This window comes from Dama dama, chromosome 20 (assembly GCF_033118175.1).
Source record: "Dama dama isolate Ldn47 chromosome 20, ASM3311817v1, whole genome shotgun sequence".
NCBI lineage: Eukaryota > Metazoa > Chordata > Mammalia > Artiodactyla > Cervidae > Dama > Dama dama.
The window spans coordinates 17,456,915-18,015,897 of NC_083700.1; the positions used below are offsets into that span (position 1 = coordinate 17,456,915).

A 558,983-nucleotide genomic window follows, 5' to 3' on the forward strand; every position below is an offset into this window, starting at 1 on the left:
GCGGAGGTGTAAGTAATGAGAATAAACTCCTGCTGTACACCATGTGTGCTCCTGAGCAAATGCTTACCATGCTGTCTTATTCTGCTCCAGTCCTCCACAAGGCAGTGGACCAGGTCGTAGCCTCGTTTTTCAGATAAACACTGGATCAGTCACGTAGTAAGTGATAGCCTGTACTATCACTTAATATCACGAAGAATTGATGCTTTTGAACAGCAGTGTTGGAGAAGACTCTTGAGAGTCCCTTGGACTGCAAGGAGATCCAACCAGTCCATCCTAAAGGAGATCAGTCCTGGGTGTTCATTGGAAGGACTGATGTTGAAGCTAAAACTCCAATACTTTGGCCACCTGATGCGAAGAGCTGACTCATTTGAAAAGACCCTGATGCTGGGAAAGATTGAAGGCAGGAAGAGAAGGGGACGAAGGAAGGAAGAAGATGAGATGGTTGGATGGTATGACTGACTCAATGAAAATGAGTTTGGGTAAACTCCGGGAGTTGGTGATGGACAGGGAGGCTTGGCGTGCTGCGGTTCACAGGGTCACAAAGAGTTGGACATGACTGAGCAACTGAACTGAACTGACACTGCAGTCCAGGTCTAATTCCGGAGTGGCTCTTAATTGCTCGACCTAGACAGACATGTTACTGTGCTTCACAAATACTGCAGTCTTTACAAGCCAAAGGTTTATGGCAGTCTTGGTGCTATTTTTCCGACAGCATCCTCTCAATTCCTGTCTCTGTGTCACATTTTGGTGGTTTTCAGTACTTCAAAGCTGTTCGTTCTATTTGTTGTGATGATAAGTAATGTTGGACATTACAATTGTGATTGTTTGCCGGTGCCATGAACCATGCCTATATAAGACAGTGAACTTAATAAATGTTGGACTTTCCTGGTGAGAAGTGGTTAAGAATCTGCCTGCCAAAGCAGGGGACACGGGTTTGACCAGGAAAATCCCACATGCCATAGGTCAACTAAGCCCATGAACCACAATTACTGAAGCCTGAGCGCCTGGAGCCCGTGCTCCGCAACAAGAGAAACCACCGCAGTGAGAAGCCTGCGCACCACAACTGGAGAGAAGCCCCCACTCACCGAAACAAGCTAGAGCCTTCATGCAGCAACCAAGACCCAGTGCAGCCAATGATTATTTTTTTATATTTTTAAAAATAAATATGGTGTATTCTGGGCCTTCCCTGGTGGCTGAGATGGCAAAGAATCTGCCTGCAGTGTGGGAGACCTGCGTTCAATCCCTGGGTTGGGAAGATCCCCTGGAGAAGGGAATGGCTACCCACTCCAGTATTCTTGTCTGGAGGATTCCATGGACAGAGGAGCTTAGCATGCTATAGTCCATAGGGTCCCAAAGAGTCAGACATGACTGAACAACTAACACTTTGACTTCACTGTGTGTTCTGACTGCTCCACTGGCTAGCCATTCCCCCCATCACCTGCTCAGACCTCACATTTCCCCTAAATACAGCGATGTTGAAATCAGGCCTAATAGTAACCTTACCATGAACTCTTAAGAGTTGAAGTGAAAGGAAGAGTCTCTCACTTTAAGTCAAGAGCTAGAAATGATTAAGCTTAGTGAGGAAGGCACATCTAAAGCTGAGATAGGCCAAAAGCTAGGCCTCTTGCACCAGTTAGCCAAGCTGTGAACGCAAAGGAAAAGTTCTTGAAAGAAAGTGTTACTCCAGTGAACAAACAAATGATAAAATTAAACAGGCCTATTGTTGATACAGAGAAAGCTTGAGTGGTCTGGATAAAAGACCACACCAGCCACCACATCCTCTTAAGTGAAAGCCTCATCCAGAGCTGTCTTCAGTTCTGTGAAGGCTGAGAGAAGTGATGAAGCTGCAGAAAGCAGAAGAAAAATTTGAAACTAGCAGATTGGCTTATGGGGTTTAAGAAGAGAAGCTATCTCTAGCACATCAAAGTACAAGATGAAGCAGCGCGTGCTGATGTAGAAGCTACAGAAAGTTATCCAGAAGATCTAGCTAAGATCTAATGAAGGTGGCTACACTATAAACAACAAATTTTCAGTGTAGATAAAACAGCCTTCCTTTGGAAGAAAATGCCATCTAGAGCTTTCATAGCTAGAGAGGAGAAGTCAATGCCTGGATTAAGATCTTTGAAGGACAGGCTGACTCTTGTTGGGGGTTAATGCAGCTGGTAACTTGAAGCTGATGCTCATTTACCATTCCAAAAACCCCAAGGGCCTTAAGAATTACGCTAAATCCACTCTGCCCCTCCTCTATAAATGGAACAACAAAGCCTGGATGACAGTCATCTGTTTACAACATTGTTTAATGAATATTTTAAACCCAAGGTTGAGATCTGCCCAGGAAAAAAGATACCTTTCAAAATATTACTGCTCATTGACAATGCACCTGGTCACCCAAGAGCTCTGGTCAAGATGTGCAGTGAGATTAGTGTTGTTTTTCCACTGGAGAGCACAACACCCATTCTGCAGCCCATGGTTCAAGGAGTGATTTCAACTTTCAAGTCTTTGTCTTTAAGAAATACATTTCATAAGACTCTAGCTGTCATAGATAGTGATTCCTCTGATGGATCTGGGCAAAGGAAATTGGAAACCTTTTAAAAAGGATTCACCAGTCTTGTTGCCAGTAAGAACATTAGTGGTTTGAGGGAAGAGGTCAAAATATCAACATTAACAAGAGTTTGGAAGAAGTGAATTCAGACCCTCATGGATGACTTTGAAGGGCTCAAGACTTAGGGGACGAAGTAACTGCAGATGTGGTAGAAATAGCAAGAGAACTAGAATTAGAATTGGGGTCTGAATGTATGACTGAATTGCTACAATCTTATGATAAAACTTTGATAAAACTTTTTTTTTTTAAACTTTGATGGATGAGGAGATGCATCTTATGAATGAGCAGAGAAGTTAGTTTCTTCAGGTGTAGATGTTTTTTCTACTCCTGGCAAGGAAGCTGCGATGATTGTTGAAATGACAGCAAAGGATTTATAATATTACATAAACTTAGTTGATAAGCCAATAGCAGGATTTGAAAGGACTGACTCCAATTTTGAAAGAAAGGTCTACTGTGGGTAAAAAGCTATCAAACAACATTGCATGCTACAGAGAAATCTTTCATGAAAGGATGAGTCAATCAATGTGGCAAACTTCATTGTTGTCTCATTTTAGGAAATTGCCACGACCACTCCAACCTTGAGCAACCACCACCCTAATCAGGTAGCACCATCAACATCAAGCCGAGACCCTCCACTAGCAAAGACTGTACAACTCACTGAAGGCTCAGATAATGGTTAGCATTTTTCAGCAATAAAGTGTTTTTTAATTAATGTATGTACATTTTAGACATAATGCTATTGCACACTTAAAAGACTACAGTATAGTATAAACATAAGTTTTATAAGCGCTGGTCAACCAAAAATACACATGACTTGCTTTTCTGTGATATTTGCTTTATTGCAATGGTCTAGATCCAAACCTGCAATATCCCCAAGGTATGTATGTACTTCCCTTCCCTTTCAGAGAGTATACCTGGAATTCCTCACCTTTGACTAATGAGGCAAAGAGTAACAAAGTAGCCAACTGGTGTTACTTAGCAAGTGAAAAATAAAGTTTAAAAAAAAAAAGGTCACAAAAGCCAAGAAGAGGAAGCAACACAAACGTCCACGGGTGGATGAGTGGATAAACAAAATGCAGTGTATATATGTACAATGAAATATTACTGAGCCTGAAAAAGGAAGGAAATTTCAACACATGCTACAATATGAATGAACGTAGAGGACATTATGCTAAGCTAGACACAAGAAGACAAATACAGTGTGACTCCAATTATATGAGGTACCTAGCACTGAAGAATTGATGCTTTTGAACCGTGGTGTTGGAGAAGACTCTTGAGAGTACCTTGGACTGCAAGGAGATTCAACCAGTCCATTCTAAAGGAGATCAGTCCTGGGTGTTCATTGGAAGGACTGGTATTGAAGCTGAAACTCTAATACTTTGCCACCTGATGCGAAGAGCTAACTCATTTGAAAAGACCCTGATGCTGGGAAAGATTGAAGGCAGGAAGAGAAGGGGACGACAGAGGATGAGATGGTTGGATGGCATCACTGACTCAATGGACATGAGTTTGAGTAAACTCCGGGAGCTGGCAATGGACAGGGAGGCCTGACGTGCCGCAGTCCATGGGGTCACAAAGAGTCAGACACGACTAAGCGACTGAACTAAACTGAACTGAAAGTAGTCAAATTCATGGAGACAAAAAATAGAATGGTGATTGCCAAGGCCTGGGGGGGAGGGGAGATGTGGAAGCTGTTGTTTAATGGTATAAATTCTCAGTTTTGCAAGATTCTAGAGGTTGTTTACACAACAATATGAATGTACTTAACACAAATTTTATGTCTTTTGCGCGCATGCTAAGTTGCCTCGGTCGTGTCTGACTCTTTTCATCCTCATGGACTCTAGCCCACCCACTTCTCTGTCCATGGGATTCTCTAAGCAAGAATACTGGAGTGGGTTGCCATGCCCTCCTCTTTATGTCTTTTACCTCAGTTTAAAAAAAATTCCAGTCTCTATTATCGTACAGTGAAAATGCTCCTAGCAGCCTGGACATCCAGGTTGTCACAGGTGATCAGTGAGTTCTCTCCCCACAGATGAGCCACATGGACCCAGGTGGGAGAAGTGGGGATTGGGTCCACCTCCGGGACCACCCTGTGCTGGGTCCGACGGGTCACGTCCTGGGCCTGGGCATTCTCTGCCTGCTTGAGAGAGGCTCCACCCATGGATCTGGTAGCCTGAAGTCCTCCAGGACAATTTAAGCCCCGATAGTGAACACGTCATTATAAATTAAGGAGACTCACTCTGAGCCATGGGGATCATCATTCCCAGAATCCACAAGTAGCACCAGGATGACTTCCCCCGTGTCGTGAATCATTTGTTGTGAGTCACTGTTTCCATCTCAATTCAAACTTAAAACACTTCCTACATGACATCTTTTTCAGTGATTCCTATTGGCTTCTTTAAGCCATTCTGAGTTTATTTTTGTGTATGGTGTGAAGGTGTGTTCTGACTTCATTGATTTACATTGTTCCTACTGCTTTCTGATTTATGTGTATAAATAAACAAGATTACCAGTTTGGATGAACTAAGGGAAAGACATATTACCTGTGCACATAAAAGCCAATGGGGGGGAAAAAAAGCCAATGGGGGGAGTAGAGGGAGTTTAGGATGTTAATATCTATCTTATATATAATAGTCATACACATAGCTATATATAAAAGACATAAACAATAAGGACCTACTATATAGCACAGGGCATTTATATTCAATATCTTATAATAAACCTAAAATGGAGAAGAAAAAAAATATATATATATATATAACTGAGTCACTTTGCTGAATACCTGAAACTAACACAACATTGTAAATCAACTATACTTCAATTAAAAAAAAAAAAAAACCCGAAGCCAAGTAGTCAGTCAAAGTATCGACCAGTATACTGTGAACAAGTGAGAATTGTGGTTTACATTAAAAGATAGTTAAGGAAGATGTGTTTGTATTCATTTTTTATTTTTTCTTTTTTTTTTTTTTTTTTGGTCGCTCTGGGTCTTTGTTGTTGCATGCACTAGGGTTTTCTCTAACTGCAGTGAGGTGGGGCTTCTCTTACTGCTGAGCACAGGCTCTAGGCATACCAGCTTCAGTAGTTGTGGAGCATGGGGGCCTCATTAGTTTCGGCTTGCTAGCTCTAGAGTAGGGGCTCAGTAGTTGTGGCACACAGGCTTAGTTGCTCTGAGGCATGTGGAATCTTCCCAGACCAGGGATCGAACCCATGTCCCCTCCATTGGCAGGTGGACTCTTATCCACTGCATCAGCAGGGAAGTCCCTATTTGCATTATTTTAAATGGTATGTCTGCAAGTGAAGCATTACCCCTAAAGTCCTTGCACATTTAAAATGGAGAATGTCAACGCTTTTAAAAGATTCATATAATGAACCATTCTGTACCTTTACTCAACTTTAACAGTTACTGTCTCATAGTCAGTTTTACTTTATCTATGATCCCCACCTACTTCTTGCACTTTTTAATTAACAATTTTTTATAGGCAGTCCAACCTGGTTTCACTATTCCAAAATACAGGGATCATAATGGTTTAGTGAAAAGATTTCTAACTGTAAAAACATACAGGTTCAAGACAAAAAATTTTAATATGCGTAAAAGAAAAAAAAGGAGCAAATCTGGTCTTCAGCAGCTTCCTAACGCTCTTAGAATGTCGAAAAATTTCTCTCCATATTGCATGTCCAAGGCAGGTCTCACCCCAGGCCCTGCACTGTCAGCCTCCCTAGGCCACCCCTTCCACCTGGAACCCTCCTCTGTTTTCACTTTCCCTGTCCCTTCCTTCCCTGACTCCCTAGACCAGGTTAGTCACTTGGCTCCTGGAGACAGCAAGAGCATTTGTTCCCTGATTTCCTGGCTCAGTGAGTGAACTGACAGCATCTTTGGGGAGGGATTGGTTCCTCTTACATCCTGGCATGGTGATGGAGTAAACATCCCCTGAAGGACTCAGCCCAGAAAGAACCACCTCTTCCAGTGTGGTGATCATTCACCCTTTCTCAGTGGACATAGTAAAGTTCCCATGCCATAAATAAAGTACAGTTTGGGGATTTCAAGGAAGTTCATTCAAGTATTGGTGGCACAGCAGTAAAGAATCTGCCAGCCAATGCAGGAGATGCAAGAGAAGGGGGTTTGATCCCTGGATCCGGAAGATCCCTGGAGAAGCAAATGGCAACCCATTCTAGTATTCTTGCCTGGGAAATCCCATGGACAGAGGAGCCTGGTGGGCTAGAGTCCAGGGGATCTTAAAGAGTTAGTCATGACTTAGCGACTAAACAACAAACAACATTAAAATATACACCAAGGAAGCAACAGAACACCAGATCAATCACTCAGAGTTCAGAGGAATAGATACAGGACTGATACAGTAGGAGGGGAAGTGGTTTGGTTTCTGATGAAGGATCACTAACCGTAAGGAGCTATTTGCTGCCCCCGCCTCTGCGGCCCACCTTCTCTGTGGATCCTATTTTTCGAGCATCGCTGAGGTCTGGTGGCCTCAGGGACACACCTTCATAGCTCAGACTCCCAGGGTCTCGGCTTCCGCACTGATACGTGTGATAAACCGAATGAAGACTCCAGGTCCATCTCCCTGTGAGGGTGAGTGGGCCAGGCCCCCACCCAGCACGGGGGCAGAGCACCTAGCCTGGGAAAGAGGGTGGAAAGGTAAGCCCATCCTGGTTGTCACCAGGGGCTGAGGGGCCACACAGCAAGGGAAAAAGCACTGGCTTGGGGTCGAGCAGACCCAGGTTTAGGATCTAGTTCAGCCTCTTACCCAGCTCAGGAGTCTTAGACCACTATGTTCACCAATATGAGCCTCTGTGGTTGCATCTGTAAACAGGTGAAAACATTAACCTCTCATTAGGATAAGAAAGAATATCCTATTTGTGAAGCACACGGGGAGGGTCCATAAATGGCTGTTGTTATTATTAGCTAATCTTAATATGCCATCTCAACCAAAAAGGGACGGTGACCTTCTGGATAACCAGCAGGACCAGTGGTGTAGTTCTTTGCTGTCCACAGAGTTTGTTGCCTGCTTAGGCCCCCAGTAACGTGAGGCCATAGAACCTCACCTCCCACGCTGCAGTCTCCCTCACAGAGACCCTCCGAGCCGGCATGGCAGGAGAAACTGAACACCTTACACTCATGTAAACAGATACCCACTTTTGTGATCTGGAGGGTCCGGGGTTGAAGCCTGGGCTTCTTGTAATTCCTGGACCCATCCACAGACAGGATCGACTGCAATCTGAGGCCCCCAGGGCACCTGCCTCCTCATAGAAACAATCAGGGTCCACAGCCACCCTCGGGGTCCATCACCACCTTCTTCAGGCTGATCTGGAATCCCTGCTGGTTGTGGAAACTCCAGGGTACACCTTGTGGACCTGTGCCCTGCAGGGCAATGAACACGCTGTCCACACGGGCAGGTGCTGCTGACGCAGTCCTCCTCTACCTGTCCCCCCTCCCTTCCTCAGTCACTGGGGACAGACCCCAGAATGTCCCAGTTACACTGAGTGGGGCATTTCATCATTTCAGAACCCCCACTATTCAGCACATGCATTTAAAAACCAAAATAGGGGACTCCCCTCTTACCCCTGTGGTTAAGGCTGTGTGCGGCTGCCAGAGTAGGGTTCAATCCCTGTCGGGGCCCTAAGATCTTACATGTCGCACAGCATGGCCCCCAAAATTAATTAAATAAAAAACAAAATAGAATTCAACTGTCCTCCCGATAAATTTCATTCTTTAAAAAAATCATAATAAAATATTAAAATGGACTTGTGGTTGCCAAAGGGGAAGGTTGTGGGGGAAGGAAGGATTGGGAGTTTGGAATAAGCATCTTAGTTCCCCAACCTGGGTCCTCCACAGTGGAATCAGAGTCCTAACCACGGGACCATCAGGGAATTCTCAGAAGCAAACTATTATTAATATATATACAGAATGGATAAACAACAAGGTCCGACTGTACAGCACAGGGAACTATATTCAATATTCTGTAATAAACCATAATGGAAAAGAAAATGAAAAAGAACGTGTATATATATAACTGAACCGCTTTGCTGTACAGTAAAAATTAATACATCATTGCAAATCAACTATACTTCAAAAAACCAAATTTTTCAAAAAAACATAAAATGCAGCTTCTCATCACACGATAAGCTATTTTCTTTGTGGACATTCGGTAGCCTTACTAAGCATTTTGAAGTTACCTGAGAAAAAGAAACAGCCTAATTGAATATTGCATATTCCCATAGGGCAAGTGTTTCGGGATCTTACTGAAAAATCTCATTGTATTCATGTTTTGGATAGTCACTGAAAATTGCTGGTGTGAAATAAGATGTGGCTAAGGTTGTTCTAAGGTTGTTTTAAGTAACACATGTCAGCAAGAAGACCAGAAGTTTTGCAGAGACCAGGGGGTGGTCAGTATCTGAGGGATTGTGTAGCGCTGGCTCCCCTGCTCAGGACTGCTTACATGATGGCCACTCAGTCAGCCCACCCAGCCAGTGCACCTGGCCACCACTCTGCCCGAGAGGCTGCCAGGCCCAGCCCAGCCCTTGGACACTGCTCGCACCAGTTTAAGGCCTTTCAACAGCACACTTCTGCTATGCAGGAAGGAACCATGTTTCCTGCCTCTGGCCTGCGCGTCGCACAGACACGGGGGAAGGTTTGGTGTCCTTCTGCATCAAAAAATAAAGAACACGCTTTCCGTAGTGGTCGTTCCAGTAACTGAATGTTCCTTGCCATCCTCTACAGGATCCCCCATCTGCTCTCATTTCTCTCTTCCAGAAAGAGCATCGTAGCCTTACCATCCTAACAGTGATGCGGTGAAGGGTGGGGGGCCACCCTCTTCCATCTCCTGCTCCTTACACTCACTCCCACACCCTCTAGGGGCCCAAACAGCCAAGCCACCATGGGACATCTGTTTCCTGTGTCACTTTCTGCAAGACAGGGACCAACCTCGCAAGAAACTGTGGCATCCTCGAGGAGCCGACGGGCCCCATAGGTGTGGCTTTCTTCTGATTCCGTGGGGGCGGGGCGCGCAGCGGGGCCTGGCACTTCAGCTTTCGGTCTGAGTTACGCAGTTTCCAGGTTTCCATGCAGTTTCCTCCTCCCCAGCCCTGAACTGTTTACACAGCAACTCTTATCCACAGAGCATCCACATGAAGGCTTTCCTCTGTTTGGAAGATGTGGGATGGCAGTGTCCCAAGGTTTCCTATGGAGGATCCTTTTCAATAGGGGACAGATGCAGCCTGATGATGGAGAGGTTCAGGGTTGACTTGTGATTCCGTTAACAACCCCTGTTCAATAAACAGTCTTCTGATGAATAACGGCCCTCCCTTTTCCTTCCCCCAGGTCCATCACCTGATAATGATGTAAAAAAGGCCGAAGCACCTACGCCCTTTCCAGAAACCCCAGGGCTCATTTGGGGAAATAACTTTCAAAATGAAAGTCTTTGAGAAATTGCAACTTATTTCTTAAACTCACCTGATTTTTTTCCAGAGGTAATTTAATCCTGCATTAAGGAAAAGCTCACCCCCAAATGGTTCTCCTTGACTTTAAATCCAAGTCTTCTCACCCTTTTCCCCGAGTAACCATGCAAGTCTTTCCTTGAAAGGACCCAGGCGTCAAAGCATCATTATCTCCCAGGCATATTTTTTAGAACTTATTTATTTCAAACATTTACAATTTTCATTTTAAATGCAAAATAGCTGGTAAAAAGAAAAAACACTGAAAAAAATTATACTGACCCTTTGCCCCATATACAGACATCACCAGCCTTTGGTATTTGATTTCAGATAATTAGGTAAAAAAAAAAAAACAAACTTCAAACTATTATTTCTCTCCAGAAAAAAATAAAGTTGAGGTATTCTATTTAACAGATGTGTGCTCTCCATCCAAATACAGTTTCTCTATTAATTAACAGCCTTGCTACATGCTGTTCCAATCCTTTGCTTCTGAAGTAGATCTGCATTTGAGCATATGTTCATACATCTGACAATGTTCCTTAATCATCATTAAGGTTGCCATAGAAACTTGCTAGCGCTGGAGCCAGGCTACACGGAGGACGTGATGCTAGAAGGACCTTTAGGGGATGCTCGGGAGTGTCTGGCACAGAAGTGGAGCCAGCTTGGCAAAAGCCCCGCTGCCAACTGCTGCATGGGAGGCTGGGATCCAGGCTCATGCTCCCAGGGACCACCAGTTGCCACTGCTTCTCCAAATTAAGAAATTTGTTACCAACTCAATCTGGAGCTGGGTGTCAGACTCCTCCCCAACTGGGGCAATCTTAAGTGTCTTTGATGAAGTGATATAGCCCAGGACCAAAGCAGCCAGGCAAGACATTCCTGAACATTCTACAGAAAACCCACAAACCATGACCACCCCAGTCTGCCCCACTGAGCTCTGCTGAGCCGAGCTCTGCTCCCCACCAGGTGGGCTCCCAATCCGTTCCAGGAGCAGATTCCACCCCTTGTGATAGTGTTTCCTTCCCTTGGGGACAGCAGACAAATGACAGAGACTGGGGTGAGCCCAGAGCCTGGCAAACAAACTGCCAAGGGCAAGGCTCCATCAGGGCAAAGAGCTTTCAGAGTTACCGAAGGCTTTGAAGAAACAGTCAATGCTACTTCCTGGACACTTAACAAACATAATTTTTTTTTTCATTAATGCTACAAGAATTAATGACCACTTTAACTGAAACCCTGAACTAGCATATTTTCAATGTTTCCCACCCAGCAGGATAAGCTGTCCATCTGTAATAAAAAATTGTCGCTGGGCTAACATTTCCTTCTGGCTGTGTAGCAGATTGCTACAGGTATTAGGTGAATAGCATCACACGTGTGCTGCAGAAACACAGGTAAGAATGACCTGTGAATTGAGACACACATTCACTGACCATAGATTCAAAGACAGAGAGAGCTTAGGGTGTATACCTATGTACACCAAGCAAGAGAAGACAAACATTTTTCCTTCATCTATACTAGCTTATAAAAAAATAAAGGGAAAAAAAAAAAAAAAAACTCTTACATTAAAAAAAAAAAGGCAGTTCCGTTCAAATAATAATGAAAGCAATAACAATTTGGAGATCAAAGCTGCCTAGCTCTCAGCAGTCATGAGCTATCTGGATTTCACATCTTCCACCAGCACCGCTGCCTGGCTCTGCTAATATTACACGTGGGTAAAACTTTGTCAAGAGTTAACTGTGGGCAGAGAATCATCCTATCTCATGCAGATTCTCATTTTCTATATTTCCCTTTAACAGCATTTTTGCTGGTCTCGGTCAAGAAAACTTGAGAGAAAAACAAAACAAAACCACCTGCCTCACTTCTGTCAACTTCAGATTAGTTGCCAAAGGCAGCAACAGAGTCTGAAATTTACAGCCAAAGCCAGCAATGAAAGTCACCATGTAGCCCAACGTCATCACAGTTTGAGCCTGGCAAACAGTAAACAAAACATGATCATTTCTGTCCTTTTTCCACCTGTCTGGTGCTGGTGGCTGTTCTTCTAAAACGGGAGACTGCTAGAAAAGTGTTGTGGTCTGGTAAATTTTTAGTGGTGGGTTACACAACTGATTTTAATCACAGCTTCTTTCTGGGACTTCCCAGGATACTTGAGGGTGCTTGTCTGGGTAACCACTAACTTCACTGAATTTTCAAAGCCTAGACAGAAAAGTGCACTGCAGGGGTTGGTGCAGTGTTATGGCTAGACGTTCAGTCAGTGCTTCAATACTAGCTGAACTGAATCACATTCAGGGAACTAACTAAAGAGGAAGGCATCAAGGTTAGGTTTTTTTTCTTTTTTTTTAATGAACCTTGTCTGATACCGGAGGACTCGTGGCTTTCAGTGGTGGGAATTTTCAGCTGACCTGCTGAGTAATCGTGGGAGGCTGGCTTCCCAGCACTGTGACCTGGGAGCTGGACACCATTTCCTTCTCGACCGCCTGGGGGAGTAGTAACAAGCTGCCTTTTCCGCTAAATTAGAAAAGGGGCAGAGTTGTTTTTTCTCCTTTTTTTTTTTTTTTTTTTTCACTTTTTAAGGCAAAAACAAAATTTAGAATGAAAACAGAATCTCTTCTCTTATAGGGGAAAAGCTTTTCTCCTCCTTTGTCACTTGATTGAGTTTTGCGCTAAACAAAGTCATTGTGCCTTTCCCCCATCATTTATCTACCGACTCTCGACCAATACTGAATGCTCTACCTTCTGAAGATAAAAGAGTCAGCAGTTTTTAAAAAACCAAATTAAAACCCATTCTTGCCAGGTTCTTTTGTCTTTTTGCATAAATATTATCTTCCCTGGTTACTCAGGCTCAGATGAAAACAAAATAAACAAAGCTAGAGCAAGGCAATGTTGATTTCATTGCCTCCCTGATGCCAGTTCTCCTTCTGGGGAGCCGGGGAAGTGGGGGGACGGTGTGCAGAGGCCTCTGTCCCCCTCAGCAATGCTACTACAGATAAGCTTGGAGACCCTGCCCCACTCCCCTCCTTCCTCTCGGCTTCTCTCCTGAAGTCCTGGGATCCAAAAAGGGAGATCGAGCCAGTGCACTTGCTTCTGGATTCAGCAAGTGCCTAGGACGAACATTCACATTCAGAAAATGCTGATGAGGAACTAATTATAATTCCATTTCAAACCATCAGGCCCTGAGATACTATCTGCCCCCACCTCAGCTGCGGGGAAAGAAAAGCAGAAGAGAGCTTCCCCCATACTCAGGCCTAGAAAAAATGGAATTTTGAAGGCACTTGGGTTTCAGGAGTTTGAGCTAGAAGAGAAAACCACGCAGTGGGTCAAGACATAAGCGACTCGGGGGGTCTTTGGCTGGAAATCCATCCCACCCGTCTGAGGCTGCAGCTCCTGGTGGCGGGCGGGGGTGCGCGGGTGGCCAGCGGCTCGTCCACACCAAGCGCGGGGGGCAGTCCCAAGCCTCCCCAATCACCCAGCTCTGCCCACCTGAGTGGCCAGTAGAGTCTTGACACCCGTCTCTTCATGGGGGCCTGAGTTCACTCTCACCGTGTAATCAGCGCATTGGGGTCAGGGTGATTCAAAACTCAACCAACACAGCAAATCTTTTTTTTCACCCAGCGTAGAATTTTCTGTGAGGCACTTCTGAAAAGGTGAAGCCAGAGGCCCCAAGTACCTGAGATAAGCTGGCATGGCAGTGAGGAGCGATTGGTGCTAAGCCAGTCTGTTTCAGCATCCACACAGTCTAGGGGCCTGACACCCCAGGCTGCTAGGCCTACCCATTATCTGGGGAAGAAGTAGTCTCTGTTGCTGACGTCATAAGGGCTCCCAGGGCCCTTAGCATCCGGCCGGCTGTTCCTCGATGTGTTGTCAGATTCAAGGCTGCTGGGGGACACCGGTGGGGAGATGAGAGGGACAAGCGCTGGGGTGGGCTTGGGCCTCTCAGGGACCAGCTGGCCCAAAGAATACGGCGGGTGTGCACTCGTCTTGCCTTCTTTCAGAGCCTGCAGTTTCCCCGTCTTCTTGAACCTTCACACAGACACACAAAGACAAACCACGCAAATGCTGAGTTCCTACTGTGATAAACCCAAGAGAAAAACACCAGCAGCTGGCTGCCCTGGTGGGCTGGTACTCTTGGGTCTCAGCTCCAAGGACTGATAACTATTTATTCATTGGCTGCTTTCTGTCACCAGGAACTACATAATCCTCTGAAGAGCTATCAAAAATACCCCAAGGGAATAGGTTTGCATGGTGGATCCAATTTACCAATGGGGAAACTGAGGTTGTGAGTGCCTCTTTATAGCACCTGAGAACCTAATTTGTTCTTTGTTCTGCCCCACTCAGATGGTAAAGAATCCATCTACAATGCAGGAGACCTGGATTTGATTCCTGGGTAGGTAAGACTCCCCTGAAGAAGGGCATGGCAACCCACTCCAGTATTCTTGCCTGGAGAATCCCATGGACAGAGGAGCCTGGCAGACTACAGCCCATGGGGTTGCAAAGAGTTAGACATGGACATGACTGAAAGACTAACACAACCATAGAGGCAGCCCAGCGGGACACCTTCTCAGTCCCAAATCCACTTACTTAAAAAAAAGAGAGACAGTATTCTTTCAGTAGGGAAGGAAAAGGACTGTCCTGCTCCCTCAACAGCCCTCCTTTGCTTCTGGCTTCCAATATGCTTGTAGTCCCCAGTTTTCCCTACACCTCTGGGTCCCCTCCCACCACACTGGCACATTCACACAGACTCGGCCATGGGCACCACTTGGGCACGAGTGACTCATTTGACAGGAAAGTCGGTGTTAAACAGGAAGGAGATAGACATCTCTCTGATCACAGCTCCGCTCACCCTGCTCCACTCTGGGCCCAAAGCCAGAGCTCAGTGACTGAGAAGAGTCACTTGACAGCCCAAAGGAAGATGAGATGGAGATAGCAGTCCTCAAAGGTACAGTCAGGTCTCCTCCCTGAGAGGCCCTCAGGCAAGCGGGGCAGCCCACCTTCCCCCCGCTTCCCACTTTGTCACGGGCTAACTTGCTGTCCACTGACCCCAAAGTGGGAGCAAGGTGGTCTCTCTCAATTCTACCAGATGTCAGCTACTTCAGGAAGGGCTGGGAGGGGAGAGGGGAAACCAACATCAAAAACAAGGTTTGGGGATTTTCCTTAGGTTTCTTTTTATATCGACAGGCTATTCCTGTCCTTGTTATGATAAATAATTGATAGTTGGCTCCAAATATGCCATTGGCTCTTAGCCTGTTATCCAAATGGAATAAACAATCTGCAGAATGTGACTTAGGCTTCGCCATTCAGGCACTGCACAGGAGGAGAACACAGCAGGGGCGCTTACTGGAGCTATGCTGGGTTCTTGGGTGGAATCCTCCTCTGGCATGACAGAACTGAAGACAGAGTCATTACACTCTGGGTTTCAAAATATTCAGACCCTCTGATCCAAGAATTCCACTTCTGGGAATATACCCTCAGGAAAGCACATAGCTATGGAAAAAGCTTTATGCAACAAAGATGTTCAACACAGTCTTGTTTATAAAAGCAAAACAACAGTCCAAACGCCCAATAACAGGAGGCTGGTTAAGTGATCTTGGGTATATACATCTAATGGAGAAGTGATGAAAGTGAGGTTTACCGAAACTTTTAATAATAAGAAGTGCTTATGTTATATAACTAACGCTACATTTAAAAGGCAGGATTCAGAGTTATGGATACAGAATAATCATGGCTCTGAAAAACAAACCCTGGTGGTCCAGTGGTTAAGACTCCCTGCGTCTTATGCAGGGGGTACAGGTTCAACCCCTGACTGGGGAACCATCCTGCCACACAGCCAAAACAAACAAACAAACAAGAAACTATGCAGAGGAAAAAGACTTGGAGAAAATTCATCTAAACATAAAGTGCTTTTGATCTGGGTGTCAGCTGCATGGGTGTCTTTGTGGAAAGGCATGGCACTGTACACTTATGACATCTGTACTTTCCTGTATGTTTGTCAGACTTTTACATTTTAAAAATTAACAGTAGCTGTCTTTGCTTAAGGCGTGATTTTGCTCCCTTCTTGCTTTGTTGTTGTTCAGTCCCCAGGTCGTGTCCGACTCTTCGCAACCCCATGGACTGCAGCACACCAGGCTTCCCTGTCCCTCACCATCTCCTGGAATTTTCTCTAGTTCATGTCCATTGAATCAGGGATGCCATCCAACCATCTCATCCTCTGTCACCCTCTTCTCCTGCCCTCAATCTTTCCCAGCATCAGGGTCTTTTTGAATGAGTCAGCTCTTTGCATCAGGTGACCAAAGTATTGGATCTTCAGCTTCAGCATCAGTCCTTCTTTGCTATTTGTCAGTATTCAGCAAACTCCGGATATTTAGGAAATAATTGTGTTCACAATTTTTTTAAAGTTTCTATTGATGTTACTTAACCCGTATGGAAAGCAGCCTCTGTCCTCAGATTTTTTTCAAAACAACTGGATGGGTAAATGAGAAAGGTGAGCTTTTCTTCTTTTGAAATATTTTGGGGAGTGAATGAGACTTTTTCAGCAAATCACTAAGGGGACTTTGAAACCACTAGGCCTGTGGTCTGTCCAAACCTGGCACTGTCCTGCCCTCGGCAGGGCTCTGAGCACAGCCTGGAGGCTGGAGAGGGTGCGGGGCAGGTAGAAGGAACCAAAAGATGAGCTGCCAGACTTCACCTGCACCTCACCTCCACCTTTTACCTATTTTACATATTTGGACTTCATAACATTTAGTTTGGGGCTTCCCAGGTGACTCAGTGGGTAAAGAACCCGCCTGCCAATGCAGGACACATAAGAGATATGGGTTCAATCCCTGGATTGGGAAGATCCCCTGGAGGAGGGCATGGCAACCCACTCCAGTATTCTTGCCTGGAGAATTTCATGGACAGAGGAGCCTGGCGGGCTACAGACCACGGCGTCACAAAGAGTCAGACACGACTGAAGAAACTGAACACGTACACGTGCAATATTTTGTTTTAAGAAAAGGTTCTGCAACTAAGAGAAATTTTTTTAAAAAACTTAAAAAAACACTTATAATTAACCACGGAGATGAGAGAGTGTAATTTTAAAATACTGAAATGAGACAATACATTCAATACAAAATGATTTAAATCATAAGCATATGCATAGGAAGTCCTCAACTAATAGGGTTAGCCATTCTAAATAAATGTGCAGAAAAGTAACTCTCTGCTCTGAAAAGCCTATTTTCCCAGTGCCTGATGGCATAAAATAGATATAAATGGGGGCACCCTGGGGCACAGGGAGTACAGTGGGGAGAATGGCCCTCTGAAGTTACAACATCCATTTAAAAAGGTAGTATACCTTTTTCAACAGCACACTTAAATTTTAAAAAATTGTCACTGATATTGATGGAAAAATACTTAGGAAAATACTGCGCTTTGCTTGAGACACAAAAGAAATGTACTAAAAATAAAAAGATGGGGACTGGTTGGTGGGCTTTACTGCCTCCATCTGCCTCTCATTCTATCCACTGTAATAATCTGGTCACCCCAACGGTCATGGTGGCCCAACCATTTTGGCACCCCAGCCTCCCATAGCATCTCTTGATACTCATTTTTTTTTTAGCCACACTGGGTCTTCGTTGCTGCGCATGGGCTTTTCTCTAGTTGCAGGGAGCAGGGGCTACTCTTCATTGCAGTACACAGGCTTCTTACTGCATGCTTCTCTTGTTGCAGAGAACTAGGGTTCGTAGGCTTCAGGAGTTGTGGTACCTGGGCTCAATAGTTGCGGTTCCCGGGCTGTAGAGCACGGGCTCAACAGTCGTGGTACACAGGCTTAGCTGCTCTGTGGCATGTAGGATGTTCCTGGACCAGGGATCGAACCCATATCTCCTGCATTGGCAGGGGGATTCTTTACCACTGAGCCACCAAGGAAACCCCTACTGATACTCTTCTCTTGACATGGGGGACTTTTGGAAATAGTGTGATTTTTCATTGTTTGAAATTAACTGGCCTCTTTCCAAATAAATTAGCCTTATACGGGAGGATGGAAACTCATCAGGCTAGGAAATAAATAACTGCTATGTTCTCTGCACAGAGCACTGTGCCTTCAGGGACTCTGGTTGTGTAGCAACCAGCCAGCGTACAAGCACCATGAGCACATTAGCAAATTAGGCCTGTGATGAGCACTGTGGCCGACTCCCAGCCGAACACTCCTCTCCTCGTGGTTAACAGCACAGCAAGATAGCACCGCTTGTTGGGGGGCCACCGGCCAACAGTGGACTTATAGGACTGGGCCCACCTCTTAGCTGACCTCAGGCTGGCACAGTGGGCAGGCACTCTCGGAACACCAGTCCTTGTCCTGTCTCTGCTATTAACGAAGTATGTGTTCCTGGGCAAGTCAGCTTACCTCTCATTGCTGTTGTTCAGGAGTTTGACTAAATGACCCCTAAGGCCCTATCCAAGAAGTGTAAGCTGTGGGTTTGAACCTTAGCCTCACCCTTACTAGCTGCAATCACTCTACTTTCTTTCAGCTTTAATTTCCTCATCTGTCAAGTGGAAATCATAATCATGATATTTACAGGACCTGCAGTGAGTTATGAGAAAGACCTTTTGAAGCCCTAATGATATAGAAATAAAAAGAGAACACAGAAGTACGTGTCTGAGGTAAGGCAAGGAATCCCTTAGAACAGGGGTCTCCAACCTCTGTGATCTAATGCCTGATGATCTGAGGTCAAGCTGATGTAATAGTAATAGCAATAGAGTGCACATAAATGTAATGCACTTGAGTCATCCTGAAACCACCCCCACCCTCTGGTCCATGACTGTCCTCCACAAACTGGTCCCTGGTGCCAAAAAGGTGGGGGACCACTGCTCTATAGGGTCTCTGGTGGATGATGAGAAAGTCCATCTGAAACCCAGATGATATAGATATGGAAAGAAGAGGTGTCTGAGGTGAGGCAAAGAATCCCTTAGAAGGGAGTAGGAAGACCTCTGAAAGCTGGCAGGGCCCCTCTCTGGCCCAAAGGTATAAAAGACAGTGAGTTCTCGGCTCCTCTAGGGAGTTACTCTTTAAGAACCTTATCTTCTGCACACCCTTGAAACAGCTTACTTGCTATTTCATTGAAAAATCAAAGCAAAAACAACCCCGAACACAGTTTGAGTTGTTATCTTCCTCATCTTCCAACCCAGACCACCTTGGTGGCTGAGCCATTCCGGGGTCACTGTGAGACTCCATTGAGCTAGCACGTGGAAAGCTGTCTGCCAAAGTCTTACCCCTCCTTCCCAAACACCTCAAAGACCACCTCTCACAATCACCAGGTAGAATCCTTGCAAGTTACAAACAAGGAAAAAGACAGGAAAAATAGAAAAAAGTAGGATGGAATTTCTCCTCTCCTTATATTATCATTGGAATTAACCACCATCCAAAGCCAGATCCCAGCCTCATCTCCTTTAGGGCGTCAGCATATGCAAAATTGCTAGTTCCTGCAGTAAAATCGTGAACACTGGAAGTTTTCTTTGTTGCCCATTCATTGGGAGCACTGTCAGGTGACTTCTCTGCAAGCTTGGGAATGAATGGCAACACCAATGACTGCTTGGAAAGAGACTGGGATGATTTGGCATGGCACTACAGTGATCAGAGCACCAACCAAGCCCTCACCATGACTGGAGAAGGGCACTAGGATAGGACATTTAAAGGTGACCCGCTAGGTCTGCTTATTTTCAAATATAGAATATCCCCAAGGAGGTAGTCTAGCCAGGCACTTCGGAGGTACCTGTGCACTTCTGTTGTGGTGCTTCTCAAGTGGTACTTTACTCATTTTAGTCTGTGGCTCTTAGGAGAGGAAGGGTATGTTCATATTGCAATCCCAGAGCCTAAGGTGTTTCTTCAGTGTCTAACACACACTTTCACAACCAAGCTTTCCTGCCTCTTCTTCTCCCTCTCAGGCCACTCCTTCTCAGTCCCTTTCTCAGCTCCTCCTCTTCACAATATTCCGGTTGTACTCCACAGATGACATTCTTGGCCCCATCTTCTCCCATGGCCCCAACTACCATCTGCCTGGTGGCAGTGATCTGAATGGCCTCCCAAACTTGCCCACTTGGGGTTTCCCCAGTGGTACCAACATATAAGCATTGTTTTTCTACTTGGTTGTCCTGCTGAAGCCAGAAACTTGAGGGTCAGACTTGATTCCTTCCTCTCCTTCATCCTTCCCATCTAAGCTGTCATCAGATCTTGTCCATTCTACCTCTAAAATATATCTGGAATCAACCCATGGCCACCATCCTAGGGCTGGTAAAGCTAGATGTGAAACCTGATGAATGCTGCAGGGCCACCCCGGGGCCCTTCTTACCTCAGGATGATGCCAATGCAGAGGAGGGTCCCGAAGGCCAGGCTTCCTCCAGCCACCAGGAATGTGGGCAGCGGTACCAAAGTAGAATCTTGCACTAGGGGGGAAAAAAAAAAAGTAAGAGGGAGAGAAAGAAGAGGAGGAAGAGGAGCAGAGGAAAGAAGGGGGGAAAAAAAAACAAACCACTCAGCAGGTGCTGTCAAAACCTCAAAAGAACCTCACCCGTGGAGGAGGAAACAGCTCTGCCTGACAAATTTGCCAGTGTTCTGGCCAAAGCCAACTCTAGAAGGTCTCCCCCAGCACAGTCTGACAGACCCCAGGATGCCACCACGTAGCAAGAGACACACCTCCAGCTCAGAGCTTCTGAGCCTGCGGCCAGCCACAGACTCCCACTCACTTTCAGAGCGGCTTTTCTAGTGGCACTCAGCCGGCCCCACAAGGCACAGGGGCATGCAAGAAGCAGAGCCTCAGGGGACCTCACTGACAGCAGCTCCTGGAGGCTCAGATGCTTTAAATCAAGTGTTTGGGTGCAGCTGTCCCCACTGGATCATCACTTCTCACCTGTCTCCCCAGTTGGTACGCAAGCCCCAGCCACCTGAATTTCAGTCCATCTTTCTCACGCATGTTCCCTCTCCTGTACATGCGTTCTCTTCTCCCCCAGAATGCATGTCCACCCTTGCTGCACCCCTTTCCCTTTGCTGGCCAGTCCCCCTACTTGGCCTTTGAATCTCACATGAGATGATGGCACTCGCTTTGAGAAGTGATCCTGCTCCACGCTGGCCCGCCTTGCTTACTCCCCCAGCTCCACCTCCAGCCTAAACTCCCTGAAAGCAGGGACCATGTGTGTCTTTTTCACTTTTAACATTCCAACTCCTCAAGTGGTGCCTTGCACAAAGCAGGCCCACCAAAATATTTCATTGAATGAATGCAAAACAAACTAGCTTCACAAACAACCATGTCCTTCCAGAGAAAGCTCCTTCCCATGGCTGCCAGAGACAGTGCCCGGACTAGACAGAGAGTAATCTGAACAAAATCAGCATTCCCTTCCACTGAAAATGCAGATACTTGCAGTCTCATGGACCTGGGAGTCAGGCTCCTCCACCCTAAATGGTACCCACTGCTGATAAAGATGTGATGCCAGTCATCACTCCGGGTGTCTAGTAGATGCAGGCTTTGCCTTGAGCCCAAACTAATGGGCACTGACCAGGACAGGCATCTCCCAGTGCGTCCTAGGTCTCTTGGCAGAGACAGCCATTTCGTGTATGCTTGGCTTACTCTTTCACTAATATTTCATCATCTTTTGTATTTGTTCCTTCCTTCATTCAACAAATATTTATTGAGTGTCTGTCATGTGCCAGGCTTTGTGCTAAGCCTCAGGGATACAGACAATTGGATGACAGAAAGACTCCTGGCTTCCTGGATCTTCTTACATTCTAATCAAGGGAGACAGATGAACAAATACATACCTAATAAGATGTCAGCACTGACAAAGGCAATGATGGAAAGCAAAGCATAGGAAGCAGAGCGTGCCAGTAGCGGGTTCTGTCAAATTGGGTGATCGGGAAAGGCCTCCCCGGGCGCGGGGCATTTGAGCAGAGGCCTGGATGTATGAAAGGGCTGTCCCAGGGGAGGCCAGGAGATGAGCATCCAGGCAGAGCAAGCAGTGGGTGCCAAGGCCATGAGGTGAGCATGTGTGGACATGAGGAAGGCAGGGCGGATGAGAGAGGGAAAGGAGGAGGTCAGACCAAAAGATCAGGGCCTGACTTCATGGAGACTAGGGCATTTGTTAGGTCCTCAGCTTTTACTCTGGGAGACAAGATGGTGTTGAGCCAAGAAGAGCTTAAGTTTGTGTTTTAAGAGTCATTCTGGCTTTTGGCTGGAAAAGAGTCAGTTGGGGCTTAAGACAAAAGCCAGGAGGGACATCCAGTGGGTTAGTGGCTGACTCCACGCTCCCAGTACAGGGAGTCCGAGTTCAAGCCCTGGTCAGGGAACTAAATTCCACGTGCCACAACTAAAAAGAACCCAGGTGCCACAGCTAAGACCTCACATAGCCAGATAAATAAATAAATAAATAAATAAAAATATTAAAACAGAAGGCTAAAAGCCAAGAGACCAGCAGGCAGACCCTAAAGTCCTACTGGAGAAAAGATAGCAATGGCTGGGCCAGGTGTTGGCAGTGGAGGGGGTGAGAAGTGGTCAGCTCCTGGACAAACTTCAGGATACAACTGACAGGACCCGCTGAAGGACTGGACATGGGATGAGGCTTAGAAGAGGAAGCCTGTCTTACCTCCCAGCCCCAGCAACCCAGAGGATGTGTTGTCTTTACTGAAATGAGGAAGAAGGATAAGAACAGATTTGGGTTGAAGAGGCGGGGAGGCATCAAGCATTCTCTTTTAGACACATTAAGTCTGAGAGTTTTAGTAGGTATCAGGTGGCCACGTCACCTAGGTAGTTGGATACACCAGTCTGGCTGAATCTTCGTGGGAAGGTCAGAGACAGGGCTATACATTTGGGAGTCATCAGCCCACAGACGGTCTTTAAAGACACAGGGCTGGATTAGACAGATCATCGGTGAGCGTGGGTAGAGAAGACTCAAGGGTTCTTCCTCCACAGTATCCCCTGAACTGCTTGCTGCCCCAACCTCCTGCTGTCCCACCCACATCATTCAAGGGTCATTCAAATGGCACCTCCTCTATGAACTTTCTGTGATTCCCTCAGGACTCTACATCCCACTTTGCTTTACCTCTGGCTCCCTTTGGGCCACATTCCACTCTCCGCTAGTTACTGCTTCACTCTTTGCCAGAGCCTGCCCGCTGGATGGTAGACTCTGGGAGAGCAGGGATGAGTTCGACTCCAAGCTCCCAGCTGTGCAAGCAGAGCTTAGCCCCAGGTGTCTGGCAGGTCCCCCTAAGTGCACTACACTAGGTAGGGCTTTGCAATAGAATGACAGGACATGGGCAGCCAGGTGCGGCAGGAATCTGCCCAGTTAAAGGTATGGAGGCCAAGGACTCCCTCAGAAAGCCCAAGAGCCATCAGGTGAATGTGTTCAGCTACTGAGCCTCCAGAGCCTGGACTCCATGAGTCCCATCCATATATTAATAGTAAAGCAAACACAGGACCTGGGATCTTTTCCTTTTCTTTTTTTTTTTTTTTGGCTGTGCTAGGTCTTGGTTGCTGTGTGAGCTTTTCTCCAGTTGTGGCAAGTGGGGGCTACTCTCTAGTGCGGTGCGCAGGCTTCTCGTGGCAGTAGCTTCTCTGGCTGTGGAGCACGGGCTCTAGGGCACTTGGGCTTCAGTAGTTGCAGCTCCCAGACACTCGAGCACAGACTCAACAGTTGTGGTGTACAGATTTAGTTGCTCTGCAGCACGTGATCCTCTAGGATCAGGGATCAAACTCGTGTCTCCCCAGTGGATCATGCATTGGCAGGGGGGCTCTTTACCACTGAGCCACCAGGGAAGCCCTGGTTGGGATCTTTCTTGATGCAAATGTTACTAAGTTTCCCTAGTCTTACAGGTGTAGGGAATCAGAAGCATTGGAATGAAGGGCTTCCCAAAGATTTATTTCATTCCTCAAAGTGTACTTCATTACAGATTCTAGTAATTTTGTTTGTAGCACATTCGTTTGTATTCTGGGCCAAAAGTGACATAGTTTACTGATCTATCTTACTCTTCTTACGGTCCCTTTACTATATCTTAGCTAATGATATCAAACTTGGAAGTATAAAGTAATAAAAGACTATTTCTGCCATCGATCCTTTTCATTAAGCAGACCAGCCCTCTGCCAACACTTCCAAAAAGAAAGGACTTTCTGCAGAGACAAGTTCTTTTGTGCCCCATAAGCAACAGAAACACAAAAATATCCAGTCCTTACCTGGGATGCTGGTTGTTTTTGCAGAATCTTTGGAGAAAATACTTGCATTATCTTCAGTAGTAGTAGGTGCCTAAAAGAAACATTCCTCACTGTGAGCCTCTTTCTGCAGATTCCACCATCATTCAGGACCCAGCTCGGGCACTATCTCCTCCTTCCCCTCCTGCCTGATCCACCCATGGCATTCCTTTCTCTCGCTCATGGATCTCTCCTCGTCTGACCTGTCACTCTCAACTTACTTGTATCTATAGCTTGCCTACCCGGGGTGGGGATTTCTTCCCACATGGCTCTCCACCAGGAGCTTAAGGGCACACCCCTTCCACAGAGGAGATACTCAATAAATAACCTGAAACAGCAGATGTATTATGGGTCTGGTGCCAGGGCATGGGTACTACCACTTACTGGGAAAAGCTCAAGCTAGAATCTTGGATCCACCTCTTACTAGTTACAGAATGCAGGGAAAATTTCTTAATCCACGTGGGCATCAGTTTTCCTCCCTTGTAGGCATGACCATGGGCTTCCCAGGTGGTGCCAGTGATAAAGAACCCGCCTGCCAATGCAGGATACATAAGAGATGTGGGTTCAATCCCTGGATTGGGAAGATCCCATGGAGGAGGGCATGGCAACCCACTCCAGTATTCTTGCCTGGAAAATCCCATGGACAGAGGAGCCCGGTGGGCTATAGTCCTTGGGGTCGCAAAGAGTCAGACATGACTGATCAGCACAGGCATGATCACTCGGGCACCCAAATCTTGGTGATGATAAGGATCAAATGAGGAAGGAGATGCCAGGCTTAGAGCCTAGTGAGGCATGGCAAGTTCTCAGCATCAGTTCCCTCCACCCTCCAGCCCCATGAGTGTGGGCTTCACCCTGGAACTGTTTCCGCTGGTGCCTGGACAGTCCTACATCCAATATGGCCAAAATGCAAGACCCTGGCTCCTTCCCCATGCTGCCCAGCTCCAGGGGTGGCTGAGCCTCCCCGCGAAGCATTGAGGGAATTAAGGACCAGGAGAGGAGATGTAGTTGAATGGGAAATTGGATTACACAAGGATTTGTTAAGCAGCTTCAGAGGTAATCCTCTTTTCAGAAAATTATGACACCAGGAGTCCATAGGGGAAGAGCACAGATACACAAGCTAAGCTACTGGTGATGCCCAGAGGTACAGAGATGAAACAGCAGTCACCAGACACACAGAATTCAGAGAGCCGGGCCAGAACCGATCCACACTTTACGCGGCCCACGTCACTGGGACGAGAGAACCGCGCTTCCCCTGCTTTACATAGGTGTGCGTTACAGAGCCCCTGCGTTCAGGCTAGTTGCTCACAGCCACGTTTCTGGTAAGTGGTAGAGGTGCAACTGGGGTCAACTTCTGCCTGACACCAGCCCACAGCCCTTAACTCTAGGTGCTGTTGGCATGACCCTTTTCTAAGAACGTGAGCTCACCTGCGTGGAGGTGGGCAGCTCGGTCGTAGCAGAACTCCTGGACTCTGTGGATAGAAAAGTCATTATTAATGATTCATGAACCCTGAAGTCCTGACTGATGGAATAAAATTAATCACAATGAATCTCATGCTGAAAACAAGCAACTATCCACCCCTAAAGGACTAGCCATATCAATTCTGATATAATCATACATTGCAATAGTCTTTAAAAATATTTCAGAAAATATAATGTTAAATGAAAAATGTAAGACAAGACAAAGCCCATATAGTGTGATCCAAAGTTTTGCATGCGGTGTCCTAAGTTGCTTCAGTCATGTCCAACTCTTTGCGACCTCATGGACTGTAGCCTGCCAGGTTCCTCTGACCATGGGATTATCCAGGCAAGAATACTGGAGTGAGTTGCCATTTCCTTCTCCACAGGGATCTTCCTGACCCAGGGATCGAACCCAAGTCTCCTGCGACTCCTGCATTGCAGGCAGACTCTTCACCACAGAGGCACCTGGGAAGCCCATGTTATATGATATACTGTAATATATATTCTGAATACTCATTGGAAAGACTAAGGATGAAGCTGAAGCTCCAAAAATTTGGACACCTGATGCAAACAGCCAACTCATTGGAAAAGACTGTGATGCTGGGAAAGACTGAGGGCAGAAGGAGAAGAGGGTGACAGAGAATGAGATGGTTGAATGGCATCACCAATTCAATGGACATGATCTTGGGGCAAACTCCGAGAGATAGTGAGGGACAGCAAAATCTGTCATGCTGCAGTCCATGGGGTCGCAAAGAGTCAGACTTGACTTGGCAACAAAACAACAACAACAAATATATATTCATACACAGAAAGAAAAAAAAAGGAAGAATATACAGTGCCAGATATAAGCACCATTAACATTTTAATCTCCTTTATGCTCCTTTTTGCAATAAAAATATGTATCTAAACAACAGATTCTCTAGGACTTTGCTGGTGGTCCAGTAGCTAAAACTCCACACTCCCAATGCAGGGGGCTCAGGTTCGATCCCTGGTCAGGGAACTGGATCTCCTACGCTGCAACTTAAGATCCCACATGCTGCAACTAAGACACGGCTCAGCCAAATAAATAAATACATTTTTTTTAAATTATGTAACAACAGACTCTCACTGCCTGGCTGGATTTAATATACTGTGCCGGAGAAGGGAGGTGGACTGGGCACCCTCCCGGGCCCCTCCCCTTCCATGGGAACCACGTTACTGCAGAAACCCCCAAGGCTGCAGAAGGGCAAGTATCAAAGTGAGAACGCTGACACGAGGCCTGACTCAGCCGCAGACGTGGGCCCGAGGGACCAGGCACTGAATGCTCTGGAGTTTAAAATATTTTCTTTTCAGTTCATCATTTTTCCATCAAGAAATTAAAAATACCACAGAACCAGTTTACACAAAGATGTCGAGCCTCCCTGAGTCAGGAGTAGAAAGACTAGCAAGAGGGTGACCCTTCTTCTGCTCAGGACAGAAATTTCCAGAAGGGGCGTGCCTTCCCCAGGAGGGGAAAGACACCACACACCAGCAGCACTGGAAGGGACACAGGAACATGTTCACCCTCCGCCTTGTACACAGAGCCCAGAGAGGGAAAGCAGCTTCTCCAAGGTCACAAAGCAACTTAGCCCCAGATCAACCTTGGATAAATGGGAGGGACACAGTCTCTTATTCTTCTGTGTTCTTCCCAGCCCAACCAAACAGGGAACAATTAAACAGGGGATGACTGAAGGATTAAAGGAGGGTATGGGGATGCTAGAATGAAAGCTAAAACCAGGAGACAGGGACAACTCTACATAGGAAATATGGTTGACCGTGGATGGTCATTCAGTCCAGTGGTTCTTAAACCCAGACATGTTCAGATTCCTCAGTGGTCTTTTAGGTCCAAACCTTGACCTATAGCCTTAGAATCACCATGGTGAGTTTCAGCCATCAGGGCCTTTAAAAGATCCCTCAAACCCAGAAAGATATTTCAGGAAGAAAAGGAGACCAGTATACTTTTGACCCTCAGCTCTGATCCCCAACATGATATGAGGTCCAGAAAAGGATGTGTAACCTTTGGTGGCTCAGGTTTCCAGAGATAAAGTAGGAATTTTCTCTCAAATAGCCCAGGAATGTTACCAGACTGAACAAAATTTTTCCAACACATAGTTAAGATTGTCTTATATAACAAGACTTTTTAAAAACCTCCCTAGATGACAATAGTGTTAGTCTCCCAGTTGTGTCCGACTCTATGCGGCCCTATGGACTGTAACCTGCCAGCCTCCTCTCTTCATGGGACTCTCAGGTAAGAATGCTGGAATGGGTTGCCATTTCCTACTTCAAGATAGATGACAACGGGAACCCCTGCCTCAGACCATTTGTCCCCCGAGATGAAAGGTGTATTGCTATTACTAATAAACATTTCCATTTTACAGAAGAAACTAGGGCTCAGGGGAAAATAAGTTTAATAATAATATTACTAACTGCATACTAATAAAATATCACTAGTACTTCTACCATTGACCTTGGTGGACGCCCACTCTACTCCAGTTCCAAGTGGTTCTTTGCCTACGTGATGTTCATAGCATCTTACAAGGCAGGTACTATTATCACAGGTTTACAGACACAGGCTCAGGAAGGCTATAAAACGTTAGCAACATCAGAGAACACATTTTTTCTGTTTAGACAAGAGTATTTTATATTTCCTAGTGTTTCACTGCAGCGAGCATGTGGAATGAAAGAGGGGAAGGAACTGGCATTCCCTGGCTTCCATATGCCCCTGTGTGCCAGGAAGTAACTGGCATAAGGACAGCGGTGGTGGTAATGAGACCATAATGTCAAAATGCTTGACATTTACTGAGGGTTTACTATGTGCCAGGCACCATCTTACCTATAATACTTTACACAAACTAATTTAATTCTCACAACAGTACTCTGAGTATTCTGAGATCGGTATTAGTACCACTCTCACTTTACAGATGGGGAAAATGAGGCACAGAGAGGTTAGAAAGCTTGCCTGAAGTTTTGTAAGAAATAAGTGTTAAAGCTTTCTGACTCCAAGAATAAACTTTTTTCCACTTTATTTAAAAAAAATCATCTCTAGATTGCACATTTCTCAAATTCAAGGACTGTATCTTACTCATCTTTGTAAACTCACTACTTAACACGAGCCTGCATCTTGCTGAAAAACTGTGTAATTAGTAAAATTTCAATTATGGAAAATCACCTGGGGAAAAAAAAGACTGATACATTAACATCCAACACTGAGTGTGTCCCCATATTAATATTTCCAGACTGGACGATGTACTTTTATATTCATAACAAAGTGAGTGAATGAATGACCATATCCAGTAAGTGAGACTGGGAGAAACTACCTGTGAGTTTTTTCCACATGAGTTTTTAAAACAAAAGACTTATTTCTGTTAATTTGAAAAATGGGTTTGGGTTTGCTTACTTGGGTTTTGGAATAGAGAAATGCGATATGAAAGATGGCAGAGGCCCTCATACCAGATTTGCAGCTTTGGTCAAGGCACTCAACTACTTTTAGACCTTGTTTCTTTGTTTCTAAGGAAGGGGGTGGCTTCCTTCTACACAGGTCACCTCAGATCACAGGCTAAAGGACCTAGCACGCGCCCAGCACACAAAAACATCTGTTTAAAAACTGACTCTAAATTCAGAACACAGAACATAAAACATTTTCTAACACAATACTTTTAAATTGTATATCATGACCAGTTAAAATACGGGCTACTAGGCTCCAGGCTTGGACTACAGAGAGGGAACACAGAAGGGGGCTGGGATAAGAAGAGGCCAAAGAAGATGAAGGAATGAGGGGAGAGGGACGAACCACAAAGCCATTCATTCACAGAGGGGGGTAGGGTGGAGACACAGGGACCCACAAGCTGAGCGGCGCGCCAGGCAGCGCCTCCACTCTGAACTACACACCTTCCCTCACAACATATAAACCACCAACCAGAAAGCTCATCACGGTTCCTCCACTCATGCGGGACTTCCCTGGTGGCTCAGACGGTAAAGTGTCTGCCTACAACGTGGGATATCTGGGTTCAATCCCTGGGTCGGGAAGATCTCCTGGAGAAGGAAATGGCAATCCACTCCAGTATTCTTGCCTGGAAAATCCCATGCACGGAGGAGCCTGGTAGGCTACAGTCCATGAGGTCGAAAAGAGTCGGACATGACTGAGCAACTTCACTTTCACTTTTTTTCCATTTGTGCAAAAAAACAAATAAGCCAAAAACCTCACACTGAGGAGCTGACAATCTCCTGAGGAGAAATAAATCACCTCTACCCGGGCCCCAGCACCACCCAGGACAGTCTGTGGAGAAGTCTACTAGTCTGAGGCCAAATGAGAAAAAGCAAAGTGGATAGCTACATAGCTTAAGTGTCTTCCTTCTGAGATTAAGCCCTTGTTTCTTTTTTTTTTTTTTTTTTTGGCTAAGCCCTTGTTTGATCCTCTTATGAAATGAATGACGGTCAATGGCAATAGCTACTTTTTACTTGGGCTTCCCTGATGCTTAGATGGTAAAGAATCTGCCTGCAATGCAGGAGACCTGGGTTGGATCTCTGGGTCGGGAAGAGTCCCCTGGAGAAGGGAACGGCAACCCACTCCAGTATTCTTGCCTGGAGAATTCCATGGACAGAGGAGACTGGCAGTCAACCATGACTGAGTGAATAAGCACAGCAGAGCACTTTTCACTTAACCATTTAATTTTAGGTCCTTACTTAGCAAACTGAAAAGCTGGTGACCTTCTTGGGTACCCAAAATTCTCTTTGAAATTTTATAGAAATCCCAGGTAACTTTCAGCTATGCACAGAAATGGAGCAGGTAGGGAGGGTGTGGAAGGAAGTGATGCAGTGGTTGGCCCGGAAAGAAGGTGGAGGAAGAGGCAGACATGAGTGCCACAGTGCTGGTCCCACCGGAGGGGAAGAGGCGAGTGAGGGCCAGGCACGAGGGGTGGTGGGCAGGCAGCCGGAGAAGGCCCTCTGCTCCAAGCTCAGGAGTTTGAGCTTCACCTGGAAGTTAAGGGGAGTCATGGCTGTAGACCAGGGAGTAACATTCAGGCTTGTGATCTAGAAAGATGCCCATAGCAGTGGCGTGGAGGACACCTGGTGCTCTCTCACCAGAGACAGAATTCAGTTTCAGGGATCCTTGTAGGAATTCTGTTGAGGGACATCCCTGGGTCCAGTGGCTAAGACTCTGCACTCCCAACGCAAGGGGCCCACATGCTGCAACTAAGACCCAGGCACCGCTAAATAAATAACAAAAAGAATCCTGCCAACATGGGATAAGAACCTGAGCCAAGGGAGAGGGTGGTCTGGCCTGCTATCCTGGGCATGTCCTGGCTCAGAGAGCGGGCTAGATGGTAGCATCCATCACCAGACAAAGAACACAGGGAGGCTTGTGGTCCAAGCTCTGGGCAGAGTAGAGACAAGAATCCAGAGCTCAAGGGACAGATGTAGCCTGAAACACAGGTGAATTGCTAGCATCTGGTATATACTTACAGGTGCCAGGCTGGGTGTGAACTGCTGTCCAGTGGGTTAGTCTCTCAACCCAGTGAGGCAGGGGTTTGGTTTGGAAGTTTTGAAGCAGGCATATCATTCCCATCTGAAAACTAAGCAAACCTGGGCACTTCCCTAAGGCCCTACCGGGAAGGGGGCAGTGCCAGCAACCAGAGCCCAGTCCGCCCAGCGACGACCACTGCACCCAGTGGACACGACAAGGCCGCACTGTGGAAGGGGCACGTGGAGTCGCCATGGAAAACGGCACAACAGCAGAGTCAGGGGATGCCCAGGGAGGGGTGAAGGGGCACGATCTCTTCAGAAACGTGTCCCCAAGTACTCTTTAACCTGCACAACTTCCCCTCGGGGCGTGCCGAGAGGAGGAATACAGTGAAGTCCCCCAGAATGGGACGACTGGAGGGTTTGAGGTGATCGCATGTGGCTGAAGGGATCAGGCCAGGGAGGCCCATGTGCAGCCCAGCCTCTGGGTCCCCCAAAGGCCATGTGGACGCAAACCTCTAGCACCTCCTCAGCAGTGTGACTCCCAAGAATGGGTCCACGCTGCTCACTACCTGTCGCAGGTGGTTCTTAATATTTTCCAGGTGTCGGTGAGCAGGGTGTGAGAGAGAGTTAAAGGGATTCATGAAAGCAAGAAACAACCCTCTTATGCCTAACGGGCTCTTCCCTAGCATTTTGCCCCAGCTTGCTGTGCAAAGGGTCCACGGGCTTGCTGGATGCCAGCCCTGCCAGTGCTGTCGGAGAGGACAAATGTGAGGAACTCCCAGCCTGCAAAGAGCGGCTGACCATGTCAATGTGTAACCTCTCCTTCCTGGCCGGACATCAGAGTGACATCAGCCCTGACAGGCAGGGACTCCATGATCACTGTGGCAGGTGCTGTTGGCCGTCACCTGGCCTTCCTGGCCAGAGCAGGGACCCCAGAACTGTGTGACTCACTGCCCGGCCCTCAGGCTGGGACCCTCGCTGCCTCTGCAAGACTGTGTGCAGCCAGGTCTCGGCCTCAAGGGGGCAGCACTCGCTGAAGCCCCCGGCTCTTTGGTCCCCTCCCCACACCTCTCCCCCTCACCCCCTCTCTCTTCAGGCCTTCCCCCACCCCCACCCCCCCCACTCCCCGGCCCCGCTTGGACCTCCCACCCACACACCTGTGCTCCAGCCGGGCCAAACAGCCCTGCGTTTGCGCACAGTCCATGTCCTTGCACGTGCTGTTCCCGCTGCTTATAATCCCCATTCTCTACTTGGGAAACCCCTACAACACCCTCCAAGACATAACGCAAATGTCACCTTGAAGCTCTTCTTGCTCTTTCTAAACCTCCCGGAGTGTGGTCTGCGCCACAGCCTTATCAATTACAGTGGGATGCCACGCCAGCCCCTCCCCCAGCCCACCCCCGCACATTCTATCACTGGGAAAGCCTTCTCAAATACCCATTTCACATTCCCCTCTACATTCCGATTCAATGAGTCCAGGACTGTATCCAGGGCGGCAGTTCTAGGATGTCCACAGCCCCGCTCTCTTTATCCCAAGGGCCCTGGGCTCAAGAGTTGTGGCCCACAGGCTTAATCGCTCCACAGCACATGGGCTCCTCTGGGGCCAAGAACCAATCAACACTGCACTCAAATTACTAATCCTCCTACACTTGCAGTGCTAGTTATTATCTCTAAGAAATGTTTTATTCTCTAAATTCATAAAAACTCTCCACAGGGGACAAGATAGGTCACGTCATCTCCATTTTACAGAAGACTGAGGCTCTGAGAGGTAAACTAACGTTACCAAGGTCATACAACCCGATTTCCTGGTCCAATGTACTTCTCTTGGCCTCTGTGTCAGGACCTCCACACCTAGTCAGGGGCATCCTACCTGTCTGGGCTTTAGGGATGGAGGCAGGTCTTTGGGGCTAGAAAGCCCATCAATGTAGTATCTAGTGTACTAATACGTCCCAAACAGTCAAATAACTCTAAAACATATGTAACCTCAGTAAAACATACATAACCTCCCTCTCATTTTCCAGAAGCGCTCCCTAATTTCCAACCTAAATCCCTCTTGCCTAGGAATAATCCAGGTTCCTCTTGCTCTGCCCTCAGTGGAAAGGGGAGCAGCTGGTTTCTCCCTTGGCTATATTCACCACTGGGGTTTTGAAGACCCTCCCCTCAAAACCCACACAGATACAGAATAGGAGCTCAAACCCTTCAGCTGCTTATGTGAGAAGTGGTCAAAAGAGTTCTGTCTGAGCTTACGCGATCACTGTAGCAAGTCACAGAAACACAGGAACTGAGGTTGAACAGTCAAAGACATGTGCCTACCACACCGTCCTCCACTGGCCGGAGAATACAACAATTTAAAGAGGAACAACCACAGATGAGACCAGCTTTGAGGGAAGGTCACCAGACAGGTAAGGAATCCACAAGCCATCCCATTTTAACAGCCTGGGAACAGAAGCACAAGCAGATGCAAGTCCCCTGGAAATTCCAGAAGCATTCAGAGACAGCAGACTAGCAGACTTATCAGGGATTACCCTGGAGACCAAGGCCCAGTGAGACCAGAGTTGGGTTCACATGAGAAAGAATTTTCTACTTGAATAGATAGTTCTCCCAAAAAAGATATACAAATAGCCAGTAAACACATGAAAAGATCCTCAACACCACTACTTATTATGGAAATGCAAATCTAAACCACAATACCATTGTGGACACAGTGGGGGAAGGAGAGTGTGGGACAGACAGACAGCAGCATTGTATATAGACTACCATTGTAAAATAGATAGCCAGCGGGAAGCGGCTGTGGAGGAAAGGAACTCAGCTCAGTGCTCTGTGATGATCTAAAGGGATGAGATGGGGTGGGGGTGGGAAGGAGCCTCAAGAGGGAGGGAACATATGCACACTTAGAGCTGATTCACGTCGCTGTTGTACAGCAAAAGCTAGCACAACTTTGTAAAGCAATTATCCTCCAATTAAAAAATAACTCCACAATACCACACCCATACAGAGAGGTATTAAGAAAGAAAGAAGTAAAGAAACAGAAGGGAAGAAGAAAGGAAGGAAATACTAAGCGTTGACAAGGATATGAAAAAAATAAAACCCTGCACATTGCTGATAGGAATGTAGGAATGTACAAAGGTGCAGTCCTTCAAAAAATTACAAGTAGAATTACCATATGGTGTAGCAACTATGCATCTGGGTATATATTCCAAAGAACCGAAAGCAGAGATCAAAACATATTTGTACAGCCATGTTCATAGCAGCATTATTCATGACAGTCAAAAAGTGGAAGCAAGCCATGTCCATCTACGGATGAATGGATAAACAAATTATGGTATATACATACAATGGAATATTATTCAGCCTTAAAAGGGAAGGAAATTCTGACACAGGTTACAACAAGGATGAATCTTGAGAAAGTTATTCTAAGTAATACAAACCAGTCACAAAAAGACAAATACAGTATGATTCCACTTACATGAAGTACTTAGTGCACTCACACTCATAGAGACAGAAAGGAAAGCAGTGGTTGCCAGGCATTGGCGGTAGGGAGAAATGGGAAGTTACTATTTAACAAGTATAGGGTTTCAGTTCTGCAAGATGGAAAGCTTCTGGAGCTGGATGGTGGTCAGGGTGGCACAACAATGTGAGGTTGTTTAATGCCACTGAACCACATGTTTTAAAATGGTAAGTTGTAAGTTATTTGTGTTTTACCACAACTTTTAAAAAAAAGAAAGAACTTTCTAACAAAACAAGATTTTCTAAAGCTATCTGTGACCATCCAAATTAAGTGCTTGGGATAAAAGGTAAATAGGTGCAGCCTGTATCCAGAACATTTCCACCACACAATGTTACAAATGATTCACTCCCCTCGCAAAGGCTCCTAAGGCCATATTAATGTTTGGTATTCAGCATATTTTGGCTCAAAGTATATACAAACCAAAGACAACTATGGACAGGTCAACACAATCTAGCCTGAAGGATGTTCTGATTTATTTAAATGACCTTTCTAAGTAGGATAGAGTAGTTAGGCTTCCCTTCTTGTCCAGGTCTCATCAGGAAATAAACTTTTGAGGATAGGGTCCAATAGAAAGCTGCTTCCTGCTCTTGATGGACAGAAGAGGGGACAGCAGTACCTGACTCTGCTTGAGCCTGCACTTGACATTGCCTGCATCCAACTAAGAAGACACCCTAAGCCCCAAGCCCACTCCTCTGGCTCTCCCAGGACAGGAAGAACAAGGACTACATACTGCAAAGCCAGGGCAGAGGAAAGGCCATCTCATCACATCATCCATTCTGGGGAAAGAAGGCCAGCCTATGTATAGGTCTCCTGGAAGCCAGCGACAGAAGAAAGTGGCAGAAGACAGAAGAAAGGGCTGGGTCTGGACAACTTATATCATTTCTGTCCTCTCTTTTTTATCCATACATACTCAATAAAAGTTTTCTTTTCTTCTTTGCTGTGTCATGTGACAAGTGGGATCTTAGTTCCCTGACCAGGATCAAATCCGAGTCTCCTGTACTCAAAAGTGTGGTGTCTTAACCACTGGACCGCCAGGGAAGTCCCTATTATTTTTTAACTGCCTAGTATTTAAGAACAACTAATTTGGTCCAGTTATACTGCAGGGCTGAAGAGATCTGACACAGAAGCAAACCTGGAAACTATTCTACAATAAGAACAGTGGGAACAGTGGAATGGGCTGCTAATGAGCTCTCCATCTCTGGAAGCATTTAAGCGGAGGCTGGGCTCCCACTCTTTGGTTTGTAATCAGGGAGATTCCTGCACTGGATGTAGGTCTATTAAATCCTAATATTTCATAGGAAGGAGTGAAAAGATAATGTCTCATATTATTTTCTTGGGGAAAAAAAACACAGCCATGTTAGTTTGTTGTTCGGAGAGGAGGGGACAGAAGAACTAAAAACAGCTTCCTCTAGCGAGCAGGGCTGAAAATGGGAAGGGGTGGGACAAGAGACACTGGTTATTATTATAAGCCCTTTTCTGCTTCTTTGCCGTGAGCATGTATTAATTTGATAAAAGTTTTAAAAGTTAAAAAAATAATTCCCATGGGTTAAAAAAAAACATTAGTCATGCAGTTGCTAAACAATACATTTTCCAAAAATATTTAATTACATGGGAATACTCATGAAATTTGATATATAAATACATAAACACATATAAATATACCTAGAAAAGGAAAGAAGTATAGTAAAATGTTCTCATTGGTTTTCTCTAGGTGATCAGAATACCGGGAGTAATTATTCTTTGTATTTTCCTGGAATTTTTCACTAATCACAGTAATTACTCACAAATGATCATTATTACCTTTAACAATTTTTTTCAAGTAAAAAGCATTAGTAACTGTGGTAAATTGAATATAGCTACAAGTTCTTCGCCGTTCTTCCCATCAAGTTGTGGAGTGGATCTCCCCTCTTGAGTCTAGGCCGGTCTGCTGGAAGATGACAGACCTCAGGGAGACCCGAGGGCCCCCTCCACCAGCCAGCGTCGACCATCAGACGTAGTGAACTGAGGCCATCTTGGACAGTGCAGGCCTGATGCAGCTACTTTCTCATTCAGGCCAGACCGGCACAAGAGCTGCCCAGCTGACCATTTTTCAAAATCTTGAGCAGATAAATGGTTGTTGTTTAGCTGCTAAGTCATGTCCAAATCTTTTGCAACCCCATGGCTTGTCCTCTCTCCATGGGATTATCCAGGCAAGAACACTGGAGTGGGTTGCCATTTCCTTCTCCAGGGGATCTTCTCAACCTAGGGATCAAACCTGCATCTCCTGCATCATAGGCAGATTCTTTACCACTGTGCCACGAGGGAAGTTGGACTTGTTACATCCATCCTAAGTTGCTTCAGTCATGTCTAACTTATTTGCAACCCTATGGACTGTAGCCCACCAGGCTCCTCTGTCCATGGGATTTTCCAGGCAAGAATACGGGAGTGGGTGCCATGCCCTCTTCCAGGGAATCTTTCTAACCCAGGGATTGAACTTATGTCTCTTACATCTCCTGCACTGGCAGGCAGGTTCTTTACCACTAGCACCACTTGGGAAGACTTTTTACACAGCAACAGACAATTGATATAATAACAAAGCTGACACGCTCAGTTATCACATACCTGTCCAAGGGATGCCGGTGACCTCGGGGCTCCACTCGCTCCACAAGCCATTACTAAATTCCTCCTGGGCTCGAAGCTGCACCACATGCCTCATGCCACTCCAGGCATCACGGATGATGCAGTGATACTGGAGATCCTTGATCTGTGGGTGAGAAGCACAATGGCCTCTGGGGTGGAACCTAAGCGGCACCTGTTAGCTCCACAGGGGCCTTGGAGTTCTCAGACACCCCCAGTCCTTCAGGTGCTCCCTCTTTCAGGCCCAGTGGGCAACTCAGCTGGGCAGGAGGCTCACAACAGGTGAAGTTGCCCTCGGGGCCAGCAGGAGCAGAAGCTAGGTCACTGCCCCTGCCCCCAGGCACCACGAACCTGCCAGCACACCCTTGACTTGCAGGCAGCCCATTTCTCCCCCCAGGTCACACTCTCGCCCTCAGAAATTGGCCCATAAAGAGGAAATTGGCCTGGCATTATTATTCCCACTTTATAAGTGAGGCAGCCAAGGCTCAGAAAGGTTCCGGGACTTTGGAAAGGCCATGCAGGTAGTGAGCAGCTGACCAGGACCCAAAACTCACTTTTTTCTTTCTAGTACCCATTCTACCACCCCCTGAGTATCTAAGGATTCTTTACTGTCCAAGAGGAAAAGAAAAATTTACCATCAGTGTTGTGAATGTCTTCGACTGTTCGGTCCGGTATCGGAGCTCGAAGTGTAGCCTATAGAAATGTGAGTTCCAGGAGGGGGGGTCTTGCCAGGTGACACTGAGCCAGCGGGGGCTTCTGTCCACGGGGCGGACCGTGATGTTGACGGGTGGGTCAGGCTGCACTGTGGGAAAAGGGAGCGCGGCTCCTGTGCGGCGGCAAGCACGGTGCAAAGGAGGGACCCGGGAAGACGGCAGGCCCCCAGCAGGCAGGACCCCACCTCCAACCCCCGACCACGTCCCCCCCGACATCCCTGCCACAGTCAGACCCCGGGCAAGTACAGCACGAAAGGCTTTACCAGCTCTCCAAACCCTTCACCAGGCCACTCCAAAAAGTGCATGAGGAACATTAAATTTTAAAAAAAAGAAACAGCTGAAGGGCAGAGGGAGGCCTAAAGGGCTCACTTACGGAGTTCGTAACCCTCAAATGTTAGGGGACTGCTGGACTTGTTCCCGGCGCTGTTGGCGACACACAGGGACACTACGTATAAAGAGTTGTCTCCCTCAGGGACAGCCAGCTGGCAGGAGAAGCGCTGGGCCTCGGGGGAATACTGGCACGGCTCCTGGAAGTCTCGAACCGGACTGTGGAGACAAAGCAAGGGCGGCTCGCTGTCAGCTGCGGCACTTACCCGGGACCGGGCCGAGGAGGGGGCCGTGGTGAGACGCCGAGGCTCTGGGGTCTCAGCCCCGGGGGTGGCAATCTCCGCTCCACACATCGAGTAGCCCTTGGGGTCTTGAGTAAATTCTCCAACCTCTCCAAGCCTCTGTTTTCTCCCTCGAAAACGGTAATGTTAACAGTATCCGCCTCACAGGGCCTTCTTAGGATTAGCTGAAAAATGAGTGTAAGGCATCTAGCTTAGCCCCTGGCACCGCCGCCAAAGGGGCTGAACTACAGGGTGAACTCAATCGCCGTGGCATCACGGAGGCCGTGCATTCAGGCTCTCTGCCAGGCCCTGTGCTCAGGCCACTGCGGGGGATGCACAAAGGAACCAAGAGGCCACACCCCGGCCCCAAGACACTAACAAAAAAGACCTGCCCTCAGAGGACTAGGACAGACAGTGGAATGCCATTCCAGAAGCTCGAAGTGCTGGAGGGGTTTGCAAGATGATGGGAGTGTTTCTGGCAGGTGAGCCCAGAAAGGATTTCTGGGTGATAGAGATATCGGAGTTGAGTCAGACACTGTCCCACCTAGCCTGGAAGCCTGAGACGTCACCCCCGTATGACATGTATGGGCCTGTGAGGCCAGGGCAGCCAACCACCTCACTGCCATAGGACAAATCAACTGTCAACCTCTGATTTGAGTCTGAAGCCTAGGCCCAGGACAAACTCTTCTCTTCTTGGAAGCCTGCCCCCACCTTCCCAGTCTGAGTTAGGGCTCCCTCCCCTCCCTCCACCCTCACCCAGGCATCCATCCCACGGGACTGAGCTGTGTCTCCTACAATCTGTGGGGCCTAAGAGCAACGTGTGTTCATCGCTCAGTCATGTCTGACTCTGCGACCCCATGGACTGTAGCCCTCCAGACTCCTCTGTTCATGGAATTCGCCAAGCAAGAATACTGCAGAGGGTTGCCACTCCCTTCTCCAGGGCATCTTCCCAACCCAGGGATCGAACCTGGATCTCCTGCACTGCAGGCAGATTCTTTATTGTCTGAGCCACCAGGCAAGCCCTAAGAGCAAAGGCCAGTCTTTTTTTTTTTTTTTTGGCTCACACAGCACAGCATGTGGGATCTCAGTTCCCCAACCAGGGATCTAACCTGCACCGCCTGCATTGGAACCGTGGATTCTTAACCACTGCCAGGGAAGTCCAGGGGCCCAGTCTTTTTGCCTCCTGTCTCTCCTTCAGCCTAGTAGAGCACCCAACCCACGGCAGATGCTGAACTTGACACACACTTACAGAGAGAGTGAGCAAGCACGTGCAGTGGGGCGGGGGTGTGACCGCAGGCACACACACGAGGAAAAAGAGCAGAACACACAAAACCTCTTTGTGTTTCACCCTCACAGTCCCGGGATGGGCCTGAGTGGGTTCTGGGGGGACCTGAGGCTCTCGCAAGGGCTCCCCATTCCCCTTTCCTCACTCCAATGTAGACAGCCCAGGAGAGGCGGGTAGATGTGCCTGAGGCTGCTGTCAGGAGGAGGCTGTGAACCAAAGTGCCCTGTCCTCTTGCACTCTGTCAACACACCACAAGTCTTCTAGTCCAAGTGTCAATTGAATAAGCTTTCCCTGGGCTGGTCTGGGCAGCTGCCGGCCACTGTACGGAACGTCTCATCTAAGCAGAAATGCCTTCCAGGTCCCAGACAACTTAAATCCTAACTCAGCTTCAGGTTGTGGAGATTCCTGACCCTTCCCGACTTGGAGCGTGAGCCATCAGTCCTAATGGCAGCTGCATCGTGTGCAGACGGGCAATCTATACACATCTGTGCAGAGACCAAAACACAAATGTCACCACCAGGTGACTCTCTGGAGACGGGCACAAGTGCAGACCAAAACACCCTGATGACATCACTGCTCGAATTTTTCGGTACTCTGATGATTGCCAGCTCAAACTCAGTGATAAACATCTAGACAAAGAGGACCTTTGGACTTCCCAGGTGTCACAGTGGCAAAGAATCTGCCTGCCAATGCTGGAGATTCAGGAGATGTGGGTTCGATCCCTGGGTGAGGAATATCTCTTGGAGGAGGGCATGGCAACCCACTCCAGTATTCTTGCCTGGAGAATCCCATGGACAGAGGAGCCTGGTGGGCTACCATCCAAAGGGTCGCACAGAGTCAGACCCGATGGAGTGAGCACTCAATGGGACCTTGGCTCTGGGATAGAAACAGAGAAAACTGCAGAGGTGTGATCGTCCACTTGCTCCACACCCATGCCTGAACTCATTCCACTTCATGCTGTTAGAGCTGAGTAATATTCCACTGTAAATGTGTACCACGATTTCTGTATCCATTCATCTGTCAATGTGCTGTTAGGTAAAGTGTCCAAAGTGGCAGTTAAAAAGCAGCAGTTAAAAGGTAGACAAAGAAATTTAAAAGCCCATGAAAAACAGAACGAAGGGAAAACCTACAGCCAGGAGCTTCGGCAGGAAAAATCATGCCCAACATGCCCCCTTCTCTAGTTGATCTCGGATACAAGCCCTGTTTGACACAGGCAAAACAAATCAGACACGGAGGACGGCTTTGGGGAGGGAACAAAGACATAAAAGAAAAACTTAAAATAGGGCGGCACCACTCCTATGGGGTCCGTCCACTCTCACATCTTGGGAGTGCATTTTGTCATGCCCCTTGTTTAATAAGTCCAGCCTGAGTGAGCTTTCTAGTCTGTCATTTTAACTCTTTTACTACGACAAGACAAAGGACCGAGCAAGGAACTGCATCTGACAGAGCCATCTTCTGGTGCCACAGGGACCACGAACCAAGCGTGACTTCCTGCCCCACTGCCCCCAGCTCCCTCTCCCCATCTATCACCACTTCCTCTCACCCACCATTATGATGGAAAAACCTGATAAGCTCACCATCAGGACTGATGAGGAGTTGTCCTTCCCCACCCAAGGACATCTGTGTCTTCTTAAGAGCAACACCCAAAACCTTTGTATTTTGAATGAAATGAGATAGACTGGGGTTTGATTCCTGGCAGCGCTACTTACTAGCTGGATGACCTTAAGCAAACTAATCAGCCTCTGTGGTCCACAGTTCCTCCATCTGTTAAGGAGAAAAATATCTCCCACCCCTCCACCCTGGCTATTGTGCGGACAGGACAAATAGTGCAGCACCATGACCAACACAGGATGTGCGCTCCTGGTGACGTCTCCCTCATTCCCTTCTCCTCAGTTTAAAGTCCTTGTTGTTCAATCACTCAGTCGTGTCCGACTCTTTGGGACCCCGTGGACTGCAGCCCACCAGGGTTCCCTGTCCTTTACATCTCCTGGAGTTTGCTGAAACTCATGGCCATTGAGTCGGTGATGCCGTCCAACCATCTCATCCTCTGTCGTCCCCTTCTCCTCCTGCCTTCAATCTTTCCCAGCATCAGGGTCTTTTCCATTGAGTCAGCTCTTCCCATCAGGCGGCCAAAGTAGTACTTTCCAGTAACACTTGGGAATCACTGGTCAGCCAGTCCCACCGGGCTCCTCTGAGAGCTCCCCACCTCGCCATCACTCCTGGAGCTTCAGGAAGGATGGAGGAGACAGACACACTGTCCAGCCAAGATACTTACATCTTTCTCACCAGTAACACAGCCTTGGTGGTCAGGGATGGAGGGCTCCGAGGACTCCACTCACACTTCACCTTACTGAGGGGGCTCTTCTGGATGCAGGAGAGCTGGGGCTTCTCTGGGGGAACTGGAAGGAAAGAACAGAGGCTGAGAAGGTAGCACATTTCACCTCCTTTCTGGGCTCACCTCCCTTCTGAGGGGGCTCTCAGCTCAGCCCTGCCACCCCACCCTGCCCTGGTGCCAGCCTTCACTACAGCCAACAGCCACGCACAGATCTTACTGGGCTGGGAAATGAAAGGACACCAAAGTCCTCATGTCGGGCTAGGAGGTGGGCAAGTGAGGGGAGGCACCTGGGAGGCTAACTTGCCTAAAGGGGAGCACGACTGACAGAAAAAAAACATTGGGGCTTTGGAGTTACACTGGTTGTGTGGGCAAGTCCCAATCTCCCTTCAGTTTTCTACTACAAAGTTAAATGATTGAAAAATGATCATAATAATACTGTTTTCTCTCACTGGGACATTGGGAGGATGATGCAAGACACCAAGAAAGAAAATCCCTCAGCACAGGGCCTGGCACATTGGGCATCTGACTCTAGGGTGTCTTATGAGATATGAGGGAGCTAGGAACCTGCTAATTCTCACAATAAGAATAGTTCGTTTGAGAGCTTACTATGTGCCAGAGTTTTTAACACCATATGTGTGCACGCACACACACTCATTTAATCTTTACAATAAACCTGAACTAGGTTAATAAAATGAACCTTATTTTACCAACAAGGGAACTGAGGAGCAGAGAAGTTAAGCCGTGAAGGAGGAGGATTCAAACCCAGGCCCCTTGTCCCTGGACCCTCAACCCCTAAGCACCCAGCAAGACCGGAGAGACAGCATATCCTTCAGCCAGCCACCCCCACCCAGCTGGAAGCTCGGCCAGCCTCACTGGCAGGCGTCACTGGGCCTTTCCCCGAAATGCTTGGGCCAAGGAAATGACAGGAATTTAAAGGGTCAAGTGGGGCATTTCTCCCTGGAACACGCGAAGCCATGCTGGGAGCTGTGAGGACGCCACTCACCATCCACCACCAAGCGCACGCTCCCGGCTGGGTGGCCTTCCCGGTAGCATGAATAGTTTCCGGAGTCGCTGAGCTGCACGGACTGCAGAAGCAGCCGCCTTCCCACGCCAGCCTGTCTGCCGTGGTGCGAGCCTGTCATCTGATTCCTGAGCACCCAGTGAACTGTGCCATTGTCCTCTGGTCCCCCACCTGGGCAGGTCAGGGTGACACTGGCCCCTGGCACGCTGGTCAGCACGTCGCTCGCCACCTCTGCCAGGGGAGAAGACACCGGGTAAGAACGCAGCAACCCGAGCAAGGGACCTCATTTCCAATTTGGGAAGCCACAGAAGGTTCTGGTGCTAAACATCTGGCCCAGGCCACCATCACCCCTTCCTGGGTTATAGGAACGGCCTCCCAGCCCCCACCTGGGCCATCTCCACCCAGCTGCTCCACTGAGCCTCCCAAAGAGGCTATCTGGTCACCCCGCTCCTTTGATTGGCAGCCCCTGCAAGGGCCTGCCATCATCCACAGCAGGAAGTCCAAGTTTAGAGGCCAGCCCACAGGGCTTTCCACCACCTGCCCCCTGCTGACCTCTGAACCCTCACCTAGCCCACTCAGCCTTAGCAGGGATGGAGCCCCTCACCCACAGGCGCCCGTGCTCTGCTCACATTCACCGCCCTCCCACCCCGACCCCCATGCTACCTCCTCCTGTTGCCCATCTCAGCCTATATGTCGCTTCCCCACAGGCCTCCCCTCAGCTGCTTTAGGCCCCCATTCTACCTCCCTCACCACATGACCTCTCACATGCTGCCTTTTAATTACCAATCTCATATCCATCTTCACTTCAGGACTCCAAGTGCCACAAGAGTAGGTACTCTGTTTCGTTCTCTGCTATAGTTTGGTGCCTAGATTGTTGCCTGGAACCCAGCAGTGGCCCACTGAGCACTTGATGCATGTGTAAATGAACGTAAGGATGAAGGCCAGGAGCCCAGTGGGATGCATGAGTACAAATGAAGTCTCAGAATCCCGGGGTCTCCATGGTAAGTGGCCCATTTTACAGACAGTAACCAAGGCACCAAGGAATCAGGAGACTAGTCCAAGATCACCAGTAACTTATCGACACAGCCGAGATGCAAACCAGGTCTTCCAGCTCTGTTCAGTGCTCCCTCCACCTCCACCTATCTATCAGACCATTTAAGGCCATGCTATTTTTATTCTAGGGACAACATTGGAAAGTAAAAGAAAAGAAATGCACTCCCTTGAAAAATATCATTAATGCTATTCAAGGCAAGGATATTAAAGATTAAAGGAACAAACAAACTTTTTTTTTTAAGTATAGGTTAAGGGGTTTCTCTGTGACTCAGACAGTAAAGAATCCACTTGCAATGCAGGAGACCCTGGTTCAATCCCTGGGTTGGGAAGATCCCCTGGCAACCCAAGGACATGGCAACTCACTCCAGTATTCTTGCCTGAGGAATCCCATGGACAGAGGAGCCTGGAGGGTTACAGTCCGTGGGATCACAAAGAGTCAGACACAACTGAGCAACTAACACTTTCATAGGTTAAACAGATTCACAGCATCTAAGATTTAAATTAGTCTAACCAGCTAAGGAAACTGAAGCCAGGGAAAACAGCAAGTTTTCATGTTAAGCACACTTGGTCCTCCTAACCAAATGTGTGGTCATTTATTAGCAAACAGAAGCAAATTCTGGTCAAAGATTTCAAAAAGACCCAGCAACAGTGTTCCCCGCAACCTGCAAAGCTTTCTTGCTTAGGAGGCACTCTTAATCTCACTCTGGGCCGATGTCCTTCCTCCCGCCAAGGCAGCTGTCAGAGAGGAGGGACTAAGGATAATTGCCTTCCAAGAAGACGACACTCCCAAAGCCAGCTGGGCTGGCTGTCTAGACAGACCCCGGCCAGAGTCCAGGAGCCAGGGACATGGCCACAAAAGGGACAGTGACTGGGGATTTCCCTGGTGGTCTAGTGGCTAAGACTGTACATCCAATGGAGGGAAGCCGAGTTTAATCCCTGGTCAAGGAACTAGATCCTGCAAGAATTTGCAAGCCACAAGTGAAGATCCTGTGTGCCACAACTAATACCTGGCACAGTCAAATAAATAAATAAATGTGGGGGGGGAAAGGTGGAGGGGACAGCAATAGCTTCTCTCTGCCTATACAGACTCCCTTCAAGCTTCCTTCTCACCTGATCACTTGGAGCCTGAGATCCCAACCGTGGCACCCTCTGCCCCAAGACCGGCAGATAAGGGACACATACAAGGACAGGATAGCAGCCTATCACCTAAGGTTTCTTTCTCTTCACTACCAGAGCCTTGGACTTTGGGTGAGAAAAATGGTTGCATCTCAGCATGCAGCCGAGCAAGTGAGGGCAGGTTCCTTACACCCTCTGCCTCACCTTCCCCCACTATGGGCCAAATGACCTACATCCAACGAACGTTTGAAGAGGCCCGCAGAGCCAGGCACCAGTGAAGAGGATGTAGTTAGGCAGTAGAGAGACCCTGCCCTCAAGGATAAGACATGTAAGATGAATTCACTCCTGGAGAACTGGAACAGAGAATCCAGGGCTCCCCTGAACATCACAGTCCCTAGAAGACCAAGTCCAGTGACTGAGGTTACCTCCATGCCCGCAGGGCTTAAAAAAGGTATAAGAAGCCGTAAGTACACCTTTCACACATAATCTTTATTTTTTTTTCACACATAATCTTTAGTAGTATATTTTTAGCATTTCAAATATCATTTTTAAATGTGGTCTATGATACTGAACACATGCAAATTTACATGTGTAATGTACAAGAAAGTTACGAAGCATGAAACACCCCTGAGCTCCTGCCAACCAAACCACTAGCATTATTGGCTCTGAAGTTCCTTCCGTGCTTCTGAATTCCCCAGTCTCCCTGCTCATCCAGTGTTACATTTGAGGCATATCATTCTCTCACTTTTACTTTTTAAAATTTATTTTTATATATTTTTGGCTACACCGGGTCTTTGTTGCTTTGTGCGGGCTTTCTCTAGTTACAGTGAGCGGGGACTACTCTTCATTTCGGTGCACTGGCTTCTCATCGCAGTGGCTTCTCTTGTTGCAAAGCACAGGCTCTAGAGGGGTGGCACGCGGGCTTAGCTGCTCCTCAGCAGGTGGAATCTTCCCAGACCAACGATCAAACCTCCATCCCTTGCATTGGCAGGTGGATTCTTATCCACTTCCCACCACCAGGGAAATCCACTCCCTCTCTTTAAAAAATAGGTTCAGATTTGCTATTCGTGGATCCCTAAATTGTTCTCAACTTTGTGTGATATTTGAAATTTATATAGATTGTAGATAGTCTTCTGTGACATGCTACTGTCCTTCATTATGTTTCTATGATTCGTGCAGCTACAGTTATTTGTTTTCACTGCTGTGTAATATTCCAGTGGCCAACGATATCATTCTCCTGCTGAGGGAGGTTTTAGGTCATTTCCAGTGTTCTGCTATACTAAAGAGTGTGCTATCAAATTTCTCCAATGTGGCTATTGGCGCATTTGCCCAAGAATTTCCCTGAGTAAAACTGCTGGTCCCAGTGTGTGTGTGTGTGTGTCACACATGTCCTTTTCCTTCACAACTGACACACAGTCCAAACCATTTGAATCTGGTGTGCACCTGATGGAGGTTATGGCCAGCCACATCCAGTCCACATACTGAATTCCATCTGTGCCTGAATGAGGTTTAAAAGACCCATCAACACTTTGAACCACTATATCAATACTTTCACTTCTCCATTTTCTACTTGATAAAGCAGCTAAAGAACATAACTGAACATGGATGTCAAGTTCATGAAAAAATTACCAACGCTGTAGGAACAATGATGGAAACACTGTCAGGAATTCCCCGGTGGTTCAGTGGTTAGGACTTCGCACTTCCACTGCACGGGGTACCAGGGATTGAGCCAAGCTTCTCGGTGCAGCCAAAAACAAACAAACAAACAAAGATGGAGACACTGTCAAAGTAGAACAGTCTTCTGGTGGGTGGCCCCGCTGAGCAGTGCTTACAGCATCCCTCCATCAGTTGATGAGCGGAAATTGAAATTCACATGGAACCAACACACAATAGACTTTCAAAAGTGCTCGGAAGTCCAAGCAAGGGTCAAGGACCATGGCAGGATGAGCTTGCCTGGGTGCTTTCCACACGGCACTGTCTTTAACTATATATAGGTCTCCATCCCCAATCATGAATACGAGACTGTGAACTCTAGGTAACACTCATCAGAGAACTCAGTACATGCTTAATAAATGTTCAATATAGGGCACCAAAGAGGTCCCCACAGGGTCAGATTCTGCACAGTGAAAACTTCTAAGAGGCCCTGTCACAGAGGACATAGTGGTCTATGTGGTATTCCTCACGTTGTGCAGTGGGCAGGCCCTATACTACAGACCTGAAGAGCCAGCTTGTCACAACCAGGAGATGCTGAGGAAGAAAACTAGGGGCCTAGAACCAGAAGGGACTCTCTTTTCTGCTTCTGCCTTTGTCAGTTCCAAGAAATACGTTTCTCTGGTCACTTCCCTTACCCCCAGTTCAGATGGGAGCTCTTAACACCAGCTTGAACAATAGCAGGGGCTGTTCTGTTCCTGAATTCACGAACAATGGCCAGAGTATCTGGGCAGCTCGGAGAAATCGCAAATAAAAAGACTTTTTTTTCTCTTCTGCTAAAGCAGAGCTTGAGGAGCGACATAATGGTCACTTCCTCTGCCAAGGAACTTGAGTAATGGTTTTCTGAATCTTTAAAACTGAGTCACTATTCTTTTTTAATGGGGAATGATTAATTATAAACACCCATTGGCAAGCATTGCCTGTCCCTGCCCTTCTTCAAAAAAATATATTTCTTCTCGAACCTGTGAACAACACTGTGTTAACTATGCATTTGAAAGCATTCTGTGCTCGATCGTCACAATCAAATACTCAGAGAGCAAAAACCACAAGAAAATATACTTGCTACTGTCAGAGTGGGCAGGGCCGCCCCTCTCCACCCTCCAACCCTCTGTCTCCTGACCCAAATCTGAGTCAGTGCCTCTGACACTTGCAGGGCTGCGTGGGAGCCCCTGGGCATCTCTCTCTCTCTCTCTTTTTGGCCACACTTCAAGGCTTGTAGGATCTCAGTTCCTCAACCAGGGATTGAACCTGGGCCAAGGCAGTCCCCGGAATCCTAACCACTAGGCCACCAGGAAACCCCCTCCTGAGCATCTCTTTGAAAAGGAAGAGGTGATATTCACAGAATGCCCTCCTGGTAATTTCACTCACCTCCCCAAAGGATGGGACGAGAGGCAATTTCTTCCTCTTTCTTTCATCTTTCTGCATTTTTTTCAATTTTCTGTAAGTTGTTTGTATTACTCTTATATGAACATATATATATATATATATATATATATATATTTAAAACAAAGAAGCTACATAGCCTGGATCTGTCCAACATATTATACCTAAGGAGGGTGGAGGTGGAGCAGCGTGCAGGGAACAGGGGTGGGGTGAGAATGGATTTTTCAGGACAAGCAGCTTCTGAGAGCATGATCCAGGCCAGAGAGCGTACACACCCCACCCTTGCGGCTCTGTGCTTTGTCACTTCTGCCGCACGCTACATGCTTAGCCCTCAGCTGTGCTGGCCTCATCCCCTAGTGGATACAAGGTCACCATCCCTCCCCACGTGCCCTGTTTGTCTGCTCCCTGGAGTCTGAGGGGAAAGAGCCAGAGGAAGAGACACAGCGGGAACAGTGAGGAGGGAGGCCCAGGTGAGGTGGAGCTCCCAAGAGCATCCCTTCCTGCTCCCCAGAGACGTGTCCCAGACATCCTCACGCTCTCACTCTGGGCAGTGAGGACAGGGTTGGGAGAGTAGGGAGGGAGGGGTTGGCCCTGCACACTCTGACATTCAGCATAGCACGCAATTTAACATCTGCCCTTGAGCAACTGCTCAGACATCTGAGCCAGGGTTGCAAGCCGATGCCTGTCCCCTCCTTAAGAATTCAAGAATTTTTTTTTTCTGTGCCCCATCAAGTGAAAGGCCAGAAATTCTAAACCCAGAGAGAGAAATGACAGTTAGTGAACACTTACTATGCACTGACATTCTTCTCCACAAAACCCCATGGAGAACTCAAAACTGCCTATAACGCAGGCCACCCTAAGATAAATGTCCCCAACATATTGAGGAAGCCAAGGTGGGGGGGCGGGTAAAACATTCTTAAAGGGAGGGACCAAAGGAAGAGAGATTTGAGACACAAGTGGAAGTTTGATAAATGGAGCTAAGGGGAATGTATTGTTGTTATTCAGTCACTAAGTCACATCTGACTCTTTGCCACACCATGGACTGCAGCATGCCAGGCTCCTCTGTCCTCCACTAGCTCCTAGAGTTTACTCAAATTCATGTCCATTGGTCAGTGATGCTGTCTAACCATCTCATCCTCTGTCACCCCCTTCTCCTGTCCTCAATCTTTCCCAGCATCAGGGTCTTTGTCTAATGAGTTGACTCCAAAGTACTGGAGCTTCAGCATCAGTCCTTCCAAGGAATATTCAGCATTGATTTCCTTTAGGATTGACTGGCTACAGGGAATGGCATTCTATACAGAGGGAACAGCATAAAAAGGTGTTGAGAAGTAAGACCTTAGGGAGAGCAGGTATCTGATGTCCTCCAAGGGGATCTGTCCTCTGCAGACAGAGCTATGTGCAGGCTCAGTGCCCACCAGCTCCAACCCCAGCCTCCAGGACTGAAGCCAACAGTGCCGCCTGGCACAGGGGAAGCAGCCCTATGTTATCAGATGACCAAGTGCTATTCCTGGTCTTGCCACCTGGACTTTGAATGAGCCTGGGGCCTGTCACAGCCCCTGGTGGGGCCCTACTCACCTTCTCTGTGAGATAAGGATTCAGACCACAATCCGGAGCTCCTTGCTGTCCTGCCCTCCCTGTTCTGGCCATCTAGCATCTTATCACTCTGAATCACTCGCTCACAAAGGGCAGGAAGCATGTCTGTGTCTGTTTATCTCAGACAATAGCCCAGCTTGAAAATACAATTAATCTGTGGATTTATGACTCTAATTGTCGATGACATTTGGAGAAGGATGATGGCCAGAGCATCCCAATGCTGTCAGACAAATGTAACTCCCTTATCCCTCAGGAGCCCTGGGGAGGAAAATTCCCTCAACCTCCTTCACCTCTCATTCCCTAAGGGGAAGAGAGTTTAGGTCCTAGTAACCTCTGACAACCTAACCCACACCTCCCCTGGCCCAGTGCTCATGCAATCCCACTCCCTGGGGTCCCCCACCATGGCCGACACCTCTCAAGCCTGGGAACTTCGCAGTACAGCCCTGGGAAGTGGGGCTCTTCCCTATCCAGGACCTGAGGTTGGATGCCAGAAACCCAGACAGCTTTGTTGTTTTTCTACTTCTACCCTTCTTCAAGTAAACTTGCAAATGTCAATAACCAGAGAAAAACACGCACACGGAGACACATATTTCTCAACTCCTTTGCAGCTTGTTGTTGCTCCTGCCAGCAAAAACAAGTTCAGCTTCCTGGCCCCGTTTATGTAAGCTGTGGAGCTGCTGCCAGTGCCACCGCCACTGACACGACTTAGCTCACGCCTGCTAATCCCACCGCCCCGGTTTCTGAGCAGGGACAGTCCTCCCAGCTGTCGGCCGGCCGGCTGGCAGCATAGGACGACCTCCAGCCTCTGGGGCTGCAGGGACATGGGATCTCAGAAGGGGTCACAGGAACCATGGGGACCGCATTAGCAGGAAAGACCCTGATCTGGAAGGAGCTGCCTGCTGAGAAGTCTCCAGGAGGGAAAAAACATGAGCCCCTTATGTCCAAAGAGAAACAGAAGCAGGATCTGGTCCCATGGGGCCTAGGACAAGTCCCCGATGTGCTCTATCCCCATCCCTGCATCCCCCCCCCCCCCCCCAGCTAAGGACTGAAACCCATGTCCTGACTTCCCGAGTAATAATAACTGTAACACTCAGCACCACCTACAGCGCTTAGCATGTGCCAAGCTGCCAGGCGCTTTACCTAAGAGCCCTACCCTCCTAACATACCTTGCTGAGCAGGAGGCTGGTCCCCACTTCCGTGGAAGTTCAGAGACATAGAGGAACTGACCCGAAATCACACAACTAGTGAGGGAGGGAGTCTGCAATTGGTTCCAAGTGGGTCTGACCACAGCCTCCCCCACCCCCGACTCCCTGGGGGTCCAGGTGCCTCCCTGTGCTCCAGCCCCGCCCCCCTTCTCTGGGCTGCCCACCACCCTGCATCTCCCCCTCTCCCAATTTCCTCTCCTCCTCTCTGCCTTTCTCAGGTGTTTCTGCCCATCACAGAGGTTCCAGGAAGACAGCCCTGGGGTTGAGCGGTCTTGGGGAGGCGGATGGGAGGGGAGTGAGCCTGCCCCCAAACAGCCCTGCCACATTAGTAGCCCCTCGGGGTCTCTCACCGGAAGCCAGGGCCCAAGCAGCAGCACGCCTGTGACAACGGATAGTTTAAAAGTGTCCCCCCAGAGCCCTAATCTCATGCTCTTACCAGATCCACCACTCACTTTCTAAAACTCCCCAGAATGCCCTCCCCTGCCATGTAGGGCCATGTGGTCCCAGCCCCCTTTCCCACAGACCCCTCCTCAGATTGCTGACTCCTGCCTTCCTCCCCCTCTAATGTGTATGTACTTCTGTACCTGCTTGTATTTGTCTTGTATTTGGCAGAGTCAGTATTTACCTTGGCGCGGTCTTGCCTTCTCTCCGCACCAGGGACCCTACACCTACTGATTGGAGAGAGGGCCTGGGAGGCTCCTCTGGACCATAAGAAGGTAACCATGGCTGCTGACTCAGAGACCAGCGCACGTGACCAGCTCCTCAGGAGAAAAACATTTAATTCTCCCCTGGCAGCATCACAAATAACCAGCTGGCCCCAGGCCCAGGAGGCCTGACCTGGGTCACTTCTCAGAGATTATAAGCTAATTAGAGGAAAAGATATCAAAGGAGGGCAAACAATCTAACTTCCCTCCCCCACCAAACCCCAAGAAGCAGATTGAAAAAAGAGTAAAGGCAAGACCCAGTAAGCCATGAAGAAGGGCAAGTGGCTGCAGGTGGACTTGGGTCCCGAAAGGGGCTGGGCTGGGGCTACGGCCACAGAGGGGCTGCTGAGGAGAGGGTCACTCTTCTAGGGCTGTAAAGACCATTAAAGATGATTTAGTCAACCTGACCATTTTTATAGATGAGGCCAACCAGGGCCCAGAAGTCACACAGCCAGTGTGTGGTGTAGCCAGAGCTGGAAGCCTGGGTCATTATTGCCCCGCATCCTTCCCGGGAGTACAGCACCAAGGGTCCTGTCATCTTGCCTCTGAACTTGGCCTGGGAGTCTAACCAGGAGCCTGGCCTCCTTCAGGGTCTTTTATTATGTGTTTGTTGAAGCAGAGGGTGGGTGGGGTGCAGCACACACCTGATACCTATTCCCCCACCTCCATCCCAAGCCACACCCACCACCAACACCCCCCACTTGCCCCAGCTTCCACTCCTCTGCCCCTTTAGATATGAGGAAGCAAAGCTAAAGATTTGAGAAGCCACCAAGTGGAGGTGTGGTAGAGAGTGACTAGAAGGGAAGGGACACAGGAGGGCCTGCTGGGGCGGGTCATACCACTGGCTGGTGATTATGTGGTTATGCTCAATTTGTGACAATTCACTGGGCTGTTAAACTTATGCTGAGTACACTTTTCTGCATGCATGCTCTGCACGCATGCTATACTGCGGTCCTCATTTTATAAAGCCGCAAAGACCTCCTGCCATTCTTCTCCTCACCCCCACTGCCATGAGCAGACACACACACAAGCATACTCTGGTCTAGCTTCATGTCACCATGAAGGAAGCAGCTCAGAATAGAAGAACAGGCATGTCTACCCTTAGTGAAACTGTGAAACCCATATTTCCAGCTTTTCTGCCCCCAACCTATTCCTCTCATAAATAAACCTCACCAGGCCTACCATGTTTTGAGCTAGGGAGACTCAGCATTGTAAATATGTCAATGCTCCCTAAGTTATCTCTAAATTTTACTTGACCCTAATAAAAACACCAACAGGACTTTTTTTTTCTTGGAACTAGGGAAGCTGATTCTAAAGTTCAAACTGAAAAGTAAACAAGCAAAGATAGCCTGGACAATTTTGAAAAACCAGAGAACTAAGAGCAGGATTAGCCCTACAAAACTCTAAAGCATATTATAAAACTATAGTGACGAAAACAGTGTGGTACTGGCACATGAGCAGATGGACGAAACTACAGAGGAGACTAAAAGTTCAGAAATAATAGTAACCACAAAGAGCTTAGTCTGCACTATTGAACTGTACCCTCAAAATGGCTAAGATGATAAATGTTATGCAATGTGTATCTTACCACAATTATTTTAAAATAGCTTAATTTGAGTGTTGGCTATATACAGGTGCTATTCTAAGTATGCACATGGATGACCTAACTTGATCTTCTCAACAGCCTATCTTACAGGAGGCTGGTTACATAACTAACTAGGAGTCAGCCTAGACACAAACCCAGGCGATTAGGCCTCAGAATTTTTTAACTACTCAGTCTCCATCAGGTGGTATAAACCCAAGAATATACAGTAATTTGGTAGATTTTAAAGGTGATTTTTTAAAATCAATGAGGGAAGTATGGATTATTCAACAAACTACAAAAAAGTACATCAGGTAACAACCAAGAGTCAAAAAGTTAGAGCCATACCTCCCTACATGATAAATTTAAATGGATCGAACATTTAAATATTAAAAATTATTAAAAGTACCAGAAAAAAATAATCTTTTTTTTACACACCCCCCAAAAGAATCTTTTAAAACAGTTTTGGCATAGGGAAGATCTTATTAAGCATGATACAACATTTAAAAGTCATAAAATAAATTGATAAACTCAACTACAATTTTTTAAAAATACGCATGGCAAAAACTAACCCCCACCAAAAAGTCAAAAGACAAATGACAAACCAGAGAAAAGTCTTCAAAACTCATATCATAGAGGTCTAAATTCTTTACTATATTAAGAGCTCCTGGAAATAAGAAAAAGACCAACAACCCAATTCTTTTTTTTAATGAGCAATGAATATGAACAGGAAGCTCATAGAAACAGGCTCTGCAAATATCTCTTAAATAAGCAAAAACCTGTATAATAGCACTCAGATAAGGTAAATGAAAATTAATTCCACATAGACACCATCTCAGGTTGATTACACGTTTTCATCAGAGGTGTGGAGACAGGCATTCTCTCATTGCTACTGGGAGTATGAATTGGTGAAGTTTTCACTCTCACTCAAAAGCACAAACACACATGGCCTTTGACCCACAGATTCACTCTGAGGAATTTATGCTGCCCATGCTTTTGCACTTAGGCAACAGGATGGATATGCAAACTTACTCCCCGAAGCACTATCTGTAATGGCTAAGCCAGGAACCAAGCCCAAAGACGAAGTCCATCAAAAGGAAAATGGGTAAAGAAATTCGGTGTGTCCATATAATGAAATACAAAAAAAAAAAAATTAAAGAGGAAGTTCTTTAGGGACTTCCCTGGTAGTCCAATGGCTAAGACTCCGTGCTCCCAACACAGGGGGCCTGGGTTTGATCCCTGGTGAGGTAACTACATCCCATACGCGGCAGATCCTCCATTCTGCAACTAGAGATTCCTCATGCCACAAGGAAGATTGAAGATCCTGTGTGCCATAACTAAAGATCTGGTGCAGCCAAATAAATAAATAAAAATAAATTTTAAAAAACATTAAAAAAATAAAAATAAAAAAAAACATTAAAAAAAAGAGGAAGTTCTTTATTTATACAAATAAATGAACTTTTTCCTAGTCCATTGGGTAAAGCAGTTAAGAGGATTTAGACACACCCAAGTTCCAACCCTTGGACAGTCACTTACTACTTGTGTGACCTTGGGCTAGTTTCTCAATCTCCTTAGGCCTCACTTTTCCCATCCCTAAAATGGAAATAATAATAATGTGTGTGTATGTGTGTGTATCTGTTGGTCAATTAGTGGCACCTGATTCTTTGCGACCCCACGGACTGTAGCCTGCCAGGCTCCTCTGTCCATCAAATTCTCCAGGCAAGAATACTGGAGAGGGTAGCCATTCCCTTCTCCAGGGGATCTTCCCTACCCAGAGACCCAACCCGGGTCTCCTACATTGCAGGCAGATTCCTTATTGTCTGAGCCACTAGGGAAGCCCAATAATAACTATTTCTAAAGGTTGTTGTGAGAGTTGTATTAGATAACTAATGTTAAAAACTTAGCACTATTCTCAGAACATACCTAATCTCTCAAAAAACATGAGCAATTATAATTATTATTCTCACTGCAATAGTGGGTCTTTCCCCTTTTCTATGAGAAAGTCTTCATACTATAGCCTCTCCCTTCTTGCATCAAAATAGGCTCTTCAGATCAGAAACAGCAATTAAGCACCTGATTTTGTTTGTTTCAGCCTCAAGAAGTGTTCCTCTGTCTGTCTGAGCTTGGAGTGACTTGGCTCAAGGTTGGCTGATTAGGTGAGGGGGCACTCTAGAGACAGGCCAGAACTGTCTGCCCCCTGAGATGTTTTCTCTCTCTGCTCTCCCAGCTGCCTTGCTTAGAGATACAGAAAGCTCATTTACAGGGACATGTGGTTATAAAACATTTCCCTGACCCAAAGTGATATGAATGTATACCAGGGAGGAGGGGGTTACAGTGCAACGGCTTAAATGTACACAGGGCCTTAAGCGTTCTTCTTAAAAGTATTGAAGAAGGACACTTCCTGGGGCAAAATCAGAGCTGTCTCTGCCACATCAGTATGTATGGAGTTGGTAAGTCTCTGAGACTACTGAGAAGAAAAGTGGTGACCTTGATGTCTCCGAGCTTTGGGAAGGGTGGGAGTTGTGGGCGACACATGTGATACAGTGGAAAGAGCAAGGTTCAGAGCAAGGTCTGTCATTTCCTCGCTGTGCCATCTTGAGTGAGCTTCTTAACCTCTCTGAGCCTTGGTTTCCTTTCGCCTACTCAAGGACACTACTTCAGCAATTCTCTGTCAATTTTTGGTCTCTACTAGATTATTTTCATCAGCATACAAACAGGCTAAGATTTCAGTCTTTTTTTTTTTCAGTCATCTTTTTAAAAATTGTTTCATGACCCCACGTCTCCAGCCAACGAACACTCCATTTCTTTACTCCTCTTTACAGCTAAAATCCTCAGAAGAGTGGCCTCCACTTGCTGGCTCCTGTTTCTCTCCTCCTGTTCTCTTTCTAGTCCGCTCCTGTCAGCCTTAGGCCTCCACCATTTTGCCAAAACTCCTCACATCAAATCAAGGTCACCAATGGCCTGAGTTTAGCTAAGTCCACTGGTCAGGCTGTCTTCTTGCTCTCTTAGTGTTTGACACCACTAAACCATTCCCATCTCTTGAGGCACTGTCCTCACTGTTTTCAGGACAACTCTCCTGGTTTACCAGGTCGGACTGCCCCAGGGCTCAACCCAGGACCTCTTCACTTCTCCATCTACATTCTCACCCTCTGTGATCTCAGCCATGCTCAAGACTTGACATAACCTCTGTCATCAGCCAACTCCCAAATTCATACCTCAAACTCAGTCTGCATCCCCATACTCTGGACTCCTATACCCAGCTCCTCAGCATTTTCTCTCCATTGTCTAAAAGACAGTTCAGTTTCAACATGTCTAAAACCAACTCCTGATCTCCTCCCCCCACCCCCGCCACAAAACCTGCGGTCTGACAGCCCACCCTCTCTATGCCAGGCACCAAGACCTCTCTCACACACAGCTGCTGTGAAGAGTGAGTGAGATCATAGATGCAAAGAGCTTAGCACAGTTCTGTGTACAATCGGCATTCGGGATGGTGACAGTTGTTGTAACCATAGGGTAGAAAGGGACGACTGGAGGATGCCGGGAAGCTGGGAGGTGGAGGGAAACGGAACAAAGGCATTAGGAGATAGCCTGGCTGGAAGTCAGGCCAAACTCAGGACCGTGCCAGAAAAGTCCCCAACTCTACCAGAGATTTTGGACCTTTTTGGCTCTCAAGTGCAGAAGAGCATAAAGCACACAGATGACCCCAAAGACACTCCCCAGGGCTTCACCAAACAGCCTGAGAGTTAAAAGTTTCTTTTTTGCTATCTCACAACTCTGGTCCTCAAAGGCTCTCTTCCAAAGACTTAACACCTCAGTGACAACTAAGGACAGGACATCTAGAACCTCCCCGTCCACCTGGAGTCTAAAGAGCTGATGACCGAGGCTTGGTCTCCCCGGAGACAAACCCAAACTTCACCAGGGCAGGAGGGATCCAAGTGTCCCGACAGAGCCCTCTGCTCCAGAACTCGACAGGCCCTCAGGTAGGACCAGATTGTTAAAGAGGACGCAGTAATTTGCTTGCACAAGATGGAAGTATAAGGAATCCCTCAATATTTTTAGATTTCCTCAGACTTTCATTCCAACATCATCTTCTTGGTGAGAACTTCCCCAGCTTCCCCTCAAAAAGATCAGTTCCACATCCTTCTTGATTTGTACACATTGTTCCTATCTCCCTCCCCTGTTTTGTTTTTCCTCGGGGTGTGTGTGTGTGTGTGTGTGTGTGTGTGTGTGTGTGTGCACGCACGCGCTTAGTTGCTCAGTCGTGTCTGACTCTTTGCAACCCGTGGACTGTGTGTAGCCCACCAGGCTCCTCTGTCCATGGGATTCTCCAGGCAAGAATACTGGAGTGGGTTGCCATGCCTTCCTCCAGGGGATCTTTCTGACCAAGGAATCAAACCCGTGTCTCTTGCATTGCAGGCACATTCTTTACCATCTGAGCCACCAGGGAAGCCCTTTCCTCCTTAGCACTAGTCATTATCATACTATATATTTAATTTACATCCCTAATAGAAAGAAGCCCCAATGAGCCTGGGAATTTTGTCTGTTTGGCTCACTGCTGTATCCACAGCTCTTAGAATAGTGCCTGGAACATCAGAGGAGCTCAAAATATTTTTTTCAGAAGAATACATTATTGGCTATAAGTATTTAAGCATTCGCTCTGTGTCAGAGATCTCGCTATGTGCTCTGAGTAGTACCTTACTTAGCACATTTCATCTTCATAACCACCCTGTGAGGTAGTATATTATTTCTATTTTCCAGACGAGGATGGCAAGTCTCTGAGACGGTAAAATTCCCTGCTGAAGCTCACATTATTCTCCATGGCAGGGCTGGGCAGAGATCAGTCTGGCCCCAAAACCTTAACCATTAACTATGCAAGATGAGCTGTGTTCAGGTGGAAAGAAGGTCCAGAGAGCGATAAAAAGCAACAGAAAATCTCTGGAAGAAACTGTTTAGCACTCAAGACCAAGCGCTGTCCATAGAACTTCCTGCGATGATCAAAATGCTCTATACTTTTGCTGTCCAATATGGTAGCCAAGTGTGACTAGTGCAACAAAAGAACTACATTTTAAATTTGATTTCATTTTAATTAATTCAAATTCAAGCAGCCCCACTTAGTAAGTGGCTACCATATTACAGAGAACAGAGCTAGATCTTTCAGCCTCGCCTGGAAAAGCCCAGATTCAGCGATAGGAATGCTCTGGCTCACTGGGTGGGCTGGTGGCAGGCAAGGCTGGTGGGACAGGAGAACCAAAGGGGAAGTGAAGGAAAGTGACCGACTGGACCAGCTTTGTGTAATCCTTCCAAACACCCTGGAAGGGGAGGATCTGTTAGCCCAGTCCACAGGCCAAGACGCAGAGGGTCAGAGATGTGATGTGCAGTGAGGCTCCACAGGCCTGCTGCCTCAGGATCTTGGTCCACCCCTCTCCCCCAACAACTTGGTCCTTGAGTAGCAGGTACCAAGCAGGACAGGACAGAGGGTTTCCTCAGTCCCTCCTAGGGATTCACCCTTGACCATTTTTAAGCTCCTTTTAGGGCAGACTTTCGGTGGTGACTATATAGTCCATAGGGTCGCAAAGAGCCGGACATGACTGAGCGACTTTCACTTCACTTCACTTCACTTCACTTCACTTCACTTCACTTCACTTCACTGAGTGGCTGATTCCAGGGCTTCACAGGATCCATACTGTTTGCAGCAGTGAGTAAACAAGTGAAAACAAGTGAAAGTGTTCGTTGCTCAGGTGTGTCCGACTTTTTGAGATCCCATGGGCTGTAGTCTGCCAGACTCCTCTGTCCATGGGACTCTCCAGGCAAGAATACAGGACTGGAGAGCCATTCCCTTCTCCAGGGGATCTTCCTGACCCAGGAATCAAACTTGGATCTCCTGCATTGCAGGCAGATTCTTTACCATCTGAGCCAGAATCAACAAGAGGCAGGCTTCCCTGGTGGCTCTGTCGGTAATGAATCTGCCTGCAATGTGGGAGACACAGGTTTGATTCCTGGGTTGGAAAGATCCCCTGGAGGAGGGCATGGCAACCCACTCCAGTATTCTTGTCTGGGAGAATCCCCGTGGACCAGAGGAACCTGGCAGGCTGCAGTCCACGGTGTCGCAAAGAGCCAGGCACAACTGAGCGACTAAGTACACACAGCACAAGAGGCAGAGCTAAAGCAGGAGGGATTTCTGGCAACTAGAAGCTAGAAGTGGGGAAGGCCTTCCTTCAGTTCTTCATCACATCATTTAGCCAGTCATCCTCAAATTTGTGAATCACAAGTGGTATTTGTTGAAAAGGACATTTCCTGAGCCTTACTTCCAAATATTTATCTTCAGTAAATCTGGGGCAGGGGCCAAGGATCAGCATTCTTGTCAGGTACCCACCCCCCACTCCCGGGGCACCCAGGCAGGTACACACGTACACACGTACACACACACACACACACACACACACCAATTTTTATTCAAATAGACCCAGAATGATCCTTTAGAGAAATATTGATTTAGGGTGAGACTAAGAACTAAAAAGCCTCTTGATGAAAGTGAAAAAAGAGAGTGAAAAAGTTGGCTTAAAACTCAACATTAAGAAAACTAAGATCATGGCATCCGGTTCCATCACTTCATGGCAAATAGATGGGGAAACAATGGAAACAGTGACAGACTTTATTTTAGGGGGCTCCAAAATCACTGCAGATGGTGACTGCAGCCATGAAATTAAAAGACACTTGCTGCTTGGAAGAAAAGCTATGACTAACCTTGATAGCATATTAAAAAGCAGAGACATTACTTTGCCAACAAAGGTCTGTCTCGTCAAAGCTATGGTTTTTCCAGTCGTTGTGTATGGATATGAAAGTTGGACTAGAAAGAAAGCTGAGCACTGAAGAACTGATGCTTTTGAACTGTGATGTTGGAGGAGACTCTTGAGAGTCCCTTGAACTGCAAGGAGGTCCAACCAGTCCATCCTAAAGGAGATGAGTCCTGACTATTCATTGGAAGGATTGATGCTGAAGCTGAAACTCCAATACTTTGGCCACCTGATGCGAAGAGCTGACTCACTGGAAAAGACCCTGATGCTGGGAAAGATTGAAGGCAGGAGGAGAAGGGTTGCATGGCATCACCAACTCGATGGACATGAGTGTGAGTAAGCTCCTGGAGTTGGTGATGGACAGGGAAGCCTGGCGTGCTGCAGTCCAAGGAGTCACAAAGAGTCGGACACGACTGAGTGACTGAAGAATGCAGGTAGGCACTGGAACTGAAAGAGGTGGCCCTGAAGGGAAGTTTAGAGGTTGAGATAGGACTGTGAGATTTAAAGGTGTAGGTGTTTGTTTTGGGCACCGTCTTGTAACAGAGAAGGCGAGAGGAACCTCAGTCACAGATGTCCAGGCCTTCCACACCTGACACCTATGTCCCAGCTAGTCCAGGCCCCGAGACAGCAGTTCACTTGCGCAGCCCTGCCAGCTCTCAGATGTGTGGGCAGCGGCTGATCCCAAGGAAAACACGCCTCCTGGCTATAAGGGCCCACAGCCAGGAGAGCCAGCGGATTTCCCCTCTAAACCAACTCCAGCCCCTGCTACTCAGCTCGGCCCCTCACTTCTCCAAAGCGAGATATCTCACAGTCATTTGCTCCATGTTTCCTGTACAATGTCTTTATTTTTGCTCTCAAGTTTGTGGGTTGAGTTCTGTGTGGGTGTGGGAGGGGAGCTGGGTATTTTCTGCTTCTCTGCATGTTCCTCCTGAACTGGGAGGGCTTTCACTTCCTCCCCACACTCTCAGTTCTGCCTTTCACGAGGCTGTCCAGGACTTGAGACCACTTCGCCCGACCCACCTGAGCACAAGGAAAACGGAGAACTGACTGCAATCGCCGGCCCTTGCAGTGCTTCATAGCCACTTAGGAGAAAAAGGAAGCAGCAGCTACAGCAGTAACCTCCCTGGGGCAGGTGCCCTGGGGTGTGGTGTGAGTAGCAACCGAGGCAGGCAGGGAAGGCTTGCTCCCTCCTGGGTGCCCCAGGCCTCAACCCTGCCTTGGCTCTCTCTGAGAGAACAGTGGGCAAACCCAGGCCTCCCCTTCCCTTGGCCTCTTCTGGCCAGCACTTGGTCAGCCAGGGGTGATGCCCAGGTTGTCCTCCAGACACCCCCAGCTCTGCTTGCCGGACTAGTTCTCCATTTGGAAGTCTTGGGGATCTACCACATCGGAGCACAGCGCAGTGGAGGGGTGGGCCTCCACCAAGCCGGCCTGACAACTTCCCATCCCAACCTCTCTAAATGCTGGCCTCCTCTCTGGAACAAAGTATTATTCAGATCCATCAGAGAACATGTGTAAAGCACAGGAGTCCTCCTTCCACAGCCGCTGTTACCAGCTGGGGTCATAAACATGTGCTGAGAAAAGGAATCCCTTTTCTTTCCTCCTTGAAGCACAAAGATCACAGCCATTCAGAAGGCGAAGGCAGCTGCAGGCACACCAGCCCCTGGTTCTCTCCAGCAGGGAGGGATGATTGAAGGTGTTCACCCAGGGCAGGGGCGCAGTGCAATCTAGCAGTGAAAGCCAGAGTCACCGGCCCCCAGTCATCTGTTCCCAGAAGCCTGCCAGCTGCCCCCTTGGTTTTCCACTGTGGCCTCAAAGAAGCCTTCAGACCCTAAAATAAACCTCTGGAGAAACAGTTGCCCGGGTCCTCCAGAAGAGAGCCTTAGACAGGCTGCAGGGCATGCCGCCAGAGCCCAGAGCGAGGGCTCAGCCAGCGGCACATTACAGTCCACAGGAGCAACAAGTGCCCGGTGCCCTCTGCCTCACCCCTCCTTCTCTCGTCTGAAAGTGGAGTCCAGCGTGTGCCAATCTCAAGACGTCTCAATCCCCTGGCCAAACCCCCTTACTTGGCTTAAATTCCCAGATCTGAGGCACACGGCTTGCCAGAGCCGGTGTCTGCCTAAGCGAGTGCGGGCAGCGAACAGCCGGAAGGTCCGTGATTCAGCGCCCGTGATGTCACTCCCTTCACAGTCAGGGCACTGTCATCCACACATCAACCCGGGGTCCGAGGGGACAGCCAGGCGGGATGCCTTCCCCAAAAGCTGAGGGGCAAAGGCGGCGCTGGTATAAAGGACGCCCGGGGCAGGAATTCCACTCCGCTAGGGGATCTCCTTGAAAAGTAACCCAGGACGCAGTTGTGTAAGGACTCCTGGGGGGCACTGGGAAGGAGACCCGAGGATCAGGTTTCTGAGAATACACCACGTCCTGTACGCGGATCGCAGAGAGCTTCCCGGAGGCAGAGAAGTCACGGGGAGAGCGCGCCGGGCCGAAGCGGCAGGACGCAGCAAGGGGGCGCGCGAGCAAGCGCCCCCGGGGGGACAGCTGGGGGAGCCCGGGGCCGCACCTTGTGCCGCGGGGACCCCAGCGAGCCCGGGACGGGTGAAGCCGTCACCGCCCCCTGCCTCCCTCCGCCGCGCAGCGTCTACCGCAGCCACCTCGGTTCCCCCAGCCGCCAGCTGCCCCAGCCCTCCGGCAGCGCCCGAGGCCCTTACCCAGCGCGGGGCAGCCCTCCAAGGCCAGCGCCGTCCCGGACGCGGCGAGTAGGGCGGTCAGCAGCGCGCAGCGGACGGCCAGCATGCTTCCTCCTCGGCTAATGCCCCATGTTCCCAGAGAGACAGGCGGGCGGGCCGGGAGCCGACGGCTGGGGCGGGGCGGCGGGCGGGCTCACGCCCGGAGGGCAGCCCCCATCCCCGGGGGGCCCGCGCTCCGCCTGCACTGCGAGTCCCCGAGCCCCGCGCCGCTCTCGGCTCGGCTCCCTCTGGCCGAGCTCAGGGTCAGTGCGACTTCCCACTTGCACATGACTCAGAGCCGCGGATGGCTCCGGCAACGCAGGAAAACATTTGAGGAACTCGCCCTGGAGCTGTCTCTCGGCTGTCCCAGGGTGCTGTTACGAAAGTCGAGGAGGATGGCGCAACAGCCCCGCGCACCGGCCGAGCGGAGGGGGTGGCTTCCTGCCGCCGCGCCGCACCTGACCCTCCAGGGCAGGAGCTCCGAACCCCGCGGGGGCGAGCTCGGCCGGGGACCCTCCCTCTACTTCTGTTGATCAGAGCAGGGGAATTAGACACCACTGGCTCGGTTTTGATTTTTGGTTTCGTGACCAGGATTACTCTGTGAAAGGAGCACCTGGAGAGCCCTGGAGGAGGCGATGGGCCTCTTCCAGTAAAGCAGGGCTTGGCAGCCCCTTCTGCCCCTCAGAACCACCTGGGAGCCCTTAAAACCATCCATGTCTGGTTCCCACCCCCAGAGATTCTGATTTAATGGATCTGAGCTGAGGCATCGGGAGACTCACTACAGTAAAGGTACATTCTTTCCCCGTGCCTGTCTGGCCCCCGCAGTACCGGCAAGGAAAAGGGTTGGGCTTTGGAAGGGGATTGAGACCTGGGTTGCCATCCAGACCTCCACCTACTGTGACTACAGTTCCCTTGAATTGTCTTCATCTGTCAGATACAAGAAAGTCTGTATTGTCAGGATCGTTATGAAGACACTGTGGTTGTGAAGATCTATACACCTGACACGGGGTCCAGGCCGTGTCAAAACGCGGGTGTCCGCCCTCCCGATTTTACTGACAGAAACTGGTACTCGGCTTTTCAGAAGCAACCACAAACACCTCTTGAAAGAGCCCACCAAGGTTCCCCAAGGAGCCTGAAGCTGACAGGGTGTCTTCACATCCGAGTTTGGAGGGAACGAAAAGTGCTGAAATAAGGTCTAGGCTGAGGAGTTTCTGGCTGGGCAACTGCTAATTAGAATGTGCTTTTCCATTTGGGCTTTTCGTTCAGTCGCTCAGTCGTATCCGACTCTCTGCCACCCCATGAATCGCAGCATGCCAGGCCTCCCAACCAGGATCCAGGTTATGGGTGGATAACCATTATGGGATAACATAATGGGTGTGGCCCGATGGAAGCCCCCTGGAAGGGACCTGGACTGAAGAAACACAGCTTCTGAAATGCAGCCCTCAGACCCAGGGGCCTCTGTTTCTCTTTGGAAACAGCCCATCAGCAGTGCCTGGAAGGACCAGGCACTTGCCCTGACCCACCCCCTGACCTGATAAAGGCTAGTTGGGAGGGCTTGCTTTGGCCACACCCACAAACAGAGGAGGGGAAAAGGCATGTTGGAAGCTATTTTTTTTTTTTTTACCACAAACTCTCTCTCCTGATATTTACTTATTTAAAAAAAAAAAAAAAAAAAAACTTATCTTTTAAAATTTATTTGATTGTGTCAAGTCTTGGTTACAGCATGGGGATCCAGTTCCCTGACCAGGGATGAACCCAGGCCCCCTGCATTGAGAACGCAGAGTCTTAGCCACTGGACCACCAGGGAAGTCCCTCTCCTGATATTTAAAATAAGGTTGCAGGGAGCAGTTCCCAGTATGGTTGCTCCCTTCCCCCCTCTTTGTGGCAGACCTGAAAAAAATATCAAAGGGGACTGAAACCAGAAGGCTTCAGAAAGCCCTCTGTGTTAAAGCCCAAGAATGGGTGTGTCAGACCCCACCTAGATTCTGCATCAAAGTGGGCCACCCTGTCTAATTCACCAGCTGGAGCCTGTGTTCTGAAGTCAGATGAAGTTCCCATCTCAGTTCTGCCATTTGCTGACTCTGTGACTAAGGGCAAGCTACTTAACCTCTCAGAGCCTCCGTTTCCTGATTTGTATGATGAGAGCAACAATATGCAAAATATTGGTATTGTGGTTCATATTAAAAGACTGGGCCTATCTTTATCTTCTCAGCCTCATTTTCTGCATCTCCAAGCTTGAGTATAAATCTGTCTCTACAGTGTTATATATGCCTTCTCACCTCCACACCCTTGTTCAAGCTATTTCTGCCAGAAATTCCCCTGGAGAACTGAAATATCGCCTGCCATATCAGTAAACACAGGATGGGGAACTCAGGATGGAAACAAATGCGTTACCCACTGCCAAGTCCATACAACAGTCAGCTAGATGCAGCCACCCCCCAACTGGTACACCCTGAGCAGACCCAGGATGAGAAAGCACAGGACACCGGCCCCCAGGTAGTTGAGGCGTATATCAAAGGAATGATTGCAGTGAGACCAGACTCTTACATTTTCCCTTAACTTGAGGTATCTGGTTTTCTTTTAACAGTAATCTTTTGATGTTCTGACTACCCAGTCTTTTGTTGCAAAAACGCCTGTATATCCTGGTTTCCTTCTTGCTTCTTTGGAGCAGTCTCTCAGATTTATGTGAGATGCTGTCTTGAAGTCCTAAGAATGTCCACCGAATAAAAGACAACTCTCAACTTTTAAGTTGTGCTTTTTTTTTTTTTCGGTCAACACCCTCCTTTGTCCTACACCCTACTCACCCTTCAGATGTAACTACTGAGCCCTCCTTCAGCTACTGCACCCTGCGTGCCTAGAGTCTTTGTTCTCCAACACGAGAAGCCATCCACGGCAGTAAAGTGTAGCCCCTACTCGCCCCAAGTACAACAACGAAGACCCAGCACAGCCCCCCAAAAAATTAAATTTAAAAAATAAAAAAAATAAAAAGACTTAGCTGGGATGTCTTCTCCAGGAATGTGACTTCTTCCCTGGAATCCTATCATCCACGAGGTCGGATTAGGTGGTTTGTCTCTGTGCTGTCTCAGAACTCCGTGCTGGGCTTCCCTGGTGGCTCAGTGGTAAAGAATCCACCTGCAGGAGACTATCCCTGATCCAGGAAGATCCCACATGCTGCCAAGCAACAAAGCCGATGCACCACAATAATTGAGCCTGTGCTCTAGAGCCTGAGAACTGCAACTACCGAGCATCTGTACCACAACTACTGAAGCCCGTGTGCCCTAGAGCTCGTGCTCCTCAACAAGAGAAGCCACCCCAGTGAGAAGCCCACACACCAAAACTAGAGAAAAGCTCACACAGCAATGAAGGCCCAGCACAGCCATAAATAAATGAAATTAATTTAAAAAAAAACGACAACAACAACAAAATAACTCCATGCTGACTTTGTCCACCACCCCATCTTTCCTGCCACACCTAAAACTCATCTCTATCCACACTGCTGAGCAGGGCATGGCATATGGAGGCCCTTTGTTGGGGAGATAGGGCCTCCCCTGAAACACAGCTGAGCAAGCTCTCTGACCTCCATCAAGCCCCACCTGAACTCACTGTGGTGTTGGAGAAGACTCTTAAGAGTCCCTTGGACTGCAAGGAGATCCAACCAGTCCATCCAAAAGGAAATCAGTCCTGAGTATTCATTGGAAGGACTGATGCAGAAGCTGAAACTCTAATACTTTGGCCACCTCATGCGAAGAGCTGACTCATTTGAAAAGACCTTGATGCTGGGAAAGATTGAGGGCAGGAAGAGAAGGGGACAACAGAGGATGAGATGGTTGGATGGCGTCACCGACTCAATGGACATGGGTTTGGGTGGACTCTGGGAGTTGGTGATGGACAGGGAGGCCTGGTGTGCTGTGGTTCATGGGGTAGGAAAGAGTCGGACATGACCGAGTGACTGAACTGAACTGAACTCTCTGCACTAAATATAGGTTCAAAAATCATGGGCCAACATTCCAGGCTTTATGATGAAAATTACTGATAAGAAAGAGAAGGGAACATACGTGCTCCGTTCAGCCTGACTTGCCTTCTCCCAGGCCTGATTCCTGATAACCAGCACCCATGGGAGTCACCTGGTCTCAGGCCCAACTTCTTACCCCCAGGAAGAGGCAAAGACTCAGGCCTGCAAGGGACACAGACTTGGCAAGAGCTCCAAGGTGAATTGCGGAGTGGGGATGGGGATAGCAAGGCACTGGAAATCAGAAGTGAGGACCAGATAGGGCTGAAGGCCTGTGGGGCCCGGGGTTGTTAGACACACTGCAGGTATCGTGCAGTAGAAGCACCGTGAGGACTTGAACCTGGGCTCCTCTCTTGGGGAACCTCGCTGCTTACAAAGTTCTTTCACAACGTGATCTCTTTTGAATTTCTTAACCCTGAGAACTAGGTGATATACATCATCCCCCAAATTCAGAAGAGTACCCTGAGGCTCAGAGAAGTGAGGTGACTTGTTCAGGACTGCGCGTCTGGTACCAGGCAGCTCTGAAGTCTGGCTCTTGACCCAGAACTCTCCCTGAAGGGAGGGCGCGGGAGGCACAGGACCAAGGGCACTGCAGGACATCTGTGGACCCCATCACATAGGCACTCGATGGTGGGTAGATTAGGAGGGAAGAGTAGGCGGACGGTCCCTGGCGTATGCCCTCTGCCTTGGGCCTCCCAGACCCCCTTCCCCCTACCAAATGAGTCCCTGCAGTTGCCCTGGTTCCCCTAGAGAGGGAAGCTCTGAACTCGCACCATTTTTTGTATACCCTGCTGGTTCAGACAGTAAAGAATCTGCCTCCAGGGCAGGAGACCCAGTTTTCATCCCTGGGTGGGGAAGATCCTCTGGAGGAGGAAATGGCAACCCACTCCAGTATTCTTGCCTGGAGAATTCCATAGACAGAGGAGCCTGGCGGGCTACAGTCCGTGGAGTTTCAAAGAGTTGGACGTAGCTGAGCGACTAACACTAGGGTTCCACAGTTGATTTCCAATGTTGTGTTAGTTTCAGATGTACAGCAAAGTGATTCAGTTACACATATATATATATATATTTTTCAGATTCTATCTCCTTATACAAAATATTGAGTATAGTTCCCTGTGCTGTACAGTAGATCCTTGTGGATTTTATCAGACTGTTTCTCAAGAAGCAAGTCCTCTCTCACCTTTGACCAAAGAGATTAGGCCTCTTATACTTTGCCACAGGCAGAGGTCTGTTGGAGGCCCCATAGTATCAATACACAGATTATTTTGAATCCAAAAGGTACTTATTCATCATCTGTTCCTCCTCCCTCAAATGTTCTGAGGTAAAATGGTTAGCCAAACCTGACACAGGCAGTGATCCCTGGTCAGGACCCCAGATATCTCAAGTCTTGAAACACTGTTTTTTAATTAATTTATTTTTTCAGTTCAGTTCAGTTCAGTCGCTCAGTCATGTCCAACTCTTTGCGACCCCATGGATCACAGCACGCCAGGCCTCCCTGTCCATCACCAACTCCTGGAGTCTACTCAAACTCATGTCCATCGAGTTGGTGATGCCATCCAGCCATCTCATCCTCTGTCGTACCCTTCTCCTCCTGCCCCCAATCCCTCCCAACATCAGGGTCTTCTCCAAAGAGTCAACTCTTCGCATGAGGTGGCCAAAGTATTGGAGTTTCAGATTCAGCATCAGTCCTTCCAATGAATACCCAGGACTGGTCTCCTTTCGGATGGACTGGTTGGATCTCCTTGCAGTCCAAGGGACTCTCAAGAGTCTTCTCCAACACCACAGTTCAAAAGCATCAATTTTTATTGAAGGATAATTGCTTTACAGAATTTTGTTTTTTTCTGTCAAACCTGATTCATACCTATGAATCAGCCATAGGTATACATATATCAAGAAATGTTTTTTCTTTTTTTTCTTTTTCTTTTTAAAATTCTCATCCTGCCCCCATCCCATCAGGCTTGGGCTGATGTGCTAGGGTATTCTCAACCGAGAGAGTTAAAAACAATATCCTCTGTTCTCTATTCACCTTTAGGGGCAGTGATGATCCTAAGAAGGGCAATGGTGGAGAGTGGGGTTCGGCTGACCTGCAGACCCCTCCCCTGGCCTCCGGCCCTGACTTAACCAAAAATTACCAGGAAGTGCTCATTACTCCCTGAAACTTTCCACTCCCTTTCTTCTCAGCTGGGAGGTGGACGGCAGGTGGCCAGCTGAGGTTTAACATGGGGACCTCTCCCCATGTTAGCAGAACACTGAGCAGAACTCAGTGTCTTAGACCAGCAGCAACCCCCACCCCAGGATCAAGCCCCAGCCAGGGCCCAGCACCCTCTTCCTGCCTGGGTAGTCATCTCTGCTTTCAGAGCAGAGGAATGCGAATCTCCAGCTCCAACAAAACAGTCCAGCTCTCTCTAGTCACTACCACCATTTTTCATCACATCACCAGCTGAGTTTATCTTTTTTTTTTTTTTTTTTTGAGTTTATCTTTAGAAAAGGAATTTTGTTTATTACTTTTGGCCATGCCACACAGCTTGTGGGGTCTTAGTTCTCCAACAAGGGATTGAACCCAGGACCTCAGCAGTGAATGTGCAGAGTCCTAACCATCGGACCTCCAGGGAATTCCCAGGAATTTTTTTTTTTTTTTGACAGTGCTGGGTCTTCATTGCTGCTAGGGCTTTTCTCTAGTTGTGGTGAGCTGGGACTACTCTCCAGTTACAGTGTGCAGGCTTCTCACTGTAGTGGCCTCTCTTATTGCAGAACACAGGCTCTAGGGCATGTGGGCCTCAGTAGTTGTGGCTCCCAGGCCCCAGAGCAGGCTCAATAGCTGTGGACGGCATGTGTGATCTTCCCAGATCAGGGACAAACCTATGTCTTCTGCATTGGCAGATGAATTCTTTTCTACTGAGCCACCAGGGAAGCCCCCGGGGATTATTTTAAATTAAAGAATAGTAGATTTATAGTATTATGTTACAATAAGTCCCCTATATACGAACCTTCAAGTTTTGAACTTTCAAAGATTCGAACGTGCGTTCCCATGTCCAGTCACGTAAGTTAGTTCTTGTGTCTTGCGGACATTATCACGAAACTGCTTTTGTGTACTTTACTGTGCAATACTGTATAGAGTGCTACAGTATTTTTATTTCAAGCCCAGGGGCTCCAGAAGCAAAAGGGGTAGACAGAAATGAATCCAGCGTGGAACCAGCACCTGTGCCATCACTATCACACGTGAGCGACATTGCAGCTTGCCCTCCGTCTCCTATTGTTGACGACCCTTCAGCTCTACCATCTCCCACCTCCTCTCTCTCCTCCAGTCAGTAACTCCTTTTGCCTGTTCCCTCGATGCCACCCCCTGTATGCTAGCCATTGTACTGTATGTACTTTTCAAGGTACTGTACTGTAGGATTAAAAATATTTCTTTTTTCGTGTTTGTTTTTTAATGTATTACTTGTGTAAAAGGCTTCCCTGGTGGCTCAGATGGTAAAGAATCTGCTGCAATGCAGGGGACCCGAGTTCAACCCCTGGGTTGGAAGATCCCCTGGAGAAGGGAATGGCAACCCACTCCAGTATTCTTACCTGGAGAATCCCATGGTCAGAGAAGCCTGGCAGGCTACAGTCCATGGGTTGCAAAGAGTTGGACACGACTGAGTAACTAACACACATGTGTGTGAAAAGTATTAGAAATATTTTACAGTATGTACTATACAGTTAATTGTGTCAGTTGGGGACCTAGACTAACTTTCTTGGACCTATGAAAGTGCCCTCAGAACAGAATTCATTAGTATGTAGGAGATTTACTATAGTTTCGGATGTACAGCACCATGATTGAGTATTTTTATATATTATATTCCATTTAAACTTATTATAAAATATTGGCTGTATTCCCTGTGTTGTGCAATATATCCTTGTAGCTTATTCATTTTATACATAGTAGTTTGTACCTCTTTGCCTCCTACCTCTGTCTCTCCCCTTCCCCCACCCCTCTGTCCACGGGTAACCACTAGTGTGTTCTCTATATCTGTGAGTCTGTTTCTGCTTCATTACATTCATTTGTTTACTTTTTAGATTCCACCATAAGTGATAATATACAGTGTCTGTCTTTCTCTGTCTGACTTATTTCACTTAGCATAGTTCCCTCTAGGTCCATCCATGCTGTTGCAAATGGCAAAATTTCATTCATTTTTATGGCTGAGTATATTCTACCGTATCCATTTTGTGTGTGTCTATGTGAGTGTATATCTCACATCTTTGAGGAGGGATTCTTTTAGCATCGTTCTCAGAAAGGGGTTATAAAATCTCCCTTTTTTTGCAGTGTTTATGGAATGCTATTATTTTGTAACTGCTAAAAAGCGGGTGCTCATGCTCAGTCGCTAAGTCATATCTGACTCTTTGCGACCCCATGGACGGTAGCACGCCAGGCTCTTCTGTTCACAGAATTTCCCAAACAAGAGTACTGGTGTGGGTTGCCATCTCCTTCTCCAGGGGATCTTTCCAACCCAGGGATCAAACCTACATCTTCTGCATTGGCAGGCAGATTCTTTACCACTGAGCCATCAGGGAAGCCACTAAGAAGCAGCACAATTAAAATTAAATATGATCTAGTAATGCCATTTCTGGGCATATATACAAAAGAATTGAAAGCAGGGACTCAGATGTTTGTATACCCATGTTCACGGCAGCATCATTCATATTAGCCAAAAGGTGGAAACAACTCAAGTGTACAAGTGTCCATCTATGTGTGGATGGATAAGCAAAATGTGGTATCTCTATAAATGAAATATTCAGTCTTAAGAAGAGTGATTCTGACACATGCTACTATATGAACGAACCTTGAAGACATTGTGTCAAGTGAAATAAACCAGATACAAAAGGACAAAAACTGTATGACTCCACCTACATGAGGAACCCAGAGTACTCAAACTCATAGAGACAGAAAGTGGAATGGCAGTTGCCAGGGGCTTAAGAGAAACTGAAATGGACATTATTGTTTAATATGTATGGAGTTTCAGTTTTTCAAGTTGTGGAGAGGGATGGTAGTGATGGTTGCATATAATGTGAATGTACTTAATGCCACTGAACTGCAGATTTAATGATGGTTAAAATGGTAAATTTTATATCATGTAAATTTTACTGTATTTTTTAAAAAGCATCACAATGATAAAATTAAACAAACTAGGGGCTTGAAAATTCAGGTATATTAAATAGATTCATTACTGAGTACATGAGAAAGGGGGATGACCCCTGTTATTAAAGGATTTAGCTTGAAACTCTTTTAGAGTGTGGATTTTTTAAAATGCAATATAACACTCAGGAAACTCAAACTGAGGCTCTGTGACAACCTAGAAGGGTAGGACAAGGTGGAAGAGAGGCTTGGGAGAGAGGGGACATATGTCTACCTATGACTGATCCATGTTGATGTCCGGCAGAAACCAACACAATATTGTGATCGTCCTTAAACTAAAGATAAATAAATTTAAAAAATTCTCTGGTAAAGAAAAAATGCAATATACAATATAGTTCTATGTACATAGACTCTGGAACAGACTGCCTGGGTTCAACTTCCAGTTCTGTCACTTATTAGCTATGAGTCCTTAGGTATATTACTTAACATCGCTGTGTTTCAAAATCTCTGTCTATAAAATAGAAATAAAAACCCTCATAGGACTTTTTCTTTATCTTTTTTAATATTTATATTTTTTATTTTTGACTGCGCTGGGTCTTCGTTGCTGCATGTGGGCTGTCTCTGGTTTGCCGAGAGCAGAGGCTACTCTTGCTTTCAATGCGTGGGCTTCTCATTGTGGTGGCTTCTCTTGTGGAGCACAGGCTCAGGCGCTCTGGCTTCAGTAGTTGCGGCCATGGGCTTAGTTGCTCCCTGGCATGTGGGATCTTCCCCTACTTGGGATTGAACACACGTGCCCTGCATTGGCAGGCAGCTTCTTGACCACTGGACCACCAGGAAAGTCCACCCTCATAGGATTTTTATGAGAGTTGTTAATAACACATGTGAAATGTTTATAACAATGCCCCACACACGGTAGGTCCTATATGAGTGTTTGTTGAAAAAACGTAAATTTTCTTCAAACACATTTTTTTCTAGACAAAAAGTAAATTTTCCCCACATTTTTTTCTAGACTGAAAAGTCTATCTGAATGTGTTTTTAAAACTATATCTAATTGCATAACCCATAAAATGAACAGGTTGCAATAAAATTTGGTTATTCGACATTCTCTGAGGCCCCTTCTAGCTTCATGGGTTAAACAGTGTTCTGGATTAGAGAACAATTAACCAGCAGACTTCACAGTTGCAGCTTGGTTTGCTTCTGCCATCAGGAGTCTCTCAGGCCTGGGGCCTCTGTTTGCCGGGTCATCTTTCCTGGAAGATAGTTAAACTTGGATTTCACAGGTACGTGTGAGCTGTTTGTTCTTGTACTTCCCAGCAGAGGCTGTGTTACGCTCTGGATTTGCACAGAATAAGGGTTGAGTAATAATTACCCTTCACACCGCTGATCGTTTTCTCCATTTGCGTCCATTAGCTAGCTCTTTAGCAATCATTTGTCTATGCGTAGCTATACACATACGTGCAGACACACATGTGTAACCAGAATCTTGAGCCAAATTGCCCAAATTCAACTCTAGTTCTGCCACGGACTAGCTGAGGACCTTGGACAATTTCTAAACCCCATTTCTCCAACCTCATTTTTCCTTATCTGTAAAAAGGAAGACTTTCTACTGCGCAGGGTTATTGTGAGGATTAACTGAGAAAACTTTCCGAGGTTACTTACCTCAGTCCTGATACCCAGTAAGCAAGTGCTCAGGGGCTATTAGTCTGATAATGATAACAAGCAGCCTGTGTGACACCTTGCCCATCCCATGGAGATGAGTGTCACTTAGGAAAGAAGGACGTCATATCTTTTCTTCTTTACTAACTGAAACTTTCCTCCAAGGAAAAAAACTTTATTTATACTGGCCATTTTCATGAGTCTCTTTGCTACATATATTATACACTTTTCTGGATCATGCTGAATATAATTTTATTAAATTTCAAGCAACACAACCACTCTCTTAGGTGGCACAGTGGTAAAGAATCCGCCTGCCAATGCAGGAGACACAAGAGAATTGGGTTTGATCCCTGGGTTGGGAAGATCCCCTGGAGGAGGAAATGGCAACCTATTCCAGTATTCTTGCCTGGAAAATTCCATAGACAGAGGAGCCTGGCGGGCTACAGTTCATGGGGTTGCAGAATCAAACGTGACTGAGCACACACATATTAATTATATATAACGCTGAAAAGAATCATACAATTGACATCCGTGTACTGCCATACGGATTAAGAAATGCAAAACAATATTGTAGGGTTACTATGTTCCACCTTTGAGCTGCCTTAGACAAAATTACCATTCCTTCCTTCTTAACTCACTCTTTTTGGCCTCCACACTGTCACGCTTTCCTCCTACCTTCCTGTCCACTCCTTCTCAGTCTCTTTTGTAAGTTCTTCCTTCTCAATATGATATTTCAATGTTGAAATTGCTCCCTAGGCTACATTTTTCTCCCAAACATTCTCTCCCTATCAGCGCATACAACTGCTTACCTGACATCTCAACTTTGAGGTCTCATGTACAGCTCAAATTCAATGTGTTCAAAACTGAACCATCCTCTTCCTCTCACTACTTCATCTCCCTCCTATGTTCTCTACTTCAGGGACTTTCCCCACCCATCTTAACTCCTCCTTCTCTCCTCTGTCATCCAGTTCGTTACACCACTGCAGTCCAGATGTCAAATCCATCTGCCTCTCTCTACATTCATCACACTAGTCCACATCTATCATATCTCTCTTTTTTGCTTGGAACACTTATTGCCTTCTCATAGGCACCATGTCTATTTAGTCATCACTGAATCCTCAGTGCATAAAATAAGTTCCTGGTACAGAGTAGACACTCAATAAATATTTATTACATGAATAAACAAATGAATGTTCATGACCTTATTTGAGGAGTCTTTATTTTAATCAAAGTGGAAGAGGGAATGAAGGCCATATATGAAGAACCCACAGCTAATATCATATTCAATATTGAAAGAATGAAAGGTATTCCCTAAAATCAAGAACAAAATGAGGGTGCTCACTTTTGCCACTTCTGCTCAGCTTAGTACTATAATAAGTGCTAGTCAGAGCAATTAGGTAAAGAAACAAAACTAAAGACATCCAAATTGGAAAGGAGTAAGTAAACTTACCTCTGCTCATCTCTGATCACAGACTGTATGTCCTTATTTGTTAAGAAAATTCTAAAGATTTCCCTCTGTCTCACACACACACACACACACACACACTTATTAGAGCTAATAAATATATTCAGCAAAGTTGCAAGATTCAAACTTTATACACACAAATCAGTTGCATTTCTATATACCAGCAATGAACAATCAGAAAAGGAAATTTTTAAAAAAACAAGTTTATTTACAATAGTAAGAACAAAAGTAAAGTATTTTACCAAGAAGGCAAAAGGCTTGTGTACTGAAAACTACAAAGCATTGCTGAAAGAAATTGAGACCTAAATAAGTGGAAACACAGCCTGTGTTCATGGATTTGAAGATTTAATACTGTTAAGATGACAATACTACCCAAAGTGATCTACAGTTTTGATGCAATTCTTATCAAAATTCCAGTGTCACTTTTTGAAGCCATAGAAAAAAACCCATCCTAAAATATATATGAAATCTCAAATGATTTGAATACTCAAAACAGTCTTGAGAAAAATAAAATAACATTGAAAAACTTACACTTTTTATTTCAAAACTTACTACAAAGCTACAGCAATCAAAACAGTGTGGTACTGGCAGAAGGTCAAACATACAGATCAATGAGATAGAGTAGAGAGCCCCCAGATAAATCTTTATATCCATGGTCAACTTATTTTCTTCAGGGTTATTGAAGAATATATAATTGATATGGCCAGCTGATTTTCTGACAAGGGTGCCAAGACCATTCAACAGGGAAAGGACTGTCTTTTCAACACGTGGTACTGGGAATACTGGATATCCACATGTAAAAGAAAGAAGTCAGGAGAATTCCACAGTGGTCCAGTGGTTAGGACTCACACATTCACTGCCATGGCCCAGATTCAACCCCTAGTGGGGAAGATCCCTCAAGCTTCACAGTGAGGGGGGAAAAAAAGGCTCTTACCTAACACCATATACAAAATTAATTCAAAATGAAGAAAATGTACAAAAAGGACTTCTCTGGTGGTTCAATAGTTAAGACTCCACACTCCCAGTGCAGGGATCACAGATCCAGTCCCTCGTCAGGGGAGGTTCCACGTGCTGTGGGGAAACTAAGCCCCTGGGCCACAACTCTGAGCCCACGTGCTGCAATTGCCGAAGCCCGTGCACCCTAGAGCCCATGCTCTGAGACAGAAGAACCCAAGCCCCACAGCTAGACAAAGCAACAAAGACCCAAGGCAGCCAAAATAAATAAGACGAAGTCAAGAGAAGTTCCCTGGTGGCCCAGTGGCTGGGACTCGGCACTTTCACTGCATGGCCTGGGTTCAGTCCCTGGTGCGGGAACTAAGATCCTGCAAGCCTCGAGGTATGGACAAAAAGAAAAGAAGAAGAAGAAAGAAGGACTCTTACCTAACACTACATACAAAAAATTAACTGAAAATTAAGAAAACGTACGGAAAGGACTTCCCTGGAGGTCCAGTGGTTAAGAGTCTGAACTCTCAGTGCAGAAGTCATGGGTTCAACCCCTGGTCAGGGTACTAAGACCCCACATGCCTCACAGTGTTGCCAAAAAAAATACAGAAAAATCTTCATGAGATTGGTTTTGGATATGACATTAAAAAAATTAGCAAACAAAAGGAAAAAATAGGTAAATTGGACTTCATCAAAATTAAAAACCTTTGTGTATCAAAGGGCGCTATCAAAAGAATGAAAAGAGAGCCCACAAAATAGGAGAAAATATTTGCATGTCATATATTTTATAAGGGGTTAATATTCAGAATAGATACAGAAACTCTTACAACTCAACAACAAAAAGAACTTTTGTTGTTGAAGAAACAATCCAATTCAAAAATGGGCAAAGGGCTTATATATACATTTCTCCAACAAGCACAAGGAAAGATATTCAACACCATTGATCGTAAGGGAAATGGAAATCAAAAGCACAGTGAGATACAACATCACACCCATTAAAACGGCTACTGTCAAAAAATAGGAAATAACAAGTACTGGTGAGGATGTGGAGAAACTAACGTTGAGCATTACTAGTGGAAACAGAAAATTATTCAGCCTTTGTGGAAAAGTTTGACCGGTCCTCAAAAACTAAACAAAGAATTACCATATGATTTAGCAGTTTCACTCTTATTATATATCAAGAAGGACGGAAATCAGGAGCTAGAACAGATATATATACACTCATGTTCATAGATGAGTGTTTTACAACAGTCAAAAGGTGGAAACAACCCAAATGTTCATAATTGATAAATGGATAAACAAAATGTTACAACATAAATGAACTGGACCACATTATGTTAAGTGAAAAAAGCCAGACACAAAAGGATAAACATTACAATTCCACTTACGTGAAGTACCTAAAATAGGCAAATTCATAGAGACAGAAAATAGAATAGAGATTACCAGGGTCTAGGGGGAGGGCGGAGTGAAGAATTGCTGTTTAATGGATGAAGAGTTTCCGTTTGGGAGGATGAAAAAGTTCTAGAAATAGATAGTGGTAACGTTTACACAATACTGTCAATATACTTAATGCCACTGAATTGTGAACTTAAAAGATAGTTAAAATGGTCAATTTTATGTTAGATATCTTTTTGCCTTTCCCTGCTGTTCATGGGGTTCTCAAGGCAAGGATACTGAAGTGGTTTGCCATTCCCTTCTCCCGGGGGAGCATGTTTTATCAGAACTCTCCACCATGACCCATCCGTCTTGGGTGGCCCTAAACAGCATGAGTTAGGCAAGGCTATGGTCCATGTGATCCGTTTGACTAGTTTTCTGTGATTGTAGTTTTCATTCTATCTGCTCTCTGATGGATAAGGATAAGAGGCTTATGGAAGCTTACTGTTGGGAGAGACTGACTGTGGGGGAAACCGGGTCTTGTGCTGATAGGTAGGGCCATGCTCAGTAAATCTTTAATCCAATTTTCTGTTGATGGGCAGGGCTGTGTTCCCTCCCTCCCAAAGAGTTGATGCTTTCGAACTGTGGTGTTGGAGAAGACTCTTGAGAGTCCCTTGGACCGCAAGGAGATCAAACCAGTCCATCCTAAAGGAGATCAGTCCTGAATATTCATTGGAAAGACTGATGCTGAAGCTCCAATACTTCAGCCACCTGATGTAAAGAACTGACTCTAAAGAAAAGACCCTGATGCTGGGAAAGATTGAAGGCAGGAGGAGAAGGGGAGGACAGAGGTTCAGAAGATTGGTTGGCATCACCGACTCAATGGACATGAGTTTGAGCAAGCTCCGGGATTGGTGATGGACAGGGAAGCCTGGCATGCTGCAGTCCGTGGGGCTGCAAAGAGTCAGACACGACTGAGCGACTGAATCGATGTTATGTATATTGTACCACAACAATAAAATATGTGGAAGGGAAAAAGACCAACTTAAAATGACTATATTTCCAGGAGGAATATCGTATTATCCATAAAATAGATGTCTACTTTTCATAAGTCAAGGTATGGTCAACAAAACAAAAACCACTCCACGTGTTTTTAAATTGAGGGAATGAAATATAAGGAATTACTTACAAAGGTGTTGCAAGTGCTGGACAAGAAAAGGGGGAAGTGAGACTTGGACAAAACTACCACACCATTGGTCTTCCCTGGTGGCTCAGATGGTAAAGAACCTACCTGCAGTGCGGGAAACCTGGATTCGATCCCTGGGTCAGGAAGATCCCTGGCAACCCACTCCAGTATTCTTCCTTGGAGAATTCCATGGACAGAGAAGCCTGGTGGGCTGCAATCCATGGGGTTGCAGAGAGTCAGACACAACTGAGTCACACACACACACACACATCAGCTCTCTTGGAGCTCCAGCTTGTTTCAGCTCACTGTGCAGATCTTAGGACTTGTCAGCCTTCACATCACATGAGCCAACTGCATATAATAAATCACTTTATTACAAGAGATTCTTATGGGATATAAAGAGAGATGATACACACACACACCAGATATATGCATCTGTCCATATGTAGATACCAATATAAGTCACAGACCCTAACGGCTCCATTTCTCTGGCTAATATAGGCAGAAATGGAGTTGAGAAAAAAGTGCACATCATTAAGGGTTTGGAAGTTCCTATTCAGTATGAGGGTTATCAGTTTCATAGTGGAGTTGACATTGAGATGGACCTTAAAGACAGAGATGAGAAATGGGAAAGTGAGGGAGAAGATAGAGAATATCTCAAGCAGAAGCAACAGTACAAGCATAAAGCATAAAGACATAAAGACAGGAAAATTCTGGCTGTGTTTGAAAAATAATACATACAACATGGCACTTTATAGTTCATTGCTTGCTGCCACACACTCTACTGAGTCTATTCCACACAGGAGCCAATTCAAAATTGGTACCCTGATAAACTTGCCAAAGTGCCCACACAGCTAGATCCAAGTTGTTAGCTCCCTTCCCCAAACTCACAGCCTCTGGAGCAGAATACAATCTCCTCAGAACACTTCACATTCTGGCACAGATACCTTTTCTCCCTCTTTCCCATAAGCTCTCTCTGGATATACTGTGTTTCAGCCAAAGAAGGCTTGAGGAGTCAGGAACCAGAAAGTCACCTGCGTGTAGAAGACTTGGCCAACTTGAGAATGCCAGATCCTAAACTGCCAGCAGGGAAAGTCAGTTTATCCCACAAAATCCTCAAAAAGCTCATCAGTTGTCAGTTCCAAAGACCTCTGAAACAAGTGTGTGTGTGTCTGTGTGTGTGTGTGTGAGAGAGAGAGAGAGAAAATAGGGAAGGGGTGTATGCTCGGTCATGTCCAACTCTTTGAGACCCCCATAGACTTTAGCCTGCCAAACTCCTCTGCCCATAGGATTTTCCCAGCAAGAATACTGGAGGGGGTTGCCTTTTCCTCCTCCAGGGCATCTTCCCAACTCAGGGATCGAACCCACGTCTCTAACATCTCCCGCATTGGCAGGCAGATTCTTTACCACTGAGCCACCTGGGAAGACCAAGGGCAGGGGGGGTGCGTTGAAAGCTGTTCAAGAGGCAACTCTCGCAATCTCCCCCTTCTACCTTCTATTATGGGGTAACTGCTTTCCTTTCACTCCACAAAATTCTGCAGGTTTATTCTCTTAGTTAAAGCAGGGCCTCTGAACTGGAGGACAGGAGGCACGTTTGAGAGCACAGGCCTGGTTTCTAGGACTGACTGTGTGTATGCTGAATGCTACACAAAGGTCTGCTGCCCTCCGCTCCTTCCACCAGCCAGATCACTAAGGGCCAGACCAGCACGCCCCCTGGAAATGGACTGCTAGATTCTTCTCCGGGAAATCTGATGAGCCTGAGAAGAAAAGCCAGAGATTCAAATATTTGGGAATTTTCCCAGTAAACAGCCCACTCAGCTACCCGCCACACAGCTTCCTTCCAGTCAGCATTTTGGTTCCTGTGTCAAATATTTCCCATCAGTTCCTCCACACCCCTCCTCTGCCCTGCCCTCTGCTTGGGGAAGCTCCCAGGTATGGATGACGAGCAGCCTCCCATACCCTCCAGCTTCTGGTTGGCTGGGTCAATGTGGAAGCCTAGAAGGAAACAGGAGGGGCAGATGGGGGTGAGGTTGCCTCAGGCTCCCTGTGTCTCTCCACCAGACCCAGCTACTCCACTCTGCCTTCGTAAACAGCCATTTTGGACATAAACTCTCCTGTAATTATCCTAATTTGTGTGTACCTGTGTTTATTACTGGGATCTGACCAGTCAAGGGTTACCAGACAACTGGGTAAAAAGCCTTCAACACACAAGATAACAAGCAAGCAAACAACAGAAGAGAGAAAAAAGAAAAGAAAAGCAATTCTAGAAACAATCTATGCAGGAAAGAGACTTTTAAAAAGAAAAGTTTCACTAATATTCTCAGAGAGATGGTTAAAGATATTGTGTTCATGAAACAAAAATGAAACCTTATTCAAAAAGAGGAGGGACATTCAAGGATGAAAAAAGAGGTCTTTGAAAATTAAAAACATGACAGAAGAAATTAAAAACTCAGTAGTAATAGTTGAAAGACAAATAAATGTTTCAGAAATTAGAGCCAACAAACCCCAAAGGAACAGCGTATAAAAGGACAAGATAAGAAAACGAAACCGTCCAAGAAGTTCACTGTTTGAATAGTAAGAGAGAAAAAGAGAAAATAGAGGAAAAAAAAAAACCAGTTTAAATTATTCAAGATTTCTCAGAACTAAAAGACATGAGTTTCTGGACTGAAAGAGCCAGGTGAGTGCCTGAAACAAGGAACGAAACTAGACCCACACAGAGGAAGCACTGAAGACAAAGAAAGACTTACAGACTTTTAGCAAGAGAGGAAAAAATAATCACCACAAAGAATCCATGTGCCAGTTACCAATGTATTGCTTCTTGGCTCCAAATCCACTTTTTAAGACCTACAGAGGGCTTCCCTGGTGGCTCAGAGGATCAAGTGTCTGCCTGCAATGCAGGAGACCCGGGTTCGATCCCTGGGTTGGGAAGATCCCCTGGAGAAGGAAATGGCAAGCCACTCCAGTGTTCTTGCCTGGAGAATCCCATGGACAGAGGTGGTCTACAGTCCATGGGGTTGCAAAGAGTTGGACACGACTGAGTGACTTCACTTTCAGTAAGGATGGCTGGGATTCATTTAAGCATCTCTTCTTGACAGCAAGCACGTTGGAGGGACATTGGAAGAGGAAAGGACTTTTCCTGCTGGTTTCAGCAGCTGCACCATTGTTCAGAGGTAGGGGGAAGGACATCCTGAGGTGCTCTGCCCCAGCCATGCTACAAGCCTCCACACCTGGCCTCTGCGCCCTGCAGGCTACTACACCAGAGGGCAGGCTACCCCGCCCTCTGCCAGCTGTGGCTCGCCTGTGCCCCGAAGGGTTGCTTTCTGCCTGCCCAGCACAGCCAAATAAATATATTAAAAATAAACACATATATAAAAATAAACTTATGAGCATTTGGAGTGCCTCACAGAAATGTGGCCAATAACAGAACAGGCCTGTGAGATTTGCAGGAGGGAGACGGCAGCAGCAGAGACTCTGAGGAAGCCCAGGTCGACCCCGATCCCCGCGCAGAAAGGCCTGCGGTTCTGCTGCTGCAGACAAGCCGCTGAAGAACTGCCCGTTGTTTCCTCCTTGCCTTCAGAATCAGGCTGTCGCCTCTAGATGGGCTCAGCTGTGGTTTGTGACCTGCCAGGCTCAGGGGACTTTCCGAGGCCTTTCTTTCCTCTCCCCACCCTCCAGCCCTCTGCCCTCTGGGTCCCCAAGTGAAACAATCAAGATGCACACTTTTCCCTCCAGACACCACACCCCATCCCTTTCCTGGAGCTCCACCCTGCCCAAGGTGAAAGAGAGGAGGGGATTAGAGAGGAAGAACACAAGAAATGAATACAGTGGAAGTTAGTCCTATTGCTGTCCTTGAACCATAGGAAAGGGCAGGGTGAGAAGGACCCAAAAGCAACTAGGTTGGGGTGTGGCAGGCTCTCCTCCACTTTATGCCCCTCAGAGGCTCTGGCTTATTCCCAGGAGCAGGCTGAAATGCCTTGGCAAAGCAAATGGTGCTCCAGAAACCACCCCTGCTTTTACCTCTTTCCTCATCTCTGGCTACTTTCTCCTTGCAGTCTGGGTTACAGCCACAATAAACAGTGTTGTTGCGTTCAAGAACATTGGTTTGGCATGAGTAAGTGAGGCTCCTGCCCTGGGCCCCACACATAGAACACCCCACCTTACACACACACACTCACTCCCGGGGCACAGCAATTCCCCGGTTCAGCATGAGGATAGACATGAGGGATGGCACAGGAGACATCTCCTCCCTCTTGCTCTGGATGGTGCTGAGAGAGATGTGAGGCCTAGGAAAAGCCAGAGTCAGAGCCATTCTTGGAGCACTGCCCCCTGGAACCACCATCACCCAGAGAACAGGAGGACAAGAGGAGCTGAAGTCCATTCACCACCACTTGGACTTTTCTGATACTCCAACTCAGGGTGGGCAAACCCTAGCCTTTGGGCCACATCAGGCCCCTGACCTATTTTTATACAGCATGTGATAGATGAATCTCGTGAGTATAAAAGGTCCGGATACAAAATATCATAGACTACCTGATTCAATTTATATAACATGTAAAACTGACAAAATTGATCAATGGTGTTGGAGGTCAGGATAGAGGTTACCTTTGGGGAAGTGGGGGCAAGCGTCTGGACCAGGGCATAAAGGAGGTTTCAGATGTGATTACATGGATAGCTCACTCATTATATTTGTTTCAGAAGCTTATTAAAATGGTATTTTTCTTTTTTAAAATACTTTTTAGGACTTCCCTGGTGGCATAATGGATAAGAATCCACTTGCCAACGCAGAGAACATGGGTTCAACCCCTGGTCTGAGAAGATTCTAAACCTGTGCTCCACAACTACTGAGGCTGTGTGCCCAATATTAAACCCCATGCACCCAGAGCCTGTGCTCTGCAACAAGACAAAACTGCGGGCAAGAGTAGCCTGGTCACTGCCACTAGAGAAAGCCCATGCATAGCAACCAAAAATAATACTGTAACTATAAAAAAATTTAAAAAATACTTTCAAAATGGAAACATATTATACATGGCCATGAGGTATACACTAAGCACATACCTTAAGTGTATAGTTCAATGAGTTTTTCCATATGTATACATTCATGGCAGCTTTCCAGGTCACACCAGTTGTAAAGAACCCAACTGCCAATGCAGAAGACTTAAGAGATGCGGGTTCCATCCCTGGGTCAGGAAGATCCCCTGGAGAAGAAAATGACAACCCACCCCAGTATTCTTGCCTGGGAAATCCAATGGACGGAGGAGTCTGACGGGCTACAGGCCATGGGGTTGCAAAGAGTCTGACTGAGCAAATGACACTCTCACTTTCTTTCATATATTCGTAATAGCTCCACCCAGAGCAAGATATAGAATACTCCTAGCATCCCAGAATGTTTTTCTCCATCCCCAGCACCACAAAATAACCACCATTGTGAGACTGACTATTTTTGGTTCTGCTTCTTTTTTTCCCCCGCAGTGGAAGTATGGATTCTTAACCACTGGACCACCAGGGAAGTCCCAGTTCTGCTTCTTCTTGATTTGGGCATAAATGAAGTCACACATATTGTTATCCTTTGTGTCTGGCTTAGTTTGTTCAACAAAATGTCTCTGAGATTAGTTCATGTTGTTGTGTGCACCCAATAGTTCATTCTTTCTGTTGCATGAGGTATCTCGTTGTCTGGATGTGAAATTTGTTTACCCATTCTGTTAATAGACACTTAGACTGTTTTGACTTTTCAGCTATTATAAATACAGTTGCTTTGGACATTCTTGTACATATCTTTTGATAAATATATGCACATTTTCCTCTCTCCTAGAAGTGAATTTTCTAGTCACAGAGCAGGCATACTTTAGTGGGGCTTCCCTGCTGGCTCAGCAGAAAAGATTCCACCTGCAATGCAGGAGCCTCAGATTCCCTGGGTGGGGAAGATTCAGTCCCTGAGTGGGTAAGATGCCCTGGAGAAAGAAATGGCAACCCACTCCAGTATTCTTACTTGGGAACTCCTATGGACAGAGGAGACTGGCAGGCTACATACAGTCCATGGGATTGCAAAGCGTCAGACACAACTTAGCGACTAAACAACAACAAATACTTAAGCAGTTAAGTATTAAGTTAGTAAGTTTTATGTACTAAATCTCTCTCTACTTCAAAGTCATAAAAATAGCCACTTTGTTCTCTTCTAGATGCTTTATTGCCTTACCTTTTATACTTTGGCCTATGATTCATTTTGGCAAGACATCCTGGAATGCAAAGTTAAGTGGGCCTTAGGAAGCAATACTATGAACAAAGCTAGTGGAGGTGGTGGAATTCCAGTTGAGCTACTTCAAAACCTAAATGATGATGCTGTAAAAGTGCTGTACTCAATATGCCAGCAAATTTGGAAAATTCAGCAGTGGCCACAGGACTGAAAAGGTCAGTTTTCATTCCAACCCCAAAGAAAGGCAATGCCAAAGAATACTCAAACTACTGCACAATTACACTCACATCCCACGCTGGTAAAGTAATGCTCAAAATTCTCCAAGCCAGGCTTCAATAGTACGTGAACCATGAACTTCCAGATATTCAAGCTGGATTTAGAAAAGGCAGAGGAACCAGAGACCAAATTGCCAACATCCATTGGATGATCGAAAAAGCAAGAGTTCCAGAAAAACATCTATTTCTGCTTTATTGACTATGCCAAAGCCTTTGACTGTGTGGATTACAACAAACTCTGGAAAATTCTTCAAGAGATGGGAATACCAGACCACCTGACCTGCCTCCTGAGAAATCTGTATGCAGGTCAGGAAGCAACAGTTAGAACTGGACATGGTACAACAGACTGGTTCCAAATAGGAAAAGGAGTACATCAAAGCTGTATATTGTCACCCTGCTTATTTAACTTATATGCAGAGTACATCATGAGAAATGCTGGGCTGGAGGAAGCACAAGCTGGAGTCAAGATTGCCGGGAGAAATATCAATAACCTCAGATATGCAGATGACACCACCCTTATGGCAGAAATCGAAGAAGAACTAAAGAGCCTCTTGATGAAAGTGAAAGAGGAGAGTGAAAAAGTTGGCTTAAAACTCAACATTCAAAAAACTAAGATCATGGCATCTGGTCCCATCACTTCATGGCAAATAGATGGGGAAACAGTGGATACAGAGACAGACTTTATTTTTTGGGGCTCCAAAATCACTGCAGATGGTGACTGCCGCCATGAAATTAAAAGACACTTGCTCCTTGGAAGAAAAGTTATGACCAACCTAGACAGCTTATTTAAAAGCAGAGACATTACTTTGCCAGCAAAGGTCCGTCTAGTCAAAGCTATGGTTTTTCCAGTAGTCATGTATGGATGTGAGAGTTGGACTATAAAGAAAGCTGAGCGCTGACAAATTGATGCTTTTGAACTGTGGTGTTGGAGAAGACTCTTGAGAATCCCTTGGACTGCAAGGAGGTCCAACCAGTCCATCCTAAAGGAGATCAGTCCTGGGTGTTCATTGGAAAGACTGATGCTGAAGCTGAAACTCCAATACTTTGGCCACCTGATGTGAAGAACTGACTCATTTGAGAAGACCCTGATGCTGGGAAAGATTGAAGGCAGGAGAAGGGGATGACAGAAGATGAGATGGCTGGATGGCATACTGACTCAATGGACATGAATTTCAGTAAACTCTGGGAGTTGGCGATGGACAGGGAGGCCTGGCGTGCTGCAGTCAATAGGGTCATGAAGAGTTGGACACGACTGAGTGACTGAACTGACTGACTGATGATTCATTTTTAATTAATTTTTAACACCACTGAATTGTTCTTAATTTGAAATTTTTTTGCTTCTTAATTTGAATTGTACATTTTTAAGTGGCTACAATGCTCAGTTTTATATTAATCTATTTTACCATAATTTTAAAAGTTACTGAGGACATGATAAGGGCTTTTCTTTATGCAAATTATATCTAACAATATATATCTTATTAGAAAATAAAATTAAGGACTTCCCTAGTGGTCCAGTGGTTAAGAATCTGCCTGCCAGTGGAGGGGGGCACAGGTTCGATTCCTGGTCGGAAAAGATTCCACATGCCACAGGGCTACGGAGCCCGTGAGCCACAACTACTTAAGCCCACGTACTCTAGAGTCCACGCTCTGAAACAAGAGAAACCACCACACTGAGAAGCCCATGCACTGCCCCTAGAGAAAGCACATGCAGCAACAAAGACCCAGTGAAACAAAAATAAACAAGTATTTTTTAGTTAGAAAAGGAAATCGTTAAAAAGAAATTAAAAAAAAAAGAAAATCAGAATTTAAAACTAAGAACCCGCATGTCAATGCAGAAGACTTAAGAGATGCGGGTTCAATCACTGGGTCAAGAAGATCCCCTGAAGGAAGGCATGGCAACCCACTCCAGTGTTCTTGCCAGGAGAATCCCATGGACAGAGGAGCCTGGCAAACTACAGTCCATAGGGTCACAGAGTCAGACATGACTGAAGCAACTCAGCATGGTACATACTTTAATTCATTCTAAAATAATAATAAATTAGATCATTCCAAATGATATATTTTATTTAGGGGTTATGTTTGTTCATTTGTTTACAAAAAAAACAACACAGAAATATGAGTGGCCTTGTTTGGAAATTCCCTGCCAGTCCAGTGGTTAAGACAGGGCCCTTTCACTGCCATGGCCTGGCTTCAGTCTCTGCAAGGGAAGTAAGATCCTGCAAGCCAGAGAGATGTGGCCAAAAAAAAAAAAAAGTTTGCACACCCACTGGATGGCTGCTACCCACCCCCTAAAAAAAAACGGAACCTCAGAAAATAAGTTTTCTTGCAAATACAGAGAATTGGAGCCCTTGTGTGCTGTGGGCAGGAATGTAAAATGGTGCAGCCACTATGGGAAACAGTATAAATGTCTCTGAAAAATTAAAAATATAACTACCATATGATCCAGCAATCCCGCCTCTAAGCGTATATCCAAAAAAACTGGAAACAGGATATTGGAGAAGTATTTGCACACCCATGTTCATTGTAGCACTGTTGATAATAGACAAGAAGTGGAAACAACCCAAATGTTCATGGATGGATGACTGGATAAACCAAGTATGTATACATACAGTAGAATATTATTTGGCTTTCAAATAGAAGGAAATCCTGACACAAGCCACAGCATGAATAAACCTTGAGGATGTTATACTAAGTGAAGTGTCAGTCATGAAAAAAACAAATATCGTATAATTCTGTTTACCTGAGGTATCTAAGGCAGTGAATTCATAGAATCAGAAAGTAGAATGGTGGTTTGCCAGGGGCCAGAAGCAGAGGGAAATGCGACATTGTGATTTAAGAGGTTGGAGATACTGTGGATTCAGTTCCAGACGGCAATACAGTGAACATCGCAATAAAGCCAGTCACACACATATTTTTGGTTTCCCAGAGCACAGAAAAAGTTATGTGTTTACATTATACTGTAGTCTATTAAGTGTGAAGTTAACATGATATCTAAAAAAATGTACATATCTTAGTCTGAAAATATTTTATTGCTAAAAAAAATGTTAATCACTATCTGAAAGCTGAGAGTTCCCACAAGCCTTCAATTAACAAAACAGTGTAATATCTGTAAATTAAATAAAGTAAAGCACAATAAAACAAAGTATGCCTGTGAAAAAGAAAGTTTGGCATTTGCGGATATGCAATTGGAAAATGGAGGATTGTTTCATAGCCTTTTCAGATAATTATGGATATTCTGTTTTATATAAAATTCAACAAATGATAGCTTCTTAAAGGCTAGTTGCAATGTGGAATATGAAATCATATTATTCATAAAAGTTTCATATTCTTTTTGTATATTAAAATACATTGGTCTATCTTGCACTTTAAAATGAACTTTTAAAAATTTGCTTAATGTTCACTTTTTTTTTTAATCTTACACTTTTTTTTTCTGGCTGCATCCAGCACAGCATATGGGATATTACTTCCCCAACCAGGGATTGAACCCTTGCCCCCTGCAGTGGAAGCACGGATTCTTAAACATTGGACATCCAGGGAAGTCCCCGCTGCACTTTATTTTTTTAATAATTTTTATTTATGTATTTATTTTTGGCTCTGCTGGGTCTTCACTGCTATGTGGGCTTTTTTCCCTAGCTGTGGGCAGCGGGGTCTACTCTCTAGTTGTAGCACATGGGTTTCTGGTTGCCGTGCTTCTCTTGTTGCAGAGCACAGACCCTAGGTGCACAGGCTTCTGTGGTCGTGACTCTTGGGCTTAGTTGCTCTGCAGCATGTGGGATCTTCCTGGACCAGGGATCGAACCCATGTCTCCTGCACCAGCAGACAGATTATTTACCACTGAGCCACCAGGGTAGCTCCCCTCTTGCACGTTAAAAGGGCTTTTAATCATGTAAGTTTTTACAACACTGTGCCTTCGTCATGGTGTATGCTACTCTTAGTATGCTATTAAATTCAGTCTACCAGTATTTTGTTGTGAATTTTTGCATCTATATTCATCAGGAATTTTGGCCCATAGTTTTCTTTTCTTGTCTTTTCCTTATCTGGCTTTGACATGAGAATAATGCTGGCCTCAACTAATGAATTTGGAAGTGTTTCCTCATCTTCAATTTTTTTGAAGTTTGAGAAGGACTGGCATTATTACTTCTTCAAATGTTTGATAGAATTCACCAGTGAAACCATCTGACCATTTATTTTTGGGAGGTTTTTCATTACTGATTCAATCTCCTTATTTGTGATTAGTCTGTTCAAACTTCCAATTTTTTTATGATTCAGTTTTGATTGTTTGTGTATTTCTAGGAATTTATCCATTGCCTCTAGGTTGTCCGATTTGCTGATGTATATTTGTTCAGGGTAGTCTCTTATGATCTTTCGTATTTCTGCAGTACCAGTTGTAATGCTTCTTCTTTCACTTATAATTTGATCTATTTCAGCCCTCTCTCTCTCTTTTTTATGTGCTAACCTGACATCAGTTTGAATTCTCTACTTCTTACCTTATAATTCTAACAACCAGCCCATTTATTTAATTCAAAGCTGAGCAGTTTCCCCTTCAGTTTTTACCTTCAGCAAATGTCTAAAATTTTCTTAAAGGGACAGCACATTTAAAGCATAATTTCTTCCTTCTCTAGGGATTCTTGAGCTCCATTACTTTTGTGTGTTTTTGTTTGCTTGTTTGCTTGCTCTGGTCACACCACGTGGTTTGGTCTTGTGGGGTTAGTTCCCTGACCAAGAATGGAACTGGGGCCCCTGCAGCAATGTTCAGAAGGATTAACCACTGGTTTGCCATCACATTTAGATTTATAGAAGTACAATACTTACTAATTTCTATACAGTAGTCAACACAGAAGCTTCTTTTAATTTGAGAAACATACTTTGCTCATGTGCCAGAACTCCAGGCAGGAGTGGCTGTTTGTTCCGAAGGAAAATAGCCCTTGGATCTGCAATCCCATCTCCATCCCCTTTTTCTTCCCAGTGGGCATGCCTACCAATGAAGAATCTTGATCTGCCCTGGATGAGGTTATTTTTATCTCTTACTCTGCAATGCGTGCAGCAGTTCCTCTCCCTAGGTGACCTAGGTGGTGACAATGCAGACTCTGTGGGCGGGGGCCAGGCTGAATCTGCAGAAACCTTCTTTTCAGCATTCCCCTTAATGCTTCCAGAGGCCCTGCCAAGCCTCGGTCATTGCTCTGGTCCATCAATGGGAAAATCCCAGTCATTCATGATTGTGGCCATTCCACCTCACATCTCATCCCACCAGCCTTTGTTGCCCTCCTCTCTTCTCTCTAAGTTCTTCTTATGTCACTGTGTGATGATTTCAAGTAAAAATCTTCTTATAGAAGACAGTAATGCTAGGAAGAAAGAATAAAGAAAACCTGTCGACAGTGATTAGAGCCCATATTCACACAACCAAAGAGTCAGAAAAGATGGATACAAAAAGAAAGAGAAAGAAATGACAGACTGATGGATACAGAATGAGTAATCAGCTGTGGCTGGCAGGTGACACCATAGCAAATCCAGCTAAGACAAGGTAAAAAAAGAAAAAGGTAAGCAATCCCTTCAGACCTTCATAGTCTTTGTTATATGGCTAGCTGTTTAATAGTCAGGCTCTTCTCTTATAGAACCGATTTTCTTATTTACGAATATATAATCAGTCTTTGAGTCTCTTGTCTATCGTTGGCCACTGGCCAAGTAGAAGTCTATTGTCATGATACAGCATAAGCAGTTTTGGATTTCTGGATAAATTATGCTAAAATTCCACACAGTTCAAGAGTCTATGTCTCCAAAGCAGGTATTATCCTTATATCACTCTTAGACTCAGGATAGAAGGGTTACTGTTCTGGACTCATCTAGAACATCCATCTCACCACCAGCAGCTGGGCCCTCCTCCAGCCTCCCCACCCAAGGTAGCGGCTTATCTGGAGCCCACGCTGACTCCTAGGCTGGAGGAGGGCTCAGGGTGGTGGTGGTGAGGTGGGTGTTCTAAATGAGCTCAGAACAGTAGCCTTTCTTGCCTGTCTCTAAGAGTAGTATAAAGGTAAAACCTGCTTTGGGGATATAGATCGTTGAACTGTGTGGGTTTCTAGCATAATTTATCCAGAAGTCCAAATTATGCTGTATCATGGCACTAGGCTTCTACTTCTACAACTATAGAAATTGAAAGCAAGCATTTCAAAACTTTTACCACAGTTTGACTTTGCTACAACTTCCTAGCTCCTGATGGTCCTCCATTTTCCCCTAGTGCTAGTATAATACATTGTATTGCTAGCATCAATGCTAGTAAAAATACATTGTATTTTTTACAAAAGCATCAGTTCACCCCAGATAGGAAACTTAAAAAAAACTAGCCATTCACCAGAAACACTGTTTTAGACTCTGGCATTTTCTGCCCAGATAGCCCTGAGGTCATTTCCTCCAAGGCCTCTGCAGTCCTCTGTCTGGGGTATCTTCAGGGTGGGCAGACCCTTCTACAAGTGTGCACACCTGGCCTCAACAGGTGGCCAGGAACCACTGTTCATAGGGATACAGATGGAGCTTGGGCTGGTGAGCTGGGGTATCCCCTGTGTGCGTGCAAGGCCCCTCACAGTGCAGAACAGAGGGAGGCGAGAGGAATGGGAAGGAAAGGGGGCAGGCTGAGGGCTGGGGAGCCATGCGTGACAAGCTGTAAATCCAAACTTGGCCTTCCGAGTTGTTATGAAGCTATATCTGTCAAGGTAGAAGGATAGAACACACTTTAACAGTCTGCTAGCCTGAGCTCTTGAGGCCTCAGCGGACAAGTGGGTATGTGAGCCTCCATTCGTTACTTGTCCTGACGCCCATAAACAGACCCTGCAGGCCCGCCTTAGGCATCCCTAGATGGACAGCTAAGGAATTCATTAAGCTGTGTGCACTCTGTCAAGACGGGGTTTCCCAGATGGCTCAGCAGTGAAGAATCCGCCTGCCAATGCAGGAGACACAAGAGAGGCTGGTTCCATCCTTGGTTCGGGAAGACCCCCTGGAGAAGGAAATGGCAAACCAGTCCAGTATTCTTGCCCGGGAAATCCCATGAACAGAGGAGTCTGGCGGGCTATAGTCCATGGGGTTGCAAAGAGTCAGACACAAGCAACTTAAGAGTCAGACTGAAGCAACTTAAGACTCAAGCACTGAAGACGATAGACAAGGAGCCAGGCTCTTGCATAGCTCTGAGACAGGGAGGAGCTAGGATATACAGGAGTTTTTGCTAGAAAAAAAAACAAACAGTAGTCATACATCAAAAGATTATTGCTAATCACAAAAGACAGACATCTCGAGTTAATGATATTAGTGCTTCTCTATGTATGGGAAGATGCAAGAGTCTGGGGTCACTGAAATTATTTCTTTGATATTTCTTAACTATCTAGGGCTAGTTTCCTGTTGTTGTTTTTCCATCCTGAATTCCCCTTAGGGTATAGCACTGGGCCTTTACTGCAGGAGCTGATGGCTTGATCGTGGGCAGCATTCCTTGTTCACTGAAACAGCAGGCAAAAAAAAAAAAAAATTTTTTTTCTTTTGTCAACAAGAGTAATCACAGTTCAAGCATTAAAAAATGGAGTCCGAAGGCTGTAGAGGATCTGGTCTCAGATATATCTCTGCACCGCTGAGAATCTGAACTTTCTTGAAACTGTACCAGACCCAAGGACACCACCAGGACACGCAGACCACTTGCCAGCTACAAACTTATGGTCTCAAGGTCTCCCCTTGTAATTACACAACCATTCAGATCCCAGTCGTCCTTACTTAACCAGCACCCTTGTGTCTTGCCAGCTTCTATTAATTCTTCAGAACTCATGTAGCTAACTGTAACCTTGTAGTTACTGCCTTTACAAACCTCTCCCACTTTGTAGTCCAGCAGGACACAATTCAAGTGCTTCTTGAATCTGTGTCTCCCGGGCTGCAGTCCTAACAAGCTCCAAACAAACACTTTTTGATTTTTGTTTTTTTTGGCTGCATTGGGTCTTCATTGCTGTGTATGGGCTTTCTCTAGTTGCAGATGAGGGCTAATCTCTAATTTCGGTATGCGGGCTTCTCCTTGTGGTGGCTTCTTTTGTTGAGGCCCAGGGACTTGGTTGCCCTGAAGCATGTGGGATCTTCCCAGACTAGGGGTCGAACCCATGTCTGCTGCATTGGCAAGTGGACCACCAGGGAAGTCCCAAGTTTTTATTTCAGTCAGGCGTCTGTTTCTAACATTTGCGTTAACACTCCCACAGATCAGACTTGCTGCATTTCTGGGAGTGTCCCTTCCTCTCCAGTAGAGACCCAACCCCTGGACCTGAACTCTTATGTTTTTGTCTTCAGGCCTGAGGCTTGCCAGGCATTATAGAAACCACTTTCTCTGCACAGTCCACCGCTGGTTTTCCTCCTACAGGTGGGGAGCCCCGGGCCACCATGAGAAACAGAAGAATGAACAGCCCCCGGCGGCTCTCCCCAGCTGGGAGCAAGTGCCTAACCTGGAGCAGTGGCACAGCCGTCCTGCACCCAGGCATTCAGTGCAGAAGCTTGCCCCAAGCTGGAGGGTGACCGGGAAGAGAGGCACCTGGGCTTGCTCCATGGGATGAGCAGTGCCGAGACAGTGACTTGTGGAGGGAGTGGGGCGCGACACAGTCTTTTCCTTCCATCTGTACCTCTTCCTCACCTCCTGCAGGCCCTGAGTAAACCTGGGCACCCTCTCCACCTCTTCCTGGTACTTGAACCCACACAAGTCCCTGCTGGGCACTGGGGGACAGAGAGCTGACCTTTCCCAGCATGGCTGAGACCTCCAGTTTCTGCAGTCATGGGCAGATGGAAAATTTCTGCAGAATCTTCCACCCAGACAGACCTCAAGCTCTCGTGCTCTTGTCCAGAAAGTCTCATTTCTTAAGGGGAAACACCTCATAACTTTTTTTTTTTTTTTTTAAATAGATTCTAGGCCTGAGGAAATGTTTGGGAAAGACCTCCCTGTTTCAGCTCAGCCAGATGAAGGCTACACCCTCCCTGGCTGGCTCGGCAGCTGCCTCTGCAACGCAGCTCCCAGCAACTCGCTGAGAACTGGATAGCTTCCAGAAGGATCGGGGGAGTCAGACAGGAGGTCAGTGTCTCTTACCAGGGTCAGGACACAGTCTTTCAAGATAGGAGGATGGAGCCCCTGAGGAGAGTCTGCACTAAGAACAGACCACATTTTCTTTCATAGGACACAGAGCCACCCTCACCTCCCCCACCCCTAAGCTTAGGAGGTAGTGCTCCAAACCCAAACTCTCCCCTACACAATGTAAAAGCTTGGGTGGGTTCAGGCTTCCCGACTTTGTTCTGAGAAATGAGATAAGAGGGAGAATTCAGCTCCTCCCTTCAGCTCCAGAGCTCCAGCTGCTGGTGCAGGGAATCTCCTAATAGCTGATCCTTCCTCAGTGGAGACCACAGTCCAAAGTCCTGGGTCTTCATCATTGACTCCCTCCTCTGTGCTCAAAGAGGTGGTGATCATGGGACACTGCAGCCACTTGCCTGTCTGACCTGAGCGCTCTGGTCTCTTCCCATTATCTCCTGAAGCACCAAGGAATGTAGCAATAGCCAGCCTTTCTAGCAGAGACTTGTCTGTATTTTGAATCTCAATCTATATGGCTCCTCGAGGGCAGAAATCTGGCTGGTTACAATCAGAGGGAAATAGTGGTTCAGGACATTGCAGTTGTTGTTTTTTTTTTTTTAAATAATGAGTGTTTTTATAGGACATTGCAGTTTAATTCATTTCATGCTGAACATCAACGAAGATGAGATATACCACATGGAACGCGGTGGCACCAGAGCAGACACGTAGGGTTTTCTCCAGGACTTGTGAGTCTGACTTTGGTAACTGGGGAAATAGTGTGTCATTCACTGAAATGGAGGATGCAGAAGGAGGAGCAGGTACTGTGGGGAAGAATGTTCATTTGGAGGCTGGTGGAATGTGAGGTGCGGTAGATCATCCAAGTAGAAAGGTCCAATGTATAGTTAAATACAGGGTCACTCTCAGGGCTGAGGAGGGAGAAGTCAGATCTGGAGGTGACTGATGGTGATGCTCCCAAATCTGTAAACCATGAACTTTGGCTGTGGCTATTCAAGGACCTTGCACAGACCAGAAGAGCTCAGAGACAGGATGGCGCCCTGGGAAAGAAGAACAGGGGAAGGAGCTCCAGGAAAAGAGACTGAGAAGGAGAAGCCAGGGAAGCAGAAGTGAAACCAAGAATTGTTTTTTTTTTTTAGCCAATGGAGTGCAGAGTTTCAAAGAAAGAAGTCAGCAAAGTCAAATACTAAGGATTGCCAGTAAGATCAAACCTAGGACTGTCCTTTGGACTTGGCCACATGAAGGTCAAAGGCGATTTTGGGGATAGCATTTCAGGGGTGGGTCAAGGAGGAGCTAGGTGGCGGGGAGTACAGAAAGGGGACGAGGACAAGGACACACATCACTACATGGTTCACAGGACTGTTGATGGGGGAGGGGTGGGAAAAGCTGAGCATCCTTATCTGGGAAAGGGAAGAACCATGGTGAGGGAGGGGAAGGTAAAATAAAGAGGACAATGGATGGGGGATGGTGGAAGATGAGAGGAGGCGGGCTGAGTGCCCCGCCTCTGTGGAGACTTGTAGGTGATGGAGAAAGCTGAAGAAGTTATTTTCTTCTGTGAAGTAGGAGGTAGAGACATCTGCATAGGGTAGAGTGGGAGGTGGTGGGAAGGAGTTGAGGAAAAAGGTGAAAGTTAGGAATGTCATTGAAAGGAAGTGGAATGAAAGTGAGCAGAGATTCACAGCATTGCCTCAAAGTGTGACAGTCCTGCCGAGGTGGGAGACCATGAATTCCCAGCTCCTGTATGCAACATGGGGGCTTCCCTGGTGGCCCAGACAGTAAAGAATATGCCTCAAATGTGGGAGACCCGGGTTCAATCCCTGGGTCTGGAAGATCCCCTGGAGAAGGGCATGGCAACCCACTCCAGTATTCTTGCCTGGAGAATCCCATGGACAGAGAAGCCTGGTGGGCTATGGTCTATGGGATCACAAAGAGTCAGACATGACTAAGCAACACACACGCATACACACACACTATGTAACACGGTCTTGAGGCTTTCTCTTCATGGACAGTTTACCACATGGCAGGGCAGGCTTCCCCAGCATCAGAGTATTGCTGGGCAGAGTGATTTAATAGCAGACCACAGGCTCTGGGCTGGGATGAGAAGTGAGGGCCCACACAAAGGAGCTGCGTGAGCAGGAGAGATGGAAGAGTTTGTGATGTGCACTGGGAGTGGAGGGTGAAAGTGGAGGAGCTGAAGGATACAGGCAGTCAGATGCCGGATTATGGCCTTGCAGAGGTGACCCTCCCAATGACAGTGGGGCTGTTATAGCCACGCTTTCCGGGAAACAAACTCACTCAGAAGGACAATGCAGATAGTGGAGTGCAGTTTATTACACCGGTGGGCCCAAGGCAGAGTCTCCTCTTAGCCAAGGGCCCCGACCAGCATTTGTGAAAATCTTTTATACCCCATGTGTACAGTGTCCAAACCCACCACCCCAATCCCTTGATGCTTACAAAGGAAGGGTAAATACAATCACAATAACCCCATCATTCACGTGTTATGTGTTCAAACAGTTAATAATCAATAAGCCCACGGTTACATTCCAACCAGTTAATAACCGATAAGCCTGTGCTTACATTCTGATAGATAGTGTCCGGAGGCAGGGGTGATTAGTGTCTGTTTTCTCTTAGGTGAGGGGTGATTAGTGTCTGTTTTCTCTTAGGTGATGAGTAACCTGGATGTGATCTTCAAGGTTCCCCTGTCCGGAGGGGGTCTTATCCTTCCATTGTCGTTCCCACAGGCACTAAGCAGAGAGTTCAGAGTCCACTGGAGAGGTGGCTGAGCACGATCAGCACAGACAGGCCTGAGATGGAGTCCAGACCCTATGAATTCCTTCTTCAGGGCACCCACGGGAGCGTGCTGATTTGTGGGGAGGAGGTGAACACCCTCAGAAGTGAGGAGGCCATGGGAGGACAAAGCTCGGGCATCAGACTTCTCAGACACTGGGCTGATGGTGGGAGAAGGGAGAAGATAGTAGGCCAGGCACTCAAGTCCTCCGTGAGTGCAGGGAAGAAAAACAGGAAATCCAGGAGAAGAGATGGATTATCTGAGTGGATGGGAGAAAAGATGTCTGGAAGCAGACCCGGCCTCTCAGATACGCATAATGGGATCTTGGGAGAGGGGAGACCTCATTTGCTGGGGAGAACATTCTTGAATAGCACTTTGAAACCTCTCTTAAAGATGAGCAGTGGAGGTGGGGGTGGAGACACTGAGGATTGGTCACAGCGGGAGGGGGCATCAGCCCTTTGGTCGGGGTGAAAGGTGGCAGAACAGGAAAGTTGGGATCCTAGCCAGCCTCAAGGGATTAAGGCTGGTTTGTGTCCTGGGGGTTGGGGATCGAGGCCAGATGCCACTTGCTGTCTGAGGCTCCGGGGTCCAGAAAGACCCTGGTAAGAGGCTGACTGGTATCTAGACAGGCTCTTCCTGTGTGGAGGCAGGTACACAGACCCTAGGGGGTCGTGTGCTATTTCCCCCTGGACTATTCCTCCTTAAGAAGAAAACTGATTTTATCTCCGTGTCTTTCCTCCAAGCTTAAGCACCTACTTGTAAATCTGTTTTTTCAGCCAGCCATGCCTCATGGTTTGGTCTTACTTCCCCATCAGGGATGGAACCCAGGCTGCCTACAGTGTAAGTGCTGGGTCCTAACCACTGGACTGCCAGGGAATTCCTAGAAATCTGTTTTTGAGAAGGAAGAAGGGGAGGAAGAGGATTGTCACAACAGAGAAGACTGGTTAGGTCAGAAGAGGAAAGGCGTGTTGATGGGCATCAGAGTCCAGCACTGGCCTTGAGCTCCCTGGGTCCCTCACCCATCTCCCTCCCTGGAGGAAAGCTCACCTTATCCGCTAACCTTCAATTCCTGCAGTCTTCATCTCTAGTACTTAGGCTCATTAATATTTACTTCTGTGAAAAGCCAGGAAGATGGAGGCTATGAAGCCTGTGTCAACAGGAGAGGCATGGGGTGGGAATAAAAAAAAAATTTTTTACTCAGTACTACACCTGCCTTTCTGGTGTGCGCTAGGAAGGAGAGTTTGGCTTCTGTTTGGAAAAACAAACAGTCAAGGTCCTAAGTACCCAGCCATCAGCTGAACACAAAGTCCCTGTGAGCTGCCTCAGTCCCGCCCATTGCCCCCACTTCCAGCTGAAACTCAGATCCCTAGAGGTGTGCAAATGGAGGTGGGGCTCTACCCTGCCAGTCAGATTCAGTTTTCTTCACTTCGGTCCTCATCTACCCAGCCAATTCCGTAAGAAAACAGTTTTCTGTCTTTACTTTTACCACCAATCTTGGTAAAGCATCAGAAAAGAAACAAATCACACGCTTTTCAGAAATCACAATTTTATAAAAAGGCATTTTTCTCTTATATCCATAAAATGATATAATTTTTGCAAGTATAGAAATGTGTCATAAATTATACAGAATGTTCCTTAATTACAGCTCAATGCAACTTGGTACTTTCCTCCCTCCCTAAAAAATGAGAGAGAACCAAAAAAATAATATATATAACTGTATATATATATATATATTTATATTTATATAATATAGACAAACCAAATATGAAAAAAAATCATTTCCTCTTTGGTATAAAAATCAGACTCTCACCTTGAGAGACACACAAACAGACATGATGTTGAATTTGTAAACCGTATGGCCAAAAGGAATTTCCCTGTCAAGCTTTCCCCACCCCTGTCCCCTGCCCACCCCACCCACCTCACCATAACACCTCCAATTCCCATGGGACTACCACATCCCTCACTCCCAGCTCCACCCCATTCCTGAGTAACCCCTCCACTACCAAAGACAAGGAAAAAGTTCTGCCCAAGGTGATTTGGTGGCAAGTAACTTGGGAGACACCTAACTTGGGGAAGAGGTTCCTAGGTGTGGATTGTGGAGAGAAAAGGCTGCCGAGCCCAGGCCCTGCTGTCTAGACCAGGCCCAGCACCGAGTCTCCTCTGCCTTCCCCCACCACCTCCTGCGGATGCCGGGCCTGGAGCGGGTGGGACCCCTGTTGCCAGAAGTAGCAGCAGAGGTGGGCTTCCCTTCAGCCTCACCTCCCAGTGGTCAGCTTCCCGTCCCGGGCTGCCTCAGGTGCCGGAAAACACCAACGAGGAGGGAGAAGGGAAGTCAGAATGGACTCTGCCCATGAACTTGGGTCTAAATTTGCAATTACAGAAAATGTCTTCAGGACTACTTATCACACCCAGCTTTAGGTCACTGAGAAGGACGGGGCCACTCTCCCAGGCTCCAGTCCGGTACCAGCAGGACTTATGGAATCCAGGAGTTAGCTGTGTGGGGCGGGAGGGAGCGGGGGAGGGGGCAGCGTGTCACTCTCAAGGTGAGGAAGGAGACAGGACCAAACAGCCTTGTATATTCTCCCAACACCCTCTGGCTGATGGGCAGTTCCCTCCCGGGTCAGCCTCTCGGTCCCTCAAGGGCACCAGCTGCTGGAGAGCTCCTCCCAAGCTGCTCCCCTTCCAGCCAGGCTGGGGTACACCAGGGGCTGCCGGCCCCCTCTTCCCCCGGAGAGTTAAGACACCAACACAACATAAAAGTCACATAAAGGCCGCCTCCACTTGCCAAATAAAAAAAAAGACGAAACCAAACTGGACACAAACACAAATCAAGGAGAGACGCACACCCTGTGAGGGGCCCAGGCCCCGCAGGTCTCTGGCTTCCCGGCATGATACATTCTTGTGTAATTCAGGAACGGGGCCCTGGGGCCCCTCTGGGGAGCGGGAGTAAAAAAATACAGAGATTACGGTCTCCCTGTGGGCTCCCAGGCAGGGCAGGGCAGACACAATCCCTCACAGTTTTTCTACTGCTTTTGGGTCCACATCTGAGCCCCCAGCGGGGGCTAGTGACCAATGCCCCAGCCCCACTCTGCGCTTGGGGCCCGCCCCCTCTGCCCTCCCAGCTGCTCAGAGGGCCCTGGGCTGGGGATGCCCCAACTGCTCCTAGCAGGACCAGCAGGACAGAGTCTACCAGGAGAGAAGGGATGAGGACCTAGGCGAGGAATGAGGACCCGCAGCTCTGAGACAGACGCTGTCCTCTGGGCGGCTGGCCGGCCGGCCAGCTCCGCGTGAGCTGACTGACCACCGGCATGGAGCGTCCGCCTTCTGGCCTTCACCCCTTGAGGGGCTTGTCGGCCCCTCCGCTGGGGCTGCTGGCGCTGTCACTCTTCTTCCTGCGGAGGCTCTCAATCCAGCTGGAGCTGGAGCGGGTGGTGAAGGTGGAGAGCGCCAGGGAGCTGAGCCGCATGTTCTTGCCAGACATGATGAGCTCCCCGAAGCCCTCCTGGTGGGAGAAGGCATAGCCAGAGCGCCGGGACCCCGTGCGGCCCACCCGCCTCATGCAGCGGTGCTGGGCCTTCTGCTTCTTCCTCACCAGCTGGGTGTAGCGGACCTGGCAAGAGCGGGGCAGCATGAGGGAAGGAGCCTCTGTCAGCGAGCAAGCATCAGACACTACCTCTGAGAAGGGACCCAGAGCACCGAGGACTGGGCAGGCCCGGGAACCTCCCAGAGAGCACAGGCCCCACCACCCACACACTTGACAGAAACTGCAGCAGTGTTTACGCCCGAGGGCCTTGGGACGCACCATCTCCGATCCCCAAAGCAGACAGCCCGGCCTCTCACCGTGTCCGAGAGATCCGGCTTCAGGTTCAGCCTGAGAAACCGAAAGGCGACCACAGGCATGATGCAGACGACCGTGGTGAGCATGATGGTCAGCCACACCGTCGGCTGGGCCAGGGTGTTCTGGGCATTACCTGGGAAAAGGGGGCTTCAGGAGTCACAGAGCAGGCATAAGGGCAGCCCCTTAGAGCTCCCCATTTCCTTTTTTGGCAGCCCCACTTTCCCAGTCTCAAAACTTAAAGAGTCATCTCTGGCCTCTTTCTGCTCCCCAAATGTTTATCTCCAAATTGAATTCCAGCTCCAAACTCTCCCCAGGTGACTTCAGATCTGCTTTTGTTTTTGTGGGGTTTTTCTGGCTGCACTGCACAGCATACAGGATTTTAGTCCCCCAACCAGGGATGGAATCCATACCCCCTGCAGTGGAAGTTCAGAGTCTTAACCACTGGACCATCAGGGATGTCCCCAGACCTGTTTTTTTAACTGCCTTAACCTGACATCTCTGCTCATCTCAGTTTCACAAAGCTCAAAGTAAACTACTGTTTCCTCTGTTCCCAATTTGCTCCACGTCTTCCCTGGCTTAGGAGACGCTTCTACCCACTATGCTGCTCCAAGTAAAAGCTCTGAAGTCAACCTGGTTCCCACCCCTACCATCTCAGGCCCCCATCCAATCTGTCAGCTCCATTTCCAAAATACCTATGGGATTCAACCACTTTTACTCTGCTCCAAGCCACCATCATTCTCACATGCTACATTACTGCTACAGTCTCCTAGTTAGTCTCCCCAGGTTTCCACCTCTGTCCTCTTTTTTAGATTTATTTGGCTGTGCCGAATCTTAGTTGGGGCATGTGGCATCTAGTTCCCTCATCAGGGATAGAACCCGAGCCCCCCACATTGGGAGCTCAGAGTCTTAGCCACTAGACCACCAGGGAAGTCTCTGTGCTCTACCTGTTATCATCCACAAAACAGGAAGGGTGAGCCTTTAAAAACATCAATCAGTTTATGACATTTCCCTGCTCAAAACCCTCTAAAATCCAAAGTTATGGGCTTCCCTGGTGGCTCAGAGGTAAGGAATCTGCCTGCCAATGCAGGAGATATGGGTTTGATCCTTGATCCAGGAAGATCCCACATGCCTCAGAGCAACTAAGCCCATGCGCCCTAACGACTGAGCCTGTGCTCTAGAGATTGGGAGCCTGTGCTCTGCAACAAGAGAAGCCACCACAGTGAGAAGCCGATGCACTGCAACCAGACAGAAGCCCCCACTCACCACAACTAGAGAAAGCCCATGATTAACAATGAAGACCCAGCACAACCAAAAATAAAAATTACAAGTAAAAAAATCCCCTTAGTTTTTAGCCTTGACTTATAAAAGATCTGGACTGATTTTCATCCCTAACCCTCTGCCTCAGCCCTACCTTCCAACCTCATTTCCTCCACTCCTCCAGCCCCTCTGCCACTCATGACCTCTCCGCAATCCCGCAAATAAGGTATTTGTGTCACTGTTCCTCTTCTTGTACCAGTCCTTCCCAGAGATGACAGGGACTGAGTCAGATACACTTAAATCCCCATGGCATCATCCAGAATACGTGACACATAAGGAGTGTTGAATAAATGCCTACCTTCCCTGTTAGTCCCAGAATGATTGTGATCCTTCACTGACTCAAGGGAAAGCCAGAGGGACTCACCCACAAACCGGAATTGGTTTGGAAACATGTCGAAAAGCCCATTGCTGTGCATGGCAAAGAGGATGGCAAAGTAAACCGCCAGGCTGCCCCAGATGAAGAAGTGGTTGATGGCCGTCCAGTAGCCAGTATCCAGTCCAATCTGCAAAAAGCAGTCGTCACAGGCAGAAGGAGCATCTCCCCAAACCCTGTCCCCCTCCCAGGAACAGAACTGCAGTGCCCAGGGCACCCCAGGGACAGGAGACTCACTCTTTCTGGGAGTGGGGGCAGTTCCCGGACCACCTCCTACCTGCACACTGACCACAATGACCAGCGAAGTTGCCACGGTGACCGCAAAGGACTGGTAGTCAGCTAGCTGGGTGCCGTCATCCCGAGTGGCTTCAGCAAACACCCCATAGGGGATGAAGAACATGAGCACGGACGTGTAGATGCCCTGGGCGATGCAGATGAAGAACTCCCGCTTGTTGAAGAGGAGATTCAGCTGGCCTGGCTCGTACAGCTTAGGGTACTCCATGCTCCGCTGCTCCGGGACATCCTGTGCGCGGAGGGCCAGCAGCAAGGAGGCTCAGAAGCTGCCCAACTCAGGGGCACAAGGGCAGACTTTGTCCCTGCCTCCTTTTTTAAATTCTTTGGCAGCTAGACTCAACCTCAAGCCCCAAGTCAATCTTTGTTCAGCAACCCAGGGGAGTAAAGGTCAGGAGCGGCTGAGAGGGAGCGCCAGTCAGCCACACGCTGCCCAGCTCACGGAACTGCCTTCCCAGGGGCCACAGGCAGTAGGGACAAGTGCCACATGCCCACCACTATCGGGTGACCCCCTCTCAGCAATGCCCCTCTTCCCAACCCACTTGGTCACCCAGCTCCCCCATACCTGATCGAAGACCCCCATAGCCAGGACTGGGAGGGAGGTGTACACGATATTATAAAGGGTGATGAAATACTGGTCATAGACTGTCTGGAAAGAGAACATGGAGCAAGAAAAGGGTGAACACGCAGTCTCTCTTCACCACAAATCAGGCGGAGGAAGACAGCCAATGTGGTACCGGTGGAGGCCTAAGGCATTTTCTGGAACTTGCTCTCCACTCCTTCAACTGGTCTTTTTTTTTTTTATGCATGCATCAGACAACAGCTAGACCCTAAGGGGACGAAGCGACGAACAGGACAGACACAATCTCCATCCCTAAGGAGCTTAAGGACAGGCATGCCACGGGACTGGGGAACTCGTTACCTGGGCTGAGAAGCCGCAGAAGAAGCCAAACCAGAAGTGGACCATGGTGAAAGCAAAGTTCTTGTAGAAGAAATAGCAGAGGAACTTGCACATTCGCAGGTAAGACCAGCGTCCATGCACCAGCAGAAGGCGCTGCAGGAACTTGAACTGGGAGAAGGAGTAGTCAGAAGCCAGCACCGCCTGGATCCCTTCCTGCCCGCTGATGCCCACGCCAATGTGAGCCGCTGCAGAGACAAGAGACGACAGGAAGATGAAGACGGCCACACACTTCAGATTCCCACAATGTTCTGTCCACCCCTTCCATCATCACGCTTCCCTGGGTCTCTCTCCCTGCCCGAGAGCCCAGCCGCCACACCTGCACAGTCCACACTCACTTTTGATCATGCTGACATCATTGGCTCCATCCCCGATGGCCAGGGTCACAGCCTTCTTGTACTTCTTAACCAGTTCCACCACCTGTGCCTTCTGCAAGGGAGTCACCCGGCAGCAGATGACAGCTTTGCAGGCACAGGCCGTCTCCAGAAACTCCAGCTCCATGTCTGCCTCTAACGCGTGGGCCTGGAAGACAGACCGCGCTGAGCAAATTCCATGTGCTCCAGGAGAGACCTGGGATCAACACCTTTAAGACCAAGCCCCAGTGAAGTCCAGGGAACGGGAACAAGGTAAGACATAACAGCCGCTCTCTGAAAAGATCCTGCCCAAGCTAAGGGTGGCAACACTCACCAGGCTGTGCCCGTTGATAACCAGGGCATACTCCCCAGCCACAGCTTCCAGGACAGAGGTGAGCCTGGAAGAAGAAAGTTTCTCCTGGTAGGTGAAGCCATTGCCCACAGCACGGGACGAATCCATCATCTTCTCCCGCGCTTTCCTGTGAAGGGGAAACGAGACCATGGTCGGCCAGGACAGGAGCAGGATTCAAGCCCATTCAGCAAACCTGTGCGTGACCCCTAGGTATGGTGCAGAGCATCTAGGTCTGTTTACCTGAGCTCCTCTCGCACTTCCAGGACCGTGTGGCCAGTGACGATGAACACCTCTGTCATGTCGTCCGTCAGCATCTTGCAGGAATAGCCAATGTTCACGGCTGTCTCTACCGAAAGAAAGTGCAGGCGCTCTGGACGGGCCCCTGACAAAGCCAGTGCACTTGCCAGCCCAGTGTTCTAGGCTTGCCAGGACCCCACGGGGCTGTATCCAGATGCAGTCTCCTGTGCCCTACAGGCTTCTCACCTTGCTTGTCTCCAGTCAGCACCCAGATCTTGATGTTGGCCAGGGTCAGGAGGGCAATGGTCTCCGGAACCCCTTGCTGAAGCTTGTCCTCAATGGCTGTGGCACCTAGCAGCTGAAAATAACCACAAGGGTTCCTAGCACAAGAGTCCAGGCCCAGGCCCTCCTCACCCACCCTTGGCCCACTCTGCAGACGATACCATCATGTCGCTCTCAACCTCTTCGTAGACGCTGGCCAGCCGGTCCTCCCGGCTGTCCTGAGCCAGGCTGGCTTGGAGCCGTCTCCCGGCCCACTCCTCATAGTATTCTTCATCCAGATCCTTGTAGGCCAGGACCAGGGTTCTCAGCCCTTCGCCCGCATACTCCTGAAGGAGGAAGAAGTCAAGAGAGTCAGTCCCCAGTCCCCCACCACCACTCTGAGAGCAGCAGAACCACAGGGCCTCCCTTCCTCATGCCTACATTCAGATGGTCAGTGGTGGTGTTGAGCAGCTCTTGGGTAGAATGATGGAGTCTGTCCAGCAAGATGGTGTCAGCCCCTTTGCAGTATAGTCTTATCTTCCCCTCTGGATTCCGCACTGTCAGTGGGGCAGGGGGGAAAATGTCCCAGGAGAGAATGGGATATTCAGATAGGTAAAGCCCCTGAATTGCAACACACCAAGGTCACCCAGTACACCTCACCCATCCCAGGCCTGCATGCTGCCCCCGAACGCCCCCGGCAGCCTGATCCCGGCCTCACCTATGACCGACATCCGTTTGCGGATGTTGTTGAAGTCCAGGATGGCCAGCAGTTGGTAGGTGATGGCGGTGCCCATCTCGTGGACAGTGATGGTTTTGGGGGTACGAGAGCGGAATACAAAACCAAAGTTCCTGGCTGCAGTGACCAAGGCCCCCTCATCCGGCGACTGGGCTTTGTAGTAGAGCTCCCCTGGGTGCAGAGGAGGAACACGTGTGGTGTCAGTGGCCCCACTCTCAACCACCAGCCGCGTGTTCCTGCCCAGGAAACCCCAGGTGGCCAGGCCACAGGCAGAGCATAGCTCAAGCCTGAGAGTCCAAGTCGGGTAGGGGAAGTGCAGGCCAGCACCTCGGCTCACCTTCGCTTTTCTCTTCTGACATGACGGTGTGACACAGGGAGAGGAGGCGGAAGAACTCGTGGGTGTGGGGGTCCCCCATCTTGACAGCCTCCAAGAGAGTGGGGTCCCAAAATAAGAACTTCTTGTCGGCCAGAGGATTAAAGGAGAAGTCGACGGGTTCGGGCCTCTGGAGCAGGTAAGAGGACAATCAGGAAAGGGTGGGTCCCCAGGCTGCTTCCTGGGGAGGGACGGGGCGGTCCCCACCAGGATCCTGTCCACTGCTAACCTCAAGATTCCCACCTGTGCCACCAAGTCTTCCTTACCACACCCATCTCCTCCGAGCAGCTTCCACACCCTAGCCAGACAACACGTCACCCCTGACTATGCCAACCCTGGCCAGGCACCCTGTGTTTAACTAGCACCGAGACCCAGTATGGAGACAGGACCTTACCTCTCCCAATTCAGCTTTGTGTCCCAGGACGTCGAACACGTCACCTACACACGGCCAGGAGAGAAGGAGGAGCAGTGTCAGAGCCGGGGGAGGAGCCGCCAGCACCGAACCCCGAGGGCACCTGGGACCCGCGACCCTTGTGGCTGAGTGAGCGTCACCCAGATTCAGCAGAGCTGGCTAGGAGGATGGGAAACACAGGCACCCTGGGTCCTGAGAACGCCAGGACTCAAAGCCATGGCACTCTCGGCTCCCCATCCCCACCTCCGCTCTGGCTCTGCCCACAGGGCAGCTCCAAGGCCACGCCCATGCCCTGGGTTCCAGGCCCCTTGGCTCTTAGGCCCGCATACCAGATAAAGCCTCACACACGGGCCTCCAGGCCTGGGTTAGTATAGAAAGCAGTTAGGAGAGGGGTTCAGTCGGCATAAAAGACCCCACGCACCCTGACCCAAGCCATCCCAACAGCTCAGCCACGAGGCCACTGCAGTGGGGCCACACTTGGAAGGCCACAGTCACATTCCAGAGACTCACGGGGGCCCTGGGCAGCAACACAGGGAGAGGCTAACACTCCACCAGGGCTGACAAGGTCCCACCTGGCCGGGGGCGCCCAGCGGCCAGCGTCCTGGGCGTCTGTTCAAACAGCCAAGGAGCGGCCCCACTGCCTGGAGCTGAGAGACGGCGCGGGCACCAGCAGAGGAGAGGAGGGAGCACCATCAGGGTCTGCCTCCTGATCTGGGCACAGAGCAGACCCTCTCAAGGCCCCACAGACCCCAGTAGGAAAGAAGTAAAGCTCAGGTGTCGAGACCAGCGCGGGAGCCCCGGCAGCACAGGTCCTTCCAGCCCCCGGCCCTGGTGGCATGGCCATACCGTAGCTGCGGCCGTTGATGGAGCACTTGTTGAAGACCATGATGTTCTGGGTGAGGGTGCCCGTCTTGTCGGAGAAGATGTACTCCACCTGGCCCAGCTCCTCGTTCAGGGTGGTGGTGCGGGCCTCGGCAGGCGTCCGCTTCTTCATGCAGAACATCTTCTTGTCCCAGTTGATGAAGTAGCTGTGGCCCAGGCGGATGACCTCCACACTGCACAGGGGACAGGAGGTGAGGCTGCGGGCGGGAAGGGCAGCAGGGCCCACCCCCACGGGCCTTCGCTGCAGGCCCTCCGCCGGGGGAGAGACGAGAAGGAGCGGAGCGGACATCTGGGCCGGGGAGGGTGGCGAGGAGAGCCTGAAGGTGGAGCCTGCCACGCCCGGCCGGCCAAGGGGGTCCCCGACCCCGACCCTCTGAAGCCCTCCAGACAAAAAGGTGCAAAGGGCCTGGGCAGGCGGGACAGACGGCACAGGCAGAGGAGGACGGACTGCGGACAAGGTACTCGACCAGTTCTTACCTCTGGGCTAATAATACAGAAACCATGCAGAGAAAAGAAGAGAAAGTGCGAGAGGGAAGAAGGAGAAAAAAAAGAGAGAGAGAGAAATAATGAGGGTGCTGCGCGGGCCACAGCATCACAGACGCCCTGCAGGGAGAGGAAACCGAGGCAGCCCCGGAGCCCCGCCTCCCTGCCCGAGCCCAAGCTGCCCGGCTCTGGGCTGCACAAGCCAACCTGGGGCGCTCAGGGAGCAGGCGGGGCACATTGAGATGCTGACTCCAGAAGGGGATGGGGCCTCAGGAGTCTGAGGAGCAACCCCAATCCACAGCAGCGCGGGGCTCTCCTAAGGTCGGTTCACGTCATCCTCTTTACAAGGCAAGGCCTTCGGGATCTGGACTGTCAGCATCTCAGAAACAGCCCCACGTCTGGGTCCTGCCAGCCAAGCAATGGGGCCACATCCGGAACCCTGCTTCCCACCTGACTGGGGCTGCTGTCAGGATCCCCTTACCAGGCCAAAAATGAGCCGGCGGGAAATGCCTTCGCGGCCTGTGCCCTGCTCAGCTGATCAAGCGTCCCCTCCCTGCCCTCCTCCCCAAATACACACACTGTAACCTGAGGAGATCTAGAGACTTTCTCAGGCAGCTACCATGGGCTTCGCATGAACTTGGATACAAAACCCAGACAGCAAAATCCAAAGATGGAAAAAAAAATTCAGATTGGACACAAGAAAAGATTTAAATAGCAACAAAGAACCACAGTCGCAGATAATGATAGACATGCTACCGCCTGATATTTGTACAGTAATTTAATTTTTTTTAAATAGTTTTTTGACCGTGTCACTCAGCATGTGGGATCTTAGTTTTCCCAACTGACCAGAGATCAAACCTGTGACCCCTGGACTGGAAGCACTGGGTCTTAACCACTGGACCACCAGGGAAGTCCCAGTAAAAATGAAATTACATTTTAATTTTTAAAATGTATTTTCCAATCTATTATCTTATACCAAGATGTTTCTATGAAGAGGATGGAACTTGTCCCATTTTACGTGAGAAAACCGAGGCCCTAAGCGACTGTGGATTTGCCTGAGGTCACGTGGCTATTGAGCGGGCAGGACTAAACCCCAAGCCTTCTGAGTCTCCTCCTAATACTTCAAAGAAACCCCACTGTCCACCCTCAGCACAGAGATTCCTTATCTCCTGCCCACTGTCAGCAGCACTAGGACTTGGGGGCGAGTGGGAGATCCAAGGAGCCTGTCTGGGGAATCTATGTGAACAAGAAAAAGCATGAGGGAAGAGTTCTGAGCATCCCTCTAATGTCCTCAACAATGTCACAGGTTGGGAATCCTGGTGCTTCAGTGGTTAGGACTCTGAGCTTTCACTGTTGAGGGCTGGGGTTTGATCCCTGGATGGGGAACTAAGATGCCACAAGCTGCACAGCCAAAAAAATAACAATAAAGTATACAATTTTATAAATTAAAAAAAAAGTGACAGGTTCTCTTGTCTCAAGCACAAGGCAATAAATACAACGAGACCTCTCTTCTTGCCATTCTTTCTTCCTCCAGCATTCCCCCTTCTTCTCTTTACTCCCAGTTAACATTTTCTTTCCCAAAAATACCCTAGACGTCCTCTTCCTCCTATTTATGCTATATGCCAATGCCAGCCAACATTTCCTAAACCATTCTTTAGATTTTTTCTTAAAGAACCTTTTAATGGTTTACTGAGTGAATGTCCACTGGCAGAGATTCAAGATCCTTCACAACAGAGAACATGCTTATGTTCCCAGCTCTCTGTCTCACAGGCCCCCACTCAGGGTCCATGCTCCTGCCGAACTGTCCCAGGACCAACCATTTCAAGGTCCCTATCTCCGTGCCTGTGTGTCCAGCCCTCTCCTCCAGGCTCACCTTCACCCCTCCCTGCCACCACTCAAAGTCCCACTCAACAGCCACCTCTTCAGAGATGTCCTCCCTGATTAACTGCATGGGGAGTAATGCTCTTCCAATCTTCATGGCACTCTGTGCCTCTGGGGTATCTCAGTGGGATGCATCGGTGTCTTACACTGTCTGCACCTCTCCTTCTGCACCAGTCTGCTGCTTTTGAAGGCAGAGGCTATGTTATGCATCAACTGTGTCCCCTTGCTTCACACATAAGCATAACACTGAAGGTAGGATGACTGTTAACAGCACTAGTTCCCATTCTGTTTCATAACGTATTTAGATTTAGTTCCCTCTACTAGACTGAAGCTCCTGGAGGGAAGGAAATCCATTCCTGATACATCTGTGTGCCATCGCACGGAGCCTGCTTCTTTGCACAGTCAGCATGCGATAAGTATGTGCTATATAAATCAACATGACTTTTGTTCTAATACAATCCAAAGTGCCAAAAAACTGCAATGAAGTCTGCTTTGCCCATGAAGATAAACAGGTAACATAAAATGTTCACAGCACAGGAAGGAGAGGACCCCAAGTTACCTCTCGAGGATTTCGCCTTCAGAGAAGAGAGCAGTCTGCCAAGGGACCACCTGAGCTCCCTGGAGAGACCCCGGGGCAGAGAGACGGCATACCTGACATAGAGCGATATGGGCACGACGGTGTTGAGGATGATGATGTAGGACCAGAAGGAGAGGAAGCCAGAGAAGAAGGCACTGTCCACCGCCTCATCCCAGGGTAGGTAGACCTGGAAGCGTGTCCCCACCTCATGTTCCCAAATGGCATTGCCAATGGCCAGGATCACCCCCATGCAGACCAGGAATCCAAAAATCTGCAGAGGAATGAAAAGTAGAAGCTAAGCTGCAAAACCAAGGAAGCCCTTAGGAAGTCCTCAAAACCAAGTGAATCCCTGAAGGTTACCACCAGTACCCAGAGCCCTCAAAGGGTCAGGTATCTTTAAAATGGTTGCATGCTCTAGTGGGAAGCACCCAGAACTGGTGATCAACCGGCATGTGGCCTTCTCTCGCAATGCTTTTCTCAACTGCTTTCTGAGAAAGCTGAAAGGGTTTCCACTCAGATATTCTAGAACCCTCAGGAGACCTCAAAGATGGTAAAGGTCGAGGTAAGCTACTTTCAACATACCAAAGAAGCCTACTGGAAATCACCCATTTACCAGAGCTAACCCTCTACAAGCCAACAAAAACACAACGTTTCTGTAATGTTCATTATCTCATACAGATTGCCAAAAATTAAAAAAAAAAAAAATTTTTTTTGGCCATACCATGCGGCATGTGGGACCTTAGTTTCCTGCCCGCTGCAGTGGAACTGTGGAGTCCTGACCACTGGATCACCAGGGATTTCCCAACCAAAAACAATTTTTAACCGGGGACACAAATTGTGTCTTCATAAATGCAGACTCAATAGTCAAAAAACCTGCAAAGCTTGAAAAAGAATCATAAGAAAGCTTTCGGGGTTAAAAGAAAAAAAATTGAGACCACTGCTTGATTTCAGACATCTATCTTCAAAGCTGCCTCCACTCCAGATGCTTCAAAGCAAAGCAGAAACCATCCTGATGCCCAAGGACCACCAGGGGGCGATAAGAGTCTTGGCTTGATAGCCTCTCAGACTGGGTTTCTGCAAACCCTTTAAGGCTGGGGAGGAAACTGTCTCACAGGAGGCTGGCCCCAGCCTTCACAAGCTGGCATGTGGGGGGCAGGCAGTAGGCAGTGGGGGCGAAAGAAGGGGAGCAGAGCTCGACAAGGAGCTCAGATTTCTAGCAAAACAAGAGAAGAATTCAGGAACTGCCAACAACTAAAACAGAAACTTTTCCCTTGGGATCCTTTGCTCTTGGAAGTCAGGGGAAAAGACCCTGTTCTCCATCATCTAAATGGAAATTTTTCTTTTAATTCCCGTTCCATCCCCATGAAGGCCGCCTTGTCCCTGGCAAAAGCAAACAGAAAGTCACGTGCTAGACTAAGTCACCATCATAACTGGAATCCAGAGAACGGAAGATTTGTTTTAACTTTAAGTTGTTGGTTCATACATGTTCCAAAGGTTTTTTAAATAACATCTTCCAAATCCAAAAGGAGCCTGAAATAAACACTGCCTCGGAGTGGTTGACCTGCCAGTGGCTTTAAAGCTAAAACCTGAAGACTGACTACTGACCAGGGAGGAGAGATGGGAGGAACGGGACCCGCCCAAGGACAACCAGAAGGGCAGAGGCAGGAACTGTTTGTGGGAAGCCTTACCCAGAGCACCAGGGTGTTCATTAGGCGATCAATACTTGTTCTCTTGAATTTTGTCCTGCCACTGTTCTGCATCAGCTTAGTGTCAGGACCTAGAAAGGCATGGGAAGGGCTGGGAAAGCCAAACAACATCTGCCCTAGGCTTCTGCCTGGGTATCCAGCCTGTAGGACATCGGGGTGGATAAGAGGCATGGCTCCAGGACTCGCTCAAGCCTCTCCCCACTGCTGAAGGCCACAGAGGCGCTGCTCCCGCCCTCCCGTCCTGGACCCGGGGGCTCACCTGCAGAGACCCACTCCCACCCTCCCCTCCTGGCCCCGGGGGCTCACCTGCAGAGGCGCCTCTCCCGCCCTCCCCTCCTGGCCCGGGGGCTCACCTGCAGAGGCCCGCTCCCACCCTCCCCTCCTGGCCCAGGGACTTACCTGCGAAGATGACCAGCCCGAAGCACCACTCTGTGTTGCGCAGCACGCAGCCCCGCAGCAGCATGTTCTGGTTGCTCAGAGGGAACTTGTTCTCCTTCCAGTAGAGGGTTCCGCTGAATTTGTCCAGCTTGTTGTTGGGAGGTTCGCAGATCACTTCACCTGAAGAGAAGACAGGAGTGCACCTGCTCGAGGTGTGGTCTGTAGCTTGACCACGAGACAACAGCACAGAAAAACCAGCTGCGGAGATGGGGGGTTAGGATGCGGACCCATCCGCACGCTGCTGGTGGGGGTGTGAGTGGATGCAACCTTCTGTGGAAGGAAGGAGGCAGCATGAATTCCTACGAAAAGCACACATACCCTCAGACCCAGTAATCCCACTTTGGGGACTTATTCTACAGAGATAACAGCATAGCTTGCAAGAATTTTATTGAAGCATTATTATTATTTTTTTTTTAATTGAAGCATTATCTGAACAGCAAAAGACTGAAAACAACCGAACGGTCAGGGGAGAGCTGAATAAATTACAAAGCATCAATTCTATGAAACATTATATAGTTATGAAAAGGAATGGTGTAAATTTTTTTACATAGAGATGTGATAAGATACTTATGATGAATTTAAGAGGTACAGAAACACTGGTTGAAGAGATTTCAGTACAGCATAATCCCACTGACTTATGCTCACATGTCTGTATAAACAGAGAGAAAAGTGTGGATGAATACACACTGAACTGCCAGTTAACCTGATGACCCTGAGGAGGCTAGAGTTGGAGGGCAGAAGAACTTTCTCTTTTATACCCTACCTGGTTTGTCTTGTTAGAAGAAGCATGTATAAGAAATAAGAATGAGCTGAATTTCTCTCAACATATACAGCAAAGAGGCAGCTAGCAGCCATGAGCTCTTGAAATGACCATCAATTCAAAAGTTAAGTGAGAGCCCCCCAGCATTCCTGACCCCCCTCAGCAACCCCCCAACCACCCAAAAAAGTCCAGGGAGCTGCATAATCACAGCAAAAAGAAGCCAAAAAGAGAAGGCACAATTTAGATCCCCAAACCCAAGACATCTCCTCTGCCGGAAAGCTGCTTCTCCGACACTACTCACCATCAAACTTGGCAAGCTTACTGATGTCTCCCAATTCCGAGGTGATAGGAATCGCCTGTCGCACTTTCATGTTGGTCTCTCTGGAAGGAGAGTGTCCCTGAGTTCTGATTCCCTTCCTTCCCTGTAGATTCTCCCTGGGGACACCTGACCACGGCACATCACCACCCCCAGGCATTCCTGGGTAGGTAACACTTCTACACACCCAAAGCCTTTCTTACCCAGCGATGTTCCAAAAGGTACAGACTCCAGACCTGGGAACCACTTTCAGAAACAAGCCTGCTAGCCCACAGGAGGAAGGAGGACTCGCTGAGCATGCAACTCACCCGTCAAGTTCTGCTGTCTCTATGTAACACAGCCCATGGGGCTCGCTGCTGGAAAGGAGGAGGAGATCCGCCTAGAAAGAAAACCTAATGAGAAGGCTGAAGACCCAAACCTCCACCCCGATGGACTCTCTGATGACCCCTCCTTCCACTAAGCACTCTTGGTCTGCTTAGCCCCAAGCACATGAACAGCTAGAAAGGAGGCATATTACTACGACACAGAAGCTCCTCACTCAAGAAAGTTTCCTCCCAAGAGTGTTTAAGAGGCAATCGTCAAAAAAAAAAAAAAGAGGCAATCGTCAACAGGAAACACTCGTTCCTTTCTGCAAAGAAAAAAAAAAAAAGGGAGAGCCCTGTAGACCTAAAGGGGCACCTGGTCCCTTACCGCCACAAACTGGTTGTTTTCTAGCTTGATAATATCACCAACACAGACATTCATCCACTGCTCCTGCTGGAGGCTGAGGCAATGAGAAGATAGAGAAAAGGCCGTCAGTAGTTAGAGAAGTTCCCAGGGAACCCTCTTCCTTTCCAAGGCCCTCAGTCTTCAACAAGCACTCACATTCCATTGATCAGCACCTGAGACTGACGGTTATTCACTTGGTTATCACTCTTGTGGCGGAACTGAAAAGAGGAAAGCAAGGTTAAGCCACCTTCTCCTGCTCCAAGAGACTGAGATGATCAGTGGGATGCAGAACATGCTGGGTACCACCATGTATACACCCACTCACAGGTCTACTCCCTCCCTGACTCCCCCACCCCACTCTCAGCCAAGATATCACAGACCTAGTGGACCAGGTAAGGGATGGTAAGGTCACTGAGGAATTCTGCTAAGTGGAGGAGGGTGAGTTGCAGGGCTGGGGTGGGGTGGGGGGTGGGATGGAGGGTGAGGAAACAGTATAAGAAGGAAAACAACTCACATAGTCATCAGTGGCGTCTTTAACAGCTGTGATGGTGAGGACAAGAACCAAAGGCACAATGGTGGTGAACCAGGACAGGGAAGAGATCTGCGGGATCAACTGAAAAAAGACAGAGAACACACGCCTCTGAGGTCCTGTCCTCGGCTCCCCCAGACTTCTCTCTTCCTTGACTTTAGTTGGCTTTGTGAATTAATTGCAAAGGGTCTAATTTTACCAGAGGTCGCTTACCTGCAGGATGAGAAGGAACAGGAAGTAGGTATTGGCCACTTCCTGGAACTGCTCAAAGAGGTTGACAGGCAGGAAGGTGAGAATATTGTACTTGGAGGTCTTGATGCAGTTACTCTGTGGGAGGGGGAAGGAAAGATCATGAGGTGCCCTCCAATGCCAACCCAGAACCAGATTGAGGCTGCCCCCTCCACCTACGCTTTTCAAACCTCTGTCCCCCAAAACCAGGAGGTATAAGAGGGGGAAAGAGGAGGAGAGAAGAGAGTCTCATGGGGTCAATAGTCTCATGGGATCCTGCTTCACTGACAGGTCAGGGCATGAAAAATTCAGCAGAGCAGCAGATGAAAAGTGCCGAGGAGCCTGCCTTCCCCTCCCCCAAGCACCCTTCCACAGTCAGCCCTCCACCCCGACCCGGGACGGACAGGATGCACCTGTCCCTCCTTCCCGACCCAGGAAGAGGGCGCAGGCGGTCCGGGGCCTCTCACCGCATACTGGAATTTCTCATTGTATTCTCGGTCATTGGCCCGTGCCCTCCTTTCTTCTTCTGCAAGAGAATGATGCCGCAGTCAGGAGCAGACTGAGGCCTGGCCCAACACCTTGTCAGGCCCACCCCACTCTGAGGGCCCCTGGTTCCTTCCACGGCACACAGTTTTAAGGAGTTTAGTGGCACACCTGAGGTGTCACTGAATTCTTCCCTCTGGTCCACCTCTCACCACCAGCCTGACCACTGGGCTCTGCAGGTGTGACACTCACAGGACAAGATGCCTTTCTCCTTTCCTCACCAACAACCGCCAAGGTCTCCCACCGGGGGCACCCAGTTTCTCGCCCCCATCCCTTTGATTAATGCTGTAGGAATTAACGGTCCTGGGAATCTCCAGGGGAATAGCAGCTGAAGACACTAAGCTTCCTTGCCCCGGGACCCCCGCAGCTTCAGCCCTGGTACTGCCCTCCTCCTAACCCAGTGGGTGGGGTGGGTGGCAAGACGGAGGGTCATGGTGCCCTGGAACTGCTTTGCGGCAGCATCCCAGCCCCACGTGCAGTCCCCCCTACAGACGCCTCTGCTTGTCACATGTCACCAGCAGCGGCTTCTGACTGGCCCACGATGACATCATCTTATTTCAAAGCTCGTCTTCAAGTAGGAGAGGGGGTGGTCAGGGATATGGGTCATGCAGACTGAGACAGAGATGAAAGAGGGGAGAATGGGATGTAGTTGAAGCACTCGCTCTCTCACCGTAACCTTTCTTGTGCTGTCTGCACGTATTTCCCCTAAAACAACACATCTGTCACTAACCAAGTGACTAACGAACTACACCTATTCTGAACACCCACAGATCTGGGACTGCAGGCACCAAGCTCGGGTCCCAGAACATAGAGGCGTCCTAGATGGGTTCTCCAGCCCATCTCTGGTGGTCACGACCACAGGCTGAAAAACAGGGTACCCTTGTTAGGCAGTGAACACCAGGACAAACCTGTCCTGGAGTATAAAGCAGCATTCCAGATGCCTTCCCTTGCTCTCCCCAACACCCTGCAGAGTACACTGCAGTAGCAAAACCTCAGACCACAGCATCCTCTGCCTACCCATCCTCTGCCTCCCTGCCTGGTCACTTTACTCCCAAAACTTCCCCAAAGGGGACCCGTCAGGCTGAGTCGCCTGCGCAGTCAACAATGAGCATGCAAAGGGAGAGGTAGAGCCAGACCCTTCGGAGCCAGGATCTCTGGGTCTGCAGAGGATATGGGAACGCTGGGGGGAGGCCGGAGACAAGCGAATGCGAGGGTGGGAGGGGGAGAAACTAAGGGCTCAGGAGAGTTGCCAGTAGCTGCCTCCCGTTACCTGTCCCCCAGGAGGGCTTCTTTCTGCTCCAGGAGGGGGGCGCCCCGGCCCGGGCCCACTTCTCGGGCATCTCCTTGGGGACCGTCATGATCCCAGTTTGAGCGGGGGAAGGGCGGGCTGTCTGTCGGTCTGTCCTCGGCCTCAGCGGCTCCGATGGGGCGGCCCCCCGGGGAGGCACAGGAGCTGCGGCCGCTCAGAGGGGAGCCCCGGCCGTCGGGCGCGCGCCCCACCTGCAGCCCCGGCCATCCTCGCGGCCGCCCGCACCCGGCGACGCCACGCGCTCAGATGCGGCCGCCGCCGCCCCCGATGCCCCCCGCGGACGCAGGCGCGCTCTGAGTGGCCCGGGACTCTGCGCGCACGCCCCAGGCTCCGCCCCCACCCGCTCCCCCGACTGCAGGGGCAGCCGCCTGCCAGCGCGCCGCGTAGGCGAAAGCCAGCACCGAGCCCCGCCTCCCTCAGCCCGGCCAATGCGGGTGAGGGGACTGCCAGCGTTGTCCAGGGCAACCGCTTTCATCCCACCGCCTCCCACCCCCACCCCCGCCCGCAGGAAAACAAGAAGGACCGGGATGGTTGGAAAAATGAGGGGAGGAGATGAAGTGTGAGGACAGAGGGGTGACGGTGGGAACACGCAACCCGGAATCCCCAAAACAGAGAATAGGCGCTCCAGGTGCCCCAAGATAAAAGTCTATGTGTTTGGGGGTGAAGGGCAAGTCCTCAGCAAGCTCCTGGGGGAAAAACCAGCTTAGAGAATCAAGGGGAAGAATGTGGTTTCCTAAGGCTTCCCCCAGGATGGACAGAGGCTACAATCTACCCTCCTTCAGACCCATTACCTGCCGTCCGTCCTCCCTGTGCTCCCTGAACCATAAAAACACCCACCCCAGGCGGGCCCAGGGACCCCCGACCCCCGCCTTCTGACTGTCTTACCTGGGGGGCGCTTCTTTGCGCACAATGCCATCTCACCCAGCAAGGTCCCAGCAATCCCATGGGAGACCCTGGAGAAGGTGACACAGGCGTGAGGCCAGGAAGCTGAGGGCAACCCTTCATTCCCCTTTGCAGACTCCTCCCCAGTGCCCATCCCGCCCCTCCCCAGCCTTCCCCACGAACTCCACACCAACTCTCTGCTCTCACTGCCCCCACAGGTCCCTGAAAAAGAGGCGACTTCCCCACACCTCCCCGGATGCCTCTGCCTTGGATAACACGGGGGGACTGACACTTAATAAAAACCAAGACCTGCAGGGAAAGGAAGGGCACAAAGAGAAGAGGCCAGATATGGACAGGAGGGTACAGTTCTAAAAGTAGCCACCCTGGGACCATGGATGCCCTGAGTGCTCTCCTGGTGGCAATGAGTGGGTGCCTGTGTTTACTGGAAAGCAGAATTTCCACCAAGCGGTGGGGCCGAGGGAACATGAGCCAGGAAACACCTGGCAGAGCATCAGGAAACAGTGGGCAGGCACCACCCTTCTCAAAAAACGTATAATCTTCTCACTCCCCCCTCCCCACTACTAAGGCTTCCATTATCACCTACTCTAGGGGAATTCACTGTAGAGGCATGGCCTTCACTTCCTGCACACAGTCCCCAAACCACTTCCTCTCAGTCTGGGACAGCTGCTCTTCTGGACCAACAAAGGGGTCTTCTCAACCCTGATGGACAGGCATCCCTCTCTCTCTCTCTTCCACCCCAAGCCTAGTCTAGTCAGTATGGCACTGGGTTGCAAGCTCAGGGAACATCAGATAGATTTCTGCTTCTTTCTATCTCCCCATGTTCTTCCTTTCACCTAAAAAGGTAAAAGGCCTGGCCTGTAAGACACAGTCACAGAGCCTCATCCTAGCCTGACCCAAAGGAAACTGCCAGCCAGGTCCTGGGTCCTCTAGTCGCCTCCTCTTTCTTTATCTGGGTGGAGAGCCTTCCTCCCCTTTGGTTTCCCTGTCTCCAGCCTCCTGGGAACACTCCTCCAGCCTGTCAGCCCCAAGAGATACTAATTGTCTGTCTGTCCAACCTCTATAATTACACACTCTGGGCAAGGCCGTCACCCACACCAGTTCTTCCTTCACTAGGCTGGACTCCCTTCCTGAACCCCAATCAGGTAATACTTCTCTGACCCTCCCCAACCCTGGCAACCAAGGGTGCCTGGTTCAGGGAAAAAAAACCTCTTCCAAGATGCCAAGCCCTCCTACAGGGCCCCCAGCCAGGGTCTCCACCCAGTCTACAGTATGAGTCATAGGAGGTGGGGCATGAAGAGAGGTTAAGAGAGAGGATGCAAGGGTGGGCATCACAAGTTCCACAGCCAGCCCCGCCCTCATCTAGAAGCACTATCAGCCCCAAGATCTGGGTTTGAGTCCTAAGAAAGAGTTAATGAAAGAGCGGCAAGGCTCTCAGGAGTCAGGAGCCTGGACACCAACCAGGAAAGTTGTTTTACCTCTGAGACCCTGGGGAGACTGAAAGCTGGCTTGGCCCCAGACTTCACCCCCTCTGGGGGGCCATAATAGGAAGGAAAGGGAGGAGGGAGACCTGGGAACAGGGACCCTCTCTCACTTCTCCTTCCCAGTCTCACACAGCCTAGCTTTTCTGAACCCAGGCCCATTAGCCACGTCGCTCTGCCCCGTCACCCTGCCCCAGCCCCCTCTGCAGCCACATTTGGGATAAAAATAGCCAGCTCTGGGAAGAAGACAGTGCTCCATGGAGGAAAACCGGCTCCTCCTTTAGGCCTGGCCCCTGCTCTCCTCCAGCCCAAACCCAGGAAGCCTGACCCCTTGTTTCAGAGGAAGCTGGCCAGGGATATTTTGGGGCAGGTCAGGGAAACAGAAGGGAAGGGAATCCAGGACCCCCAGCTCACTTGCCACCGACACCTGGCTGCTTTCCGTCGTCAAGGACAGAACCCGCGACTCACTCCCAGCTCCCAACTCCCAGCGCTACCACCTCTCCTTGAACCTCGGTTTCCTCACGCAGAGACCTCCACCTTACAGAGACAAAGCCTACTATTCCCTAACTCCCTTCTGCAGGCGCCCAAACCTTCGGACCCCGAGTACGCTCCTCACCCCCAAAACTCTCTGGGCGGTTCTGAGCTCGTCCCCGGCACTCCCGCGCCCCCGCGATGGTCTCCCGCGCCCCGCCGGCACCCCACCCTCCCGTCCTGCGGACGGCCTCCTGAGTCTCCCCCACTCCCAGGCACCCAAGACCATCTTCCCTCCAGTCATCCAGTCCCTCCCCTCCGCCTCACCGCAGCTCCGACTCCCCATTCCCTCCCTGTCCTCCCCGGCCACTCCAACCCCGAGTCCGCAGCCGCATCTCCCCCTGCCCTCCCGGCGCCGCGCTCCTGGGCTGCTGCCCCCGCCTCACCTCAGCGCTCCGCGCTCGGCGCCCGCCCCGGCGGCCCCGTCCTGCCCATGCCGGGGGCTGGGGCGGGGGGCGCTCGGCTCACCTCCCCGCGGGCTCCCGCCCCCCCAGCTGCAGCCCCTCTCCCCGGGGCCTCGGCCCGCTACTTTGTGTCAGTTTCGGCCACGGCGGGGCGGAAGTGACGGAGGTGGCGGGAGAGGGCGGGGGGCGGGAGGGGGTTTTGGGGAGGGGTGAGGAAGGGGGAAGGCGGGAGCCGCCATCTTTGTGCGGGGCAGGGGGAGGGTCTTAACCCCGCGGAGGCTCCGCACTGCGAGGCCGCGATCCCCGCCCCACTCACTCCCAGATGCATCCATCCCCGGTCCAAAAGGAGGCGAGATAGCTCTGAGATTTTTTATTTTTAATTTGAAAAAGGGGAAACAGAAGAACGCTGCTTCTCTGCTAAAAGAGACCTCTCTTCGTCGGAGAGGTGTGTGAGAGCTGACGACGCGCTGAACGATGAGAATTTTCCTCCGCGCCAGCTGGCCTTTACTCCTACTCTTTCCGCTCGGGGCCCTCTGCCCCTTAGCCTTCTCTCCTCGCCCTGGCTCATCTCGTCTCACTGTAGTTCACCCTCTCCTTGAATGACACAGCCCGGAATGCCTAGGTATGGGGTCGTGCCTCAGTTTCTCCACCTTGCTCTCGCAGTCTCCAGCCACTTAACTGGCTGTGTTCTTCTGGCGGCCCTCCCTTTCCCGTCCCCCCCCCGCCCCGACCCCGTCCCACGCCCCCTTGGTGGAGGCGGTTTTCCTACCACCACCCCTAATTACTATCTGCGGGGTGGCTGAATCTGGGCAAGGCGCCCCAGTCAGCTTAAAGGCGGGCGGCGCTGAGGCTACGCGAGCTGGGAGTCAGTCAGTGGGGGCCAGGCTTTGGAAGAAGTCCCCTGGATTATGCCCTGCACAGGATGGTCGGCCCCCACCATCCTGCAGATTCCCGAAGCCTTCCCAATCCGGTTTCCAGGGTGCGCACCCTCTGGCGGCTTTTTGGAGGAACTACGTTCTTGGAAGTCCAGGGTCCGAAAACCCGCGTGAGTGAAGGGGGGATGAGAAGCCTGAGTCTGGTACCTGAGCCTCCTCGCTCTCCCTGTCCAGACATCCTCCCCAGTTTAGGAGGAAGAGATGCCTAGATGAGTACACGGAGAAGCTGCCCAGGGCCTGGCGTATTAATAAAGAGAAAGAACATCTTGTCACCAGGCATGGGGTATCTGGCCCTCTCAAGGGTCCATGAGGGAGGTGAGGACTGTCTTGTCAGAGTCACAGCTTACTCTCCTGTAGCTGAGTTGCGGCCGGACTTCCCGAGTCTGAGGCTTCCTGTTGGGCACAGTGTAGATCCTGAGATGGCTGAGTCCTCAGGATTGTGCTGTGCCAAGCGTGGCCCCCACTAGAGGACCCACCACAGGAACCCACCACCAACCATTGCCAGCACTGCCAGACAAGAACAGAAGGGAGATAACAGGGTGAGTCCCTTTGACTTCCCTCTGAAGAACTGAGGGTATTCGGAAAACTCCCTAAAGCAGTTCCTGGGGTGAGAGACACCAGAAAGAGTGTTGTGGCACCAAAGCATAGCATTTAGAGAGGAGGAGACCCCAGGAGAGCTTGAGCTTTAGGGATTGTCTGATACATGCATTTTGTCAAACACAACCTCTAAATCTTACTGTTTCAATGAAAAGAGTAAAAGGGGAGAAAGGGGACAAGACATAAAGGGAGAATTGGGGCTTAGACGAGGCTCAAACTGTCCTGAGATGCCAAGAGAACTCTATTTAAAAGGAGAGGGCTGGAGACCCAGGGTCAGAGCCCTTAGCAGAGGGATGTGAGTGGAAGGACAGCACCAGGGGAGGCCATCTCCTACCTGAAGACTTCAGGGCCCCAGCCAGCTACGTAGGTGAAAAGCCGTGGGCCGAGGTCCTGGGCGGGGTTGATTGGGAGCCCACAGTTGGCACCCATGGAGAGCGTGATGGCCAGGATCAGTAACCCCCACTACCACAGCCTCCAGACCTGCAGGCACTCCCTAGTTCTGTGTGTTCAGGATGGCCAGGATCCCCACCATCAGCATCCAGGTGCCTAGAACCTTGGAGTCGGCAGAGGCAGGGGGGCTCCCATCAGCCGCCAGGTTCTCCACCTGCCCTATCTCACCCAAACACTCCAGGCTGCCACCCCATGGCATCTGACTTTGTCCAACTCAGGCAGCTGGGGAAGGTAAGATGCAAAGATAAAGCCAGCCCCACAACCCACCCAGAGCCTAAACAGCAGGCTGAGCTTCCAGGGGGCAAAGAGCAAAGGTGCGGCTTTCCCGGGTCACCCTCTTATGCCTACCTGATCCAGGAAGCCATTGCTCAGAGATAGATAGGGGGCAGGGTAGGTAGCAAAGATGGAAGCCATTTCCTTGGGACCAGCCACTGTCAGATTCCCACCTGTGTAGTTCTGTAGGACATCTGTAGAGTAGGGGACACCCAGATTTCCATCTTTGCTCGTTCAAAACTGCTCTAAGGCGTCGTTAACCACACACAGGTGCCCCCAACCTTGTTCTCTGTGACCGTAATAGAGAGCATAGGTGACTCCTGAGGCACAGAAAGCAGACAGCAACTGCATCAAGGAGTAAATGAGAAACTTGGCCCAGGGGAGGTGTCCCAGGAGGCACATGGGCAGGGAGAAGGCTGGATTCAGGTGGGCCCCTTCAAGGATCAAGAGAAGAAAACCAACATCCATTAGGTGTCACTGTCAGGCACTGTCACCAGTAACACTGCTGTTCCTCTCCACAGCTCCTAAGTCAAATGTTACTTTTCTCATCACACACGTTAGGAAGTTGAGACTGAAGGAGGTTAAGCGACTTGTTAAGGTCATGCAGTGAAGCCAAGTTCAAACCTGGGTCTGTCTGCTCTTTCTATTACAGTACTTGATGCAACGTGCGTCTGAGGAACAAGCTGGTGAAGTCTTAAGCAAAGATGAACCCCAGAGGGCTTAGGTAGCAGACACAAGATGAGCGCATTTACCCATGATGCCTTGCCATAGAGCTCTGTCTACCTGAGCGGAGGATTAATGTGAAGTGGGAGGGCAAGATATATAGGGAGAAGGGACTGGACTGGGCCAAAGGCATATCTCAGTCCAGGGCACTGGTCAAGCTCAAGGAGATAATGTCTGTGAGTCACCAAGGGATCCGCCTTTTCACTGTTACCAAGCTCAAGTGCACGTCCTACCCTGTCTGATGACCAGACTTCACCCTCCTCACCTGAGACGTCACCACTCACATAGACGGCTAGCATAACACCCAGAGAGCCAGCCAGAAACATGGTGAAGAAGTTTCCTTTGGTTCCTCCACTGGTGACAGCCTGGGCTGAAGACCCCTGTATGAGGAGCTGGTGGAGAAAAGAAAGATGAGGAAGAGGGAACCAAGAATAGGGAGCCTGGGAGACCCATAGGAGAGAGAGACTGGGAAGAGAGGGGAATGGCCAAGATTGATGAACGGACTTGAGGGATCAGCAGGGAAAAACAGAAAGGGGAAAGAGAAAAGATGGGAGAAACAGAGGGAGAGTAAAGGAGGCGAAGGAGGGTAAGAGATGGAAAGTGACAGGAATAAAAATGAGAAGGTAGGGGAGGAATAGAGGAACAAGAGCAGGAAATAGAGACTGATGGAGGAGCTGTCTTCCTAGTACACCCAGAGGAGGAGGTAAGGACACTAGGAGGAGCCCACCTCCCTTCTTTCCTCCCACTCAATGAGCCTGCCTGCCATGAGCACAAACACAGCCAGAAACTCCGCCAGGCACTGCCGGGCCAGGAGGCTGCGGATTCGGAGCCGGTCCTTGACTTCAGCCAGGGACTGAATGGAGACCATAGTGGGGACACTCTGTCCTGGTCACCGCTCTCTCCATCTGCATAGACACACTGCTGCTACACAGCTCCTGCCTGTCAGGGGCAAAGATAAGGAAAAGACTTTAAAACCAGTTAGCTCAGTTACTGACCAGCAGCTGATGTCTGTCTGTGCATGAGTGGAAGCTTGGGAGGACAGAGATAGCGAAAGAATGTCCGTGGGCAGAATGCACACAGCCAGGGTCTGGAGTTTGCCCAGTCTGTCCCCTCCGTCTCAGCCCCAGGCCTCCCAGGAGTAAGGAGCCTCCCCTTATGCTGACAAACTGCGTGGAGTAGCCTGCTTTATGTGCATTAGTTCTCTTGGTCCTCAAACCAGCTGTGGAAAGTAGTAGTAGAGTGCTCCCACTCTACTACTGTCCTTGAGGATGAGGATACACTTACTGAGAGAGCCTTAGACTTCCCCAGGCCACACGGCTAGTTGATAGCTAAGCCAGGTCTTCTGATTCTCCGTCTGATATTCCACAGTGCCTCTCCTGTGGAATGGGAAGTCTTTCCCCCAGCCATTTGGATGCTTGGAAAATTTAACATGCATCCAGGGAGACTGGACTGAAGACCATAGGCTGCAGGAGTAAAACCCTCATCAGGAGCGCTTGTGGTCTCCCCTTGGCTAGAGAATGCTCTGCCTTCTGTCTCTAGCCTTGGCTCCAAATGAGGGCTTCATGCCCCCACTGAGCTCCACGTCCCCTTCTCTGGACGCTTGCCACTCGGATTCTGCTTAACACACAGCCACTTCCTACTTCTTAATATTTCAAGCCTCTAAGATTCATTCAGTGATGAATCAAGCTCTAGCCCCTAGGGAAACATAGTTTCTGCCCTCCTAGAGCTAATGCTCTAGTAGGTGGAAGCAGACAATACATAGACTTTTTTTTTTTCCTTTGCACCATGCCGCATGTGGGATCTTAGTTCCCCGATCAGGGATTGAACCCGTGCCTCCTTAACCACTGAACCTCCAGGAAAGTCCAATATACAGATTTTTCAAAATATATTGTATATCGTTTATGAGATTCTTGAGAGCTGGACTATATAACCCCAGGGGCAGGGGTGGGGGGTGAGGGGCTCTAGCACAGTCCTGGGCACATCTCTGTGAAATAATACTTCCTTCCTAGGTTTAGTGGATATTATAGTACTCCACCCAGGTCCCCTGTTCAGAGCCAGTGCACCCTCCCCCAGCTTCTGGGAATAACAGCCACTGAGAGCACATGGCTTCTCCCCTCATGGCAGTGATTTCTGCGGCAGGAAAGTGCATCAGCCAAGGTCATGTGCCCTCCTATAGGGCCCGGTGAATGAATGGTTGATGCAGGGATTCAAAGACCAAGCAGAATTTGGTAGTGTTGCACATAGACCTGGATGCCAAGAGTGCTGGATCAAACGAAGTGGAACATAACGTGAGATGTGGAAGAATTTACTGATAAGGGAGCACTCTCCTGGGACTTAGGATTTAATCCTGGCAAGATCCCCCTGGAATGTCGGATGAATACTCTTCTCGGAGGCTTGGGGAAAATGATAGCTCATGCTAAGAAAAGTAAAAATGTCTAAACAACTCATTTACGTTGCTGACCATTATTGAAAAAAGGGAGAATACTCAGACCTTCTGAGGGTTTTTGGACAAAGGATCTGAATTAACATTGACAGTTGACAACCCAAATTTGTACCATGGCCCCCTGTTAGAGAAGTAGCACATGGGGCCCAGATAATAAATGGAGTCCTGGGCTAAGGTCTGGTTCAGAGGATATTCACTGAGACCAGGGATCCACCAGGTGGTCACTTCCCTAATACCCTAACATATAATAGCAGTGGACATCCTTTGGCGTTGCAGAACACTCATAGTGGTTTTTGACCTGTAGAGTAAGTGATGAAGGCCAACTAGATGCCTGAGACTACCCAACATCAAGAGAACAAATAAAAACAAGACTATCCTAGGGAAAATGGAAGAGGTTAGTGCCACCCTCCGAGACACAAAGAATAAAAGAGAGGTGGCCCCTTTCATACCACCACTTTGGCTCTTAAAAACTGGATAGATCATGACAGATGACAACGGTCTACCATAAACTTACTTAAACAGTAACTCCAATTGCAATTGTTGTGTCCCAAATGGCAACTTTACAGGGCAGTTTAATACCGCCTCTAGTTGGGAGTATATAGTCATTAATCTGGTGAATATGTTATTTTCCATCCCAGACAGATCAGAAAGGAGGTCCACAAGCAGTTTCATACACACAGGAAGTCTAGCAATATACACTTACAGTCTTACCCCAGGACTGTGTTAACTCGCTGGTCCTCTGTTGTAATAGAATCTGAAGGGAGCTTGACTATTTGGACATTTCGAAAAACATCATATTGGTCCACTATACAATGGACCGTTGAACAACACAGGTTTGAACTCTGTGGGTCCACTTATATATGGATTTTTTTCATTAAATATATATTATAGTACTACATTATTTGCAGTTGGTTAAATCCGTGGACACAGAACCATATATACAGAGGGCTAACTATGAAATTATACTTGGACTTTTCGACTGTGCAGATGGTCAGAACCCCTAACCTCTGCATTCTTCAAGAGTCAACTGTATGGAGAAGGAAATGGCAACCCACTCCAGTATTCCTGCCTGGAAAATCTCATGGACAGAGGAGCCAGGTGGGCTATTGTCCATGGGAAGAAAAAAAAGAAAAAAAAAAAAAAAAAGAGTCAACTGTATATATAACATCATGCTAACCAGATCAGAAGAGAACTAAATGAAAGTATATTGGAGGTCCTGGAAAGATACATGATGAGAGGGTGGGAAATATTCCTGTAAAGGTCCAGGAAACTGCCATATTGGTGAAATTTTCAGAGGTCCAGTGGTCCAGGACATGCTAGATATCCTCTCTGAGGCAAAGGACTGATTGTTGCACCTCATATCTTCCATCACTAAGAAAAAACACATTACCTATTTACTCAGGATTTAGGAGAAATATATTTTATGCTTGAGAATACAACTCTGAAAAATTTACTTGCTGACAGTGACGGCTGTCAACTTTGGGTGGGGCCAAAGCAAAAAAAGGCTCCTGCAGTCATATGACCCAGCAGACCTAGTGAGGCAAGAATATCTGTAGTGTGTGTGGTTTGGCAAGCTCTAATAGGAGAATCATAATGCAGACCCACAGGGCTATGGAGCAAAGCCATGCCATCTGCAGCAGAGAAGTACATATTATTTGAAGAGCATCTCTTACAGTTCATCAGGTGACCCAATAGCCAGAACTGCCCATCACAAGCTGGACTCTACCTGACCCTCTGTGTCGTTGGGAAGGGTGGGCCCAGCAAGAACACTTTGTAAAATGGAAGTGACATCTTTGGGTTAAGGCATAAGTAGGGTCAGAGAGCACACGCTAGCAGAAAATAAGTGACCCAGACTCTCATGTCATTCAACAAGCATCTCTCTCTCTCAGCTCACATGACCCTATGGAGAATCATCTTCATCCATTTGGGCTTCTGTAACATAATACCATAGACTGGGTGACTTATAAACAAACATAAATTAACCTCATAGCTCTATAGGCTGCTAAGTCCAAAATCAAGGTGCCAGCAGATTGAATGTGTGGTGGGGGCCCATTTCCTGGTTCATAGACAGCTGCCTTCTCACCGTGTCCTCACATGGAGGAAGGGGCAGAGGAGCCCTCTGAGGTCTCTTCTGTAAGGGAACTAATCTGATTCATACTCTGCCTCATGCTCTAATCACTTCCCAAAGGTCCTACCTCCAAAATACCATCACATTGTGGGTTAGGTTTCAACACACGACTGGAGGGGGGCACAGACATTCAGTCTATGACCGGGATCCCTTGTGAATGAGGGATTAGAGAAGGAATAAGCTTGTTCAGACATGAGTTGGCATGGTATGTGGGTAAAAGCCAAAAATTGACTGCTGCTGCATTGCAACCCATCAGGAGTGGCCCTGAAAGATAGTGGTGAGGAGAGATCCTTCCAAGGGACAGAGATTTAGACAGTACATCTGATCATCCACTTTTTGTGGAACAAGAAGGTGAGAATATACATAGTCACAACTAGCCTGGTAGTCTGGTCAGGGGTTGAAAAGACAAAGAATGTAAGATTAAGGACAAGAAGGTCTGAGGATGAGATGTGGATGGACCTATGGGTGTAGTCTTGAAGTGTAAAGGTCTTTCTATCACACGTTAACACCCACCAAGAAAGCATCTATCGGACGTCCCTGGCAATCCAGTGGTTAAGACTCTTGCTTCCTCTGGAGGGGGCACCGGTTTGATGTCTGGTCAGGGAACTAAGATCCCACATGCCTCACTGCTCAACGAAAAAAGGAAAAAAGAGAAAGAAAGAAAGCATTCATCACAGACGAGACACTAAACAACCAAGAAGGCAGAAAGACTTAGCCACTGTCCATCATCAACCACCCAGTTCTGTATGATGGGTGCACTGGGTAGAGTGACTGGGGGTAGGACAGAGGTTATCCAGGGCCCAGCATCATGAGCTCCTGCTCGCCGAGGTTCAGCTAGCTACTGCTGCTGCCAACATGCAACTACCGTTAAAAATACCAACACTAATGGGACTTCCTGGTAGTCCAATGGGTAAGACTCCAAGCTGCCAGTGCAGGGGGCCTGGGTTCGAGCCCTGGTCAGAGAGCTAGGTCCCCCATGCCCCAGCTAAGAATTTGCATACCACAACTAAAACTTGGTGCAGCCAAATAAATAAATATATATATGTTTTTAAAATATTAGCACTGAGCCCCTAATATGGTGCAGTCTCTTGAGGAGAAGAAGTAGATAATTAGGGAAAAATTGGGGACCCTAGATTTCCCATCACTTTTGACTGGGATTGACACATATTCCAAGTATAGGCTTGCCTTTCCTGCCCACAGGGTCTTGGTAGGGTCTTATACCACTCTATAAGGACTTATAGAGTACTTGATCTATTGATATGGAATCCACATTATATAATTTTAGACTGTTGGGAGGCATTATGGGGGGTCCCGCCTGTGACGAGGTCATGAAGAAAATACCGGGCAGGCAAGGCCGTCCGGGACCCCGTCCATGACGAGGTCACGAGGAAAAAACCTGACAGGCAAGGCCGTCTAGGATAAGGGACCCTCCAGGTTGGCCTCGGCCTCTACACTACCCTATATCCTCCCCCCTTTTCTGCTGTTGTTCTTGTTCGCCCTGCTGCAGATTCTTGTGTTGCCTGCCGAGAGCTCTCCTGCTCCTCTTTCACTAAATAAAGACCAACTTAAAAGCTAATTAATAAATCTCCTGGACGCTGGTACCCTTTGAAGGGGCCAGGGATGAAGGAAATGCTTCCATTCAAACCCTTTAGCTGGCATTCTGGCTTGTTTGATAAATGTGTTCTCTCATTGCACAAAATGCTCATGATTGTTCTAAACATCCTAAGCACAGTACGCTAACAAAAGAAACTATTAAGCATAGGCCCCTTCTTGGGGTGAGAAAAGCTCCACAAATATTATAGCCACATATACGCCTAATAGAAAATAGTTTAGATAGAGATTAGCTGGTGACTTCTTGAGGTAATTAACTTTTGGACTAAGAGCCTATTTTATGCCATATCTGCTGTTTTTTCAATCCTTTGCATTTCTGTTCTGTGAAAATGTAATCCTATCTAGTTCCCTTGGAGATGACACCTAATAGAAAGAAAATAGGTTAACCACAAAAAAGACAGGGTCGGCTACTGAAGTTGCTTAAAGTTGCACCAGGTGCAAACCATAAATTGTCAACAGGCCTGAAAGCCAAAAGATATTATACACAGAGATTAACCATTAAAAAGGCCCTAATAGGCACAGAGCCCTTTGGGGGGTGAGGAAGCCCTATTAAAAAATACAAAAAATATTGTTTTAAAAGTGGTTATTAGATCAACGGTTGATTGATGTTAATGTGCTGAGGTTGTGCAGTGGACACTATCGTTAATGTAGTTAAAGATAGAGTAAAATAAGAGTTTAGCCCTAGTGTAAAAACAATAAGATAATTGTTAGTTTTAACCAAGAGTGCTAAACAGGGGCTGCCTCACCAGAGCTGCAGAGTCTTTGTGTGCTAAACTTTTTAGATAAATTTAGCTGAGAATTTCTGCAAAAAGACTGACTTTTATGTTAACAGGATTGTATTTCTATTATGTTTCTATGACTTGCTGTACCATGAGACTGCCAATTTTCTGTTTTCTGCTAACCTCAGGGCCAGAAGATAATGTATAAAAAATATATGGGAAAAGACTCTGGTAAACAAAAAATATACAGAGCACACCTGGTTTTGTGAAGGACAAGCTGATGTAATGTTAAACTAAGTCTGTATGCTTATCTGCCCCTTAGATATGTACCAACTTAGGGTATAAAGGCTACGGTAAAAAATAAAGCAACTGCCAGACTCTGGTGCATATTCCTGGTCTGGTCTCTTTCTCTCTCTCTCTCTCACCCTAGCAGACTTGGCCCTATCAAGGCCGGTCCTACGTGTCTCTCTCTCGCCGACACCATTCATCCTGAGGGTTCCCTTGGATCCTGCTGGGGCTGGACCCCGGCATTAGACAAAGGGATCCACGTTACAGTAAAGGGGATGTGCCAGTGGGAACATGACCCAAAGATCCACTGATCCTATACTGCCCCACCCAGAGGCCATCAGTCTGATAGAGCAGTTTGGTGACCTCTTAAAGACACAGCTTCAAGATGAAACCCCAAGAGGATGAGGTACCATCCTCCAGAAGATAATATATACCCTAAATCAATGGCAACTGTATGATTCTGTATCCCCAGTGGGAAGATTACATGGATCTGGGAATTGATTGCATGGATGTAGGAAATCAAGTAGCCTCCACTTATCCTCACTCACAGTGAAACATGTGGGGAATTTGATTTTGAGGTCCAGAAGTCCTGGAAACCAGAGATGTAATGCTTCCTCCAGGGGTCACAGTAAGAATCCCTTTAGAACTTTGGGGTCTTGGTAGCAAGAGACCAGCAGGCAAGAAAAGAAGTCCTCATACTGGCCAGAGCAATTGACTATGATGGAGGACAGGTGACTGAAGCTACATGAGGGAGCCAGGAAGAAAATGCTGGCATTCAGGTCATCCACTCTTGCTGTTCCCATGCTCAGTTTTAACAGTAAATAGAAAAATATAGCAGCCACAGCCTGGGAAGGGCATGGTGACCAAGGGCACTCTCGGGTGAAGGCCGGGGTCGTCCCACTATCCAGCCGCCTAGACCAGCAGAGGCGTTCACCAAAGACAAGGAAAATCTAGAGTTGGTGGTGCAGAAGCGGGGATAATGAGAATCCATTAGAGCTGCAAAACCAATTGCAGTAGTTAAGGCTGTAGACTTTTCCACTAAACATTCTCTTAAATTTCCTCCAAGAAATAAAACCAATCAGAGTCCTATAGAAACTTTCCCCCCAACTGGGTAAACTAACCATGAGTATGGATCCAAGCAGTGGTAGTGGTGAACAGCAGTAGACACCATAGTGCTTTACCCAGATCCTCTCTGTAAGATCGTGAGCCTGTGTCCCAGCTGCTGGGGAGATCAGTTGCTGATGGCTCTCAGCTGCCTCCCAACTGGAAACTAGCTCAGACACATTGAACTGTGTCATCCTATCCCAGCAGGTTTCCTGAAGTCAATGATGGCTGATTCAGGGATATGAAGTCCAGGCCCCTTTGCCTCATCAGTTCAGTTCAGTTCAGTTCAGTCGCTCAGTCGTGTCTGACCCTTTGTGACCCCATGGACTGCAGCACGCCAGGCCTCCCTGTCCATTGCCAAGTCCCAGAGTTTACTCAAACTCATGTCCGTTGAGTCAGTGATGCCATCCAACCATCTCATCCTCTGTTGTCCCCTTCTCCTCCTGCCTTCAATCTTTCCCATCATCAAGGTCTTTTCAAATGAGTCAGCTCTTCGCGTCAGGTGGCCAAAGTATTGGAGTTTCAGATTCAGTATCAGTCCTTCCAATGAATATTCAGGACTGATTTCCTTTGGGGTGAACTGGTTGGACCTCCTTGCAGTTCAAGGGACTCTCAAGAGTCTTCTCCAACACCACAGTTCAAAAGCATCAATTATTCAGCGCTATCTTTCATTATAGTTCAACTCTCACATCCATACATGACTACTGAAAAAACCATAGCTTTGACTAGACGGACCTTTGTTGGCAAAGTAATGTCTCTGCTTTTTAATATGCTGTCTAGGTTGGTCTCAACTTTTCTTCCAAGGAGCAGGTGTCTTTTAATTTCATGGCGGCAGTCACCATCTGCAGTGATTTTGGAGCCCCCCCAAATAAAGTCTGTCACTGTTTCCACTGTTTCCCCATCTATTTGCCATGAAGTGATGGGACCAGATGCCATGATCTTAGTTTTCTGAATGTTGAGTTTTAAGCCAGCTTTTTCACTCTCCTTTTTTTCACTTTCATCAAGAGGCTCTTTAGTTCTTCTTCAATTTCTGCCATAAGGGTGGTGTCATCTGCATACGTAAAGTTATTGATATTTCTCCTGGCAATCTTGTGTCCAGTTTGTGCTTCATCCAGTCCACCATTTCTCATGATGTACTCTGCATATAAGTTAAATAAGCAGGGTGCCAATATACAGCCTTGACGTACTCCTTTCCCGATTTGGAACCAGTCTGTTGTCTATGTTCAGTTCTAACTGTTGCTTCTGGACCTACATACATATTTCTCAGGAGGCAGATCAGGTGGTCTGGTATTCCCATCTCTTGAAGAATTTTCCACAGTTTGTTGTGATCCACACAGTCAAAGTCTTTGGCATAGTCAATAAAGAAGTAGATGTTTTTCTGGAACTCTCTTGCTTTCTCGATCATCCAATGGATGTTGGCAATTTGATCTCTGGTTCCTCTGCCTTTTCTAAATCCAGCTTGAACATCTGGAAGTTCATGGTTCATGTACTGTTGAAGCCTGGCTTGGAGAATTTTGAGCATTATTTTGCTAGTGTGTGAGATGAATGCAATTATGCAGTGATTTGAGCATTCTTTGGCATTGCCTTTGTTTGGGATTGGAATGAAAACTGACCAGTCCTGTGGCCACTGCTGAGTCTTCCAAATTTGCTGGCATATTGAGTGCAGCACTTTCACAGCATCATCTTTTAGGATTTGAAATAGGTCAACTGGAATTCCAACACTTTGTTCATAGTGATGCTTCCTAAGGTCCACTTGACTTCACATTCCAGGATGTCTGGCTCTAGATGAGTGATCACACCATCATGTTTATCTGGGTCATGAAGATCTTTTTTGTTTAGTTCTTCTGTGTATTCTTGCCACCTCTTCTTAATATCTGCTTCTGTTAGGTCCATACCATTTCTGTCCTTTATTGTGCCCATCTTTGGAGGAAACGTTCCCTTGGTATCTCTAATTTTCTTGAAGAGTTCTCTAGTCTTTACGACTCTATTGTTTTCCTCTATTTCTCTGCACTGATCACTGAGGAAGGCTTTCTTATCTCTCCTTGCTATTCTTTGGAACTCTGCATTCAAATGGGTATATCTTTCCTTTGCCTTTTAATTTGGGACAATTCAGAAGAATTATCTCCATTCTAGTTGCTTTTTAGTCGCTCGGTTGTGTCTGACTCTTTGGGATCCTATGGACTGTAGCCTGCCAGGCTCCTCTGTCCATGGGATTCTCCAGGCAAGAGTACTGGAGTGGGTAGCCATTTCCTTCTCCAGGGGATCTTCCCGACCCAGGGATCGAACCCATGTCTCCTGAATTGGCAGGTGGATTCTTTTACCACTGAGCCATCCAGAACTCCCTGTAAAATGCTAGGATCAGTTGAGTATCCTATCAGTTGAGGATCAATTGCAACCACACTGTGTCAGCCCCTCCCTTTGTGGAATCTTTATTTCTTCACTTACCTACAGGTATTTCTCTCAAGAGCACTCCCAAACAAACCTTCTGCATTAAACTCTCCATATCAGAGTCTATTTCTAGGGGGACCCAATCTAAGACATATTGTTCTCCCAGCCCTACACACTGCCTCCTATGAGCCACCTTCCTTGAGCCTTTGAGGCTGAGGAATACCAAAACTCATCAAAACCTCCCCGCTCTCTCTCTCTTCTATCATTTTAAAGAAAAAAGGTAAGTTTTATTTTTGTAATTTCTCCTCCAACAGTGGGTGATTTCAAGAAGCCTATAGAAAATTATCTGAAAGGGATGTAGCAGTCCGTTTCTTATGACTTTTTATTTTATTTATTTATTTTTTCTTATGACTTTTTAAAACTAACTCACCTGGTCTTCCTTATGACTTTTTAAAGCTAACTCACCTGGTCTCCCTTCCAAAACAGGGCCCCACATTAAGGAGAAACTGTTGGGACTTCCCTGGTGGTCCAGTGGTTAAGACTCCACACTTCCACTGCAGGGTGCATGGGTTTGAACACTGGTTGGGGAACTGAGATGCCATAAGCTGTGTGGGAAGGTCAAAAACAAGAAAAAGAAGCAAACAAAAAATGAGAAACAGCTGTGCTTGTTAATTTACATGTTAAAAAGTTGTATTAAATTTATTGTATATAAATAAATTTGTATACAAATAAATTGAACTTAATAAGTTGTATTAGATTTATATGTAATTTGGGGCAGAATTGCTATCTTAATACTGTTTGTGTTCCAAGGACACTTCCCAGGGGGCGCTAGTGATAAAGAACCTGCCTGCCAATGCAGGAGATACAAGAGGCGTGAGTTCAATCCCTGGGTTGGGAAGATCCCTTGAAGGAGGGCATGGCAACACACTCCAGTACTCTTGCCTGGAAAATCCCCATGGACAGGGGAGCCTAGTAGGCTACAGTCCACAGGGTCACACAGAGTCAGACACAACTGAAGCGACATAGCACACACTGAATATGGTATTGCTCTCCTTTTATTTAGATTTTATCTCAGCAATTTTTGTAGTTTTCAGTGGTAAGTTTTTGCACTTATTCTTCCAAAATTATTCTTAAATATTTTACTATTATGCTATTGTGAATGACTTAATGTCATTTTCAAATTGTTGCCAATATATAATATGAAATACATTTTTTGTGGTATATTGATCTTATATCCTGAAACCTTGTGATACTCATTTATTGTTGTTATTATTCAGTCACCAAGTCATGTCCGATTCTCTGTGACCGCATGGACTGCAGCATACCAGGCTTCCCTGTCCGTCACCATCTCCCAGAGTTTGCCCAAGTTCATGTCCATTGAATTGGTGATGCCATTTATTACTATTAGTAATTTTTCTGTTGTTTATTCCTTAGGATTCTTTTTCTACATATAAAATCATGATATCTTTAAATATAGTTTTACTTTTTCCTTCCCATTCCAAGTCTTTTTTTTTAAACAGTGCATGTGAATTCCATTTTTATAAAATTGCCGATCAAATGAGAGATGAGGGGTTCAATGTGCATCTGTGACCTCTTCCCCAGAGACTGCTGCTTCCTCTTGAGGACTCTCTTAAAGTATCCAGTGTGGCTTCATGGTCTAAACATCTGATCTTCTTGTCGGCAGTGTCAATAGGATCTTAAGGTACGGAGCTCAGAAGTCCAAATTCAGCTTCACTGGTCTAAAGTCAAGACGTCCTCAGACCTATGTTCCTTCTAGAAGCTCTAGGGGAGAATCCATTCCCTTGCCTTTTCCAGCTTCTAGAGGCCACCTACATTCCTTGGCTTGTGCCCTTTCTTCCTTCTGGGCCAGCAGTGTAGCATCTTCTCATTCCAAGTCTTTCATTTCGTTTTCTGGCCCTATTGTCCTATCTGGAACTTCTAGTATGATGTTCAATAGAACTGGTAAAAGCACATAGCCTGGGTTTGTTCCTAATGTTAGTGAGAAAGCATCAGTCTTTTACTATTAAATATCTTTTTACAGCTACCTCTCTTTTAGATTTCTTTCATGTCTAAACATGACTATTATATTGCCATGTTTAATTCATAGTTTAACTGGATATCCAATTTTAGATTGGAAACAATTTTCTTTCAGTATTTTAAGTTTTCTTGTCTTTTAAATCCAGTATTGCTGTTAAAGTTTGAGAATATTGTGATTTCTCATCCTCTGATTTTTTTTCTCTGTCTCAAATTATTTGGATTCTCCTTCAACTCTAGTGTTCTGAAATTTCATATGATGTGCCTTGGAGTGTGTTTATTTTCATCCTTGGTATCCAGCGTGTGGTGAGTCCTTTCATGTTAGAAAGTAATATCCTTCCCTTCTAGGATATTTTCTCAAGTTATTGATAAGTTATACCATTCTAGTTTGCTTTTTTCCTCCTATTTTCTATCTCTGTTATTTGGTCTACTATCTTGGAGATTTCCTCAACTTTATCATCAAAATATTTTAATAGTTTTTCATTTCTGTCATTTTTTTTAAACTCCCAAAATTTCCTCTTATTTTGTTTATTCCTCTTTTGTAGCTTCTCATTCTGGTTTATGGGTATATCATCTCGTATTTCCAATATAGTAAAGTTTTGTGTCCTTGCTAAATTTTTATCTTTCTGCATAGTCTGTGTTTCTTCCAAGTCTTTTGTTTGTGATTCTACATCCTTCATCTTAAAAACTGTCCACAGATGTCTGGTAACCTCTAGCAACATTTGTGTTTACAGTGGTACTCTAAAAAGCTGATTAGAAAAATCAATTGCACTCTTACACACTAGGAGAGTTAGAAAAAAAAGTGGGAGGACATGTTCTACAAAATACAACTATAGTATTTAAAACTGTGATATGGGCACAAAGGTAGGCAAATAGGTTAATAGAAAAGAGTGGACATTGTAACATTTGTACATATATATGTATATATTTTTCCAAATGTAAAAAAATGAAGTTGGTCCCCTGATTCATACCATATAGGGAGATAAATTCCGAGTGGATTTTATTTTATTTTTTTAATATTTATTTATTTTGCTGTGCTGGGTCTTAGCTGTGGCATTTGGGATCCTTAGTTGCAGCATGCAGGATCGAGTTCCCTGACCAAGAATCGCGCCCAGGCCCCCTGCCTTGGGAGCGTGGGGTCTTAGCCACTGGACCACCAGGGAAGTCCTGATTTTATTCTTAGAAAAGATAAAAACTTAAAAAAACTTAAATATTAAAGCAAAAATACAGATCTTTCTCAACTTACCAAAATACAGATCTTTCTCAACAGATCTTATAGGGTCTTGTCCCTATAAACTCATCATAAGTTGAACATGCCTTTAATATATCTAACCTAGTGAAAATCACAGCCTAACCTAGCCTACCTTATACATGCTCAGAACACTTACATTAGCCTCCAGTTGGCCTCAATCTTCTAACACAACGCCTATTTTATAATGAAATGTTGACTATCTCATATTATTGGATACCATACTGAAAGTGAAAAACAGCACAGTTGTTTACCCTTGTGATGCTATCGCTACCTAGCATCATGAGAGGAGTATACCACATATCACTAGCCTGGAAAAGACCAAAACTCAAAATTTGAAGTACAGTTTCTACTGAACACATGTCACCTTTTCACCACCATGAAATTGAAAAATTGTAAGTCAAATCATCATCATTTGGGGACTGTCTCTTATGTTTTGAGATATGTGTTTTTGTGATATGTATGCCTTTAGAAAAACCTCTTTAGGAAATTCCCTGGCAGTTCAGTGGTTAGGACTCCATCTTCTCACTACTGGGGGGGCCTGGGTTCAATTCCTGGTCAGGGAACTAAGATTCCACAAGCTGTGCCCCCCCAAATCTCTTTATTATCCTTTTATTGGGGTTTTTAGAAGGAACAGAGGTAAATTTGTAAGCTCTGCCATTCTAAACGATAATGCTAAAAACTTTAATGAGAAAAATATCCAGTAACTTAAAAAAATTTAAGTATAGTTGACTTATGTTAGTTTCAGATGTACAGAAAAGTAATTCTTTTTGCAGGTTATATTCCATTATAGGTTATTATAAGTTAATGGGTATAATTCCCTGTACTATACAGTAAAAAATCCTTACTTTATCTGTTTTATACAAAGTAGTTTGTATCTGTTAATCCCTTACTCCTAATTTGTCCTCCTTCCATCCCTCTACCCTTTGATAACCATAAGTTTGTTTTCTATGTCTGTGAGTCTGTCTCTCTCTTTTATGTACATTCTTTTGTGTTATTTTTTAGATTCCACATATAAGTGATATATAGTATTTGTCGTTCACTTATTTCACTAAACATAATATTCCCTAGGTACATCCACATTGCTGTAAATAGCAGTATTAATATTTTACTTTTTAAAGGCTGAATAATATTCCATTCCATACACACACACACACACACACAATTTTTAAACTATCAAATGTCACTTATTAAATTCAAAATGATGTCATCAAAACAAAGATTTGTACAGATTTTTTTACTTCCTTGCAGAAATCACATATTACAAAAAATTTATTGAAGTATAGTTGATTTACAATGTTGTGTTAGTTCTACATACACAGCAAAATGGTTCAGTTATGTATGCATAATCTTCTTCAGATTCTTTTCCCTTATTTTACAAAATAAAGTATGGTTCCCGTGCTAAACAGTAGTACTTTGTTATCTACTTTTTATACAGTAGTGTATGTATGTTAATCTCAAACTCCTAATTTATCCCTCCCCCACATCCCCCCTTTGGTAATAATAAGTGTTTTCTACGTCTGTGGGTTTATTTTTGTTTTGTATATAAATTCATTTGGTTTTTTTTTTTTTGGATTTCAAACATAAGCAATATCATATGGTATTTGTCTTCTCCTGCCTGGCTTACTTCACCTAGTATGATAATCACTACAACCATCCATGTTGCTGCAAATGACATTATTTCATCCTTTTTTATGCCCAAGTAATATTCCATTGTATATGAGAATCCCATGGACAGAGGATCCTGGAGGACTACAGTCCATAGCGTTACAAAGAGTGGGTCACAACTGAAGTTACCTTCACAACTGAAATGAAGTGTATTTATATATATATAAATACACACACACACACTTCTTTAATCCAATTGTCAGTGGACATTTAGGTTGCCTCCATGTCTTAGTTATTGTAAGTGATTCCACTATAAACATTGGGGTGCATGTACCTTTTTTCTTTTTTTTCTTTCTTTACGACCCCATGGACTGTAGCCCACCAGGCTCCTCCATCCATGGAGTTTTCTAGGCAAGAGTTCTGGAGTGGGTTGCCATTTCCTTCTCCAGCATGTACCTTTTCAAATTATTGTTCTGATTCTTTCCTGATAGATACCCAGGAATGGAATTGCTGAATCAAATGGTAGCTCTATTTTTAGTTTAAGGAATTTCCATGTTGTTTTCCATAGTGGGTTCATCAATTTACATCCCCATCAACAGTATGAGTTCCCCTTTTCCCACATCCTCTCAGTTCAGTTCAGTCGCTCAGTCGTGTCCAACTCTTTGCTACCCCATGAACCACAGCACGCCAGGCCTCCCTGTCCATCACCAACTCCCGGAGTCCACACAAACCCATGTCCATTGTGTCAGTGATGCCATCCAACTATCTCATCCTCTGTCATCCCCTTCTCCTCCGGCCCTCAATCTTTCCCAGCATCAGGGTCTTTTCAAATGAGTCAGCTCTTTGCATCAGGTGGCCAAAGTATTGGAGTTTCAGCTTCAACATCAGTCCTTCCAATGAACACCCAGGACTGATCTCCTTTAGGATGGACTGGTTGGATCTCCTTGCAGTCCAAGGGACTCTCAAGAGTTTTCTCCAACACCATCCTCTCAAACACTTGTTATTTGTAGACTTCTTGATGAGTCATTTGGACAGATGTGAAGTGATACCTCATTGTGATTTTGATTTTCATTTCTATAATAATTAGCTAAAGAGTCTAATAATGTCCGACTCTTTGTGACCCTACGGGCTCTAGTCCATGGAATTCTCCAAGCCAGAATATTGGAGTTGGTAGCCTATCCCTTCTGTAGCAGATCTTCCCGACTGAGGAATTAAAGTGGGGTCTCCCACATTGCAGGCAGATTCTTTACCAGCTGAGCTACCAGGGAAGCCCCTAATAATTAGCTATGTTAAGCATCTTTTCATGTGTCTGTTAGCCATTCACATGTCCTCTTTGGAAAAATATCTGTTCATGTCTCCTGCCCATTTTTTTTTTTTTTTTCCCCTGCCCATTTTTGATTGGATTTTATTTATTTATTTTTTTTTTTGCGGGAGGATGGGGCACACAGCATGTGGAATCTTAGTTCCCCGACTAGGGATCAAACCAATGCCCCATGCATCGGCAGCATGAAGTCTTAACCACTGGACCACCAGGGAAGTCCTGACTGGATTTTTTTACATTGAGTTCTATGAGTTCTTCATATATCTTAGTTACTAACCCCTTGTCAGTCTTATCATCTGCAAATATTTTCTCCCCTCCCATAGGTTGTCTTCTTGTTCTGTTGGTTTCTTTTGCTGTGCTAAAGCTTTTAAGTTGAATTAGGCTCCATTTATTTTTGCTTTTTTTCTTTTTTCTTTTGCCTTGGGAGACTAATCCAAGAAAATAGTGCTACAATTTATGTCAGAGAATGCTTTGCCTATGTTCTGTTCTAGAAGTCTCATGGCTTCATGTCTTACATCTTTTTATTTTTCTATCTGGTGTAATGGGAAGTTCTAATCTACTTGTTTTGTATGCAGCTGTCCAGCTTTTCCAGTACCACTTGTTAAAATGACCAATAATGCTTCGCTAGTTATATTTTCTCTGAATTATCCAATCATAGTAATTTCACACATAGGGAAGCAGTTTTTCCCCATACACTTACACACATCGTTTTTTAAAAACTGATGCATCCGCATGTGGAAATTTCCCTGGAACTATCACTAGTTACCTATTCATAAGGAAAATCATTTTCTAAAGGTACCTGGTCCTTACTTATCAAAATCAGTTTTGTAAGTAAAGCAAAAAATTAAGAGATAATTTTTTGTGGGCCAAGTTAATTTGGGAAGCCCTGGATAGTGTGAGTAAGTGGAATAGCCATGACAAAACCAAGACCAAGGTATTAGCATAAATAAAGGTTTTATTGGTCAGTCTGGGTGACGGACACACTGACAGACCTTCAGTTCACTGTTCTGCACACCCGAGGTCCTGAGGCGGCAGGAAGACAGCTAAGCCCATTAGTACCGAGCAAAGGTAGGAGGCGGAAAGAATCTAAAGGCCTCTGAGGTTAATTAACAAGGCTACCGGGACCGGAACCAACGTCCTAGGAACAAATCCAGGATGGATGAGGAATCATCCAAGGATGGAGGTGTTGGTGATTCTGGACCTAAAGGAAAAAGTGATACACACAGGCTAAATCAAAGGGATTGCAAAGAGGCAAAGGAGAGCAGTAATGTGAAAGGGCAGGAGAGTAACGGTTTCCCTTTCCCATGGAATTGAGAGATGGATCCCTTTCATTTATACTCTTCACTTACCATCTCTAGGACTGCCGCCTGCCTCTTGATGGGTTACTGTGGTCTCTTTCCGGCCCTCACTGTCCACCACAGTCCGGCGCTCCTCTATAGTCTACAAGGAGAAGTCCCCCCACCATATCCCTAACATCACTAAAGGTGAGTTCACTGGTTTCTTTACATAGTCCCCCTTTCCAGAACATTCTCTGGTTACAGTTGCCTTTACCCTTCTCTCCCAACTCACCCCATCTGGCTTAGTGATCTTGGTCACAGAGACACTCTTGAAATAGGTTTTGGGTTGGGGCTGCAGAACCGGGCCAAGACCCTCCTGAGAAACCTGGGAATCAAGATCTAGGAGGGCACAGAAAGGAAACAAGAAAAAAGCAAAGAAGGGAACAAATGTGGTGGACAGAAATTTCAGGGAGAGAGACTACAGGGCTGGTAAATGTCCTCTCCCTCCAGACTTACCATTGTCTTCCCTGGCTCTAGAGTGGGGGGTCACAGGCCACGCATCATCAAACTGTAGAAGAAGCCAAAGTAGGTCAAATGACACCTTTCAATCTGAAATTTGAGGGGCCCCAGAGCCCAAACTATTTCCAAGTTCCAAAACCACTTTTTTCAAGAGAAATGATCCCAGCAGGATGGCTTTCTTTACTCACTCCTCCTCCTTCCTACCTGATTCATGTATTTCTCTACCAAAAAGCATTCCTGAACTGACACTTTTCTGTCCTCCTTCAACATTTCTGCTTTCTCCAAGGATCATCTACAGTAATTTTTAACAAAAAGCAGAACTCCCATTTCCTCCCAAAGAAAATTCTACACAAAGTTTAATATAGAAAACAGATAAATACAACCCAAGTCTGTTAGATTCCAGCAAGGTTTCCAGTCTTTGCAGTCTTCTCCACAGATCCCACTTCAGGCCCAGATGCACTCACCCTATGAAAAGGTCTCTGGGGGTCCCAGTCTGGTGCTGGTTTGGGGGATTCAGATCTTGCATCACTCTCCAAGCCCCCACCAAAGATCTTGGGCTGGTGACTATCTGGATACTTAAGCATTGAGTCCCGAAGCGTCTGTCCATCCTGTCGTCTCTCACCAGGTGTCTCTGACTCAGGACCTGGAAGTTCTGCAGAAAGGTGGCAGGTGGATGCTGGGAGTGGGAAAGGACTTGGGCTCTTTTAAATCTCCTTGAAATCATCAGCTTTCTCACACTTCCCAAACCCCAACTACTCTCTGCAAGTATTTTTTTTTTCACCCACCGACCCAGTAGAAACCACAGGTTCTTCCCCAGGAGCATCCACACACCAGGAGGGCGGGAAGGCAAGGTCCAGGCCCCCATCTCGCTGAAGATGTTATTGAAATCCCGTACTAGGTCATCAAAGCCAAAGTTATCGTGGAAACGCATTCCTCCTCCAGGGCTGAAGCTGAAGCCAAAGCTAAATTCCTCGGGGGGCTGGGTACCCTCAAACCTCGAGTTCCCACGGCCCCACGTGACTCCTTCTTCTTCCTCTTCCTCATCATCTTCGTCTTCATCGCGAGTCATTCCTCCAAAAAAGGGATCTCTGTGGCTAGGGGTGGAGGCAGATTAGCCACCAAAATTTCGGTACTACTTAAACCATAACATCAGCTAATGCGCGACAGAGTGGGACAAGAGTTGGGATCTGAGACCCTGAAGCGAGGGTAGAGGACTGGCCATCAGGTTTGTTTTGCTTCATCAAAGTCGTGTCCCGCCCCCGCAGCTTCCTGCGGTTCTTCTTAAGTGTTTCCCAGCCCCTCCCCTCCCCTCCCCTCCCCCAAGGTCTTGCTCACTTGTCCTCTTCCCCGGAGCCCCATTGTCTTCCCCACCCGGTACCCCTGTTGCATCACCCTAGATTGGAGAAAGGCTTAAGCGGCTGTTTCTTAACGACCGCCCTGGTTACTGTCGGGGGTGTGTGTTCAATGTTGACCTTCTTTTCCGCAGGAGTTGTAGGAGTGGAGAAAAGGATGTTTTTCCAAAAATAGGGTGTCAAGGGTCAAGCTCCCCTCAGAGTACTCCCGCCCCTCCGTGTCTGGCCCGAACCCGCTCTCACCTTCGAGGTCCAGAAAAGCCGAAAAAGCCCCGAAAGAGGTCAAAAAGGCTCATTCCCGCAGTGGGACTCGAACCTTCGAAGCCCACAGCTGGCAGCAGCCAGAGCTACGCTGTCGGAAATTGAGCGAACGTCAGACCACGCTGCCGGAAAGCAAGCATGCGATCGCACACTGTCGTAAAACAACCGTAAGCCGGCCGTCGCTGAGGGGCGGGGCGGGCGATCCTATCAAATTCTAAAGGCTTTCAGTTTTGCCCCCACCTGTTTCCTGTGAAGGGGGCGGGCGTACTGAATTTTTATTTTCCAACGAACACTTGCCCTCTAAGCCAATTCTTTTCGCCGACCAACCCACTCCAATAGGGTTTCGAGGGGTTGACGCTTGATGGCACTGGAGACAGCCGCCAGAGGGCACCCCACCCACACAAATGAACCGGACCCAGACCCTCCCTCATTGCACTCACCACACCCACGGACTAGTGTTCTGCCTTAACCCACCTCGCTCCCTTCTTTCATCCTGTTTCTCGCCTGACTTAAGTCTGGTATTAGAGGAATGGACAAAATGTATCAAGCTCCTACTTTAATAATGACATCCCGAGAGTAAAAGACACAGGAATGCATGGATTTAACTTCATCTCTCCAGCTATTTAGTTTGTCAAGATAGGCTCTGCAATCATCAGAATAGACTTTGTAAGAGAGCAAGGGAAATCTAGTCGTTTTGGGAAGGAAGAATTTGGAGGTATCAGTATCCCCTTTTGCCTATCAATGACTTTCAAAGCTTCTCCCCCTTTCTGTACCCCCACCTCCTTCCCAAACCTGGCCTTGCTCTAGCCTCCTCCTTTTCAAGGGTTTGTGTATTAGCTGTGTGAAATGAAAACACTCAAGAAGCAAGACCTACTGCTTCAGTTTTACTAGTCAACAGTGCATGTTTTGCACTCATTTCTTTCCAGTTCATTTGCCTGGACCCATCTAAATTAAACTTTGATTCTCTTGATACAAAGTGATTTCTTTCAGTTCTTGCTTAATCCCTTTCCTTTCCACCATCAGCTATCCCACCCCCTTCACTCCCTAAAATCTGCTACAGATCTGAAGGAAATGAAGTTTTGCAATGATTCTTTCCAGGCACCACTGTGAAATTTTTGAGGGAGGGCGAGGGAATCCCCTCAAGGGCAGCACATTAAGGTCAGAGTTCTTAAAGGGCGAAGATTCCGTTTTTATTCCACTGCCTTCGGGGCCTGCTAGAGAAGGCCCAGTTGGTACAGTAATATTTATTCATCAAGCTGGTCATCGACGAGACTGAGGACATCCTAGACGGAGCAAGAATGGGCAGAGGCTGAAGGTAGAGGTTTTCTTTTTATATATACAAGACACATTAATCCATTAAATTTGAAGACACAGTACAAAAAAAAAAAACCACTTCAACTAATTCATCTGACAATGCTGTTCATATTCATGACGCCATTTTTTGTTGTTGTTTTGTTTCCTAATAATAAAGGAGGAGACTCAGGGCTGTTGGGCTGATATATATTTGGGGGTCCCCCCTCCCCACCTCACCCACACACCACCAGGGTGAACAGGAGGAGGAGAAGAGAGGGCAGGGCCCACAGCAAAGTTTCATAATCTTGAATGCAAGGGAGGAGGAAGAGAGGAAAGGAAGAAAAAAAAAAAGGAGAAAATACAAATCCTATAATACATACAACAGAGTGGGGATGGTATGGGAATGGGACAGACATGAAGCTGAGGCATGGGGTGGGCCGCTGGGGGTGGGGGGTGGTGGAACCCCCCACATTCTTTTCTCTCTTTGATGCTGTTTCCATAGTTGCCAGGCTGAGAAGCCCTCTCAGAAGATGGGACCGGGAGAAGAGGATCGGGGCCTCAGTTGGCCCCCCAGCTGTAGCTGTTGTAGGCAGACTTGTTGGTCTGGGGCTTCTGCGGGATGGAGCTGGTCTGGCTACGTTGCCCGCTGCCCGTCTGCAGGGGAATGGGAGGGTGAATGGGGAGGAAAAAGATGTCGAGTTAGTGGGACAAATTTATGACATCTTCAAGTGGAGATTTAGAAACTGTTTTACTCTCCCATTCCCCTGGCTTAGAAACTACTCTGAAGCTTGCTTCTCAACCATCAGAAATTTGGTTGATACGGCAGTTAAAAGCACCTCTGACAAGTAAAAAAGCACCTATAAACTTTAAATAAGGGAAAGATGAAAAGAGGGCAGGATACTTTTGGAGGCAAGATAGTGAATCAGTTCTACTCATTTTCAATTCCACCTCCCCCCACCCCTCAAACCCATCCTCTCCTGTTCCCCGAAGGCTAACTCTCTAGAGAGAATTATGGCCTCTTGGAGATGGGTAATCACAAGGTGATTTCACTTTCACTGATCCCTATAAATGCCTCAATTTGGGTATCTGTAGTTGAGAGCAAGGAAGTCCTTACTCTAGCTTCCCAAGCCACCTATGAGGAAGGGGGAGAGGTCACTTGCACCACCCCAGGGCTCCCCAGCCCTATCACACATCACATCTGTGAGCCTATTTCAGGGAAGATAAGAGAGTCTGAGGCCCCAGGCTCCAGATGCTGCTCCAAGAATCCTTTCCATTCCAGTAACCAAGTGTTTCAAAAGTCAGGGAAGGGTAGAAAGAAAAAGAGCAGTGAGGAGGGGAGGACGAGAGAGGAACGGGAGGCCAGAGAGCTCAGCAAGGTGTGTGTGTTTGTGTATCCCGCCTTGTGACCGTGCAATCTCTTCTCTTCACGTTCCCTGAGACTGTGGAGGTGAAATGGGGACTGAAAAGGAGTGGGTTCAAGCATATCATCATTCAGTTTCATTACCTGCTCCTCCTGCTGGCGCTGGCAACAGAGAATCATCTGCAAATATGGTAGCTGAGGCAGAACCAGGATATATGGAAAATAAAGGGACAAACTTTGACAATAGAACTCCACCATTAGAAGGGAAAGCTACAATGTCAGGGAAGGGGGAAGGCTGGGAGAGGTTAAGAGGGGAGGTGTGAGCCAGGTCTGATGGGATGAGGACAACTGTGCTATGGGAGGAGGTGGAGGAGAAAGGCACCAAAGGAATCAGGGAAAAAAGGTTGCAATCTGGCCCCTCTCTGACATATCCTTTGCCGGCCACTCGTGTTATGTGCGCTGTGTCTGTATGTGCTGTGTGCCCATGGCTGGCGCTGGGGAGGATTGGGTGAAGTTGGTGGTGAGGAAGGGTAAGAAAAGGAAAGGGGAGGTAGTTTTAGGGATAGGAAGGAAGAGGAAGGGAAAGGAAAGAGGGGGAAGGGCTATTACCTGGCCATCCTGCTGCAGGTGATGGTGAAGGATCTGGGAATGCGGCTGCTGATGGGGAGTCAGGATGTGCATAAAGGGGGCAGGTGGGTAGGCAGCAGCTGTGGCCGGATTGATGGGCCCCCCACTTCCTAGGGCCGAAGGCAAGTTGAAGGAGGCAGCAGGAGTACCGGAATGAAAACCTTGTTTCTCAAAGGACTGCTATCCAGAAGAATAGGAGGAGAGAGAGTAAAAGGATCAGCAAACTATTCCTTGGAATTTCTGAATCTAAGATCCCCCACCCTGATAGAGCAGCATGGTGTCACAGGAATGCTGCACTTGAAGTCAGATATTCAGGTCTCTGCCTCAGTTCTAGTCTTTAATAGCTGTGTGATCCTGAGAAAACTATTCAGTCTCTCAGCCTGTTTTCTCTTACATGAATCAGGGATGCTATTAACCTCTCAGTTGTAAGGACCAAATAAGAGGACAGATGTGTGAGAGCACTTTGTGAAATCTGACATCATTCATGAACACAGGGAAATCTGTTGACTACTATTAGCACTATTAGCACAACCTCTGGAGTTGGGTAAAAATTAGAACTTGTTGGATATTTTTTTTTTTTTAATGAATACACACTGAGGTATCTTAAGTGTTAATGGTCTTGGTCATGAAGCACTCCACCACAACTAATACTTTACCTGGAACTTTTAATTATTTATGGTGTGCGTGAGGAGCAACACAATACTAATCTGTGCATAATTTGGATGCCTCCTTGCTTTAATTACTGGGCTGTGTTGTATCCTTTCCCACTCTGTTATAGACTTAGAAAGAATGGGAAGAACTAGTTTCCTTTCATTCTGTATCTATTCTCTGAGAAACTTATGAAAAGGTTGGGAGTAAGTAAAGGGCCAGGAAAACTTGCACAGTAAACAACATGACATCACAACAATTTACCACACTTCATCTTCCTGTAACATTTTTCTTTTTTCCAAGAGGGCTAAATTTAAACTTTAAGAACTCACTCACTTTCTAGTAGGATGGGTTTCCTGATACCTCTCTTAAGGAGATTGTTCTTGTTCCCTGTATTTTCCCGCCCTTTGGCCACATGGCTTGTGGGATCATAGTTCCCCGACCAGGGATTGAAGCCGGGCCCATGGCAATGAAAGTGCCAAGTCCTAACCACCAAACAGCAAGGGAATTCCCATGTTCAGTGTTGTTCTGTCACTGCAACTCCACCTCCCTGACATCCACCTCTCTTTCCACTTCTGCCCAGAGCCAGGCACCTACCTGGGTTTTGGAGTACACAGAACCCGAGATATCTGGCACGCCTGTATTACTGGAGGTGACTGACACACCTGGGGGAGGAGGAAACAGACAGGAGGGTTAGCTCAGCTGACTGTCTGGCCCCATCCCTGGCAAATGATGATGCTTTTCTAGCTACAGCACTGCAAGGGAATTTTGGTGTTTTTCCAACTTCATGTCAGTCCTGAGGAATAAGAGCTCATGACACAAAAAGATTCCCTAAGGAGTTCTCTTGCCCTTTCCCGATATATACCGTTTATGTGAGAGTGAGGTGTGTTGTTTTTGGGAGCACCAGGGAATATAGCCAAACTTCACTAGCCTATGACTTTCAAAACACTCTCTGTGCCAAAGCCCACAGGACTGTATTAAACTTTTCATGTCCATTTCAAATCAATCAGCCCAAACTCCACTCAGTTCTGCCGTCTTGCTGCTGAGTGGGCTCAAAATTCATGCCTCCACAGCATAAGCAAAGTACTAAAGGAGAAGTTCAGTTCAACCCCCAAGAGCACTTTCATTCTCAGAGCCTCAGTTTACTTAGGCCAGCTTCCCTATTGTCTTGGTACTACTAGGCTACATACTTACAATTTAAAGAGCAAATTTCCATTTACTGAATTTAAGCCTAAGTGTGGAGAAGAGGATAGACAGGGTTAGGCTATCTCTTATAGCCTAGGTGGAACACAAAATCCAACTGTCATTCTAGTTTACAATTTCAGCTTTTCCATGAGGTAAAAGCTCCAATCCATACTGTAGCAACTTGTGTGTTTAACTCCCTATACCACCACTATAATTTTATGGAAACCACAACGATACAGTTCCCCATTTTAATCTGTACTCCTTAAACTGAAATACACATACTGTACCTCCCAGGGTATGAGGCAGTAAGAATAGGAAAAAAGCCATCAGGTAAAATAACCCAGCATCTTACTAGCGAAACTGTATGCAAATATTGAAGAAAAAGTAACTGAAATTTTACTAGGAATTTAAAGCTTGTTTTCTAAAGATCTGTTTAATCTCAGAAAGTGAGATAAAACGAGACTTCAGAAAAACTTCAGTCTGGGTCTTTGGATTTTCCTCTGCTGTTAGGATCATTTTGATGAGTTTTTTAGAACTAAGATGGACTCACCCAACACACACACACACACACACACACACACACTCTGATGGAGTGACAAATGAGGAATCCTCCATTTACCCACAATTCAATAGCGATCTCCGTTCACACACACACACACTGATGGAGTCACAAATGAGGAATCCTCCATTTACCCACAATTCAATAACAATCTCCATTCAAACTCCAAAATCCAAATCCTCCCTAGACCAAGGCAGCCTTCAAAAGCTAAGCCCACCTTGGACAGCCACCTTAGAATCTTCCCAGTAGAAGTGGTGTTTACCCTGGAAAACCCTCCCATATCGTAAGTCCAGTTTCAGGGAGGAACAAACACAAAATAGGAAAAGAAAAGAATTACAGACACTAATGGCTCAGTGATAAAGAACCTGCCTGCCAATGCAGGAGATGTCGGTTTGATCCCTGGGTCAGGAAGACACCCAGGAAGAGGAAATGGCAACCCACGCCAGTATTCTGGGCATGGAAATCCCACGGACAGAGGAGCCTGACAGGCTACAGTCTGTGGGGTTGCAAAAGAGTCAGACATGACTTAGCAACTAAACAACAACAGAAACCAAGCATGAGAAAACACTTTCCCATCTTCGAAGTATCAACTCTACATTTTAATGGTGCTGGAGTAAAAGGGGACAACACAGGAACTAACCAGGTAGTGTTTTCCTTTCCTTTTTCAGCTCCCAGGTGCCCATTTGGCACATCACTGGTAACAGGCATAACTTTAGGAACAGAAATTCATTTATGAAAAAAGCTAAGCTAATGCGGAGGTTTGTGTGGAAATGTTGAGAGTAAGGTGAAATGGACAGGATAAAAATAGAACATCTCTGAGGGAAACCAGAAGAGACAATAACCTTTACAGTGAAGGTTCAAACAGCTTGCCAGCACCCTTGGTCATCCCATACAGAATGGAAGAGATGGCTGTTCTCAAGCCTAGTGGTAGGAATTTAGTTCCAATGTGCCCTTAACTGGTCTCATTCTTTCTAGAGGCTGGACTGGCTCAAAAACAGCTTCTAGTCTAGAAGCCTTGATTGGGCTACTGGTTGAAACAACTGGAGATGCAGAAAAAAACAAAATAGTGTAGTAGCCCTAAATGGACTCAGTGTAAGCATTTGAGACCCTAGAAAATAATAGGCATTCATTTCCCTACCTACTATTCACCAATTAGAAATCTCAGACTACAGAGTTTTTTTGCTTTCCTTCCAACAGTCAACATCCCCTGGTTAATCCACACTCCCAAGCAGTGATGATCACACAAACACAATGTGGATGGCGGGGAGGAGAAACAAGAAATCTCTCCCAGCATGGCAACCCCTGAGAAAGCTGGGCACACTCAAAAGACAAAATTACTTCAGAGGGCTGGGAACAAATACAAAGAAGGTCAAATATCTGGGTTTCCAATTAACCAAGAACGGAGTTCTCAGTATCCAAGTTAACTCTACAAATGAAGGGCATTAAGAGGGGGTGAGAATTTCCATAAAGGAGATGTCTAGCCAAACCTCTCCCACACATCCTTAGCTACACCCAACAAGTGCGAATTGACTAATAATCCACAATCCCTAAAAAGCCATCAAGGGACTATAAGAACAATGTTCCAGGCTAGAAGAGTTTCCATAGCCCGAGTCATCAACTAGCTGGTCACTCAAGAGTTTATCAGATCTCAGCCAGCCATGTGGCCTCTGGGAACCAGACGTGGGTACTAAACCTGGAAGATACTTTCATAACAACCGTCCTGAACACCATCTCTTTAGCCTTTTACAATGACATGACACTCATTTTTCTGTCCTTTCCTCTCTGCTTATGTCAGAGACAAGGGGAAGATCTAAACTGAAAAGTGAAGAGCTATAAGCAGCATGGAGAATGGGGAATTTTCTACAAATAGCTTTCTTTACCAACCAATCAACAGGCTGAGAACTAAGGCCACTTCCCCTCCCCCACCTTAACATAGTCACCATACTGAAAAGTTAATGATTCTTTGACTATGGCCACCCTCCACCCACAGCACAACATTGGCTCCTAGAGTCCAGAAAGACATGCACGGAAAGAACGCCAGAGTTAGCTAAAGAAATACCACAGTTTATTGAGGACTACAAATATTTTGTTACAAGTTGAAACTACATGCCTTCCAGAAATCAAAAGCAACAGCAGGTGTGTGCATTGATGCTTCGGAGGAGGTGCTGCACCGCTTGAATTCGAAATGGGTAAGACAGGGTCAGACACATGGGGCAGAGGGAAATGAGGCAAGGGCAAGTTCAAAAGCCCAGAAGGTATCCACAAACTCATTCCCCCAAGCCACGCAGGCCATGGCCACAGCTCAGCAGGCTCTCCTCAGTGGTCTGGTTTCTGAAACAAGACTTCAGTGCAAATTTATACACACACACAAAACACAGCCCCCAGCCTTGGGCCAAATTAGCTCTCTGCCGTCCAGAAATGCTTGTAAGGGGGTGGATATTTTCTTCCTAAAAGGAATCAAATACATAAAAATAAATGAATTTAGAGGTTGATGAGGAATGGGATGACAAGAGCCCTCTGTGGGATTGGGAACTGGGGGTCCTCAAAGGGTTGTTATAGGTTTCTGAAATCTTAGGGAAAAACTAGGATTTCCAAAACCTGGTAATGCCACCTTCTTATATTACCAATCATCTACCTCTTAAAATTCTTCAATCTGGTCCAGCTAAGACCTAACCCTAAACTCCTGTAATAGGGCCACTCTAAGACAAGAGCTTGTAAGCCTCCCTACCAAGGACTAGGGCTGACCTGCTCAGTGCGAGGGGTCCCGAGCCACAAGGAGTCTGTGTATTTAATCTCAGTGAGTTTAAATACAGGAGGTTTAATCTCAGTGAGTTATCTCAGGATTTCTTTACTTTAAATCTCAACTCACTGTAAGTCGTACAACACAGTTCAAAGCTCCACCTGATTGACAGTTTCCAGACCTACTGCCCTCTCAGCTCAGTTTCCCAATTACTGAAAAACCTTGGACAATTTTAACCATCTGGAGCCCATACAAGGGTGAAGAACACAGGTGCAGCTCCATCCAAACCATCATGAAACCATAACTGAGCTAAGAATTTTAAAGAACCACCCTCAACTTCAACCCCAAGCAATGGCAACCACGTACTCTCCATACACATCTATTAGGCACTGAGAAAAGTAGAATTGTTTTATTCAAAAACTCTTACTTCCTGTCCTCCAAAAACAGACAGTAGGTGTCAGGTATGGGAGTAAAGGATAGGATAAATATCTTTTAGGTCAGCGTCCATTCAGAGGATCCCCCTATTTCCCTCCCTGCCTTCAGCTGTACAGTGGACTTTGCGAAGAAACCAGCCATACAAATGAAGGAACCCAAAGGTCCAACTCTCCCTCTATTGAGCATTTGTGCCCTACTCCTTTCTTTCCACATCTTAGGCCCTCTAGATAGGGAATAAAATGAGAGGCCACATGAGGAAAGTAGTACTATAAAGAGATTTCAACCAAACCTATTACAGCGTCTTAGCTAAGAACCCATTTAACTTTTCTATTCAGTGAATGAATATATCACCTACTGTACTTACCAGTACCTTAAATGTTAACACCTGCCCCCACTGAAAAATCTCAGTAAAATCTTGCTTAGATTTGGGTGGGCCCCTTGCTTCCCACCCAAAGTGTAGGCCAGCCAACATATTCTAATAGCCAATTTGTGCCCCGGGGCATTCTCGTCCTGAGTAATAAATACATGTTCTTCTATTAAGCTCTTCTGTTGGTGCTGCTCAGACAGTAACCCAAGTCAGACAAACATTAACAATCATACCTGGAGCAGCAGCACACCCTTGCCAGTCCTATTTTCTCAAGCATCAAATCTTCCTCCCTGAAACTCATTTAATAACATCCCAATGACAGCCAGGGGTCAAGGTTAGCTTACCAGTGTTGTATCCATGAGACCCATAACCACTTGGCTGTTGGAAAGGGGTGGCTGATGCATTCACACTGACATTCACACCATGCTGCTTGGAAGAGGTAGGAGCCACCTGAAGAACAAAAGGCCAGCACTACAGTGAAATGGTGGCAAAGTTACCATTTAACCTACTCCAGAGACTGGGCATTCAAGACGGCTACCCACCCTGAAGCAGGCTGTCCCGTTCGCTTAGCAAAATGGCTCAGGGAGCGGATGACAGTCTGAGGGCAGCAAAGCCGTACACTGCCCCTTTAGCTAATTCTAACAACAGGGGGTCCCTTATCCCAATACCACCCATCCAGCCCCAGTCCCTCTCCCAGGCCAGAAGTGGAAATTGTTCCTCCTTATTTGTTACCAAAAAGTCATCTAGCTTTGAAAGTAGCTAGGATAGTGTCGAGGATTCTTCACTACAAGTAAAGACCAAGTCCAAGCACTTACAGGGAACACAGCAGGCCCATACTGGAAGGTGCTGGGAAGGCCAGGAACCCCTGTGTAGTATGGCAGGCTGGTGTAACTGTAGCCAGGAGGCAGCGCCGGGTTCAGGAATGTCTGCTGCGTGGTATGGTGAGTCTGCGTCTGGTTCTGTTGGGGTTGGGCCAAGGTTGTGGCTGGGGCCGGGGAGGAGGCATCCCCACGGCCGAACTTTGTGAGGTCACCTGTGAAAGGAGAGGCTCAATGTATCTGCCTCTTTTACTCCCCACATCAATGTAGAATTACCTCTTCTGGTTTCACATGATCCAGGAGAGACTTGGTTAAAGTTCAATTCTTTGAATTTTATTTTCTTGAGGCTCCACTGAGCATTGCTCAGGACACACTCTGCACAGTGCCAGTCAAGGACTAATGAGGCATGGCTGTGCAATGCTGTGGCAGAGACAAGCTTCCAGAATAAAGCTCCTATATGGTTTCTCTGCCCACCTATGTTCTTTCATCTCTTCCCCACCCGACCCCCTACTTCCCCTCTCTGCTTTTCCTGCATGGGGAAAACCCCATATAGGACCTGAAAAACAGTGACAGTCAATAAGGACAACAGGTCAGGCCTGTGGCCTGGCAAGGCAATAAGACTGCCATGTAAATAGGGAACAGGAGTAGAGATGAGCAAAGGAAGGTCAGTTCAACCTCTATACTATTCTAAATCTACTGACCCCGATTCATGACATCCATTTTGTATAATATTTCTGTCAAAGATCTTAAGGTGAAAACTGGATCTACTAATCAGGTTTCTGCCACCAATACCAACACAGCTTCCCTTTATTCAGCCTCATCCCAATCCTACCAGAATAAGGGTTGCTGGCCAGGCTACCATCCCTCCCAGTCAGCGGAGTGGTGGGTGTGGGAAATGGGATGCTGTAGTAATCCTGAAAGACAGAAATAAAAGAGACTCAGTGCCACTCATTATTGGCATGACACATTGTACAAGGTGAGAAGCAAGAGAATGTTGGAGAACTGCAGTTTATCCAGCCATTAATGAGCTGGCAAGAGCTAGCACAAACTCCATATTACTCTTGCATACACTGTCCCCCCTGCCTGGCCATGGAGATAGTCAGGCAAGGTCTACAAGTATGCCCACCAGGAAAACGCTTCAAGTCCATCAGTACCAATAATATTCTAGATAAATTTTAAACCTCTAGATATAATCCTTAATAGTCTACCACTACGAAGATAATACATCTTCCTTCTAGAATTCATCAAAGTGTTTGAGACATAAAGAAAGCTTAAAATATGTTTAATTCAAAGATGCCACAACTTTTTTTTTGAAGTGACCTTCTATTAGAACCACTCTCTAAGTACATTCTAATAGGTTGAGAAAAAACCAAGTCTGTGACTTATCAAGTAAACATCTGGAATAATTCAAACATTAAGATCACTTTCTTTCTCTAAGCTCTACATCCATATACTCACCAATGGAAATCTTGTCTGAAGCATCTGCAAGTCATCATAACCATATACCTGTGGCTGAAAGATAAAAACACGTTAACAGTATTAATGGGAACTGGTCATGATGGTAGCAAACCAAGGAGCTAAAAGACAAGATAAATCAACAGTACTTTCATCTTCATTCATGAGAAAAAAGAGGACATAGATTATTTCCTTCATTTTCTTTAAGAAATGAAATGCGAAGAGATTACATGATTCATGAAAGGCCTTGAAGTTTTCCTTGAGCTACATACTGATTCAACTAGGCTGTCCTCTGGGTAGCAGTGGGGTACATAAGTCACACATGAAAAGTTAACTTTATTTTGCCAGTCTTTTTCTCCATTAGCCTTCAAAATATGGCTTAAAATTCCTCTCTCTCAGAAAGGATTCACATTTTACTCTATTATTTAACCGCTGGATACTAAGGTAGTGTGTTAACTATTTAAAAAGTGCCACTGGGTATTTCATTTGTATGATAATCTAAACTCTCTGAAGGCAAAAACAGGTGTTTTGGGTTTTTTTTTGGGGGGGGGGAAGTATTTACAATGCTGTGTGAGTTACAGGTGCGTAGGTTCTCATATATCCACTCTTTTTTTTACCCTTTTTCCATATAGGCCACTGGAGTACAGAGCTGAGTCGCCGGTGCTACACAGGAGGTTCTTAGTAGTTACCCGTTTTACATACAGTAGTATGCACATGTCAGTCCCAACCTCCCCATTTATCTCTTCCTCTCCTGTATCCCCTGGTAATCGTAAGTTCAAAAAACAGGTATTTAAAAAAAATGTTTCTAAATAAATATCCTTCATCTTAATAAGCACTGAATACATAAAACACAGCAAGACAAAAGGCTACTCCTGTTCTTCACCTATTCTCAGAGAACCACAGACTAACTCGGGGAACTCTACTCTCATCAGGTCAGAGCCAGCATAGACCCCCAGGATTAGCAATCAATCCAACTAGAGAAAATAATTTTCTAGGAAACTGAGGGATTCACTAACACAACAGACAAGTTCACAGTGACACTCTGGCCTCTGGCTTCTGAGGCCCAGTAATTCTTTCACACAGAGAAAATACACAATAGAGGACCTGGTCTAGGTTGAGTCCTTCCTCTTAAAAAAAATTATTTCCCCCCCAAACTACAAAGATTAAAGACTACACATGACAACCGCTCATTTATTATGTATAGTCTTCCACCTGAAGTCACAGCACTAAAGACTAGGCATACCACCTTCCTCTTTTGGAAAAGATCATTCAGTCTCACTTACCGGGTAGGCATGTAACAGCCCTGGAGCCATAATATATGGATTAGGCAACAATGGCGGGACCCCAGGAGGGAGGTTGGGAGGAGCTTTTCCTAAAAGAGAAATTATATTTTTATCCTGTCACACCATTACTTTGCTCCTCCATCCCAAAGGAAGGTAACTGAACTTCTACACAGGGTTACCTGAAGTCGTAGCAACTGAGCTTCGAGTGGAGGCTGTGACAGTAGAGTTGCTGCCTAGGCTGAGGCCCAAGCTACTGCCACTACTGAGACTGGAGGAGACACTGACCACTGGGGGAGGAGCAGAGACGGTGCTGGATGCGGTGGAGAAAGTGCTGGAGGAAGAATGGAGATTCGCCTCACTCTCCACGCTCGTGTGCTTCAAAAAGGCAGTGCAGTGGAAAAGAGGAGGAGGAGACAGTGATTAGTGTAACAGGTCAGGAAAGACATTCCCTTCTGTTGATTCTGTCACACCAACTTCCCAATTAAAGAGGCTGAGGCAGGGTACTGGGCATCCTCTGCCAAAATAACTAGAATAAACGATTAAATACTCTCCAGCTACACATTCACCAAGATTTATCTGGTAAAGATGGTTAGCAATGGGGCCACTGCACATTATCACCCTGTTCAAAAAGCAGCAGAGCGAGTAGGGACAAACTCCCTAGAAACCAATACTGACTGCCCAAGGAGACAAAAGATAAGTTAGGTCTGAAAAATACATCATAGCCTCCTCGACTACTATTCTTCACTAGGCTAACACAACAGACAAGTTCAGAGGCTAGAAAAAAGTACAAGTTCTAATGCATTTAAACCTGAAATAGTATACTGGAGGAAAGAGAAAATCCATCCCAAGCTTTTGACAAACCAGACATGCTTTCCCTGAAACAGGTCCTTTTGAACTGAGTTTTTTTCCTTACCATCTCAGCTTAATTCCACAAATATAGTTGTCACAAAATCACAACAGTGAAATTAATTCTTTAGCCAAAAGCACTCATCTGGCCTTTACTTTCATAGGATACCTAGACTCCTTATTTTCAGGACTCAGGTTTGGCAAATCCCAGAGTGAAAATGGCTGTATCAGTTAGAAAAAACAATGTTCTTACAGAATTTATCACAGCATACAAAGCCCCACCCAGTTTCAGTGTCTTAAAAAAAAGTCATCTACTCAGGAAAGTAATGCCCAGGGCTTTAAGAGTTAGCCCACAGCTCTGCAGTGTTTCTGGATTCTTCTGCCTCCCTTGGCTTCAAGCGTCCTTTACCCCTTTTCCTGCAACCTTAGATCTGTTGTCATTTTGCCACCTCATGAAGAAATTTTCAAGAGTTGCTTCTTGGGAGAATCTTATGGTTAGATAATTGTTTGAGTATAATAAGACCACATTTCCTTTTCCCACATTCACACTTACCAAAAGAGTGGATGTCGAAGTGCGCCCAGAAGATGTTGATGATGAAAGGGTATTCTGCTGAGTAGATAACGTGCTGTAAGGATAAAGTGGTTGCCATCAGCCACAGTGCTACGGTTACTGCCTGACGTGGAGCTTCAGTCAAGAACTGGGGACTAGGCTGGGGACTTCCCTAGTGGTCCAGTGGTTAAGAACCCACCTGCCAAAGCAGGGGACACAGGTTTGATCCCTGGACTGGGAACTAAGACCCCTCATGCCTCGGGGCAACTAAAGCTCACGCACTGCAACTACTGAAACCCATGCACCCTAAAGCCTGTGCTCCGCAAGGAAAGAAGCTACTGCAATGAGAAGCCCGCACACCCAACTAGACAGTAACCCCCACTCCCTGCAACTAGAGAAAGTCCATGTGCAGCAACAAAGAACCCATGCATTGCAATGAAGACCCAGCGCAGCCACAAAAATTAACAGAGGCCAGACATAGAGAACTAATTTGTGGTTGCTGAAGAGAAAGAGATAGAATTGGAGTTTTGGGTTATCAGATGCAAACTAGTACATACATAAAATGAAGGAACAATAATAATGAAGGAACAAAAAGGTTCTACTGTACAGCACAGAGAACTATATTCAATATCCTGTGATAAACCATAATGCAAAAAATAGAAGAAAGAATGTATGTATATGTATAACTGAATCACTTTTCTGTACAGCAGAAATTAACACATCATAAATTAACTATAATTCAATTAAATAAAAAAATAACCCAGGCAAAGAAGGCAGAGTATGGGACCAAGCAGATCTGAGATCATAAGGTCAACACAATAGCCAGCGAGGGGTAGTGAGCAGTTAAAACAAGAATGGGTTTTGAGAAGGGGAAAAAAGCCTCCTCTGTCTTTACTTCCCATAGCTTGTAGGTCATCCACTTAGATAATGTGGTCTCTGCTAGGCAGAGAGGGTAAGAGAGAACCAGAGAGCTCTGTTATTACTATCCACCAACCCAAACCTCCATCCTCACCCCAAATCACCTGCTGTGTTGTGTGGTGGTAGTATTTGGAATCTCCTCATTGTGGCTCAAGCCACCCAAGGAGGATGAGTGCTGATTGGTTGTCGTCAGTAAGGAAGCTGCAGATACCGTTTCACTGAGAGGGGGGATGCCCGAAGAGGAAGGTGAGTCAGATTTCACTGCAGACCCCGTAGCACCTGGAAATAAAGAAAGGAATTCACATTATCAGAGGAAGTTAAGAGGTGACAACAGTCCTAGGCTGTCCCGAAGAGTGTGAGTATGAGTTATTTAGTAATGGACCACTGGCATTTAGGTGCAATCTTTTTTTTTTTAAATTCCGAGCATTTCACAGTACCAATCTCATTCGTCCAATAAAGGAAACCAAAAGGATTATCACTGTTACAAGACAGAGAACCTGAAACTTAGGAAGGTTTGAGATTAAACATCAAGGTAGAAAAAATCAAGCTAAAAATAAAACCAAAAGTTTTGATCATTGAGGCAGGGGTCTTTTCATGACAATCTACAACATGCAAAAATATTGAAAGGGTAGTAAAAACACTATAATTTAGAGGAAAAAGCCTGGAGAACCCTCACCTTCAACAGATTGCGTGGTCTGTAACTGCGTGGCCTGCACAGAACTGAAGCCATTCTGGTAAGAAATAGACAAACGAATAGATTAGGTTATTAGTACACTGACTCAAGTTTAATTTTTGCCAACCAATTTCTTTCAGAGAAATTCTGCAAGTTAACAGAAGGATTAACATAATGTACACAACCCAAAGGAAAAACAACAAAAACTTTAAAACAACAAAAGATATACCGACCCTGTGTGACCCAGAGCAATAGGAGGCAATGCCCAAACTGCTGAAGAGATCCCCAACCCCAAACAGATAAAGGAGAGGTTCAAATCCAATGATCCCTCGGGAGGGATGTGGGAATAAGACAGTTCAGCCAAACCACTTATTTTGCTGGCTGCATCTGACAGTCATTCCACATTCTCCACATTTCCTTTGGCATATGCTGTCCCCCTCTCCAAGCCAAGACATAGCAAGGTGAGGTCTACTGATATGCCCTCAGAAGTCTAGCAATCAGATCTTCCAAGAAAACAGGTATTGGAGAATGCTTCTCTAGAGAGAATGAATCTTTAGTGCAAAGAGAATGATCTTCTGGCTCTAAGTCTCCAGGATTAGTGCACAGAACTTTTTTTTAATTCACCAACCACAAAAATGAGGTTAAGCTTCATAATCAGCATTTCAGAGATATCTCAGCACCATTTGTCAAGAAGTAAAACACTAATATTTAAGAGACTTTATCTTCTATTCTCCCAACCAATGCCCAGGGGCTAATGAAGCCAATACCTTTGCCTGAGTCAAGTCCTTTTGGGGTGATGAAGAGATGGAGCTGGGGTACCGCCGAGTCTGTGTGGATCTCTGTTCATATAGAGGGCCCTGAGCATTATTTTGGGAGGTATAGGTTGTCGACTGAATTGGGCCACTCTGATAACCGGACTCCTGACTCTGGTTAGATGAAATTGTGGATGAAGATTCACTGTGGGGAATGGAGAAGGAAAATCTCAAGAGAAATGAATAGAACAGATCTACTGATACTAGAAGAGTGGAGTAAGTAACTTACTAGAGTTGATTACAATCAACTTCTAATCAAATTGATTATAATCAAAAAGACAAACTTCAAGAACAAATAAAAGATACTGCGACAATTTTCTCCTGGCAACAGTAGGAATTTCCACATCCTATAAAGCCAGGTATCTAAGCTAAGAATCGAGCTTAAAAACATTTTCAACTCTTAAAGAAGAGAAAATTTTCTTGTGTCCCTACATTCTGCTGTTATTAGAAAAAGAGGCTAAAAGTCAGTAGAAAGGATACGCTACTCTTGGTCCCTTTCATACAACCGTAACAAGAACCCTAAGCACAGGAAAAACCTTTTGCTTATTTTAAGGAATTCCCAGTTCCTGGCTCTCTCAAAAACCCAAGAGCAAAATTCTCTTGAGAAGAACTTTAAAAATACTCACATGCATTAACAACAATTATGATTCAATAGAGCTAGGCTAGGGCAAGGCATCTCTACTTTTAAATTCTAAGGATTGGGTGTGGGGGGGGGACACCTATTACTCTGAAATTCCAGGATTTTCTATTGCCTAAGATAGACTTCCCTGATATCTATCATAGGAAATAGAAAAGGTTCTATAGGAAAGGTTTCTTTTAATTCTGTACTACTAATTTTAATTTTATCTCCTTCCTAGGAGTTCAAAGTTACAACCTTCATAGGCTTTAAATCCACACAAAATGTCTCAAAGTGTCAAAAGCACTGTTGGTTGTGGCAGATGCCAAGGTACTTTAAAGGTGGGGTACACCTTTCTAGGAACTGTGCTTGGACATTCTGTAAGTACCCAAAGGATATATTTCTATCTGTTTAGAATTATGAAAAAACCTAGTAACAAAAGCACTCAACAAACTGCTACAAGTGGCTGCTTTTCCTTCAATCAGAGCCTTGGCTGTCCAGAGTTCTAGGAATCAACAAGAGACTTACAGAAAGTGGTAAAAGTCTAAAAGAAGTCTATGACAGCTGTTTCCTCTACCTGGCCGTGCTGGTATAGAGGCTACTTGGAGCCTGGCTTGAAGAGGCGCTCGTGGTGGGGGTGGACTCATAATCAGAAAGGACAGGCTCTGACCCAAACTGCAACGCCCCAAACTGCAGGTTTAGCCCTGAGATATCTGCTGAACCAGGCATCTCCACAGCCAGAGCAGGAATCTGTACAGAAGATAAAGAAATGGTTTACTATAACCTTATTGTAAGACTGATAACAAACCCCACATCAGACTTCCAAACTACATCCTTACAATCTCAATTCTCAAATCCCACACCCCTTTGCCCTAAAATAATATCTATCTAAAAGTTCAAATACCTTAGAAGTCAAGGAGGCTTTTTTCTTCTGCTGTTTCAGTTTTTGCTGAGCCGGCTGAGGGCTGGAGGATTGGTTGTCTGAAGACCCAGGAGACATTTGTGGAGCCGAGGTGGATTTGCTTGGCAGAGGAGAAGACGGGGGTGGAGGTGCGGCTGTGGAGGTAGCCACAGCAGGTGCCTTCTCCTGAAGGAACACCTCCATCATGGTTGAAGACGGGGTGAAAGCCTGGCGCTTTGTAAAGGGGCTGTGCACTGTTGAATCATTTGGGTTCTTCAAATCTGCATGAGGACATCCAATAGGTATGAGGCCAGAGGTCCTCATTAACCTCAAGAAAATACTATCATTCTGTGACAACCATTGGGTTATATCAAATCAACACTATTACACTGCCTTTGTAAGAAAGCAATCTAGAAATGGCCCATATTCAGAGTATAAGGTCCTAAAACGGCAAAGTTCATAAACTCTTCCAAAGGCAACACACTGTTTTCAAATACTGAAGATAAATCTAGGAAAAATCCAAAACATCCTCACGTCAACAGAAGACTGCAAATGTGTACAGGGTTAAATTTGATGAAAGAGATATACAGCCTCAACTTATATATTTATTATTCCCCAGCTATCTGAACTGAGCCTCTCTGACAAGGGGAAATGAGTGTGGGAACTATTCCTGCCAGCCTCTTGGCAGTAATCCTCCAACGCTTAAAGAATTCAGTCACTTTCCATCTTTCTCACCATACTGCACCAGCGATGGGGACTGTGTGGTAGAGCCCATGTCCCATGAGGAGGTGGTGGTGGTTCCAGATTGAGAATGCTGAGCTGCCAACTGAGCCAGGGCCTGAGCAGTCTTGAATTGCTCCAAGAACTGGGAGCCTGTGGTGCTGCCGCCTTTAGCTTCACCGACATCACCAAATCCTTTCCCTAACATGCTCACCTGTAGATCAACACAGAGATTAGAGAAATCCACAGCCAAATAACCTTGTTCAGCTACTCAAAAAGACACTCATCTGGGTTAAGAGTCGGTATAAAGAATGTCACTAAATGGAATAGTCTATTACAGCATAAGGCCTGGACTGAGACTGTCTAGACTTAAATCCTGGTTATAATTGTGGAAAAATGACTTGTAGTCATCTGTACCTCATTTTCCTCACCTGAAAATAATAGTAGTATCTCATAAAGGTGTAGGAGGATTAAACAAACAATAGATAAAAAGCATTTAATATGTGCATGACACATAGAAAGCACTCAAAGAAATTTAAGAGCCATTAAAATTGATACCATTGCCATCACCCTTCCCTCCCTTCTTCTCAGGGACTTCCTTTTCTTCTTTGGCCATGCCAGGTCTCAGTTGCCTAACAAGGCAACTCCAGTTGTGGCATATAGGATCTAGTTCCCTGAACCTGGGCCCCCTGCACTGGGAGCGTGGAGTCAGACACTGGGCCACCACGGGAGTCCTCAGGAATTTCTTTAATGACTGGAGGAGGGGTTTCCCCCCTTTTTGAATTTTTAAAACAACTGATAACTGTTTACTAAGCTAACATGAAGATGACATAAAATTTCACTTCAGTCATTAGTGTCTTTGCCCCTTCCACTGAAAAGCTCAAAGAGAACAAAAACAACTAACTGGAGCTTCATGTCAATGCTTCTAGTAACTAGCAGAGAGAAAAGATGCAAAATTAGGGACCATCCCAACTTCTGCACTAGACGATCATGATAATAAAGAAAAACTTACTCTTGATGCTTCTGGGGGATCCCCAATACCAAGTAAAACTACCATCCTAGACCAGAAAATTAACCATTCTAAAGAAACTCTAAGGAGATTTAATCTAGTCTTTCTTAGGTTCTTATTTAACCACATCATGATTTTCATCATTAAGCAGCACTTATACAAAATCAATCTGTCCAACTCAAGGTAAGACTTTTTCTTTTGCACTTCAGTCTGCATTTCAAGATTACACAAAGAAAAACCAAAACAGCCAAAACCTAGTTGAAAGTACAGGATTGTAGGAGAAATGATCCCACACAGCAATGATTACCAAATACTCTGCAAGCATGAAACATTAAAGACACAGAAAATTACTTTATATTCACATATTATGATAATAAGGACTCCTATGTTACTTACATCTATTAAATTTTAAGGGAAATTAATCCTGTAATTTATCCTGAAAGGAAAAGAACTACATTAAATAGCACACTAATTAATACAGATAATAAGAAAGAACAGAATAGTCTTTATGTTTAGTTTAACATATCACATGACACACAGTAAATAGAATGTTAAGGGTAAAGTGGAAATATACTGAAATTTCAATTTTTGATGAGAATTTGGATTTGGGTATAAATCTGAAATTCCAGGCTTTAAAGGTAATTTAAAGTGACACAAAGCACTTAACCCTTTTCAAGTCATCTATCTTAGGGGCTGGCAGCTATTTTCTGATCATCTTTATCCCATTTTCTTTCTTTCTTTTTGGTCCCAACACTTCTCTCCCTTTCCCTTCTCTTCCAGTTTTTCTCACCTGTCGCCATTCATATATGGCAGAATATTAACCACCAAATTACCATTAACACAGGAAAATTATTTTAGGATAATGGTTAAAAATTAAAAAACTTCTGGATTAGAGGCTGACTTGGCAATTTTCTAGTTGAAGCAATTACTATTAATATATATCTTACTACTAGATAAATAAAAGCATATGCATACACACTGTCTCTTACCTCTTGACAACCACCAAAAAGTAAACAGACAGCAAAGTAAAAGAAAGAAAAAGCAGTACTTTTAGGATTTACTGACCATAAGAAAGTTGGTCCTTGTATCATCTTTGTTTATTTAGCCTTTCCCATAATTGATGACCTTGAATTTTTTAAAAATAATTCTGAATCAACAAGTCATTTGTTGTTAAGTGCTCCAGGGGGCTAACAACTAATATCACTACTGCCACCACATTTGTATAACTTTTACCCATAATCTTATCTGTCTTCCTGAAGCCCTGTAAGATAGGCACAGCAAGCACCCTTATCCCCACTTAAGAAGAAAAGGAGAAACAGTTATTATATGGGCAGATTCAGAAGACCCCAAGTTTTTAGAAGCCTAACTCAGAAATGTCTGATTTAAATAAATACATATGGTAATTGTGCTCTATCAAGAAACAGGGAAGTGCTACCACCTGTCATCAACGTTTAATTACTGTTACTAATTAGTATTAGCGTTAAAATTGTCATTGATTTTCTCTCTTCAAGAATAACAGAAAATAAGGACTTCCCTCATGGCCCAGTGGCTAAGACCCCACATTTCTAATGTGGGGGGCCGGGAGAGAGGACTGGGTTCGACCTCTGGTCAGGGAACTAGGCCCTGGATGCCACAATTAAAGATCCTACATGCCACAACAAAGATCTAAGATCCCAAGTGCCACAACTAAGACCCAGCACGGCCAAATAAATTAATTTTTTCCCCAAAAAAATTAATTAAAAAAAAATATATATATATATTGTTCAGCACTGTTAAGTATTCAGTAAATGGTGTCAGAGCTTCCCAGGTGACACAGTGGTAAAGAATCCACCTGCCAATGCAGGCAATATGGGTTTGATCTCTGGATCAGGAAGATCCCCTGGAATAGGAAATGGCAACCCACTTCAGTATTCTTATCTAGAAAATTCCCTGGACAGAGGAGCCTGGTGGGGTCCATGGGGTTACAAAGAGTCAGACACACTGAGCAACTGACCACAAAAAAAATGTTTATTCATTTTTATAAGACAATTCTGTCTGTCCACAACTAAATCCTCTCCTAGAGCTATCCCCTATTACCCAACTCAACATTTCTATACTCAAGTCTGCTCAGGAAGATAAAAGATGCTTTTTACCTTGCCCCAAATCTTTCAGGTGTCACTGAAAGGACTTATGGTATTTGTAAGTATGTGCTGGGGTTGCAGAAAACTTTAAGATACACCTTGTTTCCTACTTACCATACTGTGATGAGAAAATGTGTTCCCTGAAGCAGGCTGTGATATGGCACTCTGCTTCGAGTTACTGAACACCAGAGGCTGGGCAAGAGAAGGAGCCTGAGAGGGATCCAGATTAGATGAATCATTCTCCATGGAAGATGGTGTCTTTCCCAACAGAACAGCAAGGTCAATTCTAGTGGAGAGAGAAAGTTTGATGAATAATGACAGAACATTCTTGTCTCCAATACCCGACTCAGATTAAGGATAGATCAAAAGGAAGTCACTCCGCAGAAACACAAAGCCCTAAAATGCTGAACTCATCAAAAATAACAGATGTATGAGTCACAACAGTATCCAGATGTATTCCAATGGAGCTGACATCCTTAATGTTAAATTTTTAATTTTAGTGAAATTTAACTTAATGAAATATCAAATGTTAGTTTTAATACAGCAGCTCCATAACCGGCCCAAAATTAACTAACTTTTAGTCATGATTTTCATACTGAATACCTGTCATGACCAATATCTAAGACCACAAACAGAATGCTGGCATCCTCTGATGGCTTTAGAAGAAGGATTTAGGCAATTTTTTCCCCAGTTTTTAAAAAATTCCAGAAGTCACCTGTGGTATAATAAAAGCATATACTAGCAGCTTGGCAAATTTCTTTAGTAAGAGGGTATATCTTTTATTTTTCATAATTGGTCCCTTTCAACTGCAGTTTAAGATAATAGTTACTCGGGGAGGGGGACCCACACACACACAGTTTTGAGAAGGTGGCTGGTCACCAAAAACACCAAGAAAGTGAATGAGAGTTGAAACTTTCAACCCCACTACACTCCACCCACCTCTAGGAAAGGAAGGGGAATTAAGAGATTGAATTCAATCACCAATGACTTAATCAATCATGCCTATGTAATGAAACTTTGATCAAAACCTCTTGAACAGTGAGATTCAGTGAGCTTCTGGGCTGATGAACACACATGACCCACAAGGAGGGCAAAACACCCAGAGAGAGCTTAAAAGCTCCATGCTCCACTTCCCACACCCTGGCCTGTGCATCTCTTCCATTTGGCTGTTTCTGAATACTGGTTAAACTAATAAATCAGGAACGTCAAGTAAAACTCTTTCCTGTATCCGATCAATCATCCTAGAAAATTATTGAATCTGAAGAGGGGGCTGTGAAAACCCCCAAATTTGTAGCCAGCTGAGCAGAACTGTGTGAGTAGCCTGGGCACCTCTGCAGAAAGGCTGTCCTAGGGTACTGAGCAGTCAACTTGGGTCTGTACTAACTCTGGAGAGTTACTGTCAGAACTGAATTAAACTGCTGAACGCTTAGCTGAACACACAACCTGTGTGGGGAAAAAATCACAGATATTTGGTGTCATTAAAAACAACAACAACAATTAACCTCAGTTAATGACATCCTTAACATCCTGTTCTTATCACACTTCTTATTAGGACATTCTGAGTCAGTTCAGTTCAGTCACTCAGTCATGTCCGACTCTTTGCAACCCCATGGACTGCAGCACACCAGGCTTCCCTGTCCATCACCAACTCCTGAAGCTTGCTCAAACTCATGTCCATCAAGTCGGTGATGCCATCCAACCATCTCATCCTCTGTCATCCCCTTCTCCTCCTGCCTTCAATCTTTCCGAGCATCAGAGTCTTTTCCAATGAGTCAGTTCTTTGCATCAGGTGGCCAAGGTATTGACTGGAGCTTCAGCTTCAACATCAGTCCTTCCAATGAACATTCAGGGTTGATTTCCTTTAGGATTGACTGGTTTGATCTCCTTGCAGTCCAAAGGACTCTCAAGAGTCTTCTCCAACACCACAGTTCAAAAGCATCAATTCTTCAGCATTCAGCTTTCTTTGTGGTCCAACTCTCACATCCATACATGACTACCAGCAGAACCACAGTTTTGACTAGGCGGACCTTTGCTGGCAAAGTAATGTCTCTGCTTTTTAATATGCTGTCTAGGTTGGTCCTAACTTTTCTTCCAAGGAGCAGGTGTCTTTTAATTTCATGGCTGCAGTCACCATCCAAAGTGATGTTGGAGCCCAAGAAAATCAAGTCTGTCACTGGTTCCACTGTTTCCTCATCTATTTGCCATGAAGTGATGGGACCAGATGCCATGATTTTAGTTTTTCTGAATGTCGAGTTTTAAGCCAGCTTTCTCTCTCTCCTTTTTCACTTTTGTCAAGAGGCTCTTTAGTTCTTCTTCGCTTTCTGCCTTAAGAATGGTGTCAGCTGCATATCTGAGGTTATTGATATTTCCCCCAGCAATCTTGATTCCAGCTTGTGCTCATCCAGCCTGGCATTTTGCATGATGTACTCTGCATTTAAGTTAAATAAGCAGAGTGACAGTATACAGTCTTGATGTACTCCTTTCCCAATTTGGAATCAGTCTGTTGTTCTGTGTCCAGTTCTAACTGTTGCTTCTTGACCTGCATATAGATTTCTCAGGAGTCAGGTAAGGTGGTCTGGTATTCCCATCTCTTTAAGAATTTTCCAGTTTTTTGTGATCCACACAGTCAAAGGCTTTCGCGTAGTCAATAAGTCAGAAGATGTTTTTCTTGAACTCTCCTGATTTTTCTATAATCCAACGGATGTTGGCAATTTGATCTCTGGTTCCTCTGCCTTCAAGCTGGATTCTGAGTCAGTAACTATCATGAAAGTGAAAGTGAAAGTCACTCAATCATGTCCGACTCTTTGCGACCCCATGGACTATACAGTCCATGGAATTCTCCAGGTCAGAATACCGGAGTGGGTAGCCTTTCTCTTCTTCAGGGGATCTTACCAACCCAAGGACACAACACAGGTCTCCCACATTGCAGGCAGATTCTTTACCAGCTAAGCCACAAGGGAAGCCCAAGAATACTAGAGTGGGGTAGCCTATCCATTCTCTAGTGGATCTTCCCAACCTAGCAATTGAACCGGGGTCTCCTGCTTTGCAGACGAATTCTTTACCAACTGAGCTATCAGGGAAGCCCTAGAGCTATCATATCCAGGTCCAGAAATAATCCAAGAGTTTTTCAGGGGATAAAATATTCCCTGACAAGTGTTACCTCCCTCTACTGATCCCTACTTATGTTCAAGTCCTAAAAAATTTGTAAGATAGATGCTAGGGGAAAAAATGATCATCATACTCAGTTGGCTAAAGCAAAGACATACTTATAAAGCAAGAGAAGAAGCTACTGAACAGTTCTGCAAATTCCGAAATAAATCAAATCTTTCCACTTTTAGTTTTTCTTAACCCAACTTACTGTAAGTTTATATTATTGTAAGTTTTAATCAATATCCAGGATGCTGACAAAGCTAATGTATATATTTTTTCTGATATATGTATTAATAAAGGACTATCTGGAAGAGAGTTAACTTTAAAATTATAGTATACAGATTTCCATTCAGTAGATTAACTGCTATCAACTCTTACAAAAACCTACCTATAAACTAAATAGGACCATAATGTAATTTAATTCTCATTATTATCAACACCATGGGGGTTCATAAAGGCCCAGTACCACTCCTTCCTTACAGCTCACTTAGCAGATCCCTTTGAGAAAAGATACTGGTAATTCACACCACAGACTTGCCTCTGACCAGCAGTGATTGTCACATTCTCCGCAGGCAGAGGCACTGAAGACACATTAGAGGCAGTGAAGATCTTGGTCTCAGAAAGCTGGAAAACAGAGGCATTAGTCACTCCTAGTGTTAGGCTAGATATAGTCCAGAAACCTGGCAGAGGTAAAGGGAATGCAACGTAAGAAAAAGGGGGAAATTCGTTGAAGAGAAAACTATTTACCCTAAGGAATCCTGAATGGACTGACTTTCAAGCCCCTTCTATCTATCTTCTATAGATCCTATCAAAAGAGAGAGCAAAACCCATGAACCCAATAAAACCTAGTGGAGTCACATAATATGCACCCTGAACTTACAAGAAGGTGAATATGCTAGATAGAAAAAGAGAGAGAGCCCCTTTATATTTTCCCACTATGCCTCCCAACTCCTACCTTAATCCAAACCATACTTTATCTTCCACTAATCCTCTCAAAGAAAGGAAGATTCCAGCCAAAATGAAGACAGAAATAAAAAGAATTCTTGGCTGTTGAGCAGTAAGGGCCCAAGTTCTGATGTGTTGAAATTTGCAGGAATAATTTTAACGTGTTTTGCCTTAAAACTGACTTTATTCCATCTAGTCTCTCTCCTATAAAACACTAAAATCAGGTAAGCAATTGCAGGGAATAAATATTCCTACTATTCAAAGTTGATTTAATTTTTTTTAGCCATGCTGCCCCGTTTGTGGGAGCTCAGAGTTCCCCAACCAGGAATTGAACCCTAGCCCTCAGCAGTGAAAGTGTGAAGTTCTAACCACTGGACCACCAGGCAATTCCCCAAAGTTTAAAAAAAAATTTTTTTTTTAAACTTTCTGATTGAAGCCTCCCCTCTAAAGACAGGGAATTCACTCGCCCCAATATATCATTCTCTGAAAGGTGGTTAAGCAGACAAGCCAAATCTTAGGAAGTATTCACAAAGCAGTCTAGCTGAGCTACAATAGAAAAGAATCACACTCTGATGCTGCTATATCTAGAATTTTAAAACTCAGCCCCGAAAACCAAAACAGCTTGACACACCGTTTCCTCTTACCATATTCTGTCTTGCTTGAGTAAATACAAATACAGGAAAGTTCATCCATGATCACCATAACTCACAGCGAAGGCCTGACTGTGACCAGCGATCAGCAAAACCCTCTCACTCAGGTACTACTCCAGGGACTGCACAGCTGCTTATGTGCCGCCCATCTATGGGTTTCTGAGTTTAGTCACTGGAGGACAGCCAAACCTACAGTCATCTCAATTAAAATCACTCAAGTTGGGCTCTGAGTACAGTAACAAAATGGGTTTCAGAGTCAACCAAACTTTCACCATGCACCCACCTCTAAACCAATTACAGGACCACACACCAAAGCCTGAATGTGAACCAAATAACTACACTGCTCCAAGGAGCGTGATGTGCTACCAGAAGCTACCTGCCTGACTCCATCTCTGGTGCTCTACCCAACCACCAACGCTTCCTGGGATAAATCCGACAATCAGATATTGGACTTACACAAGTGCACTTGCCCTTTCCATAGTCTGGTTCCAGAGAGTCCTGTTCATGCCCAGTCTCCTTCATATAACATATGTGAAATGTTCTGGCTCAGAACACTATTTTGGATGTAAAAGTTTTGGGTCAGAATCTTAAGGGTGAATTTTGAGGGGTAGAATCATACCCATTTTCTATCCCTAAAACATCACTTAGGGATAGAAGGTACTAGTGAAGAATAACATGGGAATACTTACATCTTCATTCCAATCTTCAGTTCCCCACTCCTCTGTTGCAGTCCTCCATGCACCTGGTAATAAAGAAAAACATGGTGAACTAACTTTTAATGCCAGTACAAAGCATGTGCAGAAAATACTAATGCATTAAATTTTTTGGCAGCCAAAAGTGTAACCAGCATTTAGTAATCAGAAAGGATTCTTGGGCTTCAGAGGGAGGAAGAGACTTTAGAATACCTCAGAACACCAGGGTTCTAATTAGATTAAATTTCACAGCTACTTTCAGTTTTTGTCACACAGCTGTAATAGGAGAGAGCATGAAACAGCAAGAGAGAGAAACAAAATACAAGAGAGAGCAAGACTCCAACAGACCCAGCACTCTAAGCAATCTCCTACAGCCCTTCAGGCCTGACTCAGTGGTCTGTTCAGTGAAATGGCAGCAGACAATTCAAGCCAAAACATGCACACTCTATTGAGTATAAGACAATATTGCCAGCAGTCTGAAGAGACGTGACAGCAGGGGCAGAGGAACACAAATGGTCTCAGTTGAAGGGCAATGAAGAAGGCAAGGCCTGAAATCCAAACAGAGCACTGACACCTATCTGCTATGGGAACTGAATTAAGAAACCCCGCTGGCTGTTATTTTCAGAAGACACAAGGTGAAACTTGAAAAATCAAGTACGTGTGATAATTACTGTACTAATCCTAACTATATAAGACATGAAATCTGACCTGCTAAGCTCATGGCACAGACAATGAAGTTATACAGTCTCCTCCTGTTGGTAATAACGTAGTGCAGATATAGTTTCGGTAGGAGAGGTCCATAAATAATCAAACTATCTTCCACATTCCCCTTGTGTTGCTTCACATATACACATGTCCTCCCCTCAGAAAAGGAACCTGCCTTTTCTTAAGGAATATGGGTGAGTTTCTTTCTTTTTTTTTTTGGGTGAGTTTCTGAGACCTAAAATTCTTCCCTTCAAGCAAAGGACCACACTAAGAAATAGGCACTTATCTGTAGGAAACACAAGAAAACTTCTGGTTTTCTTCTCTAGAATAACAGTATATATTTAATAATTCTTACAGCATTCTCTCCAAATGGAGAAAACTTCTTACAAGAATCAAAGAATGAAGGTCTGGCATTCAGATTTCATGGTCACTGAAAATAAACATTCTAATACCTACAAAACCCATTTGAAATCCTTCTAAACATTTAATAATGAAAAACCCTATTTCCTAGAGAAAAATATGTCAGTGCAATGCCTTTCCCAGGACAGTGTTAAAACTGTAACACAGAAATTTCAAGCCACTTAACAATGACAATGTTCTCCAAATCAAATTTAAGTCCAACCTCAATTTAGACAAGCTACAAACAACATTCTTCTCCCCCTCTCTGGTGATACCATTCTTCCTCCCCATTGACATCCATCCCACCGTCGTTAACAGGAATCCAAAATGTGGGTTAACACATACACACAATCCTAGAATTAGAAGTGATCTAAGAAGTTACATACTACTTAGAAGCTATCTCTCATGCAAGAATTTTCTTCCCCTGCACTCTGGTGACTGTATCTGGAATGGAAAGGAAGACTGTAGACAGCTACTTGACACCTTCCTATACCGGACATATGGTTACAGCTAAGGAAAAAGACTACACACGAGGAAGCATTAAGACGCAGAAAGCGTTCAAATATTCTAACTACAGATTAGGGCTTCCACTCCATCAGCAAAAAGCACAGACAATGTAAATATTAAAGTGTTCATTAAACAATTTTCTAAGTAAGAAAAACAGGCACGGAATAAAAGGAAAAAGCAGAAAAATAAAAAGCAGGAAGACATAAAGATGACATATCCACAGATATTTCAGTTCATAAAAATCTATTAAATATCCGGGGCAGTTAGGCGCCTGGATGTATCATACCAGGAGCAGTCTCAAATTTTCGGGGATAATTTGACCCCTCAACCCCAATGAAATCAAGTCCTGAAACAAAAAAGAAAAGAAAAGAAAAAACAACCAGTGAAATTTTGCTTGTGCATGAGAATGATTGCCCCCAACACACAACTCCCACTGTACCTGTGGATATTTTAAGGGTAGATTTCAGTCTCTTTTTAAAATAAAAAGGGAATTTGAAGTTTGCTACCACGAAAACATAAAAAGAGACCATGCATGAAGAGGTAAAGTCATCAGACTACCACAGCTGACCCGACACTGACGAGATGACAGCAGCACAGAGTCTCACTCGGCCACACACCAACAGCTCCAATTCTGGCCTCTCAGATCTGCTCTTCTCCACACGGTGTACACACACACATCTCTTCCTTTCCTCTTCTTCCAACCAACCTAGGACTGCGACTCCATGCCTAATTTTCTTCCACAACTAAAAACAAATCCCTCAACTTCTGTTATTCAGACTGCTACCAATGCTCTAAAAAGCCATCAAGAGATGAATGAAGAGCAGTTCTAATACCTCCAAAGTTAAAATAGAAAAGGACATTTCATAGCCAATAAGGAAGCTCAAAAAGTTACCTAGCTTGACAATAACTTTAGCCTCCACCCCTGAGAAATTCGTATTCAAAATGAGCTTTTAAGACAGCTTGATGGAAAAAAAAAAGACAGCTTGATGAACAAAAAGCACATAATATTCAGGACCTGAGGTAAAGCATACTGTGGGCAGTAGATGAGAAGAAGTTTGTGCCAAAGACCTATCTAAAGATGCAAGATTAAGGTAACAGATCTCTGAAAGGGGGGTAAGGCAAATTTAAGTGGATAAGGAGTCAAGAGAGCCTATTTCATGCTCCTCTATTAACCCATCCCCTCTTTATAAGACAAAAAAAGTCTCAGGCTTTTCTTTCCATGTGCTGACCCAGCCAGAAGGAGATAGCTGATCTCCTCAGAAGAAAATACTCTGGAACCCAGAGGCTGCTCTCATTTAAAGTAATAAAAGTATCTTACTTCCAAATACATCTTGATGTGTCCCACAAGCCTAACATACCTACAAACATCTATGCTACCCAGATATGCACCGAAGTCAGCTAACAAAAAAAAGCAAATCCCATAATACCCTACCACACCCAGAACACTATCCAACAATGACAGGCTGAAAGTCTCCAGATTTTCTTCTTGCCCAGATACTGATTATTTCCCAAAAATTAAAGGAAAAAGACATTCCTATCTCTGTACACAAAAACAAATTAACAGTGGGCTTTGATTCTGGGCCCTGTTCACCTCTACAAGCAGTGGTTTGATTAATCCTAGATATCTTGTCAAAAGGCAAAGCCAAACAGAAACACTAGGAAATACAACTGGGAGCTGACAGTATAATGGAAAGAGCATGGCCTTACAGAGTCGAAAAATTCTGAGTTCAAATACTAGCAAATTTCATAATCACTCCTGCAATCTAAATCTTGTCATCTGAAAAGTGACAATAAATAATGTTTGTTTTATAAAATAAGTGAGAGATCAGGTGAAACAGCATGTACAATGTGCCAGTAGGCACACAATAAATACAGACTACACAGTAATACAACTGTTATCCCTTTCTCTCCCTGTCTCAGCACTCAGGAGCTATACCTCCACTTTTTTATGTTAGTATAACCTCAAAAAAATTACTTCCTTAGGTTCCTAGAGACAAAAAATGAATAAAACAGTCACTCACTCGTCCCATCATCTGGTTCAAAGTGGCCAGTGTTGTTCCATGTATTGCCACTATTATTGCCGTAGTTATCATCAGTATTGGTCGGCTCTGCATAATCAGCTGGGTTAAAGGTTCTGGGAGAAAAAATAAATAAAAAGCTTAAGAGCCTCTGAGCTCTAAGCAACATCAGTTATTAACTCAAATGGAGGGCAATTAGAAACTTGTCTGTTCACTTTTCCTCATTTTACCAGCTTACCTAAAATTTCATGATATAATCTTATATATATCTATCATTCCCCTTGCGTTAGGACACTGATAAAATCCACATGAAGATTTTGGAAAAACAGCAGGTATATGTATTCATATGAAGTTATGAGATACAGTAATCCAGGTGGTAAATGCTTATCTCACTAAAATAAGCCCAATGTCTACACACATCTGATGAAATAGTGTAGCAATCTGTCTGATCACATTTGGTTACTTAGCTGCCTATTATCCTCAGGATACCAGAATATTAATCACATCAAGCTACTATGGTAACACTTATGAAAAAAAATTAAAGACTGTGACATTGGATCAATGAAACTCACCCCATTCCTTGAGCAGAAAATCTTCCTCCGCGCCTACCAGAGCCACCTAAAGAGGGAGAGGGATACATTTTAAAAGTTGATATAAAACCACCATGCCAACTGAGACAACTTTGCCAAGTAAGTGGTTGACATTATTAGATGTTCCTTCTCTCACTCCGCAGCACAACAGTTAATACAGGAAGACAATCCTTATTATTGACAAGATTGTTTCTTTGGTGACTGAACTGCTGGATCCTTAAGCAAATACAGTAATAACAATAAATACTAGAGGAAATGATGTCTACCTTCATTCCCACTGCCCTCACAGTAATCTCTAGAATTTGCACTACATCTCAACAATTAAGGTATCCAGCATCCATTTGAATTTTTTTTTTAAATAAAGCAGACCCCTACTAAACTAGTAAGAATAGCATGTCCCCAGCATCCATTCCCCCAACAAACTGATCACCTCTGCCTCGGCCACGACCTCTTCTGCCTCTTTCTGTGCCTCTTCCAGAAGGCCCTCCACTCTTGGTGCCATCTAATCCATTTTCCTGACCTCGAACTGAAATTTAAAAACAAAACACTACAAATGGCCAGAGTAAAGTGAATAGAAAAAATATATATAAACGGCATGCATATATGATGGGGGGGGGGGGGCAAAAACAAAGAAGAGAAAATGAGCTGGAAGGACAGAACATGATGGTTACTAGGGAAATGGTTCCCAGTCAAAAAATTTTACAAACAGCTAACAAGGTAATTTCATGCTAAACTGGTGGCTGTTGCTAAAAAAAACTCTATGTAAGAAATCCCAAGATCTCAGAACAGATGATCTTAAGAAAAATAAAAAAGATAATGGTTACTAGGTCCAGCCTCACAAGGCCCTGACATCCCTCAAGTCTAGACATTACTAACCCACAGCTGGTTTTGTTAAAGCCCCATGCATACACTCTCGTCCACGGCTGGCACCTCTTCCCCGTCTTGGTGGCCCACCACGTCGCCGACTATAGTCTCTGTCGCGGTCTCGATTTTCTTTGCCTTCCTCGTTCGATTCCGTTTGGCCACCATCCTTCTGTCCTGAGACACCCTTCTTCTTCCCGACCATCTCCCAGGAATGCTAAAGAAGGGAAGAGCATTCACGTCAAATCAATACAGGCTGCTACCAGGAAACCAGAGATAAAGGTTGGGACAACTGTTAACCATTCTCTCTCAGTATCCATATCTAATATACTTCTGTAAGTTTACTTCTGTTTAAGTTGAGGGTATAGACAGAACCTCAAAACAAATTCTGCACCTGTCACTGCAAAATTGAAGCCCTTTCTGTGGAGGAGGTGCTTATGAGCAAATGGACTGCAGGAATCATTCCCAAAAGAATCACCGAGATCTCAATCCAATTCAGTCATTCGGTGTCCCCTTAGTCAAAGGGCCCAGTTATTTACTGGTCCTTTCTTTCAAGTGGGTTTCCTAGGCTGAAAACACTAGTTCCCTATGTATTCAGTAATTTCCAATTTTTTATAGCCTTATCCATGTCAAATAAAATTGAAAACTCAAAGTTTCTAAAAGTTAACTTTGAATTCAGAGTGAATGAATAGCATTTGACTCTTGAGTACAGTCTCTAATTAAGTAACCTAGAATTTAGGAGGAAAACAACTACACCTGCTCCCTAACCCACCCTTCCACACACACCAATTTCCTTTATTTAAAAGAAGACCAAATAGCAGTCAGGAAAGCACAGCCCTGGCCCTGAGACATGCTGACTATAGGAAGCATGTCTGGTTTTACTCACTGTGTTCTCCTTACACATCTGAAATTGCTATAATACAATTCAACCTTCCTCAAAACAGTTCAGGAATAAGTATTTACAGCAAGGAAAATAAGCTAAACAGCCATGCAAAAACTTATTCCTTAGGAAAATGAATTTTATAAACTTAAAAGTTCTTTTTTTTGTCTTGTTGTGTGGCTTGCAGTTTCTCAGTTCCCTAACCAGGGACTGAACCCAGGTGCTCACCAGTCGAAGAGCAGAGACTTAATCACTGGACTGCCAGAGAATTCCTTATAAATTTCAAGTTTTAAACACACACATATACTGGTTTATAATGTTTGCAGAAAATATGTACAAATAAGTTCAAACATGTACAAGTAAGTTTCAGTTCAAATGCCAAGACTATCATGTTTACCATCCTGGATACCAGGATTTCAAATACCAAATTACATAATACCAAATTATAATGGTCCCGTTTGCTCAGTAACAGCTATCAAATAACTTTAAAATATGGAATAGTAACATGAAATTACTATTAATTTTCTCAGGGCTAACAATAATTTGTCATATACAAACAGTATCCTTTTAGGAAAACATGATAAAGAATTTAGGAAAAGTACTCTGATGTCTACAATTTATTTCCAAATAATCCGAAGTGTTCACCAATGATGAGTGGATAAACAAAATGTGCTATAAACATGCAACAGACTATTACTCAGTCTTCCAAAGAACTGAAATTGACACAAGTCACAATACAGATAAACCTTAAAAATATTTTGCTAAATGAAACACAAAAGGACAAATATTTGATTCCACTTTTATGAGGTACCAAAAATAGGCAATACCTTATATGAGATACCGAAAACACAAGATGTTACCCGAGCTGGGAGTAGGGAATGGAAAGTTAATTGTTTTATGGATACAGTTTCTAACTGGAAAATGAAAAAGTTCTGGAAATGGATAGTGGTAATGGTTGTACAGGGGCATCCCAGGTGGCTCAGTGGTAAAGAATTCACCTGCCAAGCAGGAGATACAGTTTGGATCCTTGGATCAGGAAGACACCCTGGAGGAGGTCAAGGCAACCCACTCCAGTATTCTTGCCTGGGAAATCCCATGGACAGAGGAGACTGGCAGGTTATGGTCCATGGGGTTGCAAGAGAGTCAGACACAACTTGGTGACTACACAATAAGAATGACTGTACAGCACTGTGAATGTCCTTAGTGACAAAGAACTGTTTACTTAAAATTGTTAAATTGGTCAATTTCTTCTAGTGTATTTTACCACAATTTAAACATTTTTAAGTTCAAAACAAGTAAATTTAAAACTATACTAAAGGGTGCCATGGAGCAACTAAGCCCACACACGGCAACTACTGAAGTCTGTGTGCCTAGAGTCTGTGCTCTGCAACAAGAGAAGCCACCGCAATGAGAAGCCCGCGCACCAAAAGAGTTGTCTGCACTTGCCGCAACTAGCCCTCTAGTACTCTTGCCTGGAAAGTCCCATGGGTGGAGGAGCCTGGTAGGCTGCAGTCCATGGGGTCGCTAAGAGTTGGACACGACTGAGCAGCTTCACTTTCACTTTTCACTTTCATGCACTGGAGAAGGAAATGGCAACCCACTCCATTGTTCTTGCCTGGAGAATCCCAGGGACAGGGGAGCCTGGTGGGCTGCCATCTATGGGGTCGAAGAGTCGGACACGACTGAAGCAACTTAGCAGCAGCAGCCACAACTAGAGAAAAACCCTCAAGCAGCACTGAAGACCCAGCATGACCAAATAAAAATAAATAACTATACTAAAGGAACTTCCCTGGTGGCCCAGTGGTTAACAATTCGCCTTAAAATGCAGGGGACACAGGTTCAATCCCTGGCCAGGAAACTAAGATCTTGCAAGCCACACAACTTGGCCAAAAAAAAAAAATTAAGCATCCACCTAGGACCTAGCAGCATCGTGTTGCCTATTCTTCCAACCCACCTGATTCCACATTAAGTTGTAGATCACTTTATGCTCATAGTAGCTTTAATTCATAAATTATAGTAACCTCATACCTAAACCTGCCATCAGGAACTCTGGAAACGAGACTCAAAACAGTCAGTCCTTAGGAGTTTGTGCTAATCTGTATCAAAATCTGGAAGGTTTCAGAAACCTGTCACCTTTTAGCTTCTCTATGGTTATTTATCAGCTGCTGGCACCAGATTGGTTTTATACATAAAAAGAATTATTTACTATGCTTTGCCCAAAGGCACTGCCAGTTTTCTGATATGATCTCATCCACCCAAATACATACAACATTCCTGGCAGCTGACTGATTCCCACTGGTTTCACTAGTTGCTAGTTTATTTGGGAAATAAACCTACATTCTCTAGCTTATTTTTTTAATACTGTGGAAGAAGGTCAGACTTCTAGTACTAGGAAGGTGAAACAAAACGTGACTTGTGCAAAAAAAAACCTTTCACATTTTTTTCTGCTATGCAGTATGTAGGACCTTATCCCCCAACTAGGGATCAAACCCATGGCCAGTGCATTGGGAGCTTGGAGTCTTAACCACTGAACTTCCAAGCAAGTCTCAAAAAAAACCAAACTTTTAGAAAGCATAGGTAGTCCCACTTCCATCTCCATCCTACTCCCTGAAAAATCCTGTGGCAATTATTCCAGAGTAAACTCAAAATGAACCAAAACTGCTATCTGATTATTCAGGAAGTAATTTTCAAACAAAAGCAATAATTTAAAACCTAATCTGGGGCCACACTTTTGAAGACAAAAATCTACAAATCTAAATTCAATGATTAAAAACAGTTTTCACTATTATTTCCCATTGTCTCAAAAAAAACTGACAAACCTCCAACATTCAGCTAAAGTAACACTGTAACATCAATCAGTTACTCTAAGGATGAAATCTGGTTATCAATCTCAACCAAAAATCCCCTGAGTAAGATCAAGTAAATGAAAATGACTTCAAGTGATACACTGCTCATTTAAAAAACTAGTAATAAAGGTCTCTCCTAAACGCTGCAGAATATCCCAAAGATTATTTAGTAAGGCACAATCCTATTCTTAAGGGACATAACAATCTAATACAATAGTAAGACGGTAACAAAACACAGCATTCTCATTAAGTGGAAAGGAAAGGAGAGAAAAGAGGTGAAATCAACTCTGAATTCCTCGGCAAGAGTTCCTCCCATATCCCTTATCATCTCCAGGAATGATCAACAAGCTGTAGTTTATTTCTCGGGCTTCCCTGGTCATCCAGTGGTTAGGAACCCACGTGTCAATGCAGGGGACATGAGTTGGATCCCTGGTCTGGAAAGATCCCAAATGCATCGGAGCAACTAAGCCCTTGAGCCACGACGACTGAGCTCGAACGCTGCAACTACTAAAGCCCATGTGCCCAGAGCCTGTGCTCTGCAACAAGAAGCCACCAGTGAGAAGCCACCACAGTAAGAAGCCTGCACACCTCAATGAAGAACAGCCCCTCGCCGCAACTAGAGAAAGCCTGAGAATAGTAACAAAGACCCAGTGCAGCCAAAAATTCATGAACAAAATAAATTATTTTTAAAAAAGGATTCTTTCTCTGCTACTTCAACAAAACTAAGTTCACATGATAAAAAGGTATTGTGAAAAAAAAAGTTATTGTGAAATGTAACACTGATATTGCTGGGAATGTTCTGAAATCAGAATCCAGTAAGGGCTGTGCCTCTCAGTTCAACAGCAATAAAACAAGTGAGCGAGAAATCTTCTATTAGTAACTAAGGCTATTTAGCAGCAACTCAGACTAACCAAGTCTTAAAAGTAGTTGTTAGCCTAGAATCAACAATTATTCCAGGCCAACTAAAAGAAACTGATTTTATCTGTTTCTTCTATTTATTGCACATAAATTTTAAGTGTTTGCAACCTCCAACAAATAATCTCCAAGACAGTTCCTTGCTTTATTTGGAGAATAAGAGAATATGCTTTAAGTTGACCCCTCTTGCTATTTTTGGAATTTACTAGCCTCTCAACCAGGGACCCACTTTCTAGAACACTTTATTAGCACTCTACCGTATCTGGGTTTCCTTCCAGCAGTACATTGATGGCTCTGTTGACATCTCCATTGCAGTCATGCAAAGCAATGACACATTCATCCTGGTTCTTGCCTGTGATATCAATCAACTGAAAGAGAAAGATCAACCATTATGAAAAAGCTTGCACTCCCCAAAAAAGGAAAATAGATGAAGGAAAGGGAGAAGACACAGCTGAGTTTGAATCAGGTTTAAAAAAGCAAAACATGCAGAATTTTGACATTCTAGCTCCAAAAGCAAAACATTAACATCTGTGATTAAGGATGGGGCAAAAGTATTTATAAATCAATCAAACAATAAAGTAGCTAATAGAGAATCAAATGCGGAAACAAACAGGCTTCAGCATACCATGACTCTCCATATTTCCTAGATACCACAAATGCTAAATGTTGCTGTACAACAGTACTAACAAATTCATTCAATAAAGAGGTTAAAATTAAGATAAAATCTCTTTGAATAAGGTATCTGTCCAAAGGGGCACAGTAAATCAGACAATAAAAGCACTCATGTATTGGCTTAACCTATCATATTTCAGGTCAAAATTCTTTTAATACCTAAAGTGGAAAGTATCCTGGTAGGCAGCAATACTATTAACTGCGCTTTAATCTTCATGTTTTTTCCCACAACTTATGGCGAATCAAAAATACACTCACCTGTTTCACCTTTTCCTCAAAGTCAGCATCATTATGGTCCGAAATCATCTGTGCAAGTCGAATTTGTTCTGCAGTGGCCTAAAAAAGCAAGATCAAGAGACAACAGCTTAGAGAAATGAGAGGGACCAATACAGTCAACTGGGCTTCCCAGGTGGCTAAGTGGCAAAGAATCCACCTGCCAAGCAGGAGACGCAGGTTCGATTCCTGGGTTGGAAAGATGCCCTGGAAAAGGAAATGGCAACCCACTCGAGTATTCTTGCCTGGGAAATCCCATGGACAGAGGAGCCCGGCCAGCTATAGTACATGGGGTTGCAAACGAGCCTGACACAACTTAGCAACTGAACAACAATCAATATTCATCATCTCCCACCCCGATTTCCCTCTACCTATTACACACGACCAAGTAATAAAACATTTCCACCACCTCACTTCACTTGCTCAGTCGTGTTCAACTCTCTGTGACCCCATGGACTATAGAGCCGCCAAGCTCTTTCCACCAGTTAAGATGCTTAAATGAGCAAAACAACAGAGTGAAGCTGTCACTATTTCACACTACCTTCTCTAAAGAAGCACAGAGCTTTTCTCTTATGTTCACAGTTAAAGAGACTCATTTTGGGATCAAATACCACTTTGAAACGTCTGTGCCTTAATTCAATTTCATGTATTTGCAAACTCATGTGAAAACCCTGTTCCTGTTTCTGCAATGATCACTGTCACTCTTATTCCCTGGGGATGAGAATAGCAGAAGGTTTAGTCTGAGGATACACTGAGCATATCCTCCAAGTATCCAATGTATGCTTGTAAGATGTCAGAAATTTTAGCCCCAGCTGAGATAAGTACTAGAATTCTGCTAGAAATTCACCTGGAAAGAGAAGCAAAAGAAAAATGAATAAGAGAAAAGTTCTAATCTTAACATTCAATTTATCTGACCATAACCAAACGTTAACTGATTCATTCATATTAGGTGCCAACAAATACCAAACTGGTTATTAAAAAAAATCTAAATTTAACTTAAAAAAAAAAAAACAACTCATAAACCTCAGTGCCCTGGAGGTTAATTTACTCTTTAAAACTGAGCAATACTCTAGAGTATCTCATTTGTTAATCTTAAAGGAACATAGTAAAGACGCTAACTCCTCATGGGAAAGGAAAAATCAGATTAGGGCTCAATGAGACGAGAGGAAAATAAAAGACAAATGAGGGAAAAGAAGAGCAAAGGAAAGGAAAAGGTGGGAAGACAAAGACTGGCTAAAGAGACGTCAAAATGGAAATTATAGGAAATAAGAAATGTATTGCTGAAACAACCCAGATGAATAAAGGAAACTGCTATCTCAGAAATACAAAGCACAGGACCCATTCTTTCCAAGCCTCATAATGCAGTAAATTAACAACAAAAAATAAGCACATTGCATCAGTGTGTCATTAATAGTTATTAGGCCCCAAGTGAAAAGAGGAAAGGATAAGAAAGTAAAAATAAAGAACCCAAACTAATAACCCAAAGCACAGAACGATGCTGTACTAGATGGAAACGAGTATCAACCAGCAAGGCTACCCCATGGATCCATATCCCTTGGGTTCTTTACCTGGGGCCGCTGCTTGTGCTGTGTCTGGTTTTGGTTTTGAGGTGGTTCCCAGTTTCCCCGGGCTCGGTTAGTGCCCACCGACGTCATCATTTACAGTATATACAAATAACAGTATTTACAAGGTAGAATACTGAAAGATTTAAAAAAAAAAAAAAAGGAAAAAAAAATTTAGATGTTAAATGCAGGTAAAATGTTTTCAACCTTTTTTATCAACACCTTCACCACTATCATTTCTTCAAAGAAACCAACATGCACCTGTTCTTGAGACATTTATAGTCTGATGAATTCTTTAGGGTACTAATCCATTTTTGCAGAACAATAAATGTATAAAACATGTGTTAAGTGATGGTTTGTTTATTTTAAAGTTATGGGCATAATTTGGTTACAGTCCGTTATAAGCAGGCTTTGTTAAGTTTTGCTATCTTAATAGTTAGCAAAACAATGTCAATAATCAAGTTTTCCCAAAAGTGAAAATATCCAAAGTCCCTCTGACAGAAGGAAAGATAATCAGCAAAGCCTGGAAACAAAAGCCTTCCAGGAAGGGGATTAGCCTATATCTCAAATAAAAACAATTTAAAATGCTGTACTCAACCTACCTTTGAAAACAGCTTTACCTGCCTTACAACCTTTTGAACACAAGCTGCATGTGTCCTCCATCATTTGGGAAAGGACAAGCTCAAGTCTAGCCTTTCTCCCTCAAGTGTCTGTCCCTCAGTATGGTGCAGGGGCTCCCACAACTTTCAACAAGGCATGTATTAGCCCCAGTGACTGCTCACAATCTCAGTTCCTTGGATAATAATTCCAACACCCTGCTTTTGTGGCTGCTTCTGTTGGTTTCCTAAGTCCGAAGTTCCAAGAAACCGGAATTGCAATTACCCTCCACCACTCACCTTAATATACAGAGAATCCCAAATTTGTCCTAAATCAAAAGCATTTGGCACAAAGTTTTATTTGGAAGAAAGTCCTTCAGGGAAATCTTTTTAAACTTGAGACATTATTGCCAGCAAGATGACTTTGTTGAGTCTTTAAAGAGACAAGGAACACACCGGGCCTTCCCAAAACCAGATCAGTTTTTGTTACAACACTTCTAACAAGCAAAGATTCTACTGAATTTAAGTTGCCTTCATTCATACTTTGTTTTATAATGCAATCTCAGTCGCTATATTTAGTAAACAAAGAAAACATTCATATTGTGGAGTGCTCAAAAGGAGGTTACTCTGCATGTTTTATTCCATTCCAAAGAGAACAAGTTTATACTTTTCTATATTATTTATTTTTCACTAATAAAACTTCACATAGGGTAATTCTAGGCTGCCCAGAAGACATTGCCAGATATGAGGGACAGGTTGGTTGGATTTCTAAGGAAATATGAAAGCATTAACTATTGAGAGTGAATTTCACCTGTTTCTTGGGTCACAAAGAAAGCTAACTTCCCTGTGGATAAATCCTTCACCCAATTGGGTCAATGTGTCACATAGGTCTTTACTGTTTGATGCAGTCATTAAGAGTTAACAGTTCTACATTCCCTATCACCAAGAAAGATTTTTAAGGAAACTTCGGGGCTAATTTTTAACCATTACCTCTTCTCCCTACACATGTGCACAAAAAGCCCTGCAAATTTGTCTAGACAGTACAGGATTATTTGATACACAGTAGTCCATTTTCCCAGGCTGCCATTATTGTCAAGTTTCAACACTTAACTTACAAAAAAATTCAAGTGATGTTCAACCAAGTACCTAGATTCAAATCAAACAGAAAAAAAAAAAAACCTAGAGAAAAACTAGGCAATAATTAGGCATTATTATAATTGGCTCAAAGATGAAGATTCTAACCATGGGAGTAGCCTCTCCTAGAACTTAAAAAATATAGACTGTGTTCTACTCCACATGTGTTTTCCATTTGTGAGCATGAGTTATTAAGTAGAATTTCATGACTACCTGTAAGGACAATTTCATATACAGTACCTGTCAGCATAAATACATTAGTCATTTCAAAACCCACATTAATTACTCAGGAAAGGGGGGGAACCTCCTGATCATTCTATTAACTTCCATTTCTCTCTTACAAGTGCTTTGAAATGTGTGACTAACAAAATTTTACCACCTATGTAGTAGCAACACTGAGCAACAGGTCAAAAACAAGTGATCTGGGATGATCACTGCAGGGCACAGAATTAGTAGCCTTTTAGTAGTAAAGAGACACATACCCAAAGTTATCACAGTAGAGGTGAGGAATCTTGTTAAGTACTCTTTCATATAGCATAAAATATTTAGTGAAAGTAGGTGAGAAGTATTGGGAGACAAGGGAATAGTGCAGGAACAAATACAGGTTTCAACACAGGAGTGCCCTTGACCATTTTTTGAAAACCAGCTACTTAAAAAAATAGCCAGAGAAATTTTACAGAAAAAAATAAATAACAAGTATTTATTGAGTATCTACTATGTGTCCAGTATTTTAGTAAATACAAAAGCAATATGACTTGGTTGCTGCCCTCAGGGAGCTTACAATCTAATTTGAGAAACAATTCGGAAACTCTGAAGCTGGACGGGGATGGGTTAGGCTTGCTACTTCTAAAAGAGCAATTAATTCACCTAGATGCTCTGTGGAAATAACCCCTGCAACTCCTTCCCCATCAACTTGAACCTAATTTAAAAAAGAGTACTTCCCAGTTAGGACACATTTTGGCAAGAAGGGGCTTTAAAAATCATAATCAAAACAGTACATTTTAAGGTCTTTCATCATCAGTTTTCATGCCAGCAACACTTTCCGACTTCCCGTTCACAACGGAAATAATCACCGGGAGAGCCTAATCTTTTTAAGGACAATGGTTGCAGGATCTCAAATGCAGTTTTATCAACCCATACACGGCCAAAACGTTTTAGTTCTCCAGGAATTCGGGTTGTCAATGACCCTCATCACATCCCAGCAAGTCACATCAGATATCCATCCCCAAAGCAGAAGATGGGCGGTGGAAGTGAATGGGGAGGAGACAAAAACAAAAAAAACAAAAAACACAACAAAACACGATTTCACCATCTAATAATCAGGGACAGTCAAAGGCAAAAGGAGAACAATAACAACAACAAAAAAGGCCTGTTACTGTGGTGTTTTTCTTTCCACAATATCCTACACCAGAGATGGCTACATCTCAAGAACAGTGGAAAAGGAGCAGTCTATTTGTGACATCAGTTTGCAAAGCAATTTGAGGACTGCCCACAAGGTGAAGGGTCTGAAGAAATTTGGGATTCCTGTTCCATTATGAGAAGCGTGATCAAATACCCCACTGCTCTAGTGACGTCCCTTAAGCGTAATATACCCTATGGGGGCCTCCATGCCCAGCTTCCTAGATAACATCATAATTGTTTGGGGTACCCAAAACAACAGTATGGACAACAGGAAGCTAAAGACAGCAGCAAAAAAATATATTCCAAGAGCTGGGGCGGTGAGAAAGAAAGAAAGGTAATAAGAGGAGCTGACAAAGAGGCTGGAAACGGAGAGGGGACGCAAGCCCACGCGTGGAGGATGGGAGGCTCACCCCGCTCAGCACCACATCGGGAGCTCACAGGGCCAATCGCTTCCTTACCTCCCACCCGGAACAAATTAATCCTCCGCACTCCAAACTGAGGGCCACATGGGGGAGTTTGGGGCAGCTCCACCCCATCGTCCTCCCTCCCCCCCCTCCCCGCCACCCCTAAACCAGGCCGGATCCGGATCAGAGGGGGCCCGCAGAGGGTTGGAAAGGGAGGCGGCCTTCTCGTTTTCTCCACAGGAACCGGCCAGGGTAAAGAGAGGGCCCTACCTCAGGCGGGGCCCAGGCCTCGCTCACTCGCGCTCTTTCTCGCTCTCCCCCGTCTCAGGCTCTAGCCGCATGGCCCCCCCCCGCCGCCGACTGCCCCAAGCCCCGCCCCGGCCACGCTCCCAAATCGAGGCCCCGGCTCTGGCGCGGCCCACTAGGCCGCGAACCCAACCATAAACAAAACCTCCAGCGGCCGACTCGAGGGGGGGCGCCAGGGCTCGCACGACTAGGTGGGGGGGTGTACAGTGGGGAACACGGTGCGGGGGGGCCTACCGAGGGAGGGGTATACGGCGGGGGTAAGGGAGAAAGGAGGGAGGGTAAAAGGGGGATCGCGGATTTAAAGGGGCCGCGGACAATACCCGGCCCCGCCGCGCTGCCGCTGCCGCCGCCGCCGCCGCCAACGCCGCTGCGCTCCCAACTTTACCTCAGTCTCCTCCACACTGACACCCCGGGCCGCGCCGCCCCTGTCACGTGATATAAGGTTCCCTCCTCCCCCCTCCCCTTTTCCCTCTCGCGCTCGCTCTCGCGCCTTCTCCCTCCCACTTGCCTTCCTGCGTCCCCCAGCACGTGACGCGAAAAGGGACGCGCACGTAAGCGTGCGCGTGCCGCCTCGCCACGAGACACCTCATTCCGGCTGCGCGCGTGTGCCCCGCCTCCTCCGCGGTGGCCCCGCCTCCGCCACGTGACGAGCAGAGGGCCTCTGCTTCCTCTTACTGGCGTAGTTCCGCGTCTCAGCACTCGCCGGTCCCGGTTGTCTTTGCGTGCCTGAGTCACGTGCTTGGGGGAAGCGGGAAGGCGTCCTTCTTCTTTCCTAGCCCCCCCCATCCGCCATGTTTTCAGGCCCGGTCAGCCTTGGTCTATCCCCGTAAGGAAATGGCCGGGGAGTTTCAGGAAACCCAGGCGCCGTTGCCTCAGCGGAACCCGGGTTGACGAGGCAGGGCAGCAGGTTAAACCGGAGCAGTTCCGCGCGGGGTGGGGAGGCCATGGCGTCCGGCAGTAACTGGCTGTCTGGCGTGAATGTCGTGCTGGTGATGGCCTACGGGAGCCTGGTGAGGAGATTCCCCCACCCCATTCCTGCGGTCGCGTCTGACCCAGTAGAGACCCTCCTCTTGAGCAGTCCCCCGTGTCCTCATTCTCCACCCACTCACCTGCACTTTTTCTGGGCTTTGACTCCTATCCCAGGAGTACCTGGGAGCGTAAGTCACTGCCTCGGACCGCCCCGCCCCCAGCCGAGAACCCTCCCTCTAAACCCTGGGACGCAGACCCCCCACGCATATCCGCCACAGGTTCGCCCGTACCCACCCCATTCGTAGTGGCCTTGCTTTGCCACAATTTATATCCCAAAGCACCCCTGAAAACCTCAATTGACATTTTAATTGAAGGCATGCCTTTTATTTGTTTAATTTTTTAATTTAAGCTTCTCTGCCTTTTGGACAGGTGTTTGTACTGCTATTTATTTTTGTGAAGAGGCAAATCATGCGCTTTGCAATGAAATCCCGAAGGGGACCTCATGTCCCTGTGGGACACAATGCCCCCAAGGTAGGTCTTTAAAACATGAGATAGGCGTGATTCTCCAGATCTATTAGGGCTCAGAATGAGATTTCCTTTGCCTTTAGAAATGACTCAATTCCCATATTTCTTTGTTCTGTTACCCATGCGCTTGCTTTAGTACACTGAGCGATAAAGGTCAACTTGAGTCCTGGCTTACCTGCTCACTGCTGTGGCACAGCTAGTAACTTATCCAAGGACTTCAATTTCTGCATGTGCAGAATGAAGGACTTGAATTAAAATTCCAAACTTTCTGTGGTAAGATATTTCCCTGTTAAACTTAAGCTACCCAGTGTTTTCTGTTTGAGGATTTTGTTTTGTTTTTGATTTGGGATGGAGTTAGAGTGATTAGAATTAGCCCCACATCAGTGAGGAGGCAAACTTCGCAAAACTTTAGATTTATGAAGTGTAGTCAGTCATGTCCGACTCTTTGCGACCCTATGGACTGTAGCTGGCCAGACTCCTCTGTCCGTGGGATTTTCCAGGCAAGAATACTGGAGTGGGTTGCCATTTCCTTCTCCAGGAGATCTTCCGGACCCAGGAATCGAATCCAGATATCCTGCATTGCAGGCAGACCCTTTACCGTCTGAGCCACCAGGGAATCCATTTAGATTTATGAGGGCAGCACAAATCTAGTTCCATCATTCATGTTACAAACTGAAACCTAAGAAAAGGAATCAACTTACTGAGGACATACAGGAAGTGAATAACCAAGTAGTCTCTGTCTCTACTGTCTCCTGAAGATAACTGCCTTTCTTTCCTCACTTTAAATACTCTACTGAAATTTTATTTATATCCCAGTCCTTCCTGAGTTCCATACTTGTGTATCCAAACGCCTACCTAACATTTCCAGTTAGATGTCTGATAGGCATCTCAAACCTAACATGTCTAAATCAGAACGCTTAATACCCTACTGCCACCCCCATCCTGCTGCTGCTCTCTTCCACTTCTGGGTAAAAGGTGCCTGCTGCCCCTCCCAACCTCCTTTTGTGTGGCTCTCCATTCATCACTGGGATCCAGCTACGCTGGTTGAGTTTCTTACCTTTATGTGTGCTGTCACTGGGATAGAATGATCAACCTCTGGTTTTCATGTAGCTAGTTCATTTACTCTTTAGAGCTTACCTCAAATACTATTTCCTAGAAAGAGGAATGCTTATGACTCATTATAAACTAGGTCTTTTTTTTTCAGATAGCATTTTACTACAAATTGTCCTTTATGTGTATTCGTTTAGTGCCCGTCTTTTCCCTAAGCTCTGATAATGTAGGCACCATGCCAGTTTTGTTCCCTGCTATAGAGCCAGGGCCTACATATGGTAGATAGTTAACAATTCATTGTTGAGTGAAAAGCTGGTTAGTGGGAGGGCTAGAGCTGGTACACAATTATGTCAACTCCTAGACCAGTGTTCTTTGATTAAATAGTGTTGTAACTCTCCTCATTTTTCTTTACTGGTACATTTCATGGAAAGCCTCAAAGTGTGGCCTGAAACCCCAACAGTGCTTCCACATTCTCTCAGTTCTCCAAATGCCAACTGCCTCCCATAAGAAGGATATAGGGTTAGTTTACACTATATCATGAGTCAGTCATACAAGGTTAGTTTACATTATATCATGAGTCAGTCAAAACTTTTGACTATTTAGAAACACCCCACCACTGCCACCCTCTCCCGGCAACCATAGACTAGATGAGATCAAGATTCCTTTTGCTCTAAAACATTCTGTCTAAATTTTTAGCCGTTGCTGGTGAAAAGTGTAAATCAGTAAAACTGCATTGGAAAATATTGGAGTATTGTCTAGTAAGATTGCAAGTGTACCTAAGCCACAGCCCAGCAATTCCATTTCTACCATAGAGAAATTAATTTTTGCATGTGTACCAGAAGACATGTACAAGAATAAAGCATTGTTTGTAATTTTTTTTTAATATGGTATGCTAAATTTCCACTTGAAAACACATTCGTGTTCTGGAACACTATGAGAAATGAAAATAAACTGAAGATAAGAATATGAACACAAATGAATCCCCACAATATTTTTGAATGGAAACAATAAATTACAAATATGAATGAATCTCAAAAAACATGCCGAGTGAAAAAAATGCCAGAAAGCCATTCACAAAAGAGTACATACCATATGATTCCATTCCATTTGTAGAGAATTTTAAAACAGATAAAACATCAGTGTTCCCTGGGTCATGGAGGAGGAGTTTAACTGCAGAGGAGGATGAAAAACATTTTGGGATGATGGAAATGTTCTGTATCTTGATTGGAATCGTAGTTGAATGAAAGTACTCATTTGTCAAGATTCATCAAACGACACATGTAAAGTGGATATATTTTATTGCATGTGAATTAAACCTCAATAAAGTTTATTTAAAATTTTAAAAGGTTGCAGAGAAATTCAAAATATTTTTCCATTTGTATGAAGTTCAAAGCCAGGCAAAGCTAAACATCTTCAGGGTAACATGATAAAACAGCAAAGAAAAATAAAACTTGAGAAATTAAGGTTGGAGGTTGCATTTCACCAGGGGTGGACACACAGGGCTTCGAAGTCGTTAGTTGTATCCCAGTTCTTAAAGTGAGTAGTGCATACAAGTGTTCATCTTAATGAATTTTATAACTATTTAAGGTGTACATATATGTGAAATATATTCTATGTATGACATACTTCACAATAGTTTCTAAACAGTTACAAGAGAATACTTCTTGGGACTCTGGCAGCCCTTTTAAGTTAGAAAGATGAATATGAAACTCTTAACAGTGGCTTTATATATGTATTTATATATATATATATATATATTTTTTTTTTTTGTAATTTGACTGCACTGAGTTTTTGTTGCAGCATGTGGGATCTAGTTCCCTGACTGATCTAGGCCCCCTGTATTGGGAGCTTGGAGTCTTAGCCACTGGACCACCAGGGAAGTCTCTTTTTGACTTACCAGGGAAGTTTCTTTTTGAATTACCTACTTAAAAAATTAAATATGTTCTTAGAAGAAAACCTCTAGAAATCCTGTGGTCCACCAGGTAGAGATAGTTCCCAAACTTCTAAACCACATACAGATCTCCTGATAGTGTTTTACAATAGATTATGACCTACAGTTGATGTCCATTTTTTCCCAGCTCAGGAAAAAACAGCTAACCAAGAGTCTTCTAAATCCAACTGAGGGGACCTCCCTGGCAGTCCAGAGTTAAGACTACACTTCCACTGCAGGGGATGTGGCTTCAGTCCCTGACGGGGAACCTAAAAGCGTTCATGTAGCTCCCTGGTGCGGGAAAAAAAAATTTTTTCAGAAAGTCAGAAATAATAAAACTTGAAGGAATTCTAGCAGATTAAAAGATCTAGCTTAGAGGTACGCATCTTGGAGAGGTTCTTAGCAAATCCAGCCCCATTCTTAAATTCTTGAGTCTTAACCTGGTGGTTTCATTAGCCAAATGAGCATTTTCTCTGCTTCTGTTGTCTTAGTTGTTCCCCTGCTTTGCCCCATTTCCAGATTGAGGGGAAGCAAAGTACAGGCTAAATAGCCGTGTATTCTTTTCTCTACATGGACAGGACTTAAAAGAGGAGATTGATATCCGATTGTCCAAGGTTCAGGATATCAAGTATGAACCTCAGCTTCTCGCAGATGATGATGCAAGACTGCTACAGCTGGAAACCCAGGGAAATCAAAGTATGTAGCATGTTCTTAGAGAATACTTCAGTGAGGGGTCTCACAAATTCTGAATTCCTTTTCTCAGTTGTAAACATAGCTGCTGGCAAACTCAACAGCTGTAGTTCCTTGTTACTGGGCATATGTTAGATTGGGAAGCACTTTAAGCTTGCTGGAGTTTGGAGTATCTTTTGAGGGTTATTCCTGACACCAGTCTCTCTCTCAACAGATTGCTACAACTACCTATACAGGATGAAAGCTCTGGATGCTATCCGTGCCTCTGGTAAGGGCTGCTCAGCAGCTGTTCTGTATCCTGAGAGCTCACCCGGGAAAGAGAGGGAGGAACCCAATTTATGTTAGAATTTGTCCTTTCTACACCTACCCAACTGGTAGGAGTTTGCTAATTTTGAGAGTACTGGGTTACTGTTTTGCCTTAAGGAAATGATGTGGGTGAGTTATTTTTCTCCAGAGAGTGTGGATTTGTTTTGTTCTTTCTATACCTTTAATTTCATGAACTGGTGGTAATTTGGTGGTAATTCGCTTGTTTTTCCACAGGAGACAGGCAGCATCTGCTTTTTCACCCAGCCTACATAGATGGTTCTTGATTTTTTTTTTCCATTTGACCATTGTCAAAAATGCTCTTGAATTTTTTTTCCATTTTTTTCATATGACTATTGTCAGAAATGCTCTATCTCTACCAAAACATAGTTTATATCTTAAACTATGGGTAGGTAGGAGGGTAAATAGGAAAATGACCATTGTGTACCACTGGTATAATTTAACAGTTGTATTGCTACCACTGTATGACCACTTAGACATAGCTCTAGATCGCTAGTCTTCTTAATTCTCTTAAAATTTCCCCCCAACTCACTCATTGTGCCTGTTTCTAAGTTTGGAAAATTAATTAGGAAGACTAAACAAATGGGAAAGGGGGTATCATTGTTCTGTTATCTCCACAGAGATCCCATTTCATGCTGAAGGCCGGCATCCCCATTCCTTAATGGGCAAGAATTTCCGCTCCTACCTGCTAGATCTTCGAAACACTAGTACTCCTTTCAAGGGTGTGCGCAAGGCCCTCATTGATACCCTGCTTGATGGCTATGAGACAGCCCGCTATGGGACAGGGGTAAGCCACAGTGGATGGCCACTGTTTCCTTCAGGGAACTAAAGGGATTCCCCAGACTGAGAGATCTCATTCTTCCTTCCTCTTTCTTCAGGTCTTTGGCCTGAGTGAGTACCTGCGCTATCAGGAGGCCCTGAGTGAGCTGGCCACAGTGTGAGTTTGGAGGGGAACACGTCAAAGGAAGCTGGTTAGAGAATACAGTAGTCCTGGGCTGTTCTCACAGATTACTTTCAAAAGCACTATGAACAAAATCAGGTCCTAGAACTGTTTCTTACTTACGTTGGAAAGTAGATGCAAGCTAATAAGAGAAGTTTCTCCTACTTTTTTGTATCTCTTTTCTTGTTTTTGTTTTTTTTGTCCAACTCAGTAAAATGTCAGAATTGGTGTAATCTGTTACACCAGTAAAAGGAATAAAATAGTTTTTCAGCAAACAGAGATGTCTTCCTTTGTATCTTGGTCTGATAAAAGTAAGAATTAATTGTCAGCCACCTTTATTACCACTTAAAGTATTAATAACCCTGACTGAAACAAAAGGTATTACTAAAGAGCTAGCTGTGTTTTATAGAAGAGACTTCATGACTTTTTGCTGAGAACATTTTAAATACCTACTAACAGAGCTTCAATATGTTGTTTATGCATGTATGTAATTATAAGAGTAAAGGGGGAAAGCCAATTTGGAATAAAGAGTTACTTACCAGCCACGAAAAGAATACATCTGCTTTCTGCTGTGTTGATTATGACTTTTTCTCAAAAGATGAGGGGTATGTCTGTCCTGTTTTCTCTATATCCTTATAAACTACTTTGTTCTAAAGACAAAAGGTCCTATAAAAACTACTTAGAAAACTAATGAAAACACTTGGAAAGGGTGGAAAAGGTCTGTTCAAGTTCAGTTTCTTTGAAAGTAAAATACTGTATGACTCCACTTATGTGAGGTACCTAGAGTAGTCATATTCATAGAGACAGAAAGTAGAATGGTGGTTGGTAGTGGCTGGAGGGAAGGAGGAATAGGGAGTTGTTTAATAGGCAGAGGGTTTGTTTGCCAAGATGGAAAGAATTATGGACGTTGGTTGCACAACATTGTGAATGTACCTAACACTACTGAACTATAAACATTTAAAATTGTTAAGATGGTAAATTGTATGTGTATTTTACCGCATTTTAAAAAATTTAGTCTCTTTGATCTCTAGTTTCTAGAAAGTTTCAATGGGTATATTGAAGAGTATAAGCTCTAAAATCTGACAGACTTAGGTTTTAATCCCAGCTCTCTATCACTTACTAGCTTTGTGACCTCAGGCAACTTACTTGATGGACCCTCAGTTTCCTAATCTGCAAAAGGGGTGATACCACCATAAAGGGATAATGGGATGTGAGTAAATAACACGTTGGTAAAAGGACCAGATTTAGTGTCCTAACTTGTGATAACTCAGTAGTTAATTTCAATATTATTTTTTGGAGGTCAGTTGTTTCAAAGGACCCTTTGGACTGGGAGTATATTAGTGGCATGCACACATTAGGTGAATCAGAATTAAAAGTTTTCTTTAAACACAGTGGAATGAAGAAGAGGTTGAGTCAGAGGCAGGGACTCAGTGGGAAAATTGGTTTCTCTGCTATTTCTAAGCTACCACATGGGATTTTAGTAACTAGTTTGTAAGATAGGACAGAGACCATTTGTGGCTACAACTGCATGTATAGGATGTAGAAGCCTTGAATTGTTTTCTTCCATTAGTCCTCTATCTGTCCGTGACCAGCCCTCTTTGTGTTCTTCAGGGTCAAAGCACGAAGTGGGAGCTCTCAGCGACAGCACCAGTCAGCAGCCAAAGACCTAACCCAGTCTCCTGAAGTCTCCCCAACAACCATCCAGGTGACATACCTCCCCTCCAGTCAGAAGAGTAAACGTGCCAAGCACTTCCTCGAATTGAAGAGCTTTAAGGACAACTATAACACACTGGAGAGTACTCTGTGATGGAGCTGAAGGCCTCTCACTGTTGATGGAGCCAGACAGACTGCAGTGTGCTTGCCGGGTGGCCCTCACTTAGGTCATCTGGTTCAGCCCAGCTCTGGATCAGCTGAAGCTCTGGTTGTGTTCAGAGCTCTTAAGATTTCATGCCTAGAGGATCATTCTCCCTCTTATGGGAGAATTCTCCCATATTCTCTCTCTCTTACGGCCAGTTTCAGAACATCAGTTAAGACTTTATTTTCCCTTGGTATGACTTTTCTCTGGAGTTGAATTAGATGTTTTTCTCAATATTTCTGTCAAAGCTTCCTTAAAAATCCTCACTTGGTTTTTTGATCATGGTTCATCTGTCCCTTTTCCAGACTATAAATTATCCCAAGGGTGACGGGGCTTGGTTTCTTGTCTTCTGTACACAGTTGAATGGGAGCCATTTGGTTTGAGACATCTAAGAGTTGATTGGTGGAAATGGCATACAGAATGGTGGGGAAATTGGTGGAGGCCATGAGTGGTACCTAGAACAACTTACCCTGGTGCTCCACTTAAACCAGAATGTTAATGGGAACATTAACACAACTTCTCTAACATGCAAGAACCTGCCTTCCACTTTCATTGTATACTGTCATGAATAAGTTGAAAAAGGAATGTTTTAACATCTGATATAATCCCATCACTCCTTATTTGTGGGATCGTGTGAAGGAATAGACCAATATCCTGATCTGACTTTATAAACCATTTAATGAATAATTAAAAAATAAACCATATGATTCATTCCTCTGTAGTTGTCTTTTAATAAAACAGGCATGTGAGGACTTCAGTGGTGGTCCAGTGGCTAAGACTTCATGCTCCCAATGCAGTGACTATTGTTTCCACCCCAGTTGGAGAACTAGACTTCGATCAAAAGTTCGATCAAAGATCCCACATTCGGCAACTAAGACCCAGTGCAGCCTGGTTTTAAAAAAGATATTTATTTTTATTTATTTGGCTGCACCGGGTCTTAGTTGCCGAATGTGGGATCTTTGATCGAACTCTTGAGTTGTGGCATGCAGACTCTTAGTTGGGTCATGTGGGATCTCAGAAGAAGAAATCCTGAAGTTGCAACTGGGGTCCTTGCTCATAAAATTGCCTGTGTCACTAATAGAAGGCTGGAGAACCAGGATTCCCTTCAGGTCTCTGGGGCAACAGACCAGGTGACCAATCAACGCTTGTAGGCCTAGGCTTATTGTTGGAGGTGTAAATGTTGCTATGACTACTGAATCCTTGGTGACTAAACAGAAATGAGAGCTTGCTCAGTCTCCTAAGACTATATCAAGCAAGTCTGTAGACATGTCCACGGAAAAGATGGGAAAAGTAGAAGAGGTACGCAGAGTTGGAAAAGGCTGCTTTGGATGCGTTTCCCCTGGATAAGGTTTCCAGATGAATTTATCAGAAATTGACAGTTCTTGAGAGAGGCCCTTGATGTGACTGAAGGGTAGTAGCAGGAGTGGGAGACGCACATAGTAGGTATTCAAATATTTGTTGCATACTAACCCATGCATAAATAGGACTTTTTCCACACCTGCCCTAGGAAGTTGGCTACTCCCGTCTCTCCAAAAAGAAAGGTCTTTGTCTCCCACTGTGTTAGGGCGCTGAAGGTGGGGTACTAGAGATCAAGGCAGATAACAGAACTCCCTTTTCTTGCAGCATTTTCAAAGGGCCCTGGGACTTAAGAAGATGGTGGACAGGTAATCTCTGCTTCTGTCCTTTCCCTTACCCTTCATTTTCACTCTCCTGCCCTCCTCTGATATTCGCTTCATCTTGTTAGGGGCTCCTCAAAAAGGCAAATAGGTGTGAAGTGGGCAATAAGCAGCCCTTGTTTACCATTCTCTGAAGGAAAATTGGAGCAAGTTTTTGTTGTTCTTTTTTTTTATCTTTTTAAGGAAAATTCAAATGTTTGTTGTCTGGCATCACACTCACCAACCATGTGGTAGGTATGCAGTAGGTGTTTATTGAATGAATGAATAAGAAAACTCAAAAGATTAAGCTGTATATCTCTTATCACCTGGGGAGCTTTTTCAAAAAACAAAGGTCTTAGGACTTCCCCAGTGGTCCAGTAGTTAAGATTCCTCGCTGCCAATGCAGTGGGTGCAGAAGTGGGTGGGGAACTAAGATCCCATGTGCTGCATGATGTGGCAAAAGATTTTAAAAAAACAAAGACCTTAACCCAGAAGAAGATTCTGACTAAAATGGTCTGAAATTAGATAGGGTAAGCCTGTTTTTTAAGGTTTCATAGGTTATACCCAGAGGTAGCAAGGATGTGACATAAAAAGAATGGATATAGTTTTCGTGGGAGTCAAGATTGATGCAGCCTTTTTTATAAAATCTATCAAAATTTTAAATTCACAGATCCTTTGAACTGGCAACTCAACTTCTAGGAATTTACCTTACACACATACCTACAAAAGCAGTAGAATGTACACACACGATTATTCGTGACAGTATTGTTTATACAAGTAAAAAAGTTAGAAATAACATGTAGCTGTGAAATTATGTTATAAAAGTACTTGGCAGCCTTTAAACAGAATGAAGCAAATCTCTTCAGTGCTGATATGAAAAGTCCAAATTGTTATGTAATACTGTTTATGTAAATGTATGATTTCATGTTAAAAATAAAAGTTATACTTGCTGATACATGATAGAAAATTTTTCTATAAAGATGCACAAGAAACTGCTAACTCTGTTGAGATGAACCGAGGCAGAAGAAGCATGCTTCCAGCTTTCATTTAATATATATTCCTGTATGTACTTAATTTTTCAGCCATCTGTAAGAAATACTTGTTTTAAAGAAATGTCAACAAGATTATCTGAACAGAGGATATGTGTGTGTATCACATGTATAATCCTGTTATGTATTAGAAAACCTTAACAAATGATTCCAGAGTGTGTCTAGCCAAGACAGTATCACTGGTATGACGGAAGGAATCGATCCTTAGATTAGATTTGATACCGAGGTCTGCCATTAGGTGACCTTGGGCAACTCACCTGAACTTTTTAAGTTTCCTTGTTTGTATAATGCAAAAATTGATATCTGTGACACATGGTTATTACGGTGATTGAATGATATAATATACTTAATATATGCTAGGTTCTAAATCAAGGTTTCCCTGGTGGCTCAGACGGTAAAGAATCTGCCTACAATACAGGAGACCCAGGTTGGATCCCTGGGTTGGGAAGATCCCCTGGAGAAGGGAATGGCTACCCATTCCAGTGTTCTTTCCTGGAGAAGTTAAGCCAGTACTAGTCACTGGTTCAAGGAGTTTGCAGTCTTCTCTGACAATGGTACAGAAGTTCTGATGAAGAAGAGCCTCCCTGACAGGGTTTTGTCTCTCCTCCCAACTCTAACCTATTCTACCGCTACCTTTGTGCCTGGGACAGGTGGCGAAGTTCACACACTCACTGTCTGTGGCAGATAACATTAAGCCAGAGGAGAAACCCATATGCTATCCTCAGGATGCAGGACACCATGGCACAGGAGTTGGCACTGGCCAGCAAGCAGTTGCTGATGGTGAGTTCTAGTGGCCTGGAGTTTCATCCTGCACTATTCCTTTGCCCACTGGGATTCCCAAGCTCCTGGTCTCTGCCGTTCCACCAGAGCAGCAACTCTCTAACCCTGAAACCAAAGCTCCTTTTCACTGACTCTCTGTATCCAGCTGCAGAGTCCCAGAGCGGTCTCGTCTCTGCTCCTCTCACCTTGGTAAAACTGCACCTTGGTGCCCAGTATCTGCCTCTGGGAACCTCTCTCCCTGGAGTCCCCAGTGGCTGTCACGTCACCATCTTTGTATCCCAGATGCCTAGGAAAGTTTCTGGTTTTTGGTGTGTTCTCAGAAAAGATGTGGGTCTGCACACCCACAGAGAAAAAAATGGGTTGGCTTCCCCTCCAAAGTTCAGTCTTTATGCTCCTGCTTAATTTTAAGCCATAGCTAATTCCAGATCCAAGAGAAAACAGGGGATGGGAAAGCAACCAGGGAGAAAGAATGAGAGGCAAGTAAACAGAGGGCCAACATCACACTCTTCTACCCACCCCACCAGGTCCGTCAGGCTGCCCTGCACCAGCTGTTTGAAAAGGAGCATGAGCAGTACCAGCAAGAACTAAATGAGAAGGGCAAAGCTTTTTATGTGGAGAGACTCTGATGGCATTTGAAACACTGTTCTTCCATTCTCACCGCGTCTGCTAACCTAGCCTTCTTGAGCCCCACTACCTCCAACGTCGCTTCCTAAACGCACCTGGATATAGTTATCTGCCCAGGGCTTAAAGCAGTCTTCCCAGGCTCACATCTCCTGTTCTTGTCAACCCCCTGGTGCTATCTGGAAAACAATCTGTGAAACAATGGTAAAAACAACAGTGACGCCTTGTGGTCAGAATGAGGTATGCAGTATTGACGTGAGTGGAGGGAAGTGGACAGATGAACAACGTGAGCAGAGTATCCTGATTTGATTTAATAAATAAAGCTAGTTCTTAAAAGTTCAGACTTGGACCGCTGGCTTATTCTCTCAGCCCACTTCAAAGTGCTTGTTCACAGCTGCCAGAATCTTAATACAGCTCACTGCCTCTCTGATCTCTCTTCACAGGTTTTTTCTGTATACTTGGACAACAGCTCTGAATGTGCCTATTAATCCACAGGCACAATGGGGCTTGATATCACTGGGACTGGATTTTACGTTTTGACTTTGCCAGTTATTGTGAGACCCTGGAAAAATCTCTTTCCTCTGAATTTATGTCTGAATGCTCACCTCTTCGAAATGACAGGGTTCCAAACTCAAATGCCTTCAGGGGTTAGGCAGGTAATATAGCAGTTAGGGGGAAAGAAATGGTGGGATTTATGGGGGACTAGAAAGAGCATGTGACATCTTAATCTATTCAAAATTCTGAAAAGTAGTAATTAATCATATGCATCTATAGGCCACAGAGAACCTTACTCATAAAGATCCACTTTACAAATGATATCTCAAGCCAGAGAGACTCCCATTTTGCAGCCAGTAACAGGAGCAGAAACACACCATCACTCTCTGATTAACTGCCATCATACGTATTTCCCCTCATCCCTCACCTTGCCATCTGCATTCTCATTGGTGATTCATCCTTCCCACACATGATTTCCTGCTCTCAACACTGTGGCTCTGTCCACACTGCAAACTCAAACCTTTTCTTTCCCCCGTGCCCCAAGTCTGCCTCTGTCCTTCAATATGCCGTTTTCATCTTAGCTGTCAGAACTTCTCCTTCCTCCTCTCCTTACTCACCACACTGATGAGCACAGAGAGGTAGCAAGGTATAAAGAGAAAAGCACACATTTTGGAATCAGGTTTGGGTTCAAAGTCTGGCTTCATTTCTTAATTGTGTGCTGCTGCTGCTTCAGTCATGTCTGACTCTGTGCGACCCCATAGACGGCAGCCCACCAGGCTCCCCCGTCCCTGGGATTCTCCAGACAAGAACACTGGAGCCGGTTGCCATTTCCTTCTCCAATGCCTGAAAGTGAAAAGTGAAAGTGAAGTCGCTCAGTCATGTCCGACTCATCACGACCCCATGGACTGCAGCCTACCAGGCTCCTCCGTCCATGAGATTTTCCAGGCAAGAGTACTGGAGTGGGGTGCCATTGCCTTCTCTGGATTTAATTGTATATGTATAGGTTATTTCTCTGAGCCTCAGTTTTCTCTTCTGAAAGTGAATATAATACCCATCTCATAGAAACATTATGAGGATTAAATAAGATAAATGTGTGTAGAGAGTAAGCGCAGCCCTTGGCATGCAGTAGGTATCCTCCCACTTCCCTCTTAGGAGATTTCCTATGACCCAAGCCTTTCACAGGGGGCCTGCAGCCCCCTTATACAGCTCAAATATCATTCTCCATCCCAGCCCTGTCTTTCTCTTTCTGTCCTAAATGTCCATTCATCCTTCAGTCTCCATCAGCCCTGCTTCCCAAGCCCTCTAATCTTTAGTCAATAACTGCTCTTGAGTTGTGACACCAAACAATACAGGGAGCTCCAGGCTGGTGGGGGAGGCAGGCGGTGAACAGTCATGACAGGTATGGTGGGAGTTTTATAGGAGACAAAACCACACACATGTGTCCTGGGTTTGACCCATTAAGCTGAGACTGAGTCTCCCCTTCCTCCTGCCTGTTCCTCCACTCTGTTACCTATAGGTCTGTCTCACCTCGCTTCTCCTCTTTGTATCTGTCTCCCAGCTAGCCCCTGCCTCATACATGGCAGCATAGCCTGGTGTTAGGAGAGCAGGCTTCCATATGACAGATTTGGGTTTGATTTCTGACTGTCACTTACTGCCTGTGTGTTCTTGAGCAAGTAACTTTAACTTTCTGGGTTACAGGGCTTTATATGTAAAATGGAGATAATGCCTACCTCACTAGATTACTGTGGTGATTAAATAAAGCACTTAGCAGAGATGATAACCCATAGTGATGTTTTCCTGTCCTTTGATAGTTTTTCTATTTTTATTTCAACTCCATTACCTGGTTGCCCCTCACCTCCCACCACATTCCCTCATCAACCCCTTTTATTTCTCTTCTGTTCATTTGGGCCCACAGAACGCCCCACCCCTCTGCCATGATCCCTGACCTTGGCCTCTCTCCCCAGGGCTTGTCAGTGCCAGGCTAGCTCCAGTATTGGCAGTCCGGCCCCTATGGAGCCCATCACCTCTGATCCCCTCTGCCTGCTCTGTCTGCTCTCATCACATCAGCTGAGTAATTCACCCCTTCACACCTCCCCAGCCCCTTTTCCCTCTGTGGCCAGTGCCTTACCCAGCTCCTCAGGCTCAAAAGGGCTCAGTCTGGTTTGAAATGGCTACACAGAAGGTACTTCCAGGAGAGCTGGAAAGCTTTCATCAGAGGCCATCTGAGGTTTCTGCCTGGACATGCCACCCTGTCAGTCTCTTCCTGGGAGAGCCACTCCTCTCCTACATCAATATTTCCTGTCTCTGACTGTTTCCCGAGTTTGCCAAACACTACAGTCCTTTCAATTCCTGCTAAAATCCCTTTCCCAGCCTCTTGCCCTCCAGCCTGTGGTTCTCCAGGGCAGTCAAGGTTTCCAGAGAAGGGAACTAGAATTTGGGGCAGGTGTGGGTGTTAAGGGTAAAAAAGGAAGGTCAAGAAAGTGAAAAATTACACGCAGACTGAAAGCCATAAGACAACACCACAGGTGTCTACCTTGGGGCTTGTAGGCCCATTTGTTAGCCTTCCCTGGAAGGCAAGAGCTGCACAATACGAATTGACTGGAGCTTGGGACAAGCTATCGATCTAGATCAAGGGCAGTCAAGTTGGCAGATCGTTTGTGTGTGCACGTTGAGCAGGGTGGGGGTGTCCGGACTAATGGGAACAAGGACACATGGAACAGGCCTGGGGGCTGAAGCAGAGCCGCCTCCTCCCACCCCCACACTTCCATCCAAGCCCCCCGCCTCACCAGTGCAGCTATAACTCGGGCTCCTTTCTGCCACAGTAGAGAGAAGCATCTGCCTGCCACAGGACATTCATAGACCTGATTCTCTTCAGCAGAAAAACCTCCCAGAAAAGCAGGCACCTGTGAGGAAAGACCCTTAAAGAAGCCAGCTCAGGAGCACGTGTTGTAAAGAGCCCCAGAAGAGGAGAGTCCCAAGGACTGCAGGCTGTTTCCTGGCAGAGGCGTTTTTCCTCCCTCACCTTGTCCTTCTAAAATCTTGGTTTCAATTCTGCCAGGCAGGAGAGGCTGTCCTTAAGTCTTCTCTGGAGCCTGGGCTGGAGCCTGCTAGTGAGAGAGGTCACGCTTCTCTTCTGGACATCCAAGGGTGACTTTAAGGAGGAGGATGCCTGGAGGACATGGGGAGAAGGTGAGAAGGGACAATATGGTGGGAAAAAGCAACCAAGCCTTCTGGAAGTTTCTCATGGCTACTCATCTCTAGTATTCAAGAGCAGGTGGCTTCCAGGAAAATGTCCACTGAAAGGCCCTCAGCAGTCTTCCGGGGGTGCTGGAAAGGTAAAGCAGGATGTGCAAGCCCCCACCCCCACTCCCGGAAAGCCTTGGGGCAGCTGGAGGGGAACTGAGAGGAGCAGGTGACAAGGTTGACAAGGAGCTGCTGACACTGTTGATCCTCTGAGCACTGAGGCCGTGACACCAGGGGAAGAAACTGTGTTGGAGCTTTTGGAAAGGATAGGTGCCCGGATGCAGAGGGCTGCCAGATATTCTTCCTGGTTTAGGCTAGCGTGATCAAGTAAAGGCCAGGCACTGGTAGCAAAGGAGCCGAGACAGGAATGGCACGAAGAGCCGATGAGTAAGAGCCGGCTGTCTTAGGAGGTGAAGAGCAGGGGTTGGTTGGTGCCCTTTCCCCAGAGAATGGGTCTCGGGTTGGTGCCTGACGTGTCTGCTCTGCCCTTTCTTTGCAGTGGGGAGGAAGGCAGAGAGCCACGAAAGCTCTTCTGCCTGCTTCTGTGTGATATGTTTGATATTGAGTTGTTTAATTAGGAACCAACTAAATGTCAAACATATTGTTACAGCAGTAGGCAATTTGGCATCATACTCTTTCTTACCCCAACTTCTGGGGCTCCAGGGTTCCTGTTTTTTTACTGAACCTATTTTCTCCAGGACCCCTTTGGAAGACTAGTGGCTGCAACCCATGTGGATTTCAATCTTAAACTGGAGGGCTAGTGTGGGAGCAGGAGAGAACTGGAGTCTGGGTATTAAATGTTCCTCTATCTTTCCCTTGTGTGTGCATGCTGAGTCACTTCAGTCATGTCCCACTCTTTGCAACCTCCTGGACTATAGCCTGCCAGGCTCCTCTGTCCATGGGATTCTCCAGGCAAGAATACTGGAGTGGGTTGCCATGCCCTCCTCCAGGGGATCTTCCCAACCCAGGGATCAAACTTGCATCTCCTACTTCCCCTGCACTGGAAAGCGGGTTCTTTACCACTAGCACCACTTGTGAAGCCTCTTTTCCTTGTACTAGAAGGGAAATGGCTCTGATCTTTTCCTGTCCTTGTGTTTTTCTCCTCCTTATTCAATCTCCCCACCTTATTATCCACAGCTTTCTGTCCCTGGGACTCCTGTTCCCTAAAGCCAATAGTAGGGGTCTTTGGTTTTTCTGTTTTCTTTCAAGAGTCAGCTGATGGTTCTATCTGTGTATTTAGTGATTAGAAACAGGCATTTCAGTCACCCCATTGTTGGAGCCTAGTATTAACACCAGCCATCTATCCTTGACATAATGACTAATGAGCACCATTTATATTTTCCCCTGGTATTCTGGGTCACCTTGATCAGTGCCCACCTCTCTCTAGCATATTCTCAGATTGTATGGTGCCTGTGTCTGGGATCAACTACCACCTGTCAGTAGCAAGGCTCCAAGTGGAATGAACACAGCCTGGAGCTAAGCCAGGGAGAACAGAGCTGGTAATGATGATTATGATGACGACTGGGGGCAGTTAAGAAGGGAGCAGAGGGTGAGAAGAGTAGAGAGCAACAAGACCTTGGTCTATGTGGGTATAAAAGTTCTACTTAAAGATCACTATGGGAAAATGGAGGACATGATCCTATCTGGTTTACTCTGTCTCCCACTTGTTTTTCCCTGCCCACTGGCCTGAAACTCTGGGATGGCCATCCAAATCCCAACCCTACGCTCTTACTCCATCCCCCTGGTTCTTAAGTTGGGAGGAATAATGTCTCCCTGCCAATTAGAGACTCTCAAAATAACACAGTAATTTGATCTGGGGTTCTGGGGAATTGTCAAGGATCATGGGTGATCTCCCTTCATCACTGTTGCTCAAGCTCCCTGAATACCAGGAATCAAAAGGTAAAACTCAACCAATGGAATTTGATTAGCATCCAACACAGTCTGGGTGAGAGTAACGGGAAAGCTGAAGGGCAACTAGGAAAACTAGTCACGCTTTGGGTGAAAACTACCATTCTAGAATTGCCAAAGTACCCTTCTATATTTCAGTGTCCTACCCCTCCCCTTTCCTTGCTCTTTAAAATATGCTTGGAGCTGCCCAGAGTGAGTGGAAAGTTTCAGGGTCAGGGAGAACCTTTTCCCTCCCCCTTTCCATTGTCTAAAATCAGCCTCAGCTGTTCCCTAATTTTTCTTTGCTGGTGATGTCAGTCCATCAAAGTGTCTCACCCTGTGTTCCCCTGAGAACAATGATGGGGCGGAGGGAGCTGGAAAGACCATATTAGGAACAAGAGGTGGAGCCATGGGCAGAAATAAAGGCCCAGGTCTGGGGAGCTAGTCACTCAGCCAGCAGCCCCTCCTTTCTTGCCCTAGTCTCCAGTCCTCCAGTATTCACAGGTGAGCTCCCCAACGGCCACTGTTCAGGATGGAGGCCATCAAGAAAAAGATGCAGATGCTGAAGCTGGACAAGGAGAATGCTCTGGATCGGGCAGAGCAAGCGGAAGCCGAGCAGAAGCAGGCAGAAGAAAGAAGTAAGCAGGTAGGCCTTAACCTTGGTCTTTCTTACTGGCTGGTGAACAAAACAGAAATGGAAGAGTTTTGGTGGGAAAGGCAGTGACCACTGGTGCCAGCTCATCCTTTGGGTGGGAGGGACTCCTCTTCTTCCCCAGCCTCACAGCACCCGAAGAGGGCATCTAGGGTATTTGCCTCAGACTGCCTGTGTGACCTTGTGAAAGTCAGTGGTCCCTTCTGAGCCACAGTCTGTCTGCTGGATTTAAGTGGGAGTGGATCATGTTTTGGAAGAACTCCTGACTTCTAGAGGAAAAGGTGGGAGCTTGACATGCAGCATCTCTTTTCCCTTAAATGGGGTCACAGACATTGACATCTGAAGATATTTACCATCCCAATGTCTTAATGAAAACTCAGCATGGCCTGGTCATTTTAGGATCAGAGATTACAAGGTCACAGGCCAAAGCTATAGCATAATTCCTGGTGCAGTTGGCTGAAACTGATGAAGAAGAAAGTGTGTTGTCTCTCTGAGGATGGTAATATAGAGGGTGAGCTTAGGGGTCTGTCAGGCTCAAGAGCCTAGGGTCTGAGTCTGCATTGTTGTATATGTATGTCTTGTGTGTGACTCTTGGGGCTTCCATAGCTGGAAGATGAGCTGGCAGCCATGCAGAAGAAGCTGAAAGGGACAGAGGATGAGCTGGACAAGTATTCCGAAGCTTTGAAGGATGCCCAGGAGAAGCTGGAGCTGGCAGAGAAGAAAGCAGCTGATGTGAGTATAGGGAACCTGGGAGGTGGGTTTAACCTATGCAAATAGATCTTCATGTTAATAACTGAATTCTAAACACACTTGGACATATACATACTTGTGGATTCTCAGAACATAGGCATAGATACCCACATACATTTTTGCCACATGCTGGTATACCCTTATTGGCATATATTTTCATTTTTTAAAACATGCAGAAGTCTCATTTTTCTTACCCCCAATCCAGGAATTTAATTATCTTTCCCAGGACCTGGATAGAGGGAGAGGAGTCGAAGTCCAGAATGCTAGCACTTACCCCACCTCCTCCCCCATGCCACATTCTTAGCTTTTGTGTCCAAGGACTGGCACGTAGATATGTGTATTAATAGGGAACCTCTCATCTCTCAACTGCCCAGCAGAGCTAGCTCAGATTTCACAATGGGACAAAGGAGGTCACACTGACCCTGGCCCTATATGGGTTTATTTCTCTTGGCAGACGTGGGCATCTGACCTTATGCCACAGAGATGCCATAGAAAGCATTGCTTATAGGGCAGCTGAGAGAATCTTAGAATGATATATCAGAAATAAGAAGGACCAGGAAGTAAAGCTGTTACCAACAGACCTCACTCTGTGACCTTGACTAAATTATTCAGCTTCCCTAGGGCTGAGTTTTCCCACTTGAAAATGAAATAAATTCTCCTTTCCACTTCACGTTATCTCAGTCACCCATTTCCCTTTATCGTCAACCTTGAAGTTAACCACAAAGATAAATGAGCGACTACACAGAAAAGATTTGTGAAAGAAAAGTAACATAGGAATCTTAACAGCAACAAAAGAATGTTCTGGTATTGATGGAAATACAGTCAATTCTCAGCACTGAGTTAGTAAGAAAGTATTTTTAAAATCACATTTGATTTTGGAAAACAGCTAGAAATAGAGTAGGAGGTTCAGAAATGTTTTTGGATCCTCTCATTCACTTTTTTACTATTAGGTTTCTGATCTCCCCTCTGACTTTCTGCCACTTTCAGTGACCTGGGGAAGTGGTGAGGATTTTTGAATGTATCATGCCAGAGGTCAGAGACAGAGAGCATATTATATACATGATACATATTCATGGTTTCCAAAAGTTTTTCAGTTCAGTTCAGTTCAGTCACTCAGTCGTGTCTGACTCTTTGCGACCCCATGAATCGCAGCACTCCAGGCCTCCTGTCCATCACCAAAGTTTACACCACTACTAACTATTCATTCTCCCTTCTTGGAAAACTGTGAACAACACAGGTTACTCCCAGGACTCTGGGCTAGAGCTTGATGGCCTGCTTTACAAGGATAGATGACTATATCTCTCTGGTTCAAATAAATGGGCATGGGAGTAAGTTTTCACAAATGGACACAATGTCAGGTTGATAACAATTTTCTGAGATGTAATAAAATTGTAACAACTCTCTGGGACAGTGCTTAGGCTGGTATAGCTAGTATATGGGCTTGAGGAGGTATTTCCAGGAACAATGAAAAGAACAAACAAGATTAACCCAAGATTTGGGGAGGGAAAGAATGACATAGAGGCTCTAGACAATGTACTGATACCATTGGGAAGATAAAGGAATTTGCTGGAGATGAATTCTATCTGTCCTTACACATACACACGTAAGCACATGTCAGCCCCCACCTAGACAGGGTCTACTCAGTATATTCATTTGAAAGAAACTTCTCATAGGCATATAGGAAGCTACCAAAACATTTAAATATGCAAAGTATGGGTAAAAAACCTCATTCAACTTCTCTCCCTCTTGTTAGCTTTCCCAAAAAGTCATTAAGTCCCCTCAGAGATATATAAGAGAACAAGAAATAGGAGGAGAAGCTTGTAGGCAAGAGGCAAACAGTGTTGTTAGAGAAGACTGTCGTGTTGGAGAAGACTCTTGAGAGTCCCTTGGACTGCAAGGAGATCCAACCAGTCTATCCTAAAGGAAATCAGTCCTGAATATTGATGGACTGATGCTGAAGTTGACACTCCAATACTTTGGCCACCTGATGTGAAGAACTGACTCACTTGAAAATACCTTGATGCTGGGAAAGATTGGAGGCAGGAAAAGGGGACGACAGAGGATGAGACGGTTGGATGGCAGCATCACCAAGTCGATGGACATGAGTTTGAGTAAGCTTCGGGAGTTGGTGACGGACAGGGAAGCCTGGTGCTGCAGTCCATGGGGTCGCAGAGTCGGACACGAATGAGTGACTGAACTGAACTGAAGATGGAAACTGGAAGAAAGGTTTCTTTTCTCAAAGGTGGGGTCAGAAAACTATCACCTGTGGGGTAAATGATGCTTCAGCCTGGTTTCCTACAAAGTTTTATTGAGCATTTCCATGCCCATTCATTTACATATTGCCTTACTGACTTTCCCCCTACAAGAGAGTGGCAGCCACACACTATGGTCCACAAAATCAGAAATATTTACTATCTGGCCCTTTACCGAAGTTTCAAGTAGAGAGCAAGGGTCAGAGTCAGCAGCACATAACATATGCATCTTTGAAGGGAGGGTGCTCTTTCTAATCGGAAGGGAGTTCACAGCTCAGCTTCTGCCCTTGAGATTAATAAACAAGTAAAGAGAGCATATTACTTTGATGTAAATATAAGGGGAAGAGAAGGAGGAGGGAGTCAATAACTGCTTATTTACGCTGGGAGTCCTGGTTACCTGAGAAGCCAATTTGGAAAGCATAAGATTTGCTAGGACTCCTTGAACAAAGAAAGGGTAAGGGTGTGGCAAGGTCAGTCTGAACTTCATTTATTTCCTCCCTAAGTTCATCCAAGGTCCTTTTTGTTTTTTAATTGTGAAAAAATAAACAATGTAATATTTGCCATTTTAACCATTTTTAAGTGTACAAGTCACTGGCGCTAAGAACATTCACACTGTGGTGCAACCATGTGGAAGGTTCTTTCGATCTGAGATGAAATCAGAAGCTGTTGAAGGTAAACAAAAGGAGAATGCAATAATTAGGACACACAAGTTATACTTTTTTTTAAAGACAGGAGGTGAAAGGGATGGGGAGAAGAGGGAGAGGACACCTGTTGATACATTGTACTGTTGGTTACCAGGAAAACAATAGCACTAGGCCCCTTGCTGCCCATCCATCCTGCTTTTAAAGGTCATTAGGAGTCAGTCCACCTGTTTCCCTGGATCAAGAGAAGATTATCTGTTCAAATCTACCAGCCTCAGGAATGCAGTGGTGCTCTCAACACTCATTTGGTTTGTCTAAGATGAAGTCTTCTGCTTCTTCAGTAGGGCAAGGGAGCAGTGCAATAGTGTCCCCTGCTGATCAGCACTGAGATGACAAAGTCTCATTTTTATTTCCATAACCCCTCTCATTGCTGCTAAGTTGCTTCAGTTGTGTCCGACTCTGTGCGACCCCATAGACAGCAGGCCACCAGGCTCCCCCGTTCCTGGGATTCTCCAGGCAAGAATACTGGAGTGGGTTGCTATTTCCTTCTCCAATGCATGAAAGTGAAAAGTGAAAGTGAAGTCGCTCAGTCATGTCGGACTCTTAGCAACCCGTGGACAGCAGCGTACCAGGCTCCTCCGTCCATGGGATTTTCAAGGCAAGAGTACTGGAGTGGGGAGCCATTGCCTTAGATTTCTCCAAAGAGAGCTGGGAAAGTTCTTAGGCCATCAGGGCACAGCTTACTGAAACTTGAAAGCCTGCTTTTTTCTTTCCATTTCCTGGGGGGAGCGAGAGGGGCGGGGTGTAAATCAGTGTATAGGTTACTCTATCAAGCAAATTATTTATTGTCTGAGTTGTTTCTGTTTCCTCTGATTAGTCTAAATGCTCAGTATTTCTAAATGCAGATAGTTGCAGACAGCCTCTGGTGGGAGTGTCTTCAGAACAAGGCATTGAGCGCAGCACCAATGTCTTACTTATCAATCTTCTTGGGGGTCAGGATTCTTAATTTTAAATCCTGGTCGACATCCTAATTCTCTAGAGAAAAAGAGATCTGCAACACAGGAGAGACTTATTACTATTACTTACTGAGAAGGTGGGAGGAATACAAAAAATAAGAGGGAAGAGAAAAATCCCCCAGGCTCTTCATTACTGTGCTTCTAAAAATCCTGGATGGCAATGTCTGTAGGGGTGGTTTCTAACTGACAAACAGCTCCTGGGGTACCTGGAAGCAGAAGCAGTGTGAAATTGGTGAAAGTTATAACACAGAGGGAAGGCTGAGATCCATAATACTATACACAGTTTTTCAGATGCTCCTATCAGTGCTATTGCACAAAGGATCTGGTGACACTAGTCTGTAACAGAGGACTCCTGATAAAATGGAGACTGAAGACACCTTCCTCACCTACAAAAGGAATTGTAAGCGATGATTAATTACAAAGCCCTGAAGCATTCAAGGTTTGGAGAGGCTGGTAAATCACTGGGTATACTGATTCTCAAAAGTAACAGGGGAAAAGACCAGTATTCTAAATAGAACACGTTCATAACGTGTCAAACAGAACGAGAATTTTGCCAACCCCCCCCCCCCCCCCCATTAATTCCCTTCACTGACTTTCAGGAGATGGGAGAACACCTACCTGAGCTGACTTTGAAAGGAGGCTGGAGAGCAGCACTGTTGAAGAGGAGGCCCAGAAAGTCTAGGCTTTTCTTAGCACCTGGGTTTGGAGCATTTGTGGGGTGGATGAAGTAGAGGCTTGTGGGGTGTTTAGGTTGTGGAGAGGACACAGGATGCCAGGAGTGAGGGGTCAACTGCGAGTGCGTAAAGGCCGCGCAAGCCAACCATTGTGGGCGGCCTGCCCAGCTGCTGGACAGGCTTAACCACTACGCGCCTTCTGGTTACCATGGTAGCCCTCCCTCTTCCCAACCCCGCCCTCCTTTGCTGGCCGGAGGCAGAGTCTGGAAGCGGTCGCCCAGGGGTACGGGGCGAGCCCGCCCCTCGCTTTCGGCCGCGGGCCTCCCTCTAGTGGACTGCCTTCCCGCCTGCCTGGCGGTGGGAGGGCGCGGCGGTCGTAGCGTCACATCCGGGCGGGTGGGTGAGTTCCGGTATTTCAGGGCGGAGCAGGCGGAAGTAGGGGTGAGAAGCGGCTGCAACGCCGAGCGGAGGAGGCAGGAACCCGAAGGCAAGCAGGAGCTGGGTGGGGACCATGGCCGGGATCACCACCATCGAGGCGGTGAAGCGCAAGATCCAGGTTCTGCAGCAGCAGGCCGATGATGCAGAGGAGAGGGCCGAGCGCCTCCAGCGGGAAGTGGAGGGGGAAAGGCGGGCCCGAGAACAGGTACGGCGAGAGCGAGGCGCGGGAGGGAGAGGCAGGAGCCGGAGCAGATGGGACCCCGAAGTGGGTCCGGATTTGTGCGGTGGAACACGGTCCTTAGGGGGCCAGCATACTCCGAGATGAAGTTGAAGTCCGGAGGATGGGTGGGGCTTAGCTTCACTTGGACCTCAAGTGGGTGAGGGGGACACTGGCTGCTGGAGCAAGCAGACTTGACTTTTGAAGGAATTGAGCCTCACGGGGTCTGAGGCGTGGTTTTCTTCCTCTTTTCTCCCAGCTCATTCATTCAATCCCTTCGAGTCGGGCGCGGTCAGGGGAGGGGCTCAGCGGCCTCTCCCTCCCCCACTTCCCGGTGGGGTGGGGGACTTTGCTCTCGTTTGGGGTTTCCGGCCCAAAGGGTGAGAGTAGGTGGATGCCTCTCTGATCTGGAGGGGAGCAGCGCCGAATTTACAGTGAAAGGGTGGGGGGTGGAGGGTGGGAACAGCCGGAAAGCCCCCGGCCTGGCCTGCTGGCAGCTTTTCCGCTCCCTCCTCCTGCTCAGGAAATGAGGCAGCAGTCGACTGAGGAAGCGGTGCCCTCCCTGGAGGAGGTTGAGGCCACAGCACCGCCTCCCATCCTCCGGTCTGGGGCCCTTTCCTCTTAGGGGGAGCACTGGCAGCTGCTAAACCCACTCTGTCGACGTGAAACTGGAGGGGAGGAGATAGTACCCTCACTGCCTCTGTGAGTGCAAATGTAGGAACGAACAAAACCTGCCTAGCTCCCATGACTACCTCCTGGAAGGCGGGAGCTTCTGCCAGATTCAGGCCTTTATTGCTGGAGTGTGAAGAGTGCAAGCTGAACCGTTTAAGAACACTTCTTCCAAGCAGAGCTGATAAGCGAGAGTATGTGGTAGAGAATCTGATGAAGTGCCAGTTTCTGTCAAGGTTTCTGGTTGCCCTAGTCAGTGTGGCTGATGGAGTTTCAAGGGGTCTATTAAGGGATGTTACTACTCTGCTACGTTCCCAAGTACCCACTGTAGTGTCTGGGTTTTTTTTTTTTTTTTTCGTTTAATAAATATTTGCTCAACTAAAAGTTGAAACATAATATGCTAATCGATTGAACGGTGATTCTTTTTTTTTTTTTTTTATTAGTTGGAGTGAACGGTGATTCTTGAAACTGCTTTCTGTTGAGAAGTGGTGAGCTAGTTTTAGTAAGCCATAGGTTTTGCACGATCTAGGGTGCAGTCTAGTGGGTAGGACTGATTTCCTGAGTCGAGGCTTTGGTTTTGGAGGATCCTGAGACTGGAGGGGAAAGTAACTGTTGCTAAAATTTGAAGACCTAATGAAAGAACTCTTGTGGTTTATTGGTATTCCTTGTTCTCCCCTCCCCTCTTTTGGGCAGTGGCTGAGAATTAATGTTTTGGGGAAATGAGAGAAGCAGCTGCCCTCCAGGTTAATACTTGAAGATTGTTAGAATAGTCATTTCTTTTTACAACTGGGCATGGAAATGCTGGGAGCTTGGTTTCCTCAGTCACTCATTTCTCAGTGGATTTTCCCTCTGTTCATTATACTCGTAACTTCTTTTTTTTTTTTCCCCCCGTAACTTCTAATTATCATTCTAGTGAGATGAACTGGCTGGGTGACTCTTTATGACTAGTGACACTTTCTCATTTCCTTTGTTCTGGAGACCAGATCCCCTTAAAGGGGGAGACAGGGTGGCTTTAAGGAACTGGCCTTGTGTTGACCTAGAGCCAGGCTCAAAGAAAGGGCATGCTAGGAATGGTTCTAGGGTAGATGATGTAGTTACCCCCACCCTCAGTAGCCCCCAGGACTTGGTTTCCCCCTAAGATGTCCTGGACATTCACTGCACTCAGGATTTGGTAATTTTCCTTGCAGGGAAATTTCACTCCTTTTTTTTCCCCAACCTGGGCTGATAGGTGAGAGACAGCAGAGTGAGCAGCTTCAGGTTTTTCTTAAGCTTCTCCCTCACTCAGAGCCTGCAAGATTTGCTTACTGAGCTGAGTGAGATCTAGTGAGGAAGCCCTCACTCAGATGGGGAAGTAGAGTGATAGTTAAATATTTATGAAACCAGTCTTTTCTACCCCCCAGCTTGAAAAGTGCCTAATCTTTTGACTTTCTGCTCTAGTGAACTTTGAATTCCTCCTGAGGAAACACCTGTGGGAAGGGAGGGAGGGGGGGAGTGCCTGAACTACCTGTTATCCTCTAGGGCATTCTGGAATGTGGATTTTGTAGGCTCTTCCCGCCTGGAGCTGGAAGCTCTGCCCCCGCTTATGATATTGCGTGCCATTAGTGGGATTGTCACACAATTACTTCTCTAGTTGCTTTGTGTTATCATCCAACCCTCCTTGGGAAGCTGGATGAGTCCAGAGCCCACCAAGTGGTTCTGGAAACCATCTCTCCTGCTCTTGACCTGGAGATGATGTATCCTTTATAATGTAGTGCCTTGTCAAATCCACTTTCGATTTTGAATCTCCTTTTACTTTTTTGCGAAACTGAAACAGATGGCAACATAATATTTCAGTGCAGTCTTTTCCCTCATCTGTGTGTGTGTGTTGTGGTGGTGGTAAAGATACACAGTGGTAAATGTTTACTATTTTAACCATTTTTAAGTGTACAATTCACCTTGTCTGTTTTTAATACTTGTCTCCTAACTTCTGGTATTTCTCGCTCTTTTTTTTCCCCCTGGTCTAAAAAAAATTTAGGAATACTATTGAGGGAGTGAGTGGGCTTGGAATAGCAGTTTGATTGTGGCCTTATTCCCAAATTCCTAGTCTGCAGGGAGTGGGTGGTGGTGGTGGTTAGACTGTCTGGCCATTGTGTGGCTCTCTTCTGTTGGTAGGGTCTGGTGGGATAAGCCACTGACTTTATCACCTTTCCTTGGTTTAGGTTGACTTTCCTGTTGATTACCTTTCTTTTTCTTACTTCATACTAAGAGCACATACTCATAGGGGAGAGGCAAATAGCCCTTTGCTCTGAGTGCGTCCGCTTAGTCTCCACCTTTGTTTACTCTGGAACAGATACTCTGCTCCCTTCCTTCCAACTTGCCTCCCCCTTGATGAAATTTAAAGTCCCCAAGGACACAGTATCTCCCTGGGTAGATACATTTGTGAACACTGTAAACCAGAGCAGTCCTTTACTCACAGGGCTCAAGCCTAACTTTTCCATTACTCTTTTCCTTTGAATTTCATCTCTGGCTTTTGTCTAAAACGAGAAACCCTGGAGTGTCAGAATACCAGATTTAGGCTAATCCCCTTCTGTCCTTGGCCCTGATCTGCCTCTGAACACCAGTCTCCTATCTTTCCTACCTTAATGGGTTTGGTGCTCTTGGGCAATCTGTTCAGTGTGAAGGATGGTAGCACTTAAACTCATTTCCTAGCTGAAGCTGTTGTCAGCCATCTTCTGAAGTGACTCAGTCGCTGCTTTGTTCTCTCTGGCCTTGAGATCTTTGCTTACTGGGTAGTGGAGAATCCTATTATTACCTGAAGGAAGGACCTCACAGTGTACCTCCAACCTAGGCAGGGGTGAGCGGGCTGAAAGATCAAAACCGTATGCTAAACCTAGGATGATATACAGCATGAAGTTAATGTTTCCCGGGGCCATGTTTTCCATTGTCACCTGCAGAAGTTAGTCCCACTTAATTGACCTGAAAGGGACAGGCATTGTGCATAGGTTCTGGCTGGAAGGAGGAGTCAGGTAGGTGTCTTCCCTTATTCCTTTAAATATTAAACAGATCTTGATTCTGCAAGCTTTTGTTCACTGTAAAGAGAACTGATCCTCTGTAGGAAGAGGAAAAAAAGAGAACAGTGACTACCTTGCTCTCCTTCTGCTCCCCACGGGGGTCTCCAAAGCTTTTGCCGTGGGACTCCCATCCTGCATTCTGTTTTTGGTATGGGCTTGTTCAGTGTACGCATGCTCTGATTAGGGCACCAAGTCGTGTTTTCTCCTCCTCCCTTTTCAGCCTTGCGAAGAATTCTATTGTAAATGCTGATTTGTGGGAGAAACTGCCCGAGCCAGCTTGTTGTCATGGAAACTCTACACCCCCGCCCCCATAGCCTGTTATCTTTACTTCATTTGGGTAACTGCTGGTGAGCTGGGTGGGGACTTAGATTTCATGAGCTTCCTTCAAATCTGGGTTCCGTCTTCTTTTTTTTTTTTTTTAAGTTCTAGGCATCTGAAGGTAGTGGGGTGGGGTAAATGATTGAACTGTCAGTTCTCAGTTCTTCTTTCACAGTTCTTGCCTGATAGCCAGATTCATAACAACCTTGACCGGTTAGCCTTTTTGAACTTGTGAGGTAAAATCTGTGTTGTCCTAGGTTTCCTGAGATAGGACCAGAGAATACTCATCTTTGTGCTATTTTGAATAGAGATGCAAACGGTTTCTTAGTAATTTCAGCTTATGTAGACATGTTGATTTTCTTTTCTTGTAGGGCAGTGGTTATATAGCCCCAGCCCCTGCAGTTCCTTGAATCTCCCATGTTTGTATTTGGAACTTTTTGTGTGCTACATAACCCAGTTTTTAACAGGAGTCTTTTGGGCTATATCCCTTCCCATAGGGGCTGGTGGCCCAGATTATCTCTATAGCTACCCCCGCCCCTGACTGCCAGGAGGAAATCAGGGTAATAGAATTCAGGCACAATCTGGGCTGTAGAAGAGAGATCGTGTTTACCAAGCATTTGGATAAGCATCTGAACTGGGTAGTGTGCTGGGCAGGGTAAATTCTTGTGCAGTTGTGACGGTCAGTGTGCTTGCCACCAGCAAAGGTGTGGGGAGGGGAAGGGCAATCATAAGAGAGAGGCTTCTTTACCCGCAGAATTCATGCTCGTGCGGCTGCCCCCTTCTTTCCTTGCTTCTTATTCCATGGCCCAGGAGGAGGCATGGGATAACTTGGACTCCAACCTGTGCTTTTTACTGTGGGGTGGGAGCCAGGGGGAAGATTGTCATACACTGTAGTGGAGGGTGAGGCTAAGGGAGTGACTTGAGGAACAGAAAGGGTCACAATTCAGAAATTCGGAGGGGTGGTGGAAGGCCTGGAGGGAACATTCTCTTCTGCCCCCAGTTTTTTTGGTAATGCCATCAAAGCAGATAATTTTAGCCCAAAGAAACTCCTTGTAGTCAACTTTTAAAAGGTGGGAGGTGGGGGCCAGTTGAAAGGGTGGAAAGTCGGTATCCCAATATTCCATCCTTTTGTTTTCTGATCTGGAAGGTCCTTCTGGAAAACATTCTCTTGGCTAATCATCCTCTTGTTGGGTGTGTTAGGGTAAGGTTATCAGAGGGTTATCAGAGAGTTAAGCAGCAGATTAACAGATAGTCCAAGATTCCCTCTTTGAGAAACCTTTTTTTATTTTTCCACTTTATGTGACACTTATGGGAAAGCTGCTGCAGAATAAGACATGTCTCTAAGCCAGAACTCAGGCAGACCCCTTCACTGGCTTACCTTTTCTGACACTAGCATGTTTAGGAATTTGAACTGAGTCCAGAAAGGGGGTGGTACTAACTGACACTGGGCTGGGCAAGGAACTGAGTTTTGAAACACTTTTCCTGTGGAACATATGGGAATTCATTGATGGGAAAGGGAGGAAAATGCCTGTAATAACACAGAGTGTATAGTCATGTCTTCTCGGTCTTACGTGCATCTGAGTTAAGGCAAGTTCTACCCTGCTTCCTCATGGTGGTATTCAACCCGTCTTAGTGTCATAGTAAGTTCAGTTTCTTTTCACCATGCTCTGCCTCCTTTTCCCATTCTTTCACTTAAACACAGGCTGAGGCTGAGGTGGCCTCCTTGAACCGTAGGATCCAGCTGGTTGAAGAGGAGCTGGACCGAGCTCAAGAGCGCCTGGCCACTGCCCTGCAAAAGCTGGAGGAAGCTGAGAAAGCTGCTGATGAGAGCGAGAGGTATGTAGCAGGGCCTGATGAAGTGTGGATTTCAAAAGTTGTTCATAATGGTTCTAATCAAACAGGTTCCTTAAAAACCTATTTTTTTTTTTTAAAACAGTGACCTGTCTTTACAGGATCTTCTTTCCTTCTGTCCCTCATATTCTCTACATATGAAAACCGACAGAGTAAGGGTTACGTGGACCCATGACCCTTGGGTAATGGTGTTTCTCTATAAATAAATTCACCTGGTAATAGTATTGCTGTAGTGGCCTCCATTTAGCACCCACTCAAAGCAGTTCTCAAAGTGAGGTTCCAGGCCAGCTGCACCTGGGAATTTGGGAGAAAGTCCCATCAGCAGCCTCTGCCACTCATCAGTGGATCAGAGGTGGAGCCCAGCAATCACTGATTTAATAAGCTCTCACTTCCCTGACTGCACTGTTAGAATCATGGGAGTGCATGGTAGGGATCTTTGGGGGGTTTAAAAAATACGTCAGAATGCCTGGGTCCTGTCCCAAATCAGTTAGAACCCATTGTGAAAGGGGCCTGGTCATTTGTAAGGGGGCCTGGCTATTTTTAAAGCTCTCCAGTAAATTTTTGGGGGAGTACTGCATGGCCTCGCTTGCAGGATCTCAGTTCCCCAACCAGGAATTAAACCCAGGACCCAGCAATGAAAGCCCAGACCTCTAACCACTAGGCAACCAGAGAACTGCCCCCTCCATCAATAATTCTAATGTGTGCCCAGGGTTAGAATCACAGTCCTTGAACCAGCTCATCTTTGTTGAAAATAGCCAATTGGCTTCTTGCCACATGTGACCTAAAATAAGAACAAAAGTGTGTGATGACTTGCACAAACTAAGACTTTTCAGAATTAAAAAAATTCCTTGTTGGGAGTACATTAACACAGTGCAGCCATGAACATAAATAAGACAGCTATGTGTATACTATTATAGAATAGTGGCCAAATTATAGAAAGTGGGGAAAACAAATTGCAGAGCAGTGTAGTATGGTTCTTTTGGGGCGTGGGGAAAGGTGATGAGATTTTTGGTATATAAAACATTTCTGGAAGGATTATCACATTTGATGAGCAGGACTAGAATTAGGGAGACTTTTTGCATTAGACCTTTAGACTGTTCATTTAAATGTTTGATTTTTTAATAAGGATGTATTTATAAGAAAAGATTTTAAGCAGAATAATTCAACTAAGGTGAGAAGGTGCTATGAAAATTCTTTTTGAGTAACACAAGCAGGGAGGCATGGGCTTTACATGGTGCAGTCCCGGGTCCCTTAGAGTTGAGCTGATGACAGACTCCCCAAGCTGTCGGTGCTGCATTTGTCCATGTTGTTTCTGGCAGAGGTATGAAGGTTATTGAAAACCGAGCCTTAAAAGATGAAGAAAAAATGGAGCTCCAGGAAATCCAACTCAAAGAAGCTAAGCACATTGCAGAAGAGGCAGACAGGAAGTATGAAGAGGTATGGCACTCTTAGCTCGTCCCTCTCTCTTCAGTGGTATCGGCCCCTTTGCTTCACTGAACTGTACCCTTCTCTTTTCCCGTAGGTGGCTCGTAAGTTGGTGATTATTGAGGGAGACTTGGAACGCACAGAGGAGCGGGCCGAGCTGGCAGAGTCGTGAGTATCTTGCCCCCCAAATCTTGCCGTACCATTCTGTTCCTTTCCTTTTGGCTTGGGCACTAATGTGAATAAACTAGCATTTCTTCAACCTTGTTAAACAGGACCTAGAGAGTGGGAGTCATTTAGAGTGCTTTTTTTCTTTTAGCCCTAAGAATGGCTTTGGGCTTTCTTAACTGTCTTAACTCACGCCATGTGACAAATGAGACTTCCTGATTTTTTGTTGGGAGGGTTTATAAATTGAGGGGAAGATGAAATCTAAAAAAAAAAAAAAATGGTGAACTGTTGGCCGGCAGGCCTACTAGGTCCTTCAAACTGGGTTCTGCTTCTCCTTGAGGCATTGAAGTGGCTGTGCTGACTTAAGATCTGTCTCTGTTCTTACTACTTCTTTAAGCTGCTGGGGAACTTTTGGGCAAAGGCAGACAAGACCTGTTCCCCTGATGGCACCTTCTGGGCCTTGTTTAACAAAGTCCATGCTGATACAGATTTATTTGTGCTTCCCTTGCATTTCCCTCTCCTAGACATGACATATCATGACCATGGTGATGTTTTTCTTTCCATTTTTTTTTTTATTTTTTTCCCATTTTGCTGCTTGTTTCCTTGCTGTGTTCCTTTTTGACCTTTCTCCCTCCCCACCACCTGGCTTGTGCGATCCCTGTGACTATCACTAACAGCCGTTGCCGAGAGATGGATGAGCAAATCAGACTGATGGACCAGAACCTGAAGTGTCTGAGTGCTGCTGAAGAAAAGGTACTAACCATTAAACCCACGGAGAGGTTCTGTGTATGGTGTGATTTTGTTCGGTTTTGTTTTTGTTCTGTTTTGCAGCTGCCTCCCCTCCACTGGTTGGTTTGTTGAGTGCTTTCCCATCTCTTCATGGAATGCTCCATTCCTCTCCACTTACTTGGCATCTTTCATCTCTCCTTTCTGATTACTTCACTGCCTCTCCACAGGGTCTCGCCTTCCCTTGGGTGATGTGGGGGACTCTTTGGGTTGGGCATCCGTCCCCACTTCCACCCCAGGTAGCTGTTACGGTTTGTTCCTGGTAGTGATCTCTCAGGTGTTTTCTTTACCAGTGTCCGAACACTCTGAGTCCCAGCCCAGGAGGGTCCAGCTCCTGATGTGTTCTCTGGTGGAGGGAGGAGGGTTGATGCTTGCTCAGGTTACCTGGGAACTTCTCTTTTCCCCAGTATGCCTTCCAACTCTCTCTACATATAGGTTCAATTCATGTCTGTGTGTCTCTCTCCCTTTTTTTATTCTCTTCTTCCCCTTTCCTCTCCTGCGGTATTTAAAATATTCACAGTAAGTGTTCTGAGCTGGAGGAGGAGCTGAAGAATGTCACCAACAACCTCAAGTCTCTTGAGGCTCAGGCGGAGAAGGTAGGGGCTGGTTTGTAAGAGTGACAGGCTTTGGGGCCTGGGCCCAGCCCTGCCCTTGATGAAAAATGGGAGAAACTCATTCCTTATATAATCCAGTGAGAGGTATCCACCTATTCTCTCCAGGTTCGGGTTTAGTGCCAATTCCCGTGCACTTTGACTGCTGTAGTTAAAGTGACTTCTTGGTCTCACGTCCCCCGGGGTACCTTCTCCTCAGGCTGATACTGCCGTGCTGGCGTTTGGGGGCAACAAGTAGGATCAGATCTGAAACCTAGTGGGCATAAAGAAAGATGGCTTGTCTTCAGCTTCTTGTGGGACTGTTTCAGCCACATGGCCTCCAGGTGTCGTCACATTTACTCATTAACCTGGAGGCAGGAAGAATGCCTTCCTGTGTTGATCAAAGCCTAGGTCCATTTTAAAAATAATGGTCCTGGTGGAGTCTGAGGTTATCATGGCTCCAAGGACATTTGTGGGTTTTAAGAACTGTTTGTTCTGAAACAGCCTTGTTCTTTCTCATGGATCATCCAACACATTCAATCCAAGAGGATGTTGAATGTAAATGTCGGGAGCGGGGTGTCATCTGTGTAAGCAATATCTATCCTGAGATGTTTATTCTACTTCTCTTACAGTACTCTCAAAAAGAAGACAAATATGAGGAAGAGATAAAGATTCTTACCGATAAACTCAAGGAGGTGAGCTGGGGGGATTATATATGAGGAGGGGGGCCCCAAGACATTGAGAGGCATATAAGGCATTGTGTTGACTTAGACTAGCTGGCTTTGGTTCTGAAAATTATAGAAGCAGAAGGTGGAAAAGATAGAGGCCCTTCTCGAACTGTCTTATTTATCTCTGATTCTGACTCATTTCATGTTCCCCCAGGCAGAGACACGTGCTGAGTTTGCTGAGAGATCGGTAGCCAAGCTGGAAAAGACAATTGATGATTTGGAAGGTATGGAGCCTGGTGAGGGATTAAAATTAATAGAGAGGAAGACCTTGCCCTTTAATGCTCTTCCCCTCAACACCAAAAGGATTTGGTAGTGACCTGGCATGCATCCTATGCCCTGTCTGTGCCACAGCCAGGTGAAATGGGTCAAATCTTGGAGCTGGATTTTTATACTTCATCTTTTCCTTTAATAAGACTTAACCTAATATTCTGGAATTTGTATCCTCCCCTTGGAGGAGATTGGTCATGGCATGTATCCTCATGTCACCCCATGGCTACTTTGGGCAATCTTGCTCACCACTCGAGTTGTGGGGGGAACCTCACCAAGGGAAGCAGTGGTGGAATGGCCACTTCTCAGAGCTGACCAATGCCAGGGGCTTTCTGAATGCTTCCTGCCCCTGCAATTTGGCAGCTGCATCCACCCTAACAAGGAAAAGTTTGTACTTTGCTCTGAGAAGTCTGAAATATGCTGCTTTGGTACACTCTGGGTAGCAGAATATTCTTTGGGAGAGTTCGCGGCAGGCAACCTGTAGAGCAAAGGGGCCAAGAATATTGGTCATGCTTGGTAGGTCTGAATATTAAGTGTCTTGAGTATTAATGTATATTTTCTCCTTTTTCTATTTTTGTTAAATTCAGCAATATCACTACTAGGAATTAGGTTCGCTGGGTGGGAGTGGTATCCTCTTGAGTGCCTTTGGTAATTGGAATTTCTAGTCACGACTATGCCCAGGTTCTCAACCTTTGCTGCAATTGATTAGAGGTATCAGAGGGATCAAGAAGTCTGGTTGGTCTTGGGGACAGTGGATCTGAAAATAGCCAGTCATGGCTACCAGGATAGATATTCTCCTAACGGTGGGATTAGACCCGTGGTCACGCTTTCCCTCATTTCTAACGATTCCCTCTCTTCATCTGCTTCTGATACCTTTTACTGTGTGTCCTCATTCCTCCCTGTGGTTCCTGTGCCTGTCCAGATGAGCTCTATGCCCAGAAACTGAAGTACAAGGCCATTAGCGAGGAGCTGGACCACGCCCTCAATGACATGACCTCTATGTAACTATCTGATAGCAGAGTGGGGCTGGGACCTTGGCTTGGGGGCGGGTGGGGGTACAGACTGTGCATAGCGTGCTCTGCTTTTGTCTTCTGGAAACTAGAATCTCCACTCTTATCTTTAAAACATTGGTGCTGGTTACTTGTTGGCAAAAGCTGCGGAGGCATGTAATCCTGGATCAGTGGTAGAACCCTGATCTATGTGTAATTTTTGTACTTTTTATTCACGGTCCTTTCATTATGACACCGGGATTTTCCCGTTTGGTTCTTAAGTTTAGTCTCAGAAGAGTTACTGCTTAAGATAATCATGTTGTCATACAATTAAAGAACTAGGGCCCAGAGAGCCAGTGACTTGGGCCATAGCACCCAGACTTCCCTGGTGTGTATGGTTTGTACCCTGATACTGAAGTTCAGGTGAAACACCCATGATTGGAAATCCCAAATTTACCTAAAAGGCTGAGCCACATCCCAGAGCAAGCCAGGTAGTAAAAAGCACCAAAAAGAGTTGTGGGGGCCTTCATCTGTTTGCTGTGGATCCCTGATCCTTGACGCTAATCTGCCTTTTCCCCACTAACCCTGAAAAGAAGCCAAATGACTCAGGCTGCAGTGTCTGGCTATCTTTTACCATTCCTACCGCCACCTCTTCCTTTTTCTCCTCTTCCTTTCTCCCAAATTGCTGTCTAGATTGATGCTTGTCCTTCTCACCTAGAGTCTCCTTACTTTTTCACACAGATAATTATCACCGTTTCTGCTCTGTTCTGGATCTACCCCCTTTCCTCGGGGAACCCAACGCCCCACTCTCGCTCTGGATTCCATTTGGGTCAGCCTGGCTGATCCCCAAGGCATTAAGATGGGCGGGGGGGAGGTGGCCACAAAACAACTTATGTATTCTCTTCCACCCCTCACCCCAAATTAAAATGTTAAGCTGCCGGAAGCCTCATGCCACCCTGCATTTGTGTCATTGACAAAGCTGCTGCTGTCCCTAAAAAGGAGCCTTGGGGGTGTGATGTGGGGCGCAGCTATTGTAGGCTCTCCCTTCTCTGACTTATATAATCAAAGCCACTTTTGTGTGTGTCTATTTTTTCTTGACATTTAAATTCAACTGATCTATCAGAGTGGTGGACTAGGAGAGGTTCCTTAGAATAGGAGCTCTAGTTTGACACTCAAGCTGAGTGAAATTATCCAAGTCCTTTACTTCCAGGTTCTTAAATCATCCTATCTGGAATGTTTGTCTTCTCCTTAGGCTCTTCTTTTAGAGACCACTGAAGTACCTCTCAATATAGCCTCTTTTCCCTTTTACCAGTGGTTCATACTCAGAATACACGGTGGACCCAAATATGTGATTGCTGAAATTGACTAAGTATATTGCCACAAGTCAGAGAAAGTACATAATAGGTAGAATTTCCAGCAGTTATAAACCTTTCTTACATATTTGAGGCTCACTACTATTTGCCTGCTAGTATATGCTAGTGGAATATAAGTGATAAATGATTGTTACTGGAAAAATGAAAACAATCAGTCATGCATATTTCAAATGTCATCCACAGGTACCACGTTTTTTAGTACATGCATAAATATGGTAAATTGCTTCTAGTAGGATTGTTCCTAAGTTCATGTTGTGGAATTAAATATCAACCTTCCGGAAATTGCTGATTTACATAGCAGAGATAGTTTAATCTGGGTAGTGTAATCATTGATCATACTTATCTAGCACCTAAGTGTAATCTACTTAGTACTTCAGTTTCTTAGCACAGTATATATTTAAAATTTGGCTTTCTTTTAAACAGATATGACCAGGTATAGAGGTTTTTCTCTAATTTAAAACTTTAGGTACCATTAAATTCAGTTTTCTTTCTGTCTGTACCATTTCTTTTTGCCATACAGCCTTTGTGGTTAAGGTACAGGTTGTTACTAGTTTGGGCACAGGGTATTAAGATGGAGGCATCTTCCTTACTCTCAGGTTGCTCAGAATCTAGTAGGACAGAAAACATGTATAAAACTAAAGATGAAAAAAAAAAAAAAACTAAAGATGATGTGTGATGAGTACCCCAAATAATCAAGTACCTTCAGAGGGAGGAAGAGGTTGATTGCAGTGTTGATGATAAGAGAAGTGTCATGATAGGAGGCACATGCAAGTTACTTAATAAACATGTTGAAACTTTCCTCTTCATTTTTATTGGATTCCAAAAGATTGGATTTTTGACAGTCTGGTTGAAGGAAAGTGGGTCTTGAGCATTTTCATCAAAGAGAAGCAAAAGAACAAAGGCATAGAATTGGGAAGGACACCACAGGTTTAAGCGTCCATTTAGATAAAGTAGGGAACAGGTTTGTGCTGTAATCAGGCTGGAGAGTTTTAATTTTGTTTTGTAGGTGATGGGGGTACCACTAGAGATTTTGAACAGGATGTGTTCTTAGTAGAAGAGTTAATTTGGCAACTAAGTTAAGAACATATTGGAAAGGGAGCAGATTATCAAAGTGATCCATTAAGGCAATGATTCCCGGATTTCATTCATTTGCATATCAGTTTTGACTGCTTTTTCCATATTTACATGCAGCCTACACTATTTTCTTTTAATTTGCTCATTTTAAAATTTCTTAGGCTAAAAAAAAAAATTTCTTACACTACACAATTCTAACTTGAAATCAAAAGTTTTGACATGTGCTAGTGTTTTTTTCCTAATGAACATTAAAATCATGTAGCTAATTAAGTTCACAAAAGTATGCTGTCTGCAATCTTCTCACATATCACTAACAGTGACTGTACCACAGTTTAGGAAATACTGGGATAGGTTATTGCAGTTTCCCAGGGAGAAAAATCTGACCTAGATAGTGGTATTAGGGGATGGTGCTGACCATGGGCATTATGACGGGTGGTCACTAAATGCAAGAAGGAAGCATCAAGGATGACTGGTTCTGAACCTAGGAAAATGGTGGTATTAAAGGTGTAGGGAGGTCATATGATCCTGGTTTGGGAAGGCAAGGGAAAAAGTCTGTAAAACTAGCTGGTATCCAAGATGAAAACAAATCCTAGCACTTGAGGGGGAGAGTTTGATACAAGAGAGATTTAGGAGTCTGTGAGGTTGGCAGGCAGTTTAGGCCATGGAAGTAAATTCGAATCCTAAAGACAATTGCAAATGTAAAACGAAAAACTAAGCAGAGGAAAATCTGTGTAGAGGTGGAAGCCAAATGGCACTGGTTGGAGGGATAGAAGAAATGAGTAGCTTTTTTAAAAATTTGAGTCACTGGGTGATTTCCAGTGATTCTTAACTTTTAACAGATAGAGAAGGATGATAATTGAAAATTATGAAAACATAATTATTGATGCTTTATTAATCTGAGGGTATATTTTGAGCATTAAGGACAAGGAGAGGAGCCATACTTCAAGGAGCAGAAGCAAATTGATGGAAAGGAAAAAAGAGGCATGAAGTATAGTGTAGAACAATGATGTCTGTCTGAACCTTTGACAGTGATTTCCAGTATTGCAACCACCAGCCACATGGGGCTGTTGAATACTCAGTGTGGCTAGTGTGACCCAGGAACTAAATTCTAATTCTGCTTTTAGTTCTGAATTTAATTAACCAAATGTGGCTAGTGGCTGCCATGTTCATTGTATAGTATAGTTCAGGCTGTTTTAGTATGTGGGCAGAAGGAATTGACTTTGGCACGGAGGAAGGCTTCTAACAAAGAAAAGAACTAAGAATGGAGAAAGATTAGAAGAGTGAGGTGTAGAAACCATCTTATGTTACTTGAGCCAAGACTTGCTATAGGAATAGGGTGAAGCATCAGGGTGAAGTGCTTCATCCCTTAACTTTCCTCATCTTAATTTCTAAGGAAAAAACCACAGGCTGATGTGTTGGGATCCATTCTTCCCTTCCTCGTTACCATTGTTGGGACAAGGAATGAAACAAAATGTGACTGGATCCCAAGTTACCTGACAGGTGGAACTGACCTGTTATGTTAGGCAGCCTTGTCTTAGCCACACCCAGATTCTTCCATTCTCATGATATTGGTTGAATATTCCTTAGCCTTAACATGAGGGGAGGAGTTTAAAAAAAAAAAATCTGTTCTACATCATTCCTTGAATGTGAGTCTTTAACACTGATAGAGTTCCCCTTATTCCAGGCACTCCCATCCTTTTCCTGTTACAGAATGAAATTGACCTGATTCAAACTAGTGAAGCCTAAGAATGTGTAGCATCCGTGGGATTATTCCCTGAAAGGAAAATCAGACCAAAGAGGGATTCTCTGACTTGCTTTTTGTTTGTTCGTTTTATTTGCTCTTACAGGGAACCAAGAAATTTAATGAACTAGTATCTGGTTCTGAAATTTTAGTTAATAGAAATAACAGAGTTAGAAACCTTACTTATTACAAAGTTCAAGGTGAGAAAATAATCACATTTATCTTTCTGACCTTATGCAATTCTAAAGGAACTAGAGGTTCTAGGATTTAATCAGGCAATAAAATGCTCCCACGTCTTCTCTGCCTCTTTATTTCTTCCCTAAGTGGAACAAAACTCTCCCTGACCATACTTTTTAGAGTTAGGATCCTAATAACACCTATCTTTCCTAAGACTGTGGGAGTCACACTAAGACTAACTTAGATATAGATGTTATAGAGCAGCCAGGTTGCAAATGGTCTCTGGATGTAATATAACACCAAAAAGTGCAAGGAATGAGATTTCAACACAATTTGAACCCCTACTGTTTGTCAGGATTGCCCCAGTGAATAAGACAGGTCCAATCCCAGACCTGATGGACTAGTGTAGACTAGTACAGTGTTTCTCAATGGTGGACTTTAGCCCTTTAGGTCAGGATAATTCTGGGATGTACAGAACAATCCTGTTTATTGCTGTCCCCTGCCCAATATGTCAGACCCTCCAGTTACTGTGACAATTAAAGCCTGCCCTCACACATTTCTCAATTCCCCTCTAGGGGGAGGGGAGGGAGAGTATTCCTCCTATTGTGACACTGATTTAGTAGGAAGTGCAGGTTTTAAAATTCTCTTCCAATTCTGCCCCTTAAGAAACTCTTGTTTTTTGGTTATTCCCCCCAGGATCTTTTTATACATGTATGTTTTCTGTTTTGGATAGTGTACACAAAGTGACAAGTAGTATTGTGAACACACTAGTCCCCAGCTTCTGGGTAGAACTGGGAAAACTTCAGTCCAGGAGGCAAGGTAACTGAGCAATGCCCACAGTGAGCCCACAGATGCAAGACAGAGAAGTCTTTTTCATATTGAGGTTCTGAGACCATTTTGAAACAGACTGTAAAACATAGGAAAAAACTTGTTTATGAACACCGGAGGCTGACATTAGGAGTAGACTAGGAAGACCTATCCCTCAATTTCCATTACCCTTGTGTTAGTCACATGAGTTTGAACTCACTGTCGCCCCTTTTTTATTTATTAAAAAAATTTTTCTTGTGAATCACGACTTTTTAAAAACACCTTTCATATATAAAACATATAGAGCAGTACTGACTATATTATATTGTATATTACATCTCTAATATTTATTTTATAACTGGAAGTTTATACCTTTTGACTACCTTCATCCAATACCTCCATACACACACTCTCCCTCTCTGGTAAACACAAATTTGATCTCTTTTTCTGTGAGATTGTTGAAGTGTAATTGACTTATAACACTATGTTTATATTACTGATGCACAGCATAGTGATTTGATATTTCTATACCTTACAAGACGATCACCACTCTCTACCTCTTTAAGATGTGCTCCAAGTGGAAAATCCAGATAAAACCAGGGGATTTGAGCACTTAATTACTTGTATCAGGAACACTTTTAGTTAAGAAACATCTTAATAGCAGCTTAAATAAATATGGGGTTATTTTTCTCTCATAATAAAAAGTCTTGATTTGAGCAGCTTTGGCTTGATGTAGTTGGGGTTTCTGTGATTCTTATGACCCTTTTTTTTTAGTTGAAATTTGCAACTCGAGTCATCATATCCATGTTCAAAGCAAGAAAGAAGGCTAGTTTTTCCAGAAGCCCCCAGACACACTACCTCCTACATCACTGGCCAGAACTGGATCACATGATCACCCTAAGCTGCTAGTGAGGCTGGAGAAACAGGATAGTCTTGATTGGCTTGCATTAGTAATCCACCTTCCCTGGGGCTGGCGACTGTGGCCACTAACAGGTTTGGTGAAGTTGGGTTTTGATTGGATGTGCCACTGTGATAGGTCTTTCACTCAACACCTACCACAAAAAGCATTAGAAAGTATAGGGTTATGTGAGTATGGGCTATGTATCCCAGTCTTCTGTTCATAATGCTGTATTGAATGCTTCTACAGAAAAATATTCAACTGTTCACATCGGTTCCTTACAAACGCTCATTTTTGTAAATGTATTTCTTATAAGCCAACTGTATTCCTTCTTTTGCTGTGCTTCACTTGTCTCAGTTTCTTAACCCAGGGAATAAATACTATGAAGGAGATATTTTTCTCCCTCAAAATGTCATCCTTTCACCTTGTTAGCCTGCATTTTTTATTTTATTCCTCTGTTGGTCTTTTCACCAACTGACTGAATCCTCCTTGCATCCATCCAGCCTTACAGATGCATGTTATATATACCAGGTAGTTGACAGTCTCAAGATTTACTTCTGGTACTTGACTAACTTTCCCTTTTTCTCTTTCTCCTCCTCTTTTTCCTCTCCTTCTCTTGTTTTTCTCCTCTCCATTGCTGCTGCAGAGCGTCTCTACAGCCAACTTGAGCGAAACCGCCTGCTTTCTAATGAGCTGAAGCTAACGCTGCATGATCTATGTGACTGATGGGCAGGGCTCACTGATGCCCATAAAACCGAGCTTACGGCTCACACCACTGACCTGGACCCCAGCAAAAAGCTGATTGTCTTTTTAAAGTTATTATTTTGCCCTAAGCAAATTGCTTTTTAATTGAACCAGTTAGAATAGTGTTGTCTTCCTCACTGCACTGTAAAGTGGGAACAGTCAAAATTAATACTGCCTTTCTACTCTTTTCAAGAAATTGTGGGTGATGAAGGGAGGGACCTGAGAGATTATAATGAGGAAATCTGGGAGAGTTTTCTGTTTTCCACCCTTATTTCCTGCTCTTTCACTTGTGCACTGACTGTAGGATATGTTCCTTGCATGAATGTTTTCTAACAATAAAAGGACTGACTTGACAAGATGTTGTAACTGCTTCATCTGCAGGCCCGGGGATGGGCCCTTCTGACTGGGTAGAAAAAAAGACAAGGGAAAGAAAAGGTTGTGGGATATGAATAGGTCAGTGTTGCCATTCACTTCCTTGAGTTGAAGAGCATTTTCCCCACCTCCCTAGAGCAGAGAGTGGTTTGCTTGCTGGGCAGCTTTGATTTTCCTTGATGTTCAGCTGCTAGTTTTCTTTGTGACGTTTTCCCCATTTTTCTTCTTGCTTCGTTTTCCTGGTATAATGTTTAATTGTAAGTAACTATATCACAGGCTAGTTCCCGAAGAATAACTCTGCGAAAGTCTCAACTGAGGTTTTGCTTACAAGGATATGTTTTGCAGTATTCTTTTTTTTTTTTTTTTTTTAATTTGGGTGCATCAAATCTTAGTTGTGGCATGTGGAATCTTCAACCTTAGTTGCAGCATGCAGGATTTAGTTCCCTGACCAGGAAGCAAACCTGGGCTCCCTTCCCTGCATTGGGAGCTCAGAGTCTTAGCCACTAGACCACCAGGGAAGTCCCTGTTTTGTTGTATTCATGACTTTGTTTTCTTTCTAGATTCTCTGACTTAGCTCTGGGGGTTCTTTTATTTATCCCACTAGTCATTCCTCTCCTCTATACTTGTTGAGGAAAACCTGTAGTGCACGAGGATCCTCTTGTACTCAAATTTTCAAGTTGAGATTCTACTGTTTCTACTGGTAGAAACATGCCCATCCTTGTTCTCAATGTATTAGACTCCAGCAGGCTATTTGAAGTAGGTGTTATCCTGTGGGCAAAGACTTAGAAGAGTGGATGGCTGATGCTTAACTTAAGGCCACCTCCTTCAGTGACTGAAAACTGAAAGCCTTGCTTGGGGTGTGGGGAGGAGAGGAAATGACTGATAAGGTCCCCAGCTCCCTCCCCTAAAAGTCCAGCAACACCTGTAACTTCCGTAGGCAAGTCTGAGGCCCTGAAAAACCAAGTGATGCAATAACTCACTTCTGTGGCTGAGAGGGCAGCTGCTTTATTAGTCTGCAGCTTCCCTGCAACAGGAGCAATTCTCAGAATGGGTAGACCTTGAAATTTACTTCTAGTTTTTATAACATCTCTCCTTTACCCCCATTAGATAAACTGAAATGCACCAAAGAGGAGCACCTCTGTACACAAAGGATGCTGGACCAGACTCTGCTTGACCTGAATGAGATGTAGAACACCCCAGTCCCACCCTGCCGCTGCTCCTCCCTCTCACCCCGACTCCGCTGAGGCCAGCCTGCCCGAAGCTGACCTTTAAACTGAGGGCTGATCTTTAACTGGAAGGCTGCTTTCTCCTTTCGCCACCTCTCCCACCCCCTTACTCCTGTGTCCTTTTCGCCAAACTGTCTCTGCCTCTCCCCAGAGATTCCAGTTGGGCTAGAGGCTGAGCACCTTTGGGAACAACGTTTAAGGGAATGTGAGCACAATGCAAAGTGTCTTTAAAAGCATGTTGTGATGTACACATTTTGTAATTACCTTTTTTGTTGTTGATGTAACAACCATTTGTAAAAAACATTCCAAATAATTCCATAGTTCTGAAGCAGCAGTCTAATCCCTTTCTCACTTTTGGAAGGTAACGTTTCAGCTTAATGCATATTGCCTTCTCCAGAGAGAACGGGAAAAGGTTTGGGCCTGCCTTACTGAGAGCCTAGCAGCCCAGAGAAAGGCTCCATTTGGGGAAACCTCATTGCTCTGTAAAAAGTACCCGCCAAACCAGAAAGATGATTCCAGGAGGAGTTAGCCAAAAAAAAAAAAAAAAAGTGCTGTTCAGGTTTTCAGCTTTACGGTATCTTCGGACAACTTTTTTTTTCTTTTTTCATCAGAAGTGACCAAACAATTAAGATGGTGAAACCTCTGAGACCAAATCCTTGTCCCAGCTCTACCCTGTTCCCAACTGCTCACAGAATGGATCATGTGCCCTTTATGTTGAAGTGACCACTTAATTGCTCTCCTGCCTCCTTGAAAGGAAAGAAAATTATGTTTTGCCACTGATTTAGCCATATGAAATTCATCTCATCACCCTTTTCTGGGTCTGAAGCTGCTGTCTCCAAAAGTGCCATCTCATTGTGCTTTGTATCGGTTAGTGCTGGAGAAATCTTGAAAAGCTTATGTACAAAACTTTTTAAATTTTATATTATTTTGGAACTTTACTTCTTTGGGGTTGAGGCACACTGGTCACCCATCTGCCTGTGAGAGCTCTCTACAGTCTGTGGGCTAGCAGTGTGCTGATCTTTTGAAGTTTCTTTCCCTACCCAATCCCCCTTTTTTGATGAGGTTTCAGTGAGGTCTGTTAGGTGTGCATCCTGCAGCTTAATTGGTTTAAAATGTTCTCTCCTTTGGTGTGGTCTCTTTGCAGACCAACTGGGAGAAAAAAAAACCCAATAGTGTAACTGTTTTGATACTGAAAATTGATAAATGTCTTTTTGAAATAAAGAACCAGTCCCTCCAACCATCAGAAGTACTTGCTTTTATTTCTCATTCCAAATGGGCTTTCTCCACAGGAGCTGTGAAGTTTGGGTAAAGATCAGATCTTTGTGGGTGGCAGCAGTAGGATTTGATGCAGCACACATGCTTTGGAAATTGTCCAAACTGGGGTCAAAACTCAGCTTTCAGATCCCTAGTTGTGTGTTCTTATGTCAATCATTTAGTTTCATTATCTGTAAAATAAAGATAATATGTATTTTTAGGTAAATGTAAAGATTAGAAATAACATTTATGTGTCAATGTTTAATATTAATGTTACTTAATCTGACACTGGCATCATCAGGGTCAGCTGTACATTTCCGTTACAATCATATTTATTCTTTCTTGTAAATCCCAGATTAATTGGACTCTGCTCACTAAACAATTTCAATAATATGACACTGATTACATACTCCTATATATGTGTGGTTTTAGTAAACTGTCCTGAGACAGCCTTTGAGCTAATACAGAAAACAATTTAACAAGAGGTGCTCTCAGGGTATTTGCTTACAGACAGGTTGTGTGAGTGGATAGCTTTCAAAGCTGCCTTTGAGACGCCAGTGCCTGGCATTTCCTGCACTCTGGCCTTGAGGCTGCACGTGAATCTGACTTACTAGTAAAAATGACACAGCTTCCTTGACAAAGTCCAGCTGTTTATACCAGAGACTGGAACATTTTTTCCATTTATATGCACGGGCCAATGCTGACTGGAAATTATTGCCCCCCAAAAAAGTTGGTGGGGGGTTGCTCTAGGAGCCAAACACATAGTAGGCAACAGAAGGAGAAATTTAACTGGAGAGTTGTTTTTTTTTTTAGATTTTTCTGCTTGTTCTTTACTATTAAAAAGGCCTGCCACCCAGTATTTAAGGAGGTAGCCCTTTAAGTGGGTAGCTAGCTGGGTTTCTGCCTTAAAAGTTTCCATAACGGCTTGTTGGAGCCCTGCCTAAAAGCATCCCCATAATTCCAAGCGGTACGGGCCCACCTGCTGACGTCACGCCTGCGGATTGGCTGATGTTGGAGCTGAGGGCACGGCTATAGTTAAGCGAGCAGACAGGAGTTGACGGGCGCCATGGCTGCTGTTGGGTCACCAAATCCCCAAGGCTTCGGGCTGTTCTGCGTGACTGTACAGCGCCTCCTGTTTCTGCTTCTCTTTTTGCTTGGAACCCTGGCCAACAAACTTAACGTACCACAGGTGTTGCTACCCTTTGGCCGGGAGCCAGGCCGGGTTCCTTTCCTGCTGGAGGCTCAGCGGGGCTGCTACACTTGGTGAGGGGTGGCGGGATCACAAAAGAGTATGCACACCCACGCCGCCCAGGAAGAATAGGAGGGGTTCATTGAACGGAAGACGCCACCAGAATACTGTGTGGTCACTCATCCTGAAGAGCCTTGCCTGTAGGGATCAGGGGTGGGGTGTCAGCAGGAATGGAGGGCCAGCCCTTCTGATATGGCCTGTCCTCGTTGTGTGGGATGTCTTCAGCTTATGTGTGGGTCCTTTTATGAGCAGTTAACGTGTGAGATTGGCTTTCTCATGGTATGTGTTGGGAGGGGTAGTCACTATGTGAACAGCTGTCAGGGTATAAGGAAACCCTGTGTTGGCGGCTTCAGACAACCATGGCTACCCACCGCAAAGAACTTTTAGTGTTAACAGCTAGGATGAGGAGTTCCCAAAGTCTGAGGAAATTTATTGAGGGGCTAGAGAGGCTTAGGATGCGCGAGTTCTCCGCAAACTAAAGTGAGGTTTTCAGTGTAAAAACACTTAACTGTTGCATACTTAACTAAGCACTTTGTATGTGTTAACTCATTCCGTTTTTACAGTCTTATGGATTAAGCGCTATTCCATTTTACAGGTGAGTGAATTGAGGCATGGATAATATGAAGTATAAACTTGTATGAGAAAGGTGTATTTTAGGTGGAGATAAGATTTGCCTGTCACATATTAATATATAAGTCTCCTCCCTCATATGAGAGTATTCTCGAAGTGTACACTCAAGTTTGGGGTAATCAACTCTGGGGGGAATGACTTTCTGACTGAGGATGGAAAGACACGATTTTCTGGCGTGAGAGAACCCAACCATAGATTGTATGGTTTCCTAAGGGTAAGGGAACCTAGCTGAAGTGGGCTCCAAGGTATCAGAGGGCTTATCCTAATTGGAGATTTCCCTTTACCATCACTGAAGAGAAGCACTAAGTTTTCTCCATAGTGTAAGAAGTTCATCTCCCATTTTATGAGAATGTATAAGGAAATCAGGCTTACACAGTGATCCAGTGTGACTTATCTCCTGACTGAGGATGATGGAAGGCATCAACCTAGCATTGAAAGCCATTCCTTCCATCCATCCAAAAATATTAATGATTTTTTAAACTGTATTTTGAGTTGGACTCACACCTCATAATTTTAGCAAGATTTCCACCTTATATAGCAACAGTCCAATTTCTAGGAGGAAATTCATTCCTCAGAGTTTGAGAAGCCTGGTCTCTTAATGTTGGAAACACAGCATCAATCCTATTTTTACATACTGAGGGAAGAATGTAAAATCTTACTTTAAATATTGAGGGAGGAATGTAACTTGGCACAAGGGATCACTGGAAAATGTTCTCATCAGTCTCTTTCACTTAAATCTTACATCTTTAAGCAATGTTTCTACTTTAAAGAAAAACATTTAAATACACCTGGTAGTATGTAATGTGGAAAAACTATAGGAACCTATGTTCCACCAAAAGTTAATTTTAACCCACATTCGTATTTCATACTCTTAAGTATTTTATCCTGGCAGGCATTCCACCCATCATGATGCAGTAACTGTTGAACCTTTATATGAAAATGGCACCTTATGTTCGCAAAAAGCTGTGCTCATTGCTGAATCTACCCAACCAATACGCCTCAGCAGTGTTATTCTTGCTCGAGAGATAGGTATGTTGAGACAAAACACACTATGTAACTGTTCACCTGGAGTAGAAAAATCTGATATCTTTTATAGATGGTTAACACAGACAGTGTTGGCTTCAAATGCCCCTTAAGGTAGAAAAAAGGATTCCTGCAATATAAACCTTAATTGTGGCATCCTAGCCTGTAACTTTTTTTATTTTTGAACATCTAGGCCCTGGCAATGTGCCTGATACAGAGCAGAAACTCTGGTTGTTTGAATCAGTGGAGAAGGGAAGGACCTATTTATCAGAACTAGCATGGTTGTTAATGTTCTGAGGTTGGTCTTGAGTGAGGCAAAATGCAGAATAAAGATTAGTACTTCTCAGGCTTCCCTGGTGGTCCAGTGGTTAAGAATCTGCCTGCCAGCACAGGAGACACGGGTTCAATTCCTGGTCAGGGAAGATCCCACGTGCCATAGGCAGCTAAGCCCACATGACATAACTACTGAAGTCCGAACACTCTAGACCTCATGCTTTGCGACAAGAGAAGCCACCACAAGGAGAAGCCTGAGAACCACAACTCGAGAGTAGTCCCCACTCACTGCAACTAGATAAAGCCCGTGTGCAGTAACACAGACCAAATGAAGCCAGTAAATAAATAAATAAAATAAAAAACTAGTACTTCTCAAGTACTAGTGTCATCTATGAATCTGCATCTTCAGCATCACCTGGGAGCTTGTTAGAAGTGTAAATTCTCAGGCCCCACCTTAGATCTGCTGTATCAGAATCTCTGGAATGAACCAGGGGATCTGTGGTGTTAATTAATTTATGGCTTCAGTGGATCTTGGTTGCTGTGCCAGGGCGTTCTCTAGTTGCAATGAGTGGGGGCTGCTATTTGTTGTGGTACTCAGGCCTGCCATTGGAGTGGCTTCTCCTTGGGGAGCATGGGTTCTAAGGTGTGCAGGCTTCAGTAATTGCAGCACTTGATCTCAGTAGTAGTTGTAGTGCACAGGCTTAGCTGCTCCATGGCATATGGGATCTTCCCGGACCAGGAATAGAACCTGTGTTCCCTGCCTTGGCGGGAAGATTTTTAACCACTGAGTCACCAAGGAAGTCCCAGGGATCTGTGTTTTTTTTAACAAGCTCTCCAGATGATTCTCATACATACCAAAATTTGGGAAGCACATGCTAGTCTGTTTTAGACCAGAGCAGCTTAAGAAATGCTATTTGTGTCCCTGAGTTTCTGGCACTTGGTATTTTCATATTGATAGGTCAGAAATATCTGCGTTGCTCTTAAATATTTTGATAAGTTATATATCTATACTGTATTATTAAAGATAAATTTAAGATGTTTGGTATACCATATTTCATATAATTGACATCTATTGTAACTATTTTTAATGTACTACTAAGAACAACATTGTCAACTAAACTGCTTTTCTTCACTTAGAATTTTTACTTTATACCTATTGAAGGGCTCTTTTTGACTTAGATGGTTATTTTTGTTATGTATCACTCTCAAGCCTAATAAAAAGGAAATAAAATTAACTGGTTAAAATATTCCTAAGATAAATTTAACATTTTTGCCTCATCTGAATCACTTTTTGGTTGGGAATCATCAATGTCTGTGTTTATCCCTACAACATCTTCCTTTGTACCATTGAGACTGTTAGTGATGTTGCATTTCTTAAAAGAATCAATTAAACCAAAACCACCTACAGGGTATTAGTATTGGACTCATTAGTTGGCTTTACAATTTATAAAGCTGACCTGTTTTGTCTCCAGCTTTGAAAAGGTTTCTAGCACATCTGAGTCACCACCTTTCCCACCCTGTGTCCTTAACTGTTTGGTTCCAAGGGAAAAGAGTACTCCACCATTGTTCACCATGTTTTCTTCCAACTACTAATAGCCATTCTGCAAGTTTGATGTTGGCCCTTTTAAAGTTCTCACGAATGCAGTAAATGATAACTATGTTATGACTGCTGGTGGTTGACAGTTCTAAGATGTCATCAGTCATAAGATAAAACCCTAATTTCAGAGATGTTGAAATGTCAAAAAAAATGAGTGTCTTGGAGTCAATGAAATATGAGATTTCAAAGATGAGAATCTTTGAGGATCATGTCATGCAGGGCAGCTACAGTGGATAGAGAAGGATACAAAGATGAGAAAAGAAGTGTTGCTTTGGTCACATGCTATTTTTAATGTAATTACTCTTTTCAAATTTTATTTATTTTTGGTTGCACTGGGTCTTTGTTGCTGTGAATGGGCTTTCTCTAGTTGTGGCGAGAGGGGGCTACTCTTCATTGTGGTGCACAGGCTTCTCATTGCTATAGCTTCTCTTGTTGCAGACCACAGATTCTAGGTGCATGGGCTCAGTGGTTGGGGCTCACAAGGTCTAGAGCATGGGCTCAGTAGTTGTGGCTCGCAGGTTTAGTTGCTTCTCTACATGTAGAATATTCTTGAACCAGAGATGGAACCCCTGTCCCCTGCAGCAGGCAGATTCTTATCTGTACCATCAGGGAAGTCATGTAATTACTCTTAACTACATGAATTCATTCTGATGTTGAAAGAGCACACAGTTGCTTGGAGAAATGTCAAATCTGGCTCTCACCTTAGTTTCATCTGACTTGTGAATATTCCAAAATTATCTTTCAAATCAGCTTTCACAATTTTGCTATTAAAACAATTGTGTACATAGATGATGGAGATTCCCAATAATGAATGGCAGTCTTAGTGTCCTACAAGATGCATTCTTATCTTAATGGGAACTGGCCCTCTGACATGGGAAGGGACATTTTGAAAGGGAAGAGCATGCCTTAAGAGAAACTCATTTGTTTGACAAATATTGAATTACCTACTAACTATAAGGTATCTGTAAAGGTTAAAAGATTTAAGCACTCCATTGGTGTTTAGGTGCTTGGGATTTTGTTTATGATATTTTTGGTGATAGTCTAATAGAGAAAATGAGTGGCTATGACAGACATTAGCTGATAGCTACTAGGGAATTCCCTAGTAGCTCAAACGGTAAAGAATCTGCCTGCAATTTGGGAGACCTGGATTCAATCCCTGGATCGGGAAGATCCCTGAAGAAGGGCATGGCAACCCACTCCAGTATTCTTGCCTGAAGAATTCCATAGAGCCTGGTGGGCTACATGGGGTCGAAAAGAGTTGGACACGACCGAGTGACTTTCACTACTACTCAACTGTAACAGAGATGGATAATGGTGAGAGACGAGGTGGGCATATTCTGTTTGGTAAGAATGTTAGATTTATTTTGATTTTTTGTTTTGTTCTGACTAGATGTTATATCCCTTTGATAAAATATTTAAAGAATGTGGAAGGTTATATGTGAAAGTAGTGAAAGTGTTAGTCGTTCAATCATGTCCTATACTTTGTGACCCCATGGACTGTAGCCCGTCAGGCTCTTCTGTCCATGGAATTCTCCAGGCAAGAATACTGAAATGGGCAGCCATTCCCTTCAAGGGATCTTTCTGACCCGGGGATCAAACAAGGGATCATCTCCTGCATTACTGGCAGATTCTTTATTGTCTGAGCCACCAGGGAAACCCCAAAAGGTTATATAATGAAAAGTAAATCTCTGATCTCATTTCTCCCAGAGACAACCACTTTTCTGTGTCATTCCAGATGTAGTCTATGAATATATGAAAATGCCTTTTTGTAGTGGGATATCTAGAGTTTCAATGTTAGGTTCAGGACAGGTAGAGGAGTTTGGAGATGAAGGCATAAATTTTAGGTATAAAAGTTCACGTGAAGGATGAAGAAAGGGTTTAGACAGCTGAATGATTTTGGTGGAGAGAATAGAATGGAATGATCAGTACATTTTGCACTGTGCTCAGCATGTGGTTATTGTTCAAATACTTAAAAATTTTTTTAAATTAATTTATTTATATTTCAGCTGCACTGAATCATTGTTTCTGTGCACAGACTTTCTCTAGTTGCGGCAAGCAGGGGCTACTCTTCGTTGTAGTGAAAGAGTTTCTCATTGTGGTGGCTTCTCTTGTTGCAGAGCAGGGACTTTAGGCACATGGACTTCAGTAGTTGTAGTCCATGGTCTTAGTTGCTTCTTGGCATGTGGAATCTTCCTGGACCAGGGATTGAACCCCTGTCCCCTGCATTGGCCAGCAGATTCTTACCTACTGTACCACCAGGGAAGTCCCAAAATATTTTTTGATAATTTTTAAAAATTTATTTTTTGGTTGCATTGGGTCTCCATTGCTGGTCACAGGCTTTCTCTAGTTTTAGTGAGCTGGGGCTGCTCTTCGTTGCGGTACATGGGCTTCTCATTGCAGTGGCTTCTCTTGTTGTGGAGCACAGGCTCTAGGTGAGTGGGTTTCAGTAGTTGTGGCATGCAGACTTAGTTTCTCCGAGGCATGTAGGATCTTCCTGGACCAGGGATTGAAACCGTGTCCCCTGTGTTGGCAGGCAAGTTCCTATTCACTGTGCCACCAGGGAAGTCCCCAAAATAATTTTTATTTCATCCTTATTTCATCTTTATGAAAATAAGTCTACTTTCTGTACTGTTTCAATTTGTGTTTCTGAAGTTAATCATGACTGTATTGGGCTTCTCTGGTGGCTCAAATGGTACAGAATCTGCCTGCAATGCAGGGGACCTGGATTTGATTCCTAGGTCAGGAAGACCCCCCTGAGAAGGGAATGGCAACCCACTCCAGTATTCTTGTTCAATGGACAGAGGAGCCTGGCAGGCTGCTGCCTACAGTGTCGCAAAGAGTTGGGCACAGCTGAGCAACGAACATATTGAGTGGAAGTCTAGTTGGGTCTAATATGTGATTCTCAGGCTTTTTAATCTCATGGTCCAGGAAAAAAAATGGAAAGAAATAAAGTGAGAGAGAAATTTATTGGCAGACAGGAATGGCATATGGTTGCCACCCTCTTACTTTCCTAAATAAACACATTTTTTAAAATGTACTCTTATAATTTCATAAAAGGAAAAGCATTCTAACACTTCAAAAGTAATATTGAACATATATTCCTTTAAAGTGAATATATTTAATTTTATTACTGTTTTAAAATCTCATTTTTTGATGGGTGAATGAAAACATTATTATAGATCAGTGTCTGGGAATCACTGCTCTAGTGTCTCTTCCTGTAAACAGATGCTCTTATATTTTGTTGCTATGTTGTTTTCTTCCATAGGTTGAAACGAACTGTTATGCCTTTCTTTTTCTTAATATTTAGAATAAGCTCCTCAGTATATGAAACATTTAATAGATTCATGACCTGTTGAACTAAATTCTCAGTTTTTGGGTTCGTTGTAGTGACTGACCATGAACTGCGGTGTGATGTTAAGGTTGATGTGATAAACAGCATTGAAATTATATCTCGAACACGGGAACTCTATGTAGATGATTCACCACTGGAACTGATGGTGAGGGCATTGGATGCTGAAGGTAAAGAATGTCAGAGGATTCAACAAAATTACTTAAAATGAACACTTTTGTGTTTAGTATTTGGAAACAGAAATTTGAGAGATAAAAGTACGTTGGAAATAATATTTATTTTCTCATATGTAGTTCATGTGCAGGAAGAATTAACAATTCTGAGTGTGGTTTGATGTATTAACTACAGACTTTCATTAAAATTTTCTAGTTCAGAATCCAAATTCTGCTACTGAGCTTCTGCTAATGGTCCCAACAATTAAGAACATTTTTGGAGGGGAAAAAAAAAAGAACATTTTGGAATTTATTATTAGCTCTGTTTTGATCAGTCTACTTTCCATAGGCCAAGAGAATTAAATGTAAACCTGTGAAAATTTTATAATTTTATCTTTCTTAAGACTGATTTTACATTGATTTTCATATACTACATAATGTAATATGTTAAAAAAATTTTAATTCATTACTTCTTTCTTTGTAAACTAGTGAAGAGCAATTTTTAAAATATGAGAAATGAGCATATTAGTAATATTCAAATCTAGTTTTTATAAAAATTTTTATTAGAGGGACCAGGATTTAGGGATGCCTGTCAATCCTAAGACAGATTATAAGGTGGCCTTTTTATGTTGAAAGGAACAGAAATAGTGCCATAATTTTGTCAATCAGCAGTTAACCAGCTTGAGTCGTTTTCACTTTGAGAAAGCTTATACAGAAACTGTACTTACTCTGTGTAGGGGTCTTCCTGGTAGATGTGTTTTAATTCATTAATGATAGTGCATCTATTTGTTAATGAAAGAGGCTTAAAAATAATTTTCTACTTAAATTTCCCTTGCTTATTAAAGATACCTGAATATTTTTGAATATGTGATTCTGTCTTGTCTGCTTTTGCCTTGCTTTATAGGAAATACTTTTAGTAGTTTGGCAGGGATGGTGTTTGAGTGGAGCATTGCCCGGGATAATGAATCAGCAATAGAAGAACTGTCTAGCAAAATCAGGTAACCTTGAAACCAAACCTAAGTATCTGACTTTGAAGGAGACATCTGCCTTTGGGTAACACACTGAACAGCAATCATTTGTGTGGGTTTTGATAATTTTTCTATCTGGAACTATTTGGAACAAATAAATTTATCACAGGGAAATATGGCATGGTTGTAGGTACTTTCATGATGGTTTAATTTGAGTCACTGCAGAGGAGTTCATGAAATCAGAACTGTACAATTATTTGTCATATCTTCTGACGCTTTTGTTATTCAAGCTCTCAACACTCACTGAAATACAGTGAGTGGATAATAATATGAAATTTTCAGTACCAAGCAATAGCTCTCAGACAATCCAGGTTTTAGTCCTACAACAGTTTTAGCCAGAAGCATATTAAGTACTTTTCTTCTATTTGTCATTGTGGAAATTTTAAACTTTTGACACTATACAGACATTGAAGAGATTATGTTTAAAGTCTCTCAGAGCCTTTTGGAAGAAGAATAATTTACTAGAAACAAAGTTTATCTCTTTAGGATTTTGAGATACTCTGAAGCAGAATATTCTCCCCCTGCATATATAGCTGAGATGGAAAAAGAAGAGAAACAAGGAGATATGATTTTGGTGTCTGGCATTAAAACTGGTGCTGCTATTATAAAAGTTCGAATTTCTGAACCATTCTATAAGGTAAAAATTTAGTGCTATAGACATTAAGTCTTGCCTATGGAATAGTTTCTTATGTTTATCTATAATAGAAACCCTCTAACCTGATTGATTTAGGCCGATTGAAAAAGTTATTTGAAATGAATAAACATTTTTTGAAAACCTGTCTTCCTTAAACATGTTATTACCCAAGTAAAATTACAAATGTTAGTGGCATTTTCTTTTAAAACATATAACTGCATTTTATTCACCAATCCTTTGATGTAGGTCTGAGACTTTTCTTTGTCTACAGATTCACTGGTTGAAAATATACATACTCATTCTTCCATAAATTAGTTTCTAGTTTCTTTTTCATTTTATTTTATGGGTGAGTAAAAAATTACACGTGTGAAGCAATTTGAGTGCAGAATTCTAATATATTTTTCAAGGATTTTCCCTTAGTCTTTTACATTTCTCACCTACACCTAATTTGATAGCAGTACATCTTAGCTATCCTTTAATTTCTTTTTTTATTTAGTTTTTTCTTAATTTAAAAAAATTTTAAAAATTTACCCTTAGCTTGCCTTTAACTATTTTTTAAAAATTAATTTTAAAAAATTAATTAATTAATTTATTTGTGTGGTAGTTTGTACATTCTTTGGCATTGCCTCTCTTTGGGATTGGAAGGAAAGCTGACCTTTTCCCGTCCTGTGGCCACTGCTGACTTTTCCAAATTTGCTGGCATATTGAGTGCAGCACTTTCACAGCATCATCTTTTAGGATTTGAAATAGCTTAGCTGGAATTCCATCACCTCCACTAGCTTTGTTTGTAGTGATGCTTCCTAAGGTCCACTTGACTTCGCATTCTAGAATGTCTGGCTCTAGGTGAGTGATCACACCATCGTGGTTATCTGGGTCATGAAGATCTGTTTTATATAGTTCTTCTGTGTATTCTTGCCACCTCTTCTTAATATCTTCTGCTTCTGTTAAGTCCACACCATTTCTGTCCTTCATTGTGCCCATCTTTGCATGAAATGGTCCCGTGGTATCTCTTATTTTCTTGAAGCTATCTCTAGTCTTTGTATTGTTTTCCTCTATTTCTTTGCATTGTTCACTTAAGAGGGCTTTCTTATCTCTCCTTGCTATTCTTTGGAACTCTGCATCAGATGGGTATATCTTTCCTCTTCTCCTTTGCCTTTTGCTTCTCTTCTTTTCTCAGCTCAGCTATTTGTAAAGCCTCCTCAGACAACCATTTTGCCTTTTTACACTTCTTTTTCTTGGGGATGGTTTTGATCACCAATGTCACGAACCTCCATCCATAGTTCTTCAGGCACTCTTATCAGATCTAATCCCTTAAATCTATTTGTCACTTCCACTGTATAATCGTAAGGGATTTGATTTAGGGCATATCTGAATGGCCAGGTGGTTTTCCCTACTTTCTTCAGTTTAAGTCTGAATTTGGCAGTAAGGAGTTCATGATCTGAGCCAGTCAGATCATATGTTTTGGCTGCACTGGGGCTTTCTCTAGTTGTGGCAAGTGGGAGCTACTCTATCATTGAGGTGCACAGGCTTCTCATTGTGGTGGCTTCTCTTGTTGCAGAGCACAAGCTCTAGGACATGGGTTCAGTAGTTGTGATGCACAGGCTTAGTTGCTCTGCAGCACATGGAATCTTCCTCAACCACAGATTGAACCTGTGTCCCCTGCATTGGCAGGCAGACTCTTAACCATTGGACTACCAGGGAAGTCCTGACTATAACTTCTTTTCAAAACATTTAAATTTTTTTAATAAAAAACAACTCTTTTCATATAATGCTTTTTTTTAAATTAATTATTATTAAAGTTGGGAAAAACAAATGTCTTGTGGCAAGCATTTAATTGAAGTGGCAGGAACATGTATGTGGACATCCTAGAGAGCAGCTTATTAACCTTGTATTGGGTAAGCCTTCACAAGAATTGATATATTCAACAAGGGATACAGAGTAACTTAATCTGGAAAGTCAATTCACTGGAGGTTGGTTAAAAGAATTTCAGTGGAATACAGTTAGGTCTTACTTTTTCCCATTTTATCACACTTGCCTTTTTATTTACCTGCCCTTCTCCTTTAGAAAGCTTGTCGTTTTCTATTCTTTGTTTGAGTGACTTAGTTAATAAGTGACTTAGAAAGCTGACACTGTATTAATATTCATGATCACTTTTTTTTTCTTTCTTTTTTTCTTCATGATCACTTTTTAAGGCTAACTGAAATTATGATCTGTGCTTAGGAAAGCATTTTTTTAATCTTGGCAAAATATTTTAGAAGAAACTTACAAAAGTAAACTTTAATAAGGAGGACAATCTTAAGGATTTTGCCTGTGGAAACTTTCTGGTTTGTTTGTTTTTTTTCCCTTCTTTTAGAAAGTGGCAGCAGCATTGATACGTCTGCTTGTTTTGGAGAATATATTTCTTATACCATCCCAAGATATTTATCTCTTAGTAGGTGCATATATTAAATACCGAGTTGCAAAAATGATTCAGGGAAGAATGACAGGTAAGTTGATTTAGCTTTTCCTAAGACTAACATTTCCCAAATCTTTTCTGCTGACAAGAGAAGCAGCTTCACATTATATATGCAAAATACGTCTTTCTGTCTTAGATTTTTGTGATAAAGTACAATTGACCCTCAAACAACACGGGTCTGAACTGTGCAGGTCCATTTATATGGAGATTTTTTAAAAATAAACTAAACACTATAGTACTACACGATGTCTGGTTGGCTGAGAGCGTGCATGCAGAACTGGGGTTATAGAGGATTGACTACTATGTGGATTTTCAACTGCATGGGGAGGTCGATGGGGGATGTCAGTGCCTCTAATCCCTGCACTGTTCAAAGATCAAAGATCAACTGTATTCTTTAATTGCTGTACTTGAGCTAATACTGGACTGAGGTAGCCCACATATCTTAAACAGGCTAATGCTACAGTTCAACTACTATGTAGCTTCAGTGCCCATAAGCATCTGAACTGTGTATTAAAACAACAACCAAAAGTTTACTAACTTAGGACAAGTGAAGAAACTTTACCAGAAGGGATTTGAATGATCTTTGCAAAAAAATTGTTTATTGAGAAACTGTTATCTGAAAAATTTAATACCCTGTTGATCCCAAAAGTCCCACTCAGTTTATAAAGTGTACATTTACTCCATTAACATTAGTCCTTTATTTACTTGTCTAGTGGAGATCCTTCCTCCTATTCTCAGTTTACTGAGTTTTAAGAATACAAGCAACAATAAACTCATATAGTGCCCCCCTCAATTTCTATATATGTAGAAATTCATCATAGTTGGGAGGAAATAAAGAGAAATTAAAAGCAGATTTTGCTCTTACTTTGACCTGCTGCTTCTTATAATCCAACAATATACTATTATCTATTGCTTTCATTATGGTTATGTATCTTTCATGTCTTACAGAGGTGAAATTTCCCCTGGAACATTATACACTAGAATTGCAAGACCACAGAGTTTCATGTAATATTTCTGTTTCTGGGAAAGTGGCTTTGCTGGATGAGAAAACAGCCATGGTGACTGCTGTCCAGCTGGGCCACACTAACCTTATCTTCGTCCACAAAAGTATCCTTTTGTTCAAGTTTTCACTGCCAATCTGTATTTCCTTGAGCATGCTAGACATGTTCCTTGGTAAAATAACTGGCTAAGCATGATTATAACACTACTACATTTATTTTCTATAGGTTCTATCTTTTAAAAAGCACTATAAATTATTATTGTCATAATTTCGCACAAAGGATAGGTACAGAAGAGTAGTTGGAATTTGGAATCTGTTGAATTCAGAAGTTATGTGCAACATAATATAAATTGTAAATAGGCGGGGTTCCTTAGTGGCCCAGTACTAAAGAATCTGCCTGCCAATGTAGAAGACACAGTTCAGTACCTGATCTGGGAAGATCCCACAGGCAGCTGAGCAACTAGTTCTGTGCACCACAGCCATTGAACCTATGCTCTAGAACCTGGGAGCTACAACTGCTGAAGGTCACACACCCTAGAACCTGTGCACCGCAACTAGAGAAAAGCCCAGGTAGCAGCGAAGACCCAGCACAGCCAAATATAAATAAATAAATAAGGTTATATTAAAAAACTATAAATAGGAGACTGGGGAAAACTCTGGAGGAACTTGTGTAAATGTTATTTAATTTGTTCTTGTTTTAACCTGAATAATTGAGGAAAGATGATATTGTCTGCAGTGGCTACTTAATATTTGCTAAATTGAGGCAAGAGTAATTTTTTAATTAATTTATTTTAATTGGAGGATAATTACTTTACAATATTGTGGTGGTTTTTGCCATACATCAACATGAATTACTCCCAGGTGTACATGTGTCTCCCCATCCTGAATCTCCCTCCCACCTCCCTCTGCACCCCATCCCTCTGGGTTGTCCCAGAGCACAGACTTTGAGTGCCCTGCTTCATGCATTGAAGTTGCACTGGTCATCTATTTTACATATGGTAATATACATGTTTCAATGCTATTCTCTCAAATCATCCCACCCTCACCTTCTCCAACAGGGTCCAAAAGTCTGTTCCTTACTTCTGTGTCTAAGAGTAATTTTAAAAAATTTACTAAACCTGTTCTGTAAGGATTGAACAAAGACAGTTACTTAGAGCTCTAATATAGTCAATGAAAACAAAACAGTATAAAGATTAAAATTCTCAGGAAATTGAAATTTGCAGAGAATTCATAAAATTCTCAGTGTTGATTTTGAAATATTTCCTATTTTTGAATCTTTGAATCTCAAATATTTAAATTAATTTGTTTAATTTATTCAGCAAATACCTATTATATTTCTCCTATATGCTCAACATTGCTGTAAGTGCTGAGGATACAGACTATTTTACTCAGGGTAGTTAGGGAAGTCCTCTCTGATAAGGCTGCATTTGAGCAATGAACCATACAGATATCTGGGTGAAGGCTCTCCAGAAAGAGGAAATAGCAATTTCAAAGGTTCTTAGGCAGAAGCATATTTGGCATGTTTACAGAAGAGCACGGAAGACACTGAGGCTGAGTGCAGAGAATCAGGGGAAAGTAGTAGAAGAGGTAATAGAGTAGGAGAGGGAGTAACTATGTAGGGCTTAGTAGGCTTTCTCTGAATAAGAACCTATCGGTCTTAAAGGATATAGTATTTCTTGTAGAGTAGTATTTGTTAGTTAGCTGTTATATTATTTGTCTAAAACATTCAGGAGGGGTTTTGGTTCAGAGTTGTTTGTTCTCTAGTCATTTCAAGGTGCCTAGGACATTTGTGAATAAATACAATAGTAACTACAAAGTAAACTAAGATATTTGATATTTATTGCGTTCCAGCTGTGTGTCAGGCACTTACCTGAATTGCCTTCCCTAGACATATTTATCATGATTTTTTCATATTCTCAGTTCATATTGTTATTTATTCCAAAGTATTAAATATTAAAACATATTTACCTCTTGACATGGAAGGTGACGATTCATAATTTATTCCAGTGCCTGCCTTAGGGTGGCTGGTGGTACTCATAGAGGTGGGTAATATAAAAGAAGGAGCATGTTTAAGGGAAAAGAAAACTAGTTTAGTTTTTCACATGTCAACCTGAAGTACTTGTGGGGTAGACATCCAAGCAGAAATTTTTATTATGCATCTGGAAGAGAAAGATTCAGGATGAAGAAAGGTCTTTCAAAGTTATTAATTTGTAGCTAGGTGACAGCTGAAGCTGTTGTTGTAGAGAAAGTGAACCTCGGGAGAATATACAGAGTGAGAGAAGAGGACCAAAGACATCTGTGAACTGCCAGCATCTAAGGTTCATTTGGAAGAGGAGGAACTTTAAGGATGCCCAGAAAGAATGTTTAATAGGAAATTAGGAGAGTAGTTGAAATAGTAGGAAAATCAGGAGAGAAAAATTTCGTGGTAACCAAGTGAGGAGTGTGCAATGAGAGTGTTCTTCAGGTGAAATTGGCAAAGATAAAGACTGAAAGTCTCTAGTAACTAGGAAGTCTTGGATCACTTTTCCAATAAAACAGCTTGGCTTTAAAAAGAAGGAGGAAAACAAGGCCAAAGTTTGAAGAAGACAGAATTTTTTTAAGTTAAGAGAAACTTGAATATGTCTATAAGTTAAACAGAGAGATGGCAGAGATATGGATGAAAAGAAGGTCAGTTGATGGAGCTAGATTTCTGAGGAGTAAGATTTTGGAGGAGCAAGATAAAATGAAATTCCAAACAGAGAAGGATTAGATAAAAGGTGGATGTCTTATTCTGATTATGGAGGGATGAACTGGTTTAGAGACCTATTGAGATCTGTTTACTCATCTGTAAAATGAAAGGAGTGATATACTCCTGAATTTCCTTCTGCCTGCATGTTCAGTCACGCAGTTGTGTCCAACTCTTTTGTGACCTCATGGACTGTGGCCCACCAGACTCCTCTGTTAGTGGAATTTCCCAGGCCAGAATACTGGAGTGGGTTGCCGTTTCCTTCTCCAGGAGATCTTCCCAACCCAGGAATCGAGCCCAGGTCTCCTGCGTTGCAGGCTGACTCCTGCACTGCAGTGGATTCTTTACCAATTGAGCTACGAGGGAATTTCCTTTTAGCTCTTCTAGTTTATGAATGTAGTACATACTAAAACCAAACCTAGACTGACGTAGTGTTTAAAAGACTTGCTTTAATGAGTAGTAAAAGCAAATGGCTTTTACTTGTGGCTCAGCTGGTAAAGAATCCTCCTGCAATGTGGGAGACCTGGGTTCGATCCCTGGGTTGGGAAGATACCCTGGAGACTGAAAAGGCTCCCCACTCCAGTATTCTGGCCTGGAGAATTCCATGGACTATACAGTCCATGGGGTTGCCAAGAGTTGGACACGACTGAGCGACTTTGACGTTCCCTAAAAAATAAGTTTAATTAGCATATCAATTGTATGTATATTAATAGTTCTTTCAGAATACTTGGGTAGCTTTAAGAGTTTGATCCCTGAAATAGATTAAATATTTTGCCTTCATTGTCACTATAGATACTGTAGTGCCTAATTATAGCCTAGTGCATGACTGAATTAACAGCACTTCTAAATTAGTATACTTAGAAATAACAGGAGTTTTCTGTCCAATCATTTCAGTAATACATTTCTCAGAGCAGAAATAATATCTTCTTAGCTTTTGGATGTAGTATATTTCTGAGAAGGAATTACATTACTAATTAGATTGTGTAGGCGTGCTAAGTTGCTTTAGTAGTGTCTGACTCTTTGTGACCCTGTGGACAAGAGCCCACCAGGCTCCTTTATCCATGGGATTCTCTAGGCAAGAATACTGGAGTGGGTTGCCATGCCTTCCTCCAAGTGATCTTCCCAATCCAGAGATTGAACCTGCATCTCTTAGATCTCCTGCATTGGCAGGAGGGTTCTTTACCACCAGCACCACCTTGAGAAGCCCCAGATTGTGTGTAGGCTAACAGAATAAATAATATGTAATGTGATGTATGACATAGAAGTATCTCTGGTGGAAGAGAAAACATTTTGATGTTAAAGAATTGCTACAGATAATAGAAAATCAATTAGTGATTTTTAAAACTGTCTGTGGAGCCCGAGGCAAGTTACTGGGCTGGATGACAAGTCATGACGCTCCCTCTCCATCCACCACTGTCCATTTATTTCTTCAGCCAGAGCAATTCCACTTTGTCCTACTTTCCCTAATGGGCGCCTATGAAACACTTTTACAGGGGAAAAGGATTCTGCAGCTAAATGAATATTAAAAACATGGAGCATGATCTTTTTTCTCTCGTTTCATCTTCCTGATATTTGAAATTCAAGAATACCTGATGACTATGTTTACCGAACCCTCAGATTTTTCTCAGAATGTATGCATTTAAGTTTTGCTTTCCAAGAGATAATGAAATATAGAATTTTTACTTTTGTTTGTGGGCTTATTTATTTACTTTGGTTGCTTATATTTTTCTTTTCACCCAAATCTAGCTCATAAAATTTCCTTAAGCAAAAATTAAGATGTCCATATGCGATCTGTGTCTGGACTCCCAAATTGCACCATATATGTTGTAGAGCCTGGATTTTTAGGTATTTTTAGATAATGATTTTCAGAAAGCCAAATAACTTAAAGTATGCCACTGAAATGAGTGCATTAAAGACTAGAGTGCTTCATTTTGAGGCTTAACTAATTTCAAATTCAACCTTACTTTGACATGTTTTCTCGAACTGTTCTAGTTAAATGCTATTTGCAAGGGTAAAGCATCTTGAAATAGACTGAAAAAGTTTGAAACTCCATGTAATACAAGGTTGGACTAGGAAAAGAGACTTCATACAAAGAAAGAAGAAACCTGTGTCCTTAAGCCACATGAAGCAATGAATCTGACTGAAAGCAGCTGAAAGCTTGCCTGACATATCAGAAATGAGCAAAATTGTGGGTTTGGGGTGGGTGGTATTTGTATACAGATGTAAGTGAGAATGCTTCTTTTATACCTGAGATGAACTAAGTTAAACTAGGATCTTTGAAACCCCAAATTATTATACAGTTTTATAGAGGGAACTAAAGGATCTACTTTGGAAACCATCTCCATCTATTAGTGACTTTTGCTCTTTAAATGGCTTTTTAAAAGTTTGTATTTTTAAAATTCATTATAGAAAAATGGCCTCTTCTGATAGTTTTGTTTATTGATTTGTGTACAGGTTTCACAGTCCAACCTGGAGACCGATGGAGTCTAGAGGTGGGACAGGTCTATGTAATTACAGTAGAAGTATTTGATAAAAGCAGCACAAAGATCTATATTTCAGATGTGAGTCTATCTTTTGAATTTTTCTAGTCCCCTTAAGGATAACTCCTTCAGTGAGCAGTCTTTTTGCTAGGAAGACTTTTTTTTTGCTTCCAGATTTTGCCTTCAGAAAATGCAAGTTACTACTTTATCATTATTGTTATTAAGTAGTTCTATCCTTGAGGAATACTAAACCAGAAGTAAAAGATACAACTTGGTTAGAATTATAGGAAAGAGATGAAGTTGACACCAAGGGTAACACTTTGGAGGGGATCCTCATTCTAAAACTTCATTTCAGAGAAGTTACCAGAGTTTTATAGTGTGATCATTAGATGTAAAATGTTGTGGTCATTCTCCAGCATCCATTCCCCTCCCCACCCCCAACTGTCAATTTCTGGAATGGCACAAATTACACTAAAATTGACATAAGCTTTGATGCTTACTGTTTCTAGTTGCTTGCCATTAATGGATCTTCCAAAAACTAGTACCATTTTAAAATGACATCTTTCCAACTTAGAATTTGATGAGGACAAGCAAAGATTTTTATTTTTACTTCTTTAAGCCCCAGAAAGCATAGTCATGCTTTTTTTTTTTTTTTTTTTTAATGCTTTGAGTTTAAATTGGCGTTAGGGAAAAAAAAAAAAAAAAAAAATCTCTTCAGATTTGTGCTACTTTTGGGCTGATTTTCAGAATCTCAGGATTATGTACCAATTCCTGAGGGAGTACTTTGAAGAGCAGCTAACTACTGTGAATGGATCTTACCATGTTGTAAAAGCTCTGAAAGATGGTGTGGTCATGATAAATGCATCTCTGAGTTCCATCATTTACCAGGTAGGAATTAAAAGGACATTTTTTGAATCCTGATAATACTGACAAGATTTGCCTGATTTGTTGATTTGCTGGCACGTTTATAGCATATCTCACCATTATCTTTCACAAAATAAACTAACAAACAGTACACTTAGTAGTTTATACCTCTGCAAATTTTCCATTCCAGTCTCTGTTATTGCATATATCTGCATTTGTGGTCATTTTTATATGTGTTGTTTGAGGTTCCTTTAAAAATTATTCCATATGCATGTTTCCTTGTGTCATCAGATCCACATAAGAGTATTTTGTATTCTAAAAATACATAGGGTTAATATGCCAATTGTTTAACCATGCCACCAACTTTGCACTTTTAGCAGTTTTTTACTTTGTAAATGGCATAACTGAGTATCTTCATACAATTTTCATTCCCTTTGGTTAATTTTTGTATGGTATAATACAGAAATGGAGTTAGTGGGTGAAAGGATAAGGAATTTATCTGTTTTTATTGCCTCTAAAAATGTGCAAATATCCGACTTTTAACAGTCCATCAGATTTGTTTCCCTCTCTAAACCTACTTTTTCTCCAGTGATCCTTTCCCCAGCTGTTTGAGACAAAATCCCGAGTCACCCTTGATTCTACCTTCTCCCTCACCTCATTCATTCAGTACATCATTGAATGCTAAGTCAATTCTTCTAAATATCTCTCAAATCCATCTTACTAGGTGAAGAAGACACTGCTCTTTCACCTAGATTGTCACAGTAGCTTCTAAACTGATACTCCTACCTTCAATATTATCTGTGGCTAGAATGATGTTACAAAAACTATAAAAATTATTATGTATTTACTGTTTAAATTCCTTTGGTGGCTTCCCATTGATTTTAAGGTAAAGTTTAAACTTTGCGGTTCATGGGATTCTCATCTCAATGGCTTCTCTTGTTGCAGAGCACCAGATCTAGGTGCACGGGCTTCAGTAGTTGAAGCATGTGGGCTCAGTAGTTGTGGCGCACAGGCTTAGTTGCTCCACAGCAACTAAGTGAAATCTTCCTGATCCAGAGATGAAACCTGAGTCACCTGCATTGACAGGTGGATTCTTAACCACTGGACCACCAGTTTTTGTTGTTCAGTTGCTAAGTCATGTCCAACTCTGTGACCCCATGGACTGCAGCATGCCAGGCTTCCCTGGCCTTCACTGTCTCCTGGAATTTTCTCAGATTCATATCCATTTAGTTGATGATGCTATCTAATCATGTCATCTACCACCGCCCTCTTCTCCTTTTACTTTCAATCTTTCTCAGCATCAAAGTCTCTTCCAGTGAGTCAGCTCTTCATATCAGATGGCCAAAGTATTGGAACTTCAGCTTCCACATCAGTCCTTCAATGAATATACAGGGTTGATTTCCTTTAGGATTGACTGATTTGATCTCTTTGCAGTCCAAGGGACTCTCAAGAGTCTTCTCTAGCACCACAATTAGAAAGCATCAATTCTTCAGCACTCAGCATTCTTTATGATCCAGCTATTACATCTGTACATGACTACTGGAAAAACCATAACTTTGACTATAGGAACCTTTGTCAGTAAAGTGATGTCTCTACTTTTTAATACACTGTTTAGGGTTGTAATGCTTTCCTTTAAAGGAGCAAGTGTCTTTTAATTTTGTGGCTACAGTCACCCTCTGCAGTGATTTTGGAGCCCAAGAAAAGGAAATCTGTCACTGCTTCCACTTTTCCCCCTTTGATTTGCCATGAAGTGATGGGACCAGATGCCATGATCTTTTTTTGGATATTGAGTTTTAAGTCAACTTTTTCACCCTCCTCTTTCACCCTCATCAAGAAGCTTTTTAGTTCCTCTTCACTTTCTGCCATTAGAGTGGTATCATCTGAGTATCTGAAGTTATTGATACTTCTCCCAGCAATCTTGATTCCAGCTTGTGATTAATCCAGCCCAGCATTTCATGTGATGTAATCTGTGTATAAGCTAAATAAACAAGATGACAATGTACTTGTTGTATTCCTTTCCTGATTTTGAACCAGTCTGTTGTTCCATGTCCAGTTCTAACTGTTGCTTCTTGACCTGCATACAGGTTTCTCAGGAGACAGGTGAGGTGGTCTGGTATTCCCATCTCTTGAAGAATTTTCCACATAGTCAATGAAGCAGATGTTTTTCTGGAATTGTCTTGCTTTCTCTGTGATTCAGCAAATGTTGGCAATTTGATCTCTGATTCCTCTGCCTTTTCTAAACCCAACTTGTACATCTGGAAGTTCTCAGTTCATGTACTGCTAAAGCCTAGCTTAAAGGATTTTGAGGATAACCTACTAGTATGTGAAATGAGTGCAGTTGTTTGATAGTTTGAACAATCTTTGGCACTGCCCTTCTTTGGGATTGGAAGGAAAACTGACCTTTTCCAGTCCTGTGGCCACTGATGAGTTTTCCAAATTTGCTGGCAAATTGAGTGCAGCACTCTCACAGCATCATCTTTTAAGATTTGAAATAGCTCCTCTGGAATTCCATCCCCTCCACTATCTTTGCTTGTAGTAATGCTTCCTAAGGCTCACTTCACACTTCAGGATGTCTGGCCCTAAGTAAGAGATCACACCATTGTGGTTATCCCAGTCATTAAGACCTTTTTTGTATAGTTCTTCTGTGTATTCTTCCCACCTCTTCTCAATCTCTTCTACCTCTGTTAGGTTCCTACCATTTCTGCCCTTTATTGTGCCCATCCTTGCATGAAATATTCTCTTGATACCTCCAATTTTCTTGAAGAGACCTCTAGTCTTTCCCATTCTATTGTTTGCATTGTTCATTTAAGGAGGCCTTCTTATCTCTCCTTCCTATTCTCTGGAACTGTCCATTGAGTTGGGTGTATCTTTCCCTTTTTCCTTTGCTTTTTGCTTCTCTTCTTTCCTCAGCTATTTGTAAAGCCTCCTCAGACATTGTCTTCTTGCGTTTTTCTTTCTTTGAAATGGTTTTGGTCACTGCCTCCTGTACAAATGTTATGAACATCTGTCCGTAGTTCTTCAGGTCAAACTTGTCTGTTATTCTAGGTATCTCTTGACTTTCTACTTTTGCATTCCATTCCCCTATGATTGAGAGGGCATTTTTTTTTTTTTTTTGGTGTTAGTTCTAGAAAGTCTTGTAGTTCTTCAGAGAACCAGTCAACTTCAACTTCTTTAGCATCAGTGGTTGGGGCATAGACTTGGATTACTGTGATGATGAATGGTTTGTCTTGGAAATGAACTAAGATCATTCTATCATTTTTAAGTTTGTGCCCCAGTACTACATTTTGGACTCTTTCATTGACTATGAGGGCTGCTCCATTTCTTCTAAGGTATTCTTGCCCACAGTAGTAGGTATAATGGTCATTTGGTTTAAATTCACTCATTCCCATCCATTTTAGTTCACTGATTCTTAAGATGTTGATGTTCACTCTTGTCATCTCCTACTTGACTACGTCCAATTTACCTTGATTCATGGACTTAACATTCCAGGTTCCTATGCAATATTGTTCTTCACAGCATCAGATTTACTTTCACCACCAGATACATCCACAACTGAGCATCATTTCTGCTTTGGCCCAGTTACTTCATTCTTTCCAGAGCTGTTAGAAATTGCCCTCACTTCTTCCCCAGTAGCACATTGGACACCTTCCGACCTGGGGGTGGGGGCTCATTGTCTGGTGTCATATCTTTTGCCTTTTCATGCTGTTCATGGGGTTCTCATGGCAAGAATACTGGAGTGGTTTGCTGTTCCCTCCCAATGGACCACGTTTTGTCAGACGTCTCCACCAAGACCTGCTCGTCTTGGGTGGCCCTACATGGCATAGCTCATGACTTCACTGAGTTATGCAAGCCCCTTTGCCATGACAAGGCTATGATCCATGAAGGGGTGGACCACCAGGGAAGTCCCTTAACTTCTTAACCCAGGTCTCTCTACCAGAAAATTACTAGAGCTAATCAATGAATATAGTAAAGTTGCAGAATATAAAATTAACACACAGAAATCCCTTGCATTCTATACACTATCAATGAGAAAACAGAAAGAGAAATTAAGGAAACAATACCATTCACCATTGCAACAAAAAGTATAAAATACTTAGGAGTATATCTACCTAAAGAAACAAAAGACCTATACATAGAAAACTATAAAACACTGATGAAAGAAATCAAAGAGGACACAAATAGATGGAGAAATATACCATGTTCATGGATTGGAAGAAACAATATTGTGAAAATGAGTATACTACCCCAAAGCAATCTATAGATTCAATGCAGTCCCTATCAAGCTACCAACGGTATTCTTCACAGAACTAGAACAAATAATTTCACAATTTGTATGGAAATACAAAAAACCTCGAATAGCCAAAGCAATCTTGAGAAAGAAGAATGGAACTGGAGGAATCAACCTGCCTGACTTCAGGCTCTACTACAAAGCCACAGTCATCAAGACAGTATGGTACTGACACAAAGACAGAAATATAGATCAATGGAACAAAATAGAAAGCCCAGAGATAAATCCATGTACCTGTAGACACCTTATCTTCGACAAAGGAGGCAAGAATATACAATGGAAAACAGACAACCTCTTTAACAAGTGGTGCTGGGAAAACTGGTCAACCACTTGTAAAAGAATGAAACTAGAACACTTTCTAACACCATACACAGAAATAAACTCAAAATGGATTAAAGATCTAAATGTAAGACCAGAAACTATAAAACTCCTAGAGGAGAACATAGGCAAAACACTCTCCGACATAAATCACAGCAAGATCCTCTGATCCACCTCCCAGAATATTGGACATAAAAGCAAAAATAAAAAAATGGGACCTAATTAAACTTAAAAGCTTTTGCACCACAAAGGAAACTATAAGCAAGGTGAAAAGACAGCGTTCAGAATGGGAGAAAATAATAGCAAATGAAGAAACAGACAAAGGATTAATCTCAAAAATAAGCAACTCCTACAGCTCAATTCCAGAAAAATAAATGACCCAATCAAAAAATGGGCCAAAGATCTAAACAGACATTTCTCCAAAGAAGACATACAGATGGCTAACAAACACATGAAAAGATGCTCAACATCACTCATTATCAGAGAGATGCAAATCAAAACCTCAATGAGGTACCATTACACTCCAGTCAGGATGGCTGCTATCCAAAAGTCTACAAGCAATAAATGCTGGAGAGGGTGTGGAGAAAAGGGAATCCTCTTACACTGTTGGTGGGAATGCAAACTAGTTCAGCCACATGGAGAAGAGTGTGGAACTCCTTAAAAAACTGGAAATAGAACTGCCATATGACCCAGCAATCCCACTCCTAGGCATACACACTGAGGAAACCAGAACTGAAAGAGACACATGTACCCCAATGTTCATCGCAGCACTGTTTATAATAGCCAGGACATGGAAGCAACCTAGATGCCCATCAGCAGACAAATGGATAGCTGTGGTACATATACACAATGGAATATTATTCAGCCATTAAAAAGAATTAATTTGAATCAGTTCTAATGAGGTGGATGAAACTGGAGCCCATTATACAGAGTGAAGTAAGCTAGAAAGAAAAACACCAATACAGTATACTAACGCATATATATGGAATTTGGAAAGATGGTAACGATAACCCTATATGCAAGACAGAAAAAGAGACACAGATGTATAGAACAGACTTTTGGACTCTATGGGAGAAGGCGAGGGTGGGATGATCTGAGAGAACAGCATCGAAACATGTATATTATCAAGTGTGAAACAGATCGCCAGTCCAGGTTGGATGCATGAGACAAGTGCTTGGGGCTGGTGCACTGGGATGACCCAGAGGGATGGGATGGGGAGGGAGGTGGGAGGGGGGTTCAGGATGGGGAACACATGTAAATCCATGGCTGATTCATGTCAGTGTATGGCAAAAACCGCTAGAATACTGTAAAGTAATTAGCGTCCAACTAATAAAAAATAATTGGCGGGGGGGGGGGGACCCAGGTCTCCCACATTACAGGCAGACTCTTTACCAACTGAGCCATCAGGGAAGCCTTCTTAACATGATTTTATAGAAACCTGTATGACAGAGATCACAATCTGGTGGCCTGCAGACTATCTTGATTTGTAATCTTGTTTTTTATTTAGGTGTGTAAGTTTCCTTTTGATTGGGAAATTTAAAATCTGGAAGTTTAAAATAAAACTACTTCCCTGGTGGTTCAGTGGTTAAGAATCCACCTGCCAATGCAAGGGACATGGGTTTGATCCCTGGTCTGGGAAGATCCCACATGTTGTGGAGCAACTAAGCCTGTGCTCCACACCTACAGCCCATGAGCTGTAAGTACTGAAGCCTGAGCTCTCTAGAGCCCATGCTCCACAACAAGAGAAGCCATTGCAATGAGAAACCCATGCACTGCAATGAAGAGTAGCTCCTGCCAGTTGCAGCTAGAGAAAGATTGTGCACAGCAATGAAGACCCAGCACAGCCAAAAATAAATAATTTTTTTAAAAGAAAGAAAAAATGCCCTTAAGATCTATCCAAATTGTTGAGGGTATCACTATATCATTTAAAAAATTACTGAATAAAAATAAGTGGTGAATAATATCCCATTGTACAGATGTACTGGATTTTAACTATTCACCTACTAAGGGTGATTTGGGTTGTTTCTATTATTTGACAATTATGAATAAATCTGCTCTAAACATTCTTGTGGGGCTTCTTAGGTGGTTCAGTGATAAAGAATCTGCCTGCAGTGCAAGAGATGAGGGTTCAACTCCTCTGTTGAGAAGATCCCCTGGAGAAGGAAATGGCATCCCACTACAGTATTCTTGCCTGGAAAATCCCATGGACAGAGGAGCCTGGAGGGCTACAATCCATGGGATCGCAAAAGAGTCAGACACAACTTAGCAACTAAAACAACAACATTGTTGTATAGAGTTTGCTGTGGATATGTTTTTATGTCTCTGGGATAAAATGCTTAAGAGTGGGGACTTCCCTGTGGTACAGTGGAGAAGAATCTGCCTGACAGTACAGGGAACATTGGTTCAATCCCTGGTCTAGGGAAGATTCCATATGCTGTGGAGCAACTAAGCCCATGCGCCGCAACTACTGAGCCCATGCTCTAGAGCTCACAACCTGCAAATCCTGAAGCCCACAAGCCTAAAGCCTGTGCTTGAAAACAAAAGAAACCACTGCAAGAAGTCTGCACATGACAATTAGAAAGTAGCTCTTGCTCACCCCAACTAGAGAAACCCCACAGGTAGTAATGAAGATCCAGCACAGCCAAAAAAAATAATAATAATAATAAAGAAAAAAATGCTTGAGTGCAATTCTTGGGTCATATAGTAGCTACATGTTTAGTTTTATAAGAAATTGACAAACTATTTTTCTAAAATGGCTGTATTGTTTTATTTTATATCCCCACCAGTGATCTATGAGATACCATTAATAATTTTTATAATGTTTCTTCTTTTTATTCATAGTCATTTCAAGTTCTCTATTTTAGTTCAGTTCAATTCAGTGGCTCAGTCATGTCCGACTCTGCAACCCCATGGACTCCAGCACACCAGGCTTCCCTGTCTATCAACAACTCCCAGAGCTTACTCAAACTCATGTCCGTTGAGTCAGTGATGCCATCCAACCATCTCATCCTCTGTTGTCCCCTTCTCCTCCCACCTGCAGTCATTCCCAGCATCAGGGTCTTTTCCAATGAGTCAGTTCTTTGCAACAGGTGGCCAAAGTATTGGAGTTTCAGCTTCAGCATCAGTCCTTCCAATGAATATTCAGGACTGATTTTCTTTAGGATGGACCTCCTTGCTTTCCAAGGGACTCTCAAGGGTCTTCTCCCACACCACGGTTAAAAGCATCAATCCTTCAGTGCTCCGCTTTCTGTATAGTCCAACTCTCACATCCATACATGACTACTGGAAAAACCATAACTTTGACTAGACGGACCTTTGTTGGCAAAGTAATGTCTCTGCTTCTTAATATGCTGTCTAGGTTGGTCATAACTTTTCTTCCAAGGAGCAAACGTCTTTTAATTTCATGGCGACAGTCACCATCTGCAGTCATTTTGGAGCCCCCAAAATAGTCTCTCACTGTTTCCACTGCTTCCCCATCTATTTCCCATGAAGTGATGGGACCGGATGCCATGATCTTAGTTTTCTGAATGTTGAGTTTTAAGCCAACTTTTTCACTCTCCTCTTTCACTTTCATCAAGAGGCTCTTTAGTTCTTCTTTGCTTTCTGCCATAAGGGTGGTGCCATCTGCGTATCTGAGGTTATTGATATTTCTCCTGGCAATCTTGATTCCAGTTTGTGCTTCATCCAGCCCAGCATTTCTCATGATGTACTCTGCATAGAAGTTAAATAAGCAGGGTGACAAGATACAGCCTTGATGTACTCCTTGCCCTATTTGGAACCAGTCTGTTGTTCCATGTCCGGTTCTAACTGTTGCTTCCTAACCTGCATACAGATTTCTCAAGAGGCAGGTCAGGTGGTCTAGTATTCCCATCTCTTTAAGAATTTTCCAGAGTTTGTTGTGGTCACACAGTGAAAGGCTTTGGCATAGTCAATAAAGTAGAAGTAGATGTTTTTCTGGAACTCTCGTGTTTTTTCGATGATCCAACAAATGTTGGCAATTTGATCTCTGGTTCTTCTGCCTTTTCTAAATCCAGCTTGAACATCTGGAAGTTCATGGTTCACGTACTGTTGAAGCCTGGATTGGAGAATTTTGAGCTATACTTAACTAGTGTGTGAGATGCGTGCAATTGTGCAGTAGTTTGAGCATTCTTTGGCATTGCCTTTCTTTGGGATTGGAATGAATACTGACCTTTTCCAGTCCTGTGGCCACTGCTGAGTTTTCCAAATTTGCTGGCATATTGAGTGCCCCACTTTCACTGCATCATCTTTTAGGATTTGAAATAGCTCAACTAGAATTCCATAACCTCCACTAGCTTTGTCTGTAGTGATGCTTCCTAAGTTCCACTTGACTTTGCATTCCAGAATTCTGGCTCTAGGTGAGTGATCACACCATCGTGATTATCTCGATCATGAAGATCTTTTTTGTGTAATTCTTTTTTGTATTCTTGCCACCTCCTCTTAATATCTTCTGCTTCTGTTAAGTCCATACCATTTCTGTCCTTTATTGTGCCCATCTTTGCTTGAAGTGTTCCCTTGGTATCTCTAATTTTCTTGAAGAGATCTCTCATCTTTCCCATTCTGTTGTTTCCCTCTATTTCTTTGCATTGGTCACCGAGGAAGGCTTTCTTATCTCTCCTTGCTATTCTTTGGAACTCTGCATTCAAATGGGAATATCTTTCCTTTTCTCCTTTGCCTTTCACTTCTTTTCACAGCTGTTTGTAAGGCCTCCTCAAACAACCATTTTGCCTTTTTGCATTTCTTTTTCTTGGGGGTGGTCTTCATTACTGCCTCCTATACAATTTCATGAACCTCCGTCCATAGTTCATCAGGCACTCTGTCTGTCAGATCTAATCCCTTGAATCTGTTTGTCACTCCCACTGTATAATCGTAAGGGATTTGATTTAGGTCATACCTGAGTGGTCTAGTAGTTTTCCCTACTTTCTGCAATTTAAGTCTGAATTTGGCAATAAGGAGTTCATGATCTGAGCCACAGTCAGCTCCTGGTATTGTTTTTGCTGACTGTATATCACTTCTCCATCTTTGGCTGCAAAGAATGTAATCAGTCTTAATTTTCACGTTGACCATCTGGTGATCAAGTTCTCTAGTTATTATATAACTTTTTGGTAGGGGAGGGGGGCTGCACCACCTGGCTTGTGGGATCTTAGTTCTGTGACTGGATATCAAACCCATGTCCCCTGCAGTGGAAGCATGGAATCTTAACCACTGGGCCACCAGGGAAGTCTTAGTACCATATTGTTTTGTTTACTGTAGTTTTGTAGTATAATCTGACAACAGGGAGTGTGATACCTCTGGCTTTGTTCTTTATTCTCAACATTACTTTGGTTATTAGGGGTAGTTTGTGGTTCCATATAAATTTTAGGATTTTTTATTCTAGTCTTGTGGAAAATATCATGGGTGTTTTGATAGGGATTGCGTTAAAACTATACATTGCTTTTGGTAGTATTGACATTTTAATAATATTAACTGTTCCAATCCATGAACTTGGGATATCTTTCCATTTCTTTGTATCATCTTCAGTTGTTTTCACCAGTGTTACAGTATTTTCAGAGTATAAGTCTTTCACCTCTGTGGAGTTAATTTTATTTTATTCTTTTTGATGCAGTTGTAAATGGGGTTGTTTTTCTTGTTTTCTCTCTCTGATAGTTAATTATTAGTGTATAGAAAAGCAACAAATTTCTGTATATAAATCTTGTATCCTGCAGCTTGACTAAATGCATTTAATAGGTCTAATAGTGTTTTGATGGGGGCTTTGGGGTTTTGTCTTGTGCCAGCACTATTTATGAAAGAGACTCATTTCACTTATTGTATGCTCTTGGCATCCTTGTCAAATCCAGTTGACTATAGATGTCAGCTTATTTCTGTACTCAGTTTTATTCCATTGGTCTGTGTGTCCTTTTGCAGTACCACACTGCTTTGATCACTGTAGCTTTGAATAGTGTTTTGAAATGGGAAATGTGAAGTCTTCTAACTGTTCTTTTTCAAGATTGTTTTGGCCATTCAAGATCTCTTAGAATTCCATATCAGTTTTAGGATGGGCTTTTCCATTTTTTCCCAAAAGGCCCTTGGGGTTTTGATAGCAATTGCGTTGAATTAGAAGATCACTTTGGAGATTGTTGTCATCTTAACAATGTTAGGTCTTCCAATTCATGAACATGGGATGTTTTTCCGTTTATTCAGGCTGTCTTTAATTTATTCAAGCAATATTTTGTAGTTTTCAGTGTACAAGTACTGCACCTCCAAGGTTGAGTTTATTCTGGGTAGTTTATTCTTTTTTGATGCTATTGTAATTGTAATTGTAAAAATCTTTCTAGTTTGTTTATTGCTAGTGTATGTAAGTACAACTGATATTTGTGTGTGGATCTGGTATGCTGCAACTTTGCTGAATTATTTTATTGGCTCTAGTAGTTCTTCTGGACTTTATAGGATATTTCATATATCCTATCATATCCAAGAGTTGGTGATGGACAGGGAGGCCTGGCATGCTGCAGTCCATGGGGTCGCAAGGAGTTGGACACGACTGAGCGACTGAACTGAACTGAACCTGTGAATAGTGGTAATTTTGCTCCTCCATTTCCCATTTTGATACCTTTTATTTCATTTTCTTGCCTAATTTCTCTGGCTAGAACTTATAATGCAATATTGAATAGAAGTGGCAATAGTGGGCCTCCTTATCTTGTTTTTGATCTTAAAGCAAAAACTTTCATTCTTTCACCACTGAGTAAGATGTTAGCTGTGGAGTTTTCATATATGGCCCTTATCATATTGAAGAAGTTCTTTTTTACCCCTAATTGTTGAGTGTTTTTTACTGTGAAAGGGCATTGGATTTTTCTCAAATATTTTTAAGCATTTTTTTCTTTCATTCTACTAATATGTATATTACATTAATTGACTTTTATATATTGTACTGCCTTTGAATTCCTAGAAAAATCCCACTTGATCGTGGTGTACAATACTATTAATATGCTGCTGGATTTGGTTTGCCAGTATTTTCTTAAGGAGTTTTGTATTTATATTCATAAAGGATATTGGTCTGTAGTTTTCCTTTTTTATGATGTCTTTGTCTAACTTTGGTTTCAGGGCAAATGCTGGTCTCTTAGAATGAGTTAGGAAGTGTTTCTTCCTTTTTCTTTTTTCTTCTTCATCATCTTTTATTTTTAAGTTTGAGAAACATTGGTGTTAATTTTGTTTTAAATGTTTGTGGAAATTAACAATTGAAGCCATCTAGGCCTGGGCTTTTCTTTCTTTTTTAAAAAATTTATTTATTTTAATTGGAGGACAATCACTTCACAACACTGTGGTGGTCCCTGCCACACATCGACACTAATCAGCCACGGGTGTACATGCATGCCCACCCCCATCCTGGACCCCTACTCCCACCTCCCTCCTTACCCCAACCTCTGGGTTGTCCCAGAACACTGGCTTTGAGCACCCTGCTTCATGCATCGAACTTGCACTAGTCATCTATTTTATGTATAATATATATGTTTCAATATCTCTCATATCATCCCACCCTCACCTTCTCCCACATAGTCCAATAGTCTGTTCTTTACATCTGTGTCTCTTTTGCTGCCTTGCATATTAGGATCATGGTTACCGTCTTTCTAGATTCCATATATACGCACTGATATATATTGGTGTTTCTCTTTCTAACTTACTTCACTCTGTATAGTAGACTACAGTTTCATCCACCTCATTAGAACTGACTCAAATGTGTTCTTTTTTATAGCTGAATAATATTCCATGTGTATATGTACCACAACTTCCTTATCCATTCATCTGCCCATGGACATCTATGTTGGTTCCATGTCCTGGCTATTGTAAACAGTGCTGCAGTGAACATTGGGGTACATGTGTCTCTTTCAATTCTGGTTTCCTCGGTGTGTATGCCCAGCAGTGGGATTGCTGGGTTGTATGGCAGTTCTATTTCCAGTTTTTTAAGGAATCTTCACACTGTTCTCCATAGTGGCTGTACCAGTTTGCATTTCCACCAACAGTGTAAGAGGGTTGCCTTTTCTCCACACCCTCTCCAACACTTATTGTTTGTAGACTTTTTGTAGGCAGGGCCTGGGCTTTTCTTTGCTAGGAAATTTTTGATTATTGATTTAATCTCTTTGCTTGCTATAGCTTTGTTCAGGTTTTCTATTTCTACTGGGTCAGTTTTTCTAATTGATGTGCTTTGAGGAATCTTTCCATTTGATCTAGGTTATCTAATTTGTTTGGTGGACAATTGTTCATAGTATTATCTCACAATCATTTTTACTTCTGTAAAGTTGGTAATAATGTCCCCACTTTCATTTCTGAGTCTAATAATTTGAGTATTCTTTCTTTTTTTCTCCGTGATTCTAGCTAAACTCAATTTTGTTGATCTTTTTGAAGAACCAAATTTTGGTTTTGTTGATTTTGTGTATTTATTTTCCATTCTCTACTTTTAAAATCACTGCTCACTTTATTATTTCTTTCCTTCTGCTAGTTTCAGGTTTACTTTGCTCTTCCTTTTCCAGTTTTTTTTTTTTAGCTATACAGTCAGATTATTGATTTGAAATGTTTTTTTCTTTTTTGGCTGTGCCACACCCGGCTTACAAGATCTTATTTCCTTAACCAAGGATTGAACCCAGGCCATGAGAGTGAAAACACTGAGTCCTAACCATTGGACAGCCAGGAATTCCTTCTTCTTTTTTTTTAAATTTAATTTATTTTGTATATTTATTTATTTATTTATTGGCTACACTGGGTCTTTGTTGCTGTGCGTGGACTTTCTCTAGTTGCAGCAAGTGAGCTTTCTAGTTACGGTGCAAGGGCCTCTCATTGTGGTGGCTTCCCTTGTTGCAGAATATGGGCTCTAAGGTGCATGAGCTTCAATTGTTGTAGCTCATGGGCTCAGCAGTTGTGGCACACAGGTTGAGTTGCCCCATGGTATGTGGAATCTTCTCAGACCAGGGATTGAACTTGTGTCCCCTGCACTGGCAGGCAGACTCTGCCTGGACCACCAGGGAAGTCCCCTGAAAAACTCAAGGAGACTGCATTTGAAATAGTTTCAATTCTACTCTCTGTGGAGGACATTTGTTTTGTCACTCTGGCTGGCGCCCTCTGCCAAAAGGGAAAGGAACTTTCCCTATTTAACATGGTTCTGCCATGTTCTACTGCCAGTCACAGCACTTTTTCCCTCTTGTTTTTCAATACAGGTGTTTACAGCTGTCTATTTTCCTTTGAGCATTGTTTTCATTGAATCCTATAAGTTTGGGCATATTGGATTTTTGTTTTTCTTCATCTCAAAGTTTCCTAACGTTTCTTATGATTTCTTCTTCGACCCATTGGTTGTTTTATTTAATTTCCACATACTTGTGAATTGTCCAGTTTTCCCTGTGTAAAGTTCTAGTTTTAGTCCATTTTGGGTCGAGAAGATACTTTATATGATTTTAGTCTTTTTAAATTTATTGAGATTTCTTTTGTGATTTAACATATGACCTGTCGTGGAGAATATTCCATGTGCACTTGAGAAAATTGAGCATTTTGTTGTTATGGGGTGGAATATTCTTTATATGTCTGCTTGATCTAGTTGGTTTATAGTGTTGGTCAAGTCCTCTATTTCCATACTTATCTTTAGTTCTGGTTGTTCTATCCATTATTGAATCTGAATTATTAAAATCTGTTAACTGTTGTTATAAAACTCTTTCTTTCTTCATTTCTTCCTTCATTCCGTCTGTCCATTTTTGCTTCATATTTTGGGGTCCTCTGTTGTTAGGTATGTGTATGTTTGTAATTGTTATAACTTGATAAATTAACCTTTTTGTTAATATATAATGACCTTTGTCTCATAACAATTTTTAAAAATCTATTTTGTTTGATGTTAATGTAGACTGCTCCCCCAACCCTCTTTCAGTAATTATTGTTTAAAATAATTTGGTAATTAAAATGGAATGCATTTTTCCATTCTTTCACTTTCAACCTATTTATGTCTTTGAATCTAACATTAGTCTCTTATAGATAGCATATACTTGGATCATGTTTTTCTTTATCCATTCTGTCAATCTCTGCCTTTTAATTGGAGAATTTATTTATGTTTAAAACAGTTACTGATAAGGAAAAGCTCTTGGTTTTGTTTTTTTTTTTTTCCTACAGATGGGCATTATTTTATTCTTTTGTTTTCTATATGACTTTTTTGATAATTTCTTCCATTACTGACTTCTTTTGTGTTTAATTGATTTTTGTAGGTTCATGTTTTTTAGTAAATGTGAGACATTTTCATCATTAATTCTTCACATATCCTTTCTGCACCTTTCTTTCCCTACTTCTGAGACTTATTTTATATATATATTGATTTACTTAATGATGTTCCACTGGTCTCTAAGCCTTGGTCATTTTTTTTCATTCTTTTTTCTTTTTGCTACTCTAAATAACTTCAATGGCCCTCTCTTTAAATTTGCAGATTCTTTCTTCTGCCAGCTCAAATCTACTGTAAAGGTCTTCTACTGAAGTTTTCATCTCAGTTATTGTACTTGTAATTTCAGAATATCTGTTTGGTTCATTTTTTATAATTTCTGTCTCTTCACTATATTCTCTATTTGGTGAAACATACTTCTTCTGGAGTGATGTCTATTGTTTCTATTAGCTCTTTGATTTATAATCTTTTTCAGTATCTGTGCTTCTTTAGGGACAGTTTGTGTTAATTTCCTTTTCTTCCCCCCCTATAAATAGGTCATATTTTCTTGTTTCTTTGAATGCCTTATTTTTTGTTGTTGCTGAAAACAACATTTTATTATAGTAGACCCTTGAGCAAGGTAAGTTCTAATTGCACAGTTCCACTTGTATGTGGATTTTTTAAAATTAATACATACTACAATACTATATAATCTGTGACTGGTTGAATCTGCAAATGTAATACCATGGTATGGAGGGCTAGAGTTATACATGGATTTCAACAGCACAGAGGATTGGCACTCATAGACCCCACTTTGTTCAAAAGTCAACAATATAATATAGTAATTTTGGAAATCAGATTCTTGTCTTTCTTCAGGGCTGCTGTTATTGCTTGCTGTGGGTTGTAGTTGCTTGTATATTTAGTGAGTTTTCGAAATCATTTTTAAAAGATTGTGTTATTTGTAATTTGTGTTATTTGACTGTAAAATCTTGATTCCTTTAGCTTGTAGTCAGTTAGTGGTTTGACAAATAATTTCTTTAATGCTTTAAGTCACCTTTTTCTTAATTCAGCATACATTTAGTTGCTGTAAACCTTTGAATATTTTCCAAAGTTAATTCTGACTCTCTCTTTTTTTGGCATTTCTATGGAGGGACAGGTTCTTGGAGTTTCTTGCTTTGCCACTGTTGCAGACATCTCCTCCCTGCTGATATTTTTCATTAGGATTTATGAACATGAAACTTTTCCCACTTATTTAGGACTTTGAATTTTTCTTTCAGCAATGTCTTAGAGTTTTCATCATACAGGTCTTGAAGATATTTTATTACATTTGTACTTATTTTATGTTTTAAGCCATATATATATTTAAATTTTCTCCTTTTAATTCATCATGCTAATATATATAAATACAGTGGGTTTTTAAAAATCATTAAAAAAAATTTTTTTTAATTAAAAAAAATCATTTTAAAAATGTATTTATTTTTGGCTCTGCTGGGTCTTTGTTGCTGCGGGGACTTTTCTGTAGTTGCAGTGAGCGGGGGGCTACTTTTCATTGAATTGTACAGGCTTCTTATTGCAGTGGCTTCTTTTGTTGTGGAGCACAGGCTCCAGGGCACTGAGCTTCCGTAGCTGTGGCATATGGGCTCAGTAGTTGCAGTACCCGGGCTCTAGACCACAGCCTCAACAGTTGTGGCCAGCAGAGTTAGTTTGCTACCTGGCATGTGGGATCTTCCTGGATCAGGGATCAAACTGGAGTCTCCTGCATTGGTGGGCGAATTCTTTACTGTTGAGCCACTAGGAAGGCCCATAAATACAGTGGTTTTTGTATTTTCCTTGAATCTTGAAAGCTTGCTGAGTTGACTTATTCTATTACTTCTTGTAGATTCCTTAGGAAGTGCTACATATATAATTAGGTTATATGTGAATAAAGAGTTAACTCTTTTCATTCTAATAAATGTGACTTTTCTTTCTCTTGCCTCATTGCACTGACTAGGACCTCTACTACAATATTGAATAGAAATGTAAAGTGGATATATTTGCCTTATTTCTGACCTTAAAGTGAAAAATATTCACCCTTTCACCACTGAGTATGATGTTAACTATAGATTTTGTGTAGATGCTCGTCCTTAGGTTGAACAAGTTCCTTTTTATTCCTAGTTTATTGAGAATTTTCTTCATGAATTGGTGCTGCATTTTGTCAATGCTATTCTACATCTATTGATAAAATGAATATAGTTTTTCTTTTTTAGTCCTTTAAATATGATGAATTAGTTACATTGATTGATTTTCTAGTATTAAACAAATCTTGCATTCTCAGGATAAACTTCACTTGATTATGATTTGTTATCTTCACACATTGCAGGATTTAATTTGCTAAAATTCTGTTAATGACTTTTGTATGTATGTTTTTGAGGGCCTATAACTTTTCTTTTCCCTCTTCGGTTTTAGTTGTAATGTCTTTGTCAGGTTTTGATGTGAGGATAATATTGGCTGTATAAGATAAGCTGGAAAGTATTCTTTTCTATTTTCTGGAAGAGTTCTGTAGAACTAGTGTTACTTCTTCCTCAAATATTTGGTAGAATTCACAGTGAAACTATTTGAGCTTGGAACTTTTTTAAATGGTAAGTCTTTTATTATTATAGTGCTAAAATATACATACATAACATAAATGTTACCATTTTAACCATTTTTAGGCATACAGTTCAGTGACATTAAGTGTATTGATGTTGTGTACCAATACCACCATCTATCTCCAGAGCTTTATAATCTTTCCAGACTGATTCTCTCTTTCCCTTAAAAAATACCCACCCCTGTTCCTCCTGTCTTCTATTCCCTGGTAACTACATTCTATTTCCTGTCTCTGTTAATTTGATTAATCTACTTATGTCATATAAATGACATCATACAAGGAATTCCCTGGCAGTCCACTGGTTATTTCTCCATGCCTTCACTGCTGAGCATGTGGGTTGAATCTCTGGTCAGGGAACTAAGATCCCAAAAGCCTTGTGGCATGGCCAAAAAAAAAGTGGAATCATACATTTGTCCTTTTTGTTTTTTACTTATTTCACTTAGCATGTCTTTAGGGTTAATCCATGTTGTAGCCTGACATAATTTCATTTCTTTTTAAGGCTGAATAATATTCTATTGAATGGATATACTGCATTTTGTTTGTTATTTATCCATTGATAGACCCTTCGGTTGTTTCCACCTTTTGTCTATTGTAAATAATGCTACTGTGAACATGGATATACAAATAATTTGTCAAATCTTTATTTTCAGTTCTTTTATGTATATACCCAAAATTCAAATTGCTGGATTATATGGCAATTCTATGTTTCACTTTTTGAGGAATTGTCATACTGTTTTCCACAGTGACTGTCATTTTACATTCCAGCAGCAATGCACAAGGATTCTGATTTCTCCACATCCTAAATAACACTTATTATTTTCTATTTTTGATAATTGCCATTCTAATGGGTATGAAGTGCTATCTCACTGTGATTTTAATTTCCATTTCTCTAACAATTGGCGTATGAGAGGTTTTAAAACTATGAATTTAATTTTTAAAATATATACAGCTATTCAGGTTATTTATTTCTTCTTTTATTTATTTTTGGTTGTTCTGGGTTTTCCTGGCTGCACGTGGGCTTTCTCTAGTTGCAGAGAGTGGGGGATACTCTTCCTTGTGGTATGCAGGTTTCTCACTTTGGTGGCTTCTCTTGAGCACAGGCTCTAACTGCACAGGCTTCTGTAGTTGTAGTGCATGGGCTGAGTAGGTGTGACTTGAGGGTATAGGGTGCTGGCTCAGTAGTTAAGACACACAGGCTTAGTTGCCACATAGCATGCAGGGTCTTCCCAGAGCAGGGATTGAACTCATGTCCCCTGCATTGGCAGGTGTATTCTCAATCACTGTACCATCAGGGAAGCCCCTATTTATTTCTTCTTGAGTGAAACTTGGTAATTTGTATGTGAAGGAATTTCTGTTTAGTCTAAATTGTTGAATTTATCACATAAAGTTGTTGACAACATTGCCTTATTAATTTGTATCTGTAGTATCTGTAGTCTCTTTCATTCCAGATATTGGTGTGTATGTGTATGTGTGCACTAAGTTGCTTCAGTTGTATCTAACTCTTCGTGACTCTATGAACTGTAGCCCGCCAGGTTTCTCTGTCCGTGGGATTCTCCAGGCAAGAATATTGGAGTGGGTTGTCATTTCCTTCTCCATGGGATCTTCCCAAGCCAGGGATCGAACCAGTGTCTCATATCTCCTGCATTGACAAGTTCTTTACCACTAGTGCCACCTGGGAAGCTCCCCAGATATTGGTTATTTGTGTTTCTATTGTTTCAACTCTTTACCTATTTTTTCTTTTATTGATTCATGCTTTTTTCTTTGTTATTCTATTTCTTCTCCTTACTTTGGATAAAATTTGCTTTTCTTTTTTAAGTTCCTTATTATTGAAGACTCTTATGGTGGATCACTGGTTTTACATCTCTTTTCTAATATAAGCACGTCTGCTACACTGTATTGGTCATTGAAACCGTTCTTAATACAATGAAGAGGGAACTACACAAGGGTGTGAATACCACCGGGTGGGATCCGTGGAGGCCATCTTGGAGTTTGGGTTCTCCAAGTTGATTCTAACTTCTCTATTATTAGATTTAAAGTCATTACTGACCCTGTTTCTTGTGATAAAACGTGAGCGTTGATAGTCTATGGTGTGCAATAGCATAACAGCTACTTAGAAGTGTTATCTGTAGACACTACAGTTAAATGCATACAGAAGACAAGCCTTTTGGTAACCAGGAAGTTGCTGCCATAAAACATGTTAGTGACAGTCTGGGATATAATAGGGTCTGTTGATTGTTGTTTCTAAGTATGCTGGACAATGTTGGGGAAAAAAATGGTTAGATCAGTACTTTGAATTCTTAAGTCAAGATCCACCTAAGGAATCTATTAGGTTGATGAAAAGGTAATTTTGGTTTTACACTGTGAATTTTAAATCATTATAACTAGGCTTAAACACATCTTTATTAAACAAAACAGGAACCATTTTAATCAACATATTTTTGCCAACAACAAATAAGTTAGTTTATTCATAAGTAGCATGAAGTAGCATAGAAAGCAAGTAACATAAAAATCCATGCTTTAGGATTTGATGAACTCTTGGAAAGCATTTTCTGCCTCCTGATGGTTGTGGTCATGTTTTCCATGCAAAAAGTTGTCGAATGGGGAACACATGTACACCCATGGCTGATTCATGTCAATGTATGGCAAAAACCACTACAATATTGTAAAGTAATTAGCCTCCAATTAAAATAAACTAATTAATTTTTTTAAAAGTTGTCAGGAGAAGGCAATGGCACCCCACTCCAGTACTCTTGCCTGGAAAATCCCATGGACAGAGGAGCCTGGTAGGCTGCAGTCCATGGGGTCGCACAGAGTCGGACACGGCTAAAGCGACTTAGCAACAGCAGCAGCAGGCATAGACAGAAAACAAGACTGTATCAGGACTAGGGTTATGCCAGGCAGGTTCAATAAAAGAGGAATTAGGGAGCTAAATTATATTCTTCTAGCCAGTTCCTCACAAATAAGGAACATTTCATTTGAATATTTTTTAAATAACTGAACTTAAACTGTCAATAACAGTAAATCATAATAAAGGATCAACATATATAATAGTTTTACATAGTTTTGGCAGTATTTTTTAATTTTTAGTGTTCACATGTAATTTTAAAGCACCTAATTAAAAGCAAAAATATGGTTTGAAATATGGTTAATTATTTCACTTAGTAAAGTAATTCTTCCAATTAGTAATGACAGTCATTACCTGCTTCTTTCATGGAAATTTGGTCTATCATTCCTTTTAGTACATAAATGTTGCCTGATAAAGTTCTAAGTTTGTTGTGCTTAATCCATTCTATAATTATATTACTGTGCCAATAAAAAAAAATGTTGTCGAAATGCTTGAAGAAGTACTAGTCAGTTGGTGAGAGTCTGGTAAATATGGTGGATGAGGCAAAACTTTGTAGTCCAGTTCATTTGACTTTTGAAGCATTGGTCGTGTGACATGCGGTCAGGGGTTGTTAATGGAGAAGTATTGGACTCATTCCGTTGACCAATGTCGGCTGCAGGCATTGCAATTTTTGGTGCATCTCATCAATCAGCTGAGCATACTTCTCAGATGTAATGGTTTTGCTGGGATTCAGAAGGCTGTAGTGGATCAGATGGGCAGCAGACCACCAAACAATGACCATGACCTTTTTTAGTGCAAGTTTGGCTTTGGAGCTTCTTCTCAGTTCAACCACTGAGCTGGTCTTTACCAGTTTTATAAAATCCACTTTTCATCACACATCACAATCTGATCAAGAAATGGTTCATTGTTGTTGTGTAGAACAAGAGAAGACGAATGTAAAATAGATAGCCACTGGGAATTTGCTGTGTGACTCAGGGAACTCAAACCGGGACTCTGTAACAACCTAGAGGGGTGGGGTGGGGAGGGAGGTTCAAGAGGAAGGAGACAGAGGTATACCTATGGCTGATTCATGTTGATATGTGGCAGAAACCAACACAATATTATAGAGCAGTTACCCTATAATTAAATAAATACATTTATTTAAATACAAATAAATTTAACTGCAAAAAGAAAAAGAAGACAACACTTCAGAACAATGATTTTTTTTATTTTTGGTCAGCTCATGAGGCACCCACTTACCGAAATTTTTTACCTTCCCAATTTGCTTCAAATGCGGAATGATCATAGAATAGTCAACGTTGAGTTCTTGGGCAACTTCTGTAGTTGTAAGAGGATCAGCCTCAATGATGACTCTCAATTTGTTGTTGTCAACTTCAGATCGCTAGCCACTATGCTTCTCATATTCAAGGCTCTCATCTCCTTTGCAAAACTCCTTGAAACACCACTGTACCATACATTTGTTAGCAGTTCCTGGGCCAGATGTGTTGTTGATATTGCAAGTTGTCTCTGCTGCTGTGACCCATTTTGAATGGGAATAAAAAACTTGCTTGAGTTTGCGAACATCATTTCTGTGGTCTAAAATAAATATAAAATAAACAGCAAGTAATAAGTCATTAGCAAAAAAAATAAAGCAAGAAATGCATGTTAAAATGATGTATAACATAACCACATTTATTTAAGAATGTATTCCAATGCTTGTGTGCTAAGCTGCTTCAGTCGTGTCTGACTCTTTGTGACCCTATGGCCCATAGCCCACCAGGCTCCTCTGACCATTGGATTCTCCAGGCAAGAATACTGGAGTGGGTTGTCGTGCCCTCTTCCAGGGGATCTTCCCAACCCAAGATCAAATCAGTGTCTCCTGCACTGTAGGCCGATCTCCCTATCCACACATACTGTACTCTTTTTCCTCCTGGTAAACTCTTGTCTTATTTCACTAATTTCCATCTTTGCAGGAATTCTTTTCTGCAAAGCCAAAGTGTCAGGGCCTTGTCACTGACACCGGTCTAGTGGTTAGCCTATGATGCTCTCACCACCGAGACCTTACCTCAGTCTCCCAGGTAAAGAGCCTTCCTTCAAGCCGCTGCAGACCAAGGCCACCTGAGATCATATTTGGTGCCGCAACCTGTATGTTGGGAAATCAAGGGAAGGATTTCCTGGATGTTATTCATAAACTGTGTCCCTGCTAATGCCAACCCAGTGCTGTCTGTGTCAGACAAAATGGTCAGACAAGGGACTTCCCTGGTGGTCCAGTGGTTAAGAATTTGACTTGCAGTGTAGGGGCCACAAGTTCCATCCCTGATCAGGGAATTAAGATCATATATGCCCCAGGGCAACTGAGCCCACACACCGCTTGCTACTACTGAGCCTGCACACCACAACAGAGCATGCTGCGTGACGCAACGAAATCCTGCGTGCACAACTAAGACGTGATGCCACCAAATAAATATTTTTAAAAATTCTATGACATTTAAAAATTTTATTACCTTTTTTCTTATTTTGTCTAGCTCACTTTGAATTTCACCCTGTATTAGCTGTGTCCCTCTTTATCCCAGTTTATTGTCTTAGCTCTGCTTTTATCTCTTATTTCCTAGCTGTATTTTCTTATGTGCCAAAGCAGACACTGTTGAAAACTTCTATTTGCTGCAATCAGTATTTTTGAAAAGCATGTCACTCTTAAAAGGGCATAGTGCCTCTTTAAATACTATGTTCTTTTTCCTATATGTTATAAAATGTCTTCCTTGGACCAACCCTTTTTGTACTAACATTACCTTATTCTTGAATTAGAGTTCTAACCAGACCTAGCATATGCTTCCTACTCCTGAAAATTTCTTGTTTCCCTCAGTGATCACCTAAATACTGTCAGAATGATATTCTCAATCTTCCTCTTTTCAGGTCAAGACAACACAATTTATTATTAAACTATTATTATTATTATTATTAAATAATTATCTTACACTTGTGAAGGTAAAAGTCCAAAATCAGTGTCAGTAGGCTAAAATGCAATGATGCTCTTTTAAGTGGAAAGACTTATTTTCAGTTTATGATCGAGCTAGACACCTTAAGGAAATGAAGAGAAAATCAGAGCCATTGGGGTTCCCTGGTGGTCCAGTGGTTAAGAATCTGCCTGCAAATGGAGGGGACTAGGGTTTGATCCCTGGTCTTGGAAGATCCCACGTGCCATGGGCCAGCTAAGCCCGTGTGCCACAACTATTTAACCTATGCTCTTGAGCTGACATACGGCGACTACTGGGCCCCTGTGCTGAAATTACTGAAACTTGTACCTAGAGCCTGTGCTCCACAACAAGAAAAGCCACGACAGTAAGAAGCCCATGTACCACAACCAGATAGTAGCCCCTGCTCACCCCAAATAGAGAAAGCCCACATGCAGCAACGAAGACCCAGTGCAGCCAAAAATAATTAATTAATTAAAATTAAGAAAGAAAGAAAATCAGAACCATTACTGCAAATGTGATATAGTTTATAAATACTTCAGAGCCTCTTTGAAAAATAATTTGCCTTTAAAGAGAAAAATGCCAGCGTAGTTGAGTGTGAGGACTCTATTTTACCTGTATGAATACCCCCCAAACCCTGCTCTTGTTTTTAAGCCGGAGGGAATGTCTTACCTCGGCATCTATGACTGTTCTCTTTATTTTCTTCTGAATAGCTTATAATATTCATTTGCCTTTACAATTTATATATTTAAATGATGAGTGGCCAAGGATCTTTGAAGCTATGACTTCCCTTTCTATGTTAATATAACTCTTCTTTCAAGAAATTTTAACTACTTTCCATGACTGTAATACTTATTTTAGGTCTATCAAAATCTCTTTCATTATTATTGAACTGTAGTAGCTGTGCTTCTCTAGTGAACAAGAACATTTATTTCTTTTATTGATAGAAATTGGTTGAGTAGTCTATTAACATACCACTTTGCTGATGCTTTAGATGTGAATGTGGACCATAATAACAGTCCTTATAAAATCTTGGTTTGCTCCTTTTTTTCTGTTCTTATAGAATAAAAATGTTCAGCCTATAAAATTTCCAATTAAACATCAGCAAGAAGTGAAGATTTATTTTCCTATCAAGCTTACACCTAACTTTCTGGCATTTCCTCATCATCCCATGGGAATGTTGTATCGTTATAAAGTGCAGGTATGATATACTAGAATGAGAATTCACAAATAAGTCAGTTTCTCTGATAGCTTAATTAATTGAAATTTAGTTAATGTTAAATTTTACTTCCACCTAATCCTAGTGTATAACTCAGTTTTGGGTGACAACCAAATCATGAATACTCTTGAATAGTTGAATCCTAACAAGACATGGTGTACTTTCTCTCTTCCATATATCCTTTCCTTGCGAGTTTTATAGTTTTGTCAAGCTCTCTTGTGCTCTTTCTTTTTTACATTTTGTGATACTGCCATTACATAATCTCCCTTTAGTATTTCCGTTGCCCACATAATCTCTGGTGTTTCCCTCTCCCATTTAGCTACTTTCGTATGGCATCACAGTTTTCTTAATGTTCCAGAAATAAATTATTGTGTAGTTTTATTATTTCCTAAACTTTATTTCACCAGATTGTACATCTTCACTTAAATTCCATTTTTCCCCTTATACTAATTAAATATAAGGTATTTTTTCATAGGTAGAGGGTGGCAGTGGCAACTTTACCTGGACCTCTTCTAATGAAACAGTGGCCATGGTGACCACTAAAGGAGTGGTGACAGCGGGGCGGGTGAGGGGAAACAGCACTGTTTTGGCCCGAGATGTACAGAATCACTTTCGGTATGGGGAAATCAAGGTAAGCAACTCTCCAAACCGTCTTCATATCTCCTCTGAAACATTGTTGTCTAAATTTAATTATAGTAACACGTTAAAATTTTTTTCTTTTTCATGTTGATTATTTTATTATTTTATTTTTTTCCCATTTATTTTTATTAGTTGGAGGCTAATTACTTTACAATATTGTAGTGGTTTTTGCCATACGTTGACATGAATCAGCCATGGATTTACATGTATTCCCTTTCCCGATTCACCCCCTCCCACCTCCTTCTCCATCCCATCCCTCTGGATCTTCCCAGTGCACCAGCCCTGAGCACTTGTCTCATGCATCCAACCTGGGCTGGTGATCTGTTTCATCTTTGATAGTATACTTGTTTCAGTGCTATTCTCACGTTGATTATTTTAAAATGATCCTCAGAATTTCCTTGGTTGTCCAGTGGTTAAGACTTTGCACTCCCACTGCAGGCGACACAGGTTTGATCTCTGGTTGAGGAACTAAGATCTTGCATGCCGCTATGGTACAGACAAAAATAAGTAAATAAAATAATGCTCAAATTCAGTCTTATCATACATATTTCTTAAATATTCCTGGACCTGGGTTGAGTCCTGCTTTACTTAATAACCAATTATTTAATGTCTGCATTTGTTAATTCATCTTTAAAATGGGGATAATTATAGGATCTGCCTCAAAGGGTTAGTGTCAGAATTAAATGAGATGGTGTTTACACCTGTGCTGGGAATATATTCACTACTTAATGTTATCTATTTTGTTACTGTATGTTGTTATTATTATCATGTATTTATCATGTATGTGAACTTTATAGACACTTAATTTCTAGTCTCATTTTTTTGTTGTCTATCTTGTTTCTATAAGATTGAACTACTTTTTACTATGTTATATAACCATTTTCTATCTTCTCCCACTTTTAATAAACATTAATTTATGTTGTCTTTCCCTGCAGAACTACTTAGCATGTGTGTTATCATTCAGTGAATATTTATTGAATACTAAGGAGGTACTTAACACCATATTAGGTATCATGGGACATTCAAAGAAATAACATGACATCCCTACTTTAAAGAGTCTGAAGTCTAGCTAGGAAGATATATTAATGTGAAAAGTTAAATAACATTTTTAGGAAGTGGCAGAGAGTGAAGAGGAACTAAAAAGTCTCTTGATGAAAGTGAAAGAGGAGAGTGAAAAAGTTGGCTTAAAGCTTAACATTCAGAAAACTAAGATCATGGCATCTGGTCCTATCACCTCATGGGAAATAGATGGGGAGACAGTGGAAACAGAGACAGACTTTATTTTCTGGGGCTCCAAAATGACTGCAGATGGTGACTGCAGCCATGAAATTAAAAGACACTTACTCCTTGGAAGGAAAGTTATAACCAACCTAGATAGCATATTAAAAAGCAGAGACATTACTTTGCCAACAAAGGTCCGTCTGGTCAAGGCTATGGTTTTCCCAGTGGTTATGTATGGATGTGAGAGTTGGACTGTGAAGAAAGCTGAGTGCCGAAAAATTGATGCTTTTGAACTACGGTGTTGGAGAAGACTCTTGAGAGTCCCTTGGACTGCAAGGAGATCCAACCAGTCCATCCTAAAGGAGATCAGTCCTGGGTGTTCACTGGACAGACTGATGCTGAAGCTGAAACTCCAATCCTTTGGCCACCTCATGCGAAGAGTTGACTCATTGGAAAAGACTCTGATGCTGGGAGAGATTGGGGGCAGGAGGAGAAGGGGACGACAGAGGATGAGATGGCTGGATGGCATCACCGACTCGATGGGCATGAGTTTGAGTAAACTCCGGGAGTTGGTGATGGACAGGGAGGTCTGGCGTGCTGTGATTCATGGGGTCGCAAAGAGTCGGACACGACTGAGCAACTGAACTGAACTGAACTGACTGAAAGCAGTATATGATTTAAAGCTACTTGAATTATAGAGGAAAAGTACTATTAGTTAATAAAAGAAAATCCTTGTGGATATGACTAGTCGAGGCTATCATGAAGAGCTGGGATCTTGAATGAGACTTTGAAGGATGGAGCCAACCTAAGGCCTAAGGGTCAGACTCAACTTGCTGCCTTTCTAGTAAATAAAGTTTTATCAGAACACAGTCATTCATTTATGTATTCTCTGTAGCCATTTTCAGGCAACAAGTACAGATTTGAGTAGTTTACAAGACCGTCTGATCCCCAAAGCCAAAAATACTTGCTCTCCGGCCCTTTAGAGAGCATTGCTGACTTCTGCTGTCAACAGTGGGAAGCCAAAGACTTCCCTGGTGGTTCAGTGGCTAAGATTCCACACTCTCAAAGCAAGGGGCCCGGGTTCTATCCCTGTTCAGGGAACTAGATGCTTTACACTGCAACTAAGGATTCCACATGCTGCAACTAAAGGCACATATAAACAGTGACCAGAAAAAGACTATTCTTTTTCAGAAGAGAAAACAGAAATATTTTAGAAATATTTATTTCTAAAAATAATTTTAGAAAACAAAATTATTCTGTTTTCTAAACTCTTGTAATGCTTATCATTTTCTACTAATAGTTTAATTTATTTAAATGTTTAGTCAGTCAGTCAGTTCAGTCGCTCAGTCGTGTCCAACTCTTTGCAACCCCATGAATCGCAGCACGCCAGGCCTCCCTGTCCATCACCAACTCCCGGAGTTTACTCAAACTCATGTCCATCGAGTCAGGGATGCCATCCAGCCATCTCATCCTCTGTCATCCCCTTCTCCTCCTGCCCCCAATCCCTCCCAGCATCGGGGTCTTTTCCAATGAGTCAACTCTTCGCATGAGGTGGCCAAAGGATTGGAGTTTCAGCTTCAGCATCAGTCTGTCCAGTGAACACCCAGGACTGATCTCCTTTAGGATGGACTGGTTGGATCTCCTTGCAGTCCAACGGACTCTCCAGAGTCTTCTCCAACACCACAGTTCAAAAGCATCAATTTTTCGGTGCTCAGCTTTCTTCACAGTCCAACTCTCACATTCACACACTCCCCTTTAAAAAGTCCATTCAGGCTGCTATAACAAAATACTGTAGGTTGGGTGGCTTGTAAACAACAGAAATTGATTTTTCAATGGTTTTAGAGGCTGGAAATTCCAGAATCAAGGCACCAATAGATTCATTGTCTGGTGAGGAAAAGCATTCTGCTTCATAGAAGACTATATTTTTTGCTTTAACCGCATATGGCAGAAGGGACTAGGGAGCCGCAGGGGTTCCTTGTTTAAGGGCATTAATTCCATTTGTGGGAACTCCATTCTCAGGACCTAACCACCTCCCAAAGGCCCCATCTCCTAATACCATCACTTTGGGGGTTAGAATTTCTACATATGAGTTTGGAGGGAGACCTTCAATCTATAGCAAAAAGAAAAAGAAAAAGATTTTTTTAAGATATCAAGAAAGAGTGTTCTATATCAGAGGTCAGCAAACTTTTTACATAAAAAAGATAGTAAATGTGTTAGTTTTATAGGCCACATACAGTCTCTATCTCATAGTCATTTGTCATTGTTGCTTTTTATTTTACAACGCTTTAAAAGACCATTCTTAGTTTACAAAAGTCAAGAAAATTGTTCAGTGCTCATATTTTGCCAGACTCCCACTGAGAGGTATCACATCCTTAGAGAAGTTGATTGAGGAATGAAGTGAGTGACAGGTTCAGCACCTAACACACACACACAAACACCCATATATGCATATAAATGGTACATAGTTTCTGTTTTTATATGCAAAACATATGTGTGTATATATATGTATATTTAAATATTTAAGGAATGCTTTTGTCTAAGATTTTCCTAATGTACCTTTCTTGAAAGATTAATTTTTTTCCCTCAGATACATGTTCTGAGACTGAACAAGATGGAACTGTTACCATTTCATGCTGATGTGGAGATTGGCCAGATTATAGAAATCCCCATTGCAATGTATCATGTAAATAAGGAAACCAAAGAGGCCATCACATTCACAGACTGCTCTCATTTATCCTTGGATTTGAACATGGATAAGCAAGGAGTCTTTACTCTTCTCAAAGAAGGTTAAGAGTAGGCTTTTTTTTTTTTTCCTTTCTTTGTCTTTGAATTAAAGGACCAATCAACAATTCAGAAACTATGAATTATAGTCTAAATTAACATATTGGGGATTCCATAGAGGTCTAGTGATTTGGACTCTGGGCTTTCACTGCCAAGGGCCTGGTTTCAGTCCCTGGTTGGGGAACTAAGATCCCACAAACTGCAAGGTGCAGCCAAAAAATTTAAAAGTTAAATTCACATATTACCTTTCTTTATAATACTTTTATTTATTCTGTCAACTGCCTTAGGTATTATAATGTGATGTTAGAAACAAAGGCACAGAAATAGAATAAAATGTCCAGAGTTCATTGTGGCCAGACAATATCAGTTTTTAGTCATATCAAGGCCTTCTCTTTCCAGCTTCAAGCTCTTTTCTTCTTTCTTTCTTTAATTATGTACTATACCTCTTTCTAAGAGGAATTTAGTGCCGTTTAATATATATATATATATATATATATAAAATTTATTCTAAAAGAGAAAATATCTTTTTAATAAGAAAAGAATATGAATAAGCTATTCATAAAGATCAGTATCATTTACTGTTATGGAACTTCATACTTGATCCTGATCACCATCGTTTTTTCAGTAATAATGACAGTAGTAGCATCTAACATTTATTTGGCATTTACTATTTGCCAGGCTCTTTTATGAATACTTTTCACATATAACTCATTTAATTTTCACAATACATCATGTCCGACTCCTGCGACCCCATAGACTGTAGCCTGCCAGGCTCCTCTGTCCATGGGATTCCCCAGGCAAGAATCCTGGAGTAGGTTGCCATTTCCTTCTCTAGGGGATCTTCTTGACCCAGAAATCGAAGCCAGGTCTCCTGCATTGCAGGCAGATTCTTTACTGACTGAGCTACAAGGGTATGAGGGAAGCCCTATACATCCATAAGGTTGATATCAACTTGGACTTCTCTTTTACCCTTGCTAATTATGCTGTATAATATCTCTCAGCTCACCTCAGTTCTTAGGCTCCCCATTTTTAGGCCTTCATTATCTCTCACTGAGACTGTAACAATATCCTCCTCTAATTCTTCTTGCCTTTGATAATCATGGCTACAAGATAGATCTTCATGAAACTCAATTTCAATATTAATTTTCCTGCTCAAAAATTTTGAGAAGTTTTTCATTGCCCCTGGACAACAGCCAAAATCCTTTTAGTTTAGTATTCAAGGCCCTCTACAATATAACCCAGCCTACTTTTTGGAACTTCATTTGGAACTTTATATGAAGCTTTGGCCTCATATAAAGCTCTAGCTAAACTAACTATACTTAAAATTTCCCATGTTATTTCTTTCATATACGCATTTGTATCTCATTTATATTTCTATCTTTGTTCATTTATTTATCAGCTTAAGATACCCTCTTCTACATATCTAAGGGGGCTTCCCAGGTGGCTCAGTGGTAAAGAATCCACCTGCCAATGCAGGAGACACAGGAGACGTGAGTTCAGTCCCTGGGTTGGGAAGATCCCCTGGAGGAGGAAATAGCAACCCACTCCAGTATTCTTGCCTGGAGAATCCTATGGAAAGAGAAGCCATGGGGTTGCAGAGAGTCAGACATGATGGAGAGACTGAGCATGCACGCACATATATAAACCTTCCTTGATCTTTCCAGCTAAAAATAATTATTCTGTTTTCTAAACTTTTGTAATACTTATCATTTTCTACTAATAGTTTAGTTTATTTAAATGTTCACTCCCCTTTTAAACTATATGTGCGTTGGGGTCAGGATTCTTGTTCATATTTGTATCCTTACCTTACATAGAATTGTGTCTTACATGATATATATCTGTTAATAGAAAGAACATACTTTTATATATCAACTTAATATAAATAATTGGTGTATAATAGTGTATGAGATTAAGAATTTTTTGATATATTAAAATTCTTATATTTCTATAGACTGATTTCCTTGAAGATTGGTTGCTTATTACCCTACTGAAGTCGTTTTTTGATTTGCAGGTATTCAAAGACCAGGACCAACACACTGTTCTAGTGCACAGATAGCAGCCAAATCTCTTGGCCATACTTTGGTAACTGTTAGTGTGACTGATTTTGAAGAGTACTTGGATAGCAGTGCCACATTTGCTGCTTATGAACCCCTCAAGGTGAGCTAGTTCACTCTAAGGAATTGGCATATCTTCTCATGGACCCTACTCTGTTCACTTGGGGACTTCCTAGCTATCTGTGATCTCTATTAAAAATCAGTGATAATTGTGTTCTTCCTTACTTAACACTCTCTTGCTTCTAGATCTACAGCACCCTCATCAAATTTTAGTATCGCAAAGGTTATGCTCTTATGTTTCTGCCACAGAAATATTTAAAAGTTGTATCAGCAAATTTTAGATATTCCCTTTTCTTTCCTCTTTTTTTACTGAGGTATAAAAAACTTATAGTAAAGTACAGTAATCTTAAGGTACTATTTGAATTTTCACATATGTATGTATCTTTGTAACACTACCCTGCATAAGATATAGAATATTAGTATACTCTATTTTTTGAACTTTGATGTTGGAGAAAACTCTTCAGAGTCCTTTGGACTGCAAGGAGATCAAACCAGTCAATCCTAAAGGAAATCAGTCCTGAATATTCAATGAAAGGACTGATGCTGAAGCTGAAACTCCAATACTTTGGCTACCTGATGCGAAGAACTGACTCATTGGAAAAGACCCTGATGCTGGGAAAGATTGAAGGCAGGAGGAGAAGGGGACGACAGAGGATTAGATAGTTGAATGTCATCACTGACTCGATAGACATGAGTTTGAGTAAGCTCCAGGAGCTGGTGAAAAACACGGAAGCCTGGTGTACTGCAGTCCATGGGGTCGCAAAGAGTCACACACGACTTAGCAACTGAAGAACTGATTAGTATACTTTCTTTTGAAGAACTCTGAAAGAAAGCCTTCCATACCAGGGAGAGAAATCAATTATCTTTTTACCCTTTATACCTATGAATTCTCAGCACAACAGTCATTATTTTGGACCACAAAGACTGGCCATTAAAATTGGGAGATTATGACAGGTGGCAGTTCAAAATAAAAGTAGATAGAGCCTGGCATTCTTTCTACATATTTGAATCCTTCAGGAACTAAAATTGATGTCTATAAGTTCTTGCTGATACATACTGACAAACCTGACTCAATGCCTTTTGCAATGAGGAGGCATCCATAGAGGAAATGTTAACCTTGGTGAAAGAAGCAAGATAAGTTGTTAATTTGAAAAAGGTAACTTGTTCATTAAAATTTGCATTTTTGAGTTGGCCTCTTTGTACATTGTACAGCCTATTTATTTATTTATTTTTGGCTGTACTGGGTCTTTGTTGTTCCATGCAAGCTTTCTCAGGGCTACTGTTTGTTGCAGTACGCAGGCTTCTCATTGGATGGCTTCTCTTGTTGTAGAGCACAGGCTTTAGGCCCTCGGGATTCAGTGGTTGCTGCACATGAACTCAGTAGTTGTGGCACATGGCCTTAGTTGCCCCATAGCACATGGGATCTTCCTGGACCAGGGATTGAACCCGTGTCCTCTGCACTGGCAGGTAGATTCTTAACCACTGGACCACCAGGGAATTCCCCAGTCTGTATTAAACATACAGTCTGAGCATATCTCATTCATCCTCTTAGTGGTTGAATTATCCTTCTTGCCTAATTAAGTGAGAGTGCTTAGCTGCAGCTCATTGTCATTTTGTAAGATTTTGTCTTAGTTTTATCATTATCCTTACTCTAATTTTATATTTACTGAATGTCTCACAAATCAGATCTCCCCTAAATGAAAACTCTCCTTAAAAGAAGTAAGATGATTTTCTATTTCTACCTAGTGCTTTGGTCGTATATCTTTTTTTTTAGCTGCTGAAAAATATATGTATGTTTTACTTTTGTTATCAATATTATGTTTTAGTACATGATATAGTTCTCAGTTTGTCCTTACGTATCAGTCCAATTCAGTTGATCTGATTAGTTTTAGACTATATACATCTAGGAACAAGGAATAACTCCAGTTTTGCTTTCTCAGGGAAACTTTCCATGAAGCCTCTGACTAGTTTAATTTCTTCTATTTGAGGTTTGTTTGGCACTCTCTTCTGTGCCTTTTTGTAACACTTATTATACTCTTTACCTACTTCTGATCTGTCTTTTCCAGACTATTAGCTTCACTGTGAGGCAGGGCTTTATTTTGGCTTTCTGTTGATATTACTATATCACCAGTAGGCCATCAATGAATACTTATTGAATTGAATTATGTGTACATTTTCAAGAGAATATTGCCATTAGAGGAATTTTAATGTTAATAGTATTCAGTATATATGAATATGTGAATAATCAGTATATATAAATCATATATATATGATTGACTAGTTCAGAGAAGAAGTACTAAAACATGGTTTGCTTACATTTTTTAAATGATTGCTTCAACTATATATTTCATTTTGCAACTTAGTCAGTGTTATAGACACTGTGTGTCATACGAAACTAACCTACACTTTGAGAATACTCCATTCCCCTAAAACCAGTTTCCTCATCTATAAGTAGAATACAATTCCTCTGTATACTGGAGTGAATAATACCTATCTTGACTACCTGAAAGTGAGAGTTCTTTGAGAAACAGATGAACTGTATAGATATATTACATTCAGATTTTTATGGTAGGAATTCTTTGATACTTTAGTAAAATATCCACTTAAAATTCTTATACAGGGACTTCTCTGGTGGTCCAGTGGGTTGAGAATGCACCTGCCAATGCAGGGAACATGAGTTCAATCCCTAGACTGGGAAGATCCCATATGCAGTTAAGCCTGTGTGTTGCAACTACTGAAGCCTGTGCACCTAGAGCCCATGCTCCGCAGCAAGAGAAGCCACTGCAATGAGAAGCCTGCACACTGAAGCCCAAAACAATAAATAAATAAAATTCTTATACAATATGACAGATGGTACCTAGACATTGTGATTATTTTACAGTGTATACAAATATCAAATCATTATGTTGCACACCTGAAACAAGTATAATGTTATATGCCAACTATACTTCAAGTTTTAAAAAGAGAAAAAAGAAAATGTTTATGCAATTGTTTATTCAAATGCCTTTTATGTATACAACATCATACTAAATTCCACTGAGGAAGAGAGATTCTTTTAAAAACTTGAGGTATAAGATAATCTTCTCTTAAGAAGTTCATGTAACTAGAGAGTTAGGAAGAATTATCAGATGTATATTTATGAAGATTTGACACATTTAAATAGCATAAGAGAATAAATAAGTATACAGATGAATGGTAGTGATAACTACTATAAGAGCTTAGAGGATACAGAAGTAGTTTTAAGTAGTTGTGGTTGGAATCATTAGACAAATTAATGGATAGGGTGACACATGAATTTGGTTGAATGATGGGTGGGATCCAAATTAGAACAGAGATTGAGAACCATTCCAAACAAGAGGCATGACACACGTGTCTCCTAATTTGGGAATTAAGTCTACTATCTTTTACATGATAACCAGTTTTTCAGTTTAGAAAACTGTTGAATTCTCTAACCAGTTAAGGATTAATTTCTTTAACTGTCGTCAGGCTCTGAACCCTGTGGAAGTGGCGTTGGTGACATGGCACTCTGTAAAGGAGATGATATTTGAAGGGGGCCCTCAGCCGTGGGTCCTGGAGCCCTCACGGTTCTTTCTGGAGCTGAGCATGGAGAAGACAGAGAAAATTAGAATAACACAAGTCCGACTGCCAGCTAAAAGAAAACAGAATCAGTACATCTATCGGGTCCTGTGCCTGGATTTAGGGGAACAAGTAGGAAAATTATCTTTTTTAACGTTTCTTTTAGCAACAATACGCTAAGTCCCTCTAGCCATCTGTTTTCAGATGCTAATGAATTTAGTTTATGGATTAGATAGGAAAATTCTAATTATTGACTAAGATTTGTTTTTTTAAACCTTCAGTTCAGTTCAGTTCAATCGCTCAGTCATGTCCAACTCTTTGCAACCCCATGAATCGCAGCACGCCAGGCCTCCCTGTCCATCACCAACTCCCGGAGTTTACTCAAACTTACGTCCGTCGAGTCGGTGATGCCATCCAGTCATCTTTTAAACCTTACTATCCTTTAACTGTACCCAAAGGTTTTAGTTTGCTCATTTGAGAATTCTAACAGTTCACTAACCAAATAGTTCAAGATCTTTTTGTAGCAGGGAGTTTATTTCAATCATTTTATCACTGTAATTCAACTCCTTGTTGTATAGACTAGAAGATATATAGTTTTTCATCTCCAAAGAATGTGAGGAAGGGAAATTTTAAGTGTCATCTATGTTTATCAATTTTGAAGAACCAGTTGGATCTTTGCTGATATGAGTAATTAATATATTTCACTTTATTGGTTGAATTAGTTTTTATTATTTTTAGAGGTAATGATGGCTTTAACCATAGCTACACCTTAATTCTACCAAGGCCAATAACAAAGGTTTTCAGATTGACCATGATTGAGAATGTAATGTATGACTATGAAGCATAGCCCAGCTAACCAATCCTCAAGGAATCCATATATGATTTTAACTTAATAAGAACTGTGTTATATTCAAATGAGGTTCATTTTAATATCTCTAGTGAACTCTACTGTATAATATGACTAGCCACTAGTGATTTCAAGCCTAGTTACCCCCTTTTGAAGCTCTCTAACTTTTTGTTTTTACATCCTGTTATTCATTAGTATTTACATCAGAAATGAGTTGAAACACAAGTTAATTTTTACCAACTGGTAACAAAGGTTTGCTGAAGGAAAAGAGTGAAGTAATTGGTCAGTTAGATTTTTTTTCATGTTCCCTTTGTTTCTGTGATATCAAGTGTCTACCTGCAATTACCTCTTGCCCTTGTGTTTTCTTAAGATCCTGACATTTCAAATTGGAAATCACCCAGGTGTCCTGAACCCTAGTCCAGCTGTAGAGGTTGTGCAGGTACGCTTCATATGTGCCCACCCTGCCAGCATGTCTGTAACTCCAGTATATAAGGTGCCAGCTGGTGCCCAGCCATGTCCTCTGCCACAGCACAACAAACAACTGGTAAGTATGGTGTCTTCAACTAACTCGCCCTTTGTCTCCCATGCTTTGAGATAAATGGTCGGAAATACAGCTTTTGTCTTACTGAATTTAAGGAAACTCTTTTGTTATACAATCTCTGATAGTGTCTGAGAAGTGGTTATAGTTGGCTATACTTAGTGACACTTTGAAGGCAATGGCACCCCACTCCTGTACTCTTGCTTGGAAAATCCCGTGGACGGAGAAACCAAGGGGTCGCTAGAGTCAGAGAGGACTGAGCGACTTCACTTTCACTTTTCACTTTCATGCATTGGAGAAGGAAATAGCAACCCACTCCAGTGTTCTTGCCTGGAGAACCCCAGGGATGAGGGAGCCTGGTGGGCTTCTGTCTATGGGGTCGCACAGAGTCGGACACGACTGAAGCGACTTGGCAACAGTGACACTTAGTGACTTTGCTTATTGTACTTAGGTGCATGCTTGCGAACTAAGTCACCTCGGTCTTGTTTGACTCTTTGTGATCCTATGGACTGTAGCCTGCCAGGCACTTCTGTCCATGGGATTCTCCAGGCAAGAATACTGGGGTGAGTTGCCATGCCCTCCTCCAGGGGATCTTCCCAACCCAGAGATGGAACCCCCATCTCTTATGTCTCCTGTATGGGCAGTCAGGTTCTTTACCACTAGCGGCACCTTATGACGACAGACAATTGAGAACTCTAAAGAACTACCAAATTGTTTTGCTAGTATCCTTCCCTACTAAACCTTTTATTAGCATTATCAGTAACATATAGAATTCACCTCTACTCCAAAGTGATATGAAAAATAGTGATAACCAATAACATAGCTAAAAGCTATGGGATTGAGGGATTGAGGAATAAATGAGTTATCTAACCTAGAAACTAGAACATTAGAAAGTGAAAGTGAGTGTTAGTCCCACAGTAATATCTGACTCTGTGATCCCATGGACTGTAGCCTACCAGGCATCTCTGTCCATGGAATTCTCCAGGCAAGATTACTAGAGTGGGTTGCCATTTCCTTCTCCAGGGGATCTTTCCGACTCAGGGATTGAACCCAAGCCTCCCGCATTGTGGGCAGATTCTCTACTGTCTGAGCCACCAGGGAAGCCCAAACTATACACTAAATGAGGTTAACTATGATTTCAAGCATAGGAGAAAATAAGTCATCTCTGAGATTTTGCAGAACAGAACAATCCATTGATTATTCCCATTTTACAGTTGAAGAAACTAAGGATCCTAAAAGTTGAGTAATTTCCCCAAGGTCCTAAAGCTAGAAAGTAGCATCTTATGTCTAATTTCAAAGCACATTATTAACTTTTTTTGCTACACTGCCTTTTCATTGTAAAAGAACATGAGATGTTGCAGGTTAGGAACTCTTTTTTTTTTTTTCAGAACCAAATTCAACATTAAATACTATTATTTGAACTTTATAAATTATTCACTTTTTTAAAAAGCACTTGGACTTCCCTGATGGTCCAGTAGCTAAGACTCCAAGATCCCAGTGCAGGGGATTCTGATCAGTGTGTAATCTATTTACAATTAGCATAGTTACAATAAGGTTGGATTTATAGCTACTGTGTTACCATTTATCTTATGCTTTTTTTGTTTTTCTATTCTTCCATTTCTTCCTTTTTTGTGTTAAGTAGATATTTTGTAGTGTATCATTTTAATCCTCTTATCCTTTCTTTTACTATATTATTTTAAGTTATTTTGTTAGTTATTGCCCTAGGGATTACAATTAACACGTTAACTTTTAACAAACTAGTTTGGAATAATATCAACTTAATTCAATAATGGTTGAAACCTATTATTTCTTTAAAGCCCTATTTCCTTTCCCCTTCTTTGAGCTGTTATTATCATATATCTTTTTTTTTTTTTTTAGGTTTTTCAAGGACCACTTTGTTTTTATTTATTTTATTTTTTTTTATTTTTTCAGTTATAATTATTGCTTTATGCATTTGTGTTTTAAATAAGATAGAAAAATAATTACAAGCAAAAGTATATTTATACTGTTCTATATATTTACCTATGTAGTTATTGTTACTAAACTCTTATTTCTTCACGGGGATTCAAGTTACTGTCTAGTGACCTTTCATTTTATCCAGAAGGACTCATTTTAGTATTTCTTGTAGGGCAGGTCTACTATCAACAAATTCCCTCTATTTTTGTTAGATCTTGGGCTTCCCTGGTGGCCCAGTAGTAAAGAAACAGCCTACCAATGCAGGAAACACAGGTTTGATCCCTGATCTGGGAAGATCCCACGTGCCATGGAGCAGCTAAGCCCGTGCTCCTCAACTATTAATCCTGTGCTCTAGAACTTAGTAGCTACAACAACTGAAGGTGGGTCCCATGCTCAGCAACAAGAGAAGCCACTGCAATGAGAAACCCCGGCACCACAACTAGAGAGTATTCCTACTTGCCACAACGAGAGAAAAGCCTGCACAGCAACAAAGACCCAGAACAGCCTAAATAAATAAATAAATACAATTATTTTTTCAAAAAAGAATCTGCCTGCAATGCAGGAGATGTGGGTTTGATCAAGGAGTTGGAAAGATCCCCTGGAGAAGGAGATGGCAAGCCACTCCAGTATTCTTCTCTGGAGAACCCCTTTCAAAGAGGAGCCTGGTAGGCCCCAGTCCCTGGGGTCACAAAGAGTTGGACATGACTAAAGCGTGAGCACACATGCAAGAATGTCTTAATTTCTCCTTCATTTTGAAGGATTATTGTCCTCAATATAGAATTCTTGATTGGCTGATTAGATTCTTTCATCACTGGTTTCTGTGATTTCTGATGAGAAATTAGCTGTTAATCTCATGGAGGATCCCTTATAAATGATAAGTTCCTTCCTCTGTTTAATAATTCTGTCTTTCTCTTTGACCTTGGATGGTCTGATTACAACATGTCTAAATGCAAATTTCTTTGATTTATATTCAGGGTTCTTTGAGATTCTTAGGTGTTTAGAGTAGGTGTTTTACATCAAATTTGGGAAGTCCTTAGCCATTATTTCTTCAAATATTCCTCCTTCCTTTTTCCCCCTCTCTCTTCTTCTAAGACTTCCATTTTGCATATTTCACACTCTTGATGGTTTTCCATGGGTCTCTGATGCTTCTGTTTTCTTCATTCTTTTTTCTTTTCATCAGCCTAGTTAAAAAAAATGTCCTTTTCATTATAGGGGACTGGAATGCAAAAGTAAGAAGTCAAGAAATACCTGGAGTAACAGGCAAATTTGGCCTTGGAGCACAGAACGAAGCAGGGCAAAGGCTAATAGAGTTTTGCCAAGAGAACCCACTGGTCATAGCAAACACTCTCTTCCCACAACATAAGAGAACACTACACACATACATCACCAGATGGTCAATACCTAATCCGATTGATTATATTCTTTGCAGCCAAAGATGGAGAAGTTCTATACAGTCAGCAAAAACAAGACCTGGAGCTGATTGTAGCACCATGAACTCCTTATTGCCAAATTCAGACTTAACTTGAAGAAAGTAGGGAAAACCACTAGACCATTCAGGTATGACCTAAATCAACTCCCTTATGATTATGCAGTGGAAGTGACAAACAGATTGAAGGGATTAGATCTGATAGAGTACCTGAAGAACTACGGATGGAGGTCCATGAAATTGTACAGGAGGCAGGGATCAAGACCATCCCCAAGAAAAAGAAATGCAAAAAGGCACAATGGTTGTCTGAGGAGGCCTTACAAATAGCTGTGAATAGAAGAAAAGCCAAAAGCAAAGGAGAAAAGGAAAGATATACCTATTTGAATGCAGAGTTCCAAAGAATAGCAAGGAGAGATAAGAAAGCCTTCCTCAGTGATCAATGCAAAGAAATAGAGGAAAACAACAGAATGGGAAAGACTAGAGATCTCTTCAAGAAAATTAGAGATACCAAGGGAACATTTCCTGCAAAGATGGCCACAATAAAGGACAGAAATGGCATAGACCTAACAGAAGCTGAAGATATTAAGAAGAGGTGGCAAGAATACACAGAAGAACTATACAAAAAATATCTTCATAACCCAGATAATCATGATGGTATGATCATCAACCTAGAGCAAAACATCCTGGAATGTGAAGTCAAGTGGGCTTTAGGAAGCATCACTATGAACAAAGCTAGTGCAGGTGATGGAATTCCAGTTGAGCTATTTCAAATCCTAAAAGATGATGCTGTGAAAGTGCTGCACTCAATATGCCAGCAAATTTGGAAAACTCAGCAGTGGCCACAGGACTAGAAAAGGTCAGTTTTCATTCCAATCCCAAAGAAAGGCAATCCCAAAGAATGCTCAAACTATTGCACAATTGCACTCGTCTCACATACTAGTAAAGTAATGCTCAAAATTCTCCAAGCCAGGCTTCAACAGGACGTGAACCATGAACTTCCAGATGTTCAAGCTGGATTTAGAAAAGGCAGAGGAACCAGAGATAAATTGCCAACATTTGTTGGATCATCGAAAAAGCACGAGAGTTCCAGAAAAACATCTACTTCTGCTTTATTGACTATGCCAAAGCCTTTCACTGTGTGACCACAACAAACTCTGGAAAATTCTTAAAGAGATGGGAATACCAGACCACCTGACCTGCCTCTTGAGAAACCTACATGCAGATCAGGAAACAACAGTTAGAACTGGACATGGAACAACAGACTGGTTCCAGATAGGGAAGGGAGTATGTCAAGGCTGTATATTGTTATCCTGCTTATTTAACTTATATGAAGAGTACATTGTGAGAAACGCTGGGCTGGATGAAACACAAACTGGAATCAAGATTCCCGGGAAAAATATCAGTAACCTCAGATATGCAGAGGATTTCCCTGGTGGCTCAGATGGTTAAAGCGTCTGCCTACAATGTAGGAGACCAGGGTTTGATCCCTGGATCAGGAAGATCCTCTGGAGGAGGAAATGGCAACCCACTCCAGTACTCTTGCCTGGAAAATCCCATGGACAGAGGAGCCTGGTATGCTACAGTCCATGGGGTCACAAAGAGTTGGACATGACTGAGCAACTAAACTTTTTAAACTTTCAGATATGCAGATGATACTACCCTTATGGCAAAAAGAAAAGAAGAACTAAAGAGGCTCTTGATGAAAGTGAGAGAGAAAAGTGAAAAAGTTGGCTTAAAACTCAACATTCAGAAAACTAAGATCATGGCATCTGGTCCCATCACTTCATGGCAAATAGATGGGGAAGCAGTGGAAGCAGTGAGAGACTTTATTTTTTTGGGCTCCAAAATCACTGCAGATGGTGACTGCAGCCATGAAATTAAAAGATGCTTGCTCCTTGGAAGAAAAGTTATGACCAAGCTAGATAGCATATTAAAAAGCCGAGACATTACTTTACCAACAAAAGTCCACCTAGTCAAAACTATGGTTTTTCCAGTAGTCATGTATGGATGTGAGAGTTGGACTACAATGAAAGCTCAGTGCCGAAGAAGTAATGGAGAAGACTCTTGAGAGTTGTTTGGACTGCAAGGAGATCCAACCAGTCCATCCTAAAGGAAGTCAGTCCTGAATATTCATTGGAAGAACTGATGTTGAAGCTGAAACTCAAATACTTTGGCCACCTGATGCGAAGAACTGACTCATTGGAAATGACCCTGATGCTGGGAAAGATTGAAGGCAGGAGGAGAAGGGGATGACAGAGGATGAGATGGTTGATGGCATCACCGACTCACTGGACCTGAGTTTGAGTAAACTCCGGGAGTTGGCGATGGACAGGGATGCCTGTTGTGCTGCAGTCCATGGGGTCACAAAGAGTTGGACATGACTGAGCAACTGAACTGAACTGATCTTCAAGTGTTCTGATATTTTCTTCTGCCTATTCTTATCTGCTGTTGAGTTCATCTAGTAAAATTTTCATTTCAATTATTATAATTTTCAAATTAGAATTCCTTTATGGTTCTGTTTGATAATTTCTATCTCTTTACTAATATCTTATATATGATGGTACATCATATTTATGCTTTTCTTTAGTTATTTAAACATGGGCTTCTTTAGTTCTTTGAACAAAACAGTTGATTAAAAGCCTTCATCTAGTAAGTCCAATGTCTGGGCATCCTCAGGGACAGTTTTTATTGACTGCTTTTTTCTTTTTTCCTGTGTATGGATTCTACTTTCTTGTTTCTTTGCATTTGTGATAATTTTTAATTGAAAACTCAACATTTAAAATAACATGATGTAGCAACTTTGAAATCCGATTCTTCCACTAATTAGGTTTTGTGATGCTGGTTTTCATTGTTGTTTGCAGTGGCTGTTTGTTTAGTGACTTTCCTGCAGTAGTTCTGTAATGTGTTATTCTCCGTCCTCTTTGTCAGCTTTGTGGACATAAATTTCCTTAAATCTATGTCTATGTGGATATAGATTCCCTTAAATTTTTGTTGGAATTATGTTAAATTCATATATAAACTCAGAACAACTGAAATTTTTATGATGTTGAGTCACCCTGGTCATCCTGTCCAAGAGCATATGAATATCAAAATCAAATTTACATAAAAAATTTTAAACGGGTATAAAAGACATTTGGGGGGGCATTTGGGAAAATTGAAATATTGACTGTATAATATATAACATTGAATTAAGGTTAATATTGTTATGTATTATAATACATAATACATAACATAGTTTTTGCTACTCATTCTTAAGAAATGCATGCCTAGATAGTTAGGGGTAAAGTGCCATGATACCTACATCATTTGGCAAAAAAAAAAAAAGACACATACCCACACAAATACACTCTCACAGGGAGTGTAAAAGTAGAGGGAGAGATAGAGAAAACAAATGGTGAATTGGGGTGAAGTATATATAGGTATTCATTATACCATTCTTTTAACATATCTGTACCTTTGAAAACTGTCAAAAAATGTTGGGAGAAAACATGATCTTCAGGAATATCTTGCCACCTCTTGAGCTATTGTTTTTTTCTTTTCTTACTTTTTATTTTCATATAGATTCCTGTATCAAGCCTGAGAGATACAGTCCTAGAACTGGCAGTGTTTGATCAACACAGGAGAAAGTTTGATAATTTCAGTTCACTGATGCTAGAATGGAAATCCTTAAATGAAACCCTAGCTCATTTTGAAAATTATAATTCAGTGGAGATGGTTGCAAAGGATGATGGCAGTGGGCAGACCCGGCTACATGGTATTGTAAACATTTATGAATCTTTTTGTATACCTACTAAATGGTTATACACTAAGTATTTCCTTGTGCATGAGAGTTTATTTATCCTATCTCACCTTTCATCTTCAATCTTTGTATTTTTTAGAAAACATAAAGGTAAATTCCCTTGTTTGCAAAGTTAGGGTCTAGAGTCCAACATTCCTCACAAGAACACAAAACTAAATTAATTTTTAAATGGACTAGTTGCCTATTATTTGCCTAAAACTTTGGAAATAGTATTCAGTTGTTAGCCAGTGCTTATTGAGTGACTTCTACATGTAAGGCCCTCTGCTTGGAGGTTTTATGATAAATGAGACACTCACAGCCTCTGCCCTCATAGACTTACAGTCCAGTTGGGAACACCAGACTTTAAACATTACAATTGTGTTAAATGTTCTGAAGTGAAAGTGTGGGGTGCATTTATAACAGAAGAACCTAACCTAGTTTAGATCAAAGAAGGCTGCCCTGAGAAAGTAACATTTACTCTGGTAAGGCAGAAAGAAGAAATAGAATGAACTAGATAAGTCGAGTGAGACTTACTTAGCAAGAGAGCAAGAGGCACAAGATGAAATTCTAAGAGGGCAAAAAGCCCTCATGGACAGTCACTCATCAAGCCTCTGATGGTATCACATTTGCTGAGGTTCTGTTCTCCAAAGCAAGTCACCTGGCCAAAACCAGAGGCTTGGTGGGCCAGGACTACTAAAGAGCATGGATACCACTGCAAGCCATTAATATAACAATCTGAGTGCATGCTCAGTTGCTTCAGTCAGGTCCGACTCTGCTACCCCATGGACTGTAGCCCTCTAGATGCCTCTGTCTATGGGATTCTCGTGGCAAGAATACTAGAGTGGGTTGCCATGCCTTCCTCTAGGGAATCTTCCCAACCCAGGGATCAAACCCACTTCTCCTGCATTGGAGGCGGATTCTTTACCACTGAGCCACCAGGGAAGCCCAATATAACAATCTACCACAAATTAACCCCAAAAGTGAAGAAGAAAATGGTTAGAAGTAATTTTAGGTTTCTGGTGTGAATATTTGATAACCATTTTTTAAAAAAGATTTATTTATTTTATTTTTTGGCTGTGGTGGGTCTTCGTTGCTGCACACAGGCTTTCTCTCTAGTTGCAGCCAGCAGGGGCTATTCTTCATTGCAACGTGCGAGCTTCTCATTGCAGTGGCTTTTTTGTTGTTGCAAAGCACAGGCTTTAGGCACTCGGGCTTCAGTGGTTGCAGTGCATGGACTCAGTAGTTGCAGCTCACGGGCTCCAGAATGCTGGCTCAGTACTTGTGGCACACGGGCTTAGTTGCTCCACAGCATATGGGATCTTCCTGGACCAGGGATCAAACTGATGTCCCTGGCATTGCAGGGTGCATTCTTAACCACTGGACCACCAAGGAAGCCCACCATTCATTTTTTTTAACTTTGAATTTTATATTGGAGCATAGTTGATTAACAATGTTGTGTTAGTTTTCAGGTGTACAACAAAGTGATTCAGTTATACATGTACATGTATCTATTCTTTTTCAAATTATTTTCCCATTTAGGTAACCATTCAATTGAGTAAGAAACACCAGAGAGGAACTTCCCTGGCGGTAGTTAAGAATCCACCTGCCAGTACAGGGGACACAAGTTTGATCCCTGATCCTGGAAAATCCAACATGCCACGGGGCAAACAAGCCTGTGTGACGGGACTACTGAATCCACGCCTAGACCCCATGCTCCACAACACGCATCACAACGAAGAGTAGACCCCACTCGCCACAACTAGAGAAAGCCTGCTCACAGCAACAAAGACCCAGCTCAGCCAAAAATAAAAAATAAAAAGAAACATTAGAGAAATAAGATTTAACCTTTTCCTTACCCTCCAGGAGTTTATAAATGAAAGTGAAGTCGTTCAGTAGTGTCCGACTCTTTGCTACATGGACTATAGCCTACCAGGCTTCTCTGTCCATGGGATTTTCCAGGCAAGAGTACTGAAGTGCGTTGCCATTTCCTTCTCCAGGAGATCTTCCAGACCCAGGGATAGAACCCAGGTCTCCCTCATTGCAGGCAGACCCTTTGCCCTCTGAGCCACCAGGGAAGAAGCTCCCTCCGCCAGGGAGTTTATACTCCGGACCAATTTAAGGGCTTAACTACAGACTATAACATAGTACTAATATGTATATGATACTAAACATTAAAAAACCAATAATATGATACAGTTAATGTAAAAAGTGGTAGGGAAGAAAGAGATGCTTGTTATACCCTGTAATGATGAATCACCAGATACCATCCATTTTATTTTCTAAATGTTTTTTTGGTTTTATCCCTTCCTCTCTAACTTCATCACTAATATCCTCGTAACCTCTATCGTACATCACCATAGTAGCCTCCTAACTGATCTCGGCGTGTCTCTCCTACCGTCTAATCCATCCTGCATACTACTGTCCAGAATGATCCTTCTAAAGTATAAATGCAAAACTCTGTCTTAAAATTCTTTTTAAAATAATTTGTCTACTAATTTATTGAGCTCTTAAGACATGCCAGATACTACATTAAATACTTTATATACTTTTTTATTTTTATCTTTTATTTTTTTATTTATTTTTTTTTGGCTACACTGGGTCTTAGTTGTGGCGGCTGGGCTTTCTCTAGTTCCGGCATGAGGGGAGCTTCTCTTGTGGAGCATGGGCTCTAGAGTGGCAGGCTCAGTATTGTGGCTCCTGGGCCACAACAGGGATAATATGTCAGTCTCCCGTAACTGCAATGAGGATAACAAGAGAGAATGTATATATTAGACTTCCCATATTATCCCTGTTTAGTAAGTTTACTCACTCATTAAACAGTTATTGAGTTTTTATTACATTCTAGGCTGAGTTTTAGGCCCTGAGATCATAACAATAAACAGATGAAGCTGCAAGTTCTCTGATGTCATAGCCTGTAGTATGCTCTTAATTATTGGCTGTACTGTTATCAGTGTTGTCACAGTGTCTCTCTGGATAAGTTCATGCAGCTTAACATACCAACCCATACCTGCTTCTTTGGCTTCACCTCTTATTACCACCCACATGTTTCTACATTTTTCTCAAACTCAGTGACTTTAGATCCTTAACCATGACAAGCCTTGTGATTCCTCTTTCCTTTGCATAAGTTCCTTCTTTGTGCTCTTATATATTCTGTATTATGTGCTTTGTACATACTTCTATATTGTAGTGTATTGGTTGGTTTACCTCTCAGCCACCCTCCTAAGCTGTGGGTTTCTCTGAAGGTAAGAACAGTGTTGTTTTCATCTCTGTATCCTAATTACTGCCATAGTACCTAACATATAGTAGACCCTTAATAAATCTTTGTTTTGAATGAATAAATGTAAGATCATGAGAAAATGTTCTGCAGATTTATGCATGATCATCATGTGTTGAGCATATAATAAGAATTGACCTCAGTAAAGTGGCAGATTCATGTTAGTTAAATTGAAAAGAATAAAGGAGTAAAGCAAGGTCAGATTATAGATGGCTTCAAACACCAGTTTAAGGAGTTTGAATTGCTCTAATAAGGGCTAGTTAGCCATTTAAAATTTTTGAGTAAGGGACTGACATAATATTTACATACACATAACAGTTTAGAAGCGTAAAAAGTCCCAAAGGACTTTCTCTTTATTTCTCACTTCTATTTTTAAATAAAATAAAAATTTCCCCATACACTACTGTCAGCTTATTTTTGGACTCACAAACCATTAGAACTGGAAAGAATTTTAGATTTTTGTCTATCAATCTCCCATTTAATAAAAGAACTGAGAAATAAACATTGCCCAAGGTCAGCAAAGTCAGCACAAAACCCCAGTTTTCTGTTTCTTTTATATTTCCCTAATCACTGTGTGTGTGTGACTTTTTTTTCCTCCCTCCAATAAAATACCACTTGGAAAAAATTATGGTAGAGTTTGGTTTTCTGAGGACCCTTTTGTATTTTACATGTTTCTCACAGGGTATTTTTCTGCATGTCTCCAGGTCATCAGATCCTTAAAGTACGTCAGATAAAAGGGACTGTACTCATTGGAGTTAATTTTGTGGGCTATTCAGAGAAGAAAAGTCCAAAGGTAAGTGGAGACTGTTATATGAAAAATATTAATTAACTGAAATTTAAGGCTCCTTCAGTTCAGTTCAGTTCAGTCGCTCAGTCGTGTCTGATTCTTTGCGACCCCGTGAATCGCAGCACACCAGACCTCCCTGTCCATCACCAGCTCCCGGAGTTTATTCAAACTCATGCCCATCAAGTCGGTGATGCCATCTAACCATCTCATCCTCTGTCGTCCCCTTCTCCTCCTGCCCCCAATCCGTCCCAGCATCAGGGTCTTTTCCAATGAGTCAACTCTTCGCATGAGGTGGCCAAAGTACTGGAGTTTCAGCTTTAGCGTCAGTCCTTCCAATGAACACCCAGGACTGATCTCCTTTAGGATGGACTGGGTGGATCTCCTTGCAGTCCAAGGGACTCTCAAGAGTCTTCTCCAACACCACAGTTCAAAAGCATCAATTTTTTGGTGCTCAGCTTTCTTCACAGTCCAACTCTCACATCCATACATGACCACTGGAAAAACCAAAGCCTTGACCAGATGGACCTTTGTTGGCAAAGTAATGTCTCTGCTTTTTAATATGCTATCTAGGTTGGTCATAACTTTCCTTCCAAGGAGTAAGTGTCTTTTAATTTCATGGCTGCAGTCACCATCTGCAGTCATTTTGGAGCCCCAAAAAATAAAGTCTGACACTTGTTTCCACTGTCTCCCCATCTATTTCCCATGAAGTGATGGGAAGAGATGCCATGATCTTAGTTTTCTGAATGTTGAGCTTTAAGCCAACTTTTTCACTCTCCTCTTTCACTTTCATCAAGAGGTTTTTTAGTTCATCTTCACTTTCTGCCATAAGGGTGGTGTCATCTGCATATCTGAGGTTATTGATATTTCTCCCGGCAATCTTGATTCCAGCTTGTGCTTCTTCCAGCCCAGCGTTTCTCATGATGTACTCTGCATATAAGTTAAATAAGCAGGTTGACAATATACAGCCTTGACGTACTCCTTTTCCTATTTGGAACCAGTCTGTTGTTCCATGTCCAGTTCTAACTGTTGCTTCCTGACCTGCATACAGGTTTCTCAAGAGGCAGGTCAGGTGGTCTGGTATAGTCTGTAAATATAGCTGATGTAAATCTGAGCATCATGCACCTTTATGATTGTGCTATCTTTGGTGCTTGAAAGAGTACTGGACTCTTCACTCCCTGAGACGAGGAATTAACAATTGGTGTTGACCATCATGGCTCTTCCTACATCTCTAGGAACTTTCCAACTTGCCCAGATCTGCGGCTGTGGAGCTGCTCCTGGTAGATGATGTAACAGTATTGCCTGAGAACGCCACCATCTATAACCACCCTGATGTGAAGGTAGGAGCTGTATGGTTCTAGCTAAATGGAATCATGTTGGAGGGGAGAGTTCTAGGTTATTAAAATTAACAGTATAAATATAAAAAACTCACTTATGTGTTAAAAATCACTGATACATATATAATATATATATAATAATTATCCTTAGCACTAATACTTTAATAATTATGCTTGGTCTTTGGTCTATTGATTTTAAGCTTTTATTTATTTATTTTTTAAATAAAAAGTTTTATTGGAGAAAAATAGAACCACCACATACACAGGGAAAAGAGCACAAAAATTCAACTGATACAGAACTGAAAGTCACAACTACCCAATGTTGTTTGCGATTACTTTTCAATTTCTTAAATGGCTTCCCTCAATTTTCAAATAGTCTGGCCAATTTTTTTCAGCTGAAATTGCATCAAGTTTTCAAAAAATTAAGAGCCTCAGCGAAGGGACCAGCTTTTAAGATAACAAAGGTGACACCAAGAGTCTCCTAATAGGGCCAATTCTACCGAAAAATTCCTGAAGCACATAACTACTGAGTCTGGTAGAACAGTAGCTCAGAGACCATCAGGGATTAGTTAGAACACTGACTCAGACCGTCCAGTATGCAGAGAGGGCAAACAAAAAAGCTGCATTTCCCTGTCAGATGAGTTCACGTAAGAAAACCAAGGAGGTGCTAAGAAAATACAGGCAATGGCTGCTCAAAATAATTAAGAAGGCATTCTAAATACCACATATTATTAGACAACAGTGTGTAAAGTGATGCAATTAGAAAACAGGCAACTTAAAAAAAAATATGGTCACAGGTCTTTGAGAACTCAAGAAAACAATCAATAGCAGACACAAGAGTTGAAAGTCTTCTCAGCTGAGGGTTGAAAATGAAAGTGAAAGTGAAGTTACTCAGTCGTATCTGACTCTTTGCGACCCCGTGGACTGTAGCCCACCAGGCTCCTCCGTCCATGGGATTCTCCAGGCAAGAATACTGGAGTGGGTTGCCATTTCCTTCTCCAGATTTTAATCTTTTAATGTCATACTCTTTCTTAGGTAAGTAGAAATTACTTTCTTTGAAATATTTATAATCCAAAGGGAATGGAATATTATTTGTCTTGATTTTTCCATAGGAAATATTTAGCCTTGTGGAAGGATCTGGTTATTTTTTAGTCAACAGTAGTGAGCAAGATATTGTCACCATCACTTACCTGGAAGCAGAAAGCTCTGTCCAGGTGAGTTCTAGAAATATCCTCAGATTGACGGTCTCAGGTCAAAGCTCATTCTTAGGAGAATGATTGGAAAAATTTTATTGGGCATTTCAAACTTGTTACAAGGAATAACATTTGTGTCTTTTTCTTTTTTTTAACCTATGTAGATTCTTAAACAAAAAAAATGAGTTGTGTTTTTTTTTTGTAACTACCTATAGAAGGAAATGGCAACCCACTCCAGTATTCTTGCCTGGAGAAAATCGCATTGCCAGAGGAGCCTGGTGGGCTACAGTCCATGGGGTCACAAAGAGTGGGACACGACTGAGCGACTTAGCATAGCATATAATATGGGGAAATTTTTGGTTCTGATTGAATGGAAACAGTGTAGAAGACATCTAACTATAAGATTTCCATTAAAACAAGGTTCAGAAAGAGAAAAACAAGTATCATATATTAATGCATATATATGGGAATTTAGAAAAATGGTTCTGATGAACAGAACCATTCTGTGGACACAGTTGGGGAAGGTGAGGGTGGGACAAATTGAGAAAGTAACACTGACATATATACACAATCATGTGTAAAAAAGATACTTAGTGGGAAGTTACTAAATGACACAGAGTCCAGCCTGGAACTCTGTGATGACCTAGAGGGGTGGGTGGCGGGAGGGGAGGGAGACTCAGGAGGGAAGGGATATATATATATGTATAAAATTATGAGCGATAGACATTGTTGTACAGCAGAAACCAACACAAAATTTTGTAAAGTGATTGTCCACCAATTAAAAAATAAATAAAAATTTAAAAAGAAGGTTAATTTTTACAAATTTCAAAGCATAGATCTGTGTGCATGGTTAAATATACTGTTGACTTTATAACCTGAGTATATGGTGTTTTCAGCCCGACATGGCAACTCAAAATGTTAATCTGACTCCATAGTCAATATGCCAAGGGATTTTCTTTTAGTTGACTTGCATTAATAAAAAGTGTACCTTAAATTAACATATGTATTTATTTCCTTCAAAGAGCTCAACGGAATTTAACTTACTGTAGTCATAATGTTGCTTTTTAAACGGGGAGATTGAGGCCCTGCGTGCCAGCAAAGTATGTAAAACCATCCTGCCGTGCAGGAGCCGTGCATAGCACAAGAAGGAAAAACGAAGCATCGATCCACCCTGTGCTCTCTCTCCCTACTCGTGATTGCAGTGTAAATGTCCCTGGTTTTCTTCCTGAATCCTTTCCCTGTTCAGAATTTAAAAACTGGATAAAAAAAAAAAAAAAAAAAAACTGGATATGTTGGATTCTGCTTGAAATCAATCAATTTAAACTCTGCTCTTTATCAGTTAATAAATAATTGTTAAGGGTACATATTTTGCCACAAACTGAAGCATCACTTTAAGGCGACATATTATGCTGTGCCTGAAACTTATAATGTGACTTCTCAGAGTTTCTATCACAAAGAAAATAAGATACTGTATTTTCTACTTTGGATGGAAATAATTGCTCTGATTATGCTTGGAGCATGTTTACTTCTTTATCCAGCTGCAATCTTCTTCCCTCTAGTTAGTTCCACTGCATCCAGGAGTTCTCACCTTGGAAGTCTATGATCTGTGTTTGGCGTTCCTGGGCCCAGCAGTGGCTCACCTAAGGGTGTCAGACATACAAGAGCTGGAGCTTGATCTGATTGATAAGGTGAGAAGTGTTTGCTTTATCTCTTAAGGGAAGCAGGTGTCTTTCTCACTCACTAGCGTCACTTAAGATAGTCTGTGCTCAGCTACTGTGTGTATCTGCCAGGCCCTTTGATAATGTTAATGGAAATACCTGCCCTTAAAGAACACCATTCCAACATTAATCATGATGAAGATAGAGTGTTAAAGAACAGCTTAAAAGAATACACATAGATTACGCTTACTCGCTTAAAGGCTGATCAAGAACATTTAGCATGAACCAAAGGGCTTGCCACCTCTGCGTTAAACTGCCCTAGGTAAATGAGACAGCTTTACTAAATTACCTTTTAATTTCTTTTTTAATTTTTATTTTTAACTACCAGGTTGAAATAGGTAAAACTGTGTTAGTAACTGTGAGGGTTCTTGGCTCTTCCAAACGCCCATTCCGAAATAAATACTTCAGAAACATGGAGCTCAAATTGCAATTGGCTTCTGCCATTGTGACCCTGGCGTGAGTACTATTTCAATACTTCTTTCTCCTTAAGTTTATTTTCATGAGAATATCCCTCCTGGTAGCCTGATTATCTCTCCCTTAGGTTATTTCAGATTTTCTTCTTTCCTTTTTTGTCACAGTATCTTTCAGCCCACATTCTCTTCCCATATTCAACTCTTGACAAAATACCCCTTCCACATCCTCAGATGTCTTATTTTGGGACTAATATGTGTCTCATTAACATTTCTATTTTATGGAACTTCTTGGATGATATACTTTGGGGATGCTTCAGACTTGAGGACCTTCAAAAACTCTATCTAGAAATAGAGGCACTGGTATTCCCCTTTGCAAAAGAAAAAATACAGAAATTCTGAGGCAATTTAGTATTTGTAGTTTTGCCAGGCTATGTTTATATTGCCCTTATTCCTTTGGAGACTTAGAACAAATATTTGCCCTTCAGGAGCTTCCCGCCATTGCTATGAACTTTGTCTTGACTCTGAAAGTTATTTTCTGGCAGTTCCTTTTAACCTGGGGTAAAATGAGCAGAAGATTGGGAATTCCCTGGGAGTCCAGTGATTAGGATTCTGTACTCTAAGGGCTATGTGCCCGAGTTCATTCCCTGGTTGGGGAGCTAAGATCCCACAAGCATCTTAGAAAGAGGTATAACTGGCCAATCTTAAAAACAAATCTTTCTTACCTAGAAATTCATGGGTCTTTTCAGGCTAATGGAGGAACAAGATGAATACTCTGAAAATTATATCCTTCGAGCTATCACTGTTGGGCAAACCACACTTGTAGCTATTGCCAGGGACAAGATGGGGAGAAAATTCACATCAACCCCTCGGCAAATTGAAGTAAGGAAACTATCTCATCCAAAATTCATACTTCATCTTGTTTATAAATTTATAAGTTTTATAAATATCCAGTGGTTAGGACTCCATGCTTTCACTGCTTACATCATGAGTTCAATCCCTGGTTGGGGAACTAAGACCCCACAAGTTGTGAAGTATGGCCAAAAAAAGTAATTGTAAACATAATTTTAATGACCACTTTTATTCCAGTGAGCGGATACACAATAACTTATTTAAGCATTTTCACTTAAGTAATTTATAATTTTTTGCTATTAAAATGAAAATTTGTGTTTATAAAATAAAATAAAATACCTGTCTTTGTATACAACTTCATTGTACATAATTTTTTTTTCCCTTAGAATAAGCTGCATGATCATTTATTGTGACGTTAACTCTAGTTAACCACTGTTGTCTTTTTGGTTTTCTCCTTCAAGGTGTTTCCTCCATTTAGACTTGTTCCAGAGAAAATGACACTGATTCCAACTAACATGATGCAGGTGATCCTAAAGCCAAAAATGAGTCTTTCTCTTCATCCCACCTCTGCCCCACCCCAATACACATATACACCTCTTCCTGTTGGCCTTCCCTTGTCCCCTGTCAACCAAGTACAATAGGATCTGATAAAGAAGAAAATTAGTATTGTCTTTGTTCTATGATAATCGTGGTATGAACTACTTCTTGGAATCCCATGGATTATTTATAGCACTTCTATTTCCTCTGCATTTGAGCTGATATGGCATATGCTGGTTGGAAAGTGGGGGAAGGTGAAGAAGTTCAGTTGCTCAGACAGAATGTTGGAAAAGGAGATGTGACTTCTCCTCAAACTCCAGCATTCATTGGTGTGTTTAAATTTCAGGTGATGTCTGAAGGTGGCCCTCAGCCTCAATCTATCATTCATTTCTCCATCAGTAATCAGACCGTGGCTGTTGTTAATAGGAGGGGCCAAGTTACAGGGAAGGTAGTTGGCAGAGCCGTGGTCCATGGCACCATTCAGACAGTAAATGAAGATACTGGAAAAGTCATTGTGTTTTCCCAGGTATCGGTTCTTTGTTCTGCTTTGCTTCTGCTCTTGCATCTGGGAATCATATTGGGAGGTGGAGGAGGAAGTAGTGATGGGGAGGGTGTCAGTAGCCCATGGGAAATATGTGATCTTTAGTGAAAAACTCACTGAGTATTTGACATTGTTATGAGACATAGTCCCTATGCTTAAGAAATTGTTTCAAGAACAACAACAAAAATTCCCCCCCAAAAAAACAAAAACAAAAATCCCATATACATTGCATATTTTTGTTGCCATTGTTGTTGAATGCCCCAAACAATAACAATCAAATGAGTTGTCATAAGCATCTCTGTCTACCCCACAGACACTCCCTCTTAGCCTAAGCTTGCTCTCTACCCTGTTGAGCAGGATGAAGTACAGATTGAGGTTGTACAGCTAAGGGCTGTTAGGATCCTTGCAGCTGCAACTCGACTCATCACAGCTACTGAGGTCAGTATGATGGTTCTGTTCCAGGTTCATTATGTTGATAATACCAGCTGGACAGGAGGTGTAGCACAAAACCACTCTTCCTTTTCAGATGCCAGTCTATGTCATGGGAGTGACCAGTACCCAGACCCCTTTCTCCTTCAGCAGTGCCAACCCTGGGCTCACATTCCACTGGTCCATGAGCAAAAGGGATGTTCTGGATTTAGTGCCCAGGCATTCAGAGGTAAGAACATATCTGTTAATATATTACCTTAGGGATTTATTTTATTTCATCCTTGTTTTTAGATTGACTTCCTTCTAAACTACACAACATTATTACTTACTCTTTTTCTGATTGTTCTGTGAATGCTATAAACCTGAAAATCATATAAAGAATCCAAATTTGAGTATTCAGATAATACTACACAATATTTAACATACTTTGCCAGAAAGAGCTCTTAAAAAAGCAATGCTTAAGAAAGCATTGCTTCCTTTGATACATTTGCTGTTGTATAATGTTGCATTTGTGAACAAATAACTGTGTTACATGAATAACATATTATGAATATAAAGTATTTATACATAGAGTTTAAATTTAGCATACTTTTGCTGGAAAGAGCTCTTAAGAAAGTAATGCTTAAGAAAGCATTGCTTCCTTTGATACATTTGCTGTTGTATAATGTTGCATTTGTGAACAAATAACTGTGTGTTACATGAATAACATATTATGAATATAAAGTATTTATACATAGAGTTTAAATATGTGATATCTTTCAACATACTCAGACGTACTTAATTATATTAATAATCATGTTTGTGCTGCATGATGGGCAGTTGACATTAAGACTTAAGAAAGCTGGATGCTGAGCACATTTCTGGGCCCATGTTACTAGGAGCTGGGGAAGAATTGGAATCTTCCCTCGTGTACGTAGGGTGCTGTGGGTGCCATAGGGTTTGTGTGGGCCACCAACTGGCAACTGATTCTGGACTGAGTACCTTATATCAATGGCAAATTTAAGGACAGTTAATTAAACTGTTCTTCCATGGTGGTACCAGCTCCTCCAGATTCAGCACCTGCTGCATTTGAAATGCTCAAAGCCCCTCATGATGGCCACTGAGGAAATCCACAATGCAACGTGAATCTTAAATAGCCTTTATACTTGAATGCATTTAGCACTTACTCTGAAATCTGGAAAAGAAAAAAAATGAGGTGGATACTACAGACAAATTTTACCTACTTCATGACATTATTACCTGATCATCAGTTTAATGGCACCCACCCAAGATGGTCCAGGATCAGTGGCAGCCACCTAGGTCTGGACTTTACCTTTGGAAGAAGAAACCTGGGGCCAAGATACCCAGAAGGTCACAATTCAGTGCCTACAAAAACAAAGAATTAGAGTTAGACCTTAAAAGAAATCAGAGGGGTTATAGAAGCTACAATTAGTAAGTCATTTCTGGAGCCAGTTAAAAAGAAAAGTATGGAAAAACTAAAAATTTTCCAATTTTCTGAAAATATCCTAGATCTATAATCTAAGGAAACTCTAGTGGTTGCGTCTTCTGTCACGGACTGTGCAGAGCCTGGTTATACTTGGAACTGAAAAGGGATAGAACTGTACTTAGTTTGGTAGAGTTCTGCAGAAGGATTTGGCTTTTTTTCCAAATAGGAAAAAAAGGGATAGCAAATAGGAATTGTGTGAAAAGAAGGGATGGCATAAACCTTATTAGCACCTGCTCTACTTTTTCCTTCCTTTAATTTTCTTGTCTAAAGAAGCACTCTTTTCTCTAACAGAAGAAATGATTGAGAGCTACACAAAGATTTTCTTCCCCAGCCTTTGACCTCACATAGACAAACTGGGTGATGAAATGGGCAAATACAAGGGTCTATAATGGGCAGTGCATTTGGCAGTTCCGTGGATCTGTTTCTTGCTTCAACAGTGCTTGGACGGAACAGACCCAAGGACACCCCCTTGTCCCTGCCTCCTACCACCTGCCAACCTTTTTTCCAGTCGCAACCACTAGAATCAGTCACTCAGCTGTCTGCGATCACCGGGGACCAGCCAACATCATTTTTTGGGCTTAACTCCTTATTACCAATCAACTATGAACTCCCAGATTTGTCAGAATTATTCCACTGACATGGAGGCTATCATCAATCACCTGGTCAACAAGCATCTGTAGGCCTCCTACACCTACCTCTCTGTGGGCTTCTGTTTCAACTGCAATGATGTGGCTCTGGAGGGCATGGGCCATTTTTTCCACAGTGTGGCTCTGGAGGGCATGGGCCACTTTTTCCACGAATTGGCTGATGAGAAGGGCGAGGGCTACGAGCATCTCTTGAAAATGCAAAACCAGCACAGTGGCTACACCCTCTTTCAAGATGTGCAGTAGCATCTGAAGGTGAGTGGGTAAAACCCAGAATCCTTTGGAAGCCTCTGCACTCATGAAGAAGAACCTGAGCCAGGCCCTTTTGGATCTCCATGACCTGGGTTCTGCCCATGCAGACCCCCATCTCTGTGACTTCTTAGAGCGCTGCATCCTAGATGAAGAGGGACACTCATCAAGAAATGGTGATCACCTGACCAACCTCCAGAGGCTGGTTGGTCCCCAGATTGAATTGGGTGGGTATCTCTTCTAAAGGCTCGCCCTCAAGCATGACTTGGAGCCTCTGGAGCCCTGGAGCCTTTGAGGAGCCCCTCTGGTGTCAGGGCTTTTGCATGACAACAGAAGGCTTTATAACCACTGGGCAGCTTTTCAACTATCCTGGAGCCCTCTCCTAAACCTTGGACCAAATGGAAACATTAAAACTTTTTACAGCAAAAAAGGAAGAAAGGTCTCTAATGTTCTACCAGGTAGACTTCTTGCACTGTGGTGTCACCATTTAGAAATTCAGTTGAATTAAACAATTATAAAAACTTATTCTTTAGCATAAAACTTTCTTCCAGACAATTGATCAAAATCTGCACAAGGGAAACGGGAATTTTTATGTAGGGGTGGAGGGAAAGGTGATTTTGGAATTTGGAACTCCTGAGTCAAGTGAGCAAAGGAAGGTCTTGAGGGCTCCAGACAGCAAAAAGGCAGAGGAGACAGGACATGAAATGAATAATAGGAATGAAATTGCCAAAAAGTTAGGCGAGTGCCTACTTCAACATTTGCCTTAGTGTTGGACCTCCCTTCTCTCTCACCAGAAGTCCGTCAAGGTCTAATCCTCATGTAGTCTAGACTAGAATGGAAGTGAAGCAAATAGAGAAATTGTCAGCTAGTTTTAACATCGTCCTAAACAGGGGCTTCCCTTTCTTTTCCTCTTCCTCACTTGCTATCACTCTGAACTCCAGGAGTAGATTGCCTAACTTCTCTCTCATCTCAGGCTCTACTGTCTCAACCCATTTAGAAAACCCCTTTTTTCATTTGCATTCTTCTCCTATCAATTAATTGACTTGAAGATGAGAATTCTTGTATAGGAATCTTCCCAGAATTAGTTGAGCACTGAACACAGAAGTGTACTTTAGGGGTGACTGTGTTGCTGGGAATATGAAAAGAAACAAATATGAAAGTAAGCCCTGTGGGAATTCCCTGGTGGTCCAGTGATAAGGACTTGGTGCTTTCACTGCAGGGGACTTGGATTCAATCCCTGGTTGTGAACTAAGATCCCACAAGCTGTGTCGTGTGGCCACAAAAGAAAAAAAAGAATGGGCTTCCCAGTGGATAAGAATCCGCCTGCCAACGCAGGGGACACAGGTTTAATCCCTGGTCCAGGAAAATCCCAGATGCCATGGGGCAACTAAACTGCTGCACCAAAACTACTGAAAACGACGCATCCTAGAGCCCATGATCTTCAGCAAGAGAAACCACCACAGAGAGAAGCCTGCACACCACAACTAGAGACTGGCCCTCACTATCTGCAGCTAGAGAAAACCCACATGCAGCAGTGAAGACCTAGTACAGCCATAAATAAATAAATAATTTTTAAAAAAATTTAAAAATGAAGAATGAAAATAAGCCTGAAACTCTAATTCTTCTGGATAGCTATTTTCAACAAAGAGGGAAGGGCACAGTGTTTATTCATGAATATTTCCTAATCCGTCCCTTTACTGTCTAGGTTTTTCTGCAACTCCCAGTAGAGAATAACTTTGCCATGGTTGTCCACACAAAAGCAGCTGGTCGGACCAATATCAAAGTCACTGTCCGCTGTATGAATAGTTCATCTGGACAGTTCGAGGGGAATTTGTTAGAATTGTCTGATGAAGTTCAGATCCTGGTAAGGTCCCAAACCTAAATCTTGTTTTTGTTTATCAAGGAGAAGAAAGTTATATTCTCTAATATTCCATGAAGAGCTTTGTCTGGATAGAGATAGAGAAATTGCTAGAGGGATCTCTAAAATAGGCTTACGGTTTCTAGATCTTTGTTATTTCTGCTTATTGTTTGTCTATGAGTATTGACCTTACAAACTACAACACATGCATTCAACTCCCAACACAAGGAATGGTATACAAACACCACGATAACTAAAGAGGAATTGATTTCTGATTTGTTCTGCCTAACATTGATATTATGATACATTCCACTTAGCTATATCACAGGTAGAATGAAATCCTGTCCTAACATCTGGTAAGGTGTAAGGGTATGAAGTTTCTATAGATGGTCTCAAGCTGAAAGTTAAATGGCCCTACTGTTTTTAGAATTCAAAGAAAAAATATATTTTGTATAGAGGAAATAAGTTTCTCTACCTCTGAATTTGGGATTAATTTTTTTCTTTTCTTTTTATCCTTTGTTTTGGCTTTGGTTCCCTGATTCAGTGAGGGGTAGAGGAAAAAGCACTTTACTGGGAGGTAGAAGACCTAAATAGTGCCCTTGCTAATTTAATACTATAGGTTCTTCATTCTCAAATCTCTTTTTAGATTACTAGAACTAAAATTAGAAATTTCAAAATCATTTTATACTAATATCTAAGTAATATAGGGGATGTGGTAAGTGCAAACTATGCCTAGTCCCTTGTAGTCAGAAACAGGCTATGTTAGGTTATATATTCTAGACTACCTAAATATGTTTTAAATGCCTGGCTCATTTTGGAAAGCAATATTGTGGAACTTGGGCTAAATTGCAGTCAGGCAGACTTGATTTGTAGTTTGTCCATTTGTGAGTAAAGGTCATCATTTGTCTTTTCCAGAAATGAGGACAGCATCATTTTCTCATTCCAGGTGTTTGAAAAACTTCAACTTTTCTATCCAGAGTGCCAGCCTGAACAAATTCTGATGCCCATGAATTCTCAGCTCAAACTCCATACCAACAGGTAAGGAGAATAGAGAAGAAGATAGGCTAGGATCTAACTTTACCCTCAGTGAAACACTGCACATGAAAAGAAATTGCCTTCTAGGTGATTTTTCTAACCTACAAGTAAATTTTTTAGTTGAAGTGAAGTCCACATAACATAAAATTAAATTGTCTGATTCAGTGGTATTTAGTACATACACAGTATTGTACAACCATCACCTCTAGTTTCAGAACATTTTCATTATCACCAGAGACCCATACCCATTAAACAGTCACTCACCATTCTCCTCTCCTCTCAGTCCCTAGCAATCACTAATCAGCTGTCTCTGTGGATTTAAATATTTTATGTTTCATGTAAATCATACAATGTGACCTTTTGTGTTGACTTCTTGCAGTTAACGTAATTTCAAGGTTCATCCATGCTGTAGCATGCACTTCATTCCTTTTTATGACTGAATGATATTCCATTGTGTGAACATACTACGTTTTGTTATCTAATTGTCCATTGGTGGGCCTTTGGTTTGTTTTCACCTTTTAACTATTGTGGATAGTGCCATTATGAACATTCATGTACAAGTATTTGTCTGAATACAGTTGTCCCTTGGCATCCACCAAGGATTGGTTCCAGGACCCACCCCTGCCCCCAAAATCTGCAGACTCAAAGATCCATTATATAAAATGGTATAGTATTTATAGTGCATTTGTAGGTTATAATGTATATAACCTATGCTCGTCCTCCTGTATACTTTAAACTATCTCTAAATTGCTTATAATACCTAATACAATATAAATGTTATGTAAATAGTCGCCAGTCCAAGGCAAGTTCAGATTTTGCTTTCTGGAACTTTTTGAAATTTTCAGTCTGTGCTTGGTTGAATCTGTGTTTGCAGAACCTGCAGGTATGAAAAGCTGACTGTACCTGTTTTTAATTATTTTCACCAATTTCTTGATGATAAATATGTAATAGTATTTGATTTTTAAGGAGATAAGCATAATCCAAAGGCTGACTTTTACCTGAGGAACAAATAACTACACAACAAGGAGAATGAAGCCGTTTTCTGAGTACAGCTTCTAACAGTGATCTAGGCAATTGCTACTCCTTTTTTTCTGATCAGTCAGAACCCCCAAGAGATGCCACTTGCCCCCATTTATTCCCTAGGGAAGGGGCCGCCTTTGTGAGTTCCCGTGTTCTGAAGTGTTTCCCTAATTCATCTGTCATTGAGGAGGATGGTGAAGGGCTCCTGAAAGCTGGTTCCATTGCAGGTACTGCTGTGTTAGAAGTCACTTCTACAGAACCTTTTGGAGTAAACCAAACAACTATAACTGGGGTTCAGGTGAGTTCAGCGACTTACTCAAAAAAATAAAAGGAATACCATGGCCTTAAGAGGCAGATTTACTTTGTTTAGAACTAGAAACTTCTCCGGAAGTCAGAAATGAATGATAAGATAAGAGGACAATCTTGACATGAACCATCAAATTAAAGTGGACTTTAGAGTCCTTGTTATAAAAGAGATTAATCTCAAAATGGTATGACTGTTTTCTGAGCAACTTTGGCAATAGGATTGGTATGGGAGAAATGCAGAACTATTACTATCAAAGTTAGGCTTTTTGATATGTTTTAAATGTTTTTAGACATTAAAAAAAAATTAGAATTAGAAGAGACCTTAGAAGTAAGTTAGTCTAAAACAAACAAAATGTTTGGGGCATTAGAAATCTAGTATGTTCCCACCTTGTGTTGCTCCTTTTATGTATATTTTTTTTACCTACCACAAAAACCGTATTATATAAGCATCATTAGCCCTATTAAACTGATAAGAAATATAAAACCTAGAATGGTTAAATGAAGATATGAAATGATAAAGCTAGGTTTCAAAGCTGGACTTCCCTTACTGTATCACAGTATTTTACTTCCCTTACTTTGTTATAGTGCAAAAACACAATCTATAGTATTCTTGATAAGTTATCAATTACTTAACAATAAATATTGACACTCTTCACAAAAGAGGAAATACAATCCATTCCTCAAAAAACTCCAGCCTTGCTTCATATTTCTGCTGTTTTAATCATTAAAAGAGGCTTCCCAGATGGCACAGTGGTAAAGAATCCACTTGCCAATGCAAGAGATGCAAGAGACACAGGTTTGACCCCTCAGTTGGGAAGATCCCCTGGAGAAGAAAATGACAACCCACTCCAGTATTCTTGTCTGGAAAATTCCATGGACAGAGGAGCCTGGCGGGCTACAGTCCATGGAGTCACTAAGAGTCAGATATGACTGAGCAACTGAGCACGCACTGATAATTAAAAGCCATTTCCTGTACTGTCATATTTCGTTTTCACTCTGATTTAAGTCATCGGAAATCAAGAGCTAGCTACTTCCTACAAAAGAGGAACACGATTTTTACCATTGATTGTAAGTCTCAGAATATGGTCATAGCTCCCCTCCAGTGCATTCTGCTCTGTACCAGTAGGTTTTGTCTCCCACAGGTAGCACCAGTGACATACCTGCGAATGAGCAGCCACCCCAAGCTATACACGGCTCAAGGAAGGACCCTATCAGCCTTTCCTTTGGGCATGTCTCTTACCTTCATTGTTCAGTTTTACAATAGCATCGGAGAGAAATTCCACACACACAATACCCAGCTTTATCTGGCTTTAAACAGGTATGGAAGGCAAAGGAATGGTATTAACACTATGGCAGAAATCTTGTAAATTAGCCTGGTAAATAGCAGCCCTAGTAAATTCTTATCATGTTATGCACTTGGAATCTGATCTTTCTTTCACCAAGATAGGGAGGGACAGTTGACTTTAGTATTGGAACTTCCCTGGAGGTTCAGTGGTTAGGACTGCATGCTTTCACTTCTGTGGGCCTGGGTTCAATCCCTGGTTGAGGAACTAAAGTCATACATGTTGGTATGACCAAAAAAGCAACAAAACAAAAAAACTATCTGCTTTTAAAAAAATGGGGGAAAGACCAGAATTAATTATTCAATGAAGAAAAATTTCAATATGTTTTGAATCTGATAAGTCCTTGCTCATATTAAACTCCTATAGGGAGCCAACTGGAGTATTATCAAAAAGCCAAACTGGAAAAAAATTTTTTTTAAGAAAAATAGCCTAGCTGGGCACCATGTATATAAATGTAATAGACCTGATCCCTGGCCCTAGTTGTTTACTCTCCACTGTAGAATTCCATCTGAATTCTTTTGAGCTATTAAATATAAAATGTTGTGATAGGGTCTGACTCCAGAACTCTTGACTCTTTTCAGAGATTTCTACCTTTCATGTCTACTTTCAGAGATGACCTGCTGCTCATTGGACCAGGGAATAGAAACTATACTTACATGGCCCAGGCTGTGAACAGAGGGGTGACACTTGTGGGGCTCTGGGACCGGAGACATCCAGGCATGGCAGATTATATCCCTGTTTCTGTAGAGCATGCCATCGAGCCAGACACCAAGCTTACCTTTGTCGGAGATGTCATCTGCTTCCGTACTTACCTCCTCAACCAGAATGGTTTGGATACTTTCCCTTTCTCAACCTCACAACTGACAGGATTAGAAAGCAACTCATCCCTTAGAGGATTTCTCTCTGAGAAAGAAAATACTTTAGTGTATTTGATTATTTTTCATATTAATTGATAATTCTCAGTTTAGTGCCCATTTCTCTCCATAGCCAGCTGACTAGAAGTCAGCCAGTAATATTTATCAAATGTCTGTTGAACACGTAGGCAGTGTAGAGTACCATGCTTTCTCCTCCACTCCCAGCTTCTGAAGGAAGATAATTGCAAAGTTGAACATCAATAAAGGATGAAATGAAAGGAAGGAAAAGACAATAAGGCTTTAGTTCTAAGAACCAATTGTGTGTACACTGTTTTGTGAGGCAGCTTTAAAGGCCTAACTTCCACATGTACCATCACTGAAAGAAGGTTTGGCCTTGTACTGGGTTACAGTATACTCATGATCAGCAAAGTATTTCTGTTCTAAGAAGTACTGTTGAGTTACAGAAAATCAGTCTTGGCTTTGGAAACGTGTTGTATCTTTAGGCTTACAGGTAGCATATCCCAAAATGGTATGCTGACTGGTTGTATGCAATCAAATAATCCATCCAAGTAAGGCTGGCTGGGGTGGTGTGTGGTTTCGGTTTTGCCTCCTCTTTGGGGAATTATGGATACATGTTATTTGAGTAAAGTGATGTAACATTGGACCTGACTTTAACATTAACCATATATTTTGGACTTGATACAGAGGGAACTCTATTCAGCCTGGGTCAAATCCTCCAATCCTGACAACTGACTTGTAAGCAACCACTACTTATTAACATGTAATCCAGGGTCAGTGAGCTAACTGCTTACAATACCGTGACTGTTAATCTTTTGTCAATGAAGCAGAGGCTTTTTTACTTCCTTTTCCTAGGTTCTGTCAGGATGGTCACTCTTGTCATCCATTCTGGAATTTTGGGTCATCTCAAGTCAGTACCACTTTGGATGAGAAAGCAGAAGGGCCACATTCGAGGATCAGTAATCCAATCTAATATTTGACATTTCTCTGGCTCCTTGGGACTTAAGCCAAAGTAAACTAATCCTCTCTTCAGCCAGTTGATACTTGCTTGCAGTCTTCTTGCTGATATCAGTCAGTAGGTCAAAGCAGATTCATCCTTAGCACAGTCTATACAAAGTTTAAGGAGTGCCAGTCCTATGTGTAAAAGATGTTTTTCTTTTTCCTAAGGAGAACAGTTACATTCTCCAAGTAACTTCTTTTGTGATTCTAGGGTCAGCAGTTCCTATTTTGTTTTACTGGCATGACATATGAAGGGGAACCCAACATTAGGAAAACAAAGTTAGGGACTTCCCTGATAGTTCAGTGGTTAAGACTCTGCACTTCCATTACAGGGGGCACAGGTTCAATCCCTGGTCCAGGAACTAATATTCCCACATGCCACATAGCACGGCCAAAAAAGAAAAAGAAAACAAAGTTATCCTCACAGCTGGGTGCTCCTCCTGGGAAGGGATATATGTATGTTTAAATGGTATACTGACTTGGATTCTGAGTGAGGTTAGAGTGACCATGAATTTATATCAAAGATTGCAGTCAACTGCTTTCTCTTGTCTTTTCCTAGGTGAAACTGGGATGTGGATGATTTCTGCTGACAATATTCTACAAACAGACATTGTCACTGGGGTAGGAGTGGCCAGGCGTCCAGGAATAGCAACTATCTTTCATGACATCCCAGGACTAGTGAAAACATATCGAGAGGTAAAGTTAATGATATGAGTTGAAGAGCTCATGGGCATTCCTTGGTGGCCTAGTGGTTAGGATTCCAGGTTTTCACTGCCATGGAGCAGGTTCCATCTCTGGTTGGAGAACTGAGATTCCACAAGAGTCTAAAGTAACTATTTCCATATATGGGAATATATATCCTATTAAAAGAAATATACTCATACATCAGATACAAAACCAGACAATAAACTATTGAAACATAGATAATTTAAGCATAGATTAAGGTTCTTAACCAAAGGAATGACTAGTCTGATTTGTAATGTAAAATATCACTGTGGCTACTGATTGGTACTAGACTGCAGGGACAAGAGTAGAAGCTGAGAGACCAGTTACTGCAGTTCTTCCCAGCTGAGATATGATGGTGGATTAGAGTGACAATTGAGGAGGTGGTGGAAAGTTGATCAGATTCTAAATATATTTTATAGGTATAGTTGATACAGTTTCCTGACAGATTATATGTAAAGTTTAAAAGAATCGAGAATGACTTAAGGTTCTTCATTGAACAACTAAAAGGATAGGACAGAATTGTCATCAAATGAAATAGTTAAGACTGTAGGTGTAACAGTTTTGGAGAAAAGATCAGTTTTTGGACACATAAATTTGGATGTCTACTAGATGTCAATTGGATGTGTTGAGGTAGCTAGATATAAAAGTCTGGGAATCATTGGCATAGAGATATTTAACACCATAAGATCACCAAGAGAGTGAGTATAAATAGAGAAGAGGTCCAAGAGCTAAGTTCTGGAAACACGCCAGTATTAAGACCCCTGAAAGAAGAATAAGAACCAGCAAGGGAGATTTATAGAAGTTTATAAGATTTATAAGAATGACTGGGGAAGTGGGAGAGAGTGGGAATAGTGGTGTCCAGGAAGCCAAGTGAAGAAGGTATTTCAAGGCAGAAAAGTGGTCAACCACATGAAAGCTACTGATGGGTCAAGTGTGAGGACTGAGAAATGACCACTTTTTTTGCTATATGGAGGCTGGTGACTTTGATGAGTAGCTTCAGTGGAATAAAGGGACTGGAAGTTTTACTGGAGAATTGAAAAAGAGGACTTGGACATAGTCCTCTTCAAGGAGTTGGAGTCAAGAGTTTGTTTCACTGATCGCTTTTAAAATGGGAAAAATAATGGCTTAGGAATGATTTAGTAGAGAAGGAAAATTTGACATGGGAGTAGAAGAAGTGATTAATAGGGAATCATACACAGGGAAGATATGTCAGAAGGAATAATGGACAAAGATCTCCTTTTAAAAAAAATTTTATTTTCTTCTCAAAAGTAAACAGATTTTGTGGTTTTCAAAGTATGTGATCACTAGAAGGGCAATTTGCTTTTATGTGAAACAGATGCTTTTAGCTAAACAAGTCATGAGGGTTGGAGAGGAAGGGAACCAGATTCTCTAAGAACCTAGATTCTAATTTTCCTTTGTTTTGCTAACAGGTGGTGGTCAATGCATCATCAAGATTAACACTCAGTTATGACCTCAAGACTTACCTCACCAATACCCCCAATTCAACTGTGTTCAAGCTGTTCATCACTGCTGGCAGAAATGGTATCAATCTTAAAGGTCAAGAATCTCTTTATAGTTCTGGGTGATTATTCCCACCTTTCCTGTCCTCTGTCAATTAATTCACCTCTTTGGATTAGCAATCTAAGTTTTCTTTCATTTCAAAATTGATTCTACTTTTACAACAGAATCATTGAGAGCTGTGAGATCTCAGAATTATGACTGGATTAAGGTTTTAAAATAGGCTCAACCTAGTCACTACTGTCTTTCTGCTTGTAACCCTGCCGGAGATTAGGAGGCAACCTAGACCAAGAATTTCCAAACATGGATGATTTTCAAGGTTACCCAAAGAAATCTTTTAAAAATACAAATTCTTAGGCTCCATCCAGAGATTTAGTAAGTTTGGGATAAAGCATAAGATATAATTCTTTTAAAGCTTCTCCAGATTTGAGAATTGTTGGACTAGATAATTACCTGAAATGTTATTTGCTCAGCAAATTTGCCTTGTGTTTTTCTTTTTTCATTTTGTATTGGGCCATGATTTACTGTCAAAAAAGGGGGAGGAGGGCTTCCTTGGTGGCTCAGTGGTATAAAATCCACGTTCCAGTGTAGTAGCCACAGGTTTGATCCCTGGTCCAGGAAGACCCCACATGCCAAAGAGCAACTAAGCCCATGTGCCACAACCACTGAGTCTGTGCTCTAGAGCCCAGAAACTGCAGCTACTAAGCCATGCACCGCAGCTACTGAAGCCCACATGCCCAGGAGCCAGTGCTCTGTGATACAAGAAGCCACTGAAATGAGAAGCCTGTGCACCACAGCTAGAGTAGGCCCCACTCACTGCAACCAGATAAAGGACCATGCAGCAGCGAAGACAAGGCCAGCACAGCCAAAAATAAATAAGTAAAATTATTTACTTATAATAATTGGGGGGAGGAGGAAAGATAACTAAAATATAAGATGCTCCTAATAGATTCCAAATACTATGTTAGGAATTTTTATACCTTTTATCTCATTTAACAATCTCATCATTTAGTAATTACCATCATTTTAAAGATGAGAATACTGGGGCGGAGAATGGATTGGGAGATTGGGATTGACATATATATATTACTATGTATAAAACAGATAACCGATGAAAACTGACTATACAGGGAAGTCTACTCAGTGCTCTGTGGTGATCTAAATGGGAAGGAAATCCAGAGAGAGGGAACATACGTATACATATGGCTGATTCACTTTGCTGTACAGCAGAAACTTACACGACATTGCAAAGCAGCTATACTCCAATAAAAATTTTTTAAAAGATGAGAGTATTGGGAACTCCTTGGTGGCCGAGTGCTCTCACTGCTGAGGGCCTGGGTTCAATCCCTGGTCAGGGAAAAAAAAAAAGATGAGAATACTAAGAGCAAGTAATTTGTACAAGGTAACAAACCTGTTAGTGGCAAGAGTAGTAGATATGTTCCACTCCAAAGTCCATGTACATCCTTCCATTCATCTTTTTGTTTTTATAGAACAGATTCCAGATTTGGGGGGTGGGAGTGGATGGAGGGATGGGGGGGATGAGAAAACATGCAAAACCAACCAGAGAAGTCCAGAATAGAACAGAATATAATGGTCTATAAACATTAAGATAATTTAAACTCTGTTGACCTTTAAAAATAGATATTTATTTATTTACTTGGCTGTGTTGTGTCTTAGTTGCAGTATGTGGGATCTAGTTCCCTGACCAGGGATGGAACCTGAGCCCCCTGCATTCAGAGTACAGAGTCCTAGCCACTGGACCACCAGTGAAGTCCTTCTAATTGCCCGTTTTGTCCTTCAGTTTTTAAGCACTTAATATATTTTCTTTTCACGGTAGATATTTAATCTTATAAATACAATGTAAGTATGTATGTATAAATAAGAGTATTGATCTTTAAAATTCTCCAGGTTCTTTTACAAAGTATTAAATGTTTCTTCATAACATATTCTCTCATTGTTATCTACCTTATTAAATTTTACAAAGAGATTGCAATTTTTTTCCTTGCAGAATCTTTCTAAAACCACAACTTATGTAACTTCATGTCACAGTTCCTTTGATACTGCTGATAGTCTCCAAAAGATGAGAATGATCACTGGACTGCTGGCAATTGAGAAAGAGCTTTAGCAAACCGAGACCATTAAGAAACTGTGCAAAGGAAAATCTTGTTACCAAGACACGGGTTTCTATTTAATTTAAAATGCATCCGTTGCAGCTGACCCAACCTTGGTGCCAGTCGATTTCTTGCCAGCTGTGTGGCTCCTATTTAAGGCAGCACTTGTAATTAAGTTCTAGAGATCTTTGACTTGACGCATACTACAATCAATTATGGAAAACAAATCTTCCTAGATTTAAAAGCTACCTCCCAAGTGTAGCATTTTATTTCTAATAACTGCCCAATTTCTCTGTAATCTTATTCCCATTAATGAATTCCAAAAACCTTTGAAAGAGAACATCAGCTATATTAATAATAGAAACTCCATTATAGTCACAGACTAGCAGAGGCAAGAGTCTTACACTCTCCTTTCACCTGGATTGTGGTAAGACCCAACAGAGCTGGCAAGTAGACAGCTGTAGCAGTTCAAACAGAGCTGACCCTTCTTTCTCATTTTTTAAATTCCAAACTTCCTCTATATAATATATATATATGTTTCCCCTTTTACAGATTCCTCTTAGTGACAAAGCTGTTTACCTCTTTTCTGCTCTCTAGGATCCTGCACCCCAAGTCAGGCCTTGGCCATTACAACACTTCTTCCAGAGACCCTTATGCTGTGCCATGTGCAGTTCAGTAATACTTTACTAGACATTCCAGCAAGTAAAGTCTTTCATGTCCATTCAGATTTCAGCATGGAAAAAGGTGAGTTCCACTAGTTGAATCTGGTTTCCCCCTTGTTTTCATTTTTTGTACAAATGTCACTTTATTGGTTTACATTTCTGCTTCCTAGTTTCATCTGCTATGTAACTATGGCATCTTTCTCAGTCAGCATTTTTGTTCTATCCATTCAACAAGCTTTTAACACGTATCTATAATATGCTATGCTTTTCCATTATAACTTACTATTTTCTCCTTTGTTAGCCTGTTATCTTTGTGAGGGCTTGGATTATGTATCATACATGTTTTGTTCCCAACTAGTAGCACAATGTTTGAATGCTATTGAACTGAAGGATATTCTGAGCAGAACAGCATTAACAAGTGGAAAGAAAAAATAGGCATGACTTTGGAAGGACATTAAATAAATCAACTGATCTAAAATAAGACAATCCACCCCAAATATAAGTAGGTAGTGCTACATCATGGGAGAGCTTTTACTCCAAGGTCAGACAGTTTGAATGGTAATGAGAAACCACTGAAGGAAGGTTAATTCCGGTAAACTGTTGAGCACCAAAGAGAATGCCTGGCACCAGGATGGGCACGAGAGATAGAGGAGCAAGACAAGGCTTTTAAATCTTAGTAGAACCACAATCTCAATCTCAAGAATGACAGAATGATCTCTATTTGTTTCCAAGGCAAACCATTCAATATCACACTAATCCAAGTCTAGGCCCCAACCAGTAATGCTGAAGAAGCTGAATGGTTCTATGAAGACCTATAAGACCTTCTAGAACTAACACCCAAAAAAGATGTTCTCTTCATTATAGGGGACTGGAATGCAAAAGTAGGAAGTCAAGAGCTACCTGGAATAACAGGCAAATTTGGCCTTAGAGTACAAAACCTAACAGGTCAAAAGCTAACAGTTTTGCCAAGAGAACCCACTGGTCATAGCAAACACCCTCTCCCAAAAACACAAGAGAACACTCTACACGTGGGCATCACCAGATGGTCAATACCTAAATCAGATTGATTATATTCTTTGCAGCCAAAGATGGAGAAGCTCTATATAGTCAGCAAAAACAAGACCGAGCTGACTGTGGCTCAGATCATGTACTCCTTATTGCCAGATTCAGACTTAAATTGAAGAAAGTAGGGAAAACCACTAGACCATTCAGGTATGACCTAAATCAAATCCCTTATGATTACACAGTGGAAGTAACAAATAGATTCAAGGGATTAGATCTGATAGAGTGCCTGAAGAACTATGGTCAGAGGTTCCTGACATTGTACAGGAGGCAGTAATCAAGACCATCCCCAAGAAAAAGAAATGCAAAAAGGCAAAATGGTTGTCTGACGAGGCCTTACAAATAGCTGAGAAAAGAAGAGAAGCTAAAGGCAAAGGAGAAAAGGAAAGATATACCCATTTGAATGCAGAGTTCCAAAGAATAGCAAGGAGAGATAAGAAAGCCTTCCTCAGTGATCAATGCAAAGAAATAGAGGAAACAATAGAATGGGAAAGACTAGAGATCTCTTCAAGAAGATTAGAGATGCCAAGGGAGCATTTCTTGCAAAGATGAGCACAATAAAGGACAGAAATGGCATGGACCTAACAGAAGCAGAAGATATTAAGAGGTAGCAAGAATACACAGAACTATACAAAAAAGATCTTCATAACCCAGATAATCACGACGGTGTGGTCACTCACCTAGAGCCAGACATCCTGGGATACGAAGTCAAGTGGGCCTTAGGAAGCATCACTACAAACAAAACTAGTGGAGGTGATGGAATTCCAGTTGAGCTATTTCAAATCCTAAAAGATGATGCTGTAAAAGTGCTGCACTCAGTAAACCAGCAAATCTGGAAAACTCAGCAGTGGCCACTGCTGGAAAAGGTCAGTTTTCATTCCAGTCCCAAAGAAAGGCAATGCCAAAGAATTTTCAAGCTACCACACAATTGCACTCATCTCACATGCTAGCAAAGTAATGCTCAAAATTTTCCAAGCCAGGCTTCAACAGTATGTGAACCATGAACTTCCAGGTGCTCAAGCTGGATTTAGAAAAGGCAGAGGAACCAGGATCAAATTGCCAACATCTACTGGATCATTGAAAAAGCAAGAAAGTTCCAGAAAAACATCTATTTTTGCTTTATTGACTATGCCAAAGCCTTTGACTGTATAGATCACAACAAACTGTGGAAAATTTTTCAAGAGATGGAAATACCAGACCACCTGATCTGCCTCCTGAGAAATCTGTATACAGGTCAAGAAGCAACAGTTAGAACAAGAGACTGGTTCCAAATTGGGAAAGGAGTACATCAAGGCTGTATATTGTCACTCTGCTTATTTAACTTATATATGCAGAGTACATCATACAAAATGCCAGGCTGGATGAAACACAAACTGGAATCAAGATTGCTGGGAGAAATATCAATAACCTCAGACATGCAGATGACACCACCCTTATGTCAGAAGACAAAGAAGAACTAAAGAGCCTCTTGATGAAAGTGAAAGAGGAGAGTGAAGTTAGCTTAAAACTCAACATTCAGAAAACAAAGATCATGGCATCCGGTCCCATCACTTCATGGCAAATAGATGGGGGAACAATGGAAACAGTGAGAGACTTTATTTATTTTGCATGGTTAGTGTTTTATTCTTTGAAGAATGGCTCTGAAACATCACAGTAAGTCAGGTTGAAAGGACAAGTTTAAAATAATTTTATAAGGATATAACATATGTACTGACTGTTCACTCTATGAAATCTTGATCACAGAGCTTATGATACACCTAGTTAGCAATAGCACCCAGGTTTTCCAAATAGTCATCATTTCTCTCTTGTTTGCAAGACTTCTTCTCATTGGCTGCCTTCTGCATTTGTTGCATGATCTCAGAGTCCTTCTGCTTCCTCTGAGAAGTAGTTAGGCTATGTTCTTTTCTTTTTCCCTTACTAATTTCCTGGGATTTCTTCATGTTTTTCTGGCGGGCAAGTTCTCGTTGATTTCCACGGGTCATGATAACAACTGGACCAAGCCTGGAAGAGAGCAACTCAGAAAAGGAACGACTTCCTCGCACTCTCAGCCGCTGTCCCCACCCGTTATCTGGAAGACTGAGCCCCCACAGGCCCCCCCTGCCCCCGACGGGATTCGCCTGTCAAGACTTTATTTTTTGGGGCTCCAAAATGACTGCAGATGGTAACTGCAGCCATGAAATTAAAAGACGCTTGCTCCTTGGAAGAAAAGCTATGACCAACCTAGACAGCATGTTAAAAAGCAGAGACATAACTTTACCAACAAAGGTCCATTTAGTCAAAGTCAAAGTTTTTCCAGTATTCATGTATGGATGTGAGAAGAAAGCTGAGTGCTGAAAAATTGATGCTTTTGAACTGTGGTGTTGTAGAAGACTCTTGAGAGTTCCTTGGAATGCAAGGAGATCTATCCATTCAATCATAAAGAAAATCAGTCCTGAATATACATTGGAAGGACTGATGCTGAAGCTGAAATTCCAATACTTTGGCCACCTGATGAGAAGAACCGACTCATTGGAAAAGACCCTGATGCTAGGAAAGATTGAAGGCAGGAGGAGAAGGAAACAACAGAGGATGAGATGGTTGGATGGCATCACCGACATGATGGATATGAGTTTGAGTAGGCTCCGGGAGTTGGTGATGCACAGTGAAGCCTGGCATGCTGTAGTCCTTGGGGTCGCAAAGAGTTGGACATGACTGAGCAACTAAACAGAACTAAGAACTGCACAGGCTGATTAGTTATACACATAGGATGCTAGATGGCAGAAAGAAAGGAGTATTTGTATCAAATCTGGGTGTTAAGAGTCAGGTTTTATAGGAAAAGTAACCTGTAGAAGGATGACCACGACTGAGGTAGATGTGAAGAGAACAGGACATTCCAGGCAATACAGAGCCCTGGAAAAGTTTTCAAAACTAAGTTTAAAGTATATACTGGCAGTACACAAAATGGATAAGAATGGAAGGTAAGGAGACTAGCAAATGCAATTTATGTTGCAGTGATCCAAGCATGAATTGACAAGTGTCGAGGCTGGAGTAACGGAAATACTAACAGAGGTGTCAAATATGAGATATTTCAAAGGATGAGTTAGCAAGATTTGGATATAGGAATGAAAGAAAGGGTGTCAAAAGACAACCAACGTTGACCATGAGTAACTAGAAAAACAATATTATCAACAGAAATAAGGCCATGAAGAGGTGGTTTGATAGAGAAGTGCTTAAACATGTTCAAAGCTTGCCTTTCTTCCACAAACCCTTTACTGATCTCACCAACTCTGACTACTTCATCCTATATCCCCTTAATTTTCACTTATACTACATTATTTAATATCCCCTGACATGCTCACTAAGCAGTAATGGCATCCTTACCTTAAGTTCAATTATGGGTTCCCTGGGACTGTTTCATCTTTGGTAAACTCCTTCATAGAGGCCAACAGTATGCTAATAGTGAATACTCAAAACTGAGTTCATTTCCTTTTGAATTTGCATGCTAACTATTTTTCCTTCCTACCCTAATCCAGTTGACTAAGTAGGGCCTCTAACGTTCCTGCTCAGTTCTTCCTCTTTTCTTCAGGGGTTTATGTCTGCCTGATCAAGGTTCGCCCCCAGTCAGAGGAGCTGCTCCAGGTCCTGAGCACCGCTGACACCTCAGTCTACGGTCGGGCCACACTTGTCAGTGAGCGTAGCAAGAATGGAATGCAAAGAATCCTTATTCCTTTCATCCCAGCCTTTTACATCAACCAGTCAGAACTGGTTCTTAGCCACAAAAAAGACGTCGGGGAGCTAAGAGTACTGGGAGTGGATAGAGTTCTAGAGAAGCTAGAGGTATGTTAAGGACTGAAGCAAAACAGATCGGTTTTGAAAATGAGATTTTTCATTTTTAGTCCAGGGTAAAGGAATAGATACTGAACCACTTGATAAAATTCACCACAAAAAAAAAAAAAAATTCACCACAGGAAATTCCTAAAACAGAAAATCTGTCCACTTCATAATGCCATGGGGGCTCCTAGAGTCCAATATCTAAGTCGTGAGCCTTGTCTGGAAGATAATACAAATACATATATATATATATATATATATATACAAACACACACGCACACACCACCAATACTATCCTGACAGTTTTAGAATGCTAAAAACTTTTGAAGGCTATATTATTCTCATACAGATGGTTTTCTTCCCCTACCCTTCAACACATCTGTGTGAAAAAGTGACTTGTCAGCTAGCTAGAACTAGAAATCCAGATATCTTACTGTATATGATTGGAATGTACTGACACAAAACTGACTTTTCTTTTTTCAAACAAGTTCCATTTTCTTTTCTCCAAGGTATTCCCCAGCTCCCCAGTTTTAGTGGTCTCTGGCCGTAGGCACTCTTCACTCACACCTGGCCTGGCCATTTACCCCGTAAGAGTAGTCAACTTCACATCCCTCCAGCAGATGGAATCACCTGTCTTCATCAACATTTCCTGTGTGCTCACCAGTCAAAGTGAGGCTGTAAGAGTGAGAGCTATGAAAGCTAAGTCTGGTGCAGGTGAGCATGGCGGGGTGGGGGGCCTATTTTTAATCTAGAGGCAAAAAGAATGTATTACAGTTTAGTTTATAATTTAATTAATGGGAAACATTCAGCCACTTGATCAAGATTATTCAAACTAGCTGGGACATGGATCTTTACTCTCAAAGCCTACCCTATAACTATATAACCTTCAGGTAGCCTTCTCATAACTTGTTTAGTCACTGTCCCAGGCTCCCAGTCAGTGTCGCAGGCTCCTCTGTCCATGGGATTCTCCAGGTAAGGATACTGGAGTGGGTTGCCATCTCCTCTAGGTCTCCTGCTTGGCAGGTGGATTTTTTTTTTTTACCACTGAGCCACCAGGAGACTCAGGTTGGATCCCTGGGTCAGGAAGGTCCCCTGGAGGAAGAAGTGGCAGCTCACTCTCATTATTCTTGCCTGGAAAACCCCATGGACAGAGAGGAGCCTGGCGGGCCCCAGTCCATGAAGAGTCAAACACAACTTAGTGACCAAGCTTGAATGCAGTTTAACATGAGTTGACCAGCTTCAAAAGAATACTTCTTGCCCTGTTTTAAGCCCTTTGATAAAGTTTGATTTAATCCAGAAGTATTTAGCAAATCTTTGTGCATCAATCAGTAAATGGTAGTAATCCTAGAAGCAAGACTTAGCTCTGACAAATCCTGACTACCTTCACCCAGTTCAGAAATGATGCCAAGTTTGTGTGGGATGGTTAACAGTCATGTCTCTTTTGTGACCCCATGGACTGTTGCCTGCTAGGCTCCTCTGTCAATGGGATTTCTTAGGCAAGAATACTGGAGGGGGTTGCCATGCCCTCCTCCAGGGTATCTTCCCAACACAGGGATCAAGCCCAGGTATCCAGGCATTGAAGATTCTGTACCATCTGAGCCACCAGCAAAGCCCTTTTTTTTTCTTTTAGTACAAGCAACCTCAAATTATTCTTCAGAGTAAAGCAGTTTAACAGTGTGAAGTTGTTAAACAGCTGTGCAACAGTTTAGTGAGAGGTTAAGAGCAGTTAAGAGCCCAGAGGGAGAGGGCCTATACAAGGGTTGCAGAACAGGAACTATGTATAGGGGCCTGGTGACAGTTTATCTGGAATGGCAATTTGGTGAGGCAGGAAGAGTTCATTTCTAGACACTGAAGAATTCGAAATAACCAAGGCAAAGTATGCTTCAAAAGACATAAGTCTTAACTTTTATTGAAGACAAAGTTATATACAAATCATGTTCCCTAGAAATGACAGCTGAATAAAAAAGGACAAGTGGCTCCTGGGTCATTGTTTCAGGTTAGAGGGATTAAAAGTTGAAGGATGTCACCTGGAGTTAAAATACACAGGAAAGATAACAGGCATTTTACAGTGGCAGAGAATTTAAACATTCTTTTGCAAACTGAAAAGGCAGGCTCAAGAATTGTAGTTTATTATGTTAAGAATGATAAAAAGCCAAAAAGGTAGAGGCACCAAGTGCTGTTCACCCCTTTTTCTCTGGTAAGAAACAAAAAGAATTTCCCAGAGGGCTAAGTTTTGAGTGCTTAAGCTAGACATCTCAGGAGCATACAATTTTTAAATGCGACATCTGTCCTGGATATATTAAAAAAACTATCTTCTTTTATTCTGCCAATGCGTAGATCAATGTGACGGTTCAGGTGTTCTCCAGAAGTTCGCAGGTTCTTACCAGATTCTCCTCTTTACCCTCTTTGTGGTGCTGGCATCAACAGCTTTCCTCTTTCTAGGTAAGGAGTCCTTATATTCAGCACCGTGGAATTTAGACTTGGAAACTGCCTTCATTTTATTTCACAAACTAAATGAGGATGAAAATTAGCTGTTTATATCACATCTAATTTGGGACATGCAATTGAAACTGACTTACCTGCCCTACCCAACTTACTGAGAAGCAATAAACTTCATGTGGCAAACAGCTACCACTCAGAAGTGGAAATCACTGCTGAACTTTAAATTATAACTAGTTTTGTTCAAATACATAGCGACAGGTGATTCAAGCAACATAACACATACCGTCATCTACACGTGCATTTCCCATCTTTCAGCCAAAAGTTGGAATACCTCTAAAAATCACTGAATAAAAATTTCCTGTTAAGTATAGAGAATTATTTAATTTGAAGCATTACTTTTTTTTATAGCAATACTTAAGAACGGACTTGACCCTTAAGGCCTTCCTCTAGTGAAAACAGATCTCCTTGTTGACATCTCTCTTATTCTTTTTCTAGCATACAATGCCTTCCTAAACAAGATACAGGCAGTTCCAGTTGTTTACGTACCAACTCTAGGTACACAGTCAGGTAAAGAATCACCATCTGTTATCTTCAAAAAAACTCAGGTACCACCCTCATTCACCTTTATTCATCCGTCTTCTATTTCCTTTCCTCCTTTACCTCTAGGTTCTTACACATCCAGACGGTCTCCCCCTCCATTCATGAGTCCACAACCCCCACCAGCCCAGAATCGGCTGCAACACTGGCTGTGGAGTATAAGACACTAACCTCTGCTTGGATAAGTCTTTAACTATAGGGGACTGGAGAGTTCTAGCCCCAGACCAGGTGCTAGCAGCAACCTCTACACTCATACGCCTCCAAACAAGGCTTCTGAGAACTGTAAATAAAGGATCTTAAGCTGTTTTATATTAAAGTGGTGTGCTGGATTGCGTTTATGTATCAACTGTCAGTTCTTAATTCTAAGAAAACATAAAAGTGAAAGGAAATACCCTATTTACATACTATTCCAGTTTTTAATCAAGCTCTGCAGATTTATTCCTAGGGATAGCAATGTCCCAAACGGACTTTTTAAGTTCTTGGCCACTTACTTGCCCCAAATGACTCTAGAATCCACTCTTCTGGTTGCCCCTGAATACGTGAGGTAGGAACTTCCTAGCAGTAAAACAAGACAATAAACAGGATGTATCCAAAACTTGTTTATTGGGATGGTCTCCCGTTCATCTTGATACAGGGTGCTTTTAGTGCTGCTTCCGTCTGAAAGAGCATCCTGCCAAAAAAAAAAGTTCCAAAGGTTAACTGACAGCAGCCTACTTACCCTGCCTGAACCCCACAAAACAAGATGCCTCTAACCCATAGGAAACCTACATCTCTATTTTCTTCAACTCTTTTAGCTTCTCCCTAGTCACCAGACATCAGATTCAGCTCATATGAAGCCCTTTTATCACCCATCCACCCAGCTTTAGACAGTAGCACTTTGAGATGAATGTTTCCCGATTATGCATTTGAAAGACATAAGGGAAAAAAGTATAAAAATTACATTAAACCATTTACCTTCTGTAAGCCTTGCTTTTCCTCCTGTAGGCTGGCAGAGGACAGTAGAGCAGCCAACACACAATACTACTGTTTGTGCATGGCTAAAGACGGTGGTGATTTTATAGCATCCTAGGGGGAAACATCAACGAGTTACCCTTTTTTCCCCAAACCTTTCTTCACTTAAACATATGCTGCCGTGCATTAACTGTAAAACAAGTATGCTATGAAAATTCTTGGAATTTACTTTCCTAATCTAAACTTGATTATCTGGCTCTAGGTATACATCAAAGTCAACTCAAAAGCAACCTCGACCATGTGCCCCATACTATGGATTTTCTGAGCAATCATCATCATCCAAAAAATTATTCAAAAGTCAAAGAGAAAAAATCCTGTACTTGGTGAGGAGAGATGCTCAGTAACTGGTCAACATATCTACCCCTTTGCCCCCAGGAATTAAGTACATAAATTACCACAGAAGCCCAACATTATCATTGCAGTGTTTCCCAACACAAGGGTTGTGGTCTACACAGAGTTTTGAAGGGGACTCTCTCTGGATCACTCCTCCTAAAATGCAAAATTTTACTCATCTCTAACATTCAAATTTGAATACATTAGGGCTTCACGGATACCTTTTTTCAACTCGTGGGGTTCAGTGCCTTCCCCACTACTACATGTTATCTCCTCACCTGGGCATTTTACATCCATGAAATAGGAATTGGGGCTCTGCACCAGGCGCTTCTTCTTGTGTTTCCTCTTCTCCTCTTCTGGAGAGGGATGAAGAAGATCCTTTGCGAGCTAACAGAGGCAGAAATGTAGAGATTTAGAAACCAATGGTGAACATAGATGATCGAAAACAGCCCACACTGCCACATAACGGGGAGAGCTCGCCCCTTGTCGCCCCTGGTGTCTGCGCAGCTGGGCCGCCATCTTATTGCCTCTCCGCTCCCGTCCATGCACGGGTCCCAGCTGGCCTCTGCGGCCCCTGTAGTTACTTGTCCTGGGAAGTGCGGAGGGCAAATGAGGGCCTTCTGTGATCCCAAATCAGCGTGAGAGGAGCGTGCAGACAGAAGAACGAGATCTCCACGGAAACCTAGCCGGAGGAACTCACAGGCATGTTCTCGTGAGGAGGTCGTCACCGCCGGAAAAGGGCGGAAGCGGAAATCCTGATCCTTAAATTCGCCGTCCCGCAGGAAATGACGTTAGGGCCTATCGCCGCCATGTTGAGAAGGTCCTTCACTCATGGTCTTGGGCCTTGGGGCGAAGTAGGGGCTGCCATTTTGGGAAGGTCTCTAAATGACAGGACTCAGATGAGTCGCCATGTTAAGAGAGTGAGCTTGGTATCTTAAGGTCAGTGTCTGGTCCCCGTCAAGGAGTAAATAGACATTTTTTAAAATTCGCGCTACACTTTAACAGCAGGAACTGGTTAGGAAAACAGACTGAGTCATATCTGTGACTTGTTAAATTTCTTTATTCTTTTTCTTTTTTTTTTCCTTTACTATTTTTCAATTGGTTTAGTTTGCCCATTTTTAACAATTCAGTAATGTAAATATAAAAAAAAGTAAGTTCTCATCTTTTCCGCACTTTCAGCCTACTTCTAGGACTAACCGTTGTTAATTTTATTCTCTCCTTTCCATCTTTCTCTGTAATAATTATTACATTAGTCACTTCTGTATTGTTCGGACTGCTTTTAATGTTAATCTTCACAATTCTGTCTTTACATTCCCACATCCTTTCCGCCACATTTTTATCAGAAGTGCATTTCCAAGATTTCTAATCTTGGCAGCACTGACACTCTGGGCAGAGAATGAAAAGAAAAAAAAAAAAAGACCAAATCATTATCTTCTACAGTAATGATCAAAGGTTTAAAATGTCCATTTGTCATAAAGGAGGAACAAAGATGACTCAAATGGTATATGGAGACCTGGTTAATTCCAAAGGAATAGAATGGGACAAGGGATGTGAGTTCTTGTCAAGGATACGCTGGCAAACGTTTAACCATTGGCTTTATGGCGGGAAGCCCTGATTTGTCGTCCTCGCTAATTTCAATGGAGAAAATACTCTCAGCTTGGCCAGTTTCATCATAACCAATGTTACATTATTAAACACGATTTGGAAAGCACTATCTGTCTTCATGAGCCAGTGATAATTGGTTCCAGCACACTACTGTTGCTGTTCAGTTGCTCAGTCATGTCTGGCTCTTTGCAGCCCCATGGACTGCAGCAGGCTAGGCTTCCCTGTCCTTCACTATCTCTTAGAGTTTGCTCAAACTCTTGTCCATTGAGTCAGTGATGCTATCCAACCATTTCATCCTCTGTTGGCCCCGCCCCTTCTCTTCCTGCCTTCAGTCCTTCCCAGCATCAGGGTCTTTTCTGATGAGTCCACTGTTTGCATCAGGTGGCTGAAGTATTGGAGCTTCAGCATCAGTCCTTCCAATGAATATTAAGGGTTGATTTCCTTTAGGATTGACTGGTCTGATCTTGCTGTCCAAGGGACAACTCTCAAGAGTCTTCTCCAGCACCACAGTTCAAAAGCATCAATTTGGGGGGTTCAGGATGGGGAACACATGTAAATCTATGGCTGATTCATGTCAATGTATGGCAAAAACCACTACAATATTGTAAAATAATTAGCCTCCAACTAATAAAAATAATTGGGGGGGGGGGGGAAGCATCAGTTCTTCCCTTAGCCTTCTGTATGATTTGGCACACTACTGATGGGTGAGAAAAACCTCTGAGGAAGTGACATGTTCCCAGGTGGCTCAGTGGAAAAGGATCCAGCTGCCAATGCACTAGATGCAGTTTCGATTCCTGTGTTGGGAAGATCTCACGGAAGAGGAAATGGCAACTCACTCTGACATTCTTGCCTGGGAAATCCCATGGACAGATGAGCCTGGCAGGCTACAGTCCATGGGGTCGAAAAGAGTGGGACACAATTGAGCGACTGAGCACGCGCACACCGAAAGACAAGAAATTAAACAAGCAGCAATCTGGGAGAACAGCATTCTAGGCAAGAGTTTGTGAATACAAAACCAGAGACCAGGAAGAGCCTACCATAATTGAGGGGGGCAAAGGCATTATTGCAGAAGCTCTGAGAGCTAGTGGGAGAGTACTGTGGAGATGAGGTTCCAGTGAAAGCAGGTATCCAACAGCATAAGTGACATGGGTTCAATCCCTGAGTCAGGAAGATCCCCTGGAGAAGGAAATGGCAACCCACTCTTCCCATTATTGCCTGGAAAATCTCATGGACAGAGGAGCCTGGCGGGCTACAGTCCATGGGGTCACAAGAGTCAGACATGGAAAAAAAAAATCAGACACAACTTAGCAACTAAACAACAACAGCAATTTAGAGAGGTGAAAAAGAATAGTCTGTTGCTGGGATGAAAAGTCCAGATTCAGACAAAATAAGATGAAATGAAAAAGAACCAATAGGTTTTTATCAGACAAATCCATGAAAACTGAAGAATAATTTAAAGCACTAGTGAGAGATGGTTTGACCAGCGGGGAGAAGTAGAGAATACTCAGGTTTTGTAATACAACTTGAAGACATAATGGGTGGTGAGATAAAGGATAAAAGAGGATTAAGTAGTTGTGTGTGAGAGGGACAAACACTGGCACATAGTATGACAAGGATAACTGGAGTGACCAAAGATGTCTTTTCATAACCAGTACACTATGTTTATAGAAGGACTATTCTACTGACCTGCTATTAGAAAAGCAGATATTTTGAATATTTTTTCCAAAGTAAAGATAAAGTTGGTTTTGTGTAGCCATATTCTCCATATTTCAGCTTTCTGGTTGCCAAGGCTACACATTCACAGTCTGTTCATTAGTGTGTTAGGAGTACTGCCTCCAGACTGTGTTAAAAGATCCACATCTCATCAAGAGAATGACACGAGACATCTGTAGTCTCAATCTCTGTCTTCCTGAGCTGGCCTGTCAGAGAATTCATACACAGGTTCCCAGAAGGAAGACTGTTCAAGATGAAGCTCCAGAATGTATCTAGGGTTAGGGTTAGGGTTAGGGTCAGGGCTTGGAGACTGGGAGAGGGAGTGTGGAAGTGATTCTATAGTATAATTAATTTTAATTTTTACTCTGTTCCACCAGGGGGCAGACTGACTCAACAAATAGCCACCAACTCCAGCCATCCCGCTTTTTTCAAAAGGAGTTGGAATTCTATAACTAAGAGCTTGGAACAGTAACACCAGAATTCTAGAACTGCCCCAGAAGGATTCTATTTTTCTTGAGTACCCCTTTCAAAAATCAGTCCCCAATTTTTGCCAACTCCTGTGTTATACTGGCCTTCACCCTTATTCCCCCAAACTTTCCTTTCCCCCGAATTCCTCTAAAATTCCTCTTCCTCTGGTCATTCTGATTAAACCTCCACTTCACCGCAGCCTCTCTGATTTCTGACTGGAAGAGCGAAGTCAAAAGAGGGGGATGATAGTAAGCAAAAAACTGCAAAATGGCTAGGGAGACAGGCCAGCGTTGGCTGGGAAGGGAAAGCCCAGGGAGCAGGAGGCTGGGCTGGCCGAGGAGGCCAGCAGAAAGAGATGGGCGGGCACGGGGTGGGGCCCAGAGGAGTGCCGCCTCTCCTCTTTCCCAGAGCCTGGGCGGAGAGGGAGGAAAACTTCCTGGCCAGGGCTCCGGCCCGCTCCCTTTGCCAACCCTCCAGTCCCGCCTACTGGTGCCCTCCGCTTCCCCACCCCTCTCCCGGCACCCCCAGTGTCCGCCATGGCCAAAGCCTACGACCACCTCTTCAAGTTGCTGCTGATCGGGGACTCAGGGGTGGGCAAGACTTGTCTGATCATTCGCTTTGCAGAGGACAACTTCAACAACACTTACATCTCCACCATCGGTGAGCCCACTGGCCATATCCTGGATCCCCAACTACCCCATACCCTCATTCCTAGGCTCTTGGATTACTAGTGGCCTGCTTTAGTGTCAGGCTTCTGGACTCCAGTCCCTCAACCTCTCTCTCAGACCCATCCCCCTTATATATCTCAGGATGGTACCCAAACTTCTAACCTCTCTGAGACCTCCAGATTACTCCTCAGTTTTGCCTGTGCCAGCCCCTTATTTTCTTGGTACCACCTATCTCCCTTGTCTCCACAAATCCACATGAGCCCGTGTCTGTTTCCCTCTCAGCTCCTCTTCCCCCGCCCTCATCCATCTAGAACTCTTGATCCATTCTCCACATTTCCTGTATCCCCTTTTCCCTGATCATCTGTCTCCCAATTTTGCCAGCCTCTTTCTGTCCCAACTGAGTTACACATTCTCCCACTGCATTCCCGCCTTACCATCTACTTTCCAGTCTCTCTGCCCCTCAACTTATTAGGTGGTTGGGGAGGGTGGCACAGAGGGGCTGGGTGTGCTAGAGAGTGGCCCAAGGACTGGGATCATGAATATGCAGTCAGCCTGGTAAGGAAGGTGGGACTGAGGGGACTTTTGGGGTCTCTGAGTCAGCCCGGTGACTCAGCCTCCTCCCTGGAGCTCCTCACTGGTTCGGGGGAGGTACACAAGTTTCCACTAAGAACATTGTCTCCTCTCCTCCCCCTCATCATTCTTAACCTCCTCTGGCCTGGGAAGTAAGACCAGGAGAGTCTCAAGACAATTCTGGTTAGAAAGTGGAGGGGAAAATATCCCTATACCATATTTCAGTCTCAGGGGAATCTTGTTTAGACTCAGATTTTCTTGTTTCCAAGCCTGGCATACTATTAATTCACAGGGACTGGTATCAGTTTCCTTTTTCCTTGCTCTTCACCCTGTAGGGTCAGGAGGCTACGTGGGATAATGGAGAGTAGAGGGTTCTAAGAAAACAGAAGGGAAAAGAAATTAGAAAGTAATATTTTGTGGGAGACAGATTGAATTGAGAGAGTTGTCAGCTGGCATGGCTGAGTGGACCCAAGAAGTGCCGTAAAGGCCTTCAGCCTCCTTGCAGAGTTTTCATCTTCTTTCCCACAAAGTCTATAAGATCTAAGTAAAAACAATACGCTTGCTGTGCAAGTACAGCTTTGAGAAAATCCCCGTAGTTTCATACTTCCTGCAAGACTGCTTCCCAAGTGCCTTCCCTGCAGAATTTCTGCACTGCTCCATTCCTGTCCCTCTCACCACACACTTGCACGTACACATACATACATGTCTTTATTTCAGTGTACCCTCTCCACCCCTAGGAATTGATTTCAAGATCCGCACTGTGGATATAGAGGGGAAAAAGATCAAACTGCAAGTCTGGTGAGTGAATCCCCCAGGACTTCAAAAAATCTCTCTTCCTGCTCACTCAACTATTTTCAACTTTTTTGTAATTCTGTTACCTGTCCTGGACCCAGAGACTCCTCTGAACTTGGCAACTGTCTAGTTAGCTCAACTGTCTGTTGAGCTATAATGTGGAAACAAGCTCTCAACAGTTAAATAGCAAGTAGCAAAAGTAAGACTTGACTGTCTGTCCACTGGAGAGCCCATAAAGCCAAGAGTAGAGGTTTGACCTGACTACCCTGAGGAAACTAGAGACCCTGAGGGTGTCAAGTGGTAAGAGGCTTAATGGAGGCATTATGATACAACAGACAAGAGGAGAATGTGGTTCAATCCTGTTCTGTTACAGAATGAACTTCATTAGTTATTTCTCTTCTCTAAATCTGTTTCCTCATTTGTAAAATAGAGGCAGTAAAGCATGTCTCAGAAGGATAGAGTGAAGATTAGGTAAAATGACATAAAATGATTTCTACACAGTGCTTGGCACAGAGTAAACAATAAAACATCTGTCTCTTCAGCCGTTACTTCGCTCAGTATCAGCCAAACAGTCTCTTATCCCTGTTTCCCTTTATCGTTTTCCTGATTCTGTTCAACACTCCTTGTTACAAAAGCTAAATTCTTAGGGGATGGGAGTGGAATTCTCTCTTTGGAGACCTCTTCCCTCTATCTCACCCCATGAAATATTCTACCCCTTCAGGGACACAGCTGGCCAAGAGCGATTCAAGACAATAACTACTGCCTATTACCGTGGAGCCATGGTATGAAGCATATTTCTGGACAAGGGATGATGCAATAGAATGTACGACTACAGAGGGACAGGAGTTGGGGCAGAGAAAAATGGGGAGGGGCACAGTGTGGGTTGCAGAGGGCCCCATGTGGCCTGGTGATTAGTCTTGTGGATAGAATTTACAGGGTCACTTAGAGGGCAGTGGGAAGCCTGAAGAGGGGCATATGGTACAAGGCTCCATTGTGAACTCTGCCATTCCCCAGGGCATTATCCTAGTATATGATATCACAGATGAGAAATCCTTCGAGAATATTCAGAACTGGATGAAGAGCATCAAAGAGGTGAGGACAGTTCCAGAGAGGTGGGGGAATTGGGTAGAACCTAGAGGATGAAGGAGCCTGTGAAAATGAGCAGGACCCAGCTTCTACTCTTATCATTGTTCCCAGAATGCCTCGGCTGGGGTAGAGCGCCTCTTACTGGGGAACAAGTGTGACATGGAGGCCAAGAGGAAGGTGCAGAAGGAGCAGGCTGATAAGGTAAGAGCTGGTTGGGCAATGTTCCAGAACTGGGCCAGGAGGGCCCAGGTAAGGCCAGATCACAGAGGACTTGGCCGCTGCCCTTTGTCCAACTCTCTTCTTACCACTTCTTCCCATGCAGTTGGCTCGGGAGCATGGAATCCGATTTTTTGAGACAAGTGCTAAATCCAGTATGAATGTAGATGAGGTGAGACATGCCCCATCCTTCACCCCCCAAAGAGCACCGGAAGACAGACTTATGCTCCCCTTCAACCTATCCTCACCAATCTCGCCTTTCCTTATTAGGCTTTCTGTTCCCTGGCACGGGACATCTTACTCAAGTCAGGAGGCCGGAGATTGGTGAGTTGGTTGTGCTGGGCTAAGTACAGCCGGGTGTGTGAGAGTGTGTGTGTGGTGGGGGTAAAAACTGATGAGGGGAACAATGCTAATACTGCCTGTGAGGGTGGATCTCCTTTAGTTAATGGCCCCAGCCAGCCATTCTCACCCTGAGCCCTGTACCTTCTCCCTCTAGAAAAACAGCAACAAGCCCCCCAGCACTGACCTGAAAACCTGTGACAAGAAGAATACCAACAAGTGCTCCTTGGGCTGACGACTCCTTTCTGCCTCTCCACCCTAAGCCTGGAGACTGAATCTGAGGAAGGCAGGGCTGAGGGGCTGGGCAGGGGAGAAATAGCAAATGGGGCTTGGAGGGGTAGAGATGGGTAGATGGTAGAAGAATGGGGAGAATATGGAGAAGAAAAAAAAGGAGAGAAAAGGAACGAGGAAAAGAAAGGAAGCAGGGTAGAGCGGGAAGGAGAGGCAAGAAAAAGGAAAAGAATTGGGAAAGTGGAAGAAGGTGAGAAGGAAGTAGGAAGAGAGGGAGGAGGAAAGGAAGATAGATGGTCCTAGGCCTCGGACCTTCTCTGGGTTTCCAGGGCAAATATAAATGTAAATAAATAGTTGATTTATTCTGTTATGGGATCAGGCTTTAGGGTCCTGAGAGAGGCTGGCTCAGTACCACCCTCTGAAGGTTTGGTCCTATGCTGTCACTCTGCATGGTCTTTCTCAGTATTAAAGGCCACCATTTGCACAAATGTTCCTGGTCTGGGTAACTCTTGTCGTTGTCAGAATCACTCTCTACTCATAAACCTAATTCTTGTCTCTCTGAGCTGGTTCATCTGCCTGAACCTGGCTGGGTTCCTGTGCTACCTAGTCTGCAGGTCTCAGACCTTCCCAGCTGTTTAATTGATGAGGAAGACAAGGAGCAGAGATTCTCTGAAAGTCTGTACATCCTCTTTCCAGTATGGGATTTAGAGGACCCTGGCAGGCAGAGTCTTGTCCAGGAGATTCTAAGAGAAGGACTCTTTCCTGGGCCTCCCCAGGAGAGTGATAGCCCTAGCCTCAGAGAAACAGGAGAACCAGTATTTTTTTATTCAGTGATTTCTGCAAGCATCTTTGATTCTGCCAAAAATCCCTTTAAGTAAATAGTAAGCATTTATTACCTGCTCTGATAGGAGAAGAAAATGAGACAGAAAAAGGATTCATTTAGTCATAAACATTTATTGAGCATCTACTCTGTGCCAAGCACAGTGGTCAAGTTAAAATAACCTCTGGGTGGTACTTAAAGGAAGAGGGACAAGTAAAATTTAACACAAACAGCCCCTAACGACTGAATAACAAAGAAGCAAAACTACTGACATGAACAAAAAACTTAGGCTTGAGTTCCCTTAAGTATACATAGACCCTATTTGTTCTTCACAGTATTTTTTTTAGTTTCCAATATTTTTAAGAAATATTGTCTTCTAAATAGCATTTGCACTGTACAAGTGCTTGTTCAGAAAAAAAAATTGAACAAATAGATTTTATAATTAGATGGTTTTGTAGAATTTGCATTTTAATTAGTATTTCTATAGTCCCCTAAATATGCTCCATAAATTTATGCTTATACCAACATTATATAAATATGCTATTGCCAGCACTATTTTTTAAAATATTTTAAATCTTTGAAAAGGAAAAGACATGTTTTGATTTGCATCTGTTTGATTAGTAAATTTGCAATTTCTTTTTAAAATTTAAATTAATTTTTTTTTAAATTAATTTTTAAATTGAAGGATAATTGCGTTACAGAATTGTGTTGGTTTCTGCCAAACATCAGCATGAATCAGCCATAGGTGTACATACGTCCCCTCCCTCTTGAACCTCCCTCCCAGTTCCCTCCCCATCCTACCCCTCTAGGTTGTTACAGAGCCCCAGTTTGAGACCCCTGAGCCATACAGCAAATTCCCATTGGCTATTTTACATATGGTAATATAAGTTTCCATGTTACTCTCTCCATATATCCCACCGTCTCTTTCCTACCTTCCTCCCCGCACCACCCCCCGCCCCCACCCCACTGTGTCTATATGTCTGTTTTCTATGTCTGTGTCTCTATTGCTGCCCTGCAAATAATTTCATCAGTACCGTCTTTCTAGATTCCATATATATGTATTAGTATATGGTATTTTTATCTTTCTGACTTACTTCACTCTGTACAATAGGCTCTAGGTTCATCCACCTCATGGAACTGACTCAAAAGTGTTCCTTTTATGACGAAGTAATATTCCACTGTATGTATATACCACAGCTTCTTTATCCATTCATCTGTCCATGGACATCTAGGTTGCTTCCATGTTCTAGCTATTGTAAATAGTGCTGCAATGAATTCACAGTGTTTTTTTAAACAGCAAAATTATCTCACAGACTTGATCTTTTACCAAGATGATGAAAATGTCAGATTTGGTTTAGACAAAAGTACCACTATAAGTTTTACTCAAAGATATGATCGATGTTCAAGGCATTTAAAACATCCCCAAGCCTACGGTGTAGAAGTGGATAGCACAACCCTGGAGTCATCAGCAAAGTCTTTTTGTGTGCTGCTGTTTCTGCTGGTAAAAGACAAGATTCAGAAAAAAAGAGTATGACAGTGCCAAGAGAAGGACTCAGAAAATTATTTGGTACATGAATTAAGTATCTAAGCTTCAATGGGGTAATAATCCTTATTATCTGTGGCTTATATTTGAATTCTGTACTGGAGCCCAGCTAGTTTAATTCACTCAAGAGATGAGAAAAGACTTGCATTTTGTGAATCCCGGGAAGAAGACTGACTGGCCTCTTTGTCATACCCCAGAGTGGATATTTTAAAATCCAGTTTCAGCATAGGGAACCCTATTCAGTTGCTTGGTACAACTGGTGGGACTGAGTAAGGAGTAGCAGAATACTATGTTTTGACCAAAACTTATCATAGCTAAAAAATCCCGAGGGGAAAAAACCCCATGCCCTACTTTCTATTACATACAACTATTGACAAATAATACACAGACAAACAGTAACCTAAAGGGACAAATTAACAGTTACCAGCAAAATTAAAACTCAGCCCTCACCAGGCTGTTGGTTTCTCATCTCCCACCCAATGATCTTTCCAGTCTGTTAGTTCTTGTCCTTAAGCAGTCAGATTTCAGTCTGATGGGAAGACAGAATTTACGGGACATAGCACCAGATATACTGTTTGTTTGTTTTTTTGGCTGTGCTGTCTCCGTTGTGAGCAGGCTTTCTCTAGCTGTGGTAGGTGGAGGCTACTCTTTGTTGCAGAGCACAGGCTTCTCATTGAGGTGGTTTCTCTTGTGGAGGAGCACAGGGTCCAGGCCCACAGACTCAGCAGTTGCAGCATGCAGGCTTTAGAGCACTTGGGCTTCAATAGTTGCAGTGTGGTCTTGGTAGTTGTGGCTCATGGGATTAGTTGCCCTGAGGCATGTGGAATCTTCCAGGATCAGGGATTGAACCCGTGTCCCCTGCATTGGCAGGTGGATTCTTATTAATTGGGCCATCGTAAGAGTCCACATCACACATAATGTTAATTTCCAAAAGTGCTCTAGCCCTTATGGCTGTTGGGGAGAGTAGCTGTGGCCTTTAGACTAGAAAGACTTCTTGAGGGAGGAGAGTTTGGAGCAGAATTAACAAGGAAAAAGTATGGGAATAATTTCTTTGATCTTGAAAGGCAGGATACAGATTATTAATAGGGCCTAGATTTACTTGAAAGTGTTAGTTGCACAGTCATGTCTGACTCTCTGTGACCCCTGGACTGTAGCCCACCAGCCTTCTCTGTCCATGGAATTCTCCAAGCAAGAACGTTGGCATAGGTTGCCATTTCCTTCTCTGGGGGACCTTCCTGACCCAGGGATTCTTCCCGACCCACATTCTGCCAAGGTTTGACTTCACAGGGATGGAAAACAGGCACAAATCTGTGGTCTGGGAGTTAAAAGTCTGGGCTTAGGTCTCAGCTCTCCTACTAGCTGTATGATCTTGGACAAGTAACAGACTGAGCTTATTCCTTAAACAGGGACAATACCAACTGACTCGATTATAGAAGAGAATCAAAATGAGCTAAACCTTAAATTCAAAAAGTATGATAGAAATGTGAGGCAATAGAAGAGAACAAAGTATTTTAATGAATATTTCCTTTGCATCTTTCAATCCCATGGACATGTAGCCTGGTGGGCTACATGGGGTCACAAAGAGTCGGATACGACTTAGCGACTAAACAACAAGAAGGTCCCATCTGAGTAGAACTGAGTGGGAGCCCAGAGACAGGGGAAGCCTTCACATTCACAAAGTTTCGGATATTGCTGCCCCTTGAGGGAGGAGAAAGTAACAGTTTTGTCTTCATCTCTGGAACGCCAACTCAGCTTCTCCCCTTGATCATCGCTCAAGATGGGAATGGGGAGGAGAGTCAGAAAATCGGATGCTTAATTGTGAGTCCTCGGGTTTTAAGGAGAGAGGAAAGTCCTGAGAGGGAGAGGTATCGTTCCTTTTCATGTCTCGCCGTTGACCACAGGGGCAAACAGGTGACAGCCCAGGGAGCTACTGCAATGCACGATAGCCTGACAGCCGCCATCTTCTCCGTTCCCGCAAAAAACTACCAGGACCAGAATGCAACGGTGTGCCTAGCCAAAGGGTCGCAACGCGCCGCACAAGTGCAGGGAACTCCAACTCCCAGGGAGCAGTGGGCGGAAGACTACGAGGCCCGTCAGGCCAGCAGCGGGCCTCCGCCTCCCATCACTGGCCTGGCTCTGGAAACGGGCCCGCGCCCAGGATCCTCCGCGCGCAACATGGCAGCACCGGGAGCGGAAGCGGAGCCGAGGCAATGCTAGGGCCGTACGCCTCCCGTCAGGACCGTATCGGTCGAAGAAGGAAACTCACGGTCCTACCCAACAAATGCGTGTTGCCTTTTCTCGCCGTGGCCATGGGGGCGTACTGACAGAGCCTTTAATCTGATAGGCAACTCCAGCATTTCGCAGCCCTGAGTTGGAACCTCTCGGAGGACTGCCGTGTAAGCGCTGACTCTGCGTTCCGACCGAGGCACGAGGCCAGTGAGGCAGGTCCCTCTGTCCCGACAGGTGCGACACAGCACTCCATGCCTGCGGGCGCGGGGAGGCGTGGCCTCCCCCAGGGCCACCACCTCTGCTGGTTGCTCTGCGCTTTCACTTTAAGGCTCTGGTAAGGAGGGGCTGAGGGCAGGGAAAAGGAGGGGATGAGAGGATGGTAACGTCCCCAGTCCCCGAGTCCCAGGACCGCGGAGGTGGGGGGGCGGGGTTCCCTGTTTCTTGGCTTCTGACTCTTGCCCCTTCCCCCCTCCGCTGCAGCCAAGCAGAGGCTCCCGTGCGGGAAGAGAAGCTGTCAGGTGGGTGATGGTCTGGAACTCGTCTCTCCTATAATTTTGTTTTGACATCCTCCCATATTCCGAGAGATGAGGTGGGAAAGGGCGGTACTACGTGGGACGAGGGCATTCAAAACTGTGCTGGGAAGTTGATGGGCAGAATTTAGGGGAGAAATATTTTCGGAAGGAAGTCTGAGGCTTGCATTTCTCTTCCTCTCTAGTGAGCACCTCAAATTTGCCGTGCTGGCTGGTGGAAGAGTTTGTGGTGGCAGAAGAGTGTGCTCCATGTTCTAATTTCCAGGCTGTGAGTATCTGTTTTCTCTCCCTTTTTTCTCACATTGAGTCAGACTGGAACGATGTGATTGTCTAAGGTGTGCCTTTGCGTTGTCTTTTCATCTTTTTCCTTGAAGTCTCAGTGTAAGTCCAAATCTGAACTTGTCTTCCTCCTGAAAATGTGCCTGTTTCTTTCGAAGTTAATGGCAGCATTCAGCTAATAACCGTGGTCTGCTCAATTTTAATCTAGTAGGCTCCAGAACCTGCCCTTGCCTCTCCTAGGCTGTTGAGCCTGAAGGGTTGTTACTGACACATACTCCTGGTCATGTAAACACCACCCTGTCACCACCCAGGAGAACTCCTCCTCAGTTCTCAGTTGCCTACCAGCCCCGAGCCATAGCACTTTGGACACCCGCTCATGGTGCCCTGCTTCTCCTGCTGCCCCTTCCTAACATGTGTTGTGATGCTTTCCTCCGGGCAGAAAACCACCCCTGAGTGTGGTTCCACAGGATATGTGGAGAAAATAACATGCAGCTCATCTCAGAGGAGTGAGTTCAAAAGGTGAGTGCTGTTTCTCTTCTTGAATCCTCCTAGATTACTTCCTCCTATGACTTTAGGTAAATACTCCTGCCTCTTCCTTTTCCTCTGGAGGTAGCATGGCATATTGGAAAGGGGAGGGGATTTGGAGCCAAATTACTTGAACCCAAGTCCCAGCTCTACTCCCATGTTTTCTTATCAGTAAAATTGGTTAGTACCAGCTCTGTTTATCTCACTAAAAATTAAATATTTGAGGGGGATTAATATACTGTAAACACATTAGAAGGCTGACTCTGGCATCCTCTCTTCGCCACGGAGACACCTTCATTAGGAAGAAGCAGAAGGGAGAACAGAGGGGAGGCACTCTGATCTTTTCTGGGGATAACTGTTTCTTCTCACCCTCAGCTGCCGCTCAGCTCTGATGGAACAACGCTTATTCTGGAAATTTGAAGGGACTGTCATAGGTCTGGCCTTGGTCTTTGCTTGCCTTGTCATCGTTCGTCAGCGACAACTGGACAGAAAGGCTCTGGAAAAGGTCCGGAAGCAAATTGAGTCCATATAGCTACTTTCTCTCCTTTCACCTGGGTGTTAGAAACCCTGCCTCAAACAGAAGGTAGAATAAACTGACTTGCGCCCTTGGTGCTAACCTTGCGGTAGCACCCCCTTTCACTCCTCCATCTAAATAATTAATGAGCAGAATAAAAAGAGTAAAATCATTTCCTTCCCTATCTATAATTTGGTTTGGGGCAGGAAGGCATGGGGGGGTAGTGAGGGAAAGGAGGTAGTGATTTTAGGCCCCAGTTTATCCAGGTACCTATCTTCCTCCTCTTCCACTACTTACTTAAAACTCCCCCTATCTATAATTTGGTTTGGGGCAGGAAATCATGAGGGGGGAGGGGGAGAGAGGGAAAGGGGGTAGTGATTTTAGGCCCCAGTTTACCCAGGTACCTATCTTCCTCCTCTTCCACTACTTACTTAAAACTGTCAGCATATAGTTTTACCAAAAAAACTTTATTTCTTAGCCAAAACATCAGTTTCCCTTTAACCCTGTCCTCAAAGAAATAAAATCACAGATACATGATGAAAGTATTTGAGCTTCCCCGTGACATAGGCCAACTAAGCCATGGGGTACAGACATCAAGGGCATCCTTATGGGATTCAGACCCCTGAGGCCAAAGAGCCCTGAGTGGGAACCCCAGGAGGAAGCAGAGCAGTAGCAGAGCCCTGGATTCCTTATTGTGATTGGGAAGTGAGCCAGGAAGTGCGACAGCTCACATTTCATCTGCATGCGACACAGTTCTGATGTGCCTGCTGGGGCCTGCCCTCCCTCCCACCTTCTCAGGCAGTGTCCTTGTTGAGCTGTTTGCACCCTTGGCCCCGGGTGGCCCCTCCAGTCTGGACTCTACCACTGCGTTTTCAGGATTCTCTGTCATGTCCCTGTGAGTAAGGATGTTTCTGGAAATCACTGCGGAGGGAAGGAAAAAGGGCAGTAGAACAGTGCTCCCTCCCTTGGTCAGGGATCCTAGAGAGGACAGGACCTCCCTCCCACTTCTTGACTACCTAGAAAACAGAGTTCCTTCTTGCCCTTGCCTCTCACCTCCATGAGGCTGGTAATCCTCAGGCCTGGCTTCTGGCAGGCCCTGAAAGGGGCTGAAGCTGGGCAAGATGATGAGAGCCAAGGAGAAAAGAAGGATCTGGGAAGAAGCAAGAGGACACTTGTGCTGTGGGGGCCATCAAGGAAGGGAGCAGAGGGCAGAGTGACTAGGGGGCAGTTGGGGTCATCAAAGATGGGACAGTAGGTCTGGCTAGGAAGTGAGCATAGGGATGGAAATCTGGCAGAAGGTGGAGGAGGTAAGGGGGGAGATGGGAAATAGATCAGTGGTACCAGAACACAAGTGCTAGTCTGGGCAGCTTTGTTGGAGGTTTGGACAATAAGCATCTGCAGCTGGCGGAGCTGAGTCACCAGGGAGCTGGGAAACAGTGAATGAAGAGTTAGATCTCTTGGGAACCAGGGCCCAAGAGCGTGTGCAGCACACTTCCCCCAACACGCAGACTGTTTTCACTCACATGTTGTGCCTCTCTAGCTCCTGGACTTTTTTCTGTAGTTCCTGGTTCTGTGCAGCACAGGCAGCCACCCTAGGGAGGGCGGGAAGGTAGGATAAGGCTTGGTAATCATGTGCATGCCTGACCTCACCAGCCTTGGTAAAGACAGGGGCCCAGACGTGAAGCAAAGAAATGTGAATTCAAACATACCTGCTCTCTAGGCCATCAATGTACTCTTTTTTCCGCCGCCGGCTGTCCTGAGCTGACTGCTTGTTACGGATTTTCCTTCTGACCTTCTTGAGAACCCTCTCCTCTGCCTGGAGGCCCAGGGTGTGTCAGTCCTGGGCCCTCAGCCTTCCCCAGCTCCTCAACTTTGTCCTGCTCTCCTGGCTCCTCAGAGGCCTTGATAGGATTGCAGTATTTGGGATACCCTTTGGGGAAGCCTGTTACCTTGGTGACGGGCAGGTGAGAAGGTAGGGAAACGCCGCCAGCTGTCCTGAGCTGACTGCCTGTTACGGATTTTCCTTCTGACCTTCTTGAGAACCCTCTCCTCTGCCTGGAGGCCCAGGGTGTGTCAGTCCTGGGCCCTCAGCCTCCCCAACTCCTCAACTTTGTTCTGTTCTCCTGGCTCCTCAGAGGCCCGGATGTGGTCACAGTATTGGGATACCTTTTGGGAAGCGTGTTACCTTGGTGAGGGGCAGGTGAGAGGGTAGGGAAACGCCTTCCTGTCCCAGCAGCCGCTTCTCCTCTTCTGTCAGGAACAAGGTTTGACAGGGCAGCTGCTGGGGCATGAGAGAAGATGAGAATGGAGAGAGGGTCATCCCATCCTCAAGACTGTTCCCCTTGCATGCCTCCTGGGGAGTGTGTCCTGTTTGCTCTGAGGAATAACAAACCATGAAATGAAATGAGGGACAGGGACCTTAATTCAGACAGACTCTCAGTTCAGCCACAGGGACTACCTGAGGCTGACTAGGGAAAGAGGAGGCGGTTTTGTTGTATTTTTTGTCCACAGACTTAGGCCCTTGGCAGTCTGACCAGGCTAGAGAGGACCTATTCTGATGCACGTTTCTGCAGACCTTAGGAGTATCTGGAGAGGAGGGGGAGTAACTCACTAAGGTAGAGTCTGCTTAATCTTATGGCAGACAGATGATTCATCTTCAGCCATTAACTTCAATTTGGCAGTATTGCGGTTTACTGTCAGCCACAAGGAGATCCCTGGGGTCCTGGCTCATTCTCCCCTCAAGTCTGAGCCCTACTTCTCAGACTGAAGTTCTGTTCCCTCTCAAAGAATGCCCCAGAGGCAACCAGACTGAACAGAGTATGTGGGGAGGGTAGATGGTATCTGGTTAATGTGAGCCCATCAACTGAGTAGCTTACTTTTCTAACTAATACTCCTTTTTGAAAGATTGATACTTCACTTTGTGACTCAAGAGGAAATTGCTTTTTGCCTTCTGATGATCTTTGACTTTTAGCTAAACCACTCTACCTCTGACTTTTTCTGATGTTCCCGTCTTGCTTCTGATACTGTTTGGTGCTATATTAGAGGGGTGTCCCTCCCAATCCACCTAATCAAAATCTCTGAAAATGAAGCCTAGAGGGTATTTATTTATTATTTTCTTGGCTGTTCCATGTAGCTTGCAGCCTCTTAGTTCCCAAACAGTGATCGATTCCATACCGCCTGCAGTGGAAGCCCTGAGTCCTAACCACTGGATTGCCAGGGAATTCCCCTAGAAGATTTTATCTTAAAAACAATATCAGGGCTTCCCTGGTGGCTCAGTGGTAAAGAATCTGCCTGCCAATGCAGGAGACATGGGTTCAGTGTCTGATCTGGGAAGAGCCCATACACCCTCAAACCTGTGTCCCACAAGAGAAGCTACCACAATGAGAAACCCGCTCACCACACTAGAGAGTAGCCCTCACTCCTCACAACTAGAGAAAAGCCTGCACAGCAATGAAGACCTAACACAGCCAAAAATAAAATTAAAACCAAACCAGGACTTCCCTGGCAATCCAGTACAAATGCCCTAGTGTTTTTGATGCACACACAAGTTTAGATGCCTCAGGCTTTTTAAGATTCCTCATCCCAAGATTCTAAGATGCTTGGCTTGGCTTCTGGTCTCAGCTTCAATTACAGATTTGCAGGGAGGCTAGAACTTACTCCCTGCCTTTTGCACACAAGAGTTCTTTTCAAGATGGAGGAACAGTGACCTGGGCAAGGCCCCCTCTTCATCCTCACTGCAAGGAACCAGCCCAACTCCCCTTGGGAAGGTATGTGACATGTCACACCCCTATGCTGTTAACTATGGGCAGTGGGTGACTGCTGAACTATTGTTCCAGTAAAAAGTGTAATTGCACTTGCTTCTACACCCTGTGCCCAGTAACCAGTTGGATTCCCAGGCGGCCTATCCCATTTCCACGTCCTGGCTCAAGGCTGAGACAGTGGCCCTAACTGAGCAGACAGTGCACACAGGACCAGGCTTTCTCCTGAGCCCTATCCTTGGATTCCCTCATCCCACCCTCTCCTTAACCGAAACATCACCCCCTTAACCTCAAGGGCTTCTGTCTCTCTTGTCCATTCCTGCTCTTACAGTTGCTCACATCTCTCTGGCATTCAGGCCCAATGCCACAAAAATGGGGGCAAAGACAGTGTTCAGCATCAGTTTTCCCCTCCCTCAACCCCTTTCCCCCAGTTTTGTGTATCAGACAGTACTGAGTCCAGTTGACTCCCCAAGACTCACCAGGGCTGCAGGAGGCACGGCGTTTACAGTAGCTGCTGTGGGCAGGATGTGAGCATCAGGAGGCAGCTCACTGACCACACAGGCCTCAGGCACCATAAATGGGGGGCTCCACTGATCTGAGGGAGACATAAGTGGCTGGGAGAAAGGATGTAGATGGCCACAGGCTCTGGGTAGTGGCATAGGTTGGGGAAACCCCCTTAACTCCAGGGTTAGGACTGGACCTGGAGGGCCAGTGTCCCCTCCCCACAAAGAACACTGACCTAGTTGGATGGAGATGAGCCCTACAGCTGGCCCGGCTTCCCCCTGCATCCTCTCCAGGGTCCCTGTCTCATAGACAACCTCATAGAGGGCAGGGGAACTGGGTGGCTTGGGGGCAGGGGGACTGTCTGGATGGCCAGGATCCTCGGAGATTCCGCTGTCACTGCCGGGAGATGCTTCTGAGCAGTAGACTTGATTGGGGTCAATGAAAAGTTTCAGGAAATCTTCAGGCTCACTCTCTTGAAGACCCTACAGTAGAAGAGGGTGTGAATGTGTATAGGGAAGAATTCTTGAAGTCCTATTAATGTCAAAACCAGATCAGTTTCAGTCCCTTCTGTCCTTGGACATGAGGGTAGTTACAGCTCATGTCTATTTTAGGGGCTCTGTCTTCAGACCTCTAAGTGGAAACGGAAGCCTCTTGCACTTCTTATCACAAGAGTTGTCTCAACCCATACCCATTCCTATTCATCACACTCACACAGCCATGGCCCCCACTGCACTCCCAGCCTTGCAGCCCCTGTTCCTGTAGCCTAGTCACTGGAACTTCTGAAGGTGGACCATGGAGTCCCAGCTCCAGGAAAGATCCTGTTGAGAAGACATCTTCTGGAGGTTCCAGGCACATGTCCAGCAGGTCAGGGGTTCTGAAATCCATGGTTCTGCTGGGAGGCGGGGGCGGGGGGGGGGCAGTTGCAGAAGAAGAATGTGGGCTCCCCCCCTCCCCCACCCCACAGTTTCTGAGCTCCTCTCCCTTTTCCATTATACCCCTTTCTCCCCTGTGCAGCCCCCTCAAATGTCAGCCCAGCCATCTCGCCTTTGGCCTTATCTCTCTGGTTCAGACCAACAGGCACCCCCCTGAGTATTACCTGTTTCGAAGAGCTCAGCCCTGCCAAGCCAGCCTAGCTCGTTGATGGCCCCAAACAGTACACCTTTTCTTTCTTCCAGGATCTCGCATCCTGGACCTGCCTAGCCAAACCCCGCCCCCAGCCTTACACTACAGAAGTGGGTTGTACCCAGCCAAGAGCCACGATAGAGAAGCAGTATCTGGAGCAGGGGTTTAGAGGCTTGAGCATCCACAAACCGGACTTAAGACATCAGCCTGGCCCCTTCTGCCTCAGTTTCTCCTAGTGACAGCAGATCTTCCTGAGGGTTTGATGGCTCCTCAGGGAAGGCTAGAGACGGTTGTGAATGGAGCACAGGACACTTGGTGCCTGTTCTCTAGCCGTCAGTTTTACAGACAGGAGACTACGGCGGGGCTGAAAACAGGAGAGGTGTCCATAGGACTGCCGAAGACTGACAGAGGCATCCCCTCCCCCACTCCATGGCGCTCTTCCCCCAGTTGAGTCTGATTGGAAGCTAAAGAGGGGCTGTGCTTTGAGCCCATGGGATTACCGTCTGGAGGCAGGCTCCTCCGTAACTGGTGGGAATTGGCTGTCAGAGTGCAGCCAGAGCATTTATTTGTCTGGTAGGGATTTGGTTCCGCGGCATGAGAAGGAGAGTAAGAGCCAGAAGACTTACAGTAGGGAAGGGGGTGGGGTGAGGGGAAGTTCCGGGAATGTGGGCAGAGGCTTGGTTTGGTTTCACTTGCCACAAGACTCCGAAGCTCTAGGCCGGGAGTAAATAACCAGACAGCGCTTTGACTTTGGAAAGTCGTGCAATTGTGGGTTGTCCAAATCCATAATCCATGCATTATGCTATTGATAAAGAACAACAGTTATGTGTACACACTCACAGGTTAACTAATGGAGGGACAAGGGTCTAGAAAACTGCAAAAGGTTAAAATACTCAGATTTGGTTTGGGAGTTTGACTTATATTTTGCATATAGTTACAAGTAACAGTATGCAGTATGTGTTCTGCATTTGTATAATTTACAATTTTACCAGAGGAGACAGATAACATGACACAAGTGTAATAATACCAAAAGTCGGGACATTTTGCCTTCATCTAGAGACTGATGACCCAGGAATTCTCTTTGAATAAAATAATGGGGACTTCCCTGGCAGTCCAGGGGTTGAGACTTCCTGCTCCCAATGCAGGCAGTTCAGGTTCATTCCCTGGTTGGGGAGCTACAATCCAACATGCATTTGGGCACGGCCAAAACCAATTTTTTTTAAATGGAGCTATACTGATTAGGTATGATTTTCATCTGCCTCCCAATAGTACTTCAAATAAAGAATAGTTCAGTGAATAAAGCACACAAATTTGGGGCATATATCTGGAGAAAACCATAATTTGAAAAAGATACATGCACCCAAATGTTCATTGCAGCAGTATTTACTACAGCCAGGACATGGAAGCAACCTAAATACCCATCAACAGAGGAAAGGATAAAGAAGATGTGGTACATAAATACAATGGAATATTACTTAGCCATAAAAGAGAAAAATAATGCCATTTGCAGGAACGTGGATGGACTTTGAGGTTTTCATACTGAGTGAAGTAAGTCAAATACAAATATCAGATCACTTACATATGGAATCTAAGAAAAAGGTACAAATGAACTTATCTACAAAACAGAAATAGAGTTACAGATGTAGAAAACAAATTCACCATTTCTAGGGCATAAGGGAGGGGGAGGAGTAAACTGGAAGATTGGGATTGACACATACATACTACTCTGTATAAAGTAGATAACTGGAACTTCTCTCGTGGTCCAGTAGTTAAGACTCTGCTTTCCAATGAAGAGGGCATAGGTTCGCTCCGTGGACAGGGAACTAAGATCCCACATGTCTCAAGGTATGGCCAAAAAATAAATAATAAAAAAATAGATAACTAATCAGGACCTTCTGTATAGCACGGGGAAATCTACTCAATGCTCTGTAGTGGCCTATATGGGGAGAAAAATCTAAAAAAGAGTGGATATATGTATAATTGACTTTTTTGCTGTACACCTGAGACAACATTGTAAATCAACTATATTCCAATAAAGAATTTTACATCATAACTTAAATAAAAATAAAGCACAGAAACTTGGGATGTGGATTCAGAGTTCAAATGGGTATTCTTCCTGTCAAAATTTAAATAGGTTGAAGGTAAAGAGAAGAATAGGATCTAATCATTATTGAGTAACTGATATATGGTCAGGCATTTTCATGTTACCCATATCATTCTCATAGCAATTGACAGCTGGCAGAGGGAAGTTAAACGATTTTCTCAAGATTACTCTTGTTGACTAAAAAAATTGCACTATCTAAAAGCTCAGAATTATGTTTTATTTGGTGGTCTTTCTGAGGCCCGGGAGGCAGCCTCTCAGATAGCTCTGAGGGACAACTCCAAAAAGATAAGGGAGGAATCAGGATACATAATTTTTGCAACAAAGACTAGGAATTCAGAACATCAAAAGATTATTATTAATTAAAGAAAACCAGATATCTCAAGTTAATGAATTTAGCACTTTTCTATGTATGGAAAGACATTAAACAGTTTGCGCTCATTGAAATCATTACTTTGATTTGCACCTTAGCTATCTGGGGCCACTATCCTATTCTTTCCTATCCTGAGTCCTCTCAGGGGTTATTTTATGGACGTGGCTGCAGTGACTCGGCTTGGCAGCCGGGCAGCCGATTCCTCTCCATTTTGAGTTCGCTGTGGGCTCACCACGCAGCTGTAGTGGCTTGATGGCTTCAATAACCTTTGTTTACTCATACGGGCAAGCAATGTTTTTCATTTATACTTTGTAAGTAGCTGAACCAAGATTTGAATGACTTGGTTCATTCAAGGAACAGAAAAGAGGCTGATGCAGCTGGAGGGAGAGAAGATAGAGAGATCCAGGTGAGATTGGAGAGAATCCTGGCCAGCTGCCTTGAGGCATGGTGAGGGTAAGCTGGGGTGTGCGGAGAGAAGCTCCTCACCAAGTGGGGTTTCAGCAACTCCTGAGAGGGGTCCCACCACTTTACCCATTTGAAGGCAGAAGGCTGCACACAAGTCAGCTCCCACCATAGGTACTTCAAGATATACTCTCACTTTGCTAGCCCCCGCTTTCAATTCTTGTCTTTTTTTCTTCCTTGTGGGTGCTGGCAAGGGAAATCGAGCAAGTCAGTCAGTCTTAGGAATGGAATGCTTTCCCTTTGGCGCCCTGGTGCCCAGAAGGGGATCTTGGAATCTTCTAAAAGAGATAAGAAGACTTTGGCTCAAGACCAGGCAGATATCCTCAGAGATGTGGGAGGTGGAAGACGGGAATGTGGGGGTGGGGTATGGAGCATCATCTTTGCCCGCGGAGAAGCATCTAGCTTTCTCTTTTAGAATCTACAAAGGATCGAAGCCTTTGTAGACCAGTCAGGTCCGCGGGTCTGACCACCACAGAGACCAAGGCTCTCAGACTCTAGATACTCCCTGAATTCCTTTCCCTTGCTCGGCCCCCCACCCGCAGCCCCGCACTACCCCAGATCGCCCACGCCTCCGCCGGACTCTGGCTGCCGACCTCTGATTGCTCCTAGCTCACGTCACTCCCAATCTGGCCCCGCCCTCTAGGCGCTGTCATTGGCCACTGGGGGTCCGTACGCGGTGGACGCGGGGGGAGGGGGAAACGAAGGGGAGGGGGCGGGAATTCCCGACTCGAGGCCGGAACCGAGCGGATGCCTTGTAGTGAGACCCTCCAGAGGTGAGTGCTGGCTCCCAGGAAGCGGGATCGGGGTCGGCCACCCAGACCTCCCCGAGCCTACGAGCCAGAGTTCCAGCTCTCGCATTCTTCTTCAGCTTCCCGGCACTGTGGTGGCCTCAGACCCCGCCTCCCAGAGCCCGGACTTCCAGACACCGCCCTCAGTTGTTGGGTCAGCCCGTTCCGGGACCCAGGACTCCTAGGACCCCTCTTTGGTCTTCTTTCCCGACATCCCAGCCCGTGGCTTGCAACAGTCGCTCTCTGCTTTCAGAGGGATGGCGCTGGGGAAATGGGAGCGGGAAAGCACCCCAAGTCGCCCTGTTCAGGTGGTCCACGAAGCTGTCCTTGACATCTCTTCTTGAACCCCTTTCGCTTCATCCGTTTCTTCCTGGAGAGGGCGGCTGGCATCTACTTTGCTTAAAGGAGCCCAGCTCCCTAGTTTTCTGGGCGCCTCATGTGAAAGAGTAATGAGGTATTCACACAGCCCCCATGCCTCAGTTTCCCTCTTGCTAGGTTCCTGAATAAGTCACTTGAAAGGGATCAAATAGGGGAAAGAGGAATAGCCTCAGGTCAGGAGTGGATGAGTCACACTGGGATAGGGAAGATCAGAAAGTGGCTGGGATGAGGGAGCTGCATTCAGGCCACCCTTCCCTTTCCCTTCATCCCATATTTCCCTTGTGAAATATTTCCACTTCCCCACTCACTCTGTCTTCCTAGGTCTGAGAGTCATTGGAGCTACCACAGCCACCATGGGGCCCTGGGGAGAGCCAGAGCTCCTGGTGTGGCGCCCTGAGGCAGCGGCCTCAGAGGCCCCAGTGCCCATGGGACTGGAGGTGAAGTTGGGGGCCCTGGTGCTGTTGCTGGTCCTCACTCTCATCTGCAGTCTAGTGCCTGTCTGTGTGCTGCGGCGGCCAGGAGCTAACCCTGAAGCCTCAGGTAAGCCTCTCCTTTCCCCTGTTCCATGGATGCTTGGCTTAGGGAAGGCCCTGGTGTTAAGGAAGTGGACCTACGGGGGGTCAGCAAGAGTGACTGTTGCTTTGATTGGGTAGTGGGGCCTAAAGAGGGTTCATTTACCCATTCCTCTCTGTGTTCCACTCCTGCCCAGCCTCCCGCCAAAAAGCCCTGAGCCTTGTAAGCTGCTTTGCGGGCGGTGTCTTTCTGGCCACATGTCTCTTGGACCTGCTGCCTGACTACCTGGGTGCTATAGATGAGGCCCTGGCGGCCCTGCACGTGACGGTGAGCCCTGGTCATCTGCATGTGACCCTGTGTATGTGGGTGTTCAGTCACGTACCTCCAGGAGAGGTGGTTTGTATGGATCTGTTCGTGTGTCACTCTATGACTGTACGAAGACTCTTGGCCTGTGACGCCATGAGCTGTGATTTTTAGTCACAGGGCAGCACAACTCTGTGGGTTCTTACCCCCTCAGTCCTTATGTGACCTCTGTGTACCCTTTGAGACAGTGTGAGGAACCTTATTACCAGGTGCATGATCTACTTTGTGGGTGTCTCTAGTTCCAGCCTCCAGGAAAATAATAGCACTCCAAGAATCATCTTTACCCTCTCAGCACTTTCCTGAAGGGTTGGAGATAGAGGTCCCTACAGGCCTGGGATGGGTAGGAGTCAGTTTCCAGGGCCCTGGTGTTCCTATAGCCCAAGGAAGAAGGATATGGGGAAGATCATGTCCAAGGCACAGAGCAGTCTTATTGGAAAAACTGAGACAGTTGGAGGAACTGAGGAAGTAACACTGACTGTAACCGTTTATGTCTGTGACTGAGTGACCTGTGTCTCTGTGTGACTGTGTGTAAGCCTGATCGTCCCTGTGACAGTATGTGGCTTAGCGTGTGAGCACTTGAGAAAGAGGGCCAGGGTGTGGCCTATTTGTCACACTTTTCTACACCAGTGACTTTCAGCTCTCCAATCCACCCCCCCACCCCCACCCCCCAGGAAACATTCAGTAATGAAATATTTTTCGTTGTCCCAACTCAGGGAGGGAGGGCTTGCCTTGCTACTAGCATCTAATGAGTATAGGCTAGGGATGCTGCTAAACATCCAACAGGGCACAGGACAGCCCTCTACAACAAAGAACTGTCCAATCCAAAATGTGAATAGCACTCAAACCGAGAAACCACGGTTTCCATGTCACACTGGGAGTGACGGCATAATCTGTCCGCCATGTGTCACTCAGTATATGACACCACGTGACTCTGTTTTTGCATGACTGAGAGTGGCTCTGTGTCTGTGCCGGACCCCAGGTCCGTGTAACTGGGACTAAACCCTGCATCTGACTCTTCCTCTCCCTTCTTGGCTTGTCTCCTGATCTCCATGCTGTCCCCTCTGCCCACAGCTCCAGTTCCCTCTCCAAGAGTTCATTCTGGCCATGGGCTTCTTCCTGGTCCTGGTGATGGAGCAGATCACACTGGCTTACAAGGAACAGTCGGGACCACCACCTCGAGAGGAGACGAGGGCTCTGCTGGGAACAGTGAATGGTGGGCCACAGCACTGGCATGATGGACTGGGGGTCCCACAGCCAGGCGGAGCCTCATCAGCTCCCTCAGCCCTGCGTGCCTGTGTGTTGGTCTTCTCGTTGGCCCTGCATTCAGTGTTTGAAGGGCTGGCAGTGGGGCTGCAGCGAGACCAGACTCGGGCCATGGAGTTGTGCCTGGCGTTGCTGCTCCATAAGGGTATCCTAGCAGTCAGCTTGTCCCTGCGGCTGCTGCAGAGCCACCTGCGAGCACAGGTGGTGGCTGGCTGTGGGATCCTCTTCTCATGCATGACACCCCTGGGCATTGGACTGGGTACAGCTCTGGCAGAGTCAGCTGGGCCACTGCACCAACTCGCCCAGTCTGTGCTGGAGGGCATGGCGGCTGGCACCTTTCTCTATATCACCTTCCTGGAAATCCTGCCCCAGGAGTTGGCCACTTCTGAGCAGAGAATCCTCAAGGTCATTCTGCTTCTAGCAGGCTTTGCCCTGCTCACTGGCCTGCTCTTTATCCAAATCTAGAAAGCTCCAAGACAGGCAGGGAAGGTTGGGTATCACGTGCCCTTGACCTTCCTCCCCCTCTCCCAGTGTGTGGGGAAAAGGAAGGAGTGGGGAAGGGAGGTATTGAGGGCCAAAAAGTTCTCTGGGAGATAGGCTTGGGGCCTTTGAAACTCTTTGTCCAATGAGAGGAAATTGGGCAGACAAGAGCCTGACCCCTAGGCCCAAGGGACAAAAGATGGTCAAGTCACTAGAGATATGATCAAGGGACATTAGTATTGGGGAAGGCAGTGTGTGCCAGTATCAAGTCAGACACTACACATAGGGACAATCGGATACTTGTAAGGCTGGCGGTGAGCACCCAACTGCTGTAGGAACAGAGGCATAGAGAAGGCATAGGCTGAGTTGGCAGTCCTACTGGTTCTAGCCCATTTCAGCCCTCTTTCACTTGGAGTGGTCTCCTCCTACTTTTCTTAGCTCCTACTTTCATATCTATCTTCCTCTTCCCTTCTCCCAGGGAACTAGTGCCAAATGGCCTCTTCCTGCCAGTTTTGGTAACCTCCTCTGGCTTCTCCAGTCCTGCTCACTACTCTATTTTTAAAGTGCCAAATAAATCCCGTCCCTCTTTCTCAAAGCACAAGTGAAGGTGCTGAGCCCTGGCCAGCACATCAGTGGAAGGGGTCTGCTTGCTCCTTCTTTTGGTCCCAGATAGTGAGCTGTGGTAGAAATGTTTGCTGAGCTGGGGTTGGGGGCATGTTGGCAGAGTTACCATCCCCCACTACTATGCTGCACCCTAGGAGTACTGAACATGCACATGGTGCCCCAAGCCTAGATGATAAACACTGAGCTGCCAAAATTTTTTTATATACCAGAGGATCCCAAGGGGGAAGGGGAAGGCTCACCCCCAGGGTTATTTTTTTGGGGGGAGGGCTATGCATAGGGCCATGTTCTCTAGAATCTATTTTACTAACTGACCTGTTTTGGGAAATGTTACCCAAATAAAACAAGTTTCTATACATCTGTTCGGTATCTGATTTATTTGTCTTGGGAAAGGGGTGGGCACGTGGGGAATCGAGAGAGTCTGAGTTTCGGATGTTTAGAGCTGTTTTAATATGCCTGGTCTTACTGTCTTCGTTCAGGCCCCTCTAGTCCCTTTCCTAGAAAATGACCAAATGTTTCCTCTTGTCTCTTCCTGCTTCCCTCCCTGTCTCCACCCCTTCCTTTTCCTCCCGTTTTCTTTTTCTCTCTTTAAACCCTCGCCCTTCGCATTTGTAGGCTCTGGACCAATGTAGAACTACTTTTCCCAGTTTGCCCCACGCAGGGAGGAACCGAGGAGGAGGAGCAAAATCTCCGGGTCCCGGAGTCAACAGGGCTGCTGGGAAATGGTGTCCGTTTCCTCTCTCGTATTGCGTGACTGGGGCTGTTAAAGAGTCACGTAAACAAACTACAATTCCCGGCGGTCCCCGCGCGCAGCAGGTCAGGGCTAGGCTGGGGCCGGGTTCGCGGTGCTCGCTGAGGCGGCGGCGGCGGCTACGGCTGGAAGAGCCGGGCCGGGGCCCGCGGCGGAGGCCGTGGCTTGTATTGGGAGGGTGGCGGGGAGGGACGGGGGAGGAAGATGGCGACGTCGGGAGCGAACGGGCCCGGTTCGGCCACGGCCTCAGCTTCCAATCCGCGTAAGTTTAGTGAGAAGATCGCGCTGCAGAAGCAGCGTCAGGCCGAGGAGACGGCGGCCTTCGAGGAGGTGATGATGGACATCGGCTCCACCCGGGTGAGGGGCCGCGCGGGGAAGCGGGAGCCGAGCAGAGCTGCCCCAGAGCGGGGAGCCGAGAGGCGGGGCGGGGGCGGGAGCCGTAGCGAAAGAGGCGGAACGCGGCAGGGGCAGCGGGCGCCGCCGTCTGGGAGGCGCGGGTGGAGGGTCCGGGGGCAGGAAGACGGATTTTGCGGGAGGAGGTAGAAAGTCCTGAGGGGTTGGGGCGTTTGGGAACGACTGGGAACGCAGAGTTAAGTGTGGCAGGAATGGACACAGAGAGGAGATGGTCCCCGAAACCTTGCGGAGTTAGGAGGTGGGTGGTCCTTGTGCATCTCTGATTGAGTTTCTTCAGGGACTCAGCATCTTCGATATTGCGTTATGGGGCGAGGGGATGGCCTGCTTGCCCTAGTCTGGCCTCTCTAAATTGGTGATCTCCTCTTATCTGGTCCCTCTGCCTTGTTGTGCTACTCTCGGCACTTAGTATCTCCGGGAAAGGGCCCCATGAGTGGTTTGAACTGGGTATAGTGGGGCAGGAAGTCCCCTCCTGCGTCCCGTCCCTTTGCTTCCTTTTTCAAATACTTCTTGTGGTTTCCTGACGTGAATGAAGGTGAGGTCCATTGCTCACAGACTGGTGCTTGGTATTTTGCCCTGGACGTCTTGGAGGAGAGATAGGGCTTTGGATCTCGAAAGGGGGTAGGTAACCAGTAAGCGATAGGTTATGTGGAACCGATGCTTTGCTGAACACTCTAGGGAGATGGCCATTTGGGGGGTTAGTTATGGGGTGCCTAGGAGGGTCTTCTATGGGGAGGAGATATTCATTCCTACGCAGTTCCAGAAAGAAGGCATCCTGGCAGAATTGCTTCTGAAGCTACCTACCCCCACCCCTATGTCAGGGAGAGGTGGGGTGGGAGCTTGCCCAGCTGGTTTGCAGTCCTAATTTAGGGACACATTATTCTCAAAACAGCAGGTGAGGATATTGCAGTGATCCCTCCTGGCCGGGAGTTAGAAGGAATGTAAAGCGTGATGGATGGCCGAACATGAATACCACATTTCAAAGTTCTTTTTGCTGGTCTGACTGCCTTTGATTGAATCTGTCTGTGACTGGGACTCTGGTTGTATTTGTCTGTGTGTCTCCCTCTGTTAGTCTTTTTTGTGCTTTTTTACTTTTTTGAGTCTCTAGAGACCATGTGTCCTAGTTTTGGGGAGTCAGAGAAAGTTAGATGGGGAAGTAAATGGTGTGTGTGCGTGTGCACATAATCTCCTCTAACTGCTACTAGAATCATGATCTAACTGTTGACTGCTCCCCTTTAGGAGATTTTGATCAAGGTGGGGCAGAGACAAGAAGGTGGGCAAGAGGCTGACCTCCAGCTGACAGCTTAAGGCCATGCCCTCTGGACTGTGACTCCAGCGGAGGAATGGTGGAATCTAGGGCTAGTATGTACAAACAAAAGCTCAAAAGCTGGGCCTTCCTTCTTTGTGGTGCTTCAGTCTGTCAAAAGGCGCCTTCATCTCACCTTACCCCTGTTGGGTAACTTCTCTTCTGCACATAAAAAACCTAGGGCATACATGGTCTGTGCCTGGAGACCTAAAACTAGAGTTTAGAGACCTGGAGTTCAGCCTGTTATCTGACCAGCAGGGAGGTCTCATCTGAGGCAGATATGGCCTGTGGGACCTATACTACTGAGAAACTGGGGTTATCATATATATTAGTAGCAGTCTTAAAGTGGACCAAAGGTCAGCATGGTGCCCACTGAACTCGCTGGACTGATTTCTTAGGACAGGGAGTCCATTCTGATGTTGGACTATGCACAACAGCATTAGCCATGGAAGCTCTTAGAATTTACCACTGATCAGCTGTCTTGGGTCTCCTTGTTTGGCTGGTGGCAGTAGCTGAGCCTCAGAAGTAGACGCTCACCTCTCACAGAGGGACATGAGATCTTTAGGAAGACTAAAACCATGCCAGGCTGAGGGTTGTGGTGTCTTACACTAGTGCCAGACACATCTTCCCAAAGTGGGGTTGAGGCCAGGAGATTGCTCTGGGCCAGGCTGGCATAGACTACTGCTTCTCCCCACCATACACCCCCATTCTCCAGGCTCCCCTGCCAATTCAGGGGCTTTAGGACTAGGTAGAAGAATGCTTATTGGTTTCAGCTCTGTTTTTCTGGGTAGAAGAGCCATCATTTAATTGTTCTATTTTCTGAGGCTCTGTGTAGCCTTCCTGAGGCTGGGCAACAGCCTGTGCCTATCCTCCAGAGCAAGAAGGAAAGAGACTGGCAGTCATCGCTCTATGGCATCCACCTGTGACCCTTCCCTTGTCTTCCAATTAGTCCTGTACGCATCTGGAAGGGAAAGCAGAGTTGCCCAATAGTCACCCTGCCCCAGGAATTAACCCATGTGACTAGCCTGGGGGCTCCTGGCAGCCTCTCAGGAACTCTGTTTAGACTGATGCCAACTAGGACGGGCCCTGAGTAGAGTGTTAGGGTCGTCCGGGCAGGGCGATGCCAGGCATGAGTGATAGCACGGATGGGGGCAGCCCGCGGAAGAGCTCGGGCAGATTGTTTGTAGTGGGTCTCAGTGGATCTTCCCCCAGCAGTGGCTTTTCTTCTGGCAGGTCTCTTGAAAGCATCAGCAATAGTAACGTGTCCTGGAGACGGGGATGGCAAACGTGGCTACAGGAGCAGTGCTCAGGACCCCCCTGACATTCCCGTCTGTCCTCCATGTCTCAGTTACAGGCCCAAAAACTGCGGCTGGCGTACACAAGGAGCTCCCACTACGGTGGCTCTCTGCCCAACGTGAACCAGATTGGCTGTGGCCTAGCCGAGTTCCAGGTGAGTGGATGCTGGCTTGTGGGGTGTCGGGGTGGAGAGCCAGCTCTCAGGGGGCTTCTTCCATTGACTCGCCTGTCTCTTTTGGCAGAGCCCCCTCCACTCCCCTCTGGATTCATCTCGGAGCACTCGACACCACGGGCTGGTGGAACGGGTGCAGCGAGACCCCCGAAGAATGGTGTCCCCGCTTCGCCGCTACCCCCGCCACATATCCTTCACCGAGGGGCTGTGCAGTCTGGCGGGCGGTGGGTGGGGCTCCTCGGGAGCTCATGGTGGGCAAAGGGGCTTGAGGTGCTGTCCAGTCCCATCTCGCGGCAGCTTCTTTACCCAGTCTCCCTGGAAAGTGCCGTTTGGCCCTTTTGTCAGCGCTGGCTCCTGTGGCAGGGAGCTGTCCCTCCTGTGGTGGTGCCCGCCATCTCTGGCTGGCGCTGACTTCTTTACTTCAGCTTGCTCTTTGCTGCTAGATGCGCGGCTCCCTGATAACTCATGCTACGGGGGTTTTGCTTCCCTCCTGCTCACATTTCTGTTTGTGGCTTTCAATTCAGAGACCGTTGCAACAACCTGTCTCCCCCAAAGGCTGCTTAGACATTCATCTATTTTTTCTGACTCCATTAGGCCTGATTCCCTTTTTTCTCTTCCATTCTTTGCCCTTATTTTTGCCCATGTAGAGGAGGAGGGACAAAAAAGGTGTTTGTTTCTTAGAACAACTCATCTGCTGCCTCCATTATTTTTCTCTTATCTGGTCTCTCTTCCACCCATCCCCTCCTCACTTTTTCCCTTAACTGGTGCTCTTCACATTGACAGCTCTCCCTATAGTCCTGCCTATTTATCTCCTCCCCCGGAGTCCAGCTGGCGGAGGTCAGTGTCCAGGGCAGGCAGGATCTCCTGCCCACTCTCTGACTTGTCTCTGGCTGGAGCTGGAGTTGGGTCTGGGCCTGCTCGGCCAGGCTTTCAGCCGTACCTCCTCCCACAATGGCAGAGCTGGGAGGGGTGGGGGTAGGTGGAGTAATGGGTCAGAGTCCAGTCTTGGCCATGTTGACACGGGTGGCCAAGCCTCCCTGTCCAGCCAGAGCAGGACCAATGGTAGCTGGGGTGTGTGTGTGTGTGTGTGTGTGTGAGGGGGAGGGGAGATGGGCAGGGTGGCAGGTGAAAGTGGCTGCCTCCTATCAAGAGTGGGTGCACTCAGATTCTGAACCCCTCCCCTGTCCATCTTATCCCTAATATTCATACCCAGCACATTTGCTGGGCTCTAAGATTCCTATTCAGCTTGTCCTGGCAGATAGAAATTGAGGATTTCCAGGTCTTAGGTTGTTTGTGGAGAGGGTTCACGGATCACAGGTATCAGAAGCATCAGAAAGAAAGAGGCATGATCCTGGGTGCCCAGCCCTCTTGGCTGCCCCCCATTTCCCCCCCTCCCCGCAGTACCTGTCTTCTGGTCCTTATGAGCCTTCCTCCTCATGACTTTGTTTTTCCATCCCAGGACAATGCCCTGGGGCAATTTCCCTGCAGAGAAGGGGCAGTTGTTTCGACTACCATCTGCACTTAACAGGTGATGGCCCTTGCCTTCTTTAGGCCACATCTCTCCTTATCTGTAGTTTCTGGGGCCCTGTTCCCTCACCCCACCCTGTCCCAGGCCAGCTAGTGTTTTCCCCGACTGAGCAGGGCATGAGGAGCAGAAAGACTGTCATGGGTGCCAATTCATCTCTGTTCCCCTCACAGGACAAGCTCTGACTCTGCCCTTCACACAAGCGTGATGAACCCCAGCCCTCAGGACACTTATCCAGGCCCTGCACCCTCCAGCGTCCTGCCGAGCCGCCGTGGAGGTAAGCAGCCATGTCCCAGGGTAAGGTCAAGCCACGGAACTTTTGTTTGAGGCAGGTGGGCACTACAGCCCACTCCACCACACACAGCCACTCCATCCTTTGCAGGTTGTCTGGATGGCGACATGGACTCCAAAGGTATGTGTTCCTTGCCGCATTCGGTATGTGGGGGTACTGAATGCCAGAGAATTTCTGGGCTGGTGTTGGGGGCTTTGTTCAGAGCCAGGGAGGGGTCCCCCTCCTGCCTGCATCTGACTCCTGTCCTGCCTTACTGCCTTTTCCAACCCTCTCATCACCAGTCTTTCTCTTTCAAGTCCCTGCTATTGAGGAGAACTTGCTAGATGATAAGCACTTGTTGAAACCATGGGACGCTAAGAAGGTAGGCATGGCCCACTGTCCCTCTTCTTTCCATGGAGCAGGTCTTCAGGGTTCTCCACTGAGCTCTGTCCTCATCTGCCACCTTCTTCCCTCTCTCCTCAGCTGTCCTCGTCCTCCTCCCGACCTCGGTCCTGTGAAGTCCCTGGAATTAAGTAAGTACTCTCTGAGGTTAGCTGAGGCGGGGAGGGCAGTAAAGGGAATGGTGCGGTGCTGGGCTCTGCTGACCACTGCCCCCATTTACATATTGTCTTCTCCTTTCCCAGCATCTTCCCGTCTCCTGACCAGCCTGCCACTGTGCCTGTCCTCCCACCTGCCATGAACACGGGAGGCTCCCTACCTGATCTCACCAACCTGCACTTTCCCCCGCCGCTGCCCACCCCCCTGGACCCAGAGGAGACAGCCTATCCCAGCCTGAGTGGGGGCAGCAGTACCTCCAATCTGACCCACACCATGACCCACCTGGGCATCAGCGGGGGCCTGGCCCTGGGCCCGGGCTATGATGCGCCAGGTGAGTGGCTGTCCTGGCTGTGTGTCCCTGGGGTGCTGTCCAGCTGGAGGGACAAAAGGGTGGGAAGCTCAAGCACCTAGGATTTTCCTGTGACTACCCACACCCCACCCTTCATCTGTCTCCCGCCAGTTTCCCTCACTGCCGTTGTCTGCCAGTGAGAACTGGTAAGTGTGGCTTTTCCTCAAAAGAAGATGGAGAGCAACCCCCAAGTGGGCAATGCCAGTTTGATCGTCAGGGACAGAGTAGGGAGGACATTGTGTTGCCACTTTCATAGTCTGGTCACTGCTACCCATTCCGAGCAGAAAGCGGCCCAGTTCCCATCAGTAATGTTGGCATTTCTGGTTTTTTGTCTGTGCCTACAGGACTTCATTCACCTCTCAGCCACCCATCCTTGCAGTCCTCCCTAAGCAATCCCAACCTCCAGGCTTCCCTGAGCAGTCCTCAGCCCCAGCTCCAGGGCTCCCACAGTCACCCCTCACTGCCTGCTTCCTCCTTGGCCCGCCACGCACTGCCCACCACCTCCCTGGGTCACCCCTCGCTCAGTGCCCCAGCCCTCTCCTCCTCCTCTTCCTCCTCTTCTGCTTCATCTCCGGTGCTGGGGGCCCCCCCTTACCCGGCTTCTGCCCCTGGGGCCTCCCCCCGCCACCGCCGTGTGCCCCTCAGTCCCCTGAGTTTGCCCGCGGGCCCAGCCGACGCCAGAAGGTCCCAACAGCAACTGCCCAAACAGTTTTCGCCAACAATGTCACCCACCTTGTCTTCCATCACTCAGGTATGCGTGGCTGCCTTCCCTACATGTCTGTCTTCCCCTCCTTCCTTCTTCTGCCAAGTTCTCTCCCTCCCACCCTGCTTTCTTCCAATACCTCTTCTTCACTCCTGGTGTTATCCATCCCCATCCATTCCTCTGTCCTCTACCAGCCCCACTTGGATCCATCTTGTTTCTTCTTAGGTTTAGGAATGCAAACCCTGGGGTTAAGCTCTCTAATTTCAAATCCTGGCCCCACCTCTTAGCAGCAGTCTCCTTAGATGTTTATTTAACTCCTACGAGCCTCAGCATCCTCATCTGTAAAGCCAGGCCAGCAATGGAAGAATCAAAGGCAATCACATATGGGAAGTACTCGGCACCATGCCCAGCCCAGGTGCACACTCAACAAATGATAGCTTGTCCTTTCCCTTCTCTCTGTCTCTGGTTCCTGTCCTTCTTTTCTTGTCTGTCTCTTTTTTCTCCTGCCTCCATCCTGCCCTGCTCCCTCTCCCGTCTCCCCACCTTCTTTCTTAGATTCAATAGAGTTAGAGACTGTCAGGTGATGGATCCCAGTCCCTTCATTTTACAGACGACGACGCTGGGGCCCAGAGGGAAAGTGACTTTCCCAAGTTTATGCAGCATGTGAGGGAAGAGTTGGGACCAGAACCCAAAATTCTTGGTTTAGGGCTTCTTCCTCGATGTTAATATTCTTAGCTCTTCCCTCCTTCCCTCCCCCTTTCCCCTTTTCTGTTCTCTCCGCTCCTCTTCTCCTTTCACCATAATGCTCTTCTTTCCCTCTCCTCTGTCCTAGTTTCCCTTCCTCCTTTGTTGTTCTTCCCTGGAATGTGTGTTCTGTGTTCCATCTTTATGCAAGCCCCCTTTTCTGTAGGAAAGGCTAAGGCCAGGCCAGCAAGGGCTCTGCTCTCCTAGAACTTGGAGTGAGCCTAACTTCCTTCCTTTCACCCTCCCTCTCGCAGTCCCTCTGACCTCTTCAGGGCTTTAGAACAGTTGTCAAGGTCACTGTTGTGTGATCAGTAGCTTGTGAGGTGTCTCACAAGTAGTTGATTACTAATAGTAGTTAGAGTACCCAGGTTTAAGAATTGTTGACTCCTGGAGTGGATTCAGAATTATCCTTGTGTTAACCTCATTCAGTCACTTGCATTCCAAGATGCTTTTCTGAGAGTAGTTGCACCGCAGTGATGCCCAATGGAATGCTTTTGGTTTTGTGTTGAGGATGTCTGCAACCAAAGAGGGTGAGAAGCCCTGACAGAGTTCCTCTTAAGGGGCACACTGAGGGGTAAGCTTCTCCCTTTCTGCTTGCCTCTCTTCAGGGCGTCCCCCTGGATACCAGTAAGCTGCCCACTGACCAGCGGCTGCCTCCATACCCATACAGCCCCCCAAGTTTGGTTCTGCCCACCCAGCAACACACCCCAAAGCCTCTGCAGCAGCCAGGGCTGTCCTCTCAGGCCTGCTCAGTGCAGCCCTCAGGGGCTCAGCCTCCAGGCAGGCAGCTGCAGTATGGGACACTGTACCCACCCAGCCCCAGTGGGCATGGGCAACAGTCTTACCACCGGTCGATGAGTGACTTCAGCCTGGGGAACGTGAGTACCTGGGTCCCTAGCTCAGAAGCAGGGGAGGGGATGGAGGTGGGTCAGAAGAGCCTGAGTAGTGTTGAGGGGGGCACTCTGAATTGGAGCATCTAGGTGGGGGAGAGCCTTCTTTCTTCTCCCTAGGTAACATCAACTTGGGGCTCCTCTCTCCCTGCATTTGACCCCCACTCCTGCCCCTTTGCCCCAGCTCCCTCCACGCAGCTTGCTCTGATGCTGCTGCTCTGACCCACTGTCTTCCTGGCACGTGCGTGCGTGCTCTGTCCCAGGAGGTACGGTGCCCTCACCTCCTCTGGGCCCCGCGTTCTCGTCCGTCACTGTGTTTCTTGCCATTCCCTCTGTCTCTGCTTTTGTTCCCGCTGTGTGGGAGGTGAGGTGGGGTAGAGAGAGGTGTATGAAGATTACTGGGCAAGGGGGGTTTGTGAGCAGTGCTCAGCAAAGCCAGGCAGCAACACCCTGCCCTGAAGCCCGCTTACTCCAGGCTGTGTGTGTGTGTCTACAGCTGGAGCAGTTCAACATGGAGAACCCATCGACCAGCCTGGCGCTTGATCCCCCTGGCTTTTCTGAAGGGCCTGGCTTCTTAGGGGGTGAGGGACCAGTGAGTGGCCCTCAGGACCCTCACGCCCTCAACCACCAGAACGTAACCCACTGTTCCCGCCACGGCTCAGGGCCTAACATCATCCTCACAGGTGAGAGGTGTGGACGGTGCCTGAGGATGGAAGGAGGGCGGGATACATTGGTTGGCGCAGCAGGAGACTGGGTGTGGGGGGGCGGTCTTGGAAGAGTTCATGAGGCATGGGGGCCTCACTCATCTCTTCCGTCCACACAGGAGACGCCTCCCCAGGCTTCTCCAAGGAGATTGCAGCGGCCCTGGCTGGAGTGCCGGGCTTCGAGGTGTCAGCAGCTGGGCTGGGGCTGGGGCTGGGGCTGGAGGAGGAGCTGCGCATGGAGCCACTGGGCCTGGAGGGGCTCAGCATGCTGAGCGACCCCTGCGCCCTGCTGCCTGACCCGGCTGTGGAGGACTCGTTCCGCAGTGACCGGCTGCAGTGAGGCCACCTCATCGCCATCCCTCTTCTCAGCCCTATCCCTCATCACTGCCCCTTTCCTCCCTTCCCCCTGGCCAGTAGAGATGCCACTCTCTGCCCCCAGATCCTCTTTCTGACATGAACGAAGGATCCCAAGAATGAGAAAAGGCAAGGGGTTTTTTCCAGGTGGCCCATGAATTCTGCACAAGGTGGGGGGCCTGGGGGAGCTCAAGGGAGGGCCTAAAGCACTTGTAACTTTGAACCGTCTGTCTGGAGGTCAGAGCCTGTTGGAAAGTGGGGGGTAGAGGGGAACCCCGGAGGCAGGGCTTGTCCGGATGCCTAGGGGTGGGCAGTGCCAGCCCCTCCTCACCACTCTTCCCCTTGCAATGGAGGAGAGAGCCAGAGTGGATATTATTTTTTATTAAATATATTATATGTTAATAAAAAAATCCTATTAAATCCTTGGTGTGGTTGGCTCCTGTTTGGGATACAGCTGGGGATCAAGGGAGTTCTTGGGGACATGAGTCTTTTCGCCTGCTATGCTTTCTTTTTTTTTTTAATTTGGCTTCACCAAGCCTTGGTTGCAGCACGCGGGATCTTCATGGCATTCGGGGCATGCGGGGTCTAGTTCCCTGATCAGGGATCAAACCTGGGCATTGGGAGCATGGAGTCTTAGCCAGTGGAACACCAGGGAAGTCCCCTATTATGCATTTTGCATCTTCTCAACACCATGTGGTTTGTGGAGGGGCCCCCAAAGCCTCAGAATTTGTACTCAGCACTGGACATAGGGCTGCAGGCTGGGTGTAGGCCCCGTGGCTGCACAGGTGCCTCCTCATTTGTCCAGGGCCTTGCTGTGGCCTCAGGGGACAGTGGCTTTGGTTGCTACTGCTCTTCCTCAAACTTGAGACCCTGGCAGGGAGTCAGGAGGTGAGGAGGTGCCTGCTGGCTGAGCTCTCAGCTCTGGATATTTCTGGTAGAATGACCCCACCTCTCCCCAGGAGTATCTGGCCTCAGTGCTAAGGCTTCGGAGGAGAGAGGATTTAAAAACTAATGAGGCCAGATAGTAAGCCTGGAGGACCCGGAAGTTCGATGTACCCGGCCGGCCTCCGACCCAAGGCCTCTCATTCTCATTCTGCCCCTCACCATGCAGGAATTCACTTTGCTCTCCCACTCTTCTCCACCCACCCATTCAGAGGCTTGAGTGCTAGCTAACCTGTTTTGATGAGGTTTCCTCTTTGGCTGGGGTTGCTAGTCCTCTGGCCATCTGAGCTTCTGCCCTCTTCTCTCCCTCACCCAGCACAGAAGAGCAGTGCCCCTCCTCCGTCACCTCCACCTCTGCTACTTGCCCACAGCCCACAGTCCTGGCCTCTCTTCCTCTTTCCAAAACTTGTCATTTTCAAAAAAGAGAACTGAGAACTTCTGGCTTAGGCTGGAAGGGAATGCAATGTGCCCTAAACCTGGAAGTAGGGGCAGCCACCTGGGTCTCCGCACACTAGACTTCAGGGGCCTTCACCCAGGCAGGCAAGCCACATCTGAGTGAGCTCGAGGGCGGGACGAGAGCGCGCCTCGGACTTGAGGGGCCGCCTAGGGTCAGTGTCCGGCGGCAATGGCTGGGCGGTGGGAAGCTCCCTGGGTGCAAGGGGCCCTCCCAGCCGCCAGGGGTCGCGCTGCAGGCGGTCGGGCGCTGGGCAGGCGCTGCCAGGGTCACGGCCGCCGGCCGGGGAGGGGGGGTGGGGGGAGCGGCGGCGCCCGTGGTCCCGGAGGTGGGGTGGGGGGAGCGGAGAAAGCGGGGCGCGCGGAGAAGCACCGGGCCCTCAGCGCGGCGGGAGCTGGGAGGACCGCGCGGCGCGAGCGGGCGGCGCGGCAGCACAGTCCCCGCGTGGCGCAGCGCGGCGGGAGCGCTGGGATCGCCCGGATCTCCCTCCAAGGCGCCCTGCGCCCCGGCGCCCTCGGCCCTCTCTTCCTCCTTCATTCGCCGTCCCGGCGGGAGCGGCGCCCGAGTCGGGTGCGCCATGTCCGGGGCCGGGTAGCCTCGCCGTCCGCCGGCCCGCCAGCCCGCCTTCCGAGCCACCCGCCCGCTGGCCGGCCGGCCGGGGAGTCGCGGGGCAGGCAGGTAGGGGCTGGACCGGGCGGGGCAGCGGGCGGGGAAGGGAGGGAGGGAGCGCGGGCGGGGCGGGGGCTCTCCCCAGCTGTTCTCTGGCGCTGCACATCTGGTTCCGGTTCCTCTCTCCTGGGGAAGTGAAAGTGGAGGGGAGGGCGCAGTCTGGAGTTAGCTAGCTGTGCCCGGCGCCCTGCACCCCTCCTGCTCCCGCGGGTCCCGAGCCTGAGCACCCCTCCCTCCCGCTCCGGTCACGCGGCGGCCGGCGCTGCTGCCGTCACGTCCCCGGCCGCCTGCGCGTCCGCTCCTCTCTGCCCTCCTGCTCCTTCCTCAGCCTCCTCCCGCTCGGCGCGCCCTTTGCCCCAACGCGAACTTCCCGCTGTCCGGCTCGTGGGCGCCGGGACCCGGAGTGGTGTCCCTGCCCCTTGTGTTCCCTAGGGAGAAAGGGCTGCCTTCCTGCAGGACTCTTCCCTAGCTCGGTGAGGAGAGGCCCGGGTGCGCAGGTGCCGCCGATGGGAGCCACTCGCCCCTCAGCTGGTCTCACCTCGTGGCTCCTGCCTGCTGCTTGGGGCAGAGGACATAGGGCTCCCATTCGCCTGCAGTGGACAAGGCACGGGGCTGGGTCCCAGAGCTAAATCAGGAGGCTGACGCTGACTCCTGGCTTCACCTCGCAGATGTGGAGACTAAATTTAGCTGGAGTTGGTGTATGTGTGAGTGACCAGAGGCCAGGTTAAGGAGAGCCAGCTTGGGTCCATGAGATTCCCTTGCTCCCTCTTCTCTGGGCAAGGGTGGGAGGTTAAGTATGACTGTACATCCCGGATCTAGTCTGAGCTGCCTCTGCCTTGACCCGGGTCCTTTAGGTTAAGCTTCCAACTTGGAATGATGCTGTGTTGGCACCTTCTGACAATACCCCCCCCCCCCCCCGCCCCGCACACCCCCACCAGCACCACACACACCCATAGGCTGACTTCCGCCGAGCTGCAGCTTCCCCTCCACTGTTTCAGGAAGTCACCTCCCTTCCCCTCTGAAGCAGTCCCCACGCCTCCAGTCCTCTGCTGCAAGCCACCCACCAAGCTGTTTCCCAGCTTCTGCACTCGGGGCACCCCGGGACCCTTGGGGCTCCTACTCCCAGGGGTTGGGCCATGGAGGCAGGTGAGAAGAGTTACTGAGAAGCCCCTATGGGCCTGTTTCCATCTCTGGGCTTCATGGAGGAGGGCTTGGGGATGGTGGGGACTGTCTCCCATAGCTGCTTTGGACCTAACTGAGGATACGTAAGGATCCTGGAGGTTGGAGGGCGCTGATTTTTTTTTTTTTTTTTCTTTTTGGTCAGGTTAGTGGAGCTAGGTTAGGAAAAAGGACACTGGAGTCTGGTGAAAAGACACTTAAAGCCTGGGTTTTGTGGGTTCCTCACAAAAACCTAGAGGTGGACTCTTTAAGAATATTAGCTGGCTCATGAGATTCTTAGAATGTCAACCAGAGTAAGAAGGCCAGAAATCCATAAAAAGACTGTAATGTTGGCCTGATGTCACGGCCAGAATGAATGATGTCATTGTAGGCCATTACAGAAAAGACTGTGATCTCTGTTATGTTAGGGAATGAAGAAGGCTGCAGTCTTTAAAAGGGATACAGAAACCATGTGATGTCAGAACCCAGAGCCTAGGTTAGCTGTGTGCAGTGGGTTCTTTGGAAAGAGGGCTGGTACCAAGAGAGAGGGTCCTGGTCTCTTTAAGGAGCTGTGGTGGGCTGTTAGGGCCTGGTGATGTCACAGGCGGGAGAGTTCAGGATTGGCTGGCCACTGATCCTGCTTTTCCTTGAAAGTACTAGGAAGAGGAGGGAAGCAAAAGGGAGACTCCCTGGTTGCCAGTTGCCATGGCAACACAAACCTTCCTTGCTTCATCTCTCCCCCACTTGACCATTCCAGATGCAGTGAGTGAGGGGGGGGCCATGGCGGAGGAGCGGCCCCCCCGGCTGGTAGATTACTTCGTGATAGCTGGACTTGCAGGCAATGGAGCACCCATCCCTGAGGAAACGTGGATTCCTGAACCCAGTGGGCCCCTGCGCCCTCCCCGGCCCGCTGAGCCCATCACAGATGTGGCAGTCATCGCTAGGGCCCTGGGTGAGGAGGTGCCGCAGGGCTACACATGCATCCAGGCTTCTGCCGGGGGCCACCCCTTGGAACTCAGCGCTGGGCTCCTAGGTGGAACTCAGCCCGTCATCTGCTACCGGAGAGGGCGTGACAAGCCCCCCCTTGTTGAGCTGGGGTGTGTACACCTACCTACTCCTGCTGGCACCAGGGGAGGCTAGGAGATCTGGGGTGAGGCAGGGAGAGGTAGGGGTATGGGATGAGGGATGTGCAATAGGAATGGGAAGAGAGTGATCCTGAGGCCAGGGAGAAGAGCCTGAAGTTGTGTGTACTTAGTCCTCACACAGATTTGGGTGCGTGTACTAGTGCTGCTACTTGCTAGCTCTGTGACCTTTGGCAGGTTACTGAGCCCCTCTGGGTCTATTTCCTCAGCTGTAATTTGGGGAAAATAATACCTCCTCATAGGGTAGTTGAGATGAAATGAGATCATCCATATAAGGGACTTAGCACAGAGTCAATAAATGGTAGCTTTTATTCTTGGTATTTATTAATGAGCACTGAGAGCCAGGGAAGGCCTGAGGTATTGTTACTGATCGAGAAGTGGGGCCTAGGGATTTCTCTGGTGGTCCAGTGACTACGACTCAGCGCTCCCAGTGCTGGGGGCCTGGGTTCGCTCCCTGGTCAGGGCATGAGATTCCCACATGCCACAACTAAAGATCCTGACTGCTGCAACTAAGACCTGGAGCAGCCAAAAAAAAAAAAAAAAAAAATAGAGCCAAGGGCAGAGAGGGGCACAGGGTTTTGGAGGGCAGGTTCAGCAAGAAGTGGGCCCTGGTGTCGGTGTTCGGCTAGGCTGAGTAGGTAGGACTAGGAAGGCAGATCTAGCAAGACTGGGGGCCTTCTCCTCTGCTGTGAACTCCTGACCTCTCTCTGTTCTCTGTGCCCAGGGTGTTGTATGAGGGGAAGGAACGTCCCAAGCCTGGCTTCCAAGTGCTAGATACGACACCCTACAGCCACTCAGCCAACCTGGCCCCTCCAGGCCCTGGGCACCCCCGCACCTACCTCACTTACCGGCGGGCAGCAGAGGGGGCAGGGCTGCATGCCCTGGGCATCACTGACCTCTGCCTGGTACTGCCCAGCAAGGGTGAGGGTACTCCTCATACTTACTGCCGATTGCCCCGCAACCTCAACCCTGGCATGGTGAGTGGGGTCCTGGGCCAGGAGCCGAGACTCATGCCATCTCCGTGTAAGGGGTGGACACTGGGCACACAGGGCATCCTAGGACCAAGGCCCCTAGGGCGGGGGTGGGCCCAGAGGTGTGACACTGGTCTTGGGGGACTGGGATTGACAGGCATTCTAAAGACAAAGACCACTTAGGGGTGGTGGAGAAAATAGCCCCCCAGAAAGCTTTGTTAGCTGTATGTCTGCTTGTCTCTTGCCATTTTGGGGCAGTGGGGCCCAGCCGTGTACCTCTGCTACAAGGTGGGCCTGGCCAAGGCCAACACGCTGGCGTATGAGGCAGGTGAGTAGCCCCTCTGTCTCTGGTCCCTCGACCCACGCGTCCCTCTGCCCTGGTGCCTCTCGGCTGGTACCTTCAGTGTCCACAGAACTCGCCTCCCCTTTGCCACATGGCCCTTCTCTGGGATCCCCTGGTTCTTTCCCCCGGAGTCTGATGAACCCTACTCCTTTTGGGTACCCCCCACTCTGCCGGGGGTGCAGAGCTGCTGGGCCGCTACCCAGAGGAGGACAATGAGGCGTTCCCGCTGCCCGAGTCAGTGCCCGTCTTCTGCCTGCCCATGGGGGCCACTATCGAGTGCTGGCCCGCCCAGACCAAGTACCCCGTGCCCGTCTTCTCCACCTTTGTGCTCACGGGTGCAGCTGGTGATAAGGTGGGTGTGTGGAGTGTGGTCAGGGGTCTGGGCTCTGCAGGGCCTGCCTGACTGCCCCTCTGCCCTGCAGGTGTACGGTGCTGCCTTGCAGTTCTACGAGGCGTTCCCGAGGGCCAGGCTGTCGGAGCGGCAGGCTCGGGCGCTGGGCCTGCTGAGTGCCGTGGAGCGGGGCCGGGCACTGGGGGGCCGGGCTGTGCGCAGCCGCCGCGCCATCGCTGTGCTGTCCCGCTGGCCTGCCTTCCCGGCCTTCCGCGCCTTCCTCACCTTCCTCTACCGCTACTCCGTCTCAGGCCCCCACCGTCTGCCCCTGGAAGCGTGAGCATGGGGTTTCCCTGATGCTGGGAAGGGTTACGAGCCAGGAGGAATGGAGGAGAGGACGCTGGAGCTGGGGGGGAACGGCCCGGGGGCGCAGAGGAGTCGGGGACGGGGCTGTAGTGTGTGGCTGGAGAGCTGGTCCATTGCAGAAGTGCCCCTGGCTGAAGGGGTGAGTGGGGCCTGAAACCTAGGCTACACTTGCTTAGCTAAGTCCTGGCCAGGGCCTGTGCACGCCCAGAGGGAATCTCTTCTGATGTGCACCCATGCTGTGCATAATGGAGGCTCTGGGGGCTGACCCCAGTCTTGAGGTAGACCTCGGGGAGGAGTGAGGTCCTTGGGGACAGGCGCCTGAGCAGGTGGCCGGGAGTCTGCCTCTGACCGTGTCCCTCTCTCCCCAGGCACATCTCCCACTTCATTCATAATGTTCCCTTCCCTTCCCCACAGCGACCCCGCATCCTGGTGCAGGTGAGGGCTGGGGCTGGGGCTAGGTGGGAGGGGGAGAATGGGCAGGGGCCAGTCTTCACCACCCTGATCTGTGGCTCTTCTGCCTCTCAGATGTCTCCCTATGACAACCTGCTCCTCTGCCAGCCTGTATCCTCACCCCTGCCCCTCAGGTATATGCTCAGGTTGGGGGGCAGGGCTGTGATGACCAGGGGCATGGTGGGTGCCAGGCAAGCGGGCCCCGGTGTGGAGGGGCTGTACAGGCTGGGCCCAGGTGGTGTCTGTGCCCAGCGATGAGGGAAGGGCCTCCTGCTGACTCTTCCCCCACCTTGGCATTGCCCCCAGTGGTGCCAGCTTCCTGCAGCTGCTGCAGACCCTGGGCCCGGAGCTGGCGATCACGCTGCTGCTCGCTGTGCTCACGGAGCACAAGCTACTAGTCCACTCGCTGCGGCCGGATCTGCTCACCAGCGTCTGCGAGGCCCTCGTCTCTGTGAGTGCCACTCTGCCCAGCCTGCCTTACCCAGAGTGTTCTTTCTTGTGCCCTAGTCCCTACCTAGATTCTCCTTACTTTTCCTTTCTTGGGGAGGGTTTCTCAGCCTTATCCTCGGGCCTGGCCTACAGGATGTACGGCTTCGGTCAGGAGCTTTTCTTTGGAGCTTAACTCCAACAGCTTCTGACAACAAGCACCGCCGGTCAAGGTCGCTGCCCCCTCCTCTGCTGCCTCCCTATGCCCTGCTCACTGGTCCTCATCCCCCGATGCTTTAGATGATCTTCCCGCTGCACTGGCAGTGCCCCTACATTCCGCTGTGCCCACTGGTGCTGGCAGACGTGCTGAGTGCCCCCGTGCCCTTCATCGTGGGTATCCACTCCAGCTACTTCGATCTGCATGACCCACCTGTGGATGTCATCTGTGTGGATCTTGATACCAACACGCTCTTCCAGTAAGAGGGCTGGGTCTTTTCTGGGGGTTTCGAGGATGGGAGCAGGAGAGAGCTGGTGAATGGAGCGCACCTGCTCAAAAGGAGCCTCAGGGAAAACAAGAAACACCATCACCCTTTTTTCCTTCTGTTTAACCCGCAGGACTGAGGAAAAGAAGCCCCTGTCCCCTCGGACCCTGCCCCGAAGACCCTACAAGGTTCTGCTGGCCACACTGACACACCTGTACCAGCAGCTGGATCAGAGTGAGGAGCCTGAGTGGGGGTGGGGGGCCGGAAACCATTACTGACGTTTAACCTCTAGTTTGGGGAGACCTGTGGAGAGCTGGACCTTACTTGAGGAAGTTAGAAGAACTAGGCTTTCACTGGGGGGAAGTGAGAGGAATTCGAGTTCCAGTTTAAGTTAGAGGAAGGCATATGTCACATTAATACTCCTGCATATGTCAGGGAGGTTGAGCTTGCCGTTGGGAGGCTTGAAACCGTTACCCAAGGGTAACTTTGTTACCGGTGGTGCGGGGTCTGTTAGGAGCCGCAGTGGTGGGGCAGCAGGTGGCAGGGTGGCAACCTGACTTCTGTGGAGAGCAAGCTTGAGCAAGCCCTGTGGGTGCTGGCCCTGACGCTCAGGCCGCCCTGGTCCCCAGCATATACTGGCCCCGAGGAGGAGGCCTCCCTGGAGTTCCTGCTGACAGACTACGAGGCAGTGTGTGGCCGCCGGGCCCGGCTAGAGCGCGAGGTCCAGGGAGCCTTCCTCCGCTTCATGGCCTGCCTGCTCAAGGGCTACCGGGACTTCCTGCGCCCACTCACCCAGGCCCCCTCTGAGGGGTCGCGCGATGTCGACAACCTCTTCTTCCTGCAAGGTAAAGGCGACCTGTCCCTGCTTGGGGAAGGTGTCATGGGATGGGTGACCAGGGGCTGGGCTCCACGGGGAAGTCAGGGGGCATGTGGAATCACGCAGTTACTTGTTTCTAAGCTCGGCTGGCATTTTTGTGGGCACCAGCTCTGAGCCACATGCTCTTCTGGGCCTGGTGAGGGGTTAGGGTACAAGACGAGTCAGCTGTGGGAAGCCAGGACTTGGTGGGGACACAGTGACACCTGTGGTGAGCCAGCCCATGGGCAAAATGCTCCTCTCTTGGTGACTCCCCAGTCTGAGGCCCTAGATGCCCACAGATAAAAGAGAGGGATGCCACGGGGCCGTGGTGCTGGGGCAGCTGAGCTGGTCAGCTTGGCGGGTGGGGCCAGAGGGGCCAGAGAGGATGGCTTTTATGGCCTTGGATGCCAAGTTGGCGGGGAGCCAAGAAAAGTGTTCAGAAACGGGTGGCTGGGGCAGAGCCCCCAGTGGCCACCCTCTTGGCCCCATTCTCACCCATCAGGCTTCCTCAAGTCCCGAGAACGTTCCAGCCACAAGCTGTACTCCCAGCTGCTACACACACAGATGTTCTCCCAGTTCATCGAGGAATGCTCCTTTGGCTCTGCTCGGCATGCTGCCCTTGAATTCTTTGACTCTTGTGTTGACAAGGTATTGGGGTCATCCCTTCTTTTTGTGCCCTCTGCTCCCCCCTTGGCTGTCTCTGTTACCCCAGATATAAACACTTTATCTCACGTGCAGCGAGGCTGGCGCCCCTGGAGTTAAACAGCACGTAGCCTGTGCAGCACACACGACCGGCCTCACAGACATACTGTCTTCCTGTTCCTCACTCATCCCCTGTCTATCTCCAGGGCCCTGACAGAATCTGGGCCCATTACCTCCTTCCCTGTGGCTGTGCTTTCCTGGGAGATGCCATCTTCTGGATCCCCAGCCCTGCTCTATGCCCTGTCTGGATGTCCCCCTTCTTACCTTCCTGCTTCAGGTCCACCCAGAGCAGGAGAAGCCTGAGCCCGCACCCCTGGTGGAGCTGGAGGAGCTGTCGGGCAGTGAGCTCACCGTGTTTATCACACCTCCCGAGGAGCCGCCAGCGCCAGAGGGCAGTGAATCCACTCCCCAGTACTGGTGAGCGCCTCCTACCCCCTCTCTTGCTCTGAGGCCCGATCAGCTGACTTAGTAGCAACTGCTCTCCATATGGCCTCTCTCCGCCCCTCCAGTTATGATGGGTTCCCCGAGCTACGGGCTGAGCTGTTTGAGTCTCCTCAAGAACAAGCTGGGGCTCTGCCTGTGCCAGGCCCATCCCGCAGCGCCCCCAGCAGTCCTGCCCCTCGCCGTACCAAACAGGTAACCAGCAGGTGGGCCCCCTAGAGGCATCTGACTCAGGCCAAGGACTGCTGCTTCAGTTTCTTCATCTGTAAAATGGGTATAATAGTACTTATCCCATAAAGTTGTTGGGAGGTTTCGATATGTCTGGCACGAAAAAGAAACATGAACCATCACTGTTATTACCATTGTCATTGTCCTCATCTTCATTTTCTGAGGACTCTAGAAATCCAGGGGCTTGCTGCCTCTGCCAGGACACCTGCCCATGCTCAAGCTAAGCATCTGTGCTTGGGAATCCAGGACTGTGTGGGCACTGTCCCTGCCACCCCATCAGCACACAGACCCTTTCTCAGGGAGGGTGCTGCTTCTCCCACACTGTTTTAAGACCTGCCCTGGCATCATACTCACCCAGGTGTGTCCCCCGCCCTCTTTAGGAGATGAAGGTTGCACAGCGGATGGCACAGAAGTCAGCAGCTGTGCCTGAGCTGTGGGCCCGGTGCCTGCTGGGCCACTGCTACGGGCTGTGGTTCCTGTGTCTGCCTGCCTACGTGCGCTCGGCGCCCTCCCGGGTGCGGGCACTGCAGACGGCCTACCAGGTGCTGCGCCAGATGGAGAGCCGCAAGGTGGTGCTGCCCGACGAGGTGGGTGCCCAAGCCCAGTGGCTCGGGGTGCAGCCCGGGGGCTGGTGCAGCCCTGGGGGCTGTAGCCGACGGGGAACAGGGGCACGAGTCCAGGAGCTGGGCAGGTGCTCCGTCACATTCACTGAATTAATGAGCATGTTCAGGTTGTAGCAGCGGGGACTGCAGGGTGGCAGGGTCAGCAGGAAGGGAGGGTGGCTCTGTGAGAACTGGGGAGGCTGGCGGTGGGTGCTCACTGAGACTTGAGGACTGGGGCTGAGAGCGAGTCCACTTTCACCTGCGTGTCTGCCGGCCCAGGTGTGTTACCGGGTGCTGATGCAGCTGTGCTCACACTATGGGCAGCCCGTGCTGTCCGTGCGAGTCATGCTGGACATGCGGCGGGCGGGCATCGTGCCCAACACCATCACCTACGGCTACTATAACAAGGTGAGGGGTGGGATGGCGGCCTGTGGCGGGGTGTGTGGGGAGGGTGCTGCTCCCCGACACCTGTGGCTCTCCCCTCCCCTTGGAGATCAGGCCTGTACGGTCCAACAAGGTCCTGCGACCGCTGTCACGCACAGCGGTCTGCTAGTGCCTCAGCACCTGCAGATGGGTTCTCACACCGGGCTGCTTTGAGTCTCACCCACAACAGTCCTGGCAAGGAGGTTAGAAAAGGACCGCCACCTCCCAATAGCTGATCGTGGGAGCAGTATGCCAGGCTCTGCTCCAAAGACAGCATCCACGTAAAACCATCTTACCTTTCCCACAGCCCCCTGAAGTGGAACAATTATTGCCCCATCTTACACATGAGGCCACGAGGTTGCAGGGGGTTAGTAACTTGTTCGAGGTACCACAGTAAGTTAGGGAGTTAGGACACACACACAGGCATATCGTTTTCTGAATTCAGGCCCTTTACCATGACACTAAACTATTTCCAGTCTTTTCGATGAAGAAACTAATGACTAAAAAACAAATGAACTGATTTCTTCAAAGCCCATAGTTTATAAACAGCAGTCTACAGACAGGTTGTCTCCACCATTTCTGACTTCCTCTAGAACCCCTCAGGGTGGCCACTGCCAGCTCTCTTTTCTGGGCTCTGCTCCTGGCTGAAGCCTTGGCAGGACAACCACAGGCAGGATGTCTGGAGGGAAAGGTGGTTGCTGGGCCCCCAGGTCAGGCAGTTGGCACCTAGCTGAGGCCCAGGGTACGGAGACAGGCCGTCTTCATGGATGAACACTGCTTGGCAGGCTGTGCTGGAAAGCAAGTGGCCGTCGGGCACACCGGGTGGGCGCCTACGCTGGGCCAAGCTCCGGAACGTGGTCCTGGGGGCGGCTCAGTTCCGCCAGCCCTTGCGAGAACAGCGGCAGCGGCAGCGGGAGGAGGTGGAGACGGCAGCCCAAGAGGCAGGCAGCTCGCAGACAGGTGGGTAGGGACTGACGACATGGGCAGGGGACAGGCACGGAGAGCTGGGGCTGGTCTAGTGGCTGACATTCAGTGTGCTGACAACGGATAAACTACACTTGGCTGGGAACAAAAGACATGAAGTTCTGCCTGGGAGGAGCCTTGCAAACCCAGGTCCCTGTGAGGAGCTCTATTTTGGAGCTGGAGGCTAGGTTTCTAGCTGGCTGTCTTTTGACCCCCTCCCTGTCTTTTGCAGAGCCCTATTTGGAGCGCCCCTCCCCTACTCGCCCCCTTCAGCGCCAGACTACCTGGGCTGGGCGAAGCCTGCGGGACCCCGCCTCACCTATGGGGCGCCTGGTGAAGAGTGGCAGCCTGGGTAGTGCCCGAGGGGCACAGCCCACCGTGGAGGCTGGCGTGGCCCACAGTGAGTGCCCTCATCCCACACCCCACCCTTCGGCCCGTCAGCTTCCCTAACCACTTGCCAGTGAAAGGGAAAGGCTAGAGAGGCAGGGTGGAGGGGTAATGCTCTGTGGCAGGTACTGTAGGCTCTGGGGGAATCTTGCCCGGACTGTCATCATGGTGGGGGCTGTGGTGCCAGATTGCATAGCCAGGAATTGTGTTTACTCAGGTCCCAGGGAGGGCCTGGACTCCATCTTCCCCGATACTTTTCTGCCTTGCAGTGATAGAGGCCTTGGGGGTCCTGGAACCCCGGGGATCACCCATACCCTGGCATGATGGAAGCCTCTCAGACCTGAGCCTGACCGGGGAGGAGTCGGCACCTGGAGGCAGCCCAGGGGACTCAGGCTCAGCCCTGAGCACCCAGTCCACTGAAACCCTGGAAGGGCCAAGTGGGCGGATGCCTAAGGCTGGTGGGCGTCAGGATGAGGCCAGCACCCCCCGAAGAGGGCTGGGCGCCCGCCTCCAACAGCTACTCACTCCTTCCCGCCGCTCCCCCACCTCTCGTGTCCCCCCGTCTGAGCTGCCCCCTGACCTGCCTCCCTCAACCCGTCGCAGCCCCATGGACAGCCTTCTGCGCCCCCGGGAGCGCCCTGGATCCACTGCATCCGAGGTAACCAGTAAGGGCAGGGTCCAGACACTTCAGCACTTGGAGGCCTGGGGAGGGGCTGCCAACCCGAACGGCCCAGAAGTGGGCCTTGAAGGGTGGCTGAGTCAGCTTCCTGGGTAAAGAGTAGCTTGGGGTTGGCTGACTGTGCTTTCTCTCATAATGGCAGAGCTCAGCCTCTCTGGGCAGTGAGTGGGACCTCTCAGAATCTTCTCTCAGCAGCGTGAGCCTTCGCCGTTCCTCAGAGCGTCTCAGTGACACCCCTGGATCCTTCCAGCCACCTTCCCTGGAAGTGAGGATAACCCCTCCCACACATACTGCTGGAGCTCACATATATACCATACCCAAGGCACCCTGTCAGAGGCAGGGGCTGGCGGGAGGTGGGAGGAGGCCGGGCGGGGCTTTGGAGGTTAGAGACTGGGTAAGGAGCAGGGGCTCCTGAGCCCTGAGGCCAAAAGGGGCCTGCTTCCTGGGCTCTTCTGCCCGCAGATTCTGCTGTCTAGCTGCTCGCTGTGCCGCGCCTGTGATTCCCTGGTGTATGATGAGGAGATCATGGCTGGCTGGGCACCTGACGACTCCAACCTCAACACCACCTGTCCGTTCTGCGCCTGCCCCTTTGTACCCCTGCTCAGTGTCCAGACCCTTGATTCCCGACCCAGGTGCCCAAAACCGGGCAGGGGCTGTGGGTGTGGCAGGGCAGGAGAGGTCTGAGGGCTGACCTTCCTGCCATCTCCCTGCAGTGCCCCCAGCCCCAAGCCTGCCCCTGCTGGTGCCAGTGGCAGCAGAGACGCTCCTGTCCCCGGGGGCCCAGGCCCCGTGCTCAGTGACCGCAGGCTTTGCCTAGCCCTGGATGAGCCACAGCTCTGCAACGGGCACGTGGGGGTAAGGGCTGGGCCAGAGCCCAGCTGTGTGTGTCGCCCTGTGGGTGGCCCCAGTGATGCCGAGGAGAGACGGGCACAGAGGGCAAGGGGCATCCCAGAAGCTGCTGGAGGTGGTGGCTCAGTGGGAAGCAGGGCTCTGAGGATGGGGCTGTGGTATATGCCCTCCCCCTCTGTGCCTGACAGAGTGCCTCCCGGCGTGTTGAGAGCGGGGCATGGGCGTATCTCAGCCCCCTCGTGCTGCGTAAGGAACTGGAGTCACTGGTAGAGAACGAGGGCAGTGAGGTGCTGGCGTTGCCTGAGTTGCCTGCTGCTCACCCCATCATCTTCTGGAACCTTCTGTGGTATTTCCAGCGGCTGCGCCTGCCCAGTATTCTGCCGTGCCTGCTGCTGGCCTCCTGTGATGGGCCCCCACCCCCCCAGGTCAGCCGCTGACACGGCCCCTGCCCCCTCATCTCCTAGCTCTGTTCCTCAGTCCTCTGTGCCTTGGCGCTATAGACAGGGCACCGCTTTGGGGTCGCTGTACCTGGTTGACTCCTGGCCATTTCACTTCGCTTCTCTGAGCTTCAGTTTTCTCATCTGTAAGATGGCATAACAGCCTCTCGGGGCTGTTAGGCACCAAGTGTAGTGCCTGTTACCCAATTACTGATTTGTTAATGTTCACCTATTCATTACTCTATTCATTGCATCAATATTTATTGAGCACTTTGTAGGTTCCAGGCAGAGTTTTAGGCACTAGGGATGTAGCAGATTACAAAACAAAGTCCTTGCTCTCAGAGAACTTGTATTCCCATGGGGAACGAGAGTTCCTCTCTCTCTTCTCTTTAGCTGTGTCCTGTAATGTCCCTGTCCCTTGGAATAGCACCTGTCCATTTCCCGTCCTCTGCCTCCCACGCTATGAGCCTGTCTCCTTTATCTTGGCTCCCTGCAGGCCCCAGCTCCTTGGATAATGCCTGATCCAGCATCCGTGCAGGTGCGGCTGCTGTGGGATGTCCTGACCCCTGACCCCGATAGCTGCCCACCTCTCTATGTGCTCTGGAGGGTCCACAGTGAGTCTCATATTTGGCCCAGGATGGGAAGGGGTAGGTCCCATGCTTAGAGGGCTCAATAATCCTGGTTACCTTCCTTTCTTCCACCCAGGCCAGATCCCACAGCGGGTGGTATGGCCAGGTCCAGTACCTGCATCCCTCAGCCTGGCGTTGTTGGAATCGGTGCTGCGCCACGTCGGTCTCAACGAGGTGCACAAGGCTATAGGGCTCCTGCTAGAAACTCTAGGGCCCCCTCCCACTGGCCTGCACCTACAAAGGTATCATGTTCCCATCTGAGAGGTCCTGGGTCTGTCGCGGGCTCCCTCCCGCCTTATTTCACTTATACCCTTTTGACTCCACTCCAGGGGCATCTACCGTGAGATCTTATTCCTGACATTGGCTGCTCTGGGCAAGGACCACATGGATATAGGTGAGGGAGCAGGCAGGGGGCTGAGGGGTTTAGCTCTAGGGCCAGGTGTGGGAGGCTGGGGATTGACCTAACATACTGACCTACCTCCACCCTCTTCCCTAGTGGCCTTCGACAAGAAGTACAAGTCTGCCTTTAACAAGCTGGCCAGCAACATGGGCAAGGAGGAGCTGAGACAGCGGCGGGCACAGATGCCTACCCCAAAGGCCATTGATTGCAGGAAATGTTTTGGAGCACCTCTGGAATGCTAGCGACCCTTAAGCTTCCTTCTCCAGTCTAGGCTGAGGAGGTGAGGGAGGAAGGATTCTAGAGAGAACCTGCTTCCCTGTTTCTTTCCTAGAGGAGTTGAGAATAGGCTAGGGAGCATGCCCAGCCTTAGGCTCTGAGTGGGGGCAGTGGGACCCACTGTTACTAAAAGTCACAATTTCCCATCTCCAGCCTGCCCTCTATGCTCATGCTGATGTTGGGGGAGGCCTGGGGAGAGCTGGCACATAGCTGTTCTACCCCATCCTATACTAGGAACTCCCCTCCAGGGTACCCACAGATCTGCACTGCCCTGGCCATTTTATAAGTTTTTGTTTTAAAAAACAACTGGAGAGATACACAGCTACTGAGCCTTTGCCCTGAACGGGAAGGAGGGATGTCATTTCCCACCAGAGATGGTCCCTCTCCCCTAGAATTGCCGAAGGAGCCCAAGGCTCTTTATGCCTTTCTACCTTAGTGTTTGTGTTTTATTTTAAGTTATTTATTCTGGAGACACAGCCCCCTTGCTTAGGAGGTTCTTATGGACAGTAAGAGAGAGAAGGGAAATGGGGCTCCATGGTCCAGTGGTTTGTAGCTCCTTAAAAGTCAGGAGTTAGAAGCTAGAGGAGTCCCAAGCTCCCCTTAGGAAAAATTGGTGCCCCTCTAGTCCTAATCCTTTTTGTCCACTCCATCTTGGGGAATGCCTCACACACCCAGGGCCCTGACTGTGCAATAAGGATTGTTCCTTGTGAAGTTTTGTTGGATGTAAATATAGTAAAAGCTGCTTCTGTCTTTTTTCTTCTGCCTCCTGTTCTCTGAGATAAAGGTGGGGGGGATACCGCTGTTTTTCTCCTGGCTGCACCTCCTCCTCTCCACCTTTTCATCCCTTGCTGCCTTTGGGCACACACTGACCAGGTCTGGTGCTGGCCCCTTGGGGCACAGGGAGTTCTCAGAGCAGGAGAGGGGTGAATCCGGTGCTGGCTATGGTGGTGCCAGTCTGTGTGGTACTTCCGGCCCTCCCACACAATCACCTCCTTGTCCCTCATCTGTACCCCATACAAAGGCTCCATTCTCTGGGGGCCCTGAGCTCATCTCTGCCTTCTTTCCTCTCCCCCAGATCCCCCCTCCCAACTTCTCCAGTACCTCCACAGGGGTGACAGCCCTCTCCCCAGTCACTGGTGTTGGCCATGCTCACACATCCTGGGAGCTGCTCTAACTGCAGGCAGTGCTCTTCCAACCAGGGTCTCAGCCTGGGGACAGCACTAGGAGGACAAGAGCAAGGATTAAGGAGCTCACTACATGTGGGCATCAGGCAGCCAGGCACTACTTTTCTAACCCTTTTGGCCCCACTTGGAGTTCTCCCTTTTTTTCCTATATAATGAAATAAACACAGGAAACAACTCCTAACAGAGCTGTAAAATCAATTACCAAAGGGAATTAACCAGCAAAACAAAAATGCCTTGGGGAAGGAGTGTCAATGGACGAAATAACTTACATGAGCCTCTAGTGCAAATTCCTGGGGGTGGAAATCAGTGGATGAAGACAGCAGTACTACTTCTGAATTCTTCGACCTTCAGGCCAGAGGATGCTTTCCCATCCTGTCTGAAGCAGTGTCCTAAAGGAGCTGCAAAGGCAGGGAGGAGGGGCTTAGGAAATGCCATCTGTTTTTGTCGGGTAAGGAGGTGACTTCTTCAGAGGGGAACCTTCACATCGCCCCAGGTTCTGATTAGACCTCACTACCTAGGATCAAACTTTACCTGTATCATCCCTAACAACCTGCAAGGGAGCAACTGCCTTCCTGAAAGCATAAGTTTCTGGTGAGTGTAGCATGCCCAGCCATGCACTGAACTGTCTGGAATTACAGACAGAATTTTAGGGCTCAATTCCTACCTTACTAGAGCATACAGTCTTCCTGATCTAGAGTGCCTCCCAGCCTACACTTCTCATTTTGGGGCTTCCTCAAGAAGCCTATAGTCAGATGGGTGGAATTACAGAAGTCTTGAACCACAAGGGTATTTCAGAATTCCAACAGCCAAGTACTCACCATAGCATCTGACATCTTTGACCTGTGGCCTGGGAAACTGAATGAAGGGAAGGATATATCCAAATTACCCGGTCCCAATTTCTCTTCCCTCACTTTAGAGTGTGTAGGCTCCAGTATGACAAATTTTAGTTAAATCTTGTCTCTGGCACTTGCTAATTTTATTATATCAGACAAGTTACTTAACTGCTGTGCCTCAGTTTTTCCTCATCTGCGAACTGGGGAGGGGTTGATTAAAGACTAATTTTGAAATCTAGATAAAGTGCGAAGCACACTCAATAAATGTTAGCTCCAAAAAGAAAACAAACAGGTAGAGCCTGCATAGGACAAAGGACATGTCCCCTACTCAGCGGCCTTGCGTACTTGTCTTTCTTGGAGACTGATCACTCCAGACTGAAAGTTGCCCTACCACAGCCTGATTTTAATTTTGTTGAAAGGTATTTTCTCGGGCCTCACTCTTTCTCAGTCTCATATCTTCCACCGCTGTGTCTCTCGTGTATTGTCGCAGCCCTTGAAGAATGGCCCTTCAGACAGCACCGAAAGGACTGAACTGATAATGGCCAAAGCAACAGGTTAGGGAAGAGGGGCTGTACTTTCCACGAGGGCAGGGACTTAGTCCCACTTACTGCTCCATGCCCAGCACAAAGAAGAATGTCTGATCACAGAACAGGTCCTCTATCATGTGCGAAATAACTGAGCCAATGAAGGTATTCAAATGAGTGGGGGAGTGGTGAAATAATTTTCAGTGTAGTATAAGGCAGGTACTACAGATAGAATACCGACCAAAGCTGAATTTTGAACTAAGAGGGTGAAATTGTTGGAAAAGTGAGGAGAACTCTCACAATAGTTACTATTATGTTTATGGAGTATTTACTAAGTCCTTGCACTGTCCTGAGCATTTAAAATGTACTAATTTATAATCCTCACAATTACCCTATGAACTAGGTATTCATCAATCATTCCCATTTTAAAGATAGGGAAACTAGGGCATACAGAATAGACGTTAAGTAACCTGCACCCAAATCACACAACTGGTGAGAGACCCAAACCCAGGCAGTCAGATTCCAGAGACCATATTCTTTACCTGGACGCTACTACAATGAAAAAGAACGTGCTTTACCTGCTTTTGTACATTTGTGTGTGTCTGTTCAGGGTCCACATTTTTGTGCCCGTGTCCTTCATTAGTTTCATTTCCATTGCACAGCGTGACTTTTAAATGACTTGAAAAACACATTCTAGTGCTTCTGGAGCCAGTTATTTCTGAGTTTGAGCCATTAGTCATTAATTAGCTGTCTGAACTTTGTAAGCTCCTTAGCCTCTCTGAATCTCTCTGAACCCCTTTCTGGATCTACCGGCTTCAAATTTCAGCTCTGCCACTTTTCATATGTAACTCTGGGCAAATCATTTGATTTATACCTCATTTTCTTAATCTGTATAATGGGGCTAACAGTATCTACCTCACTGAGTTACAAGGAATAAATAATCCACGGAAAGCTCTTAAAAAAATACGAATGCACATACAGCACAGTACCTCAGTCTCTGCCCCAAACGTTAGTTACTACCATTCCTTTAACACACTGACTCTGATACTTGGTCCCTCAGATGCTCAAGATGCTCAGATGCTCAAGAACAATACTTATAGTACGTGTTCGAAAAACGCTGGCTTCAGTCGCGCCTAACTGCTTTGGGGAAGTAGGGAGGCTAGCAGGAGTTGGGCCTTGAGTTGATTAGGTGTAGTTGGTGGAGTGGGAGGCTGTTTCCCTTCACTGTGAACCTGATCAGACCAGAGATCCGGAGAGAAGGAGCTGCGAGCGCTCTGCGCGGCGTAATTTCTCAGTAATTTCGCTAGCTGTCTTTTTTCCCCCAGTCGTGGTTCAGTCACGACAGAACCGTGCTGGGGTACAATGAAGACCAGGAAGCTCAAGGCCTTTGGCAGACAGAGACAGGCCACGCCCCAAACAGACTGCAAGGCCCGAGCGCCTCAAGCTACTGCTATCGTGAAATTCCTGGATTCTGTCGCGATGAAACACCACCCAACGCAGACCCCACCGCCGTTCACCAATCTCCATCTTTAGAATTGGAAGAATGAGAGCAGGCCAAAGGGGAATCCCGGTTTGGGGATACTGGGGTACGGCGGCTGCCTGGGGACCAAAACGTCTCTAAGGTAAAGTTGCAGCCTGAAGCGATTTTTTGACCCCCGACACTTAATGGGCTGCTGAAGACCCGGATGTGTCTGGGACTGGCCGAGGTACCCATTAACGCGCCCCCGCTAGACCATCCCCCTCCTCCGTTTAGGATTGGGTCTTACGTACGCCAATCATCACTTATCCAGCCACTCACTCTTCAAGGGTGGGGTGTAGCCCCGATAGCCCGTCTCCTATTGGTAAGCCCGAGAAGAGAAGGGCGGGGAGGCCGGCTCAGGTCGCCCAATGGGCGTCGTGGCGTGTGGGGAAGGCGGAGCCGAGGTGCTTGGCAGCTGCCCAATCAGCGTCCTTGTTTGTGTGGTGCCGCCGCCGCCGGTGCAGCCGCCGCCGCCGCCGCTGCCCCCGTCTGTACCGCAGTGTCTGCTCCGCCCGCCCGCCCGGGTCCGGCCCGCCCCCCTCCCCCACCCCCGCCCCCGGTCCCGTCAGCGGGGTCCGGAACCTACTGTGCCGTCGCCTCTTCCTTTTTCGACGCCGCCGCCGCCGCCTGAGGAGGCGAGCTAGCCGGGAGTTACACCGCCACCGCCAGGTGAGGAGCTTTGGCCTAGGCCAGCCTGGCCGCCCGCCCGCCCGGGGGCGGTGAGGAGCGAGGAAGGGAGGGAGGCTGGGAGGAGGCGGTGGTGGCGGAGGTGGGGGAAGGGAAAGGTGGAGGGGCGGGGGGAGGGGAAGCGCCCGCGAGCCGACGCCCGCCCGCGCGCCCCCGCCTTGCGTCCCCCTCCCCCCACCCCGGCACCGCGCGCCCCCGCCTCGCGCTCCCCCTTCACCTCACCCCCTCCCCCCGCTCCGCGCGCGCGCCCCGGTCTTTCACTTCGGCCTCGCGCGCCCCAGCTCGTGTCCCTTCATTTCTTCTCCTTTTACTCTTTCTCCCCTCCCTCGCGCCCCGTTTCCCCCGCCTTCCCCGCTTTAACTCACTGCCTCATGCCCGCCATGCTCCCCTCCTTGCCTCTCTAGCGCGCCCCCCCTTAACTCTCTCCACCCCCAGTGGTGCCCTCAGGGTGCGGGGGCCGCTCCCTACTCTCAGTCTTCTGTTTGCCGGCGGTTGGGACAAATAGGGGACCCTTAAGGGTGAGGGAAACACGGGCTGATTATATAGGCAAAGGGATCAGGAGCGCAGAACCTTACCCCTTTATTTCATCGTTCACCGTTCCCTCTCCCTCCCGTAGAAGGGAATTGTCTAAGCCTGTGTGGGTACTTGTCTTCTGTAGTGACTAAACCACCCTTTTCTTCGGCTGGGCTTCTGGGTCCCACTGGATCTGTATCCCAGTTCAGTCAGTGCCTGAGGGCCGAGGGAACTAGAACTTACCCTTTCCTAAAGCAGATCCAGACTTAGAATACTTTTGGCCTCCCCGCTCTCGATTGCACGGAGGAGATAGCTACTCCTCTTAGTGCAGAGGTTTGGGTGCCATTTGCGTGCTCAGGACACCTTTCCCCCAGCATCAACTTCCCTCCAAACACATGATGTTAGTTTGTAGGGGGGGCACTGAAGTGGAGATGGAGGCTTTCATGGGGGCTGGGTGGCATGTAGATGCTAACTGAGCTTGCCATCAACCCTTTTTTCATCCACTGTCACCTGGAGAATCGGGTGAGAATAGTTTTCTCATTCCTGATAAATGATTATTTAGAGGGCCTTTGTGTAGGTGAGGAGAGCTGGGAGATACTTAAGGTAGTGTATTTCAGCAAAGGAAAAGAGCAATGCTTTCAGGCCAGATTGCAGCAGAGAGATTTGAACTTGTAGCAGCTGGAGTATAAAAGCAGGTTTAACAGATCTGTGTCCAGAGAAGAGCTGATGCTTTTGAGTTTTTAAAACGTTTTTTCCCCCCTCTCAAAATGTTTATTTTTTGAGTAGACAATGCTTGAATGTGACCCAAAGTGAAAAGAAATCCCTCTCTCACCTGTGTCCTCCCCATACAAATGACTTCTGTTTCCTTGCATCAGCATGGTGTCTGTATGTTGTCGTCTGTATGTTGAAGATTATCCTGTTTGGGAGTTTAGTGCTAACTTTATTGCTCTTTCTTTGATTCACTGACTTAAACTCTTTCTTGAGATAACCACTTGGATTCATACTTTTGGTGCTTGGAGCAGTCTTGGTAGAGAATTGTCCTAGAGTGGCATTTCTGCTGGTGCTTGGTTGGGAAAGAGGTACTATTGGAGCTGCTAAAGGTGGTGCTCCAGAGGAGCTGAATATACTTTGAGGGAAGGTCCACACCTGTTGGAAATCGTGCTGGTTTTTTGGTGACTGATACTGTCTCTGGCTGTTTTGGAATGGGTCAAGGATGGTCTTTCCTTGGACTTTTTAAGATATTATTAAGATTTATACAGATAGGCTGTATAAATAAGGAGTTAATGGGAGTATGGATCTGGTAGTACTGTGTTCCCTTTTAAGAAGAATATAGTATTTTAATCTAGTGGCAGTGATAGTCACCATGGTAAGGAGTGAAGTAGGTGAGTAATAATCAGCAGGAATCAGAAGGCTCGATCTTTAGCCTGAGTGACCCAATTTGAGAAGAGGTGAGGCTTAGGAACTTGTGTCCTGCCTGTTCCTTACTTGAGAACACTTTCAAGGAGGTGAGAGTGATTTGTAGCTGACAGCCGCATCCATCTTTATGACACTGTGGTTTGCCTTCCCTGACTATGTGTGATGTCTGTTAACTTCCTGTTTAGAGGCAGTCCCAGTAGGGTCTAAATAGAGGCTGCATTCAAATACTTGTCTAGGAACAAGGTTAACCAGGTTCCCTGATCAGCACTTCAGATCTGAGTTATGACAGTAACTTTTACTGCTGTGTTAAGCGTAACACCACAGGATGGTGGGGGAGGGAAATGTGAGAATTTTGTTCTTAATCTCATGGTCTTAAAGTACTGTGTGCTGTCCCCCTCCCCTTTTTTGGATAAATGTCTCTCCTTACTGCGCCCCCCCCCCCCCCCCTCATTCCCACCCCAGACTGTACTCAACTTTTTTCTTTTTCTGGCTGGGCCTGGCCAGACCTCCAGGTTGGGTTTTGTTAGAGAGTGGCAGTGTGGAAGAAAAAGAGTCAATGTGTCAATAATAGTATCCTAACTGCTGAGATTCATTCTTTTTTTTTTTTTTTTTAAATCTTTGTGTTTTTTTTTTAAGGGGGGATTCATTCTTGCTTTAAGCATTATTTTATATGTTGTATGTAAACCAGGTCTCTTGTTTCAGTTTTACTGATTGTTCCTTCCTTACCTTCTCCACCCATCAAGCTGGAGGTGCATATTTAGGGGAATAGCAGCTGTGGTGTCCTGGTTTCTGTACTGGAGCATATTCTTTGTTAGCCACCTCATTGGGATAAGCAACCCCTTAGAACCCTCTAAGGGACAAGCAGTCCCTCTGAACTCAGTCAGAATGCTTGTTTAGTTCATTGAGAAAAGCCAAACCAGGTTTGGTCAAGTAAAAAGATTGCTAGAGGGATCATGATTTGAGCCATAACTCAAGGACTTTCTTTTCCGGACCCTTTGCAGTACTTAAAAGCCCTACATCATTATATATTAAGGCACAATAGCCAGGCATTCTCTGATACAGTTTAGAGGGGAAGAAGAAAAAAAAAAACACACCCAGTCAGTCAGATTGACTATAAATCTAGACCTGGCATAAAGCTGTCCACCTCTTGCTCAGGAAGATCCAGCCTATCAGGCAGTGCCACACAAAGTTGCACTTCTTCTGTATTGGCTAAGCCTGGGGAAGGAGATAGAAGGAATTTCAGTTTCTTTTGAAAAGGACTGGCTTTGGAGGGGAAATCTTCTATTAGCCATTTTGTTTGTTTTATCCTCAGTAATTCCTGTTATACTTTTTCTGGTTGGGGGTTTTGGTGGCTCCAGAGTTCATGAAGCAGAGAGCCTCCTGTATTTGCATAGTAGTGATGAAAGCCTCTGGACAGTAGAATTGTTCCTTCTTCGTGTTTCATCTTTTACCTTCTCTTTTATGGATATATGAAGTATTCTTATAGCATTTGAGGTTATTCAGTAGGAAAGGAGTGACCTAGGGTCATTATGAGCCTAACCGGTCTGGATAGTATCTCAGTAATGTTTGGTGCCTCCCTCAAAATCCTCTGGTCTTTGCTTTAAGGTGCCATCAGTTGGCAAGAAACTATCAACAGTTTGGGGTTGTAGTACCAAAAGCAACAGATGAATGAGGACAAGTATTTTGTTACTTTGGAGGTATGAAATGGTCAATCCCAGACCTCAAAGGGTCATCATAATTGCAGCAGCTGCTTCTTTGACTGTGTATGAACTTGATTGTTATTAATACTAGCGGTGAACTATTAAGGAACATGACAATACTTTGACATTTACGAGTCATTATTTTGTTTGTTTTCACATCTGACTAGTTTACATTTTTTAAAAGTAATTCAGATTATCTTTACATGAATCTGAAAGTCATGCTGTAAGTCTCCTGATAAAGCTTTCTTGATCTAGTCTCATTTTGGGAGGAAGCTGGAATTTGTAATCTCCTCAAATATAGGCTGGAATATTAGGATTTAGATTAGACTTTAGGATTAGTCAATTCTAAATCTAGAATTGTGGCTGTGGGGTATTAGAAGTGTTAATTGGAGAGGTTGTGCATCTCTAACCTAGAAGGTATTTATTTATAAAGTTAGCTTTTTGAGAGTATTTAAATCCAGACTTCGTAGGAGGGAAGTTGTGGGTTAGTAAGTGGCAAGTTGGAATAGCAGAACACAGAGAGTCTAGAAATCCTGGGTTAAATCCTAGCTTTGTCATTTTTTAGGTACATGATTTTGGGTAAGCCTTCTAGTTTGGTTTTCTTTTTTCTTTTTTTTTTTTTGCTGCAAGGCTTGTTTTTAGTTCCTGAACCAGGGATAGAACCCACGCCCTCAGCAGTGAAAATGTGGCGTGCTAACCACCAGGAAGGAAGGTTGATACTCAGTCACGTCCGACTCTTTGTGACTTCATGGGCTATAGCTCACCAGATTCCTCCATCCATGGAATTTTCCAGGCAAGAATATTGGAGTGGGTTGCCATTTCCTATTCCAGGGGATCTTCCCGACCCAGGAATTGAACCCACATCTCTTGTGTCTCCTGCATTGGCAGGCAGGTACTGTACCACTGGTGTAACCTGGGAAGCTCACCAGACCACCAGGGAATTCCCAAGCCTCCTAATTTTTGAATTCCTATTTTTTGCACGGTAAAAGCCAGTTTTTACAGTGAGCTCTAAGGTCTACATGCTCTGCCCTTCCCTACCCCTTTTCTTTTTTGATCTCCTGTCATCCTCTCTTTTGCTCATGCCATCCCAGCCCCATTGGCTTGTTCCTTAATACATCAGTCACATTCTTTATCTCAGGACCTTTGTACTAGTTCCTCCTTCTAGTGGGAAATATCTGTTTTTCCCACAGAGATAATACAAATGACTAATTTTCTTACTTTCTTTAGTCGAGTGTTTAAATGTCACCTTTTGAATGAGACTTTATCCTACCTATATTTAAAATTGCACCTTCAACTTCCACCCCTCACTCCTAATCCTTCTCTGTTCTTCAGTTTACAGCTTTCTAACATACTTAATTGTTAACATTTATTGCTTATTGATTCCCCTGGTATGGTGTAAGGTCTGAAAACTTGCATTTATTTTGGTGTTTTGTTTAATGCATAGTACAGTATTTGGCATATAGTTAATACTCAATAACTGTTTCTTTTTAAAAAAAAATTTATTTGGCTGTGCTGGGTCTTGGTTGCAGCACAAGGGATCTTCAGTCTTAGTTGCGGCATGTGGGATCTAGTTCCCTGACCAAGGATTGAACCTGAGCGCCTTGGATTGGGGAGCATGAAGTCTTAGCCACTCAGCTACCAGGGAAGTCCCTCAATGACTATTTCTTAATCAAATAGGAATAATGATAATTTTTTCTAATCTGTTTGTTTATAACAAAGCTATGAAATGTGGTAAGCATGATACAGGATCTTAAAATGTTTTTTGAACTTTGAAGCATTCATTATACAAATAATGATGATAGAATGACCGCCTTCCCATTGAAATGGTAAATAACACTTGCATTATGGAAAAAAATCCTCATACATAATTCACATATATTATCACATCTCCTAAACTCCAGCTCTCTGTTTCCAGTTGTCCACTGTATGCTAAATGTATCCATCTCTGTATTCCATTGGTACCTCAGACTCAACATTTTCATCACCTACTCCCCTTCATTGAGTCATCGAAGCTAGAGATGTGAGCATTATTGTCAGTTCTCTCTCTCTTATCCATTACTTTCCAAATATTTCTGAATCGATACCTTTTTTCTGTATCTCCATTGCTGCTGTTCAGGACTACAGCAACTTTTATTTGGAATATTGCCATGATCTCTTACAGTTCTCCCTGTTTTTAGTCTTGCTCCCTTTTAAACCATCAGTCATACTCTCTTCAAAATAGTCTAATGGAGATCTGATTATTTGGTTTCCGCTTCTCAGAAGTATTCAGTAGTTTCCAATCATTTAAAGGTACTCTGAATGATCAAGGGCCCTTTATAAATCTTGACCTTTGTCTTTCTCTCCAGCTTTACTTTTCTCCCTTTACAATTTATACATGAGCAAATACAGTTCTCTTAGTTACCAGATCAGCTTCCAGATTTCATCTCAAATGCTACTCTCTCTCTGGGAGCCCTTCCTTGACTTGCCCAAAGAGACTTAGATATACTTTCTTCTTTGATCTCACTCTAATTTGTATATATTGCTTATCACCCCCCAGTGGTCTGACAACATTCTGAAATAAAGAGATACCATGTATTTTTACTATTGTTTCTCTAGTGCATTGCATGGTATCTGTCACCTATAAAATGTTTTAAAATAATAATTCTATGGATTGAGAAAATGCTGCATACATTTAGAAGATGCCCCATTTGTTATATTCAGGGAACAGAAGAACCCGGTTGGTGTCTTCATTCCATTTATCATTTATCTGTGTGACCTTGGTTGAGTCACTTGAAGTCTCCCAAGCCATAGTTTTCTCAAATTAGAAATAATCGGTAGCTGTTTTATCTATTTCACTATGTCTCTATCAGTCACATGAGATTACACATGTAAGAATGTTTCATAAACTGTAGAGCAGTGTATAGTTGTTAGTTATTATGTGCTGACACAAGCTGAGCTTTTCTCACAACTCATTTTTTCTTGTTTATATTGATGGAGGCCCTTTCATTTTATCATTGAAACCATAAAGAACTCTTCTACGACTTTTGTTTTCTTCATATCCTTTTTCAGTAGTAGGCGTGATGTGTTCCTATATATCGTCTTAAACAGGGCAAGTTTAAAGGCTTTCTCGGTAGTCCAGTGGGTTAAAAAGGTTGCAGAGTCCTGGAAATTACTCTTCTCAGGAGTATCTCAGTCATGGATTCTGTAATTTTTTCTTCAGTTTTTTTTTTTAAATGCATTTTTGCAACTTTTGAAACTTGAAGGGAATTTTTAAAAGGAAAATATAAACTCATTCGTTGAGTACTTTCTTTGTGTAAGGCTTTATGCCATTTTAATTCTTACAGTAACTCTGTGAGGGAGGTATTATACTTTTACAGATGAGGAAACTCAATTCTCAGGGAGGTTGTCATTTTGCTGAAATCTCAAAAATTAATAAAAGTGGTGAATCCAGTATTTGAACAATTTTGCCTGACTCCAAAAGTTATCTTACTGTTCCCTTAATGCTTCTCATAGAGTTTTGTTTTGCCTTTGCAAAAACAAACCAAACAAGAAAATGATAGTTTTCCTAATAGATCTTATATGAAAAAAGTTACATGATCAAATTAGGGTTTTGAAAAATTCCAGATTAAGTTAAGGCAGATTTCTTTACAACATAAGATCCCAAAGCCTTGCATGTCTAAATATACATTTATATTTGGAGTGGTAAAAGAATGACTAAAGGATGCAAAGCTTCTGGAAATTCTTTGACCGTGAAGAGCATCTCTTTGAGAAGATAGTACTGCATCTTGATAATCTGCTTTCTTGTAGTTCTTCTGTAGGTTGATTTTTTTTTTTTTAAGTTGTCACTCTTGAATGAGGGAATTAAGTGCTTTTGTGTGCTAGTTTTCCAGAGAACTAGTATAGTGGTGGTATGCTAGATGTTTTTTAGAAACTTCACTGGTTTGGAAGCTGCAGTTTTTTCCCCCCATGAATCTTCAAAGGCAAATGGCACAGCTCATCCAACCTGGCTCTTACCTTCAATGAGTTCCCAGGAGGATAACTCTTAACTGAGCTGCTGCCTCCACCTTCTTTCATCTTGCATGCTAGGAAGCAGGAGAGTAAGGATTCAGCTTTGTGTGTGAGCAGAATCCCTTGAGCCAGGAGCAAGCAGCTCTTCCTTTCTGTAAGGGTGGTAGTTTCACACTAAGAGATCTGTAAAGCCCACTTCTTTCTCTTCTGTGATGCATGCAGACAGACATGGGCATCAGAGGCAAGAAGGAACAATGGCTTTGATTTTTTTCAGTCATACTGGTCTTGAAATTAAAACTTTGAGGGACTTGTCTTCTGTTGTTTAAAAGCATAAAGGTTACCTGAATGGTGTTCACCACTAAATAGGTTGAACTACCAGTGAAAAACGTTGAAAATATTTCCCTAATAGAATAATATATTTTGGAGGGAGGGACAGGTTCTAACCACTCTTTAACATATATTTGGCTGGATTGATGTGTTGCTATCAAAGAGATTGAAGCAGATAGTCATATTTATTGCAACTGCCCTGGACAGTTTGCCAGGAAGACCCTATATTAGATTTCTATGGAAATTTGGTGTGAATAGCTTGACACTCTTCCCATGTAGTACTGTCCATGAATAAATTGTATTACTCTAATGCTGTTCTTTTTCATTTTATAATTCACTTAATAAAGAATGCTCACTGAAGTCTTTACCTGAGTGCATTGTGAATTTGAAAGTTTTATTTTCTTAGAATATTTTAAATCCAGATTATTTTCTGCCATGTGAATGGAAACTAGAATATGGGTCTCTTACTGCACTAAGATTCAGTCTTAAGTTTTCATTAGCCTGCATTTTTAACTCTTCACTTTCTGCATGGAAAGCTATTTCACAGTTGAGTTCTGTATAATTAATTAATATTGCACTGAAAACTTTCAAGGAATATGGGTGACTGGAAAAGGATCTTTTTACAGCTGTATTTACTGTGACCAGAAACATCTTTTTATTTACTTATTCATTTATTTATGACCGTGCTGGGTCTTGGTTACTGTGCTGAGTCTTTCTCTAGTTGCAGCGAGTGGCAGCTACTTGTGTTGTGGAGCGTGGTCTCTAGGCATCTGGGCTTCAGCAGTTGTGGCTCACAGGCTTAGTTGCTCCACAGAACACAGAATCTTCCCAGACCAGGGATCTAACCTGTGTCCCCTGCATTGGCAGGTGGACTCTTAACCACTGGACCCACAGCAAAGTCCTAGACAGAAATATCCTAAAAGTAGCAAGTGCAACTTTGAAAAACCTGGAGGGTTCAAAGGAGTAAGATGTCTCTAGCTTAAATAGTGGTATAAAAATTTGAGATCTAATGAGTTACTGTACATTAAGGGGTACCACTTGTTATGAACTGTTTGTTGCATTTTTTTTAAGTGTTTATTTAATTATTATTTTTGGCTGTGTTGGGCCTTCGTTACTGTGCACAGGCTTTCTCTAGCTGTGGCCAGCGTGGGCAGCTCTCTAGTGGTGGTTCATGGGCTTCTCATTGCTGTGGCTTCTCTTGTTGCAGAGCACAGGCTCCAGGGCACGCAGAGTTAGTTCAGTAGTTGCTGTGCGTGGGCCCAGTAGTTGGGGCAAACAGGCTTACTTGCCCTGCGACATGTGTAATCTTCCCTGACCAGGGATTTAACCCATGCCTCCTGCATTGATTGGCAGATGGACCGCTAGGGAAGTCCTGATTGTTTCACTGATGCTACCAAAGCCTTGATGTATATCTGGAATTAAATTGTAGGTTCCCAGTTTTGTCAAAGACAGAGTGGTAGGTGTCCAAGAAGAGTATAACCAAGGTTGGAATCTGAGCGGTTTCTATTTCCAAATTAAACCTTCTATTCTGGCTGACTGAATACCTGATAATATTCACAAGAAGGGAGTAAAATACAGTATACTCAAGGGACTTTCTTGGTGGTCCAGTGGCTAAGACTCCATGCTCGCAGTGCAGGGGGGCCTAGGTTCAGTCCTTGGTCAGAGAACTAGATTCCGTATGCTGCAGCTAAAGAATCTGCATGTTGCTGTGAAGATTGATGATCCCGTGTGCCGCAGCTAAGACCCGATGGAGCCAAATAAATAAATAAATTTGGCTGCACCAAGTCTTAGTTACAGCATTGGGGAGCTTTAGTTGCAGCATGTGGAATCTAGTTTCCTGACCAGGGATTGAACCTGGGCCCCCTGCCTTGGAAGCCTTGAGTCTTAGCCATTGAACCACCAGGGAAGTCCCCAATAAGTAAATATTTTTAAAAAAGCAAAATGAAATTGTCTGTAGTTACGCCACGTCTGTGTTGTCTTCTAGATTCAGTGGGGTTAAGAGTGTGAAAAGGACTGTATAAGGGGCTCTTTATGGTACAAAGAGGTATTAGAGGAGAACAGTGAGATTTTTACTTATTATTTTGTAGCTTTAAGGATTAGCTGAAGAAGCCTTTGGAAGTGATCATTTTTTAAAGCTCATTATTATTGGAGTATAGTTGCTTTACTGGGAGTGATCATTTTAGTTTTGTTATGGGGGCTGCTTACCACATCTGTATGTTGCCTAGACTGCACATTAGTTTTTGCGGGTTGTTTTGTAAAGCTTTGTGCTCTCTCTCGTTAATCTTTCCGAGTCAACTGTTCTCAGTGTTGTGCATAAGTATAATTCTGGTATCTGGATATGAGAAAGTAGTCTAGTACTGGTACTAATCTTGGGTTATTTTTACATAATTAGTTGAAATCTCCTTCTCTGGTTGAACTGGAATAACTTTTGGTCATTTAAAAAAGTATAGTTCTACAGTTAGAAAGTTTTGGGTTCACATTTCTACTTTGCCACTTAACTAGTTGTTAGACCTTAACTTCATTTCTCTGTGCCTGGTGGATAGTAACTCTGTACCTATTAAAAAATAGTTGCCCATCATTCCTCACCTTAGCACCTGGCAACCTCCGTTCTACTTTCTGTATCTATGAATTTGAGTACTCTAGGGTCTTCATATAAGTAGAATCATAAAATATTTGTCCTTTTGTGTCTAGCTTATTTAATTTTAGCATAATACTTTCAAGGTTCATCTGTGTTTTGGCATGTGTCAGAGTTTCATTCCTTTTTAAGGCTGAATAATATTGCTTAAGACCCTGATGCTGGGAAAGATTGAAGGCCAAAGGAAAAGGAGGCAGCAGAGGATGATATGGTTAGATAGTATCACTGATTCAGTGGACATAATGGTAGCAAACTCCAGGAGATAGTGGAGGACAGGGGAGCCTGGCGTGCTGCAGTCCATGGGATTGCAGAGTCTTGCATAGGACTTAGCAGCTGAACAATAGCAACAGCTGTCTATTTTCTTTTGTGACTATTCATTCCCACCAGCAGGGTACCCATTTTTAAATTGGGTTGTTTGTTTTGTTATCATTGAGTGATAGGAGTTCTTTTTACTGGATATTAATCCTGTATCAGATATATGATTTGCAAATACTTTCTCCCATTTTGTGAGTTATTTTTTACTCAGTTGATAATGTCCTTTGGTGGATGAGATCCAGTTTACTATTTGCTGTTTTTGGTGTCATATTCAAGACATTGTCGTCAACTCTGTCATGAAGCTCTTTCCCCTTGTGTTTCCTTCTAAGAGTTTTTAAATTTTAGTTCTTATTTTTAGGTCTTTGATCCATTTTGAGTTAATTTTTGTATATGCTCCAAGGTAAGGGTCCAGTTTTATTCTTTGGCATGTGGATATCCAGTTTTTCCAGCACCACTTGTTGAAAAGACAGTCCTGTCTCCACTGAATGGTCTTGATATCCTTGTTGATAATCATTTGATCATATATGCAAAGGTTTATTTTTGGAGTCTGTATTCTGTTCCGTTGGTTTGTATGAGACATACAAACCACACTCGTACCACACTGTTTCATTAACTGGGGCTTTGTAATAAATTTTGAAGTCAGTAAGTGTAAGTCCTCTGACTCTTCTTCATTTTCAAGATTGTTTTGGCTGTTTGGGATCCCTTGAGATGACATGTGAGTTTTAGGCTGTGTTTTTCTTTTCATATCCCTTTTTTATATTGGGCCAAACGATATAAAACTAAACTGAATGGGATCCTGTTACTACAATATGGCAGCTGGTTCTTGTCATAGAAAGTTTTAATTTCACCTAGCTCCTTGGATCACGTATTTTTCTTTACAGTGTTAGAAGCAGGGTTGCTCTGGATAACTTTTGCTCTTATAAATGAATTTGTTTGCTGTGGTTGGAGCATTTTGTTTATTGTTAAAAGTTTGGTTCAAATTTATTTTATTTATTTTTGGCTGCGCTGGATCTTTGTTGCTGCATGTGGGCTTTCTCTAGTTGCGGTGAGCAGGGGCTATTCTTTATTGAGGTGAACAGATTTCTCATTGTGGCGGTTTCTCTTGTGGTAGAGCACAGTCTCTAGGGCACACAGGCTTCAGTAGTCGTGGCATATGGGCTTTAGTTGCCTGCGGCTTGTGGAATCTTCCTGGACCACGGATCAAATCCGTGTCCCCTGCATTGGCAGGCAGATTCCTATCTACTGTGCTACCAGCGAAGTCCAGCAGTGGCTTTTCTTTTTGCAGAGCATGTTCTCTAGGGCACTCGGGCTGGGCTTCAGTAGTTGCAGTTCACCAGCTCTAGAGTGTGGGCTCAGTAGTTGTGGCACATGCGCTTAGTTGCCCCTCAGCATGTGGGATTTTCCCAATCTGGGGATTGAACCATGTCCCATGAACTGGCAAGTGGATTCTTAACCACTGGACCAGCAGGGAAGTCCTCAAATTAAAAAAAAAAAAAAAAAAAATCAAGACACACAGTGAGAAGTTTCTCATCACTTCTCACCTGCCTAGTTTTAAACATCATCATTTGTGATTCCTTTTCTGTCATTTCAGAATTTTCTGTGTATATGCAAGCATATGTGAATTTCTTTTTAGTTTTTCTTTTTACACAAAAGATAGCTTTCTACATCTGTTTTTTTCCTTTAATAATATAGGAGATTCTTTTCAAATCTATATGTAGAGAATTTGCTTATTCTTTAAATGAAAATTTTGAGGGTGAAAATCTTTTCATGGATATCAGAACTTTGTTGGGAAAGAATATTCAAGTTTATGGCTGTGTACCTTTGCTGTTGTCTATGTCTTGGTCTTTAATAACTTTCATTGCTGTTATTCTCTTAGTCAGCACTGAATAAACGTAATTTGAGTACCGCTATGTTATTAAACTTAATTTAGGAGTGCTGATTACCTAGTTTATAAAGTCTGTTTTGTTTTTTCATCTGTAGTCCCAAGTCCCAAATTATATCAGAAAACCCAAGTCTCCGATAAGTGATACAGGGTAATTTTTCTAGTTCCTAGAGTATATAGACTCCAGGCGGTTTTTCTCTATCCTCGACTAGTTTGGTCTAGAAGAAATGACTGATAAAAGAGAAAACTTGGATCTCTTTACCCATGTGTCAGCGCTCTGTTTACTTTGTAACCACGTAAATCTGCTGGTTGTGGGGAACTGAAAAAGCCTGGCTATTCATATATTCATATGAACATTCATAGGTATTAGGTATTTATTGTATATCTACTGTGTAAAAGACATATACATAAGTGTTGTATAGCAAGTAAAGATTAATTATAAAACTTCAGTCATCAAGAATATACTTAGTCCCGAAGAGAAGACATGTATTAAAATAACTACAATATTAGATACAGTGTGTTTATAAATTAAGTGACCAACATATTCGGAAACAACGTATCAGCACCTTTTACAACTTGGTTCAGAGTGTGATTTAGGCTTACCAAATCCTGAAAATTCTACTTTCAAAAATGTCTCTTTATCACATCTATCTGTATCTGTCTTAACTTGTGGTGTTTTAGTTTTAGCCATTGTAATTGCTTGCCCTTATCATCTTAGATATGTCTCTCTTTTTTTGGCCATGTCTTGTGGCTTGCTGCATCTCAGTTCCCAGGCCAGGGATTGAAGTAAGGCTCATGGCAGTGAAAGCGCCAAGTCCTAATGGCTGGACCACCAGGGAATTCCCTTGGATAAGTTTTTTAATAATAACTAACATTACTGGCCTTTTTTATGTGAGAGTACTATTTTAAGCACTTCACATTAACTTGTTTAATCTTCACAGTACCTCCATTTTTACAATTAAAAAACTGAGGCACAAAGAGGTTAAGTGATTTCCCTAAGGTCACAGACCTAATAAATAAAAGAGCTGGGATACAGAATCAGGAAGTTTTTACTGTTTGGCTCAAATTGTTTAGCATTGTACCATCCTATGTGTATGTGTATATTACATACATGTTTATCATTGTTTTGGTGATCATACAGTATCTCATTGTATGGATATACTTTAGTTTGTACCCAGTCTATCCCCACTGAGGAATATTTAGGATGTTTCTAGTGGTGAGTGTATTGTCATAACCAGGGTTCCAGTGAAACATCTTACATACATTTTAGTGTATTTGTAGGTTAAATTTCTAGAAATACAATTATTGGACCAAAGGGCATGCACATTGAAAATTTTTTCAGATATTAAATTATCCTCCTGTAATTTGTACTAGTTTACATTCATACCAGCAGGCTATGAAAGTTTCTAAAACAATTTAAATTTGAGGGTAACTGTGGTTAGATAGTGATGAGTACTGTCTTCAAGTGCCTCTGTATCTTGTTAGCATTTCTTTTCTTAAAAGCATATATCTCTGGATTTGATTATTGGCCATCTAACTGTAGCCAGTTGTTGGGAAGAGGGGAGTACACAGTTTAACAGAAAATTTTACTTGTTCGAAATGGCCTTCAAACCAATCAGTTGTCAAACATGGGACTTCCCTGTGGGTCCAGTGGTTAAGAATCTGCCTGCCAGTGCAAAAGACACAGGTTGGATCCCTGATCCTCTAACTGAGATTCCATATGCTGTAGGGCAACTGCTGAGCCCATACTCTAGCACCCTCGAGCTGCAGCTACGAAGCCCACATGCCTTAACTACTGAAGCCTGTGCTCTGCAACAAGAGAAGCCTCACTGAAATGAGAAGCCCACACACCACAGCCCATATGCTGCAGTAAAGACCCAGCACAACCAAAAATTAAAAAAAAAAAATGTTAATCTAAACCTTTTTAAAACTTTGGTAAGTTGATTTGTCACCACAATCTTTTAAGATCAGGACAACCTCAGTAAGAATGAGCATGTACAGTTCCCAGTTGACTGCTTTCATGGAAACTCCTTACTGGAGTCCCTATTAAACTCCCAGTGGGCAGAGGCAGAGAGCCAAACACTGCTAAATCACTGTTTTCAGGGAACGGGGATGTTAAGACAAATAAGACCAAATGCTTTATACAACTCAGATTTCCGTCCTAACTAGTTTTCCTGCTCATTGGTAAGTTATTTGTCTTCTTCCTCATTCCCATTTCTCTGTTTTTAGAGTTAAGGTGATTTGTTTTATTCAGTAGATTTAAATTTTGTTTAGTGAACTTAGAACTTAGTAGGAGGCCTTCACTTGCCCAGAGTAGGGTGTTATCTTTGGTGGTACCATGACCCCACATTCAGGGCCTACCGGCAGGAGTAAGATAAAACAAACTTAGTTTTCATACACATCCTTAAGGGGATGACAGGAAATCTGATTAATTCAATGGCATGCATGCTGAGTTGCTTCAGTCCTGTCTGACTCTTTGTGACCCTATGAACTGTAGCCTGCCAGGCTCCTGTGTCCATGGGATTCTCCGTATGTATTCAAAGTTACCATCTCCTTTGAGGTGGAAAGAATATTGGACACTGTTTCCATTAATTATTGGTGACGGTGATGTCTTACTTCATTTCTACTCAGGAAATCTGTCATTTTATTTTCAAGGACTGAGTAATTGTCTTCTGGGCCTGTTAATATCTGTTCTATTAAGTTTTGGATTACTGTGATATTTCCTCCTGTTTACTGATCAAAGATTTAGATCCACTGCTGATCTTTGTCTTCCTTATTGCTTGACTCTGGTTTTTGGAAATGAAAAGAAACTGGGAACTCCAGATGTCTTATCATCAGTACTGCCTGTTTATCAGTTCAGTTCAGTTCAGTCACTCAGTTGTTTCCGACTCTTTGTGACCCCATGAATCGCAGCACGCCAGGCCTCCCTGTCTGTCCATCACCAACTCCCGGAGTTTACTCAGACTCATGTCCATTGAGTCGGTGATGCCATCCAACCATCTCATCTTTTGTCGTCCCCTTCTCCTCCTGCCCCCAATCCCTCCCAGCATCAGGGTCTTCTCCAGTGAGTCAGTCTTCGCATGAGGTGGCCAAAGTACTGGAGTTTCAGCTTCAGTATCAGTCCTTCCAGTGAACACCCAGGACTGATCTCCTTTAGGATGGACTGGTTGGGTCTCCTTGCAGTCCAAGGGACTCTCAAGAGTCTTCTCCAACACCACAGTTCAAAAGCATCAATTTTTCGGCGCTCAGCTTTCTTCACAGTCCAACTCTCACATCCATACACGACCACTGGAAAAACTATAGCCTTGACTAGGTGGACCTTTGTTGGCAAAGTAATGTCTCTGCCTTTTAATATGCTGTCTAGGTTGGCCAGAACTTTCCTACAAGGAGTAAGCGTCTTTTAATTTCATGGCTGCAGTCACCATCTGCAGTGCTTTTGGAGCCCCCAAAAATAAAGTCTGACACTGTTTCCACTGTTTCCCCATTTATTTCCCATGAAGTGATGGGACCAGATGCCATGATCTTAGTTTTCTGAATGTTGAACTTTAAGCCAACTTTTTCACTCTCTTCTCTCACTTTCATCAAGAGGCTCTCTAGTTCCTCTTCACTTTCTGCCATAAGGGTGGTGTCATCTGCATATCTGAGGTTATTGGTATTTCTCCTGGCAATCTTGATTCCAGCTTGTGCTTCTTCCAGCCCAGCGTTTCTCATGATGTACTCTGCATATAAGTTAAATAAGCAGGGTGACAATATACAGCCTTGATGTTCTCCTTTTCCTCTTTGGAACCAGTGTGTTTTTCCATGTCCAGTTCTAAGTGTTGCTTCCTGACCTGCATGTAGGTTTCTCAAGAGGCAGGTCAGGTGGTCGGATATTCCATCTCTTGAAGAATTTTCCACAGTTTATTGTGATCCACCCAGTCAAAGGCTTTGGCATAGTCAATAAAGCAGAAATAGATGTTTTTCTTGCTTTTTTGATGATCCAGTGGATGTTGGCAATTTGATCTCTTCAAGAAAATTAGAGATACCAGGGGAACATTTTATGCAAAGATGGGTTCGATAAAGGACAGAAATGGTATGGACCTAACAGAAGTAGAAGATATTAAGAAGAGGTGGCAAGAATACACAGAAGAACTGTACAAAGAAGATCTTCACGACCCAGATAATCACGATTGTGTGATCACTCACCTAGAGCCAGACATCCTGGAATGTGAAGTCAAGTGGGCCTTAGAAAGCATCACTACTTGTTTATAGTGAAGTCTAAATGAAGACAACCATGAATGGGTCTCTAATATTAAAATGTTGAAAGCTTAACAGTTTTTATATTTGGGGCAAAATTTATTTTTAAAATTTTCTTTTATCTCAGTTTTATAAGAAATATTTTTATGAAGGAGAGAAGATTTCTCTTCCATTTACTAATAAAATTGATCACTCTTTCTTCACTTTCATATTTTGGATAAAATTAGGCTAGAGCCACTTTTGAGACTTCGCTTGGAAAGAGAGAATATCAATAAAGAGAAAGTGTTAGTGTGCATCAGAGTACACTCCGTAGAGAGAATTTGGCCTTATTCACGATTGTAGCTCTTACAGCTAAAACAGTGCCTGCCGTATAATGTGTAATTAATTTGTTGAGTGAATAGGAAGTAGAAAACTAAATTGTGATACTTCATAGTTGGCATTCTTTATACCATTTAAGATGAATAAACTAGTTACATGTGTCAACTTGGATAAATGTCAAGGACTTTCCTGGTGGTTCCCTGGCTAAGACTCTGCACTCCCAGGGCAGGGGCCCAGGTTTGATCCCTTGTCAAGGAAGTAGATCCCACATGTCATGGCTTCCCAGGTGGCTCAGAGGTAAAGAATCTGCCTGCCAGTGCAGGAGACACAGAAGATGCAGGTTCGATCCCTGGGTTGGGAAGTTGACCTGGAGGAGGAACTGGCAACCCACTTCAGTATTCTTGCCTGCAGAATTCTGTGGACAGGAGAGCCTGATGGGCTATAGTCAGTGGGGTCACAAAGAATCAGACGTGACTTAGCGACTGAGCATGGATACACTTACCATTTGAGATGAGTAAACTGTTACATGTAGTAACCTGGATAATATCAGAGGTAGTTTCAAAGAAAAAATTAAGTTGCAAAGTGATATACATATGGATATGATATAATACCATAAAACTTAAACTTGAAAAATGATGCAGTATTTTTTATATAGATATAGCTGCACACATAAAGGAAAAGTACTAAAAGAAAAAATGGACAGTGATAAACCAAACTCATTGTGGTGATTACTTTGGGGAAAGGAAGAGAAAAATAGGATTGGATTAGTTACTCAGAGAGCTTCAGTTTTATTTGTAATATTACATCTCTTAAACTAGTTGATAAGTAAATGGTTGTTTGTTATATTATTCTCTACACTTTTTGGTACAATTGAAATGTTTAATAGTCAAATGAGAGGTTGCAGATCAGAAGTCAGCAAACTAAGGGCCAGTAGGCCAAATTCTGCTTGCTGCTTGTGTTTTGTCCAGCCCATGAGCTAAGAATTATGATTGCTTCTTATAGTTTTAAATGGTTGGAAAAATGAAAAAAAGGGACTCACCTGGTGGTTCAGTGGTTAAGAGTCCGCCTGTCGAAACAGAGGACAACGTTTCAATCCCTGGTCACACAAGGTTCTACATGCTGCGGGGCAGCTGAGCCTGCGCACCACAGCTGGCGAAGCCCCAGAGTCCTAGAGCCTGTGCTCTGCAACAAGAGGAGCCCCGTGTGCTGTAGCTAAGAAGAGCAGCAATGAAGACCCAGTGCAGTCAAAAAAAAAAATGAAAGAAGGATATTTCATGATATTTCAATTTCATGTGAAAATTATACAAAATTCTGATTTTGGCATTCATAAATAATTTAATTGGAGATAACCACACTCATTCTTTACATATTGTCAGTGACTGCTTTCACACTGCTATAATATCAAGGTAGTTGTCACAAAAGAGATAAGACTCTCAAAGCCTAAAATATTGATCTGAGCCTCTACAGAAAAAGGCCAATCTGTAGTATAAATGAATTCTGGTCCTGGAATAATGGTGATATAACAGAGCAGATGAGATGCTATTTGGTGAATACTTGCAATAAGTTGGACGTAGTTTTTCCCAGATTGTGTTTTTTAAAAGAACATTTTAATCAAAAGTCAGAGAGATACTGACTTTCATGGAAGTTTGAAAGTGGTTGACCAGTAGAATTTCATCTTCTTGAATAAGTCTAAACCTAACATAGATGCCCAGGTTGTTGGTGGAGGGAATCCTTTGTTGTTCAGTCCCTAAGTCCTGTCTGACTCTATTGTGACCACGTGGACTGCAGCCCACCAGGCTCCTCTGTCCATGGGATTTCCCAGGCAAGAATACTGGAATGGGTTGCCATTTCCTTCTCCATATTTGACAGAAAATACTAATAGCTCTGTGATTTGGGATTGGTGTTATGGTAGCTTATTGTTTATTTCCAACGATTTTCAGCAGAGCAGCAGCTTTTTTTTTTTTTTTTAAGTCTGAGTGCATCTGATTCTTTTTTAAAATTTGTTGATTTATTTTTGTGGTTGTTCTGGGTCTTCCTTGCTGTACGCAGGCTTTCTCTGTTTGTGAGTGGGGGCTCCTCTGCATTGAGGTGTGCAGGCTTCTCATTGCTGTGGCTTCTCTTGCTGCGGAGCACGCGCTCTGGCAGACAGAATCCAGTAGTTGTAGCATGCAGACTCAGTAGTTGTGGTGCATGGGCTTCAGTTGCTCCTCGAGGCATGTGGAGTCTTCCTGGACCAGGGAGGTAGATTCCTATCTACTGTCCTACCAGGGAAGCCTCAAGCAGCAGCATTTTAAAGGAATGTGGTGTTTGAGTATGCAAACATAGAAAGTTACTGAAGTAGGGACATCTTTTTTGGTAATCCTTTTTACTTTTAAGTGTATTAAACTTTGACCAAGTATTTAGTTTTGGGACCTTAACGTACACAGCAGAAGTGGTGATTTGAATCCATTACAACATGGTTGGTATTTTTTAAAGACATAGTACTGGTTACCTATAGAAGAAACTTTTCCTGTGCAGATGCTTTCACTTTAGAGCAACATGATAAAATTTTGATTATTTAGAGCAAAGTAATGACTTATTTGGGGTTTCCTCAGTGGCTCAATGGTAAAAAGTTTGCCTGCCAAGCAGGAGACGTGGGTTTGATCCCTGTGTCAGGAAGATCCCCTGGAGGAGGAAATGGCAACCCATTCCAGTTTTCTTGCCTGGGAAATTCCATGGACAGAGGAGTCTGGCGAGCTACAGTCCACAGGGTTGCAAAGAGTCAGAACACAACTGAGCAACTAATCCACCACCACAATCACTTATGTAGTTCGCAGTATTTCCCTGGGAAACACTAACCTTTCCCTTGTACTCAGTTGGATAGTCTGAGACATTTAGCACCGAAAATCAAGTAATCATATTTGAGGAAACTGTTGCATTGCATTCTCCTGGTGTTATGTAAAACTATTCTGCTCTCATCGTATTAGAAGAAACACAGAGGGCAAAATCAGATGATGTAAGGCTCTTCATCTTTTCTTCCTTCTAAAAAGTGTTTTAAGCTATATATATTGTTTTAGTTTTCAAAGTCATAGTTATGGTATTTTTTAATTAACTGGAAATATTTGGTTAATGAATTTTTCTTTACCAAGAGACCCTTCAAACAGGGATCTTAATACAGTTGTCTTGGATTATGAAAAGCAATGAAGCATTAAATATCTAGTCTGATGACATTTTTTTTCTCTTAAATTTATGGATGTACAAATAGAATATAGAAAGATCTTTTAAACTGTAGTTAATATTTTAGTCAGTACTAGGAGCTGCTTTCTTGATCTGAAAATTTTCTCATCCACTCTCAGGCTCAGAAGCTGTTTAGTTTTTATGATCCCACCTACTTTCCTTTTTGTTTCAGATTATCCCCTTTATCTGCCCTACTTGTTGGAGTAGAGAATCCAGTTCTTGTTTGAGTGGGGTTTCTGCTTGGGGATAGGCAGTTGTCTTGCTGTTAGGAGCCATTCTATTTCATACCTGATCTCATGCAGACGTCTTTAGTGCTCCGTAGAGAATTTTCTTGTTAGAGGAGTTTTTGAAGAGCCATTCTTAACTTCCAGAGTCAAAGGTATGAAAGTCTCAGTGAAATATATATATGACCCTAATCTCAGATGTGATTATCAATCTTAGAAAGCTTTATAGGTTAAAAAAAAAAAAAGAATGAATAATTGGAGCTGTGTGGCCAGAGGAAGGATTTGAATACTGTCAGGTGTCTTAAAATCAAGAATAAATCATTACATCATCAAATATTTAGGGACTCCTTTCCCTGCACCTCAGATGTCTTGGTTCTATACCCTTTGTACCTGATTTCTAGTAGCACTGAAGCAAGGAAATACTATCACGCTTCTTGTGTATCAGTTTTGTTTTGTCGTGTTTTTTGGTAAACTCTGTTGTGTTTTTTTGTTTGTTTTGTTTTTTAACCTGAGATACAGTGTACATACGGAACATGTTTTATAAGGTGACCACCTAAATAAGAGATACAGAAGATTACCTCTATCCAGGAGCCTTTTTCATGCTCCCTCCTAGTTATCCTTCCCTTCTCCTAAAGGTATTTGATACAATTCTTAACTTTCTTATTTCCTTTGTCAGTATTTATGTTAAATTGGAAGGTTGAGATTGTTGGTAATAATAGCCACAGACTTCCTTGAGGGTAAAATCATGTTAGTGGCGTTCGCTCTAATGTAATGGTTCTTAACTGGGAAGGATTTTGCCCTCTACAGGACATTTGGCTCTGTGTGGGAACATTTTTGGTTCTCAGATGGGGGTGTTGATGCTCCTGGCATCTACTATGTAGAGGCCAGAGTAAGCATCCTGCAGTGCACAAGACAGAGGCCTGCAATGAAGAATTACCTGGCCCCAAGTGCCAGTAACACTGAAGTGGTTAATTTTAATGCTGAAAATACAGAGGCCATGTTTTGAAGATACTTAAAATTTAATAAAACAGACTTCTCTGTAGCTCAAACGGTAAAGAATCTTCCTGTGATGCAGGAGACCAGGGTTTGACCCCTGGGTTGGGAAGTTCCTCTGGAGAAGGGAATGGCAATTCACTTCAGTATTCTTGCCTGGAGAATTCCATGGACAGAGAAGCCTGGCGGGCAGCAGTCCATGGGGGTCACAAAGAGTCAGACACGACTGAGTGACTAACACATAACACATATAACATAAATTTTAATAAAAGGAAAGTTTATTTTAAATTTGACAGTCACACATTTACCATTTTTTTCTTTCAAGATCTTTCCATTTATATTGGCTTCCATTTTTCTGGTTAGTGTAAAACAAGATGGTTGTTCTGAAATTCTAGTATCTTGATGCCTCATAAGTGTACCAAGATTGTCACAGATTGAAGTGAATTCTGAACTTGCCCAACCAGGACAGTAGGGTAGATTTCAAAGTGGTTTCTCCATCTCTGATAATTAAATGGATAGTTAGATCTAGTTTCTAGTATAGTCTGTTGAGCATAGGAATTCAGTGTGGTGATTATTGAAGTGTAGGATAGATTTTGAAAGTTTATGGAAGTCATTGTGTAGCTGCAATAATTTATTTTACCTTAGATTGTTCCTGGTTGGAGGCGCTTTAAAGTCAGTGATTGACTAGAACATGAGCATACAGAATGTAGCTCAGTGTGCGTGTTGTGTACATGTACATATACATATGTGAGTGAGTGAGTGTAAGTCGCTCAGTCATGTCCGATTCTTCGTGACCCCATGGACTATACAGTCCATGGAGTTCTCCAGGTCAGAATACTGGAGTGGGTAGCTCTTCCCTTCAGGGGATCTTCCCAACCCAGGGATCGAACCCAGGTCTCCCGCATTGCAGGCCCATCTGAGGCACCAGGGAAGCCCTACATACACATACATATATATGGGCATTGTTTGTGACTTAGTGATAAAGTTAAGAGCAGTCTTTGCAACAGAAGTGGAAGATGAGAAGCTTAATGTAGAGTTAAAATATCTGAAACTCTAAGCAAAGTTGTTCACAGACTAGGAGCTTTACCCATTGAAAGCTAGAGAGGGAGAGACACTAGTGGATGGATATCTAGTAACAGGAAAAAGCCAAATGAAAAAGAATCCAAGTACTTAGAAAATCTATGACAAAATGTTGATTTGACTACTAAAAGGCAACTTTCCTCTACTTCCTCAGGGGCACTTAGCTGACGACAGGTGTTAGCACATTAGGATGTTTGGGCTGAATTTTGGTTTGTTTTTTATTTAATTTTTTTGGCCACGCCACGCAACGTGCTGAATCTTACTTCCCTGACCAGGGATCAAACCCATGCCCCCTGCAGTGGAATTTTAACCATTAGACCACCAAAGAAGTCCCTTGAGTTGAATTTTTATATGTATGAACATTAGTGATATGTCTGAAAAGAACTTGGTGCCCCAACAAAGATACAGGGAAGGAACAAATAGGAGAGAATGAAAATAGCAGTCAAGTATTAAGAAATGAGATGTTCTTAGGTATGGTCACTAGGAATCACTAGCATGCTGCTGATACAAGGATTAGAATAAGTTAGGGATTCGAGACTGTAGTTACTTTGTGGATCCCTGCTTTGTCTTTTGAAAGAAGGTTCCAAAATAATTCTTTTGTAAGCGTTAAATACTTAATGCTCTAGGTGATTTTCCTGTTTCTTTTTCCTCTGGATAGATAGTGAAATTTCCTAGTGCCTTTGGGAAGGTAGGTAGAAAAGACTGGCTTAGGAACATTTTATGTCTTATGAGAGGTGAAATGGTTGATACAATTTACTTCTTTTATATGGTGATTTAAAAGGGCTTCCCTGGTGGCTCAGCGGTAAAGAATTTGCCTGCATTGGAGGTATTGCAGGAGACACGAGTTCGATTTCTGGGTTGGGAAGATCCCCTGAAGGAGGAAATGGCAACCCACTCCAGTATTCTTGCCTGAAAAATTCCATGGACGGAGATGCCTAGTGGGCTACAGTCCATGGGGTTGTAAAAAGTCAGACACAACTGAGTGATAAGCATGCATATGGTGATTAAGTCATTGAGAGTAGGGTCTAGCAGTAATTTTTAAATTATTTTTGATACTTGAACAATAGAAGGCTTTTGGCCTTTCTTCTTTAAAAAAAAAAAAAAAAAAGTCTCTCAAACTTTTTTTTTGGCTGCACCATGGCTTGTGGGATCTTAGTTCCCTGACGAGGAATTAAACTCAGGCCCTGGCGGTGAAAGTGCTGAGGCCTAACCCACCAGGGAATTCCCTCTACAATAATTTTATTTCCTATAAGTCCAGGAGTGAACACACTGAGGAATATTACTTTGCAGGGGGTTGGGGACGGGGACAATACTCCTTAATTTAAATACTGTCTTAGAATGGGAAGCCTTGTTCTTATTTCCTTTTGTTCCCGTATCAGACCCAGTCCGTATTCTACTTTATAACGCAGTGTACTTAGTTTTTATTTGACTTTAATCAAATTTTTAATACATACATTCTCCCAATTAGTGGTAGATAACTTCAGTATCAATCAGTCACTAATTTATAACTCCCAAATATTGAAGACTGATTTTTTTCCCTATTAAAATAGGTATTATTCTGTTTTAACTACCGAGCGCAAATCATCTGTTCTTAGAGACTCAGAACATTATTTTGGAATTAATTTCCAGTTTGTACATCAAACTTGGGATAGCAAAATTGTTTTCTTTTTAGTACTGTTGATTGCATGCTGTATTATTTCTAAATATATGGAGAACTCCCATCTCCTCAGAACTAACTTTTGATTAGTTGAACTTTTCTACACTTAATTTAAAAAAATGGGAGCTTATTGATCATATGCATAGGATTCTGCTGTTCTTCGGTCTGTTTGTTGTTGTAATGGTGATTTTGAAATGTCATGAACTGGTTTTTCCAAATAGAATAGACTCGCTGGAGATGGCACGGTACAGAGTTTGCAGGGGAGGACTAATAGCCAGATACTTCAGCGTGGCTTTCTGTTTTTGATACCAATAAATAACTTGTGAATTTTATATAAAATAATCCTAGATATAGGTTAAAATTTTTGTTTTTTGTTTTAATTTTATTTTTTAACTTTAGCAGTGGTTCCTATTTTAATCCACTTGTTCTCTGAGCTCAGAGACATATATTAAAAACTGGCACCAAAAATTTAGCAAATTACTTATAAAATTTGTGAAGTGCAAAGATGGGGTAACTGTGTGGTTTTTGTAGATTTGTTTCTGATATTGCTGAGAACCAGTTCTGATATTGGTGCTATGAAGTGCATTTTTGTCTTTTAGGAGTACCTTCAGGAAGACTTTTAATTATTATTAATTTGAATCCTGTTTTCCTGAGTCCAGAAAGATAATCACCTCTTTCCTCATAATGATTACCCTTTATGATTTGACCCTCCCAGACATTTATCTATCACATCTCTTTCACATATTTAGATTGTATATGCTTATTAGCCTTTCTCGAGTCTTGGATGAAATCTCCTAGGAGTAGAAATTATATGTGCTTGTGAAAGAGTTTGTTACTTCAGTTGTATTTGACTGATACCTCCTTTAGTGCAGGGAATGGATTAAATAAATGGAGACTTAGAATGGAGATTGGCACAACAAGCACAGTGAGCTGGGCTCTTGAGATTTGGCCAAGAAACAGCCAAGTCATCATGCTCTAGTGGACCAAGTGTGGGCATTGGAGCCAGCATCTACTGAATGAGTTAGCTGAATGAGTGACTTCATTCAAATTTATTAATTTTACCAAATTAGTTTCCATATCTATAAAACGGGGAAAGGATCTCACTCTACTGGTTTATTGTGTGGATTAACTAAATATTTAGTGTATTAAATGCTCAGTGAAAATAAATAAATGCTTAGTGAATGTTAAATCTTTTCTTTTTCTTAAAGAATTTTTTATTCTTCAGAGCATCGCAACTTGAATAACATTTGCCAAGGAGTATTGCTAAGTTTACAATTTTCAGCTCATACAATTAAATACGTTTGGTTTTGGATGATGATGATTTAGTTGAAAAGAGCAGGGTTACTAGCTACCATATAGTTTTTTTAATATATATATATTTATTTATTTGGGTACATAGTTTTAAATCTTAGTTGTGGGATGCGGAGTCTCCAGTCTTCGTTGCAGCATGAAGGATCTTTAATTGTGGCATGTGAGACACCCCCCCCCCGCCCCCGAATTGGGAGCACAAAGTGTTAGCCTTTTCATACTGTTCATGGGGTTCATGAGGAAAGATTGAAGGTGGGAGGAGAAGGGGACGACAGAGGATGAGATGGTTGGATGGCATCACCGACTCGATGGACATGAGTTTGAGTAAGCTCCAGGAGTTGGTGATGGACAGGGAAGCCTGGCGTGCTGCAGTCCATGGAGTTGCAGAGTTGGACATGACTGAGCGACTGAACTGAGTGTTAGCCACTGGACCACCAGGGAAGTTGCTACCATGTGGTTCTTTTTTTTTTTTTACCATGTAGTTCTTAACTTTTGAAGATCCTGAAGAAAAATACCTGTTGGTTTGAGCATCTCTGGTATATCTGCACTACTAATCAGTTTAATATAAAGGCAGGCATTGTAGTAAACATAGTATACTATCTTAGCCTGTATAATGTTGGAGAGTTAATTCTTTGCTAATGGAGTCACAAAGAGCCAGCCAGACAGGACTCAGCACAGCACTGCAGCAATGGTAATCATTCCTGACAGCGTAACTGTATCTTAAGCCTTTTATATTATCTTAAAGACTGATAAAAATTGACCAGTGTTTAAATGCAATCAAATGTGTGTGGGCTTAAATGGGCATGCTCTGTGAGTGATTGTTAAAGATAGTCTTTCCTACCCTGATTAAACATGGAGCTAGTGAACTTCAGTTTGCAATTCATAGTTGGTCTCTGGTGGAAATGTGTTGAGTAAGAGGAAAACTGATTATATTCGTTGCCCCATTTATCACAGACATCATATTTTCCTTTATCTCCTAAAATGATAGTGTCTAGATCTGGAGACCTCTGATGGACTCCTATTAAGTACAACTTACTGTGACTGAGATGGTGCAGCATCAACCACTCGAAGCTTAGCTTGATTTAGATGTAGGGTTTTCCTTTATAGTTTGTAGATTATTGAACGCCTTATACCAGTGATCAATATTACCTATTTCACGTTTAGCTCAGTATTCCTTTTCTGAACATTGAAGGTAATATTAGGTTATTCAGGAATACTTTTATTTACAAATTAATATCTTTGGGTAGAGTGTCGATTATTTTTCTCTATATTCTGTAGACTCTAGAAGCTTTAATATTTGGACAAAGCAAAGGTTTTGTGAGAGATTCTGATGGAGTAAGCACAGTTATGGTTTGAGTTTCAGAGACCCAAATGAGGCAGGTATTTGGGTGACATACTTGGGTGAGAGATATCAATTTGAAAAGTAAGAAGATCTCTCTCCTGCTTCCATTATTCCTTGTTAACTGTTTATAAAGAATTTATTTTCCTCAGACAAAGATCCTAGAGTAAATATCCTCCAGCCAATAGATCTCCAAAACAATTATCACTGCCTTAGCTCTTCCTTGGTTTGCTTGGATTTCTTCCCTGCCACTTTCTGACCCCTAATCAGTACTTTTGGGAAATAAAAACTCCTTATAAAGTGATGGGGGACATTTGTTCTAAAACAGGGTAAGAAATATTAGGAGAAACTGCTGTAAAATATACAATACAAGGACTTAAGCCATTTTTTATAGAGTTTGTGTATACTGTTAGGACTACTTCACTGTGAAACCTTGCTATATGATTTTTGTTAAATGTGAATTCAGCTGTCCTGAGTGGTGTTAATTGATACGGGTAAATACCTGTGAGACAACTTCAGGAAAAAAATCTTTAGTGAATACATCCGCAGTCTTATCAGTGTCTTTTCCCTAGCACTAGCAGTAAGGGATAAAGAAAAGTAGCTTCATTGGCAATATTTCTTTGTTTTTTGTAATTTGGGATATGTTTTGGTGTTGATGCTTTGATTTCCTGTCTTGGATGTTGGCTTTGGAAACTAAACAGTTAAAGCATCATGATTTGAGAGGAAACTAGCTCTCATGAATGAAGGCAAAGTTTGGCACTAGTCCAGAATAATGGGGGTGATAGTTAGGGTGGGGAGACTGACTGACTTTTGTACCACAAATGACTTTTAAAAATTAAGAGATTATCCATGTCCTGAGGTTACAAACCGGCTACAACTGGTTTTTCTCCCCCCGCTCCTGCCCCCGCTAGGCATCATGGGTAAAAGTAAGCATCCCCCTGTTTCTTTTGTTTAATATAACAGTACGCCATGTGATTGGCAGGGCAGTGCCCGCTTGGAAACCGGGTTTGTGCAGGTCTCTCAAGGGGGCTGGCACGTATGGGGCCGCCCCTGTGCTATAGAAAGAGCTTCTCTTACGATAGAAGAGAGAAAGGGAACCTCTGCCCCCTCCCCCCAAAACAAAACAAAAAACCTAAACCCATCTCTTATTCCTTTTTTTCCTCCTTTTTCTGTTTCCCCCCCTTTCTTGTCTCCAGCTTCCCTGGCAGCTAGAGGAGGGAGCAGAAAAATGTATACCTGTAAGTACATTTAACTGTCTTGCCCCAGCCCCCTTCTTTCTTTTTCTAAAAGCAGAAACTGAATTCTTCACAACCTTTTCCTCACTACATGTAGAAGGTGATATGCTGAGGTTTCTGATGGAATTGAAATAATAAATACCATTGCTTTTAAAAAATTTGTTGGGGAATAATTGTTCTCATACAAAGCCCCTTTCGATTTTGATTCTCAGCCCTTCTGCTTCATCTTTTTGCTTTTGGTAATGGTTTCTGGATTCTAGTTTTCTTCGAGCTGAAGCTGTGAGAGGAATGTTATGTTAAGGTCTTCTTTTTCTTTTTTAAAATTTCTTTTGTCTATAGCAGTGATGGTTCTAGCTCCCCCTTACCCTCACTACCCACCCCCACCGCCCCCCCCTTTCCATGTCAGCTCCAACCCTGCTCTGTGAATGGAGTCGACCAGCTGACTGAGTGCTGGCATCATGCCAGGGGCTGCAAAGCAATGAGAATGTGCGCGCGCTCGCGTGTGTAAGTGTATACAGAACACAAAGGGAAAGGCCTGCAGTCTAGGAAATCACAGACTATTATATAAGGAAGTCTGCGTCATCTCTGCTTATTTGGGCTGATGGACCAGGAAAAGGGGAAGGCTTAGAACAAGAAAAATACCCTTTTGATATAAATACACACTTTTTTCCTAGCCATCCTTATTTTAAAAAAAGAATACTTTTGTTGTGGCACAGTGAGAGCTTCTCTGTCCAGGTGGTAGTGACCATGTTCCTAGTGAACTGTAACACTTTTGGAACTTGAAGCAGTTTGTTCTGACTCTTCTTCTTGTCCCAGTGCAGAGGTGTGTGTGTTTGAGGAAGAGGGGTGACTGGAAGAAAAATGCCTCCTGAATTTAACAGCTGTAATTTGTTAGATACTTTTTTTCCAAACTGTTTCAAATCATTCAGGATTGCCAAGAGTATGGGGTGGGGGGGAGGTGCTCTTAAGGAGAAGCAAAAGGCCTTGTCACAGAGCAAATTATATATTAGCTATTCCTTTGAATCACCCCCCCCCCCATTTTTTCTTTATTTCTTATTGTTGTCTTATTTAGTATATTATAAAAATGCAGTAGTCTCCCCCTGCCATCTGCTGCAGTTAGAGTTGTTCAAAGAGAAGGTCAAATAGCACTTGAAAGGGGAAAAAAAGGAAAGATCTAAGCTTCCAGATATTGCAAGTGTTACAGTTTTGGAATTCAGTTGGCATGATTGTATCTTTCATTGGTCATTAAGAGCTCATTTAGAAATTATATTTCAATTTACCACCAATTTACCATGGTTCCTTTTTTCTTCATTTCTCTTTATGTGCTTCTTAGATATGTTACATATATATGAACAGCTCTTGTGTTGAATGGAAATGTGAAATAAAGTATATTAGTGAATAAAAGAATGTCATACTGGGACTTCCCTCCCTGGGGGTCCAGTGGCTAAGGTTCCACACTAGCAATGCAGGGGGCCTCGGTTCTATCACTGGTCAGGGAATTAGATCCCGCCTGCTACAGTCAAGACCTGGTCCAGCCAGTCGTTTTATGTCAGTTTGTTTTTGGTTCTGCCTGACTATTTGGAATGACAGTGCTGATATGCAATAAGTGGATAAGGAGAGTTTGGAGTGAGAGAACTTTTGAACTAGTTTATCCTGTAATAGGGGCTCCTCAGGTAGGTCAGTGGATAAAGAATCCTCCTGCCATGCAGGAGACATGGATTCAATCCCTGAGTGGGAAGATCTCCTGGAGGAGGGCATGGCAACCCTCTTCCAGTATCCAGTATTCTTACCTGGAGAATCCCATGTACAGAAAAGCCTAGGGGGCTACAGTCCTTAGGGTCGCAAAGAGTTGGACACAACATCCTATAATAAGGTTTGTCTTGTTGCAGTCTAGAGGAAATTGCTTAATTCAGGCTTTTTGATTCTTTTTAAAATTAATTTTATTTATTTTTGGCTGTGCTGCGTCATTGCTGCTGCATATGGGCTTTCTCTAGTTGCAGCAAGTGGGAGCTATTTTCTAGTTGCAGTTTGTGGGCTTCTCATTTCAGTGACTTCTCTTCTTATGGAGCTCAGGCTCTAGACTGTGCGGGCTTCATTAGTTGCAGCCTGCGGGTTTAGTTGCACTGTGGCATGTGAAATCTTCCTGGACCAGGGATCGAATCCATGTCCCCTGCATTGGCAGGTGGATTCTTAACCTCTGGACCACCAGAAAGTTTGAAGTCTTTTTGATTCTTTGTATTATAGCCCATGAATTTGTGTTCTTGCCAAATTTTCACAAGCAACAATATTTTAGTATACTGTGTATATTTTTCTCTTTGATACCTAAGTTTTGGTGCAAGTGTTAGGAGGTGCATATGAAGTTGTACTTTAAGGGTTGTTGGTTGGGACTTAGCAGAGTGGCTGGCCTGCTTATTCCCTAGTCTGCCCTCAGTTATTTCCCCACCACAAGTAGTTGAGGTCTACTCTTCCAAATGTCTATTTTGAATTAAGAGACATTCCCCCCCACCCCTGCTGTCAGTTGAATATTAGAAGACAAAACAGCAACAGAGACCAGCTTAGCTCAAACATAGAGGCTAGATAAAGATTCATTCAGAGTTGTGTGATTCCCTAGTTCTTAGAAGTAATAATTGCATTTTTGAGTTGATATTATCCTCTTACACTATTATTTGGTAATCCTCTCCATGGGAACCAGCCATTTTACAGGTGTGTAAATATAATATTGTTTTAATTCTATGTGATGCTTGCTTATTAGACTGATAGGTTTCATAGAAGATCTTTTGCAGTCTTTAACTTGCAACTTTTCTTTGTACTGGGAAGCAGATTAGTAGGGATAATGTTATAGTTAGATAGTTATAGAATCAGTGAGGCATAAGTTAACAGATTCTATTAATGGACAGATTTTTTTCTCTTAATTCCCATAGGCCCTGGTTACTGTTTAGGAGTGACTGAAGAGTAGTTTTGAAGAGGTGCCCTTTGACCACCTCTTATCTCCTTCATTCTAACATTTTTAATGTCTGTCAGCCTCTCTTTGGTATATATCATAACTTAAACTGATGTACTATAATTCTTTATAATATATTTTTATAACATGTGTTAGTATAAACTAGTATATTTGGGCTGATTTATTATAAGATGATAGTGGGAGAGGGCTGCTTACCTCCTATTCATTAGTTTTTTAGGCAGGACATCCTCATCTGTCACATTTACACATAGGAGTCTTTATGGCCCTTGGTGTGTATTGTTAGACATAACTGTATCATCTAAGACTAGGTCATGTAGGCTCTTCATTCAAGGATGTGAGTCAAGGTTTGTGTACTAGGCTCAACAGGTAAACAATAACGGTGTGTCGGCTTTTATTTAGAATTACTGTCTTAACAGTTTGGAAAGATAGCATAGTTTGATGACTAGAAACATGGGCGTTGCAGTGGGAGAGACCTCAAACACAGGTCTTAGCTATTTACAGACTAAGACCTTGGAAAGTTACTTACCTGTTTTTGTTTTCTCTTGTGTAAAAGGAGAATTACTTAAATTATTAAAGCCCTCCTTTAACGGATTTAAATGAGGTAATGCATTGTAAAGCACTTAGCACAGTGCTTAGTAAATAATAAGAGCTCAGTGAATGTTAGCAGCTATTACTAATATTTCTTTCTATTGGGTTTGGGTATACTGTTTTCAGTGTTCCTGTTAGTTTCTTTAGCCAGTCAGTAACTATCTCTTTTTTAAACTTTTGGCATCTTTTGTGTTACACTGGGTTGATTAACCTATATGTTGGAAGAGCCTAGGTCAGGAGTCAGTCAGAAACTACAGCTACTGCCTGTTTTTGTAAATCAGGTTTTATTAGAACACAGTTACACACTTTTGCTTACAGCAGCAAAGTTGAGAAGTTAGCCCACAGAGTCTAAAATATTTATTATCTGGCCCTTTACGGAAAAAGTTTGCAGACTTCTGGATCAAGAGTCTGTTGGGTTTTTTTCCCCCTAGACAAGTGAGCCAGAAAGCAAGTTCTGGAAATCAAAAGGGAAGTAATTAAAATAGGCTAGAAGAATTAATCATCTTAGGTTTTTAGGAATAAGATTTTGTAGTGTGGAGAATAGTGGGAAGAGGTCCATTGACATAGCTGATATGAGTTAGGTGAAGGAAAGTACCATTTGGAGTTGGTTAAGCAATAACAGTACTTTCATGGTCTGTCAGGGCATCTTATAGTAGTGGGTAATAAGGGAAGTACAAAGAAAGAAGAGAGATTTGCTGCCAAGGAGTTTGCATTAAACCTGAAAAATAGTATGAACTGATAGGTTACCTATTGAAGTAATGGGTTAGTTAGAGTAGACCAGTAGTTTTCAAAGTGTGGTCTACAGACTCCTGGAGATCCCTGAGACCCTTAAAGGGAGTCTCATGATGAAAGCTATTTCACAGTAATACAGAGGCATTATTTTGCCTTTTTCCCTTTGTTGACATTTGCACTGATGATCCAGAAGCAGTGGTGAGTAAAACTGCTCTGATGCCTTAGTATGATGAATCAACACAGTGGCACTAAACTAAGCTGTACTCTGGTAGTCATTCTTCATTGCCATGCGGTTTAAATTTGCAGATTAAAAAAAAATCTAGTTTCACTTAAGAATGTTCTTGATAGCAATGTTCTTGAAGCAATAAAAATAAATTTTATTTAGTCATGACTTTTCAGAACATGGGTTTCAAATATTTTGTGTGATAAAGTGAGAAATCCTTGTAAAACACTTTTGCTACATATTGATGTACAGTGGTTACCTCAAGGAATAGTGCAATCAGGTTGCAAGCCACCTAGCTGTTTTCTTCATAGAACATTGTTTTTACTTGTTAATTGATTCAGGACTTCCCTGGTAATCCAGTGGTGAAAGTGTCTCCCAATGCAGGAGGCACGGGTTCAATCTCTGCTTGGGGAATTAAGATTCCCCATGCCACATGGCATGGCCTAAAAAAGTTTTTAAAAAGAAAAGAATAATCTGTGAACTATGATCTTTAGATTTAGGTTTTTGGCAGACATATTCTTGAAATTTTTCAAGGAAAGCACCTGACTATATTTGTGCCTTGTGATAAAATTCAAGTAAAAATTAAACCATGAGTTTGACAGCTTCCAGGACTTAAATACTTTTCTGATGAGAATGGTTGTGGTATCGACAAATGTGATTAAGAAATATATATATGTATATATAAAATAATGAACTGTATTGGCATTTGAAATTTACCTCTAGATGACCAGAATGACCTCTAGTGGACCAGAATTTTTCAAATGATCAATGCATGATGTAAAAATACCTTGCCTGGGTAAAAGATCCAGTCAGAGTATAAGACAGTGGATTTTAAAATAACAGTATGAAAAGTTTATTGATAGAATTTCAGATTTCACTTTGTAGCTAACCTTTAGAAACTGGTTGATTTTTTTTTTTTTTTTTTAATCGAAGTAAAATTCACTTAACTGAATTAACTATTTTAAGTTGTGTAATTTGGTGGTGTTTAGTGCATTCACAATGTTTTGCAACCACTACCTAAGTCAAATTCCAGAACATTTTCATCATTCCAAAAGGAAATTTGTGCCCATTAAGCATTTGCTTCCCATTAGCATTGGCATAATGTTTTTGAGATTCATCCATGTTGTAGCATGTATCAGTACTTTATTCCTTTTTATGCCTGAATAATATCCTCTGGAAATATACCACATTTTGCTTAGCCATTTGTCAGTTCACAATTGGGATTATTTCCACCTTTTTAGCTATTGTGAATAATGCTGTTGTGAACATTTTGTACAAGTTTTTGTTCAAATACCTGTTTTCAGTTCTTTGAGTTCTTTACCTGTGAATGGAATTCCTGGGACAAATGTAGTTCTGTTTTTGATAATCCTAACTTTTTGAGGAACTACTAAACCAGTTTCCAAAACAGATGTCCCACTTCATATTCCTGCCAGCAGTATACTAGGATTACACTTTCTCCACATTCTCACCAACACTTATTTTCAACTTTCTGATTACAGTCATCCAAATGTAATATAACGTTAGTTGCTCAGTCATGTCCGACTCTTTGCAACCCCAGGGACTGTAGCTGGCCAGGCTCCTCTGTCCATGGAATCTCCAGGCAAGAATGCTGGAGTGAGTGGCTGTTTCCTTCTCCAGTAGTCATTCTAGTAGGTATGAATTGGTATCCTATTGTGGTCTTGGTTTTCATGTCTCTAATGACTAATGATGTTGAGCATCTTTTCATGTGCTTTTTGACCATTAGTGTATCTTTTAGATAAATCTCTATTCAAGTCCTTTGCCCATGTGTATTGAGCTTTGACTATATAAAAAATGAAGATATCCACAATTCTGACCAATTAAAAAAGTATTCGAGTACCCCTCATCAATATGAAGTGGCTCAGACAGTAAAGAATCTGCCATGCAGGAGACCTGGGTTCGACCCCTGGGTTGGAAAGATCCCCTGGAGAAGGGAATGGCAACCCACTCCAGTTTTCTTGCCTGGAGAATCCCTGGACAGAGGAGCCTGGTTGGCTACAGTCCATGGGGTCCCAAAGAGTCGGACACAACTGACCAACACACACACACATCAGTATGAACTCATATGGGTTTTGATCATATGTATATATGTATATACGTAAGTATGCATGTATATACAGATAAATATAGAAAAAGATACAGATGTGTGTTTATGTGTGCATGTGTATATTTCCTTGTTCACCATAGCAGTGAGCACATTTGACATCCGTTCTTGGTTTCTAGATGCCAGTCTGAAATAAAAGGAACCAGAGCTCCTTGGAGAAATGACTAAGGGAGAGAAAAAATTCACATGAGTCTGAAACATCATGTGGTACCAGAAAGTAATGAAATGCTTTAAAAAAAAAAATGGGGAGCCAACATGAAGGAACTGCCAGTGACCAAATATGGGGACAATTTGAAGAATAAAATAAAGAGAGAAATGGATTATAAATCATGGAGTAAGATAAATGTGCACAAGTCCATATTGTGGTAAATAAATACTTGAATAAATGGGGAAATGAGGACAGCTATTTATTACAGTAAAAATTCAGATTAACATATAAGAATTTTGGAAACATCTCGCAAATACTACAGTAATAATTGTTGCAGGCAAGTATTATCTATAGATATTAAAATTAGTGGGTGGAAATTTGATGCAAAATGGAGTTTAATGTAACCCCCTGGTATCTCCCATAATAACTTTTCAGTGGAGAGACCTGGCAGACACCACCTCAGTCAAGTGACTAAAGTTAACAACACCCATAGTTCAGTATAGCAATACCACGTATTTCCTGATATACTGAAAAGGGTACACCATCACTTTTGTGACATTGCCAAAAATGCATAGCCTCAGTGTAATGTGAAAACATCACACAAATCCAAAGTGAAAGACATTTTACAAAAAAACTGGCTGAAAGTGAAACTGAAGTCGCTCAGTTGTGTCCGACTTTTTGAGACCCCGTGGACTGTAGCCCGCCAGGCCTCTCTGTTCATGGGATTCTCCAGGCAAGAATACTGGAGTGGGTTGCCATTTCTCCAGGGGATCTTCTCGACCCAGGGATCAAACCCAGGTCTCCCACGTTGCAGGCAGACACTTTAACCTCTGAGCCACCAAGGAAGCCCAAGTACTCTTCAAAAATTTGAAAGTCAAGAAAGACTAATAAAGGACTCCCTGGTCCAGTGGTTAAGAATCCACCTTGTAATGCAGGGGGATGTGGGTTTGATCCCTGGCCAGGAAATTAAGATCCCACATGGTTTGGAGCAACTAAGTCCTCATGCCTCAGCTAGAGAGCCTGTGTGCCACAATAGAGAGTCCATAAACCACAGTGAAAGATCCCACATGATGCAACAAAGATCCCATGTGCTGCAACTAGGACCCTGATGCAGACAAATAAACATTATTTAAGAAAAAAAAGACTAGTGAACTGTCACAGGTTGGAGGAGACCAAAGAGACATGACAACTAAGTACTGTGTGGGACTGTGGATTGTATCTTGAATCTGAAAAGGCTGTGAGTAGGAAAACTGATGAAATTTGTGTAAGGTCTGTAGAGTAATTAATAGTATTGTATCAACACTTCATTTCCTGGTTTCAGAATGTTATACTATGGTTATAAAAGATGTTGGCACTGCAGTTTTACTTTAATTAAAATTTAACTAATTTAAAAATATTTCAGTTTTTAAAATAATTTTTTTTAAAGTTAATGAACATCAGGGAGAACAGAATGAAGAGTGTATAGGACTTCTCCAAACTATTGTTGCAACTTTTCTCTAAGTTTAAAATCATTTCAGAGCTAAAAAAGTTTTTTAAATAATGAATTCATTAAAGACTTCAAACTAAAAAAAACACCCTTCCTTTTCTAACTATGTATCTGTTTAAGACCAGATTTTTTTCTCCATATACTTCAGCTAAAATAACATATCACAGCAGACTGAATGCAGCAACAGCTATGGGAATCCAGCTGTCTTTTAAGCCAGACATTAACAAGATTTGCAAAATTGTGTAATAATGCCACTAGTATCACTAAATTGTTCTTTTTTGGGAGAAACAGTTATTTTATAATAAAGGATATATTATTTATATTAATGGAATGTGGGCTTATTTTTTAATGGATTGATACTTTAAAAATTGTTTTAATTTCTAATATGGTAACTATTGATATTATAGCCGAGAAGCCAACTCTCCTTGGAGTTTTAATTTTTAGGAGTGTCCTATTTTATATATATTTATTAATTTATTTGGCTGCGCCAGGCCTTAGTTGCAGCATGCAGGATCTTGAATCTTCATTGTGACATGTGGGACCTTTAGTTGCGACATGCAGACTCTTTTATTTATGGCATGTAGGATCTAGTTTCCTGACCAGGGATCAAACCCAGGCCCCCTGCATTGGGAGCACGAAGTCATAGCCCCTGGACTACCGGGGAAGTCCCTAGGAGTGTCCTCTTAAAGGGATCCTGAGACCAAAAGGTTTTAAAAACTGGGAGAATATGCCTAACAGTTGCAACAAAGATAAAAATGCAAGAGCTCAAAGAAAATATAATAGAAAGTATTTGTTACAATTTGAAACAAATTGTAATTTTTGTGATTATACTTTGTAAAACACTTTGTAATTGTCCAAAGTGATTGAGTCCTGATACTCTGTTGTTTCATGTGGTAATTCAGGAACTCAGGTCATTTTATACTGATTTACCTGCTGATCTCTAGGACAGTGATTCTCATACTGTAGTGTGCCTCAGAGTTACCTGGAAGACTTGTTAAAACGTAAAAGAAAGTTTCTAGTCCCTATCATCAGAATTTCTGATTCATGGATATGGAATGGGGCTCGAGAGTTTGTATATCCAACAAATTCCCAAGAAATATTGATACCACTAGCAGGAGGATCAATTTCTAGGGTATTGTCCTTGTCTGCAGGCTTGAAACTGTGTGGCAGCCAATAGGAATGGGAAAAAACATGAAAGAGTTTGCCTACTTTTTATAGTTCTTAGGCTGAAAGTAGCACATGTCACTTTCTCTGTATTCCATTGGCAAGAATTTAGCCTAACAGTCACCAGCAGAAGCTAGGAAACAGAGTGAGCTGAACGTCTAGGGTAGCCAGTATTTCCATTGCCGTGGAAGGAGGAGGGGGAATCAATTTTGATGGGCGGTGAGCAACAGTATCAAGACATTGGAAGAATAAGTACTTGGATAGGATTAATTAACTCAGGAATATGTTTTATCAGATAAAGAACAGGAATTTATACTTAGAAGTGTGTCAGGGGAAAGACTAGGAGAGTAGTATATGCATATGTAAAAGGAGGCTGTCTTTTGGAAGATTGGGGCAGAGAACTTGGTTAGGTGGGCAGAGTAGAGGGGGCCAGGTAGTAAGTAATAGTGGAAGGTATTATATTCAAGAAGGCTTATCAGATTTAATAGAAGATAAATCGAAACAGCAGGAAGCCAGCTGAGAAGCTGTTCTTTCTTGCTGTAAGGGTCATAAAGTTTTGAAAGTGGAAGTCACTCAGTGATGTCTGACTCTCTGTGACCCCATGGACTATACAGTCTGTGGAATTCTCCAGGTCAGAATACTGGAGTGGGTAGCCTTTCCCTTCTCCAGAGGAACTTCCCAACCCAGGGATCGAACCCAGATCTCCTGCATGGCAGGCGGATTCTTTACCAGCTGAACCACAAGGAAAGCCTGTATGGGTCTTAAAGTTCTTCTTTATTGAAGATGTCTTGTGTTGATATTTTCCCATTCTAAAATCATAGTCACAAAAATCATTTTAGGAGCTCTTGGTGCCCTGGTGTTGATTACCCATATATGTGTATCTGATCCATAACTTCCTTTAATATGACCCAAGGAGGTGAATGAAAATGAAAAATGCAAAGCCAAAACTGAGCTGACTACCTAGAATGAGGGTGGGTGGGATATTGTACAGGGGTTGAGGCTTCTTGCTCTAGAAATGGGAAGATGTTTATACAGAATCAGAAGTCTTCCAACTAGTAAGAAGGCTGAATAATCCTGAAATAGTAGAAATGAATCAGTTCTGCTTAAGTTAGAACTGTATAGCATTTGCTCAGTCTCATCTACTCCCTTTTCCCCTACCAAAACAGCATGCAAATGAAGGGTCCAGATGATCATTGAGTGGTTTTGTTTTGTCTTTTACATTCCAGGAAGTTATCTCAAAACTGAGGATAATAGCAGTGAACAAAGTAGACAGATCCCTCACAACATAGTCTTTATAAGTTAATGGAGGAAGGAGAAAAGCAAAAATAAGCAAATGCATGCTGTATCAGAAAAATAAATCAAGATTTAGGTGAAAGGGTTAATGTGCCTTTGTTTTCAATGTAGATCAATTTAAGTACGACCCAATGAGTACAGGTTTCTCATTGCAGTGGCTTTTCTTGTTGCGGAGCACAGGCTCAAGGACACACGAGTTTAAGTAGTTGCATCACACAGGTTCAGTAGTTGTGGTTCCCAGGCTCTAGAGCACAGGCTTAATAATAGTTGCGGCACACGGGCTTATGCATGTGGGATGTTCCTGGACCAGGGGTCAAACCTGTGTCTCCTGCATTGGGAAGTGGATTCTTTACCACCAAGCCACCAGGGAAACCCAAGACAGATTCTGATTGTGTCATATGTGATTTTTGCATCTTTCTTTTGGAGAAGTAAGTCTTGACTCAGCAGAAAGTTGATAAAAGTGAATTACAGTTTCTTTGGATCTCAGCTGCTTTCTTTGCAGGCTTGGGGCTCTGTAACAGCTTTTAATGATATTTGTGACAGTCCCTGGAAAAACCTAAATGAACATTTTGGTCAACTCACTAGCAATCTGCCAGTGTCTTCTATAGTTGTGTCACGTTAATTTCTAACCTGTGATTGATAATATTGCTAGATATATTGTAGATATATTGTAGTATAAGCTATGCTGTGTTCTGTGTCCTATGCAGAGATCAGGTGGTCTCTCTTGGTTCCCTGTTTTCTAAACCTCCTTTTAATGAGAAATGGTTAATAGAGGAGACTACCTCTATTCTAAGCCGTGGTGGTCCAGCGGCTTAGAAACTATGCCCCCAATGCAGGGGGCTTGGGTTAAATGCCTGGTCAGGTAACTAGATCCCATATGCCACAACTAAGACCCGGTGCAGACAAATGAATAAAAATAAATATTTAAAGAAAAAAAAGAAATAGTTAATAGAACTTAGACATTCACATTGATGCATACTCTTCTTGAGCCCTCGTCCACAACCTTTTCTATTCCATCAAGTGATGAATTCCAGAGATTGTTATCTCTAGAATTATATGGAAGTGTCTAAGATGATCCAATAAAATGGTACATTAGAAGATAGCTTCACTCTTTGTCACATCTAACATACTCTATAGCCATTTTGTCTTCCCTTAGGGGTTTTACCCCTGTTTGAGGAATTTGTTTTGCAGTTTGGTTTGTATATGTTTAAGTTCCTTTAGGAAACTGAGGTAGAGAGAGTCCATCCTAGGAAAATGTCGAGATAGTTGCTGGAAATGATTGGCTGTAGGAAGCATTAGATAGCTTGGAAGGAGCTTGGCTGTCTGGTGTGCCTTAGGGTAGTTTGCAGATGTGCAGTACAGAACCACTGCTCTGTGATCTTTGGCAGGACCTAGAAATACAATTTGCTTCCAGTTTAGTGGAAGTCAAATTGCAGTTCATTCAGCTCACATTTGCAAATAGTAGGCATGAGCCTATTAATCTCTGAAGCCCCATTGAGGTAGAATTAATTGTATGGGTTTGTTTGCCCTTTAAAGTACAATAATTTTCATTAGGAGAAACTTGTTAGACTTACTCTTTGTGGGATAAATATCTGGCTAGGTTACTACTTATAACATTCTTCCTTCTCTGTTATGACTAATTTAGTATACAGGGCTGTGAATATCCTTGAGGGATATTCTGGAGAAATTTTTGTGAAGCCAAAAACATTTGTGAGACTCTCCTAGGGCTTACAGATCACTGCCATTTCCCTTTCATGACCATCCCCCAGCTCTTGTTTCCTCAAAGTGCAAAAAAGTATTTACTCTCACAGGCCACTGAATTAAAATATCTCTGGTTTTACTACTCTGATAGAGGGTGTATGTGGTAAATAATATGTGTGTGTGCTATTGTTCTCATATGTTCTACCTGTGGCGGAGTTTTAATAAAGCATTAAGATAGTAATTGAAGTAGATTTATTTGGCAAAAACAGAACGATGTTCAGCAACATGGAACTGAATTTTATTCTTCATACAAAGTTAAAAGCACATTGTAGTTCCATCTTGACCACTCGCCCAGTCCTCATCTCTTCGAGAGAGAGAGAAGCGTCATCTAAATTATTTCATCTAACGAGATCGGGCGCGTTCAGGGTGGTATGGCCGTAGACTAAATTATTTCATCTGATTGATGATTGTCATTTATAATTTATTGCTACTTCTGTCTCGTGTATTCATTCGGAAAAGGTGTATGGATTCATTACATATTCTAATGTATCATCTGTATAAATAATAATATACTTTATACTTTATATATACTTTATATATACTTTATATACTTTATAATATACTTTATATTTATATATACTTTATAAAGTACATATAAAGTATATATAAAATAAAGTCACGCATGTATCTGCTGATACTTTTTAAGTTGACCTGTCTTTATACTTAGAAATGTCTCTTACTAGTAGGCTTCCCTGGTGTCTCAGATGGTAAAGAATCTGCCTGCAGTGCAGAAGACCCATGTTCGATTCCTGGTTTGGGAAGATCCCCTGGAGAAGGAAATGACAACCCACCCCAGTGTTCTTGCCTGGAGAAGTCCATGGATTGCAGAGAGTTGGACACAACTGATTGACTATCACTCACATTCACCTATGGCAGAATAAGTCTTTACTGATGGAACAGAATGTTACAAGTGACCACCATCAATTAAAAAAAAAAAAGTTGAAAACCCACTTCCTTGGTATAGTGATAGGTTATAATCATGGCTCTCCTGTGTATTTGTAGGGTCTTCCCAGGTGGCTCAGTGGTAAAGAATCCACCTGCTAATGCAGGAGATGCAGGTTCAGTCCGTGGGTCAGGAAGATTCCCTGAAGGAGGAAATGGCAACCCACTCCAATATTCTTGCCTGGAAAATTCCTTGGACAGAGGAGCCTGGCAGGCTATGGTCCATGGAGTTGCAGAGTCAGACATGACTGAGCAGGCACACATGCTCCTATCTATTTTATGACTTTAGACAGGTATATTTAGCCTTTCTAAGTCTCAATTACTTCATTCATAGGCTGGAGATAATATGGAATTCATAGGAATGTTTTGAGAGTTAAATGAAGTGTTGTTTCTATGGTTTGTAGCCCACAGTTTTGACATTTAGCCTCACTCAAATATTTGTTATTCATCTTTCTCCTATTTCCCCTGCTCCTTTATCCCTGGTACACACTATGTTACTTTGCTTCTTATTGAAGTGCACTTCCCCCCCAACTGTTTTCAAATTTGTGTGGTGAATATATCACTTGAAAAAACCATTTATCTGAGAAGAGGCTCTCCTGAGTAGTGTGTATGAAATGTACCTAAGAGATCATGTTTTTCAGAGTAGTGTGAAAAGTCACAACCATTTAAAACTCCTCTCTCCTACCACCTGTTATTATTGGTGCCCTCGAATAAAACAAATTTTTTTTTGTTTTCTTCTTTTAAGTATTATTTAAGTATTGTTTTAAGCATAAGATTCCTAAAGAAAGCCTACATTTTCTCTGCTTTGCCCAAAGAAGAATGGAATGTAATAGATAAGGTCTGAAGAAGATTGGAAAAATGTGGTTAACTCTTTGTTGTTCAGTTGCTTAGTTGTGTCTGACTCTTTGCAACGCCATGGACTGCGCAGCATACCAGGCTTCCCTGTCCTTCACTATCTCCTGGAGTTTGCTCAGATTCACGTCCACTGAGTCGATGATGCCGTCCAGCCATCTCATCCTCTGTCACCCCCGTCTCCTCCTGCCCTCAGTATTTGCCAGCATCAGGGTCTTTTCCAAGGAGTCGGTTCTTTGCATAAAATGGCCAAAATATTGGAGCTTCAGCATCAGTCCTTCCAGTGAATATTCAGGGTTGATTTCCTTGCTGGTTTGCTCTCCTTGCTGTCCAAGGGACTCTAAAGAGTCTTCTCCTCACCACAGTCTGAAAGCATCAATTCTTTAGCACTCAACCTTCCTTATGGTCCAACTTTCACATCCGTACATGACTACTGGAAAAACCATAGCATTAAGTATACGGACCTTTGTCAGCAAAGTGATGTCTCTGCTTTTGAATACACTGTCTATCTAGATTTGTCATAGCTTTTCTTCCAAGGAGCAAGTGCCTTTTAATTTTGTGGCAACAGTAATCACCCCCAATGATTTTGGAGCCCCAAAAGATAAAGTCTGTTACTGTTGCCATTTTTCCCCATCTGTTTGCCATGAAATGATGGGACCAGATGCCATGACCTTAGTATTGTGAATGTTGAGTTTTAAGCCAGCTGTTTCACTCTTCTCTTTCACCTTCATCAAGAGGCTCTTTAGTTCCTCTTTGCTTTCTGCCATTGGGGTAGTGTCATCTCCATATCTGAGGTTATTGATATTTTTCCCAGCAATCTTGATTACAGCTTGTGATTTTTCCAGCCCAGCATTTCCTATGATGTATGTACTCTGCATTATAGTTAAATAAGCAGAGTGACAATATACAGCCTTGACATACTTCTTTCCCAGTTTTGAACTAGTCCATTGTTCCATGTCCAGTTCTACCTGTTGCTCTTGACCTGCATACAGGTTTCTCAGGAGGCAGGTATTCTGTCTCTTCAAGAATTTCCCATTCTATTCCTTTATTTAATTATATATTCCCTAGGTTACTTACTTGCCTGTTTCTATTATGCAAGTTTAGAACACTAATTCTTAAACTATATGGAGTGCCTAATAACCACCAGGAAAACATGATAAAATGTAGATTTCTTGGCTCCCCACCAAGAAATTCCAGTTCATTACTTTGAAATGGGCTGGGGAGGGTTTATTTTAAACACGAATCTAAAGTAATTCTGATACAGGGTCTAAAATGATACTTAGCAAAACATGGATATAAAGTAAAAGGAAGATGACAAAATTAAAGTTATTGAGTGACATATTGATCCACATTGCCCTTTATAGTGATACTTCTCCAATCCATCTGTGATGAAGGACCAACTTTTTGTTTGGTTTTCTAATAGAGATAGCATAGACCAATACTTTTGTAAATGTAATGAGGTGAATTACTGGAAAAGAGATATCCAAATTCAAACCCAGTATTTTTTATTGTTAGATTCAACAGGCATAAAATTACTCTGTCAAATTAAAATAAAAATTTCTAAATGCTTACTCTGAATTTCTATGCTTATCTTGTTGCAGAGTGGTAATAAACAGTTCATGGACCAGCACCAGTCTGTGGACCACAGTTTGAGTAGCATTGCTCTTCAGAAAGTGAAGATGAGTTTGTGTTGAAACTGGCAAGTTAGAAACCTAGTCTCTTCTACAAATCCCAGGAAGCCTGATTTCTTCATGTATAAAATTGAGACAGTTTTACTACTCTGCCTGTCTTACAGAGATGTTGTCCTCATATAAAACGTAATGTGTGTAAGAGTACATTGCAGACTAGAAAAACTAATGTAAGTTATATTAATCATCAGAAGCATATATTAAACATATTATTATTGTATAGGGACTTTGTTGGCAACTAGGGAAATCAAGATATGGTAAGGAACTCACTGTTCAGTTATATCTTTGCCCCATAAGGATGGCAGTATCCTGAGCTGATTAAATTCCAACTTCATAAACATTTTCCTAGACTTGTGCAGGCTTTTTCTGAACTCCAGTAGCTTTTTTGTATTTTTCAAACGTGTAACTTTGGAATGTTTCTTTGTAATACCTGAAATAAGAATTTTTGAAAGTATAACATATTTCTCTAATAGATTGAAAACATTTTGGTGGCAGGCCCTCTTTTGAGTTCCAAGTTTCTTGTCCTCTTCTTGTATCTATCCTTTGCTGTTAATCCTGGAACAGATTACCCCTTCTGACTGGCTCCCAGTTTCAGACTTGCTGCTCAACACCATACTCTTTCTCTCCTCTGACTACCTTCTCTTCTGAGTATTTACAGGAGATAGAGTTCCTTGAAACGAGACATTTTTGACTGCGTTTTATGAACAGATTAGGTGCAAGAGATAAGAAAATGAGTAATACCTAAAGTTCCAGACCCCTGGGAGCTCACAGTTTTTAAAGGGAAAAGGACAGTAATTCAGTAATGAGACAGGTGCTGACATGTTCAGAAATGGTTTGAGAACACAGGGGGAGAAAAAACTGCCTAGGGGAACAGGGAAGTTTTCATAGATAGGACAACCATCTAATTTACCCTCCAAAACGACACTATTAAAGGTGAAAGGATCATTGTTACCATCAGGAGGGTACACCAGGTATAAATTGGGACTGTCCCATGCAACCAAGATTTATTGTCACCCTATTAATAAAAGAAATATCTGTGTAGTCTTAAAGTAAGAGTTGGAGGATTTACTAGGGAAAGAAAGTAGCATGCAGAAGAGCTTGGAAGAATGAAAGAATATGTAGTTGTGCCTAGCTCATGAAATACTTAAGAGCAGGAGTAGCAGAAGATAAGGTTGCAAAGGTAAATTGGGACAAGATGTTATAGGGACCTGTGTGCTAGTGTTGTCGATAATGGGGAGTCTTTGATATTAAAGATGGGATAATGAGATTAGATTCCTTTTTTTTTTTTTTCTAAAGATCACTTTACTGGCTGTATGGAAAATGAAAGGTGGGGGCGAGGGACTTAGGTACTGAGACCATAAGATCTTTTAAAATATTTGCTATAGATTAGGAGAGAAAAGATGATACTCTGAACTAAGGGATGGCAGGAAAGTTGGAAAGAGAGAGACTCCAGAGATATTTAGATCTTTTAGAGAGATTTAGATTTGTAGGGGAAAAGGCACTTGGCTTCTAGGACACCACGTTCTCCTGTTTTTCTTCCTACCTCACAGACCACTCTTCAGTCTTAGTTGCTAGATATTCTGTTCAATTTAGAATCCAGAGCTCAGCCCTGATACCTCCTCTGTGTTTGCATTCACCTCTTCTTCTCCTTTTTTTTTTTGTTTATTCATTTGGCTGCCCTGGGTTTTAGCTGTGTCATGTGAAATCTAGTTCCTTGATCAGGAATTGAACCCCGCCTTGCACTGGGACCGTGGAGTTTTTTAACCACTGGACCACCAGGGAAGTCCCTGCATTCACTTCTTAAATGATTTTGTCCACCCCCTGACTTTAAATTCTGTCTGTATGTTTATCACTCCTGAATTTGTATCTTCAGCCAAACATCTCCTCTTAACTCTAGACTTGTGTCTAATAGGCATTTCAGACTTAACATGTTAGAACTACATTTTTCGTTTTTCCTCCAAACATATTGTTATTCACCATTTTCATAAAAAGCGTCATCATTCATTGTGGAGATAACAGTGTTGGAGTAATGCTTGACTACTTCTTTTTCTCATCCTTCTCATCCGGTACACCAGCATTTCTGTTGGCTCTTTTTTCAAGATATATCCTTGGTTTGGCCCCTGGCTACCTCTCCTACCTCATTTCCTGCCACTCTCCTTCTTGAATATGGCACTTCATCTTTACCTTTTTACTGTTTCTGCCGTATGCTAAGCACCATTCTGTCTCAAGCAGCATTCTTGCTTTTTCCCCTACCTGTTATATTGTCTTCCAGATACATGCAGAGCTCACTTCTCCACTTAACTTAGGAGTTAGCTTAAATGTTATCTTTTTAGATAGGACTTTCCCAATTTTGCTTTTAAGAATAGTCTCTTCCTCCCATCTGACACTCCATCCCCTTTTCATGCTTAACTTTTTTCAGGGATCTTATCTATGCTTTACCTATTCATGTTGTTAATTTGTTCATTGTTTCTTTTCCCCACTGGATTGAAGCCCATGAGGATAGAGACTTTGTTCAGTGTTGTATCCTCAATGCCTAGAAAAATACTAATAATAAATGTTAGCCATTTCATAAATATTGTATTTCATGGACTCTAAGATGCTATTTATATTTGGTTTTAAATTGAAGTGTAGATGATAGTTACATTCTTGTGATTCTGGTATACAGCAGAGTGATTCAGTTATACATAAAAATTTTTTTCATATTGTGTTCCATTATAGTTTAGTATAGGATACTGACTATAATTCCCTATGCTATAGAGTAGTACCTTGTTTATTATATATAATAGTTTGTATCTGCTAATCCCAAGCTCCTACTCTATCCCTCCCTTACCCCCTCTCCCTTTGTTAACCATGTTTGTTTTCTATGTCTGCGAGTCTGTTTCTGTTTTGTAAATAAGTTCACTTGTGTCATACATTAGAATCTACATATAAGTGATATCATATGGTATTTGTGTTTTTCTGTCTGACTTAGTACGAGAATCTCTAGGTCCATCCACGTTGCTGCGAATGTGAAGATGCCATTGATTTTAAGATGTATCAGTAGTTTATAAACCAATAAGAAAGAAGAAATACTGTCACTTGTTAAATGCTGTTGGTTATAAGATACACACTGATACCAGAGGTTAAAATAGAGAAAAAATATGTATATTAGAATCTATGAAAAAATTACTTGTTTGGATGAGTGAAGTAGGAAGGAGTCATCTGAGGTGACTTCAGTTTCTAACTTAATTAAAAATTTTTAAAAATAGATAAAAGTATCTATTATAAAAACAGAATACAAGAGAAATAATAAGGTTGATAGAGGAAAGGGTTCCTCCTCATGTTTGTGTAACTTGTGTGGCAGAAGCAAGAAGAATCTTGCAAGAATGGGGAAGAAACCAGCTATATAGTCTGAAACCTAGAGTCTATCCTTGAAGTCATCCACATTTTAACACTCTTATTACGAGGTCACTTTTTCTGTGAGGGTAAACACATCTCCAGATTTCTCAATTACTGTATGATCCTTGAATTAATCCTTGAATTGCTTGTATTTCTTACTACTGTGTACATACTAGATGCTTCAGAATAGTTTGATTTGAAGAGAATCTTCACTTGATCCCTTCATTGAGATGGAGGTTTTCATTTCCTCAACTTTTTTTCTGTGTTGTTGGATTGTCTTGTTTAGAGATATTTAACATATTATCTGGGCTTCTCTGGTGGCTCAGACAGTGAAGAATCCACCTGCAGTGTGGGCTATCTGAGTTCGATCCCTGGGTTGGGAAGATACCCTGGAGGAGAGCATGGCAACCCACTCCAATATTCTTGCCTGGAGAATCCCCATGGACAGAGGAACCTAGCAGGCTACAGTCCATGGGTCGCAAAGAGTTGGACACGACTGAGTGATTCAGCACAGCAACACATTATCTGCAGGTGAACAGATCTTGGTAGACCTGTGGCTGATGTCTCCCAGTGGTAGAAAGTAAACCAGGGTTTGCCTTCTTTTAAAATGTAAGAACAGATGATAGTTTCTGCACTTTCTGTTTATAATTTTCATAAGGATTTGTTTACTAGGACTGCCCCATTCTGAACGCCATAGTATTCTGTAGTCTGAGTTTTCCCTATGTCGCTCTTTTCTTCCTCTTTACCACTCCACTTTTGAACCTGAATAGATGAATATAGTAGATTTGATGACTAATCTTTATATATTTTATTAATATGCAACTAGTTTTATTAAGTGCATACAGTTGAAAAGGGAATCTTTGTTCTATGAAAGAACACAAAGGCAAGACAAGGTAGCAAAGAACCTGAATGAACATTTTGGCCCACCTGATACTGAAGATTGCAGTGTTAGAATAATGCCCCATCTCCCAAGGTGTCCACATCCTCATCCCCAGAATGATTGAATATGTTCAGTTTCTTGGCAAAGGGGAGTTAAGACAGCAGATGGAATTAAGGTTGTTAATAAGCTCACCTTAAAATATGAATATTATTCTGGATTATCCAGGTGGGCTCAGTGTAATCACCAAGGTTCTTAAAAATGGAAAATTTTAGGCAAAAGAAAGTCAGAAATATGGCAACATGAGGAGTGGGCCCAGCATTGATGGCTTTGAAGATGGAGAAGTGGCCATGAGCCAAGAAAAGCAGGTGGTCAACTAGAAAAGGCAAGAAAATAGATATTGCTCTAGAAATTCCAGGAGGAATGTAAAAAGCCCTGCTGATGACCTGGATTTGGTCCAGTGAGACCCATTTTAGACTTTTGACTTCCAGACTGTAGGATAATAAATTTGTACTGTTCAGGGACTTCCTGGTGATCCAGTGATTGAGAATCTGCCTTGCTATGCAGGGGATGCAGGTTCCATCCCTGGTCCGGTAACTAAGATCCCACATGTCACAGAGCAGCTGAGCCCATGCACCATAATTGTTGAGCCTGCATGCCGTAACTCAAGTCTGTATACCAGGATGAAGGGTCCAGCGTGAGACAGCGAAGATCCTGTGTACCGCAACCAAGACCCGACACAGCCAAACAAATAAATATTTTTAAAAATTAATTTGTGCTGTTTAAATCACTTAGTTTGTGGTAATTTGCTGTAACAGCCATAGAAAACTAATATAGTTGGTTCTCCAAACAAGGGCAATTTTCTGTTCAACCGTAGTACCCATCACACCTAACAAGATTAATAGTTATTCCCTAATATTATCTAATACCCAGGCCAGTTGGAGTTTCCCCAGTTGTTCCTCATAATATCTTCTGTAGATTTTCTTTTTAAACTAAGATCTAATCAAATATACCTTGTATTTGGTCTGTCTCTTAATCTAGAATAGTTTGCAACCCGCTCCACCACATTTAATGTCAGCTTTTGAAGAAACCAGACTAGCTGATTTGCAGCATGTTCTACATTGTAAATTTGTCAGATTGTTTCTGTATGGTGTCATGTATCTTGTTCTCTGATTCTCTGTATGTCCTGTAAACTGGACTTCAATGTAAAGTTTATGTGTTTTTGGAAAAATATTTCATGGGAGATGCTGTGTCTTCATACTGCATCACATTAAGAGGCACATAATATCTGATTATTTCACTATTTACACTGCCAATTTAGATGCTTGGGTTAAGGTGACAGCAAGATCTCTCTGTTGGTAAAGCTGTGTTTTTCTCTTTGCAGTTAGTAGTCTTTGGTCTTGTTTTGTTTATTGTAAGCTGGGAAGCCTTTCTGCTCTGAGCCTAGTTATTATGAAAATAAATTAAAAAATTTCAGACCATCATTTTTGACTCCGGAATATGGCACACCATGTTACTAAAACTGTTTGCAATTCCATTACAAAACACCACCTAGTGATGCTGGGTAGAATAAACTTTTTTTTTTTAAACACATAACCTGAACTGAAAGAAGTAAGGAAAATTCTCAGGGACCACAAAAATAAAAGGGAACTAAAAACGAGCAGTGTGCATGTGACTTAATGCTGTGGCAATTCTGGGGGGCTTTTCTAGTTTCAGTAACCAAAAGACTTGCTTTTTTTTTCCAGCCGCGCTATGCGGCATGCAGGATCTTAGTTCCTCAACCAGGGATCGAACCCAGGCCCCCTACAGTGGAAGCGTGGAGTCTGAACCACTGGACCACCAGGGAAGTCCCTAATAGACTTGGTCTTAATGCTCACGAGGGGTCCAAGAGGCAACATTTTAGGCCTGTACGGAACAGGAGTAGAGGTGAGCACCCCCTAAGAAAGCCACGATCCTTAAAGGCTCATGTTCAGGGAAGGGAGCTGACCATAACAAATTCCATCCCCTAGTTCAAGGAAACAAAAATTTTCTGTCTCAGCCTAGGCTTTGACTAGAGGTGGGTGGAAATCTCTCCTGAAAATTTAAGTATGAACCAAACTCATATGGGTTTAAATTATTTTTGTCTGAGATCGCTAAGCTGAGAAATAAATACAAAAAATTATTCAGAACACTTTATATATTCTTGCAGTAACTGGCAGAAGCACATGAAAAACTGCTCTGGAGGAACAGGTCCACAATCCAAACCATACAGGATTCTTACAGATAAAGTCCTAGTGAAGACAGGGTGCTCTTAAAAAATTAACAAAAAGCAAAAGAAAACAATTCATATACTATGAACAAAAGTCACAGATACAACAGGCAGCAGCAGGAACTGAAAACTTCAGATAATAGAGCCATTGACTATATAAAATAAATGTATTTAAACTATTAAATACAGAGATTTGAGAAGAGAAGAAGAAATACTTTGAAAGAGACAGATTTGAAAAAAAAGAACTAACTAGAATATCTTAAAAAGTGAAGATTGTGGTCTTCTATTCAGCAGGTATTTAGGTAGTACATATTATGGGCCAGGCACTGAATAAAATAGGAAGAAAAAAACTGTTCCATGGAGCTTATATTTTAGTGGACGGGAAACAGACCAACATATATAAGCCTAATATGCTAGGTAGTCATAATTACGAAGAAGAATAAAACTTTTTAAGGGGTTACAGAGTAATGATGAAAGGTGATAATTGTTTTTGCTGTTGTTTTCCCTAGTAGATGTATTAGGGAAAATCTTTCTGAGATGTGAAGGAAATAAGGGAGCAAGCCACACGGCTAACAGGAGAGAACAGGGAGACTAAACAGACTGGAAAGGGAGCGATGGGAGGTATTGGAAGATGTAAAGTCAAAAGATAGCGGGTCAAATTATGTAGGGCCATATAGGCTGTGACAAAGACTTGTAGTGCTCTTCTGGTTACTATTGCTGTATATGTAACAAATTAGTTACCTTAAACTTAGTAACCTAAGACAACGGTTTTATTCTGCTTTTGGATTTTGTGGATCAGGAATTCATTCAAATTTGGCACAGCCCTGATGGCTTGTTTCTGCTTTACAGTGTCTGGGGCTGCAACTGGAAAGCTGCAAAAGTGGGGAAGAGGTATTAGTTGGGGGCTGGAATCATCTGAAGGCTCATTGACTTACATGTCTGGTGCCTGGGCTAAGATAACTTGAAGAGTAGACCTGCCAACTGAAGTGTCTACATGTGACCGCTCCCTGAGGCTTTGCTTCGTCACACCGTGGCAGCCTCTGGGAAGCTGTACTTCTTAGAAAGCCTTTCAGGTCTCCAGACTTCAGTGTTCCAGAGAATAAGACAAAACCTGCATTGCTTTTTATGACCCAGTGGCAGACGTCACCCAGCATCACTTCTGCTATATATTACAGATTGAAACAGTCGTGAACCCACCTAGATTCAAGAGAAGGGAACATAGATCCCCATCACCACCACCTTTTGATGTGAGGACTTTCAAAGAATTTGGGGAGACAGTGTTTGTAAACCACCACAGATGCCATTAGAGCATTTTGAGCAAAGAAATGATACCACTTAAATTTTAGAAAGATCACTCTGATTTCTCTATGGAACATAGACCGAGAAGGGCAGGAGCAGAGGCAGAGTTTAAAAAATTGCAATAGTCTGAGCAGGGGAGGACAATAGCCTGGACTAGAATAATAACGTGAAAATGGTGATGAGGGGTTGGGTTTGAAATATATCTGAAAAGGAGTGCTGACAATTTACAGATCGAATGCATGTAGGGTGTGAGAGGAACGAAGAGCGACTACATAGAGTTTCATATAAGCAGTTGGTTAAATGGTGGTGTCATTTACTGAGGAGGGAAACACTAGGGGAAGAGAAAGTTATTATCCCGGGAGTTTATGAATTCAGTTTTGGACATAAGTTCATAAAATGCCTGTTAGACACCCAAATGAAGATAGCATTTAGGCAGTTGAATATATACCAAAAAAATTTTAGAGGAGGGATAAGGTCTAGGAATATAAATTAGAGAATTAGCATATAGATGCTTTTTTAAGGTATAGGAATATATGAGATTATGTGGGGTAGGGAGTAAGTGCAGATAGAGAAAAGGTACACAATTGAACTCAAGGGCATGCATACAGTTAGAATTAGGAATATGCGTTAGAATTAGGAATATGAGTAGATACTAGTGAAGGAGAGTAAGAATAAATGATCATGAAGACAAACAGATGTGGAATTCCGAGGCGGTCTGGTGGTTAGGATTCTAGGCTTTGACTGCTGCGGCATGAGTTCAGTCCCTGATTGGGGAACTCCAATCCCTCAAGGCCGAAAAAGAAAAAGACATATAGATGGCAACAGGTATGTGAAAAGGTGTTCAACATCACTAATCATCAGGGAAATAACAAATCAAAACCACAACCACAGTGAGACATTATCTCACACTTGTTATAACGGCTGTTATCAAAAAGACAAGAAGTTAGTGTTGGTGAGGATGGGAAATGGGAATCCTGCGCACTGTTGGTGGTAAATTGGTGCTGCCATTTTGAAAAACAGTATGGAGGTTCCTAAAAAAAAAAAATTGAAACTAGAGCTACCATATCATCCAGCATTTCCACTTTTGGGTATTTATCTAAAGGAAACAAAAACACTAACTTGGAAAGATAATGCACCCTCATGTTTTTTGCAGTATTATTTGCAATAGTGAAGATATGGAAGCAACCTGAGTGTCCATCAGTGAGTGAATAGGTAAACAAAATGTTATATGTGTATGTATACGCACACACACAAAATGGAATTATTAGCCGTAAAAAAGGAAATCTTGCCATTTGTGACAACATGGATGGACCTTGCGGGCATTATGCTAAGTGAAGTAAGTCAGACAGAAAAAGATAAATACTGTATAATCTCACTCACATGTTGAATCTAAACAAAACAAAAACACCAGCTCTTGGGTGCAGAGGACAGATTGGTGGTTGCCCAGTGGGGTGGGAGGAATGAAACAAAAAATGAGGGGACGGGATCAAAAAATACAAACTTCCAGTTATAAAATAAGTCATGGAGATGTGAGATATAGCATGGTGACTGTGGTTAATAATACTATTTCTAAAAATTGAAGTATAATTGATTCATAACACTGTTTCAGGTGTATAGCAAAGTAATTCAGATTATTTTCCATTATAGTTTATTATATGATACACTGAATATAATTCTTGTACTGCACAGTAAATCCTTGTTGCTTACCTACTTTATGTATAACAACTATGTATATAATTTTCAGACAAAATAAGCTTTGAGGCTATAATTAGAAGAACTTTAAAAAAAAATTGTATTTACTTCTGGCTGCACTGGGTCTTTGTTGCTACATGAGGGCTTCCTCTAGTTGCTGTGAGCTTGGACTACCCTATAGTTGCAGTGTGAGGGCTTGTCACTGCAGTGACTTCTCTTGTTGCAGAGCACAGGCTCTAGAGTGCCTGGGTTCATTAGCTGTGGTGTGTGGCCTCAGTAGTTTGCAGCTTGCAGGCTCCAGATCTGGGACTCGGTAGTTGTGGCACACAGGATTAGTTGCCCCAAGGCATGTGGAGTATCCCTAGACCAGGAATCGAACTCATGTCCCCTGCATTGGCAGATGGATTCTTTACCACTGGATGACCAGGGAAGTCCTAGTGGAACTTTTATGATACAAATAAATATAAATTGTAAAGGAGAAGATTGGTAAAGGAAATTTTAAAAGACTGAAAAAGTCTTTATTTCATCTTTGTTTTTAAAAGATACTTTTTGACAAGTATGGTGTTTTAGATTGTCAGATATTTTTTCTTTCAGTATTTTAAAGATGTTTCTGTGTTCTCTTTTGCATTGTTTCCATCAAGAAATCTGATGTTATCCTTGTCTTTACATGTAAACATATCTTTCCCCCTCTCACTTTGGCTGCTTTCAAGACTTTGTAGTAGGTTTTTTGTTGTTGTTGTTGTTGTTTTTGGCTACGCTGGGTCTTCATTTCTGTGCGCAGGCTTCTCATTGTTGTGGCTTCTCTTATTGCAGTGGGTAGACTCTAAATGTGCAGGTTTCAGTCATTGCCTTGCAGGGGTTTAGTTGCTCCAAGGTATGTGGAATCTTCCTGGAACAGGAATTGAACCTGTGTCCTCTGCATTGGCAAATTCTTAACCACTGGACCACCAGGGAAGTCTGTTTATAGTAGTTTTGAGCAATTTGATTATGATGTCCCTTGGTGTGGGTTTTTTTTCCCCCATGTTTCTTGTGCTTGGGGTTTTGTTGAGGTTCTTGGATTTGTAGATCTATAGTTTTCATCATTTATTCATTTGGCCATTATTTCTTCATATATTTTTTTTCTGTGTGCTGCATCTCCTGTCTTTGAGAGACTCCAGTTATCTTTTTACTTGGCTGCTTCAAGCTGTCCTCTAGTCCTCTAGAAAGACTTTTATTTTTTTATTTTTTTCTCTTTGTTTGATTTTGGATAATTTTTATTGCTATTCTTCTGGTTCACTAGTCTTTTTTTTTTCCTTTAATAATTGAATCTGCTCTTATTATCATCCCTTGTGTTTTTAAACATCTTTATTGAGATATATTTCACATACCATAAGATTCACCCATTTATATACAGTCCACTGGTTTTAGTATAGTCAGAGTTGTGCAAATGTTACCACAATCTAAGATTAGAACATTTTCATCACTCCAAACAGAACCCGCCTACCCCTTAGCAGTCATTCTCTATTTGCCCCTCTCCTCAGCTCTAGGCAACCACTGGCTACTTTGTTTCCATAGATTTGCCTTCTCATGTAAATGGAATTATACAATATAGGGCCTTCTGTGACCAGCATCCTTTACCTAGAATAGTGTTTTCAGGGTTCATCTATGTTGTGACACGTATCAGCACTTCGTTCCTTTTTATGGCCATTATACAGTGTTTATACGATGGCTGTATATCCATTGTGTGAATATACCACATTTTGTTTATCTGTTCATCAGTTAATGGATGTTTGGGTTCTTTCCACTTTTTGGCTATTATGAATAATGCTGCGTGAGCACTTGTGTACAGATTTTTGTGTAGAGATAATGTTCTTGGTTCTCCTAGCAGTGGAGTTGCTGTGTTATATGGTAACTCTATGTTTAACTTTGTGAGGAACTGCCAAGCAATTTCCCAAAGTGACTGTATCATTTTACATTCCTACCAGCAGTGTGTGAAGATTCTACTTTCTTTACATGCTTGGTACTTCACCTGTCTTTTTTATGATAGCCATCTTTCGGCAGCTCTTAGCTTCTATGGTACTTTGTCCTTTTTGAAATGTAGCTGTCTTTGTCTCACTATACCCTTACACCCTCATCTCAGTCTCTTCAACTCAAAAGTCTGCCTGGCTCTCCTCCTTTCCCATCCCTGCATCATGTCCTAGAAATGCTCCTGTGGCAGTAAACAAGTGAGTTACAGAGCTTATTTCATTTGTTTCCTGTCCCTCTGGGATCACTGTTCTTGGTAGCCTCACCTCCAGTATCTTGAAGACCTTGTTTCAGGTGTTTTGTTTAGAGGTTTTTTGTTTCAGGTGAGCGGGCATATCCGGCCTGTGTTACACCATCTTGACCAGAAGTGGAAATCACAGCATTGGTTTTAACATCAACAAATTGGTGCCTAAATGCTGAACTGGAGAGAGGATTACTAAATCAAATATTTTTTGCTTTGGAATTCTACACAACAGTTAAAACAAATGAACTAGAGCTTCATATATTTACTTGGATAAATTTTAAATATTAAAAAATTAAGCATTAAAAAAGCAAAATGAAAAAGGATACATACAAGAGCTACTTTTAAAATTACACCAACTAAGGAATTCCCTGGTGGTCCAGTGGTAGGACTCCACCCTTCCACTTCAGGGTACCTGGATTTGATTCCTTCTCAAGGAACTAAGATCCTGCATGCTGTGTGGTGCAGCCTAAACAATTAAAATATACAAACTATACTATATATTATTTATGGAATCATATATATGTAATAGAATGATAACAAATCCATTATAATGCCTTTCTCTGAGGAGGGAAGGAGGGAGGGTAGAATGATTTGGTGGAAAAGTTACACAGGGTGCTTCAACTATATCTATAATGTTTGCATGCATGATAAGTCACTGCAGTCATGTCTGACTCTTCATGATCCCATGAACTGTAGTCTGCCAGTCTCCTCTGTCCATGGGATTCTCCAGGCAAGAATACTGGAGTGGGTTGCCATTTCTCCTCCATATCCCTTCTCCAGGGGATCTTCCCGACCCAGGAATCAAACCAGGGTCTTCTGCATTGCAGGTGGATTCCTTACCAACTGAGTTATCAGGGAAGCCCAGTCTATAATGTTTAGTTCACTAAAAATAACTTTAATGTGATTAAATGAGGGAATACATATACAGGGCCTTATATATTGCCTAGTAAGTAGTGGTCGACACAGTAGATATTAATTCGTTTTGCTCACCTCTATCCCTCCATCCTTTTCCCTCTCAGGATCTTCTAATAGTCTTCACTGCAGACCTGTATTTTGATTTAGGGGTAACAGTGATTTGAAAATTTGATAAGCATGATTCTAAAGCTGTGTCACCATCTGGCCATTCTTATGTTTTTACAACAGTTAGCAATGAATTTAAAGCTGGATATTTTTCTGCTGTAATTGTTGGACACAAGTACTCCTTTAATTTGTTGACGTATCATGCTTTTCTAGTTTTCCCTTAGCTCTCTTAGTTTCCTCTGACCAACCAATCCTTAAATGTAGGTATTGCCCAAGGCTCTATCCTTGGCTCTTCTTTTCAACTGTATATTCAGTTTCATTCATCCCCATACATTATTTCAGTTATCTTCCTTACCTGTTCAAATATTTATCTCCAGCTCTGGCCTGAACTCTGGTGCTCTTGTTTGTGTACCATATATTCACTTGTTTAGTGGGTATCTCCACCTTGATTTCATTTCAGCATTTCTGACAGAGCTGTCTGTCCATTTGGATAGTTTCAGTTTAGGTAACAGAAAATCCAGTTCATACTGGCTTAAACATGAAAGGTATTTGCTGGTCTGTGTAACAGGACTAGTTCAGAGTAGCTTGCTTTGGTGGCACAGCTATGTGGTTAGCTCTCCTCTCAGTGTTCTGCTGTGCACGGCATCTGCTCTGTCTGCAAACTGCCTTCCCTCATGACCAGGATGGCCGCCAGCAGCAGCATGCCCGTACTACCTGTTTTCTCATCTGGGGCTTCCCTGGTGGCTCAGAAGGCGAAGAATCCGCCTGCTATGCAGGAGACCCAGGTTCGATCCCTGTGTTGGGAACATCCCTTATACAAGGGAATGGCTAAATTTTCTCATTGAGAGGAAGGTAATAGAATTGATAGGACTTAGTGAGTTAGATTTAAAAGTCTGGAAAAGTTAAGGATGATTTCCAGGCTTCTAGGGCCTCTGGATGAATTGAATTCAGTATGAGGAAGAAAAAGCAGCATATAGCAAAGGCTTGTAACATCTAACTTCTTTATGTATGTAACTACTTGTATGTAACATCTAACTACTTGTATGTAACTACTTTAGTTACATGCACGTCTGTCTTCTATCAGAATGAAATTGTTAAAGACAGTAACCTGGTCTTTTTTTCACCTTTACTTCTAGTACCTAACCCAGAACTTGGCACACTGTATATACTTAATGTCTGTGGGGGATGGATGGGTTGGATGCATGTGCAAATGCGTGAATCCACAACACTGCTTCTTAAGATTATTTTGCTCTGAGCAGGGAGATGTACATATATGACAGATTTTTTTTTTTTTTTGGCAGGGTGGAGAGGAAGGAATAGCTGTAAAATGTATAATAGATTTTTTTTAATGATTTTTTAGTGTGGATGATTTTTTTTTTTTCAGTTTTACTTATTTATATTTGACTATGCCAGGTCTTTGTTGCTGTGTGGGCTCTTCTGTAGTTGTAGAGAGCAGAGGCTACACTCTAGTTGCAGTGCGCATGGCATGTGGGATCTTCCCAGACCAGGGATCAAACCCATGTCTCCTACATTGGCAGACAGAATCTTTATCATTGAGCCACCAGGGAAGCCCTGTAATAGATTTTTGAAGTGAGCTAGATGTGCATTGGAATTCTAGATTCACTGCCTAAAGCTTTGCAGGCTTAGAGTACTTGATTTGACACTTTTTCCACCTCTAAAGTAGAGATAATATCACTTAGTAACTTGTTGAGGAGATTTAAATAAGGAAACATGATAAAGTGTCTAGTAGCCTGTTTGGCTTTTAAGTAGGCACTTAAGAAATATGGTTATTATTTGAAGCCTGGAAAAAGCAGAAAAGTTTGATGAGGTGTTAAAAGACAACATAAAACATTCATTTTACAGAAGTTTCGTTTTTCTTTTTGGAGAGAAATTTGTGTGTGACCAGCTTAACATTGGAGCAGGAAATGGCAGCTCACTCCCTTATTCATGCCTGGAGAATCCCATGAACAAAGGAACCTGGTGGGCTACAGTCTATGGGGTTGCAAAGAGTGGAACACAACTGAAGCAACTTAGCACTAACTCAGCGTACATTGAATATTATTTTTACAGCTTTATTGGCGTATAAATGTATGATTCAGCAATTTAAAAAAAAATAAATGTACAGAATTCTGTGACTATAACTACAATCTATCTTTAGAACATTTTCATCACCCTGAAAATATCACTCGTGGCCTTTTTTAATCTGTTTCTACTAAATTGGATTTTTTTTCCCTTACTGTGGCAAGCTATACATAACATAAAATTTACTATTTTAACCTTTTTTTTTTAATATTTATTTTTATCTATTTAATTTATTTATTTAACTGCACCAGGTGTTAGTAGTAGCATGTGGGATCTAGTTCCCTGACCAGGGATCAGACCTGAGCCCCCTGCATTGCAAGCACAGTCTTAGCCGCTGGACCTCAGGGAAGTCCCTAGTTTAACCATTTTTAAATGTTGAATTCAGTTTTTATTACTTTCACAGTGTTTTGCAACCATCACTACTATCCATTTAAGAATTTTTTCTTCATCCCAGAGACACTGTTCCCATTAAATAGTAGCTCCTCACTACCTTCTCTCCACCCCCAGTCACTGATAACCTCTATTTTGCTTTGTCTCAGTGAATATGCCTTGCTGAGTCATTTCAGTCATGTCTGACTCTTCTCAACCCTATGGGCTGTAGCCCACCAGTTTCCTCTTATCCATGGGATTCTCTAGGCAAGAATACTGGAGTGGGTTGCCATGCCCTCCTCCAGGGGGAATATGCCTTAGGTAACTCATATAAGTGGAACCGTAAAATATTTGTCCTTCTCTATCTGACTGACTTCATTTAAAGTCAACAACCCACTGGTTGTTTTAAAGAATCATCCATATCTCACTGGATTTTGAGGCAGGCATGGCTGCAAGTATATAAAGTTGGGTCAGTAAAGTCAAGAGTGGGCAAGGAAAATTTAATCAGAGTTATCAAGCCATCTGTTGGGAACGACTGCTTACCTCAGACATTCAAATATCTGGTTCTGGTTTCTCACAACTTGTAGTGTACTCATTTATGTCATTATAATAAAGGGGAAATTATTTGAACTGATTTAGTTATTTGTATAACCATCATTTGAAGAAACCAAGCTAATGATGGCATCCCAATTTCCAACCAGCACCAGGTTGTTGAATTTTGTCATTTTGTCATTTCCTCAGTGCTCATAAATATAATTTATCTCAAAACTTAGAACAGTATACTATATTAACGAACATTTGTATATTTTGCTGTGTACTTTTCTGAAGTACTTTTTTCACCTAGGTGTATAATTAGTTTATTTTTTACCTTTTGCAACTCCTCATGGTATTCTCAATCATATTCTCACTATGAGGTGTTGATCAAGTTACCCAGGACATTGTTACTGTGGAATTAGGGCTTAATTTTTTGGTGTTCATTCAACTTTCCAGTCAGTCCATCTGGGGGTATTTTTCAGAGGTAAACCATTTCAGAAGTAACACATGTCAAAATAAGAAATCTTTGGGGAACCTGCAGCTAATGAAATGTTTCTATATGCTATAATATGTTTCATATCTGAAGCTGTTAAAAGAGAATTAAGAGGATATGGAGAAATTGGAGCCCTCGTACTCTGCTGGTGGTAATGTAAAAATGGTGCAGCCACTTTGGAAAAACAACCTAGCAATTCTTCAAAATGTTAAAGAGAGAGTTACCGTCAGTTCAGTTCAGTTCAGTCGCTCAGTCATGTCTGACTCTTTGCGACCCCATGAATTGCGGCACGTCAGGCCTCCCTGTCCATCACCAACTCCTGCAGTTTACCCAAAGTCATGTACATCAAGTCAGTAGTGCCATCCAGCCATCTCATCCTCTGTTGTCCCCTTCTCATCCTGCTCCCAATCCCTCCCAGCATCAGGGTCTTTTCCAGTGAGTCAACTCTTCGCATGAGGTGGCCAAAGTATTGGAGTTTCAGCTTCAGCATCAATCCTTCCATTGAACACTCAGGACTGATCTCCTTTAGGATGGACTGGTTGGATCTCCTTGCAGTCCAAGGGACTCTCAAGAGTCTTCCTCAGCGCCACAGTTCAAAAGCATCAATTCTTCAGCACTCAGCTTTCTTCACAGTCCAACTCTCACATCCATACATGACCACTGGAAAAACATAGCCTTGACAAGACAGACCTTTGTTGGCAAAGTGATGTCTCTGCTTTTTAATATGCTATCTAGGTTGGTCATAACTTTCCTTCCAAGGAGCAAGCGTCTTTTAATGTCATGGCTGCAGTCACCATCTGCAGTGCTTTTGGAGCCCAAAAAAATAGTCTGACACTGTTTCCACTGTTTCCCCATCTATTTGCCATGAAGTGATGGGACCAGATGCCATGATCTTAGTTTTCTGAATTTGAGCTTTAAGCCAGCTTTTTCACTCTCCTCTTTCACTTTCATCAAGAGGCTCTTTAGTTCCTCTTCACTTTCTGCCATAAAGGTGGTGTCATCTGCATATCTGAGGTTATTGATATTTCTCCCGGCCATCTTGATTCCAGCTTGTGCTTCTTCCAGCCCAGCATTTCTCATGATGTACTCTGCATATAAGTTAAATCAGCAGGGTGACAAGATACAGCCTTGACGTACTCCTTTTCCTATTTGGAACCAGTCTGTTGTTCCATGTCCAGTTCTAACTTTTGCTTCTTGACCTGCATACAGATTTCTCAGGAGGCAGGTCAGGTGGTCTGGTATTCCCATCTCTTTAAGAATTTGCCAGAGTTTGTTGTGGTCACACAGTCAAAGGCTTTGGCATAGTCAATAAAGCAGAAATAGATGTTTTTCTGAAACTCTCTTGCTTTTTCAATGATCCAGCGGATGTTGGCAATTTGATCTCTGATTCCTTTGCCTTTTCTAAAACCAGCTTGAACAATCTGAAAGTTCACAGTTCACGTATTGCTAAAGCCTGGCTTGGAGAATTTTGAGCATTACTTTACTAGCATGTGAGATGAGTGCAGTTGTGCAGTAGTTTGAGCATTCTTTGGCATTGCCCTTCTTTGGGATTGGAATGAAAACTGACCTTTTCCAGTCCTGTGACCACTGCTGAGTTTTCCAAATTTGCTGGCTTATTGAGTGCAGCACTTTCACAGCATCATCTTTCAGGATTTGAAACAGCTGAACTGGAATTCCATCACCTCCACTAGCTTTGTTTGTAGTGGTGCTTTCTAAGGCCCACTTGACTTCACATTCCAGGATGTCTGGCTCTAGGTAAGTGATCACACCATCGTGATTATCTGGGTGGTGAAGATCTTTTTTGTACACTTCTTTGTATTCTTGCCACCTCTTCTTAATATCTTCTGCTTCTGTTAGGTCCATACCATTTCTGTCCTTTATCGAGCCCATCTTTGCATGAAATGTTGCCTTGGTATCTCTAATCTTCTTGAAGAGATCTCTAGTCTTTCCCATTCTATTGTTTTCCTCTCTTTCTTTGCATTGATCGCTGAGGAAGGCTTTCTTATTTCTCCTTGCTATTCTTTGGAACTTTGCATTCAAATGGGAATATCTTTCCTTTTCTCCTTTGCTTTTCGCTTCTCTTCTTTTCACAGCTGTTTGTAAGACCTTCTCAGACAGTCATTTTGCTTTTTTGCGTTTCTTTTCCATGGGGATGGTCTTGATCCATAGGACCCAGCAGTTCTACTCGTTGGTATATATTCAAGAGAACTGAAGACATGTCCGTACAGAAACGTGTGTACGGAAGTTCATAGCAGTATTCATAATAGTAAAAAGTAGGGGACTTCCCTAGTGGGTCAGTGGTTAAGACTCTATGCTTCCACCACAGGGGGCATGAGTTCTATCTCTGACCACGGAATTAGGATACTACATACCGCACAGGGCAGCCAAAAAAATTAAAAAGCGGGGGAAAGACCCAAATGTCTATCACTTGATAAATGAATAAACAAAATATATATCCATACAATGGAATATCATAAAAAATATGAAGCAATGATATATGCTACTTGAATGAACCTTAAAAACATAATGGTGAGTGAAAGAAGTCAGTCATAAGAGACTACATATTGTATGATTCCATTTATATAAACGTCCAAAATAGGCAACTTTAGAGATAAATTCAATTAGTGAGGTATAGAGGTAAAGGGGGAAGAGAGTGACTGCCAATGGGTATGGGTTTTTTTTTTAAGGAGGAGATAATGAAAATATTCTAATACGGATTGTGCTGATCATTGCACAACTCTGTGGGTATACTAAAAACTACTTGATTATACACTTTAAATAGGTGAACTGTATGAATTGTCAATTATTTCTCAATAAGGGTGTTCTTTGAAAAAGAGAAAGAGAGTTAAGAAACATTACCTGAAAATTCAGAGGTCTGAATTCTGACTTTTCTCTGTTCTCCAAAAGGTCTGTTTCCTTTTGTTGGAAATTCTTTTGTTGGTTACTCCTTTTCCTCATTATAACTAGAAGAGTTACATTTTCCTTTGCACTACAGGAAGGAAGATCCCACAAGCACATACATACTTTTCTTTGTAAGAACACCAATTAACGTTGGTAATCTGTTCTGTCCTACTACTCGAGTCTGTGAATTATCAAGCTGATTCTTACATCTTACATGTGAAAGTTATATCCTGAGGGTATAGAAATTAAATTTTACTGAACCCTTTTCTGAGTGCCCACTTTTACAGATGAAATTGAGATTTGGGGAGGTAAAGTAACTTTTAAAATATTTGACCTGTAAAAGTAAATAGCAGTTTGAACTGTGTTTTGATGCATCAAAAAATTTTCTTTCCAGTGTCACATTACTGTTTCCTACCAGGAAGGTAACCCTGGATTTAAAAGTGTTGGAGAAATTTTGCACCTAGATTTTATTAGTGTAACAAATCAAAATGAGAAGGAAAAATCATAATTAGCTTGCCTGTAATAATTTTGCTGTAGGAGTAACAAACGTAGTACCTTTTATCTTCCTATGTGCCTGAGTTCTTTGCTGAACAAAGTATCTTAAGATACTGAATCTGTATAGGATTGAGGGCAAATAACAATGGGACCCTCTGACCGTTGCTGTATCCAGACAACTGAGGATTCCTGTTAGATGCCCTTTGTCTAATTAATCTTTCTCATGTTTCTCCATCAGTAAAAATGGCTAGTTAAAGATATGCATGGGTGACCTAAGGAACCTCCCATTTATAAAAGAGTCTTTTCCAGGAGAAGAATTTGGCATGAGAGTTAAAACCAAAGCATCTGACTTTGAGCATGCATACACAAAAGGCCAGTCACAAAAGAATGTTTACTTTTTTGAGAGATGTAGGCTCTTAATGGATTATTTCAGTGAGTATGGTCTTTGGTTTCAGACATCTATACAGTAAGAACCTCGATGACTGGAAGGCATTTGAAGGTTTACTTTCACTGCTGAGGTTGAGATCATACCTCTTTTAATACAGATCATCTAGGAAGTTATAGGGTAGAATGTTAGATCAGTTAACTTTAACCTTCCATTTATATGCCTGTGATTCTTCTTTCCTTGTGGACTATTTAAGGGACTTTATTCTGATTGCACTCGAATGTTTCTTTCCATAGGATGGATAGAATGACAGAGGATGCTCTTCGCCTGAATCTGTTGAAGCGGAGCTTGGACCCAGCTGATGAGCGAGATGATGTCCTGGCTAAACGACTCAAAATGGAGGGGCATGAGGCCATGGAACGTCTGAAAATGTTGGCACTGCTCAAACGAAAGGATTTGGCAAATCTTGAGGTGCCACATGAGTTACCCACTAAACAAGATGGCAGTGGTGTCAAGGGCTATGAAGAGAAGCTTAATGGGAATCTCAGGCCTCATGGAGACAACAGGACTGCTGGAAGGCCAGGCAAAGAAAACATCAATGATGAACCTGTAGATATGAGTGCTAGACGGAGGTATGGCTTGATTCAGCTGCCTCCATAGTTAAGGTCTTCTCATAAACTAAGCCTATGAAAAAGGAATGAATTCCAATGAGAGAAAGGGGTTTTTCTTCCTAAAGCTTTTTGAATGAAGGTGTATCTGTGCCATCTGGCTTGACCATGAATTTCTCTTGTTTCCAAATGAAAATAAGTGCCTCTAAAAATTATTATCATTAACATAAAGTAGCTGTTTCTGGATCAAGGAGGCAGTAAGAGTTGGTACCCCAATTAGAATGAGTTACTATACTTTCACTCTAATCTTAGGCCATTTTAGTAGGCAGGCAAAAGCAGTCATTTCTTCAGATCACCCCAGGAGTTTTGGGATCTGTTGATTATGAATACCCAGCTTTTATTACCTCAGAGAGTATGGGCCTCTCTTGTGTGTTCTCTCTTCTTCATGTGCTGATCGTCTGCATTTTTTACTTCATTTGTGCCACATTCCCCAAACCCCAAATATGCATACACATTCACTTACACAAGTACACTCATGCTTGTGCTCTCTCTGTCACATACACATGGCAAGAAAGAAGAAGAAAGGAATGGTTATAATCTTACTTAGGTTTCTTTCTCTACCTTTTCATGTTAACTTATTAGTATTGTCCCAGAGTTATTTTGTTTAAATCACACCCAGTAGGGGAACAGTATTCTTGGTAATAGCATTAAAAACCCTTAGGAAACGTCAGAAAAGTTCTGTAGAGGTTGTGGAAGAAGAGAAAAATTCTTGGGAGCAATATGTAGTATCAGCAAAGTATTATAGGCTAATCCTTAGACATTTTTAGAAAAAAAGAAAAGTGGATCAATGAGATAATGCACCTGAGTAATCCACTTGCCCCCTAATCACCCTTAGCCTTCTGGAGTAAATGACTAATCCTCCTTCCCTGGGGTCAATGAAGAGGAGAAATGTTAGGTGGATTCCTTACATCCAAATTTGGAACTGAAAATGTATTTTTCATAAAAACATTGTTACACATTTTGGTAAGATCTCAGTACTGTTGGAATTGTATTATATCACAGATAAATTCTGTTGAAAGTTAGAGTACCCTGAAAACTCTCCCATTGCATTTAATTTTATAAGAGGATTGAACTTTTGAAACTTGATTCTTTGGAAACTGGGAACTGTTCTTAATGTTATCCAGGAAAAGAGGCTTGATGTAAACCATCTAGATCTCCATTCTGCATGAAAAAAATAGGCCCTGTCTGCCCTGTCACTCGTCTTCCCTTTCACCAGACCAGATACACTGACAGCTATTTCCACTTAGCCTCAAGCTTTTTGTAAGAAGAAAGAAGATTGATAGATTGCTCAGCATGGAGAACAGTGGTTTCTTTGATGTGGATAAAAGGAGGAGGGACTTTAAAAGCAGAAAGAAGGATGGGCTCTTGACATGATAGCCATATCATAATTGCCTAAATATCTTTTTTTTTTTTTTTTGCCATCAGCTGTACAAGTTATGGTATCTATGAAATAAGATATGCATGAAACCAGCACTGCTTATGTTTTGGAATGCTATCGAGAATACGGCAGTTCTAATTTTGTTTTTATTACCTGGATAAAGATTAGGAGTTTTATAGTTTCTGGGAATCTGCCAGTCTGAGTTACAAAGTGATATCAGCAGCAAGTCTGGCTTTTAATAATATCTAATTGGTAGGGTTTCATACCTAAGAACAGCAAGTATTGTAAATCATATGTATGTTTGGGAAAGTAGCAAAGTAACTTCTATCCCCAGAAAAGTTTTAATAAAAAACGAGAGTTCCATGTCAAAAGTAAAAAAAAAAAAAACAAATTGAGGAATGAAACTTGACTTGGGCTTTTCCTTACCTGTGCTGTTTATGTAATATGAGTCAGTTATATTTGGGAATAAAATATCATTTAGGGTTTTCTCAGATACAACTTCCTGATAAATGTCACTCAATTCCAAAATCTTCATACTGTAATGTCTGTGCTTGTTCTGTTGCTGGATAATCCTTAAGTAATAAGTGGCACTCATTTGAGCAAGGAAGAATTCCTTAGGTTAGAAATAATCTGTGAGGTGTGTATCCAGCCAGGCCAGGATAGAAAGAGCTTCTGACTGTTGATGTAAACATTGGGGAATCATATAGAAGAAAGAGAAATCTATCAGACCTCAAAGTTGTTTACTCATGTTAGGGATGGGGGTGGGGCATGAAGGAATATAGAAATGTAAATAAAAATGCAGTTTGTTTAGGCCTGACCATTACTCCAGGAACTGGGGGTTAAAGGATAAAAGGTTCTTTTCTTCCTTTAGTGACTTCTTTTTTCTGTAACCCTACATTTTCAGCTTGTGTCTGTGACCAGTGGTTATAAAGTGATGCAGACAAATTTAGTAATTCCCAAGATAGTTACTATTATCATTGTCTTTCTATTTTATTTCCTCAGCTAAACTTGGTTGTTTTAGTAACCTCAGTTTTACCCTGTTGAGGAATTGAATGCCTGTCCCAGTCATCCAAGGCGCCTTGTTCAAAAGGCATCCAAGTCCCAATGGCATCTGAGACAAGACCCCCTGAGAAATGGTCAAGAGGCGCTCAGGACTAAAGATCTGTGGTTATAAAAGGCTTGAGTTACAAGTTTAAGAAAGACCTAAGAACACATTGTTTTAGACCTAAACACTCCTGACTACACTGTAGATTTCAAGAAAGTAGTCAGCGAAGATATCTGAGTTAAGAAATCAAGAGAGAATTATAGGATATGGTCATTGACTTGGGAACCTCAGGCAGTTAGAATTCATAGGATTCTTGTTATCTAGGTGTTAAAAAGTGAGTGCCATTTTTTATTTTAGAGGGACAAGATGCTTTTTTTTTTTTCTTTTTTTTTCGACAAGTTGCTTTTAAGACTAGCCCCAGAAAGATCAAAACTAGAGTTGTCTAATAACTAGGATTGGCCATAGGGCATAGCCGGTGTGAAAGGTTTAGATCAGAGTCATTTCTAGATAGTTTTTTTTCTGAGGGAAGATGGTAAGTAGAACTTGCAATTAGGTACAAGACCCATACATTTAATTGTGGAGTTTCAATCCTCCAGAAGGCTGTAGACATTATACTTAGCACTGTCCATTCTCTTAAGCCACTGACAACAATACCAACAGTACCTTCTTTTGGCCTAAACCCTTGGCAGGATAGACTTCACTGGAGTTGCCGTATAACCTCCTTTCTTGTAAATCTTCAGATAGCCAGGATCATCTTCTTATCAGTATCATCATATTGATATAATGCCTCCTTGGCAACGTGTCCTCTGTACCTGGGGTGGACAAGTAGGCTCTACTGCCTTTGCCTTTCTTCCCCTGTCAGGCTAACCATTTCCTTCTTGAACCTCAAGGTAACCCAAAAGGAGACTGAGATATAAGGAAAGCACTTGGAATTTTGATTAAAATTGGTATGATAAAAACACTTATCTCTTACTTTCATTCCTAAAGCCATTCAGTGTCTTTCTGTCTGCATTCTCTCTAAGGAATTTAGATGGGAAAAGTTCTTTTTGCTATGGTTTTGTCAACACTTCCATTTTGGTTTCTTCTTTATCCTTTGATTTGGATGTCTCTGTCTTCCCTGGGTGAATCAGAACAGACTTAAGTTTCCTTGGATTTCTTTGTTCAGTGTAGAAAAGTTTTCATAACTTTTTTATGAACTTTGTTGGAAATACCTTAATTTTTCCTTTTCTTGTCCAGTGAACCAGACCGAGGAAGGCTAACTCCCTCCCCAGACATCATTGTTTTGTCTGATAATGAGGCTTCCAGCCCCCGTTCCAGCTCCCGAATGGAAGAAAGACTCAAAGCAGCCAACCTAGAGATGTTTAAGGTAAAAAAAATAGATTCCTCTCATCATTTCTTGCTTCTACTATTCTATTTAATTCCCTGAGAGTCCCATTTCTGTTTTTCTTTTAGTGTTTACTTTTTGGATCTAAATAACTACAAGTGGAGAAGAAAATTTGAAAAAGCATATTCAGTGTAGTTTATCTTTGGAAAATGAAAACTTCATAATTCAAATCATGTAAACTCAACTCTTAACTAGAAATACCTTCTATACTGTATCCTGGGTCTCAGAATATGGAGGAATTCCTAAGTTTTTATGTATTTCTGGAGGAAACACGAGTTTAAAAGATTAAGGAACATTATTTTCAAGAAAAGCAATATCTCCCTTTGGCCATTCTTATGCCAAGAATCTGTTTAGGGTTTATATATGATCTCTTCTTTCATTCTGTAAGCTATATTTGAGTACCTAATGAATACCAGGCGCTGTGCCAGACTATGTGCTAGGAACACAAAGGTAACAATTTCATTGCACCTGTGCTTCTAGTGGAAGATGAAAGTTTTTGACCTAAAAGAATAGATCATCTTGCAGGAATGGACTCTGAGTAACTACTACTATAGCTGATAGTCTCCATGTTTCCTCAGGGGAAAGGCATTGAAGAACGGCAGCAGCTCATCAAGCAGCTGAGAGATGAGCTGCGATTGGAAGAAGCCCGACTGGTGCTGTTAAAGAAACTGAGACAGAGTCAGCTACAGAAAGAGAACGTGGTTCAGAAGGTACTGTGCTCAAGAAATAAAGGACTAGCAGAAAGCAAAGAAAAACTGAGATTGGGCTACCCCAGGCAGATTCAGCAGGGTGGCTCATTCTTCTCTGGTCCCCTGGGTTTTAGTCTCTTGGAATGTTATTTTTTTATTTGGGGCCTTAATCAAGAAAACTGTGATTCTATTTTTTCATTTTCCCTTCTGCTCAACGGGAGCTTCAGACCGAGAAGGAGTTTTGAAAGTCTAGTACCAGATTTCTAGATTACTAGCCTTTTCCACTGTCTCATTTTCTCCTCTCTCCCAGACTCCAGTTGTACAGAATGCAGCATCTATTGTTCAGCCATCTCCTGCCCATGTGGGACAGCAAGGCCTGTCCAAACTTCCCTCCCGGCCTGGGGCCCAAGGGGTTGAACAGAATTTGAGAACATTACAGGTATGTGACCCATAGTGTGATCTTAGTTTCAGGGAACTCTGTTATCCTCTCAGTTTCGGGGCTTTTGTGAAGGTCACGGAAAGAACCTAGCCTTGATAGACATGTCATTATTATCAATAGTCCTGTTGGTCCTTAATGGCATGATTTAGTCTGCAGTAGAAGGATGAATAACTGATCTTTCCACTGTAGTCTTTCTAATTCCTAGCCCTTTTCCATAGAGGGTTAAGATAGTTTATACCAAAAAAGCCAGGGAATTCCTAACTACTAATCAATTTTTACAGTGATGGCAGATTTATCCCATAGATCATTAGACAAAATTACCAAATCTGACTGTATTTCTATTTAGCTATATATTATAGACAGTGTTTTCTGTTTGGCATTTTGTGAGGCATCTGCCACCTACGACTGTATCTTCTTACACTTCAGGGTCACAGTGTCATCCGTTCAGCGACCAATACCACCCTCCCACACATGTTAATGTCTCAACGTGTGATTGCGCCAAACCCAGCCCAGCTACAGGGTCAGCGGGGCCCGCCTAAGCCTGGCCTTGTACGCACCACAACACCCAATATGAATCCCACCATCAATTACCAGCCGGTAAGAGGGAGCCCTAATGTGGAAACAGAAAAATCTTTTATTTGCTTTCCCTGTTGAAAAGGTCATAGATTTTAAGTTTTCGGACTAGGACAACAAAGGAAATTTTGGTGGGCTGACAGTGGTCCCAAAAGTGAAATCATGAGGAATTGTATGAATATAGCATGTGCGTGCTTAGTTGCTAAGTCGTGTCTGACTCTTTGCAACCCCACGGACTATAGCCCAGCAGGCTCATCTGTCCATGGAGTTTTCCAGGTAAGAATACTGGAGTGGGTTGCCATTTACTCCTCCAGGGAATCTTCCCAACCCAGGGATCAAACTCGAGTCTCCTCCATCTCCTACATTGGCAGGCGGATTCTTTACCACTGAGCCCCCTGGGAAGCCCACGTGAATATAGTAGTGGAGAAGAAGGGTTAGATGCAGCAGAGCAGCAGTAAGCTAATATATGTCTAGAAGAAAGAGCTGGAGGGGCCTAAGGAATGAGAAACATAAAGGACGTAAGACAGAGAATCCTGAATCTTTGCAGTTTTGGTTCATAGCCACTGTCATTCTCCTTTGCTGTGTGCCAGAATCCTTTTTCAGTGGAGCAGCTGGACACCTCATGTCATTTTCCGAGTTTGGGGGAAGCTGCGTAGGTCAGAGTAGGATCAGATAGTGTTCTCTGCCACGAAAGTGAAAATTGGTTCTCTCTCCCACATATCATCACTGACCCCTACATTCAATCTGTTTCAGCAGTCAAGTTCTTCTGTTCCCTGTCAGCGCACAACATCCTCTGCCATCTATATGAATCTTGCCTCCCATATCCAGCCAGGGACCGTGAACAGAGTGTCCTCACCACTTCCTAGCCCCAGCGCCATGACAGATGCTGCCAACTCACAGGCTGCAGCCAAATTGGCTCTTCGCAAACAGCTGGAAAAGACACTTTTGGAGATTCCACCCCCTAAACCACCTGCTCCCTTGCTTCACTTCCTGCCTAGTGCAGCCAATAGCGAGTTCATCTACATGGTAGGCTTGGAGGAAGTTGTACAGAGTGTCATCGACAGCCAAGGTAAGGCTGTTTGTTGGCCAGTCTTTTTATCTAAGCAAGAGGTTGCCAAACCTGATTAATATGGACAGAGTATCACATGGTACTGTGTAATATTAAATAACCTCTCCCTGACTTTTACCAAACCACTCCCATCCTTTATTCAGAGGCTGTTTAGGAACAGCATATCAAAAAGCTTTCTGTGTGTCTGTATGTCTTAGGCTTAATATTTTTATTGTGTATTTTGTATAGCTTGTCTATTTTTCTGTTTCCAGCATATCATTTAGCTCTTTTTTTTTAAATTAATTATTTTTGGTCACACTGGGTCTTCATTGCTGCACAAGGACTATGTCTAGTGGCAGCAAGCAGGGGTTGCTCTCTATTTGCAGTGTGCGGGCTGGAGCCCTTTGACTCTGACACACATTTTCTTCTCATTATTGCATAATAGGAAATCAGAAAACTTGAGTTTTTATCATCCCAGTTTTGTCATTTGGAGCTATGTTTCTTAATTTCCTCATTTGTAAATAAGGATGGTACTAATTCCCTAAAGTGATACTTTGCAATCAAATGAAATGTAAATATTTTATAAATTACAGAGTCACTTTTTTAATTCAGCAGAGTAAACTCCTGGAAAAAGATTCATCTGATGAAGAGACACAGAGGAGATAGGAAATGTACAACCACTGATTATTGTTTTTGTTGGCATCTAGGGAAAAGCTGTGCCTCTCTTCTGCGGGTTGAACCCTTTGTTTGTGCCCAGTGCCGCACAGATTTCACCCCTCACTGGAAGCAGGAGAAGAATGGTAAGATTCTCTGTGAGCAGTGTATGACCTCCAACCAGAAGAAGGCTCTAAAGGCAGAACACACCAACCGGCTGAAAAACGCTTTTGTTAAAGCCCTACAGCAGGAACAGGTAAGAGTTCTGACTTCTCACCAGCCGCCTGTGCAGGTTGGGTTTTACCAAAAGGCAGTTCTTTCTAGTTTAGAGGAGTTGTCTGTGTGAAATCTACAGTCCAGGTGATCTAGGTTTCTGAAATGAAGTTCCTTGAACCTAGAGGCCTGGGTTCCCTTTATACCCTTCTTACCATTCTGCCTCTCCCATTTCCATTTCATTACTTCTGATTGAGTAAGAATTTAATGACACATAATGTCTGAGGTTAAGGGAAAGGGACAAAAGTCTTGAGAATCTTGGTTTTCCCTGATAGCACTGCGGAAATTCCTCTGTTATTGACTTCATTTCCTCAAACAAATGGATTTTGGTGAAAAGGATTTACATTTACATTTGTACTAGAACTCTCTTTTAGAGAAGTAATTATCTGCAGTCCATATTTGACAAAGAAATGACAAAGGGAAGGGTAAATTATAAAGTACCCAGTGAAGATTAGTGATTGCTAGTGTGTGTGATTCTTCATTCAGTATTAGTAGAATGAGAATATCTTGGAGCAGGGAAGAGGTATTGGGAATCTCAGATTATTTTCCGCCCCACCACCTATCAGACCCCTCTGGGTAGCATCATGGGTCCTCTAGAAAATGAGTAGACAGGAGTCAAAAATAAAACTTCAGTAACTCATTGGGCTTAATTAATTACATTAGTCAGCTCATCACCACCACCTAGAACTCCAGCCAACTTCTGAGAGCCAGCTTTCCTGGAGAGAGGGATTCCTTAAGCATTGAAGTATTGAGGTTACTATACCCAGAGCTCTTAGTGCAACTGCCCCACCAAACTCTTTTGCCTTTTCCATATCCCTCCAACTAGCTGGCAACATTAGAGATAAGAAGACCTCTAGGTTTTCTGGTTAGGAAATTGGGCGCTGTCCTGCCCAACTTGACCTGATGACTCCCAACAGGAAATTGAACAGCGATTACAGCAGCAGGCAGCCCTCTCCCCCACTACGGCTCCAGCTGTGTCCAGTGTCAGTAAACAAGAGACCATAATGAGACATCATACGCTTCGGCAGGTGAGGATTTCTCTTACGGTTTTGTCAGTCATTTATTCTAGTTTGTCCTTTGCTCTGTGGAAAATCATATTGCTCTTCTGTACTCCCATATTCTTTCCTTCCCCTTACTCCTTCCGTCATGGCAAAGTTACGATCACCTGTCTCCTCGTCATTGCAGGCCCCACAGCCCCAAAGCAGCCTCCAGCGTGGTATGCCCACATCTGCCCGTTCTATGCTTTCCAACTTCGCACAGGCACCCCAGCTGTCTGTGCCGGGGGGCCTCCTTGGTATGCCAGGTAAGAAGGGCTGGGCTCAGAACTTCAGAGTTCTTTAGCGGCTCCTTTAGGTGATTGTTCCGTCTTTTGTTTTCTGCTCTGTCTTTAGGCCCTCCTCCCTTCACTCTTGTTATTCAGCAAATGTTTGCTAAATCCATAGTACATGCCAGGCACAGTACACTAAGGTTTTGGTGGTGAAAATGACCCTTTTGGTGGGCATGTGGTTATTGATCTCTTTTGGCCAGAATAGCAGTGTTAACTGTCCTGATCCTGGTTGAGTGACCTAGGAAAGTTTCTTCAAAGTCAGCTGCCCCTAAACCAAAGCTGATTCAGTAATTCCCCTCTCTTTGTCTTGATTATTTTCCTCTCACCACCGTTTTCGTTGACTCTTCTATACCATCAATACCATGTTGATTAGTCCTGGTAGGTTTGAAGTTTAGGGAAGACCTCTCTACCTAAAGCTCAGGAGCAGGGTGGGTAGTTGCTACTGAAATAAAGCTTAACTGAGTCTGGACTGATGTAGACAACTTCTAATGTTCCCTCTGCATCTCCAAGACTGTAGCCTCAGGGTATTGCGGAAGAAGGTATCATTTCCTCTTTTAATACCTGCCCTCCACTTTTGTCTCCTGGGTCTAGGTGTCAACATTGCATACTTGAACACTGGTATTGGAGGACACAAAGCCCCCAGTCTGGCAGACCGACAGCGGGAATACCTTTTAGACATGATTCCTCCCCGGTCTATATCGCAGTCCATCAGTGGACAGAAATAACGCCTGTTCCACTTACACTGCCCGACCTTGAACCCTTTACCCCTCTCCTCTCCCATTGTCCCCAACTTCCGTCGCATGCAGTGCCTGTACTGGTGCCTACCATACACGGAAAACAAAACAGAAAAACAGAAGACAAAAAGTAGGAATCAACAAGAAAACACACGCCCTGCCCCGCCACCTCCCCTTTGTTTTACACTGCTGCGATCTCTTCTGCCACTTTCTCTCTTGAGTTTTAATAGTGAGGTGGATCTCTGCCTCTGATAGAGGTCAGAATGAGGTCCTGGGGAGAAATCTAAGCCCTTTGATGTGTGTTTCTAAAGTTTGTTTTTATGCTTTAATTATTATTATCATTTTTAATGATGTTGTGTGTCCTCCCTTTGTTCAGTGGACGGTTAAACCTTTTTATTTTCACCCAGTATTTTTTTTCTCTTCTTTTTTCTTTTTTGTAAACACAAATGACATTCAGTTAAGTGATAGGAGCATTGCAGTAGGGTCCCCAGCTGCCAAGTAGGACATGACTGGGAGTGTTAGGGGCAAAAGTTTTTAATGCACTTAACCCAGGGTTGGGGGGAGGTGGTGGCATCAAACAAGGAGGAATAGCACACCAGCTGTGGGGTGTCTCTGAGCTGGACAGTTCAGAAGGCAGTGTTGAGTATTGAAGTTGGGCTCTAAGAATGAGGGGAAAGAGCCTGGAAGGAGAAGCTTTAAAACTTAACCACTCTAAAAGTGACCCATAAAGAAAAGAGAGAAAGGGGCATGACAGTGAACCAAGTTGAGCCAAGGAGGGCTGAGACAAGGTCCTAGCCTTCTGGATGCTGGGTGAATGAGGTTGGTCTCCTGACCCTAGTGGAGACACAGAAGACTATTTCAGGCCAACTAGCCCCAAATTATTTCATCTTATTTTTTTTTAAAGTTCTCCCCCATCCCCATCTCTTTTCTTTTCTTTTTTTAAAAATCCTAATCTGCCCTCAGTAACCACAGCCCCATCTGTAATATAGAGTGGCTGTTCCCAGCCTGACTTTGCTGGGTGTCCTGGAAGTTGGATGGGCATGAGTGAGTGACATGTCAAAGGGAGGAAATAGAGGAAGAAAGAAAGAGGGGTTTCCCTCCCAACAGTTGCGACTTTCCCATTTTTGTCTCTTTACCTTCTGAGCGCCAGGAGATGAGGGTGAGGGCACCTAATCAGGTTGGAGCCCTACCCTGGCCCTGCTGCACTAACTGCAGAGCCAACTGCTCACAGCTGAACAGTTCATGTCAAAACCAGTCCTGGACCTGTGCTATAAAAGTAGTTGTTGTCTTTTTTCTCCCCAGAATTCTATAAATTTTGCTTTCTTGTTTGTTTTTATTCTTAAGTGCTACTAATGTAGAGAATGAATTGAATTGTGCAATGTTGCTGTCCTAGGGATTGGGGAGATTAGCATCCCATTTGCCCACACCATGGGGGACGGGGGAAGGGACCAGGTTGTTTTTGAGGTAAGGGAAGCCCATTAAAGTTAGGGGTTTCTGCTCACTTCATAGTGTATGTCCACCTGCCTCTCCAGCTCTAATAAAAGCTGTCAGAGTTTGAGGAAGGGATACTCTCAGCAGAGAGGTGTGAAGAGCAGTGTTACATTTTGCCCTTGAAAGCCACCTGGAGAGGTTCCCCCATTTTTATTTTTTAAAATTAAATAATTTTTTAAAGTAAGAAGGCACTTTTAAAATTAACACACACACAAACTGCACATTCTCCCCATAAAGTTTGGGGAGGGGATAGGAGGAGCTGGAATCAGGCTCAGTTCCCCCCACACTGGCCTCTACTCCCCATATTCCAGAGCCACTGTGGGTGATTATACTGGCCCTACGGGCCTTCCTGGCTTTTTTTCTTTCCTCCCTTTCCCCCAATTCATGGAGCACTTAATAAAGGAGCAGAGATGCAGCCTGTGTCTGGGCTCCCCAGTGGTGAAATGATCTGGAAGCTAGACGCTAGTAACAGGTAGTGATGGGGTCGTTTCGAGTATTTTTCTGGGGAATGTGGAACCCCTGACTAAGTGGTGGGAGAGGGAGGGGGGTTAGTGGAACTGGGTCTGGGATTATTTTAAAATTATATATATATATATAAAGATATATTCTTACATCTTTCCTTTGCCCTCTGTGCTTTGAAAGCACTAGATAAATCGTTTGGTTTTGCTTTTCTCTCTTCCACGAAATTGGAAGCTTTTTAAAAAATATTTTCCCTGCAAGTCATCTTGCCTTGTGGCATGTCTGTCTAGCCTCCCTCCCCCCACCCCGTGATGAAGTGCCATTTCAGTTATGTCTCCCCTCCCCCAGCTCAGAGGTGCTCAGAGGTACGAGGTGCCCAAGTTTGTCAGTTGAGATTAAAAGTAAGGAACAGAGAATGTGCAATACCGTCTGGCTGGGGGCTGTCCCTGCCCTGAGCTGAATCCCTTCCCTGGGAGCCAGGCCACCTTTGAATGGGGTTTGGAAGTAAGATGTGTAGAGATAGGGGATGATGGGGAAGGAAAGCCTGTAGTCGCGTGCCTGCCAAGGTGCTGAGGCGATAGGGGAGAGGGTGGAGTCTTCCCTGTTTTTATCCCCTCAGGGTCAGTTACATAGAGGCTGCTTGTTGACTAGTATAGCTCCGTGACCCTTTGCTCAATCTCTGAGATTTGATTTCTTACCCTCTCTTATCCCCATTTTCATACCCTTCCCAGGGATTAGTGACGGGGGCGGGGGGGTGAGGTTCCTCTAATCATGGTAAAGTATTAGCCTTCCACCTCCTCCCTTTTCCTCCCTCTCCCCCATCCTTCTGTCTTCCTCGTTTCTCTACTTTTTCATCACTGATTGCCTTGTGTCCCTCCAAGTCTATTGTTGCTGTCCATCCCCAGGCCTTGGGCCCCATAGACACTAAACCTCATGCCCTAAAGATAGGAGGAAAGACCCTCTGTACTGAGTTATCCTTTACCCCTGGAGCACTGAAGCTCAGGGTGATAATAGAATGAGGATCCCACCAGTTTTGCCTGGCTTCCTCCATCACCAGAGGCTTTAAAAGTAGTAGTTTATGGACAGTGGCTTACTCTCTCTAAGCCTGATACAGGTGATTGAGTGGTAAGGCTTTGGTAAAACTGAGGGACAGAGGTCCTTATTTGTCTTTTTTTTTTTTTTTTCTTTTTCTTTTTCTTTTTGTCATTTGACCACAGCATCTGGACTTCTTTCATCCCTGGAATAAGTCTTTTTTCCACATTTTTTGGATGTATGTATGGTAGACAATTTTTTTTTTAAGACACAGAGATAAATGTTTTCCTGCTTTGGTTGCCTTTCCTTTCCCCTTTAAAAGGAATTAGCTATAGAACTGCTTTGTAAAGATGCTTCTTGATATTTTACTTTTGTTCCTTTTCCCTAACCTCTCCCTTTTCTCCCCACTTCTCCAGAAGGCATAACCTTCTCTCCACACCCCCTACCCCCTCCCCAGTCCTAGGCTCCCTTCCCCTCCAACAAGACCTTCATTAGCTTATGATATTTGCTGCCGAGATGTTATAACAAGGACTCATTCGTGTATATAAGCTATTTCTTGATCCATTTAAAAGGAATTGTACATTGTGTAGAAAAAAAAAAAACTGAAAAAGAGAAAAAAAAGCCCTAGCCATGGATATTGTGAAACTGTGTTATGTCATTTTGTAATGTGCCCGTTTGTGTATGATCCGTGCAAAAGGGTTTCTGGGGAAGGGGAGGGGGTAGGGAGGCAGGGCTGTGGAGGGTGGGGAGGGGAGTGGGCCGGGCCCAGCACACTGAGACTGGCAGCTGCTCCAACCCCATCCCTCCTTAGAGATGCCACCTCCCCCACCACCCACCCCTAATTTGTGCCTTGCCTCCCCACCCTGGAGTAGTCCCTCCGGGTCACCAGCACTGCCTTGGCAGAGCCCACTCCCTACCCTAACCTGCCCACCCTCCCTACCCCCCAGCATTAGGTTGAGACTGTGGGGAAGTGCTGGGGGTTGGGAGGTAGCCGAGGAATGGGGCAGTTCCCGGGGGCATTGAAACCAAGTATTATTATGAATTGTAATTGTATTTGCACTGTTTTTTTTCCTCTGATTGCATCAGCATATATACAATATACCTATATAACAAAATTCAGTGTCAAGCTTTCTTATGCAAGGGATTTCCCCACCCCCAAAAAAAGAACCTAGTTTCATGGGCCTTTGAGGGTGGATTGTCAGGGGATGATAGAAATAATTTAAACAAGTCATCCTAAGAAAGTCTCCCTTAGGGGAGAGCCATATCCATCTGTACACAGTTTTAGGCTTTGTAAATTGGGGTGAGGCTGGGTTACTGCAAAAGCTAAGACTCCTAGTCCAGACTGTGGAGAGTAAAGAGAACCACAGCACAAAGAGGGTGGGATGGTGGCACAGCCTGGAGACCTGGGGTTTAGTCTCGAGCTTTCCTGCTGACTTGTTACGTGACCTTTGGTGGAGCTAATTTTCGGGGTCTCCGTTTTATTTGTGAAGTGATGGCAGGCAGGGGAGATCCTCTAGCCACTAAGTTTATAAAGCTTCCTTCCCCACCTGAAAACAAAACAGCTTGAGGTGAGGAAAGTGTCGGGCTGAAAAACCAGGGAGGAAACCAAAGTGGCTAGTGTTGAAGTGGGTATATGTGTGACAGTGCCCTTGGAGAGCTGCCAGGTCCCTGCTGTTCCTTTTGGTTTAGGAAAGGCAGCAGAGTGATGTTTAGAACGTCAGTTAAATCTGGGACATCTTTGCCCTCCTGCCTCTAGTTACCCAAGGGCAGGAACCAGGCCCCAAGCCCCACCTCACAAGCAGTTGCCCTCAAGGGTGGTTGACCAATGAATACCCCAGGTTGGCAGTCACTCACGCCCTTTGTGAGCTACAGAATGCAGATCTTTCCCCCATTTCTTTGGTTGGAGAGCTCAGATATAGTCCACATCTTGTCTCCTTCCCTCAGATCTCATCTGAACCCCCTTAAAGGCAGCTCTCTCAACAGCTGTTTCCTTCAGGGGCCCAGTTTCCCCACAGCCTGGGCTGCGTACTCCCACTGTAGGTCCTTGGCCGGTAAAGCCTGGAGAAGGGTATAGGATGGTGGGTGAAGCCCTGGGGAAGGTGGAAGGATAGATTGGGGGTGGGGGGTGGGGAGCAGGGAGGTGGGATGGGGAATGGCCTTCTCTGAATGGGGTGGGTGGGAGGGGAACAAGACCCTTTTGCACAACTCTTTTAAGTTTCCTTTTTTAAAAAAAAAAAAAACTCATTCTGATTTTCTGCATTGTGTTTGGGAATTAAAATGAAAAAACTAAGACCAATAGAAACTGGTTTTCAAAAAGGCAAATACACTCCCATCTGTTTCAGATGCTGCTGAGCATTTCAGCGGTGACAGATTCAAATAATAAGCTAATTTTTGGAGAAAGGATTAAAAGAAAAAAAAACTTTGTAATATTTATCACTTGCAAGCTATGTTTAATAAAGAAAGGAATGGTTTCTAAACTTTCCTGTGACTTGTGCTTTAGTCATGGGGGAGGGTGGGGATGGCAGTTTGGTGGGAGAAATTTTAGGGGCGATTTGGAGATTGGCTATGATTTATACTCCCTGAAGTCACTTGGGTGCCTTTATAGTTTGTGTCCTTTCTTCAGTTGTGAGGATTTAAAGCCCTTACCTATTTGAGTATTCTTGTTCCCCTCACTTTTATGTAGATCCATGTTCTGGAAGCCACTGATCCCACTTTAATTACCTGATGACTTAAGGTCTAAAGTTATCCCAAAGGAGGCTGCATTTAACCCAGAGGCTGGACCTCCATCCTGCCCGAAGGAGAGGTGTACCCTAGTTGTCCTTGGCCCTTCTCATTATGCTGCTCTAGTCTCCAGTAAGAGTTCTTTGTAGCATGCTGGTCTCTCCAGGGGGAACCTTAAAACAGCCCACACTGTTCTTAGCAAGCTGCATCATATGTACTTCCTTAGTTGGAATGCAACATCCGCTGAAAGATCTGCAACTGCTGTGTCCTGCCATGTCACTCACCTCCACTCCCCCAAGTTCTCCTTTCAATCCAGAACATTAATCAGATTCTAATTTATTTTTTCCATCTTGGTTTATTTCCAGCAAAGCATTTAGACAAGGCCCACCCAGAGGAGAGGATGGCACTTCCTCAGGGAGCTGAAGTTTGGGGCTGTTCTTAACCTCTTGGTCCCCTGCCACATTGTTTAGTCAAAACAGCTTCTGCTCCTTGGGCGGTTGCGGAGGGGCAAGGCCCAGCCTTGCTGGAGTCTTGTCATCGGTACTAACATCTTTCTACAAGAGCACAGGGGAGACAGTGATTGGGATCCCACCAAGACCAACAGATTGAGAGCCTGGGATTTTGGTTTTAGGGCATGGAAGGGCTGGACAAGGAGGGGGCAGGGGCCAGGACTGCCACAGGTCATCAGGGGCAGGGTGGGAAAGATGTGCTCTTTGGACATCTAGAACGGAGGCGAATAGATGGGTAGGGTGTTCCATAGCCTCTGTGCTCATTCTGCAAGGGATTCAAGACCACCAAAACCTCAGTGCAAACTAATAGTTCCTTTCAAAAATAGAAAAATGTTGAGGGGTGCCTCCTGAAAAGGGGCCAATGCTTTGGATCTGGAAAGGTGGAGAGGGGCATTTGGTTGCTGAGAGAAGCAGTGCACATGAGCTTAGATGTCCGAAATGCTTCTGATGTCGGAACAAAATGGCAAGGAACCTGGAGCCCTTTGCCCACCTGCCTTTTTAAACAACTGGGAACGCAGGATGCCTGTCCCGGTCAGACTCCAGCTTGGGCACAGGAGAAACAGGTTTCAGACAGGAGGTTCAGCTTGGAGGATGAGTGCCTTGCCCCGCTTTCCCGCTTCAGGGGAACCCTTAGAGCTATCTGTCTTTGGGGATCATGGATCCTTTGGATCATGAGGATATGTTCAGTGGGGTATGAGGGAGGATTAATGGAGAGAACTCCCACCTGAGCATGGTTTAGTTTTAAGTTATCTGGTGTGTTGGGGAGGACACAGATTCCCCCCTTGCTTGAGGAGAAGGGAGAAGCGGAAGTCATGTCCTCTTTTCTCTTCCTATGGTCAGGCTTGCCCCTCTCCACTGAAGGGGCTGGGGGACCTTTGGTTCCTTCCTGCCTCCAGGGTGGCAGGGAAAGGTGAAGTAGGTTCTTAGGTAGGGCTGCAGTTAGTGACATCTGGGAGGGAGCCAGCTTGGAAGGCCCTAGGCCAAGGGCAGCTGCTCCACCATCACAGGAGGGGGAGGGCGGTGGTCAGGCCTCAGACGCGGGGCCTCAAGCACACCACTCTTTCCTCCCCAGTCCCCCTCACTAGACTCCCCCTCACCTGGGTAATGAGTTCAGTCTTCCCCGCTTCCCTCCACTCGCAGCCTGGCTTCTGCAGCCCCCAGCTCCATCCCAGGCAGCCTGAGGCACTGCTCAGCACTCCTGTGACTCCTGTCTGCAGAAGAGGCTGCCCGGATGGAGAGGATGAGCACCATGACCTGTCTGGGGCTTCCCTCTGGCTTAGCATCCATCAGCCCCAGCCTTTCATCCTGTTCTGCGCACCCCAGAGACAGGAGAAGCCAGACCCTTCCTTGTGCAGAGTCACAGGAATCCAGCTCTGGCCCCCTTTCGCCGCCTGTCCTTTGCCTTGGGAGCCCCCGTGCTCTCTGCCCTGTTTCATGCGGCCACCAGGCCTCCTCCCGCTCCTAGTACCACACAACTGAGAGGGACTGACCCTCCCTCGCTGCCTCAGTCTCCTCATTTGTAAAACAGCATAGTCATGGATAAAAGCCCTTCCCCGCTCTTTGGACCTATGCCGCTGTAGTGCAGACTGTCTTCCTAGCAGTTCTCCACATTAGCCGTCCTGGCCCTTATCTGTGTCTCCAGCCCAGGAGGAGACAGAGGAGGCAGATGATGAGGGCAGCCAGGCCCACGTGTATGCCCACCACAACCCCAGGCAGCAAGCTGCTCTCATCCTGGCTGCAAGAGCACCCAGCCTTGGACTCTGGATACAGTGCCGTCCGTCAGAGGACCAAGGTGGAGGCAAAGTCAGCCCCTCCTCCTCCTCGAAGACTGGCGGCCGCAGGTCCTATGGTAAGGGCCTGCCTGGACCCCAGGCCTGCCACCCTGCTACCAGATCCCACCCACCAGGGGTGGCCAGGGGCACATGTGCCGAGAGACAACATGGGAACTGTGCTTGCCATCCCCATGGCCACTGAAGGCCTGGAGCTGGATCTCAGAGAGGGCCTCACCCAGATCTGTGTAGAGAAAGGAACTGACAGTGCTAGCCAGAAGCAGGGGCCCTTCAAAATGGGCAGCAGGCAGCTTGCGGTAAAAGAGATTGAAGCCTTGGATAGACCCCAGCTGGAGTGGCAGCTCCCATGAGGCCTGCACAGAGGTGACGTTGAGCGCTTTGGTGGGGAAGCCGAGGGCAGCAGGGGCTGCAGAGGAAACGAGATGAGCTGGTTGGCAGTTCTGTTTGCCCGAGGCCAGGGGCTCTACAGGGCTGGAGAAGCTGTTGCTCACTGCCGCCCATGCTGGAAGCGTGGCTGGAGGCCGAGTCCTGGCTGGCACCCTCTGCTGAGTAGGCCTGCACATGGATGGAATAGACCGTGGCAGGCTCCAGGTTGGAGAAGACGTGCTCAAAAGGTGCCTTTGCCCCCGGCCTCTTGGAGCTCTGGACCAGCTGGCTTTGAGAAGCAGAGAAGCTTGGCAACCAGCATCCCTCTCCCTTACTACAACCATCCCCCACCACCACAAAGTGGGCACAGAGCCCCAGCTAGGTCTCTAAGGAGAGAAGGGAGTGGGGGCTGCAGGAGCCAGGATGAGAAAGGCTGAGGATAAGAAGGGGGCTGAAGAGCAAAAGGAAGTATCAGAGGTCCAGGCAGGTCTGGGCATCACTAAGAGAAACTTGACAGGGACTCCTGCCCATCCACTCACACCCACCTCCCACTGGCCAGAGGTGCGACACAAAGCTGATGACGAGTCCCCACTGGGGGGCAGTGGTTCCCGGGACACTCAAACGGCAGAGGTGGAGAGAGCTGCCGCCCCTGCGGGCAGGCCCATGGGAACAGGGGATGGCTCTGGATACCGTCACAGCCAGGCAGGCACTGGCCTGGTTGGAGCCTGCACTGTTCTCTGCCGTGTATTGGTAGATGGCCTTGTCCTCTGCAGATATCTGCACCAGGGAAAAGCAAACACAACCACTGGGGCTCCTTCCCTCCGAGTCCCCTGCCCTGGTGGGAGTGGCAAGACCCACGGACCAGCCCAGAAGCAGAAGGACCCACCACCCATATGCAGGTGTCGCTTGTATGGAGCAGGCTGGGCAGAGCCTTCTGTGGGTGGAGTTAGCTGCAAGGGTTGTAGACAGTAGATGTAGGAAGAGAGTGTTGTATATAGGTGGGGGTGGATGCCTGGGGCAGCTGAGGGGACCTCAGCAGTCAGGCAGAGTGGAGGGGGTGGAACAGGCGCACCTCGGGTACCTGTTGTAGGTTAGCCGAATGTCATCCCCAGGACTCAACCGTTTCCCGTTCTTCAGCCAGACCAGCCAGGGCTCAGGGACACCCTGGGCTACACAGATGAAGATGGTGCTGCTGCCTGGAGGCTTGGACAAGGACTGTGGCCAGTGGACAAACTCGGAGGGAGCCAGGCAGGTGATGGCAGGTGGGAGGTGCCGTGAGGTCTGGCCTCTCACCCTCCTCCTGCTCCTCTCCTCATCCAGGTTCCCGTGGAGGGTGAGGTGACCCAGGACACTCCCTAGCTGGCCCTTGGGGCTCACCCTGCACAAGCAGAATGCCCTGTGCTCTCGTCGGATCTGAGTTCCGAGCTGATTGACTGACTGCGCAGGCGTAGACGCTCGAGTGCTGGACCAACGCTTCGGAGATCATGAGGTTCCCAGGGCCCAGGACTTGGATGCCCTCTACACTGATGGAGCAGCCAGCCACCTGCGGGGAGACAACTGGTCAGAGCTGGGACGGTGCAAAGTGCTGGGGTCTCCGGAAGGCGGGACGGGGCGGGACGTCCCCCAGGTAGCTCCAGACCAGTGGCTGTGGGTGGCCTGCGGCAATGCGTTCCAGCACTGTACCCCCGGGTTCTGAGCCCCAGACAGGATCTCTGGCTCCTGCGGCAGCTGTGGGGATCCCACTGAGAGGTGGAAACAGAAAACTGAAGGATCCAGAAACGGAACTGTCCCCTTGAAGCCAGGACACACTTCCGTTCCCACAGGCCCCTTCTAATCCTCAAGTGACTGGACCCCAGAGGTGTTGCCATTTTACTCCTAGGTTACATATAAAGGAAATTACTTGCCCAAGGTCCTGTGGCAGTAAATAGAAGTGTGTGTGTACCTGTGTGTGCACTAAGTCACTTCAGCCATGTCCAACTCTTTGCAAATCTGTGGACCATACCTGCCTGCCGGGCTTCTCTGTCCATGGAATTCTCCAGGCAAGAGTACTGGAGTGGGTTGCTGTGCCCTCCTCCAGGGGACCTTCCTGACCCAGGGATCGAACCCATGTCCTCCTGAGGCTCCTGCATTGCAGGTGAGTTCTTTACTAGGGAATCCCACAAATAGAGGTATACTTCATTTTATTGCGCTTCACAGATACTGCGGTGGTTTTTTTGTTTTTTAAACAAATCAAAAGCTTGTGGCAACCCTGCATTATCAGATGATGGTTAGCAATTTTAGAAATCAACTTTTTTATATGAGGTATGTACATTGTTTTATACATAATGCTATTTAATAGGATACAGTATAAACATGATTTTTTTTTTTAAACATGATTTTTATATGAACCGGAAAGCCAAACAATTCACAAGACTCCCTTTATTGTGACAGTCACTCTAGTCTGGCACCAAACCTGCAGTACCTCTGAGGTCGGCCTACATCAGAGCTAAGCCGCTTCAGGGTACTAAGCAGGCCCCAAGTTAAACTGGAGGGGTGGAGGGAGGAAAGGGTGTCAGCAGGCCCCCCGCCAGCACAGAGTGCCCCTGGAGGGCCTGCAGCAGTGTCAGAACATGAACTGACCAGGTAGGGAGGTAATGGCGGATACCCAGGGACCTAGTCCCCTTCCCTAAGTCACCCACAAAACTGGCAGGAGACCCTTCCCTTAGAAAGAGAGCCAGGCCCCGCTGCCAAGTGAGCATGTCTCAGCTGCTCAAAGGGATGCAAACGTTTTCTGAAGTACACTGCTCTTGGGTCTAACAGCATCTTCATTTTCTGGCACCCTCTCCCATCTTATTAAGTGAATCAGCGCGTCGTCACTGGGGGCTGCCTTGTGTGAGGTGCTGTTATTCTCACACTGGGAGCACAGGTGTGAACAGCAAGGCAACAGGCCTTTGTCTTCCTTCATCCTGTCACCCCCATTCTTGTTTTGCCACTTTTTATTTTATGAGATTTTGTAACACATATTTATTTAACCTTTTCATAAATGTCCTTTATTAAAAATTTAGGAATTCCCTGGCAATCCATGGGTTAGAATTCTGTGCTACCACTGCAGGGGGGGCCTGAATTTGATCCCTGGTTGGGGAACTAGGATCCCACAAGCCATAGCATGACAAAAACAAAAAAACATCTCATACAAAGTTACATCTCTCCAAGTTTCTGGGCTTCCCTGGTGGTGCTAGTGGTAAAAAAAAAAAAAATCTGCCTGCCAATGCAGGAGACGCAAAAAATGTGGGTTTGATCCCTGGGTCAAGAAGATCCCCTGGAGTAGGAAATGGCAACCCACTCTAATATTCTTGCCTGAAAAATTCCATGGACAGAGGAGCCTGGCAGGCTACAGCCCATGGGGTTGCAAAGAGTCAGACCTGACCAAGCTCACACACACACACACACACACACACACACACACACAGCCCATGGGGTTGCAAAGAGTCAGACCTGACCAAGCTCACACACACACACACACACAGCGGTGACTCAGCCGGCAGAAAATCCACCTCCCAATGCAGGGGACTTGGGTTTGACCCCTGGTCCGGGAAGATCCCACGTGCTGCAGAGCAACTAAGGCCATGCTCCATGACTAAGTGAGCCTGTGCTCTAGAGCCCAGGAGCTGCAACTACTGAGCCCACATGCCAAAACTATTGAAACCTGAACACTCTAGAGCCTATGCTCCGCAGCAAGAGAACCCGCCACCACGAGAAGTCCGTGCACTGCACTGGAGATTAGCCCCCGCTCACCACCACTAGAGAAGAGCCCATGCAGCAACGAAAACCCAGCATAGCCAAATATAATTTTTAAAAAAGCTCCTCGAGGACTGCTATAAAGTCTACACATCTTTAAATCTGGCTCAAGGTCTAGCACAGTATTTCACCCATTCTCCATTCAGCCCACCACCACATATTGAGAGTCTACTTTGGACCAGGCACTCCTCAGTTTGCCGCCCAAAGCTCTAGATCCAGCTGTGGACTGTCTTGAAATGTCCTGGCCTTGGCCGAGGAGGCGACGTTCCACCTGGTCAGGCTGTCTAGTGGGGCAGAGCTGGTCCATGTGATATCCATCCCTGGCTGAACGCCTCCGCATGCCAGGCTTTATACTGTGACCCCCCATGCACCGTCCCGTTTAATCCTTACTACAAGCCTGTGGGGCCAGGGCTTTTACTTCTCCAAGTTCACAGATGAGAAAACAGTGCCAGAGAGAGCAAGTGACTTGTTCAACCCCAGAGGGCCTGGCAGAAGTGGAACGCAATCCTGGGTCTTGGAGGCACTGCTGACAGCATTCCCTCCGGGCACTGTGAGCTCCTTGAAAGTCCAGGAAATCCCGTGTCCCTGGTGCCTGCCCAGGGTAATGCCCGCCCCACGGAGTGGATGGCTAGGGCCTCGATACCCAGCTCCTGTCTCCTGTCCCTAGGGGAATGTCTACACTGATCCCAGCTTCTTCTGTGAAATGTAGGCTATCATGTAACTCAGTCACTGGCTGATCCTCTGTGCCCAAAAGGCACCTGCTTGTCATCTGCCTAAAGCTCTCTGGCCATTCAGTCCCCTGCCTCTGCGGCCAGCAGGATGGAGGACCCGTGCTGCCCAGTCACTTGGCCAGGAGCACTGATCATCATGGAAGCCTGGCATCCTGCCCTGCCCTCATGCCTGGGATGGCCGATGGGAACAGGAAGTGGAAAGCCACAGGAACCTCACCCCAGCTTCCCTCTGCTCTCAGGGAGGAGCCCCTGATCCCCACTCTTTGCTTTCAGTTTCTAAGCCAGCTCCAGATAAGAGACACCACAGATATCCCCTTCCTCTTTCGGGCTTCAGTCTAAAAATTAAGCATCTTTTGGTAGAATTTTGCCTTGAGGCTTGCCCAAGGTTCCCTTGTTATCTGTGCTGCGGGGGCCCCCTAGTGGGTAATGCAGGCACGCTTTCCCCGCACACTCCGGTGGCCTCGGCTTCAGGCTGTGGCAGGAGTCTTACCTGTTTCCCACTGGGTATCATCTCTGCATAGGTTCTGCTGCAACCCTCATTTTGGGCACAAAACTCTCCCACCCCACGTGGCCTGTATTTCGGGTCATTTTGGGCATTTCATCTCAGGTAAAAGGCTATTTTCACCCAAAGGAGGAAACACGCAAATGTGTGTGTACGTGTGCACACAAACACACATGCACATACATCTGAGCACACCATGCACAAACACAAGTGTACCCAAGCATCCACTCCCAGCCGAGTCACAGGAGCCCCTAAACCCATCAAAAGGGCTCCCACTACTCTGGATCAAGTCCAAACTCCTTTTCACGATGGGCATCACCTACCTTTCCTACATCCATTTTTTGTTACCTTGAATTCTCCCCATTCTCTGGTCCAGCAACGTGGAATTGCCTGCATGAACTGCACTATTCTAACCCTTGTGCTTTTACTGAAGCAGTGCCACCCTCTCCATCTTCCTGACCTTGGCCTGCCTCTCCGCTCACCCTTCTACCCTCAGCTTGGTATAGCTTTCTCTCAAGGCCCCTTACCAGCCCTTGCCCATAGCCCAAGGCTGGGTTAGAGGCCTCTGCCCTGGGTTCCCACAGCACTTCCCTGTCTACTCAGTTGCCAGCTCTGGGAAGCCTGATGGACTGACTGAGCCTCTTCCACCTGCTTACTTCTGTATTCCCACACCCAGCACGGTCCTTATATGTAGCCAGCACTCAAAGTATCTGTACCACATGCGACCACATCAGCCACACCCGCTCCCTGTGGCGCCAGCTCCCACACCCTCCTCCGCCCAGTGCCCGCTCTGATCCCCCTGGTCCTCGCTGCCCTTTCAGCCTCAGCCGCGCATCCTGGCTGTGGCGAGTATTCGCCGCACTGTGAGGAGTATGTGCCCAGGTCAGCCTGGCTCACGTGAGTGATGCAGAGGATACCACCGGGGTCCCTGGCTGGGCGGTGGCCCCCAGCCTGTCAGCCCGCCACACTCCTTCCTGGTGCTTGCCTCTGTTCAGCGGTACTCAAGGTCATGCCGTTGTGTTCCCAGGAACTGGAAGGCTCAGGCCCTCCCCGGGTCTGCACTGGGAGCAGGTGACTCCACCTGGCTCCTCCTTGACAGACTCTGGATGTTGACAGAGCATGACAGGCCTAGGACACAGGGACCACCTGAGCACCTGGACAGCTGGCCCCCACCTCTGCAGCCAGCAACTCTGTCCCAGAGCCCCAGCTTCCCCTCCGTGCCCACATTCCCCACTCCCCACTGACTGCCTCTTTGCACCCCTGCAGTATTGCATCTGTGGTCTCTGGAGGCCATGAGCACTTTACCTTCATGACATTTAAAATTATGATTTACATTTGCATTGGTATCAACACAAATATAATCCAGAACTATAACAACTCACTATTATATATTCGTTATTCATTTTTTCTTCTGGTTTTAAAGAAATTATAGTTAAAACAGGTTTGTGATCCCCTGAAAGGGCCCTCAGTGCATACTGTGTCTAATGGCCAAGTCAACACTGCCCAGGCCACCGTGGGCAATTCTGTGCCCTGTGGGCACCATCTGTGGGTACCCCTGTGCACTCGTCCCCCCTAACCCTCACAGGAGCAGCCCAGTCACTTACTTGCCAGTTGCATCTGGGCCCACGAGCACCAGGCAGTTCTGGGCCACACAGTGGGACTTGTGGGCACGGGAGGGGAGGCTTCAGTGAGAGGGCAGGCGGCCAGATGCAGGGAGCCATTGGGCATCAGGGTGGTGCTGCTGGCTTTGGTCAGGGCCAGTCCGTCCCACTGCCAGGAAATGGACACAGGCGGCTCACACTCCACCTGGCCGGGCAGCACCAGCGGGCGCTCCCGCACGAAGGCCAGCTCAGAGCCTGCAACAGGACCCGTGGGGACAGCCAGCCAGGCCTGGGCACACCAGCCTCCTGTAGCCCACCACCTCCCCTCAGTTTTGAGCCCCTTTCGGCCTGGGTGAGGGGTAGGGAGGCAGGACTTTACTTTCGGGGGGGCCTTGGGGAAGCACATGAGGAGGGCCTGGCAGTCCAGTCCAAGGAGCAGGGCCGCCACTGTCCGGCTGGGCCGCTGCAATTGATAGCCTCTTTCAGCTGGACCCTGGCAACAGGGAGGGTGCAGGGCGGGCACAGTGGCGAGGTCAGGGGCCCAGGCGTGGGCACTGTGCTCCCCAGGATCCAATGGCGTCACCCCCTCTCTCCCGCACTGGCCCATCTGCCCTTCTGCCTGCAGGGTCAGCTTCCCGGGACTCCTGGCTCTCTTTTCCCACTGCCGAGATCCCAGCCCCTGAGTGGGGGAGGAGCACACTCACATATTCACTCACACCCACATATTCACTCACACCCACATATTCACTCACACCCACATATTCACTCACACCCACATATTCACTCACACTCACATATTCACTCACACCTGGACCGAAAGCCCGGCCTCACAGACCTGGACACTGCTTCCATCCCAGAACTGTCCTCTCACAGAGGACTCTCACATGAAGACATCCCTACAGACTCAAAGTCACAAATGCACAAGCACGCAACTTCAGACACCAATGTTGCAGGCCTAGAAATGCAAGCTCAGAGCTGTGAACCCACATGCACAGACCACCCTACAAGAACACCCGAGGATGCAATGACTCAGCCTTCCAGGCTGAGCAGGAACCTGCCCAGCAGATGGGCAGCCTTTGAGGGGAAGAGCCCCCAGGCCTAGGGCTCAGCCAGCCTCGGCCATCGGTGGGGAAACCTCCTGGCCCCTGCTCCTCCAAGACCCTCTGCTCCACAGCCCCCCCTAGCCTGCGTTCCCTCAGCTCTCCTGCCGCCTGGCGCCCCCAGACTGCAGCCAAAGCCTGCTCTCCCAAACCCTCCCTCCGCCTAGCTCTTCCCCACAGGCGTGTGCCTGTCCTTCCCACTTCCCTCCAAGGCTTTTCAGCACCTCTGCTCTCATCACCTTGGTGCCCCGCACCCCCCGCCCCCGTTTTGCCCCTGGCTTTCCCATCCCAATGTCTTCCCCCTTATCTTCCCATCCGCCTCTCTCACCCGGCCTTCCCTGACTTCTCCCCCACTGCCCTCCTCTTCCTTCTCCCTCTGTGTCCTGCAGGCCCCGACCCTTACCCCAGTCTTGGAGCAGCACCAGCAGCAGCAGCAGCAGCCCCGGGCCCATGTGCCCACAGGTTTGGCCCCCTCAGTCCTGGGCTGCTCCCCAGGCAGCTCTGGTCTTCTGCCTTCAGCCTGGGGTCCCCTGGGCTGTGGGCATTCCCCACACATGCACTTGAGGGAGCTCAGTATGGGGGCCCAGGGTCCAGAGGGCTGAAGTCTGGAGGCTGCTGTCTTCCCTGGAGCTGGGTCTCTCTCTGCTTTCAGCCTGAATCCCCTCCCCACCCGCACCCCCAGCGTCCCCTCCTCCCAGGGCCAGGACCCAGACACTAAGACAGTTGGAGCAGGGATGGGGGGCGGGGTGGAGGCCAATGAGAGGAGGGCAAAGTTGGGGTCAAACCTGTCCCTTTCCCAGCCTCAGACCTACCTTACTCCTTCCCAAACATGGATTGAATGAGTGAAGTTCGCCTGGTGGGGGAGGCATCTGTTTCCCCTAAGCCCAACTCTGGGGATCCAGGGCCAGAACTGGGAGGCCTGGAGTCTGATATGGGCGTCCTGGGTAGGGGTGCAGAGCCCCCACCCTCCTAGAGGAATCACTGTCTCAGGTGCTGAGCCAGGCCTGTAAGGGAACTCATCCATTAGTTTGATCTTGGCCGTAGCAGCCCCCTCACCATTCACAGTGTCACTTTCCAAAGCTGTTCTCCCCACACTTGTTGGGACAATGGATTGGGGCCCTGGTGACGGGAGGCACTGGCAGGCGGGGGTGAGGACCCAGCCTCCACTGCCCAATCTGAAAGAGAAGAAAGCAGCCTGGGCCCTCTCCTCTTGCGGGACTGACCGTCTAAACAGGCAAGAAGGAGGGGGGCGTTGCCTTTTCACCAGAGGAGAAGGCCCTAATTTTCAGACTTACTTATTTCTGTAGGACCCCCTTCACCTAAACTGCATCCTCTGCCCTCCAAAAGCAACTGGGGCAGAACACAAGGCCACAAGCAGCCAGGCTTCTGGCCCTAGAAGCTCCAGCCAGTCTGGCCCCAGACTGAGTCCCCTGCCCCTTACTCTTTCTCCTTGGCTTTACCCAGCTCAGGCTGTGCCCCTCATCTCTTCAGCACAAGCTCCCATCGCTGGTCTTCTCTCTGACATGTTCAGCCTCCTCCCTGGCTCCCTGCCTCATGCAAAAGCATTTTCAGAATCAACTCACTCAACACTGCCTCTCCCGGCTCAACCTCCTCCTCCTCCGAGACCAGCAGTCTAGGGTGGGTGATTGAGCCTGAGCTACCCCTAAAGGAGACTGTGGGAAGAGAGCCTGCCACTTCCCCCTGGGCCTTCCTCACCAGCCCTGCATCTCTCTGTCTTGGAGCCTCCAATTCAGGTTCTCACTCTTTCTCTGGAGTGGCTTACTGAGTCAGCACAGCCTGGATCCCTGAGGTGCCAGGAAGATGTGGTTCAAGTAACTGATAAATTGTATCCTTTGTAGGAGGCTTTACCTGGTGGCTTAGATGGTAAAGAATCTGCCTGCAATCCAGGAGACCCCTGGGTGGGGAAGATCCCCTTGGAGAAGAGAATAGCTATCCACTCCAGTGTTCTTGCCTGAGGACCCCCATGGACAGAGGAGCCTGGGGGGCTACAGTCCATGGGGTCACAAACAGTCAGAAAGGACTAAGTGACTGACACTTTTACTTTCCCTCTTGAACCTGTTTCATTGATAAAAATGGGGGTGGATGTGATAGAAACCACCTCCCCCAATGACTGGGAGGATTAAGTGAGTCAAGGACTTAGGATAGTGTGTGGCCCAGATCAGCGTTTGCAGTCTTTGGTCTTGCCTCTCTATCCGGTTTTCCTGCTATCAAGATCTGGCTCCAGTACCTACTAACAGGATGTCTCCTTATCTCCTGTGTCTACCTTGTCACCTCTGAACTCACCAATGGGACCCACAAGACAGAGAACCAGCATCAATACAGAAGACCTGGGTTCAAGCACAAGCTCTGTCCTTCCCCCGCCATCTCGCTTTGGGCTGGTATCCCTCACCTCTGAGAAACCCCACCTGTCATGTGGGAGGAAGAGCAAGCCCTGCTTGTCAGGGTTGTGATGATCAAATGAAAGGCTTTGCACTTTAAGGGCCCAGTTCCACTCTTCCTCCTTTTTAAAAACAGTCTGGGGACTTCCCTGGTGGTCCAGTGGCTACGACTCTGTGCTTCCAAGGCAGGAAGCCCAGGTTCCGTCCCTCTCTAGGGGAACTAGATCCCACAGGCCACAGGTAAAAGTTTGCATGCCACAACTGACGAAGACCCATCACAAGCAGATAAATAATACACATTAAAAACATAAAAATAAGAGAGCAGCTTGAGAGAGTTTACAGAGCTTAAAGTCCATCCATCTTAATCTGTATAATTCAATACCTTTAGTATATTTTACAGAGTTGCACAACCATCACCAGAATATATTTTAGAACATTTTCATCACTTCCAAAAGAAATAGTGCACCCATTAACATTCACTCCCATCCACCTCTCTCCCATGCCGTCCCTGCAGGCAGCCACTCTACTTTCTGTCTTTGCTATTCAGGATACCTCTTATAAGTGGGCTCATACTACATGTGTTTTTTTGTGTGTGTATGGCTTATTTCACTGAGCATGATGTTTTCAAGTTTCCTTCACGTTGCAGACACGTGTAAGTACTTCATTCCTTTTTATGGCTGAACACTCTTCCATTGTATGGCTCTACCAGTTTGTTTATCCATTCACTAGATGATGGACGTTCGGACTGTTTCCGCTTTCTGGGTATCATCAATAATGCTGCTGTGAGCATTCATGCACAGTTTATGTAGAGACGTGTTTTCAGTTCTCTCAGGTCCATGCCTAGGAATGGAATTTCTGGGTCATACGGTAACTCTGCATTTTGAGAACCTGTCAAGCTGTTTTCCAAAGTGGCTGCAGTCAGTGACATTCCAAGCACTTCTTTTTGTAACCCTCAAGATAGGAGTTAACTTTCTATTGGTGCCAGGACCCTTTGAGATTTGGTGAAAGCTTCCCCCAATTTCCAAGGAAACTTATATTTGCATACACCCCGAGCCCCAGGTTAGGAGGTGCTGTCCCAGGAATAAAGGTCCAAATGGCCTTTTTTTTTTTTTGGCTGCACTGCATGGCCAGTCATCTGACTTTAAAAGAAGAAGATTACCCTGGATGAGCCTGTGGGTCTTTAGCAGTGGAAGAGGCCAGCAGAAGTCAGAAGGAAAGGTCAGAGTCACGTGAGGGGAGAGGGGGCCGAGCTGTTGTTGGAGACAAGGGATCAGATAGCCAAAGAATGTGGATGACCTCTAGAAACCAGAAAAGGCAGGAATGGAGTCTCCTCTGAAGCCTCCAATAGGAATGCAGCCCTGAGAACATCTGGCCCTTAGCCCGTGGGACCCGTGTCTGAAGTCCAACTTCAGAGCCTAAGAGGGTAACTTGGTGTTGTTGGAAGCTGTGACTTTTGCGGTCATTTGATACAGCAGATAGAAAACTTTTCAAGATCCCTGTCTATTCTATCGCCGACACTGTCACCCGCTGACTCCTCATTTCGGGTTTCCCGGGCATCTCCCCCACCTGAGCGTGAGCTCCACCAGGGCAGGAGCTGCGCATGATCCCCTCTGGGTGCCCAAAGCCAGAGCAGGTGGCACTCCCTGTCAACACGGGGTAAGGGGAAGATGAAAGGAGAGCCAGCCAGCCTTGCAAAGTCATGCCCAGACCTCCCTCGACTCTGATCTGCATCCTTCTCTCCCTTTTGTGAACACCCGATAGGCGGTCCACGAGCAGAGCTGGGCAGGAAGCGGGTCGAGGCGGCTCCAGCCCACCACCTGTGCGCAGGAGCCCTGACACTGCCCTGATGTCGCCACACCCCGACAGTCCCTCTCCTCCTGGCTCCCCACACTCCGTCAGAGGTGCTGTCCCCGCCAGGACATGGTCCCAGGCAGTGTCTCCGCCCGCCTCCAGCTCCCTCCTCGCCGTGGCCTTTGCCAGTCACTGGCCCTTCTGGCTCTCTGTTCCCCCTGCTGGGCTCATCTTCCCTCAGTCTTCCCTTTGCTGAAGCATTTTCAAATACATCCTGGACATCATCTCATTCCACTCCTGTATACTTACTGTGTATCTTCTAAAAAATGCAAAATTTTCCATACCTAATGTCATTATCCTATCTAACAAAAATAATGCTACCAAGTCCAAGCTCCTGCTCCTGACTGATTGATCTCTCCAGTGAGAAGCTGATGAGTTGTTGGGGCAAGGAGTAGCGATCATTTAGAAGCTGCCAGAAGCTGAGAAGGTGGCAGACCAGCATCCCAAAGAACCACCTTCTTAGTTAGAGTTCAGGCTTGTTTTATACTGAAAGGGTAGAGAGTAAAGTCCTGGTTCCAGCCATCCACTGGAGGCGATCCCTTAATTTCTTCCAGCCAGTCATTCCCAGGTGGAAAAGTGAGCTAAACAAAGGTATTTTACCTTAATGTTCATCACCTGGGAGACAAGGTTCCCATTATGTGTTTAAAAAAATAAAAAGATTCCCATTATGTGTAACTTAAGTTTATAGGCATCATGCCTTTAGTGACTGACTTGGAATACAAAGTCTTTTCCTGTTATAATTCCCCACTGTCAATGATCCATTCCACAGGCCCCTGCGAAAGGGATGAAGATTGCTCTAGACCTACTGGACTGTGCCTAAGAAGAGGTGATCATGGAAAGGAATTGATCAGTCCTGGGTAGGGAATATTCTTTAGTCCTTTAGTCAGTAGTACAATCCTCTGGAGAAGGAAATGGCAATCCACTCCAGTATTCTTGCCTGGAAAATCCCATGGACAGAGGAGCCTGGTAATCCTCTTTCCTTTTTTATATACAACTATTTGAACCTAGGGCTTCCCAGGTGGCTCAGTGGTAAAGAATCCGCCCACCAATTTAGGGGACACAGGTTTGATCCCTGGTCCTGGAGGATCCCACGTGCTGTGGGGCAACTAAGCCCATGTGCCACAACTACTGAGCCCTTGCTTGCTCTAGAGCCGGGGAACCACAACTGCTGACTCCCGAGCAGCCCAGGGCCTGTGTTCCTCAACAAGAGGAGCCACTGCGGTGAGAAACCTATACACCGCAACTAGAGAGTAACCCCGCTTGCAACTAGGGAGTAACCGGAGAAAAGTGTGAGCGGCAACGAAGACCCGAAAAGAAACACCTTCTATGTGTATGTGTTTCGGGCTGCCAGGGCTAAGCTGTGGCACGCAGGATCTTCACTGTGGCATGCAGCCTTCCTAGCAGTGCTGAGCTGGCTTAGTTGCTCCACAGACTGTGGGATCTTCCCAGATCAGGGATCGAAACTGTGCCTCTGGCATTAGCAGGCGGATTCTTTACCGCTGAGTGACCAGGGGAGCATGGAGGCCTTTTATTTATTTATTTATTTAGTCCAGATGGGCTGTGCTTCCACCAATCCTGAGAACGTGTCTAAACACTAGCAGGTATCTGAAGTTTCCTGCAGCTCGAGGCCTTTAAGTCTATTTGCCAGTCCCTGGTGTGGCAGGTTCCTGTGTTGAGTCCTCAGCTGGGGAGGTCTAGCAGCAGTCTTTGGGTTATTTTTAGCACAAATGATGCAGTTCTGAGAGCTCACTGGATGGCCTTTTGTAGGCTAGGCCCCATTGTATACTTTTGACTCCGCTGTAGGGGGCCTCTCTCACGTGATGGGTACCACCGCAAATGTGCTGCCACCGTGTCCAAGAGCGCCTGGGGGATCAAAACTGTTCCCTGTGCCCTACATTTGCAGCCAGGTGAGGTGTGGTCAGAGCGAAACCCCACTCTCTGGTCCTCTCTTTGTCCTTCTCTGAATGCACTGGCTGGCATTTTGATAACACAGTCTGTGGGAGGAGGGATGCTATCGCAGCTCGCTAATGGCCTTCCTTTGCTGCTTGGTCAGCTGCCTTTTACATGGAGAGGGACATCAAGGTGAGGTGTTCTACTTGGCATTCTAGAGGTTGTAAGAACCAATGATTTTGTACTTCTCCAGAGACTCCATGCCTGGGATGGATCGAGAGGTTTTCTGTGCCATCTTGGTGTTAACCAGACTATGATGCACCTGTGTTTATCAGAAAGTCTTCGCTCATCTCCACTGCCCATCTGACCTGGAGCTCCTGTGGGGAAATTGGAGTTGGGTGCCTCAAGTCCAAGGGAGCCCCTGGGCTTCTTTGTTAAATCAGAGTGTTCCTCTCTTTCTACCACGCTGCTGCTGGAAGGGGTCCCTTCCAGGATCCAAGAGTGGGTTCTTGTCTAACACCCAGAAATTGTCCGAGATGACATATGCACTGACAAAGAAAGAGACTTTATTGGGAAGGGGCACCCAGGTGGAGAGCAGCAGAGTATGGGGACCCAGGAGGACTGCTCTGCCACGTGGCTTGAAGTCTCGGGTTTTATGGTGAGGGGGTTAAGTTTCTGGGTTGTTTCTGGCCAATCATCTTGTTTGGCCCATATTCGGCCTGACTCAGGGTCCTTCCTGGTGGGGCTCGTAGCTCTCAACTAAGATGGATCCCAGCAAGAAAAATCCTGGGACGTTGGCAGGACGATATTGTGGAGTAGCATCTCCTCCCTCCTTTTGGCCCCTCCAGAATTTTCCCCATGTTAGTTTTTGGGGGGCAGCACTGTGTTCCTGATTGGGACCTCCTGTTGTGAGACAACTTGTGCAAGTTGTTATCATCATGCCTGACCAAAGCATGTGGTTTTGGTCAATGATTCCCTAACAATACAAGAGGCTCCTGTCTTTTTATTGTTTTTCTTATGTTTTAGCCTAGGGCAATCTTTTTCTAATATCCTTCCTCCTCACAGTAAGCCTATTGTTCCTTCCCCAGTGGCATTATGTCTCTTTGGGTTACTCACCTTTAGGAATCCAATGCTATGGTCAGAAAAGTGGTGTTGCATTTTGCATCTTCTTTCTTCTGTCATCGTTCCCTGTTGTCACTACCAACTGAGAAGGGTTCATTCCAAAAACACCATCTAATTTTTGCCCCAATTTATATGAGGTGTTTTGCCCAGAAAAGGTCAAATTTACTATTCTATTATATTCAGAGGCCTCAGGATCTGCATCAGTCTGTAGGCCTGGTAATACTTTTTTGCCGAATTTCTTGGATTTTGTTCAAACTCTTCTGCTTTGGTTCCCCTTTCAAAGCCTGGCAGGATACATTTATAGTAAGGGCTGCTGCTGCTGCTGCTAAGTCACTTCAGTCGTATCCGACTCTATGTGACCCCATAGACGGCAGCCCACCAGGCTCCTCCATCCCTGGGATTCTCCAGGCAAGAACAATGGAGTGCGTTGCCATTTCCTTCTCCAATGCATGAAAGTGAAGTCGCTCAGTTGTGTCCGACTCTTCGCAAACCCGTGGACTGCAGCCCACCAGGCTCCTCCGTCCATGTGATTTTCCAGGCAAGAGTACTGGAGTGGGGTGCCATTGCCTTCTCCGTATAGTAAGGGCGTATGCTCTAATAAGGGCATTCCTCCGTTATTGTGGTCCCAGTGTGGTTCAGCTGTGGGTACCGCCAAATGGGCTTCTGGTGTGCTGTTTGGGTCTGTTAGATGGAGCTGGTACACTTCTCTCTTGGACTTATCAATAACTATCCTTTCATCTAGAGGATCCCCCCAATAATAAGGGCCACCAATTAGACAAGCCTGACCTGGAGAAAGCCCAAGGAAACAGCTAGCTGGCCATTTGCATCTAGGTCCCCTCAATAACTGTGTAAGGGAAACTGCCCTGCCCCAGGAGTGACTCCTGGCCCAAACTGAGTGCCTCGTTGGGTCTTGATGGTGATATCACACCAGGTCCCTGTGCCTCAGGGATTTTCTAATTGATCCCTGTAAGGAGCAGGAGCTAGTTGGACCACTTCCTGAGCCCCAGGCTGGGAACTGAAGCTGAATAGGAATGGGAGGTGATGGAAGGAGTGGATATATTGGCATAACAGCTGGAGCAGCTGGGACAGCCAGCTTGGCCCAAGGTTGGAGCAATCTATCCTCACCCTTCTTCCTACTCTTTCCTTCCTGTATGATAGACTTTCCTTGGGCTTCTTTTACCACAAAGTGACACTGTCTGACTTTTTCTCACCCTGATGTAATAGCACAAATGCTTGCGCATAGAGGATCTCATCACTCTTCCCCACTTCTTCACAGCATAGCTATGTTATTGTTTTGTTGTTTAGTCACTAAGTTGTGTCTGAGTCATTCAAAGTCCACTATAAAACCATAAATAGCAACTGACCATCTCTATCAGAAGGCTGCCTTTTGCCTCGGCATCCACCAACCAGGCTGGGTTCTGGGGTGGGACTTCTGGTGATTTTAGGAACAAGTGGAACCTTTCTCTTCTCCCTGGGAATGTCCTTTCCTCCACTGACAGTCTACGTGGAGACATGGTACCAAAACTAAATGGAATAAAAAACCTAAAGAAAACTCTGAATTTACCCTCAAGTTTGGTCTTGGGGTTTGACATGTCATAAGAACCATCAACTAAAACCCCATGTAATGTGACTCGTTGGAGAGTTGCTGGATCCAGACCATCAACACAGGAGATCAGAGACAATGCAGCAGAGCAAGGCTCTGACTTTTCCAGTGGTCACGCAGGGATGTGAGAGCCAGACCATAGAGAAGGCTGAGCGCTGAAGAACTGATGCTTTCCAACTGTGGAGCTGGAGAAGACTCTTGAGAGTCCCCTTGGACAGCAAGGAGACCAAGCCAGTCCATCCTAAAGGAAATCAACCCTGAATATTCATTGGAAGGACTGATGCTGAAACTGAAGCTCTCAATGGCTGATGCGAAGAGCCAATGCATTAGAAGAGACCCTGATGCTGGGAAAGATTGAAGACAGAGGACAAGATGGGTGGATGGCACCACCTAACTCAATGGACATGAACTTGAGCAGATGGTGAAGGACAGGGAAGCCTGGCGTGCTGCAGTCTATGTGGTCGCAGAGTTGGACACGACTGAGCGACTGAACAACACAGCAGAGGTGACAGTACAGAGTCCCAAGGCAGCCCTGCCTAAACCCCTCCTGGAGATGACAACAGGCACTGCGCTATACTTTGTTACACTAAATCACCCCCTGCCTCTCAGTCAGCCTCATAGCTGTCATCAGATCCCTTATCCTGAACATGCCCCGGAGGGCTTTTTTTAGGGAGAGTTAAAATGTCCCAATTTTTTTTTTCCATTTACTTTTATTAGTTGGAGGCTAATTACTTTACAATATTGTACTGGTTTTTGCCATACATTGACATGAATCAGCCATGGATTTACATGTGTTTGTTCCCCATCCTGATCCCCCCTCCCACCTCCCTCCCCATCCCATCCCTCTGGGTCTTCCCAGTGCACCAACCCTGAGCACTTGTCTCATGCATCCAACCTGGGCTGGTGATCTGTTTCACCCTTGATAATATACATGTTTCGATGCCGTTCTCTCGAAACATCCCACTCTCGCCTTCTCCCACAGAGTCCAAAAGTCTGTTCTGTATATCTGTGTCTCTTTTTCTGTTTTGCACATAGGGTTATGTGCATCTTTCTAAATTCCATATATATGCGTTAGTGTATTGTATTGGTCTTTATCATTCTGGCTTACTTCACTCTGTATAATGGGCTCCAGTTTCATCCATCTCATTAGAACTGATTCAAATGAATTCTTTTTAATGGCTGAGTAATATTCCATGGTGTATATGTACCACAGCTTCCTTATCCATTCGTCTGCTGATGGGCATCTAGGTTGCTTCCATGTCCTGGCTATTATAAATAGTGCTGCGATGAACATTGGGGTACATGTGTCTCTTTCAGATCTGGTTTCCTCGGTGTGTATGCCTAGAAGTGGAAAATATCCCAATTTTTAAAGACAGAAATGCAAGACAAATGAAACATAAGTGGCACACACATGCTAGCATACAAAGAAACAAACCAACCAGTTCACAAATTGGGTAACATATCTACAATTATTTCCTCTAACTGGGAACTCCACTCAAGTACAAAGCAAATTGGCTTATTCCACAGGAAAAAACTCAAGAGAAGTAATCACATTTCAAGTTCTAGCTCTACACACCAGAGTGGCTTATCCAACTGCGCTGATCTCAGATCTTAATTCTTTGCTCTCACTAGCAAGCGCTGGAGTAGCCAGTGCCATTTTGGGGAACTTGAAAGGGAAGATCCTCAGGAAAAGAGGTCCTGGCAGCTGCTCGGGACTTACTCCAAAATTCCTCAGCCAAGTCAGAGGGCCATGAGCAGCAAGGGTCCTTGACGGTTTCACCAAAATCTGTTACCAAGTCTAAGCTCATACTGCTCTCTGAATGACAGGCCAACCAATCAAGAGATGGGTTGTTGTGGCAAGGAATGGCGACCTAGCAGACAAGAAGACAGCGAGCTAACTTCCCAAGAAACCACTTTCCTTGAGTTAGAATGCAGGCTTCTTTTATACTAAAAGGGGAGGGGCTGAAGTCCTAGTTCCAGGATGTGTTAACTTCCTCTTGCAACCATTCCCAGGTGGGCCTGGTGAGGCTGGTTTTTTGTGAGCTAATCAAAGGCATTTTAGCTTAATCCTCATTCCCTGGGAGGCAGGAATCCCAGAGATAGGCCAATATGCATAATCTAAACTGATAGGTAACATCCCTTTAGTAATTAACTTGTAACAGAATAATACTATGAGCTTCTCCTGTGGCTCAGTGGTAAAAAATCTGCCTGCAATGCAGGAGCCCCAGGAGATCTGGGTTCAATCCCTGGGTTGGGAAGATCCCCTGGAAAAGGAAATGGCAACCCACTCCAGTATTCTTGCTTGAAGTATTGCCTAGAGGGCCACAGTCCATAGATAGGGTTGCAAAGAGTTGGACACAACTAAAGCAACTTAGCACATACACTCAGAATAATACAAATTTTCCTCCCTATCATAGTGACAATCATTTCTTTTTTTTTTCTTTTTTTTAAAATTTTATTTATTATTTTTATTTTGGTTGCACTGGGTCTTCAATGCTTTGCATGGGTTTGGTTGCCCTGTGGCAGGTGGGATCTTAGTTCCTGCACCAGGGATTGAACCCAGGTTCCCTGCATAGGAAGGCAGATTCTAAACCACTGGACCCCCAGGGTAGTCAAAGTAGAACGTTGCTGTTTATCCAACAAGGTCGGATAAACTATTATTCTCTGTGTAAATAGTTTGCATTTTCTCTGTGCTCAGATGCTCAGCCGTGTCTGACTCTTTACGACCCCATGGACTGTAGCCCGCCAGGCTCCTCTGGCTGTGGGATTTTCCAGGCAAGAATACTGGAGTGGGTTGCCGTTTCCTTCTCCAGGGACAATCATTTCTTAATATCACCTAGTAATGAGTTCATAATCAAATTTCCCTAATTGTTTTAAAAAACATGTCTTTTTACTCTTTGGACCACTCAGAACAAGGTCCATATACTATACTACATTTGGTTATAGCTTAAGGATATAATTGAGGCAAGCCTTGCCCAACCCCCTCCCCCCACCACACCTCTCTCATATATCATTGAGTTATTGAAGATACTGGATAAATTTTCTAGTAGAAGTACCTGCATTCTGGATCTCTTTGATTTTTTTGGTGTTATTAAATATGTTCCTCTGTAAATGGATGTTGGCCCTAGAGACTTGGTTAGCTTCATGCTCCACTCTTAAGAAAGAAAACCTTACAGGCAGTGCTGTGTGCGGCATACTCCATCTCTTCTTGAGGCAAGAAATTCCTCGTGGGTGGGGTTCTACTTTTAGAGATTCTAAGATTGACTGGTGGCTTCAGCTGGTGATAACCTGACCGATCCCTTGTAAAATTCCCTTTCAGGCTTTCATCTGATAGTTTTATTCATTGATGATAATTTCCTGCCTTAAATTTATTAGTGGTTGCAAAATGGTAATTTTCCAATTCTATCATTTTTTCTCACTCATTAATTGGAAGTCTTTTGTAAAGAACTTTCCCTCATCAACTAGGACAATTTGGTGACTCTGAGACACAATTCTCGCAGTAAAGGAGGGACTAATGCTTATTAAAGGATAAAAGCAAATTAAAGGACAAAATTATTTCCTTTAATGGCCAGTATTCTACGCCACCTGTTTCTCTAACCCTCTAGCTCTTTATCCTCCTAGCCCCTTTCAGTATCACTCTGAATGGCTACATTTTGTATGTTCAGTGTTTCAAGTGCCTTCATTAATCTTTTTCCTAGTTTAGATAGCCCTATCTTAGGCGACGGGAATGATGGGAGCATTGTGTGCTTTTGCTGATCCCCTATTTTTTGATATCTTTGCTTTCTGGTACAAGATGCCCCAAGTCTCATCCTGAGTATCCCCTGCTGACCTGGAACCGACCTTTCCTCCAAGGACGTGTGCACCAGGACATCTCACTGTTGTCAAATAGTTTGTTGCTTCTAGGGTTTTTGAGTGACATTATGAGGTTTTTACTTCACTTATTTTATACTTATATCTGTTTCTCTTGCTCTGAAAACAGTGATTCCTAATGTTTATTATTATATAATATGCCATAAAATAGTTTCAAATAATGCCAATTTTATTATTAATATGTACACTACCAAATGAAATGCAACATATCTTCATATCTTTGTCCTTGGGGACAAACTAACTCTTGCCATATTCTCCCTGTATTTTAAAAGAACAGACAAACTGTACTTCATCAAAAATTAAACTGTACTTCATCAAAATTTAAAATCTTTATGTTTCAAAGGACACTAACAAGGAAGTGAAAAAACAAGGGAACTTGAGTCCAGAATATATATTAAAAAAAAAAAAACCTAACAAAACAAAAAAAGAAATCTCACAACTCATCAATAAAAAGGCAAAAACAAACAAACAAACAAAAAACCCTAAATTAAAAAGAAAGGAGATAATCTGGATAGACATTTCTCCAAAGAAAATATTCAAATGGCCAGTATGCACATGGAAAAATGTTCAATGTTATTAGCCATCAGGGAAATGCAAATCAAAACCACAATAAGATACCATATCACCCCCACTATGATTGCTATAGTCAAAATACAAATAACAGCAAGTGATATTGAAGATGTAGAGAAACCCTCATAGCTTGCTGCTGGGGCTGTAAAATGGTGCAGCCACTGTGGAACAGTTTGGCAGTTCCTCTCAAAGTTAAACACAGAGTTTCTCTAAGACCCAGCAATTCCATTTCTAGATATACACCCAAAAGAGTTGAAAGTATTATGTCCACACAAACACTTGTACATGTTTAGGGCAATATTATTCAAATAGTAAAAAAGTAGAAACAGCCCAAATTCCATCAATTGATGAATGGATAAACAGATTGTGGTATAGACATCCAATAGAATTATTATTTGGCCATACGAAAGAACGAAGTACTGATACCTGCCACAACAGAGGTGAATCTACCTCAGAAATGTTACATTAGGTGAAAGCCACTGGTACACAAAATGTCACATATATGACTCCATTTATATGAAATGTTCAGAACAGATAAATCCATAGAGACAACGCAGATCGGTGGCTGCCAGAAACAGGAGTGACAGAAGAATGCTAATAGGTAGGGACTTCCGGCTGGGGGTGGGGGGGAGGTGAAAATGTTCTAAGTTAGGTATGGCTATGGCTGCACAAACCTATGAATATACTAGAAACACTAAACTTTTGAAAAGGGTGAATTGGATTACATCTCAATTTTAAAAAAACAAAAACAATTTTCTTCCCACATTTGTTCCCTCCAGGCCCAAAGAAGAAAACTTCCGTTACTTTGACCCTGTTACCCCACTTGTCTCTTAATTTTAGCCCGAGCGCCAGGCTTCCCAGGTAATTCCCAGTGGTAATAAGTCTGCCTGCCAATGCAGGAAACGTGGGTTTAATCTCTGGGTCGGGAAGATCCCCTGGAGGAGGAAACGGTAACTCATTCCGGTATTCTTGCTTGGAGAATTCCACGGACATAGAAGCCTGGCGGGCTACAGTCCGTGGGGTGACAAGGACACGACTGAACACACACACATTCACAGCCAACCCCCCGCCCCGCCCCCTCCCGCCCCCTCCCGCCCCCTCCCGCCCCCTCCCGCCCCCTCCCGCCCCCTCCCCCACGGACGGAGCAGCAGTGCGCAGGCGCCCTTCTCCTTCGGAAGGAGGGGAGGGGCTCGCCCCGCCCTTGTGGGATGGCTCCTCCCACTCCCTAGCCTGCCCCGCCTCCCTCGCGCAAGGATGTGGGCGGCGGCGAGTGGCCGGCGCCAATCAGCGCTGGTGCCCCAGGTTCGGTTTCCGCGGGTGTGCGTGGCTGCTCCTGGGATCTTGCTGGCGCGTGGGCGCTCGGCAATGAGCAGGACCTGGCGTGTTACTGCTTTTCCCCACATGATCGACTCAGGCGGCGCCGCATCCCGGGTGCTTTTTGCCAAGCCCTGCTGGGAGCAGTCGCCAAGCGTCGCCGGGTCGTCCCCTTGACACTCCCTGTCCTTGCGCGCGGGAAAACTGCTGCCCAGCGGCGGGGTAGGGACGAGGCCCTGAAACAGGGCAGTCTTTCTGCCAAGGGCCACATAGTAAATATTTTATGCTTTTCAGGTCATATGGTCTCTGTCACAACGACCCTGTTTTTGTAGCAAAGAAGCAGCTATAGATAGTATGTAAAGGAATGCACGTGGCCTGTTTCATTAAAACTACGCGTGGACTCTGAAGTCTGAATCCAATACATGTTGTGAAATATTCTTCTTTTGCTTTCTTCAACCATCTAAAAGTAAAAAAACCATTCTTAGCCTCTGGCTGTAAAAGAGCGTGGTTTGCCACCGCCAGTGCCCCTTTACTGGTTCCTGTATTTGTCGAGGACTCATGGCCTAAGCACCCCGGGGAATCCACAGACACAGAGTTGAGAACACTGCTCTAATTGAACTGGAGGTTAGACAGTTCTCTGATTCCACTACACTCCCTTTCCAGCGCCCAGCATCTCAGGGACAAGGGCCCTGAGAAACGGAACTTACCTCTTGAGGACCAACCTATCTCAGCAAATTTCTCATAATTCCATTTTATTTTATTCCCTTGGACTTTTTTGGTAGGAAAACTTAATTCCTTTGAAGTTTATTTTATATTTGATTGTGGTAAATGGAAAACTTAATTCTTTTGGATCCAGAGTGTGCCTTCTTCCAGCATCTCAATTGTAGAGGTTATATAGCCTCTGCAGCAAAGCTGGTTCAAAGAGCTTCGACCCCTTCTGGAGGACAGCATGCCAGCCTCAGCCACCTGGCTCAGCCCATTGGGACAGAAGCCCCTCCTCTGGCTGTCCTCTCCAAAGTGCAGCAGCTCAAAAGCAGGCATCATACAGGGACAGCTGATGTGTTACATTCAGTATTTGTGGGTCTGCAGTGGGAGGTGTGGGGACAGGATTTAGATCAGCTCTATTTGGTGGAGATATAATGTGGCTGGTCTGTAATTCTACATTTTTTAGTAGCCTTCTTTTTGTTGTTATTTGCTAAGTTGTGCCTGACCCTTTGAGATCCCATGGACTGTACCTGCCAGGCTCCTCTGTCCATAGGCTACTCCAAGGCAAGAATACTGGAGTGGGTATTCTTCTCCAGGGGATCTTCCCGTACCAAGGATCAAACCTATGTCTCCTGCATTGGCAGGCAGATTCTTTACCGCTAAGCCACCTTTACAAAAGGGAAACCCCCTTTATGAAAGTAAAAATAAACAAGTGGAATACATTTATTTTAACCCAATATTTTGACATGTAGCAATATAGAACAGTTATTAATGAAATATTTTTTTTCCCTTTATTTTGGGTCCTAAGTCTTTGCAGCCTGGTGTGTAGTTCACACATCCCGTTGCAGACCAGCCGCATGTCAAGCACTCACTAAACACTGGCTGGTGGCCACCATGCTGTGCAGTACAGGTTTCGACCAGAGGAGACAAGGACTGGGTGCACCTCTGGTCTGTCTAGTCTGTTGATGATCTGAACTGGGTTTGTTGGTGGAGGGTGGGACAAGGTGTATGTTTTGGAATAGGAGGGTAGGCCACAGGGACCCAAGATAGGTGATGGGGTGTGTCCCTTGACCTCTCACGTTGGGAAGAGGGTTTGGAGGGGGAAAGATAATCCAAAAGAAAGTAGTAGAATTTTTTTGTGGACCCACAGCTTAAAACAGGAGGGGAGTTTAGTTCTAAGACAAGCAGCAGTTTCATCATTTCAAGCTTTTAAGGTGATTAACTTTTTTAAAGCTATTCTGAATCAGTTTTATTTATTTAAAAAGATTTAAAAAACAAATTTGGTGATGCAATGCAGCTTGCAAGATATCAGTTCCCCAACTAGGGACTGAACCCAGGCCACAGTAGTGAAAGCGTGAATCCTAACCACCAGGGAACTCCCTGATGATTAACCTTTTTGACACCTCATTCAGGAGCTAAGGAGAGGCCTCTTTCCTTGTGATTTCCCCATCCCTCTGCCACCACAAGCATACATGTGTTTGGAGCCCTGCTCCAAGGAGGGCTTTCAGGCAGACTGCCCCCAGAAACTGCACTGCTACTTTTGGGAATACAGGACTAAATGTGGGTAAAATCTGGAACATCTGAGTTGCACTGGCTGGCTGCACCTCTCCCCCTCATGGAATGAATAACAAAGCCAGTTTTTAGGGGTGAGAGGTGTCTAGAGGGTCCTTTCCCTCAAAATGAAGCCTCTGTTTTGCCCATTTAAGACCTTTCCCCAGGTCCCAAACACAGGCGAGCTTGTGTAGATGTTTGGCTGCCCGCAGGGGGCAGTGTTTCCAAACCTCTGTCCACTTAGGCCATTTGAGCGAGCCCCTTGGGACCTCTAGCTCCCCAGAGGAAGCAGTGGGGGCCCCACGCTCAGGGAGTGAAACTGGGACAGAACACCCACAGCACAGACATCAGTCATCAGGGGTTTTCCAGGGACAAGGATCACACGGGGTCATCCGAGAGGAAAAATACTGAGGTCCAGACAGTGAGCTCAGGCCCAGAGTCGGGGCAGGAGCGCCTGTGGCTCCGACCGGAAGAAAATGTCAGCGAGAAAAGCAGTTCCACAAACAGACAGGAAAGCGGACACTGTGGAGCAGAAAGGCAGAGCCAGAGGAGCTCTGGTCACGTTTATTACAAAATAAAGATCGCAAACCTGGTGCAGAAAAGATCCCTAAGAGCAGCTCCCCAGCCCACAGAGGCCCCGTCAGGCGCGCTGGTGCGGGGGCTCTCAGATGCGAAGGTCTCCGGCCAGGAGGGCTCTGTACCGGGCCGGGGTGAGCGGCAGGTAGGCGCCCCCGGCCTGGTCCAGAACGTAGAGTGGGTCAGACAGCGCGCCTGGGTCAAAGCCCTCTTTTGCCATCCGAACCTTCTGCTGCTTGAAGGTCTCTGTGGTGGCCAGGGACTCCTGCGGAGGGGGAGGTTAGAGGAGGCTGAAGGAAGGGGTATTCTGCCCCAGCGGTTCAGGGGAACTGCCTGAGTTTTGTGAAGGGGCATGTCTGGGGAAAGAGGAGATGAGGTCCAGGTTTAGAGGAGCGGGTGACAGGGAAGAGAAGGGGCCAAGTCTGAAGGATGAAGGGGGTGAAGAGCATGTGTCTGGGAAGGAACTGTTTTTTTTCTCTTCACAGAGTATGTTACGTGGGGGTCCTCTGGTGGGGTCTGGGAGCCAATGACTGCTGCAGATATATAGGGTGAGGTAAAGGGTCAGAGCAGGGATGGGTGCTTACCTGGAGCCTTAGGAATCGAGGCCGGGCATAAGGTGGCAAGTTCTCAGAAACATGGGCATAGAGCTGCACAAGGTCCAGAGAGTGGGGGGGACGGAGAGCCAGGGCTGCCATCCCAGCCCGGCCTTCATGCCCTGGTGGGCGTGGGGGGCAGGGTCAGCCGTGGGCGCTGACCTCCACGAGGCCCTCTGCTCCCTGCACCCGAGGGGACACCACCGCCGAGTGGTGGGCCTGGCGCCCTCCCCGCCGCCTGGGCACCTGGCACAGTGACTCCGTAGACGTTCACCTCCTGAAGAAAGTCCAGGGCCTCCAAGGCCTCCGCCACCTCGGTGGTGGCCACATTCTCCCCCTTCCACCTGCCAGAGACGGGAAACTGGGAGTCAGGGGGCAGGGCTTGGTGGGGAGAGACAGAGGCCGGGATGAGGGCGAGGTGCCAGATGGTCTCGGGGAAGAAGTTGGAGGCTGGAGAGGAGAGGTTAGGTGAGAAGCTGGGTTGGTGCACGTTAGAGGTTTAGAGGGTTTGGGTCCCAGAGATTCAGATGCCCAGCAGAAGAATCAGAAAGTGAGGGGCAGGTACCTGAAGGTGTCTCCAGTACGATCATGGAAGCGGAGAAAGCCCTGGTTGTCGCAGACTAACAGGTCCCCGGTGTTGAAGAAAACATCCCCAGGCCGGAAGACGTCCTTCAGCAGCTTTCCCCGGGCCAGCTCCGGCCCCCCAGCGTAGCCCAGGAATGGCGACTGCTGGCTCACAGGGGCCACCAGCAGGCCTGGCTCGCCTGCCAGAGCCACCAGGGTCAGGGGTGGCCGCCCCCCACCCCACTCTCCAAGTGCACCACCCCCGCCAACCCCACCTGGACACAAACCTGGAGACGTGGCCACACAGTGCCCCTGGGTGTCCCGAATTGGCTCCCCTGTGGTGACATCATAGCGAATCAAAGAGAAGGGGAAGACATGCTGGGGGAAGGGAGACCCAGGGACTGGGTCATTTCCGGTGCATGAGCCCCCTCCCCGCTCTCTCCCCGGCCACCGTCCCACAGATTTCCTGGGTTCCTCCTGAGACTCACCCTGTAGAGCCAGGAGGCGCGCCCCACAGCGCCCTGCTGTCCGATGTAGTTGAACGTGGCCACATTGCCCTCGGTCAGCCCGTAAGTCTCCAGCACCTGCAGGGGCCCGAAGCGCCGCACAAAGCGCTCCCAGGTGTCTGGCCGCAGCCCACTTCCCACCACCAGCCGGACCTGGTGACCACGTTCTGCCTTGTTCTGAGACGAGTGGGCAGAGGGGTGGGAGCTTCAGCCTCCAGCTGCCAGCCAGCTCCCCGGAGTGGGGCCCTGCTCCCCATTCTCCTCGATGCCCTCCACTAAACATCCACGTCCGACCACCCAGGCTCCTTCTCCCCCCTTCCATTTCTTCTTCTTGCTTCCTCTCTCTGACTCCCAGACAACGGTCTCAGTGCCCCCTGCCAACTGGCCATCTCCCTGCCGCCGTGGCTCTGCCAGGATCTGCCCCACGCACCGGGGGCTGGTTGACAAGGTACCGGCACAGCTCCCCGATGTACTGGAACACCGTCACCCCATGCTGCTGACAGTCCTCCCAGAACTGACCAGCTGAGAACTTGGACTTCAGCACCACCGTGGCCCCTGCCAGAATCAGGGAGGGAGAGGAGGAAGGAAGGAGGTGAGGTTGATAGCTGGAGAGGGGCGTGGGGCCCTGACTCCCTTCTCCCCAGACATTAGCCTTCACTATAGTGTAATTCCCTGAAAGACCAGGCTGTGACATTCATCCTTGCCACAGGCCAAGCTGGCCCTCATCCTTTCCCACCTGTAATTTAGGGAGGTCACCGCCTTGTCCCCACTTCCATCCTCACGCAGTCCATTCTCTGAACCCTGCCCCCAGGTCCCAACCCTCTTCTCCATTTGCCCCTTCCTGGGCTGACATTCACAGCCCTCCCATCCCCTGGCCTTTGGAGCTTGGAGTTCTGCGAACTGCATGCCCCCGCTGGTTGCTCAGCCTGTAGGTCTGAGCAGGTGATGCTTCTCCATTGAACCAGGAACTCCTGGAGAGGAGACCCAGCCTCCTTCCTCTCCATTCTCTACCGTGAAGGGCTCAGGAAGCATCCCCAGGTGAGCACACCACAGTAGGTACTTAGAGGTTTGCTGGCATAAACACTTGCCAGAGGGCTGAAGGAGGGCTTGGGGTGGGAGAGACTGACCAATGCCCAAGCATCCCACGATGCCCAACAGGGAGCCAGACATGTGGTACAGCGGGAGGGCGAGGTAGATCACATCCTCCTGGTGGGCACCGCACAGCTGGTAGAATCCCTGGCATTGCAGGACCTTCAGGTGACTGATCCGAGCAGCCTTGGGAAGGCCTGGGGGTGGGGGTGGCAGAGGTCAGGGAAGGGTCTGAACCCCTCTTTGCCCCTGCTGGGTTTCCCACAGCAAGAGGCAGAGGCAAGGCTGAGACTGAGAAGGCAGGACGGGATGTCCCAGAAATGAGGGACGTTCAGGGAAGTGGAGAAATGAAGAGGGGTGGGAGGATTGGTGAAGTAGGGGATCCTGGCCCCTGGGATCGCCCTTCTCTCTGGGGGCTTTGGAGGTGTGGCCTAGGAACTGAGGAGGTCATAGATCATGTTCCCAGGCCCCTGCCTTCCTTGGCTTGAGATTCTGGGAGGTAAATATCCTCACCCGTGGTGCCGGAGGTGAAGATATACAGGCACGTGTCCGTCATGTTCTGGGGGGCAGACAGGTACCCGGGCACTGGCCCATCCACTTCCGCTGAGGCCTCAGCCAGAAAATCGCTGATTCCAGCAGGACGGCTGTCAGAGCCCACAGCCCACAGGTGAAGCCCCATGGCTCTCAGGGCCGGCAGATCAGGCTCCAGGGACTCCAGGAATTCTGGATGGGGTGGGAAAGCACAGCCCCGCAGTTCTACCCGACCCGAAAGACTCCCCACCCCCGACTCGCACAGCTCCCGAGTAAGGCTGAAGAGGACAGAACCGACGTCCCATCATGGGCCTGGGACCTGGAGACCAAGTCTTGGGGAATCCCTGGGAAACCACAGAGAGAGCCAGCTGCCTCCCGTCACAAGCCCGGAGAACTCTTTTCCGCGCCGCTTCCGAACCCCTTGGAGAGATGCGGCCTCCTCCCCAGCCCACTCCTGCTCGGCCCTCGGCACGCCCCTTTCGGCGGCTGGCCCCGCCCCCGTCTGTCGGGCGCTCCGGCCTTACCTGGCGCCAGCACCAGCGCGCGGGCGCCGCAGCTGCGGAGGCAGTGCTGGAGGGGACCCCGGCGCAGAGCGGTGGGCACAAAGGCCGTGCGCAGGCCGGCCTTGGCCAGGCCGAACCAGAGCCACAGGAACTCTGGGCAGGCGGGGAGCAGCAGCGCCACGGTGGCCCCAGGTGCCAGAGGGGCCGCGCCATCCCCTTCCCGCACGGCCCGCGCCGCGCCGCTTCCGGCCGCCTGGTCTCTCGCGCAGTGCGCCGCCAGCTCGCCTTCCCCGGCGCCCCCCGTGCCGCCGCCGCCGGGTCCCCCGTCCCAGCCTCGCGCGCGCAAAAAGGCGCGCGCAGCCCGGTTGCTCTGGCGCTCGGCCTCCGCGTAGCTAAAGCGCTGCGCGCCGTGAATGAGAAAGGTGTGCGCCGGGCGCTGCCGGGCCAGCTGCGCGAGGCGCCAAGCCAGGCTGCAGCCCCCCTCAGGACCTTCTGGGTCGGCGGCAGCCGCGGCCAGAGCGCGCGCTCGAAGGGCCCGTTTGCAGCGAAGGGCGCGCATCGTGAAGGCCAAGTCTGCCGCGAACCAGCGCAACTGAGACCATAGGCGCAGCGGTAGCAGCAGCAGCGGCAGCAGCAGCAACAGGGGTAGCAGCAGGAGAGAGGCCATGGTGCCCGCTTCCTCCGCTCGGCCCGGTCTGGCCCCAGCAGCTCGCAGACAGGCCCGATACTCCCGACAAACTGGGGCCGCTGGTCTAGCGCTCAGACCTCTCCTTCCCGGGAGCGCGCGCGCTGGCACACGCCCCTTCCCACCCGGCCCCCCTCCCCACGGGCGAAGAGCCGAGGCCCGGGAGGAGTGCTAGTGGGGGGCGGCCCCGCAGCCCGGCCCTTCCCAGAGCGACGCTCCGCCCCAGGCGCGCTCCTTCCCGGGCCTCTCGCGGCTCGCACCCTACCAGCTCCTGGCGGTGCTCAAGCCTTCCCTAAATCCCAGGGTCGGGTCTGTTTCAAGGTTTTCTCTAGGACAGTCTAGACATCTGGCTGGACTTTGGATCCCCGGTCAGAGAGCCATGGCACTAAGAGCCGAGTCCATCTTTCCCTTTTCCCTCTGTTTCACCGGATGCGGGAGGGTGGCACTCTCTCCCAGGAGACTGAAGAACTCGGCCTCCGGCCCACATGGTGCTGCAAGTTGCGGCATGGCACGTCGGGCAGAACCATGCCCTCCCTCCAGCCGCCAGTAGCAGCAGCCCCAGGAGATGGGTGGGGGCCGAGAGCGAAGTAGGGGAGAGGTGGAGGCCCAGACAGCCAGATTTCTGGAGGGGCCACGGCGGCAGAGGCCCCTCCCTTTGGGCAAAAGGACAATAATTGGGGCCAGCCAGAGAATGCTTTCCATCCTGGTTTTAATTGGGGCAGAGGGAACAGGGGAAGGAGAGAGGGGAAGGAAAAGAGGCCTCCTGCAGTTTAAGCTTTCAAAGGAAGGAGCAGCAGCTTTGAGGGATGGGAAAACCTGGATTCTGTAAAAGACATTTGCCAGCTGAACAGGAGGAGCTGTCTGCAGTCAGCCGGAACTTCACTCCTGTCTCTTCAGCCTGCCACTCAAGCTCCCGGGGACAGCAGGAAAACAAACGCCATAGCCAAGGAGCTTTTCTGCTGGTACACATGGATGGGCAAGTGGCTAGACAGGAAGAGGGCTCCTTTGCTCGGGTATCTGAACTCTCTACTCCAGGCACACATATTAGCAACCCCTGCCCCACCCAACCCGCGCCCAAGCAGGCAGTCCTCCAGTAGCTGGTAAGCATTAGAGTATGACACTAGCTTCTAGAAGGAAGCTATGCTCACCACCACACCACAATGTAACACCAGCATTCTGGAAGCTTCTGGAAGCCTCTAGTTTCTTGAGAGATGGATAAAGACAGACAGGCTTCTGGGAGATGGTACAGCATTGATTTCTGCCTGGACAGGTCAGCGCCTGGCCTGCATAGCCAGGAGCAGCAAGAAGGATGTGGCGGTTAAAGCCAACTCCCTCCTGCTCTGGACAAGAAGGGGGCAGGCAGGAAGAGAGAAGGGGAAGAAGGGTGCCAATTAAACCAAGACCACTGGTACATGCACAGGGTAAGTGGGGGCAGCAACTTGGGCACAGAAGAGGTTCTGGCTTGTTTTATTGTCATTTAAAAACAACTTTTAAAATGCGATTATCTCTGCCAAAAAAAGAAAAAGACAAGACAGACAGATCCAAGGAAATGGGACCATTTGACAGTTCTGTGGAACATGTCTCTGGGACTCCCAGGGTTCTGGCCCGGTGTGAGGTGCCAACTTCAGGTCAGCACAAGCCTCCAGGGCAGCCCGGGTGTGGCTGTGGCCCCCCTCTCAGATTCCTTCCTGAACACCTGTGGCATCTGGCCCTCGGAGAGGAAAAGGCGACTTGAGCACATCACAGATTAAATGCTCATTTCACACCGATGTGCAGAGGACAACTATAAAATGCCTGTTCAGAGCAGATCAAGACCCGAAAGGGGAGCGGGGAGGGGCGCACACACAATTTTTGCTCTCATCCTAGCCTCTGTGGCCAGCTGCCCCTTGACCATTTCTCTCCTCTACTGAAATAGCTTTTGGGGAGGCTGGGGGAGGGGGCAAGGACTTCCACCACAGTCCTAGCTTCGCACAGCCTCTGGCTTCAGTGGGGCTATCAGCGGCAGCAGCAGTGACGGGGCTGCAGGCCCCAGAGGGGGGTGGGGCTGGGGCTGAAGGCAGCTTCTCAGGCTGCGCCGAAGGGGGCAGCTCGTCCTTCTCCCCGGGAGAGCTTTGGGATGGGGACAGGCTGCTCCCCTGCGATCTCCCCAGCCTCTGTTGACCTCTGATGCACCATGGAGGGGGGGGCGGGGACAGCCTCAGTCACTGTCAGACCCCACCGCAGAGGACCCTTTCCGCTTCCGCTTGGTGGGCTTCGGCTTTGTGTCTTCTTCCTCCTGAGGGAGAGGTGGGAGAGAGTCGCTAGCCCGGGCAGCTGCTGGGCCCAGCTCTGCCACACCCCGCCTCTCCCTGCATCCCGTGCGTGGCATGCCCGGCCAGGGGTCTCACCGAGGCACTGCTGGAGCCAGACTCCTCCTCGGCATTAGGCGGCTGGGTGGCATTCTTTCGACTTCGGGGGCTGGACAGAGCGGCTTTTCGCCGGCTCTTGGGTGGCTTGGTGGAAGAGTCCTCGTATTCCTCAGCCAGGGAGAAGAGATCGCTGAACCTGAGAGGGAGGGAGCGCTCAGAAGGTGGGCGTCCTGGCCCCCGGGCCACCCTCCCACCCTTGTCTCTGATCTGTGTTCAAGCACCTGGTCTCGCCGGAGACTCAGTCTGTGTCCCCGGCAGGCTGCCCTCGCCCACACCCTCCCCCTTCTCAGGGCCACAAGCGTAGGGAGCCTCACTTCATCTTGTGAGCTTCATCACAGCTCGCCTGGACGTGCTGCAGAGCCTGCAGAATTGGAGTCTGGCTGAAAACTAGAGGGAGAAGGGAGAGCAGGGAAGGAGAACAGTGAGCTGTCTTCGAGCTGCCCCACCCAGATCCACAGGTGGTCGGAGTACTTGGACAGGGCGGGGAGCGTACAGTTCTGCTTGGTGTTGGTCAGGTTGAGACGCAGATTGTCCAAGTGCTCTAAAATCTGCTCCAGAGTCAGCTGGGCCAGCTTGCTGCTGGAACTCCTCAGGCTGCAGGGAAGTCACGAGAGTGAGTCTGAGCTTGGGGTGCAGGCTCCAGGAGCATGGAGAGCCTCCCTTACTGGGGTTCCTCCTTAGGACAGAGGCAGCCCCTACAGAGACAGGGAGGACAGGCCTGGGAGGGGCCGGGCCGGGTAATGGAGGTGTGCTTAGAACAGGGACCAAAGACGGGGCACAAGAAAAAGAGGCGAAGGGGCCACAGTGGTCCTGCACGCCAGGCTGCTTCACACCACTAGGTGTCGCCCGCAAGCCAGGCAGGGACCAAACTGGACCGCCCTGCTGCCGGCCTGTGGGCCAGGCCGCGGGGAGGGTCCCACCTCTGCCTCTTGCGTGGGAGGCTGTTGTTCTTGATGAGCAGGGACTTGATATGCTCAGCCAGCAGCTCATCATGCTTCATGCACCAGTGCCTCAGGATGCTGGTGGTGAACTGGTCATCAGGGTGGCAGGGCCGGCTCAGCACCATCTTCACCATCTCCTCGCTGGGCCTGGGGGCAAGAGAGGGGTGTGGGCAGGGGCACCTGGCTCACACAGCTGACCACAGGAACTCCTGACACTCTCTCATGGACTTTTCCCCAAAACCCTGGCCTCCCTACCCCGTCCCACCCCAGGCTTGCGATAGCTTTCTATTCTCACATCCTTCTCCCTCTTCTCTTTGGGCCAAGGAATGCCTGGTTTCATCCTTTGCGGATGCTAGGAGAGAAGAAGTGAGACTTTTCAGTTTCACTTTTCAGTGGCAGTAGAAGGTGTGTATGTGTGTGTGCTGGGAAGGAGCCCCACTAAATCTCCCCCACGCTGCCCAGAACAGTCAAGAAGTGGGCCGGGGAGGCAAAAGGACAAGCCTGTGGTGTGTGAATGCTCCCTGTCCCCTGCCCAGCTGGAGCGGTGGGCCACCCTGGCATCGAGCCCGAGGAAGGGACACACAGCCCTCCAACCTTCCCACTTCCTGTAGGAAGCTCTGCACCACTTCCAGTCTCTCAGCCAAGAGAGGAGAGAAGGTGGAAGGATGGCAAGGAGGGAGGCAGGAGAAGGTGTACAGCTGCTGCTCCGTCCACTGAGGCTTCTGGAGAAGCCTGTGACAGAGGGCGGGGCCTCCAGAAGCACTGTGCCAGCAGGCGGGGCCTCCACCTGGGGCTTCTGGAGAAGCACTGTGCCAGCAGGCCGGGCCTCCACCTGGGGCTTCTGGAGAAGCACTGTGCCAGCAGGCCGGGCCTCCACCTGGGGCTTCTGGAGAAGCGCTGTGACAGGGGGCGGGGCCTCCACCTGGGGCTTCTGGAGAAGCGCTGTGACAGGGGGCGGGGCCTCCACCCGCTCTCCCTCAACGCCCACCCCTGCTCAGCCGGCTTGCCCTCTGCAGGCTGAGGCGGGACGGTGTGGCTCCCCCACCCTGACCCTTCCTCCTCCAGGACTGGCCTCGTGGTGGCCTCAGGAGCAAGGGGGAGGGGAGCAGGAGCCTCCGGGGATTAGAACTGCTGTGGCAGCAGGAAACAGGGATGTCCGGTCCCCACCTCTGAGGGCAGCTCCTGGTGGGCAGGGGGCTGAAGTCCAGAGGAAGCCCAGATCCCAGGGGACCTGCTTATTTGTAAATCACTTTGGGGGAAGGGTGGAATAAGCAGATGTCAACAACAGGAAAAAACACGGCAGTGAGGAGGCAGGACAGGAGCCCTTATGTGACAAGGCCTCTTGGTGTGCGCAGAGAGGGGACTAAAGAGCCCCCGCGGGCGGGGGCAGAACTCACTTCTCTCTTCGGAGCTGAAGCAGGAGACAGGACAGGGCCTCTGGGTGCTCTACGGAGGAGGGTAGAGGCTGTTCAGAGGAATGCAAAATTCTGGAAAGAAATTCTGGCACTTCTCCCATCCCCCAACCACAGCTACTGGAAGGAGTAAAGATAACCTTCAACAAGAAACCAGGAAGAAGGCCCCCAGTCCCACGCGACCTGAGCCCCAGTTCACACCTGGCTCAGTGGCGGCCTGCGGGACACACCTAGGGAGCAGAAGTGACTGAGGGGGCTGCCTTCCGGCACGTGGCAATCTGGTGGGAAGGGGAGCTGTGGATCTGGGCTGATTGCAAAAGAAGCCCGGAGGCCCAAGCCCTGGAGTGTCCTCTCCTCTCCAGTCATGTTCCCCACCCACGACCCTACTCACCCTTGTACTTGAGGTGCTGCAGTATGGGGATTATGGTCTCCAGGGGGATGTTGTGGGCCAGGAAGAGCTGCCAGGCACAGTACTGCTCAAAGGTTTCCCAGTCCAAGCTCTGGACTGAGCAGACCGAGAAGAGACACACGTATTCACACTCTGTCACACACACAGAGCAGGCCAGCCCACCGACTGTCAGCACCTCACGCAAGCACGTCAGGGTGGGGACGGCCATCCTAAGACCACACTCCCAAAGCCTTCATACAGCTTCTAGAATCTCGTTACCCTAAGGCTGGGAGGTCGAGGAGCTTTTATAGAGCCAAAAAACAGATCCAAACAGATGCTGCCCAAGGCCCACGGCAGGCTGGAAGGACCTTCTACCTCATGCTCAGCCCCAGAACCAGCCTTCCTGTTACTAGAAAGTACACAGCCACCTCTGGGAGACAGTCAAGGACAGGGAAGCTTGACACGCTGCAGCTCATCGGGTTACACATCTGAGCGACTGAACAACAAGTACACAGGGCTGCCACCCCCTCACCTCCCAGGGAACCTCAGGGCTTGGCACACTTACTGAGTATATTGAGGACTGAGTCTTTTCGAAACATGACCAGGTTTCCCATCATCACGTGGCAGACCAGCTCCTGGAGCTAAAGGGGATGAGGAAGAAGGCAGAAACCATTGGTTTTAAAAGAGGCCGGGAAGCTAGTATGAAAGGAGAAGCAGAAGCTCATTTAGGGAAAAATCAGAGGATGTGAAACCCAAGTGATAAAGGGATGTGAAGGAAAAGGCACCCGACGGACACCGGGACTCTGAAGGCTTGAGGGCACTGGCAAGCGGGCAACTGGCGTCAGGGGGAACCAGACCCCCCTGTTCGGAGCAAACACTGTTACAGAAAGCCATCCCTTATGTCCTGATGGCAGAGTGAGAAGAGGCAACTTCTCTGCTTGGATGTAGCCTGGACCCCGATCCATCCCAGCCTGTGCTGAGGGAAGGGCCATGGGAGGCTGGATTACAGGTGTAGGGAGGAGAAAGCACAGGTAGGAGGGGCTCCTGGGTGGGGAGGAGCAGAAATGGGACCCCAGTCAAGGACTGAGAAGGGACCACAAGCCAAGCTACAGCCTCGGAGGGACGTGTGCAGGAAAGGTCAACTAGAAGTGGTCTGACCATTTTTGTTCTGAGCCAAGGGGAAGACCAACAGAGAGCTGAAAACAGTCCCCTCAGTTTCCCTGAAGAACAGGAGTGCCCCCGAAGCATGGAAAATAAGGGGAACGCCAAGCGGGACTGGCCTACAGCCAGCCTGCCGCCCTGGGGCTCCATGTTCCTTCCCAGCCCCTGGGGCCGAATGTACACACAGTGGCTGCCAGGAGCAGCAGGGTGCCTGTGAGCAGGACTCTCTCTCTGCAGGCAGGAGGGCGGAGCAGGGCCCCACATCCCCAGGCCTCTTGGGATGACAGCTCTGTGTTCACCTGTGCTGAATCAATAACAGCCACGATCATGTTGAGCAGCTCCCCGCTCCGCAAGGTCTCATCTGGAAACTGGAGGAAAAGAGCGAGAGAAGGGGAGAAGTCCAAAGTGCACCCCTCAGCTTTCCCCTCATAGCCCATCCCCACGCCCTACATGCTCAGGGGATGCTGGGCTAGCCAGACGTGGGGTCCTAACATAATCTCTAAACAAAGATCCAGTAGCTATGAGGCTGGGAATTTAATCCTTAAAGAACCCACAGTTTTAAACGTGTGCATCCACACAGTGAGTATGCGTGTGTAAGGAAAGGAATGGGGAGCCACTTAGAGACAAAGCTGGAGCTGAATGGGACTGGACATGATGTTAGTTCTATGTGAAGCGATGACAGAATTAGCATTTGCATCTCTGGCAGCAAAGAAATCCAGTGTGTACTGACCCCTGCCAAAGAAGGTACAGAGAGTGGGTGTGTTTGGGGAGGGTGCGGGGTGTGGGGTGCGCAGGGCCCCTTCTGGAGAGGGGAGGGGTGCTGGGCATGAGTGCCCTTCCTCCCTCGGGTTTTTGGCTAACATCGCACTTCTTCCTGTGATGCCCACACCCTGCGCCTTGATTTCCCTGTTCCTGGGAACTCTCACCAAGAGGAGGAAAAACAGCTGTTATCTCCTCCTATGTCCCAATTCCTAGAGAAGACTGCTAGTAAACAAGGGAAATGAGAGCTGAGTCTCCACTACAGAGGCCCTGGTCTTGAAAAAAAAAACAGAGAGAATTGCAGGGGCAATCAGACGGCCAGAGAGCTTGAATATGTGAACATGGATCTGGTTGGGAGCCCTGTCTGTCCTGGGTCCAGAGGATGGGGCCAAAGCAGAGGAGACAAGTGGACAGGCACAGACACCAGCTCACAGGACAAGAATTCTGTGGGTTTTAGACACTTCTCAATTTGATGGAGAGAGGCAGAAGGAGGGGACGGCTGCGGTGTGGGAGAAGGGGCCTACTGAGGCCAAAAGTGAAGGGAAGAGGAGGGTGAGGGTCGTGTGCAACGAGATGTCGAGGTCTCTGATGAGCCCACGGGCACCGCTGTGCCATCCCAGGGACACAGGGAGAGGTGCTGACCTCTGTGTAGATGGAGGGTGTGAGGTGGCAGAGCAGTCGCACGTCGTCCTCCTGGCAGGCCTTCATGTCCATCATTAAGCAGGTATGTAGGTCGCCCAGCTGGGTGGCCTGGGCAAACGACTCGTACAGGTTCATTTTCCCGGCGGCGGCTTTGCTGCAAGATAGCTGAGCCTCAGCCAGCAGCATGACCCCGGCCTCAAACAACCCCTAAGTAGACCCCCACTCTAGAATCCCTTTGCTGCCCTGAATGCCACAGGCTAACGTGTCTCATGGCCCTCCCTGGCCTTCCCCAGAGACTTGGTGACTATGGAAATCAGGAGACACTCTTCTTTCTCCCCAGTTTTCCCCTGTGTTCCAGACAGGGCTCAGACCACAATCAGTGAAGTTACCACCTGGTAAGAGTAAAGAACAGGAAAAGAGAGAGGGCTCACGTCAGGTTAGAGAAAGCTTTCTCTCTTGTTCTTTGGGCTGTAAGCAATGAGGGCAATAATACCTACAGATCCCTACCTCACACCATATGCAAAAAACTTAACTCAAAATGGGTTACAGGCCTAAATGTAAGAATTGAAATTATGAAACTCTTATAAGAAAACAGGAGTAAATCACAAGCAACAAAAGAAAAAAAAAAACAAAAACAGGACTTGATCAACATTTAAAACTTTTGTGTTTCCAAAGATACCATCAAGAAAGTAAACAGACAATCTACAGAATAGGAAAAAATGTTTACAAACCATATATTTGATAAGGGACATCTACCCAGATGATGTCCCTTATCTGAAGAACTCTTAAAAATCCACAAGAAAAAGATAAATACCCAATTGAAAAATAGAGATTGAAACAGACTTTTTTCCCAAAGAAAATGCAAATGGCCAATAAGCACATGAAAAAATGCTCAACATCATTTGCCATCAGGGAGATGCTAATCAAAACAATGAGATGCCACTTCACATGCATTAGGCTGGCTATACTCAAAAGCCAACAACTGTCCGGGAGCATGTGGAGAAATTAGAACTCACACAATGCTGGTGGAACCAAAGTGCTTGCGTCACTCTGGAAAGCAGTTTGGCAATTCTCACAGATGTAAAAATAAGAGTTATCACTGGACTCAGCAATTCTACTTCTAGGTATATACTCAGGAAAACTGAAAACATCTGTCCATGCAAAAATCTGTACGTGAATGTTCACAGCAGGTCTATTCACAACAGATAAAACAGTGGAAACAACCCAAATGACCGTCAACAGTTGAATGGGAAAATAAATCATGGTAATAGCCATAAACTGCATTATCTGGTCATTAAGAAAGAATGAAATGCAGATACACACTACAATGGGATAAACCTCGAAAACACTGGGCTAAGTGAAAAAGTCAGTCATGAAAAATCAGACACTGTATGGTTCCATTTATATGAACTATACAGAAAAAGTAAACCTATAGAGACAGAAAAGCAGATCAGTGTAACACGGGCCGGGTGAAAGGGAGAATGGGAAAGTGACTGCTAACAGGTATGGGGTTTCTTTTTGGGGTGATGAAAACATTCCAAATTAGACAGTACTAATAGTTGTGTATCTTTGCTGCTGCTGCTGCTAAGTCGCATCAGTCGTGTCCGACTCTGCGATCCCATAGATGGCAGCCCACCAGGCTCCTCCGTCCCTGGGATTCTCTTTGTGAATATACTAAAACCACTGAATTGTACACTTTAAAACTGTTACACACACACACACCACACACACAGAGCTCTGGTGATGACAACCAAGGGGGCTGGGGAGTCAGGTATGATAGGAGAGACACGCTCCAGGATGCTTCCTGACACCTTCTTACACGGGACCACACCCACCTGGCCCTTAGGTAGTAGAGCAGGTGGTAGCCAATCTTGGGCTGCTTTTGGTACAGCTCAGAGAGAAGGTCCAGCAGCAGAGAGAAGCTGCTGTTGTCTTCTTGCATCTGGCATAGGTTCCTGGAGTGGGAGATGGGAGCACAGAGGAGAGCTTTACCTGGGGCAGACTCTCCCGTGGCACTTCTGGGGGGCATGGCTGTCTGTGCCCACTGCATACCCCTCCTTTCTGAGAAGGAGCCTCATCACCCCAGGACAGAAGCATAAGCGCGCTGACAGGGAGGGTGGAGAGGGCAACATCTCCTATAGCTAGACCTAAACATCAGAGAGGCTTACCTAAATATTAGGTAGAGAGGCTTCCCCACAGACTCCTCCAGGGACCTACAAGATGAAGGTGATATATGAGAGTCCATGCAGGACAGAGGAGGAAAGGTGAGCTACAGCCAGCTATTGTGGAGGACCAGCCTGAGGACAGATGCCAGCCTGTTCCTTTCTTAACGAGCAAGGAACTTCCTGCTGCCCCAGAGGCTTGCTCACAGAGAAATCAGGGGCCTAACATGGAACCAGTCTGGTTGTTGTCACTCTAAGTGAGACTCCTGCCCTTCAGGGAGTTCCAGGCAACGGTCCAATCCCACCTGAAGCAGCAAAGACTTAGGGCTGCTGGGTGCGGAGCAGGGCAGGACATGCAGGGAGGCGTGCGAGTCCAGTGACCCTGTATGCCCGGTGTTCAGCAGGCAAAAATAAATCCTCTTTAGGTGAATCAGTACGTGTGAAAAGAAACACAAATGAAGAGATGATTTTTCTCGAGTCCCCAGCAAGGTGCCTCTTGGACTCGGGCCATAAGAGCATAGCCCTAGCTTCCTGAGGCTGGGGTAGGGGTGGGGGTCGGGGGTGGGAAGGGTCCAGAAAGATGAGCCTTACTCCTCAGTGATCTCCTCGGGCAGCACTTCCCCTCGGAAGTGGCCCTTGAAGAGCTCCTGCAGGCAGGAAGCGAGGACTGACAGCTGCTCTGAGTCAAAGTCTTCCTGGGTGGTGAGAAGAGGAGAGACTGTCACCGCCCAGACCCAGCTTCACTGCCCCCACTACCCAGAGCCTCTGAACTCATCTGCTTGCAGCTCCAGGATCGGCAGGCCCCTCCACCAGCAGAAGGGACCCATCCAGAGGAGGGGAAGGGGGAGTAGCTGCCTGGGGGGCTCTGGGCTGGGCGGGCTGGGCTGCTTCCTCCTCACCTCCAGGACCTGGTCCACGATTTCCTGCATGACCTCACACTGGGCCTCTGTGTCGCTACAGAGCAGAAGGGGGAGGAAGTCTCAGGGACACAGAGGAGAGCAGAGAGGGACACACACCCAGCACACTCGCGTGCACAGAGACAAAACAAAGGCGCTCTGTGGGAAGCCGGGCTGTGGGGGGGCCTCAGGGCAGAACCTGCTGCTCCCTGGGCAGCGGCCAAGGAGAAGGGGAACCCCCACAGCACAGCTCCCACTCTCCTAGTCAGAAGCTTGGAGTGAGAGCCTGGAGGGCTGCCCCTCCCAGCCCACACCCCGCAACCCAAACCGTAGAAGGTCTCTCCCGTGCCGCTTCAGTCACCTCTCCACACAGCCCACCAGAGCCCCTCCACGCCCACCAGACTGCACCCACCACGTGCCAGGCAGACACCCAGGGCCGGCACCCACCTCCCCTTCTGGAGCTGGAGCACTTTGTCCCTCAGGGACTCATCAAGCTGGTCAAGGTAAGGGGTAATATCAACTGGTTCCTCCACCACTGTCTCCTTGATCGGGTGGAAGCGAAACTCTCTCTTCTTCCCTGAAGGGAGTGATTTAGGAAAGGAGTCACTCAGCCCAGACAGGAGAAGCCAGCCAGCCCCCTGAACAGTCGGCCCTGCTGACCCGTGCTGGGTATGCACCATTCACTCAGAGCTACTGAGTGCCTGAAGCACTTCCCTGAGTGTGGCATGTTCTAGCCTCAGGAAGCAAGAAAAGGCAGGGACCACTTGTCCTTTTTTCCCTTCTGCTTCAGTGTCAAGTTCTGGAGTCTCATCTAGGAACACTGATAACAAAACTAACTCAGAGGCACAGAGAGGACACAGAGGCTGCTCCCCCCAGCTAGTCCTCTTAGGACTGACACAAGTCTGCACTACCTTTGCTGTTGAGATCCTCCTCATCATCACTGAAGGCTGCCTCTGCGTTGTCATAGCAACTCTCATCCTTGTCTGACATGTGGTTGTCCATCTCCATGGAAACTGGCTCCTCGATTTTGACTTGGAAGTAAAGAAAGACAAGGCATTTGATGGCCTCCTGTGTTCCATGCTCTTGGGAAGGGGAAACGAGAGGGCAAGTGGGAGGATAAGGAGCCCATGACCTAAGTGGAACACAGACATTGAAAGGACAGGCATCTTTTCCTCCACCTTCCAGGGCTTTTGGGGGTGGATCTTGCCAGCAATGAGAGCAGCACAGCACCTGAGGCCTCTATGCTCAGCTGAGGATAAGCCAGTAGATAAGATCAGGCACAGTCCCAAGTGCTCTTTAACTTAGAACCAAGTTGGAAAGCTCTGCCTAGCTTAAGCCCTCACCCCAAAACAAAAAAGGAAGGGGATCTGCCTGGAACTGGAAGCAAGATTTGAGACCCAACATGACAACCTCTCATCAGAGGACCGGGCCTGGGGCTGGGAAGAAAGAAGAGACGGACAAAGCTAAAGTGAGATAAACATACATTCCATGAAGGCCTTCTACCTACTCAGGAGAGGCCGGTTAAAAACAAAAAAGAGGAGTTAAGAGAGCAAGGGATGTCAGTGAAAAGCAGATAAGATGGAGAAGGAGAACCAGAGAAGATGACATAAAAATGAATAAAAGAAAAAACTGGGGCAATAAAAATTGAATTGGACAGAGTCACAGATGTGGAGCACATGGCATCCTAAACAAGGGTTCTAGACTGAGCACCCTGGATGTCTCCATCCCTCTTCTGAAATCAGTGATGGACTGGGTGGGTCTATACCTTCCACAGGTGGGCTGGGTGAACTGCAGAACTCAGGAAACTTCTCCCTCAGCATTGCCCGCAGCTCCTTATCCAATTTAGGGTTGTCAAAGAGGGGAGCCAAATGCCTAATGGGGAACATGAATGAAGGTCAATATCAGAGCTCCTCACTTCTAATGCTACATGGAACTAAACAATAAACAACTCTAAGCCCAATGGTGTAAGTGGGCAGTACTCTCTGGGAAGGGTCACTGGGGCACAGGGAAGGCATCTGAATCCCTCTGAAAGAGAGAAATTCCTCTAAGAGGCAAGAGGACGTATGCCTAGCAGTCTGTGGTAGAGCTAGTACTTTCTATACATCTCAAGGGAAAGGGTCAGCAGTGGTACAGCAGTATCTGGACAAGCCTGACCTAGTGAAAAATGAGTGGTTTCCCTGCCCCACAGACACATGAAGTGCTTACGCCAGGACCCGCTTCTCCACAATGTGATTGAGGGAGGAGAAGACACCCTGCCGCACGTGGCCCTCCAGCGGCGGATAGAAGTTGGGAATGATCTGGAAGGGAAGAGGAGCAAAAAATGAGCACAGGACAGGACCTTCCATCCAGACTGTTCTGCTGAACTAGACCTAAAAAGCAGCTTTGGTTCCAGTCAGGAAACACTTGGAGGTATGGCTGCAGAAAGGACAGGAATGTTCCTGATTGTCCTGCGCTGTTAAAATGGGAAAGTCTTACTCAACTGCGGTGCTCCTCAAGGAGATAGGGTTTTACCTGAAGTCATCATCCCTGCGGCTAAGAAACCCCATGGAGACATGGAAAGATCCAACTGCAGACAGGGGGAATGTGGGAGAGAAGCTTCACCAACTTAGGACAAAGGACCCATGACCATGACCCACTTCTGCTCCCACAGTCAAGGGGCACTGGGAAGACCTATTCATTGACACCAAGGTTAGAAGGACACACATTTAACTCTGCTGGGCAGACACGGGGAGAGAAAAGGGCTATGGCACTTACACGGCACATGAAGTCCAGGAGTGTGGCAGTGATGGCTGGGTGGGGCTTCATGGAGTGATGCATGACCAGGATGGCTGGTTCTGGAGAGTGTGGAATTAAAGGGTCCCCCCACATCAGAGAGTCCCCATAAAATAAGGTATCAATATATACAAATGGCTCCAGAGAAAGCTATGTCTTCCCCGCCCCCTTCTAGTTCTGCTGAGCAGACCCAAAAGTAGACACTCCCCACAACGGCTCACAGCCCTCATCTCCCTTCCTGTCCCAGCATTCAGCTTGGAGGAGGGAGGTGGCAGGAGATATCACAGGCTTTTCCTCTGCCTGGGCCCTCCCTACTCAAAGCACGAACATAAGGCTATGGGGTGAAGGGGGTGGGATGGTCGCTCAGGCTCATCAAAGCAATTTTCCTTCTAGGTCAAGGGAGCACGGATGAGGAACAACGGAACTGCTCCAGATAAGCTGTCTCCACCCCACGCTGCCCTGACATTTATGGCCACTGTCTCTGAGACGAGGCAGCAGCGCTGGGGGGCTGGGCAGTGGTGCTGCCCGATCTCGGTCACATACCTATGTTCATAATGCTATCCTTGTCTGGGCTGAAGAACAGCCAGTCGTAAAACAAAGCCAGCTTGGCATTAGAGGCAGCAACATTTGACTGGAAAAAAAAAAGAGAAAAAAAGAGGCTAATTTCATCAACTAGCTCCCTTCCTGCAGAAGCCCAAGGCAGATTCCAGGGCCCACTTAACTGCTCCATCCACAAAATTAAGTTTCTAGTGAGTCAGGGTGGAACTGCCCTGGGGGTGAAGACACCCAAATCTCTATATGTGGTCTCACCAACAAAGGGGCTGGGGATTGGTCTGGGTTCTTGATCCCACAAGGAGAACATCTGGGCCTGGGGGTCCCCTGATCACCCCCAAGCTACGACACTCAGACTAGACCCTCAGCTGCCGGTGCTGAGCTCCCCAGGCACATTCCTGAAGGGAAGACCCTTAGGCATAGCTTGCTGTTATATCTGAATCAGCACATTCCAAGGACCCAGTCAGACAGGGGAGGGGGAACCCTGTCAGGAGAGGTCAGAGGGCAGCTAGATGCCAGAGAACAGTTTCCCACCCTAGGCACAGAGAGGAAACGCTGGGAAGGAAATGGCTCTACTGTGGATTCACCCTGTTCAGAGAAGGGAAGTATCCAGAGTTGACGCCAAAAGGCCCGGAAGTAAGGGTGTAAGGAACACAAGACCTGAATGTGAGTCAGGAACACCTCAGAGGAATAATCATACGTGGTTTCTGGAAGCTAACAGGAAAGACAGGGATGCCTGAGAAACCCAGGCTTGGAGACTGGCAATAAAGGTTCAGATGAAACTGTTCAACCCTAAACTCACATGGGAAATAAAAGTGTGAGTAAACTTCTAGAGAGATGAAGGGAGGCAGGGCAAGGCTGAGATACTCAGGAGGAAGAGAGTGAAAAGGGGCCCTTCGGGGTCAGGTGGCCCGGAGTCAGGAGGGAGCATGGAGGCACAGGACGTGAGGGAGGGCGGGGTCACCACCCTGTACCCTCCACCCCTCGCCCAGCCGCTCACCGTGCACGTTGTCAGGAGCCAGCCAATGATGGCCCATCGGGGCAAGATATCTGAACTCAGCACTTCATTGGAAGGGTGGACAACTCCACAGATGTAGCGAATGAGGTCACAGCGCAAAGACTGACTGTCTGGGGTTGACAGGTACTGACGCTGGAACCAATCCTGGTATCGCTTTTGTTGACCAAACCGCACCTTGGGGGAAGGAAACGTTAGAAAGAAGAGCTAGGAAGGGAGGGTGGGATCTCTGGACAGAGGAAAATGAGCACCATTCAACTCCAGGTTTGACCTAGACCTCAATTTCTTCCCATGACTTAGTCATTAATTCCAATTGTCTCTCAAGTTTCTCTGCCTTTGGGAAGACATCCTGATTTAACTCTTCCTCGATTTAAAAAGAATGCTGTCTACTCAGCACTGACTGAAGGCTTTCCTAGGCTGAATGACCTAACAGGATCATTATCTAAAACACAGAGATTCTCCAAACCTTCTTCCACCCAAGTCCTTCTCTTGAGTGGGCTCTAAGTGGGTACAAATAGCAACCCTTCCTAAGGGGAAGATCTAGATTTCCTCTTCTATTCCCAATTCAACCAAAATAGAGACGAGAAAGGTTTAAAAAAAAAAAAAAAACTAAACTAAATCAACACAGTCCAACAAAAAGAAAAAAAAAAAAAACACAGTCCAACAGAACATTCAGCAAGGATGGTGCCTACTGAGCTCCTAAAACGTAGCTGCTCAAACTGAGGTATTGGACTTTAAATTTTATTTAATTGTTACTAATTAAAATTGCAACATGTGGCCCAGATGTAGACAGTTCTCCTGGATGACTTGGGAAACCGGAAGTTGGCTAGAGCAGTGATTCCTTAACATCAGACTAGCCGCACAGAAGTTGTTGCCTGGAAAAGTCTGTTAAAAATACAGATGCCACAGTCAGATCCTTTGGGAGAGTAAGGTCCAGGAAGGTGTATTTTTAACATGCTCCTCAAGCAATGCTGTCATATTCAGCCATGTTTGGAAACCAAAAGGCCACAGCTCTCTTCCTGAGAGGTCATGGCTCACCCAGAGGAACCATGAGTTTCCCAGAATGAACACTCTCACTCTACTCTTTTATGGCACATTTCACAATGGTAAATTACATTATTTGTATACAAGTATTGGTTTAATGACTGCTTTAGACAGACTGAAAGCTTCGTAAGAACTGGAACTGTTATGTCTTTCTCAACACTGTATCCCCAATTCTTAGCTCTATGCCCAATCGCACACTTGACCCGCCCTCCACCAGACATCTGCAGGCTGAAGGCGGAAGTCCAGCTAGCACCTGCAGCTTCCCTTCTTGCTGAAGTGGGTTAGCTTACCCGGGATGTCATGAAGAGGAGCTTAGTCTCCATGTCTGGGGTTAGACGACATGCTAGGAATTTTCGAGATGTTCTTGACTGAAGAAGCTGTAGGATACCTGAACCAAGTATGGAAGGAAAGAGAAGAGAGCAGACTGATGACCAGGAGGAACAGAAGGCAGGCGGGTCACCTGGGCCAGGTACTGATGGCCAGTGGTCTTGCTCTTGGGGAGATTCTCAGACTCAACCAAGAGGGGGTTCCAACCAGCATCTGAATGATCTGCTCCATCCAACCACCATCCCCAGGACCCAGATGTATTCATTCTTTTCTTCTACTGGCCGTCCAGAGTCCCCTACTCACATTATTCCAGTTGGCAACATGTGGGAAAGTTAGGGAAAATTTTGGGAAACCCTAGCCTCTCTTTCTGCTCCTGATGGTCCCACCACTGGGTCCTGGGATCAGTGTGGTGTTATGGCATAAGCACGAGCTATGGAGTCAGACAGACCTGGATCCAAATCCTGCCTCTGACACTTACTAGCTGTGTGGCCTTGGGCAAATTACTTAATCTCCTTGAACCTCATTTTCTTTATCTGTTAATATGGAAAGTAAAATATCCATCTTATAGGAGTGTTCTGAGTATTAAATGAGTTAACATACACGAGCCTAGCACACAGCAGGCACTTAAAACAACTCAGTACATGTTTCCATAAAAGAAATAGTACAACATAACGTAGAACCAGAGCTTGCTTCTCTTTCCTGACTTCCCAGTCCTAGACTGTTACACTCGTGTTATGTGTGCACATGTACACATATCACACACAGATGCATGCTGGAGACAGGTTGGGAACAAAGCTGTACAGTCATTGTTTAGACCATAAGGACCCTGGGAAGGCAAAAGGGAGATGAAAAGGGCCTCGTTGGGGGAGGCACACAGACACGCTCCCTCCCCCACAGGGGATTCTGGCTAAGCTAGATCCTTGGAATTCAGAGGCATCACAGTTCCTAGGGAGGAGCCTTTGCTTACAGGACAAATTCCAGTGCCTCTGCTGAGTCAGTCTCACAAGCTGACCTCTGACACTCCTGACAATCAGTGAAGCTGGAAATTGGTCATTGGCTCACCTCTTGAGCCCAAGAGTTGCTGGGACAGGAGGAGGAGGAGGATCACAGTTCTCTATCTCACTTTTTCTTAAATGACAGACAGCCAGAGCCTGCCACATAGGGACTGTCTGGGAACATGAATGGTTCTGTGTACTCCCGCCGTTCCCACATCCAGCTGTCCCCGGCAGAGCTTGCCCAGTCCCAAGCTTCTTAAACCTGACTGCCAAAGCCTCTCTTATCCACCCACTTCTGCCCTCTCGACTGACCTCTCAAGGAGAAGATGCTCCAACCCTTACTTACCTGTGAACTGAGGACTCAAGGCCTGAGGGTTATGGATAATATCTTTCCAAAGCAGTTCAAATTCTGGTATCCTGGCAACATTCTGAAGCAGTCTGACGAGGTCTCGGCCAATCATCAAACATTCCATGAACTAGATGGGGTGGGTGGTGGGAGATGGAAAGAGAATAAAAACAAGAACTGTCTACCTGCTGCAGGGAGGAAGGAACAATATGTTCTAGGGAGGGGAGGAAAGAGGGTTGAATGGATTACACAATTTTTTCTGGAACCAAGGGACTGGCTCTAAGCTGTTCAAGGGGAAGAGAGCTAAGTTGGGGACCGAAATCAAGGAGGAGAGGTTACTGAAAACTGCTGAAGTCCTGCTGCTGTCACGTTAATCTGTGGCCCTCTCCTCCTAGAATGGTTTCAGTTGAGGTCAAGGGACACAAACATTCCAAAAGGCTAGGGCTGGTAAGTTGAGCCCCAGACACCTTACCCTAGAACTTGCTTGGTCCAACAAAGCTTTCTGTGTAATGACATGACCTCTAGTTGTGCTGTCCAAAAGAATACCCATTAGCCACATGTGGCAAATGAGCACTTGAAACGTGTCTAATTCAACTAAGGAACTGAATCTAAAATTTTTATCTAATTACAATGTGTGTGTGTTTTTTTCTTCCTGGCCACACTGTGCAGCATGTGAGATCCAAGTTCCCCAACAAGGGATTGAACCCATGACTCCTGCACCAGGAGCACAGAATCCAAACCACTGGACTGCCAGGGAAGTCCCTAATATCAATTGATTTTAACTTATATTGTGACACGTGGCTAGTGGCTACTGCATTAGACAGCTTTAACTCTAGGATCTGTCTCTCCCGGGAGATCTGACAGTGGACAATTCACTATCCCACTTGACCATGGCAGTTACCCAGGCAGGCAGGGGGATGGGTGGGGATAACATAACAGTGGGAACAGAAGACAGCTTCTGTCTATGATGTGCTGTGGGACAGCATCCATGAAGCTGACCAGGAAAATCCCTAGGATGCCAGAGTAACCAGCAGCATTCTAATAACTGGGGCTTTGCTGTTGTTTAGTCCCTAAGTTGTGTCCAACTCTTTGGGACCCCACGGACTGCAGCAAGCCAGGCCTTCCTGTCCCTCACCATCTCCCACAGTTCACCAAGTGCGTGTCCACTGAATCAGTGATGCCTTCCAACCATCTCATCTTCTGCCATCATAGGAACTAGGGCTACTCCACACTGATTTCTCCACCCTGCTATCCTCATCTGTCTTACAGTGATGAAAAAACAACAGACCTTGAACCACCTCCATACCTCCAACACATCTCTGGCCCCAGGTCACCACAGAACTGACAAGAGGTGTCCCTTTCTGGGTCTCACTTTCCTATGGGTTTTTTGTCCTCACCCGCTCCCGAAGCAGTGAGATGCAGAAGTCCACCTCCTTCTGCCGCAGGGCCTGGAGCTGGGCGGTCCCGTGGTGGTCGACGATGAGGCGGAGGTATGTGTAAACAGCCATGGCAATGAGGATGCTGCTCTTCAGTACCCATTCCCTGCAGGGAGGGAAGACACGGAAGACATGGGCACCTGTGCTCCATCCAGACCCACCCAATTTACCCCCACACTTGGCTCCAGCGCCTCGGAAATGTCTGATGATTAGCACTGGGAGTAAGTTTCTGGTTCCTTAATTGCTCACTCGTGCTGTTGTTATCTGTCTTGGACTATTAACTGGCTAAGGTGGGGACAACTTCCTCTCACTCTACCAGGTGCCCAATAAAGATAAGTGCTATATGAAAGCAATCTCTTTCTACCACACAAGTACTTAACTTCTAATAAAATAAGTTTGTCTTTTGACTCAGTCATACAAACATTAATGGAGTGCCTACCGTGTGCTAAGCCCTGAAAGAGGTACAAGGGACAGAGATAAGCCATAGCTTCCACCTGACTCAGGCCAGGAAGAAAAAGGTGTGCAAGTGTCCCTCAGTCTGCAGTTCTCAAAGTGCAGCCCAAGGACCTCTGGGGGGATTATCAAGACCCTTTCAGGACCGTGGAGGTTTCAGAACACACTGGGTGTGCTTGTCATTACTAGCCCACCATGTCACAAATGTTCCCCTGGTTTGTTCTCTGGCCACTAATCCCACTCCCAGTCAGTGAGTCACCTGCCTTAAATAATAATCTGAAAAGAAGAACATGATTTTGGATGGCAAAGCCTTCCCAGGAGTTTTAGACATTCCCTGGAGAAAAGGGGGTAATGGAAGAATTATGTTCCCTGATGCTTGAAGAGGAGTACCAAGAAACTGTGGGGAGATTCAAAGACTCCAATGCTGACTCAAATCACCAAAACTGGGGAGCTGTCTCCCCTAAGCAAGCAGTTTGTAAGGGTTTTAGCACCCCTGCTGGAAGACAGGGAACCAGAGGAAGAAGATGAGGAGTTTAATTAATCCAACCAGGCAACATCCTGATTCTGGAAAAGTGCCTCAAGCCACCTAATTAAGAGACTCTGGCCTTCTCCTTTCACAGAGTAAAAGCAGCAGCCAAGGCCACGGGGGTGGGTCCCCCTCCCCCACCTGTTACCTTTTAATTCCACACCCCTAAAAAGACCTGGGAAGGAGTGGGAAAGAAGGTGTGAAAGAGGACAGTTTTAAACTTCTAAGGATTTATTTGCATTAAAAGATGTGAGCTTTTTGGAGGGCAGGAGAAAAGGCAGGGCAGTTATCTGACACCTGTACACTAAGTCTGTGCTCTGACTGCCCAAATGAGAAAAATTCTGCTTTTTAAGGTACGGGAACAGGAGGTATCTGGCACCAGGAACAAAATTAGAAAAACCACTTCTTAGGAAGATTGCCAGTGGAGGTGATGAATGTATCTGAGACGTGGGATGGGGTAATGAAGCTAAAGATCAAAGTGAAACCCTCTGACCCAGGATGTCAGGAAGGCACAGTGACTAAAGACAAACAGATCTGATAAGAAACTGCTAGGAGCGCGTGTGCTGTGCGCTGGTGCCAATGAGGGAAGACGTGCTGCCGCCGCACCTGCAGCTGCACATCCAGGCCCAGGGCACTAGGGGGCACCGCCTGGCAGAGCTGGCACAGCCCTCCGTTCCGCAGTGCAAGGAACACAGCTATCTCTTTCACAAGCATGAGGAAGGGCTGAGGTCCATTCTTCTAAACCACTGGAGATACAGACTATCAGCCGTCTCAATCATGTGACCACTGTGGTGTCCTCTCCCAGAAACAGACCCTGAAATCACGCAACAGGAAGACTGAGGCCACAGGACCAAGAGGTAGGCCTCACGCCCAAACAAGTTCAAATACGGAACAGCCCTCAGATTTTCTGATCCTTTACTCTGATGGAGAAGGGAAAGAATCAGCTGGTCTCATGCCCTCTGTACCACTGGCCTCACTGACCTCCTCATTCTCACCACCCCCTGTGCCACTTCAACAAAAGGAGGGCGTGAGGAGGATGGACAGTCTTGGAAGGGAGAACAGGGGTACCTGCCAGGCCTGGGTGGTTGGCTGGCCCCACTCTGCTGAGTTCATTCTCCCCTACCTCCTGCCAAAGATAAACATTCCATGGAGGTCTGGATCAAAAATAAACCCTTATCAGATAAAATGAGTTTTTCCTGGGCTCCGAGATATTTTAGTAAAAACCTTCTTTCCCACTCCTTCATCCCTGGGCCACAGCATGCATTAATTCCTTCTCTTGCCACCAGTACATGGCCGCTCCCTCCCCCACCTCATCCCCTCTAACCTGAGGTGTTCTTGGGCCACTAACAGTTCCTCACACAACCCCTGCAACCCACACCCATACCCTTTGTGGCCGTATCCAGCTCTTGCCCCACCCTTCACGACAGACTCTACCTCTGCTCCATCAGGATATCCAGAACACTCTCTGCCAACCAGATGTTTTTTGCTGTAACATCCCCACCTGATCAAAGGGGAGAAAACAGAGAGTCAGAACGGCTCTGATTAGTGACTCAGCTAAGCCAGTGCACGTCTTCTCCCTCTTAGTGCTCCATCCCTGTGATCCCATCACTGATGTTCTGAGGGCTGAAAAAACTGTCTTTGTTTCGTCAGGCTTTAAAATTTCCTTCTTTGCCTCCAGAGAGACAGGAAGGGAAGGTTTGGGGTTTTTCCAGAAATCAGGGCTACTTTCCACAGACAGGGGGTTGGAGTGGGATTACTCTGACCCCTAAAAGGGAATGTCTGGGAAGGAGATATGAAAAGTCCACAGCTGGAAAGAACAGATGACATTTCAAATAGGGCCTGACAAGTGCAGGAGGCAAACAACAGCTGCAGTCCAGCCACTGGATGTCCCAAATCCTGTGTTCAGCTCAAGACAGGCCAAGGGTTTTTGTCTCCAGGTATCACAGTCTCGAGTGCTTACTATGAAACTTCCTGGGGCAGAATTAAATAAGCAGTAATGCCAGATCAAAATCGTAGGATCAGAAGTGGGGACTAGGAGTGCCAAACAGGGAAGAAAGTGCCAGGAGAATGGATAAAAATAGCCAGGACAACAACGCTATGCCTTGCCCCAGGTCCTAATGTAAAAATTCGATTTACAGAGTCACACATCACGTAGATTAAGGTTTATACACATCACAAGGGGAGCATCACCATTATATAAAATCCTGAAGAGGAAGCAAAGAACCAAGGGGCAATGGCGAGGTAGAGAGACAGGGTCATTTCTGAACAAACACATGTAATCTTGGGAACAGAAGTAGCAGGGGCAGGACTCTTGGATAATCAGCAGCTCAGACAGATGTCTCTGATGCCAAGAAGATAACGGAGCCTAAATGTCAGGGTCTGTACTGTGACACAGTTTGTCCCTCAAACTGGCCCTAAGTGTTTAAGACATTGAGGTGGAGCCAGAGAAGATGTCTGGGGCTCTGAAAGTACAGTGAGATGAGAACCAATTATTTTACCCTTACTTCTCCCCCATTCCTTCCAGATTCTTCCTGATCCAATAGGCCACGAAACCCCAGAGTGAGGACTGGTTACAACAGGCCAACAACAGGCTAAATATTCTATATCAGGCCTCAAGTTTGGCAGGAAGGAAAACGAGGCAAGATTTATCGCTTCAAAAGGCTCCCTGTAATTTTTCAATTTCTTTGTGCAACATATGTGGCCAGAAGATGCCTGGGTCAAAAGTAAAGAGTCTAAGCAATCCAGGAATCAAGTCCCTTAGGCACTCAATCATTCTCCCCTGCCTGGACTTAGGCATACTGCATACTCCTTTCTTCTTTATGCTCTTGCCATCCAACTCACCGGCAATCTGCTTCATGAATGTCATGCAAACACCATCGGCTCCCAGAACCCCACTCTTCACTAGTTCCCGTACCAACCACACCAACTAAAGGAGAGAAAAAAAGATGTATGAATTGAATGGCCTGTAAACTTGAGAAAGGGTCTAATCCAATCATTTTATAAGTTAGGTGTACAAAGACAGGAGTGTGTTACCCCTGATTCCTCCTTCCCTTCCCCTTAGGAGAGCATCCATTCTCTGTTATGTCTCTGAGCTGGATCTCTCTTTCCTTCCTGGCCTTACCTGAGTACGGCAGGTATCCTGCAACTTCAAGTACTTCTCCATGAGTATCTGGTTGATTTTATTCAGAACAATATTCATGCCATCACGACTCACCAGAGCCAAGTCCCGGTAACACTGTAAGAAGTGAGGTTTGTGAGCAGCCAGCAAGCTAAGCATAGGCTCCTGATCCCACTCATGGTGGGCCCTCTGCCCCCTAGCCTCTCCAACGTAAATACTACCAATGGAATAAAAGTGGCAGTGAAAAATTTTCTGCTCTAGAAGGCATGCTTACCATTCAACGACCAACACACAAGACTTTCCACTCTGGAAAGACTTTCCACGAGCCTTCCACAGGCTCCACCATCCCAAACCTATCCCTTGCTCTGTCACTCAGGGTGGGGAAAAGGGACCAAGTTACTCTAGTAAGACAGAAAGCCTGCTAAGAAAGGCTCCCTGTCCCCTCACCTCCCTCCTTAGGAAGCGTCACACTGTTTGAAGCCACCAGCTGAGCAAAACCAGGTGGAGGCCATCTGCTTTTCATTTGCCAGTAAAAGGTCACTGCAGAATGGGTTTGGTTGAACAGGCCAGAAAGGATCTTAAAGAGACTTTTAGACTTCTATTGACACAGCCAGATGAAACAAAGGGCTAGGAGTATTAAGGAAAGAGGATCCATGGACCAGGATCCCGGAAAGAAAGGGCAGACCCAAACCAAACTTCCTTAACGAAACATCTTTCTTCTTTTCTCCAGGCTGCCCTTTGCTTCTGCCAAGTATTGAAGAAGGAAGGGTCCTTGAGCACATCTGACTCTGGGGGAGGTAAGGGAATGCATGCCAATTTCCTCTGAGAGCTCCTGTTTCTCTCACCCTGTCTCTCTAAAGAGACCAGACTCCTGGAGGACTACCTTAGGGGACCTCATTAGCAACCTCCTCAGCCTGCTGGGTTCTATGCTGTCAGGGTCTCAGCACAAAGGGCAAAATTATAGATAGGCAGTATCTCACAACCTCGGATGGCCAGTGGCAAGGACAGCATCAATAATAATAGCGATTGTAACAGGGAACATGCATTGGCATTGTGCAAAAACTTTATATTCTCTTTACTGCATCTGAATCACATAGTCACCTTATTTATTATCATCTCTATTTTTATAGATGAGGAAACAGGCACAGAGAGGTTAAAGTAATTTGCCCCAGGTTACATTAGAGATAAGAGAAAGATTCAAATCCCAGTAGTCCAACTCTGGATTCTTAATCATCCCAATACTATCATCAGAAATAACTAAAAGGAGAAGAGGCTGCTGGGGATGGAGGTTAAGAGTTTACAGTGACTTTGAGACTACTACATTCCTAAACTCATTCATCCTAAGCGTTCAAAAGAGAAGTACTCCAGGACTTCCCTGGCGGTCTGTCCAGTGGTTAAGACTTGGAGCTTCCAATGCAGGGGGTGCAGGTTCGATCCCTGGTCTGGGAACTAAGATCCTACATGCTGTGTGGCATGGCCAAAAAATTTAAAAAAATATAAAAATTTTTTTTAAAAAGGAGAAAGAGAGAAGTAATCCTCAAGACCAGCTGCTCCCTGGACTTGGGTATGTCCAGGGACTCCTAAGAGATTAGCTATCCTACTTCCACTTCTATTATCCTTAGGTCAAAACAAGCATTCTGATGAAAATACAAATACTTAGAGATTCCCCCATGTGCCATAAACTTTTCATACTCAAAGGAGAATTTGATTATCCTCTGAGTCCATCTGCCAGAGGGAAATCTGGGAGATCAAAAGTACAAGCAAGGGAACAAGAGCCAAGAGAAGCCAGTGAACTACTGCCAACTTGCTCGTCAGTAAATGTGGTTCAGCCCCAGAGCCTTCCCTAGAGGAGTGAGTCACAGAATGGGCAGAGGATGAGGGATGCAGAGGCAGAAGGAAGACCTATGTCAGGCCAAAGACAGAGACACGACTAGTAAGAGAGGAGCTGTTTCCTTCTGCTCAAAGGAAAGCAGAAATCCAAGAAATGCAGAAGAGACCCTGACAGGGAAAGACAGCCCCTCAGGAGACGCAGGGTCAGACGAAGCAAGCAGGTTCTGGCTGCCTAATTCCATGCTCCATCTGGGACCTTATTAACCACAACTGCTGGTAATGCATGCAGCTGGGTACCAGGAGGATCACATCATATCATATTCCTGATGCTGCCAGTTGTCTCTCCAAACTCTGTGCCAGTGTGCTGACTGGCTTAGAAGATAAGTAGATGGGTGGAAAAACTCAGTGGGAAACAGAGGGTCCCAAAAGAGAGGAAAGGTGACAGGATGGTGCTGAGGCAGGATACCTGTCCCATGCTGGGAACAGTGATGTTCCAGCCTTGGCCCTCAAAGCCTCCAACTTTCTTTCTAGAGCTATCTGCCGAGAGAAGCACCTGGACCAAGAACTGCCAGGGCCTGGTGTTGTATCTTTGGTGACGAAGGACCTTGGCATCAATGTTAAATCCTTTCTTATCACCTAAATCCGCTGGCTACTAGAACCGGAGCAGAAGTTAAGGCCCTCAACTTAGCCTCCCACCACACTGCAGGCCCCAGCCAGGCCTGCTCCCAGCGATTCAGTTTGGACATCAAATAGGAAATAAAATCAGAGAATATAAACACAAGGCTGCCGACAGAGCAGATGCAAGTTAGGAAGGTAGAACTGGAACAAAATCCACCCCACGTACATTCCACTCTCCGCCAACAACTGACAGCTCTTTCCTTAACTAAGTTTCTGTTCCAGAGACAGAATTAACTCCAAGTAAACCCTTAGGAAACACTCCCCTTGGTTTAAACTTAAGCCTAAAACAATGCATCGGGATCAGTTATCAGTTACACCCACCCAAAACTTCTGCAGGACAGAGTATTCTGTAAGACAATCACCCTTTTAGGAAGAAGGATAAAGCTCTAGGAGATGGGGCACAGATTCTTCCACCATTCTCTGACCTGGCTCAAGGCCTCTGAATGAGTCATACCTGATAGTTCCTCATTTGCCTAAAACTGTATCCTCCTAATTCCCAGTCTCCACCTGCTCTGTCTGAAGAGGCTCCTAGGTAGGGGATGTGCTTGGAAACCTTCAGCATGTGAAAATAACCCTGATGCAACCAACCCTGTCAACCAACTATGAGACCCAAGGTGAGGGCCTGGGCCACGCTCCTGGGGCAAAAAGAAGACCAGATGCTCTAGTGCCTTGTCATGTCTGGATGGCCAAATTCATGACATAATAAGCATTTACAATGCATAGCCCTATGACCTCTCACTGACTGGTCAGGCAAAGAGGTAAAAATACCATGGGGCCCTGCCCTCTTCACTGAGATTTACTGATTTACCCTAGCTGATTCAGATCTCACCTGAAACAAATAAAACCAGTGGGCAAGATGAATCTGCACTGAGATGACTAAATAAGGTTTTAACTGTATGTATAAAAACTCACATGAGAGACAACAATGTCCCAGCCCAGAAAGGGCCTGGGAAACGAGGGACTTGTCAGTACTTGCTGCCCTACCACCTACCCTCACCCCAGGTTTGCCATGACCACAAGCAGCTAAGCCAGGGGACCATGGGCATCTGGTCCTTTTCCCTGAGAATGCTGTTCCCTTGGTTCTCCTTGAACAAACAACCTCCATGTTTCTTACAGGTGCACTGAGAGCAGTTTGGGGGAAGGGAACAAAGCCACCAGTTTCACATGGGCTTTCTGGGAAGATTAAATGTCTGGATAGAGCTGAACACAACGCTGGACACAGCATGATTGTTTCCTTTCACACTCCCTTTGTTCAGGGAAGGGACACGGAGAAAACTGAATTCCCCCACACCAAGCTCTTCTCCGTTAGTGCCACGCAGTTAACGCCAGATACATGTGTCTCCAAACCATCTTGCAAGACTCAAGGACACAGAAAGCGGAAATCCAGAGAGGCAAAAGGCAGGATTTTGCTACTTTATTATAGACAGAATGGAGTCCAAAGAGAACATCCTGCTCAGTCCCTCACCTCAAGGAAGGATCTCTCTTAAACCATTCTATTAATATCAATACGTAAAAGAGACTCTTCCATTTGTGAAGAACTCCAGACTAGTTTTCATATAGTATTCCTCAGGAAGCCTGACTCCAAAGTATTCCAGTCTTCTCTTAATAACTCCTTTATTATGGCATCACCTAACGTTAAGCTTTCTAGGACTTCCCTGGTGGTCCAGGGGTTAAGAATCTGCCTGCCAATGCAGGGGATACGGGTTCAATCCCTGGTCCAGGAAGATTCCACATGCCTAGGGGCAACTAAGCCTGTGTGCCACAACTAGAGGGTAGCCCCCACTGTCTGCAACTAGAGAAAGCCTGTGGGCAGCAACAAAGACCCAGCACAGTCAAGTAAATAAATATTTAAAAGCATAATTAATTAATTAAGTTGGGGAGGGGGAGTGGGGGAGTGGGCCATGTTGCTTGGCTTGCAAGAACCCAGGCCACAGCAGTAAAAGCCCAGAATCCTAACCACTAGGCCTCTAGGAAACTCCCAAGCTGTCTAATTTAAATCCTACTTGCTGCAATGTTAAACCTGCTTTCTGTTCACCTGCAATGATAAAATTTGCAAACCACAGGTCACACTCTTCTGGATAAGAGCTCTCAACAGACTTCCTTACAGTTGTGCTCTTCTCTGGATTAAATCCCAACTCTTTTAGTCCTGACTCAAAAATCTACAATTTAAAATTCTTTAAATCCCTTTTCACTCTCACAACTGCATTTTCTTGCCTTTTAGCTTCAGGATCTGAAGAGAAAGGACTTTAGTAAGACAGTGATCCATTTACTGAGTGAAAAGGGAGTTGTAACTATATTTGGAGAACAAGATGATCCAGCCCTGGTCAAAGGGTCTGATACTAAACCAGTTAAACCAAAAGTTCCACCATTCTCTCAGATCATATCTGAGAAGGGAATATGGGAACAGAGTAGGGAGTCTTACCTTCTGGGCTTGGGCTGGTTCAGTAAGGACAAGGGTGAAGAGGCCCAGGCAGATTTCCTCATGTTGTGGGGGGCCTTTGCATACCTGGGATAAGAGGAAAGAAAAAACTAGTTGTCACTCAAGAGACAAGTTCTTGAGCACAGCTGCTCCCAGAAAACCTGAGACTCTTGAGTAACCTGCAAAGGAGAATCATCAGCTAAAAGTGATGGACATCTGTTTTAGTAGAGAGGTGGAGAGAAAGGATGGACCCATACTGCTTTCTCCAAGGCTTGATGAAGGCCAGAGGCAGAAAATAAAGTGTTTAAAACGGGGGGGAACATCCTACTCCACACCTTAACAGCCTTCAGTAGAGAGGGAGCCGCATAGAAACATAGTCAAGACTTTGGGCAAATCACTGAACCCCTGGAATCTGAAAGGTGAAGACATAATAAGAACAATTACTAACAATATTTATTGAACATTCACTGTGTGCCAGAAACTACTCTAAGTCCTTTCCACGTATTACTTTAAATCCTTCAACGTCAGACAGTGATTAAGAAATGTAAAAGATCAAACATGTGAGGATGATTTATAAAGAAAATTAGCCACCAGAGAACTGTAAGTTATTTTTTAAAGTTGTTATTTAATGATGCCTAAGGCTCTAAGAGATGGGACTCCCAGATTAGGAAAGACAGAGAGGAGCTGGGAAGTCTGGTTCAGGAAACTAAGACATTAGCTTCAACCCCTAGCTCCTAAACACTGAAGTCTTTCTATCTTTCTGATCATGTCTGAAAGCTTTCAAAGAAGCAGAAATGGGTACAGAGAGAGTATTATACTCACATAGGCATTGAGGGCATCATTGGCCTCTCTCTCTGAGACACCAGTAGTCATCGACGTCACAATGCTCATACATCTTTCCAATCTCTGTGAAGGGGTGAGAAAAAAATTTAGAAGCCTTCATACCATCACCGATGATATATTTCTGGTCCCAAAAAAGCTATTTAAAAATTTAAATCACGTCCAAACCACGTCTCTACATCTCCAAAGTAGAGAAAACCACTAGGCCATTCAGGTATGATCTAAATCAAATCCCTTATGACTGTACAGTGGAGGTGATGAATAGATTTATTCATTGGGATTAGATCCGATAAACAGTGCCTGAAGAACTATGGACAGAGGTTCGTAACACTGTACAGGAGGCAGTGATCAAAATGATCCCAAAGAAAAAGAAATGCAAGAAGGCAAAAGTGGGTGTCTGAGGAGGCTTTACAAATAGCTGAGAAGCAAAAGGCAAAGTAAAAAGGGAAAGATATACCTAACTGAATGCACAGTTCCAGAGAATAGCAAGGAGAGACAAGAAGATCTTCTTCAATGAACAATGAAAAGAAACAGAACAGAACAACAGAATGGGAAAGACTAGAGATCTCTTCAAGAAAACTGGAGATATCAAGGGAACATTTTATGCAATGATGGGCATGATAAAGAACAGAAACAGTAAGGGCCTAATAGACCAAAAAAGATTAAGAAAAAGTGAAAAGAACACATAGAAGAACTATACAAAAAATGCCTTAATGACCAGGATAACCACAATGGTGCGATCATTCATCTAGAGCTAGATATCCTGGAGTGTGAAGTCAAGTGGGCTTTAGTAAGCATTACTACATGGAGGTGATGGAATTCCAGATGAGCTATTTCAAATCCTAAAAGATGACGCTGTTAAAGTGTTGCACTCAATATACCAGCAAATTTGGAAAACTCAGCAGTGGCCACAGGACTGGAAAAGGTCAATTTCATTCCAATCCCCAGGAAGGGCAATGCCAAAGAATGTTCAAACTATGGCACAATTGCACTCATTTCACAGGCTAGCAAGGTAATGCTCAAAATTCTCCAAGCTAGGTTTCAACAGTACGTGAACCAAGAACTTTCAGATATACAAGCTGGATTTAGAAAAGGCAAAGGAACCAGAGATCAAATTGCCAACATCCATTGGATCATAGAAGCAGCAAAGGAATTCCAGAAAAACATCTACTTCTGCTTCACTGACTATGCTAAAGCCTTTGACTGTGTGTATCACAACAAACTGGAAAATTCTTCAAGAGATGGGCATACCAGACCACCTTACCTGTCTTCTGAGAAACTTGTATGAGGTCAAGAAGCAACAGTTAGAACTGGACAGGGAAGAACTGATTGGTTCAAAACTGAGAAAGGAGTACGACAAGGGTGCATACTGTCACTCTGCTTATTTAACTTCTGTGCAGAGTACATCATGTGAAATGTTGGGTTGGATGAATCACAAAGTGGAATCAAGACTGCCAGGAGAAGTATCAACAACCTCTGATATGCAGATAATATCACTCTAATGGCAGAAAGTGAAGAGGAACTAAAGGGCCTCTTAATGAGCATATGAAAGGAGGAGTATGAAAAGCTTGCTTGAAACTCAACATGATAAAAACTAAGATCATGGCTTCTGTCCCCATTACTTTATGGCAAACAGAAGGGGAAAAAGTGGAAGCAGTGACCGATTTTCTTTCCTTGGGCTCCAAAATTGCTGTGGACAGTGACTACAGCCATGAAATTAAAAAGACGCTTGCTCTTTGGAAGGAAAGCTGTAACAAACCTAGACAGTGTATTAAAATGCAGAAACATCACTTTACTGACAAAGGTCTGTATAGTCAAAGCTATGGTTTTTCCAGTAATCATGTACAGATGTTAGAGTTGGACCATAAAGAAGGCTGAGCGCTGAAGAACTGATGCTTTTGAATTGTGGTGTTGGAGAAGATTCCTGAGAGTCCCTTGGACAGTAAGGAGATAAAACCATTCAATCCTAAAGGAAATCAACTCTGAGTATTTATTGGAAAGGCTGATGCTGAAGCTGAAGTTCCAATACTTTGGCCATCTGATGTGAAGAGCTGACTCACTGGAAAAGACCCTGATGCTGAGGAAGACTGAGGGCAGAGGGAGAAGGAGTGACAAAGGATGAGGTGGTTGGATGGTGTCACCGACTCAATGGACATGAGTTTGTGCAAACTCCGGGAGATACTGAAGGACAGGGTAGCCTGGCGTATTGCAGTCCATGGGATCACAGAGTCAGACACAACTGAGCAACTGAACAACACATCTCCAGACCTAACTACCAGTTTACAAGTCAAGTCACCATGGGGGTATAATCAGCAAAATCCAGAAAAGTGTAAACCGTGACAGGCTTTCCGGTTTCTTTAACATTTAAATTGCAAGGGGAAAAGCAGGGAAGGGGAACCTCATGTATTAGAAGAGGCTTAAGTGAATTCCCTGGCAGTCCAGGGGTTAAGACTTGGCGCTTTCACTACCAGGGCCTGGGCTTGATCCCTGGTTGGAGAACTAAGATCCCACAATCCATGTGGCAGGCCAAAACAAACAAAAAAAAAAGACTTAAAATGACAACTCCTTGAGCAGAATAAGGACCCAGGAATCCATGCTGATAGATACATACATACCTCACAAATAAAGGGAAAGCTCTTCCTTACAGCGGAATGCCAACTAAGAACACTGAAGGAATGACGGGAGTAATAACTGATTCAGGGAAATATCATTAATGCTAAAACTAGAGGTGAAACTTTCACAAGAGTATATAGTCACATAGGCTCAAATACTTATTAATCGAAGAGAAAATAACTGAAGGGAATTCTGGAGGATAACATCTTAACCAAGCAATCAGCGTTAGTATCCCAAGTAACAAGACAAAATGACAGCTGAAATTTCAGACAACCCAAACTGAGAGATTCTGTAAGATAACTGGCCTGTTAAAGTGTTTAAGGTGAAGGACAGACAGGACTAAGAACAAAAGAGATAGTACACCTAAATTCAATGTATGATTTTGGGCTGCTATAATGGACATTATTGGTACAACTGGTAAAACGTGAATATGTACTATAAGTAATATTAACATACTGATGTTAAATGCTCCAATTTGGATAATAAAACAGGGATTATGTAACTGAGAATCCTTTTCTTAGGAAATACTCGTGGAAGTATTTAAATCTTAAGTAGCATGCGGCTGCTACTTATTCTCAAAAGGTTAAAATAATATGTATACAAAATGAAAAAAAAAAATAATATGTATACAAAATGAAAAGCAAATGCAACAAATGTTAACAACTGGTGAGTCCAGAAGAGTATTTGAAATTACTTTTGAAGTAATTTGAAATTACTTTAAAATAGTTTAACAGTAATTTGTTTAAATACTTAAATAGTTTAAAAAAGTTTAAAAGTAGTTTGAAATTACTTTAAAATAGTTATTAAAAAATTAAAGGGACATGTCAACTGAATGCAACAATGTGTGTTCCTTGTTTGGTTACTGAGCTGAAAAAACCACTTACAAAAAGAATTTATGGGAATTCCCTGGTGGTCCAGTGGTTGGGAGTCTGCTTTGATGCTTGTGGGCCCAGGTACAATCCCTGGTCCAGGAACTAAGATCCCACAAGCCATGCCACACAGCCCCCAAAAACAAGAAACCCAGCAAAGCACATGAGGAACCTAAGGGGAAAAAACCTTTAAAAAAACAAAAGGATTTATGAAACAGTTAATTTGAACAATGAGCATTTTATTACATTGAGGAATTATTAATATTTTAGGCATGTTATTGTGGCTATGTTAAACAGAAAAAAGTCCATCTCTCACAGACATATATGAAGTACCTACAGATGAAATGATATACCTTGGATTTGCCTCAAAATAATCCAGAGGAGACTAAAGGGAGATATAAGACTGCCATATACTGATAAGTACTGAAGCAGAGTGATCGTTCCAGGGCAGTTACACTACTCTCTCTACTTGTTCATGGTTGAAATGTCCCTCCAAAAACTTAAAAGATAAACTTAAAAAAAAAAAAAAAAGGTGAGCATAAGAAAGAAAAGAACTAGTGGAGAACAAAAGGCCAAACTAAAACTTCCAGGGTCTCTAGTGAAACAAAGGTGAGGAGCACTGCATTAGAATTCAGGTGGGGCTAGTGGTAAAGAACCCGCTTGCCAATGCAGAAGACACAGAAGAGAAGGGTTCGTGAGGAAACCAGAACTGAAAGAGACACATGTACCCAGTGTTCATCACAGCACTGTTTACAGTAGCCAGGACACGGAAGCACCCTAGATGTCCATCGGCAGATGAATGGATAAGAAAGCTGTGGTACGTATACACAATGGAATATTACTCAGCTATTAAAAAGGATGCATTTGAATCAGTTCTAATGAGGTGGATGAAATTGGGGCCTATTATACAGAGTGAAGTGAGTCAGAAAGAAAAACACCAATACAGCACATTAATGCATATATGTGGTATTTAGAAAGATGGTAACGATGACCCTATATGCAAGACAGCAAAAGAGACACAGATGCAAAGAACAGACTTCTGGACTCTGGGAGAAGGGGAGAGTGGGATGATTTGAGAGAACAGCATTGAAACATGTATATTATCATATGTGAAACAGATTGCCAGTCCAGGTTCTGGCAATGCATGAGACAGGGAGCTCAGGCCCGGTGCACTGGGATGACTCTGAAGGATGGGATGGGGAGGGAGGTGGGTTCAGGATGGGGGACACATGTACACCCATAGCTGATTCATGTGAATGTACGGCAAAAACCACTACAATATTGTAAAGTAATTAGCTTCCAATTAAAATAAATTAATTTTTTTTTTTAAGAAAAAAGAGACGGGTTCGATCCCTGGGTTGGCTCGGGAAGATCCCCTGGAGGAAGGCATGGCAACCCCCTCCAGTATTCTTGGTTGGAGAATCCCATGGATAGAGGAGCCTGGCAGGTTACAGTCCGGAGGAGTCGCAAACAGTTGGACACGACTGAAGCAGCTTAGCACCAGCATGCACCAAGGACCATTCTTAATTATAAAGGCAAGCTCTATAACACAGTATGTGCTCAATATTCTACGGAGATTTTAAGACACAGATCCTGTTTCAAAGCATTTAATACTAAGGATAAAGAAAATATTGACAAAGTGTGTCTCATATTAGTCAGTGAGCCTCTTCCTAAACTACCTAAACTACTTCCTAAGTCTTTTAAAACATCTTGTTGAGAACTACTGACAAATAAGGACATAGGAAAGAGGTCTAGGAATGAAAGACTATCATGTTTCTCCTTCGACCATCATCCTGAAGTTGTCTACATCCATCCCTACCTAAGAGCAGAGTAGAACTGAGTATTAAGGCAAGGAGCTCCCAGAGCCAAAAAAATTCAACCTAAATTAGGCTCAAAGCTGCTCAGGTTTGACAATGTCACTGTCCAACATCAGGTCTGACTATCCTCCAAATTAGGTCACATCAGCGTGCTTAGCCTTAATCAACAGCACCTGTGTACTTGTGAAAAAGAGCTGTGAGATCACATGAAAAGCTGAGCTGTAAATCTCACAACCCACCTCTCCCACAAACTCTGAGATCCATCATTACCTCATCCAGCTCCTATATGATAAAGGGAGGGAAGAAGAAAACCTCAGGTTGTATTTTCTCTTTTTAAGTCTTATCCTTCTTCATCTAAGACAGTTATCAGTTCCTCCAGTTGCTAAATCCAGGCTGTTCTTGCTGGGCGCTCTGGGAGGCCCTGCTTACCCGGCCTAGGTTAACAAGCAGTTTCAGAGTGGAGGAAGACAGTGGGCAAGCAGCAGCACAGCATCATAAAATCCTACACATCACTTTGTGATAAAAAGGAAGCAATCTCTGCAGAATCAACAGAGATGCAAGAGAAGTCAAAAGAGCAGCTGGCTGTGAAGCCAATGGACAGGCAAGGACCAGGAGAATCCCTCCACTCCTTGTAAGCCTTGGGCTAATCTTAGGTGAGTTACCTAAATTACCAAAACTTACTTAACCTTTTACTTATAATACTCTGGTTTTCTTACCTAAAAAAAATAAGAGACAGAGCCCATATAAGGCTGCTTTGAGGATTAAACAAGGTTAACATATGTGAGAGCACCTGGCATACAGCCTCAGTTGAATCAGACTCTATTCCATCCGTGAAGAAGCTCAGCGATCACACAACTGAATCTATGAGGACCAGACCACTCTTCAATGCCCCCTGCCACTACTTTTAATGGCATGTCCTCAGAGACTCCTGAAAACTGAGCCCTACACAGGACATTGGTAAATCCCTAACCAAGCTGAAAAGCTTCCTCTCCTACTTTTGCCTTCTGTGAGAGAAGAGGAAAGAGTACAGGAGAGGGGAGAAGGCCTGACAGATGGACCCTGCACCAAGATCCTGGAGCAAAGCTGGAGGGCTGGCCTAGTTTCTCCCTGTGATGTAACACACAGAGACCTCGGAATGAACCAGGTTTCTCTAGGCCCCTCCTTGATATCTAAGCTCCACTCAGAGGTCTGAGTCATTTCTGTGGGTCACTGCCGAGTCAAGAAAGAAAACTGGCATCTTGGAACAGGGAGGCCTAACTAAGGATGTAGAAAATGGGAGAGTCCAGAATTTGGATGGGTGAATAAAAGCAATGAGGAAAGAAATATGAGGGTCAGTTCTTCCCAGGCAATAGAAATAAAGGATACTGCTCTTCTTGAACTACAGAAATTACTTTCCCAAACAGAGATGAGTGAACTAATGACAAATCATTCAGAGTGACTGGAGGACCACAACTCCTCAGAGGGCTGTAGAGAGCCAGATCCCTACAATCAAGTAGTAGTACCCCTTTTTCCCTCAGACAACCAAGGTCCTTAGTAAAGACGGAACCACACATGCAGTTGCCAGCAACTGCTGGCAGAGTGACTGTTCAGAGTAAGTCCTTCACGACAGCACCTCAGACAGTTGAGTAAATATTTACCATATCTAGGAGCTTCTAAAATAATTTTTCTAGTACTAAGACTACCTTACCATGGTTTCCATGACAGTAGCAGTAGATGGAGAGGGGGTGGAATGCAGGGAGGCCTTCTAGTTTGCAAGTATATACCTGAAGCTGGAGACTAAAGTCTGAGGATTGCTCTAACCTCTCAGGGTCTCCTCCTTCCTCCAGGTAACATACAGTTTGCTAAAAATTATATTATTTAACGGCTTCCCAGGTTGTTCACTGGTAAAGAATCTGCCTGCCAAGCAGGAGACTCAGGTTTGATCCCTGGGTTGGGAAGATCCCCTGGAGGAGGACATGGCAACCCACTCCACTATTCTTGCCTGGGAAATTCCATGAACAGAGGAGCCTGAATGGGGTCACAAAGAGTTGGACATGACTTAGCGACTAAACAACAATAATAATAAATACTTAAATACTGTCCCCTTACGGGAAGTCAGTGGCCTTCAGAGACTAAAATTCAAAGGCTTAAAGAAAAGATATGATCTGACCTACAAAATCCCCAAGGACTCACATTAGTAAAGAGTTCCTGAACAAACTGGATTCCAAGTATTCTACAACCGAGAGTCACTTGTAAGTGAAATGAGGATTTAAGGGGAAAAAAATCAGAAATTACTCAAAGCCCCATTCCCTGGAGAATCTTCACAGACTGGATACGCCTTGGAGAAAACCTGGAAGGGACATACCTCTAACCAAATGCAAAACTGAGACCTGTCCAGCGCTTAAGAGAAGGTTCCAACTTGTTTGAGCCACAGCTCCCGCCTTTAGCCTTACTTCAAAGTGGACAGGGTCCTTTTCCACATAGGAATGACCAGGACCTTTGAAGGCTTGTGAGATTAGGAGCTACGTGCTCTAAATGCCTCCAATCTTTGGCACTATTTTTACTTCATTCCTCAAATCTGGATGGGGATGGGCAAGAATTCCCCAAAGAAAAGAACAGGGTCAAAGAGAAGAAAGGATACAACAAATGGTCCCTTGGGTAGAAGGGTCACAGCCCCTGCCTGTGATGCTCCTTACCAGCACTTCACACTCCAGGCCTCGAAAGGCCTTTCCTCATCACGTCCAGCTATGACTCTGGTCTCTTTACAACCCTCACTGGTCTTTTGTTTTTACCTTTCTTGTGAGTGTTAACTCAGTCTTTAGATGATAAGCTCTGGAAGACAGGCCTTGGGTCTCCCCAGTGTGTTCCTGGGCAATAGGTGAGACTATGCTGGAAACAACCAAGCCAGAACAACCAGAGATCACTCAATACTAAGTTTTAAGTGTGGAGATATGTGACGAGACCCAGAGGAAGAAGCCAGTAAGTCTTAACCTTAGTCACTCTGGTTTACTGGGAGCCACACACGAGGTTAGAAACTGGCAAGGCATGTTGGAAAATTCAGATGCAAAGGACAAAGGGCGCAGAAGGAAAGGAGGAAGGCCAAGACAAGCTGAGAAACATCTACAGCACAAAGGATATAAAGGAAAAAAGGAGAGCCTCCCTCCCCCTTCTCTCTGGAAACAGCTGAAAGTTCACTCTCAGACAGTCCAAAAGCAAGAAAATAAATGCTTCATCTCTTATGAGATCCCCTTTTGCCATATTATTTCACTTGCTAGCAAACATGTCACTCCTTGGGGAATAGGGTGCTGTGGTACAAAGTAGAACAGGATGACCCTTCCAGCAATCAGAGTGGGAAATAAACAAGGGCTTCACTACCTCTGGGGTCTTTTCCCCTCCACCCAACTGGTGCAGTGATCAAAGGTAATCAACGACTTTCTTGCTACAATTCCAGAGGTCTAGTGCTAGAATCCAGGGCTCAGTAAATACTTTGACAATGACAGTGGCCATTTCTAAACATGTAGATAATTTAAAATGCCAGGCAATCCTGACAAAGTCATTTGTATTTGTTTCGGGAATACATTACTTTTAGCATTTGTTAGCTGCCTTGTCAGTGCAGCAGGTAGCACTCAAGTTTCATATAGAAGCATTTTTTCTGTTCCTAGTTGGATTTACCTTAGCTGATAGCAACAGGAGAAAACAAACTCTGATTCATCGCATACAGAATTACAAGGGAGAAGCATGATGGAAAACGTGTCTGTGAACAGACATTTTTGATGGATAACCCACAAAGTTGCTGTCCAGGTGCTTCTTGATTCACAAAGCTCATTTTTGCATGTGTTCTGCCATCTTGCATCTGAACCAACATTTCTTCAAACTTACAGTATGAATTCCACCTATCTGCTTGACCATTTCTAACATTTGATCAAGAGCCATGACAAAGTCAGAAGCAGGGAAATTGCCCATGAAGAGACAGAGCCTAATAATTTACTCATCCCGTCCCTGGATAACCACTGAGTTGAATGTATTAGGTCTTACAAACAATCCAGCAATCATGTCACACTTCTCAGTCTCATATTCCTAAGTATGTCTCCTCATGTATAGCACAGCAAAGGGATAAATGATCAACTCCGGATTGTCAGGGACAGGGCAAGAGGAACAAGTGGGGGGTCAATTATTCAGTAGTCTAAAACCCCTACTCAGGCCCAAGGCATCGCCTCACCCTACCCTCCTTCTCAGCATCTGTATGTTCCCTCCCTTGTGTGAGTGCTATTTAGTTGTGAAGGACAGTCCCCTAAGTCCCATTCACTCCTAACAAAACACAACTCACTTTTCCTTAGGTCTTCACTCATTCTAAATGCCCAGTTAACATCACTGGCAATTGAGGGTCTACATGAAGTCAACACTATCTAAGAGGAGGCTCCAAGGTCTTGTGCAAGCTCCTATCAGACCCACCCCCCAAAACACCTACACACACATACATTACTCAATATAAGACCTAACTGAAATAGGGTTAAATATTAATTATAGCTGTGACCTATATGTGAAAGGAATGTCAAAAATCCAGATCTGGATGCTATATCCCTTCCTCATCAACAAGCCCCCCCCCCCCCCCATTTTCACAGTAGTGGCTGCTGTTGCTATGACAACCTGTCCAGGAAGTTGGCCCACACTTCTTCCTTCAGGAGCAGGAAGTCAGGAGCAGTGTTTGTGTTGCCTTAGAAAAAAAACTTTAAGGCCTCCTCCCCCACCCCCACCCCATATCCGCTCCAGTATCCCTCCTCAACCCCATTTCTTAACTCCCTTCCCCACCCCCCACACCTACCTCCTCTAACTCATCCTTGGCATCCAAACTGGTTGAAAGTAGCAGCCTCCCCCCTCCTGGGGCTCCTGCTCCCGCTCCTCCTCCACCTCCCGCTGCTCCCGAAGCAGCTGCTGCTGCTGCCCCCTTTCCCTTCTGTAACTCCATGGCTGCAGCCGGGAGATGGGAAAAGGCCCGGGAGTGGATGGGTAGGAAGTCCTAGAAACGGGAAATCTAGGGCTGACAAGGACTGCGGGGCAAGAGGGACAAGGGGGGGTGGGGAGGGGATAAGGGCCCCTGGCCTCTGCACTCGTCCCTCCTCTCCGAAAGGGCGCTCCTGTGCAGGAGGCGAAGGCAGGAGGGCCTCTAGGTCGTGCCTCTGGACTGGCAGTGCTGAGGAAACGCCGTTAGCTCCTAAGTATGCAAGGCTAAGGGTCTGCACCCCTACGGGAAGTGTAGGAGAGGCTTCTGTCCCTGAAGAAGTGGAAAAGGAGCCCTTTCTGGCTTCTGACCCTAAGAGAAGCTGGGAAACCCTTAAGTTTCTATCTCAGGGGTGGGGGGAAAAAGGAGTCCTGCCCCTGAAGTAGGGGATAGGAAACCTTCCTGGCTGATGCCCCAAGGATTGGGGAGCGAGGTTCCTTTGGTTCCGGCCCCCAGGGGGTGAGGGTGAGGCAGTAAGCGCTATAGGAGGACACGGACGACCAGCTTCTCCCTACACCACACAGAGGCGGCCATGGTGGAAGGGCGGGGGGTGGGAAGGCCAAGAGCGACCGCGGGGGAGGGGGAGGAATCGTGGAGGCCTGAGCCGGAAGTGAGCAGTCGCGGTCCCTGGCCTCCGCCAATAGCGGCTTCCGCGGTGGCTCTCAGTCTCGAAGGAGTAGGCCGACGTCGGCCCACAGGCCTTTACCCCGGCTGCCAATGGTATAGAGCAGAGGAGAAACCAGCCTGATGGACAGCCAGAGTGCCCAATAACATTCCTCTCCTGCCCTCGGAGGGCGGGACGGAACGACTTCCCGGAGGTGGGGCGGGAGTGAGAGATCAGGAAGGAGAGAGACTGCGCCTGCGTGAGTTGACGCGCGTGCGCGGCGCTGGCCTCCACCTTCCTCTCCTCCCTCGCTCAGAAGCTAGGGTGGTATTGGAACCAGGGTGCTGTTCGTCCCTAGGTGCCTTTGAGAAACCCGAATCCTAGTTATGAATTGACATAGCAGGGCCAAGGAGCAGAACCCTAACCCTTAAGCAGTGTCAGAGCAAATGCCATTGGATGGTGTGCAGCCAGCTCCCGGAGCTGAGTATATATGACACAAGCTATTGGAAGCGTCCGTGCAACTGCAGTTATCAGCCAGACACTGAGGGGGGGAAAAAGCATGGACCCACTTTTGCACATCGCTCATTAGAATCGTGCACTGATTCATTATTAGAAAGGCTTCTGGAAGCTCTGTATTGTCCTGCTTTATCTGTGTTCGTGTCAGCATTTGCCCCTAGCAATCCAGTGTGGAAGCTTGTTTTTGACTTTCTTTTCCCTCCCATAATTCAGCCACTAAAGGCTTTTTATTAGAAATGTTTCTGGAATTTGGTCTTCTCTGGCCTATATATGTGTGTATGTGTGTGTATATATACATATATATAGTATATCCTTAGGGATTACAGTGGATTCAAGCCCATTCAACATCCTGCCACTTGTCTAATCATACTAAACTACCCTCTCAGACACCTGAATTTCCCAAATCCTTAGTAGAAATGATGTGACTCACCCTACCTAATCATTATAGTTTCCCAAGACTTATTTTTAAAATTATTATAATTTAAAAACCTGTAATAAAACTCATAACAATGCAAAGTAGAAGGAACCCTCTTTTTCCCCTTTCACCCCATCCAGTCTCACTTTTCTTGAGTCATCAATGTTACTAATTTGTTGTATATCTTTCTCTACTTTTTAAAAATACACAAACACATATCCACAATTCTTTGGTTGTTTTCATTTTTTAACAAAAATAAAATTGTTTTACGATTTCTTTCTTCTTGCTCTGACCGTTGTTTTCTCCCAAATCAAAACATGGAAATTAACTTCATTCTACCTAACAGCCTCATAATATTCCCCTCCTCTCTTGGGGAGAAATTGAGCTCTTGCCTGATGCTGCCCCCACCTAGCTAATTTCCAGAAGGAAGGACCTTCCATTTGTCAAAATCCACCCACAGTTGAAGGCAATTGAGGTTAAAAATAGCAAGGTGTTGTTTTTTTTCCCTCCCTTGGCAGGGGAAGTTATAATTACCATTAATAAGAATCAAATAATAAGGCCCTAGAATCAAGAAAAAATTAAAATGAAAAGATTCACAGTGCTGCAGAAAGTTCCTCCATCAAAGAAAAAGCAAACAAATCAATGCCTAATAATCCTGAGAGACTTTTGGGTTTGACAATAAAGGGATCTCCCTACCTCAGAGAGAATGATGAATTACAGGGCTTGGGTAAAGACTAAAAAGGCAACTTATAAAATTTATAAAAACATAAAGCTGAGGCTAGTAGCTAATAGACCAGATTGCCATATAGCACTGAAAATGTTATTAATGAGGTCAGAGATTGAACTAACAGAACACGAAGTTATTTAATAATGGAAAATGTGCTTACTTGTATGCCCAGGCCTAGGCTAGAAAGGATTTAAAACAGGGACAAATGTGAGTTCCTGAAATTAGTATTAAAAAATTAGTGAAGTGAGATAGGCAAAGATTTCTTTTTTAAAATATTTATTTATTTTTGGCTACACTGGGTCTTCATCACTGTGCGTGGGCTTTCTCTAGTTGTGGAGAGTGGGGGCTTCAGTAGTTTCATCATGTGGACTTAGCTGTCCCAAGGTATGTGGAACCTTCCCAGACCAGGGATTGAACTTTGTATTGGCAGGTGGATTCTTAACCACTGTGTTGCAGGAAGGGGGACCCCTTCCAGCGCCTGAAACTGGGCTCTTGTCTAACATTCGGAAATGAATTGTCCGAGGAGACACATGTGCTGACAAAGCAAGAGACTTTATTGAAAAGGGCACCCGGGTGGAGAGCAGTAGGTAAGGGAACCCAGGAGCACTGCTCTGCCGCCTGGCTCACAGTCTCGGGTTTTATGGTGATGGGATTAGTTTCCGGGTGGTCTTTGCCCAATCATTCTAATTCAGAGTCTTTCCTGGTGGCCCACGCATCGCTCAGCCAAGATGGATGCTAGCGAGAGGGATTCTGGGAAGTGGACAGACACGCGGTGTCTCCTTTTGACCTTTCCCGAACTCTTCCGGTTGGTGGTGGCTTATTAGTTCCATATTCCTTATCAGGATCTCTTCATAAAAACAACTCATGCAAATGGTTACTATGGTGCTTGGCCAGGGTGGGCGGTTTCAATCAGTGTGCTTCCCCTAACAACTGGACCACCTAGGAAGTCTGCAAAGATTTCTTAATAGATACAAAAATCATAATGGAAGGATGGATGAACTAGACTTAATTAAAATTAAGATCTGTTGGACTTTCTTGGTCCAACTTCATGCCAACACAACATGGCGCAACTTGGTGCAACTAAACCTGTGCACCAAACTACTGAGCCTGTGCTCTAGAGTGCATGTGCTACAACTGCTGAAGCCTCCACTCTTCACATCTAGAGAAAGCTCACTCGCAGCAACAGAGACCCGGCACAGCCAAAACTAAATAAACAAATAAAAGATTTTTAAAATTAAGAACTGTCCATTAAAAGATGTCATTAAAAGGATAAAAGACAAGCCACGAACTGGGAGAAAATATTTTTAATGCATATATCTGATAAAAACTGTCATCACAAGATGATATTAATAGCTAGGCAGATAGATAGAGATATGTAAAACACAGGAAACTCTCATTTGAAAAGTGGACAAAAGACGTAAGCTGGCATTTCACAAAGAAGGACATCCAAATGGTTAAAAACACATGAAAAGTTTGTTAATATCAAGTCATTAGGACAATATTAATTAAACTACAAAGTGATACTGGAAATTCTAGCCAGAGCAATTAGAAAAGAAAAAGAAACAAAAGATATCCAAATTGAAAAGGAAAAAATAGTATTATATCTATGCATAGATGAAATCCATAACCCCATATAGAGGAAACCCCCAAAGAATCCACAAGAAAGACAGTAGAACTAATAAATGAATTCCGCAAACTTGTAGGGTACAAGAACAACACAAAAAGCCCCAGCTGTGTTTCTGTATAACAGCAGTGAATAATCTGAAAAGGAATTTAAGAAGGCAATTCCGGGAATTCCCTGGCTGTTCAGTGGTTAGGACTCTAAGCTTTCACTGTCCGGTCCTGCAAGCCACATGGTGTGCCAGAAAAAAGAAAAGCAGCAATTCCATTTATAATATCTTCAAAAGAACAAAATACCTAGGAATAAATGTAAACAAGGGAGTAAAAGACATTGCACACTGGAAACTACAAATTATTGCTGAAAGAAATTAAAGAAGATCTAAACAAATGGAAGATAGCCCATGTCCATGGCTAAGAAGACAATATTGAAGTACTAAACAAAGGAACTGACCTACAGATTTAATGCAATCTCAATAAAAATTCCAAAGCATCTTTTTGGTAGAAATGGAAAAATCAATCTACAAACTCACATGGAATTGCAAGGGGCTCTGAATAGCCAAAATAATTCTTGAGAGAAAAAAAAAGAAAGTCAAGGACTCATACTTCCCATTTTTAAAATGACTACAGTAAGCTATAGTAATAAAAACAGTGTTCTGTTGGCATGAAGATAGACATGTAGATCAAGAGAATAGAATTGAGAGACCAGAAATAAAATAATAAATTTATAGCTAGTCAATTAAAATTTTTTCTTTTGGTTGTGCTGGGTCTTCGTTGCTGTGAGCAGCTTTCTCCAGTTGTGGAGAGCTAGAGGTGCTCTCTAGTTACGGTTCACAGGCTTCTCACTGCAGTGGCTTCTCTTGTTGCAGAGCACAGGCTCCAGGACACACAGGCTTCAGTAGTTGTGGCTTGTGAGCTCTAGAGCATGGGCTCAGTAGTTGTGGCACATGGGTTTTTGTTCCGAGGCATGTGGAATCTTCCCAGACCAGGGATAGAACCCATGTCCCTGCATTGGCAGGTGGATTCTTATCTACTGTACCACTAGGGAAGTCCCAATCGCTAGTCAATTTTTGACAAAGGTGCCAAGTTCATACAATGGGGAGAGAACAGTCTCTTCAACAGACAATGATGGGACAACTGGATTTCCACAAGCAAAGAATGAAATTGGACCCCTACTTCACACCATTTACAAAAATTATCTCAAAATGTATCTACAATCTAAATATGAGAGCTAAAACTATAAATCTCTTAGAAGAAAACATAGGACAAAAGCTTCATGACACTGGATTTCAAAATGGATTCTGAGATGATACCAAAAGCATGAACAACAAAACGAAAAAGAAATAAACTAGATATCTTTAAAATTTAAAACTTTTGTACACCAAAGGATATTATCCAGAAAGTTAAAAGACAACACATAGAAAGGGAGAAAATATTTGCAAGTCATATGAGAGGTTAATATCCAGAATACATAAAGAACTCCTAAAACTCAAAAATAAAAAAACAAACCCAATTAGAAAATGGGCAGAAGACTCAAACAGATATTTTCCCAAAGAAGATATATAAATATAAGCACATGTACAGTTGGTCAATGTCACTAGTAATAAGGGAAATACAAATCAAATGCATGTTATAACATGGATGAACCTTATAAACAATATACTAAATGAAATAATACAGATAGGAAAGAGTAACTATTACATGATTCCATGTATACGAAATATCTAGAATAGGCAAATTCATAAAAGTAGAAAGTAGATTAGAGGTTACCAGGAATAAGGGAGGTGGGAATAGGGAGTTATTCTTTAGTGGTTACAGATTCTCTTTTTGAGGTGATGAAAACATTTTAGGAATAATGGTGATGGTTATATAAAGTTGTGAATGTAATTAATGACACTGACTTATACACTTAAAAATGGTTAAAACAGTAAATTTTGTGTTACATGTATGTTACCACAGTAAAAAAATAATCTTTAAAAATTACAATGAATAACCTTTGACAAAAATCATAGTAACAAGGATTTCAGCAAGAATATGAGAAACCCAAATTGATGGACATTCTACAACATAACTGGTCTGTCCAAAATGTTAAGCCTGTTAGATCTAAGACTGAAGAACTTTTCTAGATAAAAAAATATCATGGATTAAAAAAAAACCATGGAGACATAAGAACTGTACATAATGTGTGATCCTGGACTGAAGAAAAATGTTTTCTATAATATGCATTATTGGGACAACTGGAAATTGGAAAAATTTGAGTGCATGCTTATAGACTAGATAGCAGTAAATTTCCCGATTTCAATCAATAAACAATAGTAAGAAATGTCATATATATATTTTATACATATATAAAAACAATATATTAGTATGTATATTTATACCTATATATAATCCTAACCCTTTATGTTATAGACATACAGCATATATAGATAGGGAGAGAGGATGATAAAGAAAATGTAGTAAAATGTTAATTGGTAAATCTAGTTGAAGCGTGTATAGAAGTTCTTTGTACCTCTCTTGCAACATTTCTATAATTAAAAATCACTTCAGATTTTCAAAGTTTCAAAGAGAAACTTATGAGACACCACTAAACACTTCTGAGAATTAAAAGACTGACAATACCAAGTGTTGGTGAGGATGTTTAGTGATAAAAACTATCATACACTGCTGGATAGTGTGGCAATTAGACTAATTACTTTAGTAAACTGTTGAATAGTATCTACCAAAGTTAAACAATTGCCCGTCCCATGACATATTAATTCCACTCTAAGTTTACAGCCAAGAGAATTTACTGCATGTATCCACAAAATGGCAAGTATAAGAATTTTCATAGTAGCACTGTTATTACAGTAAAACAATCAGACACAATTATAAACCAAAAACTACTCTTAAAAAATAGTCTTCTTTAAAAAACTAGAAACAATCTGAAAGTCCATCAATAATAAAAAGGCTGTAAAAAGGAATATCTCTATATATCTCTCTACTTATATATGTTTTAAACTGGAGCTACCCTGGTAGCTCAGCTGCTGAAGAATCACCTACAATGTGGGAGACCTGGGTTCGATTCCTGGGTGGGAAAGATCCCCTGCAGGAGGGCATGGCAACCCACTCCAGTATTCTTGCTTGGAGAATCCCATGGATAGTGGGCTGCAGTCCATGGGATCGCAAATAGTTGGACATGACTGAGCGACTAAGAACAGTACAGAATATTTTAAACTGACACAACATTGTTAAACAACTATACTTCAATTGGTTGAAGTATACAGTCTATGGACTTCTCCAGGCCAGAATACTAGTGTGGGTAGCCTATCCCTTCTGCAGGGAGTCTTCCCAACCTAGAAATCAACCCGGGGTCTCCTGCATTGCGGGGGGATTCTTTACCAACTGAGCTACCAGGGAAGCTCATACTTCAATTAAAAAAAGAAAAACAATAGAAAGGATAAATAATTATAGATATATTAATACAATGGAATAATATATAGTGGTAAAAAAAGAACAAACTCTCACAATATTGGATGCATTTCACAGACATAATGTTGACTGAAAGAATCCCAACCCAGCACCAAAAAGAAATGATGCATTAAGCCATGAAAAAAATGGAAGAACCCTCTATGCACATTACTTAGTGAAAGAAGTCAATCTGAAAAAGGCTATATACTGTATGATCCAACTTTATGACATTCCAAAAAAGGCAAAACTGTGTGGAGAGCAAAAAGATCTGGTTGCCATGGGGTGGATGATGGGCAGAAGGATGAATGAGGAGAGCACAGAGAATTTTTAGGGCAGTGAAAATACTCTGTGTGATATTATAATGATGGATACATGTCATTATACATTTGTCCAAACCTGTAGAATGTACAATACCAAGGTAAACACTGAGGTAACCTAGTGAGTCTGGATATGATAATGTGTCAGTGTAGGTTCATCGGTTTTAACAAGTGTACCAATCTGGTGGGGGATGTGGATAATGGAGGAGGCTATGCATATGTAGGGGCAAAGGGTATGTGGGAAATCTCTGTACCTGGCCCTCAGTTTTGGTGGGACCTTAAATTGCTTTTTATAAAGTCTTACAAAAAACAAGAAAGAATCTAGACTTACTAAGTACACCAAGTATATATCATGCCATTTCATGTATATGAAGTTCAAGAATACTTAGTTATCTATGCCAGTAGAAATAAGAATAATGACTAACTCTGAGGAGGCGAGGGTTGGAGGAGGTATTGATTGGGAAGGGAAATGAAGGAGACTTCTGAGGTACCAGGAGCAATCAGATCTTTATTTGGGTGATGGTTATATGGTTTATTTGGGTGACAGCATGCATGTGTATGCATGCGTTTCATGTGTATGCAAGTTGTTTCAGTCATGTCTGACTCTTAGCGACCCTGTGGACCTTAGCCTGCCAGGCTCTTCTGTCCATGGGATTATCCAGGCAAGAATACTGGAGTGGATTGCCACACTCTCCTCCAGGGGATCTTCCGAATCCAGGGATCTAACCCACGTCTCTTATATCTCCTGCATTGACAGGCAGGTTTTTTTGTTTGTTTTTAATCACTGAGCCACCTGGGAAGCCTGGGTGATGGCATACGTATGTAAAAATTGATTGAACTGTATATTTTACTATGTATATATGCTTTACCTCAATTTTTTTAAATGGAGCAAATGAAACAAAATTGAGACACCACTTTTCATCTGTCAGGTTGGCAAAAATCCCAAATTTGGAAATCCCAATTTTTCCAAAGTTTTAGGGAATTAGGCATACTCATGTTTGGTTGTTGGATGTACGTGTTGGTAAACTTTATATGGGGACAATTTGAAATAGATATAACAACTACAAACATATATACTCTTTGACTCAGGAATCTCACTTCTAGAAGTTTATCTTGCAGATATACTGCATGCAACATGACAAAGATGTGAGAGTACACATTTGGTAGACGAATCAGATTCAACATTATTACGTTGCATAAAACAGCAAAATATTTGACTTCCAGGGTGGTCCAGTGGTTAAGAATCTACCTGTCAATGCAGGGATCACGAGTTTGATCCCTGGTCTGGGAAGATTCCACATGCCACAGGGCAACTAACTAAGCCCGTGCACTACAACTACTGGAGCCTGCATGATCTAGAGTTGGTGCTCCACAACAAGAGAAGCCGCTGCGATGAGAAGCCCATGCACCACAATTAGAGAGTAGCCCCCGACTGCCACAACTAGAGAAAGCCTGCACACAGCAACAGACCCAGTGCAGCCAAACTAAGTAAATAAACAAAACAGACTTAAAAAAAGAGCGAAATATTGAAAACATGTCAGTATTTATCAACTAGGTTAATAGATTATGACATAAACACAAAAATTAATACTATGCAGCTCAAAAAGAATAAAGAAGCTATTTCTAGGTGGGATAGGGTGGGAGGTGGGAAGGAGGTTCAGGAGGGAGAGGACATATGTATACCTATGGCTGATTCATGCTGATGTATGGTGAAAACAACAAAATATTGTAAAGCAATTATTCTTCAATTTAAATATAAATAACTTTTAGAAAAGAAACTATTTCCAAGTTGAATGAAAAGAGTTCAAAGATATGTTATTAAGGGAGCTAAGCAAGATGCTACCATTTGTGTAAGAAAGGGAAAACATAATATATATTTGTGTGTGCTCATGCTCACATAAAGAAACTTGGTAAGAACAAAAAAAAAGTTAATAAAAGTGCTTACTTATATTTACATGGATATAGATGACAATGGGGCAGATGCAAGAGAATTTTTTCACAGTGTATCTTTATATACACATTTTGTTTTTCAGCTGGGTAATTGCTGACTTTATTATTTTTTCATTTATTTTTATTATTTATTATTATTTTATTCACTTATTTATTATATGAAATAATATTTCATATTATTTTCATTTATTTTATTCACTTATTTTAATTACTTTACAATATTGTAGTGGTTTTTGCCATACATTGACATGAATCAGCCATGGATTTACATGAAAAATATGGAACGCTTCATGAATTTGCATGTCATCCTTGCGCAGGGGCCATGCTAATCTTCTCTGTATCGTTCCAATTTTAGTATATGTGCTGCTGAAGCGAGCACAATTGCTGACTTTAAAATTCAACTAGTTTAACTTAAAAGAGGCTATAAGGGGCTTCCCTGGTGGCTCAGTGGTAAAGAATCCGCCTGCCAGTGCAGGAAATGCAGGTTCAATCCCTGGGTTGGGAAAATCTCCCGGAGAAAGAAATGGCAACACACTCCAGTTATTCTTGTCTGGGAAATCCCATGGACAGAGGAGCCTGGCAAGCTACATACAGTCCATGGGGTTGCAGACAGTTGGGCACGACTTAGTGACTAAACAACAACAACCACATGCGCTAGCAATTCTGCTTCTGGATATGAGATGAAGGAAATGAAAACATTAATTTGAAAAGATATATGTATCCCCACGTGCACTGCAGCACTATTTAAAATTGCCAAGATATGGAAACAACCCAAGTTTCCGTTAACTTAATGGATAAAGAAAATGTGGTATGTATATTTAATGGAATATTATTTGGTCATGAAAAAGAATGTAATCTTGCTATTTAAGACAACATGGGACTTCCCTGGTGGCAGAGGGGATAAGAATCCACCTGTCAACGCAGGGGACACAGGCTTGATCCCTAGTCTGGGAAGGTTCCACATGGTGTGGAGCAACTAAGCCTGTGACCACAATGACCAAACCCTGCATGCTCTAGGGCCCAAGAGCCACAACTAATGAACCCCTGTGCTGCAACTGCTGAAGCTTGTGCAGCTAGAGCCCCTGCTCTGCAACAAGAAATAAGCCTGCTCTCTGCAACTGGAGAAAGCCTGCATGCAGCAACGAAGACCCAGTGCAGCCAAAAAAAAAAAAAGACAACATGGATGGACCTTCAGGATATTTTGCTAAGTTAAATAAATCAGAGAAAGACAAATACCACACAATCTCACTTATGAACTCTAAAACAAACAATAACAATTACAAAAATTTAACTCATAGAGAACAAACTGGTAGTTGCCAGTGGTGGGAGTGGAGTGGCAAAATGGCCAAAAGGTACAAAGTTACAGTTATAAAACAAATAAGTAATGGGTATGTAATGCATAGCAGGGTGACTATAGTAAATGATACTGCAGAGTCTATCTGAAAGTTGCTGAGAGAGTAGATCTTAAAAGTTCTCACAAGAAAAAAGACTGACTCTGCAGGGTGATGGATGTTAACTAGACTTACTGTGGTGATTATTTTGCAATGTACACAAATATTGAATCCTTATGTTTTATACCTGAAGCTAATATAATATATTGATTATATCTCAGGAAGTGGAGAGGCTCTGTGATCCCCTGGGAACTGGATCCTGGCAAATTTTAGAGGTGATGTGTGAGTGTGTGTGTTAGCTGCTTAGTCGTGTCTGACTCTTTGTGACCGAATGGACTGTAGCCCACCAGGTTCCTCTGGCTCCTCTGTCCGTGGAATTCTTCAGGCAATAATACTGGAGTGGGTTGCCATTTCTTTCTCCAGAGGTGATGTAGGGAAGGTGATATAAGCTGGATGTAGAAGAGGTAGACTTTTTTTTTTTTTTAGATTTATTTATTGGGCTGTGCTGGGTCTTCGTTGCGGTACATTGCAGTGGCTTCTCTGGTTGCAGAGCATGGGCTCTAGGCACACGAGCTCAGTAGTTTTGGTACACAGATTTTAATTGCTCTGTGACATGTGGGATCTTCCTGGATCAGAGATCAAACCCATGTCTCCTGCATTGGCAGGCAGACTCCAAACCACTAGACCACCAGGGAAGCCCAAGGAGGGAGATTCCATATGGAGCTCAGGCTTCAGAGCTACTCACTTTCACTAATTGCTTCCAAGGCCCTGGAAGAGGGTCTAGCAATGTGCACACATGTGTTTGTAAAATTTGCAAAAGGGAGATATTTTAACTCTAATTTGCTAAGACCACTCTTTCACTCTGGCCCCTCTACAAGCTTCCCCTTTTGTTGTATAGTATGAAAGTGGCCATAGCCTTGACCAGACGGACCTTTGTTGGCAAAGTAATGTCTCTGCTTTTTAATATGCTATCTAGGGAGCTGGTGATGGAGGAGGCCTGGCGTGCTGCAATTCATGGTGTCGCAAGGAGTCGGACACGACTGAGCAACTGAACTGAACTGAACTGATGAAAGTGGCCATAGGCATTTTGATGATCTGGCTAAGGTGAGGTTGAGTTGGCACTACATTTTATTGGAGTTCAGTTGTATATATTGACATAGTTTGAAGTCACTTTCATACACAGTTATTGAGAATCATTTCCATGTAGGAATAGCTTTCAGGAGGAGTCTACCATGGTCTAAGCAGGCTCATCCAACATGGTAACAGGAACAGGGCCAGAGGCTATATAAACACAGCATGTGAACATATCCTTTATGCTGAGCACTGGAAGCACATGGTTAGCAGAGGAGAAACAAGATTTGAAATATATAGAGCCAGAAAATAAGTCTATGGAAAATCCTTCCAATCATCAGATATATAAAACTGTAAAGGCAGAATTCAGCTTTCATTGATAACTAGTCAAGACAGAAGTTCTCTCCTATCAGGAATATATGCAATTATCTAACATGCACTATGTGAACTAGATCAGAAAAAGACAAACATCATATGATATTGTATACATGTGGAATCTAAAATACGACACAAATGAACGTATCCATGAAACAGAAACAGACTCACAGACATAGAAAACAAACTTCCGGTTACCGAAGGGAAAAGGGAGTGAGGGAGGGATAAATTAGGAGTTTGGGTTAGCAGATGCAAGCTGCTGCTGCTGCTAAGTCGCTTCAGACGTGTCCAACTCTGTGCGACCCCATAGATGGCAGCCCGCTAGGCTCCTCTGTCCCTTGGGATTCTCCAGGCAAGAACACTGGAGCGGGTTGCCATTTCCTTCTCCAAGATACAAGCTACTATATATAAAACAAACAACACGGTTCTATTGTGTGGCACAGGGAATCACATTCAATGTCTTGTAATAAACAATAATGGAGGGACTTCCCTGGGTGTCCTGTAGTTAAGAACCCACCTTGCAATTCAGGGGATGCTGGTTTTCTCCCTGGTTGGGGAACTAAGATTCCACATCCTGCGGAGCAACTAAACCTGTGCCCTGTAACTACTGAGCCTGGGCGCCAGAACTAGAGAGCATGAGTGTGTGTGTGTGTGTGTGTGTGTGTGCCACAACAAAAGATCCCATAGGACGCAACTAAGACTCAATGAAGCCAAATAAATAAATAACAAATGGAAGAGAAAAAAGATAGCTATTTTTCTGGATTTTGGAATGTTTGGATGTTTGTCAGCTTTTGGAAATTTAAAATTTGTAAGATTTTTAATTTGTAACTTTATCTTCACATTCTAATTAAATATTTCATTGCCAATTTTGTATTGTCTTTCTTAAAGAGGATCCACCAAATTGTGTAATCTTACAAACCCACAAAACCTGGATCCATCCTGGCTGGTGGCTGGCTGGAGAGGGAATTTGAGGAGACAGTGAGCCTGTCTAATGAGTTTTTAGGTAGGAACATTGTGCTATCACATGGCTCACAGCCTTGTCTAACTCACTGAAACTAGGAGCCATGCCAGGTAGGGCCACCCAAGATGGACAGGCCATGGTGGAGAATTCTGACAGAAAGTGGTCCACCAGAGAAGGCTAACCACCTCAGTATTCTTGCCCTGAGAACCCCATGAACAGTATGAAAAGGCAAAAAGATATGACACTGAAAGATGAACTCCCCAGGTCAGTAGATGTCCGATATGCTACTGGACAAGAGTGGAGAAATACCTCCAGAAAGAATGAAGAGGCTGAACCAAAGCAAAAATGACACTCAGTTGTGGATGTGACTGGTGATGGAAGTAAAGTCCAATGATATAAAGAATAATATTGTGTAGGAACCTGGAATGTTAGGTCCATGAATCAAGGTAAATTAGAAGTGGTCAAATAAGAGATGGCAAGAGTGAACATTGACATTTTAGGAATCAGTGAACTAAAATGGGCTGGATGGGCAAATTTAATTCAGATGATCACTACATCTACTACCGTGGGGAAGAATCCTTTAGAAGAAATGGAGTAGCCCTCACTGTCAACAAAAGAGTCTGAAATGTAGTACTTGGGTGTAATCTCAAAAATGACAGAATGATCTCTGTTCATTTCCAAGGCAAACCATTCAATATCACAGTAATCCAAGTCTATGCCCCAACCACTAATGTAAAAGAAGCTGAGGTCAAACAGTTCTGTGAAGACCTACAAAATCTTCTAGAACTAACACCAAAAAAAAAGATGACTTTTTCATCATAGGGGACTGAAATGCAAAAGTAGGAAGTCAGGAGATATCTGGAGTAACAGGCAAGTTTGGCCTTGGAATACAAAATGAAGCAGGGCAAAAGCTAACAGAGTTTTGCCAAGGGGACGCACTGGTCATAGCAAACACCCTCTCCCAACAACACAAGAGCCAACTCTACACATGGACATCACCAGATGGTCAATACCGAAATCGGACTGATTATATTTGCAGCCAAAGATGGATAAGCTCTATCAGCAAAACAAGACCAGGAGCTGACTGTGGCCCAGATCATGAACTCCTTACTGCAAAATTCAGACTTAAATTGAAGAAAGCAGGGAAAACCACTAGACCATTCAGGTATGATCTAAATCAAATCCCTTACAATTGTATAGTGGAAGTGACAAATAGATTCAAGGAATTAGGTCTGATAGAGTGCCTGAAGAACTATGGATGGAAGTTTGTAACATTGTACAGGAGGCAGTAGTCAAGACCATCCCCAAGAAAAAGAAATGCAAAAAGGCAAAATGGTTGTCTGAGGAGGCCTTACAAATAGCTGAGAAAAGAAGAGAAGCAAAAGGCAAAGGAGAAAAGGAAAGCTATATCCATCTGAATGCAGAGTTCCAAAGAATAGCAAGGAGAGATAAGAAAGCCTTCGTTAAAGATCAATGCAAAGAAATAGAGGAAAACAATAGAATGGGAAAGATTAAAGACCTCTTTGGAGAAGGCAATGGCAACTCACTCCAGTACTCTTGCCTGGACAATCCCATGGACGGAGGAGCCTGATAGGCTTTGGTTCATTGGGTCACTAAGAGTCAGACAGGACTGAGTGTCTTCACTTTCATGTATTGGAGAAGGAAATGGCAACCCACTCCAGTGTTCTTGCCTGGAGAATCCCAGGGACGGGGGAGCCTGGTGGGCTGCAGTCTATGGGGTCGCACAGAGTTGGACACGACTGAAGCGACTTAGCAGCAGCAGCAGAGACCTCTTTAAGAAAATTAGAGATACCAAGGGAACATTTCTTGCAAAGATGGACATAATAAAAGACAGAAATGGAAAGGACCTAACAGAAGCAGAAGATATTAAGAAGAGGTGGCAAGAATACACAGAAGAACTATACAACAAAGATCTTCATGACCCATATAACCATGATGGTGTGATCACTCACCTAGAGCCAGACAGTCTGGAGTGCAAAGTCAAGTGGGCCTTAGGAAGTATCTTTATGGAAGAAGCTAGTGGAGATGATGAAATTACAGCTGAGTTATTTCAAATCCTAAAAGATGCTGTTAAAGCGCTGCACTCAATGTGCCAGCAAATTTGGAAAACTCAGCAGTGGCCACAGGACTGGAAAAGATCAGTTTTCATTCCAACGCCAAAGAATGTTCAAACTACAGTACAATTGCATTCATCTCACACGCTAGCAAAGTAATACTCAACATCCTCCAAGTCAGGTTTCAACGGTACATGAACCGAGAACTTCCAGATGTCCAAGCTGGATTTAGGAAAGGCAGAGGAATAAGAGATCAACATCCGTTTGACCATAGAAAAAGCAAGAGAATTTCAGAAAAACATCTGCTTCATTGACTATGCTAAAGCCTTTGACTGTGTGAATCACAACAAACTGTGGAAAATTCTTCGAGAGATGGGAATACCAGACCACTTTACCTGCCTCCTGAGAAATCCGTTTGCAGGTCAGGAAGCAACAGTTAGAACCGGACATGGAACAATGGACTGGTTCCAAATTGGGAAAGGAGTACAACAAGGCTGTATATTGTTACCCTGTTTATTTAACTTATATGCAGAGTACATCACGTGGAATGCTGGGCTGGATGAGCACAAGCTGGAATCAGGTTGCCAGGGGAAATATCAATAACCTCAGATATGACACCACCCTTATGGCAGAAAGCAAAGAGGAACTAAAAAACCTCCTGATGAAAGTGAAAGAGGAGAGTGAAAAAGCTGGCTTAAAACTCAACATTTAAAAAACTAAGATCATGGCATCCGGTTCCATCACTTCACGGCCAACAGATGGGGAAACAGTGGAAACAGTGAGAGACTATTTTCTTGGGCTCCAAAATCACTGCAGATGGTGACTGCAGCCATGAAATTAAGAGATGCTTGCTCCTTAGAAGAAAATCTATGACCAACCTAGACAGCACAATAAAAAGCAGAGACATTACTTTGCCAACAAAGGTCCATCTAGTCAAAGCTATGGTTTTTCCAGTGGTCATGTACAGATGTGAGAGTTGGACCATAAAGAAAGCTGAGCGCCGAAGAACTGATGCTTTTGAACTATGGTGTTGGAGAAGACTCTTGAGAGTCCCTTGGACTGCAAAGAGATCAAACCAGTCTATCTTAAGGGAAATCAGTCCTGAATATTCATTGGAAAGACTGATGCTGAAGTTGAAGCTCCAGTATTTTGGTCACCTGATGCGAAGAACTAACTCATTGGAAAAGACCCTGATGCTGGGAAAGATTGAAGGCAGGAGGAGAAGGGGACGACAGAAGATGAGACGGTTGGATGGCATCACTGACAACGGACATGAGTTTGAGCAAGCTCCAGGAGTTGGTGATGGACAGGGAAGCCTGGGTTGCTGCAGTCCATAGGGATCACAAAGAGTCGGATACAACTGAGCAACTGAACTGAACTGATTGTGCTCTCAGTGACATAACCCTCCTCCTCGTCATCATCTATACAGAATCTTTAGTAAAATAGGTATTTTTTATTTTGAAATTGAAAAAAGAACACGGTATGAGAGACTTGGATTAACAGTAGCAACATAAGAAAAACTGTGGAGGTCGGGGGAGAGAGGGATATGTTTGACCACAAGTTCCAAAATAGCCCATCGTGTGACAGATGCTAGGAGGTGACAGTTTCCTGCTTTCTGCACTCCTTAGACTTCACCTGAGTGATTGTGCTCCAGACAGGGAGGTAGGCTGTCAAAAGGACGTTGATGAACCAGGGGGAACACATAGGAGCTTACCCAGAATGGTACAGAGTTTAGAGTCAGATTTTAGAGAAATCTCTAAAGAAACTAGTGATGTTATATTGCTGAGACTCCAATGGGGGAGATGGTGGGGGAGGAAGGGGGGTTAGGATTAGGGGATCAGGTTGTCCTTGGAAGAGAGAGGAGACTTTTACAGAGCTAGAAACGGCAGTGATAGGACCATTGGAAAAGGTAAGAGGCAGATTGGCCTTCCATAAACATAAACGGAATTTATATTAAATATCCAACATCAAAGAATTTATAATTCACACTGGAATGATGTTCATCAAATGTTAACAATAACTATTCAATGGCCAAGTTTTAGTTTCTTCTCTGTACCTCTTTATAGAAGTGTGTCATTTCTAGAAAACAATAAAGTCACAAGTTTTTTTTTGTTTTCTTGTTTTTGGCAGTGCTTGTGGGATCCTAGTTCCCCAACAGGGCATTGAACTAGGGTCTGAAGGTTAAAGTGCCAAGCCCTAATCACTGGACCACCAGGGAACTCCAATCACTACTTCTTTTTTTCTTTTTTAAAAGTCTCTATTAGATATATCTGGTCTCCAAAGTCTCTGTTCAGCTACTGGAATATCTCTACCCTTGCTTCTTCTCTCAACTGTCACACAAGTGGATTTATTAGACAAGCTCATCCTGAGCTCACAATTTATATAAAAACTCAGCTCGAGGCTCAGAAAAACAAAGGACTCTTCATACAACAAGATGCGCCTTCCTTAGAAGGCAGTTGAAGGAGCATGAGCATGCTTCCTTGTCTGTAAACAAAAATTATTTCCTCAAAAGGAATTCTTATGATTGAAATATCTCCATCTTCTTATATCAGGGAGAATATTCTAATCACAGCTGTTCAAAAATAGAATGGTCTTAGTTCCAAGTCCCTGAAAGTTTTCCAGTAGAACATGAAAGATACACAGACTTTTAAAAAGTGTTTCAGTCCCAGATAAGCAGTTGAAATGCATAACCTCTAGCTTTTCTTATAAGATTTTTAGATCTTACCTCTCATTGACGGGTCTAATCATGTTGCATTTCACTTACAACTGTCCCTGGATATCAGTAACTCCTCACATTTAGCATTATAGTTTGCATAATATAGACTTTTTAATAATAGCAGCAAACTTAATGAGTTCCTATTACCTGCCCTTAAGTGTTCTAAGGATATGATGGGAAAAAACATAATCCTCCAGGCAACCCTATAGGGTAGGTCTTTATATGATCATTCCCATGTTAGAGCAACAGAGGATGAGATGATTGGATAGCATCACCGATTCAGTGGACATGAACTTGGGCAAACTCTGGGAGACGGTGAGGAACAGGGAAGCCTGGTGTGCTTGGAGTCACAAAGAGTTGGACATGATTTGGCAACTGAACAACAACAGCCATGTTAGAGCAGAAAATTGACACTTAGGGAAGTTGAGAAGTTTGCCCAAAGCTACTTGGATTATAGGTGGCAGAGGGTTGTCCCTTGAGGTCCCATGGTTAAGATTCCACCCTTCCTTTGCAGGGGGCACAGGTTCAATCCATGGTGGGGGAACTAAGATCCCACATGCCACACAGTGAGGCCAAAATATATGTTTTAGGTGGAGCTGAAATTTGAATCCAGAATTAGTTTCTTCAGTTCAATTCAGCTCAGTCGCTCAGTCGTGTCTGACTCTCTGCCACCCCATGAATCGCAGCATGCCAGGCCTCCCTGTTCATCACCAACTCCTGGAGTTTACTCAAACTCATGTCCATTGAGTCGGTGATGCCATCCAGCCATCTCATCCTCTGTCGTCCCCTTCTCCTCCTGCCCCCAGCATCAGGGTCTTTTCCAATAACTCAGCTCTTTGCATGAGGTGGCCAAAGTATTGGAGTTTCAGCTTCAGCATCAGTCCTTCCAATCAGCATCATACAGCCTCTCACTTGCTAGAGGTTTGAGGTTGCTCCAGTTCTGAATCCTGACTTCTATATGGTATGATGGCCTGGTTTTGGCCTGCTGGGAGTTTGGTGGGCTGAGACAAGATAAGCTGACCTGATCACAGGACGTTATCAACAGTCAATGTATGCCATGTGCAGTCCATATTTGAAAGTCTAAGGCAGACAGTAACAGTGAGATGCATCAAGTCCAGAAGAGGTGTCATAGTGATTAACAGATACATCTGATTATGGAATCTTTGCTATGCAAAGGTTCTTACAGGGCAACCAGCCTGACCACTCACTCACGGGTGAAATTTGTGATAGGGAACTGGGTGGGTAGGATTTTTCCCCATCTGGACCCCCTCACTACACCTGCAGTTAGCACTGCAATTAAGTGGGTTCCTGCCCCACACATTCTCGCTTCTAAGGCCTTATCCTCCTCACCAGCATCCAGACTTATCAGCATCTCGATGGTAAGCATCTCGCCTGGACTCTTAATTGCATTCCAGTTCAATGAG

At 44.8% G+C, this 558,983-nt stretch overlaps 19 protein-coding genes, 1 long non-coding RNA gene, 2 other non-coding genes and 2 pseudogenes across 66 annotated transcripts; 12 read left to right on the forward strand and 12 right to left on the reverse strand.

Moving 5' to 3' along the window:
- Positions 1–10,232: 10,232 nt before the first annotated feature.
- Positions 10,233–63,504, reverse strand: IL6R (interleukin 6 receptor). Its single transcript, XM_061120705.1, has 10 exons — positions 63,111–63,504; positions 43,245–43,493; positions 42,182–42,305; positions 38,387–38,559; positions 37,936–38,102; positions 37,286–37,427; positions 25,663–25,706; positions 24,223–24,292; positions 20,356–20,449; positions 10,233–14,059 (listed from the first exon to the last, which is right to left on the reverse strand). The coding sequence occupies exons 1-10, from the start codon at positions 63,193–63,195 to the stop codon at positions 13,813–13,815; spliced, it is 1,395 nt and encodes a 464-aa protein (XP_060976688.1). The 5' UTR covers positions 63,196–63,504; the 3' UTR covers positions 10,233–13,812.
- A 35,456-nt stretch (positions 63,505–98,960) lies between these two features.
- Positions 98,961–120,466, reverse strand: ATP8B2 (ATPase phospholipid transporting 8B2). Of its 2 annotated transcripts, XM_061120707.1 has the most exons (28): positions 120,365–120,466; positions 117,952–118,019; positions 115,682–115,740; positions 115,200–115,313; positions 114,972–115,070; positions 114,614–114,675; positions 114,440–114,512; positions 114,058–114,128; positions 113,735–113,814; positions 112,635–112,793; positions 112,218–112,306; positions 110,604–110,800; positions 107,553–107,761; positions 106,689–106,732; positions 106,259–106,424; positions 105,904–106,092; positions 105,627–105,742; positions 105,368–105,532; positions 105,171–105,282; positions 104,928–105,033; positions 104,670–104,814; positions 104,321–104,504; positions 103,947–104,170; positions 103,590–103,673; positions 103,011–103,256; positions 102,725–102,863; positions 101,046–101,176; positions 98,961–100,815 (listed from the first exon to the last, which is right to left on the reverse strand). In XM_061120707.1, the coding sequence occupies exons 2-28, from the start codon at positions 117,980–117,982 to the stop codon at positions 100,537–100,539; spliced, it is 3,573 nt and encodes a 1,190-aa protein (XP_060976690.1). In that variant the 5' UTR covers positions 117,983–118,019; positions 120,365–120,466; the 3' UTR covers positions 98,961–100,536. The 2 variants fall into 2 exon arrangements, with proteins under 2 accessions (XP_060976690.1, XP_060976689.1); XM_061120706.1 differs by lacking the exons at positions 117,952–118,019; positions 120,365–120,466 and adding an exon at positions 117,028–117,237.
- Positions 120,467–121,653: 1,187 nt separating this feature from the next.
- On the reverse strand, positions 121,654–124,228 carry AQP10 (aquaporin 10). The gene is given in 8 exon segments (XM_061119869.1): positions 121,654–121,751; positions 121,754–121,824; positions 122,249–122,373; positions 122,375–122,467; positions 122,713–122,831; positions 122,934–123,071; positions 123,626–123,752; positions 124,124–124,228. Coding segments are annotated over 8 exon segments (876 nt in total).
- A 16,962-nt stretch (positions 124,229–141,190) lies between these two features.
- Positions 141,191–143,799, reverse strand: HAX1 (HCLS1 associated protein X-1). Of its 3 annotated transcripts, none has more exons than XM_061120709.1 (7): positions 143,645–143,798; positions 142,881–143,143; positions 142,514–142,701; positions 142,047–142,098; positions 141,823–141,929; positions 141,603–141,693; positions 141,191–141,454 (listed from the first exon to the last, which is right to left on the reverse strand). In XM_061120709.1, the coding sequence occupies exons 1-7, from the start codon at positions 143,695–143,697 to the stop codon at positions 141,369–141,371; spliced, it is 840 nt and encodes a 279-aa protein (XP_060976692.1). In that variant the 5' UTR covers positions 143,698–143,798; the 3' UTR covers positions 141,191–141,368. The 3 variants fall into 3 exon arrangements, with proteins under 3 accessions (XP_060976692.1, XP_060976691.1, XP_060976693.1); XM_061120708.1 differs by having other exon boundaries at positions 142,839–143,143; XM_061120710.1 differs by lacking the exon at positions 141,603–141,693 and having other exon boundaries at positions 142,839–143,143; positions 143,645–143,799.
- Positions 143,800–144,635: 836 nt separating this feature from the next.
- Positions 144,636–188,290, reverse strand: UBAP2L (ubiquitin associated protein 2 like). Of its 27 annotated transcripts, none has more exons than XM_061120719.1 (29): positions 188,213–188,289; positions 183,269–183,398; positions 181,686–181,763; positions 181,013–181,123; positions 176,130–176,331; positions 175,684–175,779; positions 175,236–175,281; positions 174,667–174,779; positions 172,932–172,991; positions 171,032–171,084; positions 169,286–169,371; positions 165,712–165,883; positions 162,484–162,682; positions 161,752–162,029; positions 161,425–161,597; positions 160,187–160,376; positions 159,423–159,477; positions 158,851–159,025; positions 157,832–157,904; positions 156,612–156,807; positions 156,433–156,521; positions 155,153–155,206; positions 154,527–154,608; positions 153,692–153,909; positions 153,221–153,326; positions 148,188–148,255; positions 146,925–147,122; positions 146,460–146,510; positions 144,636–144,945 (listed from the first exon to the last, which is right to left on the reverse strand). In XM_061120719.1, exons 2-29 carry the CDS (start codon positions 183,356–183,358, stop codon positions 144,907–144,909), a joined length of 3,351 nt encoding a protein of 1,116 aa, XP_060976702.1. In that variant the 5' UTR covers positions 183,359–183,398; positions 188,213–188,289; the 3' UTR covers positions 144,636–144,906. The 27 variants fall into 27 exon arrangements, with proteins under 27 accessions (XP_060976702.1, XP_060976709.1, XP_060976716.1 ...); XM_061120722.1 differs by having other exon boundaries at positions 144,645–144,945; positions 176,163–176,331; positions 188,213–188,288; XM_061120715.1 differs by lacking the exon at positions 144,636–144,945 and adding an exon at positions 144,979–145,609 and having other exon boundaries at positions 146,925–147,119; positions 188,213–188,290.
- LOC133041847 (small nucleolar RNA SNORA58) lies at positions 154,684–154,818 on the reverse strand. The gene has a single exon (XR_009689404.1). It is a non-coding gene; the product is annotated as a small nucleolar RNA SNORA58 (small nucleolar RNA).
- On the forward strand, positions 187,982–196,103 carry C20H1orf43 (chromosome 20 C1orf43 homolog). The gene is made up of 7 exons (XM_061120739.1): positions 187,982–188,113; positions 188,502–188,603; positions 192,156–192,273; positions 192,482–192,535; positions 193,212–193,378; positions 193,470–193,528; positions 195,143–196,103. The coding sequence occupies exons 1-7, from the start codon at positions 188,048–188,050 to the stop codon at positions 195,336–195,338; spliced, it is 762 nt and encodes a 253-aa protein (XP_060976722.1). The 5' UTR covers positions 187,982–188,047; the 3' UTR covers positions 195,339–196,103.
- Positions 196,104–205,581: 9,478 nt separating this feature from the next.
- LOC133074480 (tropomyosin alpha-3 chain-like) lies at positions 205,582–206,545 on the forward strand. Its single transcript, XM_061168414.1, has 2 exons — positions 205,582–205,762; positions 206,375–206,545. Exons 1-2 carry the CDS (start codon positions 205,649–205,651, stop codon positions 206,543–206,545), a joined length of 285 nt encoding a protein of 94 aa, XP_061024397.1. The 5' UTR covers positions 205,582–205,648.
- A 4,971-nt stretch (positions 206,546–211,516) lies between these two features.
- LOC133040683 (tropomyosin alpha-3 chain) lies at positions 211,517–232,243 on the forward strand. Of its 6 annotated transcripts, XM_061120742.1 has the most exons (9): positions 211,519–211,744; positions 217,496–217,629; positions 218,964–219,081; positions 219,167–219,237; positions 219,912–219,987; positions 221,243–221,305; positions 221,493–221,562; positions 222,528–222,606; positions 230,888–232,243. In XM_061120742.1, exons 1-9 carry the CDS (start codon positions 211,613–211,615, stop codon positions 230,889–230,891), a joined length of 747 nt encoding a protein of 248 aa, XP_060976725.1. In that variant the 5' UTR covers positions 211,519–211,612; the 3' UTR covers positions 230,892–232,243. The 6 variants fall into 6 exon arrangements, with proteins under 6 accessions (XP_060976728.1, XP_060976727.1, XP_060976725.1 ...); XM_061120745.1 differs by lacking the exons at positions 219,912–219,987; positions 222,528–222,606; positions 230,888–232,243 and adding exons at positions 220,541–220,616; positions 229,311–229,405 and having other exon boundaries at positions 211,517–211,744; XM_061120744.1 differs by lacking the exons at positions 219,912–219,987; positions 230,888–232,243 and adding an exon at positions 220,541–220,616 and having other exon boundaries at positions 211,518–211,744; positions 222,528–222,610.
- A 1,083-nt stretch (positions 232,244–233,326) lies between these two features.
- On the forward strand, positions 233,327–329,015 carry NUP210L (nucleoporin 210 like). The gene is made up of 40 exons (XM_061168415.1): positions 233,327–233,523; positions 235,032–235,168; positions 240,420–240,551; positions 241,438–241,531; positions 242,048–242,198; positions 244,549–244,681; positions 245,599–245,757; positions 250,152–250,220; positions 250,830–250,936; positions 251,603–251,743; positions 275,970–276,107; positions 276,601–276,756; positions 280,573–280,771; positions 282,778–282,923; positions 286,367–286,588; positions 287,674–287,847; positions 294,785–294,977; positions 298,980–299,068; positions 300,295–300,399; positions 301,509–301,610; positions 303,149–303,277; positions 303,636–303,763; positions 304,467–304,599; positions 305,031–305,093; positions 305,453–305,632; positions 306,005–306,085; positions 306,174–306,305; positions 310,161–310,319; positions 311,260–311,351; positions 312,492–312,666; positions 313,817–313,992; positions 314,628–314,845; positions 316,448–316,584; positions 318,045–318,171; positions 320,841–320,987; positions 325,533–325,783; positions 326,287–326,491; positions 328,115–328,219; positions 328,715–328,786; positions 328,886–329,015. Exons 1-40 carry the CDS (start codon positions 233,327–233,329, stop codon positions 328,984–328,986), a joined length of 5,655 nt encoding a protein of 1,884 aa, XP_061024398.1. The 3' UTR covers positions 328,987–329,015.
- Positions 306,922–307,089, forward strand: LOC133040119 (cytochrome b-c1 complex subunit 10-like; annotated as a pseudogene).
- On the forward strand, positions 308,165–308,750 carry LOC133041093 (ferritin light chain-like; annotated as a pseudogene).
- Positions 329,016–329,395: 380 nt separating the features above from the next.
- RPS27 (ribosomal protein S27) lies at positions 329,396–330,914 on the reverse strand. Its single transcript, XM_061120747.1, has 4 exons — positions 330,861–330,914; positions 330,439–330,547; positions 329,771–329,881; positions 329,396–329,486 (listed from the first exon to the last, which is right to left on the reverse strand). The coding sequence occupies exons 1-4, from the start codon at positions 330,864–330,866 to the stop codon at positions 329,458–329,460; spliced, it is 255 nt and encodes an 84-aa protein (XP_060976730.1). The 5' UTR covers positions 330,867–330,914; the 3' UTR covers positions 329,396–329,457.
- Positions 330,915–334,356: 3,442 nt separating this feature from the next.
- Positions 334,357–338,336, forward strand: RAB13 (RAB13, member RAS oncogene family). The gene is made up of 8 exons (XM_061120752.1): positions 334,357–334,606; positions 335,922–335,982; positions 336,698–336,758; positions 336,991–337,068; positions 337,174–337,263; positions 337,385–337,450; positions 337,549–337,602; positions 337,775–338,336. Exons 1-8 carry the CDS (start codon positions 334,483–334,485, stop codon positions 337,850–337,852), a joined length of 612 nt encoding a protein of 203 aa, XP_060976735.1. The 5' UTR covers positions 334,357–334,482; the 3' UTR covers positions 337,853–338,336.
- A 3,970-nt stretch (positions 338,337–342,306) lies between these two features.
- On the forward strand, positions 342,307–344,460 carry JTB (jumping translocation breakpoint). Its single transcript, XM_061120753.1, has 5 exons — positions 342,307–342,774; positions 342,921–342,958; positions 343,156–343,238; positions 343,689–343,768; positions 344,150–344,460. Exons 1-5 carry the CDS (start codon positions 342,692–342,694, stop codon positions 344,304–344,306), a joined length of 441 nt encoding a protein of 146 aa, XP_060976736.1. The 5' UTR covers positions 342,307–342,691; the 3' UTR covers positions 344,307–344,460.
- A 241-nt stretch (positions 344,461–344,701) lies between these two features.
- Positions 344,702–351,478, reverse strand: CREB3L4 (cAMP responsive element binding protein 3 like 4). Of its 4 annotated transcripts, none has more exons than XM_061120749.1 (10): positions 350,173–351,478; positions 349,262–349,439; positions 348,786–349,032; positions 348,526–348,641; positions 346,474–346,566; positions 345,998–346,104; positions 345,812–345,880; positions 345,630–345,714; positions 345,342–345,438; positions 344,702–345,209 (listed from the first exon to the last, which is right to left on the reverse strand). In XM_061120749.1, the coding sequence occupies exons 1-10, from the start codon at positions 350,232–350,234 to the stop codon at positions 345,016–345,018; spliced, it is 1,248 nt and encodes a 415-aa protein (XP_060976732.1). In that variant the 5' UTR covers positions 350,235–351,478; the 3' UTR covers positions 344,702–345,015. The 4 variants fall into 4 exon arrangements, with proteins under 4 accessions (XP_060976732.1, XP_060976731.1, XP_060976734.1 ...); XM_061120748.1 differs by having other exon boundaries at positions 346,474–346,569; XM_061120751.1 differs by lacking the exon at positions 350,173–351,478 and adding an exon at positions 349,647–350,142 and having other exon boundaries at positions 346,474–346,569.
- A 1,831-nt stretch (positions 351,479–353,309) lies between these two features.
- Positions 353,310–357,372, forward strand: SLC39A1 (solute carrier family 39 member 1). 2 transcript variants are annotated; one of them, XM_061120755.1, is made up of 4 exons: positions 353,310–353,381; positions 354,096–354,314; positions 354,484–354,614; positions 355,722–357,372. In XM_061120755.1, exons 2-4 carry the CDS (start codon positions 354,128–354,130, stop codon positions 356,376–356,378), a joined length of 975 nt encoding a protein of 324 aa, XP_060976738.1. In that variant the 5' UTR covers positions 353,310–353,381; positions 354,096–354,127; the 3' UTR covers positions 356,379–357,372. The 2 variants fall into 2 exon arrangements, with proteins under 2 accessions (XP_060976738.1, XP_060976737.1); XM_061120754.1 differs by lacking the exon at positions 353,310–353,381 and adding an exon at positions 353,484–353,850.
- A 474-nt stretch (positions 357,373–357,846) lies between these two features.
- On the forward strand, positions 357,847–367,468 carry CRTC2 (CREB regulated transcription coactivator 2). Its single transcript, XM_061120756.1, has 14 exons — positions 357,847–358,122; positions 360,831–360,932; positions 361,021–361,134; positions 361,723–361,787; positions 362,410–362,478; positions 362,649–362,752; positions 362,858–362,887; positions 363,064–363,128; positions 363,230–363,279; positions 363,391–363,635; positions 363,998–364,404; positions 365,709–365,978; positions 366,487–366,673; positions 366,814–367,468. Exons 1-14 carry the CDS (start codon positions 357,970–357,972, stop codon positions 367,032–367,034), a joined length of 2,082 nt encoding a protein of 693 aa, XP_060976739.1. The 5' UTR covers positions 357,847–357,969; the 3' UTR covers positions 367,035–367,468.
- Positions 367,469–368,929: 1,461 nt separating this feature from the next.
- DENND4B (DENN domain containing 4B) lies at positions 368,930–383,410 on the forward strand. Of its 4 annotated transcripts, XM_061120757.1 has the most exons (29): positions 369,192–369,586; positions 370,112–370,259; positions 371,029–371,368; positions 372,138–372,390; positions 372,643–372,712; positions 372,910–373,079; positions 373,150–373,394; positions 373,793–373,859; positions 373,950–374,008; positions 374,181–374,325; positions 374,601–374,776; positions 374,916–375,016; positions 375,412–375,627; positions 376,141–376,286; positions 376,618–376,757; positions 376,850–376,976; positions 377,390–377,596; positions 377,891–378,019; positions 378,820–378,994; positions 379,230–379,397; positions 379,654–380,042; positions 380,206–380,328; positions 380,526–380,695; positions 380,777–380,918; positions 381,101–381,337; positions 381,846–381,963; positions 382,055–382,220; positions 382,308–382,372; positions 382,475–383,410. In XM_061120757.1, the coding sequence occupies exons 2-29, from the start codon at positions 370,250–370,252 to the stop codon at positions 382,618–382,620; spliced, it is 4,500 nt and encodes a 1,499-aa protein (XP_060976740.1). In that variant the 5' UTR covers positions 369,192–369,586; positions 370,112–370,249; the 3' UTR covers positions 382,621–383,410. The 4 variants fall into 4 exon arrangements, with proteins under 4 accessions (XP_060976742.1, XP_060976744.1, XP_060976740.1 ...); XM_061120759.1 differs by lacking the exons at positions 369,192–369,586; positions 370,112–370,259 and adding an exon at positions 368,930–369,122; XM_061120761.1 differs by lacking the exon at positions 377,891–378,019 and having other exon boundaries at positions 369,191–369,586.
- LOC133040692 (uncharacterized) lies at positions 378,957–387,436 on the reverse strand. The gene is made up of 3 exons (XR_009689027.1): positions 387,301–387,436; positions 384,108–384,236; positions 378,957–379,096 (listed from the first exon to the last, which is right to left on the reverse strand). It is a non-coding gene; the product is annotated as an uncharacterized LOC133040692 (long non-coding RNA).
- Positions 387,251–466,073, forward strand: GATAD2B (GATA zinc finger domain containing 2B). 3 transcript variants are annotated; one of them, XM_061120764.1, is made up of 11 exons: positions 387,251–387,383; positions 452,061–452,396; positions 456,092–456,221; positions 456,818–456,949; positions 457,239–457,367; positions 457,794–457,964; positions 458,694–459,009; positions 459,696–459,898; positions 460,833–460,943; positions 461,101–461,218; positions 461,834–466,073. In XM_061120764.1, the coding sequence occupies exons 2-11, from the start codon at positions 452,062–452,064 to the stop codon at positions 461,965–461,967; spliced, it is 1,779 nt and encodes a 592-aa protein (XP_060976747.1). In that variant the 5' UTR covers positions 387,251–387,383; position 452,061; the 3' UTR covers positions 461,968–466,073. The 3 variants fall into 3 exon arrangements, with proteins under 3 accessions (XP_060976747.1, XP_060976745.1, XP_060976746.1); XM_061120762.1 differs by lacking the exon at positions 387,251–387,383 and adding an exon at positions 449,710–449,738; XM_061120763.1 differs by lacking the exon at positions 387,251–387,383 and adding an exon at positions 449,710–449,738 and having other exon boundaries at positions 458,697–459,009.
- Positions 466,074–495,466: 29,393 nt separating this feature from the next.
- Positions 495,467–500,080, reverse strand: SLC27A3 (solute carrier family 27 member 3). The gene is made up of 10 exons (XM_061119871.1): positions 499,314–500,080; positions 498,772–498,981; positions 498,297–498,455; positions 497,600–497,724; positions 497,152–497,346; positions 496,951–497,041; positions 496,665–496,863; positions 496,346–496,443; positions 496,091–496,221; positions 495,467–495,771 (listed from the first exon to the last, which is right to left on the reverse strand). Exons 1-10 carry the CDS (start codon positions 499,957–499,959, stop codon positions 495,595–495,597), a joined length of 2,031 nt encoding a protein of 676 aa, XP_060975854.1. The 5' UTR covers positions 499,960–500,080; the 3' UTR covers positions 495,467–495,594.
- A 1,348-nt stretch (positions 500,081–501,428) lies between these two features.
- Positions 501,429–539,921, reverse strand: INTS3 (integrator complex subunit 3). Of its 2 annotated transcripts, XM_061120765.1 has the most exons (30): positions 539,198–539,921; positions 529,080–529,163; positions 528,261–528,344; positions 523,334–523,447; positions 523,054–523,138; positions 521,647–521,713; positions 519,195–519,339; positions 517,798–517,927; positions 516,420–516,517; positions 515,071–515,262; positions 514,062–514,149; positions 513,501–513,580; positions 512,952–513,043; positions 512,512–512,618; positions 511,658–511,777; positions 511,194–511,323; positions 510,750–510,804; positions 510,442–510,545; positions 509,857–509,901; positions 509,524–509,643; positions 507,689–507,842; positions 506,587–506,655; positions 505,692–505,767; positions 505,130–505,243; positions 504,724–504,772; positions 503,306–503,473; positions 502,879–502,979; positions 502,700–502,772; positions 502,365–502,521; positions 501,429–502,252 (listed from the first exon to the last, which is right to left on the reverse strand). In XM_061120765.1, the coding sequence occupies exons 1-30, from the start codon at positions 539,339–539,341 to the stop codon at positions 502,175–502,177; spliced, it is 3,123 nt and encodes a 1,040-aa protein (XP_060976748.1). In that variant the 5' UTR covers positions 539,342–539,921; the 3' UTR covers positions 501,429–502,174. The 2 variants fall into 2 exon arrangements, with proteins under 2 accessions (XP_060976748.1, XP_060976749.1); XM_061120766.1 differs by lacking the exon at positions 505,130–505,243.
- Positions 539,922–549,242: 9,321 nt separating this feature from the next.
- LOC133041740 (U6 spliceosomal RNA) lies at positions 549,243–549,349 on the reverse strand. The gene has a single exon (XR_009689316.1). It is a non-coding gene; the product is annotated as a U6 spliceosomal RNA (small nuclear RNA).
- Between the last annotated feature and the right edge of the window lie 9,634 nt (positions 549,350–558,983).

What these genes read in the sequence shown, in the direction of transcription:
- LOC133040683 (XM_061120744.1), top strand. Translation starts at nt 211,613, where the DNA reads ATGGCCGGGATCACCACCATCGAGGCGGTGAAGCGCAAGATCCAGGTT. An exon ending in GCTGCTGATGAGAGCGAGAG is followed by an intron (nt 217,630 to 218,963) that starts GTATGTAGCAGG and finishes TGTTTCTGGCAG; the next exon opens with AGGTATGAAGGTTATTGAAA. An exon ending in CAGACAGGAAGTATGAAGAG is followed by an intron (nt 219,082 to 219,166) that starts GTATGGCACTCT and finishes CTTTTCCCGTAG; the next exon opens with GTGGCTCGTAAGTTGGTGAT.
- UBAP2L (XM_061120711.1), bottom strand. Translation starts at nt 183,358, where the DNA reads ATGATGACGTCGGTGGGCACTAACCGAGCCCGGGGAAACTGGGAACCA. An exon ending in TTTAACAAAACCAGCTGTGG is followed by an intron (nt 175,780 to 176,129) that starts GTTAGTAATGTC and finishes TTTAAATTTCAG; the next exon opens with TTCGAGGTCAGGAAAATGGA. An exon ending in CTTCGACATCCACTCTTTTG is followed by an intron (nt 156,808 to 157,831) that starts GTAAGTGTGAAT and finishes GCCTTTTTGAAG; the next exon opens with CACACGAGCGTGGAGAGTGA.
- IL6R (XM_061120705.1), bottom strand. Translation starts at nt 63,195, where the DNA reads ATGCTGGCCGTCCGCTGCGCGCTGCTGACCGCCCTACTCGCCGCGTCC. An exon ending in GGAGGGCTGCCCCGCGCTGG is followed by an intron (nt 43,494 to 63,110) that starts GTAAGGGCCTCG and finishes CTCCCCTGGCAG; the next exon opens with AGGTGGCGAGCGACGTGCTG. An exon ending in ATTTGAGGGTTACGAACTCC is followed by an intron (nt 38,103 to 38,386) that starts GTAAGTGAGCCC and finishes CTTTTCCCACAG; the next exon opens with TGCAGCCTGACCCACCCGTC.
- CREB3L4 (XM_061120748.1), bottom strand. Translation starts at nt 350,234, where the DNA reads ATGCTCTGGCTGCACTCTGACAGCCAATTCCCACCAGTTACGGAGGAG. An exon ending in GCTCATCTCCATCCAACTAG is followed by an intron (nt 348,642 to 348,785) that starts GTCAGTGTTCTT and finishes TGTCTCCCTCAG; the next exon opens with ATCAGTGGAGCCCCCCATTT. An exon ending in CCGTGCCTCCTGCAGCCCTG is followed by an intron (nt 346,570 to 348,525) that starts GTGAGTCTTGGG and finishes CTCATGCCCCAG; the next exon opens with CAGCTGCCCTGTCAAACCTT.
- LOC133074480 (XM_061168414.1), top strand. Translation starts at nt 205,649, where the DNA reads ATGGAGGCCATCAAGAAAAAGATGCAGATGCTGAAGCTGGACAAGGAG. An exon ending in CAGAAGAAAGAAGTAAGCAG is followed by an intron (nt 205,763 to 206,374) that starts GTAGGCCTTAAC and finishes GGGCTTCCATAG; the next exon opens with CTGGAAGATGAGCTGGCAGC.
- C20H1orf43 (XM_061120739.1), top strand. Translation starts at nt 188,048, where the DNA reads ATGGCGTCCGGCAGTAACTGGCTGTCTGGCGTGAATGTCGTGCTGGTG. An exon ending in TGATGGCCTACGGGAGCCTG is followed by an intron (nt 188,114 to 188,501) that starts GTGAGGAGATTC and finishes CCTTTTGGACAG; the next exon opens with GTGTTTGTACTGCTATTTAT. An exon ending in CAGCCCGCTATGGGACAGGG is followed by an intron (nt 193,379 to 193,469) that starts GTAAGCCACAGT and finishes CTCTTTCTTCAG; the next exon opens with GTCTTTGGCCTGAGTGAGTA.
- GATAD2B (XM_061120762.1), top strand. An exon ending in CCAACCTAGAGATGTTTAAG is followed by an intron (nt 456,222 to 456,817) that starts GTAAAAAAAATA and finishes ATGTTTCCTCAG; the next exon opens with GGGAAAGGCATTGAAGAACG. An exon ending in GGGCCTCCTTGGTATGCCAG is followed by an intron (nt 461,219 to 461,833) that starts GTAAGAAGGGCT and finishes TCCTGGGTCTAG; the next exon opens with GTGTCAACATTGCATACTTG.
- DENND4B (XM_061120757.1), top strand. An exon ending in CCCCCCCTTGTTGAGCTGGG is followed by an intron (nt 371,369 to 372,137) that starts GTGTGTACACCT and finishes CTCTGTGCCCAG; the next exon opens with GGTGTTGTATGAGGGGAAGG. An exon ending in GGAGGCTGGCGTGGCCCACA is followed by an intron (nt 379,398 to 379,653) that starts GTGAGTGCCCTC and finishes TCTGCCTTGCAG; the next exon opens with TGATAGAGGCCTTGGGGGTC.
- INTS3 (XM_061120765.1), bottom strand. Translation starts at nt 539,341, where the DNA reads ATGGAGTTACAGAAGGGAAAGGGGGCAGCAGCAGCAGCTGCTTCGGGA. An exon ending in TCCTCTTCATGACATCCCGG is followed by an intron (nt 515,263 to 516,419) that starts GTAAGCTAACCC and finishes CCTTCCCCCAAG; the next exon opens with GTGCGGTTTGGTCAACAAAA. An exon ending in TCCTGGACTTCATGTGCCGT is followed by an intron (nt 513,044 to 513,500) that starts GTAAGTGCCATA and finishes CTTCCCTTCCAG; the next exon opens with ATCATTCCCAACTTCTATCC.
- CRTC2 (XM_061120756.1), top strand. Translation starts at nt 357,970, where the DNA reads ATGGCGACGTCGGGAGCGAACGGGCCCGGTTCGGCCACGGCCTCAGCT. An exon ending in CCTGCCGAGCCGCCGTGGAG is followed by an intron (nt 362,753 to 362,857) that starts GTAAGCAGCCAT and finishes CATCCTTTGCAG; the next exon opens with GTTGTCTGGATGGCGACATG. An exon ending in TGGCGACATGGACTCCAAAG is followed by an intron (nt 362,888 to 363,063) that starts GTATGTGTTCCT and finishes TTCTCTTTCAAG; the next exon opens with TCCCTGCTATTGAGGAGAAC.
- JTB (XM_061120753.1), top strand. Translation starts at nt 342,692, where the DNA reads ATGCCTGCGGGCGCGGGGAGGCGTGGCCTCCCCCAGGGCCACCACCTC. An exon ending in CATGTTCTAATTTCCAGGCT is followed by an intron (nt 343,239 to 343,688) that starts GTGAGTATCTGT and finishes TCCTCCGGGCAG; the next exon opens with AAAACCACCCCTGAGTGTGG. An exon ending in CAGAGGAGTGAGTTCAAAAG is followed by an intron (nt 343,769 to 344,149) that starts GTGAGTGCTGTT and finishes TCTCACCCTCAG; the next exon opens with CTGCCGCTCAGCTCTGATGG.
- RAB13 (XM_061120752.1), top strand. Translation starts at nt 334,483, where the DNA reads ATGGCCAAAGCCTACGACCACCTCTTCAAGTTGCTGCTGATCGGGGAC. An exon ending in AGAAGGAGCAGGCTGATAAG is followed by an intron (nt 337,264 to 337,384) that starts GTAAGAGCTGGT and finishes CTTCCCATGCAG; the next exon opens with TTGGCTCGGGAGCATGGAAT. An exon ending in AGTCAGGAGGCCGGAGATTG is followed by an intron (nt 337,603 to 337,774) that starts GTGAGTTGGTTG and finishes TTCTCCCTCTAG; the next exon opens with AAAAACAGCAACAAGCCCCC.
- SLC39A1 (XM_061120755.1), top strand. Translation starts at nt 354,128, where the DNA reads ATGGGGCCCTGGGGAGAGCCAGAGCTCCTGGTGTGGCGCCCTGAGGCA. An exon ending in AGCTAACCCTGAAGCCTCAG is followed by an intron (nt 354,315 to 354,483) that starts GTAAGCCTCTCC and finishes ACTCCTGCCCAG; the next exon opens with CCTCCCGCCAAAAAGCCCTG. An exon ending in TGGCGGCCCTGCACGTGACG is followed by an intron (nt 354,615 to 355,721) that starts GTGAGCCCTGGT and finishes CTCTGCCCACAG; the next exon opens with CTCCAGTTCCCTCTCCAAGA.
- ATP8B2 (XM_061120706.1), bottom strand. Translation starts at nt 117,115, where the DNA reads ATGACGGTCCCCAAGGAGATGCCCGAGAAGTGGGCCCGGGCCGGGGCG. An exon ending in TCTGCGGCTTCTCAGCCCAG is followed by an intron (nt 103,674 to 103,946) that starts GTAACGAGTTCC and finishes TTCTCTTTCCAG; the next exon opens with ACAGTCTATGACCAGTATTT. An exon ending in CTATGGGGGTCTTCGATCAG is followed by an intron (nt 103,257 to 103,589) that starts GTATGGGGGAGC and finishes CTCCGCGCACAG; the next exon opens with GATGTCCCGGAGCAGCGGAG.
- RPS27 (XM_061120747.1), bottom strand. An exon ending in CATGGATGTAAAATGCCCAG is followed by an intron (nt 329,882 to 330,438) that starts GTGAGGAGATAA and finishes GTTTCCCCCTAG; the next exon opens with GATGCTATAAAATCACCACC. An exon ending in AAAAGCAAGGCTTACAGAAG is followed by an intron (nt 329,487 to 329,770) that starts GTAAATGGTTTA and finishes TTTTTTTGGCAG; the next exon opens with GATGCTCTTTCAGACGGAAG.
- NUP210L (XM_061168415.1), top strand. Translation starts at nt 233,327, where the DNA reads ATGGCTGCTGTTGGGTCACCAAATCCCCAAGGCTTCGGGCTGTTCTGC. An exon ending in GAGGGCATTGGATGCTGAAG is followed by an intron (nt 240,552 to 241,437) that starts GTAAAGAATGTC and finishes CTTGCTTTATAG; the next exon opens with GAAATACTTTTAGTAGTTTG. An exon ending in GAGTTCTAGAGAAGCTAGAG is followed by an intron (nt 325,784 to 326,286) that starts GTATGTTAAGGA and finishes CTTTTCTCCAAG; the next exon opens with GTATTCCCCAGCTCCCCAGT.
- SLC27A3 (XM_061119871.1), bottom strand. Translation starts at nt 499,959, where the DNA reads ATGGCCTCTCTCCTGCTGCTACCCCTGTTGCTGCTGCTGCCGCTGCTG. An exon ending in CTTCACCTCCGGCACCACGG is followed by an intron (nt 498,456 to 498,771) that starts GTGAGGATATTT and finishes CCCCACCCCCAG; the next exon opens with GCCTTCCCAAGGCTGCTCGG. An exon ending in CGTGGGATGCTTGGGCATTG is followed by an intron (nt 497,725 to 498,296) that starts GTCAGTCTCTCC and finishes TGATTCTGGCAG; the next exon opens with GGGCCACGGTGGTGCTGAAG.
- HAX1 (XM_061120708.1), bottom strand. Translation starts at nt 143,697, where the DNA reads ATGAGCCTTTTTGACCTCTTTCGGGGCTTTTTCGGCTTTTCTGGACCT. An exon ending in GAACCTGTGGTTTCTACTGG is followed by an intron (nt 142,702 to 142,838) that starts GTCGGTGGGTGA and finishes ACCTTTCTGCAG; the next exon opens with AACTTCCAGGTCCTGAGTCA. An exon ending in AGGCGGCAGTCCTAGAGATG is followed by an intron (nt 141,455 to 141,602) that starts GTAAGTGAAGAG and finishes TTTTTCCTTTAG; the next exon opens with GTCCAGAATCACCAACACCT.